The following is a 500,493-nucleotide window of genomic DNA, read 5'->3' as shown; positions in this document are numbered from 1 at the left end:
TAATTTGATGTAATGGGAAGGAGCTCACAGGGCTAGTCAGTTGTGTTGGACGTGAGAGCTGGCTAGGAAGGCTGTGCAGTCACACATTACTGCAAACAAAACATGTCACCCTTCAGTGATCTTAATGCTTTGTCCATTAAATGTACTCCCTCATGTAAATGGCAGTGTATTTAACTGGTAAACAGATGTTCACCACTATAATCTCAGAATTAGAAAGCTGTGGTTTATGGTTTGCAGTAAGCTCTAGGTTTCTTACTTCACTGAGTATTTTCCAGAGTCATTTCTCTTCCCCCCTCCCCGTCCCTTGCCATCCATCTGAGTTTTGGTTCTATTATGACCTTAATCTTGGTTTAGGCAGCAAATCCTCTTGACACTGTATTACACACCTTATGGGCCTCAACAAATATTCACGTAAAAAGATGTAGAAATAACACTAAAACATGCTATATTTAAGGTAATTTGGACTTAATGCAGTCTGACTTTAACTGAGGGTATTGTTTTAGTGAACTGCTCTGCATATCTCTTAGTTTAAAAGATACCCACCATGTCAGGTTGTTTCCTAGAAGGTGAACCTTAATTGCCAGATGGATATAGCTAGCCTATTAATAGGCAAAAAGATTTAAGTCAATTGAGGAAACGGAATGTGGTATCTTTTTGTAACCTAGCATACTCTCGATTAACTAGAATTTAAAATATTTTATATTAAGGTCATACATTTCCCTGTTATCATTTATCACCTGTTTTTATTGATTATATTTTCTGATAAAGACATCCCATTCAGGTAGGCTAAAGGAAAGTATTTGTTAAGAGCTTGAGTAGGTTTTGCAAAATTCTAGCACCTAAGAAGGGGTGTTTATCTTTAAGAGCCTCCATCGTTATTCCTTGTTTATTAAACCACAGATGGGAGGACTGGCTTAGCATTAAGTCTCTGTCATCAGAATGATGAACTTACTGCCACCTTATCAAAACTAAGATCCCTTTCCCAAAGGTCTGCCAAATGTGGTATGATAGTAAAAAGTAATTAAGTAATTAACTAGATAATGGCTAACAGTGCCTTGTGACAGTAAGTGCTCAGTAGTTATTTGTGGATGGGTAGATCTTTCATGTTCCCATATTATTATTATTTCTTTAATAAACATCATTGAAATGTGACATAATAAGAAAAAGTATACAAATCTTAAGTAGACAGCTTGATGGATTCTCACTAAATACATACATCCTTGTAACCACCATGCAGATCAATATATAGAACACTACCACCATCCTAGAATCTTCCTTTGTGCCCACTGCCAGTTATTACCTCCCAAAGGTGACGACATACTGACTTCTAACATGACAGATTAATTTTTAAACTTTGTATAAATTGAATCATAGTAATATGTACTCTTTACTGACTGGCTTCTTTCCCTCGACATTATGTTTTTGATATTATTTCATGTATTTGCAAGTTTCAGTAGTTCATTATTACTGCTGAATAGATTCCAGTGTATGCAAATTACACAATTGATCTGTTCTTCTGTTGTCTGGTGTTTGGTTTGTATCCAGTTTTGGGCTATTTTGCATAATGCTACTATAAACATCCTTGTATATGTCTTTTTGTGCATAGCTATGAGCTTTCTTGGTGGGTATAGTACTTAGGATTGGAATTGCTGGGATATCTTATGGTTATCATGTATTATTATTTATTTTACTTCCTGATAAGGATTTTATAGTTATTCTTCAATGGCATTCCATCTAACTCAGAATAAAAGTTAGTGGCCTTACAATTACTTACACAGACCTAAGCAAAATGGTCTTGACACTATTTTCTTTCTTGCTGTCTCTGTTGAAGCTGTAGTTATCTTCATGCTGTTCCTTAAATATACCAGACTTGTCTATCCCTTAGACAAAGAGAAGTGGTGTTTGCCCTTGCCACTTCTCTTTGTCTGGTAGCTCCTCTAGCAAATATTTGCAAGTCCCTCCCTCATCTCCGTCACTTGACTCAAATGTCACTTTCTCGGGAAGGTCTTCCCTGACCAGTCAATTGAAGTCGTAACATTTTCCTATTACCATAGTATACTTCCTATTACTCTTCCTTGCTTTGTTTTTTTTCATAGCAATGATTGATATCTGACATGCTATGTGTTCTTATTTGCTTGTTCATTTTCAATCTTCTCGCATTAGAATGTAAACACCAAGAAGCCAGAATTTATTTTATTGTAGAGACGGGGGTCTTGCTATGTTGCTCACACTGTACTTGAATTCCTAGGCTCAAGTGATCCTCCAGCCTCAGGCTCCTGAGTAGCTGGGGCTGCAGACGTGTGCCACATTGCCTGGCTGAGGCAGAAATTTTTGTCTGTCTGGTTTTATTTCCCCCACTGTTGAATCCACTGCTGTATCATCTTGCTAGTCCCAGAACAGTGCCTGACAAAGCATAGGTACTCAAAAAATAGTTGTTGAATGAATAAATTAATGGATGAGAAAAGGATGTCACAATTGTGAAAGCAGAAAGTTGCTGTTTAAAGCATCAGAAGACTTGGGTATTTGTCCCTGCTGTCATTAATTGACTCTGTGACCCTGGGCAAGTCACTATCACTCCCTTGTTTGTCAAATGGGGATAACAAAATATGTCTGCATCCAGGACTTTTAAGTGGCTCAAATGCAATAATGTGAGTGAAAATGCTCTCCAAACTTTGAAGTCTTCACCAAAGTAGGTATTCTCACTTGGCACGAAAGAGTTTGTTAGGAAAAATGAATTAATAATAAAACTAGTGAGGAATGTATAGTGAGAGCCACTATTCTTTTTTTCCCTGTAGTAGCTGATGAAGGAGGTTAGTGCATGTCATAGTTCAACTGCCTCTTACTCATGTACCTAAGGTGTTTTTCTTCTTAGTAGACAGTGGAGGTTGGGGGCTCCTGCATGCATCTGAGGTCTCAAACCTCCATTCATGGGTAGGGCTGGGAGTCGTAAAGGAAATCCAGGATCAGCTTGGATGATGAAAGCAGTAATAACTGCTTACATTCATTGAGTGCTCACCATATGCCAGGCAAATGGTGCTTTTCCTCTATTAGCTCATTTATCATCATAACATCCCTTTGAGGTACTGTTTTACAGGTAGGGAAAAATAAGGCAGAAAGAGGTAAAGTTTTACAGGTGGGAAAAAATGAGACAGAAAGATGTAAGGTAACTTCACTAAGTTTGACTGGTGGATCCAGGATTTGAACCCAAGTAATCAGGTTCAGGACTCTAGCAAATAACCACTCAGCAATGCTGCTTAAGTTCTGGTAGCGTTATGTGTGCCGCTGTTGCATTACAGAACAGCACCAGCTAAGTCCAGGGCCCCAGAAACTCTTGTCCCCAGCAAGCTTTCACAGGAGGCCAGGACAGAGGAGGTGCTCTGTGATGCCGCTGAAGATAGTGATGCTCTTGTAAAGATCTTGCGCTTTCTCAGTGCTGCCTTACGCTGTATAATCACTTTAAAAATTAGACAGCCACATATGACATTGAAAAATAAAAACCATTCAAAACACCATAATGCCTTTCAAAGCTATTTGTCAGTGGATTAACAACATTTTGATTAGTAGAAAAAATTACCCTTAAATAACCGCAATGAACTGAAACATACCCCAATATGTTTAAATATATGAGTTTATCCTATTTATTTTATACAATAAAAGCCCACATTACAGAATATTAGAAAACTCACTATTTTTAAAATTAGTAACTAAAAGAAAAGAATTAAGAACTTACTCACTTATTCAGGGCTGGTGCGGCGGGCTCACATCTGTAATCCCAGCACTCTGGGAGGCCGAGGTGGGCGGATCACTTGAGGTCAGGAGTTCGAGACCAGCCTGGCCAACATGCTGAAACCTCATCTCTACTAAAAATACAAAAATTAGCTGAGTGTGGTGGTGCATGCCTGTAATCCCAGCTATTTGGGAGGCTGAGGCAGGAGAATCGCTTGAACCCAGGAGGTGGAGGTTGCAGTGAGCTGAGATCGCACCGCTGCTCTCCAGCCTGGTGACAAAGCAAGACTCTGTCTCAAAAAAAAAAAAAAAACAACTTATTTATTCTGCTTTAAAAACAGTTTTATTGAAATATAATTGATATACAAAGAGCTGCACTTTTTTTTTTTTTTGAGACATAGTTTCACTCTTTCACCCCGGCTGGAGTGCAGTGCTGCAATCTTGGCTCACTGCCACCTCTGCCTTCTGGTTTCAAGCGAGTCTCCTGCCTCAGCCTCCTGAGTAACTGGGGTTACATGCACCCACCACCACACCCAGCTAATTTTCGTATTTTTAGTAGAGACGGAGTTTCACCATGTTGGCCAGGCTGGTCTCGAACTCCTGACGTCAAGTGATCCACCCGCCTCAGCCTCCCAAAGTGCTGGGATTACAGGTGTGAGCCACCGCACCTATTTAATGTGTACAATTTGATGAGTTTGATCATATGCAAATACCTGCGATACTATCACCACAATCCAGGTAATAGATACATCTAAAACTTCCCAAAGTTTCCTTGTGTCCCTTTGTTTGTTTTGGGATAAAAATGCTGAATAGGAAATTTGTCCCCTAAACAAATTTTAAAATACATATACTGTATTGTTAACTATAGGCACTGTGTTGCTCAGCAGATTTCTAGAACATATTCCTCTAGCAAAACTGAAATTTTATCATACCCATTGAACAACAACTTCCCATTTCCTCCACCCTCCTGTCCCTGGCAGCCACTATTGTATTTTCTGCTTCTATGAGTTTGACAATTATAGATACCTCATATAAGTGGAATCTTGCTGTATTTGTCCTGTGACTGACTTATTTAAGTTAGCATAATGTCCTCCAGTTTCATCCATGTTGTTGCAAGCAGCAGGATCTTTTTTAAGGTTGAATAATATTCCATTGTATGTATATATCACATTTCCTTCATCAATTCATCTGTTAATAGACATCTTGGATGTTGTGAACTACCATGCAACTTCCCGTGAAATGAACATGGGAGTATAGATATATTTTCGAGATCCTGATGTACATTCTTTTGAATACATGCCCAGAAGTGGGATTGCTGCATCACATAGTAGTTCTAATTTTAATTTTTTGAAAAAATCTCCATACCGCTTTTCATAGCTGCTGAACCATTTTACATTCCCACCAGCAATGTGCAAGGGTTTCAGTTTCTCTACAACCTCACCAACACTTATCTTTTTTTTTTTTTTTTTTTGATAATAGCCACCCTAACGGGTGCAAGGAGTTATCTTGTTGTAATCTCCTTTACACTGAACTGCTGGAGTGCAGTGGCAGGATCTTGGTTCACTACAGCCTCCGCCTCCTGGGTTAAGTGATTCTCCTGCCTCAGCCTCCCAAGTAGCTGAGATTACAGGCACCACCATACCCAGCTAATTTTTTGTATTTTTAGTAGAGATGGGGCTTCACCATGTTGGCCAGGCTGGTCTCGAATTCCTGACCTCAAGTGATCCACCCCCCTCAGCCTCCCGAAATGCTGGGATTACAAGTGTGAGCCACCACAGTGGGCCTCACTGTAATCCTGATTTGCATTTTTTGATAATTAATGATGTTGAACATATTTTCATATACTTTTTGGTCATTTATATGTTTTCTTTGGAGAAATGCCTGTACAAATCCTTTGCACATTTTTATTTTATTTTTATTTACTTTTTTTTTGAGACATAGTCTCGCTCTGTCACCCAGGCTGGAGTGCAATGGCGTGATCTCAGCTCACTGCAACCTCCGCCTCCTGGATTCAAGCAATTCTCCTGCCTCAGCCTCCTAAGTAGCTAGGATTACAGGCGCCTGCCACCACGCCTGGCTACTTTTTTGTATTTTTAGTAGAGACAGGGTTTCGCCATGTTGGCGAGGCTGGTTTCGAACTCCTGACCTCAGGTGATCCACCCACCTCGGCCTTCCAAAGTGCTGGGATTACAGGCGTGAGCCACTGCACCTGGCCTGCACATTTTTAAATTGAATTATTTGTTTTTTGTTATTGAGTTGCAGAAATTCCATGTATATTTTGGAAATTAACCCATTATTAGACATATGGTTTGCAAATATTTCATCCCATTCTGTAGGTACTCTTTTCATCTTGTTGATGTTTCCTTTGCTGACCTGCCTTTGGTATATGAACTGTACCATGGAGTAATCAATTAGTAGATGAGGAAAATTTCTCTTTATGGAAGTATCCCAACATATAAATGAAAACAGAGTAGCATTGGAATGTCACAATTTTGCAACCTAAAATAAGTTAATCATCTAATGATGAGATAAAAAACAGTGCTAATGTGAAAAAGAGAGACAGCAGACACCATGTGCCTCCAGATAGAAGAACATAATACCAAGGATTAGGTAGTTTTGCCAAAAATTTGAACCTGAATGTGGTTAAGTTCCTAGATGAAGTAACAATTTACAGAAAATACAGAGGACGGAAGAATGTGTTAAATAATGCATTAGCAAAATCCAATCTATAGGTAAATTTAGAGGACAAACAATCCAATTTATTTAACAAAAACATTATGAAGAATAAAACAGGAAGAGGAGGAACCTCTGAATTAAAAGATACTTGTAAGACATATCAACTGATTGCAGTACGTATACTAATTTGAATACTGATTTTAGCAGACAAGCTACACAAAAAATTTATGAATTTGTTGAGACAATTAGAAATTTGCATGTTGACTGAATATTTAGTGGTATTAAAGCATTATTGTTTTTTATATCAAATGCAATGGCATTTTAGTTAGGTTTACAAATTGTCCTTATATTTCAGAGATACATACTGAGATACTTACAGATGAATGATATGATGTCAGGGATTTGCTTCTAAATAATATGGGAGGAGGGGATAAAGGGTATAGAAATGAAACCAGATTGGCCATAAGTTGATAATTCGTAAAGCTAGATGATGAATGCATCTAATGCTTAAGTAAGTGTATGAAATTCTCCATAATAGAAGTTTGCAAAGTGTTAGCAGTTACAAAAAAAAGTGTACTGTGTTTGTTTGACTTCTCATGGGGTTAAAATGAAGAGGCTTGATGACACCTATATTGGTGAGGCTATGAAGCAATTGGAAATCTTATATGTTGCTGGTTGGCGTGTAAAAATCATATACTACCTTGGAAAACTGTTAGGCATTTCTTTATGAAGTTAAACATATACCTATCCTAAGACCCAACCATGTCACTTCTAGACATTTATCCAAGGAAAATGAAAACATATGTCCTTAAATATATTTAAACAAGATTGTTTATAGCACCTTTACTCACAATAGCCAGAAATTAGAAACAGCTTAAATATCCAGGAGAATGAATAAACAAATTGTGCTATACTAAGCCCATGAATACTACTCAGCAATGTGAAGAAAAAACTAATGATACAAGCACCAACTTGGTTGAATCTCATAGACATGAGGCCAAGTAAAAGGAGCCAGATGTACGAATCTGGAAAAGTTTTCCTTTTACATGACGTTCTTGAACTGGCAAAACTAATCAATGGTGATAGAAATCAGAAAAGTGGTTGCCTCTGAAAGGGGCTTTGGGAAGGGCAGGAAGGATCTTTATTGGGGTAGGGGTTACATGGGTGTTTATGTTTGTCAAAATTCATTGACCTGTATTGACAAGATCTATACATTTCATGGTGTGACAATTATACCTCAATTTAAAAATATCAAATAAAAATAAAATCACGGATGGATTCAGGCAACTACTTACCTGGTGTGAGGCTCACAGGCAGAGCTGTCTATTTGCTTTAGCACAGCTGCTAAGGCAGCCTCAGCCTGGCAAGATTCCAAGGCAGAGAAGACCTCTATGACTAGATCTTTCTATATCTGGCTCAGGCTCAAAAAATTTTCTTTCCTGAATGAATTGGTTAAGTGGGCTCTGAAAAAACAGGCACTTAATAGTTTAGTTAAATTCTAGCTGAAGGTCAAAGGCAAGTGATTTTTATTGATCTCTCATATTACCAGAAACAAGAGGCATAAACACTAAACTGAAGCTGGGAACAGGGGTGGGATGCTTGGCTCAGCTGTGTTTGCCTTGCCATGGGCATGACACTTCAGTTTTCTGGACCTCAGTTTCTTTTTTTCCCAAATGAAGGAACTGTATAGAATGGTGCAATGGTTTGGATATTTGACCCCTCCAAGTCTTATATTGAAATGTGATCCCTAATGTTGGAGGTAAGACCTAATGGGAGGTGTTTGGGTCAGTGGGGGATTCCTCATGAATTACTTGGTGCTGTCCTGGTGGGAATGAGTCAGTTCTTGCTCTATTCGTTTCCATGAGAGCTGGTTGTCAAAAAGAGCCTGGCACCTTCCCTCCCTCTTTCTCTCTTGCTTCCTCTTGCCATGTGAGCTCTGCACACACCGCTTTCCCTTTGCCTTCTGACATGAGTGAAATTAGCCTGAGACCCTCACCAGAAGCAGATGCTGGAGCCATGCTTCCTGTACAGCCTGCAGAACTGTGAGCCAAAGAAATCTCTTTTCTTTATAAATTACCCAGCCTCAGGTATTCCTTTATAGCAACATAAATGGACTAAAACAAATGGTCTCTAGGGCCTCTGTCATATCCAACATTCTGAGTCTCTGCATAGCTTTATTTTTCCCTGGAGTGCTAAAGAAAGTGCAAAAGTGAACCCAGCATCATTTTCTCTAAACTTGCTCTTCTTCCTGCATTTTTTTCTCAGTTTTTCTCAGCACCACCATCAGGCATTCATTCACTGAGCAGATACTTATTGAGTACATAGTAGGTGCCAGGCACTGCTGCAGGTATTGTGATGCAGCAGTGAACAAAAGAGACAAAATCCCTGCCATAAAGAATCTCACATATTGTAGTGAAGACAGATAGCTAATAATGAAATTATATAAGCACTAGAGAAAGATGGAAGAGAAGGGATAGGGGATGCTGGTAAGGATGATTTGTAGTTTTAGTGGAGTGGTCAGGAAAGGTCTTACCAAGGAAGACCTTTGTACATACATGAAAATTGTCCCTTGTTATGCACGAAATATTTGTGTCTTCTCCAAACTGATATGTTGAAATCCTAACCCCCAATATAATGGTGTTTGAAGGTAGGGCCTTTGATAAGCAATTAGCGTTAGATGTGGTCATGACAGTGGGGACCTCATAATGGGATTAGTACCCTTTAAAAAGAGAAGGTGGCAGGAGATCTCTCTGTCTGCCCTCCACTATGTGAAGATACAATGAGAAGATAGCCACAAAACAATTTGCAAACCAGGAAGCAGGCCCTCACAGGAGACCAAATCTGCTGGAGCCTTGACCTTGGACTTCCTGTCCTCCAGAATTGTGAGACATAAATTATTTTTTAAGCCATTCAGTCTTTGGAAATTTGTTATAGTAGCTGAACTAAGACAACTCTGATCCACCTCTCTTTGACACCTCCCACTCAACCATTTGGTGTGCCCTCTAATTACATAGTGTAATATTTCTCAATTTTATTTCCTCCCTAACTACTAATACCCAGGTTCAGACCTTAACATCTCCTGTCTGGGTTACTGTAACAGTACCCTATGGAAGTCTTCTTTGGAAGAAGATTTCTTTCTTCCAAGGAAATCTGCCTTTCTATGGCTCATTCCCTCCTGTCATCTTCTTGTCTTCTCCAATCAATTTTCTACAAGGCCATGTCAGAGAGTTATCTGAAAGGCATACCTGACCATGTCATTCTACTATTTAAGACTCAGCAATGGTTTCCTTCTGCCAACAAGGTAAAGGCCAGATGCCTTAACAAGGCATTTCATCCTCGTGTGGTCTGGCACTTGATGACTGCCCCAACCCCATCTCTCACCCAACTGGCCTTGACGTCAGTGTTCCAAAGTAGAATTTCTCCCTCCATATGCAATACCATCCAGAATGCTCATATCTCCCTGTTCATGCCTGCGTCAGTCCTGTTTTTGAGTCATCTTAGTAATCACTTCCACTGGATAATTTTCAAATTCTGTATTCTGCACCCACCCCAGATAGGCTGGGTGCCCTTGTCTGTGGTTCTATGAAACTATGTACACACATTCTTTAATTGCATTGTTTTCCACGTTGTTCTGAAATGATCCAGGAAGACCCCATTCTCCCAATGGACTATGAATTTTCTGAGCAGAGAAGCACATCTTATTCCTTTTTGCATCTTGGCTGCAACCAAGTAATCAGTGACTTCATTTGTGTTCTGATCCTCCCATTCTCTTCTCCTCACTGATCTCAGTAGGCTAACCAGGATGATTTATAATTTGCAGCTGAAAGACAGAGATGGGAGACAGTCCTATTTCAAGGCTGATTTCAATTCAGGTTAAATGTCAGACAGTCACAGATTCTTAGACTTGGCATAACAATTACAGGTAATCTAATGCAACAACCCACCAGACACTTGGAGGTCCTTCAACATTTCTACAAGCTGTAGGGCTATGGAATTCTTCAAGTATGCTGTAATACTGATAGAATAAGGTGAATCTTCAGTTTACTAGAGGCTTTCTCTTTTCTGCTTTTCTCTGGTTCAGGATGTCATGTGTGAAAATGATGAAGCAGGAAATTATTTGTATTAGAACACATATGTGTTTCCATACAGATGCACACACAAACACACCGTGTAAGTTTAAATCTGTAAGTTGCTTAAGATGATAAACAGCAAACTATTACCTAAGATGTTAAGCATAAGTTGGAGACTGAGATAGTAACCAGAGAGAAAATTATTTGTAAGTTGAAGTTAAAACCATCTGTCAAAGCAAAGGGCTATGAGTAAAAAGCAAATGGATTGGTAGACTCCACAGGTGGATGGCCAGAGACAAGACCCCACCCTGGCAAGAACCTGTCAGCTGGAACCAGCAGTCTGGACACCAGTCTAGCTCTATAGCCAGAAGAGGGGACTGTGAGCCTAATATAAGCCATGCCCCATCAGAGTAGCCTCAAGTGCCATGTTAGTCTTAGAGTTTTCTGAGCAACACCTTACTTACTTGCTGCTCATATCCCATTTGAAATCAACACATTTAAACTGCTTAAGCTTGCATTTCACCTTTGGAGAATCCCCATCCTCTGAGTGCCTCCCTGTCTTCTCTTTTGCTTGCTGTTCTTGTGGAAAATAGAGGTATATCTGTGGGTGAAAATAATAACAAACTCTTGAAGCATCGGTATTCTTTAAATTTTGCCTTTGCCTCTTGTACTTGGTCTCTAAGTAGTGTGGGGTCGAAATTGTTTTTTACATAGTAAAGTATGAAGAAGGAAACTGGCCAGGGATGGTGGCTCACACCTGTAATCCCAGAAATTTGGGAGGCTGAGGCGGGCAGATCACCTGAGGTCAAGAGTTCGAGAATAGCCTAACATGCTAAAACCCCGTCTCTACTAAAAATACAAAAAAATTAGCCAGTCGTGGTGGCGGGCTCCTGTAATCCCAGCTACTCAAGAGGCTGAGGCAGGAGACTCACTTGAATCCAGGAGGTGGAGGTTGCAGTGAGCCAAGATTGTGCCATTGCACTCCAGCCTGGGCAACAAGAGTGAAACTCAGTCTCAAAAAAAAAAAAAAGAAGAAGTGGGAAACTTACTTTGTCCAGAGGTAATTCAGTCCATCATAGTATAGCCAGTTTGGTAGCTATTCCCTTAGTTGAGCTGAAATTGCCTTTCTATGGCTCACTGATCCTAGTTCTAACCCAGGACCACATAGAACAAGTTCAACAGGTCTGCCACGTAACAACCCTTTAATATTTCAAGGAAGCTTATTTGTGTGATCAGAAATTACCGAACTCAAATATCATGTGCATAGTACGATGCAGGCCCATGGTAGTATCCTTATAAATGGTCGAGTTGGCTGGGCACAGTGGCTCACGCCTGTAACCCCAGGATTTTGGAAGGCCAAGGTGGGCGGATCACTTGAGCCCAGGAATTCAAGACCAGCCTGGGCAACATGGCAAAATCCCATCTCTACAAAAAATACAAAAATTAGCTGGGCATGGTAGTGAGCACCTGTAGTCCCAGCTACTTGGGAGACTGAGGTGGGAGAATTGCTTGAACCTAGGAGACAGAAGTTGCAGTGAGCTGAGATTGCACCACTGCACTCCAGCCTGGGTAACAGTGTCAGACCCTGTCTCTAAGAAAAAAAAAGGTCAAGTTATTATTAGTTGCATTATCATACTGCCTTTGTGCCATTTCATCATAAGTTAAGCTCTTTTAGGAAAGAGGTTGGCTGGTGTCATAGAAATGGAGGTTCCCACTTAATACATGTATTAGGAGGTTCCCACCTGATACATCAGTTTTTTATTTAATATAATTTTTTTTTTTGGAGAAAGGGTCTTGCTATGTTGCCCAGGCTGGAATGCAGTGTGCGATCATAGCTCACTGTAGCCTCCAACTCCTGGGCTCAAGCCATCCTTTTGCCTCAGCCTCCCGAAGTTCTGAGATTACAGGCATGAGCCACCATGCCTGGCCTACATCAACAACTTCGTATGTAAATGTTAGACACCAGGATACTGGCTAACAGGAAGTGTTCTTCCTTTACCCTCCACTACCTCTGTCTTACCATTGTTTTTTGTTTTGTTTTTATTTTTGTTTTCCACCTAAGACAACAGAAGAGGTGATTTACTGTATACCTGTAACACTTGGCCACAACTGAACACAGAAACAGTCCAGAATATCACAGATCCAGGAAAAAGGATAAATAGGAACTGTTTTGATGCGAGCAAGGTGAGACTCTCAGAACTTTCCTCTCAGAGGCGGTCTTGGTGATCAGATGGCTATGGAAGTTCTAGGTCAGTTGAGAGACAATCTCTAGAGAGTAGCATGCAGTCCAACAACTTGTACCAGCATCCCCAGCCTCTGGCGTCCCATGTTTCTGTTCCTGTGAAATGCACCTCCACGGGTGCACAAATTGGGAGTTTAGTTGGACCTCAGTCTCATCTTTCTTCTTTTGCGCTTCAGCCTATACATTCGCTTCTTGGCTCTCACAGCGGAGAGGCTTCCAAGAAGATGGCGCTAAAATGGAGAGCCTTACCATTGTTGAGTGCCAAATCATCCTTGAGGACTTAACTCAGTTTACCTCCTCTTTGTTTCCTCCCTCCTCCCAGGAGAACTGACTACTCCATTTCTTCCCTTGAATTGAGACTGAATACTGCCTGTATTTCTATGTGGTCTATCCCACTGCCCTCATCTAGAATACTGAACTTCTCTTGGTATTTCTAGTTTCAAACAGAGTGCCTGGAACATAGTATGTGATAAATATTTACTGAATAAGTGTAATTTTTGAGAGTATCAGATTATATAATTTTTAGAGCTGAATAGGAACTGTAAATATTTTTCTGTAACTCATTCTTCCATTTCAGTGGTTCCCAACTTTGACTTTGTATTGGAAGGTATTGGGGAATTTTAAAAAATCCTGAGGCCCTCGTTTTACAAAATTCTGACATAATTATTTTGGTGTGCAGCCTGGGCTTCAAGATTTTAAGCATCATATCTTAGGTTGCTGATTCCAGTGTGCAACTAAAGTAGAAAAACTGCTTTATTCCCTTTTTGCGGATGGGGAAGCTGACTTCCAGAGAGGTCGTGTGTTCTGCCCATGTTAGGTGGTGGGTGGAAATGAACAAAGAACTGAGGCGTCCTAACACCTCTTCTAACACACTTTCTATGGTGCTATTCATCTTGACTTGAGATGGACAGCGCTCTCCACTGGGGCACTGAGGAGGAGCCCCCAGTTCACAGGCACCCTGGAGCCTGCTCGCCTTCCAATTTTAGGACAAAAGATTAGAAGCAGCTATCATACTTACCCTTATAAAATATCACCAAATAGTATTGGGGGTGGGGGGTGGGAAAACAGCATCACTTTCTTCCTTGTCATTTTAGTGAAGGGAATAATCTTACTTTTTACAACATTCCATTTTTCCTGTGGGACTTCATAAAAGTAATTTCATTTTGAATAAAAACCAAATGCCATTTGTAAACTTTGTAATTGATGACTGAATTGGCCTTTGTATGTCAAGTATGTTTACCAGCAACCTAGGATACAATGTTTAAGCCAGTTTGTTGTTGCCTCTGCCTTAGGTAAGGGAGACCCGTGCTGCCTACCATCCAAATATTTCTCAAATTTTCCCAAAGCCTGTCCAAGCACTCCTTAACCATACCACTCTTCTAGATATTTAGGAGCCACCAGGCCAATCCATTTACACAAAGTAGAGAGAGCGTATTCTGGTTATTTATTGCTGTATGACAGATTATCCTGAAACCTAGCAGCTTAAAACAGCAACTATTTTATTATGTCTCATGATTTTGAGGGGCAGGGTAGGGCTCAGATGTCTGGCACCTGTGCGTGGATGGCTGGAAGGTCAAGATCAGCTAGGACTGTCAACCAGAGCAATTACATGTGGCCTCTCCTGCGTGTTGGTCTCAGAGTATAAGGACTTCTTTCTTTTTTTTTTTTTTTTTTTTTTTGAGACGGAGTCTCGCTCTGTCGCCCAGGCTGGAGTGCAGTGGCGCGATCTCCGCTTACTGCAAGCTCCGCCTCCCGGGTTCATGCCATTCTCCTGCCTCAGCCTCCCGAGTAGCTGGAACTACAGGCGCCCGCCACCACGCCCGGCTAATTTTTTGTACTTTTAGTACAAAAAAATTTAGTAGAGACGGGGTTTCACCCTGTTAGCCAGGATAGTCTCAATCTCCTGACCTTGTGATCTGCCTGCCTCGGCCTCCCAAAGTGCTGGGATTACAGGCGTGAGCCACCGCGCCCAGCCGAGGACTTCTTTAAAAAAAAAAAATTACGTAAATTGCAAACTTTTTCTTGTATTTTTGTTTACTGTTTGGTAAAATATTCGTTACATAAAATTTACCTTTTTAATCACAGAAAACCTGCAACCATTAAGCAATAACTTCCTATTTCCCTTCCCCTAAGCCCCTGGTAACCTATTGTATTAGTCCATTTTCACACTGATATAAAGACACTATCTGAGACTGGGTAATTTATAAACAAAAGAGGTTTGATTGGCTCACAGTTTTGCCTGGTGGAGAAGGCCTCAGAAAACTTACAATCATGGTGGAAGAAGAAGCAGGCACATCTTACATGGTAGCTGGTGAGAGAAGAGCATGTGTAGGAGGAACTGTCAAACACTTGTAAAGCCATCAGATCTTGGCTGGGTGCGGTGGCTCACGCCTGTAATCTCAGCACTTTGGGAGGTCGAGGTGGGCGGATCACCTGAGGTTGGGAGCTGGAGACCAGCCTGACCAACATGGAGAAACTCTGTCTCTACTAAAAATACAAAATTACCTGGGAGTGGTAGCGCATGGCTGTAATCCCAGCTACTCGGGAGGCTGAGGAAGGAGAATGGCTTGAACCCAGGAGGCAGAGGTTGCAGTGAGCCAAGATCACACCATTGCACTCCAGCCTGGGCAACAGGAGCGAAACTCTGTCTCAAAAAAAAAAAAAAAAAAAAATGAAACCATCAGATTTCATGCGAACTCACTCACTACCACGAGAACAGCATGGGTGAAACCGCCCCCATGATCCAATCACCTCCCTCCCTCAATGCATGGAGATTGCAATTCGAAATGAGATTTGGGTGGGGTTACAGAGCAAAACCATATCACCTCTAATCTACTTTCTGCCTCTGTGAATTTGCCTATTCTAGATTCTAGGTATTTTATGTAAGTGCAATCTTAAAATATTCATCCTTTTGAGTCTGGCTGATTCAACTTAGCATAATGTCTTCAAGGTTCATCCCTATTGTAGCATATATCTGAATTTCATTCCTTTTTATGTATAAACAATATTCCATTTTATATACATACCATATTTTGTTTAGCCATTCATCCACTTATGAACACTTGGTGTTTCCACCTTTTTGTTGTTGTGAATAATGCTGCCAAGAACATGGTTATACAAACATCTGCTAAGTCTCTGTTTTTAATTACTTTGGGTATATACCTAGAAGTGGAATTGTTGGATTATATGATGATTCTATGTTTACTTTTTGAGGAACCACCAAACTGTTTTTTCCATATTGGCTAAACCAATTCATGTTCCCATCACCAATCCACAAATGTTTCAATTTCTACATATCCTTGCCAATATTTTTAATTTTCTATTACAGTCAGAATATCATAATGGGTATGAAGTGATATCTCATTGTGTTTTGGGGTGTTTTGTTTTGTTTTGTTTTTGAGACAGGGTCTTACTTTGTCACCCAGGCTGGAACCCAGTGGTGTGATCACGGCTCACTGCAGCCTTGACCTCTCAGGCTTAAGTGATCCTCCCGCCTCAGACCCCCAAGTAGCTGGGACTACACACATGTGCCACCAGTCCTGGCTGATTTTTGTATTTTTTTTGTAGAGACAGAGTTTTGCTATGTTGCCCAGGCTTGTCTCCAACTCCTGGGCTCAAGTAATCTGCCTTCCTTGGCTTCCCAAAGTGCTGGGATTACAGGTGTGAGCCACCTCACCTAGCTCATTGTAGTTTTTATTTGCATTTCCCTACTGATTACTGATGCTGAGCATCTTTTCATGTGTTTACTGGCCATCTGTATATCTAATTTGTGGAAGTTTATTCATGTGTTGGGCCATTAAAATTTTTTTTCCTTATAGTTGTTAGGTTGTGTTCAGAGAGAGGATTCCAAGAGACCTGGATAGAAGCTGCAAGACTTCTTATGACTAAGCATCAAAAGTCCCAGGATCTCAAGGCTGGGTGCAGTGTGGCAGGTGGCTATAGTTCTAGATACTCATTCAACTGAGGCGGGAGGATTGCTTGAGCCCAGGAGTTTGAGGCAATGATCAGATCCATGAAGAGCCACTGCACTCCAGCCTGGGCAACATAGCAAGATCCATCTCTAACAAAAAAAAAGTCCCAGGACCTCACTTCTGCCCAGTTCTTTAAGTCATGCAGGTCACTGAGATCAGCCTAGATTCCAGGAAAATGGTAGTGAAAATTTGTGGTCATCTTTAATCTACCAAAGTACAATATTAAAATTAACTTTAAAAAGTCAATTGAGCCAGGCACGGTGGCTCACGCCTGTAATCCTAGCAATTTGGGAAGCCGAGGTGGGTGGATCACCTGAGGTTGGGAGTTCGAGACCAGCCTGACCAACATGGAGAAACCCCGTCTCTACTAAAAATACAAAATTAGCCAGGCATGGTGGCACTTGCCTGTAATCCCAGCTACTCGGAAGGCTGAGGCAGAAGAATTGCTTGAATCCAGGAGGCAGAGGTTGTGGCGAGCCCAGATCACGCCATTGCACTCCAGCCTGGGAAACGAGAGCGAAACTTTGTCTCAAAAAACAAAACAAAACAAAAGAAAAAAACTGAATTGTTTGAATAGCAGTGACAATAATCATTAATGCTGCTACAACTTTGGATTAATACGGCTTCTTTCCTCCTGTGGTCTTAAAGTATTTTCATCTATAAAAGTCTTTACTATGGGCCAGGCGTGGTGGCTCACGCCTGTAATCCCAGCACTTTGGGAGGCCGAGTTGGGCGGATCATGAGGTCAGGAGATTGAGGCCATCCTGGCTAACACGGTGAAACCCCGTCTCTACTAAAAATACAAAAAAATTAGCCAGGCGTGGTGGCAGGCGCCTGTGGTCCCAGCTACTGGGGAGGCTGAGGCAGGAGAATGGCGTGAACCCGGGAGGCGTAGCTTGCAGTGAGCGGAGATCGCACCACTGTGCTGCAGCCTGGGTGACAGAGCAAGAATTGGTCTCAAAAAAAAAAAAAACAAAACAAAAAAAAAAAACAAAAGTCTTCACTATGGCATTTTTGCACATTTTAGAGATCTTTAATTCTTTCTTTCTTCTTTCTCTTTCTTTCTTTCTTCGTTTCTTTCTTTCTTTCCTTCTTTTTTTTTGACAGAGTTTTTCTCTTGTTGCCCAGCCTGGAGTGCAATGGCACAATCTTGGCTCATTGCAATCTTCGCCTCCTGGGTTCAAGCAATTGTCCTGCCTCAGCCTTCTGAGTAGCTGGGATTACAGGTGCCCACCACCATGCCTGGCTAAATTTTTGTATTTTTAGTAGAGATGGGGTTTCACATGTTTGTCAGGCTGGTCTTGAACTCCTGACCTCAGGTGATCCACCTGCCTCAGCCTCCCAAAATGCTGGGATTACAGGCGTGAGCCACTGCACTCGGCCTAATTATGTTTTTCTTTCTTTTTCTTTTTTCTTTTTTTAGAGATGGAGTCTTGCTCTGTCTCCCAGGCTGGAGTGCAGTAGCACAGTCATAGCCCACTGCAGCCTTGAACTACTGAGCTCTAGTGATACTCTCACCTTGGCCTCCCAAGTAGCTGGGACTACAGGTGCATGCCACCATGTCTAGCTCAAGATCTTTAACTATGATATAGAGATGATTACTTGATTTTTAAAAATCACTTAGCCAGTCCACTTTATAATGATGGGGTGAAGCAGGAACCCTGAGTTTCAATCTTGGCTCTGCCATTAACTGGCTGAGTGGCTCCTCTTTTAGAATGGGATAGATATCCTCTAACTTCTCTTTCAGCTCTGAAACTGTACAAAAAGATGATGAATTTGATCAAGAATTAGGATGTTATAAAAATGTCTGAGTACAGAGTGATTTGTTGCCTAGAAATATTCCCATGTGCCATTTATTCACTGGGACAGAGAAATAACTTCAGTTTAATAGCAATTATTATAATGTGATTGAATTGAATAATAGCATCAGTAAACACACACAGTTATTATGGGAGCTAAAGGAGTTCTGAAGAAATATCTTAAGGAGCATTGACACAGAAAGGCAAGAAGATGAGAAATAGAGTTTACAGGTTTCCCAGGTGCAAAAGAACAAAAAATATCGTTTCTGGCTGCATAAATGTCTTATTCTAAGAGTGGGGTATATCAACGAGATCTGCAAACAGAGTCTAAAACCATGAACAAAATATGCAGCAATGAGGATAGTGCAGTGAGGGGAGTGGTGATGGTGGTGAGGAGAGACAACTCCTAACATTGGCATTGTGTGCCCTTCATATACCAAGCACAGGGCCAGTTGTTTTTCATAGTGAACTCATTTGTTTCTCACAGGGAGCCACACACTAGGTATTACTTTTTTCTTCCTTCTGATTTTTTTTTTTTTTTTTTTTTGAGACACAGTCTCACTCTGTTGCCCAGGCTGGAGTGCAGTGGTGCAATCTCAACTCACTGCAACCAACGTCTGCCTCCTAGGTTCAAGCTCTTCTCCTGACTCAGCCTCTTGAGTAGCTGGGATTACAGGTGTGCACCACCATGCGCAGCTAATTTTTTATATTTTTAGTAGAGATGGGGGTCTCACCATGTTAGCCAGCCTGGTCTCAAACTCCTGACCTCAGGTGACCTGCCTGCCTCGGCCTCCCAAATTGTTGGGATTACAGGCTTGAGCCACCGTGCCTGGCCCTTCCCTCTCATTTTAAAGATGAGGAAACTGATGCTCAACATTCTACTCATGGTCCCACAGCTAAAGGCTGGGGAGACATCAAAGCTCATGCTTTTTTCTACACAAGCAGCCTTCATTAAGCCAAGAAATCATATATATGGGAGAATAGCATTTGGGAAGGATCTTTCTTAAATGTTAATTATCTCAATCTTGTCCTATTGTTGTCATACAATTTATTTATAAATATGTTTTGAACCTTAAAGTACTATTTTTTTCTTCAGATAGTCACATATCTGAAGTATTTCCCTCAGACAGTCGATTATGTTTTAAAGTGATTAAAAGTAAATTAAGGCCAGGCACAGGGGTTCACACCTATAATTCTAGCACTTTTGGAGGCCGAGGCAGGTGGATTGCTTGAGCCCAGGAGTTGGAGACCAGCCTGGGCAACATGGTGAAACCCTACCTCTACCAAAAAATATATATCTATATGAAAATTAGCTGCATGTGGTGGCACACGCCTGTAGTCCCAGCTTCTTGAGGGGCTGAGGTGGGAGGATCATCTGAGCCTGAGAGGTTGAAGCCTCAGGGAACTGTGATTGTGCCACTGCACTCCAGCCTGGGCCACAGGGTGAGATGCTGTCTCAAAAAAACAAAAGAAAAAAAGTAAATTTTAAAAAATTATCTTTATTTTTATAATTTCTGGAGCTCTTTATTTCTTCATGTATGCAGATCTCTATCTAATATCATACTCCTGCCCATAGAAATTCTTTTAACATTTCTTTTAGTGCAGATCTGTTGGAAAATTCTCTCAGCATTTTTTTTCCCCAAAAGTCTATTTCATCTTTAGGTTTGCAAGATCTTTTGCAGGGTATAGAATTCTAGGTTGACAGGTATTTTTTCTTTCAGTACTTTAAGACATTGCTTCATTGTTTTGGCTTGTGTAGTTTCCAATGAGAAGTATATTGTAAGAAATATGTCATCTTTGTTTTTCTGTCTGCATTGTTTTTTTCCTCTGCCTTCAAAATTTTCTCTTTATTTTAGCTTTTCAGTAGTTTGACTTTCATGTCATTGATACTTATTTATTTGATTTATTTTCCTCTTTGGGGCACTTAGAGTTTTTTGGATGTGTGGTTTGTTTTCTTGTTTTCTTTCATTGTTATTATTATTATTATTATTATTTTTAAATGGAGGCTCACTCTGTCACCCAGGCTGGAGTGCAGTGGCGCAATCTTGGCTCACTGCACCCTCCACCTCCTGGATTCAAACAATTCTCATGCCTCAGCCTCTTGAGCAGCTGGGATTACAGGCACGTGCCACCACACCTGGCTAATTTTTGTATTTTTTAGTAGAGACAGGGTTTCACCATGTTGGCCTGGCTGGTCTCAAGCTCCTGAGACCAGCAGCTCCTGGTCCAAGCTGCTGGGTAAAACCCTGTCTCTGTTAAAAATACAAAAAAATTAGCCGGGCATGGTGGTGCATGCCTGCAGTCCCAGCTACTCAGGGAGGCCAAGGCAGGAGAATTGCTTGAACCCAGGAGGTGGAGGCTGCAGTGAGCCAAGATCATTCCACTGCACTCCAGCCGGGGTGACAGAGCCAGACTCCATCTCAAAAAAATAAAATATTATTCATAGTTATTTTAAAGTACCAGTCTAATAATTCCAATACCTGGGTCATCTCTGAATTTAGATTTTAATTATTGCTTTATCACTTGACAGTAGGTCTTTTTTCTTGCTTTCTTTGTTGTTTAATGTATTGGTCCATTTTCATGTTGCTGCTAAACACATACCCGAGACTAGGCAATTTACCAAAGAAAGGGGTTTAATGGACTTACAGTTTCAGGTGGCTGGGGAGGCCTCACAATCACGGCAGAAGGTGAAAGGTACATCTCACATGGCAGCAGACAAGAGAAGAGAGCTTGTGCAGGGAAACTGTCTTTTTTAAAACCATCAGATCTTGTGAGACTTATTCACTACCACAAGAACAGCCTGGGAAAGACCCACCCCCATGATTCAATTATCTCCTACTGGGTCCCTCCCACAACACATGGGAATTATGGAAACTACAAGATGAGATTTGGGTGGGGACACAGAGCCAAACTATATCATTTAATTTTTGATTTAATGGCAGATATGTGTAGAACAGCAGAGAGTGAGGTGAAGAGTATGTAAGTCCAGTGATGAGCGCACCTCTTCTTGTTGTCAGCATGTTAGTGTGGTAGAATTAGTCAATTAAGTCAGTCATTGAGCTGGTTTTGCCATGTTGCTGCTATCTCTGTCTTCAGTGCACAACAGATTCAAATGCCTCTGGCAGGGAATGGCTATTTCCTTGTGTTTGATATTAGGCTCATGTTTGTGGTTCACCTTCAGTGGTCAACTGTTCCTGAATATGTGTGCCACAGAGGGGAGGGTTCCCTCTGTGCTCTTGTCCCTCCCTTGCTAGTAGACAGCCATTTGTACTAATTTAGTGCTAGGTTCATTGTAGGACCAGGGAGATCTTGGTTTTCCTGGTCCATCTGCAGTCTTCAGCAGGGCCTGTGTGCCTGGGCCTGAGGGGTGGAGCCTTTTAAGTATTCCTCTTGATGGATGCCCCTCTCAAAGAAGTCAGACACCTGTGCTGAGTCTTGGGCAGGAGACAGTTTCCAGCTTCTCCCTATTTGGAGCAGACCCTTGCTTTGTATTACTGCAGTATCCCAGGCCCAAGAGGTTTTTATACCTCTCCGAGGGCTGAGGGGCTTTTGTTTCTATTCTTTCCCTGGAAGTAGTTGATTTTTCTTTTCTTTTCTTCTTTGAGACAGGGTGTCACTCTGTCCCCCAGGCTGGAGTGCAGTGGCATGCTCACAGCTCACTGAAGCCTTTACCTCCCCGGGCTCAGGTGATACTCCCACCTCAGCCTCCCGAGTAGCTGGGGCTACAGGCATGTACCATCATGCCCGGCTAATTTTTGTATTTTTTGTAGAGACAGGGTTTTGCCATATTGCATAGGCTGCTCTCAAAACCCTGGGATCAAGCAATCTGCAACCTTGGCCTCCCAAAGTACTGGGATTATAAGCATGAGCTACAACACCTGGCCAGAAGCAGTGGATCTTTGCCTGGATTCTTGGTATGAGAAGCTCTGCTACTGCTCTCCTCCCCTTAAGCTGCTTACAGCTTTTATGTTGTTAAGAGAGAAGGTTTTGGGGAGGTGGGCTCTGTTTCATACCACTCCCCCAGTGCAGCTGATCTTACCTGTATGACTGAGTCTCCAAAGGGGGCTCTGCCCTCTCTCCAACTTCTCCCCCCAGTCTATTTTGTGGTCCCTGGGTGCATAAGAGCTTGGGAATAAACGCAAAGTTCCTTGTAGAGGCCCAGGGTTCCCATTTATTATAAATTGATACACTAGCCCACATCTAGTCTTTAGGAATTTGTTAAAAATTTTGCTCCTTTTTTTTAAACCTACCTTAAATGGTAGTTACCTCTTCCTTCTGTGCTGTGACAAAGGCAAAATTTAAGTGTTCCTTTTTTTCCTTGAAGAAGTTTGTCAGTCTTTGGAATTTAGTTCATATAGTTGCTTTGTATCCTCAGGATCTCTAATGGGTTAAAGAAAAATTATGATTTTGTAGGTTATCCATTTTTTTCTTGTTATTAGGATCGGAGCAATGTTATCTTGAAGCTTTCTAGATCCTAAGTAGAAGTGGAGCTCTAGATGATATTTAAAAAACCTTTTTCATTATAGAAATTTTCAAACTTTCAAAAAAGTAGAGAGAAAACTAAGTACTCACCACGCAGCTTCTGCAAGAATTTATTATTGACATTCTTTCATACCAATACATATAGATGCACTTCATTCTTTTCAGCAGAGGTATAGTATTGTACAGTCTCAAAATAATTCAGCTTATATAACCATTCCCATACTAATGGCTATTTAGGTTGTCTTCAACCAATAATAATATTGTACCAAACATTTTTTGTACATATTTCCTTGTGCTCTAGTTTTTATTTTGGATGGGTTACTAGAAGTGGACTTAATGGGTTATATATATTTTACATTTTGATAGATAATATCAAACTGTCCTTCAAAAAGTCTTAACCAAGCATATTCCCACTAACTTTGTATGAATGGCACCAAAAATCTTAATGTAACTTAAAAAGCTGAAGCTGCTGACTTTAAAGAAAAACGATAAAGTAGTTAGGTTTCCAGTTTGATCCGCTGAATGATATTCTCATTACAAAAGTCTATTTGCCATTTCAAAAGAGCATTTCATAGAAGGAAGTAAACATTGGTCTTTCGTTCTTTTAGTCCCATATTTATAGCTGAAGCTATTTGCTCTCAAGTGCAATTCACCAATATTTAGTGCTTAACCATATGAACAACATTTCTGGTCTCTATTAGCTGCATATTCTTGTACATCAGTGACTTTAGTAATGGCTCTGATGATTGGTGTCACAAGCAATGAGTGCCTTAGGCATTAAATAAAAAGTTGCTGAATGACATTCTATAGCTTCCAAGTTAAAAGAAAAAACCAGAAAAACATCAAACACATTTGCTTAAGTCCTCATTCTTCTGATTATTGTAAATTCTAGCATCTCATATGTATTTTTTCATTCAATATATACTTATATTTAATTCCTACAACATACTTCTGTATGCTGCTATTTACTATGGATTTTAAAAAGTAGACATGGATCCTTTTCCATAAAACTTAACTATATGAAAGTTGAGTGTTCCTAATCTGAAAATCTGAAATCCAAAATACTCCAAAACCTGACACTTTGTCAGCACCAACATGGCACCACAAGAGGAAAATTCTACATCTGACCTTGTCTGATGGGTTGCAGTCAAAACACAGGCACACAACACACAATTTATTCCGGGTCCCCAAGGGAAAAATAAAATTACCTTCATGCTATGTGTATGGGGTTCATATGAAACATAAATACATTTTGTGTTTAGACTTGGGTCCTATCCCCAAGATATCTCTTTATGTATATGCAAATATGCCAAGCCCCCCACAAAAATTGAAATCCAAAACACTTCTGTTCCCAAGTACTTTAGATAAGGGATTCTCAGTTTGTATATACATATCTATATCTCTATGTCTATCTAATCTATCTATTTAGAGGAATCTGTTTATTCGTCTAACAATTCAACGACTTATTTGTTCAGTAAACATTTGTCTCTAATATCTACTCTGTTGTAGTAATGCTGTGGGAACTTAAGTTGAATAAAAAATGGTTCCTGTCCTCAATAAAGGACAAATCTAGTGGAGAAATAGATAATGTTCACATCCTACTGGGGGATTAGCAAAGGCTTTCTAGGAGAGGTAGCATTATAGATGTTTGAAGGGTCTGTCAATAGATGCCCTAGGAGGAAGTTCATTCCAGGCTGAGAAAATGTGCTGGGCAAAGGCATGGGAGTGCTGACGTGCATTGCAGAACAGGTAGGAGGCATGTCGAGTCAGCATACAGCAGATGCTGAAATTGAAATTGGAAAAAAATTGGCTAGAGTCAGTAAGGAGAAGTGGGTAAAAGTGATTGGGGAAGGGCTTGTAGAAAAGGAGGAAGTACTTAAATAGGATTTTGAAGGATGAGTAAGATTTGATAGGCAGGTAGGAGGTAGAAAAAAATACCAGAGGCAGAGAGAACAGCACGGAGCACAGTGTTCTTAGAGGATCAAAGGAGTGAATTCATATGGAGGATAAGTGAGTGATATCCAGCATTGTGTTATATTCTTTCCTGCTCTGGGGTTTTCACATAATGTTTCACATAACATTTCCTCTGCCTAGAATCCCCTTTGCCAGTAACAGTTAAAATACTTTTGGTTGCTATTAACAGAAAAGCAAGCTGGAAAGATCAGGGGTGGTTCAGGCTTCTGTTCATAATGCCATCAGGGTTCTGGTTCACTGTGGTGATCCTGATTCTATCCTCTCCTCCCTGCTAGCTTTACTTTCAAGCTGGCCTTTCTTGTGGTAGAGAGAGAGCTGCTGCTGGCTCCTGGACTACATGTCTTTGTTCACATTCAAGAAGGGGAGGCAACTTTTCCCCCATCTTCAGACGAAAGTCCTGAGTTTCATTTTGATTATCCAAATTTGGGTCACACTCCCCTCCTTCCCCCCCAAGAGCCAATTACTGTGACTTGTGAAGACTGTCATGTGCTGATTGGTTTTGGCCAGTCCCTCTTTGAACCAATCACCATGGCAAGGAGATTAAATTGGACCAATCAGGGCCCAATGCTTGAGGTGAGGGCAGGTCTATACCAGCTCAAACCCACCTATGTAAGGGAAGTCTGTGGTGAGGGGTAGGGAGGGAAGCAATCCCAAAGTCTACTCTGTTGATCCACTTGCGTGCCTAGTCAACTCATTCTTTCTTTAGTTCTCACCTTAGAGATCACATCTGCAGAATGGATTTCCCTGATCTCCCAAACTGAGTCATGTTCTAGCTCATGGCACCCTATGGTCTTCCTTCATAATACTTACTGCCTTTAAACTACGGTAGTTTCCCCTTATCCAGGGGGGATGTTTTCCAAGACCTTCAGTGGATGCCTGAACCGGGGGATAGTACTGAACCCTATATATACTGTTTTTTCCTATACATGCATACGTGTGATAAAGCTTAACTTATAAATTAGGCACAGGAAGAGATTAACAATAATTAACAATAAAATAGAGCAGTTATAACCATATACTGTAATAAAAGTTATGTGAATCTGTTTTTTTCTCTCTCTCGAAATATTTTATTATACTGTACTCATCTATTTTCAGACCACGTTTTACCATGAGTAACAGAAACTGTGGAAAGTGAAACCAGGGATCAAGAGGACTACTTGTATGCACTTATTTGATTATTCGTTAAAAGTCTGGTTCCTTCACTAGACGCTAAGCTACATGACAGAGGGGACCATGACTTCTTCTCAGCACAGATCCCTAACTGGTACATAAAGGACACTCTAAAAAAATGGGCTGGGTGCGGTGCTCATGCCTGTAATTCCAGCACTTTGGGAAGTCTAGGTGGGTGGATTGCTGGAGTCCAGGAGTTCAAGACCAGCCTGGGCAACATGGTGAAACTCAGTCTCTTCAAAAAAAAAAAAAAAAAAAAAAAAAAAATTAGCCAGGCATGGTGGTGCATGCCTGTGGTCCCAGCTACTTGTGAGGGAGGGGTGGGAGGATCACCTGAGCCTAGGAAGGTTGAGGCTGCAGTGAGACATAACTGCACCATTGTACTCCCGCCTGGGCTGCTGCCCAGTGAGACTTTTTTCTTCGAAACAGAAAAAAATTTTGTGTGTGAAATGAATGAAAAAATTAGTGTCAACTCCTCTTCAATAATGAAAAATCTTATTTGATCAGCTTCAAAACTGGCATGGTACCAGGGGAGGAAGAATATAAAAGTGAATATACTAAGCACAAAGCTATATTGCAACGTGACCAAAAACTAAATATTATGCGCAACAGAAAGATACTTCAGGAATTACATAGATTAAAAAATTCAGTTATTGCAAATGACACTGTCAAATGCCAGTTCTGCATTCAAAAATCTTGTCACTTGTAATAATATTCATTCCCACTCGCTTTTGTTATCAAGGTTATGTTTCTTAGCAGTGTAAATTTTAAATGCACTTACATAGACCAGGACTGTCTTACTTTTCTTATAATAAACTGCATCAGAAATGCACAATCTTGGAACCAAGGCTATAAAGAGGTTTTTATCTGGGCTAAAGAAATGATTATAAGCCAGTGGAACTGCTGTCATTCAAAATACGCATTTTGACTCCTGCTGTTTTAAATTTTATTTTCATATTAATTTTTGGTAGTTTTCAAATAAAGCAGTTTAGGAAAAATCAAGTTTCAACATTCTGAAATATGTACATCATCAAATGTAGATTTACTCCCTCCCACCAAATCTCAGCATTCTGGTCAAAGGTGTTTGGTAATTCCACTTATAGAGCATCAATTAAATTTCATCAAATTATTTGAATATCTGTACTGTGATTACTTTCTATTCTTTCAGTGGGAAAAAGTCTCATTTTTTGATTGGTCGTGAATAAACAATGAAGTGTTTTTGTGACCACTAATTACTGATTTTGTCACTTTTTCATAAAAGCATATTTTTGTGCTATTGTACAGAAACAACCATATTATCATATGTTTAGATTTCAACTGAAATATGTGAAAAAGGCCAGGCACAATGGCTCACACCCATAATCCCAGCACTTTGGGAGGCCAAGGCAGGTGGATCACCCGAGGTCAGGAGTTCAGGACCAGCCTGGCCAACATGGTGAAACCCCATCTGTACTAAAAATACAAAATTAGCTGGGTGTGGTGACGTATGCCTGTATTCCCGGCAACTTGGAGGCCTGAGGCAGGAGAATCGCTTGAACCTGGGAGATGTTGGTTGCAGTGAGCCAAGATCGCACCACTGAACTCCAGCCTGGGCAATAGAGTAAGACTCTGTTTCAAAAAAAAAAAAAAAAAGTGAAGAAATTTATATTTACTTTGACATCATCTTATAGTCTTTTATGTGTTCTTATATTATTTTGTGTTTACAGAGACTGAAATTTTCAATTCAGTAGTAGTGATGTATAAAGATCTGAGTGATACGATATTTGTTCCACAGGGAATCCATTATTAGCTTTGGCATGGTGAATGTGGGCTAATCTGTTTAGTATAGCTTCTCTGTTAGTCAGTCTTCGGGTATAACCACTCATTAGAGAAAATAATCAATCCACAGGGACCCTTTCTCCTCCTGATCATCACTCATTTTTTTGTCCTTAGTATTGATTGAAATTTATATAAATCCCATTATATGAAGACATAAAGACAATATATACAATTAAAGAAATAAAAGTCTCAGGCCCTACTTGACAGCAGGCTTTTTTTTTTTTTTTTTTTAGATTGAGCAAGACACAGGTAAAGCAGTGAGATGGATTTTCTGGGTGGCTTAAGTATTTGCTGGCCTTTCTTTTGGTGGGTCACATTTACATCTCAGTCTTATTTTGCTTTGCTCATGGAAGACATGTTTGCAATATGTTTCTCATTGCAGATATGTTTGAAACCATTACACCCTTCATAAAACCAAGGCAAAAAACTGGCTGTTTAGTTCATTTATTGAGAAGTTCCTGGCTGTTTCTCAAAACTAAGGTGAGTTTTTAATAACCCATTAAGAGAACCAACTTACCCTAGTGAGATAAATTGACATTAGGACATCTGTGTTCCAGTCCTATTTTGGATACCTGTCCAACATTTCTGTGCCTCAGTTTCTTCATCCGTAAGATGCTTTGTAGTAGGCGTTTAATGCTTGTTGAATGAAAGAATAAAATAATAATAACAACGAACATTTACTAAATGCTAACCACACACTGGGCACTTTGCATGCATTATCTCATTTAAGGCTTATGAAGCAGATGCTGTTATTAACTCTAATTGATAGAGGAGAGAAAGTCGAGCTTAAATTAACTTTCCCCAAGTCACCAGCTAGCAATGTGTGAATTTTGAACCCAGACTGTCTAAATCCAGTGCCAGTCTTCTTACGCATGCTATGTCTAAGTCCCCCCTCTGGCTCCAGGAAGAAAAAGTCAGCTAAAGACAACTATCAACACTCCAGCTATCTTTTGTCCGGGGAATTTGTGTCTGTGCTTTGTCATGTCACACCATGTGAAAAAGTAACTCAGTGGGGCTGGAATCTCTTACTATGTGCTGTCGGTAATTTTGGATGCAGGAAAACTACTTTACCTTTTGTGTTTTGAAGAGTGCATAACTAATGTCCTTCTAAACCAAAGAGACAGAGTAATTGGCCTCAAAATATGTCCTGCCCTTTGACCTCTATGGGGGTAAATGAGGGGCATTGAACTAAATATTACTGTCATCTTACTCAGAAATCTAAATATAACATGCTCAAAGAGAAATTTAACACCTGGTGAAACAAATGGCCAATGGATGCTTCATACTCAAATGGCAGTGGTTGGAGGTTTGAAGGAGGAGGCCCCAGTAAGGTTTATTGAACCACAGATGGTATCCTAATTAATATTTGGAAAGCGTATGCCTGGGCAGTGAGGCTGAGTTCATATTACTCTGAAACCTTCATTTCGTCTTGAAAACAGTGCCACATAGTGACCTAGCTATGTGGAGTTTGAGATGAAATTCTATGTTCTTCCTTATGGTTTAGAAATACATTCCATATTTTGGAATCATATTGAAATGTTATTTATATAGTGAGCACATTCTAGGGCATAAACTGAATATTTCAGAAAGCTGAAGCTAACTGAGAGTGACTCTAGTTACATTGTGAGTGTCAAGGGTGTGCAGAGACAGAGCTAACCTTGTGAATCTTGAACAAAATTGGAGATGCCACTGCACGTGTGAAAGGCCAAGGGGAGTGCCCAACCTATAAGGTCAGGCATGAACAGGTAACATAACTGAACAAGTTTATACCTTCACCAATTCGTTTTTCAAATATCCTTTTTAAATGCAGTTGGGCCAAGAGGAAGAGAACAGAGAAGCAGCCCTGGAAGGTGGCTGGGATAGACATAGAGAAAAGAACTCTAAAGAAAACAGAGGAAATGTGATGGCTGAGTGTTTTCTCACCGAAAACAACATATCTAAAAGTGATTAATGCCTAATAAACTCTCAAAAGTACTTATCAGGGCCAGGCATAGTGGCTCATGCCTGTAATCCCAGCACTTTGGGAGGCCAAAGTGGGAGAATTACTTGACCTCAGGAATTTGAGACCAGCTTAGGCAACATAAGGAGACCCCATCTCTACCAAAAAAAAAAAAAAATTAGTCAAGTGTGATGGGGCATTCCTGTAGTCCCAGCAACTCAGGAGGCTGAGGTGGGAGGATCAGCTGAGTCTGGGGAGGTTGAGGCTGCAGTGAGCCATGATCACACCACTGCACTCCAGCTTGGGCAACAGAGCAAGACCCTGTCTCAAAAAAAAAAAGTACTTATCAAAACACATAAGATATTTTTAACTCTTCTCCCACCCTTAAAAAAACCATATTAAGACTGTGATACATGCCAACAGGCAGCAAAATACCCTCTCTGTTAATTTTGGAAACTTACTATGTGTCATAATAGCACAATAGAATGCTATTTTAATGGCTCTCTTAACATGTCCTGTGGTGTTTGAGTATGAATGACACAGTATCTTTTTGGTTTAATTGTGCATTTTTTTTTGCTTCCTTTGGTTTCTGTCAAAACAAAAATATTCTAATGTTGTTGCATATAAATATAAATAAATTAATAGTTAATAGAACAATTTAATATGCTTGAAATATTTTTAAAACTCAAAGCAAAGCATCCTTAAAATATTTTTACAATTATCAATTGGAATTTCTAAAAGTAGTTTTCTATGTAATAATTTATGTTCTAAATTACATTTAGGGAGAGAGGTTTTAAGGTGGCTATTCAAACCATATACAATATATCATTTATTTAAATAAGTAAATGTAAAAATAGAGAGCAGTAGCTCTGAAGAAATTAGTAAAATTAGTATGAAGTTGTTAACTCATAAAACTGAGTACCATAAATGTTCAGTATACATTTATCATATCTTCGCATAGTTACTTGTATTTACTAAAGAGTATTTTCCCTTATATGAAATAACTAAATAACTACCCTTTAATCATTTGAAATACATTTATATGCATTTAAGATACTATGTTCATGGAATCAAAATCAATTAAATGTCTAAATGCTTGATTATATATAATTTGTTTATTAGAAAAATTGAAAAAATGATAAAATTGTTTAGTCCACATTAAGCCAATATTAATACTAATTCACTCAACAATGAGGACAAACAGAAGTCTTCCTTATAAAGCCATACGGGCAAAGATTGTCTTTCATTTTCCTATAGTCCCTCTTATTTTCATTTTAAACTTAAAGGAAACCCCTCTTTCTAAATAATTAAGGATAATGAAATATTATGATTGCTTTAACATTCTGGGTAATGAAAAAATTGTCACACATAAGAAACTTTTAGATCTGGATCATAAATTTCAAGGAAATAGGTTGTAACAAGATGACTTTAATATTAAGACTAAATCAAACAGTTGGACTGCTTTGTGGTTCAGAGGGCACTTTCAGTTTGCAGGGTCTTAGGACTAGCAATAGGAACATAAATTATCCTTGTCTATGACTACAAAAATTCTGTTATTTGGGTCTGGTTAGACAGCAGCTTATGTATTTGCTTCAGTTCTCCTTTTGACTCCATGTATGTGGTACTTTCAGTGATACAGTTTTCAGGCTTCTCTTGATGGTCTTTTGTAGTACAGTAGACACTCCTTGTGTTAGATATTTTCTTCAGAACTAAAAATCTTGGTAACGTGATATTTGTTAATTTACTTCTTATTTAATATGTTATTAACTAATACTATATATATAAAATCAGAAGTAAAAGTTTCTGTGTCTCTATCCAATTATCTAGTCTATCTATCTGTCTTGGTATCAGGTAAATCAATGTGAGATTACATTTATAAGATGCATGACTGAATAGTGCTTCAGTGTTAAAAACCAAGTTTACTTGGAAGATCAGTGAGGGGCATATATCCTTTTAAACTTTTCAATTTTTGAAACTGTGTACATGTATTACTGTTCCAAAAAAGAAAATAACTAACATCTTACTAGGCTAGAATGGGGGCAATAATATTCTGTTAGTTTTACCACATACGGTAAGATGCCTTATTTTAACATGTATCTTGAAGAGTCAGAATTATAATATTACCCAATTATCTCTCATTGCCTTTTTCTGGTAATGCTATTTGACTTTCAGCTACTATAACTTGACTGTTTGTTATAAATATAACAAATCACCCATCTTATAAGAACATTATGATCAAGGTTAGGGAATCCTGAAACACATTCCTTAATGTTTTGGGAAGACAACATAACATGTTAGGAAAATCCTTATTATGTGGGGCTTAAGAAAATGTACTTAGGGGCCAGTTTCACAGTGCTCCTCTTAAAGAAGTTGACATTTCCCATATTGGAATGTGTAGAAAACAGGTGCATGGCTGCAGGGAAGTTTATTTTCCCATCCAACCTAATAAAACCACATATATCCACTTATGCTTTATTCATGAGAAAACACTGGACATGTATCTTATTGTTTATTTTAACTCAGGATAGTTAAAGCAAAATATAGAACCAATTATCCTGTGTTTCAGTGGAATTATAAAGGCAGAATGATATTAACTACTTGATTTTTGTGCCAGAAGTTGAGAATTGTAAACTGGTGACATCTCAGTTTTTTGAGGTGGCAGTCATATAATTCTTATTTGGCTATGTCTTCAAATTTATTAGTGGTTTTTAATGAAAATATTTTATTGACTTCACTGATGAGATGATTCTGTAAGATAACTTCCCTCATCCTCCTTAGAGAGTCTTGTTTGGGTCTGAATGTTTAGCCGAGTATATCATAGCAATGGTTTATTTTTATTTAATGCTTACCATGTGCAAAACATTTTACATGAGTCATGTCATTCAATCCTCACAAAAATCCTTATAATGTAGGTATTATTATTATTTGTATTTTACTGGTAAGAAAACTGAGACTCAGAGAAGTGAAGAAACTTGCCAAAGGACCTGTTCATAAATGTCAGAAGTGGGATTGATTCAGGCCTGTCTGACTCGAAAATCTGACCTCTTTTTACCATGCCATTGTCAGACTGCGGATCTTACTTTTATAATTGATTAGTCAGACAATATTTTGTTAAAAATACAATAGTTTATTACAGATTAAGCACCTCTAAAGGCTTTGACATAGCACCCTTAACTCATTGCATTACCTAATAGATCACTTCTGAAGGTTAGTGTTGTTCCTGCTCATTATTAATTCAGTTTTATTATCTACAGTTCTTTTTATTTTATTTATTTATTTATTTATTTATTTATTTATTTATTTATTTTTTGAGATGGAGTCTCCCTGTCACCTAGGCTGGAGTGCAGTGGCTTGATCTCGGCTCACTGAAGCCTCTGCCTCCCGGGTTCAAGCGATTCTCCTGCCTCAGCCTCCCGAGTAGCTGGGATTACAGGCGCCTGCCACCATGGCTGGCTAATTTTTGTATTTTTAGTTGAGACGGGGTTTCACCATGTTGGTCAGGCTGTTCTTGAACTCCTGACCTCAGGTGACCCACCTGCCTCAGCCTCCCAAAGTGCTGGGATTACAGGTGTGAGCCACTGCACCTGGCCTCTTTTTATATTTTTATAGTTTTATTATCTATAGTTCTTTTTATATTTTTATAGATTGGACTGTAATCTGTACCTAAACAATACAGTGATATTCCAGATCTTTTAAAATGACTTACATAATAAAGTATTTCTTATTTGTAGTTTCTTGCTGAATTTTGTGGGAGCCATTGTCTTTATATCTTTTTTTTTTTTTTTTTTGGAGACAGGGTTTCACTCTGTCACCCAGGCTGGAGTGCAGTGGTGCCATCTTGACTCACTGCAACCTCCACCTCCCGGGTTCAAGTGATTCTCCTGCCTCAGCCTCTGGATTAGCTGGGATTACAGGTGTGCGACACCACACCTGGCTAATTTTTGTATTTTTAGTAGAGACGGGGTTTGTGCTATGTTGCCCAGGCTGGCCTGGAACTCTTGACCTCAAGTGATCTGCCCACCTGGCCTCCCAAAGTGCTGGGATTACAGTTGTGAGCCACTGGGCCTGGCCCCCAATTTCATCTTTATGTCTTTCCGTGGGGGTGGGGGGGAATGGAATGCCAAGAAATGCTTCTGTCTATAAGATACTTCTCATTTGAGAAGAATTAAAATCTGAGTTTGTTTTCACAATAAAGTGATCAGCAATGTAGAGAAACTGCTTCTGCAGGAGGAAGTAAGTGAAGACAGTAAAACACTAGCTAAGGTTTATGTCCATCATAATTTACTGTATTCTACATGCCCCGGACACTTCCATTTACATTTTCTGCTGCTTTATTTTCTACTTATTCATCTGTTGCTTTGTCACTGCTCTGTAGTTTCATGTATTCTTTTTTGTCATCTCAACTATTTTATAATCCCTCCAGAGCAGGACCCCATCTTCAAGTTTTGTTTTGTTTAGATATGATCCTGAAGATTTCAGTATTATGAGGAAATCAGCACTCTATTAATGTTAACTGAAAGAATATTGAAATGATCATTTCTGTGCAAAGGGAAGCATTAGCACAACTAATTAAAAAATAACATATTTTTAAGTCAAAGTAACAAGATAAAATACTTTTTAAAATTCTAAAACCATGATATGCTTTAAAATGTGTCCCTCCTCGAGAGAAAAAAAAACAAAAGAATTAAGCTATCAACAAACTCAGTTTTTCATGAAGAAAATAATAAGAAATAAAAATATTTATTAAATTTTACAAAGATAAAGTCTCAGGCTGTGGGTGATAAGTTTTTTCATGAGCGTCAGATTTGTTTTTAGACTGGAAATGAAGAGTACAGACATCTTATTGTCTTTGTCCTGTGGCACAGAGCATCACAGTGGCTCCTTGCGTTGTTAGAGTGTTGGTTTGTGGGTGTGTTACTCAGGCTGTTAGTCCTTCATTAGCAACATAAGAACACTGATTTTACTATGCAGTTTGTCTTTATGTATTAGACTTATTTGTGATTATTTACAAACTATTTTTGAATCTTTATTTGACTCTGAAAAATCCAGGCTAAACTTTTTTTATTTGAGAGGAAACTAAGTCATTGAAAGAATGAGTGAGGCCAGGTGTGGTGGCTCACGCCTGTAATTCCAGCACTTTGGGAAGCCAAGGCGGGTGGATCACTTGAACCCAGGAGTTAGAGACCAGCCTGACCAACATGGCAAAACTCTGTCTCTACTAAAAGTACAAAAATTAGCCAAGCATGGTAGCTTGCCCCTGTAGTCCCAGCTACTTGGGAGGCCAAGGTGGGAGGATCACTTGAGCCTGGGAGGTGGAGGCTGCAGTGAGCTGAGATTGTGCCACTACACTCCAGCCTGGACAACAGGGCAAGACCCTGTCTAAAAGAAAAGAAAGAGTGGATGACTTGCCCAAACCGTAGAAATGGGAGCAGAACTCTATCAGGTACAAGCTTATATATCTCTTATTCTTTTATTATTTATATGTATTATGCTTGTAAAACATCTTCTACTATTAATTTACAATGACTGAGAATTATCCAAGTAAGCCAAGTGTGGTGGTGCATGCCTGTAGTCCCAGCTACTCAAGAGGCTGAGGCCAGAGGATTGCTTAAGCTCACGAGTTCAAGGTCAGCCTGGGCAATATAGTGAGATCCCCATCTCTAAAACATAATTTTTTTTTTTTACATTTTCCAAGTGGGAAGAAATTTGGCATTAGTACTAGATAGAAACAATTCAGGATAGAATTTCCACATGGCAGACAGATTTAAAAAATATTAACAACTGAAGGTAATTATTTTAAACAAGATATAATGATTACTCAATATTTCCTAAAGTACAGATATAGCCTATTCTGATTTTAACACTGAAGCTTACAAAAGGAAGTGGTGATGAATTTCTCTATAGAGGAAAGAAGATTCTGAATAGGTTGGTATTCATTCTTTTCACTGAAGAAAGAAGACGAAGTGACCTGGTTGCAGGAATTTTATTTGCTCATTGAAAATATGGACATAATTATGATAATAAGATCATCATAGACATCCTTGGTCTCCTTTTTTTCTGGAAGAGAAAATGATTCCTTACCTTAGACAATTTCCCTAGAACTTCCAGTAGCTCTTTTTCTCTGCTTAAATCTGACTTTCCCTCCCTGATCCTGATTTTGGGACGCAAGATAAACTCCAGATGAAGCTAGCAATAACATACTTCTCAAGACCACAGAAAAGATGCATGGGTTCTATTGGTGGGTGTTTGATTTATAATTCAGATGTAGTTTTTGGAGGATGACTGAAGTATAAAGTCTTCTGAAAACGGCCCAGAATATTCTTGGCTCTTAGAGTGGCCTCCCACCCCACACCCCACCAAAGTACTTGCTTAGTTTCCTGAAGCTGGGATAGCAATTAGGACCATAAAAATGAAGTTCATTAATGAAAACTAATTGAAAATTAATTCACCATGACTCCAGGGAAGAACTTGCATTTAAAATGTGTTGTTAGCGAGCAAGTCTCTAATCATCAGAGCATGGCAAAATACTTCAGAATGACACACAGGTTAATGAGGTGGTGAAGCATCAGAAGAACAAAGTCTTGTACTATTAAAATAGCCACCATGCTTAAAACTGCTATCCTGCCCCTCCCTTCTGGCTTCCCTTTCTGCCTCATTGTACCTTCTTATTTTATTATCACTAGACAGAGCAGATGCCACTTTAGTATCCCTTCCCCCAGTAAATCCTTCCCAGAGAAGAAATTCCGCAATGATTCTCCAAGTTTTTATTCCTAAATAGAAACAAACTTTGCAAATGCCAATTTATCTACCTCCAAATCTTGAGGAATCTGCTTTTTTATCATTTAAACTTTTTATCATGGAAAATTTTAAACATATACAAAACAGAATGCTATAATGAAACACTTTCACCTAACTTCAACAGTTATCTACCAGGAAAACCTATTTTAAGTCATATTTTAGTAAGAACAAATATTTAGACTTGTAATATTTTATTTCTCACAAGATAGATATTGTATCATGACCAGTTTGCTTTTCTTCTTTCTCATTCATCTAAAAAAATTTATTAAAGTTACTGTACATGCAAGATGGAATATAAGAGGGATGGGACCTTTATTCTTTTAAAATTTCACCTGTAAACCTTCTGAGAAACCATCTAGGATCCTTTTGAAGCCTCATTATATGCAGATAGTTTCTAATGGTATGTTTACATGAATGGATTTAAAAACTTTTATCATTATAATTTTATTGTGTCTTTGGTCATTTCAAGCATAATTATTCTCTATAGAAACATCCATTTTCATTTTTCTTGTAATACAATTCCTAGTTATATCTGATATTACAAATATTGGTAAGGTGGTACGTGAAAGAATCTAATGAATCTCTACCTTTCCTCTTTATAGTGTTATTTTATTAGTTTTGAAAATAAGGAATTAAGGGAACAATTTTGATGACAAATTCTTTTTCTCCATTTGGTTTCTACCAGAATCAATTTATATTTCCTTTATCATCAGTTCTTTTAGCAAATCTCATCTTTCAATTCTTCCAAAATTTATGATTCAAGAATTCCATCTTCAATCTCAATTGAAAGAAGATAGTAAATAAATTATCTTTATGATTATCTTTTAGAAAGTTTTTAAAAAGCTATTAAAAATTATCAGGCTGTTCTGGAAATCTTTTCTACCTTCTTTCAAGGTGTGGAATTTAGACATACTTTCATTGTAGAGCAAGCCTCTTTGAAAATCCCTTCTCTCTTCATGTACTCCAATGTGTATATAAGTTTCTCTCCCCAGTTCTTGTAAGTCATTTCAGAACAATTCTGCTTTAACATTTTAAAAAAAATTTTCTCTTTTTAAGGAGTTTCTCACATATTATTCTGATTTATTTTTCAGCTAAGTTGTTGGACAAATATTTACTTAGGGTATTTCTGTAATCTTATAACGTTTTGAAATGAGACATTTTAAAATGAAAAAAGAAAACGTCACAGAGTAAAAAGTTAAACAGCTGAAGAAAACACCTAGCACTCTCAGGTGAGAGAGAGATTCGTGTTCAGCTCTAAGTGTATATTTAAAAAATTAAGTTGCTAAAGTTTTTGTGTAATTCAATTTTTAAAATAAGATTTGATGTAATACTAGCATCCACACCTTACTAGTGCTGGAGCCAATTTCAAAGGAGAAATAGAGACATGACAAAGACACATGAATTACTTTAATTTTGAGTATGTCTATTAAATTTACCTGACATATTTGGTCAGATTTTTCCTCCTTGACTGAATTTCTTCTGCATATACAGTCACTACTGATTTTAAGAAATATTATGCAGTCTATTTTGCATTCCTCCCTTGTCCTGCTCTGGGCTATGCAAGTATGCCATACTTAGTAAGAAGCACAATGTGATGAGTTAACAGGAATCGGGAAACAGGAAAGGAAGTAGACTGTTTAACTGAAGAGATCCATTATGAGAGAGAAGTTCAGAATTTAATTCAAGCAGCAGCACATAAAGTTGTCTTCTCCTTTACAGATATACGAGCATACATGCAGCACGTGTGGCATCTGAGCATTACCGAATGAAATACATGGACACAACATTTCTTGAATTTCTGCATGAGTTTTTATTTTCTAGAAGTCATACTCATTTTCTGTGCATCGAAGTTTTTGGCATTTGCCAGTACTGGACATTTTAGGACATGAGCAAAATACCTGAATGACAGATTCAAAGAACATATGGCTGTTTTTCATTTATTATTAACAACCATTTAATTAAACATCTCTAATTTTTATTTTTAGATAACTTACAATGGAACTTATAGTTGAGACTTGATCTTGTAAAAGATTTTTTAACTGTTAAAAAAAAAAGAACCCTTGGCTTAATTTGAGTTTGAGCATTTCAAAGCTGGTATTTGCAAACTCAGAAAAAAAGAGCTTTTCATTAATCCATGATTTTGGAAACAGTTACTTTAACCTGCAACCACATACAAATAGAAAAAATCCTAATGGGACTATTTTCTTACTAAGCCTGTAACAGTTTACATTCACCTAATGGCCTCGGGTTATGAGCAAACTACTCAATTAGAGAATTTAGGCTGGTTGCCCACATATTTTAGAGCAAATTATCCCTTCACAAACGCAGAACCCCCTATATAAAACGCCTAACCAGTATTTCCTGTAAAAAAATACTATTCCCTAAATTCCCACCTTGAACCTACTAAGAATTTCTCTTTTTGCTAGGGCAAAGATTTTATGGAAATATTTGTTTTTATATCACATACCTTACTATTGGTCTTCCTGCTGGCTTGCGTTTTGACCTTCAAGCAGCTAAGAAATTATAATCAAAACACTTCTAATAAGATATTTCTTTTTAAAGTACTTTAAGCTGAGAACCTTAAGTTGGAAGGTGTAGAATCCTGCAAATTCTTTGATAACAGATCTTCTGCTTGGGGGGTTAAATGAATTTCATGGTTATCCTTAACACTTACTATTTCTTCTTAGGCCTCTTCCATTCAAAAGGGGGTCGGTGCTTCCAATCTATAAACACCCATTAAAAGTTCTCCACCCTTTTATACTTGGCTGCTGGTCTTAATTGTCTGCAGATGGGTGGATCACTGCATTTTTTTTTTTTTTTTTTATTTCAAAGGTAGAGATTTGCAAAATGTAAACGAGCCTATTAAAAGTTCTAAATCAAGACTCTCAACATCCATTAAAAGGATCCATGTGTAAATAGGGACAGAACTCAATCGAAAAGTGTCTTTTTGTAACAAAAAATTTTCACTAATATCTAAGAAAAGTGTATATCACCATGAATGCATTACAAATGTATTCAACACAAACAGTGCTTTGCTAGAGGGCTACTTAAAAATTTCATGCAAAGTTTGAACTAAGGAAAAAAATATGTGCTTGCAAAACATTATTGTTTTATTTTATAACAGCTGATAGATAAGAGATGCAATGTAATTATCCTACATTATAAATTTTCATTGGGTTGAAAAGGAACAAAAGCTTTTGTTATATTTTCACAGCAGAATAAAAATTCAATACAATATAGACCTATAGTACGGACAAAAATATTTCACTGTATTTAATATAAAATCTTACAATGTGATTATTTTCAGTTCACCTACTGAATTATTGTTTTCTATGTTAGTCAAATTTCTTTTAAAAAAATGAACCGCAATTCACTGTATTGCTTGTGACTAAGAACTGAACCCCAGGCTAGCTGTTCTTGGCACTGTGGTGTTCTGGTTTATCTTGCCTGAGGCACTGACAGTTTATCTCAGATTCTACAGTTTCTTCCATTCTTCTTCCACTAGCTTTTCCCCTCAGTCTTGCTTTTCATTAGCCCACCCTGATGGTTGACCACTTCTAATCCATAAATTAAGCAGACAGAAAACACAAAGATGTGTTTCTTTTATCTTTGAAAATCAAACCCATCACAAACTTTATTTAATTTGATTTTCTTGGGTCTAAAATAAAATATTCCTAGGAGCAAAAAATATTGCTAGAATCTCTGCTCTTAAAAACCAGCTTTATATACTCACCTTGCAGTGGAGGATACAAGGGAATTGCTTTGGCTTTATTCACTTTGGCTTTGAGCACCATAATCTGTGCCCAATAGTGAAATCAAGGTTTGAACATCTGACAGCTGTATTTCCCTCATCCTTTCTCTAAATGCAATGCAGAATTTATTTAATTTTGGGGGAATGGTGTTTCCCCCTACACTCCAGTTTTAATACACAGATTATAGTGACAATATTTAAAAGCTGTTTTGATCTTTGAGATTGTATTTTCTTTCATTTTTTACTTAACTTTTCTGAGTGTGACGAAAAGGGAAGCAGAAGTTGGAAATCTAAATAGAAACAAAAAAACAATTTCAGCTATTCTCCTTGAGCTTGCAAAAATGCATTTACAAGCTCTCAACAAAATTTTACTTTTAAAAGCCATTTTAATATTTGTTATCTTTTACCAAGTAAAATAAGCTGATGCTTTTACATGTGGATCTTATTATGTGAATAGCCGTCTAAGCCTGCTATTGAACATAATCATATGAATTACGAACTGTGACTTTATTTCTTTTATAATCTTTGTAGTTCTTGCCATTACTTTTACATGTCTATGTCTGGCATTATGTAGCTTTGAAACTATGCCAAAAATATTTATTGTCGTATATCTGGCATTCTCATACTTTGTGGGTGAGTTTGGTTTCCAAGCTGGGCAAAACTTATTAGCAGATACAGTTTTTGGCATTCGTTTGAAAAAAATCTTAAGTAATTTTAGTACCCCCTCAAGTATAACCTTTTGCACTCCTTGAAACATGTATGGAGTTGAAATTTCAATGCTTGAGATATCTCTTTTTCCAATTTTAAGTAATTATTCATTTATAAAGTACGAAAAATGGAACAAAAAACAACAAAAGGAAAAAGAAAAAATGAAATAAAAGAATGAATTTAACCGCAAACTGGAATATTTTGAAATATTCACATGGATGGTTTAGATAAAATATTTCTCTGACATGCAAATCCCAGAGAACTGGCACGGGGTACCATTGATACAGTGCAGTGCTAGTAACTTGTGGTTGTATGAAGTAACAATAATGATGAAAAGCAAAATATGTATGCATAATTCTTTTACTAATCTCTTTGCAGCTTTACTAGATTCTTTTTTTTTTTTGATACAGTGTCTTGCTCTGTCTCCCAGGCTGGAGTGCAGGGGCACAAACATGGCTCACTGTAGCCTCAACTTCCAGGGCTCAAGCAATCCTCCTGCCTCAGCCTCTTGTTAGCTGGAACCACAGGCGTGTGCACCATGCCTGGCTAATTTTTTTATTTTTTGTATTTTGATTTTTTGTAGAGACAGGATCTTACTTTGTTGCCCAGGCTGGTCTCAAACTCCTGGGCTCAAGTGATCCTCCCATCCTCCCACCTTAGCCCCCCCACAGTGCTGGGGTTACAGGCATGAGCCACCACATCTGGCCTAAATTCTAGTAAGAAGTGTGATAAAGATATTCAGTTCCTGCCATTGGTTTATATACCAGACTCCATCACTATATTGTTGTTCATTATGTTCAGGCATAGCACAGTACTCTTCATGTAGTTCATTCTCAATATACTTTTGTGTACATACAGTAACCTATTAGCACTATTTAAGATGGTATTAAGGTATTGTTAAACTGTTAAATGTTATTTTCTAAAAGAAGGTAACATCATGACTGTCATACAAACATAAAACTAGCACATATCAAAAATCCTTTTTAATGCATAATTAATGAGGGAACCAGTAAGATGTTATAAGTAGTTAAAAAAAGAATTCAAAGAACCACATACATAGGGGCAATAAGGAATGCTGAAAATTGATGCAGAATTAATCTATCCTGATAGCAATAATCAATTGCGTTATACTGGATAAAATCATTTGCATTTCTATGGACAAGAGTCATTTGTATTATCCATTTTCTATAATTTACAGAGTAGTAATAATACTTATACCACATACTTGGTAAAGATTATTTTGAGAATTAATATATGTATTTTTATATTTAGATATTCATTAATTTTTCTCAGCCAACAAATTCTTTTTGAATACCTACTATGTGTCAGGCACTGTATGTACTGCTGGTGATCAAAAACAGCACTCGTAGATCCACAGCTGAGTGATGAAGACAGACATTAACTAAATGATCATAAAAATAAATGTACAATTTAAACTGTGATCGGAGCCACAAAAAAGTCTACAGAGCTCTGAGAGAGTAAAATTTGAATAAGACAATCTCAATGCAAGTTAATTTTACTTTAAGTAGCATATATATTTCCTGATGTGTGTTCGTCAAAGGTGATACTTTAAATTGGAAACCTATTTTGAAAAATTCTCTTACTGAATCAATTACTCATGTAAACCAAATGATTCTGCAGCACATAAATGAGTCTAATATTTACATATTTCAATCCTACTGTAAAAAATATGTAACATAAAACTACATTAATTTATTAGTTAGGATCATAGGAGGGAATCACAGTTGGTTAAAATTAGTAAAGTCAAAATTAAATCAGCTAATCTTTTGCCAATTACTCCACTCCCAGACTTCATTATGGTTATGCTGCCAATACCCTTGTGCAAAACAGTTACATGGGATATATTTGCTTCCTTCAGTGTTTTAGTTTTCAGAATCCATAATGTCGTGTGTGTGTGTGTGTGTGTGTGTGTGTGTGTGTGTGTGTGTGTGTGTGCATTTTAAGACAAGGCCTCTCTGTTACTCTGTTACCCAGGCTGGAGTGCAGTGGCTCCATCTCAGCTCACTGCAACCTCCGTCTCTCAGGCTCAAGCAGTCCTCCCACCTCAGCCTCCCAAGTAGCTGGGACTACAGGCATGCATCACCATGCCCAGCTATTTTTTTGTATTTTCAGTAGAGAAAGGGTTTCACCATGTGGCACAGGCTGGTCTCGAACTCCTGGACTTAAGCAGTCTGCCCGCCTCAGCCTCCCAAAGTGCTGGGATTACAGGCGTGAGCCATCGAGCCTGATGTTCTGTGTTCTGCAGTGCTCTGAGTCCATGCTGGGTTATACCATGCAGAATATTACTGAGGACTTTTGTTGCCCATCTACTCCATTCATTTAACTGCATTCTCGTCATTGTCAAATATCAAATTGGAAGATACTACGTTTGTGAAGCCTAATTTGATAACATAAAAAGCAGGTGCATTCACTTAAAAAAAAACCACAACAGTGCAGTCCATAAATTTATCGTGTCTTGAAGACACTACAATGAAGACTCCTATCCCAGAGAAGGGTCTTTCAGAGACCGGGAACCAAATGAGTCATCCAGATGAGTTGCTCATTTGCCATTTTCATAGGCAGCTGGGTTATTCTTGGATTTCTCAGACTCCCAGTTCTCCTGTGTGTAGACGAGATAAAACATAGGCAGCTGGGTTATTCTTGGATTTCTCAGACTCCTACACAGTTCTCCTGTGTGTAGACGAGATAAAACATTGCAAATGGTGGCTTCATGCAAAGGAAAGGTGCCTGAGTATTATTGTGCAGCCTGTTGGGGATATCGTTGCTGAAGTAGTGTGGGGAGGCCAGTGCCTGAGGGCCACGAGCTATAGGTAACTGCATCTTGCATCCACCTCAGATTTCCAAACTCGTGGCCCATTATTGCGGTGGTGCTCGCTCTCCACAACTGCAGATCCACTGCATTCACTTTTTGAGCAGGTTGTAGATATCCACATTGCAAAAGTTAAGTTTGTGTATGTGAATGTGACCCTTGCAAAACAATTAAAACACATATTTTAGAGTTTTCTTTTTTCCGTAGTAGTGGTGACATCTATGAGCTAAGTTGTAGCAGGACGAGCCGCAGACAAAACCCCTCAGACACTGGGTTAAAGAAGGAAGTGGCTTTTTTCGGCCGGGAGCTTCGGCAGACACGTCTCAAGAACTGAGCTCCCCGAAGAAAGAGTTCCTTGCCCTTTTAAGGGCTTACAACTCTAAGGGGTGCACATGACAGGGTTGTGATAGATTGAGCAAGCATGGGGTACGTGACTAGGTGGGGGTGGTGAGCAAGGCAAGTATTTCTCCATACCATTGTCTGTGATCTATAGATAGCACAAGCGATTAGGGTAGGGGTTAATCTCTCTTTTTTTTTTTTTTGAGACAGAGTCTCGCTCTGTAGCCCAGGCTGGAGTGCAGTGGCGCCATCTCGGCTCACTGCAAGCTCCGCCTCCCGGGTTCACGCCATTCTCCCGCCTCAGCCTCCCAGGTAGCTGGGACTACAGGCGCCTGCCGGGTGGGGGTTAATCTTTAGCCTACAGGCCTGGCCAGTGGCGCTGATCAGTCTGTTATTTTTCAGTTTTTATTTCCTCCTTTCCTTTGGAGACAGGAGACAGTAAGAGAAATGGCCTCCTTCCTTAAAGTCATTCATACTTGTCCAAATACTCCTTTTGATAATATGTGGGAAGCCACTAAAAATGATCCAGCACCTTCTATCACACTTTAACCCTTTATCCCATGCCTTAGATTGGGTTTCCTAGAAGCAGGCCCTTAGATGAGGATTCGTGTGTGATTTATTAGGAAAGCACTCCTGGGAGAAACCAATAAGGGAGTGGGGAAAGCAGGACAGAAAGAGAGCCAAGCGAGTATGGATCTCAGGCTAACCCCACAGAGGGCTGCTTCAGCCTGTGTCTGAAGGGGAGCTCTGAAAGGTAAGTTATGCCTGAGTTGTCCTGACTGGAGGGGAAGGGAGCTGGTCTTTCATAGTTCTGCGCCAACCAGTCCCCTTGGGGGCATTGTGGAATGGGGGAAAGTAAATTCCCAGGCATGTTCTGATGTTGGCCAAGTGGGATCCAGTGTCTTCTGAAAAACAGCCTGGGGTTTGTTGTTGGAAGCAGAAACACACAAATAGGTAAAAGGGGATCTTAAGATACTGGGGAGAAATATTGACAGTGTTTGCAACACTCTATCTGTTCCCCCTACATACATTCTCTACTTCCTGGGCATGTGGTTAGATTGCATGCATTTCCCAGCCTCCTTGCCAAGTGTGGCCATGAAATTATGTTTTCTTGCAGAATGCGGGGGTAGTGATGTGTGCCACCTCTGAATCTAGGGTAGCCTCATCCATTCTGTCTTTCTCCTCCCTGCTGGCTGAAACTCAGGGTGACTCAGCTTATAGTATAGAGCTAATGATAATGATCTTAGGAATGGTAATGCAGCATAATAGAAGTACTGGAGTCCCCAAATGACTTCATAGAGCAGTTTCTTGATGATCCAGAACATTTACCTTGGACTGTTAAGTAAGAGAAACAAACTTCTTTTTCAAACAACTGCATTATTTTTGGGTCTCTATCATAGCAGCCTAGCATTTTTCTAGTTAATACAAGATGTTTTATTCTTATCATAACATTATATGATATTATAGATCAATTTTTATAGTTTTTATTGTTTATTTCTCCTACTAGAATATACACTATGTGGGAGCAAGAGATTTGCCTATCCTTTTCTTGCTGGTACAACAAACTCAATAAGTACTTGTATTGTTCTACCTAACCCTATAATAATTAAAAATAAAACACATTACAATTTAAGAACTTACTGTAATGCCACATTAGAAGTGATATATAACAAATGGAAAGAGTTTAATTAAAATTAACCCAAATGATTAATGAGATAAAATATTGATGTGTTAAAAATGGAGAGGAGATAAATTACATGCTTTTGAAAAAACAAGGCCGAAGGGCACCATGGTAACTGTTTTTGCGTATTGGCAAGGTGATTATAAAGAGGTTGGTGTTCAACCGTTTTCCATGTCTGCAGAGGAAAAACTAGCAGGAAAGAGCTTAAACCGACCTGACAGTAATAGTGATTAAACATTAGAAAAGACTCCAGAGTAATATTGTAGAATCTCCGTCCCTAGTGAATTTTAAGGACAAACCATCTGTCTTAGACATTTCAGGCAGACCCCTTGCAGGAAGAAAGAGGTCTGGATTAAATGACTCCTTAAGCTAGCTCCGTTTCAATTCCAGGAGTCTGTGCCACTATACAGGGGATCTGGCAGTGACATCTTTCACTCCATTGACTAGCCTGACTGTGGCATCTCTTATCAGTACCTTGAGAGAGTTATTTCTCTGGATGAGGCTGGTAGAGAGGAGAGTAGGGAGTAGAAAGACTAACCTCCCAAAATAATGATATTAAAAAGTATATTTTGCACCTAGAACTCTAAGATACTAAGTAATTTCTACATGCTCAACAAACTTTAACTGGAAAAGTCTTAAGACTTTAGTGCATTTAAATTGCTATGTTTTATTTAATAAGATTAACTGCTATAGCAATGATGAAAATACAATAATTTAATGTGAACAGTGATTCTCCTGCCTCAGCCTCCTGAGTAGCTGGGATTACAGGTGCGAGCCACCACACCCAGCTAATTTTTGTATTTTTAGTGGAGGTGGGGTTTCACCATGATGGCCAGGCTGGTCTCAAACTCCTGACCTCAAGTGATCCACCCGTTTCAGCCTCCCAAAGTGTTAGGATTACAGGCATGAACCACCACGTCCAGCCTAAAACTGTTTATTTTAAAATAAAGTTTGTGCATTCTAATAATTAAAATCATTTGAACAAGAAAAATGGCACTCTAATTAAACTTCATTTAAACTGCATTTGAGAACCTGCAGGACACCTTGGGGCAGCTTGGTTTTACTCTAGATTTACCTGTCTTCCTACTCTTCTTCTTCCTTCACCAACATGCAAGTTATTTTCCTTCCTTGACAGCCAGACAAGCAGATGGGAGAGGTAGGTGTGGCCTTCATCGTCAGCAGTTTTCTATTGTTTGATGTGAAAAGGGCAGCAAAGTCCTTTAAAAGTTGATCCAACCTCTTTGCATCTTACAAAATTAACAGCTAAAATAAGTAAAATAAGAAGGCAATTCTCGTTGAATGTACAGTGCATATTGGCGGCGCATGCCTCCGTAAGATTTGTCTGCCTGCTTCTCCTGTTCTATTGTTTCTTCGGAAGGCAGTGGATTTTTCTCTTGCAATTCTGTCTTCTTCTATTTTTGACATCAAATTTCTTGATCTCAGCCATATCAGGTTTGTCAGACATGATATGTCTTGACATATCATGTGTCATATGATCTGTCACAGAGGAAGTGGAGTGAGGCCCAGAGTGAGCAGAATCTAGTTTGTGCAGTGGCCACCACCTAGTTAGAAATTATTTTTAAAAAACCTAAATGAAAATTTTAGACCTAAAAAATAGCATACTCAAAAATTCACTGGATGGGCTCAATAGCAAATTGCAGATGACAGAGGAAGAGTTGATGAACTTGAAGATAGATAATAGATAGCATCTAATCTGAGAAACACATTATAGATTGAAAAATCAATAAGCAAAGCCTCAGGGACCTGTGGGACAATATCAAAAGGCATATATAAATTATATCTCAATAAAACTGTAAAAAAGGGCCAGGCGTGGTGGCTTACGCCTGTAATCCCAGCACTTTGGGAGGCCAAGGCGGGCGGATCATGAGGTCAGGAGTTCGAAACCATCCTGGCTAACACAGTGAAACCCCGTCTCTACTAAAAATATAAAAATTATCCGGGTGTGGTGGCACCCACCTGTAATACCAGCTACTCAGGAGGCTGAGGAAGGAGAATAGTTTGAACCCGGGAGGCGGAGCTTGCAGTGAGCCAAGATCGTGCCACTGCACTCCAGCCTGGGCGACAGAGCGAGACTCCATCTCAAAAAACAAAACCAAAAACAAACAAACAAAAAACTGTAAAAAAGTAGATATTGTAAGATTGTATAAAAAAGGCCTGACTAGATATTGTTTACAAGAAACCCACTTCAAGTATAAAGCTATAGGATAGGCTTAAAGTAAAAGTATGAATAAAGGTATACCACACAATCACTAATCAAAACAATGCTGGAGTAGCTATCTTAATGTTAGGCAAAATAGTCTTTAGAATAAAGAATACTATCAGGAATATAAAGAAACATCACATGATGATAAACAGTGAATTCACCAAGAAGATATAACAATCTTAAATGTGTTTATACCTAACAACAGAGCTTCAAAATACATAAAGCAAAACATGGTAGCAATAAATCCACAATTACATATAAAGACTTTAACATCCGCCTCCTAGTAATTGATAGAAGTTGACAGAATGTTATAAGGATATGAAAGACTGGAACAATACTTTTGAAACCAACTATATTTAATTGACATTTATAGAGTACTCCACCCAACAATATTAGTATGCACATTCTTTTCAAATGTTGTATATGGAACATTTATCTAGAAAGACAATATTCTGGCCAATAAAACAAACTATAACAATGTTTTTTTTTTTTTTTTTTTTTACACAGAGCCTCACCCTGTTGCCCAGACTGGAGTGCAGTGGCACGATCTTGGCTCACTGCAACCTCTGCCTCCTGGGTAGAAGTGATTCTCCTGCCTCAGCCTCCCTAGTAGCTGGGATCACAGGCGCCCACCACCACGCCCAGCTAATTTTTGTATTTTAGTAGAGACAGGGTTTCACCATGTTGGCCAGGCTGGTCTCAAACTCCTGATTCAAGCAATCCACCTGCCTCGGCCTCCCAAAGTGCTGGGCTTACAGGCGTTAGCCACCCCGCTTGGCCCAAATTTCTTTTTTTTTCTGAGTTGGAGTCTCGCTCTGTCACCCAGGCTGGAGTGCAATGGTGCGATCTCAGATCACTGCAACCTCTGCCTCCTGGGTTCAAGCGATTTTCCTGCCTCAACCTCCCGAGTAGCTGGGATTACAGGTGTGTGCCACCACACCTGGCAAATTTTTGTATTTTTAATAGAGATGGGGTTTGGCCATGTTGGCCAGACTGGTCTCGAACTCCTGACCTCAGATGATCTGTGCCCTGGCTTCCCAAAGTGCTGGGATTACAGGCGTGAGCCACCACACCCGGCCACAACAAATTAAAAAAAATAATAATACAAACCGTGACCTCAGATCATCAAATAATTAAATTAGAAATAAACCACAAAAAGATATTTGGAAAATCACCATATATTTGGATATAACACACACAACACAATTTCTAAATACAACATGGGTAAAAGAGAAAGTCACAAGGGAAATTAGAAAACATTTTGATTGAAGGAAAATAAAAATATAACATCAAAATATGGGGATGGAGCTAAAACAGTGATTAGTAAGAAACCTGTAGCATTAATTGCTAAGATTAGAAAATAAGTATGTCTTACATCAGTGACCAAAATTTCCACTTAAGAAATGAGAGAAGAGCAAGTTAAACCCAAAGCAAACAGATAGAAGGAAATGATGAAAAGCAAAAGTCAATGAAATTACAAGTAGAAAAATAATAGAGAAAAATCAATGAAACAAAAAGCTTATTTTTTAAAAAAGATAAACCTTTAGCCAGACTGAGAAAAAGAGAGAGAGAAGCTATAAATCACCAATATCAAACATGAAAGTAGCAGGGCCGGGAGCGGTGGCTCACGCCTGTAATCCTAGCACTTTGGGAGGCTGAGGCAGGCAGATCACTTGAGGTCAGGAGCTCGAGACTAGCCTGGCCAAAATGGTGAAACCCCGACTCTATTAAAATACAAAAATTAGCCGGGTATGGTGGCATGTGCCTGTAGTCCCAGCTGCTCGGGAGGCTGAGGCAGGAGAATCATTTGAACCCAGGAGGCGGAGGCTGCAGTGAGCTGAGATCACACCACTGCTCTCCAGCCTGGGCAACAGAAGGAGATTCTTTCTCAAAAAAAAAAAAGAAAAAAAGAAAAAAGAAAAAAAAAGAAAGTAGGGACGTCATCACTGATCCTTCTGACATGACAGACATTAAAAAGCTAATAAGTGGCTGGGTACAGTGGCTCATGCCTGTAATCCAGCACTTTGGGAGGCTGAGGTGGGCAGATCACCTGCGGTAAGGAGTTCAAGACCAGCCTGGCCAACATGGCGAAACCCCGTCTCTACTAAAAATACAAAAATTAGCTGGGTGTGGTGGCACACACCTGTAGTCCCAGCTACTCGGGAGGATGAGGCAGGAGGATCACTTGAACCTGGGAGGCGGAGGTTGCAGTGAGCTGAGATTGCGCCACTGCACTCCAGCCTGGGCAACAGAGTGAGACCCTGTCTCAAACAAACAAAATAAAAAACAAAACAAACAAACAAAAGCTAATAAAGGAATACTGTGAACAACTTTATGCTAGTAAATTTGACAACTTTGATGAAAGAAATCAATTTCTTGAAATACATAAACTGTTAATGCTCACTCAAGAACTAAATCATCTGAATTATTTTACATTTATTGAAGATTTTGAGTTTGCAGTTAAAAACTTCCCAACAATGAAACTGGTTTTGCTGGTTAGTTCTACCAAACACAAATACCAATACGTCACACTTTCTCTCAGAAAATAGGAGGAGAGAACACTTCCCAACTCATTTACCAAACAAAGACATTCCATAATAAGAAAGGAAACTAGAGAGCAATATTCCCATAAACATGGATGTGAAATCCTTAACAAAATACTAGTAAATTGAATCTAACAATATATAAAAAGAAGAGCATGTCATGACCACATAGAGTTTATTCCAGGAACACAAGGCTTGTTCAAGATTTGAGAGTCAATGTCATTCATTATAGCAACTTAGTAAATAAGAAAAACCACATGATCATCTCAGTAGTTGCAGAGAGAGCATTTGACAAGATTCAAAATCCATTCATGATAAGTATTTTCCACAAACTAGAAAACCTCCTTATCCTGATAAAAAGATCTACATCTAATGTATTACAAGTGAAAGATTGAATGTTTTCTCCCTAAGACTGAGTTTAAGGCAAGGATGTCTGCTTTCACCACTCCTTTTCAACATTATCCTGGAGGTACTAGATAGTGCAGCAAGGCAAGAAACAAGATTTTTAAAAAAATACAGCTTGGAAAGGAAAATATAAAACTCTCTGTTCAGACTATGTGATTTTTATATAAAAAACCCCGAGGAATCTATAAAAAGAGTCCTAGAATGAATTAATCATTTTAGAAAAGTAATATTATAAATAAAAGGTACAAAGATAAACATATTTTTTATTTCTAAATGTTGCCAGTAAATATTTGGGAATCAAAATTTAAAACACAGTATAATTTATAATAGTACCAAAAATGAAATAATTAGCTATAAATTTAAAATGCAAAACTATGCAGGATTTATATGCTGGAAACTACAAAATAATGATAAAGGAAATCAAAGATCTAAATAAATGGATAGAAATACTGTATCCATGGATAGGACAACTCAATATTGCTAATAAGCCAATTTTTCTCGAAGTGATATATAGATCAATGCAACCCCAATAAAAATCCCAGCAAGATAGTTTTCTAGAAATTGAGGTTTATTTAAAAGTTCATATAGAACTAGGTTAGCCAAAACAATTTTTAACAAGAACAAAGTTGGAGGACTCATACTACTTCATTTCAAGACTTACTGCGAAGGTATAGTAGCCAACATGGTGTAGCAAAAGGCAAAAATAGAGAACATGGATCAATGAAAAGAAGAGTGAGTCTATTTCTAGACTCACAAATATACAGCCAATTGATTTTTTTTTTTTCCTGAGATGGAGTCTTGCTTTGTCTCCTAGGCTGGAGTGCAGGGGTGATGATCTCGGCTCACTGCAACCTCCACCTCCCAGGTTCGAGTGATTCTCCTGCCTCAGCCTCCCTAGTAGCTGGGATTACAGGTGCATGCCACCACACCCCGCTAATTTTTTTTTTTTTTTTTGTATTTTTAGTAGAGACGGGGTTTCACTATGTAAGCCAAGATGATCTCAATTTCCTGACCTCGTGATCTGCCTGCCTCGGCCTCCCAAAGTACTGGGGTTACAGGCGTGAGCCACCACGCCCGGCCAGCCAACTGATTTTTGACAAAGATGCAAAGGCAATTCAATGGAAAAAGGACAGTCTTTTCAACAGATGGTGCAGAAACAGTTTGACATCCATATGCAAAGAAAATGAATGCTAACCCATACCTCATACCTTTAAAAAACCAACTCAAAATAACCATAAGACCTAAAAGCAAAATATTAAGGTAAAAACCTGTAGATTAAAACATAGGATAAAATATTTGTGATCTTGGGTTAGGTAAATATTTCTTAGATATGACACCAAAATTATAAATTTCCCTCATGAAAATTAAAAATTTTTACTGTTTGAAGACAATGTTAAATGAACAAACAGACAAACCACAGACCTGGAGAAATATTTGAAAATTAGATGTCTAAAAATTAATTAGTATTCAGAATATATAATGCTCAAAACCCTTTAATTAAGACAAATGATCCAATTTTCTTTTTTTAACTTTGTTTTTTAGAGACAGTATCTTGTTCTGTTGCCCAGGCTAGACTACAGTAGTGATCATGGTTCACTGCAGCCTCAGCCTCTTGGGCTCAAGCAGTCCTCCTACCTTGGCCTCCCAAAATGTTGGGAGTACAAGCATGCACCACTGCGCCTAGCCAAATGATCCAATTAAAAATAGGCAAATTACTGGGACAGACAATTTTATGAATACAGCCTATTGTAGGAATAAAGAGAAGTCTGGTCCACAAAGGTGGAGTCTGGAGATGATACAGGCCTTGAATATACTGTACAGGAATTTGGTCTTTATCTTGTAGGGAAATATTGGTTCTGATTTCAGTATTGCTATAGCATTGGGTATTTTCTGTAACATATGTATGTATAAAGAAAACTAGCGCTTTTGAATATATCTTCTAAGGGGAAGTTACTTTCACACTATAACTCAAAAAAATCAAACTTTTAAAATTATTCACAATTCAGCAGTATACAGATCTACATGGAATTTTATTTATATGTACATATCTTATAGACATATAATATGGCTTGAACAAGAAGTTTGGTCTAGTGCCTATTATTTGAGAAAACTATCTCTTAAGTTTTATAAGAAATGAGATGTATAGTTAGAATTTCCGGTTGTCTATTTTCAGAGGTTTGTCAAATCAGTCCTATATTCTATAATTCATATATTGGTTCATGTCTCACAGCAGCCTGAGCCTTTTTCTCCACCTCTCCCTTCAGTTTTTCCTCTTTCATCATTTTTAGAACTCTCATTTCACTCATCTCTTTTTCATTCTTTCTTCAAGCTTTTGCAAGATCTTTTTCCAAAAACCAGACATTTTTATAAGGCATCTTCTTGTACTCGGTCTTCCATTGGTGACCACTTTGTAAATCACCATGACTTAATATTTTTCCTGTTACCTACTGTCTGCACATGTTTCACTAAGCTCCTCAGGGCAGGAAATCTGTCTTTTATATTTTATGCTTTGTGAAATACCATGCACTCTTATGACTCCTATTAACAATAAATTTCAGTCTGAATTAGCTAAAGCTACATCTTCCTTATTTTATGTGTAAGCTTTACAGGCATTCTAGGGAAGACTCAAGTTTCACCAGCTACCTGATTTGTCATGTGTATCATTTATTTTTTAGGAAGCATTAGAATGTCACCTTTTGGAGTTACTGAGCACAAAGCCAAGAATGTATATTTTTAACCTACTTAGCTAATATATATATATTATCAGAATGAGAACTTTTTTTAATTGTAAGAAGGAATTGTTCTTCTCTTTTTTGATAACTAGATTGAGCTCACATGGAGTTTTGAGACAGGTATACATGCCAGGACACCTTGTGTTCTAATTTTAAATCATGCCTTTCAGACACAAACGGTCTCTGGATTTATGCATTATTTATGACAATAGAAATCTTTAATGTTAGACTTGAAAAATGTCAGTGTCGAAATACATTCAATATTTGCAGAGTTACTTCACAGAGATCTAGACTTTATTTTCTCTCTTTTTAAGTGGAACATGTGAACCACATTTAGCACACATTTATTTCAGGAGAGTGTGATGGATGGGTCCAAATCAGAAGTGAGCAAACAGAGGCTGAGAAGCCATGCTGCTCATTCTGCTCTTACTCCATGCTCTTGGCTTTTGGTGCTGTGTTTTTCCTCTATTTACTTCCTTCTTTTCCCAAGTACTATCTATCTTGTCTACCAAGCCCACTTTCAGGAGGTAGCTGATAGCAGCTCCAAGTACCATCTGCCTTATATATACAGCGTATGCATTTTTAGTCAAAATTCTAAAAGGTGAAACAATCTCAGCCACAGGATTTGAGTAGTGTGACCTTCATGGACTCATTCTACTTAAAGGCCTACCTGATGAGCTACCCAAAATATTTTTGCCTGATAAGATATATATTCGTTTTCTTTTCCTCCCATAACGTATTACCATAATTTACCAGCTTAAAATCACACTCATTTATTATCTCACAGTTCTGTAGGTCAGAAATCCAGGCACAGAGTGACTCAGCTAGCTCTCTGTGCTAGGTTTTACAAGGCTGCAATCAAGGTATTACTTACTTTGTTCCTTTCTGGAGGCTCTAAGGGAGAATCTGTTTCCTGCTCATTAGGTGGTTGACAGAATTTAGTTCCATGCACTTGTAGGACTGAGCTCTCCATTGCTTGCTATCTGTCAGCCAGGAGCCATTCTCAGCTTCTAGAAGCTACCTGCATTCCTTGGCCATTTTTTTTCAAAGTCAGCAACGATGCACCAAGCCTTTCTTTCTTTCTTTCTTTCTTTCGAGATGGAGTCTCGCTCTGTCACCCAGGCTGGAGTGCAGTGGTGTGATCTCAGCTCACTGCAACCTCTGCCTCCTGGGTTCAAGAGATCCTACTGCCTCAGCTTCCAAAGTAGCTGGGACCACAGGCATGTGCCACCACGCCCGGCTGATTTTTGTATTTTTGGTGGAGACAGGGTTTCACCGTATTACCCAGTGGAGACAAGGTTTCACCATGTTGCTGGTCTCGAACTCCTGAGCTCAAGCGATCTGCCCGCCTCAGCCTCCCAAAGTGCTGAGATTACAGGTGTGAGCCACCACGTGGTGGCATCAAGCCTTTTTATGATTTGAATGTCTCTGATCTTTCTGCCTCATCTTTTCTCAGCTTTTCTTTTTTGCCACATCTGACTGACTCCAGCTGAAGAAATTTCTCTTTTTATGAGGGCTCAATTGGTTAGACTGGGCCAACCAGATATCTACAATAATTTCCCTACTTTAAGATCTATAAATTTAATTACATCTGTACATTCTTAGCAGTGCCTAGATTAGTGTTTTACTGACTAGGGGTGGAAAACTTAGAGGGACTTTAGAATTCTGCCTCCTATAAGATACATGACCTATATAATGAAAATGATAAAATTTTTGGAAAACATATATGAGGACACTTGAATAAATGCAGATTACTGAAAGGAAAGGCTCATATAGAAGAATATTGTTTTCCCTGAAATTAATATACAAACAGAAATTTTAATAAAAATCCACATAGAGTTTTGGGGGTTCTTGACAACTTGATTCCAAAAACAAGAAGAATAAATGGGTAAAAAAGACAACTGAATAGGAAAAAGAAAGTGTATTCCCCAACTCATTTAATGAAGGTAGCTAGCATATTTTGATACCAAATTCAGAGAAAGACATTACCAAAAGGAAAATTACAGGTCAGTCTTATTTGTGAGATCCCCTGAAATCTTAAACAAAATGTGAGTATATTGAATCCAGCAACATACAAAAAAAGATAATAGACTAATGGAAAGAATACCAAGGTCAGAAACAACTCCATACTTATATGACTACTTGGTTCATGATCAAGATGGCACTGCAGGGTAGGGCAGAGAGGACCATCTTTCAACAAATGGTGCTAGTCTAATTTTCCACATGGAAGGGGTTGGGGATCTATATATGCCTCCCTTTCTCCATATGTAAGAACATTAATTGCAGGTCTGCCTAGACCAAAATTTAAAAAGCAAAGCAATAAAATTTTAGAAGACAATATAAAAGTCTTAATGATCTTAGGGTTGGAAAATATTTCTTAAATAGGATACAGATATCATTAATCATAAGGGAAGAGTGATGAATTCTACTCCACTGACAACTTGGTTTCATCAAAAGACATTAAGACAGTGAAAGTACAAGCCACAAAGTGGGAAAAACATTTGTAGCACATATAATCAATAAAACTTGTTTCAACATTATATAACAGATTAATACAAAAAGTAAGAAAAATACAAACAACCCAACAGAAAAATGGGGAAAGACCTAAACAATTAGACAACACTCATATAAAAAGGGGCTATTCTTCATTAAAAATCAGGGAAATGCAAAATAGAGCCACAATAAAACAGCATTACACATTCATTACAGTAATAAAACTTAAAATGTCTGACAATATCAAGTGTTGGTGAGGATGTAGTGCAACAGAAACTTTTGTATATTGTTGTTGGTTATATAAATTGGTACAATCATTTTGGAAAATTTTGGCACGATCTTGTAAAACTGAATATATTAATATATACATGCTCTACAAACCAGGAATTACATACCAAGGTAAAGACTCCAAAGAAATCTGTGTTTATATGCTCTAGAACATATATATATATATATATATACATTCACACACACACACACATATGTACTTAAAGAGAACATACATATGTGTGTGTGTTTACACAAACTTTCACAGCAGCATTGCTTATAATAGCCTAAAGCTAGAAATAGCCTATATGTCCATCAGCAGTAGAATAAATTATGATACACCAATGCAATATAGTAACCTACAGCAATGAAAATGAATAAACTACAGCCATATCAACATGGGTAAATCTTAAAGACAGATTGATCAAAAAAGTTCAAGACATGTAAATGAAAAACTCTGTGATTCCATTTACATAGAGCTCAAAAATAATATTGTTTAAGGATGAGTAATTAGGCAGTAAAACCAGAAAGAAAAACAAGAAAGTAAATATGGTAATAATCATGATGTGGCCATCTCTAGGCACTTGAAGGTTATAAGGGAAGGAGCACATTGGGGCCTTTTGGAGTGTTGAATGTTCTACTTTGGCCCATATGGGGTTACATGAGTGTGTTATCGTGCTCAATAGTATACTTCAGTTTTAGAAACTTTTCTGTATGCTTGCCATCACCAACAAATCATTCTAATCATTTCTTTTCTTCATATGTTCTGATTCTTCCTCTATTCCAAAGCATCTACAGTGTCTCAAAGAGACTTGGGATTGCTACAGCAAGACTACAAGAACAAATAATTGAAGGGGTTCAGAATAAGCTACCATGGCATAAAAGTTATTTTGAGCTGAAGGACTTGAGTTCCTGAAATCCCTTATGTGCCTAAAAGTAAAGCCTCCCAAAAGACCTCAATTGTAATAAATCCCCTCCTGGGGAGCAATTCTAATATTTTCTTCTCTGAGGAGACATCTGCACCACACCCAGACATTGCTACAAAACTATCGTATCTTCCATCTATTCTCCTAAAAGTCCATTTATCTTTCCAAAAAGTGTTTTGTTTTCTCTAAATGCTTTGTCTCTCCCTCACTTCCTTTGAAGAAGTCATTTACTCTCCTAGAAGGGCCTCTCTGCCCTTCTTTGTCCCCTATTAAGATGGTATATAAGCTCTAAATTCTAACCACCTAGGGTCAGTTATTTGTGAATTTCTCTTTCTTTCTCCCTCTCTCTGTGTGTGTGTACATATGTAATTAAATGTCTTTTTTCTCTTGCTATCTTTGTTGTTTTAATTTGCAGGCCCCCAAAGAGGAAACAAGAGAGCGCAGAGGAAAAGTTTTTCCTCCCTGACACAGCTCAGTCTTTAAAAACACTTCCAAAGTCGGTTCTCAAGAACAAAAAAGCCTTGTCAAGACTGAAACATAGCATTTGACCCAATTTCTCTCCCAGCTCTGGCCACAGAGATTGGCTGAAAAACACCTGAACCAGGAGTAAAAAGACAGGGTGCTGGAAATAACATTGAAAAAGATTTGGGGGCCAGGAGGGAACAATGGGCCTTGATAAGAATGGTGGAAAAAGAGACTATCTAAGTGGGCTGAGTGCCATGTCAGTGGACAGGGCAGAAGGCCTAGGTTAAGAGCTGTTATCATTGCAGACTGTGAGGGCTGCCTGCTGCCTAAATACGCATCACCCAGCAAGGGACATCCACTTTCCTCTGGGCTGCCCAGTGGGACGCGCAGAACATCTCTGTCAAAGATGAAGGGTGAGGTCTTGGACCACCTGACATGGTACCATGTTCCTTTTTCCATTCCTCACAACCCTTCTATCCCTATAGATTTAGTCTGCAGGGCCCGAGAATCTATATTTCAATAAGCACTGTGGTGACTCTTATGCAGGTAGCCTCTGGCACTGGCATACCACTTCCCAGAGAAACTCAGCAATAAGAAGAATCTCCAGTGGCATTTGTCAAAAAATCCACATTTCCAGGCCCCCTATACCAGACAAGTGAAATCAGAATCTCTAGGGGATGGGCCTGAGAATTTGAGTTTTTGATAAGGGACACTGGTGACTCTCAGAGAAGTCTGGGAAACTGCTCTAGTTTAAAATTCTGTTCTCAATATATTTTTATTTATTTTTTGAGACTGAGTTTTGCTCTTGTTGCCCAGGTTGGAGTGCAATGGTGACATCTCAGCTCACTGCAACCCTCTGGCTCCTGGGTTCAAGTGCGTCTAAATATGTTTAAAAACAAAACATCTTATTTACAATAAAGACATATGTATTTTGAAAAAATAAGTACCCTGCAGAAAACAAAAAATTGCAAATGGTAATATATATTTTTTTCTCCAGCCCAGTGCTGCAGACCTAAAGATTCCAATGTTTACATCTTCCCTTGAAGTCACAAAAATATCTTAAACTTAACGTGTTCAAATTGAAATTACCCTCTTCCCCCAAACCTGGCTCTCTTCCAGTGTCCTCCATATCTCAATGATGGCATTACTATCCACCCACTGGGTCTGCTAGAAATTCTGAGTTATCTGACTCCTCCCTCTCCCTCAGTCCCCATCCCACCCCATGATATTTGAATCCATCACCAAGACCTTCCACTTTACTTCCTATTGTTCCATTTCCCCCACTTCTGTCCATCTCCTTGTTCCTACCCCAAGCCACTTGCATGCCTACCAACACTAACACCACTCATAGATTTAATTAGTCCAGTGCTGGCTCTGCTTGTGTTCCCACACTGCAGCTGGAATGATCTTTTCAAAACACAGATCCAATCATGTCAAATGCCCTCCCCCTCCCTTTTTCTCTTAAGATTACAGTTCTTAATATGGCCAATAAGACTCTGCTTAATCTGGTCTCCAGCTTCAAACTGGTGCACTTTCTCCCTGCAACCTAGGCTCTAGCCACAATAGCCTCCTTTCAGTCCCTCAGGCTTGCAGTGTTCCCTTCTGACAAAAAGGCTTTACACATGATATTCCCTCTGTTTCCCACTCTCCCTTTTTCAGTTTCTCATCTTTTGGATCTCCATTCTGGTGTGACTTCCTCAAAGAAGCCTTACCTAACCTCTTTGACCATACCAATGAATGCCACTTATGTAAGTTCTTAAGTTCTCATAACACCTAGGTAAATTCAACCTATTTTAAACTAGACCATTTAAAACTCCATTGGTTAGAGCAATTTGTTTCCTCTCTCCAAGTATTCTCTGGTGTTCTTCTCTGTTGTTCTTTGGATTTCATTCTTTAGACCCTATCCCAGAACAATTTCAGGGTTAGTAGGGGATAACTCTTGACATTTGGACTCTGCTAAAGCAGCACCTTCACTGGCTTTCTCACATTCTCTCCGGCTGCTGTTTTCTTATCATTTTCCAATACCGTGAACATTAGCCTCTATCACAGCACTTATTTAGTCTGCATTGTATTTTTTTTAAGGTTTCTCTCACTAGTGTCAGCGGCTTTAGGACAGCTGGTTTATTTATCTCTGTATCCTCAGCACGTAACACAGGGCCTTGTCAATAAATATTTGGAACCACCCTGTAGCCTGAAGTCCAGCCACAATAGTGTGTATGTTGATTTCTCTGCTTGTAATGTCTTTCCCTCACTTTATTTGCTCGATGAACAACTATTCTTGATATGAAGGAGGCAGTGGCTTAGTGTTACCTTCAACAGTGTACATAATCTTTCTACATTTCAGTTTCCTCATTTGAAAAATGATACTAAAAAGGTTGTTGGGAGGATTAAAAGAGTTAATGATTAAATACTTCTCTCCCTTCTCTTTCCAGGTCAAATCTCTACTCTCGGTAGAGCAATTCCCTAGGGAATTTTATCTCAGGATTAGGTTTTTGGAATCTCGTGTATCCAGACAGCTCTTCTCTGTCCCCTTGCTACCCTTTTTTCAGAGGTGGGGTATCGCTTGGTAGCCCAGGCTGGAGTACAGACACTGATGGCTCAATTGAAACCAGAGGACACATTACTGGCAAGTGGAAAGCCGTTCTTCCCAGTCTTCTTAGGAAAGGAGATCTTTCTGCGGTGAGATATATTTGCAAAACTGCACAGGACTTTAATACTTTGCAACAGCAAAGGTTGAAAAACAAAACGGTTAAATTTCCACATCAAAACAGGTGAAATGTTTCTGTTCATTTTCTTCTACATTTGGAAAGTGCCTGATCCACAGTGACACGCTAAACTTCAGTTCCCTTCCCCTCATCCTTGCAAGTGTACAGAACTGTAACTAAATATTTAGGCAATTAGGGCAAGCAAATTGCACAGTGAATTATGCGGTAGCTTCTAGTATAATAAATTTTCTTACCAACCAAACAATGCTCAGTTGCTTCTCTTGACAACCTGTTTGCATCGTCAAAGTTTAAATGTAACATATTAAAACTATTACTCTTTAAAAAATCATTGAAACTTTTTTGTGTATAAATAAAAAAATAGAATAAAAATAAATAAAAAATAGAAAAAAACCCATGAAAAATGTTTGCACATGGGGTAAAGCATGTAAAAGGGGTAAAGCATGATAAAAACCTTCGCTGAAGTTTCCCTGCTCACACATTACTGTGTGCACGTCTAGTCTTTTTCTCATTCAGGCATCATTTGTTATTTGTCTTTTCCAGTTGAGGAGGACACTTAATACCGTTTCGGCAGCGTTTCAAATCCGAGTCAAATATAGCCTGAGTGGTTTTTTTGTGGGTCCACCTATCAGGGCCTGTGAAGAGTGTTCTTGGGGTTAAGAGTTCTAAGATAGAAAACTCAGCTTATGCTGTTACCCGCAGGTTTTAAAGCAACATGATACGGCGTTTGAAGCTTACCTCACACCGGTGAGGTAAGCGTCCAGTCATCAAATGACCCTTTTTGACGTCCAAGAGTGACAGAGCCTCAAGCACTCCTGGGGACCGGGCTGACTTTTCTCCACTGGCTTGGTTGGGAACTGGCTTCTTCGGAGCTGTGTAGTCTTAATTTGCTTTGCTGCTGGCTGGCTGACAGCTGATGGGGGACTCCTCAGGACGGACTCCCTTCCAGATGCACCCATCTCCATCCTTCTCAACTCCCCAACCTTTGTCCTCCCCACTCTTCGCTCGCGCGGCGGTCTGAGACCACCAGGACCAGTTTCAGGGGTTTCCTTCTCCAGCGAGACTTGGCAGAACAGGCTTTAAAAGCAAAGGAGGCAGCGGAAGAGTAAGAAATAACTATATTCTAAGAGTCATAATAAATGGCAGTACATAACTGCGACACGACACCGAGCAGCCTAAGCTGGCTGCGGAGGCCACAAACACAAGATCCTAACCTCCCGGCCGACCCGCCCCAACAACTACCCGCCCAGGGTACGGTCACGTGACGGGGGAGCGGCGCGCGCCGACCGCGGCGCCAATTGGCGAGCGGCTGGAGCGCGGGGTTTCATGGGAAGGAGTTGGCCCGGCTTGTCTCTCTGTCAGTGGCGGCTGCTGCCTGCTCTGGAGGCAGGCTGGGCGGTGGCGGCCGAGACTGGCGGGGGTGGACGCCCGGGCCGGGCTGCGCCCGCTTCTTGCAGGTAGAACGCTCAAGGCGAGGGCAGTTGGGAGGGCTCTGCAGCGGGGAGGCATGCTGAGCTGTGCCCCTGGGAAATAAGCTGCGGGTTCCCCGCTTGCCTCTCCTTGGTGCCCCCGCCTCCTGCCAAGTGGCCTAGAGCTCTGCGGCGGCTGCTAGTCAGGCTGCGCGGTGGTCCGCGCAGACCCAGGCTCGCCGCCTTGTTCCCTGGATTTCCCAGCACACTGGCAGTGGTGGCGCTGGAGTCTTGAAACCCTTGTTTCCCCTCTAGGGCTGGTAGTTTCTCCAGCTCGGTTCTAGGAGATTCCGGGTGGTGACTGGCTTGAGCCCCAGCTCTTTGGCCCACTTGTGTCGAGCTTATCTCGACACAGGTGGGGCAAAGAGGTCAGAAGGTCCCAAACTAGCATTTCCTACGCTCAGCTGTCCGCTTTGAGCGTTCTCTCCGCTTCTCTTTCTGAGTTGTGCGGAGGCTCCAAGAGTTAGAAAGACCAGAAGGGACTGAAAACTGTCAGTGTCATGCTGCCGGGCTCTAGCGTGTGGGCGTGGAGTACGTGCTACTTAGAGAAGAGACTCTCCAACCATTGTCCTTATTTCAGGGATGGTGGGCTGTGGGGTGGAGGGGAAGGGCGAAGGTGCATTGTATCAGAGGCGTGGTAGGAGGAGAAAAACAAATCTAAATTCCGTCAGTTCATAGTTTACGGATTGAGAAAGAGTTGAAATTGGTCAACTCAGCTTTGCTGATGGTGCTTTCACAGTACTAAGCAAGACCCGTGAATCACTGAGTTTTCCGTGTTCTGCTTTTCCCAGTTGGCCTCCGGTGTGTGTTGCTCGGTGTCTACTGTTTCCTCCTTTCTTTATGGCCTGGGTGTCAGCATTGACAAAATTGACTCTATTCAACAGCGGTTTGGTGGGTGTGAGTAAGCTTGGTTTCAGGAATATGTTCAAACTGGCAGGGAATGCTCATTTCTTTTCCTCAGCAGCCCCCAGAAGACCAAGTTGACTTTTAACACATTTTCTTAAACAGGAGTGGTGCGTTTAAATTAGAATTTTAAGGTTGTCTGTTATCTATTGAGATCAGCTCAGTAATGATGTTAGTAAACTTATATAGTGTTTATATGTTATATAAACAAGAAAATACAAGAAAAGGAGAAGTTATATGGCTATTAAAAATATATGACTTCACATAGAAACATTTATAATCAAATAGTAATTTTTTGGTGGTATTTAGTTCAGATGAAAATTGACTTACCATGAAAGCAAGCACTAATCATTATATATTAAGAGTGCTTAATATATAATAGAGGTGTACTTTTCATTAAAATTCTTTTTGAGGAGCAATAAATGTGGCTTGGGCTATTTCAGAATTGTCTTTTCAGTTAGGACATTTGAAAGTTAGAATTCTAGAATAAATCACCTTTACTCTTCAATTGTATAGTATAATATGTTATGGAGGTACTGTTGATGGTGATTAAATAGCTTATACTTAACTTTGGAATTTGATAAACATAGAACTTCCTTTGCTGTTTCCTTCAAAGACCTACAAGGTTATTTAATGGCAGAGTCTACAGAATTTTTTGCTCTATTTCTTATACTAGAGAAAATGAGAGCAATCTATTTTTGTAAAAATACAAACTAATATAATTTTCCAATTTTAGAATTATGAAATAGGTGCTTTCTTTATAAGAAGTTAGAAATGTGTTTCATATAAATACATGTGTTTTCTGGTAATAATAATGGCTACAATTAAGCAGTTACTACTATGTGTCGGACACTGTGCCAAATGATACATAATTTCATTTAATTTATACAACAATTCTATGAAGTGTAGATATTTTTACCATTTTGCAAATGCAATAACTGAGGCGTGCAGAGTTTAAGTAATCTGCTCAAGATTGCATAGCTAGTATGTGGTTGAGCCATATTTTGAATCCAGATCTATTTTATTGCATTATTTTAATGTGTCTTGGAGTGAGGTGAAAATTTAAGAAAAACATTTCCCAAGATTTAAAATTCTGACACCCAAACCTGAGTGTAAATAGCCATTAGTAGAAAACATTCAAATAAGGTGGTCATTATTGTTCATTGAAAAGCACATTTAGGTCGGGTGGGGTTGCTCACGCCTGTAATCTCAGCACTTTGGGAGGCCAAGGCAGGTGGATCACTTGAGGTCAGGAGTTCAAGACCAGCCTGGGCAACATGGGGAAACCCCGTCTCTACTAAAAACACAAAAATTAGTCGGGAGTGGTGGCATACACCTGTAATCCCAGCTACATGGGAGGCTGAGGCAGGAGAATCACTTGAACCCAGGAGGCGGTGGTTGCAGTGAGTTGAGATTGTGCCACTGCACTCCAGCCTGGGCAACAGACTGAGTGAGACTCAGTCTCAACAAAAAGAAAAACACACTTAGATGCACCCTGCTCTTAAGGTCATGACAGGTCCTGTTGTGGTATCAGATCAGAGTGGAAAGAAACACTCTGTACATGTTCATGGGAGAGTTCTTGGAGAAAAGTCACTTGAGGTTGAACCGTCTGTCCAATCCAGGGCAAGCAAATTGATTTATGCCTCAGAAGGAAATGCAAAGGTTATTCGGTTCCCATGTATTTTCCATGTATTTGAAAGAAAGGAGAGATGGATTAGAAAATAGCTACAACTACAGCAGTAAAAACAGTTTGTATTGAGCAATCACTATGTGCCAAGCACTGTTGTAAACAGGTTAGAATACATTAGGTCATTTAAGTCTTTCAACATTTAAGGGGGTCCTTAACTATCCCTCTTTTACAGATGAGGAAATTGAGTAGCAGATAGGTTAAGTAACTGATTTGTCCAAGATTTTACAGTAAGTGATGGGCCACAGGACTTGGAGTTAATATGTTTGGGTGGAAAGGAGAGCACCAGTGGTTGAATACAGAAGAGGTATGAAATTAAAGCTATGGAGAAATATTTGATTTAATTATTTAATTTTGTTGTGTTTTCACATCTGTTAGAAAGTACCACCTATTACATATGCATTACAGTAAAACAGTTCCTTTAATATCAGAATTTGATAGAAAAATTGCTGAAACTGTGCTGGTTGACTGTTCTTTGATTATGAACCTGAAAGCATGGATATGGCATTTAATGACTATCACTCTAATATTGTTTTAGAGTACAAATTTAAAAGCATAATCCCTTGCTTCAGGGGTCTTAGAGGCTAAGATGTAGATTGTTTCATTAATACCAAAACAATTCTTTAAGCAAATAATTGTCAAAATTGGTATAGTGATATTATGCATATATTTCATATTGTACTTACTTTAAAATTGACATGCAGTAAACAAATAAAGGCTGTGCTTGCAGACTTCTAGTACCAGTTCTGTCCCTAGCTGGAGCTACATGATTTTGGCAAATCATTTAACTTCTCTTTAATGCAGATTTAAACACTCAAATGTAATCAAATAAAGGAATTGGGTTACACAATACATTGTACTAATACTATTTCTTGTGCTTATTACTCACTTTTCATTTCAGTAGATTTGTTTACCAACAATTTGATAATGTCAGAGGTGGTTTCATATATTTTACATATAAATATTCAAATCTAATCTATACAAAGCAGACTTTATTTCTGATTTTGTGTTATTCATAATAACTGGGTGCTTAAAAAATCAAAACTAAAATATTATGTTTGGCTCTGCTGCTTACTGCCTTTTTTTTTCTTTTCTTCTTTTTTTTTTTTTTTTGTGAGACGGAGTCTCGCTCTGTGACCCAGGCTGGAGTGCAGTGGCGCGATCTTGGCTCACTGCAACCTCCGCCTCCTGGGTTCAAGCAATTCTCTGCCTCAGCCTCCCGAGTAGCTGGGATTATAGGCACCTGCCACCACGCCTGGCTAATTTTTATAGTTTTTTAGTAGAGACGGGGTTTCACCATCTTGGCCAGGCTGGTCTTGAACTCTTGACCTTGTGATCCACCCGCCTCGGCCTCCCAAAGTGTTGGGATTACAGGCGTGAGCCACCGCACCCGGCCTGCTTACTGTCTTTGGGATGTTACTTAGCACACTACTTCACTTCTCTTGCCTTAGATTTCTCATTTGTAAAATGGAGGGATAGTAGTATCTAAATGCTAAAATTAATATAAAGTATTTGGGCCGGGCGTGGTGCCTCATGCCTATAATCCCCAGCACTTTGAGAGACCAAGGTGGGCAGATCACTTGAGGCCAGGAGTTCGAGACCAACCTGGCAAACGAGGTGAAATTCCTGTCTCTACCAAAAAAAAAAAAAAATTAGCCGGGTGTGGTGGCCCATGCCTATAGTCCCAGCTACACCTTTGGAGACTGAGATGGGAGAATTGCTTTAACGCTGGAGATGGAGGTTGTATTGAGCCAAGATCGCACCACTGCACTCCAGCCTGGGTGTCAGTGAGACCCTGTCTCAAAAAAAAATTATATTTATACACACACACACACACACACACACACACACAGAGCATTTGTTTTAGGGCCGCTAGAAATGAAGTACTTACTAAGTGTTTAACTGATATTGTTGGTGCCATTAATTTCAAATATTAAAAATTCTGATCACAGTCTTAGGGTGTGATGGTTAGAAACTTGACATTGAAGGATATAATTCTACTTCAAACCAAAATATGTAGGTTGGTTGTGTACAGAACACTGCTAGACACCATACACTAGTTCCAGAATAGTGGAATGATGTATATTTTGAGAATAACAAGTGATTCATATGAATCTACCCCCTTCACCCACCTTTTTGGTAGTTATTTTTAGCATCTCAAGAGGGTTTTTAGATTTACTTACTGTCATAATTCAGATAGAAATTTATAGTTTAATCATTAAAGTTCCTGGATTTTCTACAACCACATTTTAGAAATTTGAGTACTAAGCAAATACTAAATGATTAATAATATTTAGATTGCAACTTAAATAAGACTTGAAACATTCATTATAGTTATAAACCTTAGAGTTTTTCAGGACAGATTATAGGTGTTTCTGTCCTTAAAAATTACTTTGTGAGTAAAAGTATTTTACAGTTAGGCACTTTGTTACTTTTCTGAGAAACTCCAAGATAGCTATGCCTTATGCTAATTACAATATATGAATAATTTTGCAGAGTGAGTGTGCTTACTTGATACTGGTATTATTTTGTGTTTACGTTTATGGTTAAAAAATATGAGAAGTGTGACATAGGTAACCTTTTTGGGGGTGGAAAAGAAGTAGTTTTATACATTGGCAAGTATCTAACTGTAACCTGGTTAAAATATGTCAGTTTGAAATTATACTTTTACCATTTCAACTTAAAAGAATAAAAATTTGTGTAATCATTGTCCAGTAAGTTGATTTAGAATATAATATTGTTGAGTCTATTATAAAACATTCGAGAGTCATAGAAAAGCAACTGAAAGAAGTGGTTATGGAGCTAGCTGAATTGAAGGTCAACTAGCTTCAGGGACTTGTATACAATGTCAGGGAGAAATGTTTATTTGGGCATTGAACAGAAGTGTTTAGTAATAGAGGCTAGAAATCTGAAGATAAAGGGACTCTAGGCCATATTTCTTCTGAGCTATTGGGCAAATCACTAAACCTCTTTTCACTTAGTTTTCTTATCTGTGAGATGGTAATACTATAGACTATCCTGTGAGAAAGTGGTTGTATTATTAACTAATTAAGAGAAAAGAAAATTAAGGCTTAGAATCATTAAGTGATTTGCTAAAGGTCACAGATAACCTTGTAATCCTTATTTTCTTATTCATAACTCAGCTGGCTTTCTCTTATTACTTGTAAGGTGATATTCTAAACATTGTAAAACACTTCTATTCCAGATAACTAGTTTAGTTGGGAGACAGCTGGATAGTAGAAATTATTTAAGTGTATAGTATGAAAGTAGTATGGTAAAACTTTGTTACCAGAACAACATAGAGAACCTATTTTAAAGGATAGAAAATTGCAAAGTGGTAAGAATATACATTTCTAAACTGCATTGTCATTTAAAAAGCTTTTCAAACTTTTTCACTTTTAGATCTGTTCTGGTTTTGAAGAATGGATTTTTAAAAGGTGGGCTTGGTGGTGTGCGATGGCTCACGCCTATAATCCCAGCAGTTTAGGAGGCCAAGGCGGGCAGATCACTTGAGGCCAGGAGTTCAAGACCAGCCTGGCCAACATAGCAAAACCCCGTCTCTACCAAGAATACAAAAATTAGCCAGGCATAGTGGTGCGCACCTGTAGTCCCAGCTACTCAGGAGGCTGAGCCACAAGAATCGCTTAACCCGGGAGGCAGAAGTTGCAGTGAGTTGAGATCTCGCCACTGCACTCCAGCCTGGGCAACACAGAGAGTCTCCATCTCAAAAAAAAAAAAAAAAAAAAAAAAAAAGGTAGACTCTATCCCAATAACTGTCTGAAATCAAATTCCATATATGTGGCATCCAAATAAATTAATATTTCATAACATTTTTTAGGCAGTATTGCAACATCTATAGTGGGTATGCTGTGTGTTTAACTTAACATTTTAAATACTTGCTTTATTTCTAGCTGTGAATTCCTTTGGACAATTGATGATATTTATCATTGTGCCCAGTTTCTACAAATAAAAGATGGGTGGATTATTTTCTCGATGGAGGGTAAGGTACTTTTCTTTACAGCTAGTTCTTGAGTCTAATATAAAAGTGTCACATAAAGCTATTTGTGAAAGTCTCCTTTGATTATAGCCTTGAATAGTAGTTTGCTATTTTCCTTAACTTTTTTCTTCTCTTTTGAATTACTTTTCTATTTTTTTATTTTAATACTTCCATTTGTTCTGTAGGTGTCCAATGCCTCTGTTTAACAGAATTATTTCACTTGGATGTATGAATTATTTTTATTTCTGTATTTCTGTATTTGTGTGCAAATGGCTATCTTGTTTTCTTATACTTCCTAAGTTTCAAGCTTATTTGAAAGGTAGTTGAAAGTAAGTATTCTAGGCCGGGTGTGGTGGCTCACATCTATAATCCCAGCACTTTGGGAGGCTGAGGCGGGCAGATCATGAGTTCAGGAGTTCAAGACCAGCCTGGCCAACATGGTGAAACCCCGTCTCTACTAAAAATACAAAAATTAGCTGGGCGTAGTGTTGCGCGCCTGTAATCCCAGCTACTCGGGAGGCTGAGACAGGAGAATGGCTTGAACCCAGGAGGTGGAGGTTGCAGTGAGCCAAGCTTGTGCCCCTGCACTCCAGCCTGGGTGACGGAGCAAGACTCAGTCTCACAAAAAAAAAAAAAAAAAAAAAAATTCTATACAAGACTTGTTTTTTACAGACTGTATCTTTTTACTTGAAGCTTATCATAAATATTGACTAAAGTCACACTGCCTGTGCTTTTAGAAATTATAGGTTAAACAAAATTAGAAATGCAGTTTGATTTTATTGGATAAGCTTTTAGAGGAAGTATCTCAAAGTTACAGCTCGAAAATATGAATTGTATAAATTATATAACCCCGTCTCTACTAAAAATACAAAAATTAGCTGGGCATGGTGGTGGGCGCCTGCAATCCCAGCTACGCGGGAGGCTGAGGCAGGATCGCTTCCATCCAGGAGGTGAAGGTTGCAGTGAGCCGAGATTGTGCCACTGCACTCCAGCCTGGGCGACAGAGCTAGACTCTGTCTCAAGAAAAAGAAAAAAAAATTATATAAATGCTCTTTTCAAAAGTAAGAGGAGATAAGGTAGTCTAGGATAAACTACTTATTTTTTTTTACTCCTTATTACCATAATAATAGAGTCTAACTATACTTGGTACACAATTTAGGTTTTGGGGTATTGCTGGAACAGCCTTGTTTTGGATCAGCATTATATTGACCCTGTTATGACCTTATAATAATCTGCCCAAGGATCAAATTTATCTCTTCTTGTTTTGTCTTTCATAATAGGTTGAACCATATGAAATTGCCAGTATTCAACTGCTTGGACTTAGCAAAATGTCAGTTTCATATGGTTAACCCTAATGTTAACAACTCTTATGGAAACTACAATGAACTGATATTCATTACCCTCTTGGATTGTTGAGTATGTAATTGGTAAATATTTTTTCAAGTGTTTTATGAGTGATTTTGGCTGGTTTTCATTCTAGATGTATAAAAAATATCATTGGCAAACAAGCTTTGCTATAATGAAGTATTCTTAGATGTCCTTTTAAAATCTGATCTGCAAAAAGTACTTTAGGAATTTAGAAAGAAGATAACCTGTTGATTTTGACCTCCAGAGTCTTAAGTGAACTTTTAGCAATAGCAAATCAGACCATTTTTAGTCTGTAATTTTTTTCAATGTGTTAATTCTTTTGAGTAATCATTCCTAAGAATTTTTTTTGGAGGAAAACGTGTGTTTTTTAAATTTTTTAATTTAATTTAATTTTTTTTTTGAGATGGAGTCTTGCTCTGTCACCCAGGCTGGAGTGCAGTGGTGCGATCTCGGCTCACTGCAACCTCTGGCTCCCGGGTTCAATCAATTCTCGTGCCTCAGCCTCCTGAGTAGCTGGGATTGCAAGCGCATGCCACCACGCCCAGCTAATTTTTGGATTTTTAGTAGACCAGTTGGCGAAGCTGGTCTCAAACTCCTGACCCTAAGTGATCCGCCCACCTTGGCCTCCCAAAGTGCAGGCGTGAGCCACCGTGCGTGGCCAAAATTTGTTTCTTTCTAGAACGGTGTGTTCTATTGAGGTTAAGAATGGTAAAAATTGAGCTATCAGAATTAAAAGTCTTTCTAGGATTAAAACAGTTAAGTAGGGAAATGCTTATTTCTTTAATCTTACGTAGTTCTATTTGCAATTATAATTTTTATTTAAATAAATCTTAGTTATAAACAAGAATGCATATTTGACAAGATTTGAGAAAATTTAATTTTGAAATAAATGTTCTTTAATGATTATATCAAAATGTAAAGGTTTGTGATAAGTTTTAATGCTGTCTCTTGTTTCTGTTTGTATAACAGACAAAACCTTCAACTGTAGAAGTTCTAGAAAGTATAGATAAGGTATGTTCTTTGGCTGTGAGGTATTTTAATTCATTTTAGGTATTAAGTAAATATTATTGTAGTATATATTATTTTGGAGACCAAATCTGGTATGGGAATTTAGAAATGATATAGAGTGAGTCTGAGAACTTTAATATTATGTGATCTCAAAAAATCCAAAGTCTATCCGTGACTTAAGAAGTCTGTTTCAAGTAATAGAGCCAGTTAGAATGAAATTAGATCTGTAGTGTGGTGTAAATCAGTGTTACAGGTAGGACAAAATAGATGAGATACTGTACAATAGTTTTTATCAGTCTACAAAATTTTCACAGCTTTTTATATACTATTATCAAAAATGATTATTTTCTGGGAATATTGAGAGTGATAAATAGATGGGTTACTGTTTTAATTTTTATTAATTATTTTTCTTATTGCCAGATTTTTTAAATGCCTTTTATAGGAGGAATTATTACTTATTTGACTCAACAAATATTATTGCCGATACCAATTTCATTCCCTGAATCTTTGCCAATTTGATAGTTTAAAAATAGTAACTAACTTTGCATTGTAAAAATGATGTTAGAATAAGCATTATACATTTTTAACTTCATTTTTAGTTTTCTTTTTCATATTATGTTTTGTTTTAAACTGTTAGAATATTATGCTTTACTGAACTTTAAATAAGAGTTTTTTCTTAAATATCTTTCCTGCTAAAATTTTTTAACATTTTAATTTCTTTATGAAGTTTGAAATTTACTAACATGGAATAATTTTCTCTTAACAGGAAATTCAAGCATTGGAAGAATTTAGGGAAAAAAATCAGAGATTACAAAAATTATGGGTTGGAAGATTAATTCTGTATTCCTCAGTTCTCTATCTGTTTACATGCTTAATTGTATATTTGTGGTATCTTCCTGATGAATTTACAGCAAGACTTGCCATGACACTCCCATTTTTTGCTTTTCCATTGATGTAAGTAAATTATTCTTTTTGTTGATCTTTTCCTTTTCTGACTAGAGAGTCTTAATGTATATCTAATATGTATATTCGGTCTCTTTATTATTAAATGGTAATATCTGATTGAGTTTGAATTTCTTTCACAATTTGAAAAGATTTTTTTAGTAGAACAATTGTTCTAAACCTTCATTTGTAATCCAATATACCTGAGGAATATTACCTAGTAATATGAGTAATAATTGCTCTATATGGCAATGTTTTATGATTTTCTAGTAGATGACCATGCTCCCCGAAGGGCACTGGGCATGGAGTAGTGGGTAATGGCAAGTGGGGCAGGGTTTGTAAAAACGAAAGAATAACTGCTCAAATTATTCTGAATATATTCACCTCAACTCTCTTCCCTTCGTTTTACTGCTATATGGTCACTGCTATAAAGCAATTGACCCTTATTTTAGAAATATTTTATAATATAGCACTGTATAGGAGGCGTATCATGACTGAGAATTTTGAGAGACAATTTAATAAAAAGTTTGTTTATTCAGTCAACAAGCATTTATGGGTACCAGTTGTTTAGACATTGGATTATAATGGTGTATGGTACATAAAAATACAAAATTCTCTGACTGTATATCTTAGACTGCAAACATTAAGTAATGAGTATGATGAATGTTATAAACAGAAGTGTAAAATGCTATGGGAGCATTTAATAGGGGCATTGCCTCAGTCTGAATACTACTATAAAAAAATGTGTTTGTTTAGTCTTTAGTGCAGGGCATATTTTCAATTTGAAACTCCTGAAGCTTGTAAAATTATAAGTTCGTATGTAGCTACAAGAGCTGAAATTGAGTGCTTTCATAATATTGCAAAATAATTATCTCTGCTACTTTCTTTATTTTCATTTTTTGAAATCTTTTGGAATGCTTTTATCCCAGAAGTAGTGGATTTTATAATTGTGAGCCCCTTTTCCTTGTTTCCCTTATCTTTTTTCATAAGAGGAGAGGAAAGAAAATTACAAAATAAGTATGAGATGTTTAGTAAATTTAAGCACTTTTAAATACTCAAAAATGCACTTTACATATATTTCCATATAAAGATTGATTTTTTGATCATAAAAGACTTGTATCTAGTTGTAACAGAATGTCTGATAGGGAACTCTACTGTGTTAATTCTAATGGCTATCCAAAAACTATGATCTAGGTTTGCTATTATGATTCATAACAGTTTTTTGGGGGGCAAATAAATTATATACTAATTGTTCTTTAGAAGCAGGAAAACTTCATTTCTTTAAAAATGTAATTTCTTCAATTCAGTCTTTCTGATATTTTGGGTATGAAGCTTTCTTATCCTTACTGTGTCCTTCTGATTTTTCTGCATCACCTGCATCTAGTATATCTTGGCTTGTTTAGCTTCAGAGCCATTTTTCACTTCATCTCATTGATATTTGTAACCTCGTTCTCAGCTGTTGTAGCTTCTATTTCAGTGAGCTTTTCACTTTTTGAAGCACAGACCGGTTATCCAACAAAGAATAGCATTGTCCTTCTGATCAATGACAATCAAAAAACATGAAATAAAACAATGTGAAAGTGGATGTTGTGGTAAAAAGAAAGAAGACTTAACACAGGACATTTTCTTATGTATGTAATGTGAGTTTTTGCCTTTTGTGTGTAATGTGAGCTTATCCCTGGACTTTTTTCTTTGGGAAACAGTGTCTTAGTCTGTTTAGTGTTGCTATAAAGGAATACCTGAGGCTGGGTAGTTTATAAAGAAATGAGGTTTATTTGGCTCATGGTTCTGCAGACTGTACAAGAAGTATGGCACCAGCATCTGCATCTGGTGAGGGCCTCAGGCTGCTTCATTCTTGGCAGAAGGTGACAGGGAGCCAGCATATGCAGAGATCACTTGGTGAGAGAGAAAGCAAGAGATAGGGGAGGTGCCAGTTTCTTTTTAACAGCCAGCTCTCTCAGGAACTAATAGAGGGCAAACTCTCGCCATGCCCCAGGGAGGACATTCATCTGTTCATGAGATCCGCCCCCATGACCCAAACAACTCCCATTAGGCCCCACCTCCAACACTGGGGGACAAATTTCAACATGAGGTTTAGAGGGTCAAATATCCAAATTATAGCAAACAGTTTTGAGGGCTGGACTCGGATTTACTTAAAGACTTAGAGGCAAAAGGGGCAATAAAGTATGTTGTTTTGCTCAACACTGTGTACATTGATTATATAGTTTAGAAATCTACCTGGTATCTGTAAAAAGTGACTGCTGTCTACACATTCCCAGTTTCCCAAATGCTTTTACTGGAAAGGTCATGGATCAGGACTGAACATATATTGTATAACTATTCCAAAATTATTCTTTATGGTAGAATATCAATACTCTAATATCCTTTGAAATTTTATTATATTTTCACTTCAGAATGTAATATGGAGGAGTTTAATATAATTCCACATACTGTTTTTTGGCCTTTCAGATTCAATAGTATATTTACCTCCCTTGATCTTTTCAACTATTACTGAAACTTAAATCATAATATAAATGCCAAATTTATTTTGTAGGAGTCATTAAGGCTACACACCGTAGTGAGGGAAGGTTTGGGTTACGTAAAGTTACAATTTTGTATTTCTGCATTATGCTAGCAAACATGCATTACCTTGGGAGTTGGTTCATTTTCTAAGTCAGCAACCATTAAGTTTTATTTCTATGTTAACTAATGCTTTAACTAATGCTTAGTTAACTATGTTAACTAAGTAAAAGTCTTGTAGACTTTTACTTTCGGATACCTTATTTTTACGAATTATAACTTTCTAGACATTTCATTCTCTGTAATTTTAGAGACTGATCATCATCATAAGATATTGAGGAGTTAGCCATAATTTTTTTATTTGTTTTTGCCTCTCAAAATGGGGTTGTTGGGGAAGAAATTTAAGCAAGGGAATTGAGGAAAGTGGTCATATTCCTATTTCTCTTCTTGTATCTCCACTTAAATTGAAAACCATTTAAGGATAGGGATTTGTTCTTATACAATTTTCATGCCTCCTCTCTCTCCCCACAAGTAGCACATGTTAGGTATTTCCTCAATCCAGCTAGGTTGACAAACATAATTTGTAACCTTTTGAAGAAAGTTAAATGTTTATTTCATGATACACTAGTAAGAATACAAGTGTCTTTCAGCCAGGCGTGGTGGCTCACGCCTGTAATCCCAGCACTTTGGGAGGCCCAGGCGGGCGGATCACGAGATCAGGAGATCGGGACCATCCTGGCTAACACGGTAAAACCCCATCTCTACTAAAAATACAAAAAAAATTAGCCCAGCACGGTGGTGGGCTCCTGTAGTCCCAGCTACTTGGGAGACTGAGGCAGGAGAATGGCGTGAACCCGGGAGGCAGAGCTTACAGTGAGCCGAGGTCACGCCACTGCACTCCAGCCTGGGCGACAGACTCAAAAATAACCTCAAAAGGAATTTTTAGATATGGCTTTTATATATAATAAAGAAGACATTTGGAAGGAAAAATGGTTTTGAGTTGTATGCCCCAAAAAACAAAAGCAAGAAATACTTGATTCTTATTTTTTACACCAAAATAAATCATTGTTACTATTTTGCCTAAACATGAAGGTAATTATTGCTGAAGTCTTTGGTGGTTAAATAAGCTGACAAAGAAGTCAACATAGTTATAAATATTAAGACCTGTATATAAATTCATCTTTAGCTTTTTTTTTTTTTTTTTTTTTTTGGAGACAGAGTCTTACTCTGTTGCCCAGGCTGGAGTGTAATGGTGCACTCTTGCCTCACTGCATCCTCTGCCTCCCAGGCTCAAGCAATTCTTGTGCCTCAGCTTCCTGAGTAGTGGGGATTATACGCATTCACCACCATCCCTATCTAATTTTTGTTTTTTGTTTTTTTTTTAGTAGAGATGGGGTGTCAGCATGTTGACCAGGCTGGTCTCAAACTCTTGGCCTCAAGTGATCTGCCCATCTCAGCCTCACAAAGTGTTGGTATTACAGGCATGAGCCACCACGCCCAGCTCATCGTTAGATTTATATATTGCTAAATCTCATCTAAAAACATTTTGATAAATTGGATAGGGCTTATGATATGGTTGTTTGAAAAAGAACACTTAAGTTTGGCAGAAAGGGTGAAAGAGGTAACAAAATAATGTTGCATATATGAAGGTTGGTGAAAAACCACCAGGTTTATAGAATGTTAATTCTTTACCCAAAGTAAGGAAGGTTTAGTTATATTGATTGAATTGAGATATTCTGCTATATTTCAACTTTTAGCATTTTTAGTTTGAGTACAGTAAAACACTGAATATTGAGCTTTTAAAATGTTTACGCTGTCCTCTGTGTGATTCTATTATATTGAAGTTCCAAGTATTTCCTGCTAGGACACATATTTTTTTAGTTCCAGTCATTAGATATTACTGAACAAAAATTCATGCTGTAGTAATATTCCAAGTAGCATTAATTTCATTCAGAAAAGAACAACAAATGCTTTGATGAATGTGAGTCAAAGAAATTTTTTATTTCTCAACTGATTGTATATAGGAATGTAGTGATTTTTTTTTTTTTAATTATACTTTAAGTTTTAGGGTACATGTGCACAATGTGCAGGTTTGTTACATATGTTTACACGTGCCATGTTGGTGTGCTGCACCCATTAACTCGTCATTTAACATTAGGTATATCTCCTAATGCTATCCCTCCCTGCTCCCCCCACCCCACAACAGGCCCTGGTGTGTGATGTTTCCCTTCCTGTGTCCATGTGTTCTCATTGTTCAATTCCCACCTATGAGTGAGAACATGCGGTGTTTGGTTTTTTGTCCTTGCGATAGTTTGCTAAGAATGATGGTTTCCAGTTTCATCCATGTCCATACAAAGGACATGAACTCATCATTTTTTATGGCTGCATAGTATTCCGTGGTGTATATGTGCCACATTTTCTTAGTCCAGTCTATCATTGTTGGACAAATGGGTTGGTTCCAAGTCTTTGCTATTGTGAATAGTGCCACAATAAACATACGTGTGCTTGTGTCTTTATAGCAGCATGATTTACAATCCTTTGGGTATATACCCAGTAATGGGATGGCTGGGTCAAATGGTATTTCTAGTGATTTTCTATACTAATTTTATATTCAACTACAATAATAGTCTTATTGTTTGTAATAATTTTTTTGGTTGATTCTTTGAGAGCTTCCAAGTATGCAATCATATAATCTGTAAATAGCAATAATTTTACCACCTCCTTTTGTTTTTTTCGTTTGTTTTTTTTTTTTCTTGTTTGATATTTTTTATTTTTTTTCTCTTGGCTAATTATGTTAGCTAATACCTTCAGGACAATGTTAAGTTGTAGAGAAAATAGTGGACATACTTGATGTGTTTTTTTGGGAATTCTTCTAATGTTTCACCATTGGGCATTATTCTGACTTTTGGATTGAGACAGATATATTTGATCATGTTAAGGAATTTTCTACCTGTTCTTACTGTATTTAGTTTTTTTTAATCAAGAAAGGTTGTTGAATGTTGTTAAATACAGTTCATTATCTATGGAGATACCATATGATTTTTCATCTTCTCTTGATACAAAGGGATTATATTAAATATTGAATCATTCTTGAATTCCAGGAAAAATTTCTGCTTTCAGTTTTGTGATCATTTTATAAAAACATCCAAAAACTTTTCTTTATTTTCATTCTTTATTTGTTGAAACAATAACACTGTACATGTTTTTGAAACTATGACATTTTCTGACCACTGCTTTAGTTTTATGCCATGGGTCTTGATACATAGTGATTTATTTTGGTTATTTTCAAGATATGATGTTTTTTTGGAGGGAGTTATAATCTATCAGTTATTTATGGATGGCAAATATATATTTATATTTTTATTTATTGTCTTAGTTAAAATTTCTAGTTTTATTGTATTGCTCTCAGAGAATGTTAAATATTTCTGATTTAAGTTTATTGAGTTTTTTTGGTGGAATGTTATTTGGCCAATTTTTTAAGTGTTTCATGAACATTTGAAGATGTATTCTCTTTTTTCAGTTATACAGAGTTGAATATTAGCAATGAGAACTACCTTATGCTATATAGATCTTCTACATCCTAATAACAGTGTATTTCTGCTTTTCCCCGTATTTCTTCTAGTTTTGCTTTACAAATGTTGATGCTTTGCTCTTTACATGGGTATTTCTGTTATATCTTCGTTAGAAACACATCCTTTAAGAAGAATTTTTAATTTTGAAAAAATTATAGATTAACAGTAAGTTGCAGAAAAAAATGTACAGGCAGGTTGCAGGTACCCTCACCTAGCTCACCCCAATGGTAACATCTATATGGTAGTTTTTCCTTCATCCATAGTTTTGCCCTCTGCAGTTTCAGTTAACTGTGGTCAATTGCAGTCTGAAAATATTAGTTTTTCGAGAGAGACTACATTCATATAACTTTTATTGCAGTATAGTTATACTTGTTCTATTTTATTATTAGTTATTTTTGTTAATCTCTTACTATGCCTAATTTATAAATTAAATCCCTATACCTACATGGTATGTATTTATAGGAAAAAACTTAGTATATGTTGGATTTGGTACTGTCCATGGTTTCAGGCATCCACTGGGGGTCATGGAACATATATCACTGAGATTAAGGGAGAACTACTGTAGTAAATTTCTAGTTAGCCTGGAAAACGGGAAGATATGCCTTTATACCAACACGACCTATAAATAACTGACCCAAAGTGAATGTACCACAAAGTAAAAGGTTTTAATTAATTATAAAAACCAAAAGCAAAAAAAGTTGTTTCAAAACAGACCAACGTCTTTCATATCAACAAATATTAAGCCAGGAAATTGACATTGCTTCAATCCACGGAGCCTATTCAGAGTTCATCAGTTTTATATGAATTCCTTTGAGTGGGTTTTATATTTCTGTGCAATTTTATCGCCTGTAGCTTTGTGTAACCACCGCACAATTCAGATCCAGAACTGTTCCATCACCACAAGGCTCCTTTTTGCTACTCCTTTATAGCCATACACATCTTCCTCCACTTTCCGCATTCCTAACCCCTGCCATCCATTAATCTGTTTTCTGTCTCCACAAATTTGTTATTTCAAGAATGTTATAAGATGGACTCACATAGTATGTAACATTTTGAAATTGGCGTTTTTCACTCAGTATATTCTTGAGATCCATCCAAGTTGTTCAGTGTGTCAATAATTCCTTTCTTTCTCTGAGCAGTATTCCATGGTATTAATGTATCATAGTTTAACTATTCACCAGCTGAAGAGCATTTGCATTGTTTCCAGTTCTTGCTATTACAAATAAGGCTGCAATGAATATTTTGTACAAGTTTTTGTATGAACATAAGTCATTTCTCTGGGGTGTATGCCCAAGAGTGCAAATGCTGGAGTATATGGTAAGTACATGTTAGTTTTATAAGAAATTGCTAAACTTTTTTTCAGAGTAGCTATACCATTTTACATTTCCACTAGGTAGGTGTGAGTGATCTAGTTTCTCTTCATCCTTGCCAGCATTTGGTGTTAATCACTCTTTTCTATTTTGACTGTTCTGATAGGTATGTAGCAATATCTCATTGTGGTTTTAATTTTTTGTTTCCCTAATGGCTGAGGATGTTTCATGTGGTTATTTGCCATTAATATGTATCTTTATTAGCAAAATGTTTATTCATGACTTTTGTCCAATTTTCTAATTGGATTATTAGTTTTTTTAACTGTTGAATTTTGAGAGTTCTTCATATATTATAGATAAAAGTTCTGGCCGGGTGCAGTGGTTCACGCCTGTAATCCCAGCACTTTGGGAGACTGAGGCGGGCAGATCATGAAGTCAGGAGTTCAAGACCAGCCTGACCAACATGTGAAACCTCGTCTCTGAAAAATACAAAAATTAGCGAGGCATGGTGACGCGTGCCTGTAATCCCAGCTACTAGGGAGGCCGAGGCAGGAGAATCACATGAACCCAGGAGGCGGAGGTTTCAGTGAGTCAAGATCGCGCCCCACTGCACTCTAGCCTGGGCAACAGAGCTAGACTCCGTCTCAAAAAAAAAAAAAGTTCTTTGTTGGATATATATGGTTTACAGCTTTTTTTCCCCCTAATCTTTAGATTGTCTTGTCTTTTCATCTCCCAACAGGGTCTTTTGCAGAGCAAAAGTTTTTAATTTTGATGAGGTTCAAGTTATCAGTTTTTCCCTTTATTAATTGTGTTTTTCATGTCAATTCTGAGACCACTTTACCTTGCTACAGGTTGTGAAGATTTTCTCTTACTTTTTTTTTCTATACCTTAAATTTTTTTTTTTTAACATTTAATTTCATAATCCATTTTGAGTTAATCAAGGTTCAGGTCAAGGTGGTTTAATTTTTGTTTTTTGTTTTTGCCTGTGGATGTGCTCAGTCAACGTTTTTTGGAAAGGAATCACATTTTTTTTTTTAACTTTATAATGTGACTTTCTTTTAGTTTAAAGGTTTTTTAAAAAAAGTTTAACCATTGGGGTTTTATGATCACAACCCTTGTTTTGTTTGCATTTGCCTGCTATACCTTTGTCTATGGTTTTATTTTCAACCTTAAAAGATACTTAGTTTTAGATGCATCCATTTACATTATAGAGTTGGGTTTTGTCTGGTGTTACAGTGTGAAGGTCTTTTTCTTTTACCTTAGTGAGTTTAGCCCACTTAATATTTGTTGATATGAAAGAAGTTGGTCTGTCTTGAAACAATTTTTTTTGCTTTTGGTTTTTATAATTAAAACCTTTTACTTTGTGGTACATTTACTTTGGGTCAGTTATTTATAGGTCGTGTTGGTATAAAGGCATATCTTCCTGTGTTCCAGGCTAACTAGAATTTTCCTTATGATTCAGGATTTTGTGTGTGAATTTGTTTAGCTGTTATTTTTTCCCAGCCAGTGGGGCTAGGCAATTGTATTTCTTTCACAATACAAAACTTCCCCCCAACCCCCTTGCCATAGGAACAGAATACTCTTTGTAAATAGTGCACTTCTGAATAATTTCTTTTTAATTCCTGCCTTCTCTCTTTTTTTATTGGAACCAAACTGAGGAGTGTCTGCCTGTAGCTGTGCATCTTGTTCTCATTGTTACAAACATGGGTTTTAAGTTTTACACTTGGAAAAGTTTACCTTATTACCTCTTTGTGAAATATGCAGTTTTCTTGTTTTGCTTCCACTTTTTGGAGCCCCTGTGTAATAATCTCCATTGCTTTTGAGAGTGCCTCCACATATTCTGATGGTTGAGTTTTAGTTATATCTCTGTTTTACCAGAGAAGTAGTTTGCAGTTTTATTTTTATTCTCCTTGTTGTTTGGATTATTTTTATGAAGAGAAGGGGGAAGTGGATCTTATGCCACTATTCTCTAACTAGAGGTTAGTAATAATATCCTTAATATCGTCAATATCTTCACAAAATATGTTGCTATATTTTAATACATTATTTTTAATTATTGGGAGAGCAAAACCTTTGTTGGGATAACTAAAACAGAGTCCTGAAGTACTTTAGTTCTTTTTCTAAATTTTATTTAAAAATATAAAAGGGCTAGGCATGATGGTTTATGCCTGTAATCCCAGTGCTTTGGGAGGCAGAGGCAGGAGAATCACTTGAGGCCAGGAGTTCAAGACCAGTCTGGGCAACATGGTGAGATCCTGTCTCTACAAAAATAACAAAAAATACCAAAGAATTTCATTTAATTTAGCCCTAAAGAAAAATAAATTCTGTTTTACCTTTTGAAGTCTTGAAGACTTGACATATGGAAATGTCTGTTGTTTGATAGCTTATGTTATCTAGGAGGAATTCTGATAAAAACCAGAGGAATTTATTGTCCACAGAGAGGATTTAGTGAGTTTTATTTTGAAGAGAGTATATTTCAATTTTTGTAGTATTTACACTGACAATTATATATGCTTTTTAAAAAGTATCTACTCATTTAAGAAAATTTATACATTTCCTACAGAATTCTAGCCACTATCTCTGCAATTCCATCTTTTTTTCCCCGTTTTCTTTCTCTGTATGCTTTTTAAAAGTCCTCCTTCCAGCCTGCTACTATTTCAGTGGGTTTGCACTGGAGAAGTGATACGAGACTTTTTTATTATTGCGGAATCCTTGAGGGTTATGGGCATTATGCTTAACCTATATTCTCTTATCTCCCTTCCCTTGGTAAGGACAAAGCCTGGTGTTTTTTGTACTTTTAGGTAATTGTCCAAATGCCAAATAGGAATCTGGTGCTAGTTATTTGGTGTTTTCATGTCACAAAAATAAATCATCACAATATTAAAAAAAAGTGTATTATCTATTCCTGTGTAACAGATTGCCCCAAAACTTAGTAGCTTAAAACAACAGATGTTTATTATGTCTCAGCTTTTGAGGGGCAGGAATGTTAAGAGCTGCTTAGCTGGGTAGTTCTATCTCAGGATCTTTTGTTCTTAGGTAAATTGCAGTTAAGCTGTTGGTAGGGGCCACAGTCATCTCAAGGCTTAACTAAATCCATACAATCACTGTAGATAAAGTCATTGCAGATCTTTACTCCCTCTGCTGTTATCCAATCTCCAGCTCACTGCTCGGTAGGCATTTGCAATTCCCCTGACTTTCTTCATTCTGTTCTTGTGTTCCTTTTGCTTTTTTCTTGAGGTCTTTTTCTTTTCATATAGGCTGTTTTTTGGCAAGCCTATGTTTAGTTTCCTTTTTCTTTGTATAATCCAGGAATTTACATGCCAAAGCTAATTGTCTTGCCACCACCAAAATGCATTCTGAATTCAAATCCCAATAAGATATCTGGTGTGATCCTACTCACTTTGGCTGATTTTTCCCTAATCTACTCCTAAATTCACACAGGTGGCTGTTAGCAGGCATCAGTTCTTTGCTGAGTGTTTACCACAGACCTTTCTTCCTCACTGCATGGACCTTTTCATAGACTTCTTTGACTGTTCTCATATCATGACAGCTGTCTTCTCACAGAGCTTGTAATCCAGGAGAGAGAAAGACAAGTGAAAGAGGAGGCCCAAAATGGAAGCTGCAGTCCTTTATAACTTAATCTTGAAGTGATACACTATCACTTCTGCCATGCTGTTGGTGGCACAGACCAACACTGGTGAGAGAGGACTACACAATGGTGTGAATACCAAGAGACAGGGATCACTGGTGACTACTTGCAGGTTAACTCCCCAAAATAGCAAATGCTGTATTTCAGAGTGAAGAACTAATTTTCATACTTATATTCTGAATTTATTTCCAGTACAATCAAATTTTTTTTTACAAGAGATACAATGTATGTTTTAAGATGATGAATAATGTTTATATACTTCTTTCTTTCTTTTTTTTTTTTTTTTTGGGACAGTCTTTCTCTGCCGCCTAGGCTGGAGTGCAGTGGCATGATCTTGGCTCACTGCAACCTCTGCCTCCTGGGTTCAAGTGATTCTCCTGCCTCAGCCTCCCAAGTAGCTGGGACTACAGGCGTGTGCCATCACGCCTGGCTAGTTTTTGTATGTTCAGTAGAGATGGGGTTTCACCATGTTGGCCAGGCTGGTCTCAAACTCCTGACCTCAGGAGATCCACCTGCCTTGGCCTCCCAAAGTGCTGGGATTACAGGCGTGAGCCACCGTGCCCAGCCTTATGTACTTATTTCTGCCAGGTTCTATGGAGAAGAGGTATTTTGCTATGTTTACATTGAATTTAGGAGATGACCCTGACAAGTTTGTGATGAGGATTATTCATTTAGTTTCTTTTAATTCTTTCAATTCATTTGATGTCTTACTAATGCAAGGCCTAAAGAATTATCCTTATAAAATCTTTGGGAGGAGATATTTAGCTAATTTTACTCATCAAGTATTTATTTGAAGGTAAGGTTTTTGTTTATTTTTCCTTCAGGTAGCTTAATCTCTTAGAGTAGAGACTGTCCCTCTATTGTTAAATAATAGGGAAGGAGTGGCAACTTACATTTGTATAATGCTCTTACATTTGTAAAAGCATTTTTCCTTAATGTGTGGGAATAGACAAATTAAGTTTTTGGAATTGATGCTTACTTAGTAAGGGATTCTAATATTCTCAATCTTTTGCGGGGTGCATAGATTCCTTTCAGGCTGATGAAAGCAATGGTCTTTCCAGAGAAATGCACTTATGCACACAAAGGTAATTTTGTAATTTAAGGGGATCATCAGAAGGTCTGTGGACTTTAGGTTGAGAACTCCTCCTTTGAAAGCACAGGTTCTGATGTTCTCTGGCAGAAATAAACGCTTTTTAGTTTTCTGTATATAAAGGGAAACAATGTACCTAACTCTAATTGGAAATATATGTTTTCATTTTACATGGCTTCTAATTCGCTTTTTCTAATGATGTTTTTTGTTTCTGAATTTTGCTTCCCTTTTAGCATCTGGAGCATAAGAACAGTAATTATTTTCTTCTTTTCCAAGAGAACAGAAAGAAATAGTAAGTTTAATTCCAATTTTTAATAAATATTTTTTAAAATACCTATTTTAGAATGTGCTGGTAAGACAGGTTGTAAAATATGATATTGGAATGATAATGTGTTAAGTATTGAAGAGTTGTTTATTATAAAGCATGAGAAAGGTTATAAATGATCAAGATGGTTCTGTTTTTAATTTGTGTTATTTCCATCTTGTTCATTTAGATTTTTTTTTACACAAAACAAACTTTTTTTTTTTTTTTGAGACAGAGTCAGGGGCATAGGAAGAGCCTGTCGCCCAGGCAGGAGTGCAGTGGCACGATCTCGGCTCACTGCAACCTCCGCCTCCCAGGTCAAGTGATTCTTGTGCCTCAGCCTCCAGAGTAGCTGGGATTATAGGTGCGTGCCACCACTTCCAGCTAATTTTTTGTATTTTTATAGAGACAGGGTTTCACCATGTTTCCCAGGCTGGTCTCGAACTCCTGAGCTCAGGCAATCCGCCTGCCTCTGCCTCCCAAAGTGCTAGGATTACAGGCGTGAGCAATGGTGCCCGACCAAAACAAACATTTTTAAATAAAGAGAATTTATATTTGTTAAATTAATCTTTATGGAAAACTTGGTTTGTTACAGAGTCTTGTTTCATTTTTACCTCAACCCATTTTTTTCACCCCGTATATTATTTTGAAGTATATCCCAAATGTATCTCTCCATTTTCATACCTGGAAAAGAATTCTTAATATCATAAAATATTAAATATAAAAATATTAACTTTTCAGTTATCTCATAAGTATCATTTGCTTTTAAAAAAATTTTATTTGTTTGACTAAGGATCCAAATAAAGTTTGTACAAATATTAATATATGACTATCAAATTGCCCTCCTCACTCACAACCTCTCTTCTCTTCTGCTCACATTAGATCCTATAATCTACCCCAACGACTATTTCCTTGCTGACACTCTTGACCCTTTTGCTCCTCCTTCTCTTCCTACTTATCTGTCAAAGCCTACCCTCTTTAAATACAATTATATGCCTAATCAATGACTGGCAAAACAGTATTCTGATTAAATACATTTACAGGTTTAATCTCATTGAAGCAGCTAAACTTATTAGAGGAAAATCATACAACATGCTCACCTGACCAGACTTATTTTAAATCTATGATTGCAGATATCAAGTATGTACTTAAAACTGCCTTATGGTCCTATTATAGTTCCCCAGTAAATTCACCTTTTTCTCTGTCAGCGTGATGTTTGTTACTGTATTTCTCCTCAAATCACTAATACCTGCCTCCTACCAAAAACCAACAATCAAATCTAACCAAACTAAAACCAACCAACCAACCAAATAAATCAAAAGTCACAAACAAACCTTACAAAATCTACCTGGTCACTCTTAACCTATAGTCTTACTTTATACAGAAAATAGATGTAAACAGATGAGAGCTACCTACACCACCAAGTGAAATTGTCCTTCAGTATCTGTGAGGGATTGGTCCCAATACCCTCCGAGAATAAAAGTGGTATAGAATTTGGATGTAACCTACACATCCTCCTGCATACTTTAAATCATTTGTAGATTACTTGTAATCTCTAATGCAATGTAATACTATATAAATAGTTGCTATATTTTATTAATTTTAAATTTGTATTTTTTATTGTTGTTATTTTTAATTTTTTCTGAATATTTTTGATCCATGGTTGATTTAATTCCATGAGTGCTGAACTAATCCATATGGAGGGCTGAATGTATGTAAAGTTAGCTCTACCTGTACTCAGTAGGGTCTCAACCTTCATTATATTTTGTAAGACTGGCCTTGATCTCATCTATGGCTAACCGCCATTTATGCTCTGGATTCTAAATACTCTGGCCATCTCTAGAGCTTTGCTCTTATAGTTATCTCCTGTAGTTATCATCTCTTTTGCATCATTTTATGTTTTATTATTCCTATTGGCATATAATTCTGCCTCAGTATGACTATGTGGGGAAAAAACCTCTCCTAACCCTACATTTCCTTTAAGCTACCACCAATTTCTCTTTCTTGTTCAAAACAAAAATTTTTTAAAAAATTATTTGTAGTTGTTATCTCTTCTTTTCCTCCACCTATTCCTTCTCAACATAATTTGTTTAGGTTTTGTTTCCACCATTTTTTACTGCAGTGGCTCATTTCAAGGTCACTCATTATCTATGTCTTGTCAAAGCCAGTAATCAGCTCTCTTTTCTCATACAGCTTGATCTCTTAATAGCATTTGAATTAATTCAGTTATTCACTCTTTTTCTGAAAACTTTTTAAGCTTCTTTGACAACACTTCACTGGTGATTTCTTTTTAGTTTTATTTGCTTTACCTCTTCTACTAGAATTCTGCCTTTGGCTTTCTTTTTTTTTTGATAACTTGTTTGGGTCTGTGCTGTCTGATAGAACCTTCTCTGATGAGAATAATCTGTATCTACTGTTCAATATGGTATCTGCTAGCCATTTGTGACTGTTGAGCACTTGAAATGAGGCTAGTGTAAATGAAGAACTGGATTTTAAATAGCTTAAATTTAAATAGCCCCATGTGGCTCCTGGCTATTATTAATACATTAGACAGTACATCTCTAGGTGATTTTATTCACTTCCACAGATTCAGATATTGCCTATTTGTTAATGATTCCCAAATCTAAGTCTTTAGTCCAGTCTCTTCCCTTCAGCTGTAGACTTGTATACCTAACTGTGTAATTGACATTTCCACTTAGGAGTTTAGTAGGCATCTCATAAGTAACATGGCCAAAAGAGAATTAATATTGCTCCTCCCCTTTATTCCCACTCCCTCATGTCTGCTCTTCCCTTTGTCTTCTCCATCTCAGTAAATGTTTACCCTATATGACTAATAGTTAAAACTTGCATTAGTTAGGGTTCTCCAGAGAAACAGAACCAATAGGAAATATTATAAGGAATTGGCTCATGCAATTATGGAGACTGAGAAGTCCCAGGATCTGCAGTTAGCAAGCTGGAGACCCAGGAGGGCTAATGGTTTAGTTCCAATCTAAGTCTGAAGGCCTGAGAACCAAGAGAGCCAGTAAGTGTAAGTTCTAGTCTGAAAGCTAGCAGGTTCAAGACCCAGAAAGAGCTGATGTTTCAGTTTGAGTCTGAAGGCAGGAAAAGATAGATGTCCTAGCTCCAGGGAGTCGGGCATGGTGTGTTCTCACTCACTGGAGGGAGAAGCAAACTTTTTGTTCTATTCAGGCCTTCAGCTGATTGGCTGAGGGCCACTTCATTAGGGAGAGCAATCTGCTTTACTCAGTGTACTGATTGAAATGCTAATCTTACCCCAAAACAACCTCACAGACACCCAGAATAATGTTTGACCAATTATCTGGATACCTTGTGTGACCTAATCAAGTTGACATATACGATTAACCATCACAAGACCAAAAGCCTGGGAGCTATTTTGATTCTTCTTTCATATTCATTCACATTACCAGCAAGTCATATAATCTTTACCTCCAAAATTATCTTGAATCTGACCAGTTCTCACTTTCTTTACTACTACAGTTCTAATTCATTATCATCTCTTGCTTGCACAATTGCTTCTTCACTAGTCTGTTTTTAAGGTATAAATCAGATCTTGTGTGTCTTTTGCTTAAAATTGTCTAATAGCTTCCCATTGCAACCAGAATGAAATCTGAATTCATATCCTGACTTTCTAGCTTGTTCCTATTTCTTCAACCTCATCTTTCACTCTCCTTTGTTCACTTCTGCTCCAGCCACACTGGCCATCTTTTTGTACTACAAACAAGTTCCCTGAACCTTACAGTTTCTTTCTTTCTTTCTTTTTTTTTGAGATGGAGTCTCACTCCGTTGACCAGGCTGCAGTGCAGTGGCACGATCTCAGGTCACTGCAACATCCATCTACTGGATTAAAGCAATTCTCTTGCCTCATTCTCCCAAGTAGCTGGGATTACAGGCACCCGCCACCATGCCCAGCTAATTTTTTTGTATTTTTAATAGAGACAGGGTTTCACCATTTTGTCCAAGCTGGTCTCAAACTCCTGGCCTCAAGTGATCCACCTGCCTCAGCCTCCCAAAGTGCTGGGATTACAGGCATGGGCCACTGCGCCCAGCTGGACCTTACAGTTTCTTAATTTATAAAATGGGAACAGAAAGAATGAGTAAGACCTAGTATTTGATAGCACAATAGGGTGACTATAGTCAATAATAACTGTACATTTTAAAATAAAGAGTATAATTGGATTGTTTACAATTCAATGGATGAATGCTCAAGGGGAAGGATACCGCATTCTTCATGATGTGCTTATTTCACATTGTATGCCTATGTCAAAACATCTCATGCACCCCATAAATATATACGGCCACTATGTACCCACAAAAAAATAAAATGAAAACAGGAATATTTGTTTTGGTAGGACTGTTAAAAGTAGTAAATGTTACTATATATGAAAGCATATAAAAATTGCGAAGTGTTATACAAATGTGAGCTGATGGCACTGATTCTTCTTTTCCAATTCTTATTCTTTTATTTTTCTTGCTTAAATGGGTTAGGACTGAGTACAGTATTCACTTGAAGTGGGAATAGCAGGTATCCTTGTCTAGTTCCTGATTTTAATGGAAAAAACTTTTAATATTTTACCATTAAGTATGATGTTTGCTGTAGTTTTAAAAAATGTTAATGCTTTTTATCAGATTAAGGAAATTTAAGCTTCTGATACTGTTTTTGGTGATATTTAGTAATATAGCAGATGGTGGAAGAATAGGAAGAAGTTGAAAGCAAATATGCTTTCTGACTCCAAGGAATAGCAAGATAGTAAAAAAAAAAAAAAAAATAAGAAACCTTTTTCAAGAGTCCTTTGGAACACTTCTTTAAGGAAATCAAATGTATGAATATTTTTAACTTATGTAATAAATAGGCAGATCTGGACGTGGTTATGAAAGGGATTTTTTTTTTGCTTTAAAATATATTTCAGAGGTTCTTTTTGTTTTTAATTGTACTAATTCATTTTAATAGGTATTACCTGTATGTTTAAAATCGACTTTGTAAAAGATTGTCTTGCAGTCACATAGTATTTTTTTAAGCCTGAAGCTATTGGTCCTGTCCTTGTTTTTTATTCTCGATTATTTTTACTTGTTTTGTTTTACAAGTTGGACCTTGTATAAATTAAAGCAGGAATTGATGGCTGCAGCCTGGAAGCCAAGTCCTGCCCACTGCTTTGTACAGCTCATGATTGGCTTTTATATTTTTAAATTATTGCAATAGTAAAATGAATAATATTTTGACATGTAAAATTTATATGAAATTCAAATTTCAGTTTTTATTGGAACACAGTCATGCTGTCTTTAGCTGCGTTCATCCTACAATAGCAGAATTGAGTAGCTGTGACAGACTGTATGTGGTGCTCTCATCACTTCAGGCACTTGTAGGACTAATCATTTCATCATTTCACACTGTTGTACGACCGATGCAGTTATAACTTTACAGCATTTTTTAAGTGCCATGTGTATTTTTGTACTGTGACAATTTTATTTTATTTTTATTACCCGTGCATACCCATCATGTAAAAACCAGGAAAGAAAAGTGGACTTTGAATGTTGCACTTTTAGTACATAATGGAATGTGGACTATTTTATTATCAAAATGCAAAGCATTGTATTTTTTATGCAATGACGTTATAGCTGTGCTAAAAGAGTACAATATGTATTTGACATTACCATACTAACTACTTATCATCATATTCCCAACTCACAGAAAGCAATGGTCATAAAAATTAGAAAATTTAAAATGGAATATATTATTGCAGAATTGCTCCATAAAACTAAAAGGGAAAATGGGGCTTCAGTCAAAGAAAGTTTCTGAGTGGCTTGTTTGTGAAGAAAGGAAAGCCATTTACCAATTATGAGTTAATTAAATTGTGTTTGATTGCTGCAGCAGAAGAAATGTATTCAGGGAAAATACACTTAAGACTAGTAACGTTTCAGCAAGAACAGTTGCCTGAAGAATTGAGAAAAATTCAGAAAAACAAACATGAGTAGTCAATTAAAGAACAAGGCAAATGATTTCAAGTGATCTTCCTTGGCTGTTGTTGAGTTGACAGATGTTATCAATACTGCTCAATTGTAGTTTGAGTTGTCCACGCTGAGCTTGAAGTGACTGAAGAATTAGTCTCTATAAAAAGTCTTTGCAGAACAACTTTAGGTGAGAATATTTTCAGTGAAGTTTAGAAAACAGCAATTTACTACAACCTGAAGTGGAATCTGCTAAGATGTACTGTAACTACTGCTGGTAAAAATATGTAACAGAAAAAGACTTAGTTGTACAAATTGTACAAAACTTTTGAAACTGTAAGGTGTTTACAGTCTATGGTTATTCATTGTATTATTCAACAACAGGTACTTCACAGAACATACTTGAATTTGTCATTTTGTAGGGCCAAAGGGAACTTCATTGCTCTCATGGACTTAACCATTGTCAGTTATGTGAATTTCAATCATGAATAGAAGCTATCTTGACTTGCCTCACAGCAGTTTGATGGCTTAGCAATGGCAAAGTTTTATTGTCATATTTTGAGCTCAAAACCTAGATTGAAATACTTCAAATGAGAAGGACCATCTTCAGTCACTGTGTTTGAATACTGACTGGCTTTGGAAATTAGCTTTTGCTACAGCCTTGATAATGGTTCTTAATTAATCCAACCTAAGATTGCAAGGCAAAACAATGTATATATGCAAAACCTATAATGTGGTGAAGTCATTTAGAAAACAACATTGTAATGACAAGTAATTTTTTTTAAAAGTGCTATAAAAATGGAAACAAGAAGCAGGATTGCCATTCCCACACAAATTTGTAGCAGATGCATTATCCGAGGTGAAATTATAGTTCCAGTAGAATTTTTCAGACCTCAAGGCAAGTGCAAAGGAAATTTCTGTGTTTCTAAATCCATTTCACTGTATAATTGAAGAGCTTCAGTCTTTGATTGGAGGTGATTAACTTCCAATGTAATAATACTCTAAAAGGCAAATGCCAAGAGAAGAATCTAATAGAATTTTATAAATGCCTTTCAAACTAGTGAATATGCTCAATTAAAATCCTATGCCTGTGGATTGATATCAGTATTTGGCAGTAACTACCTCTGTGAAAAGACATTAAAAAATCAAATATGTAAAATCTCATTACAGATCAGCATTAATGGATTATCATTTGCAATCAGTTTTGATGATAGAGAACACTTAGCTTTGAACCTCAATTAAGTGAAATGTTATCCACCCCTGAAAGTATTACATTCTTTTCCCTGGTAGACTTATATTACAAAAAATTGAACTCAATTATTATATAGGTTGAACATCCCAAATCTGAAAATTCAAAATCTGAAATCCCCCTAAATCCAAAATTTTTTGAATGCCAACATGATACTCAAAGGAAATGGTCCTTGGAGCATTTTGGATTTTGGATTTTTGGATTTGAGATGCTCAGCTGGGGTGTATTCTGCAGATATTCCAAAATTAAAAAAAAAATTGAAATCTGAAACACTTCTAGCACCAAGCATTTCAGATAAGAGATACTCAACCTGTATTTGAATTTAGTCTATAAAGTTTGTGGAAATTTTGTATTTCTTTTGTATTTCTTAGGCTGGGCTCAGTGGCTCATGCCTGTAATCTAGCACTTTGGGAGGCCAAGGCAGGTGGATAACCTGAGGTCAGGAGTTCAAGACCATCCTGGCCAACATGGAGAAACCCTGTCCGTACTAAAAATACAAAAATTAGCTTGGTGTGGTGGTACACGCCTGTAATTCCAGCTTGGGAGACTGAGGTATAAGAATTGCTTGAACTCTGGAGGCAGAGGCTGCAGTGAGCCGAGATCATGCCACTGCACTCCAGCCTGGGTGACAGAGCAATACCCTGTCTCAAAAAACAAAAAAATACAGACTTGATTTTGCTTTTTGGCCCATAAAGCCCAAAATACTTACTTTTTCCTTTACAGAATAAGTTTGCTAACCCTTGGATTAAAGTACAGATGTTTGGCTTGGTCTTATCTAACAAAAAATTACTATTCTCTTTGAAGATGTTAGCAGATTTCCTCTGCTTTTAGTAACAAGTTAGCTATCACATTAAAGACTGCTTAATCTATTTTGAAAAAAGTTTTATAGTAAAATCATCTTTTTATATGTTTGTGTTTCCTTGAATTTTTACATAAATGATGTACTTTGAGTTGGGTATTCAGGTATTTGTTACCTAGAATTTCAGTGAAGAAGTAATAATTTTATTTATAAATTTAATTAAGTATTAAGAACAGTTATTTACATTTCATTTGATAATATTCAAGCCATAAGTTCTGCTTTCCTTAGGGAATAGTGTTTCAATCTGTATTAGTTAAATATTTCTAGAGAAAAACTAGAAACTTAAATAATTTGTAAATCAAACATTGACATTCATAAAAGATATCCTCTGAGGTGATTCTTTCTGTTCCACCATGCCAACCTATATAAGCGGGCAAATCTTAGAAATGTTTAATTTTGGAAAGTTATTAGTATTTTTTTCCATGTCCCTTCTCAGATGCAATAAGGTAGATTTTCTAGGTTTTTTAAAAAGTCGTGCTTAATATCTTCAGGCTTGACTAAGTAAAATATGTATTTATTTCCTTATAAACAAAGAGAACATTTTTATTACCAGTGTATAAAAAGAGATTTGATACTAATTTTGTAAATTAATGTGGGTGAGGTGTTGAAAGGAAAAAGAAATAGTAGAAAGTAATGTTTCTGAACACATTAAAAAGTATTTGTATATATTTCAATTTAGAAAGGTGCTTTATACTATGTAAAGTCAATTTTTCACCTCAATGGCCTATAATATATAATACAGGCAAAAATATGAACTATATGTGGGTGAAGATGGAGATAATTTTTGTCTCTACACATCAGTTAAATTTTGAAAAATCCTAAAATAAGAAAGTTTTCTTGTGTTTGCTACCGTGTGTCATTTGGCGTGATTTTTTCTTATATCTAAATATCTTAATCTTTGATTTAAATCTTGCTTTCTAGATGAAGCATTGGATGATTTAAAATCCCAGAGGAAAAAAATAGTAAGTTAACTTTTATTTAAAATTAATTTATATTAAACTAATAAGAACTGAATAATTAATGTTTATGTGTTGGAAGTTAATAACTCTCCAAGGAAGAAATATGCTTTTAGATAGCATTTTAATGATGAAGTGAAATTGTGAATATTTTTGCTAGTTAATAATGATTGACAGGAAAAAGTAGTTTAGAAGGACTTTTGAGATTCTGAGAATCTGTATCAGTTGGAAGCTGAGAAGTAAGTAAATGAGTCATATTGGAGGCCTAAATGAGGCAGAGAGGGTAAAAATGTGGGTACCAGATTGTTTATTAGAGCTAAATAAAAAAGGACAAAATATCTCCACGTGTCAGTTCTCAGGTTTTCTTGACACCAAGAAAGAGAGGGAATCAAGAAGATCGGTTGTAAGAGAGCAATTCAACATGAAAATACTGAAGAAGAGATGGGAGAGAGAGAGAGATAATTGTTTTCTTCAGAGTTTTCCACTTTCTATCAGTAACTCTGATCACATGGATATCTATTGTGGGGCTAGTTGATGCATCCCTTCAGATGTGTTGGAAAGAGGACCAAGAGTAAGACAGAAGGCGCTCTAGATATTGATACATAGTAGTCTGTAATAAGTGAATTGAAGTTGGTGTTTGACATAGAGCTACTAATTTTTTAATGATTATTTTTGAAGTGTGAAAATGATAACTGCTGATAGTATTATGTTGTATAGAAATGTATTTAATAAAATTTAATCAGGTACAAATGATCAATTCAATATATTTTAGTCTAGTATGTAACAAGTAATAATTAAGAAACCAATATTGTGAAGGTTAAGACTAATGTTAAAAATTATTCTGTGAATTGATGATAATAGATACTGGTTTTAAGGGCTTTAAGTACCTGAAAAGTAAGAGAACTTTAATTTTGAAAGGATTCCTTAGCTTTGTTTGCTCCTTATTGGGTGTCCTGTGAGGTATTTATCAAAACTGCATTGGCAATTTTGGTGGTCCTAAATTGCCAAACACAGAAATATCTTATTATTATGTTTCTGCTATTCTGCACATTATGGAACAGCCAGAAATTCAAAGTGAGGAAATACTGATGGTGTCAGTGATTTAGAAGTTGTGATATGATTGGTTTGACTTGCTGATGAGATAAAAAGAAGAGCTGGTACTGGTGATCAGAGACAAGTCCTGCTTATACCAAAATGGAGAAATATTAGTTAAAGTAGAAAAGATGAAGAGGAAGACAAAGGAAAGCAGAAAAGAAAAAAGTCCTAAGTGATGAGAAGCAGCCCAATGTCACTGGCATCATATGGCCAGAAAACAGGATCTTGAAGAACATATGATTTGGGAAAATCTCTCAATAGAGTAACAGAGCTGACTTGGAAAATTGTGTGAAAGGATAAGTCAAGCTATTTACTACTTTTTAAATAGCCTTTAAAGGAATCGCAACATAAAAGATGTTTCATTTTAAGTCTGACAACAGTTGAAAAAGTTGAGTTCAATAGCTCTGCAAGTTTAAATGGTTCATTAGGCATCAATATTAATAATTCAATATGGCATTTCTCTTGCAGTTTGACTAAAGAAAAATGTTGGCTCTAATTCACTTTATTAATTAAACACAATTTGCATTTACTTGATTATTGTTGGTTATAATACTGTTTGCTACTCGAACTAGTTTGTGATCTTGACTGTTCAAGCCTTTAACAGAGCTGCTTTGTTTGAGTAGTTTTACACTTTGGTTTTTTTTTTTTCTTTTTTTGAGATGGAATTTTGCTCTTGTTGCCCAGGCAGGAGTGCAGTGGTGCAATCTCGGGTCACTGCGACCTCTGCCTCCCAGGTTCAAGTGATTCTCCTGCCTCAGCCTCCCAAGTAGCTGGTATTACAGGCATGCACCACCACACCTGGCTAATTTTGTATTTTTAGTAGAGGCGGGGCTTCACTATGTTGGCCATGCTGGTCACTACTTGATATTTTATTAAAAGTGGTTTCCTTGGGGATGCATCCCTTTAATCTGAATAGATTTGTAATGTAATTTGAAATTTGTAAAATTGTAATTTGTAATGACAGATATGAATTATCAATTGATTAAAAAGTAAATTAGGAAAGAGCATCTTAACAATATTTTAAGAGCTTAATGTAAGTATTATTATTATAAAGTTAGGAAGTAATCTTTAGTTATCTAAAAAATTCCCAAGTCTAGATCTGTGTGCATTTTACCATTCACGTATTTTGTGGCCCTTTAACAAAACTTGAGTTTTTAATAATCACTGAGTAATCTGTGCAAGCAGATAATCCCTCTGCATCCATGAGCATTCCTTCAAAACAGTTCAAAAATCAAGCTCTATCAAAATACATGAGTCAAGATTACCTCTTTAAATGGCTTCATGAAAATTTTGTGCTTTTTCAGAATATTAGTCCTATGTGGTAATTTCCAGCATTCCTTGGGAAATCTGTGTTTTTCTGAATCTTGAGAAAAATCACTTGAGAAATTGGGAACATGAGGAAAAGTGTTATAGTTCCCTGAGAATTAAAGCTTAACAATCAACTACAGATGTTACTAGTTCAAAGGAATTCACTAATGTCAGCTGAAGGCAAGAGCAAGAAATTCTGACATGCTGAGTTACAGGTTAATGTTGACGTTTCTGGGAACAGTACAGAATCATAGAGAAGTGGTACAATCTAATCAGTTTTGTGGGCATTTATGGCACTCTCTTATTAATGGTGAGTCATTCTTGCAAATAAAAATGTTTATATACCTACTATAATTTATATAAATGTATAAAGTATATTTTGTACAAATCCTGTGCGTGATATTCCATGAAATAAGTTTTGGAAGCAAAAGAAGTCTTTAAATTGGCAATTTTAGCTTTTATTCTCTATAGAGTTCTTAACCTTATAGCGGCTTAAAATGTTACATTTTTGTATTACCCAGTAATGTTTTCTGGCTTTTCCCAGTGTTTGAATATTCACCTTAGGCTACACAATAACAGAAGAAATGCAAAGAAGAAAGATGTGACTATTATTGTGGAATACTCTTATATGAAAGAAAATGATATAACATCTGAATTAGTAAAAGCATCATCAATTTCAACAGCAAACCTCAAATCAGGGATACCAGACAGTATTTTCAGCATGATAAAAGGATGAGTTTATATGGTATAACATGCTCCCTAATACTCTGAATTGCAAAGTTAATGCAAAATGAAAGAAATGAAAGAAAGTTTTCTTACATCTGGAATATTTTTCATGAGTAAATATTGGTTAGGGAAATTAATGCTTTGTGCGTTTTAAAATTCTGTTTCAAGAATGATAATTTTAGTATTAAATATTTGTAGAATTGTCTTTCAAAACTTAAAAAGTTTTTTTCACATTTATTTTGTGCTAGTGTGCCCTTTTAATGTTTTCTATGATGTAATGGCTGTATCCAGTAGAAATAATTTTTACATGTTATAGAAATATAACTCATCACAATGTTGACTCTTAATAGAATCATGTATTTATTATTCTATCTTTTAAAATAAAAAAGCCCCTAAAACCTTTAGTACAACCGTATTACAGAAAAATGATTCATTCTTTAACACTAACGATAGCTGATGAGCTCAAAAATAAAAAATTGCAAAAAAATGTTATAATGTTTTAAAGTTTACGAATTTGTTTTGGGCTGCATTCAAAGCTATCTTGGGCCACATGTGGCTGGTGGCTAAGGGTTGGACAAGCTTGAATGAGAGAATTCTCAAGAATTCTAGTTTCTTGTTCCTGAATCTTGAGGTTAATATGTTGAGTTTTTGGAAATAGTTTGTTTCAGGCCCATTCTGAGTAATTGAGATGTCTCTGAAAATTATGTTAATATTTTAGGCACTGTTGTGGACTCTTTCTCCTACATTATATTTTTTTAAATTGCACAGTAGTGCTATGAAGAAAGTATTAAAATATCTATGCAGAGGAGAAACTGAGGCTGACAAAGTGCTAACAATCTTCTAAGAATAGAAATGTGCGTTGAACCCAGATCTTTTCTCACTTTGAAGTTTCAAATTCATGTTCTTTGCACTGAACAGTGTATTTAAAACATATTATTACTTAAATGTTGTATGGATGTGTGTTAATTAAGCTATTATATGAAAATATTTTGTTAGAAGTAAATGCAAAAAATGGGAAATAGATTTGTATCTTTTAGTACTTAAAAACTGATTTTATTTAAGATAAATAAAAACATAGATACACTTGAATACTTGCTGAATAATCTACCAGGAATGCAATCATTCGATAAAGTAGCATTTTGGTTTGGAGTTTTGTGTGTTGTTTTAAAGATCACAGTTTAATCTTTTTAAACCTAGTAGTAGTTTTAGTCTAGAGTTATCTGTCCAAATCAGTATGACTGTTTACATTTACATTATTTAAAATGAAATAAAACTACAGCTGGGCGCAGTGGCTCACACCTGTAATCCCAGCACTTTGGGAGGCTGAGGTATGTGGATCACTTGAGGCCAAGAGTTCGAGACCAGCCTGGCCAACATGGCGAAACCTCGTCTCTACTAAAAATACAAAAACTAGCCGGGTGTGGTGGCGCGCATCTGTAATCCTAGCTACTTGGGAGCCTGAGGCAGAGAATCGCTTGAACCTGGGAGGTGGAGGCTGCAGTGAGCCGAAACCACTCACTCCAGCCTGGGTGACAGAGTGAGACTCCATCTAAAACAAAACAAAATGAAACAAAACAAAAGTACAAATTCAGTTCCCCAGTTGCACAAGCAACATTTTAAGTGCTCATTTATCACATAGGGCTTAGTGGCTACTATTACGCTGACATAGACCATTTTCATCATTACATAAAGTTTTACTGCACAACACTGCTAAAAAATCAAAAGTCTAATGTGTAGAGATCAGGGATTTGCTTCTTTGATATTCCATGTAGATTATGTTGATTTGGGGATGTATTTTATTATGCCCTCTTTCTACCTCTGTTCCTAGTTTTTTTTTTTCTAACTCTAAAGTGATACTATAAACATCTCCTTTACATCAGAAAAGTCAACTTGTTTATTTTGAGAATTTATAATAATTTTGAAATAGGAAAATATTTTAGTTTCATTAAACCAAGGCAAGGCTAATAAATCATTCATCTAAGTACCTACCTCTTAAATGTCGAATTGAGTGTTTAATGAGGAATCTGTTAACTGCTATTGTGGCAGCATATTTTTAACTCAGTAAATGTGCTTTGGGTTGCATTTTAAAATAAATGTCCTTTGGAATGAATATGACATTTAATGAATCTTAGTGGTTATCAGTGGTCACTGAGAAAGAAAAGGTTCTTTTCCAATTTTTGCAAAAGCACTTTATCCTACATATTAGGTAATTTGTCATTACTATGACTGTCTTGTACTAAAGTTCAACTTTTTCTGATGTTGAACTAGCCGTAACTGCTAGTGATACTTTACTAGTGATTATATTTTAAGTTAAACCCATGTATTAAGTTATAAAGTGACTTGAGTGCATGGTAAATAAAACGTTACAATAATGAAGTGATTTAATTATAGTCCCTAGTGTGAACATAGAACTCAGTAAAATTTTTGCTTAAATTCTGTGCTCAGTTTTTTCCTCTAAAGTTGTTTGAGTCTAAGTAAAAAAGAGGTGAGGGTTATCTTTTAAAGTCATTTGAGCAAATTCCATGGCTGTTCTCCCAGTTAGTGAGTTTTCACTGCATTTGCAGCAAGCTAATTGCTTCTGCTAATAAATAATCTAAAATCGATGCTGACAGCAGTTAATTGGCACAGAGATTTTATTTTGTAAAGCTCTTGGCTAACGACCTTCTTTAAATTAATAGCATTAAGTGCTATGAGGAAATAAATCTGAGGAATTGCCTGTCATTTGCTTGTCATGTCTAATAACTTCCAATAATGATGGCTGATAGATTTTTGCACATTCCATTATTGAAGTTGGTGCATGTAATTATTCTCCTCATTATATGTAAACAATTAGCAATATTTGGTATTTCCTTGCAGTAAAACTGTTAAGTACAAGTAACATATTAGAGGTTAGAAGCCATTTTAAAATCTGGATTTTAATTATTCGAATGTAGGAAGTCTTTCATTCTATTTGGATATATTAAGGATATTTAAACCTTTTTGAATAGGACTTATACAAATAAGTAGTGTGTGTTTTGAAGTGTGACAATTTATGGAAATTTTTGTTCGTAGCTTGAAGAAGTCATGGAAAAAGAAACTTACAAGACGGCTAAATTAATTCTTGAAAGGTTTGATCCGGACTCAAAGAAAGCAAAGGTAAGACTGTGATATCACTACTATTTTATTATAAATTACACATTGTAATAGGTCACTGTAATAACATTATTATAATTGACAGGAGTGTGAGCCGCCATCTGCTGGAGCAGCTGTAACTGCAAGACCTGGACAAGGTAAATAACTTAGTAGAAACTGCTGCTGCTGTTGGAAAGATCCATAATTACCCAAGTGAGTTCAAAAGTGTGTTGGAGGTGTGCAAAAACTTATGTAGAATGCTTCTGTGTAAATTTATATTTGGTAATTTGGGATATGACTTAGGGTGGATGGCAATAATTTTATTTCATTTTGATTTTATGGGAATATGTTAAGTTAGGATGTCAAATATGTATTGAGATTAAATATATCATTGGTTTTAATCTTTTAAAATTTAAATAATTTCATCAATATTTTGTAAATATTTCCCACTTTCAAATAATAGTCTCTTGGAATATCTGTTATTATGAAAATCCTTACATTTTTATGTTTTATTTTTGAAAAATGTTATGATTTCTGTGAAATTTTGTTTTTTCTAAAATAACACTTTAGAATAAAATAATTTAGAAATAAGAAAAATGAAAATTGAATTATCGCTGTGTAATGTTAACTATTTTTGAGCTTGTATTACCATATTATTAATGAAGTCATTACTATTACATCATTAAATGTTATATAAAATTTTAACCGTCATTATATTAAGTGGTTACATAAAATATTCCCCAGACTGGCATGGGAAAAGATATTCTGAGTTTGCAATGACTTTTGTCTTTGTTCTTTTCTTTTTTTTTAATTAATTAATTTATTTATTATATTTTAAGTTTTAGGGTACATGTACACAATGTGCAAGTTAGTTACATATGTATATATGTGCCATGTTGGTGCACTGCACCCACTAACTTGTCATCTAGCATTAGGTATATCTCCCAATGCTATCCCTCCCCCGCCACCACCCCACAACAGTCCCCAGAGTGTGATGTTCCTCTTCCTGTATCCATGTGTTCTCATTGTTCAATTCCCATCTATGAGTGAGAATATGCAGTGTTTGGTTTTTTGTTCTTGTGATAGTTTACTGAGAATGATGATTTCCAATTTCATCCATGTCCCTACAAAGGACATGAACTCATCATTTTTTATGGCTGCATAGTATTCCATGGTGTATATGTGCCACATTTTCTTAATCCAGTCAATCATTGTTGGGCATTTGGGTTGGTTCCAAGTCTTTGCTATTGTGAATAATGCCGCAATAAACATACATCTGCATGTGTCTTTATAGCAGCATGATTTATAGTCCTTTGGGTATATACCCAGTAATGGGATGGCTGGGTCAAATGGTATTTCTAGTTCTAGATCCCTGAGGAATCGCCACACTGACTTCCACAAGGGTTGAACTAGTTTACAGTCCCACCAACAGTGTAAAAGTGTTCCTATTTCTCCACATCCTCTCCAGCACCTGTTGTTTCCTGACTTTTTAATGATTGCCATTCTAACTGGTGTGAGATGGTATCTCATTGTGGTTTTGATTTGCATTTCTCTGATGGCCAGTGATGATGAGCATTTTTTCATGTGTTTTTTGGCTGCATAAATGTCTTCTTTTGAGAAGTGTCTGTTCATGTCCTTCGCCCACTTTTTGATGGGGTTGTTTGTTTTTTTCTTGTAAATTTGTTTGAGTTCATTGTAGATTCTGGATATTAGCCCTTTGTCAGATGGGTAGATTGCAAAAATTTTCTCCCATTCTGTAGATTGCGTGTTCAGTCTGATGGTAGTTTCTTCTGCTGTGCAGAAGCTCTTTAGTTTAATTAGATCCCATTTGTCTATTGTGGCTTTTGTTGCCATTGCTTTTAGTGTTTTAGACATGAAGTCCTTGCCCATGCCTGTGTCCTGAATGGTATTGCCTAGGTTTTCTTCTAGGTTTTTTATGGTTTTAGGTCTAACATTTAAGTCTTTAATACATCTTGAATTAATTTTTGTATAAGGTGTAAGGAAGGGATGCAGTTTCAGCTTTCTGCATATGGCTAGCCAGTTTTCCCAGCACCATTTATTAAACAGGGAATCTTTTCCCCATTTCTTGTTTTTGTCAGGTTTGTCAAAGATCAGATGGTTGTAGATGTGTGGTGTTATTTCTGAGGCCTCTGTTCTGTTCCATTGGTCTATATATCTGTTGTGGTACGAGTACCATGCTGTTTTGGTTACTGTAGCCTTGTAGTATAGTTTGAAGTCAGGAAGTGTGATGCCTCCAGCTTTGTTCTTTTTGCTTAGGATTGTCTTGGCAATGCAGGCTCTTTTTTGGTTCCATATGAACTTTAAAATAGTTTTTTCCAATTCTGCGAAGAAAGTCACTGGTAGCTTGATGGGGATGGCATTGAATCTATAAATTACCTTAGGCAGTATGTCCATTTTCACGATATTGATTCTTCCTATCCATGAGCATGGAATGTTCTTCTATTTGTTTGTGTCCTCTTTTATTTCGTTGAGTAGTGGTTTGTAGTTCTCCTTGAAGAGGTCATTCACATCTCTTGTAAGTTGGATTCCTAGGTATTTTATTCTCTTTGAAGCAATTGTGAATGGGAGTTCACTCATGATTTGGTTCTCTGTTTGTCTGTTAATGGTGTATAAGAATGCTTGTGATTTTTGCACATTGATTTTGTATCCTGAGACTTTGCTGAAATTGCTTATCAGCTTAGGGAGATTTTGGGCTGAGATGATGGGGTTTTCTAAATACACAAGCATGTCATCTGCAAAAAGGGACAATTTGACTTCCTCTTTTCCTAATTGAATACCCTTTATTTCTTTTTCCTGCCTGATTGCCTTGGCCAGAACTTCCAACCCTATGTTGAATAGGAGTGGTGAGAGAGGGCATCCCTGCCTTGTGCCAGTTTTCAAAGGGAATGCTTCCAGTTTTTGCCCATTCAATATGATATTTGCTGTAGGTTTGTCATAAATAGCTCTTATTATTTTGAGACACGTCCCATCAATACCTAGTTTATTGAGAGTTTTTAGCATGAAGGGCTGTTGAATTTTGTCGAAGGCCTTTTCTGCATCTATTGAGATAATCATGTGGTTTTTGTCTTTGGTTCTGTTTGTGTGATGGATTACATTTATTGATTTGCATATGTTGAACCAGCCTTGCATCCCAGGGATGAAGCCAACTTGATCATCATGCATAAGCTTTTTGATGTGCTGCTGGATTCAGTTCACCAGTATTTTATTCAGGATTTTCGCATCGATGTTCATCAGGGATATTGGTCTAAACTTCTTTTTGTTGTGTCTCTGCCAGGCTTTGGTATCAGGCTGATGCTGGCCTCATAAAATGAGTTAGGGAGGATTCCCTCCTTTTGTATTGTTTGGAATAGTTTCAGAAGGAATGGTGCCAGCTTCTCTTTGTACCTCTGGTAGAATTCAGCTGTGAATTCATTTGGTCCTGTAATTTTTTTGGTTGGTAGGCTATTATTGCCTCAATTTCAGAGCCTGTTATTAGTCTATTCAGGGATTCAGTTTCTTCCTGGTTTAGTCTTGGGAGGGTGTATGTGTCCAGGAATTTATCCATTTCTTCTAGATTTTCTAGTTTATTTGCATAGAGGTGTCTATAGTATTCTCTTATGGTAGTTTGTATTTCTGTGGGATCAGTGGTGATATCCCCTTTATCATTTTTTATTGTGTCTATTTGATTCTTCTCTCTTTTCTTCTTTACTAGTCTTGCTAGTGGTCTATCTATTTTGCTGGTCTTTTCAAAAACCAGCTCCTGGAGTCATTGATTTTTTGAAGGGTTTTTTTGTGTCTCTATCTCCTTCAGTTCTGCTCTGATCTTAGTTATTTCTAGCCTTCTGCTAGCTTTTGAATGTGTTTGCTCTTGCTTCTCTAGTTCTTTTAATTGTGTTGTTAGCGTGTCGATTTTAGATCTTCCCTGCTTTCTCTTGTGGGCATTTAGTGCTATAAATTTCCCTCTACACGCTGCTTTAAATGTGTCCCAGAGATTCTGATATGTTGTGTCTTTGTTCTTATTGATTTCAAAGAACATCTTTATTTCTGCCTTCATTTTGTTATTTACCTAGTAGTCATTCAGGAGCAGGTTGTTCAGTTTCCATGTAGTTGTGTGGTTTTGAGTGAGATTCTTAATCCTGAGTTCTAATTTGATTGCACCCTGGTCTGAGAGACAGTTTGTTGTGATTTCTGTTCTTTTACATTTGCTGAGGAGTGCTTTATTTCCAACTATGTGATCAATTTTGGAGTAAGTGCGATGTGATGCTGAGAAGAATGTATATTCTGTTGATTTGGGGTGGAGAGTTCTGTAGATCCCTATTAAGGCAGCTTGGTGCAGAGCTGAGTTCAAGTCGTGGATATCCTTGTTAACCTTCTGTCTCGTTGATCTGTCTAATATTGACAGTGGGGTGTTAAAGTCTCCCATTATTGTGTGGGAGTGTAAGTCTCTTTGTAGGTTGCTAAGGACTTACCTTATGAATCTGGGTGCTCCTGTGTTGGGTGCATATATATTTAGGATAGTTAGCTCTTCTTGTTGAATTGACTCCTTTACCATTATGTAATGGCCTTCTTTGTCTCTTTTGATCTTTGTTGGTTTAAAGTCTGTTTTCTCACAGACTAGAATTGTAACCCCTGCTTTTTTTTTTGTTTTCCATTTGCTTGGTAGATCTTCCTCCATCCCTTTATTTTGAGCCTATATGTGTCTCTGCACATGAGATGGGTTTCCTGAATACAGCACACTGATGGGTCTTGACTCTATCCAGTTTGCCAGTCTGTGTCTTTTAATTGGGGCATTTAGCCCATTTACATTTAAGGTTAATATTGTTATATGTGAATTTGATCCTGTCGTTATGATGTTAGCTGGTTATTTTGCTTGTTAGTTGACGCAGTTTCTTCCAAACATCAATAGTCTTTACAATTTGGCATGTTTTTGCAGTGGCTGGTACCGTTAGTTCCTTTCCATGTTTAGTGCTTCCTTCAGGAGCTCTTGTAAGGCAGGCCTGGTGGTGACAAAGTCTCTCAGCATTTGCTTGTCTGTAAAGGATATTATTTCTCCTTCACTTATGAAGCTTAGTTTGGCTGGATATGAAATTCTGGGTTGAAAATTCTTTTAAGAATGTTGAATATTGACCCCCGCTCTCTTCTGTCTCGTAGTTTCTGCTGAGAGATCTGCTGTTAGTCTGTTGGGCTTCCCTTTGTGGGTAACTCGACTTTTCTCTCTGGCTGCACTTAACATTTTTTCCTGCATTTCAACCTTGGTGAATCTGACAATTACGTGTCTTGGGGTTGCTCTTGTCAAGGAGTATCTTTGTGGTATTCTCTGTATTTCCTGGATTTGAATGTTCACCTACCTTGCTAGGTTGGGAAAGTTCTCCTGGATAATATCCTGAAGAGTGTTTTCCAGCTTGGTTCCATCCTCCCCATCACTTTCAGGTACACCAATGAAACGTAGATTTGGTCTTTTCACATAGTCCCATATTTCTTGGATGCTTTGTTCATTTCTTTTTACTCTTTTCTCTCTAAACTTCTTGCTTCATTTCATTCATTTGATCTTCAATCACTGATACCCTTTCTTCTGTTTGATGAAATCGGCTACTGAAGCTTGTGCATGCATCACGTAGTTCTCGTGCTATGGTTTTCAGCTCCATCAGGTCATTTAAGGTCTTCTCTATGCTGTTTATTCTAGTTAGCCATTTGTCTAATCTTTTTTCAAGGTTTATAGCTTCCTTGCGATGGGTTCGAACATCCTCCTTTAGCTTGGAGAAGTTTGTTATTACTGACCTTCTGAAGCCTTCTTCTCTCAACTTGTCAAAGTTGTTCTCCATCCAGCTTTGTTCCTTTTCTGGCAAGGAGCTGCAATCCTTCGGAAGAGAAGAGGTGCTCTGGTTTTTAGAATTTTCAGCTTTTCTGCTCTGGTTTCTCCCCATCTTTGTGGTTTTATCTACCTTTGGTATTTGATGATGGTGACCTATAGATGGGGTTTTGGTGTAGATGTCCTTTTTGTTGATGTTGATACTATTCCTTTCTGTTTGTTAGTTTTCCTTCTAACAGTCAGGACCCTCAGCTGCAGGTCGGTTGCAGTTTGCTGGAGGTCCACTCCAGACCCTGTTTGCCTGGGTATCACCAGAGGAGGCTGCAGAGCAGCAAATATTGCTGCCTGATCCTTCCTGTGGACGCTTCGTCCCAGAGGGGCACCCGGCTGTATAAGGTGTCGGTCGACCCCTACTGGCAGGTGTCTCCCAGTTAGGCTACACAGTGGTCAGGGACCCACTTGAGGAGGCAGTCTGTCTGTTCTCAGAGCTCAAACTCCATGCTGGGAGAACCAGTGCTCTCTTCAGAGCTGTCAGACAGGGACATTTTAAGTCTGCAGAAGTTTCTGCTGCCTTTTGTTCAGCTATGCCCTGCCCCCAGAGGTGGAGTCTACAGAGGCAGGCAGGCCTGGTTGAGCTGAGGTGGACTCCACCCAGTTCGAGCTTCCTGGCCCCTTTGCTTACCTACTCAAGCCTCAGCAATGGCAGACGCCCCTCCCCCACCCCAGGCTGCTGCCTTGCAGTTGGATCTCGGACTGCTGTGCCAGCAGTGAGCAAGGCTCCGTGGGCATAGGATCTGCCAAACCAGACACGGGATATAATCCCCTGGTGTGTGGTTTGCTCAGACTGTTGGAAAAGCACAGTATTAGGGCGGGAGTGTACCGATTTTCCAGGTAGTGTCTGTGACGGCTTCCCTTGGCTTGGAAAGGGAAATCTCCTGACTCCTTGCACTTCCCAGGTGAGGCAATGCCCCGCCCTGCTTCAGCTCATCGTCTGTGGGCTGCACCCACTGGCCAACCAGTCCCAGTGAGATGAACCAGGTACCTCAGTTGGAAATCCAGAAATCACCTGTCTTCTGTGTTGATCGTGCTGGGAGCTGCAGACTAGAGCTGTTCCTATTCGGGCATCTTGGAATGATCTGCAATAGTATCCATGTGGAATAATTAATGATGGAGGAGAGAGTAGGGAGAATTGATTTGGAACTGTCCATGAGTAGGCAAGAGGGGATGTGATCTAGTATACAAGTGGAGAAGTCGGCTTTTGACAAGTGTGTGATAGCTCATCTTTAGCAATGAGGAAAGTCTGAGAACATGGGAAGACATAGGTAGGTGGCTGGGTTCTTTTTTTGAGATGTTTTCTTTTTTTGAGATGAAGTCTCACTGTATCACCCAGGCTGGAGTGCAGTGGCGTGATCTCGGCTTGCTGCAACCTCTGCCTCCAAGGTTCAAGTGATTCTCCTGCCTCAGCCTCCTGAGTAGCTGGGATTACAGGTGCCCGCCATGACACCCGGCTAATTTTTGTAGTTTTAGTAGATACGGGGTTTCACCATGTCAGCCAGGCTGGTCTCAAACTCTTGACCTCAAGTGATCTGCCCACCTCAGCCTCCCAAAGTTTTGGGATTATAGGTGTGAGCTACTGCGCCCAGCCAATTTTCTGATTGTATCTCTATTTTCTTAGTGAGGATGAGGTTGGGGGAGATAATGTTGGAGGCTTGAAGAAAAGGTATGGAATAATGCCAGGGGACTCTAAAGGCTACTTAAAATGAATAGTCATAAATTTAATGCAGGATTCTGTGTGCTTTTCCAGTTACAGTCACCCGTGTAGGTGCCAGCATGGAGTAGGCAAATGGTTGGTTTTAAGCAGGGTTGGGGTTTTGCCTCATGTGTTAGATAATTTGATAAGGGGGCCAGGAGCTGAAGTTGTTTGTAGGCGAGCCATTATCACAATGGATTATGGAATTTAAGACGATTATGAGGGAAATAAAGACATGAGTGGTAGTGATGGACAGTCAAAAGGTGTTGGTAGTATTAATACAGGAATCCACAAACTGCAACCTGCAAATGTAGGCCAAGACCTGTGTTTTATGGTTCTTCAGCTTAGAATGTTTTCACATTTTCAAAGCATTTTAAAAAATAAAGAGTAAGAATATGCAACAGGAGCTTATGTGGTCTGCAAAGCCTAAAATGTTTATTATGTGGCTCTTTCCAAAAATGTTCACTGACCTATTAATAATTAATGGGTTATAGATCTTGCAGTTGGAGGAGGTAAGCTGAGAGGTTAGTGGTTGGAGAACAGGATGCTTAAACCTGAGAAGTGATCAGTTATTTCTGGTTGCAAAGTTATAGGAATAGGTTATCACCATAGGAGTAAATGATTGAAATAGGGAGAATGATCAGATTTTTGGAGGATGCCCTAAAAATGAAATCTTTTTTTTTTTTTTTTTTGAATACATGGTCTCACTGTCACCCAGGCTGGAGTGCAGTGGTGTCATCATGGCTTACTGCGACCTCAACATCCTGGGCTCCAGCCATCCTCCCACCTCAGCCTCCTGAGTAGCTGGGACTACGAGTATGTACCACCGTGCCCAGCTAATTTTTTAACTTTTTGTAGAGATGGGGTTTCACTATGTTGCCCAGGCTGGTCTTGAACTCCTGGGCTCAAGCGATCCATCAGCCTCGGCCTCCCAAAGTGCTAGAATTACAGGCCTTAATCACCACGCCCAGCCTAAAAAATCCTTAACTGACCCTCCTATTGTTTTCTAGGAGGACACCACCTATACATTTTCTTTTGCCTTTTGTACTCAGCCCTGCACCTTTACTAATGAAATGTAACAAAAGAAAAGTCAATTGTATCTTGCCACAGCTAAATTCAAAATCAGTTATTTTTGCAGAGACATTTAATGGTTTTAGCAAATAGAGTACAACTTCTTATTTCAGTAGGTTTTAGAGTTTACTCACTTGTGTTCCATAGCATGTATTGAAAATTAAAGTAGAAATTATAGATCTTTTTTTGATCTTTATACCAAATGGAGCAATACTTTATATTTTGCTGTTTTTTGGGCATGTGTTTGATTCAGAGAACGTGAAAAATGCCTTATAAAATAATAAATTCACCTTAATAAATTTGCCTTGTAAGAAATTTGGATGTTCTTTACATAAGTATCAAATTCATACTGTTACAATTGTTTAGTATATAACAAACCATCCTGAAATTTAGTGATTTAACACAGCATTCTTTTTTTGCTCATGAAATTTGCTTGGCTAGGGTTTGGTGGAGACAGCTTATCTGTGTCTCACATCAGTTAGAGCTACTTTACTGAGCTAGAGGATCTACTATCAAGGTGGTTTACACAGCTGGCAAGTTGGTGCTGGCTGTTGTTTCCTCTCCACATGGACTTCTCTCGGGTCAGTTGAGCTTACTCTTCCCTGGTGGCAGGTTCCAAGACCAGGGAGCATAGGAGACAAAAAGTCCTGGATTCTGGCACAACTTTGTTCTCTTTGTCAGAGTACAATTTCAAGGGGAGGGTACACAGACACCCTCTGCTCCCGTTTGTTGAAAGGAGAATCAAAGGATTTTGGAGTCTTATTTTAAAACTGCCACATGTACTTTAATATAGATAACAAAGGCATTTCTATCCCAATCCAGTTTTCATTGTTTATCTCAAATGCCATCATCACTGTAAACCCTTTCTTCAGCCCATCTAGATGACTAAGTTGTCAGTCCTCACCTCTTGTGAAGTCCTCACTTCACTCTATAGTACTTTGTTGGCTCCCATTATATGGCATTTAGCTTGTATTAGAATATTTAGTGAGTTTGTTTTTCTTATCTTAAAGTTAGCTTGCTACCTCTATATGCAACTCTGAATCCCCTTCAATGTGCTTATGCTGGTGCTTTACTCTTAGTGGTTGCTTAATAAATGAGTTGAAGAAAATAAAAGTAAACATTTATTTTGGCATTGCTGTATTTTGTTTAAATGTTATAAAATAGTAATTTACCAAATAGGACCTTGGTGAACTGCAGGGTTCATGTTGTTTAATGTTGAGATTGCTAGAAGTTAGGCCAGATCAAAAATAAATTATTAAGGTGATAAAGGAAAGTAAATGTTAAGACAAAGAACTATAAAGCAAAATGTATTTTTAATTTGAAAAGCAGAACAAAAGAACAAACTCAACTAAAGGCTGGCAAGTGATATATATTATTATTAATAGAAAACTTTCTGCTTAAAGATAGCTTTTCTGTATGGACTTCTGAAGTTAAGCTGAGATTCTAAATGCAGCAGGCTGATTAGCAATCTTAATTCTATCTGCAATCTTTATCTGCCTTGCATGTAACATATTTACAGAATGGACAAGAAGATGGGGACGTTTTTGAGAGGCCATTTTCCTGTTTATCACTCTAAATAAGTTGGGTAGCAGGCAGTTGGAAATTTAACATTGAAATGCAAGAGGAAAATAGATTGATTTCATAGGTGTTTATTAAGCTCATACTCTGTACCAGTTACCTTTCCCACATCATGTGTCTACAGAGATGTAGTTCCTGCTTATTAGCTTTTGATTAAAAGGGGTATACACATGTAATAAACGGTATGGTAAGGACCAAAATGAAGATAGGCACAAATTACAATGCATTATAACTTTTAATAATAATTTGCTGTGAGAATAGGATTGAAAAAGTACTCTTCAGGTAAAGGATTTACTCCGTGTGCAAGCACTGGAAGAGAGAAACAACTTGGCACCTCGAGGCACTACAAATATTGCCATATCCCTGAAAAAGGAAAGTAGGGGTCATATGAAGGAGGGATCAAATTATGAAGGGCTTTTTCTGCATCATTATGTAGTATAGTTCTGGAGTTCAGGACTTTATCTTATACACAACATATAAAGTCAATGGAGGCTTTGAATTTTACATCAAGTTAGCATTTTATGAAGAATACTTTTTTTTTTTTTTTTTTAGTAACATGGAGGTTATGTTGGATTGGAGAGAATATGACTGAGCCATAGAGAACAATTAGGAATATCATCTAATATAGTTAAAAGATAAAGGCCTGTACTAGATAAGGTTACAGCAATAGCGTTGGGGAAAAAGAAGAGATTTGAGAGATAATTCAGGAGTAGATTGATACAGGCAATTAGATTTGGAAAGCGGGGCAGGGGTTGGGGGTGGGAGGAAGAATCAAGATGTGACCTACGTTTTTGTTTGGACAACTGCTTAGGTGTTAGTATGTTAAGCCAGATAAAGAACATAATTGGAATACTGGTTTCTGTAGAAGATAATGAATTTACTTTTGGTTCTGTTGAATGGGAGTTATAGCAAGATGCTGAGGTTCATAGGTAGTTGATTATTTCATATGGAGCTCAGGAGAAAGGTTGAGGTTATAGATATACAGATTAGAAATAATTGGGAGGCATAGGTGATTATTATTGGAATATGAGATTGAGTGAAATTGCCCAGAGAGAGAAAATAGAGTAAGAGCACCTAAGACAGAACTACAGGGAACATTGACATTTAAGAGTAGATGAAGAAAGAAGAGCCCAGGAAAAAGAATGAATGATCAGAGTCAAAAGTAGAGCTAGATTGGTAGTAAGTAGAAGACTGAAATGAGGCCTTTGAATTTGACAGGTTGCATAACACAGAGAATATGGGCATTTTTGTCATAAAAACCAGAATTTGAATCCTGGCTCCATCTCTTATTTTACTGTGAGAATTTTAGCAAGTTACTTGGCCACTGAACTTTGGTTTCTTCTTTTGAAAACTGGGGATAGGAGTTACCCCAAAGGATTGATATAAATAGTAGATGAAATTAGTAAATTCATATATAGTGCCTAGCATGGTTCCTAGCAGAAAATAGGGATTTGATAAAGAGTAGCTATGTTAATGCAACATTAGTAGTGGTATTATAATGTTGTTGGTGACCAAAGCAGTGATACTTTCAGTGGTGGGTAATACTGTGGTAGCTAAAAAGGAGCACAAAAACCAGATTGAGTTGGGTTAAGAAGTGAAATGCAGAGAAGTTTTTTTTTTTGTTTTTCAAAAAGCTTTGCCTCTATAGGAAGGAAGAGGTTATAAAGTCATTTTTTAGCAATAAAAAGACATTGACCTATTGAGAGTACAATTTGAATAGCGAAATAGGGTAGAAGGTGAATTTGGAGCAGCTTAGTATGAGTGGATGTGAACAGAAGATACAGTGACCATGGACTTCAGAAAGTTTTGAAAGTAGAAGGAAGAGATGTCTTTATTATTTTGATTATTTAAAGGAATTACATTCAAATAAGTTAAAAAATACAGAACTGAAAACAATAGAAATTTACCTGAAAATATATCCCTGTGCCCTAACTATAGTACTATAGTATAAAATTATACTATAGTATAATTTTTTTCACAATTACAAAAAGCAAAATTCACCCTAAGAGTTTCCACATTTGCATATGTGAATAGGCTTAAAGATTCCCCCACCCCCATTACTAAAATCCAATTTCTGAAATTTTCTCTTATGAGTCTTAGAACTGGACATGGGAGTTCAGAAAGCCTTTGACCAGTGCTAGGGAAAATATGAATATTGCCTTTGTAGTTTTGCCAACACTCATATTAAGGAAATTTGGAACCTAGTGGGGTTTTAGTTCACGTAAGGAGCAAGAAAAAACAATCCCATCAAAAAGTGGGCTAAGAACATGAATAGACAATTCTCAAAAGAAAATATACAAATGGGCAACAAACATGAAAAAATGCTCAACATCACTAATGATCAGGGAAATGCAAATCAAAACCAAAATGCAATACCACCTTACTCCTGCAAGAATGGCCATAATAAAAAAATTAAAAAAATAGAAGATGTTGGTGTGGGTGTGGTGAACAGGGAACACTTCTACACTGCTGGTGGGAATGTAAACTAGTACAACCACTGTGGAAAACAGTATGGAGATTTCCTTAAAAAATAAAAGTAGAACTACCATTTGATCCAGCAATCCCACTATGGGGTTTCTACCCAGAGGAAAATAAGTCATTATACGAAAAAGATACTTGCACATACATGTTTATAGCAGCACAATTCGCAATCACAAAAATGTGGAACCAACCCAAATGTCATTAACCAATGAGTGGATAAAGAAACTGAGATATATATATATATATATATATATATGAATGATGGAATACTACTCAGCCATAAAAAGGAATGAATTAACAGCATTCACAGTGACCTGGATGAGATTGGAGACTATTACTCTAAGTGAAGTAACTCAGGAATGGAAAACCAAACATCGTATGTTCTCACTCATAAGTGGCAGCTAAGCTGTGAGGGTGCAAAGGCATAAGAATGACACAATGGACTTTGGGGACTCAGGGGAAAGGGCGGGAAGGGGATGGGAATAAAAGACTACAAATAGGTGCAGTGTATACTGTTTGGGTGATGGGTGCACCAAGATCTTAAAATCACCACTAAAGAACTTACTCATGTAACCGAACACCACCTGTTCCTCAGTAACCTATGGAAATAATAAAGGAACTGGTACTATTAACTAGATGAAAATCCAGGCCTCCTAATTATTGTATGGTGTTCTTCCTACCACAGCTTGATAATAGAACAAAGACAAAACCTTCTAGCAGCATAAAAAGAGTATTTAAAAAATCTGATAAATTAAGGGACGAGTATTTGTATTATAAAACATTCATCCCAATATTATTTAATGGCAAGCTAGAATTATACATTTAAGTTTTTATATAAGTTGTGAATTTATACATGTAAATGACTTCACAAATAACTAAGGGAACATTTAATGTGTAAATTAGTATCTATATATTTTAAATAATTGCCTTAGAAATTCTAGATTGCTTAGTTTTTGATTTATAATAATCGTTGGAACCTTTAGATATGCACTATTTCTGCTAATAGTTATTGCCTGTTAAGTACTTCGCATGTGCTTTGGCTGAGTTCTTTGTCTTGATTTTGTCATTTAATCTTTACAACAAGCATAAGAGGTAAGTATTCGCATTATGAGAAAGCTGAACTGAGTGATGTCATCAACTTGGAAAAGGTAGCATACACATCTAGTAAACAGGGTGGAGCTAAAATTATGACCATTTGGTCCCAGAGTCTTTGCTTTGCACAGCTATGCTGTTTTATCATTAATTTAAGCTTCTGTTTAATATAGTAGTTTTAAAAATATATCATTTGGATTCTATTTGCTTCATTTTTAATTGATATATAATTGTACATATTTTTGGGGTTACATACTTGCATACAATTTATGATGATTAAATCAAGGTAATTGGGATATCTGTCACCTCAAACATTTATCTTTTATTTATGTTGAGAACATTCCAATTCTTCTCTTCTAGCTATTTTGAATGACACATTATTGTTAATTGTAGTCACCCTACTGTACTGTCAAACACTAGCTCTTATTCCTCCTATGTATGTTTTTGTACCCACTAACCAACCTTTATTCATAACCCTTAATAAGTAACCTCTTTGAAAAGAACTTGGTGATGGGTCTGTTTGCTTCATTTTGAATTTAAACCTAATATAGGCATGTCATCATCCTCAGTGAGTATGATTTTTGTTGGGTCATTGATCATTGATGAGGGTGTTAAAACATACTACGGTTGAGAATTAACCTTATGGCATGCTCCTTATGATTTTTTGCCAGATTCATGTGGAATGCTTGGTGGCTCTTTTGGGGGCTTTGTATCTTACGTTTAAGGCAGGAAATGTTGAACATATCTAATATGACTATTTTGTTGAGTACTGGAAACTTTTTAGAGTAATTAATACAAAACTTTATGAATCACAAGTAGTTAAAAGTAGATAAATCTGAGGTATTTTAAATTGAGACTACCAGAACATTTTATAATAGTTTGACAAATACAGATTTGGTACCTTGTTATTTTGAACTATTGAAGATATTGTAACCCTTGATACTTGCTTTTCCTTTGAAAATGATGAAACTACATTTTCTCCCTTTTGTAACTCTGCTATAACATTTTCCCCCTTTTCCTAAATTTAGATTTAGAATTATTAAGGTACATCTCTTTTATGGAATGCTTGACATGGTGTCCTTTGTTAGCTAGTCTCCTTTCAGTGGTGTACTAGTGATAGTAAAAGCATTTCAGGTAATTTTCACTGGGTAAATGCACATTTAGAGGAAGTAGTCTCAAGTCTTCGTGAAGAGGAAGGATAATAGCTGCTTTTATATAGTCTAATAAATGCTAAACTTTCATTTATCTGGAAGAAAAATGCCACTTTTTGAGTTATGCTTTACCTGAAAGTTGGCTGAAAAATGATTTACAGTATTTGATGCCTTATTTTTAAATGAGTAGTTTAAATTATCAAATCCTAATATGATTTTATTGATTTCAGTACCTTTTGCAGCATTTAATGGCTTTCCTAATATGCAACCACCTATTAAGGTGCTCCTTGTGAGTAAAAAATAAAGTTAGCAGCTAATTTGCAGACGTTAGGATATGATTTGTTCAGGTAACAGCTGAAATTTTCTATATAAATTGCATGGAAAGTAGCAAAATATAAAGATGGTTCCATTTATATAATGATACTGTGCTTATAATTTATTATTGCCATGGCTTGGTTAAAGACTAAATTGTGAACCAATGGAAAATTAGTTGATCCCAGTAATTTTAGCTAAAATCATTTGAAAATACTTAGTTGTGTACAAAAACTGTCATCTGAAATAAGTATTCATTAAATGTGAGCTATCAGTTTGCAGACATTATCATATTTAATTCTCATAACAATTAGTTAATATTATCCTAATTTTACAGATAAAATAACAGGTTTATCAAAGTTAAGTAACCTATCTGAAGTCATGTAGCCAGAGCCAGGATTCCAACCAAATCTTTCTAACTGCAGGGCCCTGGTTCTTAGCTAGTAGACTAGATTGGGATGAACTAAGATCTGATGCTAGAGCTGTACTTTCAATTGCAATGAACTTTCATGTAATTCTTTAACTGTCAAATAAAGTCCAAGTGTTTTGCTTCTGGACATATGTATTTTTACTATTTATGCCAATTAAAAATTACTTACTTAGTTTCAGCTCACTAATTCAGGATTTGTGATAATTTAATGTGATAGGTAGAATTGAAAAAGTATAAAGGCTTCTTTATGTGAAATCTTACCACTGACATTCAAGTAAAATATTGGTGGGAATAGAGAATAATAGAATTCAATTTTATGTTACTGAGTACAAGTCATGAAACTTTTTTTGTAAAGAGCCAGATAGTAAATATAGTTAAATGGCCCTGAGAGCCATATGGTCTCTGTTGCAACTACTCTACTCTTCTAAAGCAGCCATAGACAATCTGTAAACAAAAGAACTGGCCTGTGTTCTAATAAAACTACAAAAGCAGGCGGCAGCCTGAATTTGGCATGCTTGCTGACCCCTGTTACAGAGAATCTTGTAATTTCTGTAACTATAAGCTAAGATGTATTAATGATGAAATGTTGTTTATATGGAGTAGATCTGTTGAATGTTTTGGCCAAAACAAATTTGCCAAAAGGATAGCAATACCATAAAGGAGAATGGAAATGGTACCTAATAGTAAAAATACTTTTTCAGCATTTCTATGACTACTTAGATTAATTACTTTGATAATTCCAGAATATACTTATTCACTTATCGCTTAGTTTTTAGTTTTTTAAATCTTGAAAAACAAATCTGCAATTTGGAGTTTTGACTAATTCTGATAAACTTTCTTTCCTTTATTATGATGAGGAAGATTACTTTAAAAAGACATGGCACATAATTGGGTGATTTCATTTTACTGGATTTGTTTTGAAAAGTGGTATCAGTAGCTACACTTAGATCATGGCTTGTTGTGTAAACATGTACAGTTGAACTGTAAGTTCAGAAATAGAGTACTTTGTTTTCAATGTCACATATTATAGATTTATTATTATAAGTAATTTTGACACTACAATGCCTTTTGGGGCGTAAAATTTTAATAAATATAAATTGTTTGTGATACTGGCTAATATGGTATATTGGAAATTAAGTCTAGTATGTACTTACTCTTCTCAGAGATTCGTCAGCGAACTGCAGCTCAAAGAAACCTTTCTCCAACACCAGCAAGCCCTAACCAGGGCCCTCCTCCACAAGTTCCAGTATCTCCTGGACCACCAAAGGACAGTTCTGCCCCTGGTGGACCCCCAGAAAGGACTGTTACTCCAGCCCTATCATCAAATGTGTTACCAAGACATCTTGGATCCCCTGCTACTTCAGTGCCTGGAATGGGTAAACAGAGCACTTAATGTTATTTACAGTTTATATTGTTTTCTCTGGTTACCAATAAAACGGGCCATTTTCAGGTGGTATGGAAATGGCATTTCATTTGGAAATAGCAGAGCAGTTATCTGATTAAGCAGGAGTTCCATATTCAATTAGCCATAACTCTTTACAGCTGGCACCTTGTGATACTGAAACCTATTTCTTGAGCTCATTTAACTGTTATGGCTTCTTTGTTTAAATAGCAATAAAACTTTGTATTATTCTGTAGCCAACAGTACAGCATATCTTTTTATATTCAACTTTAGAATGCCTCCAGATTTATATAAAACAGGGATAGAAGAAAACACTTTTGGAATGTATTGATGTTTTTTGCTCAACTCCATACATATATTTTTAAACATGACAACATATTTCAGGAATAATACTCCTGTATTGTATACTTTTGTTAATGTGGGCTAGTAGATTTTTTTTTTTTAAGGCATAGAACCTTAGTATTTTCTGATAGATATTTTATAAAGCTCTATTAAATGAACATATTCTCTTTATTTCATAGATTATCTCTTTTCACTGTGGTGGATCTCTAGGGGAAGATCCCATTCTGAAGTGTAATAGACTATAGTACCCTCCAGTTTCTTTTGGAGTGTGACTGGGGCATGGAAGTCCACTGCTTTAGCACAGATCACATTGTTTTATGTAGATTTCCATGTCATATTGTTGCATATGTTAGTAAATTATTTATTTTGTTTTAGATTATTCTAATGTAGATTACTTTGTTATTTCATGACTAATTACTAATATATAATTAATAATGATTTTGAGGCTAGGCAGTAGCTGATATCAGGTAATCAGAGTATTTGTGTAGTAAAATCAATAAAAAATGGAAATGTCACTTAGTACAGTAGATGTTTTTCCTGTTTTCCTTCAAAAATGCAGCATAAGATTTTAGAAGACTAAAAAAACTCTTCATTTATTAACAAATTAAGAATACTGACTATAAATGAAATGTATACAAATCTTAAAACTTTTAAAATAGTTACATAAAACAATACTTTTAAATTTGACATATAATGACAATACTTAAGGCAGCCATATATTTTATGAAATTGAGAAAAGTTAAATTGATTGAAAATTACTAATGTTTCTGTTGTTATCTGGTTGATTTGAGATACCCATGATTTGTAAATTAAAATTCCTGGTTGTTTAATGAAAGAACTTTTTTGGGTGCGAATGTATGGATTATATACATTTGTATATCTAACTTATTTTAAGCAAAAAGTTTAGCAACATATAAAGTAATAAAAATTGTATTGCACATGTAAGAATAGGGCTATAGAAGGAATAATAGCCTAGATTTTATGATCATGTAAATATAACATGTTTTACTGAAGTTTTTAATTAGTTTCTGTGTGAAAGACTGTGTTTAAATTGTACATTGTCAAAAATGTGAATGAGTTAAATAATTTATTATAAAGAAGATTAATACTTAGTTTTTTCTTTATGCCATATTTGTGGAAGAGAATCAATTTAATGTGTATTACCACAGAGCTCCCATATGTTTGAAAATTAATAACCAGCAGGTACTTGATAATTTGCCAAGCTGTGTAAAAATGACCAGTATTCCTACAATGATTGCTTTTGATGTTTGTGTTAATTACCATTGTCTATAACAGCATGCATATAAAGGTGCATGTGCAAGAGGTTTAAGATATTTTTATGAAATCTATTATTTCATGTATCCAGATTCTTTTGTGGATATGTTCACTTTAAATATGTAGAAGTAAAATACTCTTGCAAGTTAAGTTGGCTTAAATGCTTTCCAAATCTAATTTGGCTTGCTTATTCAAGTTGAAAATTTGATAATGAGGGATGACCATGTCTGGATTCAAGTTTATTTTTTGATGATAATAATTGAATGTTGTTAGCACAAGTAAACCAGTAACTTAGCTGATGGAATCTTTTTTTTTTTTTTTTTTTTCTTTTGAGACACAGTCTTGTTCTGTTGCCCAGGCTGGAGTGCAGTGTCATGGATCTTGGCTCACTGCAACCTCTGCCTTACGGGTTCAAGCAATTCTCCTGCCTCAGCCTGCCGAGTAGCTGGGATTACAGGTGGGCACCACCAGGCCTGGCTAATTTTTGTATTTTTAGTAGGAGTTTCGCCGTATTGGCCAGGCCGTTCTCAGACTCCTGACCTCAGGTGATCTGCCCACTTTGGTCTCCCAAAGTGCCGGGATTACAGGTGTGAGCCACTGTGCCCTGCCAGTGATGGAAACTTAAAAGTGTATTTGAGAGCCGGGCACGGTGGCTCACGCCTGTAATCCCGGCACTTTGGGAGGCGGAGATGGGCAGATCACCTGAGGTCAGGAGTTCAAGACCAGCCTGACTAACGCGGTGAAACCTCGTCTCTACTAAAAATACAAAAATTAGCCGGGCCTGGTGGCAGGTGCCTGTATTCCCAGCTACTTGGGAGGCTGAGGCAGGAGAATTGCTGGAACCTGGGAGGTGGAGGTTACAGTGAACTGAGATATCGCCACTGTGTCTCAAAAAAAAAACAAAGTGTACTTGATTTCTAATACTAAGAACTTGGTCTAGAACCTAACTTTTATTTACTAATAGCTATAATTTTGACATCAGTTGCCCTTTTATAGATGGTAATAGCCTTTAAGTTTGTGATTATTTACAAATCAAATTTCCTTTTTATTCCTTTAAATTATAAGAATTTAGTATAATGTAGTATTGCTATCCTAAAGCCATCTTGAATACTTGAAAGATTTTGTCATAGCCATTTTGAAACCCTTGTATCCCTATATTGCAGGGCATCTTCCAACAGGGTTCCATTTTGTTTCAGAGTCTTCTATGAAGTCTCCATGTAAACCTCCATTGCTGCCCACCTTATCATGTTCATTCTGTCTTGTTTTACAAAGGCAAACATCACATTTTATTTTATTCTGTCACTGTCTTCTCAGTGCCTTCTGTGTTGTCTCAATTCAGAGTATCTCCTGCAAATAGTTCTCTTTCAGTTTTCAGAGGTTATAGGGTTACAATTCATAATGTTTGAATGTGTAACTCTTTATTTTTGTTATTATTTTTATATAAAATAAAAATTATTAACTAAATTTTATGTGTTATTCCTCCACTCCCAACTCACCATTAGTATCTTATGATATTGTCTAATTTATTACATGAACACAGTATATTTCTCTTCACTTATTTATGTCATTAATTTCTTTCAGCAATGTTTTGTAGTGTTTGGTGTATAGATTTTGCACATTTTTTGGTTAAATTTACATCTAATTTCATATTTTAATGCTATTGTAAATGGTATTGTTTTATTAACTATTTCCAACTGGTTATTGCTAGTATATAGAAATACAATTGATTTTTGTATATTGCTCTTGTATCCTATAACCTTGATAAACTAATTTATTGGCTCTAGTTAGTATAACTTTTTTGTAGATTACATAGTATTTTCTACATAGCCACATTGTCTGAATAAAGAAAATTCTACTTCTCCCTTTCCAATCTGGTTTTCTTCTATTTATTTTTCTTACCTTATTATATGAGCTATAACCTTCAGTACAATGGTAATAGAAGTGCTAGGAGTGGACATCCTTGCCTTTTTGTTGGTCTTAGGGGAAAAGCAATTATTCTTTCACAGTTTTGCATGATGTTAGCTCTAGGGTTTTTTGTTTTAATAAATACTCCTTATCAGCTTGAAGTGCCCACCTATTCTTAGTTAGCTGAAGGTTTTCTTTTAAATCAGTAATAGATTGTGTATTTTTTCAAATGCTGTTTCTACATCTATTGAGATGTTTATATTGGGCTTTGTTTCTTTGTTTTAATGCCTGTTCATATAGTGAGTTACATTGATTTTTAAATGTTAAACTAACTTGCTTTCTTGGAATAAATCTCACTTGATCATGATGAATTATCTTATATGCATATTGTTGGCTTCGATTTGCTAATATTTTGTTAAAAATGTTTATATCAATACTCATTAGGAATATTGGGTCTGTGGTTTTTTTGTTTATTTTTTCCTTGTCATATCTTTGTCTGGTTTTGTTATCAGAGTTATCAGAGTTATGTCGGTTTCATTTCATAACGTTATGAGTAAGTATTCCCTATTCAATTCTCTGGACAATTTGTGTAGAATTGGTATTATTTCTTCCTTAATTTAAATGTTTCCTTAATTTTAAAGATATGACCAGTTGAAGCATCTGGGCCTGGTTATTTTTTTTTTTTTCTTCTGAGAGAAAAAGGTGTTTTTTTTTTTTAACTAAAAATTCAGTTTCTTTAAGAAAAACTGTGACCAATATCACACATGATCATAGGGGCAAAAATTCCTAACAAAATTTTAACATAATTATTTTTATCTTCTTGAGTGAACTTCGGTAGTTTGGTAGTCTTTCAAGGAATTCGTCCATTTTATCTAACCTATAGAATTTATTGGCATTAAGTTGCTTGTAATAGTCCCTAATTATTCTTTTAATGTTTTTACAATCCGTAGTTATGGCATTTTTCTCCTTTCTGATATTAATAGTTTGTATCTTCTTTTTTTTTTTTCCTGATTAGTCTGGCTAGAGGTTAACAATTATATTGATCTTTTCAAAGAACCAGCTTTTCTTTATTATTTTTGTATTTTCTGTTGTATTAATTTCCTCTCTGATCTTTATTATTTCTTTTATTCTGTACTTTGGGTTTCATTTGCTCTTCTTTTTTAGTTTCTTAATGTGGAAGCTGAAATTATGGATTTTAGTCCTATCTTCTTTTGTAATATAGGTGTTTAATATTATAAATTTTTTCTTTTAAGTATTGCTTTAGCTGCATATTATAAATTTTGATTTTTTTTCCATTTTCATTCAGTTCAAAATACTTTCTAATTTTCATTTTTTCTTTGAATCCTGGGTTATTCAAATGTATGTTATTTAGTCACCAAATATTTGGAGATTTTTCAGATGTTTATCTGCTGCTGATTTCTAATTTAATTATTTTGTTAGAAAACATACATTGTGTTACGTGAATCTTCTTATGTGTATTGATACTTGTTTTATGTCTGAGAATGCCATGTATTGGTAAATGTTTTATATTTACTTGAAAGAACATGTATATGTCATGGGCGATTGGTTCCAGGATCCCCCAGTGGATACTGGAATCCACGGATGCTCAAATCTCTTAAAAGAAATGGCATAGTATTTGCATATAATCTATACATATCCTTCCATATACTTTAAATCATCTCTAGATTACATATAATGCATAATAGAGTGCAGTCAGTTATCTTTTAAGGTGATTTAAATAATAAAAAGTCTTATATATTTACCCACATGATAACTGTTTTAGATTCTTTATTCCTTTGTGTAGATCTTGCTTTCCATCTGCTATCACTTTCCTTCTGCCTGAAGGACTTCTTTTTAACATTTCTTGTATTGTTCTTCTAGTGATGAATTCTTTCAGTTTTGTATATCTGTAAAAGTCTTCATTTAAAAAAGATGTTCATACTGGATATAACATTTTTGACAGTTTTTTCTTTCAGAACTTTAAACATACTGTTTCATCGTTTTCTGGTTTGCGTCTTTTCTGATGAGAAGTCTGCTGTCATTCTTATCTTTTTCTCTGTACATAATGTATTTTTTTTTTGTTTTTTTTTTTTAAGATTTCTCTCTCTCTTCTTTTTCTTTTTCTTTTTTTTTTTTTTTTTGAGATGGAATCTCGCTGTGTTGCCCAGTCTGGAGTGCAGTGGCACAATCTCAGCTCACTGCAACCTCCACCTCCCAGGTTCAAGCAATTCTCCTGCCTCAGCCTCTCAAGTAGCTGGGACTACAGGCGCGTGCCACCACGCCCAGCCAATTTTTGTATTTTTAGTAGAGACAGGGTTTCACCATGTTGGCCAGGATGGTCTCTATCTCTTGACCTTGTGATCTGCCCACCTCGGCCTCCTAAAGTGCTGGGATTACAGGCATGAGCCACTGCACCCGGTCAAGATTTTTCTCTTGATTATTGGTTTTAAGCAATTTGTTCATGCACTGTCTTGGAGCAAAATAATGTTTCTTGTATTTGGGATTTGTTGATATTTTTGAATCTGTGGGTTTATAGATTTAATCAAATTTGGAAAATATGCATTATTTAAATAGTTTTGTCTTTTTCTTCATTTTTCTCCTCTTCTTGATGGACCCCAATTATATATAAATATAAATATAAATATAAATATAAATATAAATATATTAGGCTGCTTGAGACTGTTCTGTGGTCTTGCTCTGTCACCCAGGCTGGAGTGCAGTGGTACGATCATGGCTCACTGCAGCCTCCACCTCGTGGGTTCAAGCAGTCCTTCTACCTCTGCCTCCTGAGTAGCTGGGACTACAGGTGCATGTCACTACACCCAGCTAATTTTTGTATTTTTTTTTGTAGAGATGGGGCTTCCTCATATTGCCCAGGCTGGTCTTGAACACCTGAGCTCAAGTGATCTGTCTACCTCGACCTCTCAAAGTGCTGGGATTACAGGCATGAGCTACTGCGCCTGGTTGTCATTTTGTATGGTTTCTATTGCTATGTCTTAAAGTTCACCAGTTTTTTTGTGTGCAGTGTCTAAACTGTTGTACACATAATCTGTGGATTTTTTTTATACTAGACATTGTAGTTTTTATCTGTAGAAGTTCAATTTGGTTTTAAGTTTTACATTTTTTTATGTCTACTTAGCATACTGAATCTTTAGATTCTCAAACATATGAAATATAGTCATAGTCATAAGAATTGTTTTAATATTGTGTACTAATTCAGTCATTTTCATAATTTCTGGGTCAATTTTGATTGATTTTTCTTATCAGTGATATTTTCCTGCTTATTGGCATGTCTAGTAATTTTTAATCTGTTGCCAGAGATTGTGAATTTTACCTTATTCAATACTGGGTTTTAAAAATTCCTATACAGTACTCTTCTGAATACTTTACCTAATGGCCTGTGTGTTAGGAGGTTCTCCCACTCTGATTGGAAATGGGCAATATTCTTGGCCCTGTATGAATGCTGTTTCTTTTCACCTTTTTGAGTAGTTTTTTTCCTCCATCCTCAGATAGTTTTCTCACATGCATGCACCAGTCAGTACTCTGCTGAATTCTCCAGTAGACCCTCTGCAAATCTTTGTTGTTCTTTCTCTGTGCCTTCTCTCCTGCTTGGTACCCTTTCTTGTGAACTCAATATGCCTTGGCCTTCTCAGAATTCTGGCTTTGTCTCCTCAACTGTGAGAGTCTGCTACATTTCATCTGGGTTTACTTTCTTTTCACTGCCGAGTGGAAACTCTCTATAGGCAATAAGCTGGGGCAGTTGTAGGGCATGTTTTGTTTTTAGTCTTCTCAGGGAACAATAACCTACATTGCTTGATATCCAGTGTCTTTAAAACTGTTACTTCATATGTTTTGCACAGTATTTTAATTGTTTTAGGTGGGACGTTAAATCTGACTCCTGTTGCTCTATTATGGCCTGAAGTGGAAGTCCCCTGATTTACTATCACGTAGGCTTTTAAGAGTTGGAGCATTTTAAAAACATCAGTTTGTACAGAACTAAGCATAATTTTATTTGCTAGTAGTTATGTAGGAATCTACTACAGAATCTACTAGCAAAGGTAGTTCTAATATAGCACATATTTAAATATATTTTGTAGTACAGTATTTTTAATGAAAATTTGAATGTTCTTCAGAGATTTATAAGAATTAGTATTTTGCTATTTTGTTAAAACCTTTTAAAATTTCTAACAAGTATAGGTAGTTCTTGGTAATGGAATTAAATTTTATGTGTATTTCATGTATATAAATTTTGTATGTATTTATTTATTTAATAGGTCTTCATCCTCCAGGTCCACCTTTAGCAAGACCTATTCTCCCCCGAGAACGAGGTGCTTTGGATAGAATTGTTGAATATTTGGTTGGTGATGGTCCACAAAACAGGTAATATTTACTAAGGTGGTAGATAAATGAAAATGAAAACAGGATGTGTGTGTGTGTGTACACACTAGATGTTTTAGTTTTGTGGCACCTATTTTCTGACTTTAGAGCATAGTGGAGTATTTTATAGCCCTGCAAAAGAGTACATATTCAATTATTTGACAGTAGAAGTTTTGACAACATAGTCTGGATTAAATCCATTTTGAAAAAATATTAACTCTGCTATAACTTTTAGAGAAACTGGATTATTTCATTGAAACTTTTAAACTTAAAAAGCAAAAACATAGTTCAACTCTGATAGGTTCTAAGAAGTGGAGCTTTATAGGTATCAGTACTGGACTTGGTGATAGTAGTACTTTTAATGTTAAGAGCAATTTGCATGTATTTATTTCTCAAAATGCTTTTCCAATTATTCTTAAAATAACTCTAGGAAGATCGTATGATATGTACAGAGCAATTGTCAAAGTATAGATTTTTAAAAAATTCATCGGATAATAGATGTTTGACAGCGCTCCTAATTAATATTATTTAAAAAAAGGAATGAGAATTTAGTGTTTATGTAATAAATCGTATGTTATTCAAAATAGAATGACATTTGATATAGCGAAGTATTCATTGAGTATATCCACAGAGAACTGAGAAAGTATATAAATAGATGTTTAGTGTAACTGGGAAAGGTATAAGAATCATGTATAGTAATTAATCTTTGGGTTGTACTAAACAAAATTAAATATGTTTGTTTGCCGCAAGACATCTCAGGTTTTAATAATATTCATTGTGAATCTCTAAGAGGGTTCCAACTTTTCCAGCCTTATCTGACCACAGATTTGGAGGCTTTCATCCCCAGCACTATACTCTGGGAAACACCAAAATTTAAGTGTTCAGTTGTCAAATATGTTTCTGCTAATTTAATAAAGATATATTCATTTAACTGTTAGTTTATTTTAAATTTGATGTATAAATTATATTTTTAAATGCTTGAAATTTGGGCTTTGGTTAATTTTGGCTTTTATTTAATGAATATTGTTTGTTGTTTACTAAGTCTCATATAATTTGTTATGGCATATTTAGCTGTGTTAAAATATAAATTAGCCATGATGGCTAAATTAGTCTCTGTCATGAGCTTTGTTTGCATTTGTAACTGGTCTGTTCATTTTTCCTTACGGTGTAGGTATGCACTTATATGTCAGCAGTGTTTTTCTCATAATGGCATGGCTTTGAAGGAAGAATTTGAATACATTGGTAAGAATTATTGGGCAATGAGATTTAAATATTTTATGCTTAAATATTTTATTCTATGCCATTTTCTATGCAGTGTCATTTTATTTTATATACTCTCTTTGTATACATTGGTTAGGCATATTATCCTTATTTTAGTACATAGAGCAAAGCAGGGAAGACAATTCAGGTTTCTTCCTATATAATGTACAGCCCCTAGGCCAGTTGTTCTCAAACCCCACTGTGCATCACAATCACCCAAAGAGCTTAAAATAATTATGATACCCAGGACCCATTTACAAAGAGTCTCCTTTAATGGACTGAGTATGAGGTCCAGGCATCAGTATATTTTTTAAAGCTCTGCAGATGATTCTCATGTGTAGCCACTATTAAAAACTACTGTGGTAAATTGAAAATGCTTCTGAAATATTATGTACTACATTTTCATGGGTAAATGTGCAAGCTTCTGGATTTTAAAATACCTAATGATTCTGGTTACTAGAAATGTAATCTCACTAATTCATTTAAATCATTAATATTATTCTGCTGTCAACCTGCTGTGTAACTTATTACATAGTTAGCCTGCTATGTAACCTGTTATGCCTTTTCTGCCTTTAATTTTAAAAATTAAAATTCTAATAATTAGGAAGTATGCTTTAGTTCTGTTTAGAGCATCTACCATATTATTATTTAAATAACATACACAGTAACTTTTAAAAGGTTCTTTTGAATATCTGCAAAAGTGATCTTGTGAGTTAACTAATTAGTTCTTGAACTTTGCTTGGTTTGTGGTTTTGCTTATTTTTAAAAAATTCTCTGCAGCTTTTCGATGTGCCTACTGTTTTTTCTTGAACCCTGCAAGAAAAACCAGACCTCAGGCTCCAAGACTTCCTGAGTTTAGTTTTGAGAAGAGGCAGGTGGTGGAAGGTTCAAGTTCAGTTGGTCCCTTGCCATCAGGAAGTGTGCTTTCATCAGACAACCAGTTTAATGAAGGTATGAATATGTTAAACAGTTTTGCCCCTTAATAACATGTGTTATTTAACAGTAATAAAAGCATAATGCTTTTAGATAAAGATGGATTAATTTATCAGATTTTGCTGCATGCATATGTCAACTACGGCTCTGTTACCATAGCCTCCTGTGTGATAGGTGTGATGTGTTTCACTTTTAACATGCAGGTTGTATTGTGATAAGCAACATCTAACATCAGCTAGTTAAATACTGTTTATGGAGTGACCTTTTCTAAAAACTGTTGGGAGATTTGATTAGTAATATTTTCATGGGTTAAGTTTTTCAATTTATCTGAGTGAAACAGATTATTGGAATTATGAAACAACTGTTCAAAGGATAAAATACAAGATTTGTGATTAATATTGATAAAATAGGTTTGTATCTACCACACAAATTGGTAGAAATTACCAGAAAGCAGGAAACTTTGGAATTATAAAGTTATCCTTGCATTTTTTTGGATTACTGTATCAATAGGACTGGTATTTCATTAAAACAAACAATTTTCTAAAGGTTCAGAAGATTAACATTGCCTTTGATGTAAAAATCAACCTTATTTTAGAGAAATAATTTATCAGAATTTATTGGGTTTTAGAATTCATCTTACAATTCTGTTTTAGGAATTCTTGAGGAAGTTTCATGAAAAAATGGAAAAGATGAGGTGGAAGATTAGACTATTGCCAGCTCTTTCTTGCTACAGTATTAATACTTGGTCAGGAGCTCTTTGTTAATTAGCTCTGAATTATGAAGATTGCCACAATTATGAAACAGGCCATAATGTTTTGTTGCTATGTGTGATATGGAAAAAAATGCATATTAGAAGTTTAGTTCACATAATTTATTTACCAGTCAGGATTAATTATTTTAATTTCTAGGAATTATCGTTTACATGTATTTGATATTTTCTTCATAAAAACATTGAGTACTGTAAAAATTGCTTTAATTGAGAATATTATATGAAGCAGTGAATTTTCAGATATCAGAAATTTAGTATGGGATTTGAGTATCGATATTTTTTTTTAACTTTGAAGAGTGAACCTAAAATGTGTGTGTTGAATTGGGCTTGGCTTTTGGCTTACTAACAAATATCAAAGTGAATTTGAATACAGATAGCTATGACAGAGGCCTGTATTCTTCCAACACTGAATCAATGCATTCATCTTCTCCAAGTCTGCAGCATCACCTTCAAACAAAATGTCAATTTTTTTCTTTTGCTTAAGTCGTGCTCTGAGCTGCATGCTGTCACATGCAAACCATCTGCCTTGCCATTGCAGCCTTTTGGAACTGAAAATTAAAGGATTTCATACTGAAGATGCCTAGAGGAAAAATTGAAGTCTTTTCCATGACTAGCCCTGCTTATAGAAGCTAAAGTGAATATCTGTAAGCTAATAGTTGGGACAAAAAAAAAAGACAGGAAGAAACAGTCAACACAGTGAAAATCTTGATAATGAGTCCCATACTTTCTGTCTTCTGCTAAGGTCAAGATAGATAGTTAGCAAACAACACCCAGCTATACCTATCCTTCTCATCTAATCTAGGAGGAGCAATACCCCAGACGTCTCATTTTCTGTCTGAAATTCCTGGAAAGAAGTCTTACTGGCTCAAACCCAACCCCAATAAGGTAATGTTATTACATGAAGACAAAACTGGAGGCAGGGTTTGATAACTCCATAATGCTAAAAACTGAAGCAACAATTCCATTTGGTTAAGATAGTTTCTAGAATAATAACTTTCATACTTCTCTTTGGATTCATCAAAGTGGCTATGAGCATCTTTTTCTTTGGCTTTCCAGAAGATTGAAACTTTTCTCAAGACATCTAACTCAACACTGTGACACACAGTTATCAATTCCAAGCTGGCTTCCTTTAGTAAACAACTAGAAGTATATCTGATGAACAGATGAAGCTGCATTTGTTTTGAACCCCGGTGGCTTATGAGTATATTGAACTATTAATGAAGACCACATCATCTCAATCATCTACTCTTTGCTAACAGACAGTGTTTTAGATTTCTGATTTTTAAATGATGTAGATACTTGAGGTCTGAAAAAAAAACTTTTCTGCTTTAATTCTTATATTATTAAAAGTATTGCAGTGGCTCCTTCTTAGCAGCAGAAAGTGTAGAGATGAAGTTATTGAAGTTACAGATGGAACCAAAAGATAACTTTCTTCCATCCAAACTTTTCTTTAAACAAATATCAGTAACCATTTTTATGAACAATCAAGAATTAATAGAAGAAATATTTTTTTTTCAATCTGTGATGTAAGGATTTTGAAGTTAAGTTTTGCCTGGATTCTGATTTTGGAAGATTTCGCATTTAGGATGGGGCACAAAGCTGTTAAAATTTCTGGACCGCTCTTTAGAAAAACATACAGAATCTTGGAAAGTTTTCATCAAAGGAGGAGACCTAGAAGAAATTTCTCTCATTAATTTCTCACCTGAATACCTGGAATATTTTTTTCTGGAATTTTACATCCAGATGCTTTGGTAATAGATTATTAGAGAAATACAAGAAATTATGGATATAGATTGTCTTTTTGCTTGAGGGCATACTAAATACGGCAAGAAATGAACTGCTTTTAGGTTCCTCAGTTTCTTTTATGGTTAAATAGATAGTACCGTAATACTTGAATCTCTGCTAAGTTACATTAAGGTGGTTTATCAGTTTTACCTTTTTTTAAAAAAGCATTCTTTTTATGGTATGTGATAATCATTAGAGTACTAGGTTTCTACATTGTTGATATTCTAATGCAGTGATTTTTTGGCTAGCATGTTTACAAAATGTTACTGTTAATATTGTGTTTTTATTGCCCAGTTGTGTTTGTCTAGGTCTCATGCAGTTATTTTAGTAGAATATAGTTTTTGTCCAATTGGAAATAACTTCCTAATAATAAAACTCATGGCATCTAATCAATACTATCAAAAATAGCAAGTGAAATTTATATAAGGTAAAATTTAACTTGATAATATGATTTTAGTCCTTCTCTTTCTTTTATGCAAAATACTGTTACCATTAGGTTGCGCTGAACAAGGGAAAATTCTTAGTATTTTTGTTATGCTCCAGGAAATTAAACTATTTGATAATGTAAATTTTGTTGTATTCCATGTATTTACCAGATCCATTAAATAATCTTTTTATACCTTTGTTTATATTTACTTATGTGCAGCCTTCTCAAGATATGTAGTATGTTTTTGCATGTTTGTTTTAGACACAGAGATCTTTTGGCCGTCTCACTCCCTTTTCTAAAACACTTTCACTTAATAGTTTAGTTTTAGATCATTGCTTAATAATTAAACTCTTGGCCAGGCACGGTGGCTCACGCCTGTAATCCCAGCACTTTGGGAGGCCAAGGCGGGCGGATCACAAGGTCAGTTCGAGACCAGCCTGGCCGATATTGTGAGACCTCGTCTCTACTGAAAAATACAAAAATGATCCAGGTGTGGTGGCGTGCACCTGTAGTCCCAGCTACATGGGAGGCTGAGGCAGGAGAATCACCTGAATCCGGGAGGCGGAGGTTGCAGTGAGCTGAGATTGTGCCACTGCACTCCAGCGTGGGTGACAGAGTGAGACTCTGTCTCAAAAAAAAAAAAAAAAAACCCTTAACTTGTCTAATTGATTTGCTCAGAAATGGTAAATAATTAAATGGTATTCTGTATGTTGATGAATACTAGCTATTATGAGTGGTTATAATTTAATTGAATTTTATTTACTGAGTTATTGGGTTGAGTTGGGGTGAAATTTATACCTTTGTTTCTTAAATATGAGTTAGCCATTTTCCTTAAGGCAGGAAAATCTCGTAAAAAGTGCCTTGTTTAAAACTTGTGAGTTAAAGACATATTGTCAATTTTAATTTAACACAGTTCCTTTGGGTAAGTTTGTAGCTTACATAGATAGAGGGTACTGATGTGTTAGCAAGGCAAAAATATATGAAGTTGTTTTGCTAGACTATTATTTAATTTTCTTAAGAAATTATTTTTTCAAGAACTAGAGTAAAAACCTAAACATGATATTCTTTACATGTTTTTGCATGTGTGTAGTTTATAGGTGGGGCAGTGATATTCATTATATAATTACACTGTTTTATGAGTTTCAGTTTTCTAGCTGAGTTGAGACTTTGCCCAAACAACTGGAAGCCAATTGTTACTATTTGGTAAAACAAAATAATAATAATATCTCAAGAATATTGAGGTTGGGGTGGGGTGATGGCAGGAGTGGGGAAAGAAATTGCATGGATCATTTTTTGTTTTATGGCATTGTGGTATATTGTTTTCTTGACATTATAGATGCCAGAGTCGATTTTAAAATTTTTCTTACAGATGGAATTAGGTCATTCAGGTAATTGTTTCATGTCTTAGTCTTAAACTGGGCCATAAAGGGAAGAGTAGGGTTGTTTAATTAGTGTGAACACAAAGCCTGGTTTCTCTTATAGTATTTTATGCCCAAATATTAACATCTTGCGAAATATATTTTATTCCACCAAGCTGTTTTAAACTACAACTTCATGGAAGAAATTTGCTGTTTTTGTTAGAATGGGCAAATGATGTGCTTCCATAAAAATGAAAAAAGTATGTTTGTAACACATTAAATAATCTTATAAAGCTCTGTGATTATTAAATTTATATGTAATTCTCTGTTAATCATTTACACTTAATTATTTAGATCTTGTTTGATGACTTCTTACAAAATGGCATTGGCATCCAAACATCAATACCTATCTTATTTAGACTACCTGATGTCTACATTGTAGATGTCATGTCACATACCAATTTTTTGTAGTGTTACTGCCATTAAAAAATTGCTTTTCTGCAAATTAACCCAGGGGAAGAAACTTAATCATTAATAGGCTCTTTGATTATTTTCAATTTCCACCCATTTCACCAATTTTGTAGTCTTCCACATATTCTCTGAAATACAGTAGTGACTGGAAGACTTCGTGTATCTTGTTTTCTGATTATGATAGCACATGGTATTTCTATGAATTCTTGTATTGCAGACATTTAAAAATTTCAGTATTGTAGTTCTCCTCCTTGTATTAACCATTTCTTTGTGGCCCCAGAATTTGTACATTAAATCGGCTTTGACTAGTAAAGTCTATTTTTGAAAATAGTAACATCACAAAACTTTAATATGACAAGCCTTGAATTTTGATACCTCTCCTGTTTCAGTACAGTATTGAGGCAGTCTGTCAGACAGAATATGACAAACTATGTGGGCCTGTTTTCACTTAAACATGTTTATTGGTGAGTTACATCCTGGATTCTTAGCTTTTTGTTTTTTCATTTCTTGTGGCTTTATTGGTTTGTTTCAGAAGGCTTACTAAACTATAAGAAATTGTGAAGTTCTTGCCAAGTAAATACTGCTCTATGGCCAGAGAGTTGTGGAAAACCATGACGCTTAACATTCTGTCTTGGATACATTCTGTGAGGGTAGAATTACAAATGATTGGTGACTCCTGAAGTTTTCCACGGATAACTTGTTTGCCCTTGTAGCAGAAATGATTTGTACATGCCTGTAGTTTCATTTGCCCTTTCTGCTTTTCCTTTCTGCTCTGGAACATTGAAATAACAAAATTCAAGTGACTTACTGTTTTCTAACTTGGATTTTTATAAAATTCCATGTGTGTAGCAATGCCATTTTAAGTGCCATGTTAAGATACAGATAGGATTTTTAAAAATGAGATTTGGCACAAATTAATTTATGGACATTCCTTACTATTTTTTGTGAGCATAGGAAGTTTTCATATAGTAAAACTATAGAATTTGGGCCTTTATTCTACATATCAAAAGGTGGAAGGTGGTTATAACTAATTATATAAGCCAGAGTCCAAGGTATCTCTTTAAAGAAATAATTCTTTTTAAATATTTTTAAAGTCTTGGCATAGAGTATGTGAGCTATAGATAAACTTGTATGGTAAAACCATGGATTTCTAAGACTTCCATATTAACACATGTGCATATAACACATAATTTCTTTGCAAAACAATTTTATTTATTTAGCAAAACTGACCTTTATTATACAAGGAACTTAATTAGAACTTTTTACTAAGGCTGGCCTTCCCTCCAGAGTTTTTGAATCAGTAACATTTGTAGTATATCGTAAGAAATCATCTATGAGAGTGGAAAAATATGCTTTTTTTCTCAACTGATATGGTTTGGCCATATTTCTACTAGCAAAAATACTAATTGCTGTTTTTTACATAAACAAAGAAATACCTTAAAGCTAGATTTTTATCTTTAATGTAGAAATTGGGTGGCCCAAAGGTTGTCTGCTCCAGTCATTCCCTCCTCCATCCTGTTCTTTAAACCTTAAAGAATTAAAGGCAGTTTATTCAATACAATTGTTATATTATTTTTAAGGGATTTGAATTCAATAATACTTAGAGAGTTTAAAAGGAGTAAATTTTCATGTAGGGACTAGTACCCTTAACTTCTGCTATGGAGATGGGATTAAAAGACCCTTCTCTTTCTCTCCCTAACATGCTAGGTATGTAGTACATTCTGACCCAGAGGTTAAATACAGAGGACTTGTCTTGCAGAGGGATGAGGAGAGACTAGTCATGCCTTTGGAAAAGATAGAAACCTGACTTCCCAGTTTTTGGATAATAGAGATGTATATCAGTGTAGGAACGCACCATCCACCCACACCCACACACACCCACCCACCCACCCACAAAGTACACATTTACATATTACTCACAGGGTTGCCTGGACACAAGGGAAACAGTTTCTTCAGGAAATGTAATCTGGACATTAATACATTTGCATTGTTTGCTGGACTATTGTATTATAGCACATAATTCTGTTGGGACTATGATTTTTGGACTTCAACTTTCAGATGTGTCTTTAGTAACTTATTTTGTATGAAAATATGGGACATTAGAAAAAGTATATTTATGGGTTTTTTTCCTCTGAATTACTTTTTTTTTCTTCTATCATACTAACTGTAAAGAGAGTTATGTACTTATTGTAAAAGATTTTAAGGATAATGTTAGACAATTGTATGGTTTCTTTGTGTGTGTGTGTGTGTGTGTGTGTGTGTGTGTGTGTGTGTGTTTATCTTTTTTGCTTGCCTTATTTAGCAGTTTTAACGTTCAGGTATTCCTAAAGTTTTGAATCTTTATCTTTTCAGAATCTTTAGAACACGATGTTCTTGATGATAATACAGAGCAGACAGATGACAAAATACCAGCTACAGAACAGACAAACCAAGTGATTGAAAAAGCATCTGACTCAGAGGAACCAGAGGAGAAACAAGAGACTGAGAATGAGGAAGCCTCAGTGATTGAAACCAACTCCACAGTTCCTGGAGCTGATTCTATTCCTGATCCTGAACTAAGTGGAGAATCTTTGACGGCAGAGTAGTAAATGCTTCCACGTGCCTTCAACTGGATATTTATAGTCTTACTGATGTCAGTTATTGCTTTTTCGGTGGCACTTACTTTTTTTGCCCCTCTAAGGGTATGCTTGTGTATCATTTGAATTCAGATTGCCTAGCTATTTGAACATCTCAAAGTTATATATACTGGGTATTAAAATTAAAAGCAAGTTATATCAGTGAAGTAAGATCCTTTTGAATGTACAAAGACCCACACTATTGAGACAGCTTTTAGATACTTTTTTGTCCATTCTAAAAGTAAGCAAACATGATTGCCTTCTTGTTTTCTGTATGTATAACCCGTAAATATCCATTTTGACATAGGAAGAACTTTGGTTAAGAGTAAGTTCTCTAATTGTGTTTGTTTTAAGGAATGAAACTTGGTTAAGATTTTGACTACTTCATTATTAAAAATTGATAGAATTTTAGCTCCTGAGATATTTACAACTGGGAGAAATGTCTATTTAGGTGTTTACATTAAGCGGTATGAAAGTTGTTACCACATAGGCACTGGTACGAATTCTCAATAAGAATGCAGTGGAACAGTTAAGTAGAACTGTAACTACGTTGGCACTGGTACGAATTCTCAGTGAGAATGCAATGAAACAGTCAACTGCAGTGTTTCTTTTTGATGTCTTTTATTTTACAACTGGGCCAAAGGCACATTATGTATATAATTAGTTTATATTTACACACTAGCATATAGGAAATATTTCTGCACTTGACCCTATTTGAATTCTGAGCATTATTTATAAGTATAAAATGATGATATATAAGTGAATTTTGTGCTCTTGTTTGTATTTTATTAAGGAAAATGAAAATAATCTGGCATCAGTTTCATTTTGCTAAATATCTAGTCTTCTTCAAACAGTATCTTGGTGGGTGACTTGGCTACCTGAAAAATCTTAGGAGGAATAGCTCACAATACAATAAATCTGTAGATTCTGCTTAGAGCAAATTATGGTACTTTTATTCAGACTTGTTTCCTTTCTAGTTAACAGAAATAGTGACATTTAGAGGTTTTAATCAGAAGTTAGGTTTTTCTGATTCAGGAACATCGTAGGCCAGCCATTTGTAATTTTTAACTTTGAGAAACAAATTTTGTGAGAATAGGTAGTGGGTTGCTGGTAGTTAATTGGATTTAATATTTGTATTAAGGATTAACTGGAAAAAATGTGTCTCAGTGCTAATTCTTGGACCTTTAATACAGTGTGCTTATCTGTTACGGCCTCCTTTTATCTCTCTTCTCCAATATTAAAAAAAATGGAAATCAAATTATTATGCTGAAGGGAAAAATATACCTGTATAAGAATGGTGTGTTTGGCTAATGTTTCTAAGTTGCACACAGTTTATTAACAACTGAACAAAACATTTTTATCATTTAAAAATCTATTTTTATGATTTAATATCTCATATGTGACAGTTTTTTTTTTTTTTTTTTTTTGGAACTCAATCTGTTAACAGTCTGGGACATCCGGTATAGTAACCAGAGTTTTTGAGCCTGCCGTATTGGGCTTAAATTTCAGGTCTGTAGTCTTGGGCAAGTCACCTATAAACTCACTGAGATTATTTTTTCATCTGTAAAATGGGAAGAGTTATGTTTATTTTTGAAGGGTATTAGGATAATTAAAAATAATGTAATGTGCCTAGCACACTACCTGAAAACGATGGCATTTGTTCTTATTAATGTCTTTAAAATATGCAAGGACCATAAGTTTTTCCTCTTGCAGATGAGGAAAGTAAAAAATAATACGAACATGTAATTCAGCTTCTCAGATTCAAGCCAATGTTTTTTGCATCAACTTTTCTATATTGTATGTATGTATATAAATACATAGATTAAGGAAATAGGAAACTGAAACTCTGTGGAATATAAACTTTTTAAAAATAATTTCATCAGGTTTTTTGTATGTTACTGACCCATATGGATTTTAGTAACATCTTGCTTAGTCATGTTGTTATAAAACATTCAAATTCTGATATACATTGCTTGAAAATGAGTGAGTACCTCAGAGAAATTTGATAGACTCAAACAGATAGTATGAGAAATATCTTTGAAAGAAATATGGAGGAAGGTTAAAAGGGGATTAGTAAAATTAATGCGATAGGTAACATGTTTGTAACCATATAGTATCCTTTTAGATACAAAAGCTTATTTTCATTATTATTATAATAAACAGTTAATGGTTGAAACTTAGTAAAATGTCCTATTTCTGATTATTAAGACTAGTATAAATGAGAAAATCCAAGCTATTAAGTACCATTAGCTACAGTGATCTTAGCTTCCTTGCTTACAATTGTTCAGTGGGTCATCTAAATTCTTCTATGTCCTGAGCATGATCTACAAACATGGTCTAGCTTCTGTCTCTCCGTCTTCCCGCCATCATTGTGCTGTAGCCATATGGAACTCCTTTCAGTTCTCTGACCATGCCCTTTCCTGCCTCAGATTTCAGCTTAAATTTTGCCTCCTCAGAGAGATGCCTTCCCAAACTCCCCATCTGAAGCTGGCCTCTGCCTTTTACTCCCTATCATGTCACTCTCTGCTCACCATCCTTATCACAATGTGTATTTGATTTGTTTGCTAGTTTACTGTCTTCACAACATAATGTCCGTTTGTGCAAGGGTCTTATTTTTCTTATTCATGTCTGTATCTCAAGGGTCTAGCACAATGCTTGATGCATATTGTGTGAATAAATACTTTGTTGCCAAATCCAGTGAAAACTCTCAGTTCTTGTTTCACTGCTTGGCAGTATTGACATTGAATATTCTCTGAGATACTTTTTTTCTTTTGGCTTTTCATATATCACACTATTATTCTCTTATTTCTCTGGCCTCTTGCTCTCAACGTCCTGTAAGTGTTGGTGTTCCTTAAGTTCTACCTAGTGTCATCATTTCTTCATTCTGCATATTCTTTCCCTAGGGTTTCTTCCCAACACCAAAGGACTTACCATCTGTCTCTCTGAATCTCAGATCTCCAGCTTTGATCTGTTTCCTTTACTTTAGAGCTATATATTTGCCTGCCTACTGGCCTGTCTCTCACAATCCATATATTCAAGAATGAACACTATACTTTGCTTCAAACCTTCAGAACATTCAAACCGTTTATGTTTCTCATCTAATCAAATAGAGTTACTCTCTAAGCCAGAAGCTGTAAACTCATCTCTTTTCCCTTTATTCAAGCTGTCAATTTTTGTCTCCTAAACATCTTCTAGTTATATTCTCATTTCTCTGTTCACATTGCATTAATAATGATGATAAACATTTGCATTCTTATTCTGTGCCAGGCAACATGCTAACTGCTGTATATATATTATTATATTTGTACTTTGGCAAGAATCCTGTGAAGATTTTTATCTTTGGACTACTAGAAGAGAAAGCTGAGTTGTAGAGAGAGTATGTATTTAAGTCCGTTTGGGCTGCTATAACAGAATACCACAGACTGGGTAACGTGATGAACAAAAATTTATTTGGCTCACAGTTCTGGAACCTGGGAAATCCAAAGGCATGATGCTAGCATCTGGTGAGGGCCTTTGTGCTTTGTCATCCCATGCCAGAAGGCAGAAGGGTAAGAGAGGGCAAGAGTGAGCAAGAGATGGAAGTTGCAACCTCAAGCTCTTTTATAATGAGCATTAATCCATTCATGAGGGCTTCACCCTCATGACCTAAACATCTCCATTAGGCTCCACCTTCCAATGCAACAGTTAGCATAAGTTTTCAACACATGCTTTTTGTAGCATTCAAACCATAGCAGGAAGCAACTTTGCTTAAAATTGTATACCTGGTAAGTGGAAAAAGAGGGATTTGAATATAGGCAAATGACTTCAGAGGATTTACTCTTAATTTCTGTTGTACTGCCTTCTAATCTTGGCCTCCATCATTTCAGATTACCAAAGCTGTCTCTTAACTGGTTTCTTTGTCTCCAACCTTGTGCACTTGCTATCTATTCTGTGTGCTGCAGCCTGAGTTTTTAAAAAACAGAAAATGAGGGGCCAGGTGTGGTGGTGGCTCACGCCTGTAATCCCAGCAAGTTGGGAGGCTGAGGCGGGCAGATCATCTGGGGTCAGGAGTTCGAGACCAGCCTGACCAACGTGGAGAAACACTATCTCTACTAAAAATACAAAATTAGCCAGGCGTGGTGGTGCATGCCTGTAATCCTAGCTACTCAGGAGCCTGAGGCAGGAGAATTGCTTGAACACGGGAGGCAGAGGTTGCAGTGAGCAGAGATTGCGCCATTGTACTCCAGCCTGGGCAACAAGAGTGAAACTCCATCTCAAAAAAAAAAAAGAAAGAAAGAAAATGAATCTGCCACGCCATTGCTTAGACCCTTTAATGACTCTTGAGTGTTCTTGGGATGAGGTCCAAATTTACTAATAAGGCCTGCAAAGCCCTGTGTAATTTTGCTCCTAGTTATGGCTGGCATCTGCACCACAACTACAGCCACTGCCACCTCCCCCTGCCACACACACATTTTAAAAGTAACAATAGTAGTGTTTTCTGTGTTTTGCATATGCAGTCTTTTCTCATCTCCCAGCCTTCTTGAGCTTTTCCTCTGCCTGAGATACGCTCCCACTCACATAGACATTGGGGGCACTAAATAAAAATAGCTGTTTAATTGAATTGGAATCGTTCCACTTGGAACCCAAGTTTGGAAATTTTGCTACTTCTTGTTAAGCTAGGCCTTTTATTCTTGAAGTTGCTATTTCTCATACAAACTCATTTTATGCATTAGACACACAGTCACTATTGTTATGGAGAACATAGTTGTATCAGAAGAGGTATAGCTTTGGGTGTGGATGTGCGTGTGTCAGGGGAAAGATATTCTGATTATATGATGATTTTCATAAAATATAGTATGCTGAGTTTCCGAAAATCCTAAATGACTTAGAAATGGTGCTATATGTGGTTTGTTTGACCCCTGCAAATCTCATGTTGAAATTTGATCCCCATTGCTGGAGGTGTTTTGAGCATGGAGCGGATCCCTCATGAATGTCTTGGCGTTGTCCTTGCAGTAATGAGTTCTTGCTCTATTTTTCCTCCCCTGGAAGCTGATTGTTTAAAAGAGCCTGGTATCCTCCCTCCCTTTCTTCTTTGCTTCCTCTCTCTTGCTGTGTGATCTCTGCACACACCAGCTCCCCTTTGCTTTCTGCCATGAGTGGTCTGAGGCTCTCACCAGAAGCCAAGCAGAGGCTGGCACCATGCTTCTAGTACAGCCTGCAGAACTGTAAGCCAAATAAACTTCTTCTTTGTTTTTTTTTTTTGTTTGTTTTGTTTTTTTTTCAGTAAATTACCCAGCCTCAGGTATTCCTTAACAACACAAATGGGCTAAGACACAGGGTCATAGGGATAGCAGGCACCTGAGCCAAGCCAGAACTTAGATCTCAACTGTTAATGCAGGATGATTTGTATTGAACCATGAATTTTACACTGCCTCTCAATGTTGGTGTCAGCATTTAAGGTTATTTAAAAAATACAACCTGAAGGTTACATAAAGTTTCATTTAAAAAATAAGACCTTATAAGTCTACTTTTATTTCCAGTGGACAGCAACTACTTAATCGTCTTAAAACTTTCTTCTTACAATATTACTTTACAATATTACCTGTTGGATTTATTATCTGTGTACAAATCAGTTAGTTGAAGGGCCAAAGAATAAAGGCATTTTGTGAATTATGAATAGCTATTTTGAAATGGTCATGGAGACTAGCTACTCTAGAAAATTGGGAGAATATACTGTATTAAGTTACTATCTGGTATAACTTCAATTAATTGTGAAAATTGTAGCAGAGATCTAGATATAGTTTATGAACTTCTAAAGAGACATTAAAGGGAATTCAAGTACTTGTGTAAAGATGAACCAAGGTAGAGATGATTGTGAATTGGTGATCTGCTGTATGTTACAGTTATGTAATTTGACTTGTTTCAAAATTATTAAAGTTTTAAGTGTATGCATTCTACTGGTCAATAAGTAAATATATTCAGGCTCTGAATGTAGACAGATAAATATATAAATATAGAAAGTACATTTGTTAGAATACAAACAAGAATAAAAATTGAGTACAGAATGAAAACCTTATTAAATTTTATCACTCCATATATTATTTGTCTCATCCTAATTTCTTTCCTCCTCAGAAACTAATCTACATTTTCTACTTTAATGCTATTTTAAATGACTAAAAATTACTAAATTTATTGGGTAGTAGGTATCTTGCCCCAATTGCCCTTTATCAGTTTGCCTGTGTATGAAACTTGGATTCCACTTAATTTTCCATTCTTGGTCCTCCAGAGCTTCTATCATACCTGGTTTAATTCATACTATTAATGGACTTTAGGAGAAGGAAACACCATCCAGTTATATAGTTCTATATTATTTGATGCTTTTTAAAACCTAGATTTTCTGCTTTATGCATTTTCTCTATTTTTTTTAAGTATTTCTACCTTCCTTTTTGTTTGGCAGCAGAATTAATGGAAGTTGGAAGTACTCTGGAAAGATTAAAAAATGTTCTCAAAAGTCTCCCTCGTAAATTAGACTTTTAAGTTTTCAGTCCAGGATTCTGTGAGAACAGGCCAGATTTTCAGCTGCCAAAGACTTTTACCAGATCCCTGGCACTTGATTTAGGACAACTGGGAAAAATCATTTATTTTCATGAAAATAAATATTTTGAAGGGTGAAGAAAGTGGGAAATTAAATGTACATTGTTTGAATACCTTCTCTCGGTCAGGCACTATGTGCTAAGTACTTTCACACAGTTCTCACAACAACCGTGTGAGGAGATAGAATCCTATCAAACAGATTAAATTCATTCCCCAAGACTAGTTTATGGGCATTGAAAATGGAATCTGAACCTAGGATCTTTAAGTCCATGCTCTTTTTACTACCTATGAATCCTCTCCTTTGGTAGATGTAAAAAATAGATTAATGCTCTTTTTGGTTCCTCATATTTTTCTGATAATTGTTACTTCTTCAGGGCAGTCTTAACCTAAGACTTACCAGACACTCTATTCAACACCCTTCCTTGAAATTCCTTCTAATGTTATCTCCCATATCAAACTATGAACTTCTTGAAGGCAGGACCATATCTGTTGTTGCTCATCATTTTATTCCCAGTGTTCAACACATGGAAGACAATATCTGTTGAATAGGTAGTATGCACAAACAGACCACACAGAATGGGAAATATACTTAGTGCAGATTTTTGTAGTGTGGGGAATTTTGCAAATCTTAAATTGTTTGAACTATTGAGTAGGGAAAGGGCCAGATAACTTGTTCTTCACAATTTAGGCAAACTCCAATTGGTTCCTCTGTCTTTTTTTGATCCATTGTCCACATTGCTCTTGGAGCTTTCTAAAACACACATCTTTAAAAATATTCTGCGACTCACTTGTATATTGCAATTCCGTAGGCAACTTGCAAGGAAGCCCTTCAGAATCAAAAATCACCTTTTCAGCCTATTTCCCAGTACTCTCCTTTATACTCCGGCCATAGATAAGTATTTCATACATCTGAGAGATGCCATGCACTCTCATATGATCTATTCTTTTTAAACTCTCACTTCTTCAAGACCCAGCATTATCTGTAATCTTTTGAGTGACATCATCCTCAACTTTTCTAAGCAGTTACTTGCTTTTTTGTTGATTGCACTTTATATACTTTATGTAACTTGTAGTCTCCTGACCTCTTGTTATTTGTTCTGTCTACCTCCCTCATTTGACCTAACACTGAAGATAGGCCATGTTCCTTAATTTTTACTTTCTCACTTTTGCTGTCCTCAAACAGAATAACAGGAAATAAAAACAAAACCTGTGCCTGTTACAGGTATGTTGAGTGGATTCATATAACTGATAGATCTGACTTTCTCAGCATCAATGGTTGGTGTGCTGCTTCTCTTGAAACTCTTACAAATCCAGGAATTGGAGCTAGAAAGTGAGAAGGACTAGCTCAAGACATAAGAATAGGGAAACTGAGCACATTGAGGGTGGGGGGGATTCATGTGTTTTGTACTCTCAATGCCTGACATAGGAAAAGCTCTCATCATGAATGAATTGAACTGGAGATGACCTCACAACACAGGTGTTCAGGGGGATTACAGTACAGGAGCTCATCCCTCATTCACATGAATCCATGATTTGGATAAGGTTTCTAACTTGTACATAAAATATTTTGTGTTCGTTTAATGAGTTCCCATTGTTGAAGATCCCAATACCCCTCACTCCCTGCTCCCATAAATATCTGTAGAATGAGGTATTTAAAAATATTTTTTGTTTTTATGTTGATTTTTATTCATTATCCGATTTCTGACTCATTTAGTGTTATAACTGGCATTAAGTTAGAAATGGTCTGGATAAAGTTGCTGCTTTTTTGACATCTGTGTCTAGTGGAGCCTGGACACACTCACATGTACATACATACAACATGCAAAATAATGTAAGAGTATTTTCTCTTTCAGTATATAGACCATAGGAATTCAGACCTTAAAGTCAGATACATGCATCTAAAAGTATTAAAAGGGGCTGGGTGCGGTGGCTCACACCCATAATCCTAGTACTTTGGGAAACTGAGGCGGGCACATTACCTGAGGTCAGGAGTTCCAGACTAGGCTGGCCAACATGGTGAAACCCCGTCTCTACTAAAAATACAAAAATTAGGGTGGGGAACCCTATAATCCCAGCTACTCCAGAGGCTGAGAGGAGAACTGCTTGAACCCTGGAGGCAGAGGTTGCAGTGAGCCGAGATTGCAACACTGCACTCCAGCCCAGGCGACAGAGTGAGACTCTGTCTCAAAAAAATAAAATAGGCCGGGCGTGGTGGCTCATGCCTGTAATCCTAGCACTTTGGGAGGCCGAGGCAGGCGGATTGCCTGAGCTCAGGAGTTCGAGACCAGCCTGGACAACATGGTGAAACCCTGACTTTACTAAAATACAAAAAATTAGCCAGGTGTGGCTGTGTACGCCTGTAGTCCCAGCTACTCGGGAGGCTGAGGCAGAAGAATTGCTTGAATTCCAGAGGCAGAGGTTGCACTGAGCCAAGATCGTGCCGCCGCACTCCGGCCTGGGTGACAGAGCGAGACTCCATCTCAAAAATGAATAAATAAATAGCATTAAAAGGAAATGTGTTACTGTACATGGCAAGTGTAATTGAAACTTGCTCTAGTTGTGGTATAATTTATGAATTAAAGCTAACCAAGTTATTCATTGTCTTTTTTTTTCTTTCTGAGATGGAGTTTGGCTCTTGTTGCCCAGGCTGGAATGCAATGGTGTGATCTCGGCTCACTGCAACCTCCGCCTCCTGGGTTCAAGCGATTCTCCTGCCTCAGCCTCCCGAGTAGCTGGGACTACAGGTGCATGCCACCATGCCCAGCTAATTTTTGTGTTTTTAGTAGAGACGGGGCTTTACCATGTTGGTCAGGCTTGTCTTGAACTGCTGACCTCAGGTGATCCTCCCACCTCGGCCTCCCAAAGTGTTGGGATTATAGGTGTGAGCCACCACAACCAGCCTCATTGTCTTTTTTTTTTTTTTTAATTTAAGTTCTAGGGTACGTGTGCACAATGTGCAGGTTTGTTACATGTGTATACATGTGCCATGCTGGTGTGCTGTACCAGTTAACTCGTCATTTGCATTAGGTATATCTCCTAATGCTATCCCTCCCCCTTCCCCCACCCCATGACAGGCCTCAGTGTGTGATGTTCCCCACCCTGCGTCCAAAATGAAACTGGCTACTTGTGTCTTACTGTCTTTAGCAAGAATTCTAAAGGCTTTGCATAGCTGCCATGAGTTGGCTCTTGTTAAATTACAGTGGTTTGCTTTTTAAAAATATCTTTTTTAGCAGCAACAAAAAAGAAAATATATGTGGAACGGACTTGTATTCTCAATTAAGAATATCCACATAGCCAAATAATACATGAATTTTCAGAATGGGATGCTGTGAATTGTGTGAAATAAAGTACAGACTGAAAGAAAATTGATATGCTTGAGACATGTTTTGGGTAGATGTTATAGGTTCTTCCTGGTCCTTTTCAGCACAGTGTTTTCTTTTTTGAAGACCAGATTCTTTTTGTATGTTTGTATGATCTTCTCTTCAATAAGGCAATCTCCTGTAGTTGGGCTTGATGAAATTAAATTATGTTTTATTTATTTCAGAATAACCACAATCACTATAGAAAAAGGAGGGGATTTTTTCCTTTCCACTGTTTCTCCCTGCACCTGAACCATCAAAGGAGAAAACCACAGCTGTTCATGTTTTAGTACATTCTGATAAGACCAATTTATCTACCTAGCAAACAATTGTAAGCAAAAGTTTGAAGCCAGAGTGAATGTCCAACAATTATTTCAGGTCGGGATGGCACAAGACTACTAAATTGTGTGTTGGCAAAGTAGTGCTGTGTATCTGGAGTTGGAAGAAGAGAATGGGAAACAGATGCCTTGCTTTCTAATAAAGAAGCTGAATTTGGGGCAACCGCATTCCAGATGAATAAGAAGAGATATGGCAGCTGCCACCTTCTGTTTTTAACAGTGCCTTCAATGGACATGTAAACAACTCAATTTGTGCATTATAGGTTTTATTGTCTCTAAAGAGTGATTTATATCCTGATTTCTGCATTATTGTCCACCAGGTACTGCCCTCTGTTAGGGGGCCTGCACTAATTTTTTGGACCTTTGTCTTCATTAGTACAGCAATTTTAGCTTGTGATCATTGTACTAGACCTCATTGATAAGCTAAGACAGTCGGAGATTCATAGTGCTGACATCTAACCTTGCCACTGGCGTCTTGACCCTTCTGCTTCCAAAACATGGGTTCACTTTTTTTTCAACCCAAAGTAGAACTCTTATCTATTTTTCACACACATTTTGGGCAGTTTAAAGGATGTTCAGAATCAAATATTGTGCTTTCAAATTTGATAATGTATGAGTACAGAAGGATGACCTTTGATACATAGTCATACATTAACATGCCATGAGCAGTAAATGCACCAATTACCTTTGCTACATCGAAATGGTGCTTTGGTTTTATCTTCAGAGCAATTATTGCAAAAACAAAAACAAAACAAAAATGCACTTATGTTCTAGTTAGGAAATTAGTAAAATTAAGTATTTTTTAAAAGTAGTCCTAACTTATGTATTCATTTTCAACATAAGTTGGTTTTTATAAGATACACTAGTTGGCTAACAAAGGATGTTAATTATTCTGATAATATTAGATTGATAGAAAGCTACTTTGTGTTTTATGAATAGGTTATTTTTCAAGAAGATTAAACACTGTTCTAGTACAAGAATTTTACCATATGTGTTTTAAAATATGTTAATGTCTGTGTCCAGTGGTCATCTAAAGGAATATTTAGTGATGACAAGGACCTTTATGTTGTGGCAACATACAGCTGCATGTAGCTTCTGCTACTATCAGTGGGATTGTTGTCCCAGTGTTTTCATTTATTCATTCATTCCTCTTTTAAGGAATGCCTTCTATATGCTGTCTGTGTGCTGGAGATATAGAGGGAATAAGACATGGACCCCCCGCCCCCAACTCAGGGAGTTCACAGTAGATGCATTTAGTCTAATAGTTCAGTCTTGAGAAGTCCCAAGATGAAACCGTAGTAAGTTCACTTTGTAAGTGCTAAGTGAGGTGTGCATTGGACTTAGAAGATCAGGTTTGTGTTTTGGCTCTGCCACTTTGCAGCAGTATGACCTTGTGAGAAAGCCACATAACCTCTCTGAACCTTAGTTTCCTTGACTATTAAAAAATATGTAGTACACACAGCTGCTGTGAAAAGTGAGAGGAAACGTCTAGGCCAAGTCTGGCCCAGAGTGGGAAACTTCGTTTTCTACTTCCCATCCCTTATTTCTTTCTTCAACTGTCAGTCTGCCAGTTTACAATTTCTCTGTAAATTCCTCTTTTTCTGGTATAGAGGCTGTTAACAGGAATTCAGGGAGTCCAGGGGCCTCTGGAAATTGAAGAATTTTGTAGGTGTGCATGCACATTTCTTCGGGAAGAGAAGGTATAGCCCTCATCTGATTTTCAGAGGGGACCGTGAGTCAGTAGGGGAGAAATGTAGCTCTCTTCTTGGAGAATAGCTAACTATCAAAGATATTATCATTACTGTAATATTTGGATTGATTAGGTTAAAAAAAAATCAATTGGATCTCAACTACCCTTTCTTCAGGCATTAAAGAATTCTTCAAAATATTCCTATGGCCAGAAGCCATACTGTCAGGAGAAAAAGCAGCCATGCCACACTAGCGGCAAAATTAATATACAAATAAATTCAGTGCATGGGTCTTGAATATTTTTAGACTTCTGATAGCTTTATCAAGGATCGCTTTCAAATATAAGAATAGCTTAAAACTTGTCAGGTTAGTAACTTGTCACTTAGTAAAGGTGAATTTTGAAAGTAAGAAGGGAGTATTATAAGGAATCATAAGATATCATACTGGGTTTGATATTGTAAAGACTGTATTTCTACCCCTCCCCACCCCAGCTTGTTCTTTAATTGTCCCTTTGTCTCCCCCTCCCAGAAAGCTCTTGCTTATGCAACGAAGTCATAAAATTAGTTCTTTTTTTAAATGAATGTCTGCCTATTTTTCTCTCTCTTTGTTTCGAATATTGGATATCTAAAGCACAATGATAAAAGTTTTAAAAAGCTATTTCACTGCAATCTATCATTGTAACACATTAATTGTTTCTCTTGGGTTTCCAGTGAGTCTTTAGTCCTTTTAGCTTACACATTTATAAATGGATATGTACACAGCTGTATTCTTAAACCAAAACTGTCTGAGTGAGGTGCTTTGTGTGTGGGATCATACTTGCTCCCTGTAGCTCTGCTCACATGAACTACCATTATTAAAGTTTGGAATCAAGTACAGACCACTTGGTATCATCTGAAGCCATGTGAACCTCTGGCCATGGGAAAGACATTGGAACCCTTTAACTTACTCTTTACAGGCATCAGAGCAGCTGTCAAATGGTAATGTGTTTTTTTCCCTCATACTCAGGCAGGCTGGGGGCTTGGATGCCTAGTCTCACTCCTTTCCCTAGTAACTCCTCTTTATAATTTCTTCCTCAGAATGTATTTTGAGTGTGAGCTTGGATTCTGTAGGCCAAAGCCTGTTGCATGGTAAAATGAGGTTCATGACAGAATTATTAATGACAGTGGAAAAAATAGGTGATCAGAAGGTTCAGAAGTGGGAGAGTGTGTTCAAATAATGCATTTACAATATTTCAAAGTTTTAGGCTGGGCACAGTGGCTCACGCCTGTAATCCCAGCCCTTTGGGAGGCCGAGGAGGACGGATCACGAGGTCAGGAGTTCGAAACCAGCCTGACCAACATGGTGAAACCCCTTCTGTACTAAAAATACAAAAATTAGCCAGGCATGGTGGTGTGCACCTGTAATCCCAGCTACTCAGGAAGCTGAGGCAGGGGAATCGCTTGAACCTGGAAGGCAGAGGTTGCAGTGAGCCAAGATCGTGCCATTGCACTCTAGCCTGGTGACACAGTGAGAGTCCATCTCAAAAAAAAAAAAAAAGTATATATTTTGAAGTTTTAATAATGTGAGAAAATGCCCATGATTTAATATTAAGAGAAAAGTGGATATAAAGTTACACAGTATATATAGTCTGCTCTTACAAGCAAGAACACATACACACAAGTATATATAAAGAACTGGAAAGAAATACAGTCATCTTTTAACTGATTATATTTTGGTTGTAGGATATGGGTTACTTTTTTTCCTTACCCTTTTCTCTGTATTTTCTAAATTTAATATCAAAGATGTATATTACTTTCAACAATTCTAATTTTTAAAGTAAAAAAGTTTAAAATCTAAAATAATGACCTACAACAAATCATTTTATTACAGAAAAATGTTTAAATTCATGTTAATAGTTGTGTCCAAATTCAGAGCATTTTCATATGTGCAAAGTCTCTCAGGAAAGAGTTCACTTACGTTGAGCTTCAAAAGGGAGAGAGAATCAAAGCCTGAGAAGAAGAAAAAGTTTATTTGAGCAGTAAAAATATAGGGACCTCTGTTACTCTGGAAGTAGAAAAGAGGAATGAATGCTTTATGAATGATATGGGTTTAAAAGTTGGGAAGGAAGGAATCTGAGAAGCTCAGATTTCTTTTTCTTGCAGCAGCTTAAAGCACACTCAGCTTGTAGAGTAGTATGAAACCTCCCTGCATGCATTTACGTATTTCCTCCCCTTCCCTTTATAGGCACATATATAGACACACACACAGCTCATTAATTCCTTTAATTAAGAGAAATGGATTTTGTCTTCTATTAAGTACTTGCTTTGTTATACTCAATATGGCACCATAATCTTTGATCTTCCTTTAATATATTTCTTTGGAAATTTCACAACTAAGTTAATATCGAGACTGCTTCTTATGGATATTAAAATAACTTCCTAAACCTAGGTTCTGATATACGTTTTTAAATGATCACAATACAGTTTGCTGTAATGCATGTCAGAGCAGTTTGGTCTAGAATTGTCTTGTGACAGCAATTATAGCAAGATCTAATTCAAGCTCCACAAATCGAGAATTGTGATAATTTGTATTAATAATAGAGGTAAGAATGAATTTCACTATTTAAAAGATTAGAATTTAGGTAAATTTATAGCATATGTAAGATTTTATAGAAATATTTACCTAAGGGGTAGTTATTTTAACTGTCTATGTACAGCAGTATAAGTGAAGGCCACTCTGATGTGCTGGTTTCATATGGGAGAAACTATAATTAACCGAATGCATAATATATAGCCAGCAAGACAGTTTATATACAGTGTCATTTGGTCCTTAGAAGAATTCTTTGAAATAGATGATTTTCATCTCCGTCTTATAAGTATGAAAGCTGAAGTTCTAAGTTCAGTAACTCATCTAAGGTCACTTAGTAAGCTGCAGAGGCAGGATTTGAACACTGCTTGATCTGATTACTCAGTCCATAAACATTTCATGTATCACACAACTTCCATTCTTGTCCATTTATTGAAGTTGCCTTTTTATCTGCAACACTCCTCTTTACCTTGTATACTTTAAAGTGATTAAAATATCCTGTAAAAATGTTCCATAGTGGTTTTTTTATTCAATATTTTGAAGAAATGACGAATATCCTGAAATATGCCTTTGGTAAAATGAGCATTCCTTAGGTTGGCTTGATTTTGCCAAGCACTATTAGAAATTTTACTATTATTAAGAACCAGGATTCCCAGGCAAGATGTCCAAATAGGAACAGCTCCGGTCTGCAGCTCCCAGCAAGACCAACGCAGAAGGCAGGTGATTTCTGCATCTTCAACTGAGGTACCCCGTTCATCTCATTGGGACTGGTTAGATAGTGGGTACAGCCTACAGAGGGTGAGCAGAAGCAGGGTGGGGCATTGCCTCACCCAGGAAGCGCAAGGGGTCAGGGAACTCCCTCCCCTAGACAAGGGAAGCTGTGAGGGACCCTTCTGTGAGGGATGGTGCTATCTGGCCCAGATACTATGCTTTTCCCATGGTCTTCACAACCCACAGACCAGGAGATTCCCTCAGGTGCCTACACCACCAGGGCCCTGGGCTTCAAGCACAAAACTGGGTGGCTGTTTGGGCAGACATGGAGCTAGCTGCAGGAGTTTTTTTTTTCATACCCCAGTGGCACCTGGAACACCAGCAAGACAGAACCGTTCACTCCCCTGGAAACGGCCAAAGCCAGAGAGCCAAGTTGTCTTGCTCAGCGGATCACACCCACATGGAGCTCAGCAAGCTCAGATCCACTGGCTTGAAATTTTCGCTGCCAGCACAGCAGTCTGAAGTCCACCTGGGACTCTCCAGCTTGGTGGGGGGAGGGGCGTCCACCATTACTGAGGCTTGAGTAGGTTGTTTTCCCTTCACAGTGTAAACAAAGCCACCAGGAAGTTCGGACTGGGCAAAGCCCACTGCAGTGCCGCAAAGCCACTGTAGCCAGACTGCCTCTCTAGATTCCTCCTCTCTAGACAGGGCATCTCTGAAAGAAAGGCAGCAGCCCCAGTCAGGGGCTTATAGATAAACCTCCCATCTCCCTGGGACAGAGCACCTGGGGGAAGGGGTGGCTCTGGGCGCAGCTTCAGCCAACTTAAATGTTCCTGCCTGTTGACTCTGAAGAGAGCAGTGGATCTCCCAGCACAGCGCTTGAGCTCTGCTAAGGGACAGACTGCCTCCTCAAGTGGGTCCCTGACCCCCATGCCTCCTGATGGGGAGACACCTCCCAGCACGTGTCAACAGACACCTCATACAGGAGAGCTCTGGCTGGCATCTGGTGGGTGGCCCTCTGAGATGAAGCTTCCAGAGTAAGGAGCAGGCAGCAATCTTTGCTGTTCTGCAGCCTCTGCTGGTGACACCCAGGTAAACAGGGTCTAGAGTGGACCTCCAGCAAATGCCAGCAGACCTGCAGAAGAGGCCTGACTGTTAAAAGGAAAACTAACAGACAAAGAGCAATAGCATCAATATCAACAAAAAGGACAACCACACAAAAACTCCATCCAAAGGTCACCAACATCAAAGGCCAAAGGTAGATAAATCCATGAAGGTGAGGAAAAACCAGCACAAAAAGACTGAAAATTCCAAAAATCAGAATGCCTCTTCTCTTCCAAAGGATCACAACTCCTCTCCAGCAAGGGAACAAAACTGGAAGGAGAATGAGTTTGACGAATTGACAGAAGTAGGCTTCAGAACGTGGGTAATAACAAACTCCTCTGAGCTAAAGGAGCATGTTTTAATCCAATGCAAGGAATCTAAGAACCTTGATAAAAGGTTACAGGAATTGCTAACTGGAGTAACCAGTTTAGAGAAGAATATAAATGAACTGATGGAGCTGAAAAACACAGCACGAGAACTTCGTGAAGCATAAAGTATCAATAGCCAAATCGATCAAGTAGAAGAAAGGATGTCAGAGATTGAAGATCAACTTAATGAAATAAAGCATGAAGACAAGATTAGAGAAAAAAAGAATGAAAAGGAACGAACAAAGCTTCCAAGAAATATGGGACTATGTGAAAAGACCAAACCTACGTTTGACTGCTGTACCTGAAAGTGACGGGGAGAATGGAACCAAGTTGGAAAACACTCTTCAGGGTATTATCCAGGAGAACTTCCCCAACCTAGCAAGACAGACCAACATTCAAATTCAGGAAACACAGAGAACACCACAAAGTTACTCCTTAGGAAGAGCACCCCCAAAACACATAATCGTCAGATTCACCAAGGCTGAAATGGAGGAAAAATGTTAAGGGCAGCCAGAGAGAAAGGTTGGGTTACCCACAAAGGGAAGCCCATCAGACTAACAGAGGATCTCTCTGCAGAAACCCTACAAGCCAAAAGAGAGTGAGGACCAATATTCGACATTCTTAAAGAAAAGAATTTCCAACCCAGAATTTCATATCCAGCCAGGCTAAGCTTCATAGTGAAAGAGAAATAAAATATTTTACAGACAAGCAGATGCTGAGGGATTTTGTCACCACCAGACCTGCCTTTCAAGAGCTCCTGAAGGAAGCACTAAATATGGAAAGGAAAAAACTGGTACCAGCCACTGCAAAAACATACCAAAATGTAAAGAGCATTGACACTGTGAAGAAGCTGCATCAACTAATCGGCAAAATAACCAGCTGTCATAAAGACAGGATCAAATTCACACATGACAATATTAACCTTCAGTTTAAATGGGCTAAATGCCCCAATTAAAAGACACAGACTGGCAAATTGGATAAAGAGTCAAGACTCATTGATGTGCTGTATTCAGGAAACCCATCTCACATGCAAAGACACACATAGGCTCAAAATAAAGGGATGGAGGAAGATTTACCAAGCAAATGGAAACCATCTTTCAGGTCTTAGTATAAAGAATAGTTGTGTGGGAAAATTGGCTTGGCTGATACTTACAGATATCATGAATTTCATAGCTTATCAGATTGTCCCTCTTTACACTAGTTGCAGGAAAGCTCAGAGTCAAATCAGAAATATTGTATATTGCCTCTAGTAAATATTTAGACCTCTGTTATAAGCACTTTGAAATGAGCCTAATTCCTGGCTCCATTTTATTTTCCCTACTCTTTCTCACTGACTTAAAAAATTACTTCTAATGTTTGTTATCTTGATATATTTATGAACCAAATAATCTTATCTTACATCCTGTGTGGAACAAGGCAGCAGGATAGACAGACAGCTTGATTGATTGGTTGATTAACCAATACATAAATGGTCTGGATAGAGGCAGCAACATCTTCTTCCTGGAGAGTCTTAAGAACAAGACAATTTTCATGACTTGGGAGTGATTTAGCCAGAAAAACTAGAGCCACACTAATGGCCCAATACTCTCTATGTCATGTGCCAGGTCTTCAGCGCTGCTCCTAGTGGCTCAACAGTTTCTAGTTATTGATTTCCCAAATGATTCAGTTATAGTATCAGTTGTGGGCCCTGTTCTCATATAGACAAAACTGTCAGTGGGAACAGGCAAATCCACCTGGCTAAAAGTAACAAAAAGCTAACTTGTGGGGAAAAAGGATGCAGGGGTTGATACTAAAACTTCTTGATGAAAATTGGAGAAGTCCCTGAAAATTTAGAAAAAGAACAATCATCACGAATATGAACATTATAGATGCATCATTGCTGATACAATCTCAAAAACATGAAGACTATATACTGGGAATATAGGATTGCATTAATATTTTCAGATATTATTTTCTTATTTGATATAATGTAATTATAGTCAGGGCTATGCTTCACCAAATCACTAACTGCTTTAGTCAATTCGTATACATCAATTAGTACACATTTGTTGAGCATTTACATATGCTAGATTGTGTTAAGGATGTGAGATCCATAGATAAGTGAGACATAATCCCTACCCTCAGGGTCCCTACATTCTGGCAGAAGATGGACACATTAACAGTTATAATATAGGGTCTCTAAGGGCAAATCAGAACAAGTTTCACAGAGAAGTTGAGATTTGAATTGGACCTTAGGAATAAGGAGTCACTCAAGGATCAAAGCCAAAGAGGGCAAGATCAGGGAGAGGGTGAGAGTAGAGGCCTAGAGTCATGCAAGACATCGAGGTTCAAGAACAGCCTGGCATTTGCCATGACTGACACTCAGATAGGAATGGGAAAGCATTTTACACGCCCCTGCAATGTTTAGGGCTTTGACCTTTATCCCATATGTGGCAAGGAGCTACTAGTGAATTTTATGCAGGCAGGTGACATAATTAGAATTATATTTGTAAAAAGTAACTAATAGTGATAAAGGAAATGGACAGTTAGAAATACAAAATTATTGAGTTGAGTGTTCTTTATGACCTTCTCGGTATGGGAAATACCAAATTTGGAGTTATCAATATGTGGGTGCACACACTACAATTAAAACTATGGGAATGGGTGAGTTCTCCAATAAAGGAGGCAATAAGAGGACCAAAAGCAATGCCAACAACTTGGTCAGGGGGACAGAGGAAGGCAAGCTATTAAAGAAGACTGAGACAGGATGCCAGAACTAGAAATAATCTGGATTCAAAAAAAGTGAAGTTGTAGATGGACCAGGAGGAGGAGGGGCTGTCAACAGCGCCTAGTAGAGTAGAGCAGTAGGGAAAGACCATTGAGCAGGCATTCAATGGACACTGGGCACTTTTGCAAGAGCAGTTGAAGAAAACAGTGGAAGCAGAAGCCAGACTCTGCAGCTGAAATGGAGAAAGCAGGAGCTGACTTATCTTTTTCAGATGCTTGGCTGGGAAGAGGAGGGAACAAGGTAGGTGTATAAGAGGCACAGTAGAGGAAAGATTCTTTAGAAATTTTGAAAGCTTGAGTCTGTAGGCTGATGGGAAAGTATAGTGAAGAGGGAAGGGTAGAAGGGAGGAGAGGGTTAGGAAGGAATTGATAAGAGAAAAACAGATGGCACAGGTCTTGGGATGGGAGCCAGGAGATGCAAACAGATGAAAGGACAAGTTTTAGAAATTCATCTGGTAGCACTGGGATAAAAGACCAGCTTAGCAAATTATTTGACATTGAAAATACTAAAAAGAAATATGGCATGCCAGCATTTAAAAAATGTGTCAGCCTGTTCTGTTAGACTTTTGAAGACCTAGCCATGTGACCTATTTAGAAGCCAGCCAATAGAAAGAAAGAGTAGTTTAAAATATTTTGTTGTGTTTTGTTTTGTTCTGTTTTAAATAAATCATCCTGGAAAAATTCAGCAGTGCTTGGGAGAGATCTACCCCTCCACCTTTTTTTTCTTATTTAATTGTTTTGATGTAACAAAACACATTGTTTTAAAATTCTTAGATAAAATATCCCATGAATGAACGCTTACTACTTACGGTGTTTGTGAAAGATACTGTGGCTTCCAGGCACAACTCTCAGATCCTATGTCTTTGGATCCTTACCAAGACAGGTAGTATTTCCTCTGTCTTTATAGATAAGGAACTCTGGAGCTAGAACTAGAACCAATTCCAAGTTCCTCTCATCTCTATCAAATATGATGCCTCTTATTAGAAAAAAATGACCACCTTTATCATAAAAAGTACAGAGAAACAAGGACTTTTATACAATTTAAGATCAGGAATACTTCCATCCATAACTCTTCATAATTAAGGACACCTAAGACATTGGCTATCCTCAGTTGTAATTCACATTTCCAAAATTGGCAGCTGGGCTTTTCTCATAGATTGCTCACTGTTTTAATCTGATGCCCAACACCTACTAGGAAATTGCATAAATCAAATATATTTCTTCCTTTTGGCAAATTTTCTTTTGACTTCTTAAGATTATTTGGCTTCTCTGTGCTTAACAATTTGAATTAAATTAAATCTAGCAGAGTCAGGAAACAGAATTTCCAATTTATCTTGTAATAGGACAAATCCTTTAATAGGCTCAATCTTTTTACCAAGAATATAACAAGTTTTAAAATTAAGTATAAGACTTTAAGAAATAAAAGAACTCTTTGCTGGCTGTAAGGCACAGAGCTATGTTTAAAAATACATTAAAGCTGGGTGCTATGGCCTGTGCCTATAGTCCCAGCTACTCAGGAAGCTGAAGCAGGAAGACTGCTTGAGCCCAGGAGTTCAAGTCTAGCTTGGGCAACATAGCGAGACCCTGTCTCTAAAATAATAAAATAAAATAATAAAAATACATTAAGGTGATATTTTAAAAGGCAGGATTAGTTACATATATTCTACCTACAAGCAAACAGAAGCATTAATTTGACTACATAAAATTTCTACAACCATAAGGATGAAACCTCTACATCTCACTTATTTTTAGGTTAATCTACAATACATGACCATGCCACATGACTAGGGAGGAAAATGTGCTATGATTGTAGAGACCAGGCTGGGTGGTCAGGGAAAGCCTAACCAAAAATATAGCATTTGAGCTGGGCTTTGAAGGGTTGTTAGGATGTCAAAAAGATAAGGATTAAAGAAGGAATCTTGGGTAGAATGGCAGAGGAGATACCAACAAGACAAAACTGAAATGTACATGTTTTTAGTCATCCCACCAACAATTCATCTTCTCTTGTCTGTTAAATTTTGAAAATACGGAAATGAACCAGATATGCTCTAAACTCTCATAATTATCATGGTACATGGGGAGAACAGAATCAACAACCCAACAAATAGCACATCAGTGTTTTCTTCCTTTAGGATGCTTTGAGCAACCAGAGGGTAAAGCTGGGACTGCAGCACATTTGGAGCTTTGCATATTGACAAAGCAGGAGAAGGGCCATCCCAGCATAAGGAGCAGCATATACAGACAAATAGATGCTTTTCCTGTAGAGTTTCTTATAATTATGTAACTATGGGAATAATAATAACAATTAACATGTATTGAGCTGTTAACTTTTTGCCAGGTGCAGGTATTGCATCTTCATCAAATCTTCTGTCCCTCTAAGCTAGGTACTATCTCCACTTAACAGATGAGAAAACTGAGGCATAGGGTGTTAAGCACCCTGCCCAAAGTCGCACAGTCAGAAGGGTAGATTTCAGCTCAGGAAGTCTGGATCCAGAGTCCATACTCTTCACTACAATTTCATAACAAATAATTCAGGGGTGAGGTCAAGGAAATGTGGGAGATCTGCTCCTACCAATTTGATAAGCTGTAGAACTGTTATAGACTCAGCATGCTCCCGCTGCACAACTCTGCTATCTGGTTGGAGAACAGTTACATTTTTCAAGTCCTAAAAGTTATCTGGAAAGCAGTCAGTCTCAAACATGCACTGAGCATTCAGAACATTGCACTTAAGACACTACCACCTCTATTCCTGTGGCATTTGTATTTCTGTTTGGAAACTATGGTAAACTGTTATCATGTTTTCTGCCCCAAACCTCCCTCCTATTGAGAACTTCTCTCCCCAACCCCCTTCCTCTTCAACCATGTGATCTCAATGAGAACTGCCATGTTCATGTGTGACTTCTTTGGCCACAGCTGATGGATCTAGATGTGTATCTGTCTGGGCTTTATTGAACTAGAACTGGGAAATGACAGTTTGGTGAATCTAGTGGCAGGAGTTGTAGCATTCTCCACCATGCAAAGCAGGGGTCCCCAACTCCTGGGCCATGGGCCAGTACTAGTTCGTGGCCTGTTAGGAACTGGGCCTGTTAGGAACTGTTAGGAACCTGTTAGGAACTGGGCCACACAGCAGGAGGTGAGCAGCAGGTGAGTGAGTGAAGCTTCATCTGTATTTACAGCTGCTCCCCATCACTTGCATTACCACTGGAGCTCTGCCTCCTGTTAGATCAGCAGCAGCATTAGATTCTTATAGAAGCACAAACCCTATTGTGAATGCATGTGTGAGGGATCTAGGTCACATGCTCTTTATGAGAATCTAATGCCTGATGATCTGTCACTGTTTTCCATCAGCCCCATACGGGACCGTCTAGTTGTAGGAAAACAAGCTCAGGGCTCCCACTGATTCTACATTATGGTGAGTTGTATAATTATTTCATTATATATTACAATGTAATAGTAATAGAAATAAAGTGCACAATAAATGTAATGTGGTTGAATCATCCTGAAATCATTCCCCTCAAAGGTCCATGGAAAAATTGTCTTCCACAAAACTGGTCCTTGGTGCCAAAAAGGTTGGGGACCACTGATGTAGAGGACATTGCTTTACAGCCATTGGGATTGAACCCAACAGACAAAGAGAAACACATTTGAAAGTTGGAGAGAATGCTTAGATCCTGTTTCTGTAAGGTTTAGCCACATGCCTCCCTTGACTGAGTTTAGGTCACGTGAGATAAACCTGTAACCTTCCCAAATGTTTTCCTGTTTCTTAAGCTAGTTGGAGTTCTGCCCCTTGGGGTCAAAAAGGGTTCTGGCCAGGCACAGTGGCTCACGCCTGTAATCCCAGCACTTCAGGAGGCCAAGGCCAGTGGATCACTTGAGGTCAGGAGTTCGAGACCAGCCTGACCAACATGGCGAAACCCCGTCTCTACCAAAAATACAAAAATTAGCTGGGCATGGTGGCACATGCCTATAGTCCCAGATACTCGGGAGGCTGAGGCAGGAGAATTGCTTCAACCCAGGAGGCAGAGGTAGCAGTGAGCCAAGATCATGCCATTACAATCCAGCCTGGGTGACAAAGCGAGACTCTGTTTCAAGAAAAAAAGGGAGAGGTGGGGCTTCTGACTAATACAATCATAAAGGATTTACACACATAAAAAATATTCAAAAAAACTTTTATAAAATAACATGTGAACAAGAACTTCTGTATCTCTATTTAAAATAACATGTAAATATATACAGAGAGTTTGATCAGGGAACCCTTCCCTGAAGGTAGTGATCAGCAACTGTCCAGTGAGTTAACATTGCCAAGTGGTTCAGTTTCGTCCACAGTTCTTAGGACTGTCCCTCTTCTCTGACCCCAGAAATGTTAGGACTAGGTGATCCTATGTGCTTTAAGCCATGGCAGTTCCCCAACAGTTTCCTGAGCTCTTAAAGAATTTGACATTCTAAATCAAAATGATACACAAGCTATAACTCCACAATAAAGCAACAGATTTTTAAATATATATGTTAGAGTCTAAACCCCAAGTGTGCACAAAAAGACAAACATCCCATGTTCTCACTTGTAATTGAGAGCTAAACATGTGTACACATAGACATAGAGTGTGGAATGACAGAAAATGGAGATTCAGAAGCATGAGGGAGTTGGAGGAAGGTGACTGATAAAAAATTACTTAATGGGTATAATTTGAGTGATAAATAAAAGTACTGACTTCACCGCTATGCAATCTGTATAAGTAACAAAATTACACTTGTACCTCATAAATTTACACAAATTTTTAAAATTTTAATAAACCCAAAGTGCATTCTTCTCCCTTCAAAGCCAGAAGTCTAGGACTGTCCACTTACCTCCATGAGGCTGCCATTTCTGAAAGAGACATTGGAACTCCATTTTGGGGATGGCCTTCACAGCTTACCACCTATTTCTCTGAATATTCTCAGCGCTACCAAATCTTTATCATTGGAGACCAGTCTTAACTTCTGAGATGACCCAAATATTTGGAGCCAAGTTTGTTGATTAAGGTGAGCAATCAAACTTAGAAAACGATTTGGTGTCAAAAATAATATTTGAGTATAAATATGAAGATAGATTTTTCTGTCATTATTTACAAACTGCCACTGACAGGTGGTTTTGCTCAGTTGTGTACTGTTATAATTTTATAATACAGTATAGTTTAACTGTAAAGTAAAATATAACATCTTATTTATATGATTTATCTAATCACATTCATAAATGAGGAGAAGGAAAACCTCTTCTCCCTAAATTCAAGATGTTACAATAAGAGCAAAAGGACGGCCAGGTGTGGTGGCTTATGCCTGTAATCCCAGCCCTTCGGGGGTCCAAGGCAGGAGGATTGCTTGAAGCCAGGAGTTCGAAACCAGGCTTGGCAATATAGTGAGACACTATCTCTACAAAAAAATTTAAAAATTAGCTGGGCATGGTGGTGTGCACCTGTAGTCCAGCTACTCGGGAGGCTTAGGTGGGAGGATTGCTTGAGCACAGGTGGTCGAGGCTGCATTGAGCTATGATGGCGCCACTGTACTGCAGCCTGGATGACAGAGTGAGAACCTGTCTCAAACCCCCCCCCAAAATGCAAAGATATGCTGCCAAAATTGATATATTATGCAAACTTGTAAAACAAATCAGGTTTGATTTTTATAGAATCTTCACTTCCAACCTCAACAACACTGAATTATCTGGACCATCATCTAGCCCAAGGGAAACATTTATCACCCAAGGGATGAGAAGTGACAATATACTGAAATTCTTTACTCTAAATGTGCTTATTTTTTCTTTGAAAAACATAGTAATTAAAATATAAACAGGGTTTTTTTTTTTGCCTTTTAGTAAGTTTTCATCCTCGACATTCTTTTGCCCACCTTATGAGACCAATGAGTCTACTGAAGATCCTCCAAGTGCCGAGGAAATAAAGACATTGGAGGATGCCCTTAATATTTTCAGAAATGTTACCACTGTAAAGAGCACTTCCAAAATCTCCTTTTCACATATTCTCTGTGAAGTTATGCAACACAAAGGCTTCAAAGCAATCTCCCAAGTTTCCCAGAAAATAAATACATCTGATTTGAAAAATCTTACATCGGCAAGATTGTGCAAATATTATTCGTACTAGTTAGTTCTTAAATAAATAAATAAGTAAAGTCCCAGAAGATCTTTTTAAATGTCATTTCAAACGCTACAAATAGAACTGTGACATGGCATGGCAAGGCTGACTGTTTTACTTGTACTGTTTTACTGTTTCATATTCTGAGCAAACAGAGAGGCTATTTTCCCCCAAAGAGTTCAGGAGGGCATATGATTTCATTTCTTCAGAAAATTGTTTCTCGGGATTTCAATCTTCTTAGCTGGAGATGACAAAACATAATATCAGAAACATTTATGCTTCTTATTTACTATATTTTCAAAGCATAAATAAAAGCTCAGTATACATTTAAAACAGGTGGATTCCAACTTAGGGATAAATCACATACATATTGCAAAATAGTTTTTATGATGTAAGAACATTTTAATTTTAAAATGTTTAAGAGGAAACCAACATAAAAATAAGCTGTTTAAAATTATTTTGCATTGTCACTCTTATTTTACTCCAGTAGCATTTGATTTTCTAAATCTTATGGTTAATGAGACAACTGATAAAAAAATTAAATTGGATTTTTAGAAAAAGGAATTCAAATGGGCACCATTCAGCTACCGCTTCCTCTTTCTCTTTCTCTGCCCAGTGGTGAGAACTATTTTGGTTTTCAGCCTCATTACAGTTCTATTTATAAAGCACAGTATAAAAACTTTAAACCTCAAATGTTTTAAGAATAAAACAAACCATGCATCTCTGAAAAGATGAGCATAATGGCTTTTTTGTAGCATGCCTAGTGTGCTTCTCAACTGGTCTTGCACAGCATTAGCTGAGCAATTCCCATTGGCATTAATATGCTCTTAAGTTTCTACTGTCCTTTCATTTAAGCAATAATTTGAGGATCAATTCAATTTCATGGGAATTTCACTATTCCAAGCTGGTTTTGTGGCTTTGTGACATACAGAAATTTAGTTATTGAGGTCACTTAAGGATTTGTGGTCTTTTGTGAAGTAATGGAACACATAACACACACATGTCATTAAACTAATGTCATGGATAAGACAAGTTACAAAATAAGGTAGCTTCTGAGGTATGGATGCCCATCACTCTCTGACCCTTCTCTCAGCTCCCAGCTTGTCTGCAGACACCACAGCAAAAAAAAAGGCATTCCAGCAAAATATCAGGGTTGGTCCCTTAAGGGATTTAAGGGACACTTAAAGAATACTTGAATCCTTATTCCATTCTGGTTGCTGTCTTGCATTGAGGCATTGCCTCTAGATCTCTGGTCATACACCAATTTCTGATTTGGGAGTTAGCATCGTATCTCATTAGCAGAGTTCTCCACATGTAGTAGGTGTTCGATATATGCTTATTGAGTTGAAATCGCACCCATAAGATCACATCCATGTAACTGCTTTGCCCAATTAGCCATAAGCAGAAGTGTCTGAGGACAGAACAAGAGTCTTGAGCACTGGTTGGGGGTAGGGGAGAGAGCAGGAAATAAAATCCTATCTGAAAACTCAAAATTCTTATGTAGCTGAACAAGGTTTAGAAAGGGGCTTCAGTGTGTTTCAGCAACTACATTCTTAACATCAAAAATTATTTCTAATGATTTCAAGAAAATTCATAAAATTCACCATTATATGCTTTAGGCAGCATTTTATGGTTTCTCATTTGTTGGAAATGGGAGAGGACTGAGGAATAAGAGCATTGCACTAAAACTGATACGCTGTGAGACTTCTGAACTTTCACACTAATAAACCTACAAAAATGTCAGCAAGTCTCAGGGCTGCTCTGGTAACCCACTATGCACTTTACCAATGATTCTGCTCAAATCTTAGTTTAACTTGCTAGGACAAGCCCTGGAATTGGCCAGTTATAAACAGCTGTATTAACATTCATCAAGAAAATGAAATACAGGCTCTTCTGCTGTAAGCAGTATTTCAGAAAATACATGTACTGTTCAAAATCACAGGACTTCTAGGTAAAACAGGCTTAGGAGAAGACCATTCAGAACTTAAGCAACTTTCTAACAAAAACACCAACAAAAATAATAAACCTAATAAAATATTCTCAGTTTAAAAAATCTATTTAATTTTCTGATTTAAAAGATACTGTGAACACAGGGGAAAAATGAATATTTTACTACAATAAAAGAAACAGAAAGAGAGAGGCTAGCTTGATGGAGGGCATAAAATTAAGGACTGAAGCTACTGACTTGAGGAGATAAAAGCAAAACACCCCTAAATCAGAGAAAGCCACACAATAAGGACTTCCGAGACAAGGTACATGGCGAAACTGTTTATGGCATGATGTTTCCCCTAACTTAGTTAGGCTATGAATTCTATATTCCATGATCTTCCATAGCTGGCTGTATTCAGCTGACAATGCTTTGGAATATAAAGCATTAATAATCTGAGAAAAATCATGTATGACCAACATGACTTCTGAATTACACTAGCCTCATTTCCTATTTGCCAGTTATGTAAGAGCTAACTCATATTACAGAAAGACAGAACAGACTCTACAGGGAAAGTTGTTGCCCAAATGTAGATATGGTATTTTTTGGAAAATAGAAGATGTCTCAGTGTCCTATAGTCTCATTAGTTCTTTAACAACCTAAAGGCAGATGTGTGAACCAAATAAGCCTCCAAGACCCATCTAGTCCTTCCATTTCAGGAATATTCAATTCTGAAGGCTCAAGAGCAATTTGATTTTTTTAATGATAGGTAAATGGCAATAAGTGTAGATGTTATAGATGTGGATGACAACAAATGTAGGTACTAACTGGCAGGAAACTATTGTGTAGTATCTCAAGTAGAAGAGGAATATTCCATAGAGAGGAATAGCCATGATTCTGAAATTCCAGCACAAGGAAGGGGCTCAGTCAAACAGGAGGACAATTAATCAAGTCACCCATCAAGAATACTCGTGCTTTGGAAAACTTGTGCACAAGGTCTATTGGGACTTATAGATCCAGCAAAGGATCTTTTCATTCACAGACCTTTGAAAATGCATTTGTGGTAGTTAACATTTTCCACCTTTTGGGATCGTTCAATTAATGCGTGACCAACAGGCTATGTTCTACTTGTGCTTTTCTACCAAAGAATACATTTTTCCAGGCCTCTTGCTTAGGCTCTTCTTGATTATAAGCAGCCAGCTTTTATAATCTATTTTATCCAGCACAGAATCTGAAACCCAAAATAGAAGCAGTGGTTGACTTCCATAACTGCCTTTTGTTCTACCTTGTTGGCCCCTTTTTGCCCTATTTGAATAGTACCGAATTTCCTTCACACTCGATTCTTTTTTTTTTATTTTTTTTTTTTGAGACGGAGTCTCGCTCTGTCGCCCAGGCTGGAGTGCAGTGGCGGGATCTCGGCTCACTGCAAGCTCCGCCTCCCGGGTTCACGCCATTCTCCTGCCTCAGCCTCCCAAGTAGCTGGGACTACAGGCGCCCGCCACTACGCCCGGCTAATTTTTTGTATTTTTAGTAGAGACGGGGTTTCACCGTTTTAGCCGGGATGGTCTCGATCTCCTGACCTCGTGATCCGCCTGCCTCGGCCTCCCAAAGTGCTGGGATTACAGGCGTGAGCCACCGCGCCCGGCCCACACTCGATTCTTAATGGGATTATTTACCTTGCATACCCAATGAGACAGTACTTTATATAATAAATTCTCTCTTCTGAGATATGTCTGAAAGGGCAGCCTATTCAGCTATTAAAAGGTACAGCCTTTTAACTGAAGGTAGTCTTAAGGCTGGACACAGCTTTCATACTGAGCTTTCAATTACTTTAAGATGTCACCATAGCATACAGAGGTGTTTACATTTACATATACAAATAGATCAGCCATACAAATACCTACTAACTTTGCAAAATGGCTAGTAAAAAAACTCATTTTTACCACATGTATATTGCCCTTGCTTATGTGTGTTAATGAAAAACATGTGTGCTTGTAATGCACATAGGCAGTAAAGAGCAATGATTTTTAATGCATTAGTATTGCTATCAATTATGGGTGCCAATGAAATGCATGGGACTACAATGCATATGAACTCTTCAAATTTCCTTTTAGCGAATAATTTTTCCCTCCACACTTTTTAGCAGAAGTAATCACATTGACTACCTTAATTTCATCTTTTTACATTGTTTCCCAGATGGGAAACTTTTGCACATCTTACTCTCAGATTCTCATGAACATTCCCATCTAGTCTCCTTGATTAAATGTTGTGCTGACCTAAAGAGAATATGTTTTTAGTGGTATCCAAAGGCAACGGAAGAGCAGCTTTCTTAAGCCAAAGTAGATTGATCTCAACTCTCCGGAAAAGAGTAATTGAAAGGAGAATCTACCCCTGGACATAAACCATCTCCTCCAACTCTCTGCAAAAGTCCCAGGAAAATCTAGCCTATATATTAATAGTAACACTTAGAGGCTCATAGGTTATTTCTAGAGAATTCAAATATTTATTGATAATCTATCTTACAGGTACTTGGAGTACAGCAGGGAACAAAACATTCAGAAATTTCTGGCAACACGGATTTTCCTTTCTACTAGGGGAGGGGGTGCAATAGACTAAATAAATAAGTAAAATATAGAGTGTGTTTGTTGGTGATAACATTGCTACTGAATGTTGGTGATAATAGAAAAGCTAGACAGTTTTAATGGAGGGGAAAATGCAGGGGAAGAGAAGATATTTTAAAGATAGTGTGCTCAATTTAGGGACAAGGTATATCTGAGTAAACATCTGGGGATGGGGGTCAAACCAAGTAGAGAGTTTCAAGGCAGGGCCATAAAGAGAAAGGGCTCTGAGCAGGAGTATGCCCAGCATGTTGAGGAATAGCCAGTGCACCAGTGAGGCCAAAGAGAGATGGGATAATAAGAAGAGAAACAGTAAGCAGGGAATGGTGGTGGGTAGTGTAGGACCTTGTGTGCCATCACTATGATGGGCTTCTACTCTAAATAAGATGGGGTACTAGGGGAGGGTTTTTAATGCTGATCCTGTGAACATGATCACTCTAGCTGCTGTTGAGAATGAACTGTGAGAAAAGTAAATGAGAGCCTGCTACAATAACCCAGCTGAGAGGTGAGAGAGGCTTGGATCTGAAAGAAAAGCTGAGCCCATGTCTGGACAGCATGGAGTGAGAATAGAGGCTGCCTACAGAAATAGCCAACATCTAGGTTGTGAATAAATTTATTCACACCTCGAGGTGTGAACCTTTGTTATAAAATACATCTGTACGTGCATCATTTAAGCCTACTGCACATCCACCTTAAAAGCTGAGTCAAATATTTGAAGAATAACAAAAGGACCCTGTGGAATCTTGGGTTTCTATGGCGCTCAGCATGAAAACTAGAGCTACCTAGCCTGCTGGAAAAGATGCCATACTCTGCAAAGACTGATGGAGATGGCCCCAGATTTCTCTTGGGAGGTGTCAGCAAAGGTGGAGGCTGTTGAGGTGGCTGGAAGCAATAGGACAACCCACTTCCTCATTGCTCTCTTCTTGACCTTCCTGGTGGGCCTGAGAATCAAAGACCTAAACCACTTTCTCATCTACCTTATCAAACACCTGGCAATAATACTGGACAGCAAAATGCCTTCATAGAGTTTGTAGAAAAGATGTTCCTTGTGAATAGAACCATCACAAGGCAGGAATTAAATATAATAAATAGGAATCATGAAAAACACATGGAAGAGCCAAAAAAGAATTAACAGAAATGTTGATACTGACCCCAAATTCAACAGAACATGCAAAGTACTGGGGATGAAGGTGCCAGTTGAGCACAGGATGACCACCGAAGGATGTGTGAAGAAGGAAGGGAAAAGGTAGGGGAAGCGGACTTTTATGTAGGGCCAGTGCCTCTAACCAAAGATTAAGTGGAAAAAGGCCGGTGGTCATCAATGCCTGTACCTCTAGGTAAAGTTCAAGAGGATGACAGCTGTGGGTAGCAGCAGCCCATGCCCTTCTCTCCTTGCCTTCTACTGTGCCATAGCAGAAAACCTAGAGGCACAAGAAAATCCAAAGATTTCTTCATTCGAGTACCCCAAATGTCAGACGAGGTGCGGATCTGATAGCAGAACACAGTGTTCCGCTAAGAAACAAGCCAAGCACTGTTCTAAGTGGAGAGTTTAAGGTAACTGTGATATTATTGTATTTATATTTTTATAAATTACATGCTTCCATCAACTGTTCCTAGCTTATAACTCCCCAAAGCCCTTGTTATTTCTCCCCAAGGTGAAGGTGGCTCATAAAAACCCTGCCTTTACTCTAGCCTGGGCCACAGAGCAAGACTCCATCTCAAAAAAAAAAAAAAAAAAAAAAAAAACAAAAAAACCCTGCCTTTCTGTCCTGAAGCTGGTCATAAAGAAATGCTCTGGCCTACTTTGACTGATAAGAGGTCATAAGACCTCCATTTCAGAGGAGGTCTTGCCCCATACCCTGGGGGAAGGAATGCTGCACAGAGAGGCCAAGAAGAATCAGAACAGTTAGGACTTGCTGGGTTTCTGTTTAGTCTGTTAGTATTAGTTCACACCCTGTTTGTCCAGTCACATTTCTACATGGTTGTCCATGCTTCATTCATGCTTATCCAACAAGTCCCCATAAAAGGCCCAAGAGGATAGGGTTTCAGCGAGCTTCCGGATAAACATGTGAAGGGTTCTGAAGGGTGGCGCACCCAGGAAGAACATGGACGTTCCGCGTTCTTTCCCTCATACTTTGCACTATGCATCTCTTCCTCTGTATTCTTTGTAATAACCTTTATAATAAAAAGGTAAATAGAGATGTTTCCCTGAGTTCTGTAAGCCACTCCAGTAAATTAATCAAACCCAAAGAGGGGCTCATTGGAGCCCCAAGTTAAAGCACATTGGTCAGGAGTTCCCGAGACTCGGACTTGCCGCTGGTGTCTGAAGAGAAGGCAGCTTTATGGAACTGAGCCCTGTGGGATCTGACGCTATCTCCAGGTAGATGGTAGCCGAATTGAATCGGAGGACTTCCAGCTGGTGTCTGCTGCGGAACTGATTTCTTGCTTGGTGTGTGCAGAAAAACCCCCACACATTTGGCCACAGAAGTCTTCTGTGTTGATTGTTGTGGTGTGGGAACAGTGTGTTTTTCCACTCACTCAGTACCTAAGAGACGATTAGTCCCTTGTTGAACATCCAGCCAGGAAGAAGTCTGCATCCTTTGTATAAATCAAACCAGCACTTGATGTGTACTCAGAACAAACATTTTGATAAGTGCTTTCCATGAAAAATGTCATTGGAGAGATAATTTTTAAAATGGCACAGAATCGAATAATTTAAATGTTAGATTTAGAAATGCCCTTAGTACCAAGAATAGAAGTGTAATTTATGGACATCTTTTCTGGTGTTGTTACAAATCAACTCCACTCTACATGACATCACAGAGGCATCACAATCAATGGTGAAAGTGGAAAGAATGACAGTGCCCCTTACTACATGGAGGAGGAGCCAGTAAGCAGTGTGATATTCTTTTCTGGTTCTATATATATATATGTGTATATATATATATACACATGTATATATATATATACATATATATGTATATATACGCATATATATGTGTGTATATATACATATATACTTTATATATATACATATATATACTATATATACATGTTTATTTATATATACATATATATACTTTATATATATACACATATATATACTTTATATATATACACATATATACTTTATATATATACACATATATATACTTTATATATATGCACATATACATATACTTTATATATATATACACATATACATATACTTTATACACATATATACTTTATATATATACACATATATATACTTTATATATATATACACATATATATACTTCATATATATATATACTTTAAGTTCTGGGATACATGTGCAGGATGTGCAGCTTCGTTACACAGGTATACACGTGCCATGGTGGTTTGCTGCACCCATCAACTCATCATCTACATTAGGTATTTCTCCTAATGCTATCCCTCTCCTTGCGCCCCATCCAAGGACAGACCCCAGTATGTTTGTTGTTCCCCACCTTGTGCCCATATGTTCTCATTGTTCAACTCCAACCTATGTGTGAGAACATACAGTGTTTGGTTTTCTGTTCCTGTGTTAGTTTGCTGAGAATGATGGTTTCCAGCTTCATCCATGTCCCCGCAAAGGACATGAACTCATTCTTTTTTATGGCTGCATAGTATTCCATAATGTATATGGGCCACAATTTCTTTATCCAGTCTATGATTGATGGGCATTTGGGTTGGTTCCAAGTATTTGCTGTTGTGAATAGTGCTGCAGTAATCATACATGTGCATGTGTCTTTACAGAGGAATGACTTATAATCCTTTGTGTGTATACCCAGTAATGGGATTGCTGGGTCAAATGATATTTCTAGTTCTACCTCATTGAGGAATCTCCACACTGTCTTCCACAATGGTTGAACTAATTTACACTTTCACCAACAGTGTAAAAGTGTTCCTATTTCTCCACAACCTCTCCAGCATCTGTTGTTTCCTAACTTTTTAATGATCGCCATTCTAACTGGCGTGAGATGGTATCTCATTGTTGTTTTGATTTGCATTTCTCTAGAAATGTACAAGTAAATACACAGTACAAGTACAGTGATAATGAGCTTTTTTTCATATGTTTGTTGGCCACATAAATGTCTTCTTTTGAAAAGTGTCTGTTCATATCCTTTGCCCACTTTTTATGGGGTTGTTTGTTTTTTTCTTTAAATATGTTTAAGTTCCCTGTTGATTCCAGATATTAGCTCTTTGTCAGATAGGTAGATTGCAAAAATTTTCTCCCATTCTATAGGTTGCCTGTTCACTCTGATGATAGTTTCTTTTGCTTTACAGAAGCTCTTTAGTTTAATTAGATCCCATTTGTCAATTTTGACTTTTGTTGCAATTGCTTTTGGTGTTTTAGTCATGAGGTATTTGCCCATGCCTATGTCCTGAATGGTATTGCCTAGGTTTTCTTCTAGACTTTTTATGGTTTTAGATCTTACATTTAAATCTTTAATCCATCTTGAGTTAATTTTTGTATAAGGTATAAGGAAGGGGTCCAGTTTCAGTTTTCTGCATATGGCTAGCCAGTTTTCCCAACACCATTTATTAAATAGGGAATCCTTTCCCCACTGCCATTTTTGTCAGGTTTGACAAAGATCAGATGGTTGTAGATGTGTGGTGTTATTTCTGAGGCCTCTGTTCTGCTCCACTGGTCTAAATATCTATTTTGGTACCAGTACCATGCTGTTTTGGTTACTGTAGCCTTGTAGTATATAGTTTGAAGTCAGGTAGCATGATGCCTCCAGCTTTGTTCTTTTTGCTTAGCATTGCCTTGGCTATATGGGCTCTTTTTTGGTTCCACAGACATTTAAAGTAGTTTTTTCTAAGTCTGTGAAGAAATTCAATGGTAGCTTGATGGGAACAGCATTGAATCTATAAATTACTTTGGGCAGTATGGCCATTTTCATGATATTGATTCTTCCTATCCATGAGCATGGAATGTTTTTCCTTTGTTTGTGTCTTCTCTTATTTCCTTGAGCAGTGGTTTGTGGTTCTCCTTGAAGAGGTCCTTCACATCCCTTGTAAGTTGTATCTGTAGGTATTTTATTCTCTTTGTAGCAATTGTAAATGGGAGTTTACTTATGATTTGGCTCTCTGTTTGTCTGTTATTGGTGTATAGGAATGCTTGTGATTTTTGCACATTGATTCTGTATCCTGAGACTTTGCTGAAATTGCTTATCAGCTTAAAGAGTTTTTGGGCTAAGACGATGGAGTTTTCTAAATATACAGTCATGTCATCTGCAAACAGAGATAATTTGACTTCCTCTCTTCCTATTTGAATACGCTTTATTTCTTTCTCTTGCCTGATTGCCATGGCCAGAACTTCCAATACTATGTTGAAAAGGAGTGGTGAGAGAGGGCATCCTTGTCTTGTGCCGGTTTTCAAAGGGAATGCTTCCAGCTTTTTCCCATTCAATATGATATTGGCTGTGGGTTTGTCATAAATAGCTTTCATTATTTTGAGATACATTCCATCAAAGCCTAGTTTATTTAGTGTTTTTAGCACGAAGGGGTGTTGAATTTTATCGAAGGCCTTTTCTGCGTCTATTGAGATAATCATGTGGTTTTTGTCTTTGGTTGTGTTTATGTGATGGATTACGTTTATTGATTTGCGTATGTTGAACCAGCCTTGCATCAGGGATGAAGCCGACTTGATTGTGGTGGATAAACTTTTTAATGTGTTGCTGGATTCAGTTTGCCAGTATTTTATTGAGGATTTTCGCATCAATGTTCATCAGGGACATTGGCCTGAAATTTTCTTTTTTTGTTGTGTCTCTGCCAGGTTTTGGTATCAGGATGTTTCTGGCCTCATAAAATGAGTTAGGGAGGAGTCCCTCTTTTTCTATTGTTTGGAATAGTTTTAGGAGGAATGGTACCAGCTCCTCTTTGTATCTCTCATATAATTCAGCTGTGAATCTGTCTGGTCCTGGGCTTTTTTGTTTGGTTGGTAGGCTATTAATTACTGCCTCAATTTCAGAACTTATTATTGGTCTATTCAGGGATTCGATTTCTTCCTTGTTTAGTCTTGGGAGGGTGTATGTGTCCAGGAATTTATCCATTTCTTCTAGATTTTCTAGTTTATTTGCATAGAGGTGTTTATAGTATTCTCTGATGGTAGTTTGTATTTCTGTGGGATCAGTGGTGATCTCCCCTTTATCATTTTTTATTGTGTTTATTTGATACTTCTCTTTCTTTCTTCTTTATTAGTCTGGCTAGCAGTCTATCTATTTTGTTAATCTTTTCAAAAAACCAGCTCCTGTATTCATTGATTTTTTGAAGGGTTTTTCATGTCTCTGTCTCTTCTAGTTCTGCTCTGATCTCAGTTATTTCTTGTCTTCTGCTAGCTTCTGAATTTGTTTGCTCTTGTTTCTCTAGTTCTTTTAATTGTGATGTCAGGGTGTCAATTTTAGATCTTTCCCGCTTTCTCAGATGGGCATTTATTATATAAATTTCCCTCTAAACACCGCTTTAGCCGTGTCCCAGAGATTCTGGTACCTTGTGTCTTTGTTCTCATTGGTTTCAAAGAACTTATTTATCTCTGCCTTAATTTTGTTATTTACCCAGTAGTCATTCAGGAGCAGGTTGTTCAATTTCCATGTAGTTGTGTGGTTTTGAGTGCGTTTCTTATCCTGAGTTCTAATTTGATTGCACTGTGGTCTGACAGACTGTTTGTTATGATTTTCATTCTTTTGCATTTGCTGAGGAGTGTTTTACTTCCAATTATATGGTTGATTTTAGAATAAGTGCTATGTGGTGCTGAGAATAATGTACATTCTGTTGATTTGGGGTGGAGAGTTCTGCAGATGCCTATTAGATCTGGTTGTTCCAGAGCTGAGTTCAAGTCCTGAATATGCTTGTTAATTTTCTGTCTCATTGATCTAATATTGACAGTGGGGTGTTAAAGTCTCCCACTATTATTTTGTGGGAGTGTAAGTCTCTTTGTAGGTCTCTAAGAACTTGCTTTATGAATCTGGGTGCTCCTGTTTTTGGTGCGTATATATTTAGGATAGTTAGCTCTTCTTGTTGCATTGATCCCTTTACCATTATGTAATATCCTTCTTTGTCTTTTTTATCTTTGTTGGTTTAAAGTCTGTTTTATCAGAGACTAGGATTGCAACCCCTTCTTTATTTTTGCTCATGAAAGGATATCGGGGAATATTCTGACTGATCTCCTCCACTACATTTTTATTGTAGATGAATGTTTGTCTTTTAAAAATGATATTTGCAAGGTGAAGGGTGATACAATTATTCAGCTAGAGCATTCATTTCAGGCATTGGTGCTGTTGTGAACTACTCAGGATTTGGTTTGGATCCACTGTTATTTGGCTTTTCTTCTTGGCACTCTGGTGGGTTTTCCTGAAGTATCCTAAATTTGAGGTTCAGATAGTTTCAGTACATCTTACTAACAGAGTCAGGAACAGAGTTTGCTAACTTCAGAATTTGTTAACAATAGGTAGGATAACTTCATATATATTTAATGATGTACACGTGCAACTAGGCCGGCTGCCTTCTTGTGATGGAATGGCTTGTGCTTCTGCCTTAGAAACAGTCAGTGGCAAAGAACAGGAGTGATTAAGTGCAGGAAGAATGTGGTCTGTGTGCCCTCTCATTATTTCCTTAAACAACAAAATGAAATAATATGTTCCTAATAGTCTGTCCTCAGCAAAGGAGGGGCACTATACCTTCCTTTGGGCCAACATCAAGTGGGTTCTTCTGTTTTCTATGTCACTGCTCATTCTTTTGTTTTTTGGTTATTCATGAGCCAACTGACAAAGACCAGCCCTGGGTGACTGCTTGGCCCCTCTTGTGTTTCTCGCTTTCACCTCCTTTGTCCAACTCCTGGCCTCTGTCGCAAAACTGTCTATGGTCTTCACCACCAGCGAGTGGGACACTTGCTAGCACTGAGCTCCATCTGTCCAGTTCCCCTCCATGTGTGCCTTTCCCGGCTTCCCCAGCTGGCTTACTCAGCTAGGCCCAGTGTTCACTCTGTAACCCCTCCCATCCCCATTCGTTGATACAAGGAGCTGAACCAAATGTTCATATATTAGACAATTGGCAGTTTGGTAGAAAAACAGTACAAAATGAGAATTGTATAGATTTAAAACCACATGTCAAATACATTGATATTTGTTCTTAATCTTTATTTACCAGAGAGGAATAATTGACGATCTAAGCAGCAGAATATTATCTCTTAAAAATTTTGGTTCCAAATTTTGACTGGCTCAGATTTAATCCTTTGAATATAGACTGCACGTCGTATTTTAGATTCTTGTACAGCATCTAATAGGCAGGTTACTTGGGCTGGAAACTTAGAGCCTTGACTTTTCCAAGATACATATTCTTAGATTGAGGCCTTACTTAGTGCTTTAGTTGAAATGTTACTTTCTGTACGTTGCAACAGTTGTCTATAGTCCTCTGAAAATAACTCCTTTTAGCAATTGTGGTTTAGAACTTCTCGGTGTCTGATTTTCTCTGAAATCCTTTACTTCTTTCTCTTTGAGGGAAACTTAATATCTTGTGCATAGGTAACTCATTTTTTTCTTGAATATGATTATTATTATTAATTAATGCTTATTAGAGCCAAGGTAGATATTTCAAACTGGTAGTAGATGTTATTTGCCTGGGACCTGCCAATTTCCTGATCAGGTTCCCATGTGTAACTGAATCTTCTCTACCAGCTATGGAAACCTAATCAGGAGAGCTAGGATCCTTGGAGCGCTGTGCTTCGCTCTCTCTCTAAATAGAATCTCCCTGTCACACGAAATGTTCTGTGAGTCTTTGACAAAACAAGAAACAAAACAGCGTCTGTGACAAGAAGCCCTCAATTTCTGACAGCCAGAGTCTCAGCTTGGCTTTAACAAAGCTGCCAAAACAGCGATTGTCCTTGAGTTCGTTTCCCGGTAATGTTGTTTATAGTCTCTTTAGATAATTGCCACCAGTGACTCCAGCCCCAAGGTCAGCCAGCTTTTCCCACCTAACTCTCCGCTAACCTTCCCAACCTTTATGACACAGAGACTGTCATGGAGAGTCTGCTTTGGCTTTCTGGGGGGCAATTCTGGAGTGCTTACCTAGACCAGGTTTGGGGACTGTGTTGGTGTCATTTCACTAAACTGGATACTGACCTCTCTCCACACTTTCCGTGGCTCCTAAGGGTTGGTAGTCTATGTCCCCTTCTCTCCTGTGGGCATGATCACCACAATGAGAAACCTCCTTATTTGCTCCTTAAGCAAATTATCCTTGTGCTTTTGATAAGTAAACAACAAATAAGCCACTGTGGAACTCCTCTGACTTTCAGGAAAGGTGAGATGTTATGGATTCATTAATATGTAAACTGTAGTATGTAGATCTCAATGAAAGTGACAAACAAGTGCCACACTGGGTATTGCTGAACACAGGAAATGGTTGGTTTGAGCTAATATATACTTTTGGCATCACTTCATCTTAAAATCATACATAGCATCCAGCACCAGCAGGTTGGTTTTATAGCTTCATCTATTACCATCCTGTCACTGTTAATTGTCTTCTTTTACCTCTGCAGTATTCTACAAATTGGGCCTATCCAAAGTGACAGGAGGAAGAACATTAAGCATCTGACAAGATGATATCTAAGTTCAATTTCCTACTCTTTACCTGATTTATACCTGCAGAAGATAATTTTCCTTTCTGTCATAAACAGCCCTATAAATCAGCAGTGCTTATGGAGCAGCCGCATCGAGAGCCCCCAGCTTTGCAGCCTCTGTGTTTCCTATTAGGAAGCCATTACTGCAGAATTTTCCTCCTTCAAACAAAAATGATGAAATTTAATACCACTGAGATTACAAAGATTAAGAGCTGAAGTACTGTTGGGGCTTTTCAATTGAAGCAGCTATCTGAGCAATCTTTGCAAAACTCAATAAAAACAGGGTTTCTGCCTTTGACATCATTATCCATCTGTTTGGATGAAATTGCTGTATCATGGTATAAATCTGTGATACAAGTGACATAACCTCTGAAATAAAAGGGAACATTAACTGCTCTATCTTCTAGAGGCCCTGGGACCGGCTGGCTATAAGCTCACTCAAGTGTGATGGCAGTTATTCTGTGTTTTACTAGACTGGAGACAATTATCCTTTGCTCTCCTCCCCTCTTATGACAAACTGCCAGAGCTTCTGCTGAAATGATCTCAAATAGATTTTCTAAAATGCTTAGTACTAGATTGCCTCCATACATTATTTCTTTTCAATGGGCTGAAAATAAAAACCTAATCCACAAATCAATTGCTACATCTATCAGATGCACATTGGTGCACATTTTATTTTGTTCTATCAAGATTTTATGCTGCTTATATCCTCTTTGCAGCGTTTTACATAGATGGGTGTGCTGCAGGAAGACGGCTTAGCCCAGGGTTCAATAGGAGTCAAGAGACATTTGGTCTTAGGAGTGGGCTCTTGTGAGTGGAGCATTGACGGTAATGTGAAGTGTGAAGGGGGCTCCCCTGATTCCACTCTTCTGGCAGTGGCAACTCCCCAAAGTCCCCTGAAATGCCAGCCAAATTGACGAGTGGATGAAGTGGGAAAAAGATAGATAAAGCCACACATTAGGACACTATCCTGGATGAACTTACTTCCTGCCTTGTTCTTTTTCTTCTAGAGCTGTTCAGCCCAAACGGGGCTCTATCTATCCATGGAACAGGGCGCCATCTTGTCTGCCAAGCTTAATCCCTTGAGTAAAGACTTGAGATGGATATGCCTTAAGAAGCCTGATTTGTAGCTCAAATGTTAACTCATTCAGATGAGTGTGATGGCATCTTTGTGGGTACAAAACGGTTATAGACCTAGACTCATTCTTTTATTAATTGTGCTTGCTGGGCCTTTGTGTGCTACTAATACTGTTAGTCTCTGAGGTGCTGGTTACTCAGCCTAGTAGACAATGCAACAAAAGCAATGAGCCCCTACATTTGCAACACAAGTTATAAATTCCCAATGTGTTCTCATTTGCCAAAAAAAAAAAAAAATTTCAATCTCCAGTAGGCATTTACCTCTCTTGTATTTACAAGTGCAATCCAAAGCACTGATGGGAAACTTCTGTTTTCCTAGTAGAGTAAAACAGGAATATCTTGTGCAAGATCAGGAGAACTGGCTACTCTTCCAAAGGGCAATCAAATACCCTTTGCCCCTTCTCCAAATTTCCCCCCAGACCTCGACACATATACATATTCTCCTGGGACTGTATTATTTGCAAATGAGGACAAGAAATGAAAAAAATTGCAGTGCAAAATGTCTTTCCCGACCCTTCCATTTTTATCAGATGGCCAAGAAAACAAGTCAATTAATAATCAAATTTCCTTAATGTTATAAATTGCTCAGGGAATCCTTGTAATCACTGATATTAGTTGCTTAAAAGGTTGAACCAGAAAAGGGTGAAGCAGCAGTATTTCCCTGGGAATATGCTGACACGGGATCTCATCAAAAGCCGAAAGTGTTTGAAAATATTTGAATCAGTTGAAATATCTGGGGACCTGTACTTGGAAGAGTTTTATAAAATTTATAAAATTTCAGAGACTAAATCTTTCAAACATTTTCTTAATTCTTGAAGACACTATGAACTGGAAAATAATAATTTGGAGAAAACCAATTTTTATGAAATAAAAAAGGAGTTGAGTATGCAAAGACTAGATGATAATCTTTCCAATACATATACTAAATCGGAATTTCAGGGTAGGGGAAAGGGGAGCTAGGGAATATGTACTTTTAAAAGTTCCCCAGGTGATTTTGCTGTGCAGCCATGGTTAGCCAGGGAACCACAGATACAGAGCCTACCAGCTGCTCTTTATCTCCGTGGCAACAGAGGAAGAAGAAGCAGGCATTAACTGTGGCATGAAGTATTTAGGCTAATGTGAGTTTGCTTTTAATTACTAGATTTGCATTTGTCATTATAACCCTTTAGTGGATGTCTTCTCCTTGGCCCAATGCCTAAGATTTGGGTAGCAGCCACCAGGTGATTTTTGCTTATAGATTCTTAGGCTTTTTACCAAATATGCATAAAAGAAAACCATATTATAACCCAAGTCAATTAAACTTTTTCTCCAGAGACTCATACCACTAAAAAGAATGGTATACAAAAATAGCAAACCTAATTGTAAGCATAAACAATGGAATAAAATATAGAACAAGATATAAAGAAATAGGAATGCCCAGGTACACACATATAAGAACATTACTTACCAAGCCTCAACTCTTATAAGGTATATTTAATTTAACTCTGGTTTTTCTTATTGAGGCTAAACCAGAAAACTAATATATCTGATTTTATGTAAAGGACCAGAATTCTCTATACATATACGTGTACTCAAAATCATTTTTTCTGTGAGCTTTAGAAATAAGTATATTTTTTTCTGCAACTTGAGGATCAAAAGGCTTTTTCAATAGTATATCCTTTCATTGAGAAATATTAATGACAATATTATACATGCAGTTTCCTCTGCATATTTTCTGTTTTAATTGCCTTTTCTCCTTCTCTCTTGTAGTGGAGACATCTATTTTTTTCCACAGAATTAAAAAAAATAGATTTAGGGGATACAAGTGCAGTTTTGTTACATGGATATATTGTCTGGTGGTGAAATCTGGGCTTTTAGTGCACTCATCACCCAACAGTGTACATTGTACCAACAGGTGATTTTTCGTCCCTCCCCCTCCCCACCCTCCCACCTATTGGAGTCTCCAGTGTCTACTGTTCCACTCTATATGCTCATATGTACCCATTGTTTAGCTCCCACTTATAAGCAAGAACATGTGGTATTTGACTTTCTTTTTCCACAGAATTTTCTTAGTATTTTCTAGTTTTCTTTTTCCTGCTAAGAGAAGCTTATTGTCTGAGTCAACTTTCGTTCCTGATCTTCACATGCATAAGGTTTTATGAAATCTTTTAATGCTATCTTTTGTTATTTCTTATCATTAATAATAATGGTGATGATAATAATGAATATCTTAAATATTCCTTAAACATTGTTTACTTTTATCTTTTCAAATCAGGAAAGGTTCCCTTGCTAACCAGTTCATGTCCTCCTCCTTGGGTAGTTTGATTCTGGTGTAAAAGGCCTATGATGCAAACTAGACAAAGATTATATTTAAACTAACCCATCATTTCCAAATAATTCACAACTTACTTCAGACCTATAGTTTTCTGTGAGAAAGGAACAAAACATTTTTGTTGTCTAGGCATTTAAAAACAAAAATGAAAAACAATAATTAAAAATTATGTTTACGATGGGAAGAGAGAGATTGCATATACATGGTTCTTGTTTTGGGTAGGGGGACTAGGAACTGCTCATCTACCAGACTTGCACTTTGTTATTGCTTCCCCAGAGGGCTTACTTTCCTGTTTTTGGGGGTGGTGGGGAGTAGAGCCAAATAGACCAAGTGTTAAATGAGTCTGTGTGTGTGTGCATGCACATGTGTGCACATGTGACCAAGTATATCTTGTTGGAAAGGTGAGCTTTGTTGTTTGGTATCCTTAAGTTCACTCAAATGATACAGGTGGAACTAAATAAATGATTTCATGTTTTTGTAAATAACTTCAGTTTCCCTTACCTAAATCCAATTAAATTATTCACAAAGCATTTTCTGGAACAAATGAAAATCCGAAATTCTGCCATCTTTCCCAACTGTGGGCTTGAATAAGCAGGAGGATGCATTAAAAAATGCTTATAATTGATAGTAGCTTGTTCTAGAAATGTAAAAGAGAAGAGCATACATTGTTTTTATAAAAAACCTTTTATTATTTCATGAAACATTGTTAAGAGTGGTTTTGTGCACATTATAGAAAATCTGGAAAATGCAATAAAATAAAAAGAAGGAAATAAATGAACTCAAGTTCCAGTTCCTAAAGATAGCCACAGTTAACATTTTGAAATATTTTCTTTTTCCTTTTTTTTTCCCGGGATTTGGATTATTTTTTTAAAATCAATTTCATAACTCAGAAAGGTCTTATAAGAGATAAAGCTATAGAAAAGTCATTTCTTTGCTGATATATCAATATTCAATAAGATAGTTAAAGGTAAAATTGCTAACTATTATGTTGTCTTTTAATTAACCAAACAATTTAACTTTCACTGGGGAGCCCTAGAAACCTGTCTTCAAAAGATAATCTGAAATGCAGAAAGAGAAACTTAAAGATGTTTATCACAGAATTACTTACTGGGAAATCCCTGGGAAATGATGTCACATTCATATGATTTAATATTACACAGCCACTAAAATTACATTTCTAAGGATTTTAAAAATTACATGAAATGTTTTTGAACCAGTATTAAGCAAAAAAAGCAGATTTCAAAGTTTTATATACAATATGATCTCAATTATATTTTTATAAAGTAGAAAAAATATGGTACAAAAATATACCATTAAACACCAAAGGAGGTGTTATATTGGAATGCTGAGATTATGAGTAAATCTGATTTTTCCTCTGTAATTTTCTGCATATTCAAACATTTCTACAATGAATAAAGACCTCTTTCATAACTGCATTTTTGAAAATAAAAACAATACTCACTGTCACCTTGCCCCATATCTGGGTACCATATTTAGAACACAGAGGAAGAAATTAATAGCACCAAGCATCTTTTCCTTGGAACACTTCCTGTGCTTCCAATCACATGGCAGCTGTTTGCTCGATAATAGTCTGCTCTGAGTTTTATAGAAGCAACATTTTTTTTTAATTGAGTGCTTTGAAGAGACTTAAGAGCCGTGTAGAGAGGAAAGTAGGGGCCCTCTCTCGGGCAGGGCTAGCTTGTAACACAGTTTGAAATGTTTTTCAGGGATGGTTACAGCCCTCCCTGTTTGTATCCACCTTTTTCAGATATCATCAGCCCAGGCCCAAGGCTCTTGCAAACCTGCGGATTAACTACTCACTTATCAAAAGGAAGCCTCAGGGAACCAGCATGGGCCTGAGCTGTGCCCTCTGCACAAAGATCTTTGTCCCAGCTGGGTCTCCTTTCCCCGCTTCAGCGACAGAAATGACTACAGAAGCTGGCCCAGGGTTTTCCTGGCTTTACTCCTGGGGATGTGAGGCCTGAAAACGACACCCATTTTTGAATGTGCAAAGGTATGATTTAGTGAAGTCATATCTCTGGGACTTACTTTCCTTGGAACATCTGGGCCTGTGCGCCCTTGTACTGTTCACTGTGAAATTTTCCTGGAGGGTGCATCGGTGACTGCAAAAGACGTTTCCCTCCATTACAACCCTCCAAAAAGGAAGTATTTCCCTATTTTGTTGGTAGCAGGTGGTCAAAAAGAGGGAGGGGCTTACATTACAAAGCACTAGTGTTATTAGTTTAATAAAAAAGAAAATACTTAAATTTTCTCACTAGGCTGGGTGGGAGGGGGAGGAGAAAAGAGGTATCTGGGAGGAAGGAGCTCAGGGATTTTTTAGGGGCCATTCAGGGGCCTGGGCTGGCCAGGTGGGACATGCAGGCTTTGTGACATCTGTGACCGCATGTAGGTCACTGATCAATGTGGCAAAGTTTCTTCAAACTAGGGAAAGCCACGGAGTCCCTGATTGGAAGAGACATGGGATGCTCTCGAGTGGCTTGGGGGCGGGGATTCAAGCGCTTGTCAGTTATGAAGCTTTCCCTATTACAAACAGGAACGAACAAACCATAAACCAACCAACAAATGAAAAAGGTACTTCTATGTGTTTGCGAGGAATCACACACGACCAAGAAGTCCATCTTTGGGGGTTGATGCATGCTCCAGCCAAGGTAAAGCAACAGCTGCTATTGAGGATCCGTGGATAATTGTTAATGGATGGGGGCTTCCTGTGGCAGAGCTAGAGGCTGGGCTCGGGATCTCTCCACCTCCCCTCACCTGCTTGCCCCAGCTTTGCTTCCTGGAATCCTAACTGCTGTCAACCACTTTCCTCCCTGCCCTCCCCAGCCCAGCCTTCCATTCCAGTCACGTTTTCCAGTCCTAGGAATTCACTTTTCTGTCTTCTGGGCCAGGTCCCTCTGATACCAAGGAACAAATTGTAGTTGCTTTGCTCTGAGCTCACCTGCCTGATCTGCCTCCCTGCCCCCACCGGCCTTGCTATTCCTGTTTTTTTTCAAACCCAGCTCCTGCTCAGTCCCTACACCTGTGCTAGCAAGGGCTTACCTAGGTGAACCAGCATCCTGCTCCCAGCTCCCTTCTCATTAAAAGAAGGTGGGGAAGAAGACAGACTTGATTCAGTAACTATAATTTATATATCTATATTATAAATGATCATAACATGCAGTATTATTATAAATTTCAAAATAAAACCAGATTTGAAGTTTTTCTGTGCATTCATAAACACAATAATATTTTGGTAAGCAGTCTTCTGTATATCTTTATCCCCTGCCCTCTTTGCCCTACTACCTCTCCACCCACAAAGACACTCATGCCTTTCTGTATCTCAAATGGGATTACACTCTCTACCATGTTCTTTAATTTTTTAAATTTAGAAACTTCAATTATCTGTTCCTTAATGTGTGTTTTCTTTTATGTTCAACAACGTGCCTGGTTTTCTTTTCATATTAGTAAATTTGGAATCACATCAGTATTTTATAATTGCATGGGATGACACCTTAATTTATTTAAACACACTCCATTTATAGATATTTTATTTACTTTCAATTAATTTTGTTAGCAGTACTCTATTATTTTACATTTATTACTAGTAATTTAATAAAAATGTGAGGAACAATATTGATTCTATCAAAATATCTCCTTTACGTAATTTTCTAATATGTAGAAAATAGAATCAGTGGGTTCAAAGATAAGCACGTTTACTAGTTTGGCTTACATGGCCAAGCTACTTTCATAGAGATCTCTTATTTTATTTTATTTTTTATAAACTAAACTTCAGTCGTGAGAAAAGTTGGTGTAGCAACGGAAGTTCTCTTGTGATATATTCAGAGTGCCCCAGTTTATTTATTATTTTCCTCTGGAAGATAGACACACAGCTCCTTTTCATGCAATATTCCTGAGGAAGTTAGAAACATGCTCACCTGCAAGTTGTTCTACCTTTTGGGGGTGCTGTGTCTCATCTGTGTCTGTCTTACAGTACATGATCCTTTACATGTCTAAGGGTCTATGGTTTTATGATGGCTGGAGAAAAATACAGCAGCCAAATATACTGTTGCCTGCCTTACTTTTAAATTTTATTTTCTTAGGATACTAATTAGACTTTTACTTCGGTCATATGTAACTTAGGAATGATTAATGTGTATACAATGTTAGTCCTCTTCATCCCATCATTACGTTGTTATTGGATATTATTTCTTTATGAAAATGGCGAAATGAACATGAAGTGCATTATATTCTTTCCTTTTGGCTCTATTTACACTTCTACCTTACCTCCTAATGTAGGTTTGTTTGTTTATTTTTTTGAGGTGGAGCCTCGCTCTGTTGCCCAGGCTGGAGTGCAGTGGCACGATCTTGGCTTACTGTGACCTCTGCCTCCCGGGTTCAAACTATTCTCCTTCCTCAGCCTCCTGAGTAGCTGGTATTACAGGTGGGTGCCACCACACCCGGATAATTTTTATATTTTTAGCAGAGACGGGGTTTCACCATGTTGACCAGTCTATTCTCGAACTCCTGACCTCAAGTGATCTGCCCGTCTCGGCCTCCCAAACTGTTGAGATTACAGGCGTGAGCCACTGCGCCCAGCCTAATATAAGGTTTTTACAACAGAAATACCTGCTGAACTTTTAACAGTAGACATATACTTTGATGTATGTGACTGTAAGCATAAATATATGTGACGTGTGTGTGTGTGTGTGTGTCTGCCCACTGCATCTTACCAGCAGCTTGCATAATGAAAATGCAGAGGCATTTTGCTAAACATTGGTTCAGTGGTGTTCTTCCTTTTTCTTCTTCTTTTTTTTTTTTTTTGACTTTTATTTTAGGTTTCAGGGGTACATGTGAAGGTTTGTTACATAGGTGAACTCGTGTCACGAGGGTTTGTTGTACAGATTATTTCATCACCCAAGTATTAATCCCAGTACCCAATAGTTATTTTTCCCTCCTGCCACCCTCCACCCCAAGTAGACCCAGTGTCTGTCATTCCCTTCTTTGTGTTTGTGAGTTCTCATCAGTAAGAATGGCTACTATGAAAACAAAAACAAAAAAACAAAAACAGTGGTGTTCTTTCTACTGATTATTGCAGTTTCACTCAAGCAGCCTCTCGCATGAACTTACATATTCCATCCTACTCAATTTTTCAGCTTCTGTGCATAGCGGGCATCTCACTTTGTCATGTCTAAAACAGAACTCATTTCTCCCACTCTCTCCCACAGCCACTCTTCCTACAGACTCTCCCACTTCAGAAGAAAAATGGCAACTTCATTCACTCAGTAAACCTCTCAGTGGCACCCTTCTTTCTCTCACTGGCCAGTTCTATGGGTTGTGCCTGCAGATATGTCCAGGGTCTGACCACATCTCACTCCCTCCACTGCACATGACCGTCTAAGTTCCCATTGTCTTTCACCTGGATAATTACATCAGCCTTTAAAGGGGTATCTCTTGTTTCACTCCTGTTCCCTTACAGTTTATTTTTCACAAAGCAGCCAGAAGGATTTTTTTAAAACTTCATTGAGGTACAATTTTACATTCCATAAAAATCATATGTGTGACGCGTATAGTTCAATGATTTTTTAGGTTATTTATAGAGTGGTACAACATTACCAAAATCCGGGTTTAGAAAATTTCCACCATTCCAAAAAGATCCCCCCAGGTGATTGGTGCTGTTATTAAAATGATTATGATTAGAGTTGGAAGTTGCATAGAGGTCATTAGGCATAACTTCATTATATCAGAGATGGGAAAACTGACCCCCGGAACTCATAGATATGTTTTCAAGTCTTTGACTATTGAGAACCATCTTATGAACATTCATGTTCAAGCCATGTGGCATATCAGAAGGATTCTTTTAAAACCCAAGTCAGACTACATTACTCCTATGCTTAAAACTCTCCATTGGCCCCCGTTTCACTTGGATTAAACGTCAGAAGTCTTTATGTGGCCGTGAAGGTCCTGCATGATCTAACCAACATCATTATCCAACCAAGGATCTTTTTGTCCTCACTTCCCATCACTCTCCCCTGATTCAGCCACACTGGCCTCTGCTGTTCCTTCATTACACCAACACATTTCGCCCCAGGGCTCTAGACTGGCTCTTCCGTCTGTCTGGAACACTTTTCCCACAAATATCCATGCACATCGTCATCTCTTTTAGATCTTTGCTCAAATGTTGCTGTATTAGAATTTCCCTGATCATTGTATTTAAAATAGCGCCCCTGTCACCCTTTAACCCCTCTTCTGTATTTCATTTTTCTTCATAGCACTTACCAGCATCTTATGTATTACATATTATTTGTTTTCTGACTTTCCCCCATAGAGTGTAAAATCCATGAGGACAAGTGCAATGCCTAGAGCAGTGCCAGGCACACAGTAACCACTCAGATATATGTGCTGAATAAGGAAGGAATGGAGAGGGGCACAGTACATGAAACTGACCTGGCATCCACTGTAATCCTGGTCTTCAGCATATGGGACTCAAAAGTGAGGGCCCTGTGTGGATAACCAGGAATTTCATTTGGGAGTAGGATGCTAGGCTCATCACATCTTGGTGATGAGTCTACTAGGTCCGATGTGGCAAGGCTGGGTGGAAAGTTGGTCATAGGGAAAGGAGAGCAGCCAGATCAGGAGTTTTCAGAAGGATTTTAACACATGGACACCCACATACAACCTGTCTATAATTTCCTTCTTCTCCTCAGTTGCCAAGCAGAATGGATTAAACAGGCTGACTAAAGGGGCTGCAGGATCCAGGGAGGTAACAAATAGACAAGCAGGCCAGTGTATGAGACATTAGGGAGTGGTAGAGATTATAGAGAACCAGAGAACTCAGGCCTGATCCAGAGAGGGGCAGCTGCTACTCCCCGTCTGCCCTTCATAGCTGTGGGGGCGCAGGGGATATATGCTCAGTTTCACCATATCTTCGACTTCAAGACAGGTCTGAAATCTGGATTCTATGTGAGATCTTCTGTTTAAAAAATATTGACAATATATGAAAACATTTTTTAATGCTGTGAAGACAAACAGAAAGGGCATGAGGCTCAATATGGTATCTTCTGGCAGAGTGGGATCTCTCGATTAGAATGAAGTTGTTCAACTGCACTGTATCATGATGCAGCCCACCCTCTAGGCTGTATGTTTTAAGGTGTCTCTTTTCCTCTAAGACGATAGTCAAAATCTTGTTTCTTCTGCATTCAATTCTCCTCATTGCCGATTCCTTAGGCATGGTAGTTGGAGTTGGCAGGCAGTTACTTAGAGTTTCTATTCAAGAACTCTTTTGAAACAACTTTTTAATTAAAAAGTTAGGCTACCAAGATTCATGGAATACCTGGTTAGTCTGACATTCCATTACAAGCCTAGAGAAAAATGTCTGTAACTGTTTGTTGGTTTACTTTCTTATTTAGTTCTAAGGACAGCCAGGAACACAAGTAACCAACACTGGCTGAAACAAAGAGTGATGGGTGGAGGTGTTTCAGGTGAAATAGGTCTGGCTCTCAAGACTGCAGGAACCGGAGGCTGCAAATTGACATGGTGCAGGGACAGCCAGTAACCTAGCTGGCCTGATGTGGACAAAGGAGGGACAGGAAGTTGTCCCTACAGTCACAGGAGCTCAAAAAGATGGGGTGAGGTCCAAAGGGAAGACTCGCACTATCCTTTCTGTGGACCCAATGAGGCAACTAGATTAACACAGAGCAGGAATGATATATATAGTCCAGACAAAAGTCTTCCATTTCTCAGAAGAGATGGAAAATGATGATTAAACTTTGTTTCTAGTAGGCACCTTAAAGGGCCTCCAGGATCTCTTTTAGGACTCTTTTCTGGGGTTGTAGTGGGTGGAGTACTAGCATCCCAAAGAGCTTGTTAAAAATCACATCTGCTTTGTCTCCTATGTTTAATTTTTTTTTTTTTTTACCACAGTAATAGACATATTTTATGGTGACAGCTATTGGCAGAGTGGGTAAGAGCATGGGCTCAGGACTTGGTCAGAATTCCCTCCAGATCTTGGCTCTAGTAAGTGATAGCACTTACTAGCTCTGTGGCCTTGGGCAAGCCTGTTCACATCTTTGAGCCTCAGTTCACTCATCTGCAAAATGAGAATGATAACACTTACTTTATAGAGTTGATGTGAGGATTAAATGCAATAGTCCAAGCTCTGTGCCTAGCATGTAGTAAATGGTTAATAAATGTTGGCTTCTATGATTGGTGCTGTTATTATAATTATTATGATTAGAGTTGGAAGTAGCATAGAGGTCATTAGGCCTAACTTCATTATATCAGAGATGAGAAAACTGACCCCCAGAACTCATGGGTTTCTCACTAAGTCCCCACAGCCAGTTCCTGGCAGAATCAGCTAGTGGAGTCCCTGGAGGTTTTTCCTCAGACTTATCACTGGCTGGTGGCTGAAGTTTGCAATCATTCTTGTCTTTGTGCCAGGTGCAATATTGGAAAGAGTTACTTGCAGAATTTAAAGGAAAAGAAATAATAGTTTATAAGCTCCATGAGGCCAGGAACCATGCTTACATTAGTCTTTTCTGTATCCCTAGTGCTCACTACAATGCCTGGCATTTAGTAGGTGCTCAATAAATATTTAATAAACAAACATATGTGCATTACATGAAGCATGACTCAGCAGGGAGATGAGTACAAATGCATCACAGTGGCTAACTTGTTACCCGTGAGCACTGACTTCTCTCGTGGGAGTTATTGCTGAGCACATTTCCTTATGTCTTTCCTGTGCTCCCAGGGCTAGTTGTACAAGGATAAGGCAATTTACATGAGGGTGATCGCATTCAGCTCTCATATTCCCTCTTTCCTTTTTCCCCCACTCTCTCCTGTCTCCCATTCTTCTCTTCTTTCTTGTTCTCTATCAACTCTCTATTCTCTACTCTTTATCTATTCTTCTGTCAACCAGAAAAGGCTAGGTTATACTGCAGTAATAAAAAACCTCTAAATTTCAGTGGCTCAACATGGCAAAGTTTATTTCTCATTTAAGCAAAATTGCCTGGAGATCTGGGTGTCAGTCCAAGCCAAATAAATGTCTTCCACCTATTAGCTCCTCGTCCCTGGCTTCTCCAATCTTACGACTCCCTGTAGCAACAAGTGCTTCCACTCTCCCCAGGCTGGGGATGGATCCCTGGAGGGACTCATGCTGGTATTAAATCCTCCACCCTGTGTCACCCCCACCCCCCACTCTAGCCTGGACCAGTCACATGGAACCACCCAAGGACTGGGAAGGATAATCGCTTCATGGGACCAGAAGGTCCCAGAAGGCAAAGAGAACAGGATCTGGATGAGCATTAGAAGGCTGTCCTATAATTCTTTTTCAGAATGCAGGCTTCTCCCTCATTCCTCCTCCCTTTTTCTCGCCTATGTTCCCTCCCTACGTCCTGTGCCCTCTGTTCTCACTTCCCTGCAGTTGCTGCCCTATATCCTCCAAAGCAGAGGCTGACCAAGGATGATGTTGCCACAACTATCTGGTCTGCTTGGTGCTGAGCCTCTTACCTGGATGTAGACAAAGGCAATGGAGTTTTCCTCCTCCTTCTGGGCTTGCTGGAGGTTTATGACCAAAGGCTCCTGTCATCCTGAGCACCTTCCTTCCAGAGGCTGAAAGGTCTAGTGAATGGCTGAGCCAGCTGCCTTGTACTTGGGAGTCCCTGGCAGCTCAGAGGCTCTCCCTTCTCCCCTGAAGCTGGCCCTTTCAATGACCCTGCTTATCTCAGCATACAGCTTGGTGGAGTTGGGTGCACATTTGGAAGGATGTGAGTTTGATTGTCTATACAAGATGTAGGCGCTGACCCTTCATCATTCATTGATCATTAAGGAGTGATTAGTTTAACTTTTTGAATTTTTTTGTGTTTTAGTGATAGGGTCTCAGGTTCTGGCTCTGTCACTTAGGCTGGAGTACAGTGATGTGATCACAGCTCACTGCAGTCTCAAACTCCTGGCTCAAGTGATCCTCCTGTCCCAGCCTCCTGAGTAGCTAGGACTACAGGTGTGTGCCACCATGCCTGGCTAATTTGTTTGTATTTTTTGTGGAGATGAGGTCTCACTATGTTGCCCAGGCTGGTATTGAACTTCTGGGCTGAAGCGATCCTCCTGCCTGGGCCTCCCAAAGTGTTAGGATTACAGGTGTGAGCCAACCTACTGGGCCAGTTTAACTTTGTAATAGTAGGGGGAAGGCCTCCAGGTGATATTTCAGATTGCCACAAGGGCCTCAGAGTGCTGCAAGTTAAGATGGAGCCTGAATTTCTCACCATATTTGCGACAGATGAAGAGAGCTTTTGTGCAGAGGAGGGAAGCAAACGACATTGGCAGCCTGGCTCTGCCACAGATTTACTGTGCCTTATGGTGGGTCTCTTTCCCTCTGTGGGCCTCAGTTCCCTCTCCTGCAAAGGGGAGTGGTTGGACAAAGTGAACTCTGCAGCAGCTTGCAGAGCTCTGATTCTCTGAGTTTGGCATATCTTGCTGGCCACAGAGGATAATGCATTTGGCTGTTAGTAGGATGTCTTATTTGAGGACTTAAAATGGCTGGCTGGGCATGGTGGCTTACATCTGTAACCCCAGCACTTTGGGAGGCTGAGGAGGGACAATCGCTTGAGCCCAGGAGTTTGAGACCAGCCTGGGCAAAAAGCAAGATCCCGTCTCTACAAAAAATGAAATAAAAAATTAGCTGGGCTTGGTGGCAAGCACCTGTTATCCCGGCTACTAGGGAGGCTGAGGCAGAAGGATTGCTTGGGCCTGGGAGGTTGAAGCTCAGTGAGCTATAATTTCACTACTGCACACCAGCCGGAGAGAGAGAGGGAGATCCTATGTCTATTTTAAAAAGATGGGGTAGGGGGGGACGCAAGGTCTCACTGTCCAAAGAAAAAAAGGAACAAAAACAGGGTGAGGAGTAGATTAGGGTGCATGGAAAAATGAGGTGTGAACAAAGGGGCAGGACCAGGGTGGGGCTTTGATAACCTTATGCAAAAAGTTAGCTAAAATTGTCTGGTCAGTTTTGTTCTTTGTAGTCATTCCTCTCGCTTTGTTTCCCCTTATAAAAATTTTAGTGTCAGAAAATGCTGAAAATGGAAATATTAGGGAATTTAGATCCAGCTTGTTGCGATATTCAGTATAGACACATCAGCTGTTGGTGATTTCCCCCAAAGTTGAAGGTTATAATTTTTCTACTCTTCCTAAGAAATAATGGTCTCTTGAAATGTGCAAGTAAATTAGTCATACTGTGTCCTGAGAATTGGTCTCTGTAATACATCCTGGTCTCTGAAAAAGAGCTGCAGTTGTATAATGGATTTTAGAAGTCTCCAAAGCTGGTTCAACTAACATATTTGTTAGTCTAATAAATGATATTGCTCTTGTCAAGATTTTTCCATATAGCACAATTTAATAGAGGAATCAATTGTTTCTCAGACATGACAAAAGGGCCTGGGTGTGCTTTGATGGGAGACACAAAGTCTCTTGTTGTTCTAATAAAGCCAAAATGGAAAAAAAAGTTTGTTTTCCTCTTTCAAGTGTATTTTTATGAAGCTAAAATATACACATCACTTTCTCTAGGAAAATATTTGTTTATCAATATTTTCTCCTATAGTGTCTTTTTACTCTGTTATTACACATGAATATGCATTTTGTTTTCATCTTACTTCTTCCCCTTATTTGATGAACTGTCACTAGTATAAGCTGCTTCAGGGAGAAACTCAAGTTTTAAGGTATTTGGATCCATTGATAGCTATGGAATATTTCTTTAGAAATCTTTTAAGAAATGTTTTGGGCAAACATTGGCATCTATCCACATTTCTTCTCATCAAAACTTCTTTAAAGTCCTTGTAGTGGTTTTGTATAGTAAGAGGCCATCTCCTCAAGCTGCTCCTCCCTTAAATGGTGTTTTAAGGGGGTGTAAGGTTGTGTGTCCTGTCCCCTTCCCCTGCCGCCATATTGATACCTTTGCTGACTTAAGTTAATGGGTTAAACAAATCTCTTTTGGAGTTGTTGAAGTTGCTTGGAAGGAAATTGCACTGGTACTGAGAATATTAGAACATCTGTGTCTCTTCCTTAGCCAAAACATTTAGTTTTTGCCATGGAATGTGTTATTTGGAGGATGTCTGACTTTCATGGCTATGGGTTTTACCTATTGGCAGAAACAATTTGCTGACATCGTTCCTTAGCAGTTATCCCCAAATAACACTATCTTCACGTATGAATCCAAGAATGGGATGGAAAATGACTGTGAGGGACAAGTCTTACCAAACTGATGAGCGGCTGCTCTTGGAAAAGGTTACTAAAACAGCTGAGATTATTGGCCACAGCTGTCTCTTAAGACATAAATAGTCTCAGAACATTTCCAGAGAAGTCAAATGATTATATCAGTGAGTTAGGAGAGCTAATGTCAATGGTAGAAGTTAGTTATGCTGAGAGCAGTGGTTCTCTATTTGACTATATGTTAGGGTGGCACATTTAAAAAACACCAGGGTTTTGGTCCTATCCTTCAAGATTCCTGAATCAGCTGGTTTGGGGTGGGGCCTGGTCAATAGTCTCTCTTTCTCCCTCTTTCTTCTTTTTAGGTGATTCTAGTGGGCAGTCAGGGCTGAGAACCACTAGCGTAGAGGGAGCAGTGTCACTCAAAATGTGGTTCCTTGGCCAGCAGGAACAGTACTACCTTGTAATTTGTTAGAAATGCACTTGAGAGTAGGACCCAGAAATCTGTTTGTTTTTTTTTTTTTTTGTCTCCCCAGAAGGTTCTGAAACCCTACCCATGATTCTCAAATGTTAGCACATAGCAGAATCATCTGGAGGGCTTCCAGAAACACAAATTGCTGTCCTCTGGCCCCCGAGCTTTTGATTTAGGCAAGGGATGGCACCTGAGACTTTGCACCTCTAACAAGCTCCCAGGTGATGCTGATGTTGGTCTGTAGTTCACACTTGGAGCAACACTAGTTTAGGCTTGGGGACTTGAACTGTTTTTGAATTTGTTGCAAAGGTAGCTGTTTTGAGACATTAAGATCTTAGCTCTCATAAAGATGGACTTATAGAACTAATTCCTTTGGGTAGAACTGTTTTTTTCTTAAAGGTTTTTCCACCAAGGAAAGTAGGGATTAAAACACCAAAGTCAAGCTTTATCACAGATGAAAGCTATTGCTTTGACCATTTTGACTAAGATAATTTGTCAGTTTTATCAGGGTATCAGTTTTATCAGAGTTTCTTGAAAGATTTTTTTTCTTCTTCTCTGTATTGATTGGTTGATGAATAAATTAGGCAAACTGATGAAAGATTTTGAGTGTCAGACACACTTCTGTAGTAGAATCTGTTATTGCCTTAGTGATAGGAGTGGAAGATTAACGTCTTCAGGAAAAGGTAATGCTGTTTTTGTTTTTTCTTTCGTATTTCACCTGGTGGGCTGGATGACATGTAAGGCAGTGGTTCTCCATGGGCATTTGGGACATAAATGGGGTGGAAAGTTCCCTCTAGGCAACTCTGATAAAACTGTCAGTTCAGAGCCATTGCTTTGAGCCATCACTCCAAGAACTTGGGGGCATGAGGCCAGGTGATGGGGACAGTGGGCCCAGGGTCCTCTGCCTGTCTGCAGGGAACAGCTCTCCTCCCACTCTGGCTGATGCTGGCCATGTGGAAATAGTGCACAGCATGGCCAGAGCTTCTGGTTTTAACAGAGAAGCCAGGGATTCTACTTTTCTTCTGAGAAATTTCCTGATATTTGAATGTTGGCAACACATTAAAAAAATGTAAAGCCTTGTGCTGGCCAAACAAAACATACCTTGGGCAACCAGTTTGTGACCTGAAGGTGCCTTCTGGAAGTCTAAGATTCTATTAAGAGTCACTTAAAATGAATCCTATGAAAACTAACCTAAGAAATATGCCTAACTTCCTGAGTGTGCCTTCTAGCATTGTGATTCCATGAGACATAGGAGAAACAGGGAAAATATTGTTGCACTATTTTTTAAAAGGATAATCTAAATATCTCAGGCTCTAGTTTATGTGCATCCAGGTTTTAACATAATAATCAATCTTGGTGTAATGTGTTTCTCTGGAAATGGAAATTTGGATGAATTTCAGTTTTAAATACATGGAATTATCAAGGTAGGGGTGGGAAAATTTTCAAATTCTGTAGAAGAGTTGTCACAAAAGAACATTCAAACCAATAACTAAAACCTCAGTGGTACGTGGTTCAATTTTTAGATCTTGGGTATTCAGGGCTGGCTACATCTTCCTGCATATTGAATTATTGTAGCATTAAGTTCCTATAACATTTAGAAACTAGATGGCTGAGAAGCGACTGAAAAGAGAAATTTAAGAAACAGGCATCACATTCCTTTTTATTATGTTTATCTGTCCTCTCAAGGACAGAAGAGACACTTTCCATCTGTTTAAATCCTGGACTGGCACATCCAGGCCTGAGGTGCTGGGGGGTTTGTGGGTCTCACTTGCACACCTGACTTCACATTTAACCCCTCAGACCTCCCATTTCATTCAGGGAAATCCACTTTTATGCCTGCTCATTCTCATCGCGTGGTAAGAGTTTGCCCTGCTCTTTGCTGACTTTGTTGACAGCTTTGTAGTTGTCAGTTGTCTGAAGCTGCTGACAGGACGGAGTGGCCTAGAAGGACAGAGCATAATGGTAGCTCTGTGGTAACCGCATCTCATTCCCATTTTATGTTGAATTTCAGTTTTCGTGGCCTCTGAAGATATGATTTGGTATGTGTTGGCAGATTGACAAGAGGGAAAATTTCCAGGGATGGAATCCAAGGTTGTCACTATTACTCCTGGAACATAAATATAGGATAATGGCCAGTGGGATTTCCCTATGGTCCACAGTAGTGTAGGGGAAATAGGATTCATCTAAGATATTCCCATCTGGCTAACAAGAAGGTGATATTTTGTTTCATTCCTACTATTACTCCTTGGGTGTTTGCTGTCTAGGGGCCTCTGTGGAGAGGATGGAATTTGTATATTCTTGCATCTCTAGCCAAATACCATCTAATTTCTCCTTAACCATGAATAAAGCTTTTACAGATACAGATATACTGGAGAAATCTAAAATTGGGAAGGGATGTGATGCAAGCACGTTGCAGTTTGGAGAACAAGCACATAAATTTTTGTCTGATGTAATTTTTGTACTTTGGAAGGTAACTGAGAAAGGGATAGGAACAGGCGGATCTTTAATTAAGTGAACAATTTTAGAAAGGAGAAAAACATTATGGAAATTGAAAAGAAATATTTTGGATTCTGACTCAGGTCCTGGTATGAGTTTGGAATGTTCTAATCTGTTCAGCATGAGCCAGAAATAGTTTCCTAAGGAAAAAGACACAGACTCCTCAAAGCCGATCTTGGCCTCCTGTTTGCTACCTCTGCATTTGGTGCACAGGTAGACCCATTTCTTTTCTTTTCTTTTTTGAGATGGAGTTTCACTCTTGTTGCTCAGACTGGAGTGCAATAGCACGATCTCAGCTCACTGCAACCTGTGCCTCCCAGGTTCAAGTGATTCTCCTGTGTCAGCCTCCCAGGTAGCTGAGATTACAGGCTCTTGACACCACACCCGGCTAATTTTGAATATATATATATATATATGTTTTTAGTAGAGACGGGGTTTCACCGTGTTGGTCAGGTTGGTCTTGAACTCCTGACCTCAAGTGATCCACCCGCCTCGGCCTTTCGAAATGCTGAGCCACTGCGCCAGGCCAGGTAGATCCATTTCTGATGGCTCTTCTACAGGTGTGGCCGGTTGATGTAATGAAATTCTAAGCTTGGTCCATGTGGCATTGCAGAGTGTGCCAGAGTTAATGTCCCATCATTCCTAGCCACAAAATTGCCCACCTTTTCCTAACCATGTGACCTTAGTCAGTTCTCAACTCTCTGGTCCTCAATTTCTTTCTTTTTTCTTTTTCTTTTTTGCTAGGCTTCCTGGGGTTATATCAACTGCTTTATTTATAAAACTGAGGGTGATAATATTTGCCCTGTAGCTTTATGAAGTTTTGACAGAAAGGGGTAATATAGCTAAAAGTGCTTTACAAATTGCTAAATGATACAAAGATGTAAGGAGTTATTAGTTAATCTGTACTAAAAGCATGACAAAGGAACTTGGGAACATTCCAGTCTAAATCAAAAGGCTCAAAGTGGTTATCAGCTGTCCTTAGGCAAGTTAGTAGGAGCAAGGTTACATTGTAGTTGGCCTCAGTGGTCAGTCAGACTGGAGTTTAAATCTTTGCTTTACTAATGTACAACTCAGTACTGTGAGCATCAGTTTCCTCATCTATAAAAATAGCTACAATAGCTACCTCACGTAGTAATTGTGAGGATTCAGTGAGGTATATGATGGAGTAACTTATACAACTATGTTCCTGTTACCTGCTTAGTGAATGTTGATTTTACTCCCCCAGCCATACATGGATGTCAGTATTTATTCCAGAAGCATGTGCAGTACATGAAAGGGCATCCAAGACACTGTGAACCACTTTTTTGGACCAGCCTGGCTCTTCTAACCAATCTGAAAAAGACAGAATTCAAGGCCTGCTGTACAAGCAGGAGGCAGCTCCCTCCCTTCCCCCTGCACCCAAATAAATATTGCATCTCCAACAGGCTTATTCCTCCTGGAAAAAGCATCACTCCTTCAAATGTGCTCCTTTACAACACAAATATCTCTTTAAGAAACACATTATTATTAACCATTAGCTCTTCAGCCTGAGTTAGAGAAGCATCTTAGAGACAGGGTCAGATTCTATTAGTGAGTTGGGAGACTATTCAATGTAGTCAAAATTACCATCAAATTGCCAGGAAATTCGACTACACATGGTTTTGTGTGTATGTAATGTCTAACACAGCTTTTCCTCAGTGTTGGAATAGATTGCTGTTTTTGGGTGAGCACCAGATGAAGCATTTGACTCGCATTCAGGGTTCAGGTTATACAAAAAAAAATTATTTTTATTCTGGAGGGTACAATTTAAGTCGAATTTTTTCAAATTAAATTTATGTTTGATGTCACTCACTGTACTTTACTGGGGTGAGCTAGCTGGTACAGGGCCCTAGTGGGATGGGATACCAAGCAGATATGTTTTAAAAGAGAAACAAGGTGGAGGGATAGGTCTGAATCTTGGATCATTGTTTAAAGAAGATGGGTCTGGTTAGGTGTTTTAGTCTGGTTAGGCTGCTGTAACAAACTGTCATAAACTGGATGGCCTATAAACAACAAACATTTGTTTCTCATAGTTCTGCAGGCTGTGAAGTCCAAGATCAAGGCACCAGCAGATATAGTGTCTTGTGAGGCTCTTTCCTTACTGGTGGGAGGGGCTAGCTACCTCTTCGTGGTCTCTTTCATAAGGGCACTAATCTCAATCAGGAGGGCTCTGCAATATTCAGATTGTAGCATCAGTGATGGGATGCTCTGGGAAGCCAGAGGGCAACAGGAGAACACTGGGGAGAAGGAGGGTGACTGAAAGGCAAGATGTTTCCAAAGACCTGTGCTTCCTAAATAGTAAATGCTCAACAAATAATTAAGTAAATGAATTAATTTTGACTGTTTGCAGAAAGTTTGTTCCGGCATGCACCCCCACCAGTGAATATAAGAATGCCTGTCTTTCAGTACCCTTCCTTGCATTAAATATTTGCTATAGTCTGAGCATTTGTGTCCCCGTCAAAATTCATATGTTGAAATCCTAACACCCAAGCCTCCAGGAGGAGATGAAATCATGATCTCATGATTGGGATTAGTGCCCTTGTAAAGAGACCCAGAGGGCGAACTTTCTCTTTCCACCAAGTGTGGGTGCAGGAAGATGGCGCCATCTATGAACCAAGAAACGGGCCCTCCCCAGACACCGATTCAGTGTCTTGATCTTGGACTTTCTAGCTTTCAGCACTGTGAGAAATAAATTTCTATTGTCCAGTTTATGGTATTTTGTAATTGCAGCCCTAATGGACCAAGATAATATTCTAAAAATAATTTCTGCCAATCTGATAGAATATGTTATTTCAATTTTATTGTTAATGTGCATTTTAAAAGACAAGTGCCAGACTCTTCATTTTGCAGAGTAGAAAAACAAAAAATAAGCTACTTCTATACTTGTCCTGATTTCAGCCACCTCAACCTACACTGCTCTGATGCCCACAACATTCTGTGTCAGTCATTGCCCTAAGTTGAGATTGTTTGACCCTAGCTGCCCCTTCAAAGGACTTGTCATTTTGACCTAGTCTGGGCTAATGTTGACTATACCCTAGGCCTGCTTCCAATTCGAACATGCCCTATCCCAAGGAGGTGGCTAACATCTACCTCACACAGACCCTCTGCTGAAGACACGTGCTGTCCCCCACTCCCCTATCCTCTTCTGACCCTCTCCCACTCTCTTTCCTTCTCTGCATATATTCAACTTCCACCCATCCCACAACTGCCAGCTCAAGCCCCTCTTCCTTTCAGGAGTGATTTCTTTCCCCATTGAATACATCATACTTATTGAGCAAGCTACTCATTTAACAAGACTATCAAGTAAGTGGCACAGATAATAATTATCTTTTGTAATAAAAGATTTATGCATGTAGTAGGCAAATGATAACAACAATGGTCTCTGGAGTTGATGAGAAGTTTATCACAGCAGCCTTGTTTCTCAGATGGGAAGGAAGAATTACAGCCCAGGTCCAATTCAATAAGCAGTACCTTTGTGGTATAACAGCTCTGAATTCCAGTCTTCCCAGTCAGGGACTCATCACCTATGCTAAGGCATACCATTTATTTATTTATTTATTTGAGATGGAGCCTCACTCCATTGCCCAGGCTGGAGTCCAGTGGTGCTATCTCAGCTCACTGCAACTTCTGCCTCCCGGGTTCAAGCAATTCTCCTGCCTCACTTTCCCGAGTAGCTGGGATTACAGGCAGGTACTACCACACCCAGCTGATTTTTGTATTTTTTAGTAGAGATGGGGTTTCACCATGTTGGCCGGGCTGGTCTCGAACTCCTGACCTCAAATGATCCAACTGCCTTGGCCTCCCAAAGTGGTAGGATTACAGGTGTGAGCCACCATCCGGGCAATTTAATCTCCAAGTTTCTGTTGTCTCATATGTGAGGCCAACACTCTGTATGGCACTGCTGAGAACCCTAAGGCCCCACCAAGTGGCTAAATTAAACAGCTAATTTGAAAGAAGTTAAAAAGAAGATTAAAAAGGACATCACCAAAAGAGAGCCCAATACTCAACTCAAGTTGTTCTGTTCTGAAGAATTAGAAACCATGATCTATGATTTGAATGCAGCTCAGGGAACAATTTTGGTCTAACAGCTTCAAATATATTTATAACAGCCTCTCCTCTAACTCTTATTTTTAGTCTATAAAGTTACTTCTCTATCTCTAAAGAAATTCTGCCTAAATTCCTTGAGGGTCTGACCCTTTCTGAGCCTTAGTTTATGTTCTTTTGTTCTTGTACTTGACATTATCTCAAACAGTCTTGTAAAATCTTGCTTCCGTTCCCTTCAGAATTTTATATCCCTTATTGAGGCATTTTCCCTCCTTCCTTCAGAAAAATAGCTGCATTGCTTTGGTAACTTTTTTCTTTTATTAATGTCAAAATTGAAAGTTCCTTAAATGATACATAACCTTTTTAGGCATTATTGCTGTGTATAAAATAACCTAAAACAAAATTATTTGGGCAAGTTAACATTAGGCAAATCTGTATTAAGTCCAGGAAGAGCTGTTGAGATGCCTTAGCGAGGACTACTGAGAAGGAAGCTGTGCTCTGGTCTTGGGGAAACAAAGAGCCTAAAAAGGCCAGTGCGCTGGCCATTGCTGTTCCTGATGTGCTTCATGCTTGAATGCATTTTGATTTGACAGCACATTTTCATTTGTTTATTCATTCAATACTTGTTCACAATATCAAATGTGAAGATGGGTATTATTTTCAGTAGAAGATGAAGTGCTCATAACTTTTTCAAACGGCAATTATTGATGTAAAACATTTTTTTTTCTTTTTTTTTTTTTTGAAACAGAGTTTCGCTCTTTTGCCCAGGCTGGAGTGAAGTGGCACGATCTCGGCCCACTGCAACCTCTGCCCCCCGGGTTCAAGCGATTCTCCTGCCTCAGCCTCCTGAGTAGCTGGGATTATAGGTGCCCACCATCATGCCCGGCTAATTTTTTTGTATTTTCAGTAGAGACGAGGTTTCGCCATGTTGGCCAGGCTGGTCTCAAACTCCTGACCTCAGGTGATCTACCCGCCTCGGCCTCCCAAAGTGTTAGAATTACAGGCGTGAGCCACCCTGCCTGACCGTAAAAAATATTTTTGAGGGTCTATGCTACACTAGACAGTGTGCTGAGAGCGGGGGATACAAACTACAGAGATGTAGTTCTTGCCCTACAGAAGTTCACTGTCTGGTGGAGGAAATAGACAAACCATAGGCAATGATGATACACTGTGATAAATGCTATGATGGAGGTCAGAACGGAGAGAGGCATCTCACCTCTTTTGGGGGTGGGGCGGAGCAGGAGTCAGAAAAGACAACTTTCTGGAAGAATTAATGCTTCAACCAGGGAAGGTTACACTGTGTGTGTACAGGGAGGTGGAATGTGGAGTAGGAAGAAAGGGGAACATCAATAGATTAGTTTCCTGATGCTACTGTAATAAATTAGCACAAATTTCATGGCTTAAAATAACACACATTTATTATCTTACAGTTCTGGAAGTCGGAGGTCTGAAACGGGTCCCTTTGGGCTAAAATCAAGGTGTTGGCAGGGCTGTGTCCCTTCTGGATGCTCTAGGGGAAAATCTGTTTCCTTGCCTTTTCCATCTTCTAGAGATCTACTGCATTCCTTGGCTTGGCTTCTTCAAAGCCAGAAATTGCATCATGCTGACATCCGCTTCTGTCATCAAACTTCCAACTCTGATGTTCCTGCCTCCTTCTCTCACTTATAAGGACCCTTGGGATTACATTGGACCCACCTGTATAATCCAGGCTAATTTCCCCATCCTAAGATCCTTTAACTTAATTGCACATGCAAAGTCCCTTTTTCACGTAATGAACATCCCAGCTTCTGAGGATTAGGATGTAGGTCTTTGGTGGGGCAGTATTCTGTCTACCACAGTGAAGCAAAAGACACTTTACAAGGAAGGAGATGGGATCTCAATCTAAAGGTATTTGAATACACTTTGTGCATAGTTTGAAAGATAGCAGTAGAACAACTCAGGTCTAAACCATTTACCTTCTAATACATTAATCTGAGGCTTGTGTTACACCTGTGAAACCTCATTAATGGCCCCATTCACGTAAAAGAATGAGCCACCATTTGACAGTTCTTCTTAGTAAAGAAAAATAAAAATTATGACAGTGTTATTTTCTATAATGAAGCTGCATGAAATTGTACTTCAAGAAATAGCATGGATTCAGAGCTAGTTAAATCTTGAATTATCTTCATAGGAAAGCTCGTTGCTATTCTCTTCAAGTTTGCAGTTCAGAGTAATAACCTGAACGTGTGCCTCTTTATCACCTTTCCTGTCACTGGGCTCAAATTGGGGAGCCTTGAATCACCCCTAAATCAGCACTGGCTTCCCCAGGCCATGTCAGCTTAGCCAGACCCAGCTGTAGCAAATGACAGAGTATTCTGAGTCCCACTGAGCTCTCTGCAGTGGCGGCGTCAGCGCAGAAACGGTGGTGGGTGCTTGCTCCGGTGAGGTGGGACATGGATAAAGGATGCCCCAGGTCTGCTATGCTGTCTGCTCTTAGTGGCTGAATAAGGAGAGTTACTGCTGCAGTGGAAGGGTGTAACTTCCTTATTTTTAGAATTACCTTGAGAAAGAGAGTTGATGATGAGGCTTTGACAGAAAAGTGATTGACAAACTGATTCCATAGCTCTTGTGTTTTAAGTGTTTTAACATTTATTACAAGATATTTAAATTCATATCACATTTGCAAACTGATTAAAAAAAAAACTCCAAAGCAAATCAAAAGAAATTTCATATGTGGTGGATTTTTAATACAGTATTTTAAGACAAGTGAAACAAGGTTCCACAAGTCACATGTGTTTACCAGTGCCCCACATTTGTGTTCCCATCAGCCTTTCCCACACTCAATCAATTCACCCTTGAATAGCTGTACTCGATGCTAGGGAGCGTGGCAGCCTGCATGAATGTGGGGCCAGTGCTTCTCTTTGTAAAATGTCTGTTTTGCAGGTGTTCTTCCTTTCTTGTTAGCATTCCACATTTCATCATAAACTGGCTTGCCTTTGGGTCCTGTGTGCTTTCTTTAGGTTCTAATTAGAAGCCTGGAGTTGGTACAATGGGGCAGGCAAGGCATGAGCTCTGAAATTGCCTGTCCTGGGTTTGGTCTATGACTTGCTCACTATGCAAACGTAAGTGGTCACATGACTGCCATTTGCTCAGCGCTGGCTGTGTATGCAACCCCTCAGGCCCCCCGCACATCAGGCAGTCATCAGAACGAGCCCGTCCTGTATAGACAGACAAACAGAAAGTAGAGGCTGGCTGAGTCCTCACCACTTGGGGCAGTGAAGCTGGGAGTCACAGGCAGGTGTGTCTGGCTTTGAATCCAGGAGCTTCCAATTGTATTTCAAGGTTTCTTCAAGGGGAGGTAAGTGAGAGTTGGATGAGTACACAGTGGGGGTTCCTATGGGCCCCCACTTTTGCTTTAGGAAAAGTTCTGCTGTCATCTGTTTCATAACTTAGAATGTATTAGGACAAAGATTTGAAGCTAAAAAGGAGTCCAAAGTCCACTGTATTTTTACTCCATTATACCTTTCTAAGTTATTTAAGCTCCTGGAGACTCTCTGCTGCAACCTAAGGATAATAATACTACAAACCTTATAGAATGACAGGAAAAATGATATGAAGTAAAGGGAGCACACCACCAGGAATATGATAAGAACTCCCACAACAAATGAGTTCTCTTCCCGCTTAGCATACAAAGGCTGTATGTCTAAGGTATGGCTCAAATGTGCCCTGGATACAACGGAGCCATTTATTTTGATTTTTTTTACATTATTTATAAGGGCCAATTAATTAAACAAAGACTTAATTAGAACCAACAGTGTGCCTAGAACCGTGTTGGATCTGTGACCAGGACAGCCTGATGGATAGGCTGGGGGGTGGGTAGCCATCCAATATGGCAGCTGTGACAGGTGTCTCCTCCTGCCCCATCCTCACCTGAAAAGAGCTTGACATCTAAAAGCTTTCATTGGAGGTTCTTATCTGTGGCTCTCTTTTCAAAATTTCTCACTAAATTTCAAAGCCATTAAGAGAGGCAACTTCTTAGTTTCTGTTAATTTGTTCCCTGGGAGGGGTGATTATAGAGAAACCCAGGATAGGTTTAGATGAAGGCCCCTGGGATGAGGGAGAGGGACCAATGTGGAAGCAGGAGCAGTTCTAAAAGTCAAAATTTATTTCCTTCCCAACTCAGCCAGGGTGGGCATGTGCCAGTTGTTGAGGGATGAACTGACACTCACATTATGCTTTCTGTGTCTCGGACCTACAGTCGTGGTCTGGAGATGCCTGTAGGCGTCTGTCCTCTAGTGCAGGTACAGTTTTGTCTAGGAAAGCGGAATTCAGGCCACTGAACTCTGGTGAGACCAGCTGATGAGGTGACCAGACCCAGGATGGGAGAGGGGGATGGAGCAGCTGAAGAAGCAGTGAGTGAGAAAGCCTGGGTGAGAAACTGTGACTCCCACAGATCTTGAGTTTGGGGGTGGGTAGGGTGAAAACACAGGTTTCAAACAACAATCCTCAAATCCAGGAAAAGACTTGTTTAGTTGAAGAAGACCTTGAGTGTTTCCTCAATTTGGAAATATTGAGGTATTATGCTAGCTCTGTGACTGCCAAAAAGAACTATTGCACAAACAAAAAAGGTCGGGTAAGAAGATGAAGGCAAGAGAGAATTCAGGCTGAGAGATGAAGAGAGAGTTTAGCCTAAACCAAGAAGCTGGTCTTGTCACAAACAGATGCCAAGAAACTTTCACAAGGGACTGGCAATAAGATGAATGATGAACATTTTGAATTGTTGATTCTTTACCATAACTACCAGACACTCGTCTAAACTCTTTCATGAGTGAACTCACTCAGCCGTAATAACATCCTTATGAAACAGGCATTACTTACCCCAGTTTACAGATGAAGAGTGACAGACAGGTTAAGGTGCTTGCTTAAAGTCAGTTGTGAGGCCACTGTGAATGGTGAGGTGGGAGTTCAGACTGAGAACCTGACCGCGGAAACCATGCTCTCAAGCACTTGCTTCCTCCCTAAAAAGTGAACCAGGTATTTAAGAAAAGTCCTATAAGAAGCTAAGGCTGTGGCCATAGTTTTTAACTGGGGTCAGACCTCCTGGGTTGGTGAGCAAAAGTTGCTGTGTCTGAGTATATGCTTTTTTTCTGAAGAGTGGGAGAACATAGTATTGACTCCTTTTCCAGAGAAATCAATGACCCAAAGTAGGTAAGAATCCCAGAGATTTAGAGGTAATCCCTGGCCTCACCGCTGGCCTCTCAACTAGGGCTGGGCTTCTGGGTGACCTGTCCTGCCACAGGGTTGAGGCTGATTTGTGTTTCTCAGGGTGACTGCCTTGCTACCTCAACTGGATCTCCCAGGAAGCACGTTTCCAGGGCTGCAGCTCTCTGTCCTCATGGGAACTTTGGCTGGGAGGGCTGAGCCCCTGGTAAGCATTTCATTTGCCAGGCTTGGCTCAGTGTTTATTTACTAGAAGATGAGACCTGTTAAAACAGAAAAATGGCCACCACACTGGAACATTTTTCTCTAAGTGCCATTATCCATGACTCCTACTGAAGGAAAAAAGAGGTAAAATCCTTATATTCTGGGCAAACGATTTTGCAATTTTCTGGTGACATTGATTCGAGCTTATCTGACTTCATAACAGATCTATCTTATCCATAAGATAAAATGTAGCTTGAAAATCAGAAGAGATGCTGGGGGCTGGGGAAGGGGGCATCACTCTTATTGTCAGATAAGATTTTGTTTTATAAGTCACTTTTCTCAGACAACTTAGACTAACTAAGGAGAGGTTCTCTCTGTGAAGATCAATATTGCTACTGGTCCTGAGCAGCAAAGAAATATATATATTTTTTTCTACCATCTACACCTAACAATGAAGAAGAGCAAGGAATCAGGAACAACTGATATATTAGTCACCTGATTGGTATCTGAAAAAACCATACCATTTAAATTTTTTTTTTAATTTTTGTGGGTATATAGTAGGTGTATATGTTATGAGGTATATGAGATGTTTTGACACGGGCATGCAATGCATCATAGTCACATTATAGAGAATGGGATATTCACCCCCTCAAGCATTTATCCTTTGTATTACAGACAACCCAATTTTAGTCTTTTAGTTATTTTAAAATGTACAATTAAATTATTATTGATTATAGTCACCCGGTTGTGCTATCAAATAGTAGCTCTTATTCTATTTTTTGTACTCATTAACCATCCCCAACTCCCCTCAACCCCCACAAATCATACCATTTTGCTGTCATAGACATTATCATACCTTTCAACACTCTCTATAGTAGATTTGAGTGAAAGAAATAGGAAAATATGATCTCCACCAAAAAGATACATTCTACAACCAAAGTCTGATATCAGTGTCGTGTCTCTTCTTGTCCCTTCATTCTTTCAATTCCACCATCTCTTCTAGAGGGAACATGGAAAGTGCTCTGGAGTGGAGTAAGATACCCTGGAATTGAATCCCAACTCGGTCATAAGTTATAACCTCTGTGAGCCTCAGTTTCACATCTTTAGAATCCTTCCTGATTTATTGGTCTCTGTGATTTATCGATTATATGTTTGATTGTACTTCTTTGTGGTTCTGACAATTTTTATATAATATTTTTGAGGGTTTGTTACAAGTGTATTCAAGTTCAGAATTGTTATATCTTTCTGGTGAACAAAACTTAATCATTCCGTAGTGACTGTTTAATCTCTAGTAATTCTATTTGTTTTAAAGCCTATTTTGTCTGCTATTAGTGGAGCTCCCTAAGCTTTTGTTGTTATTGTTGATTGTTTGAGTACTTGCTTTGTATGCCTTTTCCCATCTTTGTACTTTCACCTTTTCATATCCTTATCCTTTAGTACATTTCTCGTAATCAGTTTTTTTAAAAAATGGTTTTAGTAAAGGCTAAAGTTAACCAATATTCTTACTCTTGTCCCAAACAATACAAGAACTTTAGAGCATTTCAACTCCTATCATTCTTCCTGACTTATATTCTATTTTTTTCACATATTTTATTTCTACCTTTTTCATTTTAAGTGTTATAGTGGATGCTGTGTTGATTTTGGAGGCCCTCCCTCAGCAAAGAGCTGATTTTGGAGACCTTCCCTCAGCAAAGAGCACTTTCTCCAGAGAAACCTGGGTGGAGCAGAGCATCTATAATGTAGTAAGATTTACTGTGAGGCACAATTCATGATTGCAAAAATATGGAACCAATGTAAGTGCCCATCAACCAATGAGTAGTTAAAGAAAATGAGGTGTATATACGCTATGGAATACTACTCAGCCATAAAAAGGAATGAAATACTGTATTTTGTAGCAACTTGGATGGAGCTGGTGGTCATTATTCTAAGTGAAACAACTCAGGAATGAAAAACCAAATATCAAATGTTCTCACTTATAAGTGGGAGCTAAGCTATGAGGATGCAAATGCATAAGAATGATATAATGGAATTTTGGAGACTTGGTTGGAAGGAAAGTGTAGAAGGGAGATGAGGGATAAAAGACTACCTACTGGGTACAGTGTACACTGCTCTGGATACAGGGTACAGGTGCACCAAAATCTCAGAAATCACCACTAAAGAACTTATCCATGTAACCAGAAACCACCTGTACCCTCAAAACTATTGAAATAAAAAATTAAATTAAAAAAAGATTCACTGTGAGGCTGAGGCGTCAAAAATTATATTTCAAAAAGGAACATTTTTGATGTTACCCCACAGCCTACGTCCAAGGTCCATTTATTTTAGAGAAAAGAGAATTAGTCTTTTAAGGGCAGAAGGTTAGTCTTAAGTGTTTGGGGAAGTAAAGATGCAGGATAATTTCCCTACAAGAGGAGGAGAAATGTGTATGTCTACATGTTTGTGAAGTTGGTTTAGGTTCTTTAATTCCTTTTCCTGAGGCTTTAGGAGTAGCATTTCTATTTCCTTGATCAGTGCCACAAAGGATATGGAGATTCCTTAAAGAACTAAAAGTAGAACTACCATTTGATCCAGCAATCCCACTAATGGGTATCCACCCAGAGGAAAAGAAGTCATACAAAAAAGAAACTTGCACACGCATGTTTATAGCACCACAATTCGCAATTGCAAAAACGTGGAACCAACACAAATGTCCATCAATCAAGGAGTGGATAAAGAAACTGTGGTATATATATATGATGGAACACTACTCAGCCATAAAAAGGAATGAATTAATGGCATTCGGAGCGACCTGGATGAGATTGGAGACTATTATTCTAAGTGAGGTAGCTCAGGAATGGAAAATCAAACATCATATATTCTTGCTTATAAGTGGGAGCTAAGCTACGAGGATGCAAAGGCATAAGAATGATACAGTGGACTTTGGGGACTCAGGGGAAGGGGTGAGGGTTAAAAGACTACAAATAGGGTGCAGTGTATACTGTTCGGGTGACGGGTGCACCAAAAATCTTAACAAATCACCACTGAAGAACTTACCCATGTAACCAAACATCACCTGTTCCCCAATAACCTATGGAGATAAAAAATGTTTTCAGATCATAAAACTAGAAAAAGAGAAAAATAAACTCCAGGAAATATGTTCAATAACATTAGGCATTAGGGAAGTGCAAATTAAAATCACAATGAGATATCTCCACACGCCTGTGAGAATGGACTACTTCTATATTGCACTACACCACTATCAGAATTACGCTGAGTGAGAAAAGTCAATCTCAAGAGGTCACATGGTATATTGTTTAATTTACATAACATTCTTGAAGTAACACTATAGGAATGGAGAACAGATTACTGGTTGGTTGCCATGGGTTCAGACCTTGGGATGGAGCAGATGAAGACGGAAGCGGGTTTGGTATAAAGGAGCAACACAGAGGATTGCATATCCTTGTGGTGATGGCACTGTTCTTTTTCTTGACTGTGGTCACATGACTCTACACATTTGATAAAACCACTTTGAATTAAATACCCACACATGTACACAAATAAGTGCATGTATAACTGGTAAAATCTGAATAAGGTGGGTGGAGTGTATCAATGTCAGTGTCCTGGTTGTGAACTGGGTGAAGGGTACATAGGATCTTTCCTGTATTGTTTCCTAAAACTGTACGTGAATCTACAATTGTCTCAAAATAAAAAGCTTTTAAAGATTACAAAACAGTGCCTTTCCCATGCAGTCTAGGAGCAAATAACTTCTTGAATCAAGCCTGTCTTACCGAAAACAAGGACTGAGCCTCCACCATTCCTTGTTTCTCTTGACTCTTGAAAAGATGCCTCCTGGTCCAAATATGTTCACAACCATGCTGCAGAATGAGAGAAGTGCATGCTGGGGCTGTGCTCTACTCACAGGAGTCATAACTCGGTCTCTCGTTTGGTAGTTGTGAACTGCCTGCCTCAGAAAGACCAGAGCTGCTGATTAAGATGCAGATTTTTCTAGGCCCCACACCAGACCTATCCAGAATAACTACCTCGTTAATTTCCTGATGTTATTATTGTGCATAAGGTTGGAGTTCTCTGTAGGGGTAGCCTCAGGTGTGATCGTAGGAAGTGGCTATTTGTGGCTCAGGTATCTTTGCTTGACTTTTGATGTAAGAAAACATGATATTCCCTCATGCAGGCTTCAATACTCTCAACTACTGACCCAGTCTTTAATTCTCAAACTGAGGGTCTGGGTGATATGTTCCCTTCTACATACAGCCTTTGGAGCCTACCTGGCCACTTTGCTTGAAATAACTGGATTGAGATGGGCTAGTAGTGTGTCCAGAGTTTGTTCCTTCTGGTGGGTTCGTGGTCTCGCTGACTTCAAGAATGAAGCCGTGGGACCTTTGCAGTGAGTGTTACAGCCCTTAAAGATGACATGGACCCAAAGAGTGAGAAGTAGCAAGGTTTCTCGTGAAGAGCGAAAGAACAGAACTTCCACAGCATGGAAGGGAACCCGAGCGGATTGCCTCTATTGGCTGGGGTGGCCAGCTTTTATTCCCTTATTGGCCCCTCCCATGTTCTGTTTCTGTCCTATCAGAGTGCCCTTTTTTCAATCCTCCCTGAGATTGGCTACTTTTAGGATCCTGCTGATTGGTGCATTTTACAATCCTCTTGCTAGCTACAGAGCACTGATTGGTGCATTTTACAATCCTCTTGTAAGACAGAAAAGTTCTCCAAGTCCCCACTCAACCTAGGAAGTCCAGCTGGCTTCACCTCTCAGTAGCAAACAAGCAAAATTATTAGAAATCTTACATTTCTATGTAACTATTTGTTTTCAAAGTGCTTTCAAAACTAAAGACACAAACACCCTATTCACTGGCTCCTCCCTACAAATCTTCAAGACAAGTAGAAGTATGAATAACTCCCATTTACAAAAGTGTAAACTGAGGCTCAGATAGATGAACTGATTTGTTCAGGCTTCTGAATGCAGAAAGTGGTGGAGCCAGCTTTTGAATCCAAGGTTTCTTACCAGCCCATCCTCCATTTTTCCTCTTCCACTTCCACTGAACTCTTTCTACCCCTTTTTTCTCCCTTCCTTCCTTAAATTTTTACTTGCTCTTTCCATTAATCAGTGTCAACTAAATGGCCTCTTTTGGCTGTTCTGTCCTAGCCTTTGCAGAAATAGGTACATTTGCCACCATGAAACACAAATAATTTACCACTTTACTAACCTAAATGCTGGCAAGCCCTTACCAGCTGGGTGTATTCACTTGTCAGTGTCTTTACAGAGAAATGTGGTGGAAACTCTGAAAAATGTTTTGCTTAATTAGGCTGTTTTATGAACATTTCTTTCACTCTATGAATTTTCCTAACTCTTGATTTTGTAAAGCTAAAAATAACTTCACCGATAATCATGCCATATGGATGTGGGGTGCACTTTTTCTTTTCTTTTTTCCCCTCAAAGGACACATGTAACCACCCACAAAAAGAGGGCTGAGATCTCTGCTGTTTGACAGAATGGTAAGGGAAGATGCTTGTATAATTTGAACCCTAAACATATTTAACTGAAATAATGCGAGACTGGCTGTTCTGTTTATCCAGCAGAAAGAGAGTGCTTTTTCATTTCTTTAGTTAATTTGATTCATGTAAATTGCTTATTCTCCAAAATCCATCCAGCATTAAATGTGAAATAATTGTCTAAACTACAGAATGATCCAGATAACTATTTAACAAGCTCTTTCCTTCTAGAGCTTACACATATGCAGGAGGAAAAAAGTTTTTCCCTTATATTATTCGTATAACTTTAAAAAGTCTTTGCAGTGCTTTATCATCCACCCATATTTGGTCACCCACAGAGCTTTGGGCATAGAGACTTAGCTACACAGAGCACAGAGGTAGTAGATTTGTTCTGCTTTCAAAGAGGTTCACAGCAGTATTATATTTTTGTGTGTGTTCATTCTTCAAACCTACTGTTTTCTCCTTCCCCAGTAGTGGGCAAGAGGGCATTTCTTAGCTTCCCTTCTTTAAGTGTCTGATCAGGAAGTCCTTAAGGTGAACGATGTACTCCCACCAGCCTGCCAGTAAATGTGAACAGTCTTCGTCTGCCAGCTGCCTGCTGAAGTGATTTAGCTGCTGTGTGCCTGGACCCAGAGCTCAGAACAGGAGCTGGGCAACAACTGAGTCTAAAAATAAGCTGGCAGCCACATTCCAAGTGCTAGGCTATGGCTGAGTCACCCCTTGCAGCATTTCAGCAGGAGCACGGCTGGGCATGTGTGGCTGCATTTTGTACCTGCCAACCTCTATGGGGAGTTCTTTTCTCCATGCCATGCTTCTCATACAAGTCATGGTGCACAGGAAAAACAATGTTGGAATACCGGGGTTGATTTGGTGAAGTTCTAACCTGAGATAATGTATTAGTCCTTATGCAGGAGGGGAAGGAAGGTCAGCCTTTTCTTATATTATCTTAATAGACATAGTCCATGAAAGCTTCCAGGGCTAATTGTGGTGAAAATGTGCCAGGTAGACCCCTTTCATGCCAACCATAATTAATAGTGTTATAGTCTTCAAGGCCATAATGCTCATCAGTTATTAATTAGCAATTCATTTTGTTGAATAAATAATACTTATGATTGATGATAGAACTTGTAATTGGGCACTAGAAATGGCTCCCCTGGGACTGGCTTACCAGCAAGTATTAACCGCGACATGGTAACGACAAACACAGAGGATCGTGCAGGAAAATCCAAGTTAAACAATTGTAACACAGCCAAGGTATTCCTTCTCAACAGGAGAAAAATCTGTCCTGATGTGTATTCTGGGCTAGAGTGTGTTAATGGTTTCTGGCCACACAGTGTTTGGGTTTTCCATTTCCTCTTAAGTTTGTAATCAGCCACCCTATTTTTTTTTTTTTCCAAAAAGCAAATTGTTCTTTGCAAGACAATTCTATTGACTTCAAATTACTCTTGCTATAGGTCCTTTCGAAGTATCGTCATGACATGTACACACAGACTTGAGGGAAAAAAGTGCTTTTCTGAAAAAGTAATGATTGAAATTTTTATTTTAAATGATTCCTTAGATTGAATTCACTTTAGATTAACAGATTTTCCTGCCCAATTGATTTTCTGGCATCCATGCAGTGATCCAGCAGAGATAAAATGGGGGTTCATTTAGTCCATGGCTCCAAGGAAAAGTGAGAGCCTGGCAAAGAGAGCCAGCAAAGCTTCTTTCTCGCCTGCTCGGTTGGAGCAGGACAACTGGAGCCGGTCAGCTGCTGACCAGATGCTGCCTTCAATTAATATTCCAACCCTCAAAGACATTTATCGCTTACTCTCGAAAGCAGAGCAGCTGAGTAATAAAGGGAACCACTAAAGCTGTTTTTTTTTCAAGAGCATTTATAATGGCTAAATTGCTTGAAATAAATTAGCACGAAAAATAAACATAGTTTGTACAGTATCTGTAAAACAAATTTCCAATCTTGGGAAAATAGAGCGACAAAGTGGGAGCTTGCATTTAACAAGCACATGCAATATGCTTCATTAAGATGGCTTTTTTTAAAAAAAAAAAAAATTTTAAAAGGGTTAATAAACTCCAAGATATCATTGCCAGTTAAACAGGTCCTGCACCATTTTAAGGGAAGTAAGAGGCTACAAAGGAGACAGTTAAAAAGAAACCAAGAGACTGTGTTGTAATGCTAACAGGCAATTAACAAACTCATGGGTGTTAATTATCTTCATACTGTATCATGTTCAATTAGCTTAGTCTCTGCAACAAAGGCAACGATGAACAATTGCTTTGATAGGCGTACAGTACTTCATTTGTAGTTAATCGGTTTAAGCCCTGCAGTTGCTAGGTTACCTTGGTCTCCAGAGGTAAAAAGCTGTACAGATGCACTATGTTTAAATGACTACAGAGAACTGTTTAAACTCAAACCATGTATAACTCTTTATTGATTTTTCACAGAAGATCTCAGCTCTGATGATAAGGTTTTGATATATTTTCCTGCTACAGCCAGTTCCTTAGAGTATTGCAGAAAAAAATCTGTCAATATGCTTCTATTATGATCTCTTGATCTGTGCCTATAAAAACCTTTAGCCGCAAACCTTATTATAAATAATGGAAGAAGCAATATCTGATTTTTTTTTTTCACACTGTACTACATGAAGATTTTTTTTCTTCATTGCCTTTGGATCCAAATTACAGGGCTTCTTTCTGTACCGGTGCTTTAAAATAATAAAGAAGAATTTCTAGCTCTAATTAATTTGATTGACTCTCAGCAGGACGGGATCAGCTGTAGCATCATGAACTTTAACAATAACTACCAATTGATGGGCAGTTCACATCAATAAGACCATCACTAGCCTCTCTCTCACCTGTCACCAGGCGGGGAGTGAGCAATAACCAGACCCCCACAGATGCTCCCCGCTTAGCGCTTTCTGCCCTATTAGCAATTTATAATGGTGATCAAGAAACAGTCAGCGGCAAATCAAGACAACTGTCTGGCTGCCTGTTTAATTGGCCTTGTTTGCTTTTTGATAAATGGCTCGTGACTACTGTAGGCCCCTGTATTTTGACTTTTAATAGGCCACAGTGATTAGACTACCAACAGATACTAGGTCAAAACTGAGGAAAGGTGCAAAAAATGTTAATTAATATCAATAATAGGCAATTATTAGTTAGACAGAAGGACCTACTAGCTGCGTGCTCTAATGGCTCAGAGCTAACTGGAAGAGAAGTGCTGCCAAATTAGCATAACTGTATGCAGACTGCATGGTGGAGCCTAGCAAACATCTGTTATGTTAGTAATTCAAATAGAATTCCTGCCTTTCGAGTGATATTCGCAGAGTCAGCAATCCCTCTTGGCCATTTCAAGGCACTAACAATACCCTAGTGACTGGTGTCCTTCCAAATGGGCTGTGTTTGAGGCTAAGAATTAAATTGCACCTTTGCTTTTGGGTTGTGCTGTTGAGGAGCTTAAGGGGGTCACTGTTCTCTGGTCAGCAGAGGGTGGAGGAGAAGGGTTTTGCATGAAGCCATACTGACCTTAGAGAGAAATGCAATGTGGGCCCAGCTGACTCAGGGAGGGACACAAGCTTTCTGTGTTTGCTGTTTCATAATTAGCACCTAGAACATGGCTATGCCTAACGTGTCACATAAAATGCTATATATAATTCTCACAGCGGGATTCTTTGTTATTCATTCCTTGAAGTGTGTGTTTGTGTGTGTGTGTACGTGTGTGCATGCACACTCACATACACACTGATAAAGGGCTGACAGTGTGTTTTGAAACATAAAATGAGTTAAGGTGAAGTAGCACTTAAGACAATGAAATGATGGGTATCATAAACACTATTTCCCATTCTTGTTATCAACATTGAGGTCACCTTGGGCAAAAATTTAAATTCTCGTCAAAGGATGTTAGAATAGATCCTTAAGTCCTAATGGAGATACTGAGATCCAGGGAGGTCAAGAGACTTGTTTAGGGCCAACGACCTGGTTCTGGGAATGGCTAGAAGGAGATACAGATTTCCAGACTTCCTACCCAGTGCCCTTCACCTGACCTTGCTGCCTCCCGAAAAGCTATGAGTTTCTGTCCATGATTTAGTGTCTGGTGGATATTTCCAAAAGCCACGTTTGAAATGTAAACGAGGAATATGTGTAGAAAGTGCTCCCACCATAAATGCATGACATTTATGAAATAGCATGTACCCAAACATACTTTCTATTTAGGATTTTAAAAAACTGGGTTATAAAATTGTAAAACCCACAACCATCTCTTGAGATATTTCACATTTTAATGAGAGGCAGAGTTTTTTTGTTTGTTTGTTTTTGTTTTGAGAAGGGTGTATTATAATTATGTTATTCTTTATTTCATTTCAAGCTTGTTTTCTTTTACGTCTGGCTTGGACCAAGCAGGGGAAAGATCTGTGTGTGGTGCCCTTTTCCTTCCCCACCAGAGGACTGACATTTAAGACCCATTTGACTAAACATTTTCAAGATCTCTAAAAAACAAAAGGTGTGTGGGTGTGTATGCGCGTGTGTAGGGGGAAAGAATCTGTTTCTTGAAGGATTGAGTTGAATTTTGGATTATAACAAACTGTAATTTTCTTCCTCCTTCTCCTCCTACCCTCCGACCCCCACCCTCACCCCTCAACACTAAGGAAGTCTCTCCAGCCACATCATTTTGTTAATAGCACTTAACTATTAGGCTTTTCAGTACCACAGTGCCAAAGAAAATGGGATTACTTTTTCATCTCTCTTCCTGCTTAAATACTTTGAAAAATCATCTGCTTTTGAGTCTATAAGGAAACTATTATGTAAGCTTAAAAATAACATTTTTAGATAATTCATTGCTGGGAATAAAGTCTTTTAAAATGATGGAGATATGATACTTTAGTTTTTTGTTTTTTTACTATTTCACTCAAATATTTGTTGAGCACTGAGCCAAATGTAAAATAATCATAAAGATAATAAGAATAGTACAATTATGAATTATTTACCTCCTAATATGTGGATCTCTTTACTAAACATTTTATATGTATCAACCATTCAATTCTTGTGACAACACAATGACATATAGCTGCTTTAAATCTCCATTTTACAAATAAAAAACTGAGGCTTAGCAAGCTCATTGAAGTATAAAGAAGTGCAGTTTCTATTTAACTTAAGTTTAAATGTTTTACTCTTTGTAATATAAATTGTTTTCCTTTTTTGAGGATTTTAAGAGTTTTCCCAATTCCTCTGTATAAAAAATATAAAGTTTGAGAAGCAACAAACAAAATGGTTTACTTCATAATGTCTTTTTCGGGTGTGTTACCTTTTTCAAATAGAGCATGCATTATATATAAAGGTTACGGTAACATTTTAAATATTGATGTTTCTAGAGTGAGAGGAAATTATATTTATTTTCTCTTAATAATTAAAGTTTTGGTTATTTTATTTCTGCAAGCTCACTGCATTGCAGTGTATTTCTACTTAAGCTGTTTTCCACTGAATCTAAGATGTTATTGATTACAAGAAGGACCATTATTTTATTTACCACAATTAAGAAAAAGATGCTGCCAATTAAACTATGACAGAATGTTTTCTAATTTTAAATAATGACTTAGAATTTTTATTTTAAGTTCTTGAAACAGCTTTTCTAGACTGATTTCTAGACTGATTTAGATAATCCACAGGTTTAAAAAGAAAAAAACCAATGTAACTCCTATGTATTCCTAAATCCAACTCTTATGATTCAACTCAGAGCCATCTAGAACCATGTTTTTCTACACAGTATTTTCTTCTGGGCCGTCAAGAGCATTGATAATACAACATTTCTTTAAAAGCGCTCCACTGTTATCTCTGGGATTTTCTTCCTTGTCAATGAGATCCGTTCTGCAAGTTTTGATGCTGGTATGTTTTATGTTCTCACATGAGCAGACCATGACAACTCTGCCAGGAGTTTCTGCTGGCTGATGGTGATAGTAAAGCTCATCTGGATTGCAGAGATGTTAAAATGTGCAAAAAACCAAAAATGTACAACAGAGAATCCATGAAATATGCTGGTACACTCATCAGTTATCTGTCATTATCCAAATATCTGTAGGCTTATATAATTTTCAGAGAAGTAAACCCAGTGATTGATTCCAGCCTATTAAGATGACATGGAGCTGGGCACAGTGGCTCACTCCTGTAATCCCAGCACTTTGGGAGGCTGAGGAATGTGGATCACTTGAGGTCAGGAGTTCAAGACCAGCCTGGCCAACATGGCAAAACACAATCTCTACTAAAAATACAAAAAAAGTAGCCTGGCATTGTGGTGCACACCTGTGATCCCAGCTACTCGGGAGGCTGAGGCAGGAGAATCGCTTGAATGTGGGAGGCAGAAGATACAGTGAGCCAAGATTGTGCCATTGCACTCCAGCCTGGGCAACAGAGCCAGACTCCGTCTCAAAAAAAAAAAAAATGACATGGGGTCGCAAATGTCATTTTCATAAGAGTGTTCACAGACCAGCTGTCAGTGGTGCGTTCACTAAACAGTGAATATAGTGAAAAACCCTGAACATTCTCTCCACTCTACATAGTAGGATAAGAAACTAGTAAATAGAACCTTTAGGGTTTCTTTTGTGTACTTGTTACTAAGATTGACTTATGCAGTTTTTAAGAGCCAAATTCCACATGTGGTGAATTATGCCTTCAGGCATAATGAGAATGATGGCTTCCCTGGTGATATGCCTTTAGGCTGATCAAGAGCACCCCCATTGCCTATGAATGGAAGAAGTTTTATCTCTAGCTTGTTGGAGCCAGGACCACCTGCAAAAATATTCCTAAGAAGTCTGGAAAGCTGAAGCCTTGCATTAAGTGGGTACCAGAGTGTCTGTCTGCAAGGGAGAAGGCCCTAATTCTGATTGGCCCCTATGACTTGCTGCTTTTGTTAATGTGCTGGAACGGGTAGGACCAGAAGAATTCCAGAAGAATTTTCTGCCTTATATTCTGCCTATGGCCAGTCTTAGACCACTATATTGTATGTTTTTTCCTTTGCAAATTTAGTCCTTGGATAGATATTAACATTTATTGAGCCCACTTCTGTTCATGCCAGAAGTATCTGTGACTATGAATAATTAGCTAATAGGTTGGTGCAAAAGTAATTGCGGTTTTTGCCATTACCTTAATTTAACCACAATTACTTTTGCACCAATCTAATAGTAATCTGCCTCATGGGAAGTAACGTATTAGTCAAGAGCCAGAGTTTTGCACTCATGAAGGCCTGGGTTTGAATCCCAGCTCTGCCGCTTTTCACTGGTGTGATCCTGGGCTCCAGTTTTCTCATCAGTAAGATGGGGACCATGATACCTACTCTACACCCATTCATAGGTATTTGAGAAAATGCATGTGATACACTTTGTCAAATGCCTGGTTATAGTAAGTACACAATTGGTGGTACTCATTGTCATTATCATTACTTTTATTAATAGGCCCTGTCACACTGTGGGGACACCTAGCTCATCAGAGATCATTGCTTCTCCAGATTTATTTTCTACAAAAGGGTAACATTGTCAGAAAACATTCCTTTTTTTTTTCTAATTTTACTTTAACTTCTGGGATACATGTGCAGAACATGCAGGTTTGCTACATAGGTATACATACGCCATGGTGGCTTGCTGCACCTATCAACCCGTCATCTAGGTTTTAAGCCTCGAATGCATTAGATATTTGTCTTAATGCTATGCTTCCCCTTATCCCCCACTCCCTGACAGGCCCTGGTGTGTGATGTTCCCCTCCCTGTGCCCGTGTGTTCTCACTGTTCAACTCCCGCTTATGAGTGAGAACATGTGGTGTTTGGTTTTCTGTTCCTGTGTTAGTTTGCTGAGAATGATGGCTTCCAACTTCATCCATGTCCCTGCAAAGGACATGAACTCATGCTTTTTATGGCTGCATAGTATTCCACGGTGTATATGGGCCACATTTTCTTTATCCAGTCTATCATTGATGAACATTTGTGTTGGTTCCAAGTCTTTGCTAATGTGAATGGTGCTGCAATAAACATACATGTGCATGTGTCCTTATAGTAGAATGATTTATAATCTTTTAGGTATATACCCAGTAATGGGATTGCTGAGTCAAATGGTATTTCTGGTTCTAGATCCTTAAGGAATCACCACACTGTCTTCCGCAATGGTTGAACTAATTTACGCTCCCACCAACAGTGTAAAAGCATTCCTATTTCTCCACAGCCTCACAAGCATCTGTTGTTGTCAGGAAACATCTCTAACTGATCAGAGGACATTCATTGCCTTCTCCATTCCCTTCCCTTGTTTGGAGCTCTGCTCTCCAAATAAACACCTCTTTTCTGCCCCAGATCTACATTGCATCCATTCCTGATGTTCTGATTAGTTATGTGTTGACCTATTGCCGATTTATTGTTATAGGTGTGTCTTTTTGAACATAGTGTGGTCAGATGAGCAGCAGATTGGAAGTTGGTCAGCTTAGATCCTAGTCCCAGCCCTATCGCTGACTAGCCATGTGATTTCCCTCATCAATAAAATTCTTGCTCTGTGTGCTACCTTATTAGGATCTTGTGAGTTTTATCATTTATGACAGCCACCATTTAGTGAGCACCTTTAATCCTTGTGATGCTCTTGCAAAGTAGTTACTATTCTCCCCATTTTAGAAGTGGAGACACAAACTAGAGGTTAACGGCCTTAACTGTTCTCACTGCCTGTGTGATTTGGAGCAACTGCATTAACCCTACTAAGTCTCAGCCTCCTCATTTGGAAATTAGAGGAGATAATGGCTCTGCCTCCGAAGTTTGTGAGGATTGAAGCACATGATGTGTGGAGGGCCTTGGACAGTCACACATAGTAGGGCACTCCAGAATGTTTGGTGATATGGCTTGTCAAGAGTCACATAGCTGGAGAGGGCCAGAGCTAGATTTCAGTCCAAGCCTGTCTAGCTCTTTGAGCATATGGGAGCAAGCACTTGCTAACACAAGTGCAAAGTGGCCTATGAAGGCCCCTGTCCTGGCATAATCCTGGGAGAGGGAGAAGCCTCATCTTCCTTCTCACTCTTGGAGTATTCCTCTTTCTCCTCTTTCACCTCTAGACTGTTATCTGCTGTCCTATACCCCACTGGGAGCACAAAGGGAAGACCATAAGAACTGGAGCCAGTTTTTTCTTTCTTAAAGGCTACAGGCATGTCTTTTAAAAAATGTGGTAAAATATACATAACAGAAAACTTACTATTAGTAACATTTTGCAAATTCATAATGTTGTGCAACAATTACTACTATCTAGTTTCAGACCATTTTCATTACTCCCAAGGGAAATCCCTTACCTAATGAGCACTCATCCCCCATCCTTGCCCACCCCCATTCCCTGGCAGCCACTAATCTGCTTTCTGTTTCTATGGACTTGTCTATTCCAAATACTTCATATAAATGGAATCACACAATAAGTGGTCTTTATGTCTGGCTTCTTTCACTCAGCATAACAAAGCTTGTCTGCATCTCTTTCCTTCTCCCCACCAGCTCCAGGCAGATTGTGAGGAAAGATTTCCCACTGTTTATTTTTGGCAAATCCTCTTTTTGCCTGCTGACTCTCACCACCATGGTGGCTGATTAGCTTCATTATGAAAAATCTCGCTATTGCTCTGGAACCTTCCTAAAATGGTCTGTCAGTCCACCAAACATGGCAGAATCTGCTTGTGATAGAAAGACTCTTCAGTCTCAGCAATTCGTGGTCTTTGCTTCTGCAGATTAATTCTCTCTTCCAGCAGCAGCTAACTCTTCCTTTCAGAATATGAGATTCAAGATGGCATGTGTAAGGCAGAGTTTTTAACCCTGCCTCCCTCATGATCTATGTAGGAGTCCTGGCAAGCCCACATACCACTTAATAATCTTATCTGGAAATGAAGAACTTAGATGCATCGACTGTGCGAGGTCCTGGAGAAGGAAGAAAATAATTCACAGGTCTTTCCAAGTCTAAAATGCTACCTAATGAAATGGATATTTTTCCAGTGAGGAACAATGGATACCAAATTGCCACCTATAAAAATGTACACACAATTAAGAGTTCGGGGAGTTTACACAGATGGAGTGGGTCAGTGATTGGAACTAAAAAATCTGGTTCCTTTGATATTTGTATTTCTCTTTACAAATGATCGCAGTGGTATTTTGGTTATGTTACATAAAACCAAACAACAGTAACGATCAAATATACCAAAGGAGCAAGAGGAGTTTAGGTTGTGGGTAGTGGCAGAGGCAGAAGAATCTGAGCCATCTCTAGTCTTAAAAATCTGTGAGTCTGAGTCCTCTTTGAACTTCTTGGGGCTTTGTAGAAGATGAGAGAGGAGACCCCACATGACAGGAGGCAGGGCAGGGCAACTTGTCATCTCCTTACCCATCTTGGCTTATGCATATTTTGCATAGTGATTTCTGTTTGGAAATTGATTTACAGCAATTGCAGGTGGCTGAGAGAGCTTGTTTCAAGGCAGGATTTGAAGGGGAAAAGAAAGGACCTTGTCCAAAGCTTTCTCCAAGGCAGGTCATGCTGAGTGAAGGTTCCTTGTTGGAAAAGAAAGGAATTCCCCATGGGGTCCTGTCGTCTCACTCCAGCTGACGGCTCTATTGCAGGTATGGTGCCTCCATGGCTGTCAGTCATTTGAGGGGAACCTCTGACCCCCAAGACCTCCCTGGGTTATTAAGGGGGATGGTATACATGTGTCAGGCTGGTGATGGTGTATGTGACACAGAAACTGTCACAGAGCAAAGATGGGGGAAGCTGAGCACCTGCTTCCTCAAAGCAGCCACCAAGTCATGCCTGATGTTAGTGCTCCATTAGAGGGCGTACTGCCTGAGGGTCATATGTGGGGTGTGTGTGTGTGTGTGTGTGTGTGAGAGAGAGAGAGAGAGACAGAGAGAGAGAGAGAGTATGTGTGTGTGAGCATAAGGGGCCCAGGGAGAATATCTTAATGGGATTTCTAGTCTTCCTTGTTTATTTCACACACACAATTCTGAATTAACACCTCCATTCATGTACTTGATGTTACCACTGAATAACTATATAGAAGGATTCGATGTCTGGAACTCCAGCCACTTATTTCTGCTGACTGTAAAACCATAGCAGTTGGTGAGCTGTTCATTTAGCTAGCACTAAAGATGCCCAAATAACACCCCCACTGATTGTTGCTCATCTATACTTTGTAAATATGCTTCTACATGTGGGTACACACATGTATTAATCTCATTTATTTCCTAAATATGAAACTGGATTTGGAATAAATCCATCAGGAATATGGGCCTAACAACACATTTAAATAGTCACCAATTGGTACCAATAGCTCTGTAATAATTTGTTCTCATTTCAGTTTCCCAAACTGAAGAGCTCTTCCTCGGTCCTTTCTTATCTAGAACCCATAAGTTCAAGAGATTCAGAGAATTTTCTATTAGTGCTGTGATCTTTGCCAGCCGTAGTTTAGTCTACAATTTGATCTATTCTGGGGTGTAAGTACTTGTTAATGGGTTTTGAAGGCCAGAATAATAAATAATGCTTAGGAATCTTTTATAACAGGCCTGGAATAGATTTTTAAAGCAAACTGAGGTAGATTTTCAACATGTGTATAAGGTACATATATTCTGTTCTGGCAGAAACCAGAACAGTTCTGGTGGAAAATTTTCTTTTTTCATTCAATAAATAATTAGATATGCAAAATATGTGATGTTTAAACATGTTTACCCTAATGGGATAGTCTTTAACCAAAGGGATGGATATTTTATTTTATTTATTTTTTTAACATAGAACACAGGGATAATAAAAGTTTATTTTATTTATCTGCTAGAGGAATCCCAAGAGGCAAAAAAATACAACCAATGTTGGACAAAACAGATAATTGACATTACCAATTTTTAGTAAGGTTCTAAGTGTTTTGTTTTTTGAAATCTGATTGCATTAAGACACATATACTCTCCAATGTAAAAAAACACACCCTATACTGAACTAAATGCACAAAAGACCTCATTATTGGAACATTAGCCATGATTATTTTAATATTCTCCCATCTTGCAATTTTGAAAATATACAGGCATTATGCAAGAAGAAGGAAGAGGAAAAGGAGGAAGAAGAGAGAAAGGAGGAGAAGGAGAGGGTGGTAAACAGAAGCCTAGTTAAGAATTCCTTGCTCCAGTAGTGAACAAGGACTAAACACAAACAACGGGTGAAACACAGATACTAATTCACATAACAAAGAGTGGGCAACCATACCAATGAACTGATGCAGACTCTGTATAGAATTCCTCTGCTATGACTCAGTTCTTATTTTCTCCTCTTTGTATGTAGGTGAAATTTCATCATGATGAATAGTACCTTGGATCTTTTTTTTGAGTTCTGAATGTAAGTGTTTGGCTTTGTTTATAATACAATCTTTTAGTATCCAGAAGATAACCAATGCTCTAATGATAAATATCTTTTGATACAAAGGGTTTTAACTTCTGCCAGGCCCTACTTATTCATTTTTTCAGAAGGTATTTTATATGTTTCTTAAACAACACATACATTATGTAAAATGTAAGAATTAATGTACGTTCTCAAGGCCAGATTCAGTGACAAAATGCCCTACCTGAATCTATAACACATTTACTCTTTGCTGCATATAAGTTACATATAAGAAATATAGGCTATATTGTTTTGTGACTCATGCAGTAAATGTTTACAAAAATCAAACAACTAGACATTCTTCAGCTACTAAAATTAACCGTCCCAGTCAATAAAGACTTAACAAAAATAAAAGCACTGATGGTTACATCAAAACCATGCTGGACTGAGTTAGTCCTGGAAGAGCTAGTTGTCAGGGCCATAAGGAAAGCATTGGCAGCTGCAAATTTTCCTCTTCATATGCCACTGAGACTATTCTCTTCTCAAATGGCATTACCCCATACCACAGGCTTTTGCTAAAGAGGCATTTCAGTCTTCAAATGAAAACAATCAACCTTTCGTCAAAAAGCAGATAAATGCCTTTCTTGAGTTTCTGATCCTGAAAACAGCTTGCTATAGGTCCTTAAGGCAAATGCCAGGAGTCAAAGAAACTGTAGAACAGTCTCAAAATGTAAACAATAAAATCACTGACCAAGGTGTTATATCCCTGGATGAAAACTCTTCATAAGAAGACCTAACTGGATAGGACCAACTTCTTGGCTTTTGAAGGTAATGTGAATTTTATATCCTAGAAGCACTGCAGTTTTTTTCTACTGTAGTGACCTCCAGAGTAGATAAAATTCATGATGTTGCTTAAAAAAAAATACATAGCATGGAGAAGCTACTCAAATACCAAGCAGTTTTCAGGTTTGTTTGTTTTACTTTTACATTTTTCTTCTGTGGTTGGCATATGGAAAACCAAACTGGGAAATCATAATGTTGGACTATTTTAAGGGCATGCTATCATATATATTAACAAGCTTATTTATATAATAAGACCTCTGCAGAGCATGCTCAGCTCGATGTCACATTCCAGAATAGCCACTGTTGGTTTCTTTTTCAAAATCGTCCATGTTTACATGCTTCACAAATATCCCTGAAGTCTTCTCCGTATGCTTGGCAATGATACAATTCATGGCAATATCATCATAGTTTTGAGTATCTTCTATCAAAGCATGGACAACTGTGGGTTGCCTCTGAAAAAGTTTGAGATATATGCTATTGAAGAATGAGCCTCTAATCAGTACCATAGAGTACTGGTCACCATTTCCAGACCCTGGTGCTTGCATTTCAAAACCTCTGGTTGGATGTTTTAAACCTCATGACTGATGTGTGGATTTGGATCACATTAAACTTACTGACATAATGTGTCAAAAGAGGAGATGGGATCCTGCAGGGTTCTGGGAAGTAATAAGATTTCTTTTTAGTGGGTCCTGGATACAGAGAGGATCTTTTCTGGGAAGTTTTAGATTTACACACTTTGAGAAAATAGAGTTCAAGAAATATGGGTTTCGATTAGGCGCAGTGGCTCACGCCTGTAATCCCAGCACTTTGGCCAAGGTGGGTAAGGCAGGTGGATCACTTGAGGTCAGGAGTTCGAGAACAGCCTGGCCAATATGGCAAAACCCGTCTCTACTAAAAATACAAAAATTAGCCGGGTATGGTGGTGCACACCTGCAATCCCAAATACGTGGGAGGCTGAGGCACGAGAATTGCTTCAACCCCTGGGAGGTGGAGGTTGCAGTGAGCTGAGATTGTGCCACTGCACTCCAGCCTGGGCGACAGAGTGAGACTCTGTCTCAAAAAAAAAAAAAAAGAAAGAAAGAAAGAAAGAAATATGGGTTTCATTTTGAGATCTGTTCCAGGCCTGATGATACTCAGGGACTGAGACATAATATTTAGCCTGAAAAGATGCATTAGGAGTATGATTCTTCAAAAACCTTGAGTATTTCTGAGCTAAATTCCTTACTAATATGATGTGCCATTTTAATTTCTAATGCTTATGATAATGTTTATCAGGGAATTTCCTCTTCTTTCTTTCTCTCTCTGTCTTTCATTCCCTCCTTCCCTCCCTCCCTTCCTCCCTCCCTCCCTTTCTTCTTTCAATTCTTTCCTTTATTTTTTGAGATGGAGTCTGGCTCTGTTACCCAGGCTGTATGGAGTGCAGTGGCATGTATCAGAGAATTTCTGATTAACCTTTGTTAAAAGAAAATGTACACTCAGGTTAAATTAGGAATATGTCATCCAGTAATACTAACTAAAATTAAGTTTATTCCTGAAAGTTTCTAACCATCAATGGCTAGCTTGGGGATGGCTCAATACGTTAGATATATTAATCCATTAAGTGGAAGAATTCTTTCTGTTTGTCCCCTGATGCATCTGAGTTTTGTTGTTGTTGTTGTTTTTAAGACAGAGTCTTGCTCTGTCTCCCAGGCTGGAGTGCAGTGGCACCATCTCAGCTCCCTGCAAGCTCCGCCTCCTGGGTTCATGTCATTCTCCTGCCTCAGCCTCCTGGGTAGCTGGGACTACAGGTGCCCGCCACCACGCCTGGCTAATTTTTGTGTTTTTAGTAGAGATGGGGGATGCATCTGATTTTGAGACCCCTGCTACTGAGCATCTGTATCAGTGAGGGTTTGATCAGGGAAGTGGACCCTCTTGACATGGGATAAGGGATTTATTCTAGGGATTAAACTGTAAGAACTGGTGAAGAAAAAAGCAATTTATCCAATGAAGACAAATTCCTAGGTGGCAATATGTAGGCCATTTTATTTTTATGCATTTTTTTCAATATTACTTATTAAGAAAAATATATATGACTTACTGAAGCTTTTTGGTTATTTGAAGAAATGAAGGTTCAGTTTTCCTGTTAATTTGTTAACCTTTTTTTTTGTTTATTTCCTATTTATTTTTACCCATTTGCAAGAAATTTGTAACATTTTGATATATATCTGTTACAGATTAAATACCTGACAGTAATCTCCACAATATATTTATTAATTGCCCTTTGCTTATCATATGGTTTGGCTCTGTGTCCCCACCCAAATCTTAGCTTATATCTCCCATAATTCCCATGTGTTGTGGGAGGGACCCAGTGGGAGATAACTGAATCATGGGGGCAGGTCTTTCCTGTGCTGTTCTCATGATAGTAAATAAGTCTTATAAGACCTGATGGGTTTATAAGAAGGAGTTTCTCCGCACAAGCTCTCTCTTTGACTGCTGCCATCCATGTAAGACGTGATTTGCTCCCCCTTGCCTTCTGCCATGTTTGTGAGGCCTCCCTAGCCATGTGGAACTGTTAAGTCCATTAAACCTCTTTTTCTTCCCAGTCTGGGGTATGTCTTTGTCAGCAGCATGAAAATGGACTAATACAGTTTATATCTCTGTTATTAACGTTAATGATTTCCTTAATTGGGAATTTATTTCTTAATCAGGATGTGCTATATAAAGTAAAGGTCATTTTTATGTTTAAAATGAAAAAACCTGTGAAATCTAGACATAATATTTATACACAAAAACCATTATTTACTCTGTCAAAAGCACAGTCTTTTCTTGAAAAATGAAATAATATTAATAGAACCAAAAGATGTGTTCTGATAGTGCTATTCTTTTCCCTACTATTTTTTATAAAACTGGGTCACCAGGACTGCCTGATGTAATTCACTAAAATATATTAGACATTTACTTTGTGCAAGGCACTGCATTGAGAGCTGGTCATGGTAGTGAAATGTAACAGCTGAGATATATCCGTACATTCTTGGCTATTATTAAAAAGATAAAAAAAAACAGATGTTGGTGAGGATGTGGAGAAAAGGGAACTCTTATTTAGTGTCAGTGTGAATGTAAATTAGTACAGCCACTATGGAAAGCAGCATGAAGATTTTGCAAAAATCTAAATATAGAACTATGATACAATCCAGCAATCCCACTACTGGGTATTTATTCAAAGGAAAAAAAATCAGTACACCAAAGGGATACCTGCATTGCATGTTTATTGCAGCAGTATTCACAACAGCAAAGATATGGAATCAACCTAAGTGTCCATCAACAGACAAATGGGTAAAGAAAATGTGGCATATATTCACAATGAAATACCATTTGTCCATAAAAAAGAATAAAATCATGTCCTTTGTTGCAACATGGATGGAACTGGAGGTCAATATGTTCAGTGAAATAAGCCAGGCACAGAAAGAAAAATAGGCATGTTCTCACTCATGTGTGGGAACTATAAAAGTTGATCTCATGGAGGAAGAGAGTAGAATGATAGATACCAGAGGCTGGGAAGGGGGTGTGGTTGTTGCAGGTGTATGTGCAGCGATGAAGAGAGGTTGATTAATGTGTACAAACATAGTTAGATAGAAGGAATAAGTTCTAATGTTCAATGGAAGAGCAGTGTGACTATAGTTCGGAACAATGTATTGTATATTTCAAAATATCTAGAAGAGAGAAATTGAAACACTCCCAACACATAGGAATGATAAATAGTAGGTGGTGGATACCTTAAATATCCTGACTTGATCATTACACATTGTATGCATGTCACAAAATATCACATGTACCCCATAAATATGTACAAATATTACGTATCAATAAAAACTCAACCAAAAGAAGAGATATCCTTATATTCTCTAAGCTATCTTTGATTTTTCTTCTGTTATTAGCTGAGATTTGTTTAGATAAAGTGCAACAAAGACTTATTCATTGTGCATGCTGTGGTAATTGACCTGCCCAAACTATATCAATAGATGTTGTAGTGGTTTTGTACTGTCATTTAGCTAAGGTGGAACTACACTTCCCAGAATTCCCTTCTCTATATGGTTCTGGGTCAAGGTTGGCCATAACAGAAATTTACTCCAGATCTGGGAGGCAGAAGTGAAGTAGCAGACATTAGCTCTGAAAATCTGCATAGGGCTCCAGGCTCCCTTGTGGCCCTAGGCTCCCTGGCAATATCGCTGACCTATTATATATACTGACTCACCTGGCTTGCAAAAGCCTGAGCTCACAGCTCCTGCAGCTTCTGCTAGACCTCTTCCTTCAGTTTCTATGAGTCTTGGATGAGGCACGTGTGCAGCATCATGGTGAAGGGCAACAGCTTATTTTCCAGTCTCTTGCATCAGGTTAGAGATGATGAGAAACAAATGGAGGCTCTGGTTTGTCCTCACAGGTTCTAATTTGTCTTTTTCTTTGTTGCTTTCTGTCCAGGTTTCTTCCCAACTGCTGCCCTGCTCACCTATAGCAGTTGGTTTCAGGCTCACCACTAGATTTCCATAAACTTCTTCCCCAGCTACCTCCGTTGCATAGTAAGTCTTGGTTCCAGATCACTTATAGTGGTCCTGCTTCCTTGCTCACATGGTCACTGATACTGATGCTCTGTATCAGGGGTGTAAAAACGGAATGTCCCAGGGGCCACGTAAAGTAACATAAATAAATACAGCAGGTCTAATGTAAGAAAAATCATGCAGCTTTCTCAGTCTTTCTTTTTCCCACTTTTGGTAGAGATATAGAATCAAAGAAATGTACCTCTATTGTAAAAAAAATTAATAACAGCATGAGCATATTGATAAATGACAATGGACTCCTGGCTGGGTATCATGGGGACCATAGGAAGAGACAGGGACTGCCAAACTGGAGAGGTGAACTTACATCAACAGGAAGGACACCCCCAACTCAGCTCCAGATTATGTTACCATGTTTCAACAGAAGCCCCAAATGGGGTGTTTGTGTGACTTCTCCTGAATTTTAATGTGCTGATGTACTTATGTGTGCATACACACACACACATACACACACACAGATGCAACCATAAAGGCAATCCATGGGCCAAATACACATGTCCTCTGCTCTGATTGGGGCAGACTGTTAGCCAAGGTCCTTGGATGAGGACAGATGGGTAAAAAACAAAAACAAAAACAAAAACAAAAACCAAGAGGAATACTGGGGAGGAGAATGACCAAGGGAGATAGGAAGGACCCCCAGTGTTCTTGTGGGGTGGACACTAAGGATGGCTAGAAAATTCCATTGAAAAATAAATAATTATTTTGCTGTGTGTGTGAGAGAGAGAGAGAGAGAGAGAAACTAATAAGAACTACAAATTTCACAGTAATTTGCATTGTACACAGGGATTTCATAGATGCTATTTCATTTATTCTCATTTACTATCTTATCTACTATTTTGGATGTGAGTGGGATCAAAGATGAATCATTTCTGGTTCCTGCCCTCAAGGGTTGTAATCCATGGAGGAGATTGATATGTTTAAATCCAACTATAAAACAAGAATGAATGTGATTAAATGTCATGGGGCTGGAAGAAGTTTGACAAATAAAAATGGGGAATGGAAAGGGTACTGGGTGATACAAAAAGTTTGAGCAGAGGCCCCAAGGAGAATGTGAAGTCAGCAGCAAAAGCTACTATAAAGAGCAAATCAGTAGCAAATGTTTTACTAACACAATTAAAATTCATCTGTGAACTCCTGAAACTGGAAGGAGTCTACAACTACACTTAATGTGGTCAAAATGTTTATCTGTCAATGGCTTGCATTCAAACAGCCTCAGTTTGAGGGGAAAGGAAGTCAAGGAACACTGCTGTCTCTTCTAGGCAAAGGAGCACTGCATTGAGTGTGGAATTCAAGATCCAGAAATGACAGCCAGATTTGTCTGGAGGGAGGAAAAAGTGCTCTTAGGTTTGATGATGTCCTACAAAAGGTCAGACCACAGGCAGAAGGCTGAAACCAAGGGCTGTCAATTGCCAGAAAAGACAGCAAATCTATTTAAAGAGTTTGTAATAGATCATTAAATGGGCTGTATTTATGTAACCGAGAAAATTTAAGTCAAATCTGACTGTGTCTCGCTTCTGCTTAAAACTCTGTATGCTGTATTACAGTTCAGGCTCCTCTTTGGCATGACATAGTCAAGGCTGCTTAAGACCCGACCTTGGCTTCCTTCTTTTATGACTCACCCTGGCCTGGTGTGTATCCTCTGCCTGCATCCCCTATTCTCCTCAGCTATGGGAGAATGAATTTTTTGGCCATGAGGCACTACTTGCAGTTGTGCTGATGTTTCACACTCTGTGCCTTTGCATATTCTATTGCTTTTCCTCAGAATGTCCATTCTTCTTTTGATTACTCTTTAAAACTCTGTCAAAAGTGTTTGGTGGCTCCCAACTCCCCAGTAAAATCTTCTCTGCCAACTCTGTATGGTGTGTAGTTGAATTTTTGACTTACTATGTTGTGATGTAATTACTTAGTCTGTTATTCCATGTGCACTATTTAATGTGTGGACATATTCACTTATCAGCCCTTTATTGAGTGCCTATTCTAATCCATGTAAGAGATTTTACAGTGTGCTGTGGATGCAGCAGTACATGGAATATAACAAGTTGTTAGACTCATGGAGCTTCCTTATTAAAAAAGATGTGTTGAACTGAAATGGATTCACAAGATGATTTAAACTTTAGGTTTAAATGTTATGTATTGACAAGACATTCAGTTTACAAAATCATAATTTCAATCTGTTTTAAGTTTACTATTTTGTAATTGTGTGTTCTCAATGTGTTGTTGAATTCCTGATTAATGTAGTCACGGAGCTTATTTCTGCTGTGTTCTCTCTATAGTGGTGGTTGGACTTCTTGAAGTTTTGTGATTTTGTTGATCTTGGCTATATTTAGGCAATCTGTCCACAAAGGCTTGAATCCTCTTTGGAAGAGGAATCTATTTTCAGCCTTGGTTGCAGGGATTCCACTTTCCTAACTCTTAGTTGCCTTTTGAGGATGTGCCATTTAACACTTTATCTCCTGAAGTGCATCTGCTTTCGGTTATTTTTGATCTTTCAGACATCCAGCATAAGTTCCAGGGCCATATCCTCCCCACCAGATCATCTGTAACCTGTTTGATCCAATCCTGGTTCTTCTTTCAGCCACTGGCCACTTACTCTATGGTTCAATCAGGAGAATGGAGACAAGTTTTTTTGCTTTGATTCTGTTTCCCTGCAAAGCCCTGAACAGTGCTTGTTCTGTCGGAATCTGGCAATTTGGAGTAGAATCTTTTCTCATGTAACACTGATGCTGACATTTACACAACGTACTTCTTTTCTTTCTTTTTTTTTTGAGATGGAGTCTTGCTCTGTCGTCCAGGCTGGAGTGCAGTGGCACAATCTCGGCTCACTGCAACCTGTGCCTCCTGGGTTCAAGCGATTCTCCTGCTTCAGCCTCCCGAGTAACTGGGATTACAGGTGCACATCACCACGCCTGGCTAGTTTTTGTATTTTTAGTAGAGATGGCGTTTCGCCATGTTGGACAGGCTGGTCTCGAACTTCTGACCTCAGGTGATCTGACCACCTCGGCCTCACAATGTATTGGGATTACAGGCGTGAGCCAACACACCAGGCCTTGATGTGCTTTTAAGTTATTTTATTTGCCTGTCTACGTTAGTTAGTCTGAGTAACTGAGTAGGTCATCACTTTTTTTTCTATTGTGCGTTCACCTCTAAACTTGACTCTTTTGAACTTTTAAAGACCGTACTTAATAGAGTTATGTTTATTTTGGTAACAAGTTTGAGTTATACTCCTTGTAACATTCTGGCAGTCCCCTCCCATTTTTCTAGAAGTTTCTGTTCCTTTAGACTCTCTCTTAGCCAGGGGTCTTTTTCATTGTTAAATTTTAGGGGAAGATCTAAACAAACATTAGCTATAATAAAATAAAACAAAACAAAAACTTATCCTTTACCCAACTTAATCTCTTCAATTAGTTGGCAATCAAATTATTTTATACCACATCCAAAATTATGCAGCAGACAATGTAATTTAGTTGCCAATGATTTAAATGATATTTATTCAGAAAGGATCCTTATATGCAAACTTTTGCTGCAGACAAACTTGAATTAACTACTTTGATGCTCTTCAGAATAAACAATAACTCTAAAAGGACAAACTATCCCAAAGCAAACACTTTAACAAGGGAAGCTCAGTGTCTTATCATATTTTGATGCTATGGAAAATAAACTTGCCTCTTTAAAGGGAACTAACTAAACACAAGGTTCCCGAAGAACTGAATGTAGAGCAAATTTCTGAATGAATCTCTTAGGATTTGTTTATACTCTGAATATTTAATAGCATGGCATTGCAAAATTTGAATTATGCTACTCAATTTTAATGGTTAATCTGCTTTAAAAAATACACAAGCTTAATTGTGACATATAAAAGTCCTTATTTAGGGTAGATTTCTAATTTGAGTGCTGTTGGCCCTGCTGTGTAAAGAGTCTCCTGGGTGCAGATTTTTAAAAGTGTGTGCGCCTTTACATTTCGCCGTTTAACAATTTCTCTTTGCCCAGTCTGCCCCAGCTTCTATGCAAGCCAGGAGCAGACAATAGATCCATCCTAATGGAGTTGTATACTTGCCATCTGTAGGAGCAGCTGCTAGCCCACATCTGCACAATATGCTGGGACTGAGAGCTCCGCTAATCTGCATAATAAGGAGGAGGCTCATCCCACTCCAGCTAATAATCACGAGCAATCAATGCACTTCATTCCCTTACTGCCAAGGGAAGCCGAGCTGGTTTCCTGCTCTGAGTAGAGAGGGGTCAAGTGAGACGGGATGGCCTGGAGCTGAGAACCACTCGGTTTACAATCTAGGTTGTATCAGTCTGGTGGGACCAGGGTTTGGGCTTTCCCTTGAGTCATGCTGACACATAATAACAAAATCCTGGAAATTGGGATGAAAAGGCGCTAGAACATGATTAAGATTGCTAATCAGAAGTGCTCTTGGAGCAATTAGAGTATTGAACAATTTGCATTTAAAAATGCTGCTTTTGTGGGAAAAAGGGCACAAGTGAGTTTTTGGTTTAATTGTGAGCTACTGTGAGTCATTTGGTTTTCATTGATTTTTTTTGAAATAACTGTGCAGTGCTGAGGTTTGACTTTTAAACCGTCTTAATATACATACACCCCTACTGTGAAAAAGGCACACTATGTGAATTAATCAAATATTTGTTTATTTTCATTTGTGATGTCAGGGTGAAATGGCACTATCTTGGAGGCAGTAGTACTGGTAGTAGAAAGGTAACTATTGAAATGATGTATTTCTATAATGTCCTAAAATCACTTTCTTATTAAAGGAAATGCTAAAATGACTTAATTTCTTTAGAATAACCATGTACTTACAAATATAATTTGGTTTCAGATAATTGATTTAAAGGTTAAAACATTTGAACTTAGGCAACCTAGATTGAGAACAGTATTTTAAATCAAATTGTTAACTTGCCATTCTTTATAATGACTTGTTATAAGAAGTCTCGAGACTACTTTATCTAATTTCTTACAGAAAAAATATTTGCATAATTCACCAGCCGTCAATGAAGCACAGAGAAAAGAGCATTAATTTATGGAGATGAAAGGCGAGGGCTGAAGAAATAATTGTTTCCACTAGTAAACAAAACAGCTCACTTAGCATTCATTTCAACCTTTTAATCAACACTATTTGGTTAAACAAGAGAGCATCTTCCAGGGCGATTTAGGAGAAAATTTTCTTAAAAGTAATTCCCTTTAGATAAAATCAATATTGCTGTATTAGTCAGAGGTTCTGTGAAATCTTGGTAAGGTGTACTGGATAGCAGAAACAGCATACTGGTTCCCGCCCATCTGGCTGACCACTCTCGGTGCTGTGAGTAAATGGACAGCAACACACCAAGTGAGCTGATGGCATTCTTCCTTGGTTTCCTAATTATAAAACCTACACACCCCTGTATATGAAGAAACTGCCTATATATTCTTGTTGAAATAGAAATGTCAGGCTGTTCTAGGATGCTTTCAGAATTTTTGGGAGTCATTGAATGATACCCATAAAGAAGAAAAAATGATAGTCTGAGATGGCTCCGGATACAGGGTCCCTTCACAAAAAAAATTAGTAACTTGCCCAGCAATTAGAAAAAGGCAATAAGAAGAAAAAAAAAGCACTGGTTACAGGCATGAGCTTGAGGATGAGTCAGGGAAGAAAACATGTTGCTAAATTAAATCTCTAGTTAGATTTCATTACCTTATTAGTGTCTACACAGTATGTTTTACTATCTGTAAGTATTTGGTTCATTTATTTATTTGCTAGTTGAATGTCTATTTCCACATATTTGAAGCCCCAAGAGAGGAGAAGCATTTCCTGCTGTGTTTCCAGTATCTAATAACAAAATAAATTCTCAGTAAATACTGTGTTGAATAACTGTGGAAAGTTGTTGCAACTCCCTCCTTCAATCATAAGGGAAAAAAATCTGTATCTATTTCAATTTATTCTTGTCTGGAGGGAACTCAGTGATCCTAGAATTGCTCTTGAATCAAGTACAGGATGGATTAAGTCAATTATCATGAACTTTCTCTGGATCCAGAACTCTACATTTGCTTTGAACCCAGGCCAGATATAAGAGAGATGAGCATAGTTTGGGAACTTGTTTAGAGATTCATTCATTTGTTTCATTTATCCAACCACCCACCCATCCATCCAATATTATTTGAATACTTACTATGTGTTAGGAACTTTTCTGGGTGCTGGATGCAATAATGAATGGGTTCTTCTGCATCTCTCTTCAAATGCTAGAAACTTCCTGCAAGGTAATGAGGGAGTTATGAGCCTCCATATGGTTTTATAAGAATTCAAGGTCCAGACTCAGACTAGGTTTGTAGGAAGACATGAAGATTCATCACTCTAGTCACCATCAATGTTTACTCTTAAAAAAAGTTCCCAAGAAAGATTTTAATTTTTTTCATAGAGGGCTTATGATTTTTTTCTGGGAATTTAAAATTTTTCATTGTTTTTATGAATAGAATCTTCTTTTTATTTGTAATTTACAATTAGTTGCTGATAGCATACATGAAGTTGTTGAAATGTAATTAGTTTCAAATAGTTTCCCTCACTGAGCCCTATTATTCTAATACCTCTTAGTTATTTTGCTTTTCTTGGTTTTGTTTTGTTGTTAGTTACTAAACATAAAATCACATCAACTAGAAATAATGGTAATTTTATCTCCTCTATTCCAATAGCTTAGGCCTCTTATTTTTGTTTTTCTCATGATATTTTGGATAGACTTTTCAGGAAACTGTTAAATAATTGTGGGGCATTCCTGCCTTGAATCTTGTTTTGGAAATGTCAGAGATGGATGATAATGTTAATAATAATTATAATAGCTACCATGTACTGAATACTGACTGTATGCTATAATTGTAGACTTGTCTATTTCTTCTTCCATTTCAATCATTTTGTTTCATGCATTTTGAAGCCCTGTTATTAGATGAATATACATTTAGGTTTGTTATGTGAACTTGGTGTATTAACCCTCTCATCATTATAAAATGCCCCTCTTTATCTCTATGAGTATTCCTTGTTCTGAAGTCTACTTTGTCTGATATTAATGTGGCCACTTCTCTCTTTGGTTAGTATTTGCTTGGTATGTCTTTTCCATTCTTATATGTTTAATCTGTATTTATATTTAAAATTGCTTTCTTTAGATAGCATAGAGTTGGGTCTTGCTTTTTATCCAATTTCTAGTTTTTAATTGGAGTGTTTACATATCATTTACATTTAATGTAGTTATTGAAATGTTGGATTCAAAGCTACTGCCTTGCTATTTGTTTTTTTCTTTTTTTTTTCCTTTTCCTGCCTTCTTTTGGATTACTTTTATTATATTCATTTTATCTTCATGATGGTCTTATCAGCTATATGCTTTTATTTTATTTTTGTATTGGTTTTCTAAGGGTTACATTATACATCTTTAACTTATCACAATCTATCTTCAAATAATACCACATCACATGTAGTATAGGGTTCCTACAACAATGTACTTCCATTTCTCTTTTCCTGCCTTTGGCTCTATTGTCATCCACTTTAATTCTATATACATTTTAAAACACACAATACATTGTTATTTTTGTTTTGAAAGTCAATTACATGTTGAAGAGATCAAAAATTAGAAAAAAAGTCTCTTATATTTATCCACATATTTCCTACTCAAACATTCTTCAACACTTTGTAGATTCAAATTTCCATTTGTTGCCTTTTTTAAATTTATTTTTTATTGTTTTGCTTGATGAACATTTCTTGTTAAAGAAGCTCTTTGGACCTTAGAAACCTGATGTCAATAAATTCTCCCAGATTTGTTTGTCTGAAAAAGTCTATATTTCACCTTAATTTTTGAAAGATATCTTTGCTGGTTACAGAATTCAAAGTTGATACTTTTCCCCTATCCCTTAAAAAATATTGTTTTATTCTCTTCTGGCCTACATAGTTTCTGACAAGAAGTATGCTATAATTCTTATGTTTGTTCCTTTGTATGAACTGTGTCCTTTTTTTGGTCTTTTGGGCTGCTTTTAAAATTTTCTTTTTATCACTCTTTTTCAGTAATTTGATTATGAGATGGTTGGTGTAGCACTGTATCAAATAGATGTTTGGAATTGTTTTTATATACCTTCCCTAAATCAATCTCCTCTCATTTAAAGAAGAGCAAGAGGAAAAAATTGATACTGTGGGAGAAAATAGTACAAAGTGGAGGAATATTCATGACCACGAACTTTAGTATATTGACTCCTTATCATGAGATAGACACTATTTATCACTTTGTATTAGGTTGGTGCAAAAGTAATTACGTTTGCACCAACCTGTATGTATGACAAATCGAAGGCACAGAAAGGGTAGATAACTTTTTCCCAGGTCACACAGCTAGTAAATGATGGAGCCAAAGATACAAGTAAGGCAGCCTCAGCCATTGCCTCACTATTGCATCTGGAGAGTATTGGTCATGTCCACCTCTCACATCTCCTATCATGGATCTGACCTCCAAGACATGCACAGTTTCCAGAGACCAACCTGCTACTCTAGTACAGTTCTCCTAAAATAAGATGGGCTTCTCTCCTCATCTCTTTGTCTGATTCTCTGGCACTGTGAACAGTGTCAAGGAACATCAAAATCCCCAGGTTGAACGTCTACTAGGTCCTTCCTACACCTGCCTCTGTCCTAATGACATATACCAGTCCTACTGGCTACCCCATTGCCAAGTAGTTAATTTTTGAAGGTTGTGGTATCTGACTGGCAACGATGAGATTGGAACAGCACTCTGGCTGTCAAGTAGTTCACTAATGCAGCAAATAAATAGCTTCTCAGTTTTCTTGTTTGCGTAGACATGACCAGGAGATAGTAGAACTGGATGAAAGATCTCCCCACCTATTTTGAGATGTGCTTACACAGAAGGCCCCAAATTTCATTGCTCAACCCGTTTCCCTTGGTCATAGGGAAAGTATTTTCAGATTCTGCCACTGATGCTGGTAGTCCTTGTTCTCAGTGTTGTGGTGAGTTTTACCATTTTTCTCTGTTTTCTCATGTATTTTAAAGCGGGTCTGGGACAGATTATTTCAGGGGCTGCTAGCCACATGCTTTTTAAAACTGGAACTCTTTAATTTCATACAAGAAGTTGTCAGGAGGTAGATCAGGCTGTGAAGTTTGTCTATGTAAAGCCAGATATACCCATCTTTATTATTAAGTTTTTAATTTTAAAATTATCATACAGTAAAATTGACTTTTTTTTGGTGTAGAGTTCTATGAATTAAACACATAAATAGATTTGTGTTACCACTACCCAGAATTACACAACAGTTCATCATACCAAAATCTCTCCTCAGGCTCTGGTCACACCCTCACCTCACCCCATCACTTGGCAATCATTGAGTTTTTCTCCATTACTGTAGTCTACTCTATAGACTATAGAATCACTATTGTCCTTTAATGAATGTCATGTAAATAAACCTGTACAGTAAGTAACCTTTTGAAACTGTACTTTTTCATACAGCATAATGCCTTTGTGATTCATTCAAGTTGTTGCATGTATCCATAGTTTTATTTTATTTTATTTCTGAGGAGTAATTTATCATTGGGATGTACTGCAGTTTGTTTAGTCATTCCTCTGTTAAGGGACATTTGGGTTGTTTCTGATTTTTGGCAATTATAAATACAGCTGCCAGAAACATTTGTTTATAGGTTTTCGTGTCAACATAAGTTTTAATTTCTCTAAGGTAAATAGGAGTAGTACTGCTAGGTTTTATGGTGGGCATATATTTAACTTTGTGAGAAGCTACCTAACTGTTTTCCACACTGGCACTATCATTTTGGATTCCCACCAGCAATGTATGAGTGTTCCAGTTATTCTCTATCCTCACTAGCACTTGGTATTGTCAGTGTTTTAAATTTTAACCATTCTAATAGATGGTGGTATTGTCAGCATTTTTTATTTTAGCCATGACTTTAATTTGCATTTCCTAATGGCTGATGATGTTGAAACATTGTTTCATGTACTTATATCTTGTTTGGTGAAATCTATTCTCAAATCCTTTGCCCAATTTTTAATTGGTTTGTTTTCATATTGTTGAATTTTTTAATCCTTTGCATATTCTGAATACAAGTTATTTGTCAGATATGTGATTTGCAAATATTTTCTACCAGTTAATCACTTGTCTTTTCATTTTAACAATGACTTGCAGTGAGCAAGAGTTTTAAATCATAATGAAGTCTAATTTATCTACTTTATAACTCATGTTTTTCTTAACATTTCTGAGAATTCTTCAACTAACCCCAACCCACAAAGATTTTCTTCATTTTCTCCTAATAGTTTTATATTTCACCTTCAGATCTATGGTACATTTTGAGTTACTGTTTGTATAAGGTGTGAGGCTGAGCTTCAGGTTTGTTTGTTTGCATATGGATGGATGGCCAATTGTTCCAACACCACTTGTTGAAACGTGTCTTTATTGATCAGCTAATAAATACGTTTACATTTTTTAAAGTGATATTATTTAAAAGCAGCAGTTTTGACCTTTCTGACAACATCAGTTAGTCAATAATCAGTTTGACAACCAATCAGTTAGGCACTCCATCATTTAGTTACTCAACAAGCAGATCTGGAGGGCCTGCCTTGTGTCTGGCATTTTGCAAGGTGCCAGGGTTTCAAAAGTGCCTGGAACATGGTTTGTTTTCCTTTAAGATTTTACAGCGTATGCAGGAAAATACAGTAGGATAAACTTCCCATATGGATTTGTGTACAAAAGAAGACTATTTCCTTTTATGTCATGACTTCTAGAGATTATTTAATATCTGATCAGCACTTGTATGAGTGCCCAACTCTTTAATTTTTGGCTTCTTTTCCTTAAGTCACTGAACTAATCTTTAAACACATAAATGCTTAAAGGAGTACACTCTGTGAGGGAAGCTGAAGGTGAATCCTTCTGCAAAGGGAAATAACTATGTGTTCATTTTGTGTGTAAACACTCTCCATTTCCCAGATTTAAAGTGTGGACTTTTGAGCGGTGGATTTTCATAAAAGGGGCACATCAGCACCAAATATACCACTCTTTTCCCATGCAGAGGCTAAAGCAGCAAGACACATCTCCTAAATGCACTGTAGACAAAGACAGTGCTGGGGCCCATAGGTCATGTAATTCTGGTTATGTTTGATAAACTTATGATCAGAATAATATTGAGAACTAGAAAGTTGATGATGTTCTTTGAAGGTTAGAGTCAATAAATAAAGTTGGCTTTTGAGGGAGTAGCTGTAGGAGATCTAGATTCAGGTCATGAGGCATTAATTATCTCTTCTGTCTGAACCAGAAAGCCTCTTTCCTCTTCCCTATCTCCTTTCATTTTACCTGACACTCCAGAGTGGTTAGATTGGTAATGGGATAACGTGGAGGAAGCTGGATTCCAGTTTGGGTGGTATTTATGCCAGTGAGCTTGGGCTGCCATGCCTTGGTGCCTTCCACACACTGTTTATTTTAGTGTATGGAGAAAGCCAGTAGGAAGCTAGAAGAGCATGGCTTCTCACACGTAACAATCAAATAGTAGGAAAAATAAATATCAAACAAATAATAGCAGGGGCTTACATTTACTGAGCATTTGCTATGTGTCAGGCACTCTTCTAATCTCTTTATATGAATAAACACATAACTTTACACATTTTATCAATAATTTGATAAAGTAGGGATCATTATTCCCATTTTACAGATGAGATTAATTAGATTACAGAGATGTGGTAGACAGATTCTAAGATAACCCCCAGTTATCCCCATCTCCTGGTATTTATGTCCTGTGTAATCCCTCCCCTAGAATGTGGGCTGGCCTAGTGACATGCTCAAAATCAACAGAATATGGCAAAGGTGATAGAATATAACTTCTGTGGTTAGGCAACAAAGGATTGTGACTTCTACCTTGCTAGCTGATTCTCTCCCCTTGCCAGCATTGATGAAGCAAATTGCCATGTTGGGGATGTTCATGTGTCAAGGAATACAATTATTTTTTTTCATGCAGAAGAACATTTTAGAGACTTTCTAACCACTGCCATTCACAAAGAGAGTCTCAACAGGATTCCTGCAACAACAAGCCTATAGGTTTTAAGCTGTGAACATGTAGTTAGAAACTGAGACGTTCAATCCAGCAGCCCTTAAAGAAGTGAAATTCTGCCAACAACTACAAAAGTGAGCTTGGAAGTGGATGCTTCCCCAGTTGAGCCTTCAGATGAGACCCTAGCTCTGGCTGATGCTTTGATTGCAGCCTTGAGAGACACCCTGAAATAGAAGACCCAGCTAAGCTGGACTGGATTCCTCACCCACAGAAAGTGAATAAATAAGTGCTATTATTATTATTAGAATAATAATTTTAAGCTTCCAAGTTTGTGATAATTTGTTTCACAACAATAGATAACTAATACAAGAGACATAAAGTAATTTGCCCAGTCACATGTTAGTCTGGCTATAAGCTATGGATTCCCTTCTAGCGATCATCTCATGTAGAAATATCTCCAAAAAGTTTGCCACATGGTATTGGATTTCCCATTTAGAACACTAGAAGGGTTGGTTAACATTTCTTAAACAGTTCTTTGAAAGAGATATGGTATTTTTTAAGCCTCAGGAATCTGAAGGGAAAAGAACCTAGGAAATCTTGTTTGGAGTACGCAGTAAGCTATCAATCTTCACTTTTCCCTACTGTTTTTATTTTATTGTTCAGGGGCCAATGGTTCTTTGGGTTTAGCATCAGTCTGTTTTCACTTCATATTGATTCTAAAGGGAAGTAAGGCTGGACAAAAAGGAGTTAATTCTAGAAGCTCCAGCTGGGGACCATTTTTACCATTCAAATACCTGCCAGTTTAAAAGAAGGATGAATGTGGTGAATGAATTTTTTTTTTTCCAGAGGTGCCTGTAATAAAAAGTGGTTTGAATTTCATTCTAGTAGAAAAATATGTTTTTTTAAAAGAATTTACTTTGGAAAAGAATTTTAAGATTTCATGTATTTTTATATTTCCAGAAAAAAATCAAATTAACATGAAAAGCAGCAATGCCTTAGCATCCCAGGTGACACCTATGCTCTTTCCCTCTCCAGAGCTAGTATTGTAATGGTGCCTTATGTGCTTAGAAGACTGTCAGGACCCTTGAGAGCTGCTCGCTCCCTGCTGTAATCACCACCCAAGTTGTTAATTGTTTACAAAACGTACGTCCAACCATATGCCTTCTCATTAAAAAGGTCTAACCCAAATCCAACCCGCTCAGGAGGCCTTCGTCTATGGAGACCCCCTTGTTATAGTAATAAAAACATTTAGAGTTATTCTTCCACACAAAGGACATGTTAAATACATTGTTTTGTTTGTTTGTTTGTTTGTTTGTTTGTTTGTTTTGAGATGGGATCTCACTCTGTCTCCCAGGCTGGAGTGCAGTGGCGCAATCTCAGCTCACTGCTGCCTCGACCTCCCAGACTACAGGTGCACACCACTATGACTGGCTAATTTTTGTAATTATTTTTTTGTAGAGATGGGGTTTTGCCATGTTGCCCAGGCTGGTCTCCAACCCCTGGGCTCAAGCCATCCACCTACCGCAGTCTCCCAAAGTGCTGGGATTACAGGCATGAGCCACCACACCTGGCCAAAGATGTTTTAACTTCGGCCATCCACAGAGAGCACCTCACCAGAACTTCTGCAACCACGAAGCCCACAGATTTTACATTGCTTTAGACTTCTGGGATTACAATGGCTTTTTCGGGCTACTCAGTTGCTTATGTTAGACTGAAAGTGACTGATGTCCTGAGTGGAAAGCCTCAGGCCACCCGGATGCCCACGAATATGACACATAAAGCAACTAGTGCTGTGCTGTGTTCCTGAGGTGAATGGGGTGTTGGAGGCCGACTGTCACAACAGAGTTTGGTGGATTTTTCTTCACATGCTCTTTATCTTCTAGTTCTGTGCTCCTACAATAGTCACACCCGCCTCCTTTGTCTCTCTCAATACGTGAGGCATGCATTCAATATACTTCAGGTTGGATGATGAAAAGCCTGACCGAAACCTCAGTTGATCATTACTCCTATATGCTGTGAAGAATTTGTGACAGCTACTTAGAGGGGAAAAAGAGATCAAACATAATCTATACATGAAGGTTTTCAGACAAGTCCTCTCTGAGTTTGAACTCTAATAAGGGCTGATTCATTACTTAAATTCTTCAAGCTCTTACACTTACAGCCTGGGAAGTGTCCCTTCTAGAGCTGAGAATGCCCTTTTTGGCCTCTTCAGACATTTTGATTTCTAAGTTAAAAATTTTAAGACAATCTAGTCCCATTTACTCTTGGCATAACTTGAAGAAAGACAAGTTAAAAGGCTCTTGGAAAGTTAAAAAGCCTTTTAGAAGCCATATGCATTCAGACCGAGACTGGGATGACTTAAGTGTAAATGAATCAGAAACACGTGGATAATGTTTCCTTCAGTGAGCAACAGTGCTTTTAATGTGGGACCAGAATGTAGTAAGCCAGAGACCATTTCATTTTGTTTAAGCTCACATGGCTCCATTGCTGAACTTCAGGCTCAACTTCTTACTGCCCCTTTGCTTTCTAGAATGGAGTACCAGAGTGAACCCAGAATGCAAGATTCCTGTAGGCAGGAGCTGTGTACTGTTGACCTTACCCTGTGTATATAAGAACTCACCACATTGGTTGGGGAATAAAATTCTAGGATACTCAAAGCCCAGGTTCCATCTCCTTTAACCAATGCTATGGAGGTTATGTGTGTGTGATCTCTGAAGTTCAAATCCCTTCTTCTTCACTGACTATGTGACCTTGGGTAAGAGTGATGAACTTGAATAAGAGATGATGAGTGGGCCTCTCAACCCTTAGTTTTTCATTCTGTAAAGTGGGGATAATAATAAAATAGAAACCACTTCCTAGTGTTGTTCTGAGAATTAATAGAGGTCAAACATGTAAAAGCACTTAGCTCAACTTCTGGTCTAAAGCAAGTGTTTAATAAATGTTGGATATTATTATTGCTGAGTTAGCATCACAACATTTTATACATGAGTAACAGACATTGTTATAATTCTTGTAATGAATCTAGATGAATTATGTGGTAGTCATCAGAATGTTTTAATACATGATTTGGAAGTAGGTTGAGAGTCCTGGCCAACAGGATTATCATTCAGTGTGGTGCCATTGGCACGCAAGCCCTGGCTGGACGGCCTTTAGACTGAATTTAAAGCTTGGCACCACCACTTCCTCTGCCTGGCTTTAGAACATTGTGGAATAATCTCAGCTCTGGAAATTTGAGTTAGAGTTGATGACACTGGGCTTCAGCTCCACTTGCAGTGAAAGCCCCATGACAAGGCTTCAGTCCACATCAGCGCTCTCCAGCGAGCTTCTTTCTCCTGAATGTGCACAGATGGGTGGTTCTTTTGTTAGTCGGCTATGACTCATGTGCTCTGTTTAAATGTGTATTTTGTTGTGAGGCAGCCATTAGGGCCGTAAACTCATGGAGCGGTCCTCGTGCTGGGTGCTTGATCGATCTGTTACGCTTTGCAATATGGTATTCTCACCGTTGGGGATTTTACAAAGCCAGAACATGCTAGAAAAAGGAAAATTTGGTGATTCAGGAAAGCTTCAAGCCATTCAGGTAGTGCTCATCACCCTTTGCCGTCGTCACCCCCTTCCTGTCCCCCGACTCTGACTTTCTTTCTTCTTCCCTGGGACTAGCTTCCAAATAGCCCCTAGGAACTGACGCCCCAGTGTCCACACCACCCATCCCTCTATCAGTCACCTTGTGTGGCAGATGAAGTAAAATGTCCAGAATGTGCTTTTTGAATCAGAGTTTGTTTTTGTTTTTGTTTTTGTTTTTTTAAATTCCCTGTTTCCATTTACTTGTTTTTAATCTCTCTTTCTCTTTCCTCCCACCCCTCTGTGTGCCTGTGTGTGTGTGTTGATGCCGCACACCTGAAAGCACCAAGGCTGCTCTTCATGATGGCAGCATGAGGGGCTTGGTAGCATCTACAGCTACTCTCTGTGAATGTCTTAAAGAAAAAAAAAAAAAAGATACTGCAGTTCCTGCTCTTTTTTTATGCTAATCAAACATGTTCACTGACTGGTTTTAAGAATCACGAAGCTGCTTCACACACGGGCTGTAAGGAACTACTCACCCATATTCTGCAAATTTTATTTAGCCTGTTCAAAGTATTCCAAGCAGACCTCTTCTTTAGACAAAGAATTGAGTCCAGCTCGTCTCAGATTCCTTCTACTGGGGAATGAGTATAGAGATATATCAGGACAAGCCCTTCTTTTCTACTTTTTTTCTTTCTTCCAGCTTCTCTAGTAGGACCAAATGACAGGTCCTTCTTATTCCCATCCTCTAGCTGTGTGGAGTTTGACAAAGGGAATAAAATTGGTCAATTATAACTCTCCTTCATGTTTCCAGACTCTTCCATATTATTTATTCATAAATAAATCAATTATTTAACCCAGCAAACATTTGTTAATTTTATGGTAAGTGCAGTGCAGGACACAGGGTATCCAAGGGGAAAAAGGCAGTCTTCCTTTTGTGAGTAAAGTGTGTTGTAAATAAGGCAGGAACATAAACAAATCGGTCTAAGCCATTTACTAGAAACTAATAGAGGTAAGCAATGGTCCTGCAGCAAAGCAGAGCTGCTAATCCTGATGAGGCCCTGGGAGCATTTGACAAAGAAAGTGAGGGTTGAGCTGAATTTTGAAGGAGGAGATGGCGCTCTTGAGGGTACGTGCAAATTCAAGAAGGTGTGCCTGTGACCTGTTAGGGAAATGATCAGGACCTTAATAAGAGTGGAGTCAAGGGCTTCCAGAACCAAGTCACAGCCTCAGGAGCCATGCAGGCTAAGATGTTTCTGCAATGGAGCTGGAACTGTTGAAGATTTAGAACAAGGAAATGACATGTTGGACTTTGAAAGACGAATCTTGTGTCAGAGTGGGAGATGGGACTGCGAGGGGGGCTCAGTGAAATGAAATGGGAGACAGGCAAGCCAGCCAAGTGGTGACAGTAATGAGAGCCTGGACTGACGCAGGGTCTGGCAGAATTGAGAAGAAAGACATGCAGAAAAAGAAAACAAAGAGATTACTTTAAAGAAGAAATGACTGCAGCAGCGTCTCTTTCTAGGGTTCTGGGGCACTTCATCAGCTAGAAGGGGTAGGCCCCTTCAGGAAACGGTCTAATTAAATTGTTCGCACAATAAAATCACAAGAACTATTTCTTTTCTTCTGGCACTGAAAGATGACATTTGTGAGGACCCTGAAACATAGGGGAGCAGTGGGAGACTGGGCTGTGGTCAGTATAAAGAAGGGGACGGGGCCCTAAGAATGCTGTGTGTTGGCTGTGATGGAGTCAGAAATTCCCTGGAGCAGGGGTAAGCTCCCAGACAAATGGTGACTTGTATAATTTTGAGTTGTTTGCTGACCTGTGCTGAATGTGTCATCCATCCTTTCATTATTCCAAAGTATTTCATTATACTTTGGAATAATGTATATAACAATCTGTTATATACATTGGCTGGTGTGAGTGGTGCTTTGGGGAACGAAATTATGGGCAATGTGTAGGCTTGGGATGAGAAGATGAGGGGGGTATTCAGGCTTTAGGCATCACTCCTCCTCTGGGCCAGCATGTTTAGGAAATGCACAGGTTCTGGAAATTCAGGAGTGACCAGCAGAATGTGAGCAGAGGCCCCAGGCAGGGGCAGGAGCAAGTTAGGAGCCAGGCAATAGCTGAGAAACAGGCAGCAAGGTTGACTGACTCCAAAGTGATATGAAAAGAAACACCTTCCCTTAAATATACCAAAGGAAAGCGACTTCGAAGGATAGAAGCCAGGACCTGCTGTTACATGGCTAAGTACCTCAGGAGGCAATCGTTTGGGGTTTAAGAGATTCGAAGGAGGTGAAGTCATCAGAACACGGTGTCAGATTGAAAATGGGATGAACAGAGGAGGGAGGGATCAGGATGGCAAAGCAATGCCAGTTACGCTGCTGCCCTAACAAGGGAGCCCAGGGAGGGTGCTGATAACCATAAATGTGGGAGCAGGAAGGAAGTTTGGGATGAAGCTATAGATTCTTAGTACAGAGGAGGCAAATGGAAAAGACCACCCAGACACGATCCAGCGGAGAGGGAAAGGGGCAATGGCAGAGACCCTTCTAGATCAGACATTTCTGGACTGCCTTCTTTAAAACTCTGCTCCATTTGCTTGAACATTGCTTCTTCACTCTCTGACTTCCATTAGTGTTCCCAGGCAAAGGAACTGTAGATAGGATATACGCTGGTACTCAGGGGACTCTGCACTGCCTTTTATAGTGCCTATTGATTGTCTATGACAACAACTTTACATTAAGGGCCTGTTGTGCTCAAGGCACTAAGAACTTAGCAACATGCTTCAGATATTAGTGCTACCTAAAAGTGGTGGTTTATAAAATCTATTTCTTGTACTGCTGCTCCTTGAGGAACCCTAACAGTTCACTTTTGATGCAAGTACTGGAGTCATTTCCTATCCTATATTATCCTATCCTAGCCTCACCAATCCTAGCCCATCCCTCTCCATTCCGTTCCATACACTCCATTCTATTCCATTTCTATACAGGAAGCAGACTGTGTTCCAGAAGTAAATTTAGAAGTCAATTATTTAAACCCTGGATCATTTTTCCCTCACAGAATTAATGTTATAAAAACATGGTTCAACCCCTAGACTTTTAGTACAGGCCGTGGGGCAGGGCCACCAGTATGTGGCTAGAAGAGAGAGTGGTGAATAAGAGAAGACTTTTTCCTATTCAGAGTTCTGCTGCTACCTCTTCTTCTCCACCCCCAAGCTCCCCAATACTACCATCTTCATAAATCAGCCATTTGGATGAACTCGTTAATGAAGTAGTTGACTGGAACTCAGGGAGCAAGTCAATGCAAAGTAAAGCAAGCAAAGTAATCTCTGAGTCAGGCTACAAAATCTGCTCTTGATTTTTTGGCACCCCTCCCCAGAAAAATCCATGACCAGGGAAAGTATTCTAATTTGGGGACATCTGTGAGATAAACCAGTTAACGGGTTTAGTATTGAATAGGACTAAAGGTGATGGAGAGAACAGTTCCAGAAGCATGGGGACACTAAACAACTTGATTGGAGGAGTTGGCAAAACTGTCGCAGGTGAGGTGGCAGGGTGTGTTCTGTCAAAAGGACCAGTATATTTTAAGTTAATGGGCCAGGCATTCGTTAACTAATGTACTAACTGTTGAAAAGTCTTTGCAAGTGGCAGGAAGTTAAGGATGAACAGAATTTGCTCTCTGGAGGGAATATAACACAAGAGGTGGGTACATTCTTGGTTGGAGGAAGACAGGGTACTATAGAACCCTGTGGAAGGGGCCAATCCCACACAGGCAGAAGGTCAGGGTATGTGGGGAAGACATCCTGAAAGAATGTGAATTAGCTAGATGAAGAGGGGTGGAAGAGAGGTCCATGCAGACGAAATAGGACTGTCAAATGGCTATGAGAGAGAACCTGAAAGAACTTCATTTTGCTGAGAGTGTAGAATGCAGAGAAATGTAGAGAGATCAATATCTGGCATTTGGCAGTTTCTGGAATTTAGTTTTCTTAAATGAACGAAAATTTACAACTTTCATGTAGAAAAATTTACCAAATTTCAGCAAGAATGGAAATTGCATAACCAAAAGAGAGTGTAGAGTGTATCATAACTACTATTAAGACTAGTTTAATGAAAAGAAACCTATTTACTTTCTGCTACCAATTGGATTTTTCCCTGTTGTGGAACTTGTACTAAATTTAGGGAGTTTTTTTTGTCATTGTTGAAATTGTGTAATTTTAAATCTTTGATAAGCGTTCTAACAGAATTCCCTTTTTTATCTAAGGATTTTGCAAGCAATCCTAAAACCAGAGGAAAAAATTATGAAACACATAAGAGGGTATTTTTATGCTTTCTTATTCTTTGTTTAAAAGCAGCAGAATAGTATGCTTTTTTTCCACTCTTAAATGATCAGGCAAACATTTTCTCTAGGGAAATCTTGAACCAAACAGGATTGTTTCCATTTCCTTTACCTTCCTCTGAAACATACACCTGCTTTGGCATGATTCATAAAGACTAGAATCCCAGTGGGTATCAGACTCAGAAATGGACTGAGCCTTTAGGGAACAATTGGCTCATAAGTATAACAGGTAGGAAGTTAGCTTTGCCAAATGTGAAGTTAGCTTCACATTTAAATAATAATAAAAATGCAACTCCTGTTAACATTTCAGAAGATTATTACTAATCGCTTACTTTTCTAGGTCAGTGCTATATCTTGATTGGAAATGGACACATTTAGATACAACTTTAAGGTCTATTTTCACTCTACAGGAAGAGGTTGGAATGTTTCAGGAGGAGAGATAGAGGTGCCAAGCAGTAGTTCACTAATCAAATTAATTTCACGGTTTACTCTTCAAGTATTTACTATTCAGGTATTCCCCCAGTTTTTTTCTTTCAAACTTGGTTCAATCCTTGAACCAAACAGGATTGTTTGTTTCCTTTACCTCCATCTGAAACATCCAGTCACCTTTCTTTCCCTGTCACCTGCTTTGTGTGTGGGATCATGAAGCTATTTTTTTTTTTTTTTTTTTTGAGACGGAGTCTCACTCTGTCGCCCAGGCTGGAGTTCAGTGGTACGATCTTGGCTCACTGCAACTTCCACCTCTTGGGTTCAAGCGATTCTCCTCCCTCAGTCGTGAAGCTAATTTAATATTCATTTTAATAATATGTTTAAAACAAAGTTTGAATATTTGAATGACAGACTGTTTAAGGAAAAGCCCAGAGACTTAGGTTCATTAATTAATGTAACCCATAATAAGTCAAATAATATGTTTCTCTTCATTTTCTCTTGTAGCTAAATAGTCATTATGTCACCTATTCTTTGCTAAAGCTTGGATGATCTGTGAAGTACTCTGAGTTCTTTAACAATAATAATTAATAAATAGAATAATAAAAAATAAGGATATAATCATGTACCTAGCACCATGCTAAATGTAATATCTCGCTGAGACCACCTAGTAATCCTATAGGCATATCTATATTATATTCTCATTTTACACAGGAGGAAGCAGAGGCTTAGAGGGTTTAACTATGTAGCCTAATGTCACATCACTGATAAGAAGAGAAGCCCAGAGTTGACCAGGCAGCTATATTTTCAGAGCCCATGCTGTTAACTTCTGCATTTTGCCTTTCTTAATAAAAACTACCATGCAAAATTTCATCCACCATTCTTAAAACATGGTGTTTTGTGATTTAAAGACAGAATTTCCCTGAAAGGAACTCAATCAATCAACTAGGTAAAGAACCCACCTGATTAAATATTGATGAGGCAGTTCAATGACTTCCTCTTGAAGATTTCCTAGAGAAATGAATTCCTGAATGGAATCACTCATGCAGATGTACCAACTTGTCAGTCATGTGGGAGTGCAATGTGACGCCTTTAATCATGACTCCACTTCACTCATATTCTCATAAATGGAACTCTCCCTTTTACAATAACTCTTTAGAGAAGTCTTTATGAAACATTTGGGTCACATTCCTGATAATTATTCAACATTAGATTGCCAAAGAAGCCGTGTTTTAAAGCTGATGAGTGGGAAATGAATCATTAACAACAAAAGGCAAGTTTTCTGTAATAAATGGGGGTTTCCAGACCCAGACTTTATTTATTGTTCAGTTTTAAAAAATTATCTCTGGTCCTAAGGTAATTATAAACTAAAAGGCCTTTTTTAAAGGTAGCCAAAATTCACTCTTTAAAAAACCCCCCAAAACTTTGTTGAGGCATAATTTACATACAATACCAATATAATGTGAAATGAATCTTGAAAATTTTATATAATTGCATAACCACCATGATAATTAAAACATTAACATTTCCATCATCTGCTTCCCAGTAAACACCCAGCCCTGACCCCACCCAGGCAATCAGTGATTTGCTTTCTGCCACTATTGATTGATTTTACCTTTTCTGGAATTTCATGTAAATAGATCATAAAATCAGTATTAATATGTGTTTGACTTCTTTCACTCAGCTTGATGTTTTTGAAAGTCATCTGTGCTATTGCGTGTTTCAGAGGTTTGTTCCTTTATATTTTTCATACCACAATCTATTCACCTGTAGATGAGTATTTGGATTATTTCTAGATTCGTTATTATGAATAGTGTTGGTATGAACATTCATGTACAAGTCTTTATGTTTTCTTTTTCCTTAGTTAAATTCTTAGGAGTGAGATTGCTGGATTGTTTATGTTTAACTTTCTTAAAAATTGCCCAATTGTTTTCCTAAGTGGTTACACCATTGTGTATTCTCATGAGAAATGTGAGTTCCAGGTGCTCCACATCCATGCCAACACTTGACATTGTCAAAATCACTGTATTTTGAAAATATATGTTTTAAAATCTTCAAAGGTTGGTAAAATAAAGTCTCTTTAGAAAGCTAACTTTAAAGGCAAGTATTGGCCACATCAGAAGGCCAACAAATTCATGCTAGTGGAGGAGAGGAAAATGCCTTGCATCTGCTTCTCTGGAACTGAATTAGCTGCATTAGCTGGAGTCCCCTGGCTGAAACCATGAACAGAAGACTCCTGGGAGTGGAGAGGTGATTTCTTCAGTCTCCCCAGAGGCATTATAGAGTCACAGTAATGACTTAAATGATGGCCGTTCCCTCATTTCCAGCACGTTACATGGTATTCAGATGTTTCCTGTGCTTCAGACCTTCACTGTAGATTAGTCCTGTCTTCCAAGCTTAATACTTGCGTGGGAAAGACCAACTGTTTATTCTTCTGGATACAAATGATGCTAGCACAGAGCAGGTGTCCAAAAAGTTCTTCTGCTTGCATGTGCACTTTTCATATGAGTCCCAGATGAATAAGGAATCAAATTCAGCCACCATGGCAGAATTTGGCCTGACACCGATTCTGAGCCACCCAGTCTTGGGGGCACCATTCACCACACTTTGAGTCCAGTCCTATTAAGAATAATAGTGCCAGCTTTTGGAATGGAAAGGCTTAAGTTTAGAGATGGCTTATGTTTGGCCTACTTCATCTGATAGTTAAGCCAACTGTTATTGCTTAAGATGAGCACAGAATGAATCATAGTTTTTAAGAACTAATGTTGGGCTTAAAGAATTTACTTCATATCTGTTGCCTGGGCAGGCAGTAGGGACACAAAGATGAAAGATACACTCTCTCCTCAGAGGAGGAAAATGACTAGTAAGGTGACTACATTGTTGTGTGTGTGCATGTGCTGTAACAGGGCTAAGCACAGGTTTCCTGAGAATACAAAGGAGCGGCACCTATCACAGACTGAACTCCATCCCATGACTAGTGTGCAGCTGCTATGGACTACACGCAGAGCTGGTTGGAGCCATTTGCCTTGACAGAACTTCTAGTATAGTGGGAAGATGGACATAAAGCCAATGAAAACAAGCGAGCAAGTGGGGGCTGTCAGAGAAGGGAGAGACCACAGGGCAAAGGGATTTGTCCTGATTGGGAGGGGCAGAAAGGACTTGAAGAATGAGTGGGAATTAGGGGGAGGGCTCTGACAGAATTGTGGCGAGGTGAGGGAGCAAAGGCAACAGCACAGAGAAAGTACCAGAATCCTGTAGTCATGTGGGGCGTGCCAGGAATGGGAAGACAATCCACAGGACCAGACTCAAAGGTGCTCGTCAGACAACTCATGAGCTGTTCTCTGGCATGGAGGAACAGAGGCAAAACCAGAGAGGGTGAGGCATGGATGGAACAATTGTGGTGCAGGATGTTAACTCGGGCTTTGAAAGAGGAAGAGCTATGGGTATATTTAGGGCTGGAACTGTGTATGAACCAGTTTAAGATAATAAGCCTCCTGATGCTTAAATACACCAGATCTAAATATCCTAATACTCAAACATTTTAGCCAACAAACTTATTTTTTGACATATGCAGAAAGATTTATTTTAATGTCTTAAGTAATCTTATTGATAGTAGATTAGTATTTTTATTCTGAGTCTGTTGTGTGTGTACTATAAGATAAAACAAATGACTAATTGTGGGCAATTCTAATTATTTCATTCCCTGTATTCTTTTTTAAAAATTTTAAATTTAAATTTTAGATTCAGAGGGTACATGTGGGGGTTTGTTACAAGGGTATATTGTGTGATGCTGAGGTTTGGGTTTCCACTGATCCTGTCCCCAGAGAGTGAACATGGTACCCCACAGGAAGTTTTGTATGCCTTACCCCTCCCTCCCTCCCTCCTTTTGGAGTCCCCAGTGTCTGTGTTCCCATCTTTATGTTTGGGTGTGCCTAGGGTTTAGCTCTCACTTATAAGTGAGAACATGGGATATTTTGTTTCTATTTTATGCATTAATTTGCTTAGGATGATGGCCTCCAGCTGCCTCGTGTTGCTGCAAAGGACATGATTTGGTTCTTTTTCATGTTAGCCAGTAAACTTACCATTTTGCTTGAAATCTTTAAGTATAGTCCCCTTTTCTCTATATCACGTAGGTCTCCATTTCTCCTAACACTATTTTCCATGAGCAGAACCGGCCATAGCAACTAGTAATCTTTTTTTTTTTTTTTTTTTTTTTTTTTTTTTTTTTTTTTTTTGAGAGGAAGTTTCGCTCTTGTTTCCCAGGCTGGAGTGCAACGGCACGATCTCGGCTCACAGCAACCTCCACCTCCCAGGTTCAAGCCATTCTCCTGCCTCAGCCTCCGGAGTAGCTGGGATTACATGCATGTGCGACCACGCTGGGCTAATTTTGTATTTTTAGTGGAGACGGGGTTTCTCCATGTTGGTCAGGCTGGTCTCGAACTCCGGACCTCAGGTGATCCGCCCGCCTCAGCCTCCCAAAGTGCTGGGATTACAGGCATGAGCCACCGCGCCCGGCCGCAACTTGTAATCTTTAAACACCAGCCTGGGAGGGTCATTGTGAAACTGTGAAGGTACGCGCCCCTCTTAGAGATAAGACCACAGAGACTGGTGACAGAGCTGTCTTTGAACCCAGAGCTCTGGCCATTCTTCTTCCAGTCTCTCCTGCAGGTACATTTTCTCCAACAAATGGCGTTATACAATTTCCCAGAATCTGGAATTTTTTGACCTGATTATTTTGGATTAAGCTTTCATGTTCTTCACAACTGGACACATTTTCTAAACTCCCTCTATTTCAAAAACTCTAAGTGGTGTTTTCTTTTTCTTTTTTTTTTTTTTTTTTTTTTTGAGAGGAAGTTTCGCTCTTGTTTCCCAGGCTGGAGTGCAACGGCACGATCTCGGCTCACAGCAACCTCCACCTCCCAGGTTCAAGCCATTCTCCTGCCTCAGCCTCCGGAGTAGCTGGGATTACATGCATGTGCGACCACGCTGGGCTAATTTTGTATTTTTAGTGGAGACGGGGTTTCTCCATGTTGGTCAGGCTGGTCTCGAACTCCGGACCTCAGGTGATCCGCCCGCCTCAGCCTCCCAAAGTGCTGGGATTACAGGCATGAGCCACCGCGCCCGGCCGCAACTTGTAATCTTTAAACACCAGCCTGGGAGGGTCATTGTGAAACTGTGAAGGTACGCGCCCCTCTTAGAGATAAGACCACAGAGACTGGTGACAGAGCTGTCTTTGAACCCAGAGCTCTGGCCATTCTTCTTCCAGTCTCTCCTGCAGGTACATTTTCTCCAACAAATGGCGTTATACAATTTCCCAGAATCTGGAATTTTTTGACCTGATTATTTTGGATTAAGCTTTCATGTTCTTCACAACTGGACACATTTTCTAAACTCCCTCTATTTCAAAAACTCTAAGTGGTGTTTTCTTTTTCTTTTTTTTTTTTTTTTTTTTGACTAGGATGTAGAATGGTGCCTGGAACACAGTGTGCATTCACTGGATATGTCTTGTATGAATGAATGGAAACATTGGCAGTGAACAGTGAATACTAAGAGATTTGGTCTGATTTTGCCTTCTTATGCAACATCACCTCTGCTTCCTACAAGCCCTTCCTCCCGGTTTGAACTTCCAATGTTGGCAAAGCAGTCCTCACAAATTTAGTTATTGACTCTGCTAACGTAACCTAAATGTTAGTCCCTGGCACCCTCCATGACCACCCCTCCTTTTTGCATTTTGGAAACAATCAATGGAAGGAAATGCTCCTTGCTTTTCAAACCTACAAATTTGGTTGCTTTAAGGGCAGAATAAAATTTTTTCCTATGTCTTCTCTCCTGATTTAAACCTATATGATGAAAAAGTGGTAGCTTTATTTATAATGTGCTACTAATCTTGTATCACTTTACAACCATCAATTCTTATCACCTCCTGCTGGAGGAGACAGTGTAGATTTATATAATCCACAGGCAGATAGGCAATACTTTCACATTTGTCTGAGCTATGAAATTTGCTCTCTGGAAAAGTGTTTGTTAATGAAAGGAAGGCAAATTACATTTTATATATCAAAAGTGTCATTGTCCTTATTCAAAGATGCTGCTGCAGCCACCAGCTAGAGAATGGAGTTGGGAACAGTTGTCTCCAGAGTAGCTAGAGGGCAAAGAACACATGTTTTGAATGTTTCTTTAGCCCATTTGAAAGTCAAACTGGAGAGAGGACATCTCAATGTTTATATCATTTTCCTTTAAGACTCAGAAGTCTCAAGTAGGCCCTTGAGAAGGTGATGGCAAGCTAGCTTGTTCTTCCAGACTTCTGACTAATATGATTACAAATACGGGGTGATATCAATCATCCAGAGTATGGCAGTGTGGGAAAAAGAACTTTGGACTGTGACCAGGATTGAGGTAGTTTGGATTCCAGGTTTAAACATTTCTGTGGCCTTGGGAAAGCCACTCAACTCCTCTGCATCCAGCTTCATCTTCTTCTTCTGCAAAATGGAAAGGTCAACGTGCATCTTCCTGTCCTGCCTCATGTAACTATTGTGAAGTTTCAAAGGAATGTGTCAAAGTGCTTTGACAAGACAAGACACTATCTAAATGCAAAGAAGCATTTTGCAATGTGTTGAACTTTTGACGGGTGAGGCAAGGAGAATCCAAGGTGACAGTTCTCAGAGCAGAGCTGTCCCAGACCCCAGCACTCCACATGTGTCTGAATTGATCCCAAACTAATGACCAGGGACAAAAAGAAGTGTCTCATGCAGAAATGAGACAGTCTTCACCCTTCCTGGCCCTAACTACCAGGTAAAAAGGACTTTCTTCATTCTGACTGCACTCTCTACCTCTTTTAGGGTGACCACACACCCAGCTTACACCTGTTATACCCCTTTCACTGTTAATGGTGTCCTGATTAGGATGATAAATCTTATGGTCACTGTATTTGCTCGGTACCTGACCACATAGCTTTGTGGTAAATGCTGAGGAAACTTGAATGGCACAGGGTTTTCAAGACGGAGGCTCAGTAGACAGCTACAATCTGGGCCAGGAGCCCCCTGTTAGCACTTGTTCTTTCTCTGCTGTCTGATAACTAGTCATTGTCAAGCAATCATTCTTCATTCTTTTGTTTAGAAGTCTTCCTGCTCATGGAAGTGGGAAGGAAATATCTGTTTCCTGAGAGCCTATGTTCAAAGGCCAACATGTTGGCCGTGTAATTTAATTAGTAAGTTTGAATGAACTTGAGGAAGGCAGAATAATGACTGCCCTCCTCCAAGATGTGCATATCTTAATCCGTGGAACTGTTACCTACATGGCAAAAGAAATTTAGGTTTCAGATGGCATTAAGATTGCTAATTCTCTGACTTTAAAATAGAGAAGGTATGTTGGCTTATCAGGGTAGGTCGAATGAAATCACAAGTTTCCAAATAATTAGAAGAGGATATCTGGGTGCTGAGATGTAAGAGCCTGACCTGCTTTTGCTGGTTTTGAAGAAAGAGAAAGGGACCACAAGTAGAGGAATGCAAGTTGCAGGAATCCAAAGGCTGGAAAATGTAAAGAAACAGATTATCCCTTACAATCTCCAGAAAGGAACACACCTGGTCCAGTCCACACACTGATTTCCAGTGCAGTGAGACCTACGCTGGGCTTCTGATTTATTAACTATAAGGTAATAAGTTCATGTTGTTTTAATCCACTAAATTGTGATTTAATAGCAATACTGGAAAATTAATAACAGAAAACTAATTATAATAATAGCAAAACTAATACAGCCCTTACTAATCAACACATATCTAGTGGATATTTGTCATGTGACCAGTCCTATACTGAATGCCGTGGGGAAATACCAGGGAATAGAATATGCAGAACCTGTCCACAGGGAGCATACTAAGATTAATGCATGCCGAACATTTAGAAAGCAATCAGTGAGAGTGCTAATTGAGTGCTAAGTATACTGGGCAGAAGAATATGAGAAAAGAGATTTTAGGGGGCTGTATTTGAACAAGTGGGTAACGGGTGAGAATGATGAATAGATGGAAAACTTCAGGAGTTTTTAATTGATAATGATCTCAGACTTCCAAGGAACTTTCAACTTATTTATTTTTATCTTTTATTATTTTAGTGATGGGATCTTGCTATGTTGCTCAGGCTGGTCTTAAACTCCTAGCCTCACACAATCCTCTGGCCTCGGCCCTCCAGGTTGCTGGGATTACAAGCATGAGCCACCATGCATGGTTCTAAAGAAACTTTTTAGTCAATGGCCTTTGTTGCTACGCAGTGGAATTCTACATGGCACACTGAATAAACATTAGAATTCCTCCAGGCACAGTCTTAGGCCCTTTTCTTTTTCCACTCTGTTGTCTCCTTGAGTGATCTCATTTATTAGCATGTGCATGCTGTAGTGGGCTGAAACATACGTTTATATCCTAACCCCTAGAACCTATAAATGAGACCTTATTTGGGAAAAAGTTCTTTGCAGATGTAATTTAATGTTAAGGATCTCAAGGTGAGACCATTCTGGATTATACAGATGGGCCCTAAACTCAACGAAGAGTGTCTTGTGAGAGACAAACAGAGAAACACAGACAGAAGAGAAGGCACACAAAAGAGGGGAAGGTGATGTGATGACAGAGGCAGAGATTGGAGTGATGCAGCTACAGGCCAAGGAAGGCCAAGGATTGCTGGCAGCCACCACAAGCTGGAAGAAGCAATAGTGTTCCTGAAGACTTTTAGCCTCAAAAATGATTAGACTATAAATTTCTGTTGTTTTAAGTCACCATATTTGTGGTAATTTGTTATGTCAGCCCTAAGAAACTAATGCATTTAGCCTCAGTGGCCATCCCCACATGGACGTCTCATGATTTATATTTCTAGCTCAGAGAGCCCTGAGAGCTCCACGCCAGTTTATCCAATGCCTACCTAATATTTCTAGATATTCTGGAGCCACTTCAAATCTACCATGTCTCAAACTCTTTACCATCCCCAAACCTGGTCCTTTTCCAGTCTCCTCAAGGATACTAAATAACACCACCAGCCATTCAGTTATGCACAACAGAAGCATAGGAGTCATTCCTGACACTTCTCTTTCCTATCACCTTGGATGTCCACTCACTAAGTCCTATTGATTTTATCTCTAAATATTTCTCAAATCTGTCTACTTCTCCCTTAATTTCCAACATCACCACCTTTGTCCTTGCAATTGCCTCTTAACTCATCTCTCCAGAATGAGTCCTGGCTGCCCTAAATCTCTTTTCTACCCTGTAGCTATTGCAATCTTTTCTAAATGTAGCTATTGCGATCATTTCCAAATGCAGCCTTGGGTATGTTACTCTGCTTAGAATCACATTCTGCTTAGAATGCTTCAGTGATTCCTATTGCACATAAGATAAATGCAAAACCCTTAATATGGACTAAGAAGTAAGGTCCAATCTCAAACTCACCATACTCCTTTCTGAGGTTTCCTCTTCAGTCAGACTGGCCTCCTCTAAGTTCCCTCCTTCCACAGGGCCTTTGCACATGCTATTCTCCCTGTTAGAAATGTTCTTTCCTCCCTTCTTTGCCTAGATAACTCTCATTTATGTTTCTGATTCCAGTATTATTTTCTCAGGTGAGCTTTTTTTTGACTTTTTAAACTAGGTGGAGTCTTCTTTTGCAGTATTCTGTATCTCTTCTTCATAGCTCTTACCCAAATTGTGATTTCACATTTTTTGTTATTATTTTATTAATGGATGCACTCTTTTACTAGACTAGATGCTTTAATGAGAATAGGAAAATTTTGTCCCAGGGCCTAGCATCATGCATAATAGATGCTCAATAAATGTTATTTTGCATAAAATTAATGAATGAAATAAGTATTGTGTAATGTTATACTCCAAGAAGCCTCTCCTATCATATACCTTGCCATGTAGGGGTTATAGTAGGGGCTAAAAATGTGGTCACCAGGAAAGAGGAATGGTACTATACCACCTTTTATGAAAAAAAAAATCAAAAACTCACTAGCATCATCTGTCTTCTAATTTGTCTGAATATTACAAACTGTCTCTCGGACCTGGTTTTGGAGGAATAAATATATAAAGTAAATTTTCAGGAAGCATGTTTTGTGTTTTATTTTTTAATTTTGGAGGGTTTTGCTAGTAGTTTTACTGTTTTCCAAACAAGCACACTACTACAGATAAGCTGTTCCCCACTAGGCATCATTCTGATGAAGGGCATTCAAGCTGGGGACTCCTGAGGATAAGTATACAATACTTGTCATAAAAGCTAAAAATATGTGTTAATGGGGCAAAGGCAAAAACATTAATCTTTGGCTTGTGAGAAGGGAGCACGGTATTAGGAAAAATAGGCTGATTTTCAAAACCTAGACCATGGTAGCTATAAAATTAACATGAAAACAATTTATCATTGCCTGAAAACAAGTGAAGAGCCCCTGAAATGTGCTTTGCTTCTCCTCCAACTCTCTAGGGAACTTTTTCCATGTCAGGTGAAGGTTTTGAAGAGTACTTTAATTAACTTGTATCAAAGAGATGGGGTATATAAGAAAGAACCATGTAAAGATTTCTTTAATTAGTGAATTTCATCAGGGCTCTTCCACTGTCTATCAGTAAAGTAGCTGGTGGGCTGCCGGGGTCCTTGGTGGTACATTCAGTCAATAAGCTATTCATGACTTCAGCAAGTAGCTAGGTTTTTAAACCAATGGGAATTTGGTGGACAATTTCCCTTTGCTACCTTTAGCTACACGGCCAGAATCTATAAACTGTTCTCTTTCTTAGAAAGAAAATGCTGAGGTGAGCAAGTCACCAGCAGGGTCTGCGGTGGACACATTAATTGCTCTGTGGCAGAAGCATGGGCACATATTTACTTTTAAATGTAACTAAAGAGAGGCTGTGGGGGCAGGGAGTGGGACTCCATTACCATTGTGTGTGATGTGTACAGTGTTAATCCAAAATCAGTTTTTTTCATGTAATTTTGCAGAATCACATGCATTTCATTGTCTTTCCAGAGTGGCAATAAAGCCTAGAAAAAGAACTCTCTCCCTCAGTAAATCAAAAGTTAGCAGACAAAAGGTCAAAATAGCCAAAGCCACAAGAACATTAACACTTTGGATATAAAGATTTCCTGAAAAACAAATGCTCACTCTCACTTTGGAGCAGGCAGACGCCTTATCTTTGTGAGTTTACAAAATGGAGCCAAACTGTACCCCTAGCCACTTTAGCTAAACCAAGGCCTGGATCTTTCAGCAGCCCACAGTCATTAAAACTCTTAGAAAGCCTCCCAGGAGGCGATGTGCTTGCTTAAGTATATGCTGTAAAAGGTCCCAGAGATTTACAAGGGACTGCTCCACGCTAAACCAGGCACCATCTGATAAACAAGCAATTTTAGCTGCAGGCTAAATGATGCTCTTTGAGGCTTTGATTTACAATGCTGAAGATGATATATTTGTGGTTTGAGGATAGGTTCTGCTATGGGCTTGCTGTGATTACTCACCCATGAGCAGAATTCAGGGCTCAAGTCTTCAACTTGGAGGTCAGAAAATTGCCAGTGGAATGAAAGAGAGTTGATAAGGTTAATTGAGATGCTAAATAGTTATAAAAAAAACTTATTAAGTCTGTGGTTTCAAACTCTTCTTAAGCTTTCTGGGGACCACAGTTTTTGTTAGTTTGCTTAAATCCCAGAGATATAAAAATAATCTGCAAAATTGATCTGGTGGTCTCATTTTACTTTCATTATATTTAAAAAGCAAAAACAAGCTTAGTTTATTATTTGCTGACATTTAAAAATAAGAAAAAAATGTTCAATGTAGCATTTATGTTATTGCTCGATAGCTAAGGAATCTGAAGGCAACTTTGAAGCAAATCAAATCTCCTGTAAGAACACCGAGGAATAGACTTACAATACTCGAACCTGAATTAAGAACTGTGGGAGTGCTTTTAAAACTCATGGTTCCAAGAGATGATTTGGCAAACTCCTTTGCCAAGAAGTTTTGTATTTAATAAATATTTGAGTGTCCACTAATATTGGCACTGTACTAGAACAAAGATAAATAAAATGTCGTCTCTCTCCTTTGGAAGTTTACAGTCCAGTGGACAAAACCATAGATAATTTCAGTAAAATGTGAGATGTGTTAGAGCTCAGTAGAATGGCGTGGGAGGATAGAGAAGACAAATTAACTGCTTGGACTTAAAGGACAGGAGAGGCCTCCCTTGGTACTCTTCTTCCTGTCCCAGGACTGGCCAGGCAGCCACACACACGAAACAATGGAAAGAAGCATTTCTGGCAGCCCTGGTATTCCAGCCTGCAGCACCTCCAGAGCTGTGACCGAATGTTCCTTTACTGAAAAGACCTCAGACCACTGGAGTTCTGGTTCGGGTGACACTAGGCAGATTCAGAAGTTGCAGACACAACTTACTAGTGAGGGAATCAGTGGCTAACTATATATAGGCCAGCAGGGACAACCCTGAGGTCAGAGCTGGCTCTAGGCTAGGATGTAGGTGCCAACCTTGGCTTTTTGGTCCACCCCTTCTTTGCAGGGTCCAGGGAACACGATCTGTCTCCTCTATTCTCAGGAAAGGACCTGATGAAGTTAAGTGCATTGTGGCACACATGTCAGACACTGGGAATGATGCATTGCTTTTCCCAGGCAACTTATAGTTTTAGAGGGTCTGAAGCTCTAAGCCCATGGGACTTTGGTGACGCAATAGAGTAACATGGAACTGGTTTCCGGGAAGATTAGAAGTAAAGGATGTGGTTCTCTCTGCCAATCAACCTTCTCTGTGCACTATTTCCCTATAGATAACACAGCCCTGGCTGGCTTAAAGGTTAACGAGGATGACTCACATTTATTGAGTGCTTACTATGTGCCAGATACTATTTAGAGGTTTATGTGCATTAAATTGTTTAATCTTCAGAACAACCCCACAAAATAGGTACTTTGTAATCTCTATTTTACATACTAGGAAACTGTTAAATTTGCTCATGTTCTCATAGCTAATGAGGTCACCAATCCAGGCCGTTAAATTCAGCTGCATCCCATGACAGTGAATGCAACAGCTAATTATGCAGACCAGGGCCTCTAGCTTGGAAATGGAGGCCATTCCTGCCCTGGCTCTCCACTAGTTTAATCCTTTAGATTGGCATGTCAGGTAGACACCTGAATCCTCCCTTTTTATTCGTCCCTCACCCTGGTCACCACGGGGCTTCTCTAAGCCTCAGTTTCACAGTCTGGAAAAAAATGCCTCCTCTTTCTCTCTCTCAAATAATTGGAACATCAGCTCTATAATACCAGTAAAGCATTTAAGACTATGCAAATGAAGAATATTACAGAGACACAAGGTGATGGTATTTTATAGCAGCCCATTAAGACATATTACTGTAAACATAGACACTAAGTTGCATCTTTTGCCAGACCTTTCCCTAAATTTTAGCAAAGAATTACATGTGCCTTTCAAATCTACCCAAGCTAATTGTCTTTATGAACATAGACCTCTGCATAAGCTGGACTGGGCTCTAGTAAATTCCCCTGGCCAAAATATTTTTCAAGTATTATAGTGTAATTTACTGTATCATGTCCAGTCGCAGCCTAATAATGCACAACTCCCAGGAGCCAAGTATATTTCATGAAGCTTACAATTACTTTTATAAAAGTTGCAGTAAAGTATAATGATTTTTAATGGCATCAATGATACCATTGTATATATCGGTTTCAGTTTTGAAGTAGAGTTAAGTTCAAAGACCCAAGGGGACCATTCTCCTCTTGATGCACTTGTGCTACTCCCATTAATGCTAATGGGACAGACAAATGCTGCTCCAGAGGAGAATATATCTGCCCTTAGGATGGTAACAGGTTTTAATTAGTAATGCTTTGAATCACACAAAAGCAGCTTGCCCTCTGTAAACAGCAAGTGTTCACTGAGATGAGAGTATGGATCACAGCCTGGCTTACTCATGTGCAATCTTCAAATCTGAGATTTGTAAATGGTGGAGACACAAGGCCCTCCTCACCTGAAAATGAGAAAGAGAGCTCAGTCTGGGAGCTTTGTTGAAACAAAATCACAGTACTCAGAACGAAAGCATTGTTCCTTAAATTTCTGAGTTGCTTGAGTGCCAAGTAGATCTCTGGAGTAGGTTATTACAGTGACTTCAGCCTTGAAAGAGAATCGCAGTGAACCTGATACTGTGGAAGTGAAGCCTGATAGCGTAGGGTCCACCTCTGAGCACACGCTTTAAACATAAAAGGAGAAAGTCTAGAGAGGTTACCCAGCTGGAGGCTCAGTGGTGCTTAGTGATAGAGCTTGGGCAACAAAGCACTTTGTTGAGAAGTGGTTCTTGGCTAAACACTGGATGGAGAAATGGAATAGAAAGGAGCTAGTGTTTCAGCACGCTTGCTGCTCTGTGTCACTATCTAGGGAGGTGGCTTCAACATGAGCTTCAGAGTGAGGGGGCAGAGGCCAGTTTCTACCTTCTCTATGTGCATCTGCAGCTTGCTTTCAGAAAACCTATCTGTGAACATACAGTTTTTAGGTGCAATTATTCACTCCGGATAATACACCACACATTTCAGTTAGAGTATTTAAGATAACATGTTCATCATATAATTTTTGGAAATAAATCTCTCAAAAAGTGAGATAAATTTATATTTATCACCAAGTTTAGGATTTGTAAATCTAAGCCCAAATGATCATAAATTTTATGTTAACATTTAATGTATCAATCTGGCTTGATCTCTGAACAAACAGATTTGATTAGGATATCAATAATACAGAAGTATGTGTATGTTTTTATTGTTGTTGTTTTAAGCTTTTTAGATATACAGAGGTTAGGAAAAACCAGTGTATCTTGTGCTTGACTCTAATGACTGGAAGAAGAAACTTAGTATTGGAAAGACCAACTTAGTTTGGAGGAAACTCTGATTAGAATTACATTCTATTTGGTTATAAGCACATTTTTTTCCATATAAATATTTGGGGAAAACTTTGCTTTAAAAAGACTTTGAAGGAATTCGATTATGGAACAGGATACTTTATGCCATTTCACAAAGAAAAATATAGATATGTAAGGTAAGCAGCTTGTTTCCACTTGCTGAGCTGCTCTGTCTTACTTTCCCTCCTGTGGCTCTGAAAACATCCCATTTATATAAGTATTAAGTTTATAGTAGAAGAAATGTCATAGGCACATTCTCAAGCTCATGAATTCATTATCACATACATTCAGTCTGGAGCTATAAGGTGTAATGTCCTTTTCTCTGAGGTAGCCCCAAAAGATACACTCCACTATCAGGATGATTTCATCTAGACCCAATTTCCCCAGATCTTTGAATGTTGCAGATGACTACCTCTGTTCTCTCCACATTTCCCCTTTTGACTTACTAGGGACTGTGAATGTTATTAACTTTGAAGTGTCTATTTGCATCTCTCTACAAGCTGTCCCCCCTCCTTCCTTCTTCAACAGAGGTTGGGACTTCTAAGTTTTTACCTTGGAAACAGCCTGTTAAAGTATTTTCAAGCTTAAAAACAATCCCACTACACAACACATGAGGAGAGGCTGAATGCAAATATCAGTCTTCTTTCTGCCCAAACAGCAGCAAATCTCTTAATGCAAACTTCTTGGCTGCATTTCAGTATGGTTGTATCATTTACACTACCTCGGAGTTTCCCTCAACCCCCAGTTTTGCTGTCTTGAGGCTCTGTGCTTTTCCACTTCAAATGTTCTTCATCAGCAGAACAACAAGTTCTTAGAGAAAATTAGGAACACATCTATGAAAACACTCTGGGTTACACAATTGTGGGGAGAAGCACCGAGATAGGCTTGATTTTGGTTACTTAAATAAATTCAAAGCCCTCGATAATTTCTTTACCTAAACACCATACTGACTCTTCAAGATTGCGGCATTCAAGTTATTTTGCCATCACCATTGCTTTGCCATCACCATTGCTTTGCCATCACCATTTGCCATCACCGTTTTCACACTTTGCCATCATCATTGCCATCACCATAGTAATGTATGAAATTGAGACAGCTCTCTTGGGTCCAGAAATGCAAGCCAGGTGTAGAGGACAATAGAACTACCCTACCAGCTTCTGGACCATTATTACATTAGAAGTAGTTAAACTTCTAATTTAAGTGACTCCAATTTGTGGGATTCTGATAGAGCACCTTAGCCTGCACACTAACTGATAAAATTCATGAGAAAACAGAGTAGAAAAAAACTATCATATGGATTGTGCAGTGTTTAATTGAAGGCATATGGGTGTCTGTGGCAGGGGAGTGGGGTTCAGGATATCCACTTCAGGATTATATACCGAACTAGTGAGGATCTGTCCTTTAATACATTGCTAAGCTTGTTTCTCATTGTCTCCTGGTTTAGAAAGGGTGAGCTGTTGGGAGGCCTTCAAAATCTGCAGCTGAGCAGTCAAAGATTGACACTGGTGCCAACTTGTACATTGTGTGGTGACATCATACAACTTCATGTCTTGGTCCTATCTTCCCAGCTAAATTGGGGTTCCCCAAGTGGAGGTTCTGCATCTGTCACTTCAGTATCACGTATAGTGTCAAGCATGTGTTTTCCATTTTGCAGTGGCTCAGTAAGTCACGGCTTGTTGAATTACTGAAGTGGATGACACACACATTAGAGCAAGAGTTAAAGAATTATAAATACTCAAGCACAACTAATATCTGTGCTGAAAAGAAACAACTTGCAAGATCTTCTGTTTTGACCTTGATTTTGTAGATGAGGAAACTGAAGTCCAAAGAGGTGACGTGATTCATCCAAGGTCAGGCAGTTAGGGGTAAACCCAGCACTAATACCCAAACCTTCTGTTTTATAAGGATTACTGCTCTAACTGTGGTTCCATTAAGAATCTGTTTGTGGGCTAATTAGTAGATATAGGACTAGCCTGTTCTGCCCTTCACCTTTAAAGCAGGGGTCCCCAACCCCTGGGCCACAGACCGGTACTGGTCCACAGCCTATTAGGAACCGGGTCGCAGAGCAGGAGGGGAGTGGCGGGCAAGAGAGCATTCCCGCCTGAGCTCCACCTCCTGTCACTTCAGTAGCCACATTAGATTCTCATAGGAGCACCAACCCTATTGTAAACTACGCATGCGAGAGATCTAGGTTGCACGCTTCTTATGAGAATTTAATTAATGTCTGATGATCTGAAGTGGAATAGTTTCATCCCAAAATATTCCCCACCCCCGACCCACCCTGATCCATAGAAAAATTGTCTTCCACAAAACCAGTCCCTGGTGCCAGATAGGTTGCAGATTGCTGCTTTAAAGGGTCATAAGAAATAATCTAAAAGGAAAAGATATCTAAAAGGAATTTCATTTTAAAGTTTTAAGCAAAAGAAAGTAATTTTTCCAGAGTAGTTATAAGTTGGTAAAATCAGAAGTATTATTTGGAAAATACCTTTTAAAAAATTTTGAAAGCGGTATTAGCTGATAGGTTCTTGCCTTATACTTAACTGGATGTTTAGGAAGAGAATCTATAACTCTAAGAAATATCCTAAGGCAAAAGGGACTTTCTGTAAATCTTAGTATTTCAATGCTGATGTTAAAGGGTGTGAAGTATGTAGGTAATATTTAGTGATGGGAGAGTGTCAGTGGAACTCAAAATCAAAATATTCAAGATAAAGTTTACTGATGGACTAGTCACGGGATAGAGGGCTGGACTGTATCATTTCAAACACCTTGGGAGTACTAGATAATATCAGTTCCAATCATACTGAAAGTCTCCCACTTAATGTGAAGCTATCATTTAGAACTATGCATTTCACAATCTATCCTGTTGTCTATTTAGTGGATTTTGTCATCTGGAAAGTATCCCACTGCATTAAGAAAATCTAATGATTTCTAATGACTGGCCGGGAGCAGTGGCTCACACCTGTAATCCCAGCAGTTTGGGAGGCCGAGGCGGGTGGATCATGAGGTCAGGAGTTCAAGACCAGCCTGGCCAAGATGGTGAAACCCCGTCTCTACTAAAAATACAAAAATTAGCTGGGTGTGGTGGGGGGCACCTGTAATCCCAGCTACTCAGGAGGCTGAGGCCAGAGAATCGCTTGAACCCAGAAGGCAGAGGTTGTAGTGAGCATGCCACTGCACTCTACCCTGAGTGACAGAGCAAGACTCCATCTCAAAAAACAAAAACAAAAACAAACAAAGAAAAAAACAATGAACTGTTCCTTGGATAAATTACCTTTTCACGGATTCTTGAGAATTGCCTTTGGGCCTTTATTTCTCAGATCTGCTTTACTTACATCAATATTGAAATGAGTCCCAAAGCTTGATAGGCATGCAGTTTACAATGAAAGAAAATATTAAACACGGAATCTTTCCAGCAAAGAGGTCGGTGGAGTGGTGGCACGGGGAGGCAGGGCTGAGGAAAGATTACTAGTGGGCATTGGAAACTTTAAACTTCAACCACTTGGTAAGGAAAAGCATATTCTGTCAGTCAAGTTTCAACAAAATTAGCTACCTTTTGACGATGATTTTAACAGATATAAGCATTTCTAAATAAAATCTAATTATGTGAATGTTAAAGCTTCTTCTCATTTGCTCTCTCATTCCATCAATAAACCTTGGTCTAGTCTTTACTGCATTTGGCCAAAGGCTATTGCAAGACTTACCGAGTATTGAGCAAATCTAGTTTGATCTTCAGAATAAATTCATTTACAATTTTAAAAATTGTAGTTGTATAATATATAGTCATGCATCGCATAATGATGTGTTGGTCAATGTTAGACCACATATATGAGGGTGGTCTTGTAAGACTGTAATACTGTATTTTCACTGCACATTTTCTGTTCATTGTGTTAGAATTGTCTACAGTATTCAGTGTGGTAACATGCTGTGCAGGTTTGTAGCCTAGGAGCAACTGGCTATATCTTATAGTGTAGGTGTGTAGTAGGCTGTACCATCTAGGTTCGTGTAAGTACACTATATGAGGTTCACACAATGACAAAATCACCTAACTACACATTTCTCAGAACATGTCATTGTTAGGTAATGCGAGACTGTATTTCAAGAACACCCACTAATGGGTTAAACAGGGTATGGGTTTTGGTTTTAACTAGCATTTGGTTTTAACGACATTGGCCAAGGGTCTTAGCAAACATGGGTTAACAAAGACTTGAGAACTCCCAATGGCAGAGGGATCATTTACAGCAGGGAAGAAGATTTGCTTTTCTTTCTCTTCCTGTGGACTGATCCCATCCTGGCTGCCAGTGTATGTCAGCAAGTTCACAGCCCTTAATTCACTGTAAGCCTCAAGTTATTGCACACCAGCACACTTCCGAGAGGAGAGATGTCATAGAAATCCAAGTTGCCTAGTGGTATACCAGTATTAATCAAACCTTGTAGCAGTACTGCCCCATAGAAATTGGAATGCTTGATGCTACCAAGATGCTTGGCATTTCTATAGTGACGTTTCCTGGATCATCTGATCCAGGGCACTCTGCAGGACATCCTTTTTCGCAAAGGTTTGTCTTATGGGTAAAATTAGAATAATGGTGTCAGTTTCTGAGTATCACTACAGCTGGATTCTCAGTGTTGTGCTATATATGGTAAGGCAAGCCCCAAAGTGGCTCAGAGGACCCAGGTCTACGGGTGTGAACCAGTGAAGACTTTGGGGTTCTATCACCTAAGTTGAAGGTCATGCAGGAGATATCTCATTTGCCTTTTCAGGATGGATCCCAATTGTTGGCTTCTGGGTGATCAGGAGAACAGTGGATTTTTATGCTTTGTCCTCTAACTCATTTTCCTCTTCCTTCATTCCTAGGGAGAGGCGTAACAAACCTTCTCAGAACCTAGTGATATAGAATAACCATTTTATTATGCTCATGGATTCTGTGAGTCAAGAATTCAGAAAAGGCAAAGGGCTCTTCTCTGTTTCATAACATCTGAGATGTCTCTTATAATTAGGTGTATCTCAAATTGCTGGGGATGGAATAGTTAGGGCTGGGGGATCTACTTCCAAGATGACTTTTTTACTCATATGTTTGGCATCTGATTGGGGTGACTGAAGAATGGGCTTAGCTGGGACTACTGACCTGAGCATCTCCATGTGACCATTTCTATTAGTCTGTTTTCATGCTGCTGATAAAGACATACCCAAGATTGGGGAATTTACAAAAGAAAGAGGTTTAATGGACTCACAGTTCCACATGACTGGGGAGGCCTCACAATCATGGTGGAAGGTGAAAGCCACATCTCACATGGTGGCAGACAAGGCAAGAGAGCTTTTACAGGGAAACTCCCCTTTTTAAAACCATCAGATCTTGTGAGACTTATTCACTATTGTGAGACAGCATGAGAAAGACCTGTCCCCATGATTCAATCACCTCCCACTGGGTCCCTCACACAATATATGGGAATTCAAGATGAGACTTGGGTGCAGACACAGTCAAGCCATATCCTTCGATACCTGGCCCCTCCCAAATCTCATGTCCTCACATTTGAAAACCAATCATGCCTTCTCAACAGTCCCCCAAAATCTTAACTCATTTCAGCATTAACTCAAAAGTCCACTGTCCAAAGTCTCAGCTGAGACAAGGCAATTTCCTTCCACCTACGAGCCTGCAAAATCAAAAGCAAGTTAGTCACTTCCTAGATACAATGGGGATACAGGCATTGGGTAAATACAGCCATTCCAAATGGGAGAAATTGGCCAAAACAAAGGGGCTACAGGCCCCATGCAAGTCCAAAAGCCAGCAGGGCAGTCAAATCTTAAAGCTCCAAAATGATCTCCTTTGACTCCATGTCTCACATCTAGGTCATGCTGATGCAAAAGGTGGCCTCCCGTGGCCTTGGGCACCTCTGCACCTGTGGCTTTGTGGGGTATAGTCCCTTTCCTGGCTGCTTTCATGGGCTGGCATTGAGTGTCTGTGGCTTTACCAGGCACACGGTTCAAGCTGTTGGTGGATCTCCCATTCTGGGGTCTTGAGAGCAGTGGTCCTCTTCTCACAGCTCCACTAGGCAGTACCCCAGCAGGGACTCTGTGTGGGGGCTCCAACCTCACATTTCCCTTCCGCACTGCTGGAGCAGAAGTTTTCATGAGGGCACTGCCCCTGCGTTTCCATACATCCTCTGAAATCTAGGTGGAGGTTCTTGACTTCTGTGCACCCACAGGCTCAACACCACATGGAAGCTGCCAAGGCTTGGGGCTTCAACCCTCTGAAGCAACAGCCTGAGCTGTACCTTGGCCCCTTTTAGTCATGGCTGGGACACAGGGCACCAAGTCCCTAGACTGCACACAGCAGAGGGACGCTGGGCCCGGCCCACAAAACTATTATTTCCTCCTAAACCTCTGGGCCTGCGATGCAAGGGCCTTCCGTAAAGGTTTCTGACATGCCCTGGAGACATTTTCCCCATCGTCTTGGCGATTAACATTCAGCTCCTTGTTACTTACGCAACTTTCTGCAGCCAGCTTGAATTTCTCCTCAGAAAATGGGATTTTTTTTTTCTATCGCATTGTCAGGCTGCAAATTTTTCCAAACTTTTTTTCTCTGTTTCCCTTTTAAAATGGCATGCCTTAACAGTGCGCAAGTCATCTCTTGAATGCTTTGCTGCTTAGAAATTTCTTCTGTCAGATACCCTAAGTCATCTCTCTCAAGTTCAAAGTTTCACAAATCTCCAGGGCAGGAGCAAAATGCCACCAGTGTCTTTGCCAAAACATAACAAGAGTCACTTTTGCTCCAGTTCCCAACAAGTTCCTCATCTCCATCTGAAATCACCTCAGCCTGGATTTCATTGTCCATATCACTATTAGCATTTTGGTCAAAGCCATACAATAAGTCTCTAGGAAGTTCCAAACTTTCCCACATTTTTCTGTCTTCTTCTGAGCCCTCCAAACTGTTCCAATCTCTACCTGTTACCAAGTTCCAAAGTTGCTTTCACCTTTTTGGGTATCTTTTCAGTAGCACCCCACTCCCGGTACCAATTTACTGTATTAGTTCATTTTCATGCTGCTGATAAAGACATATCTGAGACTGGGAAATTTACAAAAGAAAGAGTTTTAACGGACTCACAGTTCCACATGACTGAGGAGGCCTCACAATCATGGCAGAGGGTGAAAGGCACATCTCATATGGTGGCAGACAAGAGAAGAGAGCTTGTGCAGGGAAACTCCCTTTTTTAAAACCATCAGATCTTGTGAGACTTATGCACTATCAGGAGAACAGCATGGGAAAGACCTGTCCCCATGATTCAATTACCTCCTACCGGTCCCTCCCACAATATGTGGGAATTCAAGATGAGACTTGAGTGGGGACACAGCCAAACCATATCACCACTCCAGCATGGTGGGCCCAGGGTAGCCGGACTTCAAACATGGTGGCTTAGGGTTCCATGTGTGAAAGTTCCAGCTAACAGCATAAAAGCAGCATGACCTTTTATGACCCAGCCTGTGAAGTAACTAACACCACTTGTGGCATACTTTATGTGTCAAAACAGACACAAGGCCAGGCACCATGGCTCACGCCTGTAATCCCAGCCCTTTGGGAGGCCGAGATGGGCAGATCACGAGGTCAGGAGTTTGAGACTAACCTAGCCAGCAAGGTGAAACCCTGTCTGTACTAAAAATACAAAAATGAGCCGGGTGTGGTGGCGTGTGCTTGCAGTCTCAGCTACTTGGGAGGCTGAGGCAAGAGAATTGCTTGACCCCGGGATGCAGAGGTTGCAGTGCACTGAGGTCGCACCACTGCACTCCAGCCTGGGTGACAGAGCGAGACTCCATCTAAAAAAAACCCAGACACAAGCCTGCCCTGACTCAAGGAGAAGGAACATAGATCCCATCTCTCAATGGGAGGAATGTCAAATAATTTGCAGCCATGTTTTAAAGTCTCCACAAGAGGTTTCATGGGGTTTTGGGAAAGTTCCAAGCACCTATGATGGCTGTGAATTAGAGCAGCCCATTGATGAACTATTTTCTCTCTGATCCTATGCTAAGATAGGGGACTGCTCCCCTGTACTAGTCAGTACTAGTATTGAGTTGCTGAAACAGAGAAACCCTAGAACACAGTGACTCAGATAACGAAAATTTGTTCTTCTCTCATGTAACAGTCCAGAGGTAGGTAGTGGGATCCAGGGTAGTTAGGCAGCTCTACTCCATAAGAACATTCAGGGATTCAGATACTCTTCATCTTATTGTTTCACCAGTCCCCAGGGCACTGTCCTCATCCATATTGCCAAAGATGGTTTAACATCACCAGGTTTGAATTCTAGCATGTGCAAAGGGACCAGAGGAAATGGAAGGTAAGCAATTTCCTTTTAAGGAAGTGACATAGAGTTGCACACATCACTTCTAGTCACAATCCACTGGCAATAGCTTGGGAACATGAGTAAACCTAGCTGCAAGGGGGGCTGACAAATGTAGTCTGTAGCTGTGTGTTCATGAGCCCTTATAAAACATATTTATGCATGGGGTCCTGTTACTAAAAGGAAGAAAAAGACAATAGATCCTGGGGGACAATTAGTAGTTTCTGCTGCTGGCTTTTGAAACATCCTTGGAATATTTGCCAGGGTTGGGGCTCAGAACATGATACCTCAATGTACAGAACTTTGGCATGCTGAATATTTTAAACTGAAGGACATTGGAAGGTCTCAGAAGCAAGTTCTGACCTTCTCCTGCCCTCCTGTCTCCTGCCCCTTTTTCTCCCCTGGAAGTGATGAGTAAAAACCAGAATTCCTCTTCCCTGAGACAGGTCATAGAAATTAGAACCCTTTTCCCCAAAGCAAGCCATAAAACCTAGAAAGGTCACTCTTACCCTTTTCCCATTCCAGTGGGGTCCTGCCACAGGCCTGGGGGGAAGACTTGCTACACAGAGAGGCCACAAAGAATCTAGAAGACAGACTTTCCTGGGTGTTCTTCCCCAGTTTATTACTATTAGGTTATATCCTTTTGTCCAATTACATTTCTACACCCTGTCAATTTTTTATTGAACCTAAGCAAAAACATGGACAGTTTCCCTGCCTCTTTGGATTTTCATGTCTGAAGCCTCCCATGTCACATAAAACTTTGATTAAATAAACTTGTTACATTTTTCTCTTGTTAACCTGTCTTTTGTGATAGGAATGGAGCCATTTCCACCCCTACACCAGGCATATTCAGGAACATGGGTTGGTACACTTTTCTTGTAAAGGGGTAAAGAATAAATATTTTAGGCTTCAGGGCCACATACTTTCATCTATGTTAGTTTTCTATTGCTGCTTTAACAAATTATCAACACAGTTAGTGACTTAAAACAACAGAAATTTACCTTACAGTTCTTTAGAACAGAGTCAACATGGGTCTCAGTGGGCTTAAATCAAGGCTGCTGTCCTTCCTGGAGGCTCTAGGGAGGATGCATTTTCTTGCTGGAGTAGTTGGCAAAACTCAGTTTCTTGCACGCAGCCTCCTACATCTTGGGACCAGCATTAGGACATCAAATCCTTCTCATTCTGCCATCTGTCTCGTGGGCCAGAGCTGGAGAAAGGTCCTCTGCTTTTAAAGACTCATGTAATTAGTTTGGGTCATGTGAAATTACATATCCACGAGTTCCAGGTATTAGGGAGTGAGCAGTTTTGGGGGATCATTATTCTGCCTACCACACAGCTTCAGTACTCAACTCAGCCATTGCAGCTCAAAAGTAACCATAGATAATATGTACATGATCGGGCGTGGCTGTGTTGCAATAAAGCTTTATTTATGAAAACAAGAAGTGGCTTGGATTTGGCCTGTGCATCACAGTTTGCCAACCCCCTCTCAAGAGTGTGAAAACCAGTTGCTGACTTTTGGCTCCCAGGCAGACAGAAGTCTCTCCTTTCCCCACCCTCCTGGCAGTTAGGCATGGTCTCCTCTATGTTATCAGCACACCAGCCACTTGCTTCTGTTAAAGTCCCCTTTTCATAGAATCATAATTACTTTCTTTAGTATTTGTTTTTTCCCCCAGATTATGGGCACATTGAATGCAGGCACCTGGTCTGATTCGTCTTTGTACCTTCTCTAGTGTTTAACAGCATCCAGTGCTTAGGAGGTGCTCAGTAAATGTTCATTTAGTAAAGGAAACCTTATGTAGCAGTCAAACTGAGGGAGGCATGAGTTGAAAGACACACATTTTTGTGTGTTGGGGGAAGTATGTTTTCTCTAGGCAGACCTTCAATTTTGATAAGATTTGACTGTTTTGATTTCCATCTGCAGGATAAGCCTGACATCTGTGAGTTTCCCTAAGAGTTTGTGAAGGCAGATCTTTAAGAAAGTTTAAAACCAATTCTTTGTTGCCCTACTAAAAATTAAAGGGCAAAGCCAGAATTATACATTAGCTGGTGAGGCCAGTAATATGCATTTGACAGACATTTAATTTCTGCCTGCTTGTGCCAAAATAACAATGTGACCATAAGGAAATTTGCAAATGGAAATAATATTTTCCTGAGTGTTTTCCCAGACATTAGAACTTCAGTGTGGGTTGAAAAGTGCACAGAAAGGTTTTTGACCTGCCAAGGCATGAGTTCAGCTGTTGTAGGATAAACACATAACTCTGATGACATTAACAACATCTGAGGCTCAAGTGGGCCAGGAATCCATCTCTACCTTATTTATGTGAAATGTTCTCACACTTACAGCCTCTAGTCAAAATAATAACTTTATAGGTGCATGGGTATTTGGAGTCTTTAACTGAAAGGTATTTTATGTATAAAGTATTATAAGAACGACCCCTTTTATCCCAGATGTTCAATGAAATTAAGATACACAGAGGGCATTTTATCCAACAACCAAGGACCAGTCTTAGGTTGGGATCCAGAATGGATGCTTATTAAGTTATACAACTATGTAAGACATGGCCATAAGGCTGCGCCACCCAGTTGAAATTGGCTCAAGTCTCTTAGGTAGATGGAAGAAAAAAAAGCTTCAACTCTTTGTAAGTATGTCATGCATTTAAAGAGCACTCTTACGCTTATATTTCCACTTAAAGGCAGTAGGTCTAGAAATCCCCAAAGTCTCTCCCAGTCTAAGAGAACCTTTTGAATACACTACCTTCATACTTTTTGGTTTCCTGGCTTCTATCAAACAAATCTCTTGCTCTTAAAGTATTGTCAGCTGCATAGTCAGCATGTCCATTGAGTCATTGCACTTGCTAATAAAAATGCTAAGATATCAGACCAAGGACTAGTGTTCTGGGAATGCCCTTATGCTGACATCAAGCCACTAAAATTACTCTTTGGAGCCTAGCCCTACAACCAACAATAGGGTCCGGCCTGTGTTGTAAAAGCTGTTAAGCAAAAATTGTCAGCCCCGCTGAAGTCGACGTATATTGTTTCTGTTGCTCTCTCCGCTTTTCTTCCTAATCTGTTAGTATGATTTGTACAGAAAATGAAAGCCAATGCTCTTAAAAAAACAAAAAAAGCCAAAGCCCCATCTGATAGGATTTAACCTTCCCAACACTTTATTAGCTACCAGCCTGCCCCTTTACTCTTTCTGGGAATTTGGCATAGAATTGATACTTTCTCTGGTGTAGCTCAGCTATGTGATTTGCAGGACATGCTATACACATGCCATACCATCCTCTCTCCCTTGTTCTCCCACTGTCTAGAAATTCTCACCTATCACTAGTTAGACCTGGATGTTACGGTCAGCAATATTTTGAAGCCCTGTGTTAGGTATTGGTGGGCCACGTTGATTTTAAAAACACTTGGCTTTTCAAGAATATCTTCCAATCGTTTCTTTACCAATTTTAGTTCAATGTTTCACTTTCCTGTGGCAAGCTTTGCACTTTATTTCTTTTCTTTTCTTTCTTTCTTCCTTTTGAGACAGGGCCTCACTGTGTCACCCAGACTGGACTGCGGTGGCATGATTATAGCTCACTGCATCTTCAAACTCCCTGGCTCAAGCAATCCTCCCACTGCAGCCTCCCAAGTAGCTGGGACTACAGGCACATGCCACCATATCTGGATATTAAAAAAGTTTTTTTTTTGTAGACATTGGCCTCACTGTATTGCCCAGGCTGGTCTCAAACTCCTGAGCTCAAGTGATCCTCCTGCCTTGGCCTCCCAAAATGCTGGGATTACAGGTATGAGCCACCACGCCCAGTCTACATTTTCTTATTTGTGTAATCTTAGGTGATTTTTGTAAAATAAATGCAAGTAAAAAAAGAGATCTATTGGGTTCTGTCTTTGTAAGGTCATTTATTGTTATGGGCTGAATTGCATTCTCCCAAAATTCATATGTTACAGTCCTAACTCCTAGTACCTCAGACCTTGACTGTATTTGTCAATAGGCCTTTAAAGAGGTAATTAAAGTAAAGTAACCCTAAAAGTTATTAGGGTGGGGTGTGTATCTGAGTGATGTCTTTGAAGGAAGCAATTAGGATTAGGACACAGGCAACACAGAAAACCATGTGAGGACACGGCCAGAAGGTGACCATCTGCAAGCCAAGGGGCGAGGCCTCAGAAGAAACCAACCCTGCTGAGGCCTTGATCCTAGACTACTAGCCCCTAGAACTATGAGGAAATAAAATTCTGTTGTTTAAGCCACTCAGTCTGTGGTATTTGTTATGGCAGCCCTAACAAACTAATACATTCACTATCAATTTTGTTCTTTTCTCCTAGTCAACTTTGATTATTCTTTTTTTTTTTTTTTTAATGGAGTGTTGCTCTGTCACCCAGGCTGGAGTGCAGTGGCATGATTATAGCTCACTGCATCTTCAACCTCCCTGGGCTCAAGCAATCCTCCCACTGCAGTCTCCCAAGTAGCTGGGACCACAGGTGCGATCCACCACACCCACTAATTTTTTGTTTTTCTTTCTTAGCAGAGATGGGGTTTCACTGTGTTAGCCAGGATGGTCTTGATCTCCTGACCTCGTGATCCACCCACCTTGGCCTCCCAAAGTGTTGGGGTTACAGGCATGAGTCACCGTGTCCAGCCTGATTGTGCTTTTAATATTCACAGGACACATTTAAAGAGATCTGGGCAGCATGTTTTGATCTGTAGGCCACAAGGAAGTGAGGTGATCCAGTGTCATTCCTGCATAACTTGGTTTTTAACAGTGGCCAGCAGAGTGACCGGACAACCTCTGTCATTACCAGTGGCCTTATACGTACAATGACCTTGAGCAAACTAAAGAAGATTTTATTTGGTGTGGCTTTTCTGGACAATAAGTTTTGCAGAATGGGTTTCGAAAGTGCTATCCTAGGACACAAGTCTAAATCAGGAGGCTCAAGGTCCATATTTTGCAACAGACACTTTTGGGCCACAGAGTTTTAAAAACAAATTCAGCCACTTAAAAATCCAAATTTTCTTCTGCTCTTAAAAATTTGAAATGTCTATCCTGCTTTTCTGTGATCAAAACCGAGTCAGAACTGCCCCTGTTAGTTGGATACTACTCTTTGGTGTGCCCTATCCCCGACCCCTACTGAACCACTTCCTATTGTCATTTATGCCTGTCTATTTCACTTATTACTCAAGCCCCCTGGCCCAGATAATGAAAATAAACAGGTTAGTGGTTCCTAGATTGCCATTGCTAAAAGATGCTCATTAAGAAAAGAGGGTTGAGAGGTGAAAATACTTGGGAAACTCAGTGGCCTGTATATATACTTTCTTGGAGATTTTCCACGTGCATGAATATATGAAAAGATCTGAGAAGTTCTGCAATGGAGAAATCCATTTAACTTTGTTTCCCAGTCTTTCTCCTTCCTATCTGACTAGGAAGTGCCATTTATTTGAGTAACATACATTTGACATCCTGTGGAAACAGTGTTTCAGGGGACACACTTTGGAAAATGCTGAAATGGATTCTCGTAGTCATAGACAGAAGAATGAATCGGAGAGTTAGAATTCTGTAAATACTAAATAATTTTCATATTCATAAAGAATGTTTGTGAAATAAATGTAAATGAAGTAAATGTAAAGTCATTTTATTACAGATTAATATTACTTTTGTGATGTTATTTGATGTACCACAAAAGACAACAAACCACCAGATGCATGACCAATGTTAACTACTATGGGAAAGTCTTTATAAAATTGAAATATTTTACTCATTGTGAAAGAGAAATAGATTTTAGCTTTGAGAGAACTGTATTCCAATTACTTTTATTGTGCTCCAGTGTCTTTGTTATTGCACCACAATAACCGCATCACACTCTTCATATTTCAGGTTAATGAACTGATTGGACTGTAAACATTTTGTTAGACAAACTTACACCCATTATACTTGCAGTCATTTAAAACAGGGAGTATGTACAAATGAAGCCAGATATCCTCTTGTATTAGCTATTTTATTAGAGTAATAATGTGCAAATCCTGACTTCCATGTTCAACTAAATGATTTCAAACAGTTTTTGACACGTAAATTCATGGCTCGTCTACGTGCTTCCACTGAGTTTGGCAAAAGTGAATTGGTCTATTTGAGTTATCCTCCTTTGATTTCTCCAAGAAAATCAATATAATAAAGTAATTCTTTCCTGCCATCCTCTTCTTTGCTAAGCTCTTCTGAGAACAGTCAGAAGGTGCTTTTCCTTCAATTATTTCAGGCTTGTTTGCATTAAATCCTTTCCAACAGGTGCCAGTAAATGTGTTCCCTTAATAAGGATGTCTCCCTTTGAAATAAGCTAAATAAAATTTTACATTTAAGGTGAGTAAGAACCAGTTATGGAGAAAATTGTTCAATATCTATTCCATTCTAATTTCTTTTTCCATACAAAGCAGCTGCAGCTCTATATTGAGGAACAAGTGTGATGATGTGGCATGCATAATTCATGCCTCTGGCCTTCTCCACACCCTGATTTTTTCTATCAGAATTGTACATATTTAGAGAAGGTCAAAGATTATTCTTTATTTCTATCAGTAAAACGTTTTGAAGGAATATGACATGAAATATGTGGTTATTTTATTCTTCATAAGAATGTTTGTGGTAATCTCATAACACAAGAGTTTTCCTTTAGATACTTTTGATTTTGTTTATTTTGTAAATTTTTGTTTGTTTTCTTTTGTTAGATGGTAGAATCTCAGTTATTTAAGTGGATGGCATTCTTATTTGTAAAGGTGCCTAGAATGAAAACTCACCTGTTTATTAGGAATTAAGGCAAAATCATGCCACTTAGTCCCCAAAGAGTTCATCATTCTGGCACTTCTTACATTGTTCTCCTTTCCAAAACAGTATTTTAATTATAAGAAAAGTACATCAAGTCTTCAGCTACAAAAATCAATTTTCTGTTCTTTTTTCCCAGCTTCATTCTCTTATTTTTATTTTGGCTGTTCTTGTACCTTATTAGTACTGTTGGTCTTCCCCATCTTGATAGCCACAGACATTTTAAGCTCAGTATGTTTATAACTAAATCCATCATTTTTCTCCCCAAACCTGTTTCTACCATGTAATGAGTTGCAGAAGCCAGAAACAAACCCAGCTGCCATCTTTGATTCCTCACACTCCTCTGCTTGGCACACCCAGACAATAGCCAAGTCCTGCCAATTCTACTTTCTCAATGTCCTTTTAATCTGTCTTCTTTTGCTTACGTATTCCCCATGGCCTCTTCCTGGTTCCAGATGCCATCATTTTTCCCTGGATTGCTGAAGCTTGTCACCCTGCACTCACACACATGTACACACGCGGCGAGCATTGTTCCTGCTCACAAACACACACTCAAAATCTAAGCTGGAATTGTCAGTGTGGTCAGGACTGTAGCATGCCCCCTCTCTGGCATGTTCCCTTGTGTGGCCTTCTCCATTAATCACATGTATTGTCTGAAACGTGAAAGGGCCACTCTCTTAAGGGCTAGGAAGATTGAGAAGTTGTGATTTCTGCCCACAGGTAATGTGAGTAATCCAGTAGAGTTTGTGGTGGGTGTGTGGGATTGGGAGGCAAGACTACTGGGCATGTCTCAGCCACTGTGGCAGTATTTCTGCATTTACAATGGTGCTGGAAGAAAAACCAAAAGGAATTCATAGCCTTAAAAATGTTCCTAATTTGCCACCTACCACACAGTAACATTCTCAGGCATAAATTTTAATCTATAAAATTAGGATTTCAGCAGTAAGCATCGCATTTGATTTCAAGAAATGGCCAAAGGTCAGCCATAATACTAAAATGGTTCCATCTCTGCTCTGACGTCTGGTGATAATAACTTCCTACCTCATTTTGTTTCCTTCTCAAGGTCATGCAGGCACCCACAGCGTAGTTGCATCAGGAGAGGAGGATTCTGGGGTTACTTTGTGCAATTCGCTCCTCGTTGAGAAATCTTTCCAATAACAATGGATATTCTAAGGATCCTGGACATGTAACACGTGCCACCAGGTTTTACATAATATTTCTTCCAGATAGTTTCCAAGTTGTCGGGGAAAGTTGCATATCTACAGAGTTGTCAGCTTACCATGTCCTCCCCTGCACCCTGCCACCCCCTCCTCTGGCCCTCCCTGTCCATTCTGTGCTCAGGACTCCGGGAGTGAAACAGCAGTATTCCCATTAAATAGGAGAAGATAACTCAGATCAAATCTCCATGGTAAATCGGCTCTCAGCACCTGGTGCAGTTCCTTTAATGAAGCCTTTTTCTCTCCATGATATGAATCCATTAGACACTGAGAAGCTTGAGTATGTAAAATATTTTGTTTATCTGGCCCTTCTCAAAGGTACTGTCTGTCATCATAGATGTCTGCAGTAAATATAGCAACAGAATTAGTGGATGTGTGAGGCGATTAGATTTATGAGGCACTTAAACTGCAAAGCTTCTAATAACCATAATTCCTAACTTCAATCATAATACCAGTATTAGTGTCATGTTTTCTAGAGGATTTTATGTTTCTAAAAATATCTTAATTGTGGTTACCATGTTTACCCTCTAATTCCTTTAATTTGAAAGTGAACAGGCTGCCAGAGACATAGCTAGAGAAAACAGTCCACCCTTCTGTATTGTTTACATGGACAGTGGGGCAAGATGGATTGCCCGTCTTGCATGTTCTGCAATTAAATTAGATAAATTTCCATGGAAAAAGGAGAGTCCATGCTAATAAGGGACAACTGATGACAAACAAAATCAAATGTGGGGATGAGGAATAAAGGGTAGGATCTTTGTCCTCCTCCTCCATCCTCTGCCTCTTGTCCCCAAAGGGACTCTGTCTGAATGCCTCTAACATGATCTCATTCTAATTATTTGGCATCACTTGAAAAACCTTTGAAAAAATGCCAACTATTAGTCGATTCTCCTTTTGACCCAGATCTCAAATGTTAGTTCAGGTGCTTGATATAAGATTCTTGGCCTGTTAAGTCTCTTTTTGACTTTCAGGGATAAAAGGAAGGCAAGTCCTCTTAAGTTTGCTTAGCATACACACACATGCACACACACACACGTTGTTTTCAACAATTGCCAAACTTGAACAGAACAAAATGTATCGGCATTATCCTGTGCAAAATTGATAGCGCAGCTCTTTCAGGTTCACTATAAGAACTGTTTGGGTGCAATGACTATTTTTGCATCTTTTAAGAATTTGGGAGATTTGAAGGGCACCCCAGATTTAGCCATTGAAAGATGATTCCACATAGCCATCACTGAGTTCAAGACCCTGATGGATGACATGGTAGACTCTGGCCAGAGATGGAGAGCCAGGGGTACTTACTCAGTAAATATTTTTCAAAACTTTTTTTCTGAATAGACACAGAATATAAGCTTGTCTTATAACATTCAAATAACAGAGATGTATAAAGTAAATACATAATTTCCTCATCTCAAGATAACCACTGTTAACAGCTTCGTGTATATCATTGCAGGCTCTTTTCCATTCATATTCAAATACATTCTTATTTTACAGAAATGGACCAGTACTACGCATACTGTTTTATGCCTAGCTTTTTCACTTAACAATATATCATGGACACTCTTCAGGAGCAGTAAGTACACATTTATCTCTATCTTTTTAACTCTTTTTTTGGCATTCCGTAGTATGATTGGACCAAAATTTATTTAACTGTTCTCCTACTGAAATGTGTTTAAATAACCTTCAGTTATTTGGTTTTACAAATAATGTTTCTGAGAACATCTTGGTCCATGTATCTTTAGATGCTAATGAGAGTATTTCTGTAAGATAAAATCCTAAAAGTGGGCCGGGCGCGGTGGCTCACGCCTGTAATCCCAGCACTTTGGGAGGCCGAGGCGGGTGGATCATGAGGTCAGGAGATTGAGACCATCCTGGCTAACAAGGTGAAACCCCGTCTCTACTAAAAATACAAAAAATTAGCCGGGCGTGGTGGCGGGCGCCTGTAGTCCCAGCTACTCGGGAGGCTGAGGCAGGAGAATGGCGTGAACCCGGGAAGCGGAGCTTGCAGTGAGCCGAGACTGCGCCACTGCAGTCCGCAGTCCGGCCTGGGCGACAGAGCGAGACTCCGTCTCAAAAAAAAAAAAAAAAAAAAAAAAAAAAAAAAAAAAAATCCTAAAAGTGGTATTAAAATTTTTACATATATTAGCAAACTGATAAATTGATGTGTGTTAGAAAATTGTTTTAAAATTATTCACCTCTTTCTGGTTTTACCAATAATATGTGAAAGTGCTGTTTACCCACACTGCAGTATGAATATCAGCCATTTCATTTAAGTTTAAGCTGTTCCTTCAATATTTGTCAGAGGCTCAGATAAAACTAACTTTTAATTTGTTATTTCTTGGATTAATAATGATCGGTCATCTTTTCATGTAGTTATATATGTTCTTTTTTAAAAAATTCTTTTTTAATTTCCTTTTCTTATTTTCAACTGGAGTTTTTACACCTTCCTTACTAAGCCATACATACTTTTTATATATTGTTTATGCTAGAAGCTGAAAATAATTTTCTAAAATTTTTTTACTCTATGACATATGGTATCATACAGAAGTTCTATATTTTTTGGTAAAATCTATTAATCTTATCCTTTATGGTTTTTTACCTTTGTGTGCTGATAAGAAAAATATCTTCCACTCCAAGATGATAAACATATTCTCCTATATTTACTTCTAGCAGCTATCAGGTTTTTAAAAATATTGAACTCTTTAATAAATCATCATTTTGTCTTGGGGTCTTATGTGAGATAAGAGTCTAACTTATTCCTCTCCAAACGGTTCCTGATGGCCTCCACATCATTTAATGAGTCAGCCCTCCTTGCCTTACTAATTTTTTTTTTTTTTTTTTTTTTTTTTTTGAGACGGAGTCTCGCTCTGTCGCCCAGGCCGGACTGCGGACTGCAGTGGCGCAATCTCGGCTCACTGCAAGCTCCGCTTCCTGGGTTCACGCCATTCTCCTGCCTCAGCCTCCCGAGTAGCTGGGACTACAGGCGCCCGCCACCGCGCCCGGCTAATTTTTTGTATTTTTAGTAGAGACGGGGTTTCACCTTGTTAGCCAGGATGGTCTCGATCTCCTGACCTCATGATCCACCCGCCTCAGCCTCCCAAAGTGCTGGGATTACAGGCGTGAGCCACCGCGCCCGGCTGCCTTACTAATTTTAAGTCGCTAACTACCCATATATTCATGAGCCTGTTTATGTACCTTCTGTTTCATTAATCTATTTATAACAATACTCTGTTGTTTTAGTTAGAGTTGCTTTAAAATATATTTGAATCTGGTAACACAAATTCCCCTCTCAAATTTATTTTACAAAAATTTCTCAGGTATCCTAAGTATTTCCTCTTCCAAATTAACTTTACTATCAATTTGTATGGGTTGATGAAAATTGGAATTTTTTGAGTTTCATTAATGTATACTTTGAGAATTGTCATTTTCTTCTAAGGGCATTTGTCTGTTTTAGTGAGTTTGTAGAGAGCACTAACTGCTCTCCCTAAACGTATGCATAAAAAGAATAGCAAAAATAATGTAGGCTAAGAATGTGGGTTTCGAGAAAGATGATGTTATGATTGGCTAGAAATTGACAGATAAGTCAATGCAATAGTAACACAGGAAGGTGGAAAGGGTATAGATTGGGGGAGGTATGCAGTGAGTGTAGGATGCACGAGTGAAAGTAGAATGAGAGTGTAAAGGGAGGGAAGTGAGAAATAAGATGAGGGAAAGATTATTTGGAGGGTGAAATAAAACCATTGACCTATGGCCAGCTGGGCCATACTGCATACTGGAAGTACTGGAGGGGCTGGAGTGGATTCCACAATCTCATTCATGTTGAGTGGTACTGCAGAGAGCCTGTTGTTGAGCGATGACCAAGTGGCCTTGGGATACAAACCCAGTGGAGGAGGGTAGGTTTGAGAATATGGAGTCCTTACGGGTATTGTCTGCATGCTTGGCCAGAAGGAAAATTGAATTCAGTCAGCACAGGATAAAACAAGATTAGTGGGGCAGGGTAGAGAAAATGTGATATGGGCAGGCAAGAGGGCCCAGATTGGAACCCAGCATAAGAATTTGAATGGAGCTCTACACAGGGGTGAAGCCTGGTATAGGCCCACCCTGAGCACAAAGGGCAGGGGCTTAGTTAGGTATATTTCTGGCCATGGGGACCTTGTCAAGGCCCGCTTCCAACCTTCACTCCCTGCTGCTTCCCAGTTTTGGGGACCTGCCATGCGGTGTCCATACACTTGGCCTTCTGTTACTACAGGTGCTGTATCTGTAGATTAAACCAATCATGTATCGAAAATATTTGGGGGAGAAAAACAGTAAAATATTACAATACCACAATAAAAAATAATGCAAATAAAAACAATGCAGTGTAACAACTATTTACATAGCATTTACATTGTGTTAAGTATTATAAGTAATCTAGAGGTTATTTAAAATGTGCAGGAGGAGGCCGGGTGCGGTGGTTCATGCCTGTAATCCCAGCACTTTGGGAGGTCGAGGCAGGAGGATCACAAGGTCAAGAGATTGAGACCATTCTGGCCAACATGGTGAAACCCCGTCTCTTCTAAAAATACAAAAATAGCTGGGCCTGGTAGCGCATGCCTGTAGTCCCAGCTACTTGGGAGGCTGAGGCAGGAGAATTGCTTGAACCAGGGAGGCAGAGGTTGCAGTGATTTGAGATCACACCACTGCACTTCAGCCTGGCGACAGAGCGAGACTCCATCTCAAAAAAAAAAAAAGCAGGAGGATGTGTATAGATTATATGCAAATATAATGCCATTTTATATAAGGATCTGGAACATCCAAGGATTTTGGTGTCCTTGGGGGTTCCAGAACCAATCCCCCTCAGGTACCAGGAACAACTGTATATGTACATAACTTTGCCCATCCTAGCTATACCAGATTTGTTCAGTGATAGACACTTGACCAAAGCTGGGCCACTTACTCACTTCTCAGGCAGAGTTAGAGTTGGGACAGATGGAAACAGATGGATCATTTTGAAACAACTGCATTTCAGTACATAAATCTCTGAAGGCCTTGATGACTCTTTCACCATGAGGATTGAGAGGTAGAGTAAAACAATCTACTCAGAAGGAATAAAACATATGCACAGAAATGCAGAGACCAATTCTTCCTTTCAGCTTACTTTTGAGACCCAGCTGCATTCTATACTTTGAGCTCAATGAAATACTCCATTATCCCCCGTTTTGTTAAAAAACAAAACAAAACAAAACAAAAAGCCTGGATCAAGCTGGGTTTTTTGCTACACAGAGTTACAGAGGTCTTAAATCATATAAGAACCAAGGAAGATAAGGAGGTGAAGTCAAGAATTGACGTCTTAATAAAAATCCAAGATCTTAATTAAAGGACTGAAATATAATTGGTAGAATTTCAGAGAACAAAGATTCAACATACTAGGTCTAAAATAGAATCAGAGTTCTGCATTCAACTAGTCCAAACTTGGCAGCAAGGGATAATGGAAGGAGCATTGGATGCAGAAGGAGAAATCCAGGCCTAAGGCCACAGAACTCTGTAGCCTTGAATAAGAATTAACTTCTCCAAAGCTGTCTTCAGAGAGGATAAAATAGGGCAACCATGTCTGCTTTACCATGCTTGCCACAGAGGAATTTTTTAAGGCGTGTGGCCGTGACCAGGTGCACTCAAAGAAATGTAAAATACTATTTCCATGGAAGTTGTTGTTACAGCTGCCTCGTAGAACCTGTACTATGGCACTGACTCTCTGTGGTGAAGTGCTTTTATGTTCAGTAGCTGACTGAGCTGCATAATATGGCAGGGGCCACGGTAAGAGATGTGGCATAAGGCTGGGGTCCTTGCAGGGCCTCTGGATAGCACGGCTCCAGGGGGTGCCATGGCTCCAGGGGGTGCCATTCTTACTCTGGTTTGTAGGAGTGCGTTCTCTGGGATGCAACATAGAATTCCATGTGCATGAGGCCCTCCAGAGTTGTGTGGGGTGGCAGTCCTGATCCCAGGGTCATATCTGAAGAGAATGCCTTCTCATGCTCTAGTGCTGACAGTGGAAGGGAACATTGGTAAAACATAAAAGCAACCTTCAACTTGAGGAATTCCCCTGGCAGCTTTGTCCAGCTGTGTTGTCCAAACCTTTGGGAAAAGGCTGAAAGCATTAGGAAAAGCATGGGTCTGGCTGGTACCTGAAGGCACGCACCCCATAAACTCTGTCAGCACCCCATAAACATGCCACTTTTAATGGCAAGTGCATGTCCCTATTCACCACCATCATTTATTCTACCACAAAATCTCCTGGAACTTTGTTTCCAGAATTCCTTTTATCTTAACCATTAAACCAGCCTTGGAGAGATATTGAGGTCAGTTGTCGTGGACCTGAGTCATATCTACCCCTGACCTCACCTGAGCAGTAATCGAAATAGCCACAAAGACTGTTGAATAATGAGAACAGCCTTGTGGCAGACTTCCTGATCGGCTGGCATATATGGAAACCTGTACCCATCAATCACCCCATAATGGTTTGTAAATGTTCACTCTGGAATAAGGGTACCTTAAAACATCTGCTTTGGTGAGATAATGAACATAGGTAGGTGCCTAGAAGTTAGAGGTCTATTAAAAAGACAGGCACACAAAATGAGAAGAGGGTCGCACAGCCAAAAGTACACTTAAAAATGTGATGATGCTGTGGAAATTGTGACAGGAGGACTAAAGTTGGGAGTGGATCTGGGGTTTGCAAAACCAACACAAAACAAAGAAAAACCCAACTAAATCAAATAATACCTCAGTACAGTCCAAAACAGAAAGAACGATGAAAAAGGACTTTTTCTGGAGTTGGGGGGTGGATGGGGAACAAAAAGAATGGTCCCCTGGCTGAGTGGGAAGACCTGCCCCAGAGCAAACAGAGTCTTGTCCTGTGAGGCTTCCAAGTTCCTGTTAAGGAGAATGGTCTTCAGATAGGCAAGCCCAGCAGGCTGCTGAATGCTGTGAGAGGCAAGTAAGTCAGCTCTCAGATAAACTGCATTGGCTCAGTCAGAGCATCCAGCACTGAGGGGAAATAATTTGCAACTGTGAGATGGAGTTAATAGAAGCAGTCAGCCATTTTTGAGAAATGATGGAGAATGGCAGATGGTCCGAAGATTGTAGGACTATTCTGTCTTGATATCAAAAAAGAGAATTCTGACAAATATAGAAGACTAAGATTGATGATCTTCTGCTTAATTTTGGAGTGGATTCTAACGTGGTATATGAACCCCCAGAAGTAGACAAAGTCTTGTTGATTTGGGAAGCACATGGACTCACAATAAAAATAATTCATTTCAGTGCAACCAACTCTTCACCTTTCACTCTCTCTCTTTCTTTCTTTCTCAAGTTAGACAGATAAGGGAATTCCAGAGATAAAGTAGGCCAACTTCCTTTAAAGGCTTTTAAAGGAAGTATCTCTCATTTTGTGACTGAGATGAAAAATATGAGAAATAAATTTATATGTAATCATTAGATCAATGCATTCATGTAATATATTAATATATGGTTATATTTATAATAAATAATATATTAGAACATATTGATAATAATTTAATACTATATATTTACATAAAACAATGAAAAATATTTGAATAAGATGGAAAAAATATATATATAGTTAAGTGGCTAAAGAGCTGTTTAGTGGATTAACCTCAACCAGAGGAAGTGGAATGGTAGAGTGCAGGATTTAAGGGAACCATCAAATTTGAGCGAATTAGAAGTGCAACCCCACCCTCCCCAGAATTACTTAAGAGAATCCCCAGGGGTGGAGGCTGAGAATCACCATTTTTAACAACTCTCCAAGTGATGCTTAAGCACACTCACAAGTCTGTAAGTTTAGACCTGACTTCTCCCCTGAATTCTAGACTTGTATACACAACACTTTTCAACATCTCTATGGATATCTAATAAGCATCTTCAACTTAACTTGACCCCAGTGGAATTTTTTTATCCCCTCAAAACCTCCTCTTCCTTCAGTAAATGGCACCATCATCCATCCAGATGCTTGGCCTAAACCTAGGAGTTACTCCTCTTTCCCTCAAATCCTATGCTGGCTTTACCTATGAAAGATATGATTCTGCCACTTCTCACCATTGCCACTGCCACTAATCCTAGTCTAAGCCAGCACTATCTCTTCTCTGAGCTACTGCAATGGTGTTCATTGGTCTCCCTACTTCTACTTTTGCCCCTTGTTCCTTCTTCTTAAGGCAGCCAATCTGATTTTTGATACCCTTGAATAGCATCTTTCTACAAGGACAATTGATCCCCAATTTCTTTCCTTGGCCTACAAGAGCTTCATCTGGTTCCCAGCTATCTCAGCTCACAGCTCACTCTCTCACTCCCATGTGCTAGCTACCCAGGCTTTCTTTTGGTTTTTTGAGTGCACCAAACTTATTTCTGTCTCAGGGCCTTTGCACTTGACATCATGGCCTCTGTTTCACCATTCAGGCTTCCCTGGAGGATCGCTTCCTCAGAAAAGCCTTTCTCAATGACCCAACTCACTCTCTACCTCATTACTCTGTTTCATTTTACTACTTAAAATTCGTATTGATCTATTTATTCTCAGGTTCATTATCTGACTCCCTGACAGAATATAAACTCCATGTGAACAGGAAATTTGTGCCTAGGACACTGCTTAGCACATCACAGGTACTCAACAAATATTTATTGAATGAAAGAACCACTGGTATAACAGAAGGAAGCTGGACTTTGCAATCAGACTTGGGTTGAAATCTTTATGCCATCTTGGCTCACATTTCCAGCCTAGCACCCCTGTGCTTTATATAACAACCTGACCCTTTTGAGGTTTCTGCTACCCTTTTTCCATCATGATTTTCATGTAGCTTATTTACTGAAGACTTTATCTGCCTCATAATCTTCTTCCTGTCTCCAAGGATTGGCATGGCCCCAGGGAACTTCATGGTCCACATAGTTGAAACAGCCAGCATCATAGCACAATACTTCTTAACAGTGGCTGCATATTAGACTCATCAAGGAAGTTTTCAAACAATATCAGGTTTGAGGTACCTAGAATGAGGTTCCTACGATAGTCAAATTCATAGAGACAGAAAGTAGAATGTTGGTTTCCAGGGGCCTGGGATGTTGGGGGGCGGGTGGAATGGGAAGTCATTGTTTAATGGGTATGGAGTTTCAGTTGGGGAAGACAAAAAAGTTCTGGAGATAGCTGATGGTGATAGTTGCACAACAATGTGAATGGTCTGAATGCCACAGAACTGTAAATTTAAAAATGGTTAAAATAGAATATTTTATGTTACACATATTTTACAACTAAAAAAAAACAAGAAACAAAATATACCTCATTGCCCAGACCCATGGGCATTGCTGGGGATAGAACATGGGTGTCAGTCAGTATTTTTTTAAAACTCCCCCAATGAGAATGAGGCTTCATATCCACTGCCCTCTCCTCTTGTTCCCTACCTTCATGACTCGAATGGCCTGCATCTGTCCTCCACTCCAGCACTCACATCCATGGCTGCACCAGGAGTCATCTCTCTGTGGCATTTAAATCCAGCTTTGTCCTGTGATATGGTTTGGCTTTGTGTCCCCACTCAAATCTCATCTTATCCCTCCCATAATTCCCATGTGTTGTGGGAGGGACTCAGTGAATTGAATCACGGGGGTGGGTCTTTCCTGTGCTGTTCTCATGATAGTGAATAAGTTTCATGACATCTGAAGTCTTAGAAACAGGAGTTTGACTGCACAGGCTCTCCCTTTGCCTGCTGCCATCCATGTAAGATGTGACTTGCTCTTCCTCACCTTCCACCATGATTGTGAGGCCTCCCCGGCCATGTGGAACTGTGAGTTCTCCATTAAACCTCTTTCCTTTGTAAATTGTCCAGTCTCAGGTATGTCTTTATCAGCAGTGTGAAAACAAATGAATACATTCTGTGACTATACTTTCTCTCCTTTCAGCTCCTCTTGTACCCTCACAGTCTTAGTTCATCCATTCTCCCAGTATTGAATGTTTCTCCACATCCTCACCAACACTTTTGTCTTCTGTTTTATTTTTTATAGTAACCACCCAAGTGGGTGTGAATATACATTATTTTAAAGCCTTAGTTGGTGTGGAAGAAAATGAATTTATGGTAAGCCTCTGTGAAGTTGTACCACTTTCTCAAGATAGGCTCAGGGGTCCAGTCGTAGGGGCAACGAGCTTACCTTAGTCTGTGGGACCATTGGCTCAATCAGTGAATAATGTGGGATCATTAAGAAGCAGTAATTCTGGAAAGGACTAAAATAGATATTTCTCATAGCAACTGCTAAATAAAGGATTCACCCATTTTGTAATGAGGCAGGATAAAAACACACCGTTGTTTCATTTACGCATTATCTGTGTCTGGTGCTACATGAATTTATGGTTAAGTTTACTCCAGGATCTATAAAATAGCACGTTGACTCTATTGATGGGTCAGTCTCCTAAGAGAGCTCAGTTTTTCACAACCTTCTTTTTTGCTGTCTTCAAGAACTTTTGACCAATGATCCCCCTTGACTGTTGTTCAAGAGAAGTGCTGGAGTTGGATGGAACCAATGAGCATGGGTGCCAGACCAGCGCTGGTTTCTTCCAGAGAACCTGGTGGTCTTGCTCCCTATCCTCCAGAGGCTGCTGCTCTTCCCAGCATGTGACGGGGCCTCGGTGTGTGGTAGGACAGATAAACACCACACAAGGACTGTGGGCTACATCTGGTACAGCATCCATATCAGAGAAGAGTCACTGCGACCTCTCTGTGCTTGTCATGTTACACATGGGCTATTGGGGTTTGTGCTGAAAAGACTGTTTCAATGGGAATTTACAAAAGGAAGTGTTCCCAAAAGGGACAAATAGAAGGTTAGAGTCTAGAACATTGAAGGACAAATTATATTTCGTTTAGAGAGGACGAGGCTGGTGGGATGGGGAGGAAGAGAATGAGCTCTAAGAAAGGCCTTCAGCCCTTTAGGGGACCATGAGGTATAGGAAAACATGATCATGACATGATGCTTCAGAAAGCAGTATTGGAACAAATGACTAAAAGTTACAGGAAAACACTTTGACTCTGTAAGGAAGATCTTTCTGGAGCTAAAAGCAAGATGAGCTGCTTCAAGAGATTTCTGCCTCTGGAACTATTGAAGATAAGGCTAACTGACCAGCAGGCAGGAAGGTAATGTAGGGCTGTATTAGTCCATTTTGCATTGCTATAAAGGAATACCTGAGGCTGGATAATTTATAAAGGAAAGAGGTTTCTTTGGCTCAGTTCTGCAGACTGTACCAACATGGTGCCAGCATACTCTTCCTGTGAGGCCTCAGGAAGCCTCCACTGATGATGGAAGGCAAAGGGGTAACAGGTGCATCACATGGCAAAAGAGGGAGCAAGAGAGATGTCAGGTTCTTTTAAACGACAGCTCTTGCATGAACTCACAGACTGAGAACACACTCATTACCATGGGGAGTGCACCAAGCCATTCGTGAGGGATTCACCCCCACAAACCAGTCGCTTCCCACTAGACCTACCTCCAACATTGGAGGTCACATTTCAACATGGCATTTGAAAACCATATAAAGGGCTCAACATTCCTAAGACCAGCAAAATCTGTGACAATGATAATCTAGTTCATGTTGAGGGGGACGAGACTAAATATTAGGATCCTTAACTTCTGCTGCTAAGGAAACCACTGTGTTCAGTGATATTGCACCCAGCTTCCTGGTATATAATGAAGGGAACACATGAAAGTTTCCACATAATGTTTCTACATAATGAAGAGAACCCATTTTCATATTTTATTGCAAACAAGATATGACTTTTCTCACAAAAGGGACCAAGGCATACAGTTTATTGACAGGGCAGACAGAGGATGTTAAAGCTACAGCCAGAAATGGCTGACCCACAGGGAAGAACCAGATGTAGAAAATACAGCCTCAGTCCTAAATTAGAAGCAGGCAAACTGGAGAACTTGGTGGCTCCATCCTAGAACATTCCATGGAAATCATCTGAAATGGCCTTGATACCTAAAGATAGTGCTTCACCAGAGTGCATGGGTTTAGGTAAAGACTTAGTAACAGGGCCCTCCCTGAAGCAAAACATGGACGTCCCTTTGTAGAGGGTGTAGGGTGGGAACCCTGTTGATGCGGAGGAGGACAAGTAAAATATAGAGTCTCCCTGGAATCCTGCAGAGCTCTATTTGAGGATGAACTGCAAAATCTCTTCATATTTGTGGCTGAAACATTAACACCAAAACTTGCATTGAACAAAAGCACAGAGTGTGTTTTAGAATCTTTGAGGAAGGTGGTAGGACTTATGGTAGTTTCTAACACTAGTTTTAATTTTCCTATAAAACAGAATTTGAATTCAGTTTAGTAATCCTCTGTTTTACCTGTTATCACTTCTGAGATTTACTGGACCCAGTTCAAGTAGAGAGTTGTGCTACCTACTTTTTTTCTCCTTTCTAGACAAGGTTTGCTCTGAAACATTTGAGTGCTTTGTTAAGGGATGATATCGCCGAGGGAATGGGGCTGTAACTAATTACCTGTGGTCTGCTTAGATGAGCAGCGACACTTCTATTTTTCTCACCTCTTCGTACGTGCCAAAAATCACTAATGAAGCTGTAAAAAGAGATATGACATGCCAATGCCTCCTTTTTCAATGGTATATGGAAAGAGAAAAACAAAACCCTTTGTTGTTGTGAGCTCTTACTGGATATTTGTCACAGCTGATTGTTAATTTCTGTCAGATAGCACTTTGGATGATTAATTGACCTTTCTTAGCAAAAACAATAAAGGCTATTTAACGAATACAGCAGAAAGCAGAGAGCATGTTTTGTTGTACTCTGTTTCTATCACAGGTGATTCTCCACCTTTCCAGCCGCCCCCGTTTCTGACCACACCTACTTGGGAAATCATACTCCAAATACTTCTTCCACTTCAACATAGGTCCTCACTAGAAGGCTTCAACTCTATTTGCAAATACTATTTTTGGAGTCATTAAAATAGATTATTTTACTCAGAAGGTGTGTTGTTTATTAAGTGAAAAAAATCAAGGAACAAAGCTCCAGCAGGAGGCTTCATTCATGTTTTCATTTCTAAATCCATTCTGGGCAGCAGTTGCTGCTACTTCAGCTTGGACATGGTGGAGCCCAGTTATGTCAGAGACTGAATCTATTTTCCTGGTGCTGCTAGTATCTTATATTATATCTACAGCTGTGGAGCATTTTCTTTATACAAAATGCTGTAAGATGAAAAATGAATGATTTGACCCTTCAGGAACTCGCCATTTACTTATGAAGACAGCTATATACGCAGGGTTTCTTTGGATTGTCCAGGATCCTAGCTCAGGCAGCTCACGCTCTGCCTTGCTTGCCTTGAAGCAGGTAACTCTCAATATAGAGCTCCTGCCCCAGCCTTTCTCCTGAGCTCTTGGCTCATAGATCCAGCCGCTTCCTGACTGTCCTGTAGGCACCTCCAACAAAGCATGCCTAACAGAACTCACTGTGTTCCCATCAAATCCACTCTTTTCTTTTCAGAGATAGGTTCTACCTCTGTTGCCTAGGCTGGAGTGCAGTGGCAGCATGATCATAGCTCACTGAAGCCTCCAACTCCTGGGATCAAGCCATTCTTCCACCTCAGCCTCCCGAGTAGCCATGTAGTCATGACTACAGATGTGTGCCACCATGCCTGGCTAATTTATTTTTTATGTTTATATTGTAGAGATGAGGTCTTGCTATGTTGCCCAGGCTGGTCTTGAACTCCTGGACTCAAGCAATCCTCCTATCTCAGCCCCCCGAAATTCTGGGGTTCCAGGTGTTAGCCACCATGCCTTGCTCAAACCTGCTCTCTTCAACCAAATTTCTTACCTCAGCAAATGGTGCATCATGTCACCTAGAGTCACCGGGCATCTAAGAATGCCCTCTGCTTCAGTACACAATTGGACTTATCCTTGGTCCTGTCAATTCTGCTCCTCAAGAACTATCCTTTTTTCTTCTCCTTCCCCACACTGTGGCCTTATTTCATTCCCCTCTCCATCATTTCTTGCCAAGGCTTTTGCAACAGTCTCCTAACGGATTTCTTAGTCTCTGACTCCTCCAATCTACTCTTCACCTTGCCTACAAGACTAATCTCTCTAAAGAGAAAATCTGATTCAGTTACTCCGTGGCTCTTTAAAATCCTTCAGTGATTGTGGATAAAGCAAAAACTCCTGGCCGGGCGCGGTGGCTCACTCCTGTAATCCCAGCACTTTGGGAGGCCGAGGCGGGTGGATCATGAGGTCAGGAGATCGAGACCATCCTGGCTAACAAGGTGAAACCCCGTCTCTACTAAAAAAAATACAAAAAATTAGCCGGGCGCGGTGGCGGGCGCCTGTAGTCCCAGCTACTGGGGAGGCTGAGGCAGGAGAATGGCGTGAACCCGGGAAGCGGAGCTTGCAGTGAGCCGAGATTGCGCCACTGCAGTCCGCAGTCCGGCCTGGGCGACAGAGCGAGACTCCGTCTCAAAAAAAAAAAAAAAAAAAAAAAAAAACAAAAAACTCCTTTGTGGGGTATACGAATTCCACCAGATCTGGCCTGTGCCTGCCACTAGTGTGTGACTTGTTGCATTTCTGTGTTCTGCCTCTGAGCCTGGTCCTCAGTGCCCCAGCCCCCTTGGTCCCTCCCACCTCCTCCCTTTCTCCCATCTGAACTGTTCTTCTGGGTACCTGCCTCCTTTAAGATTCACTTACCTTTGATCTCCCCAGTGAGTGTTTTCTGAGTTCCTGGGTAGATTTGGCCTCCTCCTTTGCCCCTGCTCCACCCTGGACTCGCTTCCAGCATAACACCCTAACATCACATGAATCTTACCTGCCAAAGGTCTGTCTATTGTCTGTAAAGTCCATTTTGGTCAGCTTTTATTCCAGGTTATCTCCAACTCAGCACTGTACCTACACCTATGAGTTCAATTAATTACTACAGAGAAAATGAATGAATTAATAACATCTCATAACAGCCAGTCTTAGGGCAATTCTTAAATAGTTCATTTTTCTTTTTCTTTTTGCCTTCTCCTTTATTGCTTCCAAGCCTGGATATTTTATATTTTTCTTCTGGTTACATATCGTTTCTCCACTCCCTGCCCCCTCATGCTGTGATAAATCTGACGAATATAAGGAATAAATTCAACTCCATAAAAATAGGTATTGAAGAATTAGAATGTTTTATTTAAAAAGATACTTATGGATATAATTTCTTAGCTCAAAAATATTATGGATTGAATGTTTGTGTTCTCCACTCCCAACTAATATGTCGAGCCCTAACCCCCAATATAATGGTATTTGGAGAAACTTTTGGAAGGTAATTAGGATTAGATGAGCTCCTAAGGGGACCCTCATGATGCAATTAGTGTCCTTATAAAAGAGACACTAGCGAGCTCACTTTCTCTTTCCATGCACACACAAAGAGGAGGTCATATGAGCACACAGCAAGATGATGGCCACCTACAAGTCAAGAGAAGAGGCCTTGGAATGAAATCTACCTTGCCAGCACCTGCATCTTGGACTTCTCAGCCTCCAGAGCTATGAGAAACAAATTTCTTTTGTTTAATTAAGCCATCCAGCCTATGGTATTTTGTTACGGCAACCCAACAGACTGTGATAAAAGGGAATATTTTAATAATAGAATTGTGTGTATTAGGATAGCCTGATGGGGAAACATTTTGCAGTAGTTCGTCTGTGTTCCCTTCCTCATATCACACCACCTAGGGAATTACCTTGGATTACTACAAAAATCTAATGTATCTGATACAATATCTATTAGCATTACTAAATCTGGCTCAGTCCAAGGAAAAAAATAAGTTCATTCTTATAGTTCTGAACACATTTCCAGGGTGGATATTTTTGCCGAAGTATAGTTCGAGACATGCTTTAGGAAATGCTGCTTGGCTCTTCCTACTTCTTATTCAGCTGCAGGGCTGACAGTAACTTTATTTGTCCTCTACATTGACCACCCCACCCTTCCCCTGCCAACAAAACTGCTTGGGAACAGGTGATGGGCAGGGAGTGGGGCTGGGGCAGTGATCTGAGATGTCCTTTTGTGCTTCAGTGTGAGCCAAGATGGTATGCCTGAGCCAGCCAGAGGCCACGGGGATCAACCCGGCTTCCTTGGGGGTGCTGATGAAGAAACATTCAGTGCCAAATAACAATCATATTCTCAAGTTCTAACTTGAAAGAGCAAATATTTATGTTGTTTCAGTGGCAGAGACATTCATTCCTTTTATCATATTTGATCTTCCTTAGACTTGGAAAAGAACTCACTTCTCTGTATATTTGTTGACTGTAGTTTGTTCTATGTTTTTAGTATTGCTAGATAACGAGTACACAAATGCTGGCAATACATTGCACACAAACACATATACTTGTGTTTAAATAGTTTTTTTTTTTTTTTTTTTGAGACGGAGTCTCACTCTGTCACCCAGGCTGGAGTACAGTGGCATGATCTCGGCTCACTGCAAGCCCCGCCTCCCGGGCTCATGCCATTCTCCTGCCCCAGCCTCCCAAGTAGCTGGGACTACAGGTGCCCACCACCACCCCCGGCTAATTTTTTGTATTTTTAGTAGAGACAGGGTTTCACCGTGTTAGCCAGGATGGTCTTGATCTCCCGACCTCGTGATCTACCCGCCTCGGCCTCCCAAAGTGCTGGGATTACAGGTGTGAGCCACCACGCCCGGCCTAAATAGATATTTACAATTTATTTTTAAAGTAAACCTCTAAGCTAAAAATCATAAGGAATTATGTACCATAGCTCTATCAAGTATCACTGCAAGTAATTCATTTTCACCTCGTTCTTTTAAACCAGTGCTAATCAAGCTATCTGTGGTGAAGAACCACAAAGAAATCCCCCCAATACTTTGTAGATCCATACTTTAATAAAATACAATAAAAACGAATTATTAGAAAATGAATAAAAGACAAAATACAAACACCAATTTTGTATTCTTAGACTCAGAAGACATTGTCAAGTTGCTATAACAATTTTTTAATGCTTGCTCTCTATTTCTGTTCTTACCTGTCTTTGACCTGTAACATATGGGTAAATGGCCACACGTTGAGTAGGGTAGACCAATTATGGGGTAAACAAACAGGCCCATAAGCCTTTTCTTTGGGCCTTCCTTCAGGGCCATTATCTAAGGATTGCCTGGAACTTTCCAGTCTATCAAAATGTGGCAGCTTTCCTCTGAGTTCATAATCTCTGGGATCCCTTTTCCCATGGGAGGGCAGTACCTTGAGACATTGCTCTAGATGAATTGACTTTCAATTGTCTTTCATGCCAGATACTGATTTAACCAGAAAGGCAAGTTTGTAATGTCTTATGAGCAGTGCCCTAAGGAAAATGGGACATCGATGGTGAAATGTTGGGTGCCTTTTGCTCCAAAAGATCTCTTTTGTTTATTGGAGGCTTTTCAGAATTAAGCCAAAACATACAGAAAGGGTAAAAATAGCAAGAGTTAGTAGCTAAAGGTTAGGAGGAGGCCTTGTGGGAATAGGACCCAGGTCACAGCTTGCTGGGAGACAGGGGTACCAGGAGCAGAGAAGTCAGAGAGGAAGGAGTGGGGGAAAGGTCTCTGAGGAACACTTTTGTCTGGGATTGGTTTTATTAATAAAGATTTTAAAGCCACTTCTTAACAGTTCACCTCAGTAGTATGGAAGAGACAGAGCCCAAGAACCAGGCCCTCACTCATTGCCTCAACAGAAGCACAGGGCTTAACATGACAGATATCACTTCCCAATTGTGGAAAACAAAAAGATATATATTAGTGTAATTTCTTTAAAATAAAAACAAAGAGTTATTTATAGGAGTCACAGTATTCTTTGCTGTCCATCATTTAGTTGAGAAACTATACATCAGTACTTTCCATGACTCAGCACATTTTCTTCTTTAGGAATTCCAAACATTTTCACTCATCGTAGTTTATCCTCACATCATTGTTGAGACATGATTACTTATTGGCATATTCAGTCAGCAGTTCTTTATAGAAGATTTCTGTCTGGCAGTTAGTAATCTATAAAGTGAGTAGGAGCCATAACAATGTCTTCTAGATTTGTGAGAATATACTTCAAGAAAGAAAATATACTTGATGTCTTATATGTTTTTGAGACCTAAAAATTATTATGAGCCTTGGCATGTATTTTAAAGTGAAAACAATGAGAGAATCTGTGCTCTTTCCTTATGTTAAAAGATATTTGTTAATTACATCATAAGCAAGATCTCAGAAGTAAATTGATAGGTAAAAGCTGTTTTGTTGTTTTTTTTTTTTTTTGAGACAGAGTCTGGCTCTGTCACCCAGGCTGGAGTGCAGTGGCACAATCTCAGCTCACTGCAACCTCTGCCTCCCAGGTTCAAGCAATTCTCCTGCCTCAGCCTCCTGAGTAGCTGGGATTACATGCACCTGCCACTGTGCCCAGCTAATTTTTGTATTTTTAGTAGAGATGGGATTTTGCCATGTTGGCCAGGCTGGTCTCAAACTCCTGACCTCAGGTGATCTGCCTGCCTCGGCCTCCCAAAGTGCTGGGATTACAGGTGTGAGCCACCACGCCCAGCCAAAAACTTTTGAGTGTCTCTGAAGCAGTTTCCAAAATATGTGTTCATGACTTCCTTGCATTTGTTATTGATGGGGATCCTAGCAGCATAAGATCTGTCAGAATTAAGGAACTGGCTGAAACTTGTTTTCCCATTTAAGAATTAGGATTCTGTGTATGTATAAACTTGCACTGATTCGTTACTTTTCAGCTGAGTTCTGTGAGACCCTCATCTCGATGAAATGCTGCATGTATTGGGTTCTCACCTGAAATTGGGAAGCTGAGAGCATTTATATTTAATGTGGGATCTCCCAATGAAGAGTTTAAATGAAGTTGAAATAAATGAACAAACTTTTCTATTCAATACACACTACTTTGTTTCCCATACACAACAGATGTTCAAGATGTATGTATTTATAAGCATGGAATGAACATTTTTATTCTTTGATTTTCCAAATCTAAATCCCATTCCTGTATTTGAGAAATCTTCCACCTTAGGAATCAAGGTGGGAAGCCAAGCCTACCTCCCACTGAGATGCTGAAAACACTGGCTACTCTTTTTCTCAGCCTCCCTAGGGTTTAGCCAATCAGATACTCTTGCCAGAGATTTTGCATTCGGAGGTAGTGGTGCAAGGAAGCAGGAGTAGTGGAGAAATCCTTATAGGGCAGCTGGTGGTAATTGCTGAGGAAGTAAAGTATTCAATGGTTGTGGGATAGGTGTCTTCACTGGGCTGGCTCTATCTGTCATTTTGGTTCTGAACCTGGCTGTTACTGAACCCGCAGATTTCCTGCCTGTTTTCCATATGTAGTTTTCCAGTCTTCTTGTGAGCTGCCCAATACACATCTTTCTGCTTAATCTCTTGAAGTTGGACTCTGGTACTTGCAGTTAATAAGCCTGACTAGTATAATTTTAAATATTGAAATTATGGAAACACCATCATTGATATAACTTGTATTTTTCTAATTCCAAGTCAACTGAAGGTACATTTGCCTTTAGAGCCTTTTGTGGAGAATTTATAGGAGTTTCTGATACTTAGTTCTGGCCATTTTAAGGTGGAGCTAGGTGGAGCTAGGTGAGTCCTGCCAAATGTTGAACAGAGCAGGCAGTCGGTATTATTCTGGGATGCTAACACAGCCCATGGCTGGGACCAACCTGTAATGCTGCTGTCTAGGGCATCCAATAGCCTATTCAATGGCTTTGAGAATTAGAAACAGACTTCTCTTCCTCCAGATGAGCATAGCCCTGTGCCAAGGCCACTCTTGGTAAAGGGGACCTGGTGCTAGATTTTTATCCCACTTGCCCTCTCAGTGGGGACCTTGTGCAGGGTGTAATCTGCCAAACTACATATGGTAACCACATTGCTCTCCACAGTCAAGTCCCCAGTAACTCCTGAAAAGAGACACAGATGTTGAATACCTCCTAATCTCAGACCTCAGGAAGCTTACAATCTAGTTTGAAAGGCCGGCTGTAAACATGTAGAAAGGCTAAGCTAGATTGAAATACTGTAATAGCAGTTTAAGACAAGAAAAAAGGGCTGTATTAGTCAGAATTCTCCAGCGAACTGGTTCATGCAATTATGAAGACTAGTAAGTCCCAAGATCTATAGAATGAGTCAGCAAGTTGGACCCAGGAGAGTGAATTGTTTAGTTTCAGTCTGAGTCTAAGGGCCTGAGAACCAGGAGAGCTGATAGTGTAGTTCCATTCCAAAGGTTGGCAGGCTCGAAACACAGGAAGAGCCAGTGTTTATTGTTCAAGTCTGACAGCAGGACAAAAAATGATGTTCAGTTCGAAGATCATTAGGCCTTCTTTCTTTGGGGAGGATTAGCATTTTGTTTTAATAAGGCCTTCAACTGATTGGATAAGCCCTACCTACATTGGGGAGGGCTATTGCTTTACTTAGTCTACCTATACACATGTTCATCTCATCTAAAAACACTCTTGCAGAAACACCCAGAATGACCAAATATCTGAGTACCCCATAGCCCAGTCAAGCTGACACATTAAAATGAACTATCATAAGGATATATTAAAAATTACAGGTGATTAATTACCCAATGAATTATACAGATGAGAAATACTCAGATATCCCTGAGGAAAGTGAGATAGCTTCAGTCTGCAGTAGTTTTAGAAGGCAGATAGGTGAAGACCGATAACACTTTTGAGTGGGAAAGTGAAGGATAAGCTATCCATGATACCCTAACAGGGAGTGCAAGCCTTGAATTTGGGACAATCAACATTCCCTTTGCCAAAAGATAAAGCCCAAGCTCCATATCTAGGATATAAAAGTCCTCACAATTGGAGCTAAATCCCATCATTTTGGTCTCATTTCTAAGAGGGCTTTCTTTCTGAGCCATCCTATTATTCCATTCATTTCTTCAGCCAATGTTTAGTAAGTTCTACTGTGTGCTAGGCATTGTATAAGATTTCCTAGCCTTAATACAAACTCTTCCTCTTCAAAACATAAATACAATTAATTTTTGTGCAATTCTTTTTGAAATAGTGGGAGATTAACTATTTTATCTTGATCTGTTATCTAAAGGTTTTGTTCTTCAACTTTTTAATTTTTTATATGTTTTATGTTCTTTTCATTATTTATCCAACTGGATTATAATATATGAGACTATGTTTTCTAGTATCATGGTAACCCTCATGAGTACTTTCAAAATAAGCATGTGATGTTTGCTGCTTACACTTGAAGTCTTAGCTAGTGATAATGTATGAAAAGGACAACTTTTCCCTTGTCACAGTGGCAATTATACAGATTTGGAATTGAGATATCTTTCTAGTTGAGGAGGGACTACTTGAGCAATATCTTATGCTAAGAACATAAATGAATTGCTCAGGTGGTCATAAAGGTGAATTGTAATTTAAATGCAACCTCACAAATATGGAATAAGTGAAAGGGAGGGGCTAGGAGGGCAAATCCCAGCAAATAAAGTCTAATTGAAGTTCACTCTGCAGTCTCTTTTAGAAGCAGCAGTTCTTAATTGTAATGAATATTTAAATTAGTTTCCAAAGGGACTTGAGTGCCTAGGAAAAGCTCAAGTATTGAACAGAATGAAGAAAAGGAAGCATGTTATCCTTCTTTTTCTTTTCTTTTTTTTTTTTAAGTTTTGTTCTTTTTTTTTTTTTATATTTAAGTTTTAGGGTACATGTGCACATTGTGCAGGTTAGTTACATATGTATATACATGTGCCATGCGGCTGCACTGCACCCACTAACTCGTCATCTAGCATTAGGTATATCTCCCAATGCTCTCCCTCCCCCCTCCGCCAACCCCACAACAGTCCCCAGAGTGTGATGTTCCCCTTCCTGTGTCCATGTGTTCTCATTGTTCAATTCCCACCTATGAGTGAGAATATGTGGTGTTTGGTTTTTTGTTCTTGCGATAGTTTACTGAGAATGATGTTTTCCAATTTCATCCATGTCCCTACAAAGGACATGAACTCATCATTTTTTATGGCTGCATAGTATTCCATGGTGTATATGTGCCACATTTTCTTAATCCAGTCTATCACTGTTGGACATTTGGGTTGGTTCCAAGTCTTTGCTATTGTGAATAATGCCGCAATAAACATACACGTGCATGTGTCTTTATAGCAGCATGATTTATAGTCCTTTGGGTATATACCCAGTAATGGGATGGCTGGGTCAAATGGTGTTTCCAGTTCTAGATCCCTGAGGAATCGCCACACTGACTTCCACAATGGTTGAACTAGTTTACAGTCCCACCAACAGTGTAAAAGTGTTCCTATTTCTCCACATCCTCTCCAGCACCTGTTGTTTCCTGACTTTTTAATGATTGTCATTCTAACTGGTGTGAGATGGTATCTCATTGTGGTTTTGATTTGCATTTCTCTGATGGCCAGTGATGATGAGCATTTTTTCATGTGTTTTTTGGCTGCATAAATGTCTTCTTTTGAGAAGTGTCTGTTCATGTCCTTTGCCCACTTTTTGATGGGGTTGTTTGTTTTTTTCTTGTAAATTTGTTTGAGTTCATTGTAGATTCTGGATATTAGCCCTTTGTCAGATGAGTAGATTGCAAAAATTTTCTCCCATTTTGTAGGTTGCCTGTTCACTCTGATGGTAGTTTCTTTTGCTGTGCAGAAGCTCTTTAGTTTAATTAGATCCCATTTGTCAATTTTGGCTTTTATTGCCATTGCTTTTGGTGTTTTAGACATGAAGTCCTTGCCCATGCCTATGTCCTGAATGGTAATGCCTAGGTTTTCTTCTAGGGTTTTTATGGTTTTAGGTCTAAAGTTTAAGTCTTTAATCCATCTTGAATTGATTTTTGTATAAGGTGTAAGGAAGGGATCCACTTTCAGCTTTCTACATATGGCTAGCCAGTTTTCCCAGCACCATTTATTAAATAGGGAATCCTTTCCCCATTGCTTGTTTTTCTCAGGTTTGTCAAAGATCAGATAGTTGTAGATATGCGGCGTTATTTCTGAGGGCTCTGTTCTGTTCCATTGATCTATATCTCTGTTTTGGTACCAGTACCATGCTGTTTTGGTTACTGTAGCCTTGTAGTATAGTTTGAAGTCAGGTAGTGTGATGCCTCCAGCTTTGTTCTTTTGGCTTAGGATTGACTTGGCGATGCGGGCTCTTTTTTGGTTCCATATGAACTTTAAAGTAGTTTTTTCCAATTCTGTGAAGAAAGGCATTGGTAGCTTGATAGGGATGGCATTGAATCTGTAAATTACCTTGGGCAGTATGGCCATTTTCACGATATTGATTCTTCCTACCCATGAGCATGGAATGTTCTTCCATTTGTGTGTATCCTCTTTTATTTCCTTGAGCAGTGGTTTGTAGTTCTCCTTGAAGAGGTCCTTCACATCCCTTGTAAGTTGGATTCCTAGGTATTTTATTCTCTTTGAAGCAACTGTGAATGGGAGTTCACTCATGATTTGGCTCTCTGTTTGTCTGTTGTTTGTGTATAAGAATGCTTGTGATTTTTGTACATTGATTTTGTATCCTGAGACTTTGCTGAAGTTGCTTATCAGCTTAAGGAGTTTTGGGGCTGAGACAACGGGGTTTTCTAGATATACAATCATGTCGTCTGCAAACAGGGACAATTTGACTTCCTCTTTCCCTAATTGAATACCCTTTATTTCCTTCTCCTGCCTAATTGCCCTGGCCAGAACTTCCAACACTATGTTGAATAGGAGTGGTGAGAGAGGGCATCCCTGTCTTGTGCCAGTTTTCAAAGGGAATGCTTCCAGTTTTTGCCCATCCAGTATGATATTGGCTGTGGGTTTGTCAGAGATAGCTCTTATTATTTTGAAATACGTCCCATCAATACCTAATTTATTGAGAGTATTTAGCATGAAGGGTTGTTGAATTTTGTCAAAGGCTTTTTCTGCATCTATTGAGATAATCATGTGGTTTTTGTCTTTGGCTCTGTTTATATGCTGGATTACATTTATTGATTTGCGTATATTGAACCAGCCTTGCATCCCAGGGATGAAGCCCACTTGATCATGGTGGATAAGCTTTTTGATGTGCTGCTGGATTCGGTTTGCCAGTATTTTATTGAGGATTTTTGCATCAATGTTCATCAAGGATATTGGTCTAAAATTCTCTTTTTTGGTTGTGTCTCTGCCCAGCTTTGGTATCAGAATGATGCTGGCCTCATAAAATGAGTTAGGGAGGATTCCCTCTTTTTCTATTGATTGGAATAGTTTCAGAAGGAATGGTACCAGTTCCTCCTTGTACCTCTGGTAGAATTCAGCTGTGAATCCATCTGGTCCTGGACTCTTTTTGGTTGGTAAGCTATTGATTATTGCCACAATTTCAGATCCTGTTATTGGTCTATTCAGAGATTCAACTTCTTCCTGGTTTAGTCTTGGGAGAGTGTATGTGTCGAGGAATTTATCCATTTCTTCTAGATTTTCTAGTTTATTTGGGTAGAGGTGTTTGTAGTATTCTCTGATGGTAGTTTGTATTTCTGTGGGATTGGTGGTGATATCCCCTTTATCATTTTTTATTGCGTCTATTAGATTCTTCTCTCTGTTTTTCTTTATTAGTCTTGCTAGCAGTCTATCAATTTTGTTGATCCTTTCAAAAAACCAGCTCCTGGATTCATTAATTTTTTGAAGGGTTTTTTGTGTCTCTATTTCCTTCAGTTCTGCTCTGATCTTAGTTATTTCTTGCCTTCTGCTAGCTTTTGAATGTGTTTGCTCTTGCTTTTCTAGTTCTTTTAATTGTGATGTTAGGGTGTCAATTTTGGATCTTTCCTGCTTTCTCTTGTGGGCATTTAGTGCTATAAATTTCCCTCTATACACTGCTTTGAATGCGTCCCAGAGATTCTGGTATGTTGTGTCTTTGTTCTCATTGGTTTCAAAGAACATCTTTATTTCTGCCTTCATTTCGTTATGTATCCAGTAGGCATTCAGGAGCAGGTTGTTCAGTTTCCATGCAGTTGAGCATGGTTTTGAGTGAGATTCTTAATCCTGAGTTCTAGTTTGATTGCACTGTGGTCTGAGAGATAGTTTGTTATAATCTCTGTTCTTTTACATTTGCTGAGGAGAGCTTTACTTCCATGTATGTGGTCAATTTTGGAATAGGTGTGGTGCAGTGCTGAAAAAAATGTATATTCTGTTGATTTGGGGTGGAGAGTTCTGTAGATGTCTATTAGGTCCGCTTGGTGCAGAGCTGAGTTCAATTCCTGGGTATCCTTGTTGACTTTCTGTCTCGTTATTCTGTCTAATGTTGACAGTGGGGTGTTAAAGTCTCCCATTATTAATGTGTGGGAGTCTAAGTCTCTTTGTAGGTCACTCAGGACTTGCTTTATGAATCTGGGTGCTCCTGTATTGGGTGCATGTATATTTAGGATAGTTAGCTCTTCTTGTTGAATTGATCCCTTTACCATTATGTAATGGCCTTCTTTGTCTCTTTTGATCTTTGTTGGTTTAAAGTCTGTTTTATCAGAGACTAGGATTGCAACCCCTGCCTTTTTTTGTTTTCCATTTGCTTGGTAGATCTTCCTCCATCCTTTTATTTTGAGCCTATGTGTGTCTCTGCACATGAGATGGGTTTCCTGAATACAGCACACTGATGGGTCTTGACTCTTTGTCCAATTTGCCCGTCTGTGTCTTTTAATTGGAGCATTTAGTCCATTTACATTTAAAGTTAATATTGTTATGTGTGAATTTGATCCTGTCATTATGATGTTAGCTGATTACTTTGCTCGTTAGTTGATGCAGTTTCTTGCTAGTCTTGATGGTCTTTACATTTTGGCATGATTTTGCAGCGGCTGGTACCGGTTGTTCCTTTCCATGTTTAGCGCTTCCTTCAGGAGCTCTTTTAGGGCAGGCCTGGTGGTGACAAAATCTCTCAGCATTTGCTTGTCTGTAAAGGATTTTATTTCTCCTTCACTTATGAAGCTTAGTTTGGCTGGATATGAAATTCTGGGTTGAAAATTCTTTTCTTTAAGAATGTTGAATATTGGCCCCCACTCTCTTCTGGCTTGTAGGGTTTCTGCCCAGAGATCCGCTGTTAGTCTGATGGGCTTCCCTTTGAGGGTAATCCGACCTTTCTCTCTGGCTGCCCTTAACATTTTTTCCTTCATTTCAACTTTGGTGAATCTGACAATTATGTGTCTTGGAGTTGCTCTTCTCGAGGAGTATCTTTGTGGCGTTCTCTGTATTTCCTGAATCTGAACGTTGGCCTGCCTTGCTAGATTGGGGAAGTTCTCCTGGATAATATCCTGCAGAGTGTTTTCCAACTTGGTTCCATTCTCCCCATCACTTTCAGGTACACCAATGAGACGTAGATTTGGTCTTTTCACATAGTCCCATATTTCTTGGAGGCTTTGCTCATTTCTTTTTATTCTTTTTTCTCTAAACTTCCCTTCTCACTTCATTTCATTCATTTCATCTTCCATCGCTGATACCCTTTCTTCCAGTTGATCGCATTGGCTCCTGAGGCTTCTGCATTCTTTACGTAGTTCTCGAGCCTTGGTTTTCAGCTCCATCAGCTCCTTTAAGCACTTCTCTGTATTGGTTATTCTAGTTATACATTCTTCTAAATTTTTTTCAAAGTTTTCAACTTCTTTGCCTTTGGTTTGATTGTCCTCCCATAGCTCAGAGTAATTTGATCGTCTGAAGTCTTCTTCTCTCAGCTCGTCAAAGTCATTTTCCATCCAGCTTTGTTCTGTTGCTGGTGAGGAACTGCGTTCCTTTGGAGGAGGAGAGGCGCTCTGCATTTTAGAGTTTCCAGTTTTTCTGTTCTGTTTTTTCCCCATCTTTGTGGTTTTATCTACTTTTGGTCTTTGATGATGGTGATGTACAGATGGGTTTTTGGTGTGGATGTCCTTTCTGTTTGTTAGTTTTCCTTCTAATAGACAGGACCCTCAGCTGCAGGTCTGTTGGAATACCCTGCCATGTGAGGTGTCAGTCTGCCCCTGCTGGGGGTGCCTCCCAGTTAGGCTGCTCGGGGGTCAGGGGTCAGGGACCCACTTGAGGAGGCAGTCTGCCCGTTCTCAGATCTCCAGCTGCATGCTGGGAGAACCACTGCTCTCTTCAAAGCTGTCAGACAGGGACATTTAAGTCTGCAGAGGTTACTGCTGTCTTTTTGTTTGTCTGTGCCCTGCCCCCAGAGGTGGAGCCTACCGAGGCAGGCAGGCCTCCTTGAGCTGTGGTGGGCTCCACCCAGTTCGAGCTCCCCAGCTGCTTTGTTTACCTAATCAAGCCTGGGCAATGGCGGGCACCCCTCCCCCAGCCTCGCTGCCGCCTTGCAGTTTGATCTCAGACTGCTGTGCTAGCAATCAGCAAGACTCCGTGGGTGTAGGACCCTCCAAGCCAGGTGCGGGATATAATCTAGTGGTGCGCCTTATTTTAAGCCCGTCGGAAAAGCGCAGTATTCGGGTGGGAGTGACCCGATTTTCCAGGTGCCGTCCGTCACCCCTTTCTTTGACTCGGAAAGGGAACTCCCTGACCCCTTGCGCTTCCCAAGTGAGGCAATGCCTCGCCCTGCTTCGGCTCGTGCACGGTGCGTGCACCCACTGACCTGCGCCCACTGTCTGGCACTCCCTAGAGAGATGAACCCAGTACCTGAGATGGAAATGCAGAAATCACAGTCTTCTGCGTTGCTCACGCTGGGAGCTGTAGACCGGATCTGTTCCTATTCGGCCATCGTGGCTCCTCCGCCGTTATCCTTCTTTTTCATGTACAAGCAAACCACCAAGTTATTTGACATCTTTACAATTTCACTTAGAGGTCACCAATGATAACTCATTTCCTAACGCTGGCCACTTAAGTAGAAGCAGATTACTGTGCAAGAGTAGCATCAACAGTATTAGTAATAAAGCAAAGCATCATTTTTTTTATTTCCAGCCTGATCACCAAACTTTCAGCTGAATCTGCATGTGATACATTGCAGGTGTCCTTATATATCAATAAAATTGATTGGAACAAATTGAATCAAACCCACTATTACAGTAAAATTTGGCAGCATTAATATGTGTTAATGATAGTTGGGCCATCTAATTTTGGGAAATAGTAACAATTAGAATGCAAGCCTGGGCAACATACCAAGACCCTGTCTCTAAAACCACAATAACAAAAAAATTAGCTAGGCCTGGGGTCACATATCTGTAATCTCAATACTTGGGGCACTAAAGTGGGAAGATCTCTTGAGCTGAGAGGTAGAGGCTGCAATGAACCATGATTGTACCACTGCAGTCCAGCCTGGGTTTCAGAGTAAGACTCTGTGTATAAAAAAATGAAGTAACTCAGAAATGGAAAACCAAACATTGTATGTTCTTACTCACAAGTGGGAGCTAAGCTATGAGGATGCAAAGGCATAAGAGTGATACAATGGACTTTGGGGACTTGGAGGAAAGGGAGGGAGCAGGGTGAGGGATAAAGCACTACACAGTGGGTACATTGTACACTGCTTTGGTGATGAGTGCACCAAAATCTCAGAAATCACCCCTAAAGCACTTATTCATGTAATCAAACACCACCTGTTCCCCCAAAACCTATGGAAATAAAAAATTAAAAAAAGAAAACCAAAACACCAAAACAACCAAACCAATCAACCAAACAAAATAATTAGAATACAGACTTTAGTGCTTCTGTTGGGCTTATTGGTGAACAACCTCACTTCTGGTTTTGGCTAAGATAGCATATGCTTAGTAAAAGAGGCTTTTTTTTTTTTTTATTATAAACTGAATGTTGTATTATTGCTTGAAACCAAATCTACTCAACAGATTTCTACTAGCCACAACAAGGATGGACTGCCACTCCTAATGTTGTTAGCTGAATTTTCTTTACATAATCACTTCTGCCTACATTTTATTGGCCAAAGCAAGTCATGTGGCTGCTGTGGAGGCCAATGATGATCGAGATACATAATTCTTCCATGAAGAGGAGCTTCACAAGTTGCACGGCCAACCCCAACATTTGTGGGCTGAGGGTGCATAGTCTTTTCACCTAGAGGGGCAGGACATGTTTTGAATAGCGTAAAATCTGCCAGGCGCGGTGGCTCATGCCTGTAATCCCAGCACTTTGGGAGGCCCAGGCGGGTGGATCACGAAGTCAGGAAATCAAGACCATCCTGGCTAACATGATGACACCCCGTCTCTACTAAAAATACAAAAAATTAGCTGGGCGTGGTGGCGGGCGCCTGTAGTCCCAGCTACTAGGGAGGCTGAGGAAGGAGAATGGCGTGAACCCGGGAGGCGGAGCTTGCAGTGAGCCGAGGTTGTGCCACTGCACTCCAGCCTGCGCGACAGAGCGAGACTCTGTCTCATAAAAAAAAAAAAAAAAAAAAAAACATAGCGTAAAATCTACCATAAAACATGATTCCATTTTCCCCATCAATCTCTCATATGCACTTCAAGAAAGATTTTTCTCAAGGCTAAAAATCCTCCATTTCTTTAATTGTTGCTCTAAGACATAGTTTTAAGTTCCTCTTCATTCTCTGAGCACATTTTACTTTACCTGCATTTCCTGGGCTGTTAAGCTTTGTGACAATAGGGACTGTGTCTTTTTTGTTCTCCACCAGATCTCGAAGGCCTAACACAGTACCTAGTAACTTAGAAGGCACTCAATAAATATTTATTGAAGGCATAAAATGCTTCTTTTAGATCATCGCCTGATCAGTGCAGGTCAAAGTAGAAATATTACCACGCTTATTGTAGATTTCCTACATCTTTTAATATAGCTTAGAATTATGTGTCTGTGAGCACATGATCCTATGAATTATTTCTGACCCTATTGTTGCCAGAAAAATGTCTGTAGACGTTGCTCTTAAATTTGGTTTCTCTCATGTATTATTGTACAATTGATTTTTGAACCTATATGCAGACCTTGACACTTACCTCATTGTAATATCCTGTTCCATTCAGTCCATTACTCCAGCTTGTCTGTATTTTCTCCAATCCTGATTTAGTTACCTAGTGTATTTAGTGTCCATCTCATATAAAGCACATGCAATCATATGCAAATCAGGTGGATTTGCCTTCCATGGCTTTGTTCCAGCCACTGATAAAGGTGAGGCAGGAAACATCTTCTAAGAAATGCTTTGTGGCACACCATCTGAGATGTTTTTCCAGCTTGCCATTGATCTGTTATTGGAAACTGAGTGTTCATGGGATTGCCCAGATAAGCAACACTGCATGACCCCATGGTGCCACAGGAGCCTGAGTCCAGGCTCTGTCACGTACTAACATGTTACTTTCCACATCTTTAAGCCCTGCTTTCCTCTCTGTAAAATGTAGGGTTGGAAACGGAGATGAAGTTGAGATTCATTACATGCAGTATGTAAACTGCTTAGCTCCGTGTCTGGTACCTGATAGGTACTAGAAACATGTTTTCTTCCTTTTCTGATACCACAAGTGTCCTGTTTGCTGCTCCTCTTTTTATTGGGTTCAGAATTAGAAAGCAAATTTACTAAGTCCCTTGATTCAGATTCAGTCCCCACACCCAGAATACTCACTCAGGATGTTGAAACGTAAATATAACCCCCACTCTCTGAAGTGGCAGCCAGGAACCTTGGAAAGGTCTCCAAATTCAGAGATACAAAAGCATATGTACTACATATTCCCAGGAATATCTTTGGAAACAGCCTTGGATATTTACCTAGGAAACCAACTTATAGTTTCCCTAGATAAATATGCTAACTAATTCTAATGACACTCTTGGGCCACACTTGTTTTTTGTTTTTGTTTTGTTTTTTAAAACAGATTTCTCTACCTAATTGTATTTTTGCTCAGGCACGTCCAGATCAGTTTGAGCTGGGTAACAGAGAGAAACACAAGAGGAATTTGTCTCTGAAAATTCACAATGTGGAAAATTTACTTGCAGCTAATAAAGAGGAGCTTCAGTGAGAAAAAAAAAAATGCTCTGGGGATTTCAGATATTTCCCTCCTCTTCTTTTGATCTTCAACGTCAAGTTCATGTTAACCTCGACTTTTGGTACACTTTTACTAATGAAATACCTACATATGTGCTGAGGACTGGCCTGGAGTGTTAAATTTATGGTGTAACCATTATTCTTTGTGTTAGCTGGGTATGGAAGAATGCCTGTTTTAGTGCATCAAGGACATTTGCACTTTGCCTCATTTTAAATACAGTCAGCCCTCTGTCTCTGTGGGTTCCACATCCGTGGTTTCAAGTAAGCTCTGTTCAAAAATATTCAGAAAAAAGTCTGTAGTGAACATGTATGATATGAGAGTATATGCTTAGGTTACATGCAAATTCTACACCATTTCATTTCAGGGCCTTGTGCATCCTCAGATTTTGGTATCTGAGGGAACTCCTGGAGCCAATCCCTCATTGACACTGAGAAATTACTGTACTGTTTTATTTGAGCCGGGTTAGTCATAGCTTAGTTAAGGTCCTTTTTCTGACTGGGTTCAAAGCCCACAGCTCTGGCCAAGGACTCAGACCTACCCTGAGTCCCAGTGATAAAGACTCTTTAAACTACTTTGGTGGTGATGATTGCATCACAGTGTGAATGTGCTTAATGCCACTGAAATGAACACTTAAAAATAGTTAAAATGGTAAATTTATGTTATGTGTATTTTACCATAATAAAAATATGCTAAAAAATGCAATATATGATCCTCCATTGAACTGTGAACCAAGAAAAAAAAGTTATAAAGGACATTTTTAGGATAGTTGATAAAACTTGAATACGAACTATAGATTAAATAATAGTAATGAATCAATATTAAAGTTTAGTGATTTTGACAATTGTTAAAAAACAAATAAGCAAAAACACTTTGGCAGAAAGGCAAGACAAAAGCTGAAATATTTCTAGCTGAAAGGAAAGTGCAGGAAGTAAGAGGCTGGGCCTGGGATCACCCAGCATGAAGGCTGAAGTTTGCAGGAGTCATGTGGATGAGAAGGAAAGCAGAAGGGGACTGGTCACCAGGAAACCTGAGATAAAGGGTGTGTGGAGGGAGGTGATTCCACCTGGCCCAATGTGTGTCAATCCCAGCTGCTGTGTATCAGCCATGTGCTATCATGTTCTTTGTACCTAGTTTTAGTGAATTCAGAATTTTTCTTTTCTACATTTTGCAATTACCATCTGCATCAATGCTGGATTACTTTGTGAACATTACCATCTCGCTTACGTGTAGAAAACAGTATGAAGAGCTGTAGATTGCTTCAGAAAAGTCTAAGCCAGGTTACAGTTGTTGAAAAACTCTTGATTTATTGTATGATACCATATGGTAGTTGAATTTCATGAATTTAGACTCCACTAACTCAAAATTTATAAAAATGGAGGCAGAGATCTTCCTGATTTGTCTTGTATTTAAAGAAAGAAAAAGTATCTATGAAGCAGATAAATAATGGAAGTTGGTCTGCAGATCAACCTCATTAGGAAGGCATGCTGTTCCCCGTACTTGAGAAGCAAAAATTTACTCACAAAGTTATTAGTATGCTAATTAAAATACATTATTCTCTATTCATCAAAATAAGTCTGCAAGCATTCCACTCCCAGTCATTTGTAAGCCTCTCTCCTTTACTGAGTGTAATAGTTTTTTATTTTATAGGATATTTCTTTTTAAATATTCCATAATTCATACTAAGCTATCCTTCATTTGTCTAAATCATTAAGTATTTTGTCTTACACTGAAATGTTTAGTGAGTGGTTTATGAACAGACTATTTTCAAAGAGTTCTAGGATGTGGCCTTTCTTTTCTAATGGAATAAATTCATTTGATATAGAGATAAATCCAGATAATGTAGGAGATTATGTTAAGGAAAAGGCAGCAAAACTGAGAAAGGTAAAACAGGATGGGAAGGAAGTAACCCATGTTGAGGTGATGAAATAAACGCTAGAGAGTTAGTGAAAACCATAGATTATAAATATTTTGGTAATTTAAGAACGTACCAGTGAAAAGGAAATAAACTACCAGGCAAGAATGAGAACAGTGTCTCTAATAGCACTGTCAGTCAGAGTGATAATTTTAGGGGAAAGTGTTTGGTCACATACCTGGTGGTTCCCTGAGATATCACATTGCAGACTCCATTTTCATCCTGAGTAATGGAGCGCAGATGAGTGTTTTGGATGGTGGCAAGGGATAGAGAGGATTACATAAAGTGGTGTTATTGCAAAACTCAGTGCAGAGGAGATGTGTTCCAGTCACCCAGCTCCCATTCTGGAGGCCAGAAAAAGCTAAAATACTTCATAACCAAATGCTTAAGTCAATGCAAATGTTGGATAGGCTGACAGATGTCAAAGCCCTCTCTTCCTCACTGAGTGAATAGTGAACCACATGTGATAAAATGAGGACCAGATGGTACTGAAACGAGTGTCTCTTCTCAGGAATATGTGTGTGTGTGTGTGTGTGTGTGTGTGTGTGTGTGTGAATACAGTTGACCTTTGAATAACACAGGGTTTAAGGATGTTGACCCTGATATGGTTTGGCTCTGTGTCCCCACCCAAATCTCATCTCAAATTGTAATTCCCATGTGTCAGGGGACAGACCTGGTGGGAGGTGATTGGATCATGGGGGCAGTTTTCCCAATGCTGTTCTCTTGATAATGAGTGAGTTCTCATGAAAGCTGATGGTTTTCAAATATGACACTTCGCTTGCTGTCTCTCTTGCTGCCTTGTGAAGAAGGTACTTGCTTCTCCTTCTCCTTCCACCATGATTGTAATTTTCCTGAGGCCTCCCCATCCATGCAGAACTGTGAGTCAATTAAACCTTTTTTAAAAAAAATAAATTACCCAGTTTTCAGTAGTTCTTTATAGCAGTGTGAAAACTGACTAATACAAACTCCTGTGCAGTAAAAAATCTTCATATAACTTGAGACCTCTCCAAAACTTAACTACTAATTGCCTACTGTTGACTGAAAGCCTTACCAATAACATAAATAGTCAATTAACACATATTTTGTATGTTATATGTATTATATACTGTATTCTTACAATAAAGTAAGCTGGAGAAAAGAAAATATTTTAGGAAAATCATAAGGAAGAGAAAATATATTACTATCTATTAGATGGAAATGGTTTATCATAAAGGTCTTCATCTTTGTCAACTTCATGTTAAGTAGGCTGAAGAGGAGAAAGAAGAAGAAGGGTTGGTCTTGCTGTCTCAGGGGTGGCAGAGGTGGAAGACGTGGAGGAAGTGGCAGGGGAGGCATGAGAGATAGACCCATGCAGTTCAAATCCATGTTGTTCAAGGAGCAACTGTATATGTATGAATGTATATGAATAGATACGATTATATAAAAATGAATATATAGATATTCATGGCTGTGATGTAGTACATAGGAAAGAATCACCATTTCATCTTTTGTTATGTAAAATTTAAAACATACACAAAGTAAACAGAATAGTAAAATGAATTCCTGTGTACCAATCACTCAGTTTCAATAATTATTATTCTTGCTTTATATTTATCTACACCCATTCCCTACCCCCTACTCAATCATTTTTAAGCTTTTGAGAGAAATTTAATGTACATAAAAAGATCTTAATAATTTGGACAAATGGATCTACCCATGTAACCCACATCACCATTTCATTTTCTCCCCCATGGTTTTCTACAGGTGTCTAAACCATGGCTGAAGTGCGTGGATCCCATTTTACTGTAAAGACAGGCAACCCAATGCCAATAGCTTAGATTCCATGGTTTCTTAGTAGTGGTGATGTTGAAGGGATGGCAATGGGAAGTAGAGGAAAGAATAGAAAGATCTAAGGAGCAGAGAAGAAAATGTACCCTGAAGTAAAGGATATGGATTTGGAATGGCCTATGAAAGAAAATGGGCAAGCTGCAGAGAGAGAAAAGAAGTTTCATAACTTCATGTACTCCATGAGAAAGAAGAGAATTCCTAATTTTTGACTTTTAGATGGCAGTTAGAGGAATCTCAAAACAATGCTTAAGAAGTTATCTTGACTGTCAGTGCATTAAAACCTCTCCCCAGCCTATTGAAAAAGCCTGGAATGAAATTCTGCTCATGCTTCACACAGAGCTTTCAGTGCATGTATCCCCTTCATCCTGCACTCCCAGCCCCTTCATCATGGGCACCCTGCCTATTCTCAGGGTGACTTCCTGGCCTGGTCATGTTGTTGATCATTATTGACATTCTCATTGCCTCTTGAATCTCACAGCATCTTGGGAAAATGAGGCACTAGCAAAAGAATACCCCAGAAGTCCCCATGCCCACTCTAAGTGTGCCCTCTCCTTATGACCCTTCTCAAAGTTTTCTCCTGCACCAGTTCTATTTTTAGGGCAGTTTTCTAACCTGCAAGACCTACCCTCCTACATAGTGCAGCTGAAACAAATCTCCAGAGGGCACGTTATTTCCTAGTGAATAATTCTACCACCCTCAGTTTTTTCTCTGGATCCCACCTACACTTGCCAGGTGGTTTCTTTGTCTGAGGCCAAGACTATTCTGCCAGTTGGTCCTCAGTGCTGTGGCTTGGAAATATCCTCAGAACTTTATTCCAGATGGCCCTTCATCTGCTAATCTCTAGCTCTTCCTGATTCCCATGTGGTCTGGATTGGTGGTATGGACCAAAAACCAGACTCAAAGATAGCTTATTGCTTGATAATGGGCAAGGGCAAGAATATTTGAGCAAATGATTCTGAAATAGAAAAGCAGGCTTGAGGGAAGGAGACAGGGCCATTTTTCTGTTGATGGAATCACTTTAGAGTTTTGTTTTGTTTTTTGAAGGCATCTGGTTTCCATGTCTGTTGGTCTTCCTAATAGAAACATGATAAAGCTTTAATATAATGCCCACTATTTTCTGTTTTATGCACTGAATGTAAATCATGTCAAGTTCAAAGACTGTATATTCAGTTTTCCTCAATGGTAGCTTGCTTTGTAGCTTGAGGAAAAGTAAGCTTTAATATATTTCTTTGTGGGTGAAAGACCAATATTGATCGATGAGGTGCTTTCATTCTTTCATTACTTTTTATAAGCTCACACATTAGGTTAGGAATAAGTTTGTTCCATCAAATCTAATCATAGCATCTAAGCAGCATTTTGGAGGTTAGCCACGACCAATAGTAGTATGCTTAGAACAACTCTGGTTTTCTCCAATAAACTCTCACTTAGCAACTTAAATCTTAAATTCTAAAAATGTATTTAGGGAATATATATTTATACATATATTATTTGTTGTATTAGGCCATTTTTGCCTTGCTATAAATACCCGAGACTGGGTAATTTATAAAGAAAACAGGTTTAATTGGCTCATGATTCTTCAGGCTGTACAGGAAGCATGGTGCTGGCATCTATCTCGTTCTAGGGAGCCCTCAGGAAGCTTACAATCCTGGCAGAAGGTGAAGGGAGAGCAGGCACATCACATGGTGAAAGCAGGAGCAAGTGCCAGAGAGACAGAGAAAGAGAGAGAGAAGGGGGAGGTGCCACATACTTTTAAATGACCAGATCTTGCAAGAACTCACTATCATGAAGATCGCACCAAACTATGAGGGATCCGCCCCCATGATCCAAACACCTCCCACCAGCCCCCACCTCCAGCACTGGAGACTACAACTCTTCTTGAGATTTGGGCAGGGACAAACATCCAAACTATAGCATATGTAGTGCACAGACACAATTGTTCTCAGAAAAATGAGTTCCTTTATTTTCTTTGTCTTTTTCCATAAAGTTCCAAGAGTTGCTAGGATTTGGTAAAACAGTATTCACACTGTCTCTATGTTTTTGGGTTTTAGTCTTTGGTTTTGTTTTTTCTCCTCACTTCTATCCCAGTCTTTGAGTTTCTATATAAGGAAACCTGATATTTTTTTGTTTATAATCACACAGAAACTCCTCTAGGCCCTTGGCCACTTTAACAAAAAATATAAATACCAATTGCATGTTTCTTTACTCCATTGTCCTTTGTTACTCTCGTTGAGCAATCCCGAGGTTTTATTTGCTCTTTCCCTCCTTTCCCGCTCTCAGTACTTCAAAAGTACAATCAGACCTTTGCTCAACTTAAAATACATCTTCTCTCCTACCCGAGTGGTACTTCTTATCTTATATTTTTGCACTGCTTACATGTTTCTGTTTTTTTCTCTAAGGACTTTGAGATTCATATGCTTCTTTAGTCTTCATGATATATCTTTGTCTCCTTAAAAAAATTTAGTGCTCTCTCCCTCTAATTTTTGGTGGCTTGATTTTGATGGTGCTACTTTAAAAAAATATCTATTACTAAAGAACTTTTGAATTATGTATGAAATGCATGTCCAAATTTAAAAATAATAATAAATTTGCCATCAGCATGTCTTTAAGGATCTGCTTTGTTTATTCCCCTCCTGTAGCTGAGGACTATTGCTGGTTTGGTTTGGACTCATGGGTCCAAATGAGCTTTTGAACGTAAAATTGTATGTCATTTGGAACTGAACTGCTTTCACACACTTTAGGTGCAAAAATGTGAAATGACAAAAGCCTCGTATTGGTGTAATTACTGGAGGTAGGATTGCTGGGCTAGATGAAGACTGGGGCTCCAAATATGCCATGGCCAAACTAATCCCCTCATTGATTTCTACCTGTGTTACTTTTGTACTCCTAGTCACTAAAGCTATTTTAACAATATATAATGACATTTGTAACCTGTATATTTATATATTGAATCAGAATCTCTCCAGGTAGTTGGTAACAACAAAGAAGACATATACTGGTGGTTAAAATAAATTTCAGGTGATCAAATCTTTGGCCAACTTCAACAGTAGCAAAACATAATTGCTTTGGGAGGCCAAGGCGGGCAGAACACCAAGGTCAGGAGATAGAGACCATCCTGGCCAACATGGTGAAACCCCGTCTCTATTAAAAATACAAAAATGAGCTGGGCGTGGTGGCACATGCCTGTAATCCCAGCTACTCAGGAGGCTGAGGCAGGAGAATTGTTTGAACCAGGGAGTCAGAAGTTGCAGTGAGCCAAGATCACACCACTGCACTCCAGCCTGGTGAGAGAGCGAGACACTGTCTTAAAAAAAACAACAACAAAAAAAAACAAAACAAAACAAAAAACAATAATTGCTGTGCTTCTAGTTCAGCAATATCTGTGAAAGTGAATGCTAAGTCATAATTAAAGTCTTGAATTTCTACATCTTTTGAGGAATTTCTCTTGAATACATTCTGTAGGCCTGTTTAACAAGATGAATCTCTTAATGCAGCCATATTATATTCAGAAAAAGGTACTTTCCTCCTGCAAGACTCCTCACTTTCTCTGGGAAAAAAATTTGGGGGAAAGTTGAGAGGATCTTGATATTATTGTAGTGGAAATAGGTGTTCATGTCCTCAAAAGAAAAGAGTCTTGTTGTTCAGGCTGTTGTTCAAGGCTGGAATGGCTACAAGGCTACAAGTCTATTTCATGGCATGGATGATGAAGATAGCTGTTCTTAGAGCATGCCATTACTGCAGAATTGGCTGCTGACACATCTCAGAGAAAAGAGAAACATCATGCTCAAAAATCCATCTCTTTAAAGAAAACTAGTCAGGCACAGTAGCTCATGCCTGTAATCCCAGCACTTTGGGAGGCTGAGGCAGGAGGATTGCTTGAAGCCATCAGTTCTAGACCAGCCTTTGTAGCATAGGGAGACCCCTGCCTTTACAAAAAAATTAAAAAATTAGCTGGCCATGGTGATGCACACCTGTAGTCCCATCTACAGGGAGGCTGAGGTGGGAGAATTGCTTGAGCCCAGGAGGCAGAGGTTGCAGTGAGCTATGATGGGGCCACTGCACTCCAACCTGGGTAACACAGTGAGATCCTGTCTCATAAAATAAAATAAGGAAAACAAGGTATGGTTTAGTTAGCACCAAGTCCACTATTTTTATTTGTTCTGAATAAAGAAGCTGGAAAGTATCAGGGAAAGAGTGCCATTCCATTTTGCTTTTCTTTAAATATTATACCACGGAGAAATTGTTAAAGAACAATTTATCTTTAACCTTTCACCCTCAGATGCTGCCAGCTGCAAGGTCAGGTGTAGCTTAGTTTATCTGCTCCCAAAATGCTGTTCGGGCATGTCAAAACCACAAGAAGTAGTTCCAGCTATTGCACTCAAGTTCTTTCTTGACCTCAATGCTTGGCACCCTCCTTTCATTCAGCTCAAGTTCCCATTAGGAGTATGGGGCCCAGTTTGGAACAATAGATGGGGCAGTTGTTTGCTTTCATTCATATTTCATTAACTTTTCTCGGCTGTGTCCAGCATCTTTTACTACATTTTGTATCATTTGTTATTACCCTGCAAGGTATAAACTTAATACAGACTTTGATTATGTTTATGGGACTAAGCCACTTGGAACTACAGTATTCAAAACTGCCTGGCCTTCCTCCAGAAATTTGCTGTATAACCTCCACAATGATAGGAAACAAGCTCCCAGAAAACCAAATCCTTCATATCAAACAACTGTGTCAGGTCTTTGGTTAGTATTAGCTTTTCTATTGCAGCAGATACCAGCGGATGGTGGATTAACTCAGCTGGGGGCGGGTTGGAGGTTGGTGGTGGTCCAAGGAAAACTCCATGTGATTGACAGAGGCCCACGTAGGGTTACTCAGGTCAGACTTGACATACGATCAGGTGAAAATGCAACTCCAAAAACTTGGAGAAGACCCCAGCTCCGGAAACCATTTTTAAAGAAAATTAAACTTTCTAAATGGTTTCAACACATGTTTTTAATACTTGTTAAATGCCTTTTTCTTTCTGGAAAAGACATGTTTCAACAAAATGAAAAAATGGATAAATATTTGGCAAAACAATCTTTTCTCCAAATGCCCCTGGGTAAAAGCAAATGAAAATTGTACTTACAACCAGGCTGTTCCACACCTGTGTTTTGTTTTTTCTTTTTTTCCTCTTTATTGTGTATATAACAGTTTGCTTCATATGACTCTTTAATTAAATACTTAACAGCATATAATGGTGGACGTTGGGTAATGTTAGGCTGTGTTTTACTGCGTAGCTTAGTGTGCTTATTTGTACTTTGTGGAGGCATTTTAAACCACACGGAGGGCTCCCTTCCATGCAGAGAACTGAAGTACATCTCACAGAGAAGCCTTTGAGCTCAGTTACTGCATAGAATGAACCTCCGGTAGTGCCAACATGGCAGTCCCTAATGCATCCCAGCTCAGCTGCCTCTCTCTGGGCAGAGCTCCGATTTGTTTAGTGGGGAAATGATGCTTTGTTGCTTTGTCATTCCTTTTAGAAAGCCTGATTTGTCTGTATGCGGAGCGGAAGAAGGAGATAGAAATGGAGGAGCAATCTAGCAGCAGGTAGAGCAAAAAGAGAGTTGATTAGTGGCAGCAGAGAAATAGTCATTGGCCGAGCATGAATCATGGAGTAGCCAGCTGGGCTTGAGAAGGACTCTACAGCTTGATATGTATGTGTTAAGATAGGTTGAGGTTGTGAGGGTGTCAAAAGCCTTTACTGGCCCAGGAAATTGAGAAGCAGATAGAGAGTTGGTTTGTTCAAAGGTGAGTTGGCGTTTGGACAGGGATTTTCTTTTCTGCAAGGTGAGTGCAGTGGTAGAGCTAGGGGTATGTGAAGAGAGGAGATTGGGTGGCTTGCCTAGGGTGCAGGCGAAAGAGCCAGGAATGAAGTGAGAGGCCTAAGTGGAGCCTTCTGTGGCCTTTTGCCAGTCTAGAGCCGGGGATCCTAAATTTATTTAGGTCATGGGCCCTTTGTGAATGTGAATAATGCTTGCTATGGACTCTCACCCTAGAATAGTTTCTCACCCTTGAGCTATTGACATTTTGGGCTGGTAATTCTTTGTTGTGGGGGCTGTCCTGTGCATTGTAGGATGTTTCGCAGTGCTGCTGGCCTCTGCCGAAGAGATATCAGTGCCAACTCTCCCAACCCCCAGTTGTGAGAACCACAAATGTCTTTAGCCACTGTCAAATGTCCCCTGGGGGTGTTGGGGGGAGGGGGGCAACATTGACCCTCGTTTGAGAACTGCTGCTCTAAAAATATACAAAAGTATTCAAAATTTCCAGGGTTGGAAATTGTACTGACTCTTGAAAACTACTCATAAACCTCTCTAGGGTTAGCATTATTAAAATACATCCAGCACCTCCTGTCTGACTTCTCAGAAAAGCTGGATCCTACTTACTGCACCAACTTTCTGAAAGGTATGGAGAATTTTTCTCCATTAAGAAAGGGGACAACAGAAGTTCATAACATTTAAATTACGGATTTCTGGTCACACTTAAACTGCTTACCTATGATGTCATAGGGTATAAGAATACAGATTCCCTATCTCCTGGGAAAGTTACATATTTGTCCAGTGGTTCAAGGCTACTAGCCTATGAAACTTAGAGGAAGTCAGCATGGTTGATAAATACATCCTTACACTGCACTGACTCTTTCTTCCATCTTTCTCTTCTCTCTTAGAGACCTGAGAAGCATTTGTCTTGCCACTATTTGGAAAGCTCACTTAGTCTTCTGGATGGCAGGTATATCAGCCATTTTAGGGTGGTCTCTGTCATTCTACTTTTGCAGAGAATCTACTCCTGCCATTGCCTCTGCTGAGTGGGCAGTGGACCAGGTGTCCCTGCTCTTAACTCTGTCTGTGATGGTGCACACTGAGGTGAGGGAAAGGGCCTATCCCAGAGTTAATGGATGAGCCATAACTTGAAGCCTGAATGAGGAAGATAAGCCAGGCCAATAACATTTCTCCCTTGGAATTTGAACTTAGCGCCACAGGGGGATGTGGCCTGTTGGTAGCAGAGTGGAGTTGCAGTAGAGTCACGATCATGACAGAACTCTTTTTATGGAGGCCTCCAGCACTTCCCGGAATCCAGGACAAGTCTCCAGATTCAGCCTCGGGAACCATCAGGGTCATTAGAGTTCCTGTACTCAGTGTAACTAGAACTGTCCCTCATGGCTTCCTTTAATAAACACTTACTATACTCCACCTAGCTTGAGCAGAGCCCAGATAGGACCAGTGGGTCCTCAGGGCTGGCTGCCTTTCTGTTAGATACTCCACACATACAGGTGAATGGAATTTTGAGAAATTATAAGGATGGCCCTGTTTGTGGTCTTCCAAGGCAGCATTTCCCACAGGAAAGTAGACATTGTTGCCAATGTATTGTCTGTGGGACATGTAGGTGAGCAGATGGATATCCAGGTCTGTTAATCAGGAGTAGAATGGATGTCAGCTACAGGTTTATGGCATGCTGCCTGCAGCCTTGTCATGGGTGGTCAGACGTGGCCAAGGGGCAGGTGTGTGTACATCTCTCTAGGTGTAGACGCTCTAGGGTCATTCAGTGCCTCTTTGGCTGAGTCTATAACACTTGTTGCCCTGTGAGGAGCACCACCACAGTAAATGCATATTCCTACATTTTGTGCTATGGAGATAGTTCCTCAAAATAGTGTATTCATTCACCTAGGGTATTGCTGGCTTCCCTTCAAGAGCATGGACAGGATATAGCAGCACTTCTCAACAATGGCTGTGCTGCTTCCGGGGCCGGGGCAGGGAAATTTTAGAGATGGGGCCCAATTTTAATTGATACAATAATCAAGGAACACTACTGACATTTGTGAACAGGGGCCAGGGATGCTAGATATTGAAGATTTGTGCCATGAACCACAAAAATTTTGACTGTCTCACAAGATCTATTTACAATTATCTCAACTTTGAATCTAATTCCATTTAACATATATGTACAAATTAGTTTTGCTTGATTTTAATGGTCCCTGAAACTTCCAGGAATGCAACTGCCATTTAATGAAGGAGAGATTGTCCTTTTTGTCTGGAAATGTGTCAAGAATTATTTATTTCAGAAAATCATGTTACTGATGACAATTGCTGATTTGAGTTGCCAGGATGCAATATATTTGTGTTAGTTTGCATGTGGAGTAGTTACATTTATGATAATTTTGTGTGTGTGTGTGTGTCTGAATATAAATATATAAATGTGTGTGTTTGTGTGTCAGTTTGTGACTATAATGGAAGGAACGTCATCTCAACGTACTTCTCTAACTCTCATAACTATCTTGAATCACAAAGCAGCAGTAAGGTTTGCACCACAGAGTAATATCTTGTGGTGAGATGTTATCACCTTTAGCTACGTGTTCCGCTGTGAATTTACATTTCTTTCTAGGGAATGTGAACATTTGCATCATTCTTTCCACGAAGCCTGACCTTCAACTTCAACAACATTTGATAGCACAGCAGGACATTCTGATGCTAAACGAGGGGAACACGGGTTTCTCCAGCTCAGTAGAAGGAAGTTTCTCTCTGGCTTCCCTAACAAATGATTCCCTCTGTCTTTCTCTCTCCTCTTGGCTCTCTCTCCTTTGATCCATGCCGGGTATATTACCTGTCCCCCTCTTTCCCAATACTTCTCCAATTTTTCATCTCCAATTTAAAGCAGATGGCCTGCTCATGTGAATTATCACGATTATGAGAAGCAGTTTCCCACAACTCTCATATTCCTCAGAATGATCCTCCCATTAAATGTGACTTAGGTTACTTTCTCCCACTTAAAGTTACTTAAATTCATGATTATCCTCCTTATTGGTCTCGGAGGAGCAGAAATTCTTTGACTCTAGAGCATGAAGGCCTCTATATTTGCCTTAACCCTTTATTTATATCAAATTTTCTTCCTACTTCTAGTGACTCTTTTACTGGCATCATTAACTTCTCCTGGATTGAGTATTATCTATAATTTATAAGAAGAAATGTTCAAGTAAGATTACTTTTAGCTGACAATTAAAATGACCATTTGTTTCTTGGCATTTCTCTAGCAAGAATAAGAACAGCCCACTTTATTAAGTAGTTACTATATGTCAGGTCCTATTCCAAATTCTTTATAGGCATTGTTTCATTTAATCCTCATAAATAACTGTGTGAGGTAGATACTATTATTATCCCCATTTCATAGATGAGGAAGCTTGGAAAGATAAAATAACTTGCCCAAGATTTCACTATTAATAAGTGTCCTTCTCTGTCCATGAAATGTAAGTCATTTAATACCCTAAATAGGAAAGCATCCCAGAGAAAAATAAATTGAGAAAGTATAAGACTAAATCCATCACCAAGACATTCCATCAGAGTAGCAGTCGTGATGAGCTTAGCTTTTCCCTAAATATTGGCTTGCAATCACATTCTCATTACTCATATCTAAACTATATATAGCAACAATATGTCATCTAGAGAAGAATGACTGTAACAGTTGATGCTAACAGATTTCAGTGTATGTCTCTGTTTCTACTTTGGCTGTGGTCCTATTTAATTGGCAAATTATTCCTCATGAAAGAACTAAAAAGAATAAATTTCAAAAGCAAATTATAGCTTCTCTGAGCCTAGACAGCCATATATCTAACATATGACCCTTGCTTTGCCGGCATTTAGGGGCTGGAGGATGGAGAATAGAAGAGAACATGAGTATAGTTTGATATTAGCAAGGCCAATGCATTGTTTTAGATCCGTTCACATAAGTTGTCTTTTTTCCATGTGTTTACCAGAGATTATGCCCTTAATCTTGGTCCTGAGCCATTGATCTTGAGAGGAACCAGGCGAGCCCATTGCTTCTACTGAAAAGTGTATCTAAGTGTTGACCTCTGGATAGGTGAGCTGCATGTTGTTGGTTGATACTCTGCTCCTTACTGCCTTTTAATTCTCTCCTATTTCTGGGATTAGAAACCTGCTTCCTACATGACTCAGACCCCATTTCTTGCTAAGTTGTGTTGGTTGTACCAATAAGAGGCACTCAGGTGAGATTAGAAGATGGAGGGAAGCAGATGTGGTTGTGCTTTAGGCAGCAACGTCAATGAGAATGTGCATTCTTGTGGGTTTTCACTCAGCAGCCACGGCATTCTGTGGCATGAGTGAGCTCATGGGCTCTGAGTAACACAACTTTCCCCTTTCACTTTTCGAGTCTTAGCATTTTCTTGCAGTTATAAAGTTTTGGCTAAACTTTTCTTATTTGCACTTCCAGTTCCTCTGATATGTTTTGTAATCAATTCTCTATATTAAATCCTTACCTCCCATTTGAAATGAAATGGTTTCTATTTCCTAGCGTAGACACCAACTTATAGACAGGGTGGAATTTATAAAAGCCAATCCCATCATTTTCACAGATAAAAGACAAATTTTATCTATTGAATGATTTTATTAATTGTAAAGTAAAAATAAATTATAGCTTAAAAATTGCTTATGTAAGATAGAGCAAATGGTAACTAGGTGTGCATAAAGCAGCCCTATCTAGCCCTCTCTAGTCCTATCTAGCCCCAGTGGTTTACGTCCTCAGAACACAAAGGACTGCACTAAAACGTAACAAAGCAAAAACAAGGAAAAAAAGCACCTTGAACTGTTTTCAGTAATAATATTGTAGGCAGAAGTGTTAGTATTGTTTTCAGGGACTCTTCTAGAATATTATATGGTCAAGCAAGTGAATAATCATGTTAGTGTCACTGTGTATCATGTTTTTCAGAGAGGGAAATAGAAAATACAGATATAAGATTCATGAGGTTAAGTTTAAAACTCCGTAGAACTGACCTAGAATTGGAATAAACAGTTTAAACTCATGAAATATTTTATCTTTAAAAATATGTTTCCTAGCTCTCTCCACCAAAGAGGCCTGGAAACAATGACCAATCTATTAGCAATGAGCATCTTTAGCATACAGATTGTCATCTCTAAGTGTAATTTCCCAAGACCCAGGGCTTCTTGGGGGAAATGGTTGATTCCAGGCTGGGGGCAGGAGATATACAAGATGATACTGGATCATTTTGCCATATCACAAAGCAAGAAAGCTATCAAAGACCATTCATGTTGTATCAGAAAAACATAGGACCTAACTTGAAGAAGTTTCCACTGGTTAAATATGGGTCAATTTGAACATTAGTAAGAGTAATAACTGTATTGGTTTGAAGCACATAAAATATGTTTGAATACATGAGATAATTCTGCAATTACTTTTGCATCAATCTTTTTATTATTATAAAAACATAGGAAACATTATCAGCCACCTTTGAAGGATGCCCAGGAGCCAACACATTATAATTTTCTTCCTTCTTTCCTCCCTCCCTCCCTCCCTCCTCCCTTCCCTTCCCTTCCCTTCCCTCCCCTCCCCTCCTCCTTCCCTCCTTCCTTCCTTCCTTCCTTCCTTCCTTCCTTCCTTCCTTCCTTCCTTCCTTCCTTCCTTCCTCTCCCTCTCTCTCTTTCTTTCTCTCTCTCTGTTTCTCTTTCTCTCTTTCTCTTTTTCTTTCTTTCTTTCTTGATGGGGTCTCACTCTGTTGCCCAGGCTGGAGTGCAATGGTGCAATTATAGCTCACTGCAGCTTTGAATCCCTGGGCTCAAGCAATCCTCCTGCCTCAGCCTCCAAGTTGCTGGGATTATAAGTGCAAGCCACCATACCTGGCCAAACTAATTATTTTGAAAACTGTTAAATACAGTGGATGAATCATTCTTTTATTCTATCTTTCTTACATGAACTGTATCTCATGGTAACCAAATAATCAATTAGGGAAAATTACTGTTTGTAAAAGGATTCCAGATAATAAAGAAGGGAAAACAGAATTTGAATCTCATCATTCCAGGAGGCTGGGCATTGTGGCGCATGCCTATAATCCCAGTGCTTTGGCAGACTGAGGTGAGAAGATGACTTGAGGCAAGGGATTTGAGATCAGCCTGGGCAATATAGCAAGACCCTGTTTCTACAAAAAATAATCTCATTATTCTGTAATCCCTAATAAATTAGTAGATGTAGGCAGTGTTCATTAATGGTTGCTAACATGACAAAAAGAGAGTGAACCAGAAAGTGTGGTGAAATACACAACACCACTTGTGACATATTCTTGCCGAAAAGAATTGAACCTGAGTCTAATAAATCCACTAGAACTAACTACCAAATTGTACAGAACAGCAAACATGTTAAACATCATGGAATGAAGTCATAAAACTCAGACTGTGGATTTTGACATGTAATATATAATGTGGATTTTGACACATAAGTTATAAGAAGTAGTGGAGGGGAGCCTATAGATTAAAAGACATTTGAGAAACATATTAAATAATTTCAATGGAGGGTCCTTTTTGGATCCCAATGCAAACAAAATTGTGAGACAATTAGGGGAATTTCAACACTGGCTGCATACTTAATTATGTGAGAAATTAATATCAATTTTCTTTTGGTTCAGTAATAGTTTTGTGGTCATGTTTTAAAAAGAACCATTGTCTTTTATCTTTTATAGATAGATATTGAAGTATTTGTGGAGAAATGATATCTGGAATTTGCTTCAAAAAATCCAGGGAAGAGGGAATGATAGGGATACAGAAGATTCATGATTGCCCATGAGTTCATAATTGTTGAAGCTAGATGGTGGGTATACAGTGGATTTTGATGCTACTCTGTCTACTTTTGTATATATTAGAAAATTTCTATAATGGAACGAAAAAAAAAAGCTAGAGAGGGCTAAGTAGAAGATCTTCACATCCAGGTTTCTGGAAATTGAATGCCTTCCATTCTCAGTGATTGGTGCCTTCTGAGCTCCTTAGATATTTCCAGGTGTGCAGACTACATCAGAACTTAAGTTTTGGAATGAAACTTACGCTCTTTAGCTTGGAAGAGATAAAGAGCTAGACACCTCAAAGAGAATGTTTCTGATTGCTGCTGTAACAAATTACCACAAACTATGTGACTTATAACAACATAATGTGTTGTCTTACCATTTCAGAGGGCAGAAATTCAAAACCACTTTCACTGAGCTAAAATCACGGTGTTGGGAGGCTGCACTCCTTCTGGAGGCCCTAGGGGAGAATCTGTACCTTGCTTTTCCTGTCTCCTAGAGGTGCCTGCATTTCTTGGGCCCCTGTCTACACCTCTCTCCTCTCTACATCTGCCTTCACATCTCCTCCAATTCTGTTGCATCTCTTGCTCACTTATTTTATATATATATATATAATATATATATATATTATACATATATATATTATACTTTAAGTTCTAGGGTACATGTGCACAATGTGCAGGTTTGTTACATATGTATACATGTGCCATGTTAGTGTGCTGCACCCATTAACTTGTTATTTACATTAGGTATATCTCCTAATGCTATCCCTCCCCCCTCCCCCCACCCCACAACAGGCCCTAGTGTGTGATGTTCCCCTTCCTGTGTCCAAGTGTTCTCATTGTTCAATTCCCACCTATGAGTGAGAACATGTCTCCCTCACTTATAAGGACGCTTGTGATAACTGTGGTCCCACCTGGATAATTCGGATAATCTTCCTATCTCCAGATCATTAGCTTAATCACATCTGCCAAGCTTTTTTGCGACATAAGGTAACATATTCAAAAATTTTGGGGATTAGGATGTGGACATCCTTGGGGAGAGGCATTATTCTGCCTACCGCAAAGAGAATTGAAGAACCCGCTGGGGTTCTTTGGTTAAATCAGTTGCAAGGAAGTCTGGGAAACAAGGTTGGCAGGAAAAGGATGGGGAACATTTGGTTACAAAGAGATGGTGGGCGACACAAAAGACTTAAAGGACTAAGATTTGGTGGTGAAAGAACCAATGAAAAGGCATTCAAGGGACCTAATGATTGTAGATTTACAGAAGTTATTGTAGAGAGAATGATGACAGGCTGGTTTTCATTTCCATAGAACCAGCATCAGTTAATTTAAATGAAGCAGAGGCTATGGATGGAAGATTTATGAAAATTCTTTTATCTGTAAGGATTGAAATCTGAAAATACTTTAGAAAGCCTAAATGAGGAATTCCCTTCCTTAGAAATTTTGGAGGACCACACACCTATTTATTTGCAGCTGTCAGTGGCTGTCCTATCTGGAGGTAGATGCATGTTCTATGGGGTCTGAGCTGGTTCTCCTTATAATTCTGTTTATGGTTAATGTAGCCTTGAACTCTGGAGAGTAGAAAATGCCACTTCAGCTGCCTGGCTGTCTTGGGTCTCAGAAATAAATAAAGAAAGAAAAACCTATTGTGGCATAAGGGTGGTGAATAGAAAACAAATCAACCAAAAGATCATTTAAGCATAGGGGTTGGTGGCTTGCTTGAGTAAGTGATTTATGACACAATGTTTTTATTTGATCTGGCATTACAGGGATAAATTATTGAGTGCTAATTGTATGTTGATAAGCTGTTCCTGCTTAAATTTATTCCTTCCTCAGTTTGTGTTAATTGGAGTGTATTGGAACAGAAGGGAATTGCCCACTTACTGCCTGGTTTGGTTTATGCTGTTGCTAAAATGTGGAGTTGTAATTGTGTCTTCACTGTTATTCATGCTGAATGAATAAGGGAACTCCTGCCAGTGGACTTCCCCCACCGTTATGCATATTTTTTTCTCATAAATGAATTGTTAAAACATAATATTACTCCTATTTACTAGTTCAAGTTTACTCAAGTTGCAGCAGAAGGTAGGGCCAGAGGTGGACTGATGGAAGGCTGGGGAAATTTAAATGCACATTTTACCATTTGAAATTTAAATCTTCTTTAGATAAAGTCATCATGGGGTGGGGTGGGGGTACTGAATGTTTCCTGTGTAGGTGGCTTTATCTTTGACTAATATTTCGCTCTCTCTCTCTCTCTCCTCTCTCTCTCTCTTTGGCATGAAGGGACATGAGTGGCAATGGCGTGAGTGAGGCCAGCAGTGTGCGTCCAGGTGGAGATGTGGGTGTGGATGTGGGGGGTGGGGGGCCAGTAACTGGCAGATATTGAGGCTCTTGTCTCTCAAGTGTCTCTATAATAAGTACCCTAATTCCAGGGAATTGAGTGAGTCCAGCTTTCAAGAACTCAATACAGACACAAAACAGCAAACGGCCAGCAGGATTACAAGTAGAAATGTTGGGTTGAGATTAAAGGAAATTTGCAAGGGCAGAGGAAATAGTAACATTCCAAATAGGCACGCCAGATTCAGGGGACCCGAGGGCAGGCCACAGGAGTTACTACACATGGCCCGAGGGGAGGCTTGTAAACACCAAGCCCAGACACAGATGCTCGCTCTCTGCCTTGGTTTTATGAATTCCACTGGATGTGGGCAGGTGTGTACCTGGCTGTAAACCAGAGAGGGGTGGGCTCTGCAGGTGTGGGGAGCTCCTGCATAAGGCAGAGACGGTGGGTGCTGCTCCCCAGGCCTCTTCCTGGGTCTCGGATTCCCCTTCAGCTTCTCTCTGCTGCCCTGTAACTCTCTTCCCTCTCTGTTTTGTTCTCAGATGTTAGGTATAATCTCTTCCCATTGATGTCCCTCAAATAAAATAGAAAAGAGTTCTGTTTAACCATTGTTCATGCAGGTTTCCTAGTCAAAGAAGAAAGAACCTCGCTGGCCTCTGTGTAGAAAGCAGAGGTGAGGATTAGGTAAGTGTGGTTTGACCCATATTGAAGATACCTCACTGTAGGTGCTGAAGGAACCATGTAAGTTGGGTCTAGAGGTAGGGATTGTGAGGGCAGAATTAGGTTGAAATTTCCGAAACTAGCCCTAGTTCACTTATGAAGCCATTCTGGCTCTTGGCTAGTTAATTAAAACAGGAGTCATAAATGTGTATAAGAAGATTAGCTAGAATGGCACTGTTACTATGATCTATTTCCTTAAGAAAGGCATGCTAGGGTCCTCGCCCACCTTCTTGGAGATAATGGGAAGTAATGGAAAGAAAGCAGGAGAGGAGATAGAATCCTAGTTCTAGTTGGGTCTCACTATTGACAAGGCTCCTTCTCCCCTTTTTTTTTCTGGAATTTGCAGGCCTCTCCAGTTCTGGCACCCAGGGACCTAGGGCCTCTCAACAGCAGGACCCCCTGGAGTGCTGAGACCTGGAGGGGAAGCCCAGCCAGCATTCAGAGGAAAAACAGGGGCTCGAATCCCAGAGTAAGAAGGCCAAGGGGAGGGTAAAAAAACTGCAAGTTCAAAGCTGATGGGAGACACTGGAAACAGCTCGGTGTGCACATTGTCAGTCTTCGGGGCCCAGCCATGGAGATTAACTTTAGATAGAGCTAGAGGGTACACTGAAGCACATCGAGTATAACTCAGAGAGGTAAAGCAACTTGTCCAAGACCACACAGCTGCAGGTGGCAGACCTAGGACTAGATCCAGTTCTGTAAACACCCAGGAATGCTTTTTCTGTAATAACCTTAGGCCTACCTACCAAGTCAGGTCCATTCTGACCTTGGGTGAAAAGGATGCAGAAAGTCATCCCTGACCAACCACACAGGGAGACAGGAAACTACAATGGGGTTCCAGAGCTACTTGAACTCCACAGTAAACTGTTTTCCTATTTTTAAATTTGGTCAGATAAGAATTATAGGTGATACTGTTAAGAGCCTTGAGGAAAAAAAATGAGTAATGATTAGTAGATCCAGAGAGAAGGTTGTAGGTACTTCCTGCTGCAGAGAGCTTAAGGTTGACATCAATACAAACACCTTTGGTTTTCTTGACAATTCTTAACCTTCTCCATTTGTTTTCTAACTCCTGATCTGTTAGGATTAAGATCTGGCATGTGTAAGTTTGCCCTAGACCTTGATTTTCGGAGAGTGGTTTCCAGAGCAGCAGTAGCAGCTTCACCAGGAAACTACTAAGAAATGCAAATTCATGGGCCCCACTCCAGTCCTCTGGAATCAGAATCTTTGGGTAAGGGTCTAGGAATCTGTCTCAATAAAGACTTCAGGTGAGTCTGATCCATGTTAAAATTTGAGCAGCCCTAAATTAAAAATAAAAAGTCAGTGTAGAATAAAATAATTCAAAGTAATGGTTCAAATTCTGACTACTAGCTATGATGCCTTGGACAAGTGACTGTCTCTCTGTGCCTCAGTTTCCTTGATTCTGAAATGGTTGGGCCTGCCTCATGAGGTCGTTGGGAAGATCAAATGAGATAAGCAAGGAAAAACCTGTGTGTAGCACCTTGCCTGCTGTTCAGTGGGTGCTGAGTATACTTGTTATTCCTATAATTATTACAACTCCAGCTCTCTCTAGCCCTGGTGGTCCACAATGTGAGTTCTAGACCCTTCCTTGTGCATGTTCTCTCTGTCTCTTTCTCTCAGCTTCCACAGCTCCATCCAAATCTTGTAGGTACTTTGGTGTGAGCACTGCAGGACTGGGAGCGGGTAACCGCCTGAGCACTCTTGAAAACCAATCTCCCACCCCTCCCAAGTTCCTGAGCCTCATCGCGATGACATCAAGACAGAACTAAAGCATACTTAGTCCTACTTCATGCTATGAGAAACAGACCATGGGAACCTCATATTCTGAGCCAAAAGTCACGTCACATTCACAAGAAAAATCTTCCTTAGCCAGAGAGGAAGGCCCAGACCTCGGCCATTGGAACTGTCCTCAGAAATCCAAAGTGTCTGGGCATGCTGGCTTAGACCATCTTGCCTTGGCTGTTCCTGTGGCTACTGCTAGCAGCTTCCACGTGGGCCTTTCAAAGCAAGAGCTCAGCCAGCACTTCCCAGCAGCTTGTGGGGCCCCGGCATGGCCTCTGTCTCCACAGAATACAGAGATGAGTGGCAGGCTGGAGCAGCAGCTGCGCCGCCTCCCTCAGGGCCACTATAATGTCTCCCAGGGGGGCAGCCCAAGCTTGAATAAGCCTTGAAATTAGTGAGCAATTCTGACTTGTTTAATTTTTCTCTCCTAAGAACTTGAGAGATCATGTCCTCTTAATCATCTTTTGAGAGGAAAGACATGAGAAAAGAAAGACATTTGAGAAAACAGAGCAATTAATCTGTTCATTCATGTTCAGTAAATGACTCTGTGCTCTGAGTATATTCACTTTCTAGTCTCCAAATATTTGTTGGGTATGCATGGAGCATTGGAAACACCAAGGTGAATTAGGAACATAACTACTTTCAAGAATTCTGCAAGTGCATGGGGAAGGGGGCAAAGGGAACTCCCATTTTGTGAGTATTTATAATTCAATGTGCCAGGCACTGGGCTAGATGCTGAATTCTCATGAGAAACCCATAAGGTTCATGCTTTTACTCCCATTCTACAGATGAGGACATTGAGACTTAGAAAGATGGAGTGACTGGCTTGGAGTCTCCTATTTGGAAAGTGGCTGGGCTCCGTGACACAAAACCCCTTCCTTCCTTTCTTTCTTTCTTTCTTTTTTTTTTTTTTTTGAGACAGAGTCTCGCTCTGTCTCCCAGGCTGGAGTGCAGTGGCGCGATCTCGGCTCACTGCAGGCTCCGCTTCCCGGGTTCACGCCATTCTCCTGCCTCAGCCTCCTTTTAGCCAGGATGGTCTCGATCTCCTGACCTGGTGATCCACCCGGCTCGGCCTCCCAAAGTGCTGGGATTACAGACATGAGCCACCGTGCCCGACCAAGCCCTTCCTTTCTTTACTATTCTCCCTCTGCAGGGGCATGGTTACTCATCTTTAGTGCAATGAACCAGACGGCTAAGTGCCATGAGAAGGTGTAAATTCAGAGGACTCTGGCAGCACAGAAGGCAGAAAGATGGCTTCCGGCTTCCACACGGGTTTGGAAGGATAGCCTAAGGGTGGGTAGAGGCTTCACAAGGTGGGTAGAGGAAATCCCTGAGCAATGCTGTAGGGAGGGATGAGTGATAGGGTAGGATGGGATAGATGGGCCCCCCTGTATGGTTCTGTTTGCCCTGAGCGTGGTCCTGCAGGAGTCTACCGTGGGAAGCAGAGGGATCTGGATATCTTGGGTCTGGCTCTGTTCTCAGCATGATCCTGGCCAGTACTTGGTCATCAAGAAGGACTGGAAGAGCCAGGACAAAACTTGGAATATGCTTTGCACCCCCATGTATTATACTTGGTTTCCTTGGCATCACCATCACCTCACCACCTCCACACACTTACAAGGTGCCCGTGTGCACAAAGCACTTGGCATAGGCTCAGAACATATCTGAGGGTACTCATGCCTCTCCTTATCCAGCCCCTCTCTCTTGTCCATGTCAGTTCATAGCAGCTGACACCTCCTGCCAACATCTCATGGGAAAGTCAGGAAGAAACCGGCACTTGCCAAGAAGTGAGATCCCAGGTGCTCTGACGTGTTATTTCATGTATCCTCACAAGGCAGTGAGATGATTCCCATTTTATGGCTGAGGTTACTGAGGCTCAGGGAGGCGAAGGTGTGCAAGGACCCAGCTGGTGAGAGTAAAGTGGAGTGCTCTCTTTCTAAAGCTGGTGACTTAGGAGTGAAGAGGGCAGTCAACAGTTTTCTGGAAACCAAATAATAATCTGTGATAGATTTAGTTGATTTAAGTTAACCAATTAAAAGGTAAACAACTTGTATTGCCAAAGTTGAGGCAGTATGGTAAAGACAAAAAATGGACTGAACACTGCAGTAGGACAGCCTTAGGTTCAAATCTTGACCCAACTTAGTCTTTCTGGGTCAACTCACTCACCTCCACTGAGCCTTCCTTTCTTCATTTGTAAAGTCAGCACATATTTTATAGGGTCATCAAGGCTAAATGATAAAATTTGTGTATGATATGTAGCTCTGTTTCTGGCAGATAGTATCTCCTCTGATTTGTCTTTTTCTCCAGCACGTTCTTGTTTCCAGATTAACTGGTTTAGATACATGATTATTGACCATTTTGACATGCTTAGCCCAAGACTATTTTTTTTTTAAGTTCGGCTGAGATTGCATAGATACTAAAACACCCTGTTTTATGGCTAGGCACAATAAAGGACAATTAGCATGGTGGCACAGCTCTCAGGAATGTCTAGTGACCTAAGTCTGCATGGCTGGCCTTTTGAAATTGCCTTGGCTTCATGATTTCAGGGTCCATGGAAATCTCATGTGGCAGGGACTGGCTGGTTGTTCAATAATATTTATACCTTTTCCTCTCAGCTAGACTATATTTCCCAGTCTCCCTCATAGTAAGGTCATTATTATATGACTGAGTTCTGTCCGATGAAACATGGTTGGAAATAAAGGGGATGTGGAATGTGGGTGAAATTACCTTCTAAGAAATTCCCACAGATCCTACTCTCTTCCCTCATCTGCTTGCCAAATAGAAGATCCACTAGATGAAAGAACCCTGGGTCCCTGAACGGCTGCATGGAGCAGAGTAACTATCCCACCACACAATCTGCATTGGATTGTCAATGAGACATAAATGCTTACTGTGTTAAGCCACTGGGAGTGGGGGTTACTTATCATAGCAATTGGCTTGCCCTCAAGAATACAGTTAGCTTATGGCTTATAGCAAGGTATTTATAGCTGTCATTAATACTCTCTCTAAATGACTCTTTAAAATCAAATACCCTGTAAGGGGTAATATATTGCTTTACATTGGCATAAATTAATTTATAAGCTTAGCCTGCCAAATCCAAGCAGGGCCCTAAGGGTGTATGTCACTGTTTTTGGTTGCAGGTATGGCTGAGCGTAGGGATTGCTGGTAACCTGGTATATGATACAGTGGTTCTCAAAGCATCAGTATCATTTGCAGTATTTTAGAAGTGTAAATTTGTGGGCCCCATCTCAGACCTATTGGATCAAAAACTCTGGGAGTGGGGCCCAATACTCTGTTTTCACAAGCTCTCCAGTGATTCTGATGTACAAATGAGAAGGGATTGAGGGAGAAAAACAGCTGGACCCTAGAGATCACATCTGGGAAGAGCAGAACAGGATGGAGTTTCAGCAACTGTTCCATGCAGCCTAAGAGGTCTGGGTGAGGGGACAAAGGAAGAAGGACCATTGATGAATACTTAATTTTCTTTATGATGATCTCTTGGAATATGGCACAAAGTTTAAGAATTTGGTTTCCTACTTCATAGAGTATTCTGAATTCTTTCCTATTCCATAGAGTATTTTGAATTCACATCTGAATTCTTGGACTATTTTATTAATTTGCTAGGGCTGCCATAACAACATATTGGGTTGTTATGGGTGGCTTAAACAACACAAATTTATCATCTCACAGTTCTGGAGGCTGGAAGTCCAAGATCAAGGTGACAGTAGGGTTGGTTTTCTCTGAGGCCGTGCTCCTTGGCTTGCAGATGACCACCCTCTTTCTGCCTCTTCACATGCTCTTTCCTCTGTGCCTGCATGTCCTGCATGTCCCTGGTGTCGCTTTTTGTATTCTAATTTCCTTTTCTTATAAGGACATCATTCAGTTTGGATTAGGACCTAATGGCATAGTTTTAACTTAATTACCTCTTTAAGGCTATATCTTCAAAGACAGTCACATTCTGAGTTACTGGGGGTTGGGGCTTCAACAGATGAGTTGGGGAGAGAAACAATTCAGTCCAAAACCAGTATAGAACTTGGAATATTACTACTTTATTATATTCTTGTCTCACTTGGAACTCCCTTGTATAATCCTGAAGCTAAAGATAATTAAATGCTAAGTTTAACCTTTAGTTTGGAGTAGAATACTTGCTCCATTTTATTCTAACAGTGAAGTTAGAATGTAGTTAATACTTTTGACAGTAGGTTGGCTGATTGAAACTAGAATCACATAAAAGTAATGCAAAAGTAAAAGATGCCTGTTTTAAATAGAGCTTCTGATGTACCTTGGGCAGACCGAAGTTAATTTGTGAAAAATTGTCAAGTCTTTGGTAAATTGGGTCTCTAAAATGACCCCATAATCTGAGAGAAACTTGAATTTTGTCATGCATTGATGACCAGTTAATTCCATGATATATGGGAAACTACTTCTTTTGATATATTGGTTTTGGTGTAAACTGGAAGACACTTTTGTTGATAGAAAAGTGAGTTCCTCTTCTGAGATGCTTTTGAGTGCAGTTTGGCTTGTTAGCAAGCTGTGGTAATAATCTTAAATGATGACTGAATAACGCAGCATAAATTATATATACAAAAAAATGAATGGGGAAAAAGTAGACAGGCAACTCTTCTTAAAGCTCATGTTTCACAAGCTGGTATGTTTTTCCCGAGAGAATCCTCAGCAAGTCAGAGGACCACTTGCTATTTCATTTCACATTCTCTCTTCATGTGGGTCTCCTTTTCCCTCGGCCCCCTCCCCACTTCATATTAACTAGCAGGGGTCATGGATTTGGTGCCCCAGCTGCCAGGGTGAGCTTTGCTGTAACAGCTTCAGGTAGTCTAAACTTGGGGCAATTTAGCTGCCTGTAAAATCCCACTGAATGAACTTTCTTATCATTTGTTAACTGCCAGGGCAAAGTTCACTGAAAAACATTCTTACTTCTAGTCTGTGAAACGGGAGCTGTTGAAGTCCTATGCATACAAACACGTTAGCCTATGCTCGAAATATGCTTATGGAGCAAATTCTGATATGATTAATGTTGGCATCAGTGAGCATACATTAGGGGGATTTGCATATATATAAATTTGAATAATGTTCAAGGACATCAAATGATTTCAGATTTAATAATTATAATAATGGCTAACATTTCTTGAAGTATCATGTGCCCAACACCACTTTAACCATTTTACATAATTTAATCCCCCCAACAGCTCTGTCATTATACCCATTTTTCAAATGAGGAAATACAGTGGTGATTGTTAAGCGCACCAGGCAGGAAAATGACTGACTTTCCTGGGTGGGTTGGGAGGTGCACAGGAAACTAAAAACACATTAAAGCCTTCACTCTCAGATGGGGCTTCAGGAGACTGATACTCATTCCAAAGTGTCAGTTTGGGGAATTTGAGAACAAAGTGTGAATCTGTAAGACTGGGATCCTTGGTCCTTCCTTGGTCACTTTGGAGAAACTGATGCACATTCAAGAAGTGTTTATTGAGGGCTGCTTGCTGGGCCCCTGAGAGCTACAGTCATGGAAGAGACATGGTCCCCACTCTTCAGGAACACAGTGGTGCTGGGAGAGCCCAGACAGGAAGACATCATGACGACATGATCTGGCAGCACTGAGAGTAGAGGTCAGAGTCAGGAAGCTTGGAGAGGAGACTCAGGAAGGATTGGCAGAGCAGGTGCTCACTGAGCCAAGTATAAAGATGAATGAATATAATTTTACCACTGAGTAAGGTGGGGAATTGTGTGCCAGGCCACGGACAGTGGGTGAGCCAGGCCACAGAGGAAAAGGCGCCAGATGCTCCTTCCTAGGAGCACAAGTGGGCGCCATGATGGGAGCTAAGGGTTGGGGCTTAGGTTTTGTCCTAGTGGGATGCAGAGTCAACTACAGGTGTTAAGCAAGATAGTGCCACAGTGACATTTTTTGTTTTATTTTTTAGCAAGATAAGGATTGATTTGTCCAAGTGTAATGTGGTGATTCATGAAAGAGTGTTTCTCATTCTAGGAATGGCTTTATGCTAATGCAGAAGAAGTGGCTGTCTTGGTGCCACAGCCACCACTCATACCTCTCCTGCTTGCTCATGTTTAGAGTTCCACAGTTCTCAACTGTGGCACTGAAACATTTATTATTGTGTATGTTGTTATTTATATATTGTAACATTATTTATATTTATATGTTATAACATAGTATTAAATGTTATTATATTTGTAACTGTGAAACTCTAAACATTTTTTATTATTGTTATTGTTTATTCCTTTGTTTAAATGCCATCTCCCACCACTTATAGGATATTAAGTCTCATAAGCTGCCTAAACTTGGCCAGACCAGGTAGAATACATGGGCAGTTTTTCCCAAGAGTACATTTTGGTAAGACATGAAGCGGGGAGAATTGCAAGTTTGGACACATGGACGAAATGTAGCACTCATCTGAAGCTGACTCAAAAGTCAGTTACATTGAAAGGTAATGTGATATCAAGGTGAAATTGGAAATGGTGCAGACAAAGGCCCACTAGTAGGAGTAGCTTTAGCACATGCTTCTGATGCTGCCCAAAATTTACACAGGACAATAGGGAACTTCTTGAAGCCCTGCAGTAACAATGCTACTAAATATTTGAAACGCAGGTCCTTTAAGTTCTTCCTCATCTGCTAGTCAAAAACCCGTGCAGTTATGTTAAAATAAGGAAAACAAATTGCTTGGTTTTAAAACAAGGTTTATGCTTAGCTTTGGACTTAAGAATTTTTCCCTTTTGTCTTTGTCTTTTTTAAAATGCCATTTCTGCCATATTCTCCAAACCTAGTTAGAAATAACAGAAGCAAAAAATATATGATGTAGCAAATAGTTTTAAGGATATGTTGGCTTATATGTCTAAAAATGAAGCTGTAGTTATGGCAATACATTTTGACTTGATTGGCTCAGTCAGAAGGGTCATGTGACCATGATGACAGGCGTTCATTCATAATTTGATGATTTCTCCACCTAAAACCTGGCAGCCTGACAGCCTAGCACCTGCTCAGCCCAAGCAGCGAGCAAGGAGTCCCTCAGCAGTAAGCGAAGGCATGTGGGTATAAAGAGATGTTTTATCATTCAATATTCTTGTTGTCTCATTGCTCAGGTGTGTAAAATTCAGGCTAAAACCATCAGATTGACCGTAAAAAAAACCTGAATGAGGACCTCATCATTCTCCACAAGGCTCAAAGACTTGCCGGGAAAAACAATTTATTTTCTGCAATTTTGCAGAGGTATAAAAATGAATAGGTGTAAAGAACATTAATAATTTAGTGTGACAGTGTCTCTAAAATTTTTAATGTGTATGCCCACTTTGGGGGACTCTATCCTACAAAAATGAGAGCGTCAGTACATAAGGATATATTCACAAAGATGTGTTTATTTCAGCATTGTTTGTTGTAGAGGGAAAAAAAAATCCTGAATGTTCACTGGTAGAGGAATGGTGGAATGAATTCTGGTACATTCGGAATGTTTGTTTAAAGGAGGATTTATCTCTGTACGTACTAACCTGAAAGGATGTCTGTATGTGTGGCTATATTTTAAAAGTTGTTGACAAAGAATGTGTATAGTATAAACTAATTAGTATATACATATATTTGTTTGTACATTTATATTTGCTGTGTGAGCATTGAGAAGTATGTGGAAGAATATAAACCACATTACTACTTTTGCTGAGGATTATGATTGGAAGGATAATTTGACGTGTTGCAACAAGCATATATTAGTTTTGTAATTAAAATGCAATACAGAGAAAGAAATCCTACTTAACCATTTAGGATTTGGTGAGGATTAACTGAGACAATATTTATAAAATGCTTATTATAATCCCTGGTATATAGTAGGCATCCAATAAATGGCAGACAGTATTATTTGATTTTTCCTCCAGGGCTGCTGCAGCATACAGCAGCCTGGTCCTTGCCTATGCCCACATTGTCATTTTGTGCATTCTGCATTCCAGATGGCTTATAGTCTCTGGGTACACCGTGCTCTCTCTATGTGACCCTTAGGCCTTTGCACATGCCATTCCCTGTTTTAGAATTCCTATCCCCCCCTCTTTCACCTGCTTAGCTGCTTTGCATTCTTCCAGTGTCAGTTGAAGTGCCTTTGTTGACCGAGGCAAGATGTCTGTCCTCTCTGGGCTGTCCATCCTACAGCATAACACTCACCACCCTATTTGAACAGTCTGTCTATAGGGCTGTATCCATCCATCTTTGCACCCTAAGCACCTAATCCAGGACCATGGAATGGGTACTTGACAAAGGCAAACAAACAGTATAGCTGAGTGAGGACTGACAGTGGATGCATGACTGTATGGGACGAGAAAGAGGAAGACCCGTTTTCTCATTAGAGCTTGGGAAGCCTGACAGGTATTGACTGTGTCGTTGTTTGTTTTCCAGGGTCCTGCTTGAGTTATCTAAGTGCAGCATTCTTCTTTCTCAGGTTTTTGCAAATTGGAAATGGACAAAGGTGCTGATGTTTTAAAATGATTAATTTGCTCAGGTTATTATATATTGCTCCTTCAATTTAGAAGTTATTAACTTGCTAGAACAGTTCATAACTACACTTTATTAACTTTCTGCATATGTACAAGAACTTCAGTTGAACCAGTGTCAGATAAAAGCAATTGAGAAAATACATTACAGGATGGAAACTGAGAACGGCTTTGCTGATGGTGATTGCAGCTGCAATATAAACAAATTGTACAGTCCTCAATGGCAGATGACTCAATTCTTAGTCATGTTAAAAGACAATCTTAAAAAACGGTAAAATCATGACTCTCACACTCTTTTGAGTGCCTCATGACTCTTAAAAGATAATCTAAAGAATACACATGTTGTAGATAACATTGAAATGAATGTGAAAGTGAAGGCAAAACTGGTTTTTTCACAAGGAGTTGGTGATAGGAAATTGAACTTTTTGAACAGGACAGAATTTGCAAATCTATAGACAAGAATTATTGTACATTGTTATCAGTTATTCACAATTTACAGAGTTGTAAATAGACCAAAGACGAGGACAGGCTAGAATCAAACTGGAAAAGTATCCTCTAGGATCTAGACCATGGGTGTCCAATCTTTTGGCTTCCCTGGGCTACACTGGAAGAAGACGAATTGTCTTGGGCTACACATAAAATATATTAACACTAATAATAGATGATGAGCTAAAAATTCACAAAAAAATCATAATGTTTTAAGAAAGTTTACAAATTTATGTTGGACTGCATTCAAAGCCGTCCTGGTCTGCATGTGGCCCGCGGGCCATGGGTTAGACAAGCTTGATAGGCAATGCCTAGTTTTCTACTGAAGCAGAAATTTTCCTACGGTTCCCTCTATTCTCAGAACTTTGAGTCTCTATAAGTGTTACGGATGCCTCATATCAACCTAATATACTTTACATATGCATTACTTATGATATCTCATTTAACGTATTTAATCATCACAACATGAATACGAGGTAGGTATTTTTATGGAAGAGGCAGCATGGAAAGCATAAGTCATTCAACAGTCATTTAGTTAACAAGTTAAGATGCAAACACAAGTCTCTGAACTCAAAAGTCATGTTTTTTCCACTCCATTCTGCTGCCTCTTTGTTGACCCTTCCTAGAGTTTACTTTCCTCTTCCCTCCACTTTACTTCCACTGCAGTTTTCTGCCATCTCCTGTTGGAGGAAGTCCATGCTGCCCATTCTCCATTCCCTGAACCACTGTGGGCTGCTTTGCCCAATGTTCCCATCTTCACCCTTATGCTCCCAATATCTGCTCTGGGGAGGGGAACACTGTCTCTGTGTGTGTGCTTACCACCCTTTCCCCTGTGGTTTTCCTGATTTTTAATAGAGGGAGGGAAGGGACTCTGTCTACCAACAGAGAGATTTTATATTGGAATGGTAAAGATTGGCTTCTGGTTGGTAGCACCTGGAAGACAGCATGGCCCTCCCCCCAAAAAACAAATCTCTCTCTCTCTCTAGTCCTTCCTGTTTCTTCTTTTTGTTTGTAGACAGTTCCCTCAGCCTTTTCCTGTTTAAATTTTGCTTCACTGTTGCTAAGTGTGGATATAAGCTAACCATATAGTTGCTGTTGTCTCAATACTTCAAAAAATCTTTATCATTCAAGAGTCTTAATGTGGTAAATCCAGGTAGAAGTCTAATTTATACATTTGATTGAACTGTTGGATATTTTGATCTCAGGCTTCTCTTCATCCTGAAGAGTGAAAAATTACCCAGCTCCTGGCTGCCCTAACAAGAGGCAAGATCTTCAATAAGGAAGAATAGGAATATTTATACTGAATCTGACCTTCTGTTTTAAGATTTTAAAATGTGGGTCATCTAAAACAATACCTACCTTGATGAGGTTAAGCTACTCATATTCCTGGGAGAAGCCCTACTTTGTCATGATGTTTTGTCCTTTTTATATTGTTATTTGATTCAATTTGCTAAAATTTATCTGGAATTTTTGCATCTGTGTTCATGGGGTATATTGGTCTGTAGTTTTCTTAAAATGTGACTATCAAGTTTTGGTATCAGGGTAATGCTAGCCTCATAGAATGAGTTGGAAATTGTTCTGTCCTCTTTAATTTTCTGGAAGAGTTTGGAAAGAATTGGCCTTATTTCTAGCTTAAACGTTTGGTAGAATTCAGTAGTGAAGCCATCAGGGCCTGCAGATTTTTTTGTGGCAAGAATTTAACCACAAATTCAATTTCTATAATAGTTATAAGGTTAATCAGGTAATCTATTTCTCTTTGAGTGAGTTTGGTACCTGTATGTTTCAAAGAATTCATTCATTTCATCTAAATTATTATATTTATTGTCAAAAAGCTATTAATAATATCCTTTATTATTCATTTAATATCTATCTGTAAATTCTGTAGTGATGCTCCCTCTCTCATTCCTGATATTGGAACTTTGTGTCTTCTATCTTTTTTGTTCTCCTTATCAACATGATTAGAAGTTTATTCATTTTATTGATCTCTTTGAAGAACCAGCTTTTGGTTTCTTTGATTTTCTCCATTTTCCTTTTTCTGTTTCATTGATCTCTTATCTGATCTTTATTATTTCCTTTCCTCTGCTTAATCTGGGTTGCACTTGCTTCTCTTTTTCTGGTTTCTGAAAATAGAATCTGAGGTAATTGATCTGAGAAATTTCTTCATAAATTGATAAATTTCTGTTACAAATTTTGATGTGCTGTGTTTTTAATTTCACAAGTCTTTCTTAAATAATCAAATTTACAATTTTATTTCTTCCTTGACCAGGGGGTTATTTAAAATTGTATTATCTAAGTTCTAAATTTTGAGGGATTTCTCAAAGATCTTTCTGTTATTGATTTCTAATTTAATTTCATTGTGGTCATAGAACACATTTTGTATGACTTGAATCCTTTTAAAAGTATTGAGACTTATTTTATGAGCAAAATTTGATTTATCTTGATAAATGATCTGTATACACATGAAAATAATGTGTATTCTGTTACTAGGTGGAGTGGTGGAGTGTTCTATAAATGTCAATTAGGTCAGTTTGCTTAATAGGTCAATAGTGTTGTTCAAGTCCATTGTATCCTTCCTGACTTTCGGTCTACTTAAAAATAATTACTGGAAGAGGGAGTGGTGAAATTTTTCAGCTCTGCATCATAAAATTGCCTTTTTAATCTCTGGTAATATTCTTTGTTCTTAAACACTTTGATATAAAGCTAAATAATAAGAAAAAATCTCATATATTTACACATATAGTTACCATTTTTGATGCTTTTCATTCCTTTGATTCATATCTCTATCTTAAGTCATTTTCTTTGTTCCCAAAGGAATTCCTTTAACATATCTTTTAGTGTGGGTCTGCTATTGATGAATTCTTTCAGGTTTTATATGTCTAAAAATGTCCTTATTTTACACCTTAAGTTTGAAATGATATTGTTGCTGGGTATAGAATCATATGTTGTTAAGGTTTTTTTTTTTTTAATACCTTCAACATATTACTTCACTGGCTTCTTTGCACTTACATTTTTTTCTGACAAGAAATATGTTGTCATTCTTAGCTTAATTTATCTGTACATAATGTTTCATTTTTCCCTTGTTTGGTTACTTTTACTATTTTCTCTTTATCACAATTCTCAGCAATTTGATTATGATGTGCCTTGGTGTAGTTTTCTTCATGGTTTTTGTGGTTGTAGTTCATTGAACTTCTTGGATCTGTGGGTTTATAGTTTTCATCAAATTTGGAGATTTTTCAGCCATTACTTCTTAAAATATTTTTTTAATCTCCTACCTTCTCCGCTTATAGGATTCTCTTGTCATTTTAAAATTTATATTTTTTCTCTCTGTGTTTCATTTGTGGATTATTGCTATTGGCTATGGTGTTTTGTTTTGTTTTGTTTTGTTTTGCTATTGGCTATGTTTTTAAGTCACTAATAGTTTCTTTTGCAATATGTAATCTGCCACTAATCTTATTCAGCATTTTATTTTTATTTCTTTTTTTTAATTACACTTTAAGCTTTAGGGTACATGTGCACAACGTGCAGGTTTGTTACATATGTATACATGTGCCATGTTGGTGTGCTGCACCCATTAACTCGTCATTTACATTAGGTATATCTCCTAATGCTATCCCTGTCCCCCTCCCCCCACCCCACAACAGGCTCTGGTGTGTGATTTTCCCCTTCCTGTGTCCAAGTGTTCTCATTGTTCAATTCCCACCTATGAGTGAGAACATGTGGTGTTTGGTTTTTTTTGTCCTTGCGATAGTTTGCTGAGAATGATGATTTCCAGCTTCATCCATGTCCCTACAAAGGACATGAACTCATCATTTTTTATGGCTGCATAGTATTCCTTGGTGTATATGTGCCACATTTTCTTAATCAAGTCTATCATTGTTGGACATTTGGGTTGGTTCCAAGTCTTTGCTATTGTGAATAGAGCTGCAATAAACATACGTGTGCATGTGCCTTTATAGCAGCATGATTTATAATCCTTTGGGTATATACCCAGTAATGGGATGGCTGGGTCAAATGGTATTTCTAGTTCTAGATCCCTGAGGAGTCGCCACACTGACTTCCACAATGGTTGAACTAGTTTACAGTCCCACCAACAGTGTAAAAGTGTTCCTATTTCTCCACATCCTCTCCAGCGCCTGTTGTTTCCTAACTTTTTAATGATCGCCATTCTAACTGGTGTGAGATGGTATCTCATTGTGGTTTTGATTTGCATGTCTCTGATGGCCAGTGATGATGAGCATTTTTTCATGTGTCTTTTGGCTGCATAAATGTCTTCTTTTGAGAAGTGTCTGTTCATATCCTTTGCCCACTTTTTGATGGGGTTGTTTGTTTTTTCTTGTAAATTTGTTTGAGTTCTTTGTAGATTCTGGATATTAGCCCTTTGTCAGATGAGCAGATTGCAAAAATTTTCTCCCATTCTGTAGGTTGCCTGTTCACTCTGATGGTAGTTTCTTTTGCTGTGCAGAAGCTCTTTAGTTTAATTAGATCCCATTTGTCAATTTTGGCTTTTGTTGCCATTGCTTTTGGTGTTTTGGACATGAAGTCCTTGCCCATGCCTATGTCTTGAATGGTATTGCCTAGGTTTTCTTCTAGGGTTTTTATGGTTTTAGGTCTAACGTTTAAGTCTTTAATCTATCTTGAATTAATTTTTATATAAGGTGTAAGGAAGGGATCCAGTTTCAGCTTTCTACATATGGCTAGCCAGTTTTCCCAGAATCATTTATTAAATAGGGAATCCTTTCCCCATTTCTTGTTTTTGTCAGGTTTGTCAAAGATCAGATAGTTGTAGATGTGTGGCATTATTTCTGAGGGCTCTGTTCTGTTCCATTGGTCTATATCTCTGTTTTGGTATGAGTACCATGCTGTTTTTGTTACTGTAGGCTTGTAGTATAGTTTGAAGTCAGGTAGCATGATGCCTCCAGCTTTGTTCTTTTGGCTTAGGATTGACTTGACAATGTGGGTTCCTTTTTGGTTCCATGTGAACTTTAAAGTAGTTTTTTCCAATTCTGTGAAGAAAGTCATTGGTAGCTTGATGGGGATGGCATTGAATCTATAAATTACCTTGGGCAGTATGACCATTTTCATGATATTGGTTCTTCCTACCCATGAGCATGGAAGGTTCTTCCATTTGTTTGTATCGTCTTTTATTTCGTTGAGCAGTGGTTTGTAGTTCTCCTTGAAGAGGTCATTCACATCCCTTGCAGGTTGGATTCCTAGGTATTTTATTCTCTTTGAAGCAGTTGTGAATGGGAGTTCACTCATGATTTGGCTGTTTGTCTGTTATTGGTGTATAACAACGCTTGTGATTTTCACACATTGATTTTGTGTCCTAAGACTTTGCTGAAGTTACTTATCAGCTTAAGGAGATTTTGGACTGAGATGATGGGGTTTTCTAGATATACAATCATGTCATCTGCGAACAGTGACAATTTGACTTCCTCTTCTCCTAATTGAATACCCTTTATTTCCTTCTCCTACCTGATTGTCCTGGCCAGAACTTCCAACACTATGTTGAATAGGAGTGGTGAGAGAGGGCATCCCTGTCTTGTGTCAGTTTTCAAAGGGAATGCTTCCAGTTTTTGCCCATTCAGTATGATATTGGCTGTGGGTTTTTCATAAATAGCTCTTATTATTTTGAGATACATCCCATCAATACCTAACTTATTGAGAGTTTTTAGCATGAAGCGCTGTTGAATTTTGTCAAAGGCCTTTTCTGCATCTATTGAGATAATCATGTGGTTTTTGTCGTTGGTTCTGTTTACCTGCTGGATTATGTTTATTTATTTGTGTATGTTGAACCAGCCTTGCATCCCAGGGATGAAGCCCACTTGATCATGGTGGATAAGCTTTTTGATGTGCTGCTGGATTTGATTTGCCAGTATTTTATTGAGGATTTTCGCATCGATGTTCATCAGGGATATTGTTCTAAAATTCTCTTTTTTTGTTGTGTCTCTGCCAGGCTTTGGTATCAGGATGATGCTGGCCTTGTAAAATGAGTTAGGGAGGATTCCCTCTTTTTCTATTGATTGGAATAGTTTCAGAAGGAATGGTACAAGCTCCTCCTTGTACCTCTGGTAGAATTCGGCTGTGAATCCATCTGGTCCTGGACTTTTTTTGGTTGGTAAGCTAATAATTATTGCCTCAATTTCAGAGCCTCTTATTGGTCTATTCAGAGATTCAACTTCTTCCTGGTTTAGTCTTGGGCGGGTGTGTGTGTCAAGAAATTTATCCATTTCTTCTAGATTTTCTAGTTTATTTGCATAGCAGTGTTTATAGTATTCTCTGATGGTAGTTTGTATTTCTGTGGGATCGGTGGTGATATCCCCTTTATCATTTTTTATTGCATCTATTTGATTCTTCTCTCTTTTCTTCTTTATTAATCTTACTAGTGGTCTATCAATTTTGTCGATCTTTTCAAAAAACCAGCTTCTGGATTCATTGGTTTTTTGAAGGGTTTTTTGTGTCTCTATCTCCTTCTGTTCTGCTCTGATCTTAGTTATTTCTTGTCTTCTTCTAGCTTTTGGATGGGTTTGCTCTTGCTTCTCTAGTTCTTTTCATTGTGATGTTAGGGTGTCGATTTTAGATCTTTCCTGCTTTCTCTTGTGGGCATTTAGTGCTATAAATTTCCCTCTACACACTGCTTTAAATGTGTCCCAGAGATTCTGGTATGTTGTGTCTTTCCTCTTGTTGGTTTCAAAGAACATCTTTATTTCGCCCTTCATTTCGTTATGTACCCAGTAGTCATTCAGGAGCAGGTTGTTCAGTTTCCATGTAGTTGAGCGGTTTTGAGTGAGTTTCTTAATCCTGAATTCTAGTTTGATTGCACTGTGGTCTGAGAGAGAGTTTGTTGTAATTTGTGTTCTTTTACATTTGCTGAGGATTGCTTTACTTCCAAATATGTGGTCAGTTTTGGAATAAGTGTGGTGTGGTGCTGAGAAGAATGTATATTCTGTTGATTTGGGGTGGAGAGTTCTATAGATATCTATTAGGTCCGCTTGGTGCAGAGCTGAGTTCAATTCCTGGACATCCTTGTTAATTTTCTGTCTCGTTGATCTGTCTAATGTTGACAGTGGGGTGTTAAAGTCTCCCATTATTATTTTATGGGAGTGTAAGTCTCTTTGTAGGTCTCTAAGGACTTGCTTTATGAATCTGGGTGCTCTTGTATTGGGTGCATATATATTTAGGATAGTTAGCTCTTCTTGTTGAATTGATCCCTTTACCATTATGTAATGGCCTTCTTTGTCTCTTTTGATCTTTGTTGGTTTAAAGTCTGTTTTATCAGAGACTAGGATTGCAACCTCTGCCTTTTTTTGTTTTCCATTTGCTTGGTAGACCTTCCTCCATCCCTTTATTTTGAGCCTATGTGTGTCTCTGCACGTGAGATGGGTTTCCTGAATACAGCACACTGATGGGTCTGGACTCTTTATCCAATTTGCCAGTCTGTGTCTTTTAATTGGAGCATTTAGCCCATTTACATTTAAGATTAATATTATGATGCGTGAATTTGATCCTGTCATTATGATGCTAGCTGGTGATTTTGCTCGTTAGTTGATGCAGTTTCTTCCCAGCCTCGATGGTCTTTACAATTTGGCATGTTTTTGCAGTGGCTGGTACCGGTTCTTCCTTTCCATGTTTAGTGCTTCCTTCAGGAGCTCTTGTAGGGCAGTCCTGGTGGTGACAAACTCTCTCAGCATTTGCTTGTCTGCAAAGTATTTTATTTCTCCTTCACTTATGAGGCTTAGTTTGTCTGGATATGAAATTCTGGGTTGAAAATTCTTTTCTTTAAGAATGTTGAATATTGACCCCCACTCTTCTGGCTTGCAGAGTTTCTGCCAAGAGATCAGCTGTTAGTCTGATGGGCTTCCCTTTGTGGGTTACCCGACCTTTCTCTCTGGCTGCCCTTAACATTTTTCCTTCATTTCAACTTTGGTGAATCTGACAATTATGTGTCTTGGAGTTGCTCTTCTCGAGGAGTATCTTTGTGGTGTTCTCTGTATTTCCTGAATTTGAATGTTGGGCTGCCTTGCTAGATTGGGGAAGTTCTCCTGGATAATATCCTGCAGAGTGTTTTCCAACTTGGTTCCATTCTCCCCGTCACTTTCAGGTACACCAATCAGACGTAGATTTGGTCTTTTCACATAGTCCCATATTTCTTGGAGGCTTTGTTCATTTCTTTTTATTCTTTTTTCTCTAAACTTCTCTTCTCACCTCATTTCATTCATTTGATCTTCCATCACTGATACCCTTTCTTCCAGTTGATCGAATGGCTACTGAAGCTTGTGCATTCGTCACGTAGTTCTCGTGCCATGGTTTTCAGCTCCATCAGGTCCTTTAAGGACTTCTCTGCATTGGTTATTCTAGTTAGCCGTTCGTCTAATCTTTTTTCAAGGTTTCTAACTTCTTTGCCATGGGTTCGAACTTCGTCCTTTAGCTCGGAGAAGTTTGATCGTCTGAAGCCTTCTTCTCTCAACTTCTCAATGTTATTCTCCATACAGCTTTGTTCCATTGCTGGTGAGGAGCTGCATTCCTTTGGAGGAGGAGAGGTGCTCTGATTTTTAGAATTTTCCGTTTTTCTGCTCTGTTTTTTCCCCATCTTTGTGGTTTTATCTACCTTTGGTCTTTGATGATGGTGACATACAGATGGGTTTTTGGTGTGGATGTCCTTTCTGTTTGTTAGTTTTTCTTCTAACAGTCAGAACCTTCAGCTGCAGGTCTGTTGGAGTTTGCTGGAGGTCCACTCAAGACCCTGTTTGCCTGGGTATCAGCAGCGGAGGCTGCAGAACAGCAAATATTGGTGAATAGCAAATGTTGCTGCCTGATCATTCCTCTAGAAGTTTTGTCTCAGAGGGGTACCCAGCTGTGTGAGGTGTCAGGCTGCCCCTACTGGGGGGTGCCTCCCAGTTAGGCTACTTTGGGGTCAGGGATCCACTTGAGGAAGCAGTCTGTCCATTCTCAGATCTCAAGCTGTGTGCTGGGAGAACCACTACTGTCTTCCAAGCTCCATTGGAAATGCAGAAATTATCCATCTTCTGCGTCGCTCATGCTTGGAGCTGTAGACTGGAGCTGTTCCTATTCTGCTGTTTTGGAACCACCCCCTTATTTTTATTTCAGACATTGTATTTTTCTTCTGTGGAAGCTCCATTTGGGTATTTAAAAAATATATCTTCCTGCTGGGCATGGTGGCTTACACCTGTAATCCCAGCACTTTGGGAGGCCGAGGCGGGTGGATCATGAGGTCAGGAGATCGAGATCATCCTGGCTAACATGGTGAAACCCCCTCTCTTCTAAAAATAAAAAAAATCAGCCAGGTGTGGTGGTGGGCGCCTGTAGTCCCAGCTACTTGGGAGGCTAAGGCAGGAGAATGGTGTGAACCGGGGAGGCAGAGCTTGCAGTAAGCCAAGATTGCATCACTGCACTCCAGCCTTAGGCAACAGAGCGAAAATCCATCTCAAAAAATATATATACGTATATATATACACATATATATATGTGGGTATATATATACGTATATATACACACATATATATATGTGTATATATATACACATATATATATGTATATATATACGTATATATATGTGTGTGTATATATACGTATATATGTATATATACGTATATATACACATATATATCTTCCATATCTCTACTTAACTTTTTGAACATAAGGACTCTAATTATAATTTATATTCCTAAAGGTAATTCATAAACATAATCTTTTATTTTCCGATTTTTCCGTTAAATTTTATAAATTTGAGACTACTGCTTCTCTCCAAGATGAAGTAATGGCTACCAGACTTACCCTGCCACTTGAAACAATAACAACAAAGAAAACAGTAAAATATATGATATACATTGGTTTCAATATCTGGACATCAGGTAATAAAGGACAATCTTTCCTGAAAATAGATGAAATGGTGAGGAATTCTAGACATCGGTAACAGTGAATAAAGTAACCAGTGGGGTAGGAGAGCAGTAGACAAGAGTCATTTCATATCAAGCATATTTAAATGGCCCGAGCCACACTTTGGCTGGTAGAACAAATGGTATTGAGTTGGTGAGCAGAGTGCGGACGGAAGGATTGTAAGATGAGCAGAGAGAAGGCAGAGCACAGACAAGTTACAGGAATTACAGTAAACAATCTCCCTTTGGGGAAATATTTGTAGTTCTTGCCATTTGTTGGGTAGGCAAGTTATTGATCTAGTGGATTTAGAGATAAGCTGTTATAATGGTGTTCAAACTGGGATAAAGTGTACCATGATGTCTGATACCATTCAATTAAGGTTAAATGAGCAAGTAAGTTGCATAGGTTGGTTTGGACCTCATAGATACTACATTGGAGACCAAATAAAATTCACATTTTTATATTTGAGTATTCAGTTTCTTTAAAGCCTCTATTACAACATAAATATTTAATTAAATGCTTATCACCTACCTTTATATTTCATATTTAGAAAGATTGACATGTGGAGCATGATGTAAAGAAATGTGACATGTGGGCACCATTTGATGCCTTCTCTTCAAGCTTCAACCTAAAACTTGCATCTGTAGGTTTTGTCTTTGTTTATCGGAATCTAAAAGAGAAAAGATCATCCTTCTCTTCTCTCTTCTTGATGATCTAACCTCAGTGCTTCCCTTTTTCCACTGGCTTTAGCTGCCTAAATGAGTTTAGTACTCACTGGGAGCAGCCAACGGCTCTGATGTGTTGTGAGTCATTGTCTTACCTCTCATTTCTTTTCTGATTAATAGCTTTACCCTAAAAATTTGTCAGCCCAGCCCTGGCACTCTCAGCATTCTGCATGCATTAAGAGGCTCAATCTTTCCCTTTCCCTGGTGAGTATAGTAAAAAAAGCAACTTAAACACTTAAAGTGTTTTTGTTTGTTTGTATGTTTGTTTGGCTTTAGGTTTTTAATTAAATGATTTTAACAATGCCATTTTTTAAAATCATACTTTAAGTTCTAGGATACATGTGCAGAACATACAGGTTTGTTACATAGATATATATGTGCCATGGTGTTTTGCTGCACCCATCAACCCATCATCTACATTAGGTATTTCTCCTAATGCTATCCCTCCCCTTCTCCCCAAACCCCATGACAGGTCCCAGGGTGTGATGTTCCCCTCCCTGTGCCCATATGTCTTCATTGTTCAACTCCCTCTTATGAGTGAGAACATGCAGTGTGTGGTTTTCTGTTCCTGTGTTAGTTTGCTGAGAATGATGATTTCCGGCTTCATCCATGTCCCTGCAAAGGACATGAATTCATTCTTTTTAATGGCTGCATAGTATTCCATGGTGTATATGTGCCATATTTTCTTTATCCAGTCTAACACTGATGGGCATTTGGGTTGGTTCCAAGTCTTTGGTATTGTGAATAGTGCTGCAATAAACATATGTGTGCATGTGTCTTTATGGTAGAATGATTTATAATCCTTTGGGTATGTACCCAGTAATGGGATTGGTGGGTCAAATGGTATTTCTCGTTCTGGATCCTTGATCCTGAATCACCACACTGTCTTCCACAATGGTTGAGCTCATTTACACTCCCACCAACAGTGTAAAAGCGTTCCTATTTATCCACATCCGCTCCAGCATCTGTTGTTTCCTGACTTATTAATGATCACCATTCTAACTGGCATGAGATGGTATCTCATTGTGGTTTTGATTTGCATTTCTCTAATGACCAGTGATGATGAGCTTTTTTTCATATGTTTGTTGGCCGCATAAATGTCTTCTGTTGAGAAGTGTCTGTTCATATCCTTTGCCCACTTTTTGATGAGACTGTTTTTTTTTCTTGTAAATTTGTTTAAGTTCTTTGTAGATTCTGGATATTTGCCCTTTGTCAGATGGATAGATTGCAAAAATTTTCTCCCATTCTGTAGGTTGCCTGTTCACTCTGATGATAGTTTCTTTTGCTGTGCAGAAGCTCTTTAGTTTAATGAGATCCCATTTGTCAATTTTGGCTTTTATTGCCATTGCTTTTTGTGTTTTAGTCATGAAGTCTTTGCCCATGCCTATGTCCTGAATGGTATTGCCTAGGTTTTCTTCTAGGGTTTTTATGGTTTTAGGTCTTACATTTAAATCTTCAATTCATATTGAGTTAATTTTTGTGTAAGTGTAAGGAAGGCATCCAATTTCAGTTTTCTGCATATGGCTAGCCAGTTTTCCCAACACCATTTATTAAATAGGGAATCCTTTCTGCATTGCTTGTTTTTCTCAGATTTGTCAAAGATCAGATGGTTGTAGATATGTGGTGTTATTTCTGAGGACTCTGTTCTGTTCCATTGGTCTATACATCTGTTTTGGTACCAGTACCATGCTGTTTTGGTTACTGTAGCCTTGTAGTATAGTTTGAAGTCAGGTAGCATGAACCCTCCAGCTTTGTTCTTTTTGCTTAGGATTGTCTTGGCTATATGGGCTCTTTTTTTGTTCCATATGAAATTTAAAATAGTTTTTTCTAATTCTGTGAAGAAAGTCAATGGTAGTTTGATGGGGATAGCATTGAATCTATAAATTACTTTGGGCAGTATGGCCATTTTCACAATACTGATTCTTCCTATTAATGAGCATAGAATGTTTTTCCATTTGTTTGTGTCCTCTCTTATTTCCTTCAGCAGTGGTTTGCTGTTCTCCTTGAAGAGGTCCTTCACATCCCTTGTAAGTTGCATTCCCATGTATTTTATTATCTTGGTGGCAATTGTGAATGGGAGTTCACTCATGATTTGCATCTCTGTTTGTCTATTATTGGTATATAGGAATGCTTGTGATTTTTGCACACTGATTTTGTATCCTGAGACTTTGCTGAAGTTGCTTATCAGCTTAAGGAATTTTTGGGTTAAGATGATGAGATTTTCTAAATATACAATCATGTCATCTGCAAACAGAGATAATTTGACTTCCTCTCTTCCTATTTGAATACCCTTATTTCTTTTCTTGCCAGATTGCCCTGGCCAGCACTTCCATACTATGTTGAATAGGAGTGGTGAGAAAGGGCATCCTTGTCTTGTGCTGGTTTTCAAAGGGAATGCTTCCAGCTTTTTCCCATTCAGTATTACATTGGCTGTGGGTTTGTCATAAATAGCTCTTATTATTTTGAGATATGTTCCATCCATATCTAGTTTATTGATTGTTGTTAGCATGGCGGAGTGTTGAATTTTATCAAAGGCCCTTTTGGCATCTATTCAGATAATCATGTGGTTTTTGTCATTGGTTCAGTTTATGTGATAGATTACATTTATTGATTTGCATATGTTGAACCAGCCTTGCATCCCAGGGATGAAGCTGACTTGATCGTGGTGGATAAGCTTTTGGATGTGATGCTGTATTCGGTTTGCCAGTATTTTATTGAGGGTTTTCGCATTGATGTTCATCAGGGATATTGGCCTGAAATTTTCTTTTTTTGTTGTGTCTTCCAGGTTTTGGTATCAGGATGATGCTAGCCTCTTAAAATGAGGTAGGGAGGAGTCTGCCTTTTTCTATTGTTTGGAATAGTTTCAGAAGGAATGGTACCAGCTCCTCTTTGTACCTTTGGTAGAATTCGGCTGTGAATCTGCCTGGTGCTATGCTTCTTTTGGTTGGTAGGCTATTAATTGCTGCCTGAATTTCAGAACTTGTTATTGGTCTATTCAGGTATTTGACTTCTTCCTGATTTAATCTTGGGAAGGTGTATGTGTCCAGAAATATACCCATTTCTTCTAGATTTTCTAGTTTATTTCCAGAGAGGTGTTTATAGTATTCTCTGATGGTAGTTTGTATTTCTGTGGAATCAGTGGTGATATCCCCTTTATCATTTTTTATTGTGTCTATTTGATTCTTCTCTCTTTTCTTCTTTATTAATCTGGCTAGCAGTCTATCTATTTTGTTAATCTTTTCTAAAAACCAGCTCCTGGATTCATTGATTTTTTGAAGGGTTTTTCGTGACTCTATCTCCTTCAGTTCTGCTCTGTTCTTAGTTATTTCTTGCCTTCTACTAGCTTTTGAATTCGTTTGCTCTTGCTTCTCTAGTTCTTTTAATTGTGATGTTAGGCTGTTGAGTTTAGATCTTTCCCACTTTCTCCTGTGGTCATTTAGTTCTATAAATTTCCCTCTAAACACTGCTTTAGCTGTGTCCCAGGGATTCTGGTACATTGTAACTTTGTTCTCATTGGTTTCAAAGAACTTATTTATTTCTGCCTTAATTTTGTATTTAACTGTAGTCATTCAGGAGCAGGTTGTTTAGTTTCCATGTAGTTGTGCAGTTTTGAGTGAGTTTCTTAATTCTGAGTTCTAATTTGATTGCATTGTGGTCTGACAGACTGTTTGTTATGATTTCCATTCTTCTGCATTTGCTGAGGAGTGTTTTACCTTCAATTATGTGGACAATTTTAGTATAAGTGGGATGTGGTGCTGAGAAGAATGTATATTATGTTGATTAGGGGTGGAGAGTTCTGTAGATGTCTATTAGGTCTGCCTGGTCCAGAGGTGAGTTCAAGTTCTGAATATCCTTGTTAATTTTCTGTCTCATTGATCTGCCTAGTATTGACAGTTAGGTTTAAAGTCTCCCACTATTATTGTGTGGGAGTCTAAGTCTCTTTGTAGGTCTCTAAGGACTTGCTTTATGAATCTGGGTGCTGCTGTATTGGGTGCATATATATTTAGGATAGCTAGCTCTTCTTGTTGCATTGATCCCTTTACCATTATGTAAGGCCCTTCATTGTCTTTTTTGTTCTTTGTTGGTTTAAAGTCTGTTTCATCAGAGACTAGGATTGCAACCCCTGTTGTTTTCGTTTTGCTTTCCATTTGCTTGGTAAATCTTCCTCCATCCCTTTATTTTGAGCCTATGTGTGTCTTTGCACATGAGATGGGTCTCCTTAATATGGCACACTGATGGGTCTTGACTCTTTATCCAATTTGCCAGTCTGTACCTTTTAATTGGGACATTTAGCCTGTTTGCATTTAAGGTTAATATTGTTATGTGTGAATCTGATCCTCTCATTATGAGGCTAGCTATTTATTTTGTTAGTTGACACAGTTTCTTCACAGTGTCAATGGTCTTTACATTTTGGTTTGTTTTTGCAGTGGCTGGTACCAGTTTTTCCTTCCTATATTTAGTGCTTCCTTCAGGAGCTCTTGTATGGCAGGCCTGGTGGTGACAAAAATCCCTCAGCATTTGCTTGTCTGTAAAGGATTTTATTTCTCCTTTGCTTATGAAGCTTAGTTTGGCTGGATATGAAATTCTGGGTTGAAAATTCTTTCTTTTTTTGAGAATGTTGAATATTGGCCCCCACTCTCTTCTGGCTTGTAGGGTTTCTGCAGAGAAATCCACTGTTACTTTGATGGGTTTCCCTTTGTGGGTAACCTGACCTTTCTCTCTCACTGCCCTTAACTTTTTTCCTTCATTTCAATCTTGGTGAATCTGACGATTGTGTGTCTTTGGGTTGCTATTCTTGAGAAATGTCTTTGTGGTGTTCTCCGTATTTCCTGAAATTGAATTTTGGCCTGTCTCGCTGTGTAGGGGAAGTTCTCTTGGATAATATCCTGAAGTGTGTTTTCCAACTTGGTTCCTTTCTCCCCATCACTTTCAGGTACATCAATCAATTGTAGGTTTGGTCTTTTCACATAGTCCCATATTTCCTGGAGGCTTTGTTTGTTCCTTTTTTATTCTTTTTTCTCTAATCTTGTCTTCACGCTTTATTTCATTAAGTTGATCTTAAATCTCTGATATCCTTTCTTCCGCCTGATAGATTCGACTATTGATACTTGTGTATGCTTCAAGAAATTCTTGTGCTGTGTTTTTCAGCTCCATCAGGTCATTTATGTTCTTCTCTAAACTAGTTATTCAGTTAGAAATACCTCTAACCTTTTTTCAAGGTTCTTAGCTTCCTTAGGTTGGGTTAGAACATGCTCCTTTAGCTTGGAGGAGTTTGTTATTACTCACCTTCTGAAGCCTACTTCTGTCAATTTGTCAAACTCATTCTTTGTCCAGTTTTGTTCCCTTGCTGGCAAGGAGTTGTGATCCTTTGGAGGGGAAGAGACATTCTGGTTTTTGGAATTTTCAGCCTTTTTGTGCTGGTTTTTCCTTATCTTCATGGATTTATCTACCTTTGCTCTTTGCTGTTGGTGACTTTTGGATGGAGTTTTTGCTTGGTCTTCCTTTTTGTTGATATTGGTACTATTGCTTTCTGTTTGTTAGTTTTCCTTCTAATAGCCAGGCCCCTCTGCTGCAGGTCTGCTGGAGTTCACTGGGGGTCCACTCCAGACCCTGTTTGACTGAGTATTACCAGCGGAGGCTGCAGAACAGCAAAGATTGCTGCCTGCTTCTTCCTCTGGAAGCTTTGTCCCAGAGGGGCACCCGCTAGATGCCAGCTGGAGCTCTCCTGTATGAGGTGTCTGTCGACCCCTGCTGGGAGGTGTTTCCCCGTCAGGAGGCATGGGGGTCAGGGAACCACTTGAGCAGGCAGTCTGTCCGTTGGCAGAGCTTGAGCTCTGTGCTGGGTTATCTGCTGCTCTCTTCAGAGCCAGTAGGCAGGAACGTTTAAGTTTGCTGAAGCTGTGCCCACAGCCACCCCTTCCCCCAGGTTCTCTGTCCCAAGGAGATGGGGGTTTTATCTGACTGGGGCTGCTGCCTTTCTTTTAGAGATGCCCTGCCCAGAGAGGAGGAATCTAGAGAGGCAGTCGGGCTACAGCCGCTTTGTGGCACTCTGATGGGCTCCGCCCACTCTGAACTTCCTGGTGGCTTTGTTTACACTGTGGGGGGAAAACCACCTATTCAAGCCCCAGAAATGGCAGACGTCCCTCCACCCACCAAGCTGTAGCATCCCAGGTTGATTTCAGACTGCAGTGCTGGCAGCGAGAATTTCAAGTCAGTGGATCTTAGCTTGCTGGGCTCCGTGGGGGTTGGATCCACTGAGCAAGAGTACTTGGCTCCCTGGCTTCAGCCCCATTTCCAGGGGAGTGAATGGTTCTGTCTCACTGGTGTTTCAGGTGCCTCTGGGGTACGAAAAAAACTCCTGCAGCTAGCTTGGTGTCTGCCCAAATGGCTGCCCAGTTTTGTGCTCAAAACTGAGGGCCCTGGTGGTGTATGCACTGGAGGGAATCTGCTGGTCTGTGGATTGGGAAGACCGTGGGAAAAGTGTAGTATCTGGGCTGGAGTGCACCATCCCTCATGGCAGGGTCCCGCATGCATGGCTTCCATTGGCTAAGGGAGGGAGTTCCCAGACTCCTTGCTCTTTCCGGGTGAGGCAACACCCCACCCGGCTTCAGTTCACCCTCCATGGGTGGCACCCACTGTCTAACCAGCCTCAACGAGATTAACTGGGTACCTCAATTGGAGGTGTAGAAATCACCCGCCTTCTGCATTGGTCTTACTGGGAGCTGCAGCCCAGAGCTGTTTTTATTTGGCTATCTTGCCTGGGAATAATCACAGTGGTTTTTGTGGTTGTTGTTGTTGTTATTATTGTTGTTGTTTTTTCTAGGCTTCTAGGAAAAATATCCAAAGCCAGGGAAGGCTTGACTACATTACAGTTTTGGTTAGGGCTAAGTAAATATAGCAGTGACTCCTGTGGGTTTCTAGTATGAGTAGTTGGTATAAGGGCTATTAAATAATCATGAACTTGAAATGATGCTGTTCTGGAATTTCAGCCTCATCAAGGTAGGTGTTGTTATTGCCACATTGCAGATATATTCAGTCTTATAAAGGTTAATTGACTTGCCTAAGGTCACAGAGCAAGAGAGTGGTAAAATTAAGAATTGAATTCCAGGTCTCTGTGGCTCCAAGGTCTATGTTCTCTATATCGGTCAATAGATTCGGTAGGAATGATGACTGATAAACAGAGTCAGTCGAAGGCTGAGAGCTGAGAGTAAATTTGTTATAGCTAATCTTCCTTGATCCTTTAGTGACCTACGTACAATGTAATCAGGGCAGATCTTGTAGCTATTTCAGGTTTAGATTTAGTGTGTATGAAAGAAACAGAAGCAACAAGGGGGTCAGAGAGGAGAACAATGAGGAATCCAGAGAGGAGTTTCAGATGCAGGACGTAGCAAAGGAACTAACTAACTAGGTGAATGCTGTAAAGAACAGAAAAAAATGTGCCCATGCATAATTCCTATTGATTTAGCAAGAATCCACCTTAGAGTTATTTGCTAAAATCTGTGAGCCACCCTGTGGGTGGGATACTCATGGACGCAAAGAAGGAAACAACAGACACTGGGGCCTACCTGAGATTGGAGGGTGGGAGGAGGGAGAGGATCAGAAAAGGTAACTATTCGGTACTACTAGGCTTTGTCACCTTAGGGTGACAAAACAATCTGTGCAGCAAGCCCTGTGACATGAGTTTACCTGTATAACAAACCCGCACATGTACCCTGAACCTAAAGTAAAAGCTTTTTTAAAAAGAAAAAAAGTAAAAAACTTAAAAACCTGAATTTGTAGCATTTTAGATTTTTACTTACAAAGAACCAAAGTATATAATTCAACGGTATTCAAACCAAAAAAACTGGAATTCTTGTCTTTACACAAACGTAAGCAGAATTCCTATATATAAAGCGGGTAATTGCGGAGCCACTTGGAGGCTTTCCACCTGGATGCTCCATTGCCTCGTACTGGTGACCTCTGAGGCACCTCCTCAGGCTTCTGGGCTCTCAGAAACGGGTTGCAAAAGCTGGCTGGGAGAACTAGAAGGTGATTAGGCTTCAAAAGTCCTGCGTCTCTTATCTGCTCTACACACCTTGGCTGTATGGCCTTGGGCAAGTCTGCGTCTAAGCCCCTTGCTCTGGAAATGGAGATGAAGGTAACTCATGACCTGCCCACCTCAGAGCACTATTGAGATCGAGGACACTGGAGGTCCCATGTAAATATCTAATGGTATTATTTTGTGATAGCACTCTCCATCTTGGAATGTTTTATTCCTTTTGAAAAACTTTATGCCTAATAAATTCTTTCTGATACCCAATAATTTTATACCTTGTGCCCAGCTTTCCAAGATGGTTTAGTTCCATTTCTCTTAGTTCGCTATGAGCTATTACTACTCCAAATCCTATTCGATAAGAATGTAAGGGGTTGTCAAGACTGCCTCTAGGTTTGGTGATTCACTAGGAGAAGTCACAGGACTCAACATATGATTTATTACATTGAAAAAATACAAAACAAAATCAGCACAGGGAAAATGTACATGGGGCAAAGTCCAAAAGAAACCAAGTTCAAGCTTCCAAGAGTCCTGTCCCTGTAATTCCTCCAGCATCAACTTGTGATGCCATGTGTGAAATGTCTATCAGGAAAACCTAGTAAAGACTCAATGCCCAAGGATTTGACTGGGGGCTGGTCAGTAGGCACCCTCTGCATAGCATATATTAAGATTCCACACTCCCGGATGGAAAGCAGATATTAGCATAAACCACATTACTTTATAAGTAGTTTAGGCGCAGTGAGACAATCATTAGTTAGGACTCGTAGGAAGCCCCCTGAAATTCTATTTGCCAGGTAAGAGCTAAGGACCCAACTTGCAAACAGGTCTTCTAAGAATAACAGTCTCAGGCTTACTACGTAAACTCTTTTTTTTTTTTTTTCTCAGTAAGCTGCATTTTTTTTTTCTAGATACCTGTTAAATCAATTTGGATATAAAAATAACTTAGGAAAATGCAGGAATTTTTTCCATGTTCATGACAGCATTTCTGTGATAAGAGTTCTCATTCAAATTCTCAGAACTCAGATAATTTACTCTGCTTTTATAAAAGCTCACAGTCTTATGATTAAATGAAATGAACATAATAAAAATACAACAAAAATCTAAGATAAAGAATCTAGTTAACTTTTAGAGTTATTATAGAAACATATCATTTTATATGTTCTTTTTCAATGAAAGTAAATTTTGTGAAAATATTTAATTCAAGTCTCTCCCCGAAGCCCAACATGTTTGTGTGCATGAAAATAATGAAAATAATTCTGAAAACTTGTAGGTTAATTAGGTAAATTTCTTTTGGAAAAGTTTATGTTGAGTTTTCCAAAATGCTAAGCTGCTATAGCAAGAGACCTAATACTAAGATAGCTTAAAAAACAAAAATGTTTATTTCTCTCATACATAATAGTTCCAAGGTGAGAGATTCAGGTGGATGGGGCAGATCTGTCCACTTCATCAGGGACTTGACTGACGGTAGCCCTGCCATCTGCATCAGGTAGTTCTGCACAGAGTTTCCCAATTCTGGTCACTGGAAGGAAGTTAGGAGATTTGAAGAAGGGTGAGGAGCAGAAGTCCAGAGCCAAGAATGCCCTCTTAAGCGTGTGTTTTGAAAATTGCTCTCATCAGCTCTGCTCATTGGTGTCAGTCTGGTCACATGGCCACATCTAGTTGCAAGAGAAGCTGAGAAATGTAACCTAGCTCCATGCTCAGGAAGAAAAGAAGGGAAACTGTTGGTGGACTGCTAGCCATTTCCCCCACAGCCCCAAAAAGCTTCCCATTGCAGGTGTAAACTAGGGTATTTAGCCCTTTGTTCTAAATATTCATAACTTTCCAAGTAATTGCAGAGGAAATACAAAATATTTCTAGAATAATATTCAAGCTATCTTTAAAAATCGGTGTAATCTGCAGCATGAGAAGATTTCAAGATGAAAAACTCCCATTTTAATTGAGGTTTTGTCAATTTAATTAATTCTTTCAATATGTTTTGTTATTCTTGATATTTGTACCCCAACTCTAGTTAATATATTATTTCTCTTTAGTTTGCCCTTTTGAGATATATGTAAGGCTTTTCCACCCAAGCCAATTCTTAGCTAAAGAATTGAATACTTTTTAACTTCTATATTACAGTTATGATTTCAAGGTTTGTACTTCCTTAATGTAAATCTAGGGAAATTGAAAAATAAAGCACCCCACTTCCAGTTTCTACATTTATACCACATCTGTTATCTTACTTATAGATATAATATCCAACTCCTTGAGGTTATTATGTTTATAATGAACTGGTTTATGTTTTCATTCCAGATGTGTAAATAGTAGCATTTGATTAGTTAAGTTTAAAATTGAATTTTAAAATTGTTTAGAAGACTTGTGTTGTTTTATTGTATAATCGCCTATGATTTCTATAGCTTTATTTTAAAGTTGGTGAGTAAAAAAGGTAGATGCTAGATATTGATGACCAGTAATAAAGGTTCATATATTTCATTGTCTGGGAATGCATTATAAACTGAGTAATGGGCCTTGGTATCTATTTCTTTTTATTTCTACATCTTGAGATTTTTGTATAACACACACACACACGTGTATGTATATGTATATATTTTTCATTTTAATATATTTCATCTAAATGTAAAATCTCCCCACTTGCAGAAAAGTTTTCCATTATTAAAAGAGCAGTCCTGGGGAGAGGAGCCAAGATGGCCGAATAGGAACAGCTCCGGTCTACAGCTCCCAGCGTGAGCGACGCAGAAGACGGGTGATTTCTGCATTTCCATCTGAGGTACCGGGTTCATCTCACTAGGGAGTGCAAGACAGTGGGCGCAGGTCAGTGGGTGCGCACGGGCGAGCCGAAGCAGGGCGAGGCATTGCCTCACTTGGGAAGCGCAAGGGGTCAGGGAGTTCCCTTTCCGAGTCAAAGAAAGGGGTGACGGACGGCACCTGGAAAATCGGGTCACTCCCACCCGAATATTGCGCTTTTCGGACCGGCTTAGAAAATGGCGCACCACGAGATTATATCCCGCACCTGGCTCGGAGGGTCCTACACCCACGGAGTCTCGCTGATTGCTAGCACAGCAGTCTGAGATCAAACTGCAAGGCGGCAGCGAGGCTGGGGGAGGGGCGCCCGCCATTGCCCAGGCTTGCTTAGGTAAACAAAGCAGCCCGGAAGCTCGAACTGGGTGGAGCCCACCACAGCTCAAGGAGGCCTGCCTGCCTCTGTAGGCTCCACCTCTGGGGGAAGGGCACAGACAAACAAAAAGACAGCAGTAACCTCTGCAGACTTAAATGTCCCTGTCTGACAGCTTTGAAGAGAGCAGTGGTTCTCCCAGCACGCAGCTGGAGATCTGAGAACGGGCAGACTGCCTCCTCAAGTGGGTCCCTGACCCCTGACCCCCGAGCAGCCTAACTGGGAGGCACCCCCCAGGAGGGGCACACTGACACCTCACACGGCAGGGTATTCCAACAGACCTGCAGCTGAGGGTCCTGTCTGTTAGAAGGAAAACTAACAAACAGAAAGGACATCCACACCAAAAACCCATCTGTACATCACCATCATCAAAGACCAAAAGTAGATAAAACCACAAAGATGGGGAAAAAACAGAACAGAAAAACTGGAAACTCTAAAACGCAGAGCGCCTCTCCTCCTCCAAAGGAATGCAGTTCCTCGCAGCAACGGAACAAAGCTGGATGGAGAATGACTTTGACGAGCTGAGAGAAGAAGGCTTCAGATGATCAAATTACTCTGAGCTATGGGAGGATATTCAAACCAAAGGCAAAGAAGTTGAAAAGTTTGAAAAAAATTTAGAAGAATGTATAACTAGAATAACCAATACAGAGAAGTGCTTAAAGGAGCTGATGGAGCTGAAAACCAAGGCTCGAGAACTACGTGAAGAATGCAGAAGCCTCAGGAGCCGATGCGATCAACTGGAAGAATGGGTATCAGCGATGGAAGATGAAATGAATGAAATGAAGCGAGAAGGGAAGTTTAGAGAAAAAAGAATAAAAAGAAATGAGCAAAGCCTCCAAGAAATATGGGACTATGTGAAAAGACCAAATCTACGTCTGATTGGTGTACCTGAAAGTGATGGGGAGAATGGAAGCAAGTTGGAAAACACTCTGCAGGATATTATCCAGGAGAACTTCCCCAATCTAGCAAGGCAGGCCAACGTTCAGATTCAGGAAATACGGAGAACGCCACAGAGATACTCCTCGAGAAGAGCAACTCCAAGACATATAATTGTCAGATTCACCAAAGTTGAAATGAAGGAAAAAATGTTAAGGGCAGCCAGAGAGAAAGGTCGGATTACCCTCAAAGGGAAGCCCATCAGACTAACAGCGGATCTCTCGGCAGAAACCCTATAAGCCAGAAGAGAGTGGGGGCCAATATTCAACATTCTTAAAAGAATAGCAGAAGCTAAAATAGCTTAAAATAGCTTAAAATAAATAGCTACATAAACTAAAATAAAATAAATAGCTCAAAAGCTAGCAGAAGGCAAGAAATAACTAAAATCAGAGCAGAACTGAAGGAAATAGAGACACAAAAAACCCTTCAAAAAAATTAATGAATCCAGGAGCTGGTTTTTTGAAAGGATCAACAAAATTGATAGACCGCTAGCAAGACTAATAAAGAAAAAAAGAGAGAAGAATCAAATAGACACAATAAAAAATGATAAAGGGGATATCACCACCGATCCCACAGAAATACAAACTACCATCAGAGAATACTACAAACACCTCTACACAAATAAACTAGAAAACCTAGAAGAAATGGATAAATTCCTCGACACATACACTCTCCCAAGACTAAACCAGGAAGAAGTTGAATCTCTGAATAGACCAATAACAGGATCTGAAATTGTGGCAATAATCAATAGCTTACCAACCAAAAAGAGTCCAGGACCAGATGGATTCACAGCCGAATTCTACCAGAGGTACAAGGAGGAACTGGTACCATTCCTTCTGAAACTATTCCAATCAATAGAAAAAGAGGGAACCCTCCCTAACTCATTTTATGAGGCCAGCATCATTCTGATACCAATGCCAGGCAGAGACACAACCAAAAAAGAGAATTTTAGACCAATATCCTTGATGAACATTGATGCAAAAATCCTCAATAAAATACTGGCAAACCAAATCCAGCAGCACATCAAAAAGCTTATCCACCATGATCAAGTGGGCTTCATCCCTGGGATGCAAGGCTGGTTCAATATACGCAAATCAATAAATGTAATCCAGCATATAAACAGAGCCAAAGACAAAAACCACATGATTGTCTCAGTAGATGCAGAAAAAGCCTTTGACAAAATTCAACAACCCTTCATGCTAAAAACTCTCAATAAATTAGGTATTGATGGGACGTATTTCAAAATAATAAGAGCTATCTCTGACAAACCCACAGCCAATATCATACTGAATGGGCAAAAACTGGAAGCATTCCCTTTGAAAACTGGCACAAGACAGGGATGCCCTCTCTTACCACTCCTATTCAACATAGTGTCGGAAGTTCTGGCCAGGGCAATTAGGCAGGAGAAGGAAATAAAGGGTATTCAATTAGGAAAAGAGGAAGTCAAATTACCATACTGCCCAAGGTAATTTACAGATTCAATGCCATCCCCATCAAGCTACCAATGACTTTCTTCACAGAATTGGAAAAAACTACTTTAAAGTTCATATGGAACCAAAAAAGAGCCCGCATCGCCAAGTCAATCCTAAGCCAAAAGAACAAAGCTGGAGGCATCACACTACCTGACTTCAAACTTAACTACAAGGCTACGGTAACCAAAACAGCATGGTACTGGTACCAAAACAGAGATATAGATCAATGGAACAGAACAGAGCCCTCAGAAATAACGCCGCATATCTACAACTATCCGATCTTTGACAAACCTGAGAAAAACAAGCAATGGGGTAAGGATTCCCTATTTAATAAATGGTGCTGGGAAAACGGGCTAGCCATATGTAGAAAGCTGAAACTGGATCCCTTCCTTACACCTTATACAAAAATGAATTCAAGATGGATTAAAGACTTAAACATTAGACCTAAAACCATAAAAACCCTAGAAGAAAACCTAGGCATTACCATTCAGGACACAGGCATGGGCAAGGACTTCATGTACAAAACACCAAAAGCAATGGCAACAAAAGAGAAAATTGACAAATGGGATCTAATTAAACTAAAGAGCTTCTGCACAGCAAAAGAAACTACCATCAGAGTGAACAGGCAACCTACAAAATGGGAGAAAATTTTTGCAACCTACTCATCTGACAAAGGGCTAATATCCAGAATCTACAATGAACTCAAACAAATTTACAAGAAAAAAACAAACAACCCCATCAAAAAGTGGGCGAAGGACTTGAACAGACACTTCTCAAAAGAAGACATTTATGCAGCCAAAAAACACATGAAAAAATGCTCATCATCACTGGCCATCAGAGAAATGCAAATCAAAACCACAGTGAGATACCATCTCACACCAGTTAGAATGGCAATCATTAAAAAGTCAGGAAACAACAGGTACTGGAGAGGATGTGGAGAAATAGGAACACTTTTACACTGTTGGTGGGACTGTAAACTGGTTCAACCATTGTGGAAGTCAGTGTGGCGATTCCTCAGGGATCTAGAACTAGAAATACCATTTGACCCAGCCATCCCATTACTGGGTATATACCCAAAGGACTATAAATCATGCTGCTATAAAGACACATGCACACGTATGTTTATTGCGGCATTATTCACAATAGCAAAGACTTGGAACCAACCCAAATGTCCAACAACGATAGACTGGATTAAGAAAATGTGGCACATATACACCATGGAATACTATGCAGCCATAAAAAATGATGAGTTCATGTCCTTTGTAGGGACATGGATGAAATTGGAAATCATCATTCTCAGTAAACTATCACAAGAACAAAAAACCAAACACAGCATATTCTCACTCATAGGTGGGAATTGAACAATGAGATCACATGGACACAGGAAGGGGACTATCACACTCTGGGGCCTGTGGTGGGGTGGGGGGAGGGGGGAGGGATAGCATTGGGAGATATACTTAATGCTAGATGACCAGTTAGTGGGTGCAGCGCACCAGCAATGTCACATGTATACATATGTAATTAACCTGCACAATGTGCACATGTACCCTAAAACTTAAAGTATAAAAAATAAAAATAAAAAAATAAAAAAATAAAAAAAGAATGTAAAATATAGACATTTGACATTGTTAAGTTTCTAGTCATAATTTTAGAATGTACAATTTTTCAACTATGTGTCTTCTTATATTATGGAATTCTGTCTATTGCTGTTGAAATCTTAGCCTCTTATTTAATATTGTTATTATTTTTTGTAGTGAACTACATTTTTCTTCTTAAAACCTAGGGCTGCCAGATATGGTAATAAGTCATTCAATAATAAAAATGGTATTTTGTAAAAAAAGAGTTCTCATTCAAATTCTCAGAACTCAGATAATTTACTCTGCTTTTATAAAAGCTCACAGTCTTATGATTAAATGAAATGAACATAATAAAAATACAACAAAAACCTAAGATAAAGAATCTAGTTAACTTTTAGAGTTATTATAGAAACATATCATTTTATATGTTCCTTTTCAATGAAAGTAAATTTCGTAGAAATATTTAATTCAAGTCTCTCCCCAAAGCCCAACATTTTTGTGTGCATGAAAATAATGAAAATAATTCTGAAAACTTGTAGATTAATTAGGTAAATTTCTTTTGGAAAAGTTTATGTTGAGTTTTCCAAAATGCTAAGCTGCTATAGCAAGAGACCTAATACTAAGATAGCTTAAAAAACAAAAAATGTTTATTTCTCTCATACATAATAGTTCCAAGGTGAGAGATTCAGGTGGATGGGGCAGATCTGTCCACTTCATCAGGGACTTGACTGACAGTAGCCCTGCCATCTGCATCAGGTAGTTCTGCACAGAGTTTCCCAATTCTGGTCACTGGAAGGAAGTTAGGAGCTTTGAAGAAGGGTGAGGAGCAGAAGTCCAGAGCCAAGAATGCCCTCTTAAGCATGTGATTTGAAAATTGCTCTCATCAGCTCTGCTCATTGGTGTCAGTCTGGTCACATGGCCACATCTATTTGCAAGAGAAGCTGAGAAATGTAACCTAGCTCCATGCTCAGGAAGAAAAGAAGGGAAACTGTTGGTGGACTGCTAGCCATTTCCCCCACAGCCCCAAAAGGCTTCCCATTGCAGTTGTAAACTAGGGTATTTAGCCCTTTGTTCTAAATATTCATAACTTTCCAAGTAATTGCAGAGGAAATACAAAATATTTCTAGAATAATATTTAAGCTATCTTTAAAAATCGGTGTAATCTGCAGCATAAGAAGATTTCAAGATGAAAAACTCCCATTTTAATTGAGGTTTTGTCAATTTAATTAATTCTTTCAATATGTTTTGTTATTCTTGATATTTGTACCCCAACTCTAGTTAATATATTATTTCTCTTTAGTTTGCCCTTTTGAGATATATGTAAGGCTTTTCCACCCAAGCCAATTCTTAGCTAAAGAATTGAATACTTTTTAACTTCTATATTACAGTTGTGATTTCAAGGTTTGTACTTCCTTAATGTAAATCTAGGGAAATTGAAAAATAAAGCACCCCACTTCCAGTTTCTACATTTATACCACATCTGTTATCTTACTTATAGATATAATATCCAACTCCTTGAGGTTATTATGTTTATAATGAACTGGTTTATGTTTTCATTCCAGATGTGTAAATAGTAGCATTTGATTAGTTAAGTTTAAAATTGAATTTTAAAATTGTTTAGAAGACTTGTGTTGTTTTATTGTATAATCGCCTATGATTTCTATAGCTTTATTTTAAAGTTGGTGAGTAAAAAAGGTAGATGCTAGATATTGATGACCAGTAATAAAGGTTCATATATTTCATTGTCTGGGAATACATTAAAAACTGAGTAATGGGCCTTGGTATCTATTTTTTTAAATTTCTACATCGAGATTTTTGTATAACACACACACACGTGTATGCATATGTATATATTTTTCATTTTAATGTATTTCATCTAAATGTAAAATCTCCCCACTTGCAGAAAAGTTTTCCATTATTAAAAGAGCAGTCCTTTATGTATTGAGATGATGCCACTATGCACGGTGATTAAAAATTTCATTTTGACCTGTTTCTTGTTGGTGGAGACAGCTTTGTACTGAGTTCTTCTCACTCTTTCCCACAGTCCCTGGCACAGAACAGCCATTCACCAGATGCCAAGTTTGACTTGGGCACAGAGCATGTGGTCAGAGGACAGGATGTAATTAACCCATTCATATGGAACAAACCCATGACCTAGGAGTCACACAGGGCATGGAGCCAAACTGCTGCACACAAAAAATCCTTCAGTAGTGTGAATTTACACAGTGCTTCAAATGTCTATTTCTCTTCCTCAAAACTCTTACTAATCTATTATATCACTGTGGTCTCACAAAAGTCTTGAGAAGTATGAAGAGAGAAGCATGACCAGATCTATTTTTCTTACATTCTCCTTCCTTCCTTCCTTCCCTCCTTCCTTCCTTCCCTCCTTCCCCCCTTCCTTCTTCCATCTTCCTTCTATCCATCTTTTCAAATTCCTCCCCTTTTTCTTATTCACAGGTAGAGAAATTAAGGGGGCAGAGGTGTTTGAGTAAAATGTTAGTAAGAATTCAGATCTATTAGCTGCAAACCCAGTGCAATTGTTACCATGTAAGGATACAGATGGAGACAGAGGAAAGTTTGTATGTGTGTGTGTTTGTTGAGTGGAGGGAGTGAAGTAGTTCACAAAGACAGTCTTTCTACTTCAAGCTTTTCCTTGATCATCCAAACCTTTGCATCTCGGAAGGCTCCCTAGGAGCTCTCTGGTTGCCCCCAGTGCTGCTTGGCACTGCTCCTTGATCTGGCTTCCTCTTGACAATTTCCACAGATGAGATGCTCACTATCTCACATGGCAGCACATGCTAGTTGGGATCATTTATGTGGTGAGAACATATATTGGGTTAAATTTTGCCTCCCTGTGACTTCCATTCCCTATGGGAATACATAAAGAAGTGGAACGTTTTCCTTGACAAGTTCTAGTCTAGATATCTGATAACACCTCTTGTGACTTCCCCAAGCTTTTCCCCTCCAGGCAAGCATCTCTGTTTCCTACAGCTTTGCCTCTTGATGTTTATGGTGTCTTCTTTCCCTGTCCATCTTAAAAAGTACAGGGAACAGAGAGCCAGATTCCAGCTCAGAGAACAGTGGGCAGGAACTCTCCCGGAGCTGAAAGGCCTGTATAAGCAGAAATTCCAAGAGTGGGCTCTGGGGACAGGCACTGCCGTCGTCATCCTGACTCTGCCTCGGGAGAAGTTACCTACGCTTTCTCTACTTCAGTTTATTAATCTATAAAACAATGATAACAGGAATAAATAAAATCATGCTCATGAGTAATTTAGAAAAGTGCCTGACACACAAGTCCATGTGTTAGTTGCCATTGCATTTATATTTTTGGCAGCCATGCTACACTGGTAGTTCATTCAGAACTTTTAGTCATATATGACCAGGGCCAGAACTACTAAAAACCAACGTCCCTTCTCTCTTATATACGTATGTGCAGTGTGTATGTTTTATGTATTAGAACCTAAATGATGGGACTCTATCCCTGTTTAAATTCATCTGATTTATTTTAGCATATCCTCCATCCTATTAAGTTCCTTGAATCTTGATGATGTCGTCCAACATAGCAAGTATCCCTTACAGTCTTTTTTTGTTCTTTAAAGGTTTGATAGGTACATCTTTTATGACTTCAACCTAACCACAGAGAAAATAAAAAGCCAAACAAGACTGGAACAATTACAGAGCACTTTTGGTTTACATTATCATCCTGCCTGAATTTATTTATCTAGTCCATAATAGTACAAGCTATTGAATTTTGTGTTTGAAATTAAGATATCCACTTTGCAAAGATTCTGTATTGACAACACTGATTATCCACATATTAACACAAAGAAAGGAGACTGGTTTGGCATGACTTATTTATAAAGCAAATTTTTGGTTTGCTCCTTCTTTCCTCCATTCTCTTAGTTATTAATGAATCAGAGGAATATGTGTGGCATTGGCTATAATATGCACAGTTACCACCATGATTTTGCTTGCAAACCTGACCAGAACTTACTTATAATTTCACTATCTGAGGACCAAGTGAAAATGTGTTTCTAGCTTAGCAGAAACTAATCCACCGATGGGTTTTACTTTATATGTATAAACCATAAAAATACCCTTTTTGGTCCAAAAAGTCAAAAGAAAATTACTTATCACAGCAATGTCACAGAAAATTACTTATTTCACATTACAAATAAGCAACCCCTCAACAAATAAGCAAAAAATAAAAGAAATCCAACTAGAAGAGTAAGTCCAGAGACTCTTAGTTATTTGCTTGGGGTAATCCAGGAAGTGGATAACAGAACCAGTAAAAATCAGACTTACTCTCTGCCCAGTATTTTTCCCTATCCAATGCTGTGTTGCTTTCCGCCCTTATGCCTCTCATGGGAGCACCGTATCAGGTGAGATTTTGACCACAGGCTTCACGGAGGTTCATGTGAGGCTTCATATCTTTGACGTAATCAACCTCTGAATCTTTTGAGGTTCATCCATCATTAATTTGAAGTAATTGTTTTGACATTGTTGATCTCTCAAAACATAAAAAGTACTCCCTAACAAGAAAGAGGCTGTGATTTCATTAAGGATTTGTTACATTTCAAGGGGGAATACAATTATTTTATGAAAAACAAAAGGAAACTTGTCATAGTCTATTAAAGCAATCTCCTAACCCCCACTGAAATTGTCTGAGGACTTACACAGCCCCTAATTACACACAGTCTACCTTGGATTTTCATGTAATTTAAATGAATGAGTCTTGTACTGAATGTCTCATTTTTAAATTACTCAATGTCTCCTATTTAAATTGCTCACACTCAATATTTTGACCTCCTTCCTCAAAGAGTCACCTAAAAGAATACAAGATTCTAGAAAAAAGAGAGCCTATGTCTCAGAACGTTATCAAATTACTGATTTTTTTTTTTTTAGACACTGACTAGTTCACATTTCTTTACTAAAAATACTGTGGAGTGTTTGCCATAGGAAGAAAAGAATGAATAAGTTGAAGAAAAGGGTTTTATTTCCTTAAATTCTCAGTGAGATTAGAAAATGCTTCTTACTGTTAACCTTAAAATCCGATGTGCAAGGCTTGCCCACTGCTAGCTACATACGAAGGAAGTAAACTGCCAGATTGTAAACACAGCTTGAGTCGCCTCCTTTCTGATGGTTTGAACTAAACTTAGGCCCCCTTGGGATCTGAATTTATTTTTGACAAAATGCAGCTATCTGTTTCAAGGAAGGATAACAAGAAATCACCTTATAATGCGTCCTTCTAGAACTAATTGTCCTGAAAGTGGTCATTTTAATGACCTACAGTATAGATTTTTTAAAAATCAAAATTGATGAGAATTTTTGAGTCCTGGTTTGAGGTGAGTTCTCAATGTTTGGAAACCATTTTCAGAGATCAGTTGGCCTGAGATGTGAGGAAGCATGGGGATGGGAGAGCATCCTCACCTCTCAGGTCAACTGGAGGGAGGTGTAGGAATGTTAATTATTTCCTGACTATCCCTGAAACTGGGTGAAAAAAAAGGAGAGAGAGAAAAGAAAATCAAGCTTTTGGTCAATTTAAAGCATATTATTTTCCATATTATACTTCATTTTTGAGAGTCTCCTGGATATTCTATTATGCAAGTCTTTCTTTGCATGACCAAGTCCAGTTACTGTCACAAGGATTCTCATGACATACACAAATAGGGGTGAATAAAAATTGTTTTGTAAAGTGTTATGTGTTTTGTAAAGTGTTATGCATGGGTCAGTAGTAAATAATAAAAATACTGGAGCAGTGGTTCTCCCAGCACGCAGCTGGAGATCTGAGAACGGGCAGACTGCCTCCTCAAATGGGTCCCTGACCCCTGACCCCCGAGCAGCCTAACTGGGAGGCACCCCCCAGCAGGCGCACACTGACACCTCACACGGCAGGGTATTCCAACAGACCTGCAGCTGAGGGTCCTGTCTGTTAGAAGGAAAACTAACAAACAGAAAGGACATCCACACCAAAAACCCATCTGTACATCACCATCATCAAAGACCAAAAGTAGATAAAACCACAAAGATGGGGAAAAAACAGAACAGAAAAACTGGAAACTCTAAAACACAGAGCGCCTCTCCTCCTCCAAAGGAACGCAGTTCCTCACCAGCAACGGAACAAAGCTGGATGGAGAATGACTTTGACGAGCTGAGAGAAGAAGGCTTCAGATGATCAAATTACTCTGAGCTACGGGAGGACATTCAAACCAAAGGCAAAGAAGTTGAAAAGTTTGAAAAAAATTTAGAAGAATGTATAACTAGAATAACCAATACAGAGAAGTGCTTAAAGGAGCTGATGGAGCTGAAAACCAAGGCTCGAGAACTACGTGAAGAATGCAGAAGCCTCAGGAGCCGATGCAATCAACTGGAAGAAAGGGTATCAGTGATGGAAGATGAAATGAATGAAATGAAGCGAGAAGGGAAGTTTAGAGAAAAAAGAATAAAAAGAAATGAGCAAAGCCTCCAAGAAATATGGGACTATGTGAAAAGACCAAATCTACGTCTGATTGGTGTACCTGAAAGTGATGGGGAGAATGGAACCAAGTTGGAAAACACTCTGCAGGATATTATCCAGGAGAACTTCCCCAATCTAGCAAGGCAGGCCAACGTTCAGATTCAGGAAATACAGAGAATGCCACAGAGATACTCCTCGAGAAGAGCAACTCCAAGACACATAATTATCAGATTCACCAAAGTTGAAATGAAGGAAAAAATGTTAAGGGCAGCCAGAGAGAAAGGTCGGATTACCCTCAAAGGGAAGCCCATCAGACTAACAGTGGATCTCTCGGCAGAAACCCTACAAGCCAGAAGAGAGTGGGGGCCAATATTCAACATTCTTAAAGAAAAGAATTTTCAACCCAGAATTTCATATCCAGACAAACTAAGCTTCATAAGTGAAGGAGAAATAAAATCCTTTACAGACAAGCAAATGCTGAGAGATTTTGTCACCACCAGGCCTGCCCTAAAAGAGCTCCTGAAGGAAGCGCTAAACATGGAAAGGAACAACCGGTACCAGCCGCTGCAAAATCAAGCCAAAATGTAAAGACCATCGAGACTAGGAAGAAACTGCATCAACTAACGAGCAAAATCACCAGCTAACATCATAATGACAGGATCAAATTCACACATAACAATATTAACTTTAAATGTAAATGGACTAAACGCTCCAATTAAAAGACACAGACTGGCAAATTGGATAAAGAGTCAAGACCCATCAGTGTGCTGTATTCAGGAAACCCATCTCACGTGCAGAGACACACATAGGCTCAAAATAAAAGGATGGAGGAAGATCTACCAAGCAAATGGAAAACAAAAAAAGGCAGGGGTTGCCATCCTAGTCTCTGATAAAACAGACTTTAAACCAACAAAGATCAAAAGAGACAAAGAAGGCCATTACATAATGGTAAAGGGATCAATTCAACAAGAAGAGCTAACTATCCTAAATATATATGCACCCAATACAGGAGCACCCAGATTCATAAAGCAAGTCCTGAGTGACCTACAAAGAGACTTAGACTCCCACACATTAATAATGGGAGACTTTAACACCCCACTGTCAACATTAGACAGATCAACGAGACAGAAAGTCAACAAGGATACCCAGGAATTGAACTCAGCTCTGCACCAAGCAGACCTAATAGACATCTACAGAACTCTCCACCCCAGATCAACAGAATATACATTTTTTTCAGCACCGCACCACACCTATTCCAAAATTGACCACATACTTGGAAGTAAAGCTCTCCTCAGCAAATGTAAAAGAACAGAGATTATAACAAACTATCTCTCAGACCACAGTGCAATCAAACTAGAACTCAGGATTAAGAATCTCACTCAAAACCGCTCAACTACATGGAAACTGAACATCCTGCTCCTGAATGACTACTGGGTACATAACGAAATGAAGGCAGAAATAAAGATGTTCTTTGAAACCAATGAGAACAAAGACACAACATACCAGAATCTCTGGGACGCATTCAAAGCAGTGTGTAGAGGGAAATTTATAGCACTAAATGCCCACAAGAGAAAGCAGGAAAGATCCAAAATTGACACCCTAACATCACAATTAAAAGAACTAGAAAAGCAAGAGCAAACACATTCAAAAGCTAGCAGAAGGCAAGAAATAACTAAAATCAGAGCAGAACTGAAGGAAACAGAGACACAAAAAACCCTTCAAAAAATTAATGAATCCAGGAGCTGGTTTTTTGAAAGGATCAACAAAATTGATAGACCACTAGCAAGACTAATAAAGAAAAAAAGAGAGAAGAATCAAATAGACACAATAAAAAATGATAAAGGGGATATCACCACCGATCCCACAGAAATACAAACTACCATCAGAGAATACTACAAACACCTCTACGCAAATAAACTAGAAAACCTAGAAGAAATGGATAAATTCCTCGACACATACACTCTCCCAAGACTAAACCAGGAAGAAGTTGAATCTCTGAATAGACCAATAACAGGATCTGAAATTGTGGCAATAATCAATAGCTTACCAACCAAAAAGAGTCCAGGACCAGATGGATTCACAGCCGAATTCTACCAGAGGTACAAGGAGGAACTGGTACCATTCCTTCTGAAACTATTCCAATTAATAGAAAAAGAGGGAATCCTCCCTAACTCATTTTATGAAGCCAGCATCATCCTGATACCAAAGCCGGGCAGAGACACAACCAAAAAAGAGAATTTTCGACCAATATCCTTGATGAACATTGATGCAAAAATCCTCAATAAAATACTGGCAAAACGAATCCAGCAGCACATCAAAAAGCTTATCCACCATGATCAAGTGGGCTTCATCCCTGGGATGCAAGGCTGGTTCAATATACGCAAATCAATAAATGTAATCCAGCATATAAACAGAGCCAAAGACAAAAACCACATGATTATCTCAATAGATGCAGAAAAAGCCTTTGAAAATAATAATAATAATAATAATAACAATATTGAAACACATATAACTCTATAAAGTAGGCTCTGTTTTTTTCTGATTTCAGATGAGGAAACTACAGCATGGGCAGGTAAATATGTTGATCAAGTTGACTTAGCTTTTAGGCCAATACTACTTAAATAGTTTGCTCTTTCTGTAGCATGAACTTAGATTTTTAGAAACAATTGTGGCCAGTAACACAATGGAAAGGCATCATCTACATTCCAAATCGACCAGACTAGAATTGTGTCCTGCTGTGTTGTGTTAGTGGTGCCATGTCAGTTCCCAATGATAGTGATTAACAGTAACATTTGGAGAAAGGACAGCAGTGGAGAGTGAGAATGTAGCTTTATCATTGTGAAGAGCTGAGACAGTAGCAAAAAGTTTCAGGATAGACTATCTGAGAAATGAGTGGGACTTGGATTTTGGCCACTCATTGATTCGTCCAGAAAATATTTAATGAACATTTACTGTGTGCCTGGCATGCTGTTCTCAACCGTGAGGACCATGGTGAGCACAACAGATGAAGCCCTTCCTGTAATGTAGATAACATGGCCTCCAAAGGTACTTCACACTAATAATTTTTACTTCCATTGTCTGAAAATTTAGTTGTTCACAATCCTCTGCTTTTGAGGATGTTCTTTCTGTGTTTCAGTTACTTCTCTAGGATTTTCTTCCTATAAACTAGTTTATCTTCTGATGCACAGAAAGGGACTATATTCGTGTGGTCTGTAAGATCAGGGGAGGAAATAGCTCTTGCAGGTTATTTAAAACGTGCATGAAGATATGCAGGCACGGCTTACACAGCCCTGGGCTTCAGCCCAAGAATGTGCTGATCATGTCCACAACTACAACTGCATAAAGACCCACATTAAAACAGTAATAACAGAGAAATGAAGGGGAAAAAAGTCACAGAGACAAAGCAGAAATGGTTCTTGAATTAAATCACTTTTATCTGAGCTCATTCGCTTAAGGATGCAATCAGCTCACTATTTCAGCAGCTTGGGACCTTAGAAATGTATTTCAAGATTAATTATAAAATGAATTCTTTAAAATGGAAAAATACACTACTTTCCTATTACTCTTAACAAGAGTCTAAGGTTAATGAAGCTTTGAGGCAGTTTAGTGGTTTGACTGCCACCTACTGTTCATTTTTTGCCATAACTCACATGTAGCTTGGGCAAGAGGTAAGAAAAATGCCTTGGGCAAACCATTTTGTAAAAAAGTATTTTAACATATGTGCTGTAATGTAACTATTTAAACATTTTAAGGGATTGAGAGAATGTGATTGATTCCATTTCAAATTACTGTATTTGTCATAGTAGTTTATGAGAGCCCAGTGGTTAAAAATGCAAATTATAAGGCATTCTAATATATATATACACACACATATATATATACACACATATATACATGTGTATATATATGCATGTATATATATGTATGCACAGGGCATTTCATTTAGTCCTGACAAAGCATTATACTTGAAATTTATAAAAATATGCCACAAACACAAATGCATCAACCTGAAAATATCATCTCATGAAGCTGGCATCTGATCTTTAAAACGGAAAAGAGATCTCCATCATCACACTTTTATGCTTACATGGCTTGTGAAGACTTCAAGAATATAAGCACTTATTCTGTCAAAATAAGGAGATCAAGTACTAGCCATCTCCAGCTAATTCAGAATGCCCCAGACTTTTGATAGAAATCTGTTCAGTTAACACTGCAGCAGTCATGATATTCTGTTAAATGCTTAAAGTTCAGAAGGCAGAATGGTTGTGCATTTTTTTCTCTCTATTATCTAAATTTCTTAATTCAGAGTAATAACTCATTTTCCGGATGTGACAATGCTATTTACTGTTTAAATATAGAATCTTGGTGGAAACTTTATAAACATGTCATTCCTAAGGCACATTTTAAAAAATGTCTACATGAGTCTATGTGAGTTATTTTATTTTTAAAATTGTACCTTTTCAAGCCTTTGTACTAAATTATGCATATAAAAAATTGCAAACTGTTTATGTGTTATTACTGATGTATTGTATATCTTTATATGCTTTTGTATTTACAAATATATTTGTAGATTGTTTCATTCATACTAAAATCTGCTTATATTTATTATATTTTTTAAAGCACAAAGAAAAAGTCACCTAGAATATTTTGGCATTGTTAAAATGTGCCTCCTGCTAAAACTATGTTGCAGTTTTCAGTATGAAATGGTGTCAATAAATTTCAACATTCTAGAATATCTTCAATTAACATTTCTTTTCTCTGCTAGGGACAGTTATAGAATAGTGGTAGCTTCATTTGTTAAGACAATCTTGATGAAAGAAAACATCAATATCCTCGTTCATTTTTTGCCATAATAGTATTTTTTTTCTGATGTATAAAATAGCCATCTTGGATTTCAGAATCACTGTTATTAGGCCTTTCTCTCTCTATATATAGTTTTCAGATAAATGCACATTGTTTAAAAATGTGTCCTTAGTGATGCCAATAATATAGATACAAAATGAAAGCTTTTCATGTGGATTTATTTACAGTGATGCTGATAAAATTTATAAAAATGATATAAGATGATATTAAGCAACATGAGCAAATTTGATCAAATATTCATTCTATAGCTTCCCCCTAAGTGATTCCATCCAATAACAATGACACTAATCCAAAGCCAAAGAAAAATAGTTTTACCTAAAATGTTGGCAAAGGAGCTGGAACAAATAGAATTAAGCTGACCTTTTAATAAATGTCTGTTTATTGATTTAAATTCACTTTTTTCTTTTTCTGAGCAATGCTGACGAGGCCTGTTAGAATACAAGCATGTATAATAACTTGGACACAACCATTTTTACTTCTTTTGTGTGTCATTACTGAAAGATTGAAGCAAGCTTCACCTAAGTGTAGTGATGCAAAAATAATAGTATCCCAGTCTGGCTGCGCAAGAGTGGAGGCAAACAAGAGCTTCATATTAAAGTGCCTTCTAGGTAGCTGACATGACGCATCTAGTCAGACGTAAATAATGACAGACGGAAACTATCATGAGGTCTGTGAAGCATCAACATACTGCTATCATTTTCTCTCTAACCTTGCCTTGCTAGCAGCTCTCAGCCTTACAGGCTGAGAGATCATTTAAAAAGCAAATCCTAATGACTCTGCCCACTGTAACAACAGTCAGCAAGATTGGCATCAATTTAGCTCAGTTTAGAAACTCAGAATAACAGCCATTGTTGACTTGCAACACCCTAAACTCCAGTTTTTCTCCACAAATCAACCCCGTCCCCAGTGCTACCCCTTCCCCATGGCTATTTCCATGCCTTGGAAAAAGATTCTCCTCGCTGGTAGGAAAATGGTTCATCTCAGTTACTCACTTGGCACTCCATATGTAATTTCTTAGGCTGCACTTATTTTTCTGGATGAGCCCATTTGGTACAAAATGCTTTAAACTTTCCCTCCCTCTTTTCATGCGACACACATTATTTTGTGTATATTATGTATGCACAGGGTAACAGTGGGTAAATAATATCCCAGTGTCCCTGTAGCTTAAGCCTAACATGGTTATGGTTCAGATAAACACGTCTGTACATAGCTGCCATAATCAATGTGGAATGGCAGAACAATTTTGCAGATGCAGTCCCAGGAAGAAAAAAAAAGAAAGCTGTCTTGTCCAGATTCAATAGAATCTATTCACCAAGAAAACCCGCGATAAAGCAGTTGCACGTTTTATTTGTTAAAACAGTGATGACTTTGCAAGCCGGAGGGAACTGAAGCTGATGTACAATAGGATAATAGCATTATCACTTTGCAAATCAGCATGTGGCTTTGCTTGGGTGCCAGCAGAAGGGCACGGGGGTTCTAAGAGCTCTAGCTGGCGAGTTGGAAAGGCAAGATCAAACTGCCTGGTTGTGAGTGAAAATGTATGAGGATAAATTGCCATGAGTCTCCTTCTGCTTGGTTAAAAACAGATTGCATATGTGTGTTTTCACTGAGGTGAATGGTTGGGCTTGGGTTTGTGTGTGAGTATGTGTGTGTCAGGGGCGGGGTGGTTAGGAAGCAGAATAATGGGGAGGCTCACAATAGCCCATCTTAATGGAGAGCTATTGATCTCGTTTCATAACACTTTAATCTCCACCTAAACATCTTACTTACCTTGTGTAAAAGAGATGCCAAGTTGAAATAAATATAAACACACAATATTTTAAGTACTTTTGAATTTTGCATGGTAATAAATATTAACGCAGTTTGTGACTCCCAAAGAAAATAGAAGGCACTTAATTCTGTTGTTGAAATCAGGTACTGTGCAGGTTGATTTCCCGAGGTGAAAATGAAAAATGCACTATTTGGACTAAAATTTAGATTTAATAAATAACTAATTTAGGATCTTGTTCTACATGCAAGGATATAATCACAAGGCATTTGTTTTTAAAAGGTTTCATTTATTCTTGTGAGCTTAATTATTGCAAGGAAACTGTGAGCAATTTGTTTTTTACCAGTGTCTGATTTCTGAGAATGGTTATTAAATATTAAATGGATGCATAATTCAGGCAATTAAGAAAGTAATCACACAAAGTAATGTAATGGAAGTTAATTATTACTGCATAAGCAAATAGTTCATTAATGCTAGTAGTTGCTATGGCTGCATTCTTAATACATGCAGAACTGAAGCATGAATCCTCTGTGTATTCAAGGAGCTGGTAGGAAGTGTGATGCTACACAGAGAGAGTGCCACTAATGAAAAACAGAAGCAAATAAGGCCATATTGACCCCTGACTTGTCTAAATAAGGTGGGATCATCATTACTTCAGAGAGTTTTATCGAAACCACGATTGCACTAGCTGCTTATAATTTTTTTGGTTGGTAACACAAACCACGACTTAAGCCAGGAGAAGCCAGGAGGAATTCAGCTTGTTAAAACAAAAATCATCAATTGTACCTCCTCTGTTTTGTTTTGTTGTTTAAAACCAACCTTTTTGTTAAATAGCTTAAGTCATCATTTGTAACTTAAAAGGACTCCATAGATCTTTTTATATATATAAAAGCATTCGAGCTGGTAACATATCTTATTTTGTCCTGCTGTTCAACCCCAAGTGAACATTTTGACATGTCTTTGCTAACACTACCTCTCTAAAGCACTATGCTTTATAAAGTTTATTTTATATTAATTCAACACATACGGGTTCCGGTGCTTTCCAGACCTGGTGCTGCTGTGAGGCGTCAAGGTGGCCAGAGCAGGCCAGGCAAGGCAGAAAGGGAGGAGATGGAGCAGTGGTGAGGATTCAGCCCAGAGCCTCCAGGGCTGCGCCAGGCCCTCCTCCAGAGGAGATCAACCCGTTTACAGGTTTAATTTTTAACGACCCAAAACTACCCAGGGCTCATGCTTTCCTGCAGCATTGCCATTGCCTGACCCGTCTGATAATAGAATTTCAAAAGAAAGATAACACCATTAGGCCAGGCGCTTTTCTACCATCCTAATGCAGGCATTAGTTCACCACACTCCTGAGTTATTTGCTTGCCTACTTGCAATGCCATTATGAAGCTCTGCCAGCCACCTCCCAGGCTTGGTGCTGTGCTAGGTGGGACATGGTGGAAGTCAAGAGACATTGGTCTCATCAAGGGGATGCTTCAATCATTTAAAGAGAGTCCAGCACTTGGCTAGCTACTGAGGGAAGTAGAAAAGATGTCCAGGACATACTCCATCTCTGCTCTAAGAAAGGAGCTTATGGGACAGTGGTTCTTTAACCTGTTTTGAGCCATGGAGATTTGGACACTCTAGTGCACCTGAGCATTAAAAACAATTGCATTTAGTTTTAAAAGAGTTCATGGTCTCTCTCATCCTATCCATGGAGTTCAGAATTAAGACTGTTTTAGAGGAGCAAGACCAGTGTTCTTCAAGTAGATAGTGAACATTTAGGAGAGCACCTGTCTGGATGCTTGACATATAGACTATAAATACAGCAGAGGGATTGGTGGGGTCTGAAGTAGTTTGAGGAAAGCCTTATGGAACAAATAAGCCTTGAGCTCGACTTTAAAGGATGGCTGGTATTTTGAGGCCAATGACAAACCATTTAATGTAGAACAGCATGAGCAAAGGAAGAAAGGTAAGACTTCATTCATTTATTCGTTAATACATCCATCCACTTAACAAATATTGAACACCTACTGAATTAGATAATTATAGGAAATAAAGGTAAGGCACAGTTCCCTGAACTAAAAGAATTTACAGTCTGGAAGATGGAATACAGCAAGCATAGAAATAACTGTGTTACAAGGGAAAAATCTAACTGTTCTGAGCAAAATCTAAAGAACCATTGGAGAAGGATGAATGCCACTAGGGGGTTTCAAAATGCTTAATGTAGGAGACACATTTCAGCAGGACATTGTTGGAAGGAAATAATATGGGCAGGTATAAGGCACCCTCAAGACCACACTTTTGGTTTGGTTGTCACACCTCAAAAAGAGGAGGGAAGCAGTATAGGCAAAGTCAGGGAGGTCGGGACATATGCTGTATGTTTGGAAAACATGTTTACCTTGAATAAAGCATTCATTGAATTGGGAAAACTTTGAAAGGTGAATGAGGGCCACTATAGATGCCCTTAACTGGCATAAAAGGAGAATCATGGATTTTCCTTAATGTGGTATTTCAGAATAGGAAAGCATTCGAGGTGGCATCTCTAGCAACGAGGAGACTTTACAGGCTGCTGCAATAATGCGGGAGAGAGCTATTGAAAGACTCTTGTTGGTATGTAGCTCAAGGAATTCACACGGTGAGCAAGAGAGGGTGGGTAGTGAAGGAGGAGCCATGGGAATTTCTAACTCATGTCCACCTGATGGAGCCAGAGGTGGGACATGACTCATGGATCACTTTCTAAAGGAGACACCATTTTTATTCACCAGGAAGGAAGTGGATATATCATTATGATGATGGATTTCTATGTTGCCTCTGCCACTCTTCCTCTAAAGAAACATTCTGAACCTGCACCTTACTTCAGAAGGACAGGCCATGTATACTAGCTGTACCATTTATTTCCCCATAACACATTTTAGTATCTCCTCACTCAGACTAGTGTTTGCCATACAACACCTGGTGTATAAAGTCAGATCATTTCTATAACTCTTTGGCCTTTAAAACACACTCTTACTCTGCCAAGGGTCAAGGCCATTTCCGTGAGTAGGGCTTAAAGCTATCACTATATGGGCTCCTCTCCTCTCTCTGACTTAGGAAAGGGCTGTTCTTTCACTTTTTAAAGTGGAATCTCCTACATTGCCTTATGCAATCTCCGTATCTGAGAAGTAAATTGAGAGGATATTATTTCTGTTTTCCAGATGAGACTCAGAGGAGATAAACACCTGGATAAAGATAGCTAGTAAAAGATGACTCCAATATTAAAACCAGTTTTTCCACCTCAAGGGGGTGTCAATGTTCAAGAGAGCCCTGAGTGAAAGGTAGCAGGAGCGTTTACTTTCCAAGGAATTTCTACCAGGATCCTCAGTTCAGTTTTATCATTTAGAGGCCACACTCAAGTCAGGTTCAGGTAGAACATTGAAACTTTGAATTTTGCCTTCATTTTGAGAAATATAGTATTTCAATTTCCCATTCAACATTAAATCCGTTCTTTACTCTTACAGAGATTTCTAATGGGGCCAGATTATATTCCATCTCACATTCTTTGCTGGGATACTTTTCTCTCTAGGCAAGTCATATATCATTTCTGCATAATTCCTCTACTTAGGAGCAGTTGTCTCATTACATTCTAAGTCACGGAAGACCTTAAATGTCAGAACTCATCCCAGCAATAAAAACTAGGCACTTGGCTTGCTCATCGGTATACCCAAGTTCTATTTAAGGCCTCAAGGCCATTGATCTACTACGCTAACTCTAGAAGTTTCCAAAGAATCCCAATGGACTTCCAAAATTCAGCAGCTACTTCTTCAATGATGAGGTGAAATTGTTATCAGATTATAGAATTTTGCTGTTGTTTAACATTGTTATGCCTGGTGCCACAAAACTCTCCTTTAACACATGCCAAATTACCTACTGATCAGTTTCTTTCATTCACATTTTGAAGTCTTTAAACTGTGGAAAAGCAAACAGACCCAAACTAGGCAGAAGATATGTGTGCTGAACACCTAGCTGTTTGAATGGGCCTTTACATCATGTTAGGACTGTGCCCGGATTCTCCTTTGGCAACCTTCCCTGTGATGGGGGTGGCAGGTGACGGCAGGGTTGAAAAGACAATCCCCATCTCATGTGAACTCAGAGCTAGTCTGCATTGCTCTCATTAGGCAGCGTCTAAGCTGCCAGAGAAAGACTCAGCTCACACTGGAGCTCTCGTGTTAAATCCTCCACAGTGGGAAAAAAACACGCCTGATGGGGACTAATGACTAATTCTCTACATCATGTCTAATGTATCCCAGGGTGCTAACTTCAGCACACCTGCCTTCACCGCTGGTAAGGTAATGAGACTGCTTGTGAGTTACTGGTCACTGACAACATTTATAATATTCTTCAACCTAATGTTACTGCATAGGTCAGTGTGCAGTGTTCACTAAGAGTGGGTGAATTCTGTCACCTTGGGAGCCTCGGTTTTATGGGTAGTTGGTTGTGGAAGTGGTTCAAAACCCTTTATAAATGAGGTGGATGCATTTGGAAAGGTTCTAGGTGTCCCATGATACTCCATTAAATTTTGTTGCTAATTACATCATCAGGAGGTAATTACAGCACTCTGAGGCCAGAGATTTTAAAATTATAACCATCCAGGAAATTTAGCCCATAAAAAAGGTATGCATTGGCCTGGGTAACTATGATGGTTGAGAGAAAGCGTGGGGGTGGCATGGGGCAAGAGCTGGAAAATCCAGATTGCTTGAGTTTAGTTAGCACCTAAGTCCATTGGTGTGTGTCACCTTCCAGTCTGTGCTATGGGCTTTGAGTGTAGCTGCATAGGGGCACACTTCTCAATTTTAGAGAATCGAAAATTACTTAATTCACTCAGGAATATACATCGAATAAGTATTTTATTTTACTTTCTCAAATCATGCCATTTTTGGTGGGTTTTCAGAAATCTGAGCTGACATTGTATTTAAAGAATGAAAAGAAATGTTAACTTCCTGTGAGCAGCATTTCAAGATAATGTAGAAGTTTTTTGACACAAAATGGCCAAAGATAAATACAACGCAGTGAGACACTCTCCTCAAAAGAACACTTTAGACTTGGTCTCAGCTCTATCTCTCTTTGCATTTCTGCCATGAATGAACTGGAGTGAAGCACTTACTGCCTCCTTTGCTGAGAAGCAGCTGAGCAGAGTGGTTACAAATGTGGACTCTGGAGCTAGAATCCCTTGATTTGCTTTCTGGCTCCTCCAGGATAGGCTTATGTACTAGTTAGGGTAATAATGCTGGTTGCTGTAACAAATACACCCCAAGTTATGTGTACTTTGACACAATAGAATTTTATCTCTCACTCATATAACAATCCAGTGCTGGTGTTCCTGATGAGCAGTCTTCTATGTGGTGATTCAGAGATGGGAATTCTTCTTCTTGTGGCTCTTCTGCCTTCTACAACCTCAGTATCTTCTGCATTCAATCAGCGTTAAGTAGGGAGTGTGGAGAAGGCACAGTCAGTAATTACTGACTTGGGAGACACAGACATCCCTCCCACTGCTTTCTATTGGCAAGGACTAATCACATGCCTTCACCAAGAAGAACGGGAAGCTGAAAAATGTATCCCCTTGTTGGGCAGCTGCTTCTCATAGACAGCTTGATTTTACGGATGATGGTGCAAAAATTTTGGTGAAAAGTTAGCTGTCCTTGCCTCATTTAGGTAAGATACTTCAACTCTCTGCACCTCAGTTCAATTCCCTTGTCTATAATATAGAGATAATAACAATACCTACTTCTAGAGTTGTAAGAATTAAATTAGATAATGTATGGAAAATGTTTGGCATACAGAAAGCACTCAAAAAAAGTTAACTATTATTTCAACTATTTGTGTTGTTATTAATTTTTCCTTGAGTTACTTTTTCTCTACCCAACAGAGATAGTCATAATTAATGTCTCACATTACTCTAATTAAAATAACTGGCCAAACAATATGTGAAAAGGCCCATGTTTATTTTCTGAACAAAGAAAATCTATTTGATGGGATGTAAAACTACGCAGTGTGACGGTCAGGCGGTCCCTGAAGGATGTGAAGCCTGCCGGCAAAATCATGGCCCTGCTCCACTCCTGCTGCATGTTCTATGCACAGAAGGAGGGAAAAGTTTGAATTTTTCAGAGGAGATAACAGAACAGTTCATCATTTCATTATCTGCATGTTATTTTTCAGCATCTATTTCCATACCATATCCATTAGGAATTACAAGGATTTGTCTTTGAATCTATCTATATATGTGTGTACTTAAAGGACTTGAAAAGGGCATTTTCAACCCTTGATGTGATTCGGTTCTATTTCAATAAAACTGCTTCATGAATACCAACCAATTTAGTAAGGTCAATTTTCCTTGCTGCTAAATTCCTCTTTCAGAGTGCAGAAAAATTCTACGGTCACCAATAAGAATCCTGGCAAAGTAAAAAGAAATTAATGAAGATAGTCAAGTTCCCTCCGTTTTATACATGAGGCCATGCTGCTGGTTAGAGAGCTACACTCTCTAAAGGGCTATTTACTTTTATAATAATTTCATAAACTGAGCCCAAGCTAAGTCAAATCACACCACACGTGACCTAACCCAGGTTGGTTGGAAAGCTTGATGTCAGGGCTGTATAGCAGAGTTCTTAAGCAAATGGGCTCTGTTCACAGAATGCCTGAGTTAGAATCTTGGCTCTACTCCTAACTATACCTGCGCAGCCTAGGGCAGGTTACTGAACCTTTCTAAGGCCTTGGTTTTCTCATTTCTAAACTTGGATTTTTTAAAATCCCTCTGTTATAGATTAAATTGAGATAATTTATGTGACATGCTTAGCACAGTGCTTGATGCATAATAACAAGAAGCACTTAATGTGTGCTCTGTTTTAAGAGCTTTTCTTGCATTTACTAATTTAATCCTCATAACAACCATATGAAAAAAAGATACTATAATTATTCCCATTTTACAGGTAAGGAAACTGAGGCCCAGAGGGGTTGAGTAGTCTCCCTAAGATCACATAGCTAGTTACGTGGCAAAGTTAAAATTCAAGCTCATGTACGCTGGCTCCAGAGTCCATGCTCTTAACATCTGTATTATGCTGCTTCTCCCTAAGAACTTACAAATGTCATCCATTATTTACATTTTTATTAAAAGATAGAGGTTCAGAATTCAATGCAGAAATGTTTGATAATATAGTTCTTAAATTGGGAATATTATGGAATAAGGGCCTTGGGAAACTTTGCTCATCAATACTTGAGTTAGTGAATGAATGAATGAGTAAATGAGTGAATAAATGAGAGCAAGTCTTGCATGATTAAAGCCAGAAATGTGTCTTAGAACCATATTCAGGAAATCAGCATTGGTTAGAAGACATGGACATTATACTATTATAATGTCACACTAAGCATAAAATGACAATTCTGATGTATGTACTAGTAGTGTTTTTGAGACATAGGCATCTCCCTGCTGAGTCTCAGACTTCAGGTGGAGGAAGCTTGCCACCCCTTGGGAAGCACCCAACGTGATGATCCTATGTCAGCAACGTGTGTGTAAAGGTGGTTTGCCAAAATCCAGCACTGGCCCATGTAAAACACATTTTTATCTGACTTTTTAAAGCCACATTTGGAGATCCATTAGCACTGTATAGGAGGCCCGAGTGTCCTCTGCATTACGCTAATTGTTTAAGCATGACAGGTTATTACTTCAGTCAGAGGGGTAATGTAGGTTGGGGAAAAAAGTAGGGCACAAACACAATTTTCTAGTTTTTGAGAAGCAATTATAAATAGATGAGAAGCCATAAAAATATTACACGTGGGATGGCTCATCAGTAGGATTGAAAAGGCGACTGGAGCCCATGCAGCCAAGAGGAGTGGTTCAAAGCTGACAAGTCTACAGCAGTGATTCAAAAATAGCAATGATAATTCTGCAGCAAAACAGAACAATGAAACCGAGAGTCACAGCACTCAAAAAAGACATTGGCCCAACACAATGCTCTCTCATTGGATAAGCTATTTTCATAGCAAACCCAAATTTCAAAATGTCAGCCTGATAAATAGGGGAGATTTGAAAGGATACAGTCAAGGTGTTTCGTTTTAATACTTAAAGAAGAAAAAGAAGCCTACTCTTGTTTCTAACAATCTTTTAGAGCTTTAAGGAAAGAGGATGTTGTATTTTGAAAAGAGACCTGGTTGTATCTTGTCTAGAAGCTATTTTAATATATACAACCATTAAGTAGGTTCAGATCATATTATGAGGCTCATTTTTTTCTCTATAATAGGGTGAATATTAGTTAGAACTCAGTAACCACAAAGAGCTATAAAAGTTTAAAACATAATGTCTTACTTTTATTTCCATTTTCTTCTGAGTATAGGTGCCGTCTTGGTATGGTAAAATAAGATAGCATCTACTAGATTCTGGTATAATATATAGCCTGGTAGGGTGGCTATGCACATAGACTTTAGAGTTGCCTTATAGCTCTGAAAACTATCTTTACTGGTTTTCAAAACCATTGGCTGTTAGATTTTGGACAATATTTAGTATCTCCAAGGTTTCCCTTTCTCATTTCTAAAATTAGGATAAATAGCACCAGCTACATAGGGTTATTCTGAGACCTAAATTAATGAATGCAAAGCACTTAGTACGAACTAAATTAATAATGGCTGTCATTGTGATTCCTTTTACTGCCGTTGCCTGCAATCTTGGGCAGGAAGTATGATATTTGGCAAGTCATTTGGCCTTTTTGGCTCTTGACTTTTTCCAAGGAAGGTGTTGGGCTAGGTAGCTCTATCTCTGAGGTCTCTTGAAGTCTTGGGATCTGAAGTGTGTGTGTGTGTGTGTGTGTGGTCATACTTCATAGAAATCTCTGTGTATATCAGAAATCCATGCAAAGTTTTCCAAGAGCAGTGTATTTCATAGGAATCAGAGATTTTCATCTCAATTGTTCCTTCTGTTAGGCAAAGATCCTCCTAAAACTAAACTTCATATTTGAGATTAAAAATGAGATAATAACAGATTTCTAGGATTAGGCAAATTGGCACAGCTGGCAAAAGCAGTTGGACTTTATATACCCCCTTTGTCTTAGAGGTACATTCTTACTTACTAATCATTTAAAAATAAAGGAAAGATATTTCACGCACTGTCTTGTTCTGCTATAAATCCCCAGCTGAAAACATGCCTAGAATTAAATAGTACACAGAGAGGAGCAGAGTGCAGTCCTATCTCAACCTCCTCAGCATTGTTATTTGCTCTGTGATGGGAAAGAGAAAAGCCATCTATAAAGTTCCAAGTGAATTAGCAAGTGGCGCAGCTGCAGGAGTCCAGGGCTGATTTCAGACTATATTTTGACCTTATTATCCCTGCCTTTGCTATTGAGTGTCATTCTAGTCAGTGGGATTACAATGGGGAGTTTAAGGGAGAACAGAAAGAAAATGATACACAGATGCACAAGTAAAGTAGTAAAAGGAAATACTCATGAAAGGCTCAATTAGTCTGGGCACTTAGATGGAAGGGCCAGAGTAGGACTTCTGCCAAGGACAGTAACAGGAGTGCCAGGCCATTCTGCTGGCCAGGTCTTGCAGTTATCACAGAAAACCCAGGATCAATTTTCTATTTGCTATCTTATCATTCTCCACTTATGTTGAGGTAATATTAATTATATTTGGAAATTGTTTTGTTTTAAAGATCTTGAAAAAAATGACACTTATGAAGATGTGGAAGACAGAGAATTAAGCACTCAATAATAAAAACATATTCGTTTTATATGCTACTTAACATTTTACAGTGCATTTCTATCTATTTTATCTCCTCAGGCCCTTACAATTATGCTTTGAAGGTATTCTTAACTCCACCCTATCAGTTGGATGTATTAGGCTGCAAGTAACAGAAAACTCAACTCAAAGTGTCTTTAATAACAAGTACATTTGTCTCTCTTTATCTGCTGTTTTGCTTTCTGAAACAGTGGTTCCAAAATAGGTGAGTACAGTACAATAAGGTATTTGGAGAGAGACAGAGACCACATTCACAGAACTTTTATTACAGTATGTTGTTATAATTGCTCTACTTTATTATCCATTGTTGTTCATCTCTTTTTGTGCCTTATTTATAAATTACATTTTATCATAGGTGTGTATGTATAAGGGACAACATAGGATATTTAGAGTTTGGTACTATCGGTGGTTTCAGGCATCCACTGGAGGGTCTTGGAACATGTTCCTTGCCATTAAGAAGGGACTACTGTGAATGCATTCTTTTAATTCAGAGCTGTGGGAAGATTTCAGTGTTGATCGATTTAGTGGCTCACCATTATCATCAAGACCCCTAGTGTTCTGTCACAAGTGTTGCATGCATCCTCAGGCTGATAGGAAGATGGCTATAGCGGTTCCAGCCATCACAACAAAGCCCAAATACTTCTAGAAGAAAATGAAAGATTATTTCCCCCTCTAGAGCTCTCTATTAGGAGTGAGAATTTTTTTTTTCCAAATGCCCCCCTCAAGTTTCCCTTCATGTCTCATTGGCCAGAATTGCATCTCATTCATGAACTGATCATTGACAAGAGGAATGGGATTACTTTTAGACCAGTCAGGCCCATTTCTGGGGCTGGGAGCAGGGTCAGGTTTCCCTGAGGCATGTGACTGCACGGGACAGAGGTGAAGGGTATTAGAACAGAATGAGGTTCATGTTTAAAAGGAAGACATGGCAATGGACAGGGGCTGGGCAATTCACAGTGTCACTCACTCAATGCACACTAGAGTAAACAGACTCAGAATGGCAAAGAGATTGCCTAAAGTGTGGCAGAGCCATGGTTGCTAAAAGCTGCATTTTAAAATAAAGAGAGTGTAGAATATTTACAGAATATAGAACATTCCAGCTGGAAGGGACTTTAAAGGTCATCAAGCCCAACCCCTTCATCTAACCCAGTACTTCGAGAGCATGGTTCTTGGTATCTCTAGCTCTCCAGTCAAAAGAGCTTACTAATGTATGCCTCTGTTTGAGCTTACCCTCTGAATCTGTTAGTCTTCCCTTTGAAGGGTAATCCATGCATACCACATAAAAATTTTACATGTAGGAGAGTAATGTATACATTCAATGGATAGACTGGTTCCCGACTGCGGGAGTTCAGGGGGGCTTTCAATCTCTGAGGTCTTTCCTACTCCCAAGGGAGGTGAGTAGAGCAGGGAGAGGCAGGAGCATGTCTCCAGTTAAGTAGCAGCCAAGAAAACGGGGGATGTGAATGGGCAGTTCTTCCGTACACGGAGCAGTCTCCCCATCCACCCACAGAGCAGTCTCTCCATCCACGCATGTCTGCACGTCTGACTTGGTAGACCCTGTGACCCCCTTATTTCTTCTCTCTATTTCCTACAGTCCCCTCTGTCTTTTACGGCAGCCCTCCCTTCCCCAGGTTTTGCTTCTCTGTTATTGCTAGGCCCAGGCAGTCAGTTCCATCTAGTTTTCCTTGGTAAACCTAGAGTAGGAGTTGGGAATCAGTTCTACAGGAAGGAGATAAAAAACAGTGACACTGCCTATTTTGCCTGAGGGTGAAGTATCTTCAAGATAAGCAAACTTTTCTCCTGCAAAAATGGACTAACCACATACAGTATAATTCTGGTGTGTTAGTATGCTAGCTGAATCTCTGTCTCTTTGCTGAACCGTATCAAATATTCCTAAGATTGTCCACCTTTTAGCATAATTGGAGAACATCTTAATATTGAAAAAAAAGCCCACTTTTCCCCACCTTATCAAAGACATTTTTATCCAGCTTGGCAGGGGCAAGGGTGGGTGTGCTCCTTATCACCAAGACTGCTGCACACTGTCAGGGCTATTGGTCACAGCATTGTGGCTGGGCCACCACCACTGCCGCAGCCATCTCATCTATCCTTTTGTCCATGGGTCTGTCTCCCCCAATTCAAAGTCTGGGTGGGAGTGTCTGTTTGGCTGCACTGGGTCAAATGTTCTTGCCCTGGTATGTTTGCACACATGTGAAGGGGTTGGGGGTGGGGAAGGTGAAAAAGGAGGACATTCCTGCTTCAGTTTTTGGAGTGGGAAAAGGTGTCCTATCTCTCACCAAGACTAATCCAGTGTAGAATTTGGATGTTGGGGATTCAAATGTTGGACAGCCAACAAATGACAAGTGCCCATGGCATAAATTATCTGAATTTCTAGCGCAGAGTAAAGGCTCATGTGAGACAAAAAGAGAAAAAATAATGTAAAGAGATGCCACCAATTAGCAAAGTAAATGGATTTAGCAAACAAATGTTTCTCAGAACCATTATGGCAGTGGTTCTCAAACATTGAGTGCATCAGAATTAATGAACACTTACTTAAAACAAGTTTGTAAACCTCACCTCAGACTTATTGAATGGGACTCCACTGGAAATAGGGACCAGGAATTCACATTATTTGTAGACTTTGTGGATAATTCCGACATGGTTGGTCTGTAGACCTCCTCTGAGAAACACTGCTATGTGGGTATTGGAAGAGATTATCAGTGTAACAATAAAAATGGCTGAATTTAAATAGGGCATTCAATCTTAAGGATTTTTTAAAATTATACTTTAAGTTCTGGGGCCCATGTGCAGAAGGTGCGAGTTTGTTACATAGGTATACACGTACCATGGTGGTTTGCTGCACCCATTAACATGTCATCTACATTAGGTATTTCTCCTAATGCTATCCCTCCCCTTGCCCCCATCCCCCGACAGGCCCCTGTGTGTGATGTTCCCCTTCCTGTGTCCATGTGTTCTCATTGTTTAACTCCCACTTATGAGTGAGAACATGTGGTGTTTGGCTTTCTGTTCCTGTGTTAGTTTGCTGAGAATGGTGGTTTCCAGCTTCATCCATGTCCCTGCAAAGGACACATACTCCTCCTTTTTATGGCTGCATAGTATTCCACAGTGTATATGTGCCACATTTTCTTTATCCAGTCTATCACCAATGGGCATTTGGGATGGTTCCAACTCTTTGATATTGTGAGTAGTGCTGCAATAAACATACGTTTGTATGTGTCTTTATAGTAGAACAATTTATAATCCTTTGTGTATGTACCCAGTAATGGGATAGCTGGGTCAAATGGTGTTTCTAGTTCTAGATCCTTGAGGAATCTCCACACTGTCTTCCACAATGGTTGAACTAATTTACACTCCCACCAACAGTGTAAAAGCATTCCTATTTCTCCACATCCTCTCCAGCATCTGTTGTTTCCTGACTTTTTAATGATCGTCATTCTAACCGGCATGAGATGGTATCTCATTGTGGTTTTGATTTGCATTTCTGTAATGACCAGTGATGATGAGCTTTTTTTCATATGTTTATTGGCCACATAAATGTCTTCTTTTGAGAAGTGTCTGTTTATACCCTTTGCCCACTTTTTGATGGAGTTGTTTGTTTTTTTCCTGTAAATTTGTTAAAGTTCCTTGTAGATGCTGGATATTTGCCCTTTGTCAGATGGATAGATTGCAAAAATTTTCTCCCATTCTGTAGGTTGCCTGTTCACTCTGATGATAGTTTCTTTTGCTGTGCAGAAGCTCTTTAGTTTAATTAGATCCCATTTGTAAATTTTGGCTTTTGTTTCCATTGCTTTTGGTGTTTTACTCATAAAGTCTTTGCCCATGCCTATGTCCTGAATAATATTGCCTAGGTTTTCTTCTAGGGTTTTTATGGTTTTAGGTTTTATGTATAAGTCTTTAATCCATCTTGAGTTAATTTCTGTATAAGGTGTAAGGAAGGGGTCCAGTTTCAGTTTTCTGTATATGGCTAGCCAGTTTTCCCAACACCATTTATTAAATAGGGAATCCTTTCTGCATTGCTTGTTTTTATCAGGTTTGTGAAAGATCAGATGGTTGTAGATGTGTGGCGTTATTTATGAGGCCTCTGTTCTGTTCCATTGGTCTATATATGTGTTTTGGTACCAGTACCATGCTGTTTTGGTTACTGTAGCCTTGTAGTATAGTTTGAAGTCAGGTAGCGTGATCCCTCCAGCTTTGTTCTTTTCGATTAGGATTATCTTGGCTATACAGTCTCTTTTTTGGTTCCATGAGAAATTTAAAGTAGTTTTTTCTAATTCTGTGAAGAAAGTCAATGGTAGCTTGATGGGGATAGCATTGAATCTATAAATCACTTTTGGCAGTATGGCCATTTTCACAATATTGATTCTCCTATCCATGAGCATAGAATGTTTTTCCATTTGTTGGTGTCCTCTCTTATTTCCTTGAGCAGTGATTTGTAGTTCTCCTTAAAGAGGTCATTTACATCCCTTCTAAGTGGTATTCCTTGGTTTTTTATTGTCTTTGTAGCAATTGTGAATGGGAGTTTGCTCATGATTTGGCTCTCTGTTTGTCTATTACTGGTATATAGGAATGCTTGTGATTTTTGCACATTGATTTTGTATCCTGAGACTTTGCTGAAGTTGCTTATCAGCTTAAGGAGTTTTTGAGCTGAGATGATGCGGTTTTCTAAATACACAATCATGTCTTCTGCAAACAGAGACAATTTGAATTCCTCTCTTCATATTTGAATACTCTTTATTTCTTTCTCTTGCCTGATTGCCCTGGCCAGAACTTCCAGTGCTATGTTCAATAGGAGTGGTGAGAGAGGGCATCCCTGTCTTGTGTTGGTTTTCAAAGGGAATGCTTCTAGCTTTTGCCCATTCAGTATGATATTGGCTGTGGGTTTTTCATAAATAGCCTTATTATTTTGAGATGTGTTCCATCAATATCTAGTTTATTGAGAGTTTTTAGCCTGAAGGGTGTTGAATTTTATCGAAGGCCTTTTCTACATCTGTTGAGATAATTTTGTGGTTTTTGTGCTTGGTTCTGTTTATGTGATGGATTATGTTTATTGATTTGGGTGTGTTGAACCAGCCTTGCATCCCAGGGATGAAGCCGAGTTGATCGTGGTGGATAAGCTTTTTAACGTGCTGCTGGATTCAGTTTGCTAGTATTTTATTGAGGATTTTCACATTGATATTCATCAGGGATATTGGCCTAAAATTTTCTTTTTTCTGTTGGGTCTCTGACAGGTTTTGGTATCAGCATGATGCTGGCCTCATAAAATGAATTAGGGAGGAGTCCCTGGTTTTCTGCTGTTTGGAATAGTTTCAGAAGGAATGGTACCAAATCCTCTTTGTATCTCTGGTAGAATTTGGCTGTGAATCAGTCTGGTCCTGGGATTTTTTTTGTCGGTAGGCTATTAATTACTGCCTCAGCTTCAGAACTTGTTATTGGTCTATTCAGGGATTTGACTTCTTCCTGGTTTAGTCTTAGGAGGGTGTATGTGTCCAGGAATTTATACATTTCTTTTAGATTTTCTAGTTTATTTGTGTAGAGGTGTTTATAGTATTCTCTGATGGTAGTTCATATTTCTGTGGGATCAGTGGTGATATCACCTTTATCATTTTCTATTGTGTCTATTTGATTCTTCTCTTTTTTTCTTCTTTATTAATCTGGCTAGTGGTCTATTTTGTTAATCTTTTCAAAAAATCCAGCTCTTGGATTCATTGAGTTTTTGAAGGGTTTTTCATATCTGTCTCCTTCAGTTCTGCTCTGATCTTAGTTATTTCTTGTCTTCTGTTAGCTTTTGAATGGGTTTGCTCTTGCTTCTCTAGTTCTTTCAATTGTGATGTAAGGGGGTCGATTGTAAATCGTTCCCACTTTCTCCTGTGGGCATTTAGTTCTATAAATTTCCCTCTAAACACTCCTTTAGCTGTGTCGCAGAGACTCTGGTACATTGTGTCTTTGTTCTGACTGGTTTCAAAGAACTTATTTATTTCTGCCTTAATTTTCTTATTTACCCAGTAGTCATTCAGGAGCGAGTTGTTCAGTTTCCATGTAGTTGTGCGGTTTTGAGTGAGGTTTTTTTTTTTGTTTTGTTTTGTTTTGTTTTGTTTTTTGAGACGGAGTCTAGCTCTGTCACCCAGGCTAGAGTGCAGTGGCACAATCTTGGCTCACTGCAAGCTCCTCTTCCCAGGTTGACGCCATTCTCCTGCCTCAGCCTCCCGAGTAGCTGGGACTACAGGCGTCCGCCACCACACCTGGCTAATTTTTTTGTATTTTTAGTAGAGATGGGGTTTCACCGTGTGTTAGCCAGGATGGTCTCAATCTCCTGACCTCGTGATCCACCCGCCTCAGGCTCCCAGTGCTGGGATTATAGGTTTGGGCCACCGCACCAGGCCTTGAGTGAGTTTCTTAATCCTGAGTTCTAATTTGATTGCACTCTGGTCTGAGAGACTGTTTGTTATGATTTCCATTGTTTTGCATTTTCTGAGGAGTATTTTACTTCCAATTATGTGGTCCATTTTAGAATAAGTGTGATGTGGTGCTGAGAAGAATGTACATTCTGTTGATTTGGGGTGGAGAGTTCTGTAGATGTCTATTATGTCTGCTTGGTTGACGGCTGAGTTCAAGTCCTGAATATCCTTGTTAATTTTCTGTCTCGTTGATCTGTCTAATATTAACAGTTGGGTGTTACAGTCTCCCACTATTATTGTATGGGAGTCTAAGTCTCTTTGTAGGTCTCTAAGAATTTGCTTTATGAATGTGGGTGCTTCTGTATTGGGTGCATATATATTTAGGATAGTTATCTCTTCTTGTTGCATTGATCCCTTTACCATTATATAATGCCCTTCTTTGTCTTTTTTTATTTTGTTGGTTTAAAGTCTGTTTTATCAGAGACTAGGATTGAAACCCGTGCTTTTTTTTTTTCTTTACATTTGCTTGGTAAATCTTCCTCCATCCCTTTATTTTGAGCCTATGTGTGTCTTTGCATGTGAGATGGGTCCTGAATACAGCACATCGATGGGTCTTGACTCTATCCAATTTACCAGTCTGTGTCTTCTAATTCGGGCATTTAGCCCATTTACATTTAAGGTTAATGTTGCTATCTGTGAATTTAATCCTGTCATTATGATGCTAGCTGGTTATTTTGCCTGTTAGTTGATGCAGCTTCTTCATAGGGTGAATGGTTTTTACAATTTGGTATGTTTTTGCAGTGCCTGGTACTGGTTTTTCCTTTCCATATTTAGTGCTTCCTTCAAGAGTTCTTATAAGGCAGGCTTGGTGGAGACAAAATCTCTCAGCATTTGCTTGTCTGTAAAGGATTATATTTATCCTTTGCTTATGGAGCTTAGTTTGGCTGGATATGAAATTCTGGGCTGAAAATTGTTTTTTTAAGAATGTTGAATATTGGCTCCCACTCTCTTCTGGCTTGTAGGTTTTCTGCAGAGAGATCCGTTGTTAGTTTGATGGGCTTCCCTTTGTGGGTAACCCGACCTTTCTCTCTGACTGTCCTTAACATTTTTTCCTTCATTTTAACCTTGGTGAATCTGATGATTATGTGTCTTGGGGTTGCTATTCTCGAGGAGTACCTTTGCAGTATTCTCTGTATTTCCTGAATTAGAATGTTGGCCTGTCTTGCTAGGTTGGGGAAGTTCTCCTGGATAATATCCTGAAGTGTGTTTTCCATCTTGGTTCCATTCTCCCTGTCATTGTCAGGTACACCAATCAAACATAGGTTTGGTCTTTTCACATAGTCTCATATTTCTTGGAGGCTTTGTTTGTTCCTTTTCATTCCTTTTTCTCTAATCTTGTCTTCACACTTTATTTCATTAAGTTGATCTTCAATCTCTGATATCCTTTCTTCCACTTGATTGATTTGGCTATTGATACTTGTGTATGCTTCATGAAGTTCTCATGCTGTATTTTTCAGCTCCATCAGGTCATTTATATTCTTCTCTAAGTTGGTTATTCTAGTTAGCAATTCCTCTAACCCTTTTCAAGGTTCTTAGCTCCTTGCATTGGGTAAGAACATGCTCCTTTAGCTTGGAGGAGTTTGTTATGCCCACCCTCTGAAGCCTACTTCTGTCATTTCATCAAACTTATTCTCCGTCCAGTTTTGTTCCCTTGCTGGCAACGAGTTGTGATCCTTTGGAGGAGAAGAGACATTCTGTTTTTTGGAATTTTCAGCCTTTTTGCACTGATTTTTCCTCATCTTCATGGATTTGTCTACCTTTGGTCTTTGATGTTGGTAACATTCATATGGAGTTTTTGTGTGGACATCATTTTTGTTGATGTTGATGCTATTCCTTTCTGTTTGTTAGTTTTCTTTCTAACAGTCAGGCCCCTCTGCTGCAGGTCTGCTGGAGTTTGCTGGAGGTCCACTGCAGACCTTCTTTGCCTGGATATCACCAGTGGAGGCTGCAGAACAGAAAAGATTGCTGCCTGTTCCTTCCTCTGGATGCTTCGTCCCAGAGGGGCACTGGCCAGATGCCAGCTGGAGCTCTCCTGTATGAGGTGTCTGTCGACCCCTGCTGGGAGGTGTCTCCCTGTCAGGACGCACGGGGGTCAGGGAGCCACATGAGGAGGCAGTCTGTCCCTTAGCAGAGCTTGAGCACTGTGCTGGATTATCTGCTGCTCTCTTCAGAGCCGGCAGGCAGGAACGTTTACGTCTGCTGAAGCTGCACCCTCAGCTGCCCCTTCCCCCAGGTGCTCTGTCCCTGGGAGATGGGAGTTTTATCTATAATCCCCTGTCTGCCTTTCTTTCAGAGATGACTTGCCCAGAGAGGAGGAATCTAGAGAGGCAGTCTGGCTACAGCGGCTTTGTGGAGCTGCAGTGGGCTCACCCAGTTTGAATTTCCCAGAGGCTTCGTTTATACTGTGATGGGGAAAACCACCTACTCAAGCCTCAGTAATGGTGGACACCCCTCCCTCCACCAAGCTTGAGAATCCCAGGTTGACTTCAGACTGCTGTGCTGGCAGCGAGAATTTCAAGCCAGTGGATCTTAGCTTGCTGGACTCATGGGCATGGGATCTGCTGAGCTAGACCACTTGGTTCCCTCGCTTCAGCTCCCATTCCAGGGGAGTGAACGGTTCTGTCTCGCTGGTGCTCCAGGTGCCACTGGGGTATGCAAATAAACTCCTGCACGTAGCTGGGTGTCTGACCAAATGGCCGCCCAGTTTTGTGCTTGAAACCCAGGGCCCTGGTGGTGTAGGCACCAGAAGGAATCTCCTGGTCTGCAGGTTGCGAAGACTTCAGGAAAAGTGTAGTATCTGGGCTGGGATGCACCATCCCTCATGGCACAGTCCCTCATGGCTTCTCTTGTCTAGGGGAGGGAGTTCCCGGACCCCTTTCACTTTCTGGGTGAGGTGATTCCCCATTCTCCTTCAGCTCGCTTTCCATGGGCTGTGTCCACTGTCTAATCAGTCCCAATAAGATGAGCCAGGTATGTCAATTGGAAATGCAGAAATCACCCGCCTTCTGCATTGATCTTGCTGGGAGCTGCAGACCAGAGCTGTTCCTATTCGGCCATTTTGCCAGCTACCTATTCAGTATTTTACCCAGATTATCTCATTTCAACTTCACAATAACCCTAGCAGGTAGTTCTCTTGTGTCCATTTTACAAGTAGGCTAAATGCTGCACAGAAGTGTTAAGTAATTTGCCTGAGGTCACAGAGTGAGTAAGAAGTAGGCACAGGATTTGCATTTCACACTGATCCCAAGCCCACATGTTTATGCCTGAGCAGAGGGCTTCCTGGTAAGGACTAAGAATTCAAATACTGATGTTTGCAGACCTGGGTCTCACTGAACTTTGTAGATCCTAGGGATCGGTCCCATGGAGAACACAGAGACAGAAAAATGATAATCATATCCAAAGAGGATGGGAAACTTGAAGATGAAAACACTAATGTGATCTCAAGGGCTACTATATTGTGGCTTAATGTCTATAAACATTCTAAAATTTGGTTCAATAATCTTGAAATCAGAAAAGAGGGGATAAATTTTGTATGGCATTAGCAAATTATATTGTCTTGGTTTCCTTATTTTCATGGGAGTAAAATTAGCTAAGATCTAGAATTTATCCCAGATTCAACTAATAGCAACCTTCAGACAACCAGATTTATTCTCTCTGCTCTTTTCTGGGGTGGGGGTGTGTATGTTAGGGGGCAAGGGGTGATGACAGATGATAAAATAATAGCCAAAGTGTACGAATATTTTTTAAACTACCTTCTAGGGCATGTTCTCAGATTAGTGCTCACTGAGCCCAATATCCGATATGTTCTTTATTTGTGTGGAAATACCACCCAGTGGGACCTGACATTTTGGAAAGATGATCCTGTGGCCCTGCAAATCACAAGTCACATGAAAAGTGTGTATGCACTGCACTGAACTTGTTAAGGAATGAAGACAGCTTGAAACACAAAGATCTGATTTTAGTTGAACAGAAAATTCAATTAACCAGGGAATCCTTTTTGTTGAAAATTCACCTTTTCCCCTAAATATAGTGGTTTATGTATCAGTGTAGGAGGAGGTTGGGGGGAGTTTTAGGGAACAGGGATGGGAGGAGGTCAGTCTCTAATGCATACACTATTGAAAGGAAAGGTGTAATCAAGTGTTCTATGTGTAACAAAAGCTATAAGTCACCTGAATGAGTTTGGATTCAACATAATGAAAAACAGGAGAGTTTCAGAAAAAGAAGAGTAGCATCTGCCCATCTGAGTGGTGGGTCCCATCAGGAGGCAGAGAGATATACAAAAGTCTGCTTGTATCCATGATCCTTTGATCCTTTATTTTTATAGGGGATAAGACAGTAACTTTTCTACTGACCCACAGAAAGATTTCTAAGAGAAGCCCAGAAACAGCCCTGGATTATGGTGAATTTATAAAGTAGGCAGAAAGCATATATAAAGATGATTCCTTTCATTTTGCTTTATTTATCACTTTCTATAAAAAACTTTATGAAAGCAAATATTATCTTTTCTTTTTCATCCTACATCCTTACAGAAGAGATACTGTAAATATTGTATAATAGGCGTAGAGTTAGGGGAATCTACTTGGCGCTCTCAGCTAGGACCATATAGAGGGATCAGAGGCACAATTGAAAGGTCCTTTGCTGCCCTCCCATCTGTATCTTCTTTATTAAATAACTCTACCTTTCATTAATCATCCGTCATTAGCAATGTGGCCTGAAACTCTTTTCTGCTTTTCCCACCCCATCCCATCCCCATCGTCATTGTAAATAACATCTTAGTCAAGAAAAATGATTTTGAAAATTTCATCCCTTTTAAGTGAAATTGTAGAAACAAGTAATTTCACTGTAGAAGTAAAGTTTCTGTTTGAAGGGAGGAAAAAAAAGAAAGAAAAACATGACAGACATTTTTCATGTGGCATGTGCTGTGTGCTTGTCCTCCATTTGCAAGGCGTGTTGTGTGTGTCTCAGAGCCTCCATTGGATTTTCCCATCTGTCTCATTGGGAGTTTTTGAGACTTGGGAGAGAAAGAGACTTGCTGACCTTTAAAAAGCCGCTGATCCATTTGTAGCATCTACCGTCGACTTTGCGGTGACTTCAGTATTTCAGTGGAGGTTTTTAATAGAAAAGAGGTTCATGAGCCACACATTTTATTTCTCCTTGGCCATTGGGAATTACCATATTTGACCAGAGGTGTTATAAATGTTCTTCAGTGTCACTTTACTACATGGCAGTCAAATAACAGCACTTTTTCTGAGTAGGGCAGAAAATGGTAGCAGTGTAGGAACTAGCTGATACGGAACAAAAGAGGTAGTAAAAAACTAGTTTTTCTGTGGAGTTAAAATAGACAAGTGAGTCTATGAATTCATGGCCTTTTACAATCTACAAATGGCTGGCTTTCACCTGAGAAGGGACAGTGAAGGGCAATACTGGAATAAAGGGTGTTCATGTCTTCTTGGCTAGGATAAAAGCTGCTCCATTCCTGTATTAGAAAATTTGGAACATTTCCCTTAAGGTTTTCTTTTAGTGTCCTGGTTTCAATTAAATAACATGGAGGATTTTCATGGTGTTCCAAGAAGTGCAAACAGGATAGTAAAATGCAACTGTTCCCTGTTGGGGCCTTCATGCCCCTTCCAACTAGCTGAAGTAGGGTCCCTTGATGATTATAGATGGGATATCCAGAGCTTCTGAATAATTGCAAAGATAATGTCAGAAAAAGCCTTTAACTAGAACTAGGATGGTGGAATGTTGTAATTATCCAAGGGAGATAAGATCAGAGCCTAGCCCAAGGAATAAAGACAAAGGGAAATATCAGAAAGATAGCATGGAGGTACCATTGGCAGTATTCTCAATGCTGAGAGGAGGAGGTGAAAGAGGTAGCAATAATTCTGATATTTTAATTTTTTTACTGAGAGTCTACAATTCGGCAGCATTGCCAAGTACAGTGGGTAAAACAAGATGAATTTGCTGTTTGTTAGCAATTATGATTTACTTTGAGCCAGTCTTGAAAACAAAATGGTGCATACACATAAACCAATGAGGACAAAAAGAGACCAAGCAGATCCATGTGTCAGCAGTGTCTGTTTCTAGAGCTACTTGTGGCTTCTACAGAGTGGGTAATTTATGAAGTGCCTGGAATGGGATTGAAAAACATACCTAGCCACAGATATAGTTAAGTAGCACAGTATATTTTGAAAAACGCTTCCCAAATGATTTGGCAAATCCACAAAAAAAAAGTAGTGAAAAAGGACTAAGCAACATACATTGATTGGCCAAAACATGATTGAATGTATTCAGCCAGTGCATAATTATGTTATAAGCAAGGTAAGAAAGACCTCAGTGCATAAATGTCTTCTGAAAATTGTATCATTTTGAATTCAGGTTATTTTTTTAAAATCCCAACAACTTTTACTACATTGCCAGGGGAAAAAGTATTCTTCAACTTTGTTCACCCACTTGTAAAAGATACCAACCACTATGTAAAGGATACTAACTTTACATAATAAAAAATTAGCTACGTGAAAGTTCCAGTGTATTTCTTAGCGTAGTTAGTACTTTATAAATGTGAATGTGTTGAATCCAGAATTAAGTGATATTTCCACACAGTTTGAGTTTTATTGCTAAGCTACTTTATCCTTTCAGTTGAATTTGTATATATTCCCCTGTAATGACCTTCATCCCTCTTCTACACTTCTTAAAAGAATTGTGTAACTTTGTCATATCTGTTTTCTCACTTTCTTCAAATTACCTGGCTTTGCCCCCGCAAACCCTCCACTCAAACTAACCTAGAAAAGGTTTCTAATTGTCAAATTCAATAGCCTTTTCAATTCTCATTTTACCATATCTCACTGAAATATTTGACACCACTTTTTCTTTCTTGCATCTCTATCCACCTTTGACTTCCTGGACCTATCCCTTTCTCAATTTCCCTCCAATCTTTTAGAATGACTCTTTCTCAGTTTCCTCTGAAGACTGGACTTCCTTTCTCTAGCCCTATAAATGCTGTAGTTTCTTATGACTCTATCCTCCCACCCTCTGTCCTGTTCTATTTCCACTCATTGCACTCTATTTTAGTACAGAAACACATGGATGGCTTCTACTACCACCTAGTCAGTGATTCCAGATCTGTATGTACAAATAAGTCATCTCTCTGGAGCTAGCGGAGTGATGCTAACTCCCTGTGAACACTCCACTGGGGTGCCCTGGGCAGCACAACATTATCACATCCAGAACTGAGCTCATTTTGATCTATTCCCATGACTTAACGCTAATACATAAGTCTTACGAAGGCCTTTAAAATGTAAGCCTTTCTTACCTCTCTGGAGTTATTTTAGTCCCCATGTAAGTACTAGAGTCCCCCAAATTTTCTCACACACACACATGCGCACACATGCACACACACATTCCTGCTGCTCCCTCTGCTTGGAACTCTCTCTCCCTTTACCTTTACCACTTTCTTAGTCTAGTTCTACTGATTTGGCCCAGACATCATTTCCTCAAGAAGGCTCCTCCATTACTCTTCCCAGCCTGTTTTAGGTGTCCCTCTTAAGTGCTTCTTGTTTGCTCTGTGCTTAAGGTCTTTATTTGTTCCACACGTAAAATATTTCTTGTTTCTTTATCTGGGTTCTCCACTAGACTGTGAGCTCCTCCAGGGCAGGGGCATGATAGGGGCCATTTAAATGAATAGTTTGCCTTCTAATTCCTCCCTACCCTGCTGCCAATTTCATGTCTAGTCAATAGAAGCAAAAGTTTGAACTAACAGGATTTAATGGTTTGACTGAGGTTGATCTTAGAATTAATTTGCCTATTTTCCCTTTTTCTTTCTCCTCCTATGTGCACGTGTGTGTGGAGGGTTGAGTGACTTCATTTGAAATGGGAGAAACCTGCTTAAGGGTAACCCTCCCCTCCAAGAGGAGAAGGAAGAGAATACGGCAGTGTTCTAGGTACTCTTATAAGTCTTCTGTACAAAGCGCTAAAAATCTAGCAACATGCTCCACACATTGTTAGTGTCCTTTGGAAAAGCTTTCCTGTACCCAAAGCCTCAACTGAGCCATTTAATGTTCAGATCTTCACACCATCACTTAAAAGACTTCCATGAGGCTGGAGATGCCCAGCTTCTTTAATGGGCCACAGAGAACTCTCTTCTACTTCTTTGGCTTCGTCTCTTATGACCATTTTGCCTTTTCCTTGGCATGCTAAAGAGCTTGTTCTACTTCTCAATAACTCAAATTATGTCTCACCTCCAAACCTCTGCTCCAGCTATTTTCTCTGCCCCGATTGTCCTCCCTTTCTTCCTGAAAATGCGAACTCCACCCATTGCTTCAGGCCTTTGAAACTTGACCGGAGTCTTCCTTCTCCCAGAACTCTTCTTTCAGAACCCCACTGGTGGGGCTGGCTGTGGCTCCTCCATATTTCCCTAATACCCTTGGCTCTCTTGTCACACTTCCCTCAGCATTAAATAACTCATCTGCCACTGGGTCAGCTCCTCCAAAAGCAGGGACTGATCTTGTTCATCTTTGAATGCTCATAATGCCTGGCATATGGAAGGTGCTGAAAAATATTTTGCTGAATTAACGAATAATGAAATATTGAATGGTAATGCACTCAGAAGTGTGCAGATTACTTTACTGCACAAATTTTGCTTGACTCACTGCCAGAAAGTCTGCCACATCCTGAATGAGGCAGATGTTATTGACTCAGGTAAGAGTTTGAAGTTGCATCTCAGGAACTAGCCCAATGTTGGAGGAGGAGGTAAGACAGATAATCTCTTTATTTAAGCAGAAAGTTGTGTTTAATAACTGTGAATATCTCCCAGTTTTTAGCGCAGCCAGAGCTTCCTGTCATGCCATATCACTTCACAGAGAGACCTGGGGTGCTCACTTAGGCTCCAGAAAGTTATCATGTGCCTGGAGAATAACCTGACATCCCAGGAACTCCCCTACTGGAGAAACTCAACCAGCTCATTTATCAACCTAAAGCCTCTTGGGTGGAGGTGCTACTATCTATGTGTGTCTGAGACCCTTGGCTGTCATCCTTCCAGACTGGGCCACCTGCTTTTTAGGTGGAAAAGTTGTTGGCGTTTCATGCATGTATGTGGGGTACCAGTTGGTGCTGGAAAAAAAAGGCACTTAGAACCTGTGTGGTCTCGGATAAATTACCTAACCTTTCTGTGCGTTAGACTCTTCATAAAAGGTGTGACAATGCATATGTTGTAGGATTATTGGAATGATTAAATTAGATAAATTATGTAAAGAGTTTAGCCGAGGGCAAGGTCCACAGTAAGTGTTTAATAAATGTCAGCTGAGGTTATTATTATGGTTAAGTGCCTTCTGACCTATGGTGTCTCTAGAGAACCAGCCTTGAGAAGAGAACTTGGAGAGAAAACATCCTGGAGGGAAACTGAAATGAAAATGTAAACCAGAGTCTCCATGTTGAAACTCAGAGTCCTTTCATTAAGAAAGAGTATGTCTCATGTCATTTAGTGATCTGAAATGAACAAAAAATCCCATAGTTTGCATGAAAATTTTGAATCTGTTTTCATGTTGTATGATTATTACTACTTTTTTTCTATTTCTCCCCTCTTGTGCTATCACTAAATTCCCTGTGCAAAAGTCACCTCTTGGGTCCCTCACATCGATTTGGTTCAATCATCTTTCAGAGCTGCTCTGACCTACCTATTTATGGGAAGTGACAGTAGCTTTCTCCCTCCTCCAGGGATTTCACTCCTCTTTTCACAGAGGAGGTTCTGACAGAAAGGAGTCCTATTTCTTTTAAACCCTGAGCTCTCTTGCCTACCTTAGAATTTGTGGCTGGCATCATCCTTCTGATCAAGGGGCTGTGTTTTCTACCAAGGAAGCTTGAGACAAAGGAAAGGAAAGGTAAAAGGCACAGTTGGGGAACACTCTAGGTCTAAAGGAACCTCAACAGGAGGGAACACTGGGGTCCAGGGTGCAGATAAGTAACTATTGCACCAACTTTGCTTTACATGTTTGTGGCATGCTCATTTGCTTCCTACCTCTCTGCCTGCTGCTTTTCCATCTTCTTTGCTGGCTTCTCTGCCTCTACTGCTCCTCCAGTGCTGATGTTTCTCAGGGTTCTGTTCAAGGGACTGGGTTCTAACTTCTTTCTTTCTGTTTTTTGTTTTGTTTTGTTTTGTTTTGTTTTTTTGAGGCAGGGTCTCACTCCCATCGCCAAGAGCCAAGGTTGGAGCACAGTGGTGTGATCATTTCTCACTGCAGCCTCAACCTCCCAGGCTCAGATGATCCTCCCACCTCAGCCTCCTGAGTAGCTGAGACTATAGTTGCACCACACTCAGCTAATTTTTGTATTTTTTGTAGAGATGACACCTTGCCATGTTGTCCAGGCTGGTCTTGACCTCCTGGGCTCAAGTGATCTGCCCACCTCGGCCTCCCAAAGTGTGGGATTACAGGTGTAAGCCACCATGCCTGGCCTAACTCCTTGCTTTTCCCAGACAACCTCAACCTTCCCAGGGCAATAGGAACCAGATCTGTCTCCCAAGCTCCAGACAAGTCCATCCTACTGCCTTCTGGATGGTTGCTACATGGATATCCCACAGGTTACTAATACTCAATGTGACTAAAATAGTACCTATAATCTTTCTGTCTCTATCAGAGTTGCTTCTTTTCCAGTATTCCTTATCTTGGAAAATAGTACTACTCCCTAAGCCATTGCCCAAGGTGAAACTTGAAAGTTGATCTAGACTTTTAATTTTCCCTTTCCCTGCCCATTCAATCAATTACTTATTCCTATCAACTCCACCTGCACTTGGCAGTAATGATGCACCCCTCCCCTCCCCAGTGAGGTGGTGTCAGAGGAACTCTAGTGGGGGAGTTGGGATTTCACTATCACCCAGTAGTAACAAGGCCAATTTGACACCCAATTCAGTGTCAGTAGAGTCCATGTTGGGAGGCAGAACTGCCATTCTTACCCAGTACTAAAAAGGAGCTTTCCCAACTCCTCAGATGGCAATGGAGGCTGAATGGGGAACCTAGACTTCTACCTTCACCTAATAAGTGGACAGTAATGAGGCAGCCCCCTGCCAGAGTGAAGTTTGAAAAAGCCAGCTTAAACATAAAGCTCAAATGAACCCCAGAGCCTCATCACTTATAAAAAATGTTCAGGTTCCAATTGAAAATCATGAAGAACCAAGAACCAAGAAGATCTCAAACTGAATGAAAAAAAGACAATAGTTGCTGTACTAGCTTCCTATGGCTACTGTGACAAACTACTATAAATTTGATTTACAACAACAGAAGTGTAATCTCTCACAGCTCTGGAGGCCAGAAATCCAAAATCAAGGTGTCAGCAGGACCGCACTTCCTTCAAAGTCTCCACAGGAGATTTTGTTATTTGCCTCTTCCAGCTTCTGGTGGCTCCAGGTGTTCCATGGCTTGTAGCTGCTTCATTCTAATCTCTGCCTCCATAGATGCATGCTACCTCCTCTGTATTTCTCTTATAAGAATACCTATCACTAGATCTAGACCTACCCAGATAATCCAGGATGATTTCATCATCTCATAATCCTTAATTTCCAGAATATGGAAATATAAATCTTAGTGATGGGCTCAACAGCAGAATGGAGGGTACAGACCAAACAACTAAACAGAGACTCAGGGACCTGTGGGATTATAACAAAAGATCTAGCATTCATGTCATTGCAGTTCCAGAAAAAGAGGAGAAAGGCAATGAATGAAGACTAGAAGAAATAATAACCAAAAACTTCTCAGATTTGACAAGAGACGAAAACCTACAGACTCAAGAGGCTCAGAAACTCTCAAACAAGAAAAGCCAAAGAAGTGCATGCCAACACACAACATAATGTCTGAGAACTAAAGAAAAGAAAATATATTGAATGCAGTCAGAGAAAAATAACATCTTAATTAGTATGAAAAAAGCAATTAGAATGACACTGTATTTCTCATCATAAGTCATTGAGAAGGAAGTGACACAATATTTTTCAAATATTGAAAGACGACTTTCAATTCAGAATCTTGTAGTCAGTGTGAAATACCCTTCAGGAATAAAGGGGAAATCAAGACATTGTCAGATGAAGGAAAACTAAGAGAATTTGTCTTCAGCAGACCTATATTAAAATAATAGCTAATGGAAGTTCTCTAAGCAGAAAGGAAATAATACCAGAAGGAACCTTGGAGCATCAGAAAGGAAGAAAGAACACAGACAGCAAAAATATGGGCAAATACAACAGGTTTTCCTTCTCCTCTTGAGTTTTCTAAATCATGTTTGACAGTTGAGGCAAAATTTGTACTAATCTCTAATGTTATTCCAAATGTATGTAGAGGAACAAATACTATTATATTATAAATTGAATATGTTGAAGGGATGTAAAGACAGGTAAGGTTTCTGCACTTTACTCACACTGGTGAAATTATGACACCAGAGGACTGTAATAAGTTATGTGTATTTTAAGTAATATTGAGAACAACCACTGAAAAAACTATGCAAAGAGATACACTCAAAAATACTACAAAAAAATCAAAATGGAATTCTAAAAATACATCCAAGAAACCCACAGGAGGGCATAAAAATTAAAATCAAGCAATAAAGAAACAAATAAAACCAGTGAGAATAAACTGAAAAAATTAAAATGCAGACTTAAGTCCTAACATATTAATAATTACATTGAATGTAAATGGTCTAAATACACCAATTAAAAGACTGGCAGAGTGAATTAAAAAAAATGATCTGACTATATGCTGCCATCAAGAAACACATTTCCAACGTAATATAGACAGCTTTAAAGTAAAAGAATGAAAAATATATCACTAATCAAAGGCATTCAGAAGTACGTGTATTAATAACTGATAAAGCAGACTTCAGAGCAAAGAAAATTAAGACAGAAAGAGACATTACATAATTATAGAAGGGTTAATTCTCTAAGAACATATAGCAACCCTAAATGTTTATTCACCAAACCATACAGCTGCAAAATATGTGAAGCAAAAACTTCTCAATTCAGATAGATCTGAAAGGAGAAATAGAAAAATCCACAACTATAATTGAAGAGGCCAACAGTCTACTCTCAACAATTGATTAGAGCTAGACAGAAAGTCAGCAAAAATATGGAAGAACTGAACAACATCATCAACCAAGAGGATCTAATCAACATTTATGGAACATTCTACTCAACAGTAGAATACATATTCTTTCCAAGTACCCTCAGAACATATGCCAAGATAAGTCATACCCTGAGCTATATCAAGTTTAAAAGAAATGAAATCATACAGAGTGCTTTCCTTGACTACAATGGAATCAAAGTAAAAATAAATAGTAAAAAGATCACAGGAAAACTTCTAGCTCTAAATGTACAAGAAAAGTAGAAAATCCTAAAATCAACAATCTAAGCTCCCACCTCAAGAACCTAGGAAAATAAGAGCAAAATAACCCCAAAGCAAGCAGAAGGAAGGAAATAATAAAGAGCAGAAATCAATGAAAATGAAAGCAGAAAAACAACAGAAAAATAAATGCCACAAAGGGCTAGTTCTTTGAAAAGATCAGTAAGATTGACAAATCTTTGCAAGACTGACAAACAAAAAGGAAAGGCACATATTACCAATATCAGCAATGAAACAGGGGCTATCACTATAGTTCCTACAAACATCAAGGATGTTAAGGTAATGCCATAAACAATTCTATATGCATACAATTGACACCTTAGATGAAATCAACCACTTTAAAAAAAAACTTCCACAACTCACCCAGTATGAAATAGTCTGACTATCTTTATTATTAAAAGATTGAATTTGTAATTTAACAACTCCCCCAAATGAAATCTCTAGGCCCCATAGTTTCATTGAAGAATTCTGCAAAACATTTAAGGAAGAATTAACACCAGTTCTAAACAATCTTTCCTAGAAAATAGAAGAGAAGGGAATACTTCCTAATTCACTTTATGAAGCTGTTAGTACTCTGATATCAAAGTTAGACAAAGACAGTATGACAAAGAGAAAAGACAAAGAAAACCACAGATCAATATCCCTAATGAATATAGGTGCAAAAATCTTTAATAAAACATTAATATATAATTCAGCAATATATGAGAAGAACTGCATAACAATATTAAGCGGGGTTTGTTTCAGAGATGCAAGTCTGGTTCAATATTAGAAAATCAGTGTAATCTACCACATTAACAGACAAAGGGTGTAGGAAGGAGGTGGGTTTGGCTATACAAGGGCAACATAAAAAATCCTTGTGGTGATGAAAATCCTCTGTATCTTGACTGTCAATGTCAGCATCCTGCTTATTGTATTTTACTATAGTTTTGTAAGATATTTCCCTCTGAGATAAACTAGGCAAAAAGCACATGGGAATCTCTCTGTATAATTTCTTTTTTTGTTGTTTTAACTTTTCTAAGGTTCAGGGGTACATGTGCAGGTTTGTTATATAGGTAAACTTGTGTCACGTGGGTTTCTTGTACAGATTATTTTGTGACTCAGGTACTAAGCCTAGTACCCAATAGTTATTTTTTCTGCTCTTCTCCCTCCTCCCACTCTCCACCCTCAGGTAGACACAAGTGTATGTTGTACCTCTTTTTGTGTCCATCTGTTCTCATCATTTAGCTCCCACATGTAAATGAGAACATGTTGTGTTTTGTTTTCTGTTCCTGTGTTAGTTTGTTAGGAATAATGGCCTCTAGTTCCATCCATGTTCCTGCAAAGGACATGATTTTATCCTTTTTATGGCTGCATAGTATATGTACCATATTTTATTTATTTATTTATTTATTTATTTATTTATTTATTTATTTATCCAGTCTACCATTGATAGGCATTTAGGTTGATTCCATGTCTTGGCTATTGGGAATAGTGCTGCACTGAACTTACTCGTGTGTGGTCTTTATGATAGAATAATTTCTATTCCTTTGAGTATATACCCAGTAATGGGATTGCTGGGTTGAATGGTAGTTCTGTTTTCAGCTCTTTGAGGAATTACCACACTGCTTCCCACAATGGTTAAACCAATTTACACTCCCATCAACAATGTATAAGCATTCCCTTTTCTATAAAACATTGTGAGCATCTGTTATTTTTTGACTTTTTAGTAATAGCCATTTTGACTGGTATGAGATGGTATCTCATTGCAGTTTCAATTTGCATTTATCTAATGATCAGTGATATTGAGCTTTTTTTCATTTACTTGTTGGAAACAAGCAGGTCTTCTTTTGAAAAGTATTCATTCATGTCCTTTGCCCACTTTTTAATGGGGTTGTTTGTTTTTTTCTTGTAAATTTAAGTTCCTTATAGATGCTGGGTATTAGACCTTTGTCAGATACAGTTTGCAAAAATTATCTCCCATTCTGTAGGTTGTCTATTCACTCTGTTGATAGTTTATTTTGCTGTGTGTAAGTTCCTTAGTTTCATTAGGCCCCATTTGTCAATTTTTGCTTTTTTTGCAATTGATTTTGGCATCTTTGTCATGAAATCTTTGCCAATTCCTACGTCCAAAATGGTATTGCCTAGGTTGCCTTCCAGAGTTTTTATGGTTTTGGGTTTTACATTTAAGTCTGTAATCAATCTTGAGTTAATTTTTGTAGATTGTGTAAAGAAGGGGTACAGTTTCAATCTTCTGCATCTCAATGATATTGCTTTTTCCTATCCATGAACATGGAATGTCTTTCCGCTTGTTTGTGTCATATCTAATTTCTTTGAGCAGTGCTTTGTAATTCTTATTGCAAAGATCTTTCACCTCCCTTGTTAGCTGTATTCCCAGGTATTTTATTGTATTTGTGGCAACCGTGAATGGGTTTGCATTCCTGATTTGGCTCTTGGTTTGGCTGTTTTTGGTGTATAGGAATGCTTGTGACTTTTGTACATTGATTTTGTATCCTGAAACTTTGCTGAAGTTGTTTAACATATCAAGGAACTTTTGGAGAGAGACTATGGGGTTTTCTAGATATAGAATCATGTCATCTACAAACAGGGATAGTTTGACTTCCTCTCTTCCTATTTGGATTCCTTTTATTTCATTCTCTTGCCCGACTGCTTTGGCCAGGACTTCCAATACTCCGTTGAATAGGAATAGTGAGAAAGGGCATCCTTGCCTTGTGCTAGTTTTCAAGGGGGGTGCTTCCAGCTTTTTCCCATTCAGCCAACCCACATGTTGGCTGTGGGTTTGTCATAGATGGGTCTTATTATTTTGAGGTATGTTCCTTCAATACCTAGCTTGTTGAGAGTTTTTAACATGAAGCGTTGTTGAATCTTATCCAAAGCCTTTTCTGCATCTATTGAGATAATCATGTGATTTTTGTCTTTAGTTCTATTTATGTGATGGTTCACGTTTATTGACTTGAGTATGTTGAACTAAACTTGCATTTCAGGGATAAAACCCACTTGATCATGGTAAATTAGCTTTTTGATGTGCTGCTGGATTCAGTTCGGTAGTATTTTGTTGAGGATTTTTGCATCAGTGTTCATCGAGGATATTGCCTAAAGTGTTCTTTTTTTGTTGTGTCTTTGCCAGCTTTTGGTATCAGGATGACTCTGGCCTCATTTAATGAGTTAGGGAGAAGTCCCTCTTCCTCAATTTCTTGGAATAGTTTCAGTAAAATGGTACTAGCTCTTCTTTGTACATCTGGTAGAATTTGGCTGTGAATCCATCTGGTCCTGGGCTTTTTTTTTTTTTTTTTTTTTTTTTTGGTTGATAGACTATTACTGATTCAGTTTCAGAACTCATTATATTGATCTGTTCTTGGTTTAGTCTTGTGAGGGTGTATGTGTCCAGAAATTTATCCATATTTTTTCTAGATTTTCTAGTTTGTGTATGTAAAGGTGTTCGTAGTATTCTCTGATAGCTATTTGTATTTCTGTGGGGTCAGTGGCAATATCCCCTTTGTTGTTTCTTTGGATCCTCTCTCTTTTCTTCATTAGTCTAGTTAGTGGTCTATCTGTCTTATTAATTTTTTTAAAAAAAAAACAGCTCCTGGATTCATTAATTTTTTTTAAGTTTTAATATTTTTATTTCAATAGTGTTTGGTTACATGAATACATTCTTTAATGATGATTTCTGAGTATTTAGTGTACTCATCACCTGAGAAGTGTACCCTGTACACAATGTGTAGTCTTTTATCCCTCACCCCCCTCCCACCCTTTCCACTGAGTCCCCAGAGTCCAGTTGTATCATCCTTATGCCTTTGCATCATCACGGATGTTTGGTTTTCCATTCCTGAGTTATTTCACTTCAAATAATGGTCTCCAATTCCATCCAGGTTGCTGAAAATGCCATTATTTAGTTCCTTTTTATAGCTGAGTAGTATTCCATGGTATATATATATATACACACACATACACACACACACACACACACACACCATATATATATATATATATATATATATATATGCACCACAATTTCTTTATCCACTTGTTAATTGATGGCTGGTCCCATATTTTTGCAATTGTGAATTGTGCTGCTATAAACATGCATGAGCAAGTGTCTTTTTCATATAATGACTTCTTTTCCTCTGGGTAGATACCAGTAGTGGGATTGCTGGATCAAATGGTAGTTCTGCTTTTAGTTTTTAAAGGAAACCCCACACTGTTTTCCATAGTGGTTGTACTAGTTTACATTCCTACCAGTAGTGTAAAAGTGTTCCCTTTTCACCACATCCATGCCAGCATCTGTTATTTTTTGATGTTTTGATTTGATTGTGGTTTTGATTTGCATTTTTTAGTGATGATTAGTGATTAGTGATTAGATGATTAGTGATTTTAGTGATCATTAGTGATGTTCAGCATTTTTTCATATGTTTGTTAGCCATTTGTATATCTTCTTGTGAAAATTGTCTATTCATGTCCTTAACCCATTTTTGATAGAATTGTTTTTTTCTTGCTGATTTGTCTGAATTCCTTGTAGATTCTTGACATTAGTCCTTTGTCAGATGTATAGATTGTGAAGATTCTCTCCCACTCTGTGGGTTTTCTGTTTACTCTGCTGATTGTTTCTTTTGCTGTGCAGAGACTCTTTAGTTTAATTAAGTCCCATCTATTTATCTTTGTTTTTGTTGCATTTGGTTTTGGCTTCTTGGTCACGAAGTCTTTGCCTGAGCCAATGTCTAGAAGGGTTTTCTTAAGCCATTGTCTAGAAGGGTTTTCCTGACATCTAACTTCTAGAATTTTTATGGTTTCCAGTCTTAGATTTAAGTCTTTGATCCATCTTGAGTTGATTTTTGTATAAGGTGAGACATGAGGATCCAGTTTCACTGTTCTACATGTGGCTTGCCAATCATTCCAGCACCATTTGTTGAATAGGATGCCCTTTCCTCACTTTATGCTTTTGTTCGCTTTGTTGAAGATCAGTTGGCTTTAAGTATTTGGCTTTATTTCTGGGTTCTCTATTCTTTTCTATTGGTCTATGTGCCTATGTTTATACCAGTACCATGCTGTTATGGTGACTATGGCCTTAGAGTCCAGCTTGAAGTCAGGTAATGTGATGCCTCCAGATTTGTTCTTTTTGCTCAGTTTTGCTTTGGCTATGTGGGCTCTTTTTTGGTTCCATATGAATTTTAGGATTGTTTTTTCTAGTTCTGTGAAGAATGATGGGGGTATTTTGATGAGAATTGCATTGCATTTGTAGATTGCTTTTGGCAGCATAGTCATTTTCACAATATTGATTCTACCCATCCATGAGCATGGGATATGTTTCATTTGTTTGTGATTTCTTTCAGCAATGTTTTGTAGTTTTCCTTGTAGAGGTCTTTCATCTCCTTGGTTAGGTATATTCCTAAGTATTTTATTTTTATTTTTGCAGGTATTGTAAAAGGGGTTGAGTTCTTGATTTGATTCTCAGCTTGGTTGTTGTTGGTGTATAGCAGAGCTACTAATTTGTGTACATTAACTTTGTATCCTAAAACTTTCTGATAGGATTGCCTGTTTATTTCTTGCTGATTTGTTCGAGTTCCTTGTAGGTTCTGGATATTAGTCCTTTCTAGGAGCTTTTTGGATGAGTCTTTAGAGTTTTCCAGGTATAAGGTCATATCATCAGTAAACAACAACAGTTTTACCTCCTCTTAACGATTTGGATGCCCTTTATTTCTTTCTCTTGTCTGATTGCTCTGGCTAGAACTTCCAGTACTATGTTGAATAGAAGTGGTGAAAGTGGGCATCCTTGTCTTGTTCCAGTTCTCAGGGGGAATGCTTTCTACTTTTCCCCATTCAGTATCATGTTGGCTGTGGGTTTGTCATAGATGGTTTTTATTACATTAAGGTATGTCCCTCTATGCCGATTTTGCTGAGGGTTTTAATCAAAAAGCGATGCTGAATTTTGCCAAATGCTTTTTCTGCATCTATTGAGATGATTATGTTATTATTATTATTATTATTATTATTTTTGAGTCAGAGTCTCACTCTGTCACCCAGGCTGGAGTGCAGTGGCGCAATCTCAGCTCACTGCAAGCTCTGCCTCCTGGGTTCATGCCATTCTCCTACTTCAGCCTCCCAAGTAGCTGGGACTACAGGCGCCCACCACCACGCCTGGCTAATTTTTTGTATTTTCAGTAGAGACGGGGTTTCACCATGTTAGCCAGGATGGTCTCGATCTCCTGACCTCATGATCTGCCTGCCTCAGCCTCCCAAAGTGCTGGGATTACAGGCGTGAGCCACCACACCTGGCCATGATTTTTGTTTTTAATTCTGTTTATGTGGCATATCACGTTTATTGAATTGTGTATGTTAAACCATCCCTGAATCCCTGGTATAAAACACACTTGATTATGGTGGATTATCTTTTTGATATGGTGTTGGATTCAGTTAGCTAGTATTTTGTTAAGGATTTTTGCATCTATATTCATCAGGGATTGTTGGTTGATGGTTTTCTTTTTTTGTTATATCCTTTCCTAGTTTTTGTATTAGGTTGATACTGGCTTCACAAAATGATTTAGGGAGGATTCCCTCTTTATCTTGTAGAATAATGTCAGGAGGATTGGTACCAATTCTTCTTTGAATGTCTGATAGAATTCAGTGTGAATCTTCTGGTCATGGACTTTTTTTGTTGGCAAATTTAAAGTTACCATTTTCAATCTTGCTGCTTGTTAATTGGTCTATTCATGGTTTGTATTTCTTCCTGGTTTAATCTAGGAGGGTTGTATGTTTCCCAGAATTTATCTATCTCCTCTATGTTTTCTAGTTTATGCACATGAAGATGTTCATAGTAGCCTTGAATGATCTTTTGCATTTCTGTGGTATCAGTTGTAATATCTCCTGTTTCATTTCTAATTGAGCTTATTTGGGTCTTCTCTCTTCTTTTCTTGGTTAATCTCACTAATGGTATATCAATTTTATTTATTTTTTCAAAGAACCAGCTTTTTGTTTCATTTATTGTTTTTATCTTTTGTTTCAATTTCATTTAGTTCTGCACTGATCTTTGTTATTTCTTTTCTTCTGCTGAGGTTGAGTTTGGTTTGTTCTTGTTTCTCTAGTTCCTTGAGGTGTGACCTTAGATTGTCTATTTGTGCTCTTTCTGAGTTTTTGATGTAGGCATTTAAGGTTATAAACTTTCCTTTTAGCATCGCCTTTGCTGTATCCCAGAGGTTTTAATAAGTTGTGTCAGTATTATCATTCCGTTCAAATAACTTTTAAATTTTCCTCTTGATTTCATTGTTAACCCAATGATCATTCAAGAGTAGATTATTTAATTTCCATGCATTTACATGGTTTTGAGGGTTCCTTTTGGAGTTGATTTCCAATTTTATTCCACTGTGGTTTGAGAAAGTACTTGATATAATTTCAATTCTCTTAAACTTATTGAGACTTCTTTTGTGGCCTATCATATGGTCTGTCTTGGAGAATGTTCCATGTGCTCATGAATAGAATGTATATTCTGTAATTGTTGGATAGAATGTTCTGTAAATATCTCTTAAGTCCATTTGTTCTAGGGTGTAGTTTAAAACCATTGTTTCTTTGTTGGCTTTCTGTCTTGATGATCTGTCTAGTGCTGTCAGTGGAATTTTGAGCTTTCCCACTATTATTGCATTGCTGTCTATCTCATTTTTAGGTAGGTCTAGTGGTAATTGTTGTATAAATTTGAGAACTCCAGTGTTAGGTGCATATACATTTAGGATGGTGATATTTTCCTGTTGAACAAGTTCTTTTATCATTATGTAATGTTCCTTTATGTCTTTTTAAACTCCTGTTGCTTTAAAGTTTGTTTTGTCTGTTATAAGAATAGCTATTCCTGCTTGCTTATGGTGTCCATTTTCATGGGATATCTTTTTCCACCCCTTTACCTTAAGTTTATAATTTTTTGCATGATTTCTTGTGTCTTAATCTCCTACAGTTCAGCTTTCATTTTTGGTTATTTCTTGTCTTCTGTTAGCCTTGGAGTTGGTTTGTTCTTGCTTCCTTATTTCTTTTAGATGTGATGTTAGGCTGTTAACTTTGGTCTTTTAAACTTTTTGATGTGGGTATTTTGCACTATAAATTTCCCTCTTAGCATTGCCTTAGCTGTGTCCCCAAAATTCTGATATGTTGTATTTTTGTTCTCATTAGTTTCAAAGAACTTCTTGATTTCTGCTTTAATTTCATTATTTACCCAGAGATCATTCAGGAGCAGGTTGTGTAATTTCCATGTAATAGTATGGTTTTGAATGATTTTCTTAATCTTGAATACTAGTTTTATTATGCTGTGGTCCAAGAGAGTGGTTGGTATGATTTTAGTTAATTTGCATTTGCTGAGGATTGTTTTTGTCTGATTGTGTGGTCAATTTTAGAGTATGTGCCATGTGGCAATGAGAAGAATGTATATTCTGTTGTTTTTTTGGTGGAGAGTTCTGTAGATGTCTATCAGGTCAATTTGGTCCAGTGTTGAGATTAGGTCCTGAATATCTTTGTTAATTTTCTGCCTCAGTGATCTGTTAGTGGGGTGTTGAGGTCTCTCACTATTATTGTGTGTGAGTCTAAGTATCTTTGAAGGTCTCTAAGAACTTTCTTTATCAATCTGGGTGCTCCTGTGTTAAGCGCATATATACTTAGGATAGTTAGGTCTTCTTGTTGAATTGAACCCATTACCATTATGTAATGTCCTTCTTTGTCTTTTTTGAACTTTGTTGTTTTAAAGTCTATTTTATCTGAAATTAGAATTGCAACCCCTGATTTTCTCTGTTTTCCATTTGCTTGGTAGGTTTTTCCCCATCCCTTTATTTTGAGCCTTGGGGTGTTATTGCATGTGAGATGAGTCTCTTGAAGACAACATACCATCGGGTCTTGGTTCTTTATCCAGCTTTCCATTCTGTGTCTTTTAATTGGGGCATTTAGCCCATTTACATTCAAGGTTAGTATTGTTATATGTGGATTTGATCCTGTCATCATGTTGTTATCTGGCTCTTATTCAGGCCTATTTGTATTGTCACTTTATAGTGTCACTGGTCTGTGTACTTGTGTTTTTGTAGTGGCTGGTAAGTCTTTCCTTTCCATGTTTAGTGCTTCTTTCAGGAGCCCTGGTAAGGCAGGTCTGGTGGTAATGAATTTCCTCAGCATTTGCTTCTTTGAATATAGGCCCTCAATCTCTTCTGGCTTGTAGGATTTCTGCTGAAAAGTCTGCTGTTTGTCTGATGGGCTTCCCTTTGTAGGTGACCTCTCCTTTCTATCTAGCTGCCTTTAACATTTTTTATTTTCATTTCAGCCTTGGAGAATCAGATGATTATGTGTCTTGGGGGATGATCTTCTTGCGAAGTGTTGTGTGTGGGTTCTCTGCATTTCCTGAACTTGAATGTTGGCCTCTTTAGCTAGGTTGGGGAAGTTCTTATGGAGTATATCCTGAAATATATTTTCCAACTTGTTTCCATGCTCCCCATCTCTTTCAGGGACACCAACGAGTTGTAGATTTGGTCTCTTTACATAATCTCATATTGCTCAGGTTTTTCTTGTTCCTTTTTACTATTTTTTCTTTATTCTTTTCTGACTGTCTTATTTGAGAAAGCCAGAAAGAATCTCAAGCTCTGAGATTCTTTCCTCAGCTTGGTCTATTCTGCTGTTAATGCTTGCAATTGCATTATGAAATTCTCATAGTGTGTTTTTCAGCTCTATCAGATCAGTTACATTCTTTTTGATACTGGCTATTTTGTCTGTCAGCTTCTGTATCTTTTTATCGTGACTGTTAGCTTCCTCAGATTGGGTTTCAGTCTGGGTCTCATCTCCTGGATCTTGATGATCTTCATTCCTATCCATATTCTGAATTCTATTTCTGTCATTTTAGCCATCTCAGCCCAATTAAGAACTCTTGCTGGAGAACTAGTGCTGTCCTTTGGAGGAAAGAAGACACTCTGGCTTTTTGAGTTGTCAGAGTTCTTACTCTGGTTCTTTCTCATCTTTGTGGGCTGACATTTCTTCAATCTTTGAAGTCGCTGTCCTTTGGATGCTTTTTTTCACCTTTTATTGTATTTAATCACCTTTGCAATTTGATTATGGTTTAAGTGGAGTTCTGTTGACTGGTTTTATTTCTGGCTCAGGTCAGGACCCCTGGACTGTGTGCTCTAACTCTGGGAAACTGGCATTGGTTCCCCACTTTGTTCTCTGGCTCCTCAAGTTTAGTAAACTCCTGTGCTATAAGGGCTAATGTGCTTCCAGACCACTGATCATAACACTCTGTTGGATGGTACTAGCCGAAACACTTCATAAGGCGGTGGCAGAAGAATCTGACCTCATACGCACATTTCAGTAGCAGCTACAGTTGTAGTGCAGAAAGGGGCATGCTTATTGGCTGTGGCAGGGTGCTGTTGGCTGCCAGGGTGCCAAGCCTCCATGCAGACATTTGCAGCAACAGCCAGCATTAACAGCACAGCCTCCATGTGGGCATTTGCAGCAGCTGCTGGCCTCTGTGTGAGTGTTCACAGCTGCAGCTGGCATTGACAGCATGGCTCAGGGGGACAGGGATCTCCACCAATGGCTGTGCATGCATTCACACTAGTGGTGGTGTTTGCACCCTCTCTGTGTGTTTCTGTAGGCAGCAGTTGCTGCTTAGGATGGGGGCAAGTCTGCTTTCCTCTGTGTCTACTTTCACATGTGTAGTAGTTTTGGTGCAGGAGTGGGTTGCTGGAGGGTGTGGGGCTGACAGACTCTGTGCCTGCCAAAGGTCCAACAACAATGGTGGTGCAGCAGGGGAAGGCAAGGAAGGTGCACTTATGCCAGCAGCAGTGGCACAGTAGGGTGCACATGCACACTCATGCTGGTAGGGGAGGGAAGACAAGGTCCACCCATGTACACATGTACTAGCAAAGTTATATGGGAGTAGCTGTGGGCAAATGTGTGAGGGCAAAGCAGTATCAGGGAGGCTGCAGATGGGAGAGGGTACAGACAGGCTTGTGCATGTCCACTGGGGCCACTCTGCTTGAGTACTGTACTGGTCAGGTGCAGTTCACCAGTACAGAAGGTACCTGGAGGGCAGCACTACAAGCAAACTTGGCCAGGCTGGGGCCCCAGGAGAGGCCAGCAAACCAAGTGGTGCTCAGGCCAGACCAGCCCTGTCTCATGGGCAAGATCACCCTCCAGAGTTCAGGTCCTACAGTTTCTCTAGGGCTAAAGTCTCCTATGGGAGCAAGTTGAGCCTAGGGATATGGGCAACCCTGGCCATGCTCCACTTGAGATGTTCCCACACAAAAATGTCTAGGCTCTACTCTGGTTGGAGTTCTTCCCCTACCACTTCTCTGAGCAGCTCTCCCTGCCAATTCAAGTGTCTGTGGTGGTCAAGGGGTCTCTACCTGCTGGGATTCCAGAGGCCTGTGGTGAGAGTAGATTCCTTGCATTTGCAACTCACCCCTTCCCCAGGAGTCACTGGGTGCCAGGTATGAGTCCTGGTGTATGGTAGCCCTGTGCAGGGTTCCCAGAATTCTCCCACTTCAACCCAGCATCTGTGTTTTCCTTCTGTCCACCCTCGATGCTTTCCCTCTGAAGATCTGCTAGAAGTGCACCAGTCTTCCCAGTGCCCCATCCCTCGGTGGGAGATGTTCCTCCTGGCTGCATCTAGTCATCTGTCTTGCCCCAGTCTCTCAGTATTATTTCTTGCAACTCTGTATTGTAACTCTGTGTAAGTCTACAATTATCTAAAAAAAAATAATTTAAAAATAACCACATAGATGGAGGAAAAGCTTTTAACAAAATCCAATACCCATTCATAACAAAAACTCTCAGTTAATTAGGAATAGAAGAGAACTTTCTTAACTTGATAAAAAAAAATACATATGAAGGTCCTACAGCTAACATCATATTAATGGTGAGAAACTAGCAGCTTTAACAATGAGATCAAGAATAAGGCAGGGATGTGCTTTCTAACTACTACTTTTCAACGTAGTACTGGAAGTTCTAGCTAATGCAATAAGACAACAAATGGAAATAAAAGGTACACAAACTGAGAAGGAGTAAAGAACACTTTTTGTTCACAGATGACATGATTATCAATGTATAAATCTGAAAGAATTAAAAGAAAACCAAAACCCCCAAAACCTGCCAGAACTAATAATTGAATATGGCAAGGTCACAGGATGAACTACTAATATTTGAAAGTTAATCACTTTCCTATGTACCAGCAATGAACAAGTAGAATTTGAAATAAAAAATACAGTACCGTTTACATTAGTACCCTCCCCCCACCAAAATGAAATGCTTAGGTTTAAATTTAACAAAATATGTTCAGGATCTATAGGAAGAAAACTAAAAACTCCGATGAATGAAATCAGAGAACTTAGTCAATGGAGTGATATTCCGTGTTCATGGATAGGAAGACACAATATTGTCAAAACGTCATTTCTTCCCAACTTGCTCTATAGATTCAGTGCAATCCCAATCAAAATCCCAGCAGGTTATTTTGTAAACATCAACAAACTAATTCTGAAGTTTAAATGGAGAGGCAAAAAATCCCCAAATAGTCAACACAATATTGAAGGAGAAAAACAAAGTTGGAGGACTTACTATAAAATTGCAGTAATCAAGACAGTGTGTGGCTGGGCGCGGTGGCTCATGTCTGTAATCCCAGCACTTTGGGAGGCCGAGGCGGGTGGATCACCTGAGGTAGGGAGTTCGAGAGCAGCCTGACCAACATGGAGAAACCCCATCTCTACTAAAAATACAAAAAAATTAGCTGAGCGTGGTGGCGCATGCCTGCAATCCCAGCTACTCAGGAGGCTGAGGCAGGAGAATCATTGAACCCAGGAGGCGGAGGTTGCAGTGAGCCAAGATTGCACCATTGCACTCCAGCCTGGGCGACAAGAGCGAAGCTCTGTCTCAAAAAAAAAAAAAAAAAAAAAAGACAGTGAGGTATGGGCAAAAGAATAGACAAATAGATCAATAGAAGAGAATAGGGAGCCCAGAAATAAACCTACATAAATACAGTCAACTTATCTTTGGCAAGAAAGCAAAGGCAATACAATGAAACAAAGATAGTCTTTTCAACAAATGGTGCTGGAACAACTGGACATCCACAAGTGAAAAAAGAATCTAGGCATAGACCTTAAACCCTTCACAAAAATTAATTAAAAATAGACCTAAATGTAAAATGTAGAAGTATAAAACTCCTGGAAAATAACAAGAGAAAACCTAGATAACCTTGGGTATGGAAATGACTTTGGCTACAACACTAAAAGCACAATCTATGAAGAAACAGTTGATAAGCTGGACATTATTAAAATTAGACACTGATTCTCTGTAAAAGACAATGTCAAGAGAATGAGAATATAAACCACAGACTGGGGGAAAGTATTTGCAAAAGACACACCTAATAAAGAACTCTTATCCAAAATATACAAAGATCCCTTAAAACTTAATGAGAAAACAAATGACATAATTAAAAAATGTGTCAAAGACTTTAACGACACTTCATCAAAGATATATAGATGGCAAATAAGCATATAAAAAATGCTTTAGGCCAGGCATAGTGGCTCATGCTTGCAATCCCAGCACTTTGGGAGGCTGAGGCAGGAGGATCACTTGAGGCCAGGAGTTTGAAACCAACCTGGGCAACATATCAAGGCCCTGTCTCTACAAAAAATAAATAAAAATAACTGGGTCCAGTGGCACAGGCCTATAGTCACAGGTGCTTGGGAGGCTGAGGCAGAAGGATCACTTGAGACTAGTAGTTTGAGGCTGAATTGAGCTATGATCGCATCACTGCGCTGCAGCCTAAGCAACAGAGAGAGACACTGATACGGTTTGGCTATGCCCCCACTCGAACCTCAACTTGAATTGTATCTCCCAGAATTCCCCACGTGTTGTGGGAGGGACCCAGGGAGAGGTTACTGAATCATGGGCCTGGTCTTTCCCATGCTAATCTTGTGATAATGAATAAGTCTTACGAGATCTGATGGGCTTATCGGGTTTCTGCTTTTGCTTCTCTCTCATTTTTCTCCTGCTGCCACTATGTAACACGTGCCTTTCACCTCCTGCAATGATTCTGAGGCCTCCCCAGACATGTGGAACTATAAGTCAAATTAAACCTCTTTTTCTTCCCAATCTTGAATATGTCTTTATCGGCAGCGTGAAAACAGACTAATACAGACGCTGTCTCAAAAAAAATGCTCTGCATTATGGAAATGAAAATGCAAATTAAAACAGTGAGATATCACCACACATCTATTAGAATGGCCAAAATCTGGAATGCTGACAACACCAAATGCTGGTGAGGATATGGAGCAAAAGGAACTCTCATTCATTGCTGGTTGGAATGCAAAATGGTACGGCAGCTTTTGAAGACAGTTTAGTAGTTCTTTTTTTCTTTTTTTTTTTAAGATGGAGTCTCACTCTGTTGCCCACACTGGAGTGCAGTAGCACGATCTCGGCTCGCTGCAACCTCTGCCTCCCGGGCTCACGCAATTCTGTATTTTGGCCTCCCAAGTAGCTGGACTTACAGGCACCTGCCACTATGCCTAGCTAATTTTTGTATTTTGAGTAGAGATGTGGGTTTCACCATGTTGGCCAGGCTGGTCTCAAACTCCTGACCTTAGGCGATCCGCCCGCCTTGGCCTCCCAAAGTGCTGGGATTACAGGCATGAGCCACTGCGCCCGGCCGTAGTTTCTTTAAAAAGTAAACCTACTCTTACAACACAATCCAGTCATTGTGATCTTTGGTGTTTTTTTCAGAGGAGTTGAAAAGTTATGTCCACACAAAAATCTGCACATAGCAGTCTTATTCATAATTGCTAAAACCTGGAAGCAACCAAGATATTCTTCAGTATGTGAATGGATAAATAAAGTGCGGTATATACAGATGCTGGAATATCCTTTAGTGCTAAAAAGAAATTAGCTTTGTAAATAGCTTCATACAGCCAAGAAAAGACATGGAGGAACCTTAAATGCATATTGCTAAGTGTAAGAAGCCAATCTGAAAAGGCTACATATTGGATGATTCCAACTCTATGGCATAGTTCTGGAAAAGGCAAAACTATAGAGTCAGTTAAAAAAAAAAAAGATCATTGGTTGCCAGGATTAGGGGCAGGTGAGGTGAGGAAATGAACAGGCAGAGCACAAAAGATTTTTAGGGCTGTGAAAATAATCCTGTGATACTAGAATGATGGATACACATTATTACACATTTATCCAGACCCATAGAATGTACTGAGAGTGAATCCTCACATAAATTACAGACTTTGGGTGATTATGATGTGTCTGTATAGGTTCATCAATAGTAACAAATGTATCCTTCTAGTGGGGATGTTGACAACTGGGGAGGCTATGCATGTGTGGGGTTATATGGGTAATCTCTGCATTATTCTCTCAATTTTGCTGTGAACCAAAACCAGCTCTAAAAAATAAGTTTAAAAACCCACTAAAACCACAATTTAAAATAATTTTATTTAACACTTTCAAGATAATAATAAATATGGTTTGGATCTGTGTCCCCAACCAAATCTCGTATCAACTATAATCCCTGATATTGGAAGTGGGGCCTGATGGGAGGCGATTGGATCATAGGGGCAGTTTCTCATGAACGGTTTAGCAACATCCCCTCGGTGCTGTTTTCATGATAGTGAGTGGGTGAGTGAGTTATTGTAAGATCTGGTTGTTTAAAAGTGTGTACCGCCCCACCCCCTGCTTCCTCCTGCTTCAGTCACATGAAGTGCCCGCTCCCTCTTTGCCTTCTGCCATGATTCTAAGTTTCCTGAGGCCTCCCCAGAAGCCACGCAGATGCTGCCATGCTTCCTATACAGCCCACAGAATTGTGAGCCAATTAAACCTCTTTTCTTTATAAATTACCCAGTTTCAGGTGTTTCTTTATAGCAATGTGAGATTGGACTAATACAGTAATACATAGAAAAATTAGTATAGGGCCAGGCGCAGTGGCTCACACCTGTAATCCCAGTACTTTGGGAAGGCAAGGTGGGTGGAGCACTTGAAGCCAGGAGTTCAAGACCAGCCTGGCCAACACAGCAAAACCCCATGTCTACTAAAAATACAAAAATTAGCCAGGCATGTTGGTGGGTACTCGTAATACCAGCTACTCAGGAAGCTGAGGCATGAGAATTGCTTGAACCCAGAAGGCGGAGGTTGCAGTGAGCCGAGATCATGCCACTGCACCCTAGCTTGGGCAACAGAGTGAGACTTTGTCTCAAAAATAACAATAATAATAATTTGGGTTATGTTAATATTAACAGAGTTAAAACAGCGTAAGTTTTGATGGCACAAAATTCATTTGATCCATTTAACTTACTATTTTTATGAGGTAAATTTCTGCCTATTTCTGCCTATGTTGGTTTTTTTATTCTTTGCTTAGTTTTGTTTGTTTATTTTAAGAATCCATGTCTTTAAAAATCTAGAGTAAGATTTTTTAGCTATAATGCAACATTTGAAGAAGAATCATGCTTCTTTAATAATCTGAATTATAACTGGTCTCCATCTGCCCCAAATAATACCTGTGTTAAGGAATTCAGAAAGAATATTCATAGCTTGGAAAAGTCTATGTTCCAATAATGGTACTTTTGGCCACAATGAACTGTAACTTTTTTTACAAAATAATTTGTTCTTGAATATTGGAGACAAAGCACAGAAAACCCCACTATAATACACTTGCTGTGTCATGAATGGGGTTTCACTGTGAGTAAATCACATCCCCTGTGTAGATATTAGGGAGAAGGGTACTTTGTGCTTTAAGGCTCCGCAGCTTTGTTTGTGACAATGGTAGTTTTTCAGTAATCAACAAGAACAAGACTATATCCCAACTCTGTTCCATGTGAGCTCCTGCTAGGCCCGCATAGTGAGCTGAAAGCTCATGGACTTTGGAGCCATAGAGTCTGCCCTCAACTCTACCTCTTTCATTTACAAGCTGCAGGACACTGTAAAAGTCATTTACACTGCCTGAGCTTAGAGTTTTTTATTTGTAACAAAATTATACCTTCTGCCCAGGATTATGAGAAATAGAGATACAATATAATATATAAATAGACCTGCAGATATTATAAGCTCAAAAGTGACCACTCTTACTATCTTACCACTCTTAGGATTGCTAAAAGTGAACACTATTACTATTGTTATTTGGCCTTGAGATATGTTATGTTGTATTCCTGTTTACCTTTAATTTATCCCTCCAACTGGATAGTGATTGCCTGGAGGGCAAACATGCCAATGCCTTCACCTTTGTAATCCTTACAGCCCTCCGGATAATGTCTTGCACTCGATAGGAGCCGAGTAAAAATCTTTGTTCAATGAAGATGACTCTATATGTGGAATGATTGAAAGGTGATAAACCATGCTGAAGTTCCTTTAACACAGTCATGCATAAGTTTTAGTGCATTAGAGTGACCTGGGGAGCTTGGTAAAACACAGATTTCTGTACACCACCTCCCACCCCAAGAGATTCTGATTCAGTTGGCCTAGGGATATCCATTGTAACAAATTCCCTGGGTAATTATGATGCAGTTGGTTCATGTATTGATAACATTTAGAGAAACCGTGCTTTAGTGGATACATCCATATCATGCTGTGTCCTGTTGTAAAGAGATGCCCACATAATATGTAAAGTAGGAATTGATAATTGTTTAAGTGAAAATTTGGTTTGCAGGGTCATTCAAAAATTCACTTTATCGTTGAAGTGCCAAGCAGATATTATAAAACTAATCAAAACTTATTTTTCAGAAGTTAATTAACATGTTTTATGTCCTAGTTATCTTAGCCAAAATTATATATGAACATGCTGTCTTTTTGGCTCCAATTTGCCACGTGAAGAGAAAATAGAAATGGAATAAAATGCCCAACGGGCATTAGACTGCAAGTACGTTTATCCTGCAGCAAAACATTAATTTATAAAGATAACTATACTGCATTATGCATACAATTCATCCTCAGTTGGCCCCCAAATTAATCTCTTAATGAGACATTTCCTTTCTCTAGCTGCCGCTATTTAGGGCAAAGGCTTAGAACCAGTAACAAAATAATTGTACTTTCCAGGAGTGCTGCCCTAAAGTACTTCTTTTTAATATTAGGAAGAATTGAGCAAAATTAAGAAAACTGATGCAAGAGTTATGTCATCCTTCCAACATTGGGACATAGGGACAATTTAGAGACGGTAAAATAAGACTTTTTACTTAATGAGAACAAGTCATATAGGGAAGAACTGCAATTTACTTTTAATTTTCACCCAACGACCTCACAATATTAAGAATAATGCCTATTTTCAGGTGAATAATATTTTAAAGAGAGAAAAGAGGGAAGCATTTTCTAGTTTAGGCTATAAAATTGGAACTAATGATTTTGATGTCTCCTCTGCCTTTATATTATTTACAAAACTGGATCTTTAAATTATCAAAAATAAGATATAAAATTAGTTTACCAACAAATCAAAGTTCTGTAAAAGTTATTAGTGTATCATATATGTATTCTGGAACTCAATGAAAATCCAACAGGCCCGGACACTATCATGGGTTCTGCACTGAAATTAACATAACTGGCCCTTGTTGTCACATCTATTGTAGCCCATCTCAAACATTTCCCATCCTGAGAATATGAAAAAAATTAGGCTTTGGGAAAAAAATGTATCCTTAGATCTTGATTCTATTCCAACTCTGAAATAATTACAGTGATTACAAAGATAAAGGGTAAAACCCACAAAGTGCTGGCTGGGACATTCCAGAGCAGGAGAAAGCTTGGCGCCATTTTTATAGTTATGCCTGTTAAGATTTAATAGACGGAAAGTTTCATTAGTGAGCTGTGCTGCAATTAACTTCAAGGAGGTTCCAGACTACTGTACGTTGCTGTTACTGACAGAAAACTGTTTAGATTTCCTTATTGAAAGAGTATATTAGATTTTTAACACTTCAATTATGAACACTAGTAAGAGGCACAATTTTTAAAAATTTAATGTACAGGCTAGTTTTTTCTTATCACATAACACATGGTAATCATGGGCTTTCATTCTTCAATGGACATGCCAATTGTTGACTATCTAGGAATAAGTTGCTTTTGTGTATATTATTATTAACTTAGACATAATTCTCCATCTCTCTTGCTAGCTCATAAAATCATGTCCTAATGGAATTATGACAATGTTGGAAACTATTTCTATAAATCAATTTTTTTGAATCACATACTCTACATTTAATATAAAACACTTGCTATCAACTCTGACAATTTTGGCAAATACTATAGAATAAAAGCAATGGAATCTAGTGACTTGCTTTTCTCCTATCACCAGAATTCTTGCTGGCCAGATTCTTGCTGGCTAGAATTCTTGCTGCACCAGAATTCTTGCTGGCTAGCTTGGAATCTAGACCTTAGAGATATGGGTAGGCATTTATAGATTCCTCCTCAGTGGAAATGAAACTGTTGCTCCCCTTTATCTGTGCAAACCGTCCAAAGTCATCTGAGGCTGCTCGTCACAAAATTACTACCATGATCTAGGTTTTGTGTCATTCAGTAGACTTTCTGAATTCAGTGTGTTAGTTAATTTCTGTACCCTAGTATATGACTAAACTGCTATGATCCTCACTGTTATATTTTATTGTATTAAACAGTAGGTTCACTACAATAAAATAGGCTCAGGTTTTTTAATGACCCGAAGAACAAAACCTGCATTTTATGACTTTTAAAATCTGTCTTGATGCTCTTTCTTCTGGTTACAACCCAGCCACTCCCTTTTATTCTACACATGTTTCTATTAATAGGCTGCAGACTCTTTTAAGTGTGGTAAGCATGTAACCATGATAAGTACTTTCAGAGACATGATAGCCTTTTCAGACCAGAAGAATACAGTTTGGTGTCTAGGAACAGTAATTTAGTTTGACAAACAGCTATGGAGTGCCAGAAAGACTAGGGTTTTCATCTACATGGAATTATCCCATGGACCAATATGTGGGCTGCTGTCTGAACAGCACAGATGAATCCATTTTCCACTACTTAAGAGTGAAGTGTGAAGGTGGGTTACATATGCTTTTGCCTTGTATCACGTGGTAACATGCTGTTGCAGAATTGTGGGTGGTTGGGAGGCTGTGGTCTGACTACTGGACTAAACTTTCCCTGACATTGTTTCCGAAGTACCACTCTCTTCCCCATACATGATTTTCTACAAAGTTCTAATGCTCTTTAGTTTTCTTGTCCTTCTTTAGTTCATTAGACTTGGCCACACTGTCTCAAAACATGACAGGTGTGGGAAGAAAAGAAATATTGTGTCATGGCAGGAAGACACGCTTTGAGATTCTGCAATGCCCTCAGGAGATGACATGACTGGATACAGATCATGGTGCGGGGACCATATCATGACTAGACCCCACAACCTTTTCTACACACCACAGTTTTCTGTGCTTTGATGTTTTAGTAAGTTAGGTTCTGTTCCTTGGAAAATTACTTTTGGTTTAGTTTTGAGAAAATCATTACTACTTGGATTAAGTTTGGGTCAGAGTTTAAGAGATCACTATGTTTATTTGGGTTTTATATATTTATGGTTAGTTCTAGTTTCTGCTCTTAAACACCAGCAACAAATTCTCTGGGTTTGAGAAGCATTGCCTCACATTTCTTTATGTCTCCTTGTGACATGGTGTTTGGAACATGGAGCTAGAAATCAGGCTTTAGAATCACAGTCTCTTTGTCACAACTGAATGAGTTCTGACTTCAGGTTCAGCACCTTGGCATGATGTTATATATTTTTTAACTTCTCTATTAATCAATCTCTTTGTTTATCAGTTCTCTCACAGGAAGGTAGTTAGAATTAATTAATCTTTAAAATGAAGATAGGCAGTTTAACATTATCAGAACTGGTTTGTGGTGTGTCAAATGGATTGCTACATTTTGCATATTTAGCTATCTTTTATTGGTCTGCATTTTCATTTGAAGAAACATTTAAATTTTTATCAGCAAGGACAGTATAATATACAATACTACTAAGCCTAATATTCAAGAATGTTTTCATACATGTCTTAGTATTAATTAGGGAGCAGTTCTTGTTTGACATGTTTACTTTTAATTCTTAATAGGTTTCCAAGTGGGGTAATGCAGTAAGTACCCAGAAAAACTAACAATTATCTAGTCTAAAGAGCTTTGTATTTCACTGTAAAATTAAACTTGTGGGGAAATTGTGTTTTCATTCTACTCATATTAACCTTTTCTTATCCATATTAGCTAAAGGTTAACTTGTTCTTGCTATTTTTACGAAGTGAGAAGCAGGAACTTTGTCTTTTTATGAAAGGAAGCACAGGAGTGCCAAGCATTCATTAGAGATTGAAATTAGAAGCGACTGTGAGATTAAGTTAGAATGTAGCTCATTGTACAAGCCCAGTTTGGACTTTTGGAGGTGCCGGCATTAGGAGGAGTGAACATAATTGCATATATGAAAGGTACCTTCATTCCTGCCCCCCACCCCCGCCCTCCGCCCACTCCTGAGCATGATGCTAGTGCGTTTGGAAACAGATCTCCGTGACTTCCTGGGACGTGACTTTCTGGGGGGAAAATGCATCTCCACAGGTGGGTGTCACTGCCTCCAGGCACCTGAGTCCAGGGATCTGTTTTAAGTATAGCCCAAGGACCAAAAAGGAGCCTTCCTGTTTTCTTTCCTTTCTTTGTTTCTTTTTAAAAAATGTTTCTGGCCCCACTACTATGTTACCAAGTAGCTAACTCAATTTCTTTCTCTGCCTCACACAATTGCACAATACAACCAAGGGAAATATTATTAGTATCTTCACAAAATGGCACAGTGGAAAATGATGGTTGGGTTTCCAGATCTCATTTCACAAATATGCAGGGAGCGGGAGAGCCTGAAGAGGAGGAGAGGGGTCAGTGGCTAGCTTTCAATAATGGTAACTTCTCCTAGGAATCTGAGAAAATAAAATGGGAAATAATTCATGTTTATTTGATTCTTTAAAAAATTGATTGGAAACACTTTTAACCTCCCTGAAAGAGAAAAAGAGAACCCCCAATGTTTTAAAACACTAGTCTCCAGCCAGTGGGGTGGAGATTTTGCTAGAATTCAGCTCATAATTTCTAAATGAATGAACAGAAATAAGAAAGGTATTATACTATTTTATGCTGAATTAACCTCACTATATACTGCTAAAGATCTATCTCTGGAGACACATCATAAAAACTAAACACTTTTACCACCATGGCAGTATTAAAAAGTATTTCATATTTTACTATTTGGGTGTAAAATTACTAATCAAGGGTATGAAATGACCAGAAGAAAACAAGAGAAAAAGAGACTCATTGAAACATGCCAAAATATTCCCAAGCTTTCACTGAATGCCTTCACTTGTGTTTTTTCCCTTCATCTTTAGGGCCAGCATCTTTCAAATGGAAGACAATCTGTTTAGAATAATAGAAGAAGCATAGTAAATAACTGCTGCAAATGAACAAATTCTGTTTTGCCCAATAGGATCATCGAGGCAGAAGAGCTTCTCCAAATGCATCATTTATTTCATTGAAGGTCAAACTCTTTTTTAGGTTGTGGACTGTTTCTATATTGGAAAATTGCTTCCCCTCATGGCAACACAAAAATTTATTGCCCCAGAATTAAGTGAATGGATTATATTCTCAAAGGAGTGGATGTCTGAGTTCTAGTTAATACAAATAAATATGGTTTTGGAATAAAGGTACAAACATGGCCATATAATTTGTAAGTCATAATATTCTGGAGAACATTTCACAGACCCTTGGGATCTTCCAGTGTTTCCCTGGACTGTGCATTGAGAACCAGCCCCTCTCAGGGAGAGAAGTGAAAGACAGACACTTGCATTGCAGTTTGAGTTTCATCTCGTTGTGTCTTAGGCAGGCTTCTGGGACCCTCTAATCTTTCATTTTCCCCTCTTGTGCTATGGTTCCTTTCCTTTACATGGCAAAAAGGCATTAGAAGATTTAGGTGATGAAGGTGAATTCCTTCTTTACTCATGAAAGGTAGTGCAGGCTCAGGTTCTGGAGTCAGTTCACATTCAAATCCCTCTTCTGCTACTTACAATGCCTCAGTTTTCTCATCAGCAACGTGGGGATGATAATAATTTTCTTGTCATGTAGGGTTTTTGTAGGGATAAAATATTAATATATATATAAAGGATTTAGTACTGTGTCTGGTACAGAGTAATTGCTAAAGAAATGCTATAATATTGTTGTAGGTATTTTTATCCTTCAAATATCAGCACAAAGGCTGCCTCCTCTCTGAGCTTTCTTGGTTCTCCCAGGCAGTTTTGTACTTTGTGCATAATTCTGGTAGAGCCATTTGTTTTGTTTTATTTTTGTACCAATTTTTAAAATTATTATCAGTTTGTTCCTATGTATGTTTCCTCAAAGACTGTAAACCCCTTGAGGTAGGAGATAGAGGATGGTGCTTTATTTGTATATCCCTAACACCAGAACAGTGCCTGGCATCCAGTGTTTATGGATAAATGAATAATTACATGGATGAATGAATGAATGCATGTTTCACTTGTTGTTTCCCAACGTCCGGTCTCTCCTTCTTTCTTTAGTATTTCAAAGTTTAGCAGAGCATGTGGCTGTCCAGCTAATAATCACATTTTCCAGCCTCCCTTTAAGCTAGTTGTGTCCATCTGTGGAAGTTCTGGCCAATGGGAAATGTGTAGTGTTCCACTTATGGATTATTCCCTTAAGAGAAAGAGGCATATCCTCCATTTTCCATTTTCCTGCCATCTCTGGATGGAATTGGTTGAGATGGTGAGATCTGGAGCAGCCAACTCAGACTGTGAGACAGATGGCACTGGTTAAGGGTGGCACGTGTTGAGGATGGCAGAGCAAGATTTAACAATCCCTGGGTTCCTAACGATGTAGAGCTGTGGAACCAGCCCTGGGCTGCTTGCATTCAGACTTTTATGTAAAAGAGAAATTTCTCTCTTGTTTGGAGCACTGTGTTGCTTTGGTTGTTTGTATTGGGCAGGGTGGCTGGTGAGTCTTTGTTTCAGTAGCTGAGCCATCTCCTAATACACCGTCCACAGAGCTACATTTACTTAAGCCCTGACCTTTGATAGATAATTTTCTACTGTAGATACTATTGATAAAAATAAATGTGAATTAGATTACACCGCTGGTTAGAATTGAGCAAGTTTGTGGATGAAATACAGAAACAAAGGCTTTAGTTTAGCTATTTAAAAAATCATTTTTAAATGATTTTAATAAAGTCACTCTGTTATTATCACTCTATTCCCAGGTGCCTGATGGTTACTCCAACTGGTGATGAGGGAAGAGGAATAAAAGGTTAGACACACCCTGTTACAGGACTGAGGGCGGGGAGCAGTGCCTATCCTAGGAAGTGTTTCTATTCAAATCTCGTTTAGGTGGGCAGGAAGGACAAGGTTTTGCCAGGCAACTGCCCTCATCTCAGCAAAACAAGCTTCCTCCCTACCCCATTCTCCTGTTGGCTAGCACAGTGCTTGTCCTGAAAAACAGGGTCCACAGAAAAAGAGTAGCAGCCCCTTTTGATCTCTGCTTTTTATTTGTAACAAACTGCTTTTTGACCTTCTAAGCAAGAGCTACCACACAGAGAGCTGTTTGAGTCTCTGGATCAGGAATTCAGGCTTGATGTGTGGGTTATAAGTTTTCTGATGTCAACAAAAATTTACCTAGAGATTTACCAAGATGCTGTTCCAGAGATTTTCATTGTAAAGGAAAATTATTGTGGAGAAAATTAAAAGGTATAGCAACAGCCTGATGTTCACTTCTTGGAAAGTATAGAAAATAGTGATGAAACATGAGTATATAGGTATATAGATACAGTTTTGAAACTTTGTTAAAGTATAGCATACACACAGGAAAGTGTCTAGACCATAAGTATACACTCTGATGAATTTTCACAAGCCAAAAACATCCATGTTACAACTTAAGAATGAAGAATTATGAAAATTCAAGCATCTTGTGTTATTCCTCTTAAATATTTTCGTTTAAAATTGAGCTGAAATATTTAAGAATCTAAAAAACATGACAACCTCCTATTTCCAACTTACAAATGTAAAATTGTAGAAGCACTGAAGAAATGCTTGTTATTAATAAGAAATGTTATTATTTCAGCATTTTTACCATGTAGCTCCAGATGTTAAAACTGTATGTTGCACATTCTTGATGTTTATACAACTGTCACATAGATCATGATAATTTAGAGCAATTTGTCTCAGCCTCCTCTGTGCAGTCTCCTGGTCGGTTCCACATATGCTCTATTTCTCCTTAGTGCTTCTCTGGCACTTCAGGCAGAAGTAACTTAACCTCTCAAGGCCTCGGTTGTCACAGCTGTAGATGGGGCACAATAACTGTACACACAGGATTGTGCATATGAAATTATAAAATGTATATAAAGAGGTGTACGTGACATTTGCATGTAGGAATACGTTAATGAATGTTGTTTGTTATTAGTACATTATGAATGCCAATATCAGTTAATGCCATTGCTTCTGGGTTTGGGGAAGCAACAGAAATAGCCACATAATTGTACTGACTATGTAATGTTCTTTTTCAGGACAGCCTAGGCCTGAAGTGAGGTTGCCAAAGTTATGTTCTTTATAGATGGAATATGTTTCCTCTAGTGAGAGGCAGTTTACATGTAGGCTTGTGGTTATTAATGTTTTTAACTGATGAATTATGTTGGAATTGGTGTATCTCTGCAAAGAATATTTCCAAATGGTCTTAAAGGAATGTCATGTAGCATTTATTACAGTCATTGCAATAGGGACACCTCCCACCTGCTTTAATTTAGTGACATTACTTCTGGTTAAAAGCCTTAGGTAAGGCCACACACAGTGGCCAGTGATTTGGATAATTAGAAGGAATGGCAGAGGCCTGTCTCTTTACAAGGAAGTTAGCAGTGACATGCAATTAAAGCAAACCTTTGGGGGAAGCCAGGTACCTCTAAGGATTATAGTAGATTGGGTCAAATCAAACAATATTTATAGAATTCTCTCCTTTCACAAAGAATTTCTGCTTGCTTATTTTTAATAAATTATTTCAGAGATAATGATGTTATTTTACATAAGTAGAGCAAGAAGAAAAGTATAACTTAAGCTTTATTTTCTCATAATTTTTTGTACTACACAGGCCAGCTGCAAACAGTTCACCTGATGAAGCATCTGAACCTTACATTATCATGTATGTATTGGTGTGGTGTTTTCTGCTTTAAAAGGTGCTTTCACATCCATTACCTAGTACAATCCCCACAACTGTAAGAGGCAAGGGAAGGAGTTATTATGATGTCCTCTTCAAACAAATAAATGGAAGCTGAGCTCTGATAAGGCATTTGTCATAGTCCTTTTATGGTTGAGGCAAGACTAAAAGTTGAGTTTTATGACTCATGGTGTAATGCTCTTTCCAACATATGGAACTGTTTTCTCAAACATAAATGTATGTTCTTACTTTCTGTGCTTTCCAAGAGTACAGTTTTCTTTCTCTCCCTGAGATGCTGGGGTGGTCATGAGTGCCTTGGAGAATAAGCTGAAAGCCCTAGACTTTGTCTTCAGAGAAAAAATGGACATACTCACACAGGTAAAAATTGACATTCACCTTCAGGCCGTCTCCTAAAATCTGCCTGGGTAATAGAATAGGGTGTCTGGTAAAATACTAGCCTGGGCTTGACTCCAGCCGGGTGGGGGCACCTGGCGTTCTCAGTAAAGAAGACAAAAGCAGGAGCCAGCATACCATTAATGTTTACTTAGCCCTTACTCAACACTAGGTGCTGCACTGCACACGTCATGTTGGTTCAAACCCCACAACAACTCTTGAAGCTGAGTGTTATTATTGGATTCATTTTATGGATGAGGACACTAAGAACATCTCACCTGAATTCGAAGCCAGATGTCCACTTTCCCCCACTCTGCTACACAGCCTCCCAAAGTGATAACTACGTGTCAGTGCTGAGTTGTTTCTCTGGTCGCTGGCCCATGCCTGTGTGCGGTGGTGTGGCTGGGAAGGTGGAAAGGGTTTTTTTTTTTTTTTTTTTTTTGAAGCTTTTAGCAGTAAGGTTCCTTGGGGAAATTGTGTTCTTGGGGGTGCCAGGTTAGAACTGTTAACGACCGTAGAAATGTGAAGTGTGAAAAGTGTTCAGATACAGGGACAGAAAAGAACAGGGCAGCATCCAATGGGTGGTCCATTTCTCCTGGGACATGTGTTGGATGTTCAGCTGTCATATTAATGTTTATGTATACCATGCTACATGTTCTCGCTGACTTGGCAAATGATTCACAAAGTTACTGAAATGAATGAAGTAAACTTCTCATGGGTAGACCTGGGGCTGGGGAAAAGGAAAAGGGAAGTGCCTACATTTGGGGTTTCCTGAACCGTAAATAATGATCGTGTTGCCATTCCCAGCAATATGCTTCTGTCATTAATTAAGTTTTATGGAAAGCTATGGCGTTCATGACTTTGGCCTCTTCCCGCTCTTGATCTATGTGGTGTTATGTGGTGTAGACAGCAGTGCTCATAGGTGGGATTTGTCTGACAGGGGGATTTGAATTAGTCTGATGTAAAGTGCCTGCTAATATATGGCATGCCACTGCACTGGGTGAGTAGGAAGGGAGAAAGCAATGATGATGTTCCCCCCTGTTGCCGCTGATTATTTTTCCAGCACCTATACAAGGAATCAGAATCCTGTTTTTTGTTAGGCTTAATTTTAAGGTCAGATTTTTTTCTGGTGTCGTTGAGAGAGTTGGGCTGCCACTCAGATTCAGCAGCGTGGTGCTGTGTACTTGAGAGAAGGGTCCATAAGGTTGGGAGTAGCGGGAGATACTGGCCCCTCCGCACTCATCAGGCTCAAACATGTTCAAGACCCCAGCAAAAGAAGTCTGAGTGGAGCTTTTTGAGGTGGCCTACACCAGTGTTAACAATGCTGCCAAAAAATTATCTCTCACCATTGACCTAAAGCCCTCCTGCTAGGTTTTCAGAGCAGTGGTTTTTAAAATATTAGCGTACATCAGATCACCCGAAAGGCTTGTTATAGCACAAATTGCTGGTCCCCCTGCTCAGAGTTTCTGATTTCATAGGTCTACGGTGGTACCTGAGAATCTGCATTTGTAACAAGGTCCCAGGTGATGCTGATGGTGCTGTTTCAGGAGCCAAACTTTGAAAACTACTGCCTTAAACTGACTATAAGGGCAGCAGTTAATAATATGGGTTTGGGAGTTAGACAGCTCTGAATTCAAATCCTGTTCTGCCACTGTGAAATTCTAGAAAAGCTGCCAAGCCCAGGCTTCCTCACCTGTAGAAAGGGAATTACAAACGTTTTGTTTGTTCTGTTTTGGTTTGGTTTCGTGAGGACTGAATGAGATAATCTATGTGAAGTGCTTAGCACAGTGCCAGGCACATGGAGGTGACATTACAGATGTGAGCTCATGCTATTGATATATTCTGCCTCTTAGAGCAAGGCCTCAAGTAATGTGGCCCGCATGTTAGGGCAAAGACACCAAGCTTAAGGAATCTCTTTAAAGTTAAGAAGTCAGAGAAAATGTAGGAGAGAAGAATCAGTAAAACGAAGACCATGGGACTTCTATTCCTTAAGGCTTTCTGATGTCTTGGGAAATAGAAAAGAAAACAAGCAAAGGTATCTATTTTGTAATAAGCAGTGAGAAAGTCACTCTCCACCAAGAGATGCCTTAGGAAGATGGGATTGAAATGGGAATCCTGAACTGACCATTGGGGCTATTAGCATTTCACATGTAAATTCCAATAAAGTGTCAGATATGCAGAGGTTAGTGGACTTTTTTTCTAAATGGGCTTTATAAGTAAAAGGATAAAGGTTACACAAACCAGGGAGAGCAGCATACAACAGAGGGATGCAGCATTTTGTACAAGTGTGTTAGTCGGGATTCTCCAGAGAAACAGAGCCAAAGAAGATAGATATTTATCTATGTAAATACATAGATAATATATTTTTGGCCCATGTCTTATGCAATTATGGAGGCTGAGAAGTCCCACGATCTGTAAGCTGGAGACCCAGGAAGTCTGAAGGTGTCTTTTGAAGTCCTGAGAGCTGGAGAGCTGGAGACTGGTGTAGATTCCAGTCTCAGTCTCAGAGCCTGAGGACCAGGAGTGCTGAAGGCAGAAGATTGACATTCAGCTCAAGGAGTCAGAAAGCAAATTTAACTTTCCTCTGCCTTTTTGTTCTATTCACTCACTCAACAGATTGGATGAGTCATGACTACAATGGGGAGGGCAATTTGCTTTCCTCAGTCTACCAATTCAATCTGATCTCTTCCAGAAACACCCTTCCAGGCATACCCAGAAATAAGTTTAACCAGCTATCTGGGCATCCTTTGGCCCAGTCAAGTTAACACATAAAATTAACCATCACAACATGAGACATATATTTACAAAGATACTGTGTGCTGGGGCCAGTTATGAAGCAAGTAATGTTTATCATCCTGGAGCCAACCCACAACTGTCTTCATCTTATTTCTGGATTTTGATGGGCTCTTTGCTCAGTGGAGTGAATTGTAACTTTCTATCTCCTCAAGCTCTACCCCACTGGCAAAATAATTACCGAGAAAATATTTACAAAAATTAATTGCTAGCTAGTGTAAATTATATCTTAAACTATGACTACTCCCTAGGATAGTATTTTCCAAACTGTGTTTCCAGGGACTATGAATAGGTAATGGGTAGAACAGGCATTCTTGATGAAACACACAAATGTTCTTGTCAAGAACACCCAAGGATCTCAGAAGTCCTGAAGTTTTTTTAAAAACTCTGCTTAATTTTGATTAACTCAGTGGTGATTGTCCCTTTTTAAAAATTGTATCTGTATTTTAAAATTTTTTCTATAATGAGTTAGTATTACTTTTAAAAGAAAATATGGATCAGATTTTACTAGAATGAAAAAGAATATAATTTAGGCCACCAAATGTAGCTTCTAGCTTTCTTTAGTCTCCACCCTATTCTTCCTTTACTTCTGTGGGGGAACCAAGGACAGCATGATGTCAGATTCTAAAATAACAAATGCTTCATAAAATTTCCTTTTTGAAAAGATAACTGAATTAGGATAGTTTGTATAACCATTGAATGATTCAGATGCTTGCCCTTTTGGGAATCCCCTTCATCCAAGTTAAAGGAATGAAGCAACAAGCCATCTGTGCAATTAACTGCTCAACCTAATTACTCTAAAGAAGTGAGTCAGTCAAATCCTGGGACATTCAAAACTTCCAGTGGACAGGGGTGCCACAGAATCTGGGAACCACATTCAACTTTTCTAAGCTTGAGCTTAGACAGCTGGTCAGAGATGTTATGGCTACATTTGTAGGCAACAACTCAAGGAACTGGCTTTTCCTGAGAAAGGAGATTTTCTCCCCAGATTGCTTTCAGAACAAACCGTAAAGGGATAACCCCACATTCTTTGAAAATCTTTATTCCTGAGAAGTGTTTAAAAATTTTCAAGTGGGGCATGGTGTGATCTATAGGCTATTCTTCGCGAGGAGGGACCGTTTGGTGTGTCTGAAATCTTGAGGATAATCAAGGACCCAACACTCTTAGGTGAAATGCCTTTGGAGAGAAACTGAAGTCTGCTACAATTAGATTAGAAAGAAACACGTTTGACATTCTAGAAAGCAAATTTAGGCTGTTGAATCCAACAGTGTGGGACAATGTTTCCAATTGGCAATGAATAGGCTAAATGATTCTTGTCTCTCTTTGGTGGAAGTGAAATAGAATACTAATTGAGCAAGTATCACTCAGATAAGCAAAGTAAATTGGACTTCAGTCTCTAGTGGGTTTTGAGGTTATGACCACACTTTGAGCTCCTGGAGGGGTGCCACTCCAGGTAACAATAGGCCATTTGGGCTTTCCTGAACGGGGACCTTCAGGCAGAATAAATTCAAACTTAAGAAAAGTCGGGCAGAGGAGATACTGTGCTGACCTGCCCAGAACACTGACGATTTAATGACAAGAACTGGCAAGTGTAATTTTGGTTAAAATGTAATTTCTTACTGGAAAAAAATGGTTTTTGTCTTAAACAATTTGGAAATTTAATGAAAAATTCAATATTCTTCATTCTTAAGTAGTCTGCCCTTCAGTATAAAACGGCCAAATATCCCCTACCAAAAAGAAGAACAAGGAGATAGAGGAAAATGAGAGCTGGGCAAGGACCACACTGTCACGAATGGTACACTGAGCACCACTGCAGTGCCCATCCCATGCACCTGGCCAACAGCAATGGTGGAACCTAGTACCCAGCAAAGTGCATGCTGAGCTTTCTTCTGCCTCATGGTACCAGAAGCAAGTTTCAGTGACGCGTGTTCCCTCTCATTCCTTGGGACAAATTGTCCTAGTGAGAGAAAGCTCTAATACTCATGCACAAGACATTCCATGACAGTAACGATAACACTTACTCACATTTACATTTATATGTCTGGTCTTTTCTCTATCTGTTTCTCAGAAAGAAAACTCAAATACCGGACTGTCTGGTTTAAAACCAGACACATGGCAACCCTATTTACTAAAACTTTACTGCTGGGCACTGTGCTATTTGCTTTCACATATATTGTGTCTTATTCAATCCTTGTAATGGTTCTGTGAGTAAAGTAGGATTCCTATTTTACAGATGAGGAAGCTAAAGCTCAGAGAGGTTAAGTAGTGTGCTTACAGTCACCCAGATAGTTATTGGATATGGTACTGTGACCCTAGAATGTTTGACCTTACATTTCTTTATTTTTCTTTGATATTTGATGCATTGAAATGATTCAAGAGTTCTTGAAATCTGTCATCAAGTTTTTCCTTGGTTGAAGTTTGGATATGGAACACTTCAAAACATAATAGCACCCTTGGGATCTCAGAAAGTATGTTGTCTATGAAGTATTAGGAAAAGATTCGAAGAGTGGCATCAATAATCAACTGTTAATAAATTTGAAAGAGCCACATTTTGCAAAAAAACAAAAAGAAATTCCACCAACAAGACCATGAAAGGCTGAAAGAATTACAGGCTTTGACAATGAATGGTATCCCCATGCCTTGGTCAGGAGCCATCTCAGAGTCTCATCTTAGTAAGTTGCAAAATCTGCCCAATTGCTGTCACCTATTGGCTACTGGATACCTAGTTTGATTAGATTTTCAGGCTCTTTATTGTTTCCTTTTAAAACTTTCAAATGATTTTGTGCAATGAATGGAACCAGATGGAAATACACTGATACCTCTTTCATCTTCCTAAGCAAATGCCCAGGGAAATCATGTGACAGTTTTCCAATTGCAGATTTTTCCAATGGTGTGAATCTTTTAGGCCAGGATTCCTGGAGGTGTGAACCGATTTTTTCCCAAGAGACTTTTCACTGTCCCTTGCACTGACAAATTGGAGCTTCCTGTGAAGGTAGCATTTCACAACAAAACTTCAAGAACTATCAGCTGTATTACTGATACAAACTTGACTAATTCGTCTCTGTTTCAATCTTGGGCAATAAAAAGTACTTCTGAAATAATGTTGTCTTAAAAAGTGTCTTTATTCATTTTAGAGTTGACTTATGGTTGCATATATAGCCATTTCTACTTTCAATTTAGCCAGAGGCATTTTTTCTTGAACTTCTGAAGATGATACAACTCCTAGATTTTACTGTCGTAGTGCCAGGTTGTGGGAACTCTTCCTTGACTTCACTTTAATAGGTGTGAAGAGTGCATGACTGTTCTGCTTTTGAATTTGCATTTGGACTGCTGAATTTGTACGCAGAGCACCGATGAAATTCTTGGCAGCATGAGCAAAAGTTGGTTTATCCACGATGACATGCAGGCTTTCTGGGGATGAGTATTTCCTTTTAGTAAGAGCAGACAGCCCGTCTATTAGAAGCTGCCCCCTAGTTTCTGAGGCACATGGAGCTAGACTAGGGTATTTTATTGGGTCATTAGAAATGTGACATTTGGATTGACCAACAGGCTCAGAAATTCCCCAAATTGTAGGGTTGAGAAAAGGGTGCAGTTCTTGGTAGTGTAATACCCTCATCAGTCTGTGGATTCTTTTTATGAAATTTAAGTTCCTTAACAATAATTGATAGAACAGATAATAAGCCCTTTTGCAAACAATCTGATGTGTTATCAAATACCCTCATCTTAAATGAAACAAGAATAGTGAGAGGCTTTAGAAGAACATATGTTGTGCCTCACAGATGTTCAGGGACACAGCTGGAATGTGTTTAGGGTAACTTAATCTTATATGCTTCAGAATACTAGAAGCCTCTCAGCATGTGTAAATGGTGAGGACTCTTTTATTCACAAGAATAGAAATCCACCTCAAATAAACAAGAGCAACAAAGGAAACTTGCTGGGGTGTAGATCAGGGGAAGCCTAAGGCTGGAACTGTCTTTGTAGGCTACAACAATCCAAATGATGTTGTTGGCTTTTTCTGTCTTTTACTTGCTCTTGCTTTTCTCCTTCAGCCCAAGGGCTTCCTTCTTTCATGTAGACAGCTTTAGAATTACATCATCCAGTTTAACAGTCCCATGAAGAACTAAAAAAAGCTTCATTCTCTCAGAGTCTTACATAAAATCTAAAAGGACTTCAATTTGTCCAGGAGTGTTATATGCTAAACACAAGCTCACCATTTCAATAAATGTTTAAGACACTGGTTCAGGCCGTATGAAGAAACTGAAAAATATCCTTGATCTCCAACAAGAATGTAGAAGGTGTAGGACATGAACAAATATGTAATTTGAGGCAGCAGGTGATATATAGAGAAGAGACAACTAAAACAATGATGGAAATCAGACAAGTCAGCTGAATGTGACGCAAGCACTTTTTTTTTCTTTTTTTTTTTTTTTTTTTGACGGAGTCTTGCTCTGTCACCAGGCTGGAGTACAGTGCTGTGATGTCAGCTCACTGCAACCTCTGCCTCCTGGGTTCAAGCAATTCTCCCGCCTCAGCCTCCCGAGTAGCTGGGACTACAGGCACGCGCCACCACGCCCAGATAATTTTTTGTATTTTAGTAGAGATGGGGTTTCACCATGTTGGTCAGGCTGGTCTCGAACTCCCGACCTCAGGTGATCCACCCGCCTCGGCCTCCCAAAGTGCTGGGTTTACAGGCGTGAGCCACTGCGCCCAGTCCCGCAAGCGTTTTCATGAAGAAAAATATTTCATGTTTTTTGAAGAGTAGCTTCTATTTAAGTGATGGAGAAGGAGGGGCAAGGGGAGAGTCATTCCAGGAAGAAGCCATGGTATAAAGATTGGCAAAGAAGCAGGAAAAAGGGAAGAGTTAGGAGCTTGTTTTGAATAAAATATAGATTTTATTTTAAAAAGAATTCTGAGCTAAAGTTAGTCAGAAATGTTGATATTAGATCATAGAAGACTGTAAGTTTTCAGCTTTAACCTAAATTATTTCCACTTTTCCCAGAAAGCTTTGTAGAGTCAGTGAAGATTTTAGAGCAAGCAGAGGCAGGATCAAGTAATTCGTCAGAGTTTTGATGGCAGTGATAAGGAGGAAGGACTGGATAGAGAATCTACTTAACACAATTTCAAGAAATGAAACCTAACCATAGATAAATGGGGGACAGCAGGGCATCCTGAATGTGTGACTAGAAGGAATGAGATTGCTTTTTTTTTTTTTTAGTCATTCTCACTCTGTCCCCAGGCTGGAGTTCAGTGGCACAATCTTGGCTCACTACAGCCTCCACCCCCAGGTTCAAGCGATTCTCCTGCCTCAGCCTCCCTAGTAGCTGGGACTACAGGCATGCACCACAACATCCAGCTAATTTTTTGTATTTTTAATGGAGATGGGGTTCGCCATCTTTGCCAGGCTGGTTTCAAACTCCTGACCTCAAGTAATCCGCCCCTTTCAGCCTCCCAAAGTGCTGGGATTACAGGTGCAAGCCACCACGCCAGGCCAAGATTGCTTTTTTTAAAGTAAAGCTCTAAGTCTCTTACACAGGGTTTTGGATGATGGCTACAGATTGGAAGCCAATATCAAACTTTATGTGTATCACATGGCTCTGTCTTGTTTTCTATGCTCAGGTCTATGTATTTTAACCAATGGCTGGACATTTCCTTGTATGTCCCATCACCACCTCACACTCAGTACCTCCTCTCGGCTCCTCTTTTTGTGAAGGCATCACTAGCAATTTAGGCATGGTCATTCCTAGGAATAGATACCAACTTGGGTGAATCACAATAACTTCCTCTAACTCTAGCATTTTTATGTGGGTAGAAATCAAGTTAAAATGAGCATGCAGGACAAACTGGGAGGGGAGACAAGGCACACAAACGTCATCTGCAGCCTTAGGTCCTGGATTCAGAGGCATAGGGCAGCCCACCCTCTGTGTAGGCCATGTGAGCCAGGTGGAATGAGCTAAAAGTCCCAATGCAGACAATCAGCAGACAGGAGCCCCAAATCTTTTGAGCAGTGGCTGGGTGGAGACTCTTCTTTCACCTCTAGTAGCTGAGACATGTCCAAACACAAGCCCCCATCTTGTATCTTAGAAGCCTCCACTAGGCTTCATCTGTGTCCATGTGTATTAATTTAAATACAGGTCAGCTGCTATAACCGAGACCCCAAAACAATAGTGACTCAAATCAGATAGAGTTTTATTTTTCTCAGGTAGTAATAGAAACATAAGCAGCCCAGGGCTGGTGTGGTGCCTCACAGTATCAGTCATTTAAGCTCCTTTACACACTATATCTCATGGTCTCAGTGTGTCCATGGTCCCACCAGCAGGAAGAAGAGGCGCCCTCTAAGGGTGCAATCTGAAAGTTGTACACACTGCTTCCTCTCACATCCCATTGGTTAATACTTGGACAAATGCTACACAGAGCTAGAAATGCTACAGCTGTGTGTTCAGCTCATAACATAGCTGACATGTACATAGCGCTCCCTGGAAACCAAGCACTATTCTAAGAGCTTTATACAAACTGACTTACAACAATTCTATAAGGTAAGCACAATTGTTATTCCCACTTTTCAGGTAGGGTAACTGAGGCACAGAGAGGTAGAATACCTCAGCAAGGTCATCAGATAGTAATTGATGGTGGTGAAATTCAGACCCTCACAGGCTGAATCCGAAATTTGTGATCTTGACCATTCTGCAATGCTGCCTCTAAAATCCAGGGTTTGGTTACTAAAGGAAGAGAGGGAGAATGAAAACTGGAGGACAACAGTTATCACTACTATTGCACTCCAGCATCCACATTTGTCACCCACAGCGATGGCTCCAAGCTTTGGAATTCTCTCCCTTGTCCCTCTATTCCTTCTAGTTTTCCAGCACACTCCTATTCACAACAGCCTACAGCCCCTGCCTCACATCCCTGCAGAAATGGCTACCATGGTAACTTCTGGTCTAACCTCCTGGCTTCCAACTTTTCCACACCCCAGCCTCCCAGATACCTCTTGACCAAAAGAATCTGCCCCAAATACCACTTTTGTTCTGCCATGCCCCTCTTTAGAAATCCCCAGAGGAGAAGCACCTCTTAATTGGATCAATTTCCTTCTAAGCCTGGCTTTCAGGCCTCTTCATCATTTGGTTCCAAACATATATTTCAAACTTACAGATCTCTCCTCAGGGCCACACGAAACTCTCTACACCTTTCAGATTGATCTAATTATGCCATGTGTACTCCTGAAACTCAGCTGTCTGGATAGAAAAGGAAGAGTCATCTATATATTGACACAGGCATTTTGCTTAAGTCATTGACCACTGAGAAGGGCCAAGCCTTGCTCCTGTTTGCTTGTCTGAAGTCTACCCATTCCAGCTTGGTCCTGTCTGCCTAGGGGGTAACTCAGAGTTCTGCACCGCTCGCACTGAATGAATATGCACTCAGTGGCTCGCCTTCCAACATAGCGGTGCTCACTCCTCCCCCTGTCCTCACTGCTATTCCCCCTGCCTGGTCAATGGTGTTGGCCGTCTTTCTGTGTATGTCACCTTGCATCTCATGGAGACAGAGGCCAAGTTTTATCCTATTGTGACCCCCCCCCCCCACTGCACTGAGACACTCAATATACTTTGTTGATTGATTGATAATTTGTACTAAGTGGCTTCTTTAGTCACCCTTGAGAATCCCTATAAGTAACATAACTTGAAAAACAATTGTCCAGCTAGTGGACAATTATGCTACATTAGCAGGCAGGATTGCCTAATGTTAAAAGTAACAAACTAAGAATCTTTACCCTTTTTCTCTGCTGTGGATGTGCACTGTCCATTTTAGATCAGTCAGAGAATGTAGTTACAGTTTTAGAAGAATATTTGATCCTCAGAAGGACACCTTCCTGTATTTTGTATAAACAAAAGTATTCAATATCTCCTCAATTACTTGCAGATGCCTTTGAGCTCAAATTGAACACTAGCTATCTCTTCTCAAGCATCAGCTTTAACATACAGGGAAGGAAGCCAATGGGCATGAATGGAAGAGCTTGATTTCAGAAAGGATGGGATTATGTGCTTCTGGAATGAAGGAGGAGGAATGTGCTTTTTAAAGGGAAACCTTTCAGAACCCTTGTTTGTGTGCTTGGCTCCAGAGTAAGAGGGAAGAGGTGGTGACAAGAATATATTTTAAAGCCAGGGCGTTGTTAGCTTGTCTTAGACTTCTGAGCTTTTAGAGTGTTTGTTCAGGAGGTGGTTTCCAAGGTTTTACAACTTTGCTAAAAACATTTGGTCTCCTCTTTAGATCTATTCGGCTGATATCATTTTTAGTGACTTCCGAGGCAGTATTGTTGCTAAGAATTGATACAGCAATGAATCTTTACTAGTGCCCATCAAAACTGGACTTTTGTATCTCACATTTTACTCTGGGCTTTTTTTTTTTTTTTTTTTGCCTTTTTTAGAAATTCCCTGGAAACCAGCTTTGTCTTGTCAATTGAATAACAAGCACGGAATTTATATAATCACTGCCTTGTCACAGTACAACTGATTAGCATCTTCTGGTTAAATGCAAATTGTCCATCCTTCAGTTCAATGACATTTGCCTCTCTTTAAAGGAACAGCACTAAAGCAACTTGTAGACATGACTGTTTGTTTAGCTTGGTTTCTCTCTTTGATCTCATGTTAACATACCTTAATGGCAGGTAATGATTGATAATAGAGTATTGTAAAGTTCAGGTAATAAATACTGCTTAACTCATAATAATGCTGAATAATGTACTTTTTATGACTTGGTTTGATGGAAAATTTCCTTGTCAGCTTGGTCTAATTGTCCAAACAAAACCACCCATTACTTGAAGAAATACATGTCCACCCTAGACACATTAATTAGGGTCATGGCTGGGCTGCAAGAAGGAATATAGTAACACTTTAGTTACTTAAATATAATCTTTGGACAATCTTACTAATGCCAAACTCAGATTTAATGAGGAACTCTTGTTTACACTTGCCCTTTGAGGCTCATGGGCCTAGGTTGAAACCTCTGGTGATGGCTGTAGCCACATGTACACACACTGCGGTCTTTTCTTTGAGGTTACCAGAAATCATCAATTCTAGTGGTTTGAACATTGAAAGTCACAACAGGAAGTATCTTTATCTTGGCACAGGGGGTGAGGAGATTTCTATGAAGAGAAAAAGGAATATCTTTTTAATTGTTTATGACTGGATATCTGAAAACAGTAAGCATCAGCTAGTACTGAGTTTAGAGTAAAAAGGGGATTTGGTATCTTGGCAGTGACAAGCTCAGGTGCTGTACATTAAAGTATTTAGCCAAGTCCTACTTGCCCAAGTATGGAATTTCCACAATGTTTCATTATCTTGGAAGTCCCAGGAATATTCCAGAGAATACAGTACAATAGAAACCCAGGAATCCCATTTACAATAGCAATAAAATAAAATAAAATAAAATACTTAAGAACAAATTTAACCAAGAAGGTGAAAGATCTATACACTGAAAACTATAATACACTGATACAAGAAACTGAGGAAGACACAAATAAATAGATTTTCCATGTTTATTGATTGGAAGAATTAATATTGTTAAAATGTCCATACTACCCAAAGCAATCCATAAAGTCAGTGCAATCCCTATTAAAATTCAAATGACCATTTTTTTGTAGAAATAGAGAAAATGATACTAAAAGTCTTATGGAACCACAAAAGATCTCAAATAGCCAAAGGAATCTTTCAGCAAAAAGAACAAAGCTGGAGACATCTCAAAATTTGCTACAAAACTATAATAATCAAAACAGGATGATACTGGCAAAAAACAGACATAGAGACCAGTGGAACAGAATAGAGAATCTAGAAATAAATCTACACAACAACAGTCAACTACAAGCAACTTTGACAAAGGTGACAAGAACAAATTATGAGGAAAGGATAACACCTTCAATAAATGGTGCTGGAAAAATTGGATACCACATGCAAAAGAATAAAATAGGACCCTTATCTCACCCCATAAGAAACACAAACTTAAAATGGATTAAAGACTTAAAGTTAAGACCTGAAACTGTAAAACTACTAGAAGAAAACATAGGGAAAGTCTCCATGACATTGGTCTGGGCAATAATTTGTCGGTTGTGACCACAAAAGCATAGGCACCAAAAGCAAAAATAGACAAATAGGATTGCATCAAACTAAAAAGCTTCTGCACTGCCAAAGAAACAATCAACAGAGTGAGGAGACATCCTATGGAATGGGAGAAAATATTTGCAAACCATACATCTGATAAGGGACTAATATCAAAAATATATATGGAACTTGAACAACTCAATAACAAGAAAACAAATAGCCCAATTTTAAAAATGGACAAAGGATCTGAATAGACTTTTCTCAAAAGAAGACATAACAATGATCAATAGGTAAATTAAAAATGTTCAACATTACTAATCATCAGGGAAATGCAAATTACAGCAATGAGATATCACCTCACACCTGTTAGAATGGCTTCTATCAAAAAGATGAAATGTAAGTGCTGGCAAGGATGTGGAGAAGAGGGAACCCTCATATATTGTTTCTGGGAATGTACATTAGTATAGCCATTATGGAAAACAGTATGGAGTGATATGGTTTGGCTATGTCCCCATCCAAATCTCATCTTGAATTATAGCTCCCATAATCCCCACATGTCATGAGAGGGATCTGTTGGGAGGTAATTGAATCATGGGGGCAGGTTTTTCCCATGTGGTTCTCATGACAGTGAATAAGTCTCACGAGATCTGTTGGTTTTATCAAGGGCAGTTCTCCTGCACACACTCTCTTGCCAGCCACCAAGTAAGATGTGCCTTTACTCCTCCTTTGCCTTCCACCATGATTGTGAGGCCTCCCTAGCCATGTGAAACTGTGAGTGCATTAAACTTCTTTTTCTTTATGAATTACCTAGTCTTGGGTATTTCTTCACAGCACTATGAAAATGGACTAATATAGGAGGTTCCCCCCCCAAATTAAAAATAACTACCATATGATCCAAAAATTTCGTTTCTGAATATATATCCAAAGGAAATGAAATCAGTATGTTGAAGATACATCTGCATTCATTTCATTTGAAATGTTCATTTTAGCATTGTTTATAGTAGTCCAGATATGGAAGCAACCTAACTGTTCAAAAGTGAATGACTGGATAAGGAAACTGTGGTATATATGCATGATGGAATACTTTTCAGCCTTTATAAAGAAGGAAATCTTGCTGGGTGAGGTGTTCCCACCTGTGACCCCAGCTATTTGGGAGGCTGAGGTGAAAGGATTGCTTGAGACCAGGCATTGGAGTCTGCAGTGAGCTACGATGGCACCACTGCACACCAGCCTGGATGACAGAGCAAGATCCCATCCCTAAAAATAATTTTGTAGAGAATAAAGAATTCCTTTTTTTTGCAAGAACATGTATGAACCTGGAAGGCATTATGCTAAGTGAAATCAGCCAGGCACAGAAAGAAAAATACTGCATGATCACATTTACATGTGGAATCCAAAAATGTCAACCACTTAGTAGTAGAGAGTAGAATGGTGTCTACTGGGGTCTGGAGTGAGTATGGTTGGACAGATGCTGGTCAAAGGGTACAAAGTTTCAGTTGGACAAAAGAAATAAGTTTTGGAGATCTGTTGTGTAGCATGGTGACTATAGTTAATAATAATGCCTTGTATACTTAAAAGTTGCTAAAAGTAGATTTTAAATATCCACAACACAAAAAAATGGTAAGAAGGTGAGGTGATAAGTATGTTAATTAGCTTGATTTAATCATTCTAAAATGTCTACGCATATCAAAAATCACATTGTGTACCCCATAAATATATAAAATTTGAAAAGAAAAATAAAATAAAAGAGATATTTGCTGGCCAGTTTGGGGGAAAAAAGACAAAGAACTTCAGGAGATGGCCATGTGGGCTTTTAACAAAATGACCAATGTAAAATCCAAGGTTTAATCAGGTCTTTGAGAAAAGGTGCTTGATTTTAAAGTTTGGAAATGATTCCATTCATGATTCCAAAGAATAGCAGTTACCAGACTCAATTCAGGAGCTAGTTTCCTACATATTATAAAAAAAGAGCATGTGTTTAATCTTTCAGATTTGAGCCAAATTGTCATCTTGTTGAAGATAGGCTCGTATCTCATTTAATACCCACATTTTTAAGGAAACTCACAAGAAACTCACAATGGGAAAAATTCATTTCCATATTTTTGTAATCACATCATTTTCTTTCCTGACAAATCTCAATAAAGGACTTGTTCTTTAGCTGTTATACACTGATAGTTTTCACTGTCATTAGGTACCCAGAATGGCTCAATTTGATGAGTAATATTGTCCACCTCACACATATTACTTGCTGCCTACCATGAGTCTTAATTTTTTTAAGAGTAGGCTATTTCTTATTGGCTTTAAAACAAAATCTGTTTCTCCTTAACAATTTTGCCCTTTTATCCTGATGATTCACTTCATGTTTTACTTTAGTCTGTTTGGACTGAAATTTTTGGAAGACTACAAAATAAAAAATGCCATTTTTAGAACTTTGGTCTACAGATTTATGCAAAGATTGGGGTCTTGATGGGTGTATTTGTCTGTTCTCACATTGCTATAAAGAAATACCTGAGACTGGGTAATTTATAAAGAAAAGAGGTTTAATTGGCTCATGATACTGCAGGGTGTATAGGAAGCATGATGCTGGCATCTGCTCAGCTCCTGGGGAGACCTCAGGAAATTTACAACCATGGCAGAAGGCAAAGGGGGTGCCAGAGGTGAAGGGGGAGCAGACTCCTCACATGGCCAGAGTAAGAGCAAGAGAGACCTCAAAGGTGGAGGTGCCACACACTTTTAAACAACCAGATCTCACAAGAATTCACTCACTATCACAAGAACAGCACCAAGAGGATAGTGCTAAGCCATTCATGAGAAAGCCACCCCCATGATCCAGTCACCTCCCATCAGACCCCACATCCAACACTGGGGATTACAATTCTGTATGAGATTTGGGTGGGGACACAGATCCAAACTATATCAATGGGATTAATTTGCTTGCTTCTTTTCATTAAAAACATAAGTACTTTTTTTCATTGTTCAACATGTAAATGCATGCCTAAAAAGCTCACAGAAGTTAACATGCCTTGGACTTCAGAAAATAATCCAAGAACTGCATGCACCAAATAATAGGCACATTGCAAACGTCACTGCCAATCAACTGCTTTCTCTTTCCTGATGGAGGCATGCTGATGTTTGGTGGGGCTCCCCAATTGACACTTGTCTCATAAGTTTTTAAGTCAAACTAATGCAAGAGGAATGGCCACTTGACCACTATATACCTGGATTATATTTATCTTTTCTAACTTTTGATTAACTTAAATAAAAATTAAGTCTTTGGAATCCTTATTTATATAATCTATTTCAAAAGGCATTCATTTCAGCTGTATATTAATATCCTTAAATAGACATATTTAAACAACATACAGACTGTTAGCACAGGTGTTCTCAACCTCAACCCTGGCTGTATGGTAGAATCACCAGTGATGATATTTTTTAAATATTGAGATCCCAGGCCCACCTGAAAAAAGTAAATTAGAATCTCAGATGTGGGGCTCTGATTTTATACAGGTATGTTTTCAAACCTCCCCAGGTGGTTCTAACATGTAGATCAGGGGCTTAAAACCCTGGATTGGGTGCAATGTTTTTCAAATCACCATCCGAGAGAACCCCCACGCAGAGTGACCTCGAGTACTTGTTAAATTACTATTGAATGCCTAGATTGGAAATAGTGAGATCTGTAAGTTACAACACTTGCCCTTAGGGATCTCACAGAATAATAAGGTAAACTACCAAAAAGTCATTACTACAATGCACTATAGGAAATGGTGTAATAGTAATAAAAGCAAGGATTGATGAGGATGAATGGATGCTAAAGCCCAAGCTCTACCTAGTTCCCAAAGCCTCTGGGCAGAGAGAGATGCAGGGCTAAAAGTCTTAAGTTAATGTCATCTTAAGGTGAATTGTATCCTTCCAAACTTATCCTGGTTTTGTTTTTTTCATACATTGGTCTAAATCACCCCTCCTTGTCATGGTCTCGTCCATATCTAGATTCTTTATTCCCTTATTATCAATCTCTAATCATGTTAATTCTCTATATCAGTTTATTTAGCTTACTTCTAAAGTAAATACTCTTGCAGTACTGCCCTGGGATTCTGGCAGCTGGCACAAATCAAAAATTGTGAGTTTTGTACCACTGGAATGTCTAAACTATATTTTAATTCTTATGTGGTCCCACTGAAATGTCAATAGGTTATGAATATTCACAAAATTTTGGTTTGCTGTAACTTCTCTTACAAAAACTAATGTGGTAATGCTAAGTCAAATAAGCCAATGCAGAAAGACATGATTACATGATCTTACATGTGGAATCTAGAAAAGCCAAAATCATAGAAACAGAGTAAAATGGTGGCTGCCAGGGGCTGCAGGGTGGGGGAAATGGGGAGACACTGATCAAAGTGTACAAACTTTCAGTTATAACATGACCAAGTTCTATGGAGCTAATGGACAGCATGAGTAGTGGTGGAGGTGTTAACCAATTTGATTGTGGCAATTATTACACATATATCAAATCATCACATTGTACTCTTTGAACATATACGATTTTTACTTGTCAATTAAATATTTAAAATTTAAAAATAGTTAAAAATAATAATGTGGCACGTAGTATGTAATAGTTTTTATTCTTTTAAGACTGTTTCCCAAGCTGTGTTCCAAGGAGAAGTTCCAGAAGATGTTAGTAGATATTGTACTAAAAAATAATTCTATGCTTCAGTAAGTTTGTATATAAAGGAATAAATAGGCTACTTTACTCGAAAAATTCTCAGAGACTTTAGTATGCCAACAAACATTGTGAATTTTTTGGAGCACATTGGATGCAGTGGCTCTCAAACCTATTTGACTATGAAAATGAGTTTTGTTGTTGTTGTTGTATATATATATATATATATATATATATACTTTAAGTTCTGGGATACTGTTAGTTTATTTTTAAGAAATACAGCCATTGTCATCCAGGGACATTCTGTTTCTTTAGATGACTGATGATGTCTAGTACAATAGATTATGAATATGAAAGATCCCCCAACAAATGGCTCTCCATCAGAAAAGAAACACTCTTGAAAGTAAACATAGATATTTGTAGTTTACAAACTGCATTTGTGTGGCTGAAGTGATAACTTATTCCAGTGCATTGATGGGACACAGTGAATTACCCTGTTAAGCTGTGTATTGTGACCTAGAGAGGCCTTGAACATGCATGGCCCTGATCTACCTAAGAAGAGCCTGCTGGGCCGGGCACGGTGGCTCACGCCTGTAATCCCAGCACTTTGGGAGGCCGAGGTGGGTGGATCACGAGGACAGGAGATCGAGACCATCCTGGCTAACATGGTGGAACCCCGTCTCTACTAAAAATACAAAAAATTAGCTGGGCATGGTGGCAGGCGCCTGTAGTCCCAACTACGGGAGGCTGAGGCAGGAGAATGGCGTAAACCCGGGAGGCAGAGCTTACAGTGAGCCGAGATAGCGCCACTGCACTCCAGCCTGGGCAACAGAGCGAGACTCCGTCTCAAAAACAAAACAAGAGTCTGCAGCCCTGGGGCTGGTCTTCTCCCACTTGAGTCCACTCCCCCTTTTCAGCCTTTTGAGTTTTGTTAACACTCTTCCCTTTCCTCTTCTCCAGCTGCTCCCTCTATCTGTGGAGAGATACAGACATACAGACATTTAACTGTGAAAAAGGTAAAAGCAGGCACAGTGCGAAAAGACTGGCAAAGAGAAACAGAGATGGAGGTGAGGAGTTAATAGTAAAGACAGAGGAGAGAGACACGCTGACCACAGGCCTCTAACAGCCATCTTTCAACATGCATGCCGTGGTTGTTTATCCTGTGGTCAGACGACATGTCATGTGGCATGCAAGTCACTTTAAGCCCTGACATCAGAAAGACTTCCACATTGCAAGGGAGGGTTAGCAATAAAGAATAGCATTGTCCGCTTTCTTGCGATGAGATGAAGACAGTTTTGGAAGCTCCTTAGGAAAGTTCTAAACAGACAAGCTTTTCCTTTTCTTTGTCATATTTCCCACTGTCAGACTCCATGCATCTACAATCTTAGTTTATATTCCTAGCAAGAACAAAGCTGTATTTAACTTCCTTCTGTAGACATTATCACTGCATTGTTAATAAAGAAGGGAAGAAATAAGCTCAGAAGCTCAGAAAACACTCGATGGATGAGTGGAACACAAGACACTGCAGACAGAAGTGAGCAAATTTCAAAAGAAAACCTTTCTGCAGGTGCATTACTTAGAATTACCTTCAGATGTGAGTGACAAAGAACCCAAGATAACAGTGGTTTAGACGAGATTGAATTTTATTTCTCTCTCATGTAGAAATGCAGGTAGGTGGTCTGGGGCTGATATGGTGATATGGTGTTCCACACACCTTGTTTCTTTTCTGTGAGGCTGAGACATGTAGTTTTGACCACCTCATGCTTCAAAATGCTAGCATCTGCATGCTAAGGAATAGGATGAAAAAAGCAATTAAAGAGAGGAAGAGGGGAAGAGAAAAAGGGCACATGTGTGCTGTCCTCTCAGGAAGGTTTCTGGAACAACTATACAACCTTCTATTTACAACCCATTGGCCAGAACTCACACAGCCATACCTAGCTGCAGGAGAGTCTGAAAAAAAACAATCTTTGTTCTGGGAAGCCATTTGTTCAGTCAAAACCTGAGCTCATTTACAATGGTAGAATGGGACAAATGATATGAGGGAGGATGCCGTAGACTGTACAATTCTCACAAAAATGTTTGGCCCCTCATTTGCCACTAACGTCATATTCGGCCCTGTGATTTGCTTTAGACAATGAGATATAAGGCAAAGCTTTAAGAGCTGAGTGATGGTTTACCATGTCCTCTTTCTCCCATGCCCTGAGATTGGCAACATGTCAGAGGCTGTTCGGCCACTCGGGTCCTGGATATGATGACGTGAAGCACAGCTGCCACTAACCTATCACAGATATGAGACACCAGTGGAAAATAGAGCTCTGTGATCGGAAGCCACTGAGATTTGGGGACATTTGTTACTGCAGCATAACCGAACTCAGTGATTCTCAAAGTGCAATTCCGAAACCATTAGCATCAGCATCACTAGGGAATTGGTTAGAATGCAAATGCTCAGCCTCAACCTGAACTTACTGAATTAGAAACATGAGCAGCACCCAGCAATCAGTGGTTTAACAAGTCCTTCCTTCTTAAACCAAGAGAGATTCTAAATTGGGCTAAGTGTGACAGCCAGTGCTCTGGCCTATTTAGACAGATACAGGGGGGACTGACTATCTCTATCACACATGAAGGCAAAAACAGGGAGAAGGGGTTGCCATCTGTTCCTCCAGAGAGGAGAGAGAGAAGCAGCAGATTCAGTGACTACAACAGGGGAAGCGGCATCTTCCTGTCATTTGGTGTGACCTTAGCCCTAAAGGAAGAGACCACAGCTACAGAAGTTGTGAATCACAACTCTTCATTCCAGTGAGAAATCCAGTTATTGCAAGAAGAGAAACGGTTACTCCCATAGGCTTGAAGCTGCAGGAGTGGAGCCATACCTTAGAAATCTATGTCTTACTTCTTTGACCTTATGGCACCCTATTGTTATAGCTGGAGTGCACACAAAGCACTAAAACAACGTATCTTGAACATGAAAGTAACTTGCCCTATTAAATGGCCTATATCTGACTTTTTCCAGACAATACCACCTCAAAACAGTTGAGACACCCTAGGTTGTTCCAAAACATGGCTGACATGTGGGTCAATATACAGTGTCTGCATCCTGCTGAGAGCAGGATCTGAGGCTGGCCCCAGAAATTGCCAGGCTGTGGCTCTGCAGGGCTGGAAATGAGCAATGGATACATCCTCACAGAAAGCCTTCAGTGCCCATTTTCCACTCCCTGTCAGAACGTCCACATTGTCTGGATTACTCTGATCTATCAAGCAGAACTCCATGCTCTAGATGTTTTCTAACTATCCACCTTCCTCCCAGTTCTCACTCTCTCAAGACTCCAGGTGAGGAGTCATGAGAGAAATAGGCTGAAACCAAGATGTATGCTGCGTGTGGCTCTTCTAGATGTAGGGTTTTCTCAACCCTGCCAACCTATAAATGAGAGTGCCCTCTGCACAGGTGTTAGGAGATGTTCACAGGATTAAGCCTCCCATAGACCACGATGGGAAATCCAGTCAAAGCAGGGTGTGGTGCTTGAGCCCAGAAACCTCGGCAAGTAGAGGAGAGGTGGCACTGATATCCCTCCTCACTCCAGGCAAGTGAATGTATTTCCTCCTCTGGGTTTGTGAGAAATTCAGGTTTGAAAAAAAAATACCAAATAACCCTAATGAGGTGGCAATTTACCTTGAATTGGCAATATTCTACATACATTTGCCTCACAGTGTGAACCAAGCAAACCTCTCCATTGCATGAAGGAGCAAGCACCTCATTTGCTGCCCTAGGCTGAATAGTTGCCATACTTAAAAGAACAAACACAATTTCCCCAGGATACAACTTTTCATGTGCTACGGTCAGTTTTCACGCTAAGCTTTTCTATTAGTTATGTGGCATTTTCCTTAGAGCCCACGTGGAACCCACACTGTCTCCGTCCTACTGAATGCTCCTTGCAAAGAAGCCAAATGTCCTGAACGCCATGGGGGAAAAACACAGAGGAAACAGCTCCGGGCCTGACCCCTGAGCCTCTGTCCAGAGACATCTCCAGGGCAGTTGCAGGGCCCAGAACAAATCATCCCCACCATCCCCTGATATTTTTCTATAAAGGAAAATCAGATTTGAGGGAATCTCAAGGGCAGTAATGAAGGGGGCAGAAAACCAGAAGATGTCACACAAGCACATCATGAGGTTGACAGTAGGAACAAAGGAAGCTGGGCCGAAGGCAGGGAAGGAACCCAAACCCAGCGTCTCTTCTGCTTGTGGGTCTGAGAACTCCTGGGGTCTTCTGTTTAACACTGGTTACTCGGCCTTGACAGTGAATTTTAAACCTTTATTTTAGATTCTTTCTTTCCTTGGGAACAAACGGTATTGCTCTAAACTATTTAGTAGCTGTGGGAAGACTAAGACAAATAAGACAAAGGCAAGCAGCTTCCTGAAACTTCTGCCTGCCTGAAGGTATTGTATGTTGAGACCGAGGTGGGGGCCGGGGGCACGTGTTGGCCTACTTGGCTTTATTGGGATCAGTTCATAGAAATTTCTGGGCTCTGGGGCTGATGAGCCAACAGAGGAGAGGTTCCTCCTGGAATTCTGAGGTGAAAGAGATCCTCCAAGCTACTCTGTTTTGGGGTGGCTTGCTGCAGTGACCTACCCAATTAAACATGGCCATGCTATGGAAAGGGTTGCCCACAGCTGGCTGATGGCCCCCACATGTCTGACCTCTTGCCAGCATGCTCCCCATCTGTCCCTGCCCTTTTCTTCCCCCAGGTTTCTATGTCCCTATCTCTTCTTGGACTGATGTCTACTCACTCTTACAGGCAATTTTTTTGGGCCTTTCTCAATTGATAACCTAGGCTGAACAACTGCAGTGACCTCTGTCACTGCCATGATTTTCTGCAGCTCACATGAATGATTTAAAAACTACATACCTGGGCGGGGCACAGTGACTCATGCGTGTAATCCCAGCACTTTGGGAGGCTGAGACGGGTGGATCACGAGGTCAGGAGATCGGGACCATCCTGGCTAACACGGTGAAACCCGTCACTACTAAAAATACAAAAAAATTAGCCGGGTGTGGTGGCGGGTGCCTGTAGTCCCAGCTACTCGGGAGGCTGAGGCAGGAGAATGGTGTGAACCCAGGAGGCGGACCTTGCAGTGAGCCGAGATCACGCCACTGCACTCCAGCCTGGGTGACAGAGTGAGACTCCATCTCAAACAAACAAACAAACAAAAAACAAACAAAAAACTACATACCTCACCAAGTGCAGAGGCTCACACCTGTAATCCCAGCATTTTGGGAGCCTGAGACAGGAAAATTACTTGAGACCTGTCTCTACAAAATTACAGGAGTTTGAGACCTTGTCTCTACAAAAATAAACTTAAAAAATGTTTTAAATTATACACATATTCTAATAAAGGCAAATTATTTTCTATTTCTTAATGTTTATATTTACAGTCAAAACTTTTATAGCACCACAAAGGTAGAATTCAGCTAAAGATACTCACCTCCCATCTCCATCCCCACTAACCTCCCCCAGCCCAACTCTTCTTATCCTAATAGGGTCGGATCAGTTCCCATGCCTGGGAGGGGTGTGGGTGGCTTCCCTCCACAGCATTGTGCTCAGTCCTATGGTGAAACCCTCAATCTAGCCTCTACCTTGCCTTTTGGCTGAATTATATTTTCTACTAGAAGAAATTGCATGCTACCATTAGAAGCTGTGCTGCCCAAGCCACTTCTGCTTGCAGGAAGAGTGAACATTTTTGCATGGTCCCTACCATGTGGGTAAGATCTCTGCCCCGTCTTCTTCCCAGCCTTGGAGCATTACCCCTGGTTGCCCCAGATGTTCTGGCTCAGAACTGCACTGAGGTGCGCTTTGTCCTCCCTTTGGTATTTTCTTCTCTCCTATTCTATCTCACTTTTCCCACCTTTTTTGTCTCTCTGCCTCATTTTCCTGTCCCTTGGTAAGCTATTTCTCACTTCCTGTCTTCCTCTTCTTCCAGGTCATTCCCCACCTTATTAAAAATGTTATCATTAAGTAAAGAACATAAAGAAAATGTTATCATTAAGCAAAGAACAGTGAATAAGAGAAAGTTTCCAAACAGTGAATTTTATTTTTAAGAAGTCCATATTATTAGCTGTGAGTCTAATTGATTTTATTTCTGATTTTTTATTTTGAAAAATTTCAAACCTACTAGAAAATTGCCACAATGGCACAAGGAACACACATACAGCCCTTGCCTATGTTGATCAGTTGTAAACATTTTGCCACATTTGTCTTCTCTTTGTGTATGTATTTTCATTATTTTTATCTTGCTGAACTATTTGAGAACATTGCAGATATCATAACCCCTTATTCCTAGATACTTTCAACATGTATTTCTTAAGAACAAAAACATTCTCTTGCATAACCACAATATGATTATCAAATGAAGAAAATCTAATAGTGGTACAATGCTATTATCTAGTGATCTAGCCCTGTGCATCTATTTAAATATTTGAAGGAAGAATTTGCATTTGGCTTTGGTTTACGTAATCTGAAATAGGATTTTATTGCAATTTTACCAAAATCCACCTCAATAGAAATGGGTGGTGGCCTCAAGGAAGTGCTTTTTACCCCTTATTTCTTAATTTATTTCACTACAAGGTACAGATAACACCAATAGTATCTATCAACCAAAGGCATTTAGTTGATGAAATGTATTTTCAGCACGTTAAAATAATTCAAAAAGTATCCAGGCACATATTCTATACTCACAAAAACCAGTGCCTAATTTGGAGATAACTTCCACAGACTTTACATGATATTTTGATACAAATTAATTTTATGAGGACTCATATTAAGGACCATAACCAATCTAGCTTTTTCCACAGATTTATTCACATTAGGTAACCCATTCAGAACGAGAACTAAGATGATGTTGAATTGGAACTGATAGCTCTTTGTTGTGTTTTAAAGGGAGAGATGTGTGCTTATACTGTACATATGTCAACAAGCAAGCGTACAACGTGCAACATTGTTGGTTTAAGAGCATCTGTATTCCTGAATCCCAGACAAACAGCTCTGCCTGACAACAGCTGAAGTCCAAAGTTCGACCCGAGATTGATTGTACCAACATGATTGGAATAAACCAAAAAAGAGATGCCTTCCTGGTGACTCACCAAACCCAAACTGATGCTTCTGGAATTTGTACCTTTCCCAGTTTGGTTGTTTTCCTGCAACATTAAGAGGCTATCCAGTCTCTTGCCAAAAGGGATTTGTCCTTTTTATCTAGTCAGGAGAGTGCTTCAGCTATTTGCATTTCTGAATTGCTTAGCTGCCCAAGCATGCTCGGTGTGTGCTGTTTGAAATGTGTCATTGAGGCACGTGACTGCTGTTCTCAAGCTGATGTTGGACTTTCTCCAACAAATATGGATTATGTTAAAGTCGGTTCTGAATTGACGAGGATATGTTAATAACTCCCAGATGGGCATCTCTGTGCTCTCCAGCAGGGAAATGCAAGCAGTCCATGGCAGGAGCAAGTGTTTGGCAGGTCCATCATTCCGTCATTAAAGGCCACATTATTACTTACAACTGTGCTTGCATGACAATGGCTGCGATGAGCCCAGCCTCGCAGTAATGAGCACTAGGAATCTGCTTTCAGGTAGATTGTTTTCCAGGTGGTGAAAAATATTTTGTTTGAAATTTCCCTCTTCCTATTGCCAAATAAGAAATTACGAATGAATCAAGGGGGCAAGGTGGGAGGTGGAGGGGGGTCTATGCTGTTCCTTAGAGACCAGGACAAGGCAAAGGTGTATGCTCAGGGATATATGCTCAGTAACCCTCATGCCAAACAGCCTGAGCTGTGTCCCTCAGTGCCTAATTCCTGCCCTAGCAAGTTCCAGTTGGAACAATTATTTACATTAGGGTTGTTTACAATGCGATTGCAGTTTCCATTAGAGGGCAAAGCTTCTTTGCCTTTGGTCCTTAAGCTACAACGTACGATTGTTTCGCAGTTGTCTTTTTTTAAAAAGAAATGAAAAATGTGAATCTCCTATAATTGTATTGCCAGTCCAGGGGGAAACTGAGTATATTTGATGTTAAATTCCAATGTGACAAGTGTTACATAGGGGTATTCAGTCCATGCATGATGTGGTTAACACAATTAATTGTGACAAAATTAGACATTAAGATGAAAGAGAAAAATTTGACCCAAAAAATCATTTACGTAACTGTGTGTAAATTTGCCATATTTTAGTAGAGTGGCGAGAGGCAGCAGGGTCTCCATTTGCAAAGTAAATGTTGCATGTGCATTGCTTTCATTTAGAATGTAAAATAATCTTTCATCCCAAAATATATGTTGTGATGAGAATGCCCGACAACGATAAAAAGTAATTGAAAACATTCAATTGCAAATGATGCACTTTCTCCTTTGCTTTGGTTCTCTTTTTCATTAACAAGCAATTCAGCCACAGAGAGTCCCCTTACTTTACAGTCAGGTAACTGGATTTTATGATGTCATTTCATCTGCATAGGCATATCTATATGTTCTTTTTTTTTTTTTCAGCAGCTCCAAGGAATTTAAAAGTATAAAACCACATCTGCCAATAACATTATGACGAACCATTTAGGATTTGGTTTTTTACAAGGCAGCAGCACTAAATGTCATCGATTCCCAGCATGCACTGGTATATTTTTAATGCTAACAGTCAGGATTTTAAAACATTTCATTTTAAGTCATTTAAAAATATCTAAAGATTAGCAAAAGATTTCACAGAGCTTCTGCATTGAGGCCTTCCTGAAGAGGGTTTATATGGGTGTGGGACCATGAGTTAACAGTTTGGATATTCCAGAAGGGTGGAAAAAAGATAATCCAGCTTACACGGTTTACTGTAAGAGATTGCAGCAAGGGCTCCCCATAGACCGACGCCCTCTTTGGACTATTTGCCCAGGGGAAGAAGAATATTGCCAAAACCTGGATGCAAACTACCCCAGTCCTCTATGTGTTACAACATTATGCTTCTTTATGTGTGAATATCATAAAGTATCTATAGTCTGATAGTTCACCCAACCTTGAGAGGTTGTATGTTTATTAAAAATACTTTCAGCTCACCCTCACATTGAGCAATGCAAAAGGGAGCCCAGTGGATTTGGATCCACTAACTCCAGTTCACAATTGTTAGGCTCCCTTGACTGAGCTTGCCCAAGCAATAAAAAGGGAGGGATTTTCGCTTAAAGACACTTAAAAGACAATTTTGCTTAAATTGACCCTGGGTATTTCTTTTCTTTTCTTTTTTTTTTAATACTTTAAGTTCTGGGATACATGTGCAGAACTTGCAGGTTTGTTACATAGGTATACATGTGCCATTGTGGTTTGCTGTACTCATCAACCCGTCATCTACATTAGGTATTTCTCCTAATGCTATCCCTCCCCTTGCTCCCCACCCCTGACAGGCCCTGGTGTGTGATGTTCCCCTCCCTGTGCCCATATGTTCTCATTGTTCAACTCCCACTTATGAGTGAGAACATGCAGTGTTTGGCTTTCTGTTCTTGTGTTAGTTTGCTGAGAATGATGGTTTCCTGCTTCATCCATGTCCCTGCAAAGGACATGAACTCATTCCTTTTTATGGCTGCATAGTATTCCATGGTGTATAAGGGCCACATTTTCTTTATCCAGTCTATCATTGATGGACATTTGGGTTGGTTTCAAGTCTTTGCTATTGTGAATAGTGCTGCAATAAACATACATGTGCATGTGACTTTATAGTAGAATGATTTATAATCCTTTGGGTATATACCCAGTAATGGGATTGCTGGGTCAAATGGTGTTTCTAGTTCTAGATCCTTGAGGAATCTCCACACTGTTTTCCACAATGGTTGAACTAATTTACACTCCCACTAACAGTGTAAAAGCATTTCTATTTCTTCACATCTCCAGCATCTGTTGTTTCCTGACTTTTTAATGATTGCCATTCTAACTGGCATGAGATGGTATCTCATTGTGGTTTTGATTTGCAGTTCTCTAATGACCAGTGATGATGATCTTTTTTTTCATATGTTTGTTGGCCACATAAATGTCTTCTTTTGAGGAGTATCTGTTCATATCCTTCACCCACTTTTTGATGGGGTGGTTTTTTTCTTGTAAATTTGTTTAAGTTCCTTGTAGATGCTGGATATTAGCCCTTTGTCAGATGGATAGATTCCAAAAATTTTCTCCCATTCTGTAGGTTGCCTGTTCACTCTGATGATAGTTTCTTTTGCTGTGCAGAAGCTCTTTAGCTTAATTAGATCCCATTTGTCAATTTTGGCTTTTGTTTCCATTGCTTTGGTTGTTTTAGTCATCAAGTCTTTGCCCATGCCTATGTCCTGAATGATATTGCCTAGGTTTTCTTCTATGCTTTTTATGGCTTTAGGTCTTACGTATAAATCTTTAATCCATCTTAAGTTAATTTTTTTATAAGGTGTAAGGAAGGGGTCCAGTTTCAGTTTTCTGCATATGGCTAGCCAGTTTTCCCAACACCATTTATTAAATAGGGAATTCTTTCCCCATTGCTTATTTTTGTCAGGTTTGTCAAAGATCAGGTGGTTGTAGATATGTGGTGTTATTTCTGAGGCCTCTGTTCTGTTCCATTGGTCTATGTATCTGTTTTAGAACCAGTACCATGCGGTTTTGGTTACTGTAGACTTGTAGTATAGTTTGAAGTCAGGTAGTGTGATGCCTCCAGCTTTGGATACAACTTACAAGGGATGTGAAGGACCTCTTCAAGGAGAACTACTAACCACTGCTCAAGGAAACAAGAGAGGACACAAACAAATGGAAAAACATTCCATGCTCATGGATAGGAAGAATGATTATTGTGAAAATGGCCATACTGCCCAAATTAATTTATAGATTCAATGCCATTCCCATCAAGCTACCATTGACTTTCTTCACAGAATTAGAAAGAACTACTTTAAATTTCATATGGAACCAAAAAAGAGCCCATATAGCCAAGACAATCCTAAGCAAAAAGACCCTGGGTATTTCATAAGTCTTCAAAATGTACTTTTGTACTATTAATATTTCATTAAAGAATTTCAGTTAATGAATTTCTGTTTGCAGAAAGTTTGGGGAGTTGGCAGGTGTAATAGAAAATACAAGATACTATATTTTAATGGCCATTAAGTTGAAACTTTCAAGGTACTATAAGACCCCAGTTAGTTAGCTGAATATCACAAGTGGTTCATCATTGTCATTAGGTATTAATTAGGCAGCTACAGAGTGCTAGACACTCTGCAAAACTCACAAAAACGACTGTCTCTGTTTGGGGGAAACTTACACTTCTGGGGGTGGTGATCTTTGTTGTTGCTATATTACCATTTGTAATGAGCATTCTTGGAATGAAGGACTTGGTATTTTGAAAGAGCTTTACGGTTTCTAATTATAGTCTCAAGAGCTCATAGCACACAATACTACATTTACAGGAAAGGAAACCTACCCCCAAAGATGTTATGTGGCTGATCTGCCATTACAGTAAAGGCTTTTTGACACCCTTTTAAATGTTATGTCACCTTTGACAGAACATAATCTAACAACACAAAAAGGTATGAAATAGGAGAGTTTGAAGAAGAGAGCCTTTTGTGTAAAAGCACCAATGCTATTAAGATCAGAGATAAACACAGGTAAAGGAGTAATGTTTTTATTTCACCTTCTTTGTCCTTTACTACATAAGACAATATTCTTCTCATAATGGCATTCAACTTTCTGGATGGTTAAAAAGAGGCTTATAAGAGCAATTGAAAGTAATATGGGCATTTTAATATTGTGACACTTAATGCTACATAAAACCTTTGTTTCCTATAGGTTTATTGAACTGGTGTATTAGATTTCCTGCTGTATGAGCAGGAAGATTATGGTGGCTTAGGTCTAAGTATACTATGGGGAGGCATTTTGTATTTTCTCTATAAATAGTCTTTCTAAAACAACACAATTGTGTAACTATTAATGTTTATATTGCATTATACATCTCCCAAAGTTTACTATGCATGGTATAGAGTGTGGTAACCAAAGGAAATGTTTTTATCTATGAAATACACTGGGAATTGTCATTATTAAAGTAAATCTATTTTATTTATTATCTCATCAGTAGGATTTTCATGCTTTGGTCTTACATTATGGTATTATGTCTATAAGCTTCTAGAAGCTAAGCATTTAAACGTACATATGCACATACTGCATGCATGCATGTATATATCATGTTTTGAAATAAAAGCTATAGCAGAACTAGAAGACTAAATTTTCAATGGAAATAATTACATTTGGGTAAATCCAAAACGGGCAGAAAATTTGAAAAATGTTGGTTTCAAGTGTGTGGTTTTCGTAGATGAAAAATTTGATTAGACTATTGTTCAGAGTGTGTGTCAAAGCTTGTTTTTCATACTGAAATAATTTCTCAGGCTTAATGAAAATAACCAAATCATGAATTCCCTTATTAAATGTGCATTTTTCAATAGCTAATGCAGAATCAACCTCATAAGTGCAGGACAAAATGTAGCCCTGCAAAAGTACAGCACAGATTCCAACTTGGGTTACAATTTTGTCCCAGTTCCTGGGGTAACATAACCTATGGTGAAATTGTATTTCTTTGTGTGAGTAATTTAATGAGCAATTTCTTCAGAATTTATAAGAAAAAGGCCCCAGACCTAGCACTGCAGGTCCCCCCAGAGCCACTTTTCCTTCCATACATGAATAGCCAGTTTCATTATGTTCAAAAGCAAAGCAAGAGAGAAACAAATGGGGAGGGCTGTTACATCCAAAGAAATGAAAGATTATCTTCTCCAAGCAGCAGAAATGAGATGTATTGGGCCTACCTTTGAATCACTCTTAGCTTCAGATGGAACATGACGTATGGGTAATCTGCAATTTGCTAGGGGCATTGTTAGCATGCATCGCCTCCAGGGTAGGATTTTAACCAGGCCTCCAGCAGCTGTGTGTTTGGCGTCTCAGCCACATTAGGTATACAGAACCCCACTGCTATTACCCTGGTGAAACCCATGCCAAGGCCTCTGGTGACACAATGGAGGTATTAGGTCAGATGAGTTACATTAAGTGGCAAGTGATAAATTCAAGATGACAATTCAAAACAGCAGTGTTTCTTCTAAGTAATTAATTCCAGTGGTGCCTGAGGCAGTGCTTGGTCGCTGCCACTGGTGTGGCAATGCTGCGTAGCTAATGAGAAAACATTACAGTGAGGATTAGGGGCCTGTGCATTCTGGCAGGCTGAGGTCACTATGATTAGGAAATATTAACACAGACTTACTGTGATAAACCATACAAGCCCAGGAAACTTAATTTTTATTTTATTAATGTAAAAACTGTTGAACACTATACAATGTGGCGATTCACTACGTGGGCTAGGGAGAGCAGTGACACATTCCACCCAGGGTCTGGGACAGCCTCTCAGGGCCTGTTGGGATGGTGACCAAGGCTTGCCAGGGCCACTCACATTCTTTTCATTCTTTTCTGCTGTCTGTGGAAACAGTGTCTTTGGCACAGAGGGAGGCTATAAAATTATGGGCCTGTTTTATTTTCCCAAATATGATTTAATGAAAACCTTTTGTTTTATGACTCACCCTCCTTGCTTAAGAGATTACTCTGAAATAGTTATATGGTGATCTTGTCAAGCAATGGACAAGGAGTTTACTTTCTCTTGCTAAGTCTGTCCTTGAAGAAGGAGTGATAAGAGCACATCAGATTTCATAGTGCTATCTAATTTTTAGAGGACTTGATCACATTTATTCGGACTGCCAAACAATCCTATGAGCTATGTGAAGGATGTGTTGCCATTCCAATTCGAAACGTGAGAAACTCGAGGCCAGAGAGGTGAAGAGAATGGGACAAGATCACACAGGTTACACGTTTGGGCCAGAACTCAGCACCAAAAACAGCTAGTATGTTGCTCCCGTGAACATCACATAGTGTGTGCAAAGCTAGCCACCAAAACAATTTCCTGTAAAATTCCCAAAGAAGATTCTGCTGAGAACTCTTTTGTGCACATACACATGCGCACACACACACACACACACACACACACACACAATGTGAATTCATCTCTAGTGAAGGACTTTTAGTTTGAGCAACTACAGATGTCTTATGGTGTATTGGATATATGACCTATAAAATACCTACTAAACACTTTGCCTTTGCACTGAAAAATGAACTGCTCCTAGAGGTAAGGCTGCTTCCTTATCACCTGCTGTAAATTGGCTCTGGTGTTTGGTACTCAGATTCGATATGTGCTCTGTCCACAGGTATGCATGTGAGTGAACGGAGATGAGTAGAAAGGCCATTAGCAACACGTGTTCCCTGAAATGTTGAAGTGTCACCAAACACTCAGATCTTAATGGTCCAAGCTTCTTAGTTTATTAAGAAGCTGATTACATTTTAGAGAAAATAAGAAGAATTATAAGTACAGTACATATTTTTTAACTCTATAGAATACATGATATTGATCTTGCATTGGTAACAATGAAGTTTAGCTAGTTCCATTTTCCAGAATGATAGAAAATAAATAATGAAGCAAGCTCTTTCTTCATGATAGTAGATGAGGAGGGCTCGATTTCAACAAAGTAACAATTAAAAACGGTTTGTAATGATGCATATGCAATTCTTGGCATCTTTGTATATGAAAGCAAAACTTAGGAAAAGTCAATATTTAGGAAATAAACCTATCTTTTATTTATATATTTTGAGCTGAAGATGTGAAAAAGTGCTGAAGAGTTTGTACACAACCTTTTATCAATTCTATGATAAAAATGTACAAGAGGCATGACAATGAGAGATGGCTGAATTAGTAAAGAAGTAGTGTAGTACTGAAGTCTGACCATCCATTTGTTCACAGTAGGAAATAGTAATTAACATGTGATTAAAGGCAATGAATTTGAATGAACTGAAATGATTTTTATCTTTATTTTTATATTTTAATCTTCAAATAGTCTTACCTTTTTCTTAAGTTTCTATGGTTGAACAAAAGAACATTACAAGAATCATATTATGAAAGCTAAAATCTACTGAGAACAAAATAAAACTTTAGAAATGTGTAGGAAGTCATGGTTAAAAATTATGACCCTAAGCCAACTTCTATCTTAGGGAAAGAGAGAAGACTGCATTTTCTTTTTTAAGTGCTTAAAAAAAAAACCTTCTGTTTAATTTATATTTAATTTATATCCTACTGTTTAGATGTTTAATTTATATCCTACTGTTTAGATGTCTAATTTTATCTGTATGTTCATATTTAAGAACGTAAAAATTCCTTTAGTCAAGAACTACAAAACACTGCTAAAAGAAATCATAGATGACACAAACAAATGCAAAAATATTCCATGCTCGTGGATTGGAAGAAACATATAGTTAAAATGGCCCTACCACCCACAACACCTACAGATTCAACGCTGTTTCTAAGTACCAATGTCATTTTTCACAGAATTGGAAAAAGCTATTCAAAAATTCATAAGGAACCAAAAAAGAGCTCAAATACCCAAAGCAATCCTAAGCAAAAAGAAGAAAGCTGGGAGGCATCACCTGACTTCAAACTATACTATAAGAATATAGTAGGCCAGGCACAGTGGCTCACGCCTATAATCCCAGCACTTTCAGAGGCTGAGGCGGGTGGATCATGAGGTCAGGAGTTCAAGACAAGTCTGGCCAAGATGATGAAACCCCATCTCTACTAAAAATACAAAAAAATTAGCCGGGCATGGTGGCGGGCGTCTGTAATCCCAGCTACTCGGAAGGCTGAGGCAGAGAATTGCTTGAACCCAGGAGGTGGAGGTTGCAGTGAGCCGAGATTGTGCCACTGCACTCCAGCCTGGGTGACAGAGTGAGACTCTGTCTCAAAAAAAAAAAAAAAAAAAAATACAGTAACCAAAATAGCATGGTACTGGTACAAAAACAGACACATAGATCAATGGAACAGAATAAAGAACCCAGAAATAAAGGTGCACACCTACAGCCATCTAATCTGTGACAAAGTCAACAAAAATAAACAATGGAGAAAGAACTCCCTATTTAATAAATGTTGCTGTGATAGCTGGCTAGCCATATGCATAAGAATGAAACTGAACTCCTACCTTTCAGTATATACAAAATTTAACTCAAGATGGATTACAGATTTAAATGTAAGACCTCAAACTACAAGAATGCTAGAAGAAAACCTAGGAAACACCACTCTGGATGTTGGCCTTGGAAAAGAATTTATGACTAAGCCCTCAAAAGCAATTGCAACAAAAACAAAAATTCAGTAAGTAGGATCTAATTAAACTAAAGACCTTCACAGCAAAAGAAACTATCAACAGAGTAAACAGACAACCTAAACAATTGGAGAAAATATTTGCAAACTATGCATCTGAAAAAGGCCTAATATTCAGAATCTATACAGAACTTAAACAATTCAACAAGCAAAAAACAAATAGCTTCATTAAAAAGTGAGCAAGACGTGAACAGACACTTCTCAAAAGAAGATATACAAGTGACTAACAGACATATATAAAAATGCTCCACGTCACTAATTATTGGAGAAATGCAAATCAAAACCACAAGATACCATCTCACACGAGTAAAAATGCTTATTATTAAAAAGCCAAAAACCAACAGATGTTGGCGAGGCTGCAGAAAAAAGGGAAGGCTTATACACTGTTGGTGTGAATGTAAATTAGTTCAGCCACTGTGGAAAGCCATTTGGGGATTTCTCAAATAACTTAAAACAGAACTACCTTACTGGGTACATATCCAAAAGAAAATAAATCATTGACCAAAGAGTCATATGCACTCACATGTTCTTCAAAGCACTATTCACAATAAAAAAGACACAGAATGAACCCTAGGTGACCATCAGTGGTGGACTGGGTAAAGAAAATGTGATACATATACACCAAAGAATACTACACAGCCATAAAAAGAACAAAATCCTATTTTTTGCAGCAACATGGATGCAGCCATAGGCCATTATCCTAAAAAAATTAACGCAGGAACAGAAAACCAAATACTGTATGTTCTCACTTATAAGTGAGAGCTAAATCTAGATACTCATGGGCATAACAATGGCAACAATAGACACTAGGGACTACTAGGTGGGAAGAGAGAGAGTGAGGCAAGGATTGAACTAACTGTTGTGTATTATGCTCCGTTTCATACCCCAAAGCTCAGCATCATGCAATATACCCATGTAACAAACCTGCACATGTACCCTCTGAATCTAAATTAAGAGTTGAAAATAAAATAAATAAAATAAAATAATAAAGTATTCCTTTAGTGAAGAGTGAAGTAAGTCCTCATTTCAGGTTTTGGCTGGAATGTTAATATTTTTGCAGCGACAAATAAGTCTGAAAACAAAAGATTTCTAATTTGAAGCTTGTCACATATCTAAATTACTAGACAGCTTTTAGTTACTTAAAACAATACCAAGTCTTACATAGAAAAGGTTCTAGAACAAAACTGTTAGTTCATCTAGATTCAAACCTGCTTTTTACCTCTTTTGAATAAGCCACTTGGATATCACAGGCAAGCCTGAAACCTATCACAAACCTGGCTATTTCTACTTTGTTTCTGCCAACCACAGGATTTCTCAAGGCCTCATATTTTAAAATATTTTCTGTTATGATATGAGAGGAAGAGCACTGGACTGGGAGTTCAAGGATTTGGCTTCCAGTTCTAATCCCACTTCTGACTCACTGAATGAACAGTGAGTTCATATTTTAGGCCTCAGTTTTCTAATCTGTAAAATGAGAGCGAAGGTTCCCAAACCTAATATCAATCACATGATGTGCATTTGCAAGGCCTTTTTAAATTGTGTAAAGTTGTTTATACATTCTTTAAATTATAAGGGTAATTTGTACTTATTTTTAAAAACAAAACAAAACAATCAGAAAACATAAAGAAAAAAATTAGTTCCTTTTTCACCATACTTGCTTCCAGTCTCACTCTCCTGAGACAACCAATGTTAAATTTGGCATTTGTATCAGTTAGGATTAGGCTTAGTTGCATATAATTGAAATATACCAGACAACAATGACTTAAACACAACACAGGCTTATTTCTTCCACACCTAAAAGATGTCCAGATGTTCCCGTGTAATAACAAGACAGGTATGATGGCTCCACGGTGTCATAAGGGACTCAGGATTCTGTCTTTACGTTCCACTATCCTAGTTCATGGCTGCCATCCTCAAAGTCACCTCATGATCCAAAATTGGCTGTTGGAACTTAAGCCAACAGAAACACATTGCAGGCCAGAAGAAGGAGGAAAGGCAGAGGAAATAAAAAGAATGTCTCCCTTTAAGCACACAACTTTGTCTATACCTTATTGGCTGACACTGAATCACGTGGCCATACCCATGGCAAGGGAGGCTGGGAAACATAGTCTTTTATTATGGGTGGCACTGTGTAGAGATTAAAAAGTAATTACAATTCTTTTTTTTTTTTTTGAGACAGTCTTGCTTTGTCGCCCAGGCTGGAGTGCAGTTGTGCTATCTCGGCTCACTGCAACCTCTGCTGCCTGGGTTCAAACAATTCTCCTGCCTCAGCCTCCTGAGTAGCTGGGATTACAGGCGCCTGCCACCACACCTGGCTAATATTTTTGTATTTTTAGTAGAGATGGGCTTTCACCATCTTGGACAGGCTGGTCTTGAACTCCTGACCTCGTGATCCTTCCACCTCAGCCTCCCAAAGTGCTGGGATTACAGGCGTGAGCCACCGCACCCATCCCAGTAATTACAATTCTAAACAAGAAAGAGAGAATGGTTGAAGGAGAAGTCAATTGGCAACCACTTCTTCAGTGTATATCGCTCCATAATTTTTTTCATGCTCATACAAACATATTTGAATATATAGATATTCATTTGGTCATTCTGTTGTGGTTGTTTATTAAAATGGAATAATATTAAACATTTTTCTGTAACTTGCTCTTTCTCTCTTAATATATTATTGACATTCCTTCAGATCAATCTACAGAGATTATACGTATTCCTTTTAAGAGCTACATGTTATTTTATCATATGGGTTTATCATAATGTGTTTAACCAGTCCCCCATTGATATAATTTCAGATTTTTCACGTTTTGCTACCAAAAAAAGTCGAATTAAATACCTTATATCTTGGGAGCCAAGATGGCCGAATAGGAACAGCTCCGGTATACAGCTCCCAGCGTGAGCGACGCAGAAGACAGTGATTTCTGCATTTCCATCTGAGGTACCGGGTTCATCTCACTAGGGAGTGCCAGACAGTGGGCGCAGGTCAGTGGGAGCGCGCACCGTGCGCGAGACGAAGCAGGGCGAGGCATTGCCTCACTTGGGAAGCATAAGGGGTCAGGGAGTTCCCTTTCCGAGTCAAAAAAAGGGGTGATGGACGGCACCTGGAAAATCGGGTCACTCCCACCCGAATACTGCGCTTTTCCGACGGGCTTAAAAAACGGCGCACCACGAGATTACATCCCGCACCTGGCTCGGAGGGTCCCACACCCACAGAGTCTTCCTGATTGCTAGCACAGCAGTCTGAGATCAAACTGCAAGGCGGCAGCGAGGCTGGGGGAGGGGCGCCGGCCATTGCCCAGGCTTGATTAGGTAAACAAAGCAGCTGGGAAGCTCGAACTGGGTGGAGCCCACCACAGCTCAAGGAGGCCTGCCTGCCTCTGTAGGCTCCACCTCTGGGGGCAGGGCACAGACAAACAAAAAGACAGCAGTAACCTTTGCAGACTTAAATGTCCCTGTCTGACAGCTTTGAAGAGAGCAGTGGTTCTCCCAGCACACAGCTGGAGATCTGAGAACGGGCAGACTGTCTGCTCAAGTGGGTCCCTGACCCCTGACCCCTGACCCCCGAGCAGCCTAACTGGGAGGCACCCCCCAGCAGGGGCACACTGACACCTCACACGGCAGGGTATTCCAACAGACCTGCAGCTGAGGGTCCTTTCTGTTAGAAGGAAAACTAACAAACAGAAAGGACATCCACACCAAAAACCCATCTGTACATCACCATCATCAAAGACCAAAAGTAGATAAAACCACAAAGATGGGGAAAAAACAGAACAGAAAAACTAGAGCGCCTCTCCTCCTCCAAAGGAACACAGTTCCTCACCAGCAACGGAACAAAGCTGGATGGAGAATGACTGACGAGCTGAGAGAAGAAGGCTTCAGACGATCAAATTACTCTGAGCTACGGGAGGACATTCAAACCAAAGGCAAAGAAGTTGAAAACTTTGAAAAAAATTTAGAAGAATGTATAACTAGAATAACCAATACAGAGAAGTGCTTAAAGGAGCTGATGGAGCTGAAAACCAAGGCTCGAGAACTACGTGAAGAATGCAGAAGCGTCAGGAGCCCATGTGATCAACTGGAAGAAAGGGTATCAGCGATGGAAGATGAAATGAATGAAATGAAGCGAGAAGGGAAGTTTAGAGAAAAAAGAATAAAAAGAAATGAGCAAAGCCTCCAAGAAATATGGGACTATGTGAAAAGACCAAATCTACGTCTCATTGGTGTACCTGAAAGTGATGGGGAGAATGGAACCAAGCTGGAAAACACTCTGCAGGATATTATCCAGGAGAACTTCCCCAATCTAGCAAGGCAGGCCAACATTCAGATTCAGGAAATACAGAGAACGCCACAAAGATACTCCTCGAGAAGAGCAACTCCAAGACACATAATTGTCAGATTCACCAAAGTTGAAATGAAGGAAAAAATGTTAAGGGCAGCCAGAGAGAAAGGTCGGGTTACCCACAAAGGGAAGCCCATCAGACTAACAGCGGATCTCTCGGCAGAAACCCTACAAGCCAGAAGAGAGTGGGGGCCAATATTCAACATTCTTAAAGAAAAGAATTTTCAACCCAGAATTTCATATCCAGCCAAACTAAGCTTCATAAGTGAAGGAGAAATAAAATCCTTTACAGACAAGCAAATGCTGAGAGATTTTGTCACCACCAGGCCTGCCCTAAAAGAGCTCCTGAAGGAAGCGCTAAACATGGAAAGGAACAACCGGTACCAGCCGCTGCAAAATCATGCCAAAATGTAAAGACCATCAAGACTAGGACGAAACTGCATCAACTAACGAGCAAAATAACCAGCTAGCATCATAATGACAGGATCAAATTCATACATAACAATATTAACTTTAAATGTAAATGGACTAAATGCTCCAATTAAAAGACACAGACTGGCAAATTGGATAAAGAGTCAAGACCCATCAGTGTGCTGTATTCAGGAAACCCATCTCACGTGCAGAGACACACATATGCTCAAAATAAAAGGATGGAGGAAGATCTACCAAGCAAATGGAAAACAAAAAAAGGCAGGGGTTGCAATCCTAGTCTCTGATGAAACAGACGTTAAACCAACAAAGATAAAAAGAGACAAAGAAGCCCATTATATAATGGTAAAGGGATCAATTCAACAAGAAGAGCTAACTATCCTAAATATATATGCACCCAATACAGGAGCACCAAGATTCATAAAGCAAGTCCTGAGTGACCTACAAAGAGACTTAGACTCCCACACATTAATAATGGGAGACTTTAACACCCCACTGTCAACATTAGACAGATCAACAAGACAGAAAGTCAACAAGGATACCCAGGAATTGAACTCAGCTCTGCACCAAGCAGACCTAATAGACATCTACAGAACTCTCCACCCCAAATCAACAGAATATACATTGTTTTCAGCACTGCACCACACCTATTCCAAAACTGACCACATACATGGAAGTAAAGCTCTCCTCAGCAAATGTAAAAGAACAGAAATTATAACAAACTATCTCTCAGACCACAGTGCAATCAAACTAGAACTCAGGATTAAGAATCTCACTCAAAACCGCTCAACTACATGGAAACTGAACAACCTGCTCCTGAATGACTACTGGGTACATAACAAAATGAAGGCAGAAATAAAGATGTTCTTTGAAACCAACGAGAACAAAGACACAACATACCAGAATCTCTGGGATGCATTCAAAGCAGTGTGTAGAGGGAAATTTATAGCACTAAATGCCCACAAGAGAAAGCAGGAAAGATCCAAAGTTGACACCCTAACATCACAATTAGAAGAACTAGAAAAGCAAGAGCAAACACATTCAAAAGCTAGCAGAAGGCAAGAAATAACTAAAATCAGAGCAGAAGTGAAGGAAATAGAGACACAAAAAACCCTTCAAAAAATTAATGAATCCAGGAGCTGGTTTTTTGAAAGGATCAACAAAATTGATAGACTGCTAGCAAGACTAATAAAGAAAAAAAGAGAGAAGAATCAAATAGAAGCAATAAAAAATGATAAAGGGGATATCACCACCAATCCCACAGAAATACAAACTACCATCAGAGAATACTAGAAACACCTCTACGCAAATAAACTAGAAAATCTAGAAGAAATGGATAAATTCCTCAACACAGACACTCTCCCAAGACTAAACCAGGAAGAAGTTGAATCTCTGAATAGACCAATAACAGGATCTGAAATTGTGGCAATAATCAATAGCTTACCAACCAAAAAGAGTCCAGGACCAGATGGATTCACAGCCGAATTCTACCAGAGGTACAAGGAGGAACTGGTACCATTCCTTCTGAAACTATTCCAATCAATAGAAAAAGAGGGAATCCTCCCTAACTCTTTTTATGAGGCCAGCATCATTCTGATACCAAAGCCAGGCAGAGACACAACAAAAAAAGAGAATTTTAGACCAATATCCTTGATGAACATTGATGCAAAAATCCTCAATAAAATACTGGCAAAACGAATCCAGCAGCACATCAAAAAGCTTATTCACCATGATCAAGTGGGCTTCATCCCTGGGATGCAAGGCTGGTTCAATATACGCAAATCAATAAATGTAATCCAGCATATAAACAGAGCCAAAGACAAAAACCACATGATTATCTCAATAGATGCAGAAAAAGCCTTTGACAAAATTCAACAACCCTTCATGCTAAAAACTCTCAATAAATTAGGTATTGATGGGACGTATTTCAAAATAATAAGAGCTATCTCTGACAAACCCACAGCCAATATCATACTGAATGGGCAAAAACTGGAAGCATTCCCTTTGAAAACTGGCACAAGACAGGGATGCCCTCTCTCACCACTCCTATTCAACATAGTGTTGGAAGTTCTGGCCAGGGCAATTAGGCAGGAGAAGGAAATAAAGGGTATTCAATTAGGAAAAGAGGAAGTCAAATTGTCCCTGTTTGCAGATGACATGATTGTATATCTAGAAAACCCCATTGTCTCAGCCCAAAATCTCCTTAAGCTGATAAGCAACTTCAGCAAAGTCTCAGGATACAAAATCAATGTACAAAAATCACAAGCGTTCTTATACACCAACAACAGACAAACAGAGAGCCAAATCATGAGTCAACTCCCATTCACAATTGCTTCAAAGGAATAAAATACCTAGGAATCCAACTTACAAGGGATGTGAAGGGCCTCTTCAAGGAGAACTACAAACCACTGCTCAAGGAAATAAAAGAGGATACAAACAAATGGAAGAACATTCCATGCTCATGGGTAGGAAGAATCAATATCGTGAAAATGGCCATACTGCCCAAGGTAATTTACAGATTCAGTGCCATCCCCATCAAGCTACCAATGACTTTCTTCACAGAATTGGAAAAAACTACTTTAAAGTTCATATGGAACCAAAAAAGAGCCCGCATCGCCAAGGCAATCCTAAGCCAAAAGAACAAAGCTGGAGGCATCACACTACCTGACTTCAAACTATACTACAAGGCTACAGTAACCAAAACAGCATGGTACTGGTACCAAAACAGAGATATAGATCAATGGAACAGAACAGAGCCCTCAGAAATAACGCCGCATATCTACAACTATCTGATCTTTGACAAACCTGAGAAAAACAAGCAATGGGGAAAGGATTCCCTATTTAATAAATGGTGCTGGGAAAACTGGCTAGCCATATGTAGAAAGCTGAAAGTGGATCCCTTCCTTACACCTTATACAAAAATCAATTCAAGATGGATTAAAGACTTAAACTTTAGACCTAAAACCATAAAAACCCTAGAAGAAAACCTAGGCATTACCATTCAGGACATAGGCATGGGCAAGGCCTTCATGTCTAAAACACCAAAAGCAATGGCAACAAAAGCCAAAATTGACAAATGGGATCTAATTAAACTAAAGAGCTTCTGCATAGCAAAAGAAACTACCATCAGAGTGAACAGGCAACCTACAAAATGGGAGAAAATTTTCGCAACCTACTCTTCTGACAAAGGGCTAATATCCAGAATCTACAATGAACTCAAACAAATTTACAAGAAAAAAACAAACAACCCCATCAAAAAGTGGGCGAAGGACATGAACAGACACTTCTCAAAAGAAGACTTTTATGCAGCCAAAAAACACATGTAAAAATGTTCATCATCACTGGCCATCAGAGAAATGCAAATCAAAACCACAATGAGATACCATCTCACACCAGTTAGAATGGCAATCATTAAAAAGTCAGGAAACAACAGGTGCTGGAGAGGATGTGGAGAAATAGGAACACTTTTACACTGTTGGTGGGACTGTAAACTAGTTCAACCATTGTGGAAGTCAGTGTGGCGATTCCTCAGGGATCTAGAACTGGAAATACCATTTGACCCAGCCATCCCATTACTGGGTATATACCCAAAGGACTATAAATCATGCTGCTATAAAGACATATGCACACGTATGTTTATTGCGGCATTATTCACAATAGCAAAGACTTGGAACCAACCCAAATGTCCAACAATGATAGACTGGATTAAGAAAATGTGGCACATATACACCATGGAATACTATGCAGCCATAAAAAATGATGAGTTCATCTCCTTTGTAGGGACATGGATGAAACTGGAAATCATCATTCTCAGTAAACTATCGCAAGAACAAAAAACCAAACACCGCATATTCTCACTCATAGGTGGGAATTGAACAATGAGATCACATGGACACAGGAAGGGGAATATCACACTCTGGGGACTGTTGTGGGGTGGGGGGAGGGGGGAGGGATAGCATTGGGAGATATACCTAATGCTAGATGACGAGTTAGTGGGTGCAGCGCACCAGCATGGCACATGTATACATATGTAACTAACCTGCACAATGTGCACATGTACCCTAGAACTTAAAGTATAATAAAAAATTTAAAAAAAGAAAGCAAAGAAAAAAAAAAAAAGATTGCCACCTTTGCAGCACTATTCACAATAGCAAAGACTTGGAACCAACCCAAGTGTCCAACAATCATAGACTGAATTAAGAAAATGTGGCACATATACACCATGGAATACTATGCAGCCATAAAAAAGGATGAGTTCATGTCCTTTGTAGGGACATGGATGAAGCTTGAAACCATCATTCTCAGCAAACTGTCATAAGGACAAAAAACCAAACACCACATGTTCTCACTCACAGGTGGGAATTGAACAATGAGAACACATGGACACAGGAAGGGGAACATCACACACCGGAGACTGTTGTGGGATGGGGGGAGGGGGGAGGGATAGCATTGGGAGTTATACCTAATGCTAAATGACCAGTTGATGGGTGCAGCACACCAACATGGCACATGTATACATATGTAACAAACCTGCACAATGTGCACATGTACCCTAAAACTTAAAGTATAATAATAATAAAAATAAATAAATAAATGAATAAAAATTATTTAGAAAAAAAAATACCTCATATCTTGAACCATTTTTTTACATTTAAAAAATTATGAATGCCATAATACATACAAGCTATATAATGCATATGACCAGTTTATAAAATGACAAATGCATGCATATTCACCACTCACCTAAAAAAAAATAGAACATTATCTTTAAAGTCCCCATACACTATTCACACATAGGACACCCTTCCTCCAAAGGTAACCATTGTCCTGAATTTTACTATTCCTTTGCTTTCTGTTACAATTTGACTACATATAAATATATTCTTAAAAATACTGTTTGATGTTGCTTGTTTTTGAACAAATATATCAATGAAGTCATATTGTATATATGCTTCTGCGACTTGTTCTTTTTGTTATATATTATTTTGTGATATTTATCCATGCTGAATGCAACTATAGTTTACTAATTTTCACTCATGTACAGTAGTAGCCCATTGTGTGACTATACCACAATTTATTTATCTTTTCCCCGTTGATGGACATTTGTTTACATTTTATTGCTAACATAAAAAATGCTATTTTATGCATTCTTGTTTGTTCTTATTTTCATGTGCATACAGGCAAGAATTTCTGTCGGTTTTATATGCAGAAATATAGTTGCTAAATGATAGGGTATGTGCCAATTTTTTCCCAAGTACTTATCCCAAATTACACTACCACTAGCAGTGTGTAAGAGCTCCTGTTATACATCTTTGTCCAAAGTGCATAAGAGTTCCTGTTGTTACACATCTTCATCAAAAGTTAGTAGTGTCAGACTTTAACTTTTTGTTAGGCTAGATATAAGATTGGAGGGCTTTTAAAAAGTGTTTTAGCCCTGGAGATGTTGATTGAGTAGGTCTGATTTGGTCATCTTATGGAGGATTCTAGGAATCTGTGTTTTAATAAATCCCAGGTTGATTCTGATGCTCAGCCAGGTCTGAAACCACAAGACTAGACTGACTTGCGAGACCCTTTATAGTGTGACTATTTTCAGACTCTCTCATTGCCCACACTGATGCCATCATCTTGGTCTGGGGATTTTTTTTCTGCAGAGTTCTTTGCATTTCCATTCCTCCTTCTTTTCCACTTCTCCAGCTAATATGCAAGCCCTGAATCAGGTCCTTATTACGTTATGCAAAGATTAGAAATAATATAGAAGGTGATTACTTACACAGACTCTGGAGTAAGCCTGGATTCAAAAACTTGCTCTGCCACTTGCTTACAGTGTAACCTTCAGCAAGTTACCTTCCCTGAGTCTCTTTTTTTTAGCTGTAAAATGAGAATGATAACCAGAGTACCTATCATACAGGAAATTTGAAGATTAAAAGAGTTAATATATATAAAGATCTTAAAAAATTTCCTGGACAAGGCAAGCACTCAATAAATATCATCTATTACTATTATTGTTGTTATTGCTGCTGCTGCTGCTGCTGCTCTTATTACTTCAACTGCCTCCTGGAGCGGTATATTAGTCTGTTCTTATGCTGCTAATAAAGACATACCCGAGACTGGGTAATTTATAAAGGAAAGAGGTTTAATTGACTCGCATTTCCACATGGCTGGGGAGGCCTCACAATCATGGCAGAAGGCAAATGAGGAGCAAAGTCACGTCTTACATGGCAGCAGGCAAGAGAGCTTGTGTAGGGGAACTCCCCTTTATAAAACCATCAGATCTTGTGAGATTTATTTACTATCACGAGAACAGCATGGGAAAGACCCACTTCCGTGATTCAATTGACCTCCCACTAGGTGCCTCCCATGACACATGGGAATTATGGGAGCTACAATGCAAGATGAAATTTGGGTGGGGACACAGCCAAACCATATCAAGGGGTGTGGGAAATTTGAAAGAAAAAGGGCCTCATTGACAAGCTCTCTTCCACTTCAATTTTCCTTACACTGGGACTACTAAAATAATCTTCTACCAGCCCCATTGTATCATATTTTTGACTCTCAAGAATGAGCAATGGTCCCTCTCACATACCTTGGAGAAATAACCTATCAAATGGTTACGGAAACATCAGTGGTATGACGCGTTTGCTTCATTTGAAGAAAGTTTTTCCTTTTTCTTCCCATTCAACTGTAGCTTGTCTTTGACAATAGTTAAGAAATGTGTTATGATAATTGTATTAGTCAAGATTCTGTCTGGTTCAGCTGCTTTAACAGAGACCAAATAACACCATTTTAAACATTGTAGAAGTTTATTTTTGTCTCACTTCAAACTGAGCCTCTAGGCAGCCTGGGAGGTGGAGTGGTTGCCTTTCAGAAGTCAGAGCCCTGGTGCCATCCATCCTGTGGCCGCACCACAATATGACTCTACAGTAAGAGTCAGCAATTTTTTTCCCTGTAGTGCCAGATAGTAAATATCTTAGGCTCTTGTGGGCCATATGGTCTCTGTTGCAACCACTCATCTCTGCTGTTGGAGTACAAAGGCAGCTATGGGCAATATGTAAATGAATGAGTATGGCTGTGTTCCAATAAAACTTTATTTATGGACACTGCAATTAGAATGTTGTATAATTTTCATGGGTCACAAACTATTCATCTTTTTATTTTTAAACCATTTACCTATACAGAAACCAGTCTTGGCTTGTAGGCCATGTAAAAACAGACAGTGGGCTCGATTTGGCCCAAAGATCATAGTTTATTGATCTCTTTTTCAGGCAATTGCTCTGATTAGCAAGGTCAAAGATAGTTCATCACTACTCTACCCACTTGTCAGGCCCAGTGAAATGAGGAATGAGGAAGCAAATGTCAATCATCTTCCTTTAAATAGAAAGACTCAGACTTTCTCTGCATTACTTCAGCTAACATTGCTTTGATCAATACACAGTCATGTGGCCATACCTAGTTGCAAGGGAATATAGGAAATATAGTGTCTAGCTATATATATATATAGAGAAATATAGCCTATAGCTATGGGCTGCCCTGTGCTGAGCTGAAACTTGATGTGTTCTATTACTAGAAAGGGAGAAAGGAGAGTACAGATATTGAGGGGCAATACGCAATCCCTGTCATAGCACAGGGCAACAGAATTGGTATAATGACAGAAAGATTATCTCCTAGAGTTGGGGCCTCTTGAGGTTTGTCTTCCTGTCATTGCCAAAAATGGGATCTATGATGTTCAGTGACTATAAAATAAATCTCCATGAGACAGATATGATAGTTGTAGGACCGGAGGGGAAAAGGTTGCCAGTCATTCAACTGGCAACTGCCACTACAAAATATAGTCAGTGTTGTCAAGGCACTCAGTGGAGAATGGCCATTTACCACCAAAAGCAAGTGTCAAAAATAACTTCAGAAGCAAGGGTCTTTTTGCCCTTGGTTTTTATTCTCCACTTAGATCTTTTACATAAGACAATTTTTGATATTTGGTAAACCTTAATATAATGTCACATTACCTATCTAGATCATAATATTGAGGCTGGTTACTTCACTTCCAGCCCCACATTTTCAGCTCATGATGGAAGAAGAGTCAAGGGTGAAGTGCGGGAAGTGGATGTCCAATAAGCTTGTTCTAATCAGGAAAGTAAGAGCTTTCCAGATAGACCCAGCCTCTAAACTTTATATCTGACAAGAAGTAAAGTAGTGGGCTTTTTTGTTTTTAGGTAGGCAGATTGCTGCCTTTAAAAAAACCTACTTAAGGGGAAAAATAAATTAAATACTGGATGAAAAACTAGCTGTATCGTCCATGTCCAATTCAATTGTTGAGTTTGGAACAGATTTCCAGAGCACCTACTATGTGCAGGGCCCTGCCCTGAGCCCTAGGAAGGCACAAATTAATAATATAAAATATTTTCTCTTGAGGAGTTCATAGTCTAGAAGGGAAGACAGATTAGCATACATATAACTACCATTAGTACAATAATAAAGTGTGTATAAAGGACAGAAAGGGTTCAGAGCTGAGAGTGATCAACCCTTTCTTCCAGTGGGTGAGAAAGGAGGTCAGAGAAACTTTAGCAGAAACACTGAAAGGGGAATAGCATCACCTTTTTCCTGAAAAAATAGAATCTGTTTGTGTACACAGCAGCATCTCATCCTGCATGCATTGGAATATGAGAATGTGAGAACGGTCATATACAATGGGTGGGAGTGTATGTGCACACACATGCATACGTATGTGTGTGCACACTTTAGCACCCAGGAACCATACCACTCCCCTCTACGAGTCTGAATATTACTGCCTGCAGTGGATGTTATGTGCAATTACCTTGCTGCAAACACTTCTCCCAATCATAAGGACCATTTTCACAAGAATTACCTTGTCAAAAAATACAATTTGTATATAAAAATATGCTTGAAAGATATATGCCCATTCTCTTATTTGGTGCTCACCTGATAAGAAGTAAAATTAAATGCATTTTTTAGAAGGTAGGGGAATATATACCAAAAAGTTCTCTTCTGATTTCTCAAATGAAAATGGGATGGATATTGCTATATGGCAATATTTATTTTTTTGTTTAATCTGAACACTACCTGGGTTTGCATATTGGGCTTAGTAGACCCCAAAAAGCATTAAAAGCCAGAAGTAGAAGACTTGGAGAACATGTAAACACTGAGAGATGACAGGTTTTTGAGGCAGTTAGAAGCTGGGGAATAGATAATTACATCATTGTCTCTCATTCTGTTCCCATATGGACTTGCTTAAATGTCATTTCAGACTGTAAGTTCTCACTCTTTCCTTCCTGGGAAACCTTATTCAACCTGTGCTCAGACACCGTGATAGCTGCACCTTGGCCCAGAGTGCAGCCCCATGGGGAATTCATATTCAGGCATCACCGATTGTTGACCTGCCTATTGTTTGTGATACTTACTGGTAAAGTTTTTCAATCAATACAACATCAGCACAAGGAGCTCCTGGGAATGGAAGCCTGCAGCAGTGTACTTAATCTTGAAGCCAGCTTGTGCTCTCTGCTCTGCTGCTAAACTGGGTAGTTGGCCTATTTGATGTGGCATTATTGCTGCTGAGGTCAGATGTGAGCGGTTCGGCAAGTGCTGATGAATGGCTGCTGGTGATGAAGTGCCTCTTCCGCCCAACAAGAGACATTTAATAATGATGGGCCATAACTGTACTCGCACAAAAATCCGTGTCGCTTGTGAGTCTTCTGGGTTGGAGGTATAGAAGGATTGGCATTATTCTAGAAAGAAGTTTGAAAGTGGTGGTTTTTGGTTTAAACATGGAAAAGGCAGGAGAGAAGCAGTAAATAAAGTTTACTTTATTTACAAAGCAGTATCTCTTTTTCCTTCTCAGACAAGGCCACTGTTCTTTGCAAACCATGTCTTCACATTGTCCTTCATCTTTCTTCCCACGCTTTGCTTTAATGTGACTTCAAGGCAGCATGGGAAAAATGAATGGGAAATTATGATTAACTTTATTAAAATGGATCATTAATAATGTCTTCATCATTGAGGGAGTAACTACTCAGAATGTTAAGTATGGATTTAGCAGGATAACACCCACTCATATGAAGGAGAAATTAATATCTAAATAATTATTGAACATGGCACTAAGAACTCATTCACCATTGTCTGAAATATAACACTTCAAAGCCTGAATAATTCCAAAAATGGTTGTCCTGCAAGAAGTTTCAGTGCATTATTTATGTAGCTATTTCCTGTTCAGTACAATCCTTTTTTTAGTAATCAGACGAAGAAAAAATAAAAATGCTTGGCATGACCTAAATATTCTGTCTGTTATAAATGAAGGCAGTTTCTCTGTAAATAAATAGACCATAGAATATTGTCAAGAAAATAGTCAAAAGTGTAAATGTTGGGTTCAGACAGACTCTACACAGAATCAAAGGGCCTTATTAAATATTTGATTACATAACAATTATCTAACAAATAAGAAAGTATGATTGGATTTTCAGAGGTATTGTTAGTTTACCAAGACTTTGGCCTGTGTATTTAGGGCTGTGAATAGTTGCATTCTTTGAGCAGAGCCCCTAGTTCATTCCTCTCTCTATCCCAGGACCTAACACATTGCCTGATGCTAAGAAGGACCTCTGTAAATACGTATATAATGAATGGAATGAAGTAGAAAATGAAGTAAAGTGGAGGATGGTTTGGGGACATACCTTCTGGCAGTAAGACAAAAGATGCCTTTCCAATTCTGCAAGGTTCTAGTGTTCGATCTTCCCAGTGTGGAGGATTAGGCTATGCAGTACTGTACTAATGATCTTAAACTACTGATGTCCAGTCTGAATGCTGCAAGATAATTTTTTCTAACATTTAAGATGTAAAGTTCAACTCATTTTTTGGTTGTATATGTTTGCATGGCAACCAACCCTCACAAGTGTGCAAAGAAAATTCCGCTTTTCCATTTTCCATGACTGATGGAAACTTCTTTGTGCACTCCAAACCTGCTGTGTAGCCAGGGCAAGGTGAATGTGGGGGACACCTAATTAAGTGCAAATTGTTAAATTTAGTCTCAACCGACAATGTCAATAGATGATTTAGGTATGGCCGACTTTGATTTTCTACTCTCCTGTGCCTTTCCAGTACAGCTCTGGGGATGTCTGGAGGGGAAGATTGACACAAACTTTTGGGGCTGGGCAAAAGGGTCCTGGGATGACAGGTGCCTGCCTTTGTACTGTCCTCTAGTTTCTGAGAAATGGGTATCTCGTGTCCTCCAAGCCCCTAGGGGCATCTGATATTGACTTGTATGGCTGGTCATGGCTTGTGGCCTGTGCTCCTGGCTCCATCTGTGTCTGGTGAGTTGGCTCTGCCTTGGTTCTTGCAGATCTGTCCATGCCCCCTGAAGTCTGGCTCTGGGTCCCATTTATTCCCAGCCCAGGCAGCCTGCCTTCGAGACTGTGCCTTCAGGGCTCCTCTGCCTCCACTTTGGGGATCCATTAGGTTGGATCCCTGCTATTGGCACATGAACTCTTGTGGAGTGGAAGAGATCTTGTTGGGCTCCCCACGGCCCCGCAGCTTAGGAGTGTTAGCTTGGGCATTTTCTTTGCTTGGCCTCGTGGCAGCTCTGGTTGTTCGAAGGTTCCAACCTGTGAGGCTATTGCCTTCCCAATTCTCACTTAAGTTGCTGAGAAAACCCTCTCTGCTCTTGGCTTCCCCAGACCTTCCTAGCATGCTTCTTCCCTCCAGGACTTCAGCACAGAGCAGGGGAAGATACACAGCTTATGCTCTCACCTCTAGCCTCTTTCTCAACAAGCCCCCAAAGCCTGAAAGATGAGGGCCATTTATTCCCACTTCCTGGCGTGGGACTTCTCCTTTGTTATAGTTAATCATCCTTCTCAGTGTGTCATCTCCTTTCCTTTCATCCCTGGGTCTGTGAAACAGTGGTTGAGAGCACAACTTAAGGGAAGAGGAATAGTAAACTTAACAGTTTTTCAAATATTATCCCCTTTATGCTCACCTCTTCTCTCCAGCTGCAATATTTTTTTCTCTATACTTCAGTAATACACAGCCAAGTCAATGCTGGAACCTGGCTTTCAGGTTCCGTATAAAGTTTGGCATCATAGTAGGTGCAGTGGTTGGGATGGTGGACCGCCCCCCACCGCGCCCCCGCCACCAAAGGTATGTTCACATCCTGGAAACAGTAAATGTGACCTTACTTAGGAAAAGGACTTTTGCAGATATAATTAAATTAAAGATCTCAAGATGGGAGAGCATCCTGGATTATCCAGGTGGAGTGAGGAGAGAAGACATGGAGGAGAAGAGCAGGCCACATGAAGATGAAGGCAAAAATGGAAGAGAGTGGCCACAAGTCAAGGAATGCTAACAACCACCAGAAGCTAGAAAAGGCAGGGAACAAATTTCCTCTACAGCCTCTGGAGGGGGTGCGACATGCTCATGTCTTGATTTCCAACTCTGAATTCAAAAGTGTGAGGGAATAAATTTCCATTGTTTTAAGCCACCCATTTCTTGGTAATTTGTTACAGCAGCCCTAGGAAGACTAATACATGAGATGATATCAAACTGGTTTCCCCAGTCACAATCCTCTGATTACAAACTTCATGAGTGTTCAATAAATACTTTGGTTTCTATATGATATTTGTCAATTACCTTTCTATGCTACTTACTTTTTCTCAGAAATATTTCATTTAATTTTATAAACATTTATTGAAAACTTGCTAGATGTGCTAGGAAGCAAATATAAATAAGACAGAGTCCTTTCCCTTAAAGAAATTATGCACCCATGCCTACATAAATGTAACTTCCCTTTCTGAGGAGGGAAGAGTTGAGAGAAAGGGAAGTTCTGAGAAAGGGAAGTTCATTTATGTAAATAGATAGTGGTATGTTTTTTGGTTTACATTCGAATTGGGATTCCATATGGATCTCTTTTTGTGCCTCTTTCCTGATCCAGCAGAATAATTTCTATACAAATTTGAATCAAGAAATTTCAATGGTTTTTATGCCAGCCCAGTTTTCAATCTTTCTTCCCAAGATTGTCAAATTATTCCCTGTTTCTTGACACTGACTCCCCAGAATAACAATAATAAGGGCCAATACCTCTGGATAATAAGATAACCTGGGAATTAAAGCATGTCCTAGAACTCATTTTGTAGTGATTATGCTGTGTTGGCTGGACTAGCTCAGATAACAAGTACTAATCAATGTACACAAATGCAGATTAGAGCAATTCTGGGATTATCCATGGGAACCTTCAGAGGTCACTGAGATCATTAAGTTCAAACACAGATTTGGTTTCCTTAGCTACTTATTTAATTTATCAAGTGCACTGTGAGGGCTAGTTTTAAGTGGTAAGCTGCATCTTGTTGGATCTTCAAGATACACTTACAATCATGGGACAGGAATTATGGGTGTGGTTGTTTGGTGCTCTATATTAACAACAACAAGAGGAAAGGCAAAAAGTCAAAGATCTAGAAGTGTGCCTGTGATTCTGTATTTTTTAAATCTAGACCTGCATCTTTGATTCAGGTTGTCTACATCTGTTCTGAGGGGGGAAGTGATGCAAAGAAGAGAGGACTTTGGAACACAGCCGAGTGGGTTTTAAATCAGGGCTCTGACATTTTACTATCACACAATTGGGGTTAAGTGAGCTTCGTGCTTCATTTTTCTAACCTGACAAATTGAGACACTACTAATGACCTTTCCGGCTTAGTAAAAGTTTTGAACTAGCATTTGTAATATGCCTAGCACAGTGCCTGGCACTTAGTGGTCAGTTAGTGAATGAAAACTGTCATGATCATTTTTTTTTTCTTATTCGCATCTGTTGTTTTAACTGAAGTAGCAGGGCATGAGAGGTGTCAGAGGGACAGTTTTGCTAGCACCAGAGAGTAGGGGCCAGTGGCAGGGTAGACTCTATAAAGAAAAAGGGGCACAGGCACGGTGGCTCACGCCTGTAATCTGAACACTTTGGGAGGTTGAGTCAGGGGGATCACTTGAGGTTAGGAGTTCAAGAGCAGCCTGGCCAACAGGCTGAAACCCCGTCTCTACTAAAAAAAAAAATACAAAAATTAGCCAGCTGTGGTGGTGCATGCCTGTAATCCCAGCTACTTGGGAGGCTGAATTAGGAGAATTGCTTGAATCTGGGAGGTGGAGGCTGCAGTGAGGTGAGATTGTGCCTCTGCACTCCAGCCTGGGTGACAGAGTGAGACCCTGAAAAATACAAAAGAAAGAAAGGAAAGGAAGGAAGGAAGGAAGGAAGGAAAGAAAGAAGAAAGAAAGAAAGAAAGGAAGAAAGAAAGAAAGAAAGAAAGAAAGAAAGAAAGAAAGAAAGAAAGAAAGAAAGAAAGACAAAGAGAGAAAGAGAAAAAGGGGAAGAAAAAAGAGAGAGAAGGGCCCAGCCTCTGAGAGGTTCAGAGTACATGGACATTGGCCCAGCCTAGTTTGGCAGTCAAGAGAGCTGGGTTTTAGTCCAGATTCTGCTGCTGACCTCTGGGTGACCTAGGGAAAATTATTTGTCTCAGTTTCTCAACCAGTAAAATGTAGGAGTTGAACTAAATTTATGTTCTCAATCACCTTTCTGGGAACTAATGCTAGTCTCTGACCAAGTTTTCACTGGTGTACATCAAACTAAGTAAACTATGAACAGTATAGGCAGTTTTTTTACAACACTAAACTAATTACATTCAAAGGATAGTCTTTAATCTGAGATTATGTCCATCCTGATTTTTGGTGTTATAATGCCCTTTCTTAAAAAAAGAGATGATGGCAATAGTTGATGGCAACTGCATCTTGCCAAGATACAGAAAGCAAGCAACCTTATAATTACCCCAAAGTTGTTTGTTTTTTTAACTTACTGGACCATAAAATCCCCAGACTTGGGACTCACAGAGCTAGATGATATCAAGTGCCTCTTAGCCATAAAATCTGTGGCCCCTTGGAGATCATTGATAATATTTTTTGCTCTTAGGTTGCTTGTTGAAATGAGAACTTTATCCAAGACAACCTACAAAAGGAGTTGTAATTCAGGGAGGTGTAGTCTGAGAAAGGGAAGTTCAGGAGCTTGTGTGTCAGTAAAAGGGCACTGACCTTGATAAGCAGAGAGAGATCTGGAGATCTTGAAACAAGACCTGTCCGTCACGCTTGAACTCCCATTTGGAGGTGGAGATAGCTTCAGATCATCTAGTCCAATGGTTCTCAAGTCTGGGGATTTTTTGGTCCAATACATGAAAAATAAACAAAACAAAACAAAACAAAAAAACCTTGAGCAGTCATAGGATTCCTCACTTAAATTTTTTTTTTCTTTTGTCAAGACGCAGTTGTCCTCTACTATGGCTATGATTTCTTAAAAGAAAGGACATTATAACACCAAAAAGTGAGGAATAACATAATCTCAGAATAAAAGACAATTCTTTGAATGCACTCAGGTTAGTGATAGGAAAACCCACAGCTAATAGAAGGAACTCCATCGGGTGTAGACACAGTATGGTGTCCAGATAATAGGTGGCGGGTGACCCTGGAGGGCCCAGGCAAGCAGCCTGCATTACAGCAGTCCAGCCAGAGAGAGAAAACTCTGCTGCTGAATCAGTGGGGGTGGAGGCGAGGGGAACAGCAGGCACCCAGGGAAAGCAGCTGTGGCTAAGCCCGCAGGCAGGCCTAGGGCCTGCCAAGAAAGATTTGGCAGCTGGACATTATCTCAATAAGGACGGGGGTTCAAGAACACCCTGTTGGTCCTGGAGAGGGGGAGACTGATGGCTGGTAAGAATAATAAGAAAGGGCCCATTCCAAAAGAACTGGGAACAAAATCCTGGTTAGCAGGCTGATAAATCAGGCACAGAGGTATGAGACTAAGAAGCAGTTACTCAAACTGGGAAACAAGATGAGGTTCCAGAGCAGAACTGGAATGCAAGATCAGAGTGAAGCTGAGCTTCTGAACTCGGCCTGCTCCTGGAGATTAAAACTTTGGTCCACATATTTGAGTCATCACTGTCCATGTTCAGCCACTGGATTCTCCTATAATTGTCATGGAGTTGGTCCTAGGCTTCAGTGGTTTTTTTAAAGCTCTACCAGATCACTTTGGGAGGTGGATCACTTGAGCCCAGGAGTTCAAGACAAGCCTGGGCAACAGGTGAAACCCTGTCTCTACAAAAAATACAAAAATTAACTGCCCCTGGTGGTGTGTACCTGTAGTCCCAGCTACCCCAGAGCCTGGGGTGGGAGGCCTGCTTGAGCCTGGGAGGTAGAAGCTGCAGTGAGCCAAGATCGAGCCACTGCACTACAGCCTGGGTGACAGAGCAAGCAAGACCCTGTTTCAAAAAAAATAGAGGCTCCATCAGGTGATGCTAATGCACAGCCAGGGTTGGGAGCCCCTGGGCTACTCAAAGCCTCTGTTGGGCGTGGGGTAGGGGATAAAATCTGTAGCAGAGCCAAGGTCTGGTTGGGTCTACAGGTGAAAACCGGAAGCTCCAACTGTGGGGAAAGTAAACATGAAAGAGAAGAGAGCAGGGAGGAGGGTGCCAAGCAGATATGCAGGAGTTGCCCCGTGGCTGTCTGAACAGGAGCTCAGGGAAAAGCTAACTTGCTGAAAAATTCAGAGAGGTCTTTGCTATTCACCGGTATAAGCTAACACCCCCGTTGGGGAGCACTGGCTTAGCAAATATAGCTTTGTGTGTGTTAATTGCTTCAGTAGATGTAAGAAGCATGACAGGTATTCACTCAAGCAGAAAGAGCAGAATTTCTCAGATATCTTCCACTCATTTTATTCAAAATTGAAAGAATAGTCTGCCGTCAGCTGGGGCACTTTGCTCTGCACAGGAAACCAAAACCTTCATCACCCGCCTGATGGTCTCAAGCTGGAAACCTCAAGAAAGAAGCATGACACGGGCTGCTCTGCATATGGTCATTTCCACTATTAGAAACCCCAGTGTTAAATTTCGCTTTGAAACCATAGCAATAAAAAGGCCTGATTGACTTCTTTTTTTTTTTTTTTGCTTTGATAGTTTTCTAAGCAAAGAAAAAACACCCAAAGACCATTAGAAGAGCTTGAGACACTTTTGGTGGGAGACATATGATAGTGAATAAAAAAAAAACAACAACAGTGACTAGATTTGCCAGTGCTTACTGCCTTAGTCTGCTCAGGCTGCGATAACTAAATACCACGGACGGGGTGGCTTAAACAACAGAAACTTAGTTCTCACAATTCTGGAGATCAAAGTGCCAGCTGATTTGGTTTCTGGTGAGGGCTCTTTTCTTGGCTTATAGATGACAGCCTTCTCCCTGTGTCTTCACATGGAGAGGGAGGGAGGGAAGGAGAGAGAGAGAGACGTGTATGTGAGAGAGAGAGATGGAAGGAGGGAGAGAGAAAAAAGAGAGGGAGGGAGGTGAGGAGAGAGAGAAAAAAAATGGTCTCTTCTAAGGATACTAATCCCATGAGATCTAGGTGGCACCCTTATAACCTCACTTAACCTTTCTTATTTCCTAATAGGCCATATCTCCAAATTCAGTCAACATTGGGAGTTAGGGCATCAACATCAGAATTTTGGTGAGACATAATTCAGTCCGTAGCTCTTACTATGTGCCTGCATTGTTTTAAGAACTTTGTAGATGTTAGATAGTTTAATCCTCACAATCCTATGAGGAAGGTACTCTAATTATCCCCATTTTACAAAAGGGGAAACAGGCTTAAGAGGTTAACAACCTGCCCAATGTCACATAGCTGCAATTAATCTCTTTGAAGTATCAAACATACCAAGAAATGACCAGACTGGAAACGCTGCTGATACTTCCTCTGATCCTTACAGAATAAGTCCTCTTGGCTATGTCAAGTTACCTGAGGACTTGGAACAGCTAATAAGCTCTGACACCCATGATTAGGAGAGCTATATTAGAAATATTCAGTATTTATACCCTGTCTCTTCACAATGAACTGAAAGCTCAATTCAAATGCACAGTCTCATATTTGTTTATAATACTATATGACTACTATTAGAAAGTTGGATCCAGGAGCTTGGAAAGTGTCAGAGACTCTTAGAGAAGAGGTGGTGTTGAAATCTCGAGTCTTGAAGGATAAATGCCAGTTGACAAGAAAGCCCTGCAGGAAGGCCTTCCAGGCATGTGCAGGGAGGACATAGTGACATTAGAAGCCATCGTCCACAAGGAGTATTGCAAGGGGTTCCAAGTAGCTGGGCTAAAGGGGGCAGGTTGGGGAACCGCAGCAAGACAGAACCTAAAGTCTTATTTGGGAAAGGGGCCAAAGCCCAAGTCATGCAGAGCTTTCTTTGCCTCTCTGAGAAATGCTGCCTGCAGGACTTTAAGCTCAGGAACAACATGACAAGATTTGTGTCTCTGAAGGATAGTAGGAAGGCCAGAGATTTGAACCAGCAGGTTGAAGACTGGGGACTACTGTTGTAGATCTGAACAGAAATGCTGGGAACCTGAACTCAAGCACCAAGTACGGAGATGGGGAAGTCAGAGTGGAGTCTTGATATTTATAACCAAAATTTAAGAGGTAAATCCAGTGGTACAGTGGAAATTTGCTGTGCATTATCCGGTTATATGTAAATACAACCTCTTGAAAAACATTAAGCAGTTCTTTTCCCTACTAGCTTATGATAGATACTCTTTAGATATTTTTCATTATCAAAAATTATACAATTAGGGCCGGTCACGGTGGCTCACTCCTGTAATCCCAGCATTTTGGGAGGCCAAGGCGGGCGGATCACCTGAGGTCAGGAGTTCCAGACCAGTCTGGCAAACATGGTGAAACCCCGTCTCTACTAAAAATACAAAACATTAGCCTGGCAGAGTGGTGGGCGCCTGTAATCCCAGCTACTCTGGAGGCTGAGGCAGGAGAATCGCTTGAATCTGGAAGGTGGAGGTTGCAGTGAGCCAAGATCGTGTCATTGCACCCCTGCCTGGGCAACAGAGTGAGACTCTGTCTCAAAATAAATAAATAAATAAATGAATGAGTACAATTAGATTGTTGTTCCCATGTAGAGCTCTCCAGTTGCCAACGTGAACTGACCATAGTTACTGGATTGTTGAGTAGTTTACCTCCTATTATATTTGAGTTTCATGTATGCATTTCTTCAGACTTTTCTTAGTTCCATTGCTGTTGTAAGAAACAGGCCAGGAGAGATCAACAGTCAAAGCTGCCTCTAATTCTGTAGCAGCCTGAATCTATCTTCACCAGCTCCCCATTCCTCCCTCCTATCTTTCTCTAGCTGCTTCTTGGGACATTCTCTACTTTTCTTTTCTGGATTTGGGATTAATAGTTCTCTTACCTCCTTAGTTTGGTTGAGATGTTTGGAAAGTTTAAAAGAAACTTTACAGAGGACAGATTTCTTGTCATATATCAATGAGAAGTAGCCCCATAGATTTCCTTATGTAAGGCATAGCTTCCAGAATTTAATGTCAAAATATTTTGGCTTCCTGGAAGAATGTGCTATCACCTTTCTTAACACGTGACTGGCTACACTTTTTACTTTGGCTATCGAGAAGCTCATAGACAAATTTTGCACTCAGTGTAACAAATGTTAGAGCTTACTCTGGTTTTCTATACTCCAATTTCCCCTTTCCTTCAGTCCCTTTCTAAAAATTTGTTTTTTAAAGCTTATGATGTGTCATCTTAAATCCTTTCAGAGAAGTGGGCTATGGGTAAATTCTCCATAATAAATTCTTATCAGCTGAACTCACTGTGCACATTGACTTGCCTGCCTGGAACAAGTTATCGGGCACCATTCCTTGCCTTCCTGTCTGATTCAGTCTGTCTATGGCACATTCACTAGAAAAGTTTGAAGGTGTGTCCACTGTGGAGCAGAAACTTGGCCATAACCAGGGCATGTGGGTCCTTGGAGGTGGCAGCCTCTCCCTCTTGACCTTGCCTTAGTGCCCCTCTCAGGCAGTTGAAGGTGCCTCTGCTCCCTGCTCTAAGCCCATCTCTGGCTACATCTCCTAGTTCCCATTTTCATCCTAAAAGATCTCTCTAGTTCTTTTCTTGTCTTTTAGAACTGGGCTTCCTCTGAGCCCAGTGAATCCTCAAAACTTTCCAGACTAGGTTACTTAGATCTTGCCTTTCCTCAGTGTTACATTAAAACCAGCACATACTATGAACTTATCACATGCCTGGAATTGTGCTAAGTGCTTCTGATACATTATGTTATTTAATTCATACTGCAGGCATGGGAACTTAGAAATATTATAATTCGCATTTTCAAAGAAAAACCTGAAACTCAGAGAGGTTAAGTAGCCTATTTAAGAACACATTGCTAAGTAAGTTCGAATTCAAGCCAGAAGTTGAACTGAGGTTTAAACCAAGGCAGTCTGGTTCTTGTGTGCCTACTTCTAAGCCTCACAGCGTTCTTTACCCTCAGGTACATGCCATGACAAAGAGTGAGCATAGCGAATTCCGATCCTCACCGTTTGGTAATGTCAGTATACCATCAGCTTCCTGAAACAGTAACAGGGAAGAGATGGGTTGCTTTCTCACATGCCTATGTCTAAATTACTTTTAATTATTTTGTCATTATTGACTTGAGTACAGATGGAATATTTTTGTGATGAAATTATCTTAGGCACACTTTTTCTGATAATTTTCACACTTATCATGAAGCCCCATTTTGTGTGTTTTATATTTTCAGGTTATCCAAAATAATTCCTTACAAAAGAGAATTCATGCCTGCAAAAAGTAGTGAATGAAACTTGATTTTTGCCTGGAAGAGCTAACAGCCATTTCTCTCCATGCACTACAGACTTTCCCATTAGGAGCAACATATATAAAATGTTCAGAAATAAGGAAGAACAATATTTATTATGCAGGAAAAAATATACCTCAATGGCAATGATGATCACATTTAGAACATTTCAATTTTTGCTATTGTCTATTCTACCAGGATTGAGTCTCCATATACTCTGAAAGAAACGTTTAATGTTAATAGAAAGAACATCACACTTTGGAAGAAGGGAAGGGATTTCTAGTGCTGAATCTGTATTAAGTTATGCTGTTCTGAGTACATACTCGGTGATTTTAACCAAATGAAAATAACATGCAGCCTTACCTATCTTATATCCTATCATTCTTCTCTCTCTCTCTTTCTCTCTCTCTCTCATACACACACGCACACACACACACACACACACAGAGAAATCCTTAGCTCACAACAGACAGACATCTCTGAATGGGCTAAAAATAAACACAAGGCCTCGAAAGAAAGGCAGAAACAGTAATGACAGTTTTGAAATTTCCAGTACCTGTTGTGACAGGAATAACAAATTAATTGGGACTATAACGGATTCTTTGTAAAGGTGAAGTAAACACACTTGACTGTATATTTTTCACCATCAGTTAAGTCTCAATTGGTTCGAAAAATAAACAGAAGACATTGAACAGTTTTAATGGATTCTGACACCTAGGTATTATGCTGTCACTCCAGTATAAATGAATCATAACTTTGGACTGCACATAGGAATTACTACACATTTGGAGAAAATTTATGGTGCACCAAGCTTTGAATCATGATGTGATATCAGAACTAAAGTCAAAAGAGGAAAAAAGCTGGGCACAAATTACTATCCTCAAGCCCTTATGAATCTACCCATGCAACAGGCAAAGGTTAGAGGATTTAGAAATACTGCCAATAATTATCGTGAAGGCTGGAACAAATTTATCCTTCTGAAAGTGGTTTGTAGTAAAAAGAAAAAGAAAGAAATCCAGCAGAAGACCACTTCTGTACACATGACAGAGATGTTGAATTTCTTCCTTGTGTGCACATCCTTCTGTCCAACTAGACTGAAATCCTCCTGAGGGCATAAGCATTGCTGTGATCTGAGAGGCCATGCATTTTGATTTTCAGTAAAGGAACCAGTCATTGGTCCAGTTAACTTACTGAATTGACTATGTTAATAACCACAACCAGCCAGACTCATTGTTTCCAGTCACACGGGCAAAAATTTGAACTTTTTACTTTTTGAATGAAGGTTGACGTGGTCTAGACATTGCTTTGAAGTCTGTGACTATCAGAAGGAAGACTATGGGAGGATATGCCCTGTGAAAAAAGAAATCTGTGAATAAACAACAGTGTTTTGAGACTTTGTATGTTTCATGGGAATGTGTTAAATGTTTATGTATTTATTTGATTGAAATATCAGGTTTTAAACAGAATCATGCCTAAAGAGATTAGATGCAGACATCAGGATAACACTTTTTTAAAGTGCTTCTATTGTAAAATAGAAATAATAATACTGCATGTTTATACAACTTTGACATTTTTCAAAGCATTTTCATAAATAGTACGTTATGCTATCTTCTGTAAAGTAAAAAGCCTGGCTTATTACTCCATTTTACAGATGAAGAAATGGAGACAGATGAACTCAATCAGTGAAGAAGCAGATATTAGAGTGATGGTCTTTTGCTTGTTTGACCAGTCTTCTTTCCAGATGTTTGCTTATTTTTCTGTTGGCTAAATAGGCAAAATCTAACATTTGTGTAGTGCTGCCTATTACAGTTGGACAGCAGGGCGGGTAGGCTTATGCTCATTTTATAGAGGAGAAGACTAATGACCTGAGAGGTAAAGTGAATTGTCTGTGGTTGCACGGCTAGTAAATGGTGGGATTCAAGGACAGAACCTCTTGCTCTTCCCAAGAGCCTTGGCCACGAAAACCTGGCATATTAAACAATCCTGCTCCCCTTCCTCCTATTCAGCTCCCTGCATTATCATGGCTCCAAACAACCCTGTCAGTTAACTCATTGGGTTTGTTGATTTTCTCTGAAAGACTTAACTTGCAACAACTGAGGCCCTACAACCTGTGAAATAGGGTTGAAGGCTAATCAGAGATAACCGTGTGCAGCTGGTTTATAAGCCGATTCTTTCCCATGTTTGAAGAAAAAAAATGCAATGGTGTTCTCATCTTTTCACGAGAAATCCATTAATTATCAAACACATACCAGACGATGGAAGACTCAGAGTAGCTGTCTTTAAGTAAAAACCCAGGCATCTTTAAGGCAAGTGGCCAGTTTGGGTCCTAGGTAGGAGTCCGGGGACAAGGCAAACACCATATAGGGAGGTAGGGGGTACCCATAGGGTAGCCTGTGAAGAAATGGGGGTGGGATAGAGAAACTGAGGGTAGAACAGGCTAGAAAGAGGCAGAATGGAGGCCCTCACAGGTCACCAGGCCAGGCCCTAAGAACTTCTCCTCATCACCTTGGCCATGGACACAGGTTGATCCTATGACAGTCTTGATGGTCGTTGGCTTGTCTATTCCAGCCTGCCATTTTGATACAAGCATCCTAAAATGGCCATTACACATTTTCAATGTTCACTTTAGCTTCTTCTAGGTTTAATCCATCCCTTGTGGCTACTTGCACAGCTTCAGTTTCTATGCAAGGCTTTCTACATTGACCTTGCACAGTTATCAATGTTTTAACATCCATAAAAAAATAAAAATGTGCGCTCCCATAAAGAGCAGCAAACAGAAAAACAGTAAGTAGTAGGAAGATGTGAGGCCGTGCACCACTAGTCTCCATAAGGCCAGCATTACTGCGAGCTTCCATTGCATCCCTGAATTTAATGGCTGTGAATACGGTTATCGCAGGCTTTTTAGAGGGCATTATATTAGTGTGACCGTCGGTAAGTACCAACTTCACGTTTTTATTTCCACTGCAAAGGAGATCGTTTCCTATGTTCCTTTGGAAAGGGAAACAGGGCTTTGCAGCTTTTTTAACCTCCTGGAAAATAAACTGCAGCTGCCAGTATTCACATTCACCCGCTTCCTAGGCTTTTGAAGCTTTACTCCTGTTAGGAAAATGGGCTGTTTATGCTGAAACTGAAGTTTCCTGGTGTTTTGTTTTTAAGATTAAAAAACACTGGAGAGTGAAAACAAAGCTTTTAAAGCTTCATCAAAGGTGGGGAGGTCACTCCTTTCTGTTTCTCAGGTTTACAAACAGGGGTCCAGAAAAAGCTCCATCTCAGCGCTGGGAGACCAACCAGACATTTAAAGGGGTAGCACCTTAACTTGTCAATTTTGAGAATACCAAACGATCCTGGAGGTTTTTTTACTCCTTTAATCAGCTGTAATTTTCAGCTCTGATGCTGTCTGACAGGCTTCATCTCAACCCCCGTGCTACACTGCTCCTCTGGCTTCATCACTGCGAGATAGAAATAAGGGGGAGGGGATCTGGAACATGAACTGACAGCATAAATTGGATGGGATCTCACCTACCTATTGGGATTGGTGCCCCAGTTTGGAGGGTCTGAAGGGGAAGAGTTGAAAGAATGCCCACGTCGTGGAGGAGGGTCAGGTGCTAAGACTTTTTATAATTTTTTCTTTTTCTTTCTTATACCTTTTTTCCTTCCCTTCTTCTTCCATTCTCTTTCCCTCTCTCTTTTCTCTCTGTCTCTTCCTCCTCCTCCTCCTCTCTCTCTTCCCACTCTCCGGTTTTAAACCCAGTTATCTCCTTCTTATCCTCCTTTGGATAATAGGCATGCACACTTTGGATCCAGGAGAAAATAGGTGCACACGCACACACACACGCATGCATATGTACACACACAGAGATGCACACACATACACTCACAGAGGCATTTATATCTCGTGCATTGAACAACAATAATATAGTAGTAGCTGTTACTTCTTGAGGGCTATGTGCCAGCCACTATGGTCTGTGCCTTATCTCAATTAATCCTCAAATCATCTCTGTGAGGCTCATTGTAGAGATCAGGAAGCTGATCTAAGTCACAGCTAGGAATAAAAAAGAGCACAACCTCAGAGGCCCATGGCCTCCAGGCCAAAATGTCCCTACTTTCAGTTTCTCTTTATATCAGTCTTATCTACAATCCGTAATCCTCTCTCAACGCTGACTGTCAGCAGTGGAAGTTTAGGAGGAGTCACATAGGGACCGGTAGCCCCTGCTGGGGTTGTGTTTCAGGTGTGAGGACCAGCATTGCTCACACTCAGGTCCAAAATGCTCTTCTTCATTCCTGCATCTTCTTCCAGGTGGGTGTTGGTGAAGGGGATAAAAACTGTGGCCTTGGGCTAAGAGCGTGGGAACAGAAGGACTGCCTTTCTATCAGGGATGCCAATGCATGGGAGGAGGGGTGGTTCTGGGCATTTTTTCCTGATCTTGCAGCCTGGGAGGCATCACCCCATGTTTTCTGGGCTGCCTGTCAAATAACAGAAAGAGCTGCTTACATCAGTTTGAGACCCTGGTGCCATTGTGCCCCCATTTTCCATACACACAATGCAAGACAACCTTTTCCCCAGCTTCTTCCCCTGAATAAGGATTGAGGCCTTTTCTGGGGAATATATACTAGCCTTAAACATATAATACATGCCCTTAATTGCTTCAAGGTCATTTTCAGGAATTCTGATATGTTTGAATAATTAGCCTTAGAAGTGTATATTGCATTTCTAACTTAGTGGGTAGAATAGAAAAATAAATTGCTTCCTGTTTTCCTGTTTGGAAAGATGATGGAAGATACTAAGATAAAATTAATTTTAATAATGAAATTATTTTATGTACATATGGACAGCATATTCCTATTTGATGTAATTTTGTTATTCTATAGTTATAAGCCACATTCTATTTCATAGGTAGGTGCATAAGTACGCTAGGCAGAATGAAATGATGATGTGAAAATCATACTTTTTTTAATCATATATGTCTAAACATGGGATATGTCCAGTGATCTTTCTCCCCAGTCTTCTTTCCCATTCTCCTCCACCTCAACACCACAAAATGAACAAAACCAGGCAATTGATTAGCATTTCTGTAAGATGTTTTCTTGGTTAAGTTTGAACTTGAACAACTTGAGCATAAAGGTCACTTGATTCCAAAATGCATGTATTCACACATGTCACATATTGTGTTTTTTCTACTTTTTAAAAATATATGTATACATTCAAAAAAATCTCACAGTGTGGCACAATTTGCTACTCTTCATTCAGGGGTAATTTCTTACTGGGGAGATCTCCCCCCTCAAAATTACAGTTCATGGTCATTACTGACTTGTTCAATCAAATCTAATATAATAGTATGGAAGACTCAATCCTTTTGCTCTTTGCTTAAAGTTTTTAGTTTTAAATAATGCTTTCTCTTTTAGCTACCAAGCAGTGTCACAGATGAAAAATATTACCTTGAAGAAGTAAAATACTTAAGTGGATTTTTAGGGTCTTAAACTCATAAAACCCCTGTGAAATCATGTGTAGGTGAAACCATCACACACGATGAAGAGAATTATGCTCTGGCATGATGGTAATTAACCACCACCCTAAATAGCTGGTTGTACTTGTAACCCTCATGTCAGGATTAGAATCCTTAAATAATGGCCGTGTTTATGGTTCTAATTTGGTTTGCAATTGATTCTCCTAAAAACCGTAAGCCAGGAAAGTGCTTATTGTACGGACCACAATATAGCCTTCGTGAAGACTATTTTAAAATTACTCTGGTGTCCTACAAACTTCAAGATCTTTTGTTTTCATAAATTATGAAAGGGAAATGTCACAAGCACTCATCGCTGTGGTGCCCTGGCTCTGCTGACAGCTGTATGATGCACACTCAGTGCGGCAGGTTGGGAGCTGAGGGTTTCATCAATAAATATGACTCTGATCGCTTCATGTCGACGGTCAAGGTAATGGCGTTTTAGTATCTTGGAAACATGCACCACTCCCAGTCACATGCAGACTGGAGAGTTGAAATCCATAGTGCGGAGCTCATCTCATTCTTTCTTCTTGACAGAAATTCCACTTTTTATCTTTCTCACAATTCCTGACGATAATCTGTTTTTGATACAGTCATATTTCTTACTTGTATTTTACCACCACATAAGGCTGCATGTATACTGTACATAGCATGTGGAAATCAAGGTTGAAACTAATAGTGTATGTTACATTAGAAGGAATATCACCTCTCGACCTGTTCCAGCGTGGACATGACCACTGCTTCTCTGGATCCCTAAAGATGATTAGACCAATGTTTTAAAATATAAGAAAAGCAAACAACAGAAGGCCAGGGACACTAATCCTCCATATAGGAAGAATCATGTAGAATAAATCCAAGGGCATTTTTAAAAAGAAATCAATACTAAAACATTATGTGTGTGAATTAATTTAAAAATAAACTGTAGCTTTCCTTAGTATCCAAGCTGCCCTACTTTACCCATTTTTCATTTGCCTTTACCCTCCATCTGCAGATCTCACCTCTACCATGAAAGATATTTTCCATAGATGTTAGATGCAAATATTATACATAACTGGCCTTTAAATTCATAGTTTTATTTATTTTAAAAATATACTTGTTTATGTTTGCTTCTTTTACAATTTGGTACGATAGCACAGTATATAAAATTGATACTTAAAAAAGGAATGTTTGCAACATTTATGAAAACAGATTAAACATACTGTAATTATTATTGAGATCTACATATCCATGGTAACTTTGGATGTTTTTATTTTTAGCCTGTTCTTCTTGGTATGAAGCAGTTCTTTATAGTCACTTGTTTTTCCATAAATCCTCTGCTTGGAAAAATTTTAAAGTTAACATGAAATACCTAGGTTTAAAATGTCACCCAAAAAATTAAGTTTATATCTCTACACCACTAAATTTTTGCCATTTTCCAATGTTGACTTATTTAAAAAAATATCCACAGTCACCTTGACAGAATTTTCAAACTTTGGAATATAATTTGACTGTGAATGTTTCCTCAAACCACAAAACACAGAAAGGCAAGAAATCTAAAAAATCCTTGCGTCTGGGAAAACTCAGGGTGGTAAGTAGGTTAACGTGTTACTCAAACTATAGGGAGATACAGTTTTTGACATATGAATGTTATGAACAAGGTCTTGCAGACATTTAAGCTGTATTTTTTACCCTTTTGAATCTACTTTTACACTGACCATAATTGAAATAATGTTAAAGTGTAACCAAAAGAATTTTCAGCAAAAATGCTGAAAGGAACCAATTTATGTGTAAAAAGATCAAGAAAGACAGGCTAATTTTTAAAAAGCCCTATGCTCCCGGCATTAATATCTGATCTCTGCAAAATTCATTTTATACTTATAATGACTTTCTCTTTTCATAAAGAAAATACTTTTTCCCCCTCGTTTATTGACCAAACTGTGATGAGAAAATAAGAAATTTAATGCCAGTGGATTATTCTTACGTTTTTTTTTTTTCTGAAAACGTGGGAAAGAATTGGCTCCAATTAATGCCGAGAACACTTTATTTGTGTAAAAATATAACATGGTTAATAAAATGTTAGCTATGAATAAAAATGTAAGTACAGTGAAATGCAAATGTAGGCATGGCTAATGTGCAATACTGTATACCCATGTTGATTTCTTTAGTGGAGAAAAATATCTATGATGCAGTCAGTAAGTTAAATTATATCAGAATGTGTTCTTTAGGAGGTTTCAGAAGCTCGAGATTTCATACTTTAACGCCTGCACACAAACTGACTTTAAAAAGCAAAGATTTGAAACAGATAAAGCAACATTTTGCCTAAAGTTCATTCATCAAAGGGCTGCATATTTTGAAAAGGGTAAAAGTACTACTAAACCCATCAGGGATAAGTAAAGGCTATATACTATAGATTATTTTAATCCCCCAGCTAGATATAAAAGGGATAATTACATATTTGTGGTTGAAGCCATGTGGTGGAAAAATCAATACAACTTTTTTGTATGACACTTCATTAGTGTGAAAAATTTTAAAAGCTGAGAAGAACTGCCTAGCAATTAAATGCCTCTGCTACTTCAGCTCCAGTAATGGGTTTGTATTATTATCTAGTTTATTTGAAATAGTGGTTG

General features: G+C 39.0%; 1 protein-coding gene, 3 long non-coding RNA genes and 2 pseudogenes across 14 annotated transcripts, besides 11 other annotated features; 2 read left to right on the top strand and 4 right to left on the bottom strand.

Moving 5' to 3' along the window:
* Nucleotides 1–8,467: 8,467 nt before the first annotated feature.
* On the bottom strand, nucleotides 8,468–12,759 carry LOC107985830 (uncharacterized). Its single transcript, XR_001739224.1, has 3 exons — nucleotides 12,563–12,759; nucleotides 10,937–11,073; nucleotides 8,468–10,222 (listed from the first exon to the last, which is right to left on the bottom strand). It is a non-coding gene; the product is annotated as an uncharacterized LOC107985830 (long non-coding RNA).
* A 34,133-nt stretch (nucleotides 12,760–46,892) lies between these two features.
* On the bottom strand, nucleotides 46,893–47,834 carry LOC107985963 (thymosin beta-4-like; annotated as a pseudogene).
* Nucleotides 47,835–61,548: 13,714 nt separating this feature from the next.
* On the top strand, nucleotides 61,549–140,487 carry LNPK (lunapark, ER junction formation factor). Of its 11 annotated transcripts, NR_130941.2 has the most exons (15): nucleotides 61,549–61,857; nucleotides 68,723–68,811; nucleotides 70,089–70,235; nucleotides 71,146–71,187; nucleotides 71,951–72,138; nucleotides 84,501–84,559; nucleotides 93,565–93,605; nucleotides 99,780–99,863; nucleotides 99,946–99,997; nucleotides 116,677–116,889; nucleotides 124,712–124,817; nucleotides 125,986–126,056; nucleotides 126,855–127,025; nucleotides 132,207–132,281; nucleotides 134,170–140,487. NR_130941.2 is itself a non-coding variant. In NM_001305009.1 (14 exons), exons 2-14 carry the CDS (start codon nucleotides 68,785–68,787, stop codon nucleotides 134,400–134,402), a joined length of 1,380 nt encoding a protein of 459 aa, NP_001291938.1. In that variant the 5' UTR covers nucleotides 62,024–62,209; nucleotides 68,723–68,784; the 3' UTR covers nucleotides 134,403–140,477. The 11 variants fall into 11 exon arrangements, 10 of the variants coding, with proteins under 10 accessions (XP_006712846.1, NP_001291938.1, NP_001291937.1 ...); NM_001305009.1 differs by lacking the exons at nucleotides 61,549–61,857; nucleotides 70,089–70,235; nucleotides 132,207–132,281 and adding exons at nucleotides 62,024–62,209; nucleotides 123,289–123,381 and having other exon boundaries at nucleotides 134,170–140,477; XM_005246878.5 differs by lacking the exons at nucleotides 61,549–61,857; nucleotides 70,089–70,235; nucleotides 132,207–132,281 and adding exons at nucleotides 62,102–62,209; nucleotides 128,579–128,661.
* Nucleotides 61,689–61,908: an enhancer, noted in NCBI's record as "active region_16788". NCBI's record gives its function as "activates an Ori minimal core promoter by ATAC-STARR-seq in GM12878 lymphoblastoid cells {active_cell/tissue: GM12878}" and the evidence as "EXISTENCE:reporter gene assay evidence [ECO:0000049][PMID:35858748]".
* An 80,383-nt stretch (nucleotides 140,488–220,870) lies between the features above and the next one.
* On the bottom strand, nucleotides 220,871–221,482 carry EXTL2P1 (exostosin like glycosyltransferase 2 pseudogene 1; annotated as a pseudogene).
* LOC107985962 (uncharacterized) lies at nucleotides 225,331–468,934 on the top strand. The gene is made up of 4 exons (XR_007087312.1): nucleotides 225,331–225,479; nucleotides 278,593–278,671; nucleotides 321,503–321,606; nucleotides 430,856–468,934. It is a non-coding gene; the product is annotated as an uncharacterized LOC107985962 (long non-coding RNA).
* Nucleotides 229,427–229,928: an enhancer, noted in NCBI's record as "OCT4-NANOG hESC enhancer chr2:176699169-176699670 (GRCh37/hg19 assembly coordinates)". NCBI's record gives its function as "activates a minimal SCP1, AML or CMV promoter by ChIP-STARR-seq in naive H9 embryonic stem cells {active_cell/tissue: H9 hESC(naive)}" and the evidence as "EXISTENCE:reporter gene assay evidence [ECO:0000049][PMID:30033119]".
* LOC124907909 (uncharacterized) lies at nucleotides 230,620–231,922 on the bottom strand. Its single transcript, XR_007087313.1, has 2 exons — nucleotides 231,678–231,922; nucleotides 230,620–230,828 (listed from the first exon to the last, which is right to left on the bottom strand). It is a non-coding gene; the product is annotated as an uncharacterized LOC124907909 (long non-coding RNA).
* Nucleotides 240,922–241,122: a silencer, noted in NCBI's record as "peak3945 fragment used in MPRA reporter construct". NCBI's record gives its function as "represses an SCP1 promoter by STARR-seq MPRAs in K562 erythroleukemia cells {active_cell/tissue: K562}" and the evidence as "EXISTENCE:reporter gene assay evidence [ECO:0000049][PMID:32103011]".
* Nucleotides 246,502–246,702: a silencer, noted in NCBI's record as "peak3944 fragment used in MPRA reporter construct". NCBI's record gives its function as "represses an SCP1 promoter by STARR-seq MPRAs in K562 erythroleukemia cells {active_cell/tissue: K562}" and the evidence as "EXISTENCE:reporter gene assay evidence [ECO:0000049][PMID:32103011]".
* Nucleotides 276,129–277,328: an enhancer, noted in NCBI's record as "CDK7 strongly-dependent group 2 enhancer chr2:176651769-176652968 (GRCh37/hg19 assembly coordinates)". NCBI's record gives its function as "activates an origin of replication core promoter dependent on BRD2, BRD4, P300/CBP, MED14 and CDK7 cofactors, with strong dependence on CDK7, by STARR-seq in HCT116 cells {active_cell/tissue: HCT116}" and the evidence as "EXISTENCE:reporter gene assay evidence [ECO:0000049][PMID:35650434]".
* Nucleotides 304,433–304,965: an enhancer, noted in NCBI's record as "H3K27ac-H3K4me1 hESC enhancer chr2:176624132-176624664 (GRCh37/hg19 assembly coordinates)". NCBI's record gives its function as "activates a minimal SCP1, AML or CMV promoter by ChIP-STARR-seq in primed H9 embryonic stem cells {active_cell/tissue: H9 hESC(primed)}" and the evidence as "EXISTENCE:reporter gene assay evidence [ECO:0000049][PMID:30033119]".
* Nucleotides 319,891–320,514: an enhancer, noted in NCBI's record as "OCT4-NANOG hESC enhancer chr2:176608583-176609206 (GRCh37/hg19 assembly coordinates)". NCBI's record gives its function as "activates a minimal SCP1, AML or CMV promoter by ChIP-STARR-seq in naive H9 embryonic stem cells {active_cell/tissue: H9 hESC(naive)}" and the evidence as "EXISTENCE:reporter gene assay evidence [ECO:0000049][PMID:30033119]".
* Nucleotides 379,534–379,828: a silencer, noted in NCBI's record as "tiled region #1697; K562 Repressive non-DNase unmatched - State 13:Ctcf". NCBI's record gives its function as "represses a minimal TATA promoter and a strong SV40 promoter by Sharpr-MPRA in K562 cells {active_cell/tissue: K562}" and the evidence as "EXISTENCE:reporter gene assay evidence [ECO:0000049][PMID:27701403]".
* Nucleotides 469,517–470,274: an enhancer, noted in NCBI's record as "NANOG-H3K27ac-H3K4me1 hESC enhancer chr2:176458823-176459580 (GRCh37/hg19 assembly coordinates)". NCBI's record gives its function as "activates a minimal SCP1, AML or CMV promoter by ChIP-STARR-seq in naive H9 embryonic stem cells {active_cell/tissue: H9 hESC(naive)}" and the evidence as "EXISTENCE:reporter gene assay evidence [ECO:0000049][PMID:30033119]".
* Nucleotides 470,275–471,034: an enhancer, noted in NCBI's record as "NANOG-H3K27ac-H3K4me1 hESC enhancer chr2:176458063-176458822 (GRCh37/hg19 assembly coordinates)". NCBI's record gives its function as "activates a minimal SCP1, AML or CMV promoter by ChIP-STARR-seq in naive H9 embryonic stem cells {active_cell/tissue: H9 hESC(naive)}" and the evidence as "EXISTENCE:reporter gene assay evidence [ECO:0000049][PMID:30033119]".
* Nucleotides 496,382–496,582: a silencer, noted in NCBI's record as "peak3942 fragment used in MPRA reporter construct". NCBI's record gives its function as "represses an SCP1 promoter by STARR-seq MPRAs in K562 erythroleukemia cells {active_cell/tissue: K562}" and the evidence as "EXISTENCE:reporter gene assay evidence [ECO:0000049][PMID:32103011]".

The sequence above is a fragment of the Homo sapiens genome, chromosome 2 (assembly GCF_000001405.40).
Source record: "Homo sapiens chromosome 2, GRCh38.p14 Primary Assembly".
NCBI classification, from domain to species: Eukaryota; Metazoa; Chordata; class Mammalia; order Primates; family Hominidae; genus Homo; species Homo sapiens.
The sequence above is the reverse complement of the archived record's forward strand: the minus strand, read 5'-3'. Positions and strand labels throughout refer to the sequence as shown.

What these genes read in the sequence shown, in the direction of transcription:
- LNPK (NM_001305008.1), top strand. Translation starts at nt 62,079, where the DNA reads ATGGGAAGGAGTTGGCCCGGCTTGTCTCTCTGTCAGTGGCGGCTGCTG. An exon ending in TACTTCAGTGCCTGGAATGG is followed by an intron (nt 116,890 to 124,711) that starts GTAAACAGAGCA and finishes TTTATTTAATAG; the next exon opens with GTCTTCATCCTCCAGGTCCA. An exon ending in GGAAGAATTTGAATACATTG is followed by an intron (nt 126,057 to 126,854) that starts GTAAGAATTATT and finishes AATTCTCTGCAG; the next exon opens with CTTTTCGATGTGCCTACTGT.